Genomic DNA, 532218 nt, shown 5'->3' with positions numbered 1-532218 from the left:
GGTGGCGGTGTGGAATGAGCTCCCAGTGGAAGTGGTGGAGGCAGGTTCATTGGTATCATTTAAAAATAAAGTGGATAGGCATATGGATGGGAAGGGAATGGAGGGTTATGGTACGAGTGCAGGCAGGTGGGACTAAGGGGAAAAAAAAATTTGTTTTGGCATGGACTTGTAGGGCCGAGATGGCCTGTTTCCGTGCTGTAATTGTTATATGGTTATATGGTTATATGGAGTCAATAGACAATAGACAATAGGTGCAGGAGTAGGCCATTCTGCCCTTCGAGCCAGCACCGCCATTCAATGTGATCATGGCTGATCATCCCCAATCAGTACCCCGTTCCTGCCTTCTCCCCATATCCCCTGACTGCAATTTTTAAGAGCCTTATCTAGTTCTCTCTTGAAAGCATCTAGAGAACCTGCCTCCACTGCCCTTTGAGGCAGAGAATTCCACAGACTCGCCACTCTCTGTGAGAAAACGTGTTTCCTCGTCTCCGTTCTAAATGGCTTACTCCTTATTCTTAAACTGTTGCCCCTGGTTCTGGACTCCCCCAACATCGGGAACATGTTTCCTGCCTCTAGCGTGTCCAAGCCCTTAACAATCTTATATGTTTCAATGAGATGCCCTCTCATCCTTCTAAACTCCACAGTGTACAAGTCCAGGGGCTCCATTCTCTCAGCATATGACAGTCCCACCATCCCGGGAATTAACCTTGTAAACCTAGGCTGCACTCCCTCAATAGCAAGAATGTCCTTCCTCAAATTAGGGGACAAAAACTGTACACAATACCCCAGGTGTGGTCTCACTAGGGCTCTGTACAACTGCAGAAGGACCTCTTTGCTCCTATATTTATCAAACAGCTTAAGTCAGAAGAGAAATAAAGCCAGCATTTCACATCATGGTTCCCTTATCAGAACTGGCAAAGTGATATTTGATATTATTTCATGGAGGGGTAGGCTGGAGAAAGCAGAGGAAATTGTTGTGATAGGGATCGGATAGAAATTGTCATGGGAACAGTAATGATAAATAATACAGAGACACATTGAAACATAAGATTTAAGAAGGAACTGCAGATGCTGGAAAATCGAAGGTACACAAAAATGCTGGAGAAACTCAGCGGGTGCGGCAGTATCTATGGAGCGAAGGAGATAGGCGATGTTTCAGGCTGTTTGGAGTTTGCATGTTGTCCCTGTGTCTGAAGTACAGTACAGGAACAGAAACAATGCCCACAATGTGCTGAACAAGATGCCAAGTTAAATTGATTTAATCGGCCTGTGCATGATCCAGATCTCTATATTCACCGCAAACCCATGTGCCGATCCAAAACCTCCTAAACACCACTATCTTATCTCCCTCCAACACTGCTGGCAATGCATTCCAGGTCCCCGTCACTCTGCGTAAAAAATATCATGTCCCGTACATCACCATTAAAGTTTCTCCCCTTTCATGTTATAGCCAGGTCCGCTAGTCTTGGACATTTCCACATGGCTAAAAGGTTCTAACTGCTTCTCATAATTTTACTTCGGAGTCACGTGAGTGACTACGTGAAGAACTCGCTCAGTGCGCAGGCGCGGCATTACGCCAGCAGTGCAACAGCGGCGGCAGCTGGAGTTAGGCTCTCCCACTGTAGTTTAAAAAAGGGACCGTTAGGTAAGAGTACTGAGTAGTGGAAGAAATCTAACGGAGAAGGAGAGCCGTGTGTGTGTTCTATTACAGAAATGAGTACACTTAGGAAAAGACTCTTGAAGAGAACTGCCCCCGCTCAAACTCCACTAGAGGAGCGTTCAATCTCAGGGGGGTAGCAACAGGCAGCAGGACTGCTCATAGAGCGCTCTGCTATCCCCGACACCGAGCCAAGCCCAGTCCCGCTAATGCCTGAACAGCGGACGGGGGGAAAAAGAAGAAAAAAAAAATCCACAGGAAATCTAACCGGCCGGTAATTTCCGATTCGTCGGAGGGGGACATGTCTCCACCTAAACGGAGGAGAGACAGCCGCCTGAGCTGCATACAACAGCTCTTGGAGCAGGTGCTCCAGTGGGATACGCAGAAAGAGCGTTCTCGCGGAGGAAGGTCAGGCACCTCCTCCACAGTGTCTTGTGCACTGCCCTCTGGTCCCTCATCAATGGAGGCTGGCATTAGTGACCACGGCTGGGCTGGTGTGGAACAGGAGCTGGCGGACGAGTTCGGGAGTATGCAAGGGGTGCAGGAGCAGGAAGAGCTGCTGGGTGTGGTGGACCGCTATGTTGCAACCCCACATGCATGCTGGAAGACTGCTGGAACCGAAATTGGCGGCCAGCATCAATCATCTTTCAAATAAGCCCTTGCAGGAGAAGGTGCTTTCTGAGGTGCTAGAACTCTACACAGCACCAGAGAACTGTGAGGCCCTAAGAGTGAAGAGTGTGAACAGCCAAATCTGGGGGTACGTGGGGTCACACATCCGTAACCATGAACTAAAGCTACAGCGGATCCCAAGGCTCCTGACGTCGGCCATCACAGCCTTTGCTCGTTCTGTGGAAAGCACGGAGATGGATACCTGCCAGCAGGATGTGCTGGCATTGATGTGCAACACTCAGTTTGAGATCAATAATCTCCGGCGGGAAATCATAAGACCTGCCCTCAATCCCAAATTTGCTGAGTTGTGCAGTGCCCTAGCTGCAGAGACGGACGCCCTGTTATTTGGGAAGGACCTCAACAAGAAACTGAGGGACATGGAGGAAGCAGCGAAAAATTTTCGGCCTCATGAGGGCAGGCCCGGGACGAGCAAACCAAGACCTACACACTACCCAAGCGGCAGCACCCCACGGCATCCACCAGTCGACGTCCTCAATATGGGACTGGTGAAAGCTCGGGGACTGCATTTTATCCCCAAAGATCTTTTTTAGATCAGGGCCCAGAGCGGACCCCATGGAAAATGTACCACCCCCCCCCCCCAACATCGCCAGCACGTCAGACAAGCAAAGCCTTCAAGAACATGAGGAAACAGAAGAAATGCCAATAACCATGGAGGTAGGTGGGTCTGGTTCCTGCCAGCATATAGAGAACAAGGATGCTTTACTAACAGGGGGGAGATTACACTTGTTTAAAGAAGCATGGGGTACTGTCACGAGTGACAAATATATACTCAACAGCATTGGTGGATATAAAATACAGTTCATGTCAGAAAAATTGCCGCCAGTTCAACATTGGCCCCAAAGGGTATTTTCTCCCTCCGTCAAAGAGAAACGTGTGGGACAAGCTGAACTGGTGAGACTTATCACAAAGGGGGTCATCGAAAAGACCAAACATGAACCTTTGGAATTTGTATCAAATATATTCACTAAAACCAAAAAAGATGGTGGATGTCGCATCATCATTGACTTAACATCACTAAATAAGTTTGTTAAGTATATACATTTCAAAATGGAGACATTTGTTACTGCCAAACAACTGATTTCCAAAGGATACTTCATGACAAGCATTGATCTTAAAGATGCTTACTATCTAATACCCATACACAAGCATCGTTGGAGATACATAAAATGTATCTGGTTGGGGAATAATGGCAGTACAAAGCATTGCCCAATGGGCTAACTTCAGCCCCAAGATTATTCACCAAAATATTGAAACCAGCCATGGCAATACTAAGAAAACAAAAACATATTGTCATGGCATATCTGGATGATATTCTGATAGCAGGAAAAATTATGGAATTGGCTGTGGCAGCAGTATCAGCTACAAAACAGCTCCTCGAAACTCTGGGGTTCGTCCTACATCCAGATAAATCTAAGTTGAAGCCATCTACTATCATGGACTGCCTGGGCTTCACAATTAACTCAGTCCATATGACTGTTACCTTGCCAAAGGCAAAAATGGTTGCATTAGCACAATCATGCCACAATTTAATGGTCAACAAACGACCAACTATTCGGCAAGTAGCAAGAGTGATTGGGAAAATGGTAGCAGCATTTCCGGCTACACAATTCGGATCTTTGCACTATCAAAATTTACAAAGAGCAAAGGTACAGGCACTAAAACGCCATACAGGTCACTATGATTGTGTCATGGAATTACCCACTGAATTTGTATCAGAGCTACAGTGGTGGGCAAAAAATATTTGGCATAGTTTCAGCCCTATCATCATCACTAACCCTACTTTAGTTCTTCAAACAGATGCCAGTACTCAAGGCTGGGGAGCAACTAACTCCATATCCAGCACAGGTAGTAGATGGACTAACCTAGAGTCATCATTACTACTTACACTGGGCATTAACTATCTAGAGATGTTGGGCGCCTTTTATGGTTTAAAAGCATATGTATCTAATATGCAGCACTTGCATGTTCGGTTACAAATTGATAATACTACGGTGGTGGCTTATATTAACCATGTGGGCGGCATAAAATCATTATCATGCGACAAATTGGTCATCATGATTTGGCAATGGTGTGTCGAAAGACATATTTGGCTATCAGCTACTTATCTACCAGGTAAGCTAAACACAGTGGCAGACACCAGGTCACGCAAATTCAATGATAACATCAAATGGATGTTAAACCCTAAAGTATTTGCTAAAGTTATTAAGCAATATGGAACGCCAGATATCGATTTATTTGCATCAAAACTAAATCACCAGTTACCTATGTATGTCGCTTGGGAACCAGACCCAGAGGCAGCAGCGGTAGATGCCTTCACGCTGAATTGGGGAAATTTCTTCTTCTATGCTTTCCCTCCCTTCTGCCTCATCAGTCGGGTACTTCGCAAAATACAGATGGACTCTGCTTCTGGAATTTTGATGGTGCCCGACTGGCCTACACAACCATGGTTCCCAGTTCTACATGACATGGTGGTTGAGTCACCAATGGTCTTTCCCAGTGATCCAGGATTATTAACTCAACCAGTATCAGGCATAAGCCACCCATGCCATGAGAAAATTAAACTCCTGCGTTGCAGGTTTTGAACAGACCTTACCTGGAACTGGGATTGTCCGAACGAACCATCACCACCATGTCGGCATCCCTTCGAACATCCACCAAGAGGCAGTACTTAACCAGCATCAAAAAATGGGAAAAGTACTGCCAGGAAACAGGGACAACGTATGCAACAGCCACAGTCACCAACGTACTGGAGTTCCTGGCCTATCTACACCATGATGAAGGGATCAGCTACAGTGCCATCAACACAGCACGGAGTGCTCTTTCTGTTTATCTCAAACAAGCAGGATAACAGGCAATGGGATCCCATCCACTGGTGGTAAAACTGATGAAGGGCATTTATAATATCAAGCCCCCTAAGCCCAGGTATACCCATATTTGGGATATCAGTGTGGTCCTGACATACCTCAGGGAATGGCCACCAGCCAGATCCCTCGGCCTCGAGCAAGCTACACTAAAGACGTTCATGTTGATGGCACTCGTATCCGCTCAGAGGCTCCAGTCACTACACAAGTTGAGGCTGGACAACATGGTGACCACCCCAGATCAGATCACATTCATCCTACAGGGTCTGGTGAAACAAAGCAGGCCAGGAACAGCTAATCCACTAGTGGTATTCCGGGCCTACCCACCAGAGCCACGGTTGTGTGTCGTGACCCATCTACAACATTACATAGACACAACCCACAATATCAGAGCGAGTGAAAAAGCCTTATGGATCAGCCACAAGAAACCTCATGGCCGGATAACGAGCCAAACCATTTCAAGATGGCTCAAACAGGTACTGAAGGCTGCCGGAATAGATACTAATACATTTAAATCTCATTCCACTAGGGCAGCATCTACATCAACGGCCGAGAGAATGGACGTACCGGTTGACCATATTCTGAATACAGCAGGATGGTCAAGGGAAATGACATTCAGAACTTTTTATAATAAGCCGTTGATGAAACCAGATTTATTTGCAGAAAAAATAATACAAGCTGCAAATATTTAATTTAAGCCCGGGGGAGCAATTTATTTTGTTATTGTTGATAAATACCTTTTTTGTTTCTTGAAAAACAGATTCATTGGTTGATTACGATAACACTTCCTCCCTCAAGGACTTCGGCAGTGAGTGAAATAAAACTGTTACACGATTTGAAATCACAGAGCTTTGAAGTCTTCACGTAGTCACTCACGTGACTCCGAAGTAAAATAGTAAGATTAAACGAGAACTTACCAGTTTGAAGTTTGATCTGTATTTTATTAGGAGTTACGATGAGGGATTACGTGCCCTCCGCTCCCACCCTCATTATATGGATCAAACTAATAATTGATGTCTCCTTTTCTTTACTATGTTTACTTCAAATAACTGTGTCTATCTGTGAGTCCACACCGCTGCTTGGAAGTATGCCACGCCTGCGCACTGAGCGGGTTCTTCACGTAATCCCTCATCGTAACTCCTCATAAAATACAGATCAAACTTCAAACTGGCAAGTTCTCATTTAATCTTACTATTTTATATACTTCTAACAAATCTCCCCTCGACCTTTAACATTCCAGAGAAAACAATCGGTTGATCCAACCTCTCCCTGTAGCCAAAACGCTCTATTCCAAGCAGCATTGGCTAACTCCAGGCTTTTGAGCCCACCTTCAGTGTAAACCAGCATCTGCAGTTCCTTCCTACATATTATTCTAAACCTCCTCTGCACCCTCTCCAAAGCCCCATTCTGTAATTGGACGATCAGAACTGCACGATACTCCAAATGCGATCTAACCAACGTCCTATAGAGCAGCATGGTGACTTCCTGACTTATACTCAATGCCCCGTGGGGCATGAAGGCAAGGATACCACACACCTTCTTAACCACCTTGTGCTGCCACCTTCAGTGAGCTATGAACTTGGACTCCAAGATCCCTCTGCTCACCATTCAACCTCACAAAGTGCATCCCCTCGCACTTGCTCGGGTTAAACTTACTCTGCTATTTCTCCGCCCATTTCTGCAGCTGATATATATCCTGTTGTATCTACAGACAGCTTTCCTCACATCTGCAACTCCTTTCATTTTGGTATTGTCAGCAAACTTACCAACTTGTCTACATTTACGTCCAGGTCATTTATATACATCACAAACAACTGAGTTTCCAGCACAGATCCCTGCAGAAACTCCACTGGTCATAGACTTCTAGCCACAATTCTCTGTCTTCAATGAATAAGCCAGGTCTGAATCTATATAACCAAGTCATCCTGAATCTTGTACATCATAATCTTCTGTGTCAGCCTACCCAGAGCGATCTTGTCAGAAGCCTTACTGAAATCCATGTATACAACATCCATCTTCAATATACTTCATCGATCTCCTTCACCACATCCTCAGAAAAACTCAATCAAGTTAGTACAGGGCCTGTTCCACCAGCATGCGACTGCATGCGGTGAGCGCGACCAAACTGGAAGCGGGGACCGCGCGGTGTTCGAGTGATCCCGTACGAGTTGACGTGAATTTCAAGCGCAGTCCACGGGAAGTTTGCGTTAGGCGTACACCGTCAAGACACTGCGTACGGCGTCGAGACAGTGCGTACGGTGTCGAGACGGTGCGTACGTCCTCAATGTGGCTGCGGACCTGCAGGCCGTTGCCGCGTGGAATTTTTGGACTGTGTCAGTTTTTCGGAGCCCCACGCGATGTCGGGACCAGCTCTGCACAACTCCATACCGCTCCAGCGATCGAAGTGGGACCGGCCCCGCGAGGCCGTACAGCTCAAGCGACCACGTTAGGTCGCATGCCCGTGGGACAGGCCCTTAAGCCACAAGCTGTTGCTTACAAAGCCATGCTGGCTATCCTTAATTAGATCAGTCTCGTCTAAGACCTATCCCAAAGATTTCTCTCCAATAGTTTGCCTATTACCACCAAGTTCCCTTTTTCAACCAAGGAACAGCATTGGTCACCCTCCAGTCCTCTGTACCGAGCCTGTGGCTAGAGAAGAAACAAAAATCCTTGTCAAGGCCCCTGCAATCTCCTCTCTTGCCTCCCTCAATAACCTGGGATGGATCCCATCGGGGCCTGGGGCCTTATCCACCTGAATGCTCTTCATCAGCCTCTGCACCACCAAACACAATCCCAAACTGCCCCATCATATTTGTGTTCTTCTTATTGATCTCACTTTCCATAAAGTCATTCTCTTCAGTGAACACAGTCAACACCTCACCTACTTCTGCCAACTCCAAGAAAATATTATCTCCTTTATTCTTGAGTGGTCCTACCTTCTCACTGGTCACTCTCACGTTTTTAACGCACCTATAAAAATCCATGGGATTTTCCTTAATCTCCCTTGCCAGTGTAATTTCATGGCCCCCTTTGGCCCTTCTAATCACACACTCCAGCTATTTCCTACTCACTTTATATTCCCCCTGAGCCCCGTCCAATGCCACCTTCTTAACCATGACATATGCTTCCTTTTACTTCCTGACCAAGTTTACCATCTCCTTGGTCATCCATGGTTCTCTTACCTTGCCTTCCTTATCCCTCCTCCTTACTGGAACATTCAATCAGCCAGGACGGAGCTCTAAGAACAGACTGCAGAGTAGGGCAACTGAAATCAAATGAGAAATGAGACCAGACAAGAAATGGGGCCTTGCTCATCAGAACGTTGTGATCTTGCAAACATGTCTCTGGGAACTTTAATGCTTATTAAAAGTCAAATTTATCATAGTTTAAATTTTAACGAGCAGTAATTAAACATTATTTATACTATCATGCAACACAGATCAGAAAATTAGATATTGGAACAATTTTTTTTAAAGCATGAATACACAGAATATATAATACAGAGCATCAATCACACTTCATCCATGCAATTATGTTAAAATTAGATCGCACCTCAAAAAGATCCTATCGAATGTTAATCCATTTAATGTCATTTTTCACATCAAAGAAACAAGCGTTTGTTATGAATTTTACACAGAATACATCATGTTTAACATTAACCCACTTGCAGCCACACAGAGAATGCACGGGCTTGTGATCCCTCTGTCTGTTCAGCTATAATTATTTTATCTTTTGAACAAAAATACCAAGATGTTCCATTGCCACCCGATGCAGTTGTTCTGTTTCCCACTTCTAACCAGTGTATGAGATTCATCTCTCACCCCAATTCTTCCCCGATGTCAAAATTATTCATATAAGTCCATGAGTTCTAGGAGCAGAATTAGGCCATTTGGCCCATCAAGTCTACTCCGCCATTCTATCATGGCTGATCTATCTTTCACCCTCAACCCCATTCTCATGCCTTCTCCCCAGAATCCCTGACACTCCTACTAAACAAGATAGTCTGAAGAAGGGTCTCGACCAGTCACCCAGAGATTCTGCCTGTCCCGCTGAGTTACTCCAGCATTTTGTGACCATCTTCATTGTAAACCAGCATATGCAGTTCCTTCCTACATGTACTAATCAAGAATCTGTCAATAGAACATAGAACACCAAACATAGTACAGACCCTTTGGCCCACAATGTTTGTGTCGACCATAATGCCAAGACCAACTCTTCTGCCTGCTCGCAATCCCTATCCCTTCATTCCTTGTATATCCATGTGCCCATGCAGAAGTCACTTCAACTATCCTGTCTGTCTCCACCACCACTTTCAGCACTGTGTTCCGGGCACTCATCACTCTCTGTGTAAAACATCTTGCCCCTATATTTGTCCTTTGTCGCTCTCACCTTACACTTCCTGTACCCTTAGTATTAGATATTTCCATCCTGCCAAATGGGTTCTGACTGCCTACCCTATCGATGTCTCCCATCATTTTATACACTTCTGTCAGGTCTCCCCACAACCTCTGGCGTTAGTGAGAAAACAACCCACGTCTGTCCAACCTCTCCCTGTAGCTAATACCCAATCAAGGCACCATTCTGGTAAACATCCTCTGCACCCTATCTGAAGCCTCCACATCCTTCCTGTAATGGGGTGACCAGAACTGCGCTGCACACAGCATTTCAAAATGTATAATCCCTCACAATGATGGTTAGTTGCTGGATAAATGTCCCTATGGATGATTAAAAGATTATCACCTGAAATAGCACTGTTTCTCTCTCCACAGCTACTATCCGGTCTGTCATTGTAAGCGCTAACCAACCTGAACTTTTAAGTAAACTTAAAATGCTGGAGAAACTCAGCGGGTGAGGCAGCATCTATGGAATGTCCAGACCCTTTTTCAGACTGATGTGAAGGGGGGGGGGGGGGGGGGGGGGGGGGGGGGAGATGAAAGGAAGAAGAAGCGGGGACAGTGGGCCAGGGAAAGCTGGGAAGGGGAGGGGAAAGAAGGAGAAAGCCGGGACTACCTGAAATTGGAGAAGTCAATGTTCATACCGCTGGGGTGTAAACTGCCCAGGCAAAATATGAGATGCTGCTCCTCCAATTTACGGTGAGCCTCACTCTGGCCATGGAGGAGGCCCAGGACAGAAAGGTCAGATTCGGAATGGGAGGGGGAGTTGAAGTGCTGACCAACCGGGAGGTCAGGTTGGTTATTGCAAACCGAGCGGACGTGTTGGGCAAAGCGATCGTCAAGCCGACGCTTGGTCTCACCAATGTAGAGCATCTGACACCTAGAGCAGCGGATGCAATAGATGAGGTTGGAGGAGGTGCAGGTGAACTTCTGTCACACCTGGAAAGACGGCTTGGGTCCTTGAATGGAGTCAAGGAGGGAGGTAAAGCGACAAGTGTAGCATTTCCTGCGGGTTGCAAGGGAAAGTGCCAAGAGAGGGGGCGGTTTGGGTGGGAAGGGACAAATGGACCAGGGAGTTACGGAGGGAGCAGTCTCTGCGGGAAGCCAAAAGGGGAAAAGATGGGAAGATGTGGCCGGGGGTGGGATCCCGTTGGAGGTGGCTAAAATGTTGGAGGATTATTTGGTGTATGTGACGGCTGGTAGGGTAGAAGGTGAGGACGAGTGGGACTCTGCCCTTGTTACGAGTGGGGGGATGGGGAGTGAGAGCAGAGTTATGGGGTATAGAACAGAACCTGGCGAGAGCCTCATCTACAGTAGAAGAGGGGAACCCCCGTTCCCTGAAGAATGAGGACATCTGAACTTTGACCTCTGTTTCCCACCGTGTAGAGGCTGCCTGACCTGTTGCTGTTTCCTGCAAGTTCTGCTGTTGTCCCACCAAAGTATTCATTTAGCATTTCCGATACCCAAGCAGTGTTAAGAAAAGAAAAGGTGATGCATTTATAATACGCCTTTCAGGATATTCCTAGGTTAATGCAGAATTTTTTCTTGAAGTGGTGTTACTGTGATAATGCTGACCATACTTCAACATAAATTTGCTACATTAGAAAATGCGGCAGCCAATATTGTTCCATAATCACCCCAAAAACAATAGAGATAAGGGACCAAATAATTAACTTTTGACACTATTTAATCTAAAACATTGGCCCACAATATCTGCGCTGAACAAAATGCCAAGCCAAGTCTTATCTGCCTGCACATGCCCCATGTCCCTCCAATCATAGAAACATAGAAACATAGAAATTAGGTGCAGTAGTAGGCCATTCGGCCCTTCGAGCCTGCGCCGCCATTCAATATGATCATGGCTGATCATCCAACTCAGTATCCTGTACCTGCCTTTTCTCCCCTTAGCCACAAGGGCCACATCTAACTCCCTCTTAAATATAGCCAATGAACTGGCCTCAACTACCTTTTGTGCCAGAGAATTCACAGAGATTCTGTCGGCCTTGTTTGTGAGTGAAAAATGGGTATGGAGGAGACCCTGGTGCGAGCCTCATTTATGGGTGGAGGAGGGGAACCCCCGTTCCCCTGAATAGTGAGGACATTTTCTCATGGAGCGTGGTCCTGGAGATAGTGAAAAGACTTCCCCCTTATCCTTAAACTGTGACCCCTTGTTCTGGACTTCCCCAACATCGGGAACAATCTTCCTGCATCTAGCCTGTCCAACCCCTTAAGAATTTTGCAAGTTTCTATAAGATCCCCCCTCAATCTTCTAAATTCTTGCGAGTACATGCCGAGTTTATCCAGTCTTTCTTCATATGAAGTCCTGACGTCCCAGGAATCAGTTTGGTGAACCTTCTCTGTACTTCCTCTATGGCAAGAATGTCTTTCCTCAGATTAGGAGACCAAAACTGTACGCAATACTCCAGGTGTGGTCTCACCAAGACCCTGTACAACTGCAGTAGAACCTCCCTGCTCCTATACTCAAATCCTTTTGCTATGAATGCTGACATACCATTCGCTTTCTTCACTGCCTGCTGCACATGCATGCCTACTTTCAATGACTGGTGTACCATGACACCCAGGTCCCGTTGCATCTCCCCTTTTCCTAATCGGCCACCATTCAAATAATAGTCTACTTTCCTGTTTTTGCCACCAAAGTGGATAAGCTCACATTTATTCACATTTTACTGCATCTGCCATGCATTTGCCCACTCACCCAGTCTATCCAAGTCACCTTGCAGCCTCCTAGCATCCTCCTCACAGCTAACACTGCCTCCCAGCTTCGTGTCATCCACAAACTTGGAGATGTTGCATTCAATCCCTGCATATCCATGTGCCTATCATAAAGTTTCTTAAATGCCGCTATTGCATTGGCTTCCACCAACGCTGCCAGCAGTATGTTCCGGGCACTCACCACACTCTGTGTAAAAAACTTGCCCCGCACATCTCCTTTAAACATTGCCCCTCTCACCTTAATTTTATGTCCTCTGGTTTTTGATTAAGAAGTAATATTGCTCAAGGCTTTGGGGAGAACGTCCTTGCTTTCCTTTGACTAGAGCCATGGAACTTTTACTTCCAACTAAAGTTGGTCTTTGCTAAGCACTGCATCACCTTGTGATCTCTCCATTCCTTCCAACCCTGCCGGTATCTCTGCCTTGCATTCTCTTGTCAAACCAAAACATAAACAAAACATAACAAAACCAAAGCAGGAAGATTGTTCCCGATGTTAGGGAAGTCCAGGACAAGGGGTCACAGCTTAAGAATAAGGGGGAAATCCTTTAAAACCGAGATGAGAAGAACTTTTTTCACACAGAGAGTGGTGAATCTCTGGAACTCTCTGCCACAGAGGGTAGTTGAGGCCAGTTCATTGGCTCTATTTAGGAGGGAGTTAGATGTGGCCCTTGTGGCTAAGGGGATCAGGGGGTATGGAGAGAAGGCAGGTACGGGATACTGAGTTGGATGATCAGCCATGATCATATTGAATGGCGGTGCAGGCTCGAAGGGCCGAATGGCCTACTCCTGCACCTAATTTCTATGTTTCTATGTTTCTATAAAGCCCGCTTGATGAGGGAAAAGCCACACTAATAGAGGGCCTGGACCATGTTACCTTTGCTGTGCTGCTGGCAGCTGCTACTCTAAAATAAATGGGGATTAATTTATGTTGACACGATTCTTTGAACCAATTCTAGGGGATGGCACGGTGGTGCAGCGGTAGAGTTGCTGTTTCACAGCGGCAGAAACCCGGGTTCGATTCTGATTGCGGGCGCTATCTGTACGTAGTTTGAACGTTCTGTGACCGCATGGGTTTTCTCCGGGCGCTTCGGTTTCCTTCCACAGTCCAAAGACGTACAGGCTTGGAGGTTAATTGGCTTTCGTAAAATTATAAATTGTCCCTAGTGTGTAGCATAGTGTTGGTGTAGGAGGGAACTGTAGATGCTGAAGATAGACCAAAGATAGACACAAAATGCTGGAGTAATTCAGCAGGACAGGCAGCATCTGTGGAGAGAAGGAATGGGTGATGTTTTGGGTCTGAAGAAGGGTTTCGACCTGAAACATCACCCATTCCTTCTCTCCAGAGATGCTGCCTGGCCCGCTGTGTTACTCCAGCTTTTCGTGCCTATCTTCCATACGTAGATACAATCCGATCAAACTTGAGCACAATAGAGGAAAATATGCTGCAGATATAGTTCTTAGCATTGTAGTATATCAGTTCCATAGACAATGTCCAATGCCCGCACTGGGGTCAGACAGTACCCTAGCTTATGGAAGGACTGTTCAGAAACCAGACAACAGCGGGGGATAAAAAGGGTGGCATGGTGGCACAGCGATAGAGCTACTGCCTTACAGCGCCATGACCCGGGTTCAATCCTGACTATGGGTGCTTGTCTGCACACAGTTGGTACGTTCTCCCCGTGACCTGCGTGGGTTTTCTCAGAGATCTTTGTTCATGCCAAACTACAAAGCCATACAGGTTTGTAGGTTAAATGTCTTGGTATAAATATATAAATGTAAAAATTCTCCCTAGTGCGTGTGTATAGGGTAATGTTAGTGTGCTGGGATCACTGGTCGGTGCGGACTCAGTGGGCCGAAGGGCCTGCTTCCGCGCTGTACCTCTAAAGTTAACTAAACTAAAACGATAACAGGGGATACCACAGATTCCAGAGGCAGGAGGAACAAAAGTCATTTGTTTGATCCATAAGATAACAGGACTTTAGGACATGGCCTTCCCAGGAAGGTGGACACACAGAGCTACAAGTGGTGCCTCAGTAAACCCAGCCCACTCATCAGAACGTGCATCAGCCATCTGTACATTGATGTTCCAAAACAGAATAAATACCCAAAGATCCAGATATGCTGCACATATTTAACACATTCTCCAATTTTACTACGCCAAGGAATGTGTATTTATGCTATAATTTTCAGTTCCTTTGCACATCATAAAATGTTTCACAAGCATGCTGAGTCCTTTATGTGTTTGGGTTTAGAGATTGCAGATTGCAATTGCCCGCGTGGACAGGAGAAGTCAGCAGCTTGAAATGATGAGGTTCCATTAATGTTACGGTGCTTTGGGATTCATTAGCTATGTATAGTGTCTCGAACCGCTTGCAATATGTGCGAGCCAGATAGACCGTGCAAGATCCTCCCCTGCTTTTGTTCACATTCACTGTGATACTTAATAGCTGTGACTGCGTTACTGCCACTGATCACACGCTGGTTGCAAATCTGCTCTTATTCATGGAATTACTGGAGTCTATCCTTACAACGTCACTGAACGTGGGATGCAGAGTTAAATCTACAGATTGAGGTTCGGAAAGGTGTGGTTTGAGGCACAGGGAGTGTAGGTTAAGCGTAGAAAGGTAGGTTCCTCGTTCATAATGATAGACACAAAAAACTGGAGTAACCCAGCGGGACAGGAAGCATCACTGGAGAGAAGGAATGGATGACGTTTCGTGTTGAGACCCATCTTCAGATTTCTTCTTCTTTCATAAAGCTGCTTTAAACTGGGAGCACAGGGATAAATTATGAGCAGAGATCCTGAATATTAACAGCAACCTTTTTTATTTCTTTCCTTCTAATCTTCATCTCACCTCCTCTCTCTCAGAAGCCAGTACATCAACCAAGCATCTTTATTTGTGACACATTGGTATTTACTTGCCTGTGCAGCTCAGTCCTGGTTCTCAGTTAATGCTTCTATACAGCCAGGGCAGTGTGGATTAACCGGGCACAGGTAATCTGGTCAATGGGACCGCCATGCCAATGGGATTGACCCAACATGGTCCCCACAGATACTGTGAACAAGAGTTATGATTCTGATCATTTAGATTTTTGACTTTAGAGATACAGCGGAGAAATGGTTCTTCGGCCCACTGAGCCTGCGCCGACTAGCGATCCCCACACACTAGCCCTATCCTACACACTGGGAACCATTTACAATTTATAGAAGCCAATTAACCTACAAACCTGTACACCTTTGGAGTGAAAAAAACACGGTCGCAGGGAGTACATACAACCCACATACAGACAGCACCCGTAGTCAGGATGGGAGCCGGGTCTCTGGTGTTGTAAGGCAGCAACTCAAGCGCTGCCCCACTGTGTCGCCCTGATATCTCTAGACACATTGGTGTCACTGAACACATATTCTGGGCACATTGGTGTCACTGACAGGGCTGATATGTTCTGACATTTACAATGACCCTTCAGGAAGCTGGAGTCACTTTCAGGCGACACCAGTGTAGAGGGCAGTTACTCGCTCTGACGGACACAGGGGGCTGTGGAGGCCAAGTCAGTGGATATTCTTAAGGCAGATATAGACAATTTATTGGATTAGAATGGGTGTCAAGGGTTATGGGGAGAAGACTGGAAAATGGGATTAGGCGGCAAAGATCAGCCATGATTGAATGGCGGAGTAGACTCGATGGGCCGAATGGCCTAATTTTACTCCTATAACTTGTGAATTTGTGAGATCGCTGGAACAATGGGCCATTCTTACTGACACCAGATTTGGACCTCCAGATTATTTTAAATTCAGATGAAATTCTCATGCAGAGAATAGACCATCAGTGCAGATGTCAGTCACTACAGAAAGGCAACCACAGCATTGTAGACTTGGTCCCTTTGATGGCTGTGTGGCTTAGTAGCACGCCAGGTGTTGGAACTATTTACTGAGGAGTTTAACTTGTCCTTTTATGAAGCACTCATTAAAAGACCCTCCAGTTATAAGTGACATCTTCTCTACTTTCTTGCCCCCAGCTATGCCCACCTCCTCCTTCCTCAGACAATATGATGGCACCTACTTCAAAAGGATTCAGACGCGGTGTGGGATGTGGATGAATCATCCAAGCAGATTTGCAAGTATGATTTATGAATATATTACTTTGAAGTTAGCATCATCTGCACTGAAAATGTTGGGGAAAAAATTGAAGAGCACATTATTTTACCCACAAACTTTGTGGTCCAGATAGTAATGATAGCATGCTGCATGACACTACCATCTATGTGTTTCAATCCAAAAAAACAAGTGATACTCATATGTTTAAGAAGGATCCGCAGGAAAATCGAAGGTAGATAAAAATGCTGGAGAAATTCAGCGGGTGAGGCATCATCTATGGAGCGAAGGGAATAGGTACTGGAGAAACTCAGCGGGTGAGGCAGTACTTATTTCCTTCACTCCATAGATGCTTATATGTTTGCATTATTAAATAAACTAGGAATTGCACCCTTGGCACAGTGGCACAGTTGGTACAGCCGCTGCCTAACAGCACCAGAAGCCAGATACTAGCTAGCATGGATATCAGGTTGGCTGGATGGTAGAAGGCAAAGAATGGCAATAAATAGGGGGATTTTTCTGGTTGGCTGCCAGTGACTAGCAGAGTTCCGCAGGACTCGGTGCTGGAGCCGCAACTCTTCACATTGTATATCAATGATTTGGACGAGGGGATTGAAGGCTTTATGGCCAGGTTTGCAGGTGATACAAAAATAGGTGGAGGAGCAGGTAGTGTTGAGAAAGCAGCGACTCTGTAGAAGGACTTGAATAGGTTGGCAGAGATGGCAGAGAAGTGACAGATGGAATACAGTGTAGCAAAGTGTGGAGTCATGCATTTTGGTGGGGGGAAGCAAAGGCGTGGACTATTTTCTAAATGGGCAGAGAATCCAGAAATTGGAGGTGCCCAGGGACATGGGAGTGCTGGTGCAGGATTCCAAAAATGTTAATTTGTAAGCTAATCGGTAGTAAGGAAGGCAAATGCAATGGTAGCATTTATTTCAAGAGGGCTAGATTACAAAAACAGGGATGTCATTCTGAGGCTCTATAAGGCACTGGTCAGGCTGCATTTGGTGTATTGTGAGTAAGTTTGGGCCCAATATCTGAGGAAGGATGTTACAAGACTGATCCCAGGAATAAGTTGGTTAACATATGATGAGCATTTGATGGTACTTGCAGGAGTTTTGAAGATTGAGAAGGGACCTCATTGAAACTTACCAAATAGTGAAAGGCTTAGATAGAGTAGATGTGGAGAGGATGTTTCCAGTAGTGGGAGAGTCTAGGACCAGAGGCCATAGCCTCAGAATTAAAGGACTTTCCTTCAGAAAGGAGATGAGGATGAATTTCTTTAGTCAGAGGGTGGTGAATCTGTGGAATTCTTTGCCACAGATCAGCCATGATTGAGTGACGGAGTAGACTTGATGGGCCGAATGGCCTAATTCTATTCCTATTCTTTACGACCTTATGAGAAGGCTGTGGAGGCCAAGGCAATGGATATTTTTAAGGCAGAGGTAGATAGACACTATTGTACACATATTTTGCACCCCTCCCATCAAACTTAGGATATTGACATCCTGGCCTAGTAACACCTTGAACCAGTGACATCTTAGACCAGGCACACCTTGAACCAGTGACATGTGTGATCTGCCGTTCATGCTTTATGCCTTTGCAAATGTCTACTGCCACACGCTCGAGGAGATGCCCAGCATCCAGTAACCGAGATGTCACCAAGCTGTCATTCACATTGAAGAGTTCTTATGGACATCACAGAAGAAAGAAAAAAAACATAGAAAGAACTGCACAGCAGAGAAACAGGCCACAATGTCTCTGCAAAAAATGATGCTAAGTTCTAGTTTAGAGCTCTAGTTTAGTTTAAATAACTTTTTGATCTTTTCACAGAAAAAAGCATAAACATTGAAATATATTTTGTTAAAAATTATTATTTTAAGTTTTCTTATTTTATAAATTCGACAATGTTTAAAATACATCTGGATATTGATAAAATGCATAGGAAGGAACTGCAGATGCTGGTTTAACGCAAAGATAGACACAAAAAGTTTGAATAACTCAGCGGGTCAGACAGCATCTCTGGAGAAAAGGAAATGGTGACTTTTCGGGGCATGATCCTTCTAAAGGTGGTTTTCAGAATGGAGAAATTGTTATGCCGAGCAGGCCTTCAAAAACCTATTCCAAATGCACATGGAAAATGTCTCTTGATTTTTGCAGTGCTTTTTTACAGTGAGAATACTTAAGCCTTTGTCAGTTCATTGATTTCTGAAGCATCCCCCAGGAGGAGGCTATAAAGCAACCTTTGAAGGAGCAGAGAATCACTGAATGCAGCTTCTGGATTTCTGCAGCCAATACTCAAGTGCAGGGGAAGCCATAACTTCCATTGTTCCATTCCCTTTACTTTATGGGCATGCCGAGCACGGCACGGCCACTGAAGTCTCTACAAAGTGTAATCGCTGATATAGGTTAGAAAGCATTGTAGTCTTCCCGAATTCACCTGTTCCACTTTAGTGCATTACTTTTCATGCTCATGATGCAGTCTCCTCTACAATGGAGATACAGGACACTGATTGAGTAACTGCTCTGCAGAATTCCTCTGTTCAGTCTGCAAGACTCATTTAAAGTTTCCGGTCTGCCATTTTACTCCTTTGTCCCATTCCGACTATCATCTCCCCCTCTTTGGCCACTGCGTTTGCTCCAACGTACCCAGTAATTCTCCAGAAGCAACACCTCCAATCATGCAGCCCTTGACACTCGATGTTGAATTCATCCATTTGTTTTTTAAACTTGTTTTTTTGCGATATATTTCACTTTCCGTTTCTTCCTTTGTTAATTTGCTCTTCTAGCTCGAACCAGCTTTACCAACATTTAGAAGAATCAGAATCAGATTTTATTCGCCAAATATGTTTTGCAACATACACGGAATTTCACTGGCCAGGTCAGTCATACAATTAAAAGCAACAGAATCAAAAACACATTTTAACATGAACATCCACCACAGTGACTCCGAACATTCCTCACTATGATGGAAGGCGAAATAAAGTTCAAATCCTTCCTTTTGTTCTTACTCGGTCGTGGGCCTCGAGCCCCTGTTGACGGGATGACCTTAACTCCTGTAGCCGGCGGCGCTCTGGCCCTCCACGTCGAGGTGATCTGCCCCTGCATCGGGCTCCCCCGCGCTAGGTGATCAAACCTCGCGTCGGGACTTGCCGAACCTTCTGTGGCGTTGGAGCTCCCGACTAGTCTCTCCTGAGACTGCGAGCCCTTGGCGGTAAGTCCGCAGGCCGTGGTGGGAGTGATCCCAGTCAAGGGATCAGCTCCAATGTTAAGTCCGCGCCCCACGGTGAGGCTCACGACAGTCCAAGGAGGCCTCCAGCTCCATTGATGAAAGGCCGCAGTGCCCGGAGAATGAGATCCGAAAATTGACCACATCTCCGGGAGAGTAGGAACTTGAAAAAAAGTTTCCCCCGATCCCCTCCCCTCTCTCCCCACATAAAACAAACCGAAGAACATTAAAACAAACTTTTAACAAACGCTAAAAATCACAAAAAGATGAAAAAACGTACAGACTGCTGGCAGGGTTGCCATCTCCCCGGCGCCCCTGGTGGTCATTTCCAAGGTATTTCAACAGCCACATGGGAAGGAAAGGTTGCGAGGGATATGAGCCAAATGCGGGCGGATGGGGTGAGTGTAGATGGCGCAACTTGGTTGACAAGTGCAAGTTGGGCCGAAGGGCGTGTTTCTGTGTTGTAGTTACCTAGTCGGAGTGGATCTGCCGAATGGGATAAACTGAGAATATGGACACTGACCAACCTGTCATAGCTGAATCTCATTATAAGTAGGAAGGAACTGCAGATACAGGTTTAAACCAACTATAGACACGAGCAGCTTGAATAACTTAGCGGGACAGGCAGCACCTCTGGAGAGAAGGAATGGGCGACGTTTCATGTCGAGACCCTTCTTCAGACTGAGACTTCTAGTTTGATGGAGTCGACTGTCGTTTCCAATCACCAGGTCAAAGGGACAAAGTGATCTTGACTTGGAATCGGATCTGTCACATAGGCTGAGGGGTTTAGTAAAATCCATGATTCGGGTGGGGAAAATAATTGTTAAAAATGCCAATGAATCATCCTGCAAACAGCCAATCAAAGTGTCACTTCTCCCAGCCAGAGAGAAGGGAGAACATGGATAACAATCACAGCATTGCTCAGTGTTGGCAGCCCAGTCTCTGATGCCCCAGCAGACTGCCTGTACACAGCAGGTCATCACCACATTTGCTAATGGTGGGGAAGGTGGATAGTTTGAGGTTATAATCTAACCGAGCCCCTGAAGACCTTACGATATAAACCTACGTGGCTGCCTTCTGTTGCTCTAGCCTCTTGTCACAGATGAGCTACAATTAACAACCAACCCAAAACAAACCAGCTGTTGCCTGACGTATGCTGTTAGGCAGGTGCTTGTTAAAATATCTCGTTCTGGAACATAAAGCAGTACAGCACAGGAACAGGCACTTTGGCCCACAATGTCTGAGCCAAACACGATGCCAAGACCAACTCTTATCTGCCTGCACATAACCCATATCCTTCATTCCCTGCACACCCATGACTAATTCCACATGTCCCAAACAATGTACATTGGTATATGTTTCATATATTTTTACAGGTACAAAAGATGCATTTAATTTTACAAAAATATATAAGGGGGAGTTGTGTGAAACTGGAAACCTCTCGTAGCTGGGTTGTGTCAACTCTTACTCATTTCGCAGAATCTTACAGCTGACAGACGAAGCAACATATGCTGGATTAGAACCTGGATCGACGGCTTTTGGGAGAATAGTTTCATCTTTCTGGCACAACGTTGCTTTGCTTGTGATTTCAATCGTTCATACGTTCAGTCGATCATGTCTACTCCGCCATTCAATCATGGCTGACATATCTCTCCCTCCTAACCCCATTCTCTTGCCTTCTCGCCATAACCCCTGGCACTCTGTCTGACACTTGGTAAATGCATTGTTAAATGCATAGTGCAGTCTACAATAGTTACAATGGCACGTTATTGTCACGTATACCAAGGTACCGTGAAATTCATTTTTGTGTGCAATTCAGCACAAGTATCACCATACATAAGCACTTAGATACATCTTAGATAAGCATCCCAGATGCAGTACAAGTGTATAGCAGTAGAACAATAGACAATAGACAATAGGTGCAGGAGTAGGCCATTCGGCCCTTCGAGCCAGCACCGCCATTCAATGTGATCATGGCTGATCATCCCCAATCAGTACCCCGTTCCTGCCTTCCCCCCATATCCCCTGACTCCACTATTTTTAAGAGCCCTATCTAGCTCTCTCTTGAAAGCATCTGAGGCAGAGAACACTGAGACTGTATACAGAGTCACCAGTACAGGCGGCATGTACAGTATGTAGACCCCAACAGTGAACATGCAATGGCTAGCCTTCCTTGAGATATCAGTGGATGCCCAGACTGCCAACCCAGGGAAGGAGAGAATCGTCCTTGACTCTGATACTCACCGACACTCACCATACAACGAGGACATGGTGGATAGGCTAACTGTGAGGATGTCTTGTTTATTGAGAACTAAAACCAGGAGGTATGAAAACAGGGAGGAGGAGACCTGGACCAACCACACAGGCTTCTGATATCCATTCTTTTGATGTATTGGGATCAGGTCTGCGGGGCTCGGATGGTCTTGAAGTCCCCGTGCTGCCTGGTTTCACGGTGGGGCCAGGACATTGTGAACAATAATGGGCGTTGGAAGTTGTGTAGAGACACGGTGACTAATACTCAGGGAGACTGTGGCAACAGCATCAACGATACATGGCGAACCATCTCGCTTAGGGCAGCACGGTGGCGCAGCGGTAGAGCTACTGCCTCACAGCGCCAGAGGCCCCGGTTCAATCCTGGCTGCGGGCGCTGTCTGTACAGAGTCTGTACGTTCTCCCCATGAACTGTGTGGGTTTTCTCCAAGATCTCCAGTTTCCTCCCACACTCCAAAGACGGACAGGTTTGTAGGTATCAATGTAAATTGCCCCTAGCGTGGTGTGTAGGATAATGTTAATGTGTGGGGGGTTACTGATCGATGGGCTGAAGGGCCTGTTTCTGCGCTGGATCTCTAAACTAAACTAAACTAAATTAAATCCCATTATACTGCCGCCTGATCACCATGGGCCAGCACGATGCGGATAATATCATTCACCCGTTGCCGTGGAAACAGACTTTTTGACAGAAGCGTGGAGGCCTGTGTGTGTTTTGAGGAATACAGATATCTTCCCTCAGGCTGTGGAAGCAGTGTGGGGCCATGGATGTCCACAGTGTCAGTCCTCCAACAGCATCATTGGATGTTATTCAAGTGTACAGGGAAACAAAGCATGAATCTAAATCAACTGTGCAACTTCCAGCATCCACTCACTGAATTGTTTAATCCATTAAAAATACAGATAATTTAAAAATAATTCAGTCATACTATTGTTTTCATTGCTTCACCTCATTGGCTAAGTACAAAGCTATTTTGCACTGGTTTGTAGCATAACTCTAGCAGCAATATTTAGCTGCAACAGATTCCCGTTTAGTTTAGTTTAGAGAAACGGCGTGGAAACAGGCCCTTCGGCCCGCCTAGCCCGCACTGACCAACGAACACCGCACACTAACACTACCCTACACACACTAGGGACAATATACAACATTACCAATCCAATTATTCTACAAACCTGTACGTCTTTGGAGTGTGGGAGGAAACAGAAGCTCCTGGAGAAAACCCACGCAGGTCACGGGAAGAACATGCAAACTCCGTACAGACAGCACCTGTAGTCAGGATCGAACCCGGGTCTCTGGCGCTGTAAGGCAGCAACTCTACCGCTGCGACACTGAGCCTGCAATAAGAGTAACTGGTATTGTAAACATGCATTATGTGGAAGGAAGTACTATTTCAGAGATGGGGTCCTCTCGTTGGGAAGTGTTAATGGCATTGTAGGTACAGTAGGATGATGCATGGCTTAAGATTTGTCAGCTTGACTCAATATGTAGCGTTCACTCTTTACGTCTACGCCACACCGTAGCCTGATGCTGAGATCAATTGTTCAAATGAAGTCTCCCAACTACATCTCAAAACACTGAATGATGAGGACAAGACTATTGTGATGTTTTAGTGAACATTTTGTGAGCAACCATCATTCTTCAAATGCCCTCTGTGAAACCTGACCTACGTTCCATCCTGACTACGGGTGTCATCGGTACGGAGTTTGTACATTCACCTCGTGACCATGGTGGTTTTCTCCGGGTGCTCCAGTTTCCTCCCGCACTCCAAAGACGTACAGGTTTGCAGTTTAATTGGCTTCAGTAGAATTGTAAATTGTCCCAAAGGGCCTGTTTCCACACAGTATCTCGAAAGTCTAAAGCTGCCAGAGGAGGTAGTTGAGACAGAAACTATAGCAACATTTAAAAGACATTTGGACAGGTACACAGGGAATCCTTTTGGCAATGTTCACACTGTATGACCACTAACAAGCTATGAGAGAGAATTTTCTCTTCCTGCTTTTTAAGTGAAATGCATTGAATGAACCACAGCTATTGATTATTGGTCATCAGTAGGTCCTGGTGCAAGTTGATTTAAACTGCAGGTTGACTGGGCAAGGATGGTCTCAGCTCTGTTGAACACGTACAATATGCACTAGTCTAAATATCACAGAGGCGGATGGGCTTATGGAATGGGGCAGCGCAGTGGCGCAGTGGTAGAGTTGCTGCCTTACAACGCCAGAGACCCGGGTTCTATCCTGACTATGGGTGCTGTCTGTACGGAGTTTGTATGTTCTCCCTGTGACCTGCATGGGTTTTCTCCAGGTGCTCCGGTTTCCTCTCACGCTCCAAAGACGTACAGGTTTGTAGGTTAATTGGCTTCAGTAAAATTGTAAATTGTCTCTAGTGTGTAGGATAGAGTCAGTGTACGGGGTGATCGCTGGTCGGCACGGAATGTGGGCACAAGGGCTCGATTGGAATCATTTGTAGTCTTTCCACTGACTGGAACCTGATTATCAATACAGCAAAGCTGGAGAGTAACACGATTTATTACCAGAATTCATTCAGACAACAAAACCAACCCTAAGCACAGAAGGCCTCCGCAATGTAGAGATATTGTCACAGTTTAATGGTCACTTTAGTTGAGAGCTACGGCATTGATTCAGGCCCTTCAGCCCACCAAGCCCCTGCTGATACTAGCTATCCCTGCGTTCCCACTTTCTCTTCCACTCTTTACACACTAGAGGATGATTTACAGAGTAATTGTTTAGTTTCATGTCACGTGTACCAAGGTACAGTGAAAAGTTGATACTCCCCCACCCCCCCACCCCACCCCCCCCCCCCCCCCCCCCCCCCCACACACACACCTGGTCCCTTCACCGTTCTCTGTGGCTCCTGAGTGTGGCGGTGTGGGACCTCTGGATCTCCTGACCAACAGGAGCAGCAAGGAACAGCAGATGCTGATTTAAATCGACGATGGACACGAAATGCTGGAGAAACTCAGCGGGACTATGGTGAGTAATGGTGAGCAGGGATAGCTGTGCATGGCAATTAGCCCCAGGTCACTTAAGGACATGCAATAAATATCTGCCTAGCCCCAACTATTCGCTCGGCCTGCACAGGAACTAAAGAAAGAAGCTTTCAACATACCAGATTATTTCACAGGAGTGCAGGCACACAGAATTTGACACTGAGCTACAAAACGAGAGATTAGCCCTGTGTCCATCGTTCACAGATGAGACGTTTGCTAAAGGTGCAGGAGGAAACCTTTAGGGAGGGAATCGTAGGTCTTTGAACTCAATAAACTGGCACCACATGTGTCATTATGACATTATTAATAGATGCAAAATGAATTTCACTGTGGAATGTTTAATTGCATGTGTGGCAATTAATATCCATTGAACTTTTGTACCATTGAATTTTAAATAAGAGGCACTTTTTTTTCAAACAAAAATAATTTTTAAATTTAAAGACAAGGACCCAGCAGTCCCGGAAACCCCCCAGGGTGCCTGGACAACGCATAGTCCCTCTCTAAAACCACCCGAGCACGGACGTAACCCCGGAAAAGGGGCAGGAAGCCGGCTCGGGCAAAGCCCTCTTCCGCCTGGCTCCATGATTCGCGGATGGCCAGATTGGCTAGGCCCAGGAGCAACCCAACCAGGACATCTTCACGCTATATTTAAGAGGGAGTTAGATGTGGCCCTTGTGGCTAAGGGGATCAGGGGGTATGGAGAGAAGGCAGGTACGGGATACTGAGTTGGATGATCAGCCATGATCATATTGAATGGCGGTGCAGGCTCGAAGTACCGAATGGCCTACTCCTGCACCTAATTTCTATGTTTCTATGTTTCTATCTTCACCCCTACCCTCTCCCCTTCACACAGGGTGTCCAAAGATGAGGTTTGTGGGCGTGAAGTGCAGCCAGAAGGCAAGGAGCAGCGTCTTTAGATATTGCAACAGTGGCTGTGTGAAGAAGTATTTCCTCGTTTCCGTTCTAAATGGCTTACCCCTTATTCTTAAACTGTGGCCCCTGGTTCAGGACCCCCCCCCCCCCAACATCGGGAACATGTTTCCTGCCTCTAGCATGTCCAAACCCTTAATAATCTTGTATTTTCAATAAGATCCCCTCTCATTCTTCCAAACTCCAGAGAGTACAAGCCCAGCCGCTCTATTCTCTCAACAGATGATTGTCCCGCCATCCCGGGAATTAACCTTGTAAACCTATGCTGCACTCCCTCAATAGCAAGAATGTCCTTCCTCAAATTAGGGGACCAAAATTGCACATTTTGGTCCAGGTGTGGTCTCATTCGGGTCCTATACAACTGCAGAAGGACCTCTTTGCTCCTATACTTAACTGCTCTTGTTATGAAGACCAACATGCCATTCGCTTTCTTCACTGCCTGCTGTACCTGCATGCTTACTTTCATTGACTGATGAACAAGGACACCCAGATCCCGTTGTACTTACCCTTTTCCCAATTTGACACCATTTAGATAATAATCTGCCTTCCTGTTTTTGCTACCAAAGTGGATAACCTCACATTTATCCACATTAAACTGCATCTGCTCACTCACCCAACCTGTCCAAGTCACCCTGCATTCTCATAGCATCCTCCTCACAGTTCACACTGCCACCCAGCTTTGTGTCATCTGCAAAGACATGTGGGTTTGGTTAACTGGCCCCAAGTGTGTATGAGGGTATATGTATATGTATATGAGAGAGTGGGATAACATAGAACTAGTGTGAATGGATGACCAAGGGTCGGCATGGATTTGGGGTACTGAAGGGCCTGCTTACACACTGTATCTCTAAACTAAACTAAATTGGAGATTCTAGCCTTTGTTTCTTTAGTTCATTCAGTGAATGAGACCGAACTGAAGCTGGTGACTACCTGAAAATGACCTGCCCCTTATGATGCATTGACTGCACACGTCATTGTGTGGGACCACATTTCAACACTGAGAGAGAACACGGGTTTCTGGCACTGTGAGGCAGCAGCTCTACCTGCTGCACCACTGCGCTGTTCAAACTATCTCCAGCTGCATGTGAAAGAAATGCAGGCAAAGGCTGTTGGCCTCTCCGCAATTTTGAGAAGGAATTGTTTTTCCGATGGTTCAATGGTTTAATGGTGCATTAATTGTCACTGTACAGATAAATGATCTTTACAAATTTACACCGCCATGTTTTTATGCCATTTCCAAAGTCCAGTCCGCCCACATGCTCGATGTACCGGAGTGGATTCTGGTCCCAGGAAGCTCAGGCTCCAGCAGGACCTTCCTCTGTCCCCTTGACCAGATTGACCCGTGAACTGATGTCCCTCTCCTCGGCCGGCCATCTTTGTGTCCCGGGGGAAGCCTCCTGCAGCCGACCCTGAAGGTGCTGGGGACATTGGGCCGGTTCACACTCCCACCGGCCCTTGCTCCTCGCCTCCAGCATCTCTACCGCCTCCCACCTCGGTCCCACAGTTGGCTCTTCAGGAAGACCTCCGCCGCACTCTACCCCCTAGTGGCCACAGGTCACAAACCATGCTGGTCAATGCCCAGCTCCTCCATCCAGCCGTCATGCCTTCACTCCGTTACTTCACTGTGTTATTTGTGTGAGACCCACCAGGACCTAAATGTAAGGCTTTGCAGCTTAATTGGCCCCCATATGACTGCCCCTAATGTGAAGGGAGTGGATGAGAAATTGGGATAACATAGAACTAGTGTGGCTGGCATGAACCATGTTGACCTCCCAGCAGAGTGAGATGTCCGTCGGGGAATGTTGCCAACTGGCCCGCTGCAGACTGCAGGAGTACGTGCTGAGGAATGCACTGAAGCTTTGGTGCAGCCAACACCAAGGCTCTGTGGGGGAGGACCACAGTCTAGGGACTTTCTCCTGCTGCACATGGGGGGCAGGGTGTGGTGGAGCCACCCCTCAAACGAGAGAAGGGATATCACCCCAAGGGGCCACGTGGGTGTTGCGTATAACTATGATTTTTGGGAACACTACCAAATATAACGCTGATGATTGTATGTGTAGCCGCTGAGAATCTCAGAGGAATTTTGCACAGTTCTTGTTTTGTATATATTTTTTATCCCAAATAAAATGTATTTAAAATTTTTTTTAAATAACTTCCGTTAAGAGGTGAAGAACAGTTGTAGCTGAGGGTGGAGGTATTGGGATGGAACTAAGATATACATCATCTGGGCGGCACAGTGGTGCAGCAGGAGAGCCACTACCTCACGGCGCCAAAGACCCGGGTTCGATCCTGACTACCGGTGCTGTCTGCGTGGAGTTTGTACGTTCTCCTCATGACCTGCATGGGTTTTTTCCGAAATCTTTGTTGGTTAATTGGGTCGTTATAAATGTAAATTGTCCCTATTGTGTGTAAGGGTGGCGTTAATGTCCGGGGATGGCTGGTCCATGCGGACTCGATGGGCCGAAGGGCCTGTATCTCTAAACTAAACTAAAGTAAAAATCTGCAGCATCTAAACCCCGGGAGATTGTGGAAGGAATGAAATGTCGGAGAGGGAAAGAGGAATTAGTTGGAGGAACTGAGCATCTGCCACTGCTTCAAGCCTTTTACTTTTCTATGAGTCAGCCAAGACTTTTTTTTAAACGTACTTTAAAGGCATACAATATATTTTTGCCTTTGCTATTGCATTTCGCCCACCAGTTGTCTGCCCACCTACATAAATGATCAAATGTTGTCCAGATTTGATACAGAGTCTGTTTTACTATCATCCACCAATTTAGCAATCAAACGGATAGATTCTGAATCACAGTTATTTCCATTTAAAAAAAACACAGCTCTGAACTCTGAGCCTCCAAGATTATCTTGCAATGCCGCCTTCCATCACACTAACATTCTCAACCTTCATAGCAATCCCCATCTCTGTCACAGATCCTTAGCAGTTTAATTATTGTGGCTGAAGTCACAGGGCTGCCAACTCTCACACATTGAGCGTGAGACTCACGCATTTGACAAAATTCTCACGCTGATTTCAGAAGTTCTCATGCTAAAAAAAATATTTAGAACATATATATATATATATATATGTTTGACATATATCTTAATTTCATTGAACCATATATACGGTTGAATATGTGGCATTATTTTCATCTTGTTTCTATAGTCAAAGGGTAAGGTTGACTGATGTATTTGTGCAGAACAGTGATGGAGTGTCTGGCTCCTCTTGCCTTGTTTCTATGTTTTTGTTTCTCTATGTATATGCATGAATTATAATCTGATTTCCATACATGAATATACTAAGGTCATTCATGTGCTGCACCTGTTGATCAGAGCCTGGCTCTACTGTGGAATGTAATTAGGAATGTAATTTAACCTAACCTTATTCATACCTATTCCAATTTGAAGCATAAATGTTGCATTCAAGTGCAAGTTAAAAGACTCGCTACAGTATGCACCAGATTGCACAATTTCAAGCGAAAAATTGAAAAGCTTCCTACCGTGGGAGGGGGGCACCCTCCTTCCCACACCCTTCCCCCCTCGTCCTGTATGCTCCCTCGCAATTTCTCACTCTCAACTCTCACCCAAAGTCGGCAGCCCTGAAGTCAGGTTGAACGTCATCAATAGTTACAGGATTTAAAGGTCTAAAGAAAACAGATAATCGAGAATTATGTAGGAAGGAACTGGAGATGCTGGTTTAAACCGAAGATTAACACAAAAAGAAATACACATCAAAAATAACTTTGTCTGCGCTGTTTAATAGTGAGATTAAACGAGTACTTACCAGTACGAAGTTTGATCTGTATTTTATGAGGAGTTACGATGAGGGATTACGTGAAGAACCCACCCAGTGCGCAGGCGCGGCATACTTCCAAGCAGCGGTGTGGAATCACAGGTAGACACAATATTGAAGTAAAGATAGTAAAGATTAAAGAGACATCAGCTCGAGTTTGATCTATACAATGAGGGCGGGAGCGGAGGGCACGTAATCCCTCATCGTAACTCCTCATAAAATACAGATCAAACTTCGTACTGGTAAGTACTCGTTTAATCTCACTATTTTACTTCGGAGTCACGTGAGTGACTACGTGAAGACTTCAAAGGTCTGTGATTTCAAACCGTGTAACAGCTATATCACTCACTGCCGAAGTTTATCGAGGGAGGAAGTGGTATCTAAAGACCAACGAATTTGTTAGTTTTTTGAAAAACAAAAATGTTTACTTAAACAATAACAAAAAATAGCTCCCCTGGGCTTAAATTATAAATTTGCAGATTCTAAAATTTTGTCCGCAAACAAGTCCTTATCCATCAGCGGTTTGTGGTAGAATTTCCGGAACGTTGATTCCCTTGACCATCCCGCTGTACTTAGGATGTGGTCTATGGGAACCTCCATCCGTTCCGCCGCTGACGTGGATGCTGCCCTGATAGAATGGGATTTAAAGACATCCGTGTTAATCCCCGCGGCTTTTAAGACCTGTTTCAACCACCTAGATATAGTCTGGCTGGTAACCCGTCCAAAAGGCTTTTTGTGGCTGACCCATAAGGCTTTTTCACTCCCTCTAAGCGTATGGGTTGTGTCTACGTAGTTGTATAGATGGGTCACTACACACAGCCTAGGTTCTGGAGGATAGGCCCGGAAGATTAACGGCGAGTTGGGCATACCTGGCCTGCTTTGTTTTACTAACCCCGGCATGGTAAACATGATGCAGTCTGGGGTGGTTACCATGTTGTCCAGTCTTAGTTGATGCAGTGACTGAACCCTTTGTGCAGAGACGAGCGCCATGAGCATGAGGGTCTTGAGTGTGGATTGCTCTAGACTAAGGGATCCCACCTCTAAGGTGTGATAAAACTACACTTATGTCCCATACATGGGTGTATCTGGGTGTAGGGGGTTTTGTATTATAAATCCCTTTGAGGAGTTTTATAACCAGTGGGTGGGACCCAATGCTATGTTGTCCTGTGGGCATGAGGTAAGCGGACAGGGCACTCCGTGCTGCATTGACGGCACTGTAGCTGATCTTTTGGTCATGGTGTAAGTGGGCCAGGAATTCCAACACGTCCGTGATCGAGTCTGTCTTGTATGATGTCCCTGCATCCAAGCAGTACTGCTCCCATTTCTTGATGTAGGTCAAGTACTGCTTCTTGGTAGAGACTCGCAGGGACGCCGACATGGTGGTGATTGTTCGTTCTGATAACCCCAATCCCTGGTAAGGCCTGGTCAGAACCTACAAACCAGGAGTTTCAAATTTTGATGGCATGGATGGCTTATGCCGGATACCGGGTGAGTCAACAATTGTGGGTGGCTGTGAAAAACCATAGGTGACTCTACCACCATGTCGTGGAAAACTGGGAACCATGGTTGGGTAGGCCAGTCGGGTACGACCAGAATACCTGAAGCCGAGTCTGTTTGTATTTTCTGGAGTACCCGGCTGATGAGGCAGAAGGGAGGGAAAGCATAGAAGAAGAAATTTCCCCAATCCAGCGTGAAGGCATCTACCGCTGCTGCCTCTGGGTCTGGTTCCCAAGCCATATACATGGGTAACTGGTGATTTAATCTAGACGCAAACAAATCTATATCTGGCGTACCATATTGCTTAACAATTCTAGCAAATATTTTTGGGTCTAACATCCATTCGATGTTATCATTGAATTTTCGTGACCTGGTGTCCGCCACTGTGTTTAGCTTGCCTGGTAAATAGGCAGCTGATAGCCAAATATGTCTCTCGACACACCATTGCCAGATTATAGTAGTCAATTTGTCGCATGATACTGATTTTATGCCACCCATGTGCTGGATGTAAGTCACCACCGTCGTGTTGTCAATCATTAACCTGACATGCACGTGCCGCATATCGGATGCATATGCTTTTAGCCCATAAAAGGCGGCCAGCATCTCCAAATAATTTATGCCTAGTGATTGTAGTAGCGATGCCTCAGAATTAGTCCATCTGCCACCTGTGCTGGATATAGAGTTAGTAGCTCTCCAGCCTAAAGCACTGGCATCCGTCGTAATGACTATGTTAGGATTGGTGACGGCGATAGGACTGTAACTGTGCCAAATGTTGTCCACCCACCATTGAAGTTCTGATATGGCTTCAGCGGGTAAATCCATAGTTCGATCATAATGCCCCCTACTTTGACGTAGTGCATGTGTCCATGTACATAATGCAAGGGCCCATATTGTGCAGCTGGAAATGCTGCTACTATACTACCAATGACTCTGGCAACATGCCGGATCTTTGGTTGTGTTTTTGTGATTAAGTTGTTACATGCTTCTGCTAATGCAGCCTTTTTGTCCCTTGGCAGAGTGACAGTCATACGGATAGAGTCGATGGTGAAGCCTAGATAGTCCATGTTAGTTGTTGGCTTCAATACTGATTTATCTGGGTGTAGAACAAATCCCAATGTTTCAAGGAGTTGTTTAGTAGCTAAGACTCCTGCGACAGCTAGTTCCCTGGTTCTCCCCAATATGAGAACATCATCCAAATAAGCCATGACGAAGTGTTTTTGTTCTCTTAATTTTTTCATGGCCACTTTGAGAATTTTAGTAAATAATCTGGGAGCTGTCGTTAAACCATTGGGTAATGCTCTATACAGCCATAGTTGCCCCATCCAGATAAATTTCAGATATCTGAAATGATCCTTATGAATGGGTACTAAATAGTAAGCATCCTTAATGTCTATGCTTGCCATGAAGTATCCCTTGGAGATCAGTTGTCTGGCAGTAACAAACGTCTCCATTTTGAAATGTTGATACTCAACAGATTGATTTAGTGATGTCAAATCAATGATAATGCGACATCCACCATCTTTTTTGGTTCTGATAAATATATTCGATACAAATTCCAATGGCTCGTGTCTGGCCCTCTCAATGATGCCCTTGGACACGAGCCTATCTAATTCAGCTTGTCCTTCTACCTTCTCTAATTCTGTGGGAAGGAATACCCTTTGGGGTATGTGCTGAACCGGCGGTTCTATGCCTGGTTTAAATTCAATTTTGTATCCACTGATACTGTTGAGTATAAACTTGTTGTTAGTGATAGAGCACCAAAAATGTTTGAAGAACTTTAAACGCCCTCCTGTTAGTACAACACCCTTTGTCTGTGTATGTTGGCAGGAACCAGACCCACCTACCTCCATGTTCATTTCTGGGAGCATCTGCGATGATGGGTTTGGCCCGAGGGTGCTGTGGTGGGGCGGCGTATCTTCCCACGGCTCCGCTCTGGGCCCCGCTCTAAAAAAAAGAGCTCTGGGGGTAGTGGGAAACGGTCACCAGGCTTTCACCAGTTCGGTATCTGCTGGTGGATGCCGAGGCGTGCTGCCAACTGGGTGTCTTCACCCTGCTCGGTCCTGGTCCTGCCCTCATGAGGCCTACAGGTTTAGCAGCCTCTTCAAGCTCCTTGAGCCTTTTCCCCAAGTCGGCCCCAAATAGCAGCGCCTCCTTCTCTGGCGCCGGAGCTTTGCAAAGGCCCGCGTATTTGGGGTTGAGGGCAGGCCTGATGTTTTCACGCCTCAAGTTGTTTAATTCATACTGCGTGTTGCACATCAGGGCTAGCACGTCCTGCTGAGGTGTGGTGAGCTCCACGTTCTCCGTGGACCGAGCAAAGGCGGTGATGGCTGCGGTGTGGAGCTTCAGGATACGCTGCATCTTCAGCTCTTGTGTCCTGATATGCTGGCCCAGCTGGCTCCATATCTGGCCGTTTACAGTCTTTACTCGAAGCGCTTCGCAGTTTTCAGGCGCCGTGTATGTGTCGAGGGCCTCTTTTTTTTTTTTTTTTTTTTTTTTTTTTTGTTTATTTTATTAGAAGTTAATACATCACAAAACAGTACAGTGGCACCTAATTTTAGGTGCCAACTATGTAATACCGTAATCCATTCTATGTACAACCTCTAGTTTTATGTTATAAGAAAGAAGTAAGCAGAACAAGAAAATGAAAGCAATAGAAAGGGGAAAAAGTGGAAAAATAGATGATAGAGAGTAGAAAAACGTGAAGTGTGTATATAAAAAATAAAAAAAGGAAGAGAGAAAGAGGAAAGTAGAAATAGAAGAGAAGGCCCCTTAAAAGAGAATTTTTCAAATCTGTATTCGGAGATGTAGCTCTATCCGCGTCATGAACTGAAATCAGTCGAGGGCCTCTTGAAGGACTTTCTCCTGCAATGGTTTATTGGAGAGCCTGTTGATACTAGCCGCCATTCATGGCTCTAGCATCCTTCCGGTCCTCGGGGGCGCCGCATACCTGCTGACTACACCCAGCAGCTCTTCTTCCTCCAGCTCGCCTGGCATGCTTGCGCAGTCGTCCGCCTGCCCTTGTGATAGGCCAGCCCAGTCCTGGCCTCCCTTACTGACCTCAAACAAGGAGGGAACAGAAGGGTGTGGTGATGGTTTGGAGGAGGCCACAGCCCGTCCTCCTTGGAGATGCCTTGCCTGCATCTCCTCCTCAAGCATCTGCTCGAGCAGCTGCCTCATGCAGCTTAAGCGGCTGTCTCCCCGTTTCGCCGGTGGAGAGTGTTCCCGTTCCTCCGACGAGTCGGAGGCCACCGGCCGGTCCGTTTTCCGGGTAGATTTTCTCCCTGTGCGGGGCGTCGAGGTCGGCGGCCCAGGGAGCGGCTCGGCGTCGGGTGTGCGGGAGCGTTCAAACAACTCCTCCGCCGCTGGTGGCTGCCGCCCAGATGTTGACCCTTCCTCGGGTGGAGTTGGGCAGGCAGTTCTTTTCGTTGGTCGCTTGCGGGTAGCCATGCTAGCGACTCTCTGTAGTACAAAATACACACTTACCTGAGGTCTTGTCTTTATCCAGCCGCTGGAGAGCCTGGCTCCAGCTGCTGCCGCTGTTGCGCTGCTGACGTAATGCCGCGCCTGCGCACTGGGTGGGTTCTTCACGTAGTCACTCACGTGACTCCGAAGTAAAATGTACCACAGTGGACTGAGTGATCTCACTTTGGCTTGGACATTCTTCCACAGCCACTCAATGTAGACTCAAAGAGGAATGAGTTGGAGCAGGGATCTCGGTTGCTGGCGGTGAGAGGCCACACGTACGTACGTACGTACTGAACTTCTGTTTACAGTGAACTATGTTTACATATTCTGTTGTGCTGCTGCAAGTAAGAATTTCATTGAAGACCGACACAAAAAACTGGAGTAACGCAGCAGGTCAGGCAGCATCTCTGGAGAATAAGCATAGGTGATGCTTTGGGTCTAGACCCTTCTCCAGAGATGCTGCCTGACCCGCTGAGTTACTCCAGTTTTTTGGGTCTGTCTTCGGATTAAACCGGCATCTGCAGTTCCTTCGTAAACTGCTCTGTTTTCGGACATTTGACAATCGGACATCAGACTCTTGAATGTTACGTACATGAATCTGCTGTTGTAACAAAGTATTATGCACATAGCCCAAGGGTTTATGTTGAAAAAGCCTTTATGAGCAAAAACTCAAAGAACTTGGGTAGTTCCTTGGGTCAAAGGTGAGGGTGTAAGGGTCACTGAGCAGGGATGAGAAACAGGCTGGGGGTGAAATTGGTGTGGAGGGGGTTGCTTAGTGAAAGCAGCACTTCAGGAGGTATCTGGGACCTGGAGAGAGCCGTCCGTGGCAGGGTTATGGGCTGTCCCACTTTGGTGGCTCTTTAAGCGACTGCCAGGGACTAGTTTGAATGGAATTCACCTACAACACTTGGTGACAACCTACGACATGACCTATGAGAACCTATGACAGCAACAATTGTCGCCACTGTCGCCGAAAAATGTTCAACATGTTGAATATTTTGCGGCAGTCGCCTGTAGTCGCCCAATATATCGCCTATGTGGGACGTGCCCATTAGGCTCAGTGTCGGGGAGGAGAGGAGCGCTTATTAACAACAAGAACGGGACCAATGGCGAGTATTTAACACTATTGACTAATTGTTATTATCAGCGCTAGCCAGGAATCAAAGATGAGACCTTCTGGTCTGCACCTCTACGCAGAGTATCTGGGTCTTTCCCCTTGAGCAACTGAAGCGACTGGCACGGCAATAGCCAAAATAATCAGGTTAGATGTGAATGTGTCTAGTTCAATAATGTCTTGTACAACTAGGACCGTGTTTGGGCTGCAGGATGCAACTGCACAAGGACACAATGATGGACGGCCCAGGAGAAGAATGTCGGTTCGTGGGCCGATCGGTTTGAAGGCGACAGAGGAAGGCCCTGCAGGAGCATGGGGCTTGCCTGGATGGGAAACCGCTCCAGTAGACCGAGCGTGCAGGCCGACCGGACTCTGGGCTTGTGGAAAAGGCACCAAGACATGGCGGCATCTGCATGTGTAAATATGCAAAAAGAACTTCACTGGACAGTTGTAGATGTGACAATAAAGAGGCATTGAACATTGGGAGGATTACAGGATCTTGCTTGAATAGATCTGTAGATAGCCCAAGACTCCTCAGTCCCAGCCTAGTCAGAAGGGGTTTCCGTGTCTCAGAAGAAGGCCTCACTTTCATCTCTAGCCTCGTGGCTTCTTCAGAAGAGAAATGTGCAATGAAATTCCTGGGGGTATGTCCTGGGAATTAATGGTGATTTCACACAATGGAAAAATGTTTGCAGTGGCTGAATTGGTCAGGTAATAAAATCGTCAATTCTGACAATTAATCATTTGTGGAATTCCTGCATCATCGAGAGCATGGCTGTCACTGCATGCTAGGATTGCTCCCCATTCAAATGTAAGTACAGACATCAATCTGTGTATCCTCTTCAAAGGGATTTTCTTTACTAATGTAACATATGCTTCACACTGGCCTCCGCTTATAGACAGTGCAGAGTGTAGCATCAGTGTGGACTGAGACCGATTCTATACCAAGTGAACTGTTGAGCCAAGTGGCAGCTCAAGCTACAGTGAGCTGTCACTCCTGGACCAGCTCAATTTGTTCTACTCTCACTTCAATAGTGAGAACATTGAGTTCATGATCATAAGTGATAGGAGCAGAATTAGGCCATTCAGCCCGTCAAGTCTACTCCGCCATTAAATCATGGCTGATCTATCTTTCTCTCTTAACCCCATTTCCTGCCTTCTCCCCATAATCTCTGACATTCGTACTAATCAAGAATTTGTCAATCTCTGCCTTAAAAATATCTGTTGACGGCCTCCACAGCCTTCTGTAACAATGAATTTCACAGCTTCACCACCTTCTGACTAAGGAAATTCCTCTTCATCTCCTTTCTGAATGTATGTCCTTTTATTCTGAAGCGATGGCCTCTGGTCTTAGACTCTCCCACTAGTGGAAACATCCTCTCCACATCCACTCAATCCAAGCCTTCCACTATGCGATAAGTGTCAGTGTAGTCCGTGTAAACTTTACTTGTACCTCCTCTGTCCTCCACAGCCCTTGGTAACTGTCATCTCAGTCACTTCATGAGGGTGAACCCAGTGAAATTATCCAGCCCCGATGGTATACCTGGTCGTAAAACATGGTTTTGTGGACATTTTCAGCCTATCATTACTAAGGTCTGTGGTTCCCACCTGCTTTAAAAGAACATCAATAAAAGTAAGGTGACGTGCCTCAGTAACTACCGACCTGTGTCCGTGGTGGTGACGTGGCTAATCTGTGTATCACCTTCTACTTTAGCAACAACTTGGACTCACTACAATTTGCCGACTGTCACTGGCTCTCCACTCTGCACTGAACCACTTGGATTATGAGTACATACGTCAGGCTGTTCATCAGCTACACCTTGCCGTTCAGCACTATCATCCACTCTAAACCTATCATCTAACTTAGAGGGCTGGGTCTCTGCCTATCCCCATGTAACTGGATCTTTAACCTTTTCATCTTCTTCCTCATTAACCATCAGCACAGGAGTATTTCAGCACTGTGTGCTCAGCCCCCTGCTCTACTCACTCCATGTGTGCTCAGCCCCCTGCTCTACTCACTCCATGTGTGCTCAGCCCCCTGCTCTACTCACTCTATGTGTGCTCAGCCCCTGCTCTACTCACTCCATGTGTGCTCAGCCCCCTGCTCTACTCGCTCTATGTGTGCTCAGCCCCCTGCTCTACTCACTCTATGTGTGCTCAGTCCCCTGCTCTACTCACTCTATGTCCATGGCTACATAGCCAGACCCAGTTCCAAATCCATCTTTAAATCCGCCAATGACACCATCGTTGTTTAACGCGTGAAGGATAATGATGAACCAGAGTATTGGAGGCAGACTGGCAATCTGAATGATGCCGGAACAATATCTTACTTTCACTGTTAGCAAAACCAAGGAGCTGATCAATGACTTCAGGAGTGGACAGGCAAGAGGCTACAAACCTGTCTTCATTGATGGGCTGGTGATGGAGAGAGTCTAAAGCTCCTGGTCGTGCATAACTCTGAAGATCTGTCCTGAGTCCAGCAAGTTGATGCAATCACAAAGAAAGCCCAACAAACGCCTACATTTCCTTAGAAGATTGAAGAGATTTGTTTTGTCAACAGAGACACGAACTTCTACAGGTGTGCAGTAGGTAGCATAGTGACGGGTTGCATCACAGCCTTGGTTCGGCAACTCAAATGCCCACGGACAAGAAGATTTAAAGTGGTGGACACTGCCCGGTCCATCATAGGTACTGACCTCCCCACCATCGCAGAGATCTATAGGAGGCGCTGCCTCAAAGTGCCATGCTCTCATTTAAATACCACCATCAGGAAGAAGGTACAGGAGCATGAAAACCATGACCATCAATTTCAAGAATAGGTTCTTCCCATTAACCATCATGCTCTTAAACCCCACATAACACTAGCCTCAACAATTATGGACTTCTATGGACTGTCTTTGGTGGCACTGAGGATTTGGGGTATTTTTACACGTATTGTGGACACTTGCTATACGAACCCTCGGCAATCGGGGGTGGTCAGGTGACTGGGCAATGGCGGGAAGAAGTTGTCACGGAGTATAGGGGTGTGTCCTAGTAGATATAACGAACCCCGGGTCAACCTTCTCTACCTCTTCCTCTCCTTCTCTCTCCTGCCACCTCAGCAAGAGCTCAGCTTGAGCTCACGAAGCAGCAGCCTCACGGCAGCAACAATGACCTTTAGGTCCGAGGACTAAACGTGGATGTATATCTAACCTATAATGCCTGAATAAAGAAACAGTTCATACACAATGCTTGCTGCCTCTACAGTATTTTGGTTATTAATCTATTACTTTTTAAAAAGTTATCATATTATATCTATGAGTAAAGTATTACAGGCCACTGCAAGTAATAATGTCATTGTTCCGTGCCAGTATCCATGCCAATTAAACTCTCTCGGCTCTTGAGCCTAAGTCAGGTGTTGCTCCCAGCTCTGACACTGGAACCAAGGCGAGCTTTGCACAGGGGCAGGAGAGCCACCCTCTAATTTGTTCCCGGCCAGTGTGAGTCTTGGCAACCAATTTGCACTTCAAAAGTAGCATCAAAGTGAAGACGTTCTCAGTTCTCCCGACCAGTGTATAAAATCATGAGAGGAATAGATCGGGTAGTCTCTTGCCCAGGGTATGGGAATCGAGAAGCAAAAGACATAGGTTTAAGGTGACTTACTTACTTACTTACTTACTGCCTATTATGCCTCCTGGCATGTAGGGCAGCAACGGAGGTCCTCCACTCAGTAGTGTTGATTCTTTCAGTTGCTGTTTTCATAACATATTTGTTTTATGAGACAGGGTTGTTAGCCCTGTGCTCAACCTCCAACCTGGAGGACCAGTGGATCGCTCTTTATCTCGCCTCTACCCTTCGACCTGTCCAGCATGGGAGACCCTAACAGGAGACGAATCTCCTTCTGGCAGAGCTTTAGGCGGTCACTGAGACACACAAGCTCCCCGACCACAACAAAGTTGCAATCCAATGGGGGAGGGTTTAAGGTGAGGGGGGAAATAATTAATAGGAATCTGAGGGTTAACTTTTTCATGCTAAGGGGGGTAGCTATATGAAATGAGCTGCCAGAGGAGGTAGTAGGGGAAGGTACAATAGCAACATTTAAGAAACATTTAGACAGGTACATGGATAGGACAGGTTTAGAGGGATATGGGCCAAACAAAATAGGTGGGACTAGTGTGGATGGGACATGTTGGGTGGAGTGGGCGAGTTGGATCAAAGCGCCTGTTTCCATGCTGTATGACTCCATGACTCTCGGCAGAGCAGAGAGAATGTGATCCTATCATTTAGCTCATGTTGAGTCTGTACATTGCTTGTTCTAAACTTCCCCCCAGTCTTGTTTCAGTCAAAAACACTCAATCAAGCACTTGAACAACTAATCCATATTTTAACAAAGCGCAATTACAGTTCAACTACTGTACGTATCCCACCGCGGGTTCGATCCTCGTGTCTGCCTGATCAAGCCCTCTAGGCCTCACTCAGACAGAGACAGTCCAGATGTTCACGCAGTCCCAAGCGCTCTCCCAGAAGATCAACGCTGGACCTCGTGATCGCGGACTTTTATATGTCGCGGGACCTCGAGGGGCCGAACCACATGGGGGTGGTCTCTTAATCCAATTACAGATATCGATTAACCCCATACATAACTGGCATTTCCCTAACCCAATAATACAACAGCTCAATACATTGTATTCAAAGCGGAATTCTCAAGGAAACCAACTTAGAAACATTTACGCTGATCTGCAGGAAACCCAGACAAGGCTCAATACCTCATCCAATCAACACTCGGCAAAGCAGAACTCTGCAACATTATTTATAATTATTTACAAGGTGTATGTCTAGTTTGCAGCCATCCAATCCATTCTATGCATTTTGCACCTAATTGACAGTGTCTGCTGATGTTCTTATTTTTTTTTGCAACTTGTATCTAGACTCTAGACACACTGGCACTAACGCAGATTGTCCCAGTTCTGCAGAGGGCAATTCCAAATTGACCAAATCTTCCAGTAGCCCTGAAGCTTTTACCCATTTTAAAATCCTAGCCTCTCCAATTTGGCCACGATTTACAAAACCAGTAGAGTGCATCACTGCTAAATGACCAGTTCATGGTTGTGTTGGATGGGACTGGACCAGGTGGGATGTGTGGTGGGATCATTCAGAAGCAGTCCATGGATAATTATATCTGAGATAAGGAGAAAAGACAGGTGAATCTGTAGACATCTCAGTCAGAGAAGGAAGCTGAGGTCCAATCATAAAACATATTTAAATAGAGCTAGATATAATTCCACAGACTTCAAGGGACAGGGGGAGAAAGCAGAAACAGGGTGTTGAATTTTGATGACACAAGGAACTGCAGATGCTGGTTTACCGAAACATACACAAAGTGCTGCAGTAATTCAGGGGGTCAGGCAGCATCCCTGGAGAACATGGATAGGTGACATTTCGGCTTGGGACCCTTCTTCAGAATTGAGTGAATTAGGATGATCAGCCATGATAGTCTTGCATGATGGAACAGTTTTAACGGGCGGATGGCCTGCCCTACTAATTTCTATGTTTTATGACTAATACAGGAATTAACCTGTTATTAGTGATAATCACTCAGAGTTGGCACTCCCAGTCGAGTGATGCCTGTTGGAGGGTGCGGCATGGTGGCGCAGCGGTAGAGTTGCTGCCTCACAGCGCCAGACACCCGGGTTCGATCCTGACTATGGGTGCTGTCTGTACGGAGTTTATACGTTCTCCCCATGGCCTGTGTGGCTTTTCTCTGAGATCTTTGGTTTCCTCCCACACTCCAAAGATGTACAGGTTTATAGGTTGATTGGATTGGTATTAATGTAAATTGTCCCTAGTGTGTGCAGGATAGTGTTATGTGCACAGATCGCTGGTCGGCATGGACTCAGTGGGATAAAGGACCTGTTTCCACGCTGTATATCTAAAACTAAGCTGGTGAGAGTGACCAGTGCACCTCATCACCCACTGGTCTACTCATCTAATGCCCCGTGTGACCCAGGTAAGTTCATCCTCGTAAATATTCAGACCTTCTCCATGGATTGTCACCTTGTCGTGTGAAAGGCATCTTTAATACCAACCCCCCTAGACCAAGGTACACCCAGATCTGGGATGTCATTGTCGTCCTGTCATACCTAAGGGGATGGTCACCAGCCAGATCCCTCACTCTGGAACAGCTTACCCTGAAAACGGTAATGCTGATGGCTTTAGTCTCAGCCCAAAGGGCCGTCCCTACACCTTCTCAGACTGGACAACATGGTCATATCAGCTGACCAAGTCACATTTACTATCTGGAAGCTGGTAAAACAGAGCAGACCGGGAACTTCAGGACTAACTATGGAATTCCAGGCGTACCCACCTGACCCCCGTTTATGTGTCATGACACATTTGCTATAATGTCTCAAGACAACCAAAGAACCCCGAGGGAGAGAAAAGACACTATGGGTCAGCTACAAAAAGCTACATGGTCGGGTGTCGGTACAAACCATCTCTAGATGGCTCAGACGGGTATTGGGAGCTGCTGGGGTGGATACTGACAGTTACACATCTCACTCCACCAGGGCAGCATCTACATCAGCGGCTAAGAATATGGACGTGCCATTGGACCATATCCTGGCAACAGCGAGGTGGTCCACGGAAAGAACTTTCCAAAGTTCTATAATAAGCTGATTGTTAAACCTGTATTATTTGCAGAGAGGATTTTAAATTCTACAAATATATAATTTAAGACCAGGGGAGCGTTATTTTTTCTTTGTTTTTAAAATAAATACTGTTATTGTTTTTTAAAACACTGATTCATGTTTAATTACGATAACATACTTCCTCTCTTGGATGACTTTGGCAGTGAGTGAAGCATGGACTGTTACATGGTTTGAAATCACAGAGCTTTAAAATCTTCACGTAGTCACTCGCGTGACTCCAAAGTAAAATAGTAAGATTAAACGAGAACTTACCTGTTTGAAGTTTGATCTGCATTTTATGAGGAGTTACGATGAGGGATTACGTGCCCTCCGCTCCCACCCTCAATTATAAAGGTCAACTGGTATCTTAGGTCTCCTTATCTTTACTATGTTTATTTCAATTACTGTGTTTTCTGTGATTCCACACCGCTGCTTTGAAGAATGTCGTGCACGCGTGCTGGCGGGGTCTTCACGTAATCACTCATCATAACTCCTCATAAAATAAAGATCAAACTTCAAACTGGTAAGTTCTCGTTTAATCTTACTATTGTCCCTCGTGTGTGTGTAGGGTAGTGTTAATGTGTGGGGATCGCTGGTCGGAGCAGACCTGGTGGGCTGAAGGGCCAGTTTCCGTGCTGTCATCTCTAAGCTAAAACTAAAAATTGTTGCAAAGCGGCGTCATTTTTCCGTGGTTGCAGGATTCCTTTTTCCAGGGGGCACAGCAACGCTGTCAAGACTGCTTCCCATTAGTGCTCCGTGTAGTGGTGGGGGACTGGATCCATGTTACAATATGGCGTGCTTGCTGTGGAAACAGGATCCCCTTTGTGACAGGGCAGTGTTCCTATGGCGACGAGATCCTGTACCATGACTCATGGTTTACCTGACACCAGACCCGCTGTTGCAATGGGACGCAAGAGTGTACAATAGCACTTTATTTGTGACACGTACCAAGATACGGTGAAATCGGGGCGGTACACCTGTCACACCATAACGCAGGTGTCCTAAGGCAAGGACAGAAACCTCCCACGGAACAGATTGGCAAAAGCTCACTAGGCCCGGCCAAGCCAAGCTGGCCATCCAAGTCACGGGGCAGGAGGAAGAGGGCTCTGCCTGAGCCGGCCGCCTGCCCTTTTCCGGGGTTATGCCCGTGCCCAGGTGGTTTTAGAGAGGGACTACGCGTGGTCCACGGGCTCCACGGGGGATTTCCGGAACCGCTGGGCACTGGGGGGGATTTTGTACTATGGAGGTTTTGTAATTAAATACATTATTTTTGATTAACAAGAAAAGATTAGGTGCAATTCATTTTTGTATCCAGTTCAGTACAAGTAACATTAGGATGCAACTCACACACAGTACAAGTGTTACTGCTCTTACAATTCTGCTTTGAGGTAGCCTGGTGTGGATAAAGGTAGGCATTGAATGAGTACAATTGCTGGGTCTACTTGTAGTGGGTGGGCGTGTTGCTATGGAGACAATACCCCAGCACCAGGGTACAGTTTGCTCTGGAGACCTGGCCTCTGTGGCTACATAGGTGAGTGTGGGTCTCCAGGCAGGAGCCACACTGATTCAGGATGTACTTTTCCTGTTCAATGATTCAAGGATTCATTATTATCAAGTGTTCACCGCACGGTGAAACTATTTAGCATAGCTCGCACATGCTCCAATCACCACATCATGGCATCATTTACAAAAGTCCAAACTCTGGTCCAGGTGCTGGAGGAACTGGAGGGGCCCCCGATCCAGGTAAACCCCAAACTGCTGCAGGACCCCCTCCATCGCCCTTGACCGGCTCGGCCACCAACCCATGTCCCTCTCCTCGCCCGCCCAACCGCCCGCCCGCCCGCCCGCCTCTGTGTCCCGGAGCCGCCTCCTGCAGCCGACCTTGCAGACCATGGAGCCAGCAGCCCAGTCCCTCCTCTATTGGCCCACTCCTCACGTCCGTTTCAGCTGGCACCGAGCTCGGGGGCTTCCGAGCATCTCTCTGCATGCTGCAGTATACCGGGCCCTTCACCACGGTGGCAAACCAGGCCTTTGGGGAGCTCAGCGACCTCCCTGTGGAGACCACACTCCAGTTGTAAGCTCTCTCTGGAGCTGTGGAGGGATGAGGGCTCAGTGTTGCTCCAGAGATTAGGGCCATGGTAAAATTATGGAGGGAAACATGATATGGGATTAGTGCAGGAAAATGTCATGGAGAGAAAGGATCAGCCACCATCTTATTGAATGACAGATAGACACAAAGTGCTGGGGTAACTCAGTGTTTCAGGCAGCATCTCTGGAGAGAAGGAGAAGGCGAGGTTTTGGGTCTCGACTCTTCTTCAGGCTGAGAGTCAGAGGAAAGGGAAACGAGAGACATAGATGGTAATGTGGAGAGATATATAGAACAAATGAATGAAAGATATTCAAAAAAGTAACGATGATAAAGGAAACAGGCCTTAGTAAGTTGTGTGAGAATGAGTACAGACAATGAGCCAACAAGTCGACTTTGAAGCTGCTATGACTTGGGTGGGGTAGAGATGGAGGGTTACTTGCATGGCTTACTGAATGGCAGGAAAGGCAAGACGGGCTGAATGGCCTCCTCCAGCTTCTACGTCTTGTGTTCTTATATTATGTTCTCAATGTTGTTATGGAGACCAGGCCCCTGTTGGAACAGGACTCTGTTGCTAAGGACACTAGCAGTTCTAGCTGTGCTGGAATCAGTTTTCCCACAATGTTCTGCCAGTGTAAGTCAATGTAAATGACTCATCACTTAGACCAAATCAGTGAGAAAAATCTTAGAAATGGGCAGCTATTTACAGAATAGGATCATTATTATTCGCCAAGATTGTTTGACTATGTTTTAATTTTTTCTGCAGCAGGTTTCCAGTTTTGCTACGTGTGTGGTGCCTGATATAACCGGAGTCCTCTGTCACTCAACGCCACCCTGGAGAAAGCATCTCTCCAGCAATCGCTTGTACTGGCCAATGAATGATTTAAACCTCATTCAACACCACATTGAGCAAGTGGCCCTCCACTAACCCCACACGCTGACGGCGATATTATTTACACTTTACCCAATGGCGTTATAAAGAGGAGAAACAAAGTGAATCATGATGTTGTTTTTCAGTCGTTCCACACCACGATGACCTGATCGTGACCAGTTCATTTGGGTTCCGATGCGTTTAGAACGAAACTCAATCTGTGCCCCAACTTATCCTGTCCAAATTATTTTGAAACTTCTAAATCACTATAAAAGGAATGGTTGGACTAGTTCGAGAGCAGACCACAACCACAACCTTCTGTCATTTGTCGCCATTCTCGGTTGGATGTCAATTGGGTCCATGCAAAGTTAAGTTAAACAAGGCTTTAGTTGGAGAGGGTTTATTGACTGAGGTTTCATGAGCTGCCCACATCTGTTTAGATAGAGATGTACAGCACGGAAACAGGCCCTTCAGCCCAACACGTCCATGCCGACCAAGATGCCACATCTATGCTTGTCCCATTTTCCCGCATATGCATCTTAAACCTTTCCATGTATCTGTCCAAGGTAAGCAAAAATGCTGGAGAAACTCAGCGGGTGAGGCAACATCTATGAAGAGAAGGAATAGGCGACGTTTCGTGTCGAGACCCCTCTTCAGACTGATATCGGGGGGGGGGGGGGGAAAGGAAGAGATGGGGACAGTAGGGTTGTGGGTGAGCTGGGAAGTGGAGGGGAAGGAGGGAGAAAGCAAGGACAACTTGGAATTGGAGAAGTCAATGTTCATACCGCTGGGGCGCAGACTACGCAAGCGAAATATAAGGTGTTGTTCCTCCAATTTGCATTAGACCTCACTCTGGCCACGGATTCGGAATGGGAGGGGGAGTTGAAGTGCTGAGCCACTGGGATTTCAGGTTGGTTATTGCGAACTGAGCGGAGGTGTTGGGTGAAGCGATCGCCAATCCTGCTCTTGGTCTCACCGATGTAGAGAAGTTGACACCTGGAACAGCGGATATAGTAGATGAGGTTGGCGCTGTTGCAGGTGTCAACTTCTCTAAAGCGGTGAGACCAAGAGATCTGACCCCAGGTCGGGCCTGGTCAAAACCTTCTGCGTTGTTTAGAGCTTCCCGACATCGGTCTCTACCCGAGACTGCGAGCTCCTCGATGGTGAAATCCGCAGGCCGTGGTTGGAGCGTCGATCCCAGGCAAGGGATCAGCTTCAATGATAAGTCCACATCCCCACAGTGGCGCTGAAAGTCAGTCCGAGCAAGGCCGCCAGCTCCACGATGTTAGGCTGCAGAGCGACCGGAGATACGATCCGGAAAACAATTGTATCTCCGGCAAGATAAGAGATTGAAAATATGTTTCCCCCGACCTCTTCCCCACCCCCCCAACATAAAACAAACCAGAGAACATTAACACATACTTTAAAACAGACTAAAAATACCAAAAAAAAGACGAAAAGACAGACAGACTGTTGGCGAGGCTGCCATCGTGCGGTGCCCCCTATATATTTCTCCTCATCCCAATCCTAAATAGTTATCCCTTATACTCAGACTCACCTCTGGTTCTGTAACTTCCCACCTTCTCGAAAATCCTCCCTGCAGGGGTGGGACCATGGCAGCTAGTAGAGTTGCTGCCTCACGGCGCCAGATACCTGGGTTCCATCCTGACCTCAGGTGCTATCAGCAGGGCCAGCCTTAGGAGGTGCGGGGCCCAATTGGGATCAATTTTGGTGAGCCCCAGGTTCCAAGCCAAGGTCTGTAGAATCATGGAAATATAATTAAAGTCTATTATAGACTTTATATCTCTGTGGTAGAATGGAAAGTAAGCAAAATGTGCGCTTCAAAAGTGCCTGCGACTTAATGGACCAAATAGATCTAAGCTACATTTTAATATAAACTTGCATACATGTAAGCCTACAAGTAACAAACAAAATGTGTAGATCACCTCTGAAAAGTACATAGTTACAATATCACTTGTTTTAATGACTGTGGAATGAAAAAAAAAGTGTTTTAATTAAATAGATCCTGGAAAACCAATAACCATTGGTGAAAAACCAGTCCAGGCATTACATTTTGGGCTTCAGCCCCAACCTACCCTTTGGGCTTCTAACCCATCCTAACTTAGTTGTGTGTGGGAGGGAAGGAGAGAAGGGAGGGAGGGAGGGAGAGAAGGGAGGGAGAGAGGGAGAGAAGGGAGGAAGGACAGAAAGGAGGGAGGGAAGGAAGTAGAGAAAGGAGAGAGTGAGGGAAAGAGAGAAAGAAGGGATGGAGTGAATGTGAGAAGGGAAAAGAGAGAGGAAGGAGGGAGGGAAGGAGAGGAGGGAGGGAGGGAAGAAGGGAAGGAGAGAAGGGAGGGAGAAGGCCGGTGGCAGGAGCAGATGCCGGGGTCCGAGCGGACGAGTGTGAGCTGAGGCCGAGGTTTGTAAATGTTGCTCCAACCCCCGGCCCGGCCCTCCCTGTATTGTTCACTGCGTCTTCCCAGGAAGAGAGAGGGGTGGAGCCGGGGCTGTGTGTGTGTGAAGCACGGCGACTGGAGGGGCGGGAGCGCTGCCCCGGGACCGCGAGGGAAAGACCAACCTTCCCCTCTCCCCCTTCTCCATTCCCCCTCACACCCCCCTCCCCATCTACCCCTTTCTTCCCACTCCACCCCTCTACTCTCTCTCCGCCCCTCTCTCCCCCCTCCACCCGAGGTGTATCTACCCGAGCCGAGAGTAGATTACTCTGGCGCGGGGCCCAATTGGGAGCAATCGGTCCAATCGGCTTAAGGCCGGCCCTGGCTATCAGTGTGGAGTTTTTACACTTTGTCCCTGTGACCGCGTGGGTTTCCTTTGAGCGCTCCATTTTCCTCCCACATTCCCTAGATGTGCAGGATTTGTAGTTTAATTGGCCCCTAGAATGCATGAGAATAAAGGGGAGGACATTTAAGACTGTGAGAAAAAACCTTTTCACCCAGAGAGTTGTGAATTTGTGGAATTCTCTGCCGCAGAGGGCAATGGAGGTCAAGTCACTGGATGGATTTAAGAGAGTTAGATATATCTCTAGGGGCTAGTGGAATCAAGGGATATGGGGAGAAGGCAGGCACGGGTTATTGATTGGGGACGATCAGCCATGATCACAATGAATGGCGGTGCTGGCTCGAAGGGCCGAATGGCCTCCTCCTGCACCTATTTTCTATGTTTCTATGAAATTGGGATAACGCAGAACTAGTGTAAACAGGTGACTGATGGTGGGTGCGGACACGGTGAGCCGAAGGGCCTGTTTCCATGCTGTATCTCTTAATTGACATATCCGGTCTATCCAGTCTGGTCAGGATTTTGTACATTTCTATGAGTTTCACTCTCATTTTCCTAAACCGAGTGAACATTGGCTCAGTTGCTCCAACTCTTCTTTATATTTCAATCCTGCCATCCGGTGAAGTTTTGCTGCACTCCCTCTCCATCACAAACATCCTTCCTCAGATAAGGAGACCAAGACTGCACACAATACTCAAAGTGTGGCCACACTGTACAACTGCAAGAAGACATCGCTGCTCCTGTGCTCAAATCTTTACACTTTAGAGCAGGGTTTCCCAACCCTTTGTCGTCCCGTTTACCCCTGGCAACTTTAATCGCACATGACAATGTTATTCCACTTATTTTTGAACAACTAATGATGAACAGATATCGGTAAACCAGAACCAAACACAGTTGGTCAATGAGAACAAATATGTACAAATCCAGAATCAACATATTTGCTCCCTGGGTCAGCGAAATGTACTCCCTGGGGGTAAATTTTCCCCAGGTTGGAAAGCCTTGCTTTAGAGAAACAGCACAGAAACAGGCCCTTCGGCCCATCGAGTCCACGCCGGCCCTGTACACTAGCACTATCCTACACATTAGGGGCAATTTACAATTTTACCAAAGCCAATTAACCTATAGACCTGTATATCTGTGGAATGTGGGAGGAAACCGGAGCACCCGGAGAAAACCCACGCAGTCACAGGGAGAACGTTCAAACTCCATTCAGACAGCATCCCTAGTCAGGATCGAACCCGGGTCTCTGGCGCTGTGAGGCAGCAACTCTACCGCTGTGCCACACAATCTTCTCTCCATGAAGACCAACATACCCAACATGAAGCACATAGAACTACCGTGAACGGCTGACCGGTGGTGGGCTAGGACTCTAAACTATCGTTAGTATCGCTAAACTAAAAACTAAAAGTAAACACTCACTTTACAAGTTGAAACTAGGTGATAAAATCTCTGTCAAAATTCTCCTTGCACCATGCAGTGGTGGCCCATTCATCCTCAGTAAGACAGGCTGAGGAAACAAAACAGGACAAATCTGTTCAGAGCGGTTAGTATCAGACAAGTGTCAAATGATCCTTTGGATTACTGCAGTCTTAAACAGTCTCAGGTCCAACAGCGATGAATAGGATTAATAATTCAGAGCCAGTCTGCTGCCAGAGGCTGCTGGTGGAGCTGCATTCATCTTTTATTAGACCGCTTGCAATCAGAATAAGCAACGGTGTCAGGCGTGATAATCAGTTGATTTCTGTTTTCCAGCCACCGCTCTGATGCGAGGACTCCAGAAATCCACCACATTGCTGTGGAGTTTCACCACCTTTAACCTTTCTTTGCTAACAGAAACCCATTGGCACACCTGATGGACCAAGCTCACCTGGAGACATAGTGCAAGGAGGCCATTTGGTCTATTGGCCTTCTGCCAGCTCTTTGGAAAGCGCTAATTAACCTGTTCAGTGCCATCCCCATGCACACTCGGGTCCTGGCCAACAATGAGCAAGAAGTTGGCAGTGAACAGGTTAATCCCATTCCCCCAGTCCACAAATTATTTATTCTCAGCAAATATCAAACTCCTTTATCAAAGTTAATGTTGAATTTGTCAGCCCCCCCCCCCATTTTTCTTTACAACCAGTGGATGTCAAACAGTGGCGGACTGGGTCTAAAAATATTGGTTGCCAGGAAAAAAAGGGGGCCCACTTCATCAGGGGCCCACTTGCCATCGGGCAAGCTGACACCCTGGCCATTGATGTCAAAGCATAACACAGTGGGAGCAGACCTGTAATCACCAACTCTCAGTGTAAAGCTGTTTAAGGAAGAACTACAGATGCTGGAAAAATCAGTGTGAAGCTGATCAGCTACACATCAGTGTGAACATCATCACTATTCACCACCGTCAGTCTGAAGACGGGTCCCGACTCCTGACCCAAAACTTCACCCATCCCTCTTCTCCAGAGATGCTGCCTGAGCTGCTGAGTTACTCCAGCACCTTGTGTCTACCTTCCCACAATCAGTTCTGCCACACAACCTCATGGCAAGAGTTTCTGCATATAACTGTGATCGATTGTCAGCATGCACAGTGGGCCAAAGGGCCAATTTGAATGATGTATCTCTAAGTTAAAGGGGCAGACCCAGGTTCGATCCTGTCCTCGGGTCCATGTGTGGGGAATGTGCACGTTCTCCCAGTTATTGCATGGGTTTCCTCCGAGTGCTCCAGGTTCCTCCCACATTCTAAAGACGTGTGGGTTTGTAGTTTATTTGGCCTCTGTAAATCTCCCCGAACGTGTGGGGAGTGGATGAGAAAGTGGGATAACATAGAACTAGTGCGTACGGGTGATCGATGGCTGGTGTGGACTTGGTGGGGTGAAGTCTGTTTCCATGCTGTATCTCTAAAATGGAAACTAAACAAAATAAATGGTGCCTGACAATTGACAAATGTCTTTAGCTCCGGTGGCCAAAGATAACTAACATCACTCAAAAAATAGAAATGACTCTTCTGCCAGAGAACTCTGTCTGCTTGTACACAAACACAACAATGAAACAAAATCCATCTCGGCATGTGAGCGGATACAATGAAAGTCCATCACAATTCACTGCTCCACTGCACAAACTACTCTTGAACCAAGCAAATGCAGATGCAGACTGTCTGAAGAAGGATCCCGACCCAAAACATCACCCACCATTTTTCTCCAGAGATGCTGTCTGACTCGCTGAGCACTTTGTGGCCAAACTATTCTACCTTTGCAAAGGCTCATGGGCCTGAAACTTTAACTCAGTTTTCCTCTCCGCAGATGCTGCCTGCCCTGCTGAATGTTTCCAGCATTTTATTCTTTTATTTATTCCACATTCATGTTTAGCACCAACAGATGGTTTCTGGAGCATTGTTGCACGGGCTTTTTTCATACATTAATATTATTTGTAGATCAGAAATTATATTCTCTACTGGTACTCCAGTGCAGTGCGGAGTCAGTGGTGATATGTTAGACTGAGGTGTCTACTCCCTCAGGTAGCTGTTAACAGATCCCAGGACATTGAATCACTAGTTATTTCCAGGTTCCTTGTCAATATTTACAGGATGTTCCTTTAGGAAGGAGATAAGAGAAATGTCTTTAGTCAGAGAGTGATGAACCTGTGGAATTCTTTGCCACAGAAGGTTGTGGAGGCCAAGTCAATGGGTATTTTTACGGCAGAGATAGATAATTCTTGATTAGTACGGGTGTCAGGGGTTATGGGGAGAAGGCAGGAGAATGGGGTTAAGAGGGAAAGATAGATCAAGCATGATTGAATGGCGGAGTAGACTTGATGGGATAATTCTAATGGTCTAATTCTGCTCCAATCACTTATGAATTTATGCCAAGACTACACCATACAAAAAATATTCTCATGATCATCTCAGTGTTTGTTGGAGCTCCTCCTGAACACTAGCGCATTCACCGATACTTCATTGGTTGTAAGTGGTTTTGGGCGGCTCCAGGGCCATTAAATCTCAGTTAATTTCTGGCTTTTAATCAAAAATTAATCAAGATAAAAGCTTTCTTTGATGCTCATTTTCTTTTGTGTGAACCATCTGCTTAATATAAAAAAAACAAATTGTATAGGGTAGAGTCTCAATGGCAATGATCGTCTTAGCAATAATTGACCACCTCATATACTCCATCTGATCCTAGCAAGCCTGTATGACCAGTCAGATTTGGAGAAATTATAAAAGTGTGCTTCACCCGCTGTCAAAGTAATACAGATGTTTTGATATTTGTTTTAATGAAGATTAATTGCCACCAAAGGGGAAGCGTTCTTAAACAAGGCAGTGTACGTAGTTCATTTATCAAACTCAGTGCATGAAGGGAAAGCTAATGTAACATCTATTCTTGAGGGAGCCTTCGTAAGCCGAGAGATATTGCTCCGTGGAATTTACTTCACTGCTCCTGTAGTCAAATATGGAACATTTGTTCTCCAGGAGCAGCTGAGCGAAGGACAAACCCTTCGTGTTCTTCTCATTAGAAGAGATTTTCCTGGATGCGAGTCAACATTGTGGAGAATTGGACAGTAGGTGGTGGAAGCTACTTGTTTCTCTCTATTAACGGATATAATGTTGTTTCACAAAGCTGTGGTCTAGACTTCACGATGTCTTGAAGAAGCACCCAACGTGATCAAAGCCCTGTCCCACTCCCATCCTTCCTTCTTCTCCCTGCTCCTTTAGGTTAGTTTACAGATACAGCGCAGAAATAAGCACTTTGGCCCATTGAGTCCGCGCCGACCAGTGATCCCCGCACACTAACACAAGGAACAATTTACAATTATACCAAGTCAATTAACCTACAAACCTGTACACCTTTGGCGGGAGGAAACCGGAGCACCCAGAGAAAACTCACGCAAGTCACGGGGAGAATGTAGAAACTTTGTACAGACAGCACCCTTTGTCAGGATTGAACCCATATAACCATATAACAATTACAGCACGGAAAAAGGCCATCTCGACCCTTCTAGTCCGTGCCGAACACATAATCTCCCCTAGTCCCATATACCTGCGCTCAGACCATAACCCTCCATTCCCTTCCCATCCATATAACTATCCAATTTATTTTTAAATGATAAAAACAAACCTGCCTCCACCACCTTCACTGGAAGCTCATTCCACACCGCTACCACTCTCTGAGTAAAGAAGTTCCCCCTCATGTTACCCCTAAACTTCAGTCCCTTAATTCTCATGTCATGTCCCCTTGTTTGAATCTTCCCTACTCTCAGTGGAAAAAGCGTTTCCACGTCTACTCTGTCTATCCCTCTCATCATTTGAAAAACCTCTATCAAGTCCCCCCTTAACCTTCTGCGCTCCAAAGAATAAAGCCCTAACTTGTTCAACCTTTCTCTGTAACTTAGTTGCTGAAACCCAGGCAACATTCTAGTAAATCTCCTCTGTACTCTCTCTATTTTGTTGACATCCTTCCTATAATTAGGCGACCAAAATTGTACACCATACTCCAGAATTGGCCTCACCAATGCCTTGTACAATTTTAACATTACATCCCAACTTCTATACTCAATGCCCTGATTTATAAAGGCCAGCACACCAAAAGCTTTCTTTACCACCCCATCTACATGAGATTCCACCGGGTTCCTGGCGCTGTAAGGCAGCAACTCACTGTGCTCCTTTAAGGCAGAATTTACAGAACGCGTGCACCACCAGATTCAGGAACCGTTTTTTCCCCTCTGTTATTAGGCATCTGAATGGTCCTAACATAGACTACCCATTCACCTCCACCCTATTGCAAACTTTGGACATTATCCATGGAATTGAAGAGGATGTTGTCAGAACTTGAGGACCTGAGCTATAGGGAGACGTAGGGCAGGCTAGCACTTTATTCCTTGGACTGCAGGAGGCTGAGGGGTGATCTTATAGTGGTGTTTAACTTCATGAGGGGAATAGATAGGGTAGATGTACAGTGTCTTTTACCCAGAGTAGGGGAATTGAGAGGATGTAGGTTTAGGGTGAGAGGGGGGAGATGGAATAGGAATGTGAGGGGCAACTTTTACCCACAGAAGGTGGCGGGTATGTGGAACAAGCTGTCAGAGGGGGTAGTCAGGGCAGGTACCTTAACAACATTATAAAAACATTGGGGCAGGTACATGGATAGGAAATGTTTAGAGGGATATTGGCCAAATGTGGCCAGGTGGGATTTGTGTAGATGGGGCATCTTGGTTGGCATGGACAGGTTGGGCTGAAGGGCCTGGTTTCATGCTGCACGACTCTATAACTGTTAAGCCACAATGTTGAGAACTATATCCTGCACTCTGTATTTAAGTTTGACTTGATTCTATTTATGTGTTGTATTTTCTGATCTGATTAAATGCATGTAAAACCAAGTATTTCACTGTACCTCAGTACAGGTAACAAGGATAAAGGTGAACCCACAAACTGTGCAGTGAAGGTATAGTGCCCATTGTCCAAGGAATGCTTCCCTCCGGCACGGTCTAACCACAATATTTCTGCATATGTTTTGATAGACAAATATAGAGGTAGTTTTAACCTCTCCATTGCAATATCGTGCCCGCCATCAGAATCCCCTACTTAATGGATTTTTTGTTGTTTATGGGGTCTGGCCGTGTACAAATTGTCTGCTATATTTCTCAATGTAAAACAGTAGAGATGAAAAGAGGAACTTATAGTGTCCATTTGGCCTGTTTTGCATGTCATTGATGATGGCATGTGCCTTTAAATATGACGTGTTTTTGGGCGTGTTTGGAGCTTAGATGCTTGCGCAGAAGTTTAGTTTTTAGATTAGTTTGGAGAGACCATGGGGAGGTTAACCCTTCTACCATGTAAGAACATGTAAGATCATGCGGGCCATGCGAGGTCCACGGGAGATCTAAAGGAGATCATGTCAGATCTTGCCAGTGTTACGGAGACACAAGGAGTTTTCTAATGTCTAAAGTAATAAGCTGGAGTTCAAAGAAGATTGTAGTGACGAGTCGGAAGAAACTTGGATGGATCTTACTGTTTTCTATCATCAAAAGACTGTGTTTTGAAGCTTAATCGGAGAAGCTTATATGGTTATAAGCTCTGAAGGTCTCTGTGAGTGAGCTTGCATGCGTTTAGAAGACACTCCCTTCAACCATTCTCATCCAAATAGCGGCTAGGGTGCTAATTACCTGAAAGATACGAAAATCTGCCGCTACAGAACTCTTTCCATTATATCAAACGTTTCAGAATTGGATCAGGCAGCAGGGTGGTGCAGTTGGTGATGCTGCCATCTCACAGCCCATGACCCAGGCTTTGACTCTGACCTTGGGCACTGTCCATGTGGAGTTTGCACGTTTGTTCTGTAACTAGGTGGGTTACTCCCCAGGTGCTCCACTGTTGTGCAATACGGTGGGTTAACTGTGTACATGGAACATAGAATAGTACAGGCAGCATCTCTGGGGTGAAATAGGCTACGTTTAGAGTCAAAACCCTTCTTCAGATGGTGTGGCACGGTGGTACGGTACTGACTTGCAGGGCCCGGGGCCCGGGCTCGGTCCTGACTATGAGTGCTTGTCTGCACGGAGTTTGTAAGTTCTCCGCTTGTCCTGCAGGGATTTTCTCCGAGATGCTCAGTTTCTTCCCTCAGTACAAATATGTGAGGTTTGTACGTTAAATGGCTTGGTATGGTTTAAAAAATTGTCCCTAGTGTATGTGGGATGGTATGTACAGGGATAGCTGGTGGGTGCGGACTCGGTGGGTCGAAGAACCTGTTTCTGTGCGGTATCTCTAAACCTTCTCCCCAAAATCCATAAACAGAACTGCCCTGGAAGACCCATTGTTTCTGCTTGCTCCTGTCCCACTGAATTCATTTCCATACTTCAGCTCCATCCTATCCCCCTTGGTCCAATCCCCCCCGACCTATGTCCAAGACACTTAACGCACCCTTCAATTAATTCCGTTTTTCAGGCCCCCTCTCCTTCATCTTTACTAAAGAAAGAAAGGTCTCGGCCCGAAACATCATTTATTCCTTCTCCCCAGAAATGCTGCCTGTCTCGCTGAGTTACTCCAGCATTTTGTGTCTAACTCTGGAGTTTGTTATGGGCCGTGCAAGTTATGTTGCCTGACCTTTGAACAAACTGAATAGAATTAGTGAACAAAGGAACTTCAGGCGCTGCTTTACAAACAAGACTGAAGAAGGGTCTCGACCCGAAAACTCACCTATTTCTTCTCTCCATAGATGCTTCCTCACCCGCTGAGTTCCTTCAGCATTTTGTTCCACAAAAGTGCTGGAGTAACTCAGCTGGTCAGAACAGATAGGTGATGGAAGATAAGCACAAAATGCTGGAGTAACTCAAGACCTGAAACAGGCCGGGACCTGAAATGCCCATCGTCCATTTTCTCCAGAGATGCTGCATGACCCTGCTGAGTTACTCCAGCACTTTGTGTCTATCTTTAGTATAAACCAGCATCTACAGTTCCTTTTCATTGCATATAAGATAGGTGATGTTTTGGGTCGGAATCCTTCTTCAGAACAAAGTCAGAATTGGCGCTTCAGTGCGGGGGAGAGAACTGTTTAAAGAGGGTTGAGGAAAGTGTAAAAATATTATATTAAGATAAGAAAATAAATGAGAGAACAAATATTGACACAACAAGCCAAAGCCGGGCAGCATTTATTCTAGAATGATAAACTTCAATAATATAACATATGCAACAACAAAAACAGAAACTTGAATGGAATGCATAGTTCCCCTTAAATACAACAATGTTTTGGTTAACATTTAAGATTAAGATACTTTTAAGTAATATGGTGGCGTAGGTGAGTTGGCTCTTGGTCGCTGACTCAGGCTATTTATCTGATCATCATTGGCACATATCTGATCATCATTGGCACTTCTTCGTTACTTCACCTGTCCGCCTGGCTTTGGCTTGGAGGTACCTCTCCCTTCCTTCTTCAAACCTTTTCTTCTCATCTTCTGTTTCAATCTGTTAATTATAAAAAAAGAATTGTAATATTCATTGCTTATGCATTCTGGTCAGTTGTGGAGGGGGTTGGGGGAGTGGGTAGCTCAGGCCCATTGTTTGACCTGCGATACATGCTAAAAGCTGCTTTAATAAGATTGGGGAGATGGCATTAGTTGTTTTCAATTGACATTTTCCTCACAAGTAAAGAAGGTGAGCTGTGCATTGTTAGCATCCTCTAGCATTGACGATGAGCTTGATCGCACATTATCTTTCCTACAACTGCCCTGGGAAAGAAAACAATGTCAATTAACAACTCTGTATGGCATAGCTGACGGTTCCGATAAATCAACAAATCACTTGATTCACACGAGCAATGCCACAGGAGTTTGACACAAGAAATGTTGGCGCAACTCAGCGGGTCAGGCATCATCTCTGGGAAGAGAAATAGGCGATGTTTCGGGCCTGCCCTGGTTATGCCTTGCCTGAGAAGACACTTCAATTCAATTACACAGGAGCAGCGGGTAGAGCTGCTGCCTCACAGCATCAAAGACCAGGGTTCAATCCTGACCGGGTGCTGACTATATGGAGTTTGCACGTTCTCCCTGTGATCCGTGGGTTTCCACCGGGTGCTCTGGTTTCCTCCCACAAATATGTGCGAGTTTGTAGGTTTATCTGCCTCTGTAAATTGCCCCGAGTGTGTAGGTGTAGAAGAAAGTGGGATAACATCGAACTACCGTGGTTGATGGTGTGCATGGGCTTGTGCGCTGAAGGGCCGGCTTCCATGCTGTATCTCTAAGCTACATTTTATGAATGGTTTTGTGTGCAAGCCTGTTCTATTGCACACAGCTATTTAGCCTTGCACACAACAAAATCTACCTCCAGGTACCTTGAATAAAACAGGCCAGGATCTCAGGCCTCTAATGATACAAAACAATTTCTGTGAATGAGACCATGGGAGATCCATAGCTTGTTAAAAACTTTGATCCAACAGCAGCAATGAAGTTTCACTGCATGTGGGTGCCCCTGGCAACATGGAGATTTATAGCTATACAAAAGTGTTGTCAAATTAAATAATGCTGCATGAACCCTTATCTTTAAAATAGATTTAATTGTGATAATTAGTTTGTGGGCAAATAGAAAGACTTAAGTAAGTAAGTTATTAAATTGATTAAAATGGATCCTAATTCATTAAGTTTATTCAAGGATAAGATAGATAGGGAGTCTGATTGGGACTGGATAAGAAAATAGTTAAGTGAATGACTGAGCAGGTTCGAGAGGCATGTATCAGTCTGAAGAAGGGTCTCAACACGAAATGTTGCCCATCCAATCCTTCCACAGATGATGCCTGACCTGCTGAGTTACTCCAGCACTGTTTTGACTCAAGATTCCAGCATATTGTGTCTCCATATCCCAGCTCCCGTTTTTGCAGTCACTGAAAGTAGCAGTGCAGGTGAATAAATCCATAATGATAATGAAAGCAAACAAACCCTTTGTTTCTTAAGTGTTGTAATTGGAAAGCATAATATTTATATTAAATTTGACGAGACCACACTTAAAAACGTGTTCATTGGTCCAGTCGTCATAATCAAGGGCTGGTGCACCTTAGTTAGTCCTTCTCTCTGCTCCCATCCAGCAGTAGGTACAAAAGCTTGAATGCGCACACCACCAGAGTCAGCCACAGCTCCTCCCCCCCCCCCCCCCCCCCCCCCCCCCCCCCCCCCCCCCCCCCCCCCCCCCCCCCCCCCCTCTGTGATCTGGCATCTAAACAGACCTTCCACAAGCCAGGTCCCATTCACCTCTGCCCCATTGGACTGTGTGTGGAACTGGTGCGCTCCAATGATGAGAACGACATTTGCATCTGTATCTTCCCCTTCTTTGAACTAATGTACTTGAGTTTGACGGCTGTATCTATGTATAGTAGATATGACCTGTTTGGATGGCAGGCAAAACAAAGCTTTTCACTGTGTGTCGGAACAACATGACAGCAATAAACCTAAACCTTCAAGAAGAAGCTGTGGAGAAGATGTGTAAAAGATTCACAAGGGTGACACCAGAGCTGAGGGGTTAGGCTTGTCAGGAAGGACTAAACAGGCTGGAGTCTTATTCTCAGAGAAGGCTAAGACCTGACCTGTAAGAGGTCTTTGAAGGAGGTATATGAAAAGGTAAATGCACAATAGAGGACTTAATGTGCGGAGCAGATCAATATGCAGGGTCTGGGGAAGGAACGGGAAGGGGAATGTGGAGCGTTGTTGACCTTCGGAGTGGCAATAACTCCACAATTCTATAAGGGCACTTTGCCACCTTCTGCAAGCTCCCAACTAATTGGAAGAAGGCACTGTTTAATGACCACAATGACAAAAATCACTTAAAGCCTAAGTGATAACTGCAGCAATGGAAAGAAATAGCAAAGCATATCTCAACTATGCAATTGAATGTGTTGGTAAGCACTCCAATTTACCGATCTGAATCTCACTGGAAAATAGAGCAGGTCCCCCAGTGTGATTCTCTCAATGCCTGCTGAAGTGTACTACACGCGACACATTTTTGGCAGCATAATAGAATGGATTTCGAGTGTCATTTCACAAACATTATTCAACCATGTATTTGTCACTGAATATAATGCAGGTGTAGTTGGGGACAAGGTCAAGTGGCTCTTAGCCACACAATTACAGCAGCAATTGGGGCACGAAAAGCAAGCACCATTAAACATGATGAGTGATAACCACTGGGTCATGAGTTAAACTACCAAGCCCAGCACATATTTAGTACTTCAATGTCAAGCACAGCAAAGGATCTCCTCAGCAGTTTCGAGCTGGGAATTATAGAGGTGAAATCTCTGACATACACGCAGCCATTTTGTACCTCTCTCTGCACCCTACAACTATCCCGGCCCAACCATTGTAAAGCCACAGTCCCATTTCTTCCCCTTGGTCATTGTCCATCGAGGCTCCCATCATCTCTCCAATGGTTCCTGCCCTCTCTCTCCCAGCACATCTACTCGGCCTAATCACAGTACCCTTCCCAAAGCATCAGTGACTGACTGCTGCCCCTTTAACCTGCTTCCATGTTCTGTGCTTCACGACCAACACTCCTGGTTACCCCAATGTGCACTCAGCATGTATTGGTTGGTCATTAAATACATATAATTGCTTCTATTATTCCCACCCCTTCATCCAAACACCCAATTACTGCTGCACCCAGCTCGATGCTCTCCCTTGCCTAACTCTGAACACAATTTATTTCCTAATGTCTCATCGTCCCATCTGAGCAAATCAAGACCCACCTCCCTCTTCCTCCAGCCTCATATAGTAACAGCTCCCTTTCTTACTTTCAAATCTATTATTATCACTACCTTCAGTGTTTTGTTGAGGACAAAAAATGTCTCGGTACGCATATTATTTTGTTTAGTTTACTTTAGTTTAGAGATACAGTATGGAAACAGGCACTGGCCCACTAAGTCCATACCGACTATTGATCACAATACTTCTATGTTATCCCATTTTTAAATCCATTTCCTACACACTAGAGGCAATTTACAGAGGCCGATTAACTAACAAATCTGCACATCTTTGAGATGTGGGAGAAAACTGGAGCCCCCAGAAGAAACCCACTTGGTCACAGGGAGAACGTGCAAACTCCACACAGACAACACCTATGGTCAGGATTGAACCAAGGTCTCTAGCACTGTGCTGCAAGCTATGCCACTGTGCCGCTAATGTCTATGGCAGGTCATTGCCCTATAAGCTGTTTAATGGCATTTTCATGGTGCTCTCTGCTCTCATCATCTTCTGCAGCCTTTGACATGGTCAGTCCACACTGTCCTTTGCTCTCCCATTACAATAACACTCTCCCAATAACAATCTCCCATCTCGCTCCCTATTTAAAACCTTTCAAAGAACATCAAGCATCAAACGGTACAGCGCAGGAGCACAATGTGTGCCAAACATGAGGCCAAGATCAACTCGTATCCACCTGTAAGTAATCAATGTCCCTCCAATCCATGCATATCTATATGTGCCTATCCAAAAGTCTTCAATGCTATTATTTGTATTTGCCTCCACCACCAACCCTGGCAGCATGTTCTGGTAACTCACCACCCTTTGTGTAAAGAAGAAACTTGCTCTGCACATCTCCTTTAAACTTTGCCCCTCTCACCTTAAAGCTATGCCCTCTTGTATTTAATATTTCCATCCTGGGAAAAGGGTTCTGACGGACTCGTACTACTCAGAACTTCAATTCCATTAGCTTACAATCTATCTGATTACATTCCTGACAACTACCATGTGAGAGTGGTTTCTTGCTAATGGTGCTATCTTTTTCTCCATAGTTTCAATCTTGTGCTTCTCTTTGAGTTTTTTCTCCATCCTACACAAGTCAAGAAACAAAAGTGTTTTATTGTCATATGTCCCGAACCAGAAAAATTAAATTCTTAACTTGCAGCAGCACAGCAGATACGTAAACATAGTACTCTGTGAACACCATAACTAGAGGTTACAGTATTTAATAGCCTGATGGTTGCAGGGAAGAAGCTGCTCCTGAACCTGGATGTTAGAGTTTTCAATTCCTGTACCTTCTTCCCGATGGTAGGAATTAACTGAGAGTGCAACCATGCTGGTGTGGGTCTCTGATGATGCCGGCTACCTTGTTGAGGTAGAGACTCCTGTGTATCCCTTCGATGGTGGAGAGATCAGAGGTGCAATCTTCTTTGTTCCTGGGCATTTGAGTTGCTGAACCAGGCCATGATGCAACTAGTCAATATGCTCACTACGGTACACCTGTAGATGTTCAGGAGAGTATTTGTTGACATATCGAATCTCTTCAAACTTCTAAGGAATTAGAAGTGTTGATGGGCTTTCTTTATGACTGCATCAATGTGCTGGGTCCAGGACAGATCTTCAGAGATATAAACGCCCAGGAATTTGACGTTCTTGATTCTCTTCACCACCATACCATCGATGAAGGCAGGTTTGCGGATCCTCGACCTTCCTCTTCCAATGTCCACAATCAGTTCCTTACTGACGTTGAGAGGAAAGTTGTTGTTTTGGCACCATTTGATCAGTCAATAGACAATAGGTGCACGAGTAGGCCATTTGGCCCTTCAAGCCAGCACCGCAATTCAATGTGATCATGGCTGATCATCCCCAATCAGTACTCCGTTTCTGCCTTCTCCCCCTATCTCCTGACTCCGCTATTTATAAGAGCCCTATCGAGCTCTCTCTTGAAAGCATCCAGAGAACCTGCCTCCACCACCCTCTGAGGCAGAGAATTCCACAGACTCATCACTCTCTGTGAGAAAACGTGTTTCCTCGTCTCCGTTCTAAATGGCTTACTCCTTATTCTTAAACTGTGGCCCCTGGTTCAACATCGGGAACATGTTTCCTGCCTCTAGCGTGTCCAAGCCCTTAACAATCTTATATGTTTCAATGAGATGCCCTCTCATCCTAAACTCCAGAGTGCACAAGCCCAGCTGCTCCATTCTCTCAGCAAATGACAGTCCCGCCATCCCGGGAATTAACCTTGCTGCACTCCCTCAATTGCAAGAATGTCCTTCCTCAAATTAGGGGACCAAAACTGCACACAATACTCCAGGTGTGGTTTCACTAGGGCTCTGTCGATCAAATACCCTCCCTCCTATACTCTGACTCATCGTCATCTGTAATACGTCCAACAACAGTGGTGTTGTCGGTGAATTAGAAGATGTAGTTGGAACAGTGTTCAGAGACACAGTTGTGAGCATAGAGTGAATAGAGCAGGGGGCTGAGCCTTGAGGTGCTCCCGTACCAATGGATATCGAGGATCAAGTGTTGCTGCCAATTTGTACAGACTGCGGTCTGTTGATGAGGAAGTCAAGGATTCATTTCCAGAGTGTTGCACAGAGACTCAGTTCCATGAGCTTGGAACAAACTTTTTTTTTGTATCAAAAATAATTTATTTGATTGCGAACACGATACCAAAAACAAAAAAAAACCCAAACCGTGGTGACATTCCCACCACCATATTACAAAATCACCAAACTATCTATATTACTAAAACTCTGTTCTTGACCGGTTTTGGCTTTCTGTGCTGCGGTTTCCGAGAGTACGCCGCCACCTACGGCCGTCATTTTTGGCCACCTCGCTCAGAGCCCCCCTCCGCCGCATGTGTGCCGAGGATTTTTCCCGTCGATGAAAATTGACAGAGATATTAATGTTTTTACAACATTCCCCATTCTCTCTGCTGCCCCTGCTGGAGGGAGGGGGAGGGACTATAAAACCAGGAAGTGGTGTGCCTCAATCAGTCTCTGCAAGTGGTGTGCCTCAATCAGAGCTTTGAATGACACTGACAAATGTCTACAGCACTGTGAGTACCCTTAATTTGGTTTGAAAATGAAAATATGGTTAGAGGTAAAAAAGCACTGCAAATGGTTGTTTGGGTTGAAGTAAAAAGGCACTCTCTCCCCCCTCCCTCCCTCTCCTCTCTCCTCTCCCCCCCCTTCCCCCCTCCCTCTCCCTCTCCCCTTCTCCTCTCCCCCCTCCCTCTCCACCGCCCCCTCCCATCTCCCCCCCTCTCCTCTCCCCCCTCCTCTCGCCCCCTCTCCTCTCCCCCTCCTCTCCTCCCCTCCTCTCCCCCTCTCCTCCCTCACCCCCTCCTCCTCTCTCCCCTCTCCTCCTCCCCCCCTCTCCTCCTTCCCCCCTCTCCTCCAATCCCCCCCTCTCCTCCCCCCTGTCCTCCCCCTCCCCCACCATCCCTCCCCCTAAACCCCCCCTCCCCTCCACACACCCCTTCCCACTCCCTGCTCCCCACCTCTCCCCCGCCCCTCATCTCACCCCCTCTCAACACTCCCCCTCTCTCCCCTCTCTCCTCCCCCCCTCTCTCTCTCTCTCTCTCTCACCCCCATCCTCCCCTCCATTAGCGTGAGTGTGGGCGGGGGGGGGGGGTAGCTAGTGTGTGATGCTGCATGCCGTCTCCCCACCCCCCCCACAACCGCACGTTGGGGGAACAGACCTAACGGGTCTGCACTTGGTCTAGTTCAGTCATATAATTCCAAACAACTATGTTACAAATAACACCACCCTCTCTAGCACCACCCGGGCACGGACGTAACCTCGGTAAAGGGGCAAGCATCTGGCTCGGGCAAAGCCCTCTTCCGCCTGGCCCCCTGACTCGCGGATGGCCAGCTTAGCCAGGCCTAGGAGCAACCCAACCAGGACATCTTCAGCCCTGCCCACCCCCTAGATCCCGTCACCAGTTCTTCGGTCACTGACAGCAGAGCCACTGCTCCCCTTGCAGACCCTAGGTGGAGTGGCGGTGCTCCTTGCCCTCCGGACCCTGGCTACAAGGGACATTGTCCTGGTCACTCCACCCTCTACAGGAACAACGCTGCTCTGGGTCCTATCGTCCATTCTCCAGATCGTCCATGAAGAACCTGAGCTGACGCCGGTCGCTCCACTTCACCCCCTTCACCCCTTTGCCCCTCTCCCTCCTTCTGAGGATGAGCTTCAGGAGCTGGTGAGCCCGTATAGGTTTGGCCACTGGAGGGAGGCAAGTCGGGGATTTCCTCCACTGGAATGAGTGGAGTGGTGTCTGGGGGAGCGAGAACATCCATTGATTCATGTATGAGGAGTCTCCTTTCACCCGCTCACTGCAGATGGAGTCACCATCCCCATCACCGGACACACCCTTAGTGCACCTCACCCTGCGCGGCGGTTGCCGCTGCCCCACCCGCTGGTCTCTCGTCCACCTCATTCCCAACCCTGGGGCCAGTGGCAGAGGGGCCTTCCCCAGGTGTACCCGGTTGGGCCTAGAGTGAACTCTAGGAATGGGGGCCGTCAAGGAACCATTGACTTTCACGAGGCACTCTGCGGTGGCGTATAAAAGTCGGATCCGGGACACAAAGTGCAGTCCGAACCCAAACGCCCGCAGAGTCCTCAACAGATACTCGTGATCCACCCTGTCAAAAGCCTTCTCCTGGTCGAGGGAGAGAAAGGCAGTGGGTACACCGGTCTCCTGAGCCAGGTAGACCAGGTCCCGGACCAGATGGATATTGTCCTGGATGGACCGGCCTGGGACCGTGTAAGACTGGTCAGGGTGGATCACTTGAGCCAGCACTGGGCCCAGACTGTTTGCCATTGCCTTGGCAAAGACCTTGTAGTCGGTACAGAGGAGGGAAACTGGGCACCAGTTTTTTAGACGGCGGAGATCGCCCTTCTTGGGCAGAAGGACCACGACAGCCCTTCGCCAAGACAGGGGCATCTCTCCGGTCGTCAGGCTCTCCCTCAATACCATGGTGTAGTCCTCCCCGAGGATCCCCCAGAAAGTGCGGAGGAACTCTGCTGTCAGTCCGTCTAGGCCAGGGGATTTGCCCCTTCGGATCTGATGGAGGGCCGCGGTCAGTTCATCCAGTGTCAGGGGGGCATCCAGACGCTCGGCACCCTCCGGGTCGACCGTGGCTAGACCTTCCCACAGATCACTGCACTCGTCCCCGCCAGAGCTATCTGGTGAGAACAAGGTCCCATAAAAGGAATGAACTGCTGCGTTAATGTCCTCTGGTTCAGTGACGGAGGAGTCATCATCAGCGAGCAGCTCCACTAACTACTGACGGACTCCCCACCACTTCTCCAGCGAGTAGAAGAATGGTGAACCGCGGTCCAAATCGTGGAGCAATTGGATCCGCGACCTTACATACGCGCCTCGAGATTGCTCCAACTGTAGCTCCTTCAGCGCGTCCTTCTTCTCCTGGTATTCCCTCCAGAGGATCGTGTCCCCGACGGTCTGACTTAGACGCGAATCCAAATCGAGTAGCTCGCTCCTGAGCTGTCTGATCTTGGAATCGCGTCTCTTGGTCGACCCTCTAGTGTACTCCTGACAGAAACTCCGGATGTGGGCCTTGCCCACATCCCACCATAGCCGCAGGGAGTGAAATCCTCCCCGCTTCCTCTTCCAGGTATTCCAGAACCTCGCAAACGAGTCCCGGAAGTGGCGATCCTCCAGCAGCCGGTTGTTAAAATGCCAGTACGCGGACCCTCCCCTCGTGCGCAGCGGGTTAAACTCCGCCCACACCAGGTGGTGGTCCGAGCACGGCACCGGCAGCATGGAGGCCGCCGAGACGCGGGAGATGTACGCCCTAGAAATGTACAGGCGGTCGATGCGAGACCCACCCCCCTCTGACCTCCTGGAGAAGGCCCTAGAGTCGGGGTGGAGGTTCCTCCAGGTGTCTACCAAGTCAAAGGAGCCCACGAGCTCCTTCAACTTCTTCACCGACTCCTGACCTCGCTGGAGACCAGAACGGTCGCCTTCCTCAAGGGTACAGTTGAAATCCCCCCCGAGGATCACGCAGTCACCAGGGTCGATGGAGCTCAGCAGCGTAGACACCTCCCGGAACAGTCGCGTCTGCAACACGGCGGGCTTGGGGGCGTACACGTTGACAAAATGCAACGGCACGCCATCCAGGCGCACGGCCAAGTGAAGCAAGCGGCCTGGCACCAGTTCCTGGACCTTTAGGATCTCAGGCCGGAAATTCGGGGCCAACAAAATGGCCACCCCACTGGAAATGGAGCTGAGGTGGCTCATGAAGACCTCGCCACCCCACTCCAGGAGCCAAGTGAACTTGTCTCCTGGGGTGGTGTGGGTTTCCTGCAGGAAGCTCACCGCATATTTCCCATCCCTCAGGGTTGAGAGATGGTTAAACCTGCGGAGAGGCCTCCTGCTGCCATTTATGTTGTAACTGGCTATGGTGATCGCCATGTCAGGAGTACACTAGATCCCCTCACCAGTCCTCTGGGCGCTGACAGCAGAGCTGCTCCTCCCCCTCCGGACCCTAGGTGGATTGGCGGTAGGTTTTACCTTCCGGATCTTGGCTACAAGGGACACTCTACGGCTCCCTCTACCCTCAGCAGGAACGACACTGCTCTCGGCCTTGGCGTCCTTCTCCAGGTCGTCCAAAAAGGACCTGAGCTGACGCCGGTCGTTCCCCTTCACCCCCTTTGACCCCTTGCCCCTCACCCTCTTTTTGAGGATGAGTTTCAGCGAGCTAGTGAGCCCTTTCATGTTCGGCCACCGAAGGGAAGCCAGTCTGGGCCAATGTTGGGCTCCTTCGGTGGCCGTGATGAACTCGCGGATCTCCTCCACTGAAATGAGTGGAGTGGTGTCAGGGGGAGCGAGTACATCTATTGACTCATTGCCCGAGGAGTCCCCTTCCACCTGCTCACTGCAGATGGAGTCACCATCCCCAACTCCGGACACACCTGTGCTTAAACCACCCGCCTCACCCTGTGCAGCGGTTGCCCCTGCCCCACCCGCTGGTCTCTCCTCCACCTCAGCCCCAACCCTGGGATCAGTGATAGAGGGGCCTTCCCCAGATGTACCCGGGGATTCAAGACCATCGGCAGTGGGGGTGACTATCCTTCCCCCAGTTGGGCCCAGAGAGGACTCTGATGCATCAGACTCAGGGAGTCCCTCTGGAGCCAGGTCCTGAGGCAGAGAAGGGCTGGGTTCCCCAACCGCCTCTCCATCTACAGTCTCTAACTCCAGAGATGTGCTCTGCACCTCATCCTGGGTGGGTTGCTTCTGGGCTTCCTCAGGTGCCTGATGCGGGATTTCCTCCCCAACAGGAATCTCCCCCTGATCCATAGCACCGGAGTGGTCCCCATCACCACCCTCCCCAGAATCCCCTCCAGAACATGGGACCGGGGCCTGAACCAGAGGGTGGGAGTCTTCCTCCACCACAGTACTCCCCTCCACCCTGGAGGATTCCGCTCCTCCCTAGAGAGATTCCTCCTTCTCTTTATCGAGGGGGAGGAGTTCACAGACTCGGGTCACCTGAGCAACCTTCGTCTGTGGCACCCCCTCCTTCCGCCCGATCCCCACCGCCCCCGGCTGGATTATGGGGCTTGCAGACTCCCTAACGGAGGTGATGGGATGGGTGGAACGTTCTTGCCTCCGGGGGTTTTGTTCCCCATGTGTTTCATCTTCTTTGCCACCTTGTCCCCCTTCCTTTAAACCTCCCCACTCACGCTCTGCACAACCCCAGGGTTCCCTGACTCAACTGCAAAGGGGGGGGGGGGGGGGGGGAGGGTTAGTGACACCGGAGGCGAATATGCCCCACTTCCTTTACAGGCATGGGCTTTCCGGTGTCCAGTAGACGGTGAAGTCACGTCCCCTGCTGGACACATAAGCTCCCGTCAACTTCCTCCTCCCGGTCCAGCAACATCGACAGCTGGCGCCGGAGGGAAAGAACGTGCCGCAGCTCCTTCCTGCCGAACCCCAGGGATATCGGGGTGATGTCCGTGAGGATCTTCCCCAGGGTGTGAGGGTGGGGAAGGAGGGCCTCGTTTGTGATGCAGGGCGGGGCGTTGCTGTGCGGTGGTCGCCAAGGGCTCGACCTGCAGGAATGATCCACCCACTGAGATCCCTTTACTCACGGCAACAGTCACCCCCTCAACAGACTCGAGGAAGAACACGGCCTTCCCCAACATCCTGCCCACGTACAGGACCCCTGCGGGCTTGGTCACCACGGCCACGGCAGCCGCGCAGTCCTCCAGGTTCATATGAGGGGGGCAAGTAGCACCTTATCCCATGCTCGATAGGCAGGTTCTTCATGGAGAACCGGGCCCCAAGAGGAGCAGCTGAAGCAGCCACCTGTGCAGCTCCCGAAGGCCCCGATCCCCCAGAACACTGGCCCTGCATGGTATCAGGCGCCGTGATTTAAGCAAAGCACTTAAATAAAGTGCAGACATGCACGGAGAGTCCAAATGGCACGAGGCCAAGTCCACACACAAAAACAATATGCAACAGTTCGAGGGAGGGAGGCAAGTCGTGTTGCCTCGAACGTCGAGAATAGCGGCTCCCACAAAAAAACTGCTGCGTCACCACCTCTTCTCCTGGCTGTCTCGGTTCTCCTGCATTCCCTGGCGAGCTGCTGACCTTCACAGACAATCTCAGTCGGTCTTCACTGCTCCTGCAGCAACAAACAGGATTTGCCTGCAGTCATTGTTGGCGGAAGTCTCCTAATTCCACCAGTCTTGCCGAGGGAAAGGAGGCTCCGTCAGCTCCAGGTTCCAAAGCCACAGAAGGAGGGCGAGACGTTGCAGAAAACCTCCCACACCGCATGAAATCCAGACCGGCCCGATCAGTACCGATGAGGCAGTAAGGGGGGGTTGTTCTGGTCGCACGTGGAAAAGTCCAGAAAGATGTTCTCCCCTTTTTGTGCGCCACAGTTTCCTGGCAGGTTGCCAGCCACAGTCGTGGGAGCTACGCAGTTTGTTTGTAATACTGCTCGCATCCCCAAAACACACGGAAACTTTAAAACAAATCTCGCAGCGATACTCAAGGATGCTTAAATGTACCGCTGTGCCTCCTCCGATTTAAAAAAAGTTGTTTGAAACTGGTTTTTGTATTTGGACGGGAGCTCCGCAACACCACACCTCCTCACATAACCAGCTTGGAGAGGATGATGGTGTTGAACACTGAGCTGTAGTCTATGAACATATGTGTTTTTATTGTCCAAGTGCTCGAGTGCAGAGTGAAGAGTCAGTGAGATCGCACTCACCCTTGACCTGTTGTGACAGTAGGCAAATACGTTTTGCATCAATGTATTCCAGTCCACCCAAGTGTAAGCGTTCTGGATAATTGCAAGACTGTTTTGGATCATTTCTCGCAAGTTTCATTTGCATTTTCATTTTGTTGGCTCACATTGAGCCCTGGTGCGTTTACAGCATTGGAGAAGCTCGGAAACAAAAAGCTTATAATTCCAAGTGTGCCGTGGTATGGGAAAGACACACATACACGTGTGCGCATGCACAACATAAGCACGCAGACACACACCTTGAGGAAGAATACTGACACTGTACTGCAAAGGTATTGTGAATGAATGAAACTCAGTTTCAGTAAAAACATGATCAATAACAGATTCTATAATTGTAAAGGATGGAGCCTTCTACAGATTTATTTGACCTGAATTCTATGGGACAGAATTCTGATGGAAAACAAAGTGAAACATGTCCATATTGCATAACATTTTATGGAATCACAGCTCATGCACAGAGGAATCAGCATTATTTTTCCACTGGTGCATACTCACAAATCTTGTAATCTTGTTTCTGTTTATGGTCTTTTCAAATACATACCTAAATTAATTTTAAACTGTTATGGTACATTTCTTCAGAGCTGCCTGTTACAAAGCACTCTGTGTGCAGAGTAATGCTTCTAACTTCTACCGTTGTTGTTCAGGTAGTAAACTCCCACCACTACCTCCAGTTTAAATTCCATTTGGAATATTTTGGAGGACCAAGAAACCAAGAACCAAGAAACACATTTTCCTTTATCGTCAAACCTTTACTAAAAGCCTCCACATGATTCCCCCTCTCTCAACTCAAATAATCTTCTTTTCTTCTGCAAAATTATGTCTCAATAATGTCAATAATCAACAGTGCTTTTTATTGTCACATATGTTCATTGTTAACACAGTGAAATTATTTTCCTCACAAACCGTCCAGTAGATTATCACCATACCCCCCCATCCCCGTTTAGCCAGTGTACTGGAATAATGGACCTACCTGATCTCCCGTTGCTAAACACATTAACTTCCCCTCCCATTCCCACACTGACCGTTCTGTCCTGGGTTTCCTCCACTGTCAGAGGGAGGCCCAGCGTAAATTGGAGGAACAGCACCTCATATTACGCTTGGGCAGCTACGACCCCGGCGGTATGAACATTGACTTCAAGTAGCCCTTGTTTCCCCCTTCCCAGTTGTCTGACCAGTCTAACTGCCCCTGATTACATTTTATCTCAGTTTGCTTCGTTGTCACCTTCCCCTAGTTCACAATGATCTATTCCACATTTTCCTTCATCGCCACCCCCTTTGATGTCTCATTCTCACTCCTTATACATCCTTATCTCTGTATCTCCACCTCCCCTGACTCTCAGTCTGAAGACAGGTCTCGACTCGAAACGTCACCCATTCCTTCTCTCCAGAGATGCTGCCAATCCCACTGAGTTACCCCAGCATTTTGTGTCTATTTTACTGGAATAATCTACTGTGCCGCATGCAGGAGGAACCATGCTTTGGGGCCATGTTCGGAAGGTTTGCTTGATAAATGCTTGGTGTTATTTCTTTGAATCTTGCTCTCTGTTTAATAACTCCAGACATAAAAACAAGACTTGTAATGGTCACGATTCACATTAGATGAGCTGGGGAGCTGCCAACTTGTAATAAAGTCACAAGTGACTCTCGGGCTTTGCCAGGTAATGCATGACTTTTTGTCGAGTTTCCAGTTTCTGCAGACAGAGAAGTCATTCACTTATTAGTCCAGAACAAAGTATTTGGCAAAGTTTGGAAGGACAAACTCCGAATTGGCATTCGCTCCATGGTCAGGTCATGTTGAAGAATTGTAAAGGTGTGTGGTCTCATGGAGTGGAGGGATGGGAGTGATTAGTAGATGTAATGACCCTGCCTGTTGGTCAAATAACACATCTTCCAGAGATATATTTTTATTCCCACTGTGTGCAGTTTGATAACGGCACGGTGGCATAGTGGTAGAGCTACTGACTTGCACCGCTAGAGATCCGGGTTTGATCCCGACTACGTGTGCTTATCTGTGCGATGCTTGTTTGTTCATTCTGCATGTGACCTGCGTGGGTTTTCTCCGGGTGCTCCGATTATCTCCCACACTCCAAAGACGTCCAGGTTTAGAGGTTAATTGGCTTGGTATCGTTGTAAATTATCCCTAGTGTGTGTGGGATAGTGTTAGTGTTCACAGATCGCTGTTTGGTGCGGACTCACTGGGCTGACGGTTGTGCATGTTTCTGCTTATCTTCTCTGCATTGCCATTGAGGATAACTTGTGGCATAAACAACTCATCATCCATATTAATGCCACCTTGTTACACAAGTAGGAAAAGTCACTTGTTGCTTTTTTCTTTGATGTTAAACTCGATGCCAAGAGAAAAATAATCAAATGTTTCAGTTTTATTCCTCAGTGCAGCCGGTTCCTCTGAAGTGTCTGCCCCATCTGTTACACTTTTAGACTGTCCATTTCTCCTTTTCACTTGCTTTTGTAGTTGAAAATTGTAAATGAGAATTCAGTACAAAACAAGCACTTCTCATTTCCACCCAGTTCCTCCTAGTGAAGCTGACACCTTCCTGCCGGATCCATTTTGTTCTCTCACATAATCCCGGCCTCCATGGATTTCTCCTCGGGCTTCACCATCTTCCACCTGTTCTGGCACCACCTTGGAAATCTTTACCACTCCTTCATGCCCACTTCTTGTCAGAGCTGCTAATTTCCCATCCGTTACCGCTGCCCACCATCCAATCTTTCTTACATTCCCCGCACCACTTCCCTGCTGTATCAGCTCCCAACCACAAGGCTTTGGGGGTTCAGTATTGATGTGGATAGAGAACTGGCTGGCAAACAGGAAGCAAAGAGTAGGAGTACACGGGTCCTTTTCACAATGGCAGGCAGTGACTAGTGGGGTACCGCAAGGCTCGGTGCTGGGACCCCAGCTATTTACAAAATATATTATAATGATCTGGATGAGGGAATTGAAGGCAATATCTCCAAGTTTGCGGATGACACTAAGCTGGGGGGCAGTGTTAGCTGTGAGGAGGATGCTAGGAGACTGCAAGGTGACTTGGATAGGCTGGGTGAGTGGGCAAATGTTTGGCAGATGCAGTATAATGTGGATAAATGTGAGGTTATCCATTTTGGTGGCAAAAACGGGAAAGCAGACTATTATCTAAATGGTGGCCGATTGGGAAAGGGTGAGATGCAGCGAGACCTGGGTGTCATGGTACACCAGTCATTGAAGGTAGGCATGCAGGTGCAGCAGGCAGTAAAGAAAGCGAATGGTATGTTAGCTTTCATTGCAAAAGGATTTGAGTATAGGAGCAGGGAGGTTCTACTGCAGTTGTACAGGGTCTTGGTGAGACCACACCTGGAGTACTGCGTACAGTTTTGGTCTCCAAATCTGAGGAAGGACATTATTGCCAGAGGGAGTGCAGAGACGGTTCACCAGACTGATTCCTGGGATGTCAGGACTGTCTTATGAAGAAAGACGGGATAGACTTGGTTTATACTCTCTAGAATTTAGGAGATTGAGAGGGGACCTTATACAAAATTCTTAAGGGGTTGGACAGGCTAGATGCAGGAAGATTGTTCCCGATGTTAGGGAAGTCCAGGACAAGGGGTCACAGCTTAAGGATAAGGGGGAAATCCTTTAAAACCGAGATGAGAAGAACTTTTTTCACACAGAGTGGTGAATCTCTGGAACTCTGCCACAGAGGGTAGTTGAGGCCAGTTCATTGGCTATATTTAAGAGGGAGTTAGATGTGGCCCTTGTGGCTAAGGGGATCAGGGGGTATGGAGAGAAGACAGGTACGGGATACTGAGTTGGATGATCAGCCATGATCATATTGAATGGCGGTGCAGGCTCGAAGGGCCGAATGGCCTACTCCTGCACCTAATTTCTATGTTTCTATGTTTCTAACCCTGTAAAAACAGCAGTGTTTCATCTGCCATGTACTAATTCCAACCCTTCCTGCACAAGCTCACACTCAGTACTCCAAGACTGAATCCAGACTCCTCATCCTCAGTTACAGATCTTTCTCATCTTACCTCGTTTAAATCCTCACGCCCCCCCCCCATAATAACGCTATCCTACACTCACTAGGGACAATCTACAATTACACTAAGCCAATTAACCAACAAACCTGTACGTCTTTGGGAGGAAACTGGAGATCCCACAGAAAACCCACGCATGTCACTGGGAGAACGTACAAACTCTGTACAGATAGCACCCGTGGTCAGGATTGAACCCGGGTCTCTGGCGCTGTGAGGCAGGAACTCCACCGCTGCACCATCATGCTACACTTGAGGACTACGGTGAAGAATGAGACTGGTAGATGGAAAGTAAACCAGCCAGAGCCATCATTCACCTCAGGCCTGATGCAAGTGAGCTTGGGTGAGACATTGTTTCTTACATCCTGTTAATATGAAAAATACCTATTTCATATTGCTTTTTTTAGTCATTTCGTAAGATATTAAAAATAGACTGCTGCTAAAATGCAATTACTCTAACATACACGTTTCTCAGCAGATAAGTCTTGATATGTTTGCTCAAGGCTACAATTTATATTCATATACTCTGGTCTCATGCTCGCTCTTTGCCTCAATGAACATTCAGCCCACAAATCTTCTGTAATCATGTATTTTGAGCTTTGTTATTCAGCTGGCCCTGAAGTGAATGAAAGGTATGTTGAATTGAAATAGGTCATGAATGCCATAGTCTCGGTCTCCAGAGATTGCCTGTGGCTCTGTGGAATACTGAGTTGTTGAGCTCTTTCAAGATGTCGGTGTGCTCCCACACTGATTCTCCCACAACCTCCTCGCTTGTACCCCACAGCTGACTAGCGCAGGCTCATACAGACATGGGGCCATTGACACCGGGGCCAGCTACACATTCCTGGGCGTACATATCTCCGAAGATCTGCCCTGGGTCCAGAACATTGATGCAATTATTGATGCAATTGAGACTCGGTCATCTCAAAGATAGGAGATCAGTAGGTCCAGTGGCTTCAGTAATTTGCCCTTAGAGTGTGAGTGAGTGACATAACCTCAAGGAATTGATGGGAATATCGGGAGAAATTAATGTAGGCTTAGTGCAAATGGATCTTTGATGGCTCTTTAGTTTAGTTTAGAAATACAGGACGGAAACATCCCCTTTGGCCCACTGACTCTACGCCGACCATCGATCACCTGTTCACACTAGTTCCATGTTATCACAATCTCTCATACACTCCCTACACAATAGGAACTATTTACAGAAGCCAGCTAACCAACAAATCCATAAGCTTTTGGGATGCGGAAAACCAGAGCATGTAGAGGAATCCACGTGGTCACGGGGAGAACGTGTAAACTCTACGCTGAACCAGCATTGGAGGTCAGGGGCAGACAGTGTCTGTGAGGCAGAGGTCAAGTGTGGCAGCTGCACCAGCTGTACTAATGGCTCACCGTTGGTGTGCCTTGGTGTACTAGCAATGCCATGATGCCACCCTTGTGCTCAAAGGGTTTCTGTGTTGTTTGACTGTAAAAGAGGCTGAGACTAAAGGGCCTGTCCCACGAGCATGCGACTCCATACGGCAAGCGCGACCTAAAGGGCCAGTCCCACCAGCATGCGCCTGCATGCAGCAAGCGCAACCAAACCAGATGCGGGGGCCGCGCGGAGGTCGAGTGAGTGACATGAAGTTCGAGGCGGTGCGTACGACGTTGAGGCGGCTGCGGGCCGGCAGGCCGTTGTCGTGCAGAGTTTTTGAATACGGTCAGCTTTTCAGAACCTCGCGCGATGTCGGGACCTGCTCCGCACAACTCCATACGGCTCCGGTGATCGAAGTGGGACCGGCCCCGCGAGGCCGTACGGCTCAAGCGACCACGTTAGGTCGCGCTTGCCGCATGCAGGCACATGCTGGTGGGACAGGCCCTTTAGGTCACGCTTGCTGCATGAAGTTGCATGCTCGTGGGCCCTTTACGATAAGGGCCTTCAACCAGAAACTTTACCTGTCTTTTTTTTAGATATACAGCGCGGAAACTGGCTCTTCACCCCACCAACGATCCCCGCACATTAATACTATCCTACACACACTAGGGAAATGTTGCATTTATACCAAGCCAATTAACCTGCAAACATATGCATCTTTGGAGTGTGGGTGGAAACCAAAGATCTCGGAGATAACCAACGCAGGTCATGGGGAGAACGTACAAACTCTGTACAGACAGCACCCATAGTCAGGATCAAACCCGGGTCTCTGGCGCTGTAAAGCAGCAACTCTACCGCTGCGTCATCTTTCTTTCTTCCTTCCTTCCTTCCTTCCTTCCTTCCTTCCTTCCTTCCTTCCTTCCTTCCTTCCTTCCTTTCTTTCTTTCTTTCTTTCTTTCTTTCTTTCTTTCTTTCTTTCTTTCTTTCTTTCTTTCTTTCTTTCTTTCTTTCTTTCTTTCTTTCTTTCTTTCTTTCTTTCTTTCTTTCTTTCTTTCTTTCTTTCTTTCTTTCTTTCTTTCTTTCTTTCTTTCTTTTTCTTTCTTTCTTTCTTTCTTTCTTTCTTTCTTTCTTTCTTTCCTGCTTTCTTTCCTTCCTTCCTGACCTGCTGAGCTGAACCAGCTATTTCTGTCTTTATTTCCAATTTCCCGCAAGCTGATTAACCTCAAACTGCAGAGCTGAAATCTCCTCACATGCCGGCACTTCCTGACTTCATCTAGCAACATATGAACTGGAGCCTAGCAATGGCATTGATCAGTTGGGTTTCTGACAAGACTAGGCTTGTAACTACAGATGGTCCTTACACAACATGTCAATTAGCAATTCTGATGGGGCCCTTCAACAAGCTGGTGCTATTGCACTCATCATGCTGAACAGCTTGATTGAAAATCACACATATCTCTTTGTCATTAAAAGTGATTTAAGAGACACTACCACACACTGGGCCTCCCGATAGAGATGAGGAACAGCTACAAATAAACAGAAATAAGTTAGCACTGCTCAAAAATTCATTGACTCCAATTAATAGCATATGAACTATTTTCTAAATATAATATTTCTCACTTGTCATAATTTACATGGACACAATGTTGTAGTAATAGAGCTACTGCCTTACAGTGCTCAACCCGGGTTCAATCCTGACTATGGGTGCTTGTCTGTATGGAATTTGTGCGTTCTCCCTGTGACCTGCGTGGGATTTCTCCAAGATCTTCGGTTTCCTCCCACACTCCAAAGACATACAGGTTTGGTGGGTTAATTGGCTTGGTATAATTGTATGAATGTAAAATTGTCCCTTGTGTGTGTAGGGTAGTGTTAATGTGCGGGGACAATCGTTGGTCATTGCGGACTCGGTGAACCGTATGGCCTGTTTCTGAACTGTATCTCTAAACTAAACTAAATTAAATAATACGAACATTCAACTCCCTCTGGAACAAGGATCTGCAGATGCTGGGTTTTACCAAAGAAAGACACAAAGGCAGTGAGTAGCAGCATCCCTGGAGAACATGGATAGACAATGTTTTGAGTTGTGACTCTTCTTCAGAATGATCAGTCTGAAGAAGGATTTCAACCCGAACCATGTCTCCAGGGATGCTGCCTGACGTGCTGAGTTACTCCAGCATTTTGTGTCTTCTCAGGTACAGCTTCTTCCTCTGTTATCAGTTTTCTGAATGATCCTTCCAGAATCTAGGGGACTGTCCAATTCACATCTACCCAGTTGTGGACATTGCATCTTGTTTATTAAACTGATACGCTTCAATGTTGAGAACTGTACTCTGCACTCTGTCTCTGTTCTGGCCTACCTATTGTACTTGAGTTTGACGATTGTATTTAAGTATAATATTAGCTGATTTGTTTGGTTCGTATGCAAAACAAAGCTTTTCACTCGACCTCAGCACACATGACAATAATAAACCTAAACTTTATCGAAGTTCCCTTCATTTCTATCTCAGCTGCTCCCGTGGCAGTGAGCAGTTTTTCATCATAAGTATTCCACACCAAATCCAGCTGGAAGATCTTCTCTCTTCTCACTATCATATGTTCAGAGTCAGATGGGATATAGTCTGAGAGCAACATCAATGAAACGCAGGGCCGGTATTATTCATTTTCAGTGTATAAATTACAAAGAATTTAAGCATGCCACTGCAGAAATTTACCTTATGCTAAGCCACACAGGCAGCTCAGTGGTGCAGTTGATAGCGCTGCTGTCTCAGAGTGCCAGAGACCCGGTTCAATCCTGATCTCGGGTGCTTTCTGGGTGGGGTTTGCACGTTCTCCCTGTGACCATGTTTGTTTCCTCCAGGTGCCCTGGTTTCTTCCCACATCCCAAAGCTAAGTGGGTTTGTCAGATAATTAGTCTCTGTAAATTGCCCCGGATGTGTGTGGAGTGGATGGGAAAATGGAATAACATAGAACTAGTGTGAATGGGTGATCGATGGTCAGCATAGATTCAGTGGGCAGAAGGGCCAGTTTCCGTACTCTATCTTTCAATAAATCAATCATACAATGCAATAGGGGCCTGTAGGAGTCTATCTTGTCTTTTGGCCGAGGAGGCACGAATAAAGCTAATTACAGAGGTTTCCAAATATTTCAGAAGTTCAGCTGACTGTCCTGTGGGTAAGTATACTTGTTATGTTAGTAAGCTGTAGGAGAGGTTTCATGGAATCAGACATTCACAGCAATAAAGGTTTTGTCCATTACGACTGGAAAAAAACAATTGACTCTAATGCCTGAGAAGGATTCTGGTGGAAGCCTCTGATTGGTGGAAGAGGACCAGAGGAAGCAGCTGATTGGCTTGTATCCCGGGTAAGGCTTTATTGTGTTTGGATAAGGGGGAGAATGAGGGCCAGGGCAGTTTACTGTTCTGGATGTCAGATGTGGGAGGTCATGGAGTCTGTGCTCTCCAGACGTCCACATCTGCGCCAGGTACGTCGAGATGGGGCTCCTAAGGGACCGTGGTAGGAACCTGGAGCAGCAACTCGATGACCTCTGTCTGCTCAGGGAGAGCGAGGAGGTCATAGAAAGGAGTTACAGGGAGGTGGTCACTCCAAGACCACGGGAGACAGAAAACTGGGTCACAGTTAGGAAGGGCAACGGGCAGAGGCAGGGACTGGTCACCTTGAAAATAAGTACTCATGTTTGAGTAAGGGTGGGGGAGACAGCCTACCTGGGGGCAGCGACAGCGGCCGGGCCTCTGGCACAAAGACCGGTCCTGTTGCTCAGAAGGATAAGGAAAAGAAGAGGAGGGCAATTGTAATAGGGGACTCTATAGTCAGGGGGTTGGATAGGTGATTCTGTGGACGTAGACAGGAGACCCGGAAGGTAGTTTGCCTCCCTGGTGCCAGGGTCAGGGATGTGTCTGAACGTGTCCAAGAAATCCTGAAATGGGAGGGAGAGGAGCCTGAGGTTGTGGTACATATAGGTACCAATGACATAGGTAAAAATAGAGAAGAGGTCCTGAAAGAAGAATTAAGGGAGTTAGGTAGAGAGTTAAGGAGAAGGACTGCAAAGGTAACAATCTCAGGATTACTGCCTGTGCCACGCGACAGTGAGAGTAGGAATGGAGCGAGGTGGAGAATAAATGCGTGGATGAGGGACTGGTGCAGTGGGTATGGATTCAAGTTTCTGGATCATTGGGACCTCTTTTGGAAAAGGTGCGACCTGTACAGAAAGGACGGGTTGCACTTGAACTCGAGGGGGACCAATATCCTGGCGGGGAGATTTGCAAAGGCTACTGGGAAGACTTTAAACTAGTATGGTTGGGGGGAGGGAAACGAATTGGGAAAGTTAGCAGTCAGTGTGTAAGGCAGGAGGCAGAGAACGGTAGCACTCTGACCCAAAATGTAGGGGAGAGAGAAGAAAAAAAAAATAAACAGAGAATAAGAGATGGTGCGTTTCTTAAATGTGTATATTTTAATGCTAGGAGCATTGTAAGAAAGGTGGATGAACTTAGAGCCTGGATTGACACCTGGAAGTATGATGTGGCGATCAGTGAAACATGGTTGCAGGAGGGCTGTGATTGGAAACTAAATATTCCAGGATTTTGTTGCTTCAGGTGTGATAGAATTGGAGGGGCAAGAGGAGGAGGTGTTGCATTGCTTATCAGGGAAGATATTACAGCAGTGCTTTGGCCGGATAGATTAGAGGGCTCGTCTAGGGAGGCTATTTGGGTGGAACTGAGAAATGGGAAAGGGGTAGAAACACTTATAGGGGTGTATTATAGACCGCCAAATGGGGAGCGAGAATTGGAAGAGCAAATATGTAAGGAGATTGCAGATATTAGTAGTAAGCACAAGGTAGTGATTGTGGGAGATTTCAATTTTCCACACATAGACTGGGAAACACATTCTGTAAATGGGCTGGATGGGTTGGAGTTGGTAAAATGTGTGCAGGATAGTTTTTTGCAGCAATACATAGAAGTACCTACTAGAGAAGGGGCAGTGCTGGACCTCCTGTTAGAAAATGAGACGGGTCAGGTGGCCATGGTATGCGTTGAGGAACAGTTCGGGATCAGTGATCACAATACCATTAGTTTCAATATAATTATGGAGAGGGTCAGAACTGGACCTACGGTTGAGATTTTTGATTGGAGAAAGGCTAACTTTGATGAGATGCGAAAGGATTTAAAAGGAGTAAATTGAGAGTTTGTTTTATGGGAAAGATGTGGAAGAGAAATGGAGGACATTTAAAGGTGAAATTTTAAGAGTACAGAATCTTTATGTCCCTGTTCGGTTGAAAGGAAATAGTAAAAATTGGAAAGAGCCATGGTTTTCAAGGGAAATTGGACACTTGGTTCGGAAAAAGAGAGAGAGATCTGCAATAATTATAGGCAGCATGGAGTAATTGAGGTGCTTGAGGAGTATAAAGAATGTAAAATGAATCTCAAGAAAGAAATTAGAAAAGCTAAAAGAAGATATGAGGTTGCTTTGGCAAGTAAGGTGAAAGTAAATCCTAAGGGTTTCTACAGCTATATTAATAGCAAAAGGATAACAAGGGATAAAGTTGGTCCATTAGAGAGTCAGAGTGGACAGCTATCTGCAGAGCCAAAAGAGATGGGGGAGATATTGAACAATTTCTTTTCTTCGGTATTCACCAAGGAGAAGGATATTGAATTATGTTAGGTAAGGGAAACAAGTAGAGTAGCTATGGAAACTATGAGGATCAAAGAAGGGGAAGTACTGACACTTTTGAGAAATATAAAAGTGGATAAGTCTCCAGGTCCGGACAGGATATTCCCTAGGACATTGAGGGAAGTTAGTGTAGAAATAGCAGGGGCTATGACAGAAATATTTCAAATGTCATTAGAAACGGGAATAGTGCCGGAGGATTGGCGTACTGCGCATGTTGTTCCATTGTTTAAAAAGGGGTCTCAGAGTAAACCTAGCAACTATAGACCTGTTAGTTTGATGTCAGTGGTGGGCAAATTAATGGAAAGGATACTTAAAGATAATATATATTAGCATCTGGATAAACAGGGTCTGATTAGGAACAGTCAACATGGATTTGTGCCTGGAAGGTCATGTTTGACTAATCTTCTTGAATTTTTTGAAGAGGTTACTCGGGAAATTGATGAGGGTAAAGCAGTGGATGTTGTATACATGGACTTCAGTAAGGCCTTTGACAAGGTTCCTCATGGAAGGTTGGTTAAGAAGGTTCAATGGTTGGGTATTAATGGTGTAGTAGCAAGATGGATTCAACAGTGGCTGAATGGGAGATGCCAGAGAGTAATGGTGGATGGTTGTTTGTCAGGTTGGAGGCCAGTGACGAGTGGGGTGCCACAGGGATCTGTGTTGGGTCCACTGTTGTTTGTCATGTACATCAATGATCTGGATGATGGTGTGGTAAATTGGATTAGTAAGTATGCAGGTGATACTAAGATAGGTGGGGTTGTGGATAATGAAGTAGATTTTCAAAGTCTACAGAGAGATTTATGTCGGTTGGAAGAGTGGGCTGAAAGATGGCAGATGGAGTTTAATGCTGATAAGTGTGAGGTGCTACATCTTGGCAGGACAAATCAAAATAGGACGTTCATGGTAAATGGTAGGGAATTGAAGAATGCAGGTGAACAGAGGGATCAGGGAATAACTGTGCACAGTTCCCTGAAAGTGGAATCTCATGTAGATAGGGTGGTAAAGGAAGCTTTTGGTGTGCTGGCCTTTATAAATCAGAGCATTGAGTATAGAAATTGGGATGTAATGTTAAAATTGTACAAGGCATTGGTGAGGCCAATTTTGGAGTATGGTGTACAATTTTGGTCGCCTAATTATAGGAAGGATATAAACAAAATAGAGAGAGTACAGAGGAGATTTACTAGAATGCTGCCTGGGTTTCAGCAACTAAGTTAAAGAGAAAGGTTGAACAAGTTAGGGCTTTATTCTTTGGAGCGCAGAAGGTTAAGGGGGGACTTGATAGAGGTCTTTAAAATGATGAGAGGGATAGACAGAATTGACGTGGATAAGCTTTTCCCACTGAGAGTAGGGAAGATTCAAACAAGGGGACATGACTTGAGAATTAAGGGACAGTAGTTTAGGGGTAACATGAGGGGGAATTTCTTTACTCAGAGAGGGGTGGCTGTGTGGAATGAGCTTCCAGTGAAGGTGGTGGAGGCAGGTTCGTTTTTATCATTTAAAAATAAATTGGATAGCTATATGGACGGGAAAGGTATGGAGGGTTATGGTCTGAACACAGGTGTATGGGACTAGGGGAGAATACGTATTCGGCACAGACTAGAAGGGTCGAGATGGCCTGTTTCCGTGCTGTAATTGTTATATGGTTATATGGTAATGCCCTTTCCAGCGCCTAGTCTTAACGTGGTACAGTTTAAATTCCAGTTCAGGCAGAGAACTCCAAATCATCACCCACCATTCGTGGGGGGGGGGGGGGGGGGGGGGGGGGTCGAACGGTGGAGAGAAAATTATCAATTCCTCGCTAACTGATGCATCTAATTCCTTTAAACGTACGTCCCCTGGTTACTAACCCCACTCTGCCATTCCTATCCAGGATTCTTATAATTCCAGCCATTACAGTTAAGCATAACACAGTCCCTGAATTAATTATCAGATTCATAGTTTAGTTTTAGTTTAGAATAGATTAAAGATACAGGCAGGAAACATGCCCTTCAGCCCTTCGAGACTATGCTGACCATTGATCCCCATTCACGTTAGTTCTGTGTTATCTCACTTTCTCGTCCATTCCCTACACACTTCGGGCAATTTACTGAGGCCAGTTAACTTACAAACCCGCACGTCTTTGGGATGTGGCAGGAAACCGTGGGGCGATAGCGCAATCTCCACACAGACGGCACTCGAGGCCAGGATCGAACCCTGGTCTTTGGCGCTGTGAGGCAGCAGCACTACCAGCTCTGCCACCGTGCTGCCCATAATTTATTGCTTGTGGTGAGTGAAGAAACAATATTGGCTGGAAGGTCAGGAGACAACTCTGTTCATCGGCCAAGCTCAGGCAGATGGAGCATTGGTTTAATGTCTCGATTGAAAAATAGTCCTCATTAGACAGCACTCATGTGCCATCCTGGAGTATCTGTTAAAACCCTCCATGGGCTTTGAATTGCAACTGCCCTGATTAAGAAGTATAACGACTATTTATCTAGAAATTCCATCACATGACCGAGGATTATGAATGTTATCTTTATAACAATTATGTAGTACATTTTGAGTGCTTTCCAGAGTCGATGATTCTGTCTTTGAGGTGGGCAATGACACAGGACTGTGTGTACTGCTATGTGCAAATAGGCTTGGTGCCTTCTGCAACTTCCATGTCCATTACTATTTGTAAGGCCTTTGGATGGATCAGGCCATTCACATTGGAGATAACAGGGGGTTATCTTTAAAGGTTCTGGACAAGAGGGCACCAAACAGTGGAGCTTGCCAGTGGCAACTAGCCTTGGCTACCTATGTTAAAAAAATACTTCTTGCTGCAATCCATCAACGGGCAAGAGTCATGAGTCAAAAGTGTTTCATTGTCATATGTACTGAAAGTAGAACAATGGAATTCTTACACACAGCAGCATAACAGTAAACACAGGACTCAAAAATAACAATAAACAAAAAAAAATTCAATAAATTAAAATCCCCAATATTCATGCAAAAATCCCAAAGGCCTTAGTTCAACCAGACAGGTTGCAGTTCACAGTTTAGTTGATGTTTGTTACGTTCCAGAGCCTGATGGTTGTTGGGAAGAAGCTATTCTTGAAACCTGGAGGTCACGGTTTTCAAACTCCTGTGCTTCGTCCCAATGGAAGGTGTGAGATGAAAACGTGGCCAGGGTGGTGTGGGTCCTTGCTCATGTTGGCTGCCTGTTTGAGGCAGTGCCTTCCTTCGATGGTGGCGAGGTCAGTACCTGTGATGGACCGTGCAGTGTCCACCACTTTGCGTAATCTCTTTCTTTTCTGGACATTCTTTTTATCTAGAGCACCACACTTGATCACAACTCTGAGTACTAACCCTTCCATCTCTCACAAACTACATCTGATCATCAACTCATCCCCACTCATGGCGGCACAGTGGCGCAGCGGTAGAGCTGCTGCCTTACAGCGCCAGAGACCCGGGTTCGATCCTGACTGTGGGTGCTGTCTGTATGGAGTCTGCATGTTCTCCGTGCCCTGCGTAGGTTTCCCCCAAGATCTTCAGTTTCCTTCCACACTCTAAAGACGTGCAGGTTTGTCGGTTAATTGGTTTGGTAAATGTAAATTGTCCCTGGTGTGTTGATGTTGCTGGTCGCTGCTGACTCGGTGGGCCGAAGGGCCTGTTTCCTCACTGTATCTCTAAACGAAACTAAACTAAATGCATGGTTTCTGCAGTACCATTTTATTAATGTATTAGCGTGATAAACTAAAGTTGCGTAAAGCTGCGGGAGAACAGGGAATGGAACAATTCTCTGTGTGACAGTAATGCCCAGTCTGATTCAGGCTCTGAGCACTTTCAGCCGCAATAATTCATGTAAAGCCTCTGAAATTGTCCTTATTCTTTACGCATGACTGGTGCATCATGAATTTTTCATGAATAGGAGCGTTGAAGTGAAATTCCGCATGCCCCAAAATAGCAACAGAAATGTTATTTATATCGCTGTTATTATTGGCACAGGGGAAAAAATGCGCCCTGAGATCTCCACCAAGATATTTATATAGCTCAGCCAACACAAAATCAATAAAATGATTGCTCCTGGGTATGTGTGCATGGTAACATGCTTTCCTCCAGCCAGCTGGAGACTCCTTTCTGTTCTATATTTTTTTTCCTCCAGTTAACAGCCAACACTGCAAAGCTGCTCACATTCACCAAAATCAGCAGCTGCACTCGAGCCTTCAAGAGGACCTAACAAGGGACACATGTTGTACCTGGCCTTAATTAGGCAGCTGTTAACTGACGGGCTCAAAGGACCACTCTGCACAGCACACTCTCAAAACAGGGCCCACCTCATACCAAATGAGAACAGGCTTCATGCCAAAAACAAGGCACAACACTCAACGAAACAGGACATATCTCACACCAAAAACCTTTGTACCAACTCAAGGCACACCATGCATTATTGGTGGAGGAAGGAACTGCAGCTGCTGGTTTACACCGAAGTTAGACACAAAATGCTCGAATAACTCCGCGGATTAAACAGTATTTCTGGAGAAAAGGACTAGGTATGTTTCGGGTCTAGACCATTCTTCAGACTTGTCTGATGAACGGTCTCGACCTGAAACGTCACTCATTTCCTTTCTCCAGTGACGTTGCCTGACCTGTTGAGTTAGTCCAGGACTGTGTCTATCTTCCATGCATTAATAGGTCATTCTTCAGACACCAAACCAGGACATAAAACGGAATAAAACTGGACAGGTAATACCAAAACAGGCCCCGCCTTGCACCAACAAAGGGCACATCACACATCTCATAAGAGTCATAGAGCATGGAAATAGGCCATTCGGCCCACCATGTGCATGTTACACAGTGGGAACTTAATCATATTAATTATATCTTCCTATACTTGACCCGTAGGGCATTTAAGGCCACACATCTGGGTGGAGAAAATAGGGAGAATAAAAAAGTGATTATTATAAATGGGTGCATGAATCGTCGGGGCAGAATCAGGTCAAATAACATCAAAACTGGATTTACAGGTGCACAACCTTTTATCCGAAGATCCAAATAACGAAAAGCTCCGAATAGCGACATTTTTTCAGTCCTTGAAGAAAGGTCCTTGAAAACGTTCACCGAGGGCGGCCCGCAGAGATGACAGCGGAACCTCCGGTCAGTCCTCGAAGAAAGGGGAACTAAATCCCCATTCATAAAAGAGAAGGTGAGGGTATATTGCGCGGGAGGGTTAATAATTGACAATCTGCTGCTGCCTGCCCGCTGAGTTAAAAAGTTCCCACGGTAGACTCACGATACACAGTGTATCGTGAGTCTTGCGTGGGAACTTTTTAACTCAGCAGGCAGGCAGCAGCAAATTGTCGCTCCATTCAGTTTCACCCCACCTACACCCCTCTGCTTCCCGGCCATGTGTGTGACCCCTTCCCTCCCCTCTCCAGCTCCCAGCGCATTGCACCGGCGCGGGGGCTTTGCACTGTCTTCACGTTGGAGCCAGTGCCAGTCACCGGAGACATCAGGACCAACGGGACACCGACCCCCAGGCCCACTGCAAGCACGGAGAACCCAAAGACCCACAGCCAGCAGCAGCCCAGCCCCGTTCCAACTCCAGAAGAACACGCTCTCCGCTGTCCCCATAGGGACAGAAGCTGATGGCTCGGGCTGTGACGTCTCCGGCCACCCCCCTGTACAGGAGCTGAGACTGGGAACTGTGGGGTTGTTTGCAGTTGCAGAGGGAGGGGGCAAGGGCGGTACAGTTCCCAGTCTCAGCTCCATTCCAGGGGGGTGACCGGAGACGTCAGGACCAACGGGACACCGACTGTAAGCACGGAGATCCCATAGACTCACAGCCAGCAGCAACTCCAGCCCAGCCCCGCTCCAACTCCAGAGGAACACGGGTTGCGGATGAGGGGGCGCAGCTCGGGCTGTGGGCGAACTGCCACTTGTCGCTGTAGCGGCGCATCGGGGAGCGGGTTCCTGTTGGTCCTGACGTCTCCGGCCGTCCCCCTGGACAGGAGCTGAGAGACGTCAGGACCACCAGAAGCCGCTCCCCGATGCGCTGCTACAGCGACAAGTGGCAGTTCGCCCACAGCCCGAGCTGCGTCCCCTCATCGGGACACCGACCCCCAGGCCCACTGCAAGCACGGAGATCCCAGAGACTCACAGCCAGCAACAACTCTAGCCCAGCCCCGCTCCAACTCCAGAGGAACCCGGGTTGCGGATGAGGGGGCGCAGCTCGGGCTGTGGGCGAACTGCCACTTGTCGCCGTAGCGGCCCATCGGGGAGCGGATTCCTCTGGAGTTGGAGGGACAGGGAGACACAGCGGCTTTTGAGAATGGTGGGCAATCACTTCCAAAGTTCTGCCCACACAGTCAGTACACCTCTCCTACACTTGTCTCCCGCATTAAGATCATCTCGCAGAGAATGATCCCAGCCTAACCCTCCCTATTCTCTCCTATTCTGCAAGAAAAAACTACATTGAAGACTCAAACTCGCGATCGAGTAACTGCCGGGATCGAGGCGCAAACTCGCGACCTTGCGGATACGAGCCGAGCACTCTACTACTGAGCCAGCCGTTAAAATCTACGCTAAAAATCTTCCATTCCGAAAGCCGAAAAATTCTGAATTACGAAAAGTGTCCGGTCCCAAGGCTTTCGGATAAAAGGTTGTGCACCTGTACCATGAATCAATGCAGGGAACAGCATATACCAAATCTGGACACTTCCCAGGTCAAAACAGGACAGAACGCACACCAAAACAGGGTGCAATGCATGCTAAAACTGGATACAATGCACCATAGTAAGAAACACCACATACCACAATAAGACAAAGGGGCTCAGAAAGACAGGCAACATCATCAGAGACCCACATCACCATGACCACACACTCATTTCACTCCTACCATTGGGAAGAAGATATGAGAGGCTGAAAACTGTAAAGTCCACGTTCAGGAACAGCCACTCCCCTACAGCCAACAGGCTACTAAACTACAGTATATATTATATGTATATTATATATATAATATATATATATTATATATATAATATATATATATATTACTAAAAGTCGGATCTTGACCACTTCCTGTTGTTCTGTATATTGATTTTAGAAATAATGCTACCACTTACGGCTGTGTTTTTGGCCATCTTACTCAGAGTCCCCCTCCGCTGTGCAGGACAAGAGGATTTTTCCCATCGATGAAAAATAAAAGAGTTATTAGTGTTTTAAAAATGTTGAGATTCTCTCCTGAAGGTCACGCTCCTTCCGGAGGGACTATAAAACCCGGCAGTGTTGAGTGCCTCAGTCAGTGTCTGTAAGATGGGTGAGCGAGAGGGTCACGTCTATCAGTCTGAGCTGTGAATAACACTGAACACATGTCTACTGAACTGTGAGTGGTTTTACTGACCTGTCAGTGCTGTTAATGTGGTTTGAAAATATAGTTTGGAAATGCTAAAGCTGTGTTACCTTTGGTTTGGAAATGCTAAAGCTGTGTTGCCTTTGGTTTGGAAATGCTAAAGCTGTGTTGCCTTTGGTTTGGAAATGTTGTGTGCCTAATTAAAGTTGCCTTGCCTAATTAAAGTTGCTTTGCCTAATTAAAGTTACCTTGCCTTCAATATAATTAAACGTTTAACCTTGATCACTTCCGGTTTGCGCTTTATATTGATTTTTTTTAAAACGCTACCACGTACGGCTGTGATTTTTGGTCATCTTACTCAGAGCCCCCCTCTGCTCATCAGGTGCAGAGGATTTTACCCATCGATAAAAATAAAAGAGTTATTAGTGTTTAAAAAATGTTGAGATTCTCTCTCCTGTCAATCACGCCATGAAGGCCACGCCCCTTCTAGTGCGGGGGGGAGGGACTGTAAAACCCAGAAGTGTGGGTGCGGCTCAGTCTCTGCAAGATGGAGGAGGGAGAGGTCACGACTCGCTGTCTTTAGTGGCCTTGCGCCCTGCTTGAAATGGTAAGAAACTGCATTTGAATTTGGTGACCTTGCACCCCGCTTGAAATGGAATTTCAAGGAATAGCCGTGAGTCAACTGCCAGCCCACCAGCCGTGAGTGAGTGAGCTGCCAGCACAACAAGCTTGAGTGACTGAGCTGCCAGTCCAAGAATCCATTCGGACCACAATGTTCATACTGGCCCTCTGGAAACCAGTCCCTTCAGCCCACAACATCCATACTAGCGCTCCAGAAAGCCCCCCACCACTGGCCACCAATATTGGAATTGGTGGAGAGGTGGAAAATTGCGTTGGGGGACCAGTCCTCCTAACGGGCCCTACTTAATCTAGTATATGTATATATATATATATTTATTGTGTGTGTGCGCGCGCGCATGTTTGTGTGTGTGTATATATATATATATATATATATATATATGTATGTTGTGTAGATATTGAACATTTTTCATTTATTATTATATTATGTATTATGTTTATGTACACACACACACAGACACATATATATGATATATAATATATTAATAAATGAAAAAAGTTCAGTATACATATTCTGAACTTTTTGGCATTTATTATATTGTTTACAGAATACTATGTTTACAAATTCTGATGTGCTGCTACAAGTAAGAATTACATTGTTCTGTTTGAGACGTACGACAATAAAACACTCATGACTCTTGACTCCCTCTGAGTCTCTGCATTCTTATTCAGTACTGCTGTTTGATGGATGACTATTTGCAAACAGAACTCAGCTGTCTTCAAATGGTGTTCCGAGATATTTTATGTACAGTAAATCAGGTAGGAGAGACCTCAGCTTCACATCTCATCCAAAGTGCAGCTATCTGTGTAATGATATGCGGGGGAGCGCTCCCGACTCAATGTATTCATTTCAAGGACAAATCCCAACCCTTGTAATTTGCGTGAAAATCTGCTGTAAACCGTTTCCACCCACATCCATCAACATGATCGAATGGACATAAACATATATTGTTCGCAATATTTTATGAATAAATTGACAATTCAGCCCCTCAATTTCATTAAATGTGAAAATATGTACATATATGATGTGCATGGATGATTCATTTAGACAAGAGGAAAATTTGAACAAAAACCATTCTTTGTGTCAGAACCCAATGCATATCAGACTTCATAGTCTATGGTCCGAAATATACTCAAATGCAAGACACAACGTGCTGGAGTAACTCAGCGGGTCAGGCAGCATCTCTGGAGAAAAAAGGATGGGTGACGTTTCTAGTTGGGGTCCTTCTTCAGAATGAAAGTAGGGGTTGTGTGGGAGGGGAGGAAGTGAAGAGCTGGAGGCAGGAAACGACCAGGAGCATGGTCCCACCCCCTACTTTCAGTCTGAAGTGTCCCAACCCAAAACATCATCCATTCTTTTTCCCCAGGAGATGCTGCCTCACCATCTTAGTTACTCCAGCACTTTGTATCTATCTTTGGTATAAACCAGCATCTGCAGTTCTTTGTAAAATGCTGCTGTGTATAGCACTTCCGATGAACTCGCAGCTTCAATGACCACATCACTGACTCTGCTAACATAATTCCTTCACCCTAATCTGATCAACATAAACTTCCACTCTCTCATTTCTCACCCTCACCATTTGAATGGACGTTTTACTTGTTGACCACACTTCGACTGAAGATGTTTCTCCTGATTTCATTATTAGAGTGTAGTCACTTACTTATATTTACATTTTTTCCCTGCATTTTTGCACAAATGTCTAGTCTTATTCGCCCAGAAATCCTCTCATCTAACCTCAGCTAAATCATTATACTTCCATTACAGCCTCAGACGGTTAGTGTCCAAGACTGATTAAATACTGTTTCCTGAGTGATTGAATTGATTGATTGAAAGCTATAGCATGGAAACTTGTCCTTCGGCCCCACCAAGTTCACACCGATCATCGATCACCTGTTCACATTAATTCCATGTAATCTCACTTTTGCATCCACACCCTACACACTGGGGACAATGTACAGAGGCTAGTTACCCTACAAACCCGCACATCTTTGTGGGTGTGGGAGGAAACTGGAGCACCCGGAGGAAACTGATGTCTACATATCTGTACTGTCTGCAGGAAAGAATGGATAATGCATTGAGTTACAGAGAGATAGAGAAATTAAGCATGGAAACAGGCCCCGAGTCTGACTGGTCATCAATCATCCATTTATACGAATCATATAACCATATAACAATTACAGCACGGAAACAGGCCATCTCGACCCTTCTAGTCCGTGCCGAACACATAATCTCCCCTAGTCCCATATACCTGCGCTCAGACCATAACCCTCCATTCCCTTCCCATCCATATAACTATCCAAATTATTTTTAAATGATAAAAACGAACCTGCCTCCACCACCTTCACTGGAAGCTCATTCCACACAGCTACCACTCTCTGAGTAAAGAAGTTCCCCCTCATGTTACCCCTAAACTTCAGTCCCTTAATTCTCATGTCATGTCCCCTTGTTTGAATCTTCCCTACTCTCAGTGGGAAAAGCTTTTCCACGTCAACTCTGTCTATCCCTCTCATCATTTTAAAAACGTCTATCAAGTCCCCCCTTAACCTTCTGCGCTCCAAAGAATAAAGCCCTAACTTGTTCAACCTTTCTCTGTAACTTAGTTGCTGAAACCCAGGCAACATTCTAGTAAATCTCCTCTGCACTCTCTCTATTTTGTTGACATCCTTCCTATAATTAGGCGACCAAAATTGTGCACCATACTCCAGAATTGGCCTCACCAATGCCTTGTACAATTTTAACATTACATCCCAACTTCTATACTCAATGCTCTGATTTATAAAGGCCAGCACACCAAAAGCTTTCTTTACCACCCTATCTACATGAGATTCCACTTTCAGGGAACTGTGCACAGTTATTCCCAGATCCCTCTGTTCACCTACATTGTTCAATTCCCTACCATTTACCATGTACGTCCTATTTTGATTTGTCCTGCCAAGATGTAGCACCTCACACTTATCAGCATTAAACTCCATCTGCCATCTTTCAGCCCACTCTTCCAACTGGCATAAATCTCTCTGTAGACTTTGAAACTCTACTTCATTACCCGCAACCCCACCTATCTTAGTATCATCTGCATACTTACTAATCCAATTTACCACACCATCATCCAGATCATCGATGTACATGACAAACAACAGTGGACCCAACACAGATCCCTGTGGCACCCCACTCGTCAATGGCCTCCAATCTGACAAACAACCATCCACCATTACTTTGTTTAAGAGGGAACTGCAGCTGCTGGAGAATCGAAGGTTACACATCCACCATTACTCTCTGGCATCTCCCATTCAGCCACTGTTGAATCCATCTTGCTACTCCACCATTAATACCCAACCATTGAACCTTCTTAACCAACCTTCCATGAGGAACCTTGTCAAAGGCCTTACTGAAGTCCATATACACAACATCCACTGCTTTACCCTCATCAATTTCCCGAGTAACATCTTCAAAAAATTCAAGAAGATTAGTTAAACATGACCTTCCAGGCACAAATCCATGTTGACTGTTCCTAATCAGACCCTGTTTATCCAGATGCTTATATATATTATCTCTAAGTATTCTTTCCATTAATTTGCCCACCACTGACGTCAAACTAACAGGTCTATAATTGCTAGGTTTACTCTTAGACCCCTTTTAAAACAATGGAACAACATGCGCAGTACGCCAATCCTCCGGCACTATTCCCGTTTCTAATGACATTTGAAATATTTCTGCCATAGGCCCTGCTACTTCTACACTAACTTCCCTCAATGTCCTAGGGAATATCCTGTCCGGACCTGGAGACTTATCCACTTTTATATTTCTCAAAAGTGTCAGTACTTCCTCTTCTTTGATCCTCATAGTTTCCATAGCTACTCTACTTGATTCCCTTACCTCACATAATTCAATATCCTTCTCCTTGGTGAATACCGAAGAAAATAAACTGTTCAATGTCTCCCCCATCTCTTTTGGCTCTGCAGATAGTTGTCCACTCTGACTCTAATGGACCAATTTTATCCCTCGTTATCCTTTTGCTATTAATATAGCGGTAGAAACCCTTAGGATTTACTTTTACCTTGCTTGCCAAAGCAACCTCATATCTTCTTTTAGCTTTTCTAATCACTTTCTTAAGATTCTTTTTACATTCTTTATACTCCTCAAGCACCTCATTTACTCCTATGCTGCCTATAATTATTGTAGATCTCCCTCTTTTTCCGAACCAAGTGTCCAATTTCCCTTGAAAACCATGGCTCTTTACAATTTTTACGATTTCCTTTCAACCGAATCCAATGTTAATCCTATGTTAATCTATGTTAATAGATTTTGTCTACCTATGCTAATCCCCATTTCTTTTTCTCCCAACGTTCTCATCAACCTCCCCCAGTTTCAGCCTTTCGTACACACTGAAGACAATTAACCTACCAATCCCAGGGTGTCGCGGAAATCAGAGCACCTGGAGGAAAGCCACGTGGTCACAGGGAGAACATGCAAACTCCACACAGGCAGCTCCCATAGTCCAGGATTGAACCTGGGTCTCAGGTACAGCTCTGCTAGCTGTGCCATTTCACGGAGAGGATGTTGTGTGTATGGAACGAGCTGCCAGTTGAGGCAGGTGCTATCAGTATTTAAAAAAACATTTGGATAGGTACATGGATAGGAAAGGTTGAGAGGGATATGCGGGTAAAGGGGACTAGCTTAGATAGGGCATCTTGGTCGGCTTGGGTGAGTTTGGCTGAAGGGCCTGTTTCCGTGCTGTGTGACTCTATATTTGCCTATTTTACAATGTGATTTTATCAAATTACTGCCCCCCGGGCTAGTCATAGTAATAGAGAGAACAGCATGGGAATGGACCTCTTTGATACTAACACAATACAATACAATACAATACAATTTATTTGTGAAATGTTGTTTCTGCAGTCATACATACAAGAAAAAAAAGACCCAAGACACAACACAATTTACACAGACATCCATCACAGCGCATCTCCACCGCGCCGGGCGATGCAAGGCCGCGCTCCGGGTCTTGTTGTTGGAGCCCCGGGCGGGCGCTGGCAAAGTCCCGCAGCCGTTGAAGCCACGCCGGGCGATGATGTAAGGCCCCGCTCCAGGTCATCCTCGACCCCGCTACTCGGGCGGGTGAAGTCGCCGTTGCGGAAGCCCCGAAAAGCGGTCTCCCAGCAGGGACCCGCGGGCTCCCGGTGTCACTGTCCACCAGACCTGCGGTAAGCCTCGAATCTCCGAGGGTCGGGTCGCAGCAGCACGCCACCACCGCTCCTCCCGCTCCGGACTCGGCCAGCTCCACGATGGTGAGTAGGTCCGCAGCTCCGTGACTGGAGCCCCAGGACGTTCCTGCTAGAGGCCGCTCCACGGTGCAGCCCCAACGACAACGGAGACCCGACAGGGAAAGGTCGGGTTCTCCGTGCAGGGGAAAAATTTTAAAAGTCCCCCCCCCCCACACACACACACACACACATACCCCAAAAAAAATAAAAACTACATTAAAACGGGACAAAAAATAACAAAAAGACAGACAGACTGCAGAGGCTGCTGCGACGTGAGTCGCGCCGCCCACCGGATGCTCCATTGATCCTTTGGTTGAGGTCATCAGTGCACAAGTTGTTATGAAGATGTGCTTGAGGTGCGGCTGAATTGCTTAATTAACAGGGCACCAAACTACTACTGTGTAGGAAGGAACTGCAGATGCTGGTTTAAACTGAAGATAGACATAAAATGCTGGAGTCACTCAGCGGGACAGGCAGCATCTCTGGAGAGAAGGAATGGATGACGTTTTGGGTAGAGACTCTGTTTCAGACTTCACTGTTCTGTTAATAATTATCAGCAGCATAATTAGTCAGTGGAGTTAAATGATTGGTTGATTTATATATTTTCATTAGATATCATCCCATATATGCTGATCAAAGGTGCAAATGGACTGCTTTAAAACAAAATTTGAATACATTAAATGCCATGACAGCACCCGTAGTCAGGGTTGAACCTGTGTCACTGGTGCCGTGAGGCAGCAACTCTACTCATGTGCCATCATGCTGCTCCTAAGACATTTGCATTAAAAGCAGTATGGCCCAGCCATGGCAGTTGCTGGACAAAACAAGCTTGTGTAAAATTAACTTGGATTGGATGGATGGTTGGAATTTCTTGCAAGGCACAGGGCAAGAGAGGAATGGGTCCAATTGGAAAGTTTCATCAGGGGGACATGAGAAGATGTCATTCCAATATGTCTTCATGGCCTCGATAAATCATGGCAAATTACAATGGTGCTAGGATTAAAACAATGGGCAGTATGGCCTTCCACACGAATGGTAAAGCCTCAGAGGGTATCTTCGTCTTCATTAGTCAAGGCATAGCATATAAGAGTAGGAAGGTTGTGGATTATTAAACATTGATTGGGCCACAGCTGTAGCACTGTGTACAGTTCTGGGTGCAGGAAAGATGTGGTTCACTGGAGACAGCGTAGAGGAGATTAAGGGCGGCACAGTGGTGCAGCAGGTAGAACTGCTGCATCACAGTGACAGACCCGGGTTCAATAGATAAAACTTTATTTATCCCAGAAGAATTAATCTGCCAACAGTCATAAACACACAAAATGCATGAAATGTGAAATTAGAGTGATGTCCTGATCTTGGGTGGTGTCTGTGTGGAGATTGCACGTTCTACCTGTGACCATATGGATTGCCTCTTGGGACTCATTTCCTGTCACAGCCCAATGACATGTGAATTGTAGATTAAATGGCCACTATAAATTGCCTCCAGTACTTAGGTGAGTGGTAGGATTTGACAGGGTTGTGGGGAATACAGGGATTATTGCAAGGTGAATGTGGATGGGTGCTTGATATTTGGCACAGATGCAGTGGACCCAAGGGCCTGTGCCCGTGCTGTAGGACTCGATGCCTCCTGATCCTAATGACATCCAGCACATTCTGCAGGGAGGCGTAAGGCCTTGGAGCGGTGGCTCTTAAGACAGTTAGCATATTGATATCCAGCGCCAAATCCAAGGATTGTGTGTGTGACAGTGTGTCTGTGTATGTCTATATGTGTGTGAGTGTGTGTGGGAGCGTGTGTGTGTGTGTGTAGGTGAGCGTGTGTATGGCTATGTGTGTGTGTGGCTTGGTGAGAAAGTGTGTCTGTGTGTGTTTGCGTGTGTGTGAATGTGAATGTCTGTATGTGTGTGTGTGAATGTGAATGTCTGTATGTGTGTGTGTGTCTGTATGTGTCTGTAAGTGTGTGGGTATGTGTTTGTGTGGGTGTGTGTGTGAGCGTGTGTGTGTCAGTATGTATGCGTGTGTGTGTGCATGTGTGTGTGTGTATGTGTGTGTGAGCATGTGTGTGTGTGTGTGTGTGTATGTATGTGTGTGTGTGTGTCTGTAAGTGTGTGGGTATGTGTGTCTGTGTGGGTATGTGTGTGTGTGAGCATGTGTGTGTGTGATCGTGTGTGAAAGTGTGTGTGTGTGTGTCTGTATATATGTGCGTGTGTGAGTGTATGTATGTGCGTGTCTGTTTGTACACGCGTGTGTGCGTGTGCGCGTGTATTTGGGGCGGTCGGGTAGTTTGGAGACAGGAAGTGAAGAAATGGAAAGAAGAAATTCTTGCAAAACACTGTCATCTTAGCATAATATTTACACCATGATATGGAAATGCTGCTGTGCACCCATGTATTCTTGTCAAAAGCGCTTCTCAAGTTAATGAGTTATTAAGTGGCAGGAATTTGGTGTAAATAAATTCAGCAACACAGATGACAGGCTGTAATCTGCAGTGTTTTAGGCAGTGGACACCAGCTGACTGCTGCATCGTGTTTCCAAGCCGCCACTGCTTGCAGTCTCCGGGGTTGGAAGGTCAATCTTTAGGACGTTTCTGCAAGCAAAGAATAAACGTGACTTTGAAAACTTCCGTATATTTGCTACAATGCAGGAGACGGGGCCGTGTGAGTAAAATCAGGCTGTCTGATCCACAGAAAAGTTCATTGAACAGAGGAACAAAGGAACTAATCAGCTTACAAATGACCTGGAAATGTAGTGTGTCACGAGGCTGGGATGCTGCTAACATGGTGTGAGCATGGAGGCAGTATCATTGGAAGCAGAAGGTCATATGATGACGTCGCCAGGAGTAAATTAAACCAGAAGGCAGACACAAAAACCTGGAGTAGCCCAGCAGGTCAGGCAGCATCTCTAGAGAAAAGGAATAGGTGATGTTTCGGCTTGGCAACTCTCATAAAGGTTAAATCATAACCTTGAACTCAGTCTGCTATTTCTTTAACTTTGGAAGCCCTGAAAATACAGGCTTTGGCATCAATGCACAATAGTTGAGAAAATATAATGAACAGATTCTAAGGAGCTGATTCTAAGGATTCTAATGTCTGAAGAAGGGTCTCGACCAGAAACGTCACGCACTCCTTCTCTCCAGAGATGCTGCCTGTCGCACTGAGTTACTCCTGCATTTTGTGTCTACCTTCAATTTAAACCAGCATCTGCAGTTCTATCCTCCAGATTCTATGGAGCAGTGTGGACAGGGTTAGCACAGCTAGATTTTATTCCCTGGAGCACAGGAGACTGAGAGGTGATCGTATAGAGTTGTATAAGATCCTGAGGAAAGTAGAAAGAGTGAGTGCTCAGAGTCTTTTGCCTGGAATAGGGGAATCAAGACCCAGAGAACATGGTCTAAAAGAGAGAGAAAAGATTTAATAAGAACCTGAGGGCAACATTTTCACTCAGATGGTGGTGGGTATAAGGAATGAGTTGTCAGAGGTGGTATTTAAGGTAGATGCAATAACAACATTGAAAACACACTTGGACAGGCACATGGATTGGAAAGGTTTAAAGGGAAATGTGACAAATATGGGTAAATGGGATGAGCTTAGATGGGGCATCTTGGTTGGCATGGTTGAGTTGGGCTGATGGGCCTGTTGCCATGTTGTACAACTCTATGGCTGTATGAGATACACGTGATTGTTAACGTCAGTGAGATGTGACTGCACAATTTCTCAGCTGGTGATGAAGCCATAATAAACAGTTTAAGAAGAGGCCTGGGCTACATCATTGAAAGGCAAGGCCAGAAGCATGAAGCTAGTCAGTTGAGAGAAATGGAATCAGGCCATTCAGCCCAATTCAACCATGCCAACCAAGATGCCCCATCCAAGCTAGTACCATTTGCCCGGATTAGTCACATTTCCCCCTAAACATTTTCCATCATGTGTCTGGCCGAGTGTGTTTGAGGGAGGATTCACTTCCTACGATAAGATACGATAGAACTTTATTTAACCCAGGAGAATTGATCTGCCAACAGTCATAAAAACACAAAATGCATGAAATGTGAAATTTAAGTGATGTCCTAAGGATTGGGGATGTGCAAAGATTGGGGTGGGGGGAAGGGGTGTCAGAATAATAATAATTTATTCATTTATTGCAATTTCATTTTTTTTAATTTAATTGTTTTTATATAAATGTCTTAGCTTCTGTCTATGGGGGAGGAGTTGTACAGTTTGATAGCCACAGGGAAGAAGGATCGCCTGTGGCGTTCTGTACTGCATCTTGATGGAACCAGTCTGTTGCTGAAGGTACTTCTCAGGTTGACCAGTGTGTAATGGAGGGGGTGAGCTGTATTGTCCAAAATGTTCCGCAGGTTGAGGAGCATCGTCCCCTCCAAGAGCACCTCCCATGAATTCAACTCCACCCCCAGGACAGAGCCATCCTTCCTGATGATTTTAATCTGGCACTATCACTCCACCAGTATTGCCAGAAGATGTTTGTTCCAGTCATAAAGTAATACAGTGGAAACAGGCCCTTCGCCGGCCAACATGTCACAGCTACACTAGTCCCACTTGCCTGTGCTTGATCCATATCCCTCCAAACCTATCCCAACTATGTACCTGTCTAACTGTTTCATAAACGATGGGATAGTCCCAACCTCAACTACCTCCTCTGGCAGCTTGTTCCATACACCCACCATCCTCTGTGTGAAAAAGTTACCCCTCAGATTCCTATTAAATCTTTTCCCCTTCATCTTGAACCTATGTCCTGTGGTCCTCGATTTCCCTACTCTGGGCAAGAGACTCTGTGCATCTACCCGATTTATTCCTCTCATGATTTTGTACAACTCCATGGAATAGAGACCCAGCCTACTCAACCTCTCCCTATAGCTCACACCCCCTAGTCCTGGCAACATCCTCGTAAATATTTTCTGATCCCTTTCAAGCTTGACAATATCTTCCCTATGACATGGTGCCCAGAACTGAACACAATATTCTAAATGCAGTCTCACCAACGTCTTATACAACTGCAACATGACTTCCCAACTTCTATACTCAATACTCTGACTGTCAATGGCCAAAAGCCTTTTTGACCACCTTATCTACTTGCGACTCAACCTTCAAGGAACCATGTACCTGCACTCCTCGATCCCTCTGCTCTACAACACTACCCAGAAGCCTACCATTTACTGTGTAGGTCATGCCCTTGTTCGACGTCCCAAGATGCAACACCTCACACTTTTCTGTATTAAATTATATCAATCATTCTTCCTCCCACCTGGCTAATCGATCCAGATCCTGCTGCAATCTTTCACAACCATCTTCACTGTTTGCAAAACCCCTCACTTTTGTATCATTGGCAAACTTGCTAATCTTGCCCTGCATGTTCTCATCCAAATCATTGATGTAGATGACAAAGAATAACGGGCCCAGCACTGAAGCCTGAGGCACACCACTAGTCATGGCCATCTGTCCGGGAAGCAACCTTCCACCATCACTCTCTGCGTCCTTCCATGGAGCCAATTTGCTATCCATTCAGCTATCTCTCCTTGGATCTCATGCAATCTAACCTTCTAGAGCAGTTTACCAGCAGATCCTTGTCAATGCCTTACTAAAATCCATGTACACAACAACTACCACTCTGCTCTCATCGGCCTTTTTGGTCACATGTTCATAAAAATCAATCACTTTTGTGAGACACGACCTCCCACATATAAAATTATGCTGACCATCCTTAATTAGCCCTTTCCCATTCAAATGCCCGTATAACCTATCCCTTAGAATACTCTCTAGTAACTTTCCAACTACAAATGTTAAGCTCACCGGCCCATAGTTCCCAGCATTTTCCCTGCAGCACTTCTTGAATAGAGGCACAACATTTGCCACCCTCCAGTCTTCCTGCACCTCTCCTGTATTTAAGGATGACTCGTAAATTTCAACCAGGGCTCCCGCAATTTCCTCTCCAGTTTCCCACGATGTCCTCTGACAAGTCACAAACAAGTACAATCAATTAGGCCACGTGATTCTGCTGCTTTATGGATGGTTTTACCCCTAGGATCACTCTAATGAGTTTGTATGGGATCTAACAGGTAGTATTACCTCAGTGCACCAGTGCAGTGCTTGGCGTGTTCTGCCCATTTGTCTCCATTCTCCAATCTCAGCATTGACATATTTAGGGACATTCATTTAGGGACACTATTAGATTTCCAAATGTAGCTTCAGCTCATTTCCCAAAAAAGATTGTTAAATAAAACAGAAAATACCAGTGATGATGATTGCAATTTTTCACCTCAATAATATTCAATGCACAGGACTTTGGGGAATATACAGCAGCACAACAGTGTCCAAATGTTTCACATGTCTGCATAACTCTCCTTTGCTTTTCAGTGGAGGCATGTCTGGTTGTTTGAAATAAAATTAATCTCTCTAAAATGGCAAAGAACGTTCAATGGACACTAGCAACTCACAATATTCGCAGGTTAATAACTGCAAATTGCAATCTTTTACCGATCATGGAATACATGTAATTTTAGTTGTCCTCATTAATGTGAGGGCACCACTGATACTGAAAGGCAAATGTCAAGTTCAACTCATGGAAAACCTTCATGCAAAACTCCGTACAAACCGAGGTCAGGATCAAATCCAGGTCTCTGGCACTGCAAGGAGACAGCTCGACCACCGCACCCCCTCCTGAAGGTTTCTCAGTGATTCCAGCTGGAGAGAGCCCACGGTGTACGTGAGTGCAAGCTCTCTCATATCTCACAATCAGCTGGAACAAACTTTGCTGTGTTCAAGCCAACCACTTTGCAGTACTTTTGGAACATTTCTTTGGTTCCTTCTGTTGCTCGTTAAACTTGATTTGCAATAAATAATTCCGTTTCCTAAATTATTTAAAAATTGTCTCTCAGGCTTTCAAATGTGGCTGTTACTTCAAACTCCAGTTTTGACTCTGATCCTTCCAAGAAAATCAAGGGAGGAAATGAAATAAAGGTGTACATTTATATCCTGTCTCTTCATTTTGATGGAGAGCATGCTTGCATTATAACTTGTGGTTTAGAGATACTGAAAGGAAACAGGTCCTTATCTAGTCCACACCAACCACCAGTCCATTCACCTAGTCACACCAGTTCTATGTTATACCACATTCTCATCCACCTCCTACAGATGAGGGACAATTTTTTACAGAGGCCAATTACCCTACAAACCCGCACGTCTTTAGGATGTGTGAGGAAACCAGAGCACCAGGAGGAAACCCACACGATCACAGGAAGAACGTGCAAACTCCAGACAGAGGTTAGGATTAATCCCAGTTCTTTGGCTCTGTGAGACAGTCACTCTACCAGCTGAGCCACTATGCTGCCCTACTGCATTATGTAAGGGAAGTCTACCTTCTCTAATCTCATTCACATTGGATCAAGCAGACGGCCTGTTATTGAAACAAAAAATGTTGGCATCTTCAATCACATAGGTGAACTCTAACCTGAATGGGACCTCAGATAATCTTCAAGGCACCAATAATTTATTAAATGCAGCAAAAAATAAATAAATTAGGTAGCTGTTGAATAAATATAATTATATAACTCACTGTAATGATTTGATCGATAGAAATTGTGCATTAAATTGTGCCTACATTTTAAAAAATGCAATTAGTTGTCCATATCTGTATGGCTTAATTAAGGATTTTTGTGGCTGAATACGAAATCTTAAATTAAAATCCTGACCCAAATTTGAAAATAATCTGACATATCTATAGCGGAAGGGGGCGCTGTCCTGTGCACAGCTGCCCAGCCAGCAACTGTCTGTCTCTTCATCTTTTTATTTTTTAATTTAGTTAGTTAAGTGTTTTGTTTGGAGGTTTAGACTTTTTTTTATGTGGGGGGGGGTGACCCTACCTTTCAGGGTCCCTACGTGGTCGGAGAGGCAGCTTTTCTCTGGGCTGCAGCTTCGACCCGTCCTCACGGCCTACCAGCGGGCCTGGAGCGGCGTTCCCTGTCGGGGAGCGCCCAGAACCTCGGCTTCGGCGGCGGCACAGCGCTGGAGCACTTTCGTGGAACGGGTGATGCCTTGCCCGGGTTGCCGCGCTGGAGCTCCGGTGAGCTGAGACCGCCGGGTAAAACATCGCGGAGCTGCGGGACTGCGGAGCGGCCAGCGGCGGCGCTGAACTTAACATCGGGAGCCTGGGATCTCTAGATGAGATCGCCAGTTGTGGAGCTCCAACCGGCGCGGCCTTGTCAGCTTCGGAAGCCGCGGCCTCCAGTGCGGAAGCGGCCGTTCCAGGGAGCGAGAGAGAAAGAGAGAGAGAGATAGAGAGAGGGAGAGAGAGAGAGAGAGAGCAGATGGAGATGAGATGGAGATGAGATCTTCTAGATGACAAAATTAATGGAGAATTGTTCTGATGTTTGCAAAAGATCAGTAAGTGAAGTGTCAAGGAATTCTTCCAGGGCCTTTGTCAATACTTATCTCTCATCAAGCACCACCAGTTCAGATCAGCACGTCGTTTATCTTTGTTTTTTTTTGTAAAACCTTGCTGAATGAACAAATTACCTGTCTATCCTGCCAAAAGAACACTTCAGAGAGTAATTGATTGGCTGCGAAGCACTTGGAGACATCTTGGGGATCGGAAAGATACACCAGGAAACTTGTTTGCTTGATCCCGAGACATTGCTGAGGAAAGATCTTTAGACTTTAGAGATACAGTGTGGAAACAGGCCGTTTGGCCCACCCATCACACTGGCGCTAGCTCGCACACAAGGGAACAGTTACAAATTTACCAAAGGCAACTAACCTACAAACCTGTACTTTTTTGGATGTGGAGGAAGCCGGAGCACTCGGAGAAAACCCACGGGGTCACTGGGAGAACTTGCAAACTCCATACAGACAGCACCCATAGTCAGGATCGAACCGGGTCTCTGGTGCTGTAAGGCAGCAACTCTACTGCTGCGCCACCGTGCTGCCCCGTCTCGTCCCACGAAAGAAGAAACTCAGCAAGCACGAAATGTAAAAACATCTCAAGCGATTCGAGGAGTGCAACCATTTCTTGTCAGAGTGTTAGGGGCGTGGAACTGATAAAGGTGAAGAGGGATATCTTGTCAAAACAAGGATCTGCAGGTGCTGGTTTTCACAAACACGCATGAAGTGCTGGAGTCACTCAGAGCGCCAGGCAGCATCTCTGGGGAACATGGATAGGTGACGTTTTGGGTCGGGAGTCTTCTTCAGACTGAATTCTGAAGACCGGCCTCAAACCAAAACGTCACCTATCCGAGTTCTACGGAGATGCTGCCTGACCAGCTGAATAACCCAGCACTTTGTGTGCTTTTCCATGGGACATCTTCACTGTTAGAGCGCAGGGCAGATTTGATCCTTCTCTCAGCTCTTTCCAGGATACAGAAGTTGTGTGTTGTTCCATCTCTGCTGATTATGTCGTTCTGTAGATATGGGCTGCTGGCCTGTGTCAAGAAACTCACCCTGACTCTGAGTATTGTTCAGGAGACTGTACAGTGTACAGGCAGAGAGTGATGGATGTGAATGGAGGGCATTATTTGTGCTATTTCACCAAAATAATGCATTTATATTTGTTTATGCTGAGTTACAGCATGGAAAGAGGCCCTTTGGCCCACCGTGTTCATCGATCGCGTTAGGTCTATGTTATCCCACTTTCTCATCCTCCCTACACACTAGTGGGAATTACGGAGGCCAGTTTAGTTTAGTTTAGTTTAGAGATACAGAGGAGAAACAGGCCCTTCGGCCCTCCGGGTCAGCGCTGACCAGCGATCCCCGCACATTAACACTATTCTACACCCACTAGGGACAATTTTTTACATTTACCAAGCCAATTAACCTACAAAGGAAACCAAAGATCTCGGAGAAAACACACGCAGGTCACAGGGAGAACGTGCAAACTCCGTGCTGTGAGGCAGCAACTCTACCAGGCACGCCACCATGAATTATACTTTTTAGAATCTTAAAAGAGCATGGGTTACATCTCTAAAATAGAGTTTCCTTTGGTCCACCTTTGGCAAACATGGAGAAAGCGAGTTAATTATTGTTTTGCTTCAGATGCTGATGGTCTCCACGGACTTTCAGTACTATTTCAATAACTGGGCAGAGATTCCAGTTGTGGGAAAAGATAACATTTGCACAATTTCTAACATCTGTCAAATATATTTTTCAAATGGATGAAAGTTCAGCTCAGAAGTAGCAGAGGATGTTCAGGGTAATGTAAAAGAAAGATGCCCAATATCTAGACGTGTTCAACAATAAGTCGACATGTTCATAGATCCCAAGTTTTAGGAGCAGAATTAGGCCATTCGGCCCATCGTCTACTTCGCCATTCAATCACGGCTGATCTATCTTTCCTTCTCAACTCCATTTTCCTGCCCTCGCCCTATCACCCCTGATAATTTGTCAATTTTCTCCTTAAAACTATCCATTCATGATCTCCACACATGTCTGTTGCAATGACTTCCACAGATTCACCACCCGCTGACTAAAGAAATTCCTTCTCATCTGCTTTCTAAAGGTACGTCCTTTTATTCTGAGGCTATGGCCTCTGGCCCTAGACTCTCCCACGAGTGGAAACATCCTCTCCATATCCACTCTATTCAGGCCTTTCACTGTCCGGTAAGTTTCAATGAGGTCCCCGCCTCATACTTCTAAACTCCAACGAGTACAGGCCCAGTGCCGTCAAACGCTCATCATATGTTAACCCAATCAGTCCTGGATTCATTCTCCTAAACCTTCTCTGCTAACGGCAGCACATCTTTCCTCAGAAATGGGGCCCAAAACTGCTCACAATACTCCAAACGTGGTCTGACCAACGCATTAAAAAGCCTCAGCATTACATTCCTGTTTTTGTATTCTAGTTTGCTGGACATATCCTGGGGACTCTCCGCACTAGCACTGTCTGTGTTTAGTTTTTACTCTTCTCCAATTGCTCAGAGTAGAAATGTATTTAAAAATAGCCATAGAAATTTCCCAATGTCACCTGAAGGCAGCGCAAACAAACTGGTGATGGTGCTATTTATATAAGATGCAGAGGCAGAAGTGCTATTTATATACACAACAGAAAGGCCATGTTGCTATTTTTATTTATTGAACAAGGTTATCTTCTTATCTTGACACATCAATGCGAATGTGATTTTTATCCGTTCAGCTATCAATTATGACCATTTCGTTATTTTTATCCAAGCTACAAATACCACATAATTTATGAAGACCAAGGTGACTGCCTGGAGGACAGTGAGTTCAGCAGCCTAGATCTGGATCAAGGATGAAATAAAATAGACGTTTGGAATACAATCAGGCTGCACCAATTGTCCTCCTCTGTGGTGATTAATACTGGAGAGGCATCGGATTACAGGACAGAGGGAAGGCAGGGAGGACAAAGTGCGTGATGTGAAAGGCAGCGGGCAGCACATTCCATCCTACAGGCAGGCATGGTTGAGAAACTGAAGCAGAAAATGCTGAAAGTACTTCATGAAGAGGCAGCATCTCCATCTCTTAAGGGCCTGTCCCACTTTCCCGAGTTATTCACAAATTCTCCCGAGTTTTCAAACTCGCAGAATGTTCGTAACGAGTCCGTAGGAGACCGTGGATATATTGTAGCGGCTCGTTATGCCAGCCGTATGTACTCGGGGCTATTTTTTCACTCGTGGACCTTTTACTCCCGACTTACCTGATGCCCCGAGTACCTACGGGTGGCATAACGAGCTGCTACGATATATCCACGGACTCCTACGGCCTCGTTGTGAACATTCTGCGAGTTTGAAAACTCTGGAGAATTCGTGAATAACTCGGGAAAATGGGACAGGCCCTATAGAGTCACACAGCACGGAAACAGGCCCTTCGGCCCAACTCATCCATACTGACCAAGATGCCCCATTTAAGCGAGTCCCATTTGCCAGCATTTGGCCCATAATCCCTCTAAACCTTTCATTTCCATGCACCTGTCCAAGATTTCACATCTCAAAATACTCAAAACTGGGAAGGACAGAAATATATTTGTTTTCAGTAGGAAGGCAGGGGAGGGAAAGGAAATATCACAGTTAGGAGTAAACCAAATGGCTTAATGTGGGCAGTTCTTGAAGAGACCCAACCAGAAACGTTCCATCCATGTTCTAAAGAGATGATGCCTGACCTGCTGAGTTACTCCGTTGTTTTGTTTCTTTTCTTCGTAAACCAGCACCTGCACTTCCATGTTTGTGCAGCTATTCGTACATGAAGTTTCTTTGTCTGTCTTGTGTAGTAAGTGGTGAGGCTGTGGAACATGCCCAGCACTCCGCAATATTTGATATGAAACCGAGCCAATGTGATGACAGGTGGAGGTGAATGCTTTTTGTAACCTTTTTTCCGTCGTTTTGCTTCCCGTTAACAATCATTGTTGTTAGACACAAAATGCTGGAGTAACTCAGCGGGACAGGTAGCATCTCTGTAGAGAAGGAATGGGTGACGTTTCAGGTCGAGACCATTCTTCAGTCGATTTAAACCAGCATCTGCAGTTCCTTCCAAACCATTCCTGTTAAACTCACTGCATCTCCTTGTTTATGGCTGGTAGAGTTAAGCTGCCTAGTCTCACACCACCAGGCCTCAATGCCATCATCGTGCCAGCTACTCTGTTTTGAATGGCACTCAGGAGACCAGAGCTGTCACTGTACAGCCAGCACTCCTCTGACATGTCATCTGTGGAACTGCCAAGATGTAAAACAGTAATGATTTTAAATTGAGAATACCGTCTATCCAAGTAACAATATCTGGAAACAGCGCAGGGTGAATTTAAACATAACAAATTGCAGAGGCTGGAATTTTGTGCAAAAAACACAAAGTGCTGGAACAACTCAGCGGGTCAGTGACAGGATGAATTTAAACAGCTTTTGGATGAGGATATGATTGTAAAACATGTACAGTGTTTAAGGACGTTTTAGGCAAATGTATCAAATTCAGAGATTCAGAGAACATTTGGGGCTAAGCACATTCAGAAATAGATGAGTACAGCACAGGAACAAACCCCTTGGCACACAATGCCCATGCTGAACATGATGCCAAATTAAACCTATCTTCCAGTGTAAAATAAACATGATCAAGATGAAAATAATGTATTTTTAGTAATGTTGTCATTTTAGTTTCGTTCAGTTCAGTTTAGTTTAGAGATACAACGTGGAAATAGGCCCTTTGGCCCACTGAGGCTACACCGACCAATTATCACCCGTATACTATCCTACGCACTCGGGACAATTTAGAGAGGTCAATTAAACTCCAAACCTGCACGTCTCTGGAATGTGAGAGGAAACCGGTGCAACCGTTGACAAACTATCCGATCACAGGGAGAACATACTAAACAGGATAGAACCCGGGTCTCTGGCACTGTAAGGCAGCAACTCTACCGCTGCGCCACTGTGCTGCCTTGTGTAACTTTGAAATGGTATTATACATCAGGGATATGTATGAAATTTATTGAAAAAAGGAAAATGTGAAAATTGGGGTAAATGTATGCATAAAAATCCATCCATAAAGGAACAATTATGTTATAGTATGCTATCCAATCAGATCAGATAAAACTATATATAAATAAAATATAGCCTGATAACAGAGGGGAAGAAGCTGAGTCTGCTGGTGCGCACTTTCAAGACTCTGCATCTACTGCCCGATGGAATAACGGGGACGGGACAAACCTTCAAGTATGGTGTCTTCCATTTCTTTACAGTCACAACACACTATCTGTTAGTCAAGGTAATAGGCTGAATTTAAATGATAAAACGGTCCAATATCAGGCACTGAAAGTTTATCACTGGAAATGTTGTATTTGGTTTGCAGGCCCTTAAACTGACTAAACAATTTTTCAGACATAACCTTAGTCTTCCGTTATTAATGAAGAATACTCTCCACGAACTCCCCTGGTTCCAGAAAATGCAATGATCTAGCCCACTCCCCAACTTCAAATGAGAACTAAACATTGCTGAGTGGAGTGAAAACAGTTATGCTCCATTCAGTGGCACTAACAATACAGCATTTGCTCTTGGCTTAGTGCGGAGAAGCTAAATTCCAAAATTGTGCTTAAAAGTGACAATGCAAATGGATGCATGCTCTCACCTTCAGTGTGGGGATAGGAAGTGCCGTTCCATCCTTGCCCAGGGAGACATATGTGAAGAAAGCCGTGACAGAATGAGCTGATTCTTGCGGACTTTTCAAGACATGGTCAACATCCACAACAACTTCAATCTCCATGGATTTATTACTGGTAAATATCATTCGGCCAGACACGTTAATCACAGACCCTGCAGGTGAAAACATAGTCTCAGGTTAGATTAACTTCAGTAATCAAAGCGAGGACAGTGAAAGAAGATTGTGCGTTTCACGAACTCGTGGACTTTTGCTGAAGTGCCGCAACTATGAATAGTTTCTTGTCACACAGCACTGTCTAATGTTGGCCGCGCCGACAGTGGTCCCCGCACACTAACGCTATCCCACACGCACCCTGGACGATATAAGATTTTATTGAAGCCAATCAATCTACAAACCTGTACATCTCTGGAGCGTGGGAGGAAATCAGAGCACCTGGGTGAAAACCCACACAGTCATAGGAAGAATGCATAAACTCCATGCAGACAGTACCCATAGTCCGGATCGAACCCATGTCTCTGGCGCTATAAGGCAGCAACTCTACTGCTGCACCATCGTGCCGCCCAGATAAAGGAAGACAGTTTACAAGCTCAACCTACAGCTGACTGCTTCAGTTGACTTGTGCGGATCAGCGAAGAAGGTCTCGACCCGAAACGTCACCGATTCCTTCTCTCCAGAGATGCTACCTGTGTCACTGAGTTACTTCAGCTTTTTGTGTCTCTCTTCAGTGTACTTGGTCTTGGGTTTGACATTGATTTACTATTCTCACCTGTACCGAGAGGAAAAAGCTTTGTGTGCTATCCAGCCAATTATATCATGCTTGACTGTACAGTCAAACCAGATACAAGTAGTGCTGAACAAACAAAAGGAAACAGTGCAGGGTAGAGTGTGTAGGAAGGAACATTTTAGATGCTGGTTTATACTGAAGATAGACACACAATGCTGAAGTAACTCAACCTGTCAGGCAGCATCTCTGGAGAGAAGGAAAAGGTGATATTTTGAAATGTCATCTATTCCTTTTCTCCAGAGATGATGCCTGACCCGCTAAGTTACTCCTGCACTTTGTGTACATCTGCAGAGTATAGAGTTACAGTTACATTGAAAGTGCAGGTAATAAAAAACGTGCAGGGACTGCATGTGGTAGATTAGAAGAATGGGTTTATATCGTTACAGCATCAGGACCACCAGTTTGACCAGTTTGGTGGCACAATGTGATACCTTTATGTGTTTTATTCCACTTCAGGAATGCCGTTTTAATGGAATCAATGGGAAATACATTTTGGAAAGCAAGTGGAATATGCCACTTCTACCACTCTTATGGATTTTTATCCAATTTATTCTGTGCTGCCATTTTAGTTGGAATTTTCCAAGACAGCATGAGAGAACATCATCTACTATTGGACCTGACCCTGCACAGTTCTAACGTAATCAGTTTGTACTGGTCCCCATGGCTGAGGAATCTGACCTCCCCTTTACATGAACTCTCCGATTACGAGTTCAATAGACAATAGATAATAGGTGCAGGAGTAGGCCATTCGGCCCTTCGAGCCAGCACCGCCATTCAATGTGATCATGGTTGATCATCTCTAATGAGTACCCCGTTCCTGCCTTCTCCCCATATCCCCTGACTCTGCTATTTTTAAGAGCCCTATCTAGCTCTCTTTTGAAAGCATCCAGAGAACCTGCCTCCACCGCCCTCTGAGGCAGAGAATTCCACAGACTCACCACTCTCTGTGAGAAAAAGTGTTTCCTCGTCTCCGTTCTAAATGGCCTACTCCTTATTCTTAAACTGTGGCCCCTGGTTCTGGACTCCCCTAACATCGGGAACATGTTTACTGCATCTAGAGTTCATCTGAGATATCTTCCAATTGGGTTAAGGTTATTAGCCATTTATTATCTGCTTTGTGGGAAATAATGGGATGGAAATCTTGAATTACCACCCGTTCCTTTTGTGACGTATAGCAGTAGATCCGTCAGGAGGGATATTGAAATTAATATTAACACCAATAAAACAAATTCAAAAGGAAAATGCTTATTGATCTTCAGCGATAGATTTAACTCCTTTTCAGCTGCGATGAAGATGCTATGAGGCTGCGGGGTGACTTGGACAGGTTGGGTGAGTGGTTAGATGCATGGCAGATGCAGTATAATGTGGATAAATGTTAAGTTATCTACTTTGGTGGCAAGAACAGGAAGGCAGATTATTATCTGAATTGTGTCAGATTAGGAAAAGGGGCGGTGCAACAAGACCTGGGTGTCCTTGTACATCAGTCACTGAAAGTAAGCATGCAGGTACAGCGGGCAGTGAAGAAAGCTAATGGCATGTTGGCCTTCATTGCGAGAGGATTTGAGTTTAGGAGCAAGGAGGTCCTACTGCAGTTGTACAGGGCCCTGGTGATACCGCTCCTGGAGTATTACGTGCAGTTTGGGTCTCCTAATTTGAGGAAGGACATTCTTGCTATTGAGGGAGTGCAGCGTGTATTCACTGGAATGAGAGGGGATCTTATAGAAACATATACAATTCTTAAAGGATTGAACAGGCTGGATGCAGGAAAAATGTTCCCGATGTTGGGGGAGTCCAGAACCATGGTTCACAGTTTAAGAATAAAGGGTAGGCCATTTAGGACTGAGATGATGAAAAACTTCTTCACCCAGAGAGTTGTGAATCTGTGGAATTCTCTGCCACAGAAGGCTGTGGAGGCCAATTCACATGATGTTTTTAAGGGCTAAAGGAATCAAGGGATAAGGGGAAAAAGCAGGAACGGGGTACAAATTTTAGATGATCAGCCATGATCATATTGAATGTTGGTGCTGGCTTGAAGGCCTGAATGGCCTACTCCTGCACCTATTTTTCTATATTTCTAATTGGTATGGGTTTAGCAGGTCCCCAAATAATCTCTTGAACTTCTAAGTGTACCATGGAGAGCATATTGAGTGGTTGCTTCATGGCCTGGTTTGGAAATTTGAAGGCTCAAGAACGAAGATGGGTGCAGAAAGATTTGACATTGCCCCGTCCGTCACAGTGCTGGCTCCCCACCATAGAAGGCCATGAATAGGCCATCGGCCCTTCGAGCCTGCACCCATTTAATCTATATGGCTATCATCCAACTCAGTATCCCGTACCTGCCTTCTCTCCATACAGGTGATCCCCTTGACCACAAGGGCCACATCTAACTCCCTCTTAAATATAACCAATGAACTGGCCTCAACTACCCTCTGTGGCAGAGAGTTACAGAGATTCACCACTCTCTGTGTGAAAAAAAGTTCTCCTCATCTCGGTTTTAAAGGATTTCCCCCTTATCCTTAAGCTGTGACCCCTTGTCCTGGACTTCCCCAACATCGGGAACAATCTTCCTGCATCTAGCCTGTCCAACCCCTTAAGAATTTTGTAAGTTTCTATAAGATCCCCTCTCAATCTCCTAAACTCTAGAGAGTATAAACCAAGTTATCCAGTCTTTCTTCATAAGACAGTCCTGACATCCCAGGAATCAGTCTGGTGAACCTTCTCTGCACTCCCTCTATGGCAATAATGTCATAAGAAGGGGTCAACAGGAATCGCTGCCTCAGGAAGCAGCTCAGAGCTCCCCCCACCCCCCTCCTCCATTACTGTGCTGGAGTCCCAGTCTCATTCCCCAAGCTTAAAACTCAGACCTCCCACAATATTCTCAGGGGCAGGGGTGCCACTGGCTGTGTCCAGCAAAGGTTGCACATGGCAGGTCAGGAACCAGAGGGCAAGGATTTCAGGCAAATGTCTGAGCGGAAGTAAGAAAGCAATATTTTTTGCAAGTTTTTATGATCTGGACTGTATTCTCTGAAGGAGTTTTTCAAAGAAATGCAATACTCACTTTGTACTAACAAATTGAATACACAATTGTAAAGGGCTAGGGAGCAGGACTATTGAGAAACATTTAGACAGGTACATGGATAGGACAGGTTTAGAGGGATATAGGCCAAAAGCAGGCATTTGGAACGTGCAGATAGGGCATGTTGGTCGGCGTGGGCAAGTTGGGCTGAAGGGCCTATTTCCACACTGTATGACTCTCTGACTAACTGAACAACTCTTTCACCATACGAGGACGTGCAATAAAACAAAATAGCCCCATCCTTTGCTGTATGAAAAGAGGGAAAATACATTGATGAAGCTGGAGAAGATTTTTAACAGGTGGGGCAAGAGGAAAGACCACACACCAGATGAATGTAACATGTTGAGGTTTCACTCCACGGCAGCACACTTCACAAGGTTGGAATGCTCCCAATTTATTGTTAATTAAAATAAGCTGCTGGAAATTCCAGACATATTAACTGGCCATCCATCTGCCAAGCATCAGGCATGGTATTGCAGATGGTGCCCTCTGAGCTAATGGGGCTAAGTTGGCAGGGGAAGCTTTTGAAAACCACCAGTCATGACCCCCCCCCACCCCTCTTTCAGTGCATTGGGTCAGGTCTGGAACTACTCTGTAGGTCTTTTTAATTTTTCCCTGTAGTTTTGCTTTTGGAAGAAGTTGATTGCAATTGAAACTGGGGTAAACAATGGAGCTCGATTAAATTGTCATTAAGAGCGCAGTTATGTTACTTGTGGGAGTTTGACTGATGTGTAGCCAGAAGACTTATGCTGTACAGCCAGTTAAGTGGTTGAGGATCTAAGAAATGGAAATCTTGCATCGAGCAGGCTCCCGGACATTAAAGGACTTTTAAATTTAAATTTTAAGGTTGCTGAGCAGTGAACTACACTTGGGTGTCTGAAAACTTCAGTCCTCACCAGTTGCAGTTATGGTTTAGGTGATTTGAGCTTGTCTCCATAAGGTGGTCCCACACCACAGCTTCAATACAAACAGGCTCCTGATCTTGCCTGCATCACACACCGCAGTTATGCACCAGGCCAAACCTTTGAAGAGTACAACCCCCCCGATAAGTTTCCATGGACAATGAAGTTCTGTCGAAAGAGGACACACTTGAAGCAAGGGTTGAAACTGTTGAAAGAATGGCTGATATGATAAAGATAACTCGGTCTAAATATCTGAATGGAAACGTATGTGGATAGGAAAGGTTTAAAGGAATATGAACAGATATGGGCGTGGGATTGGTGTAGATGGGGCATCTTGGTCACATGGACAAGCTGAACTGTAGGGCCTGTTTCCACACTGTACCACTCTATGACTAAATCTTACTGTGGTTTCAGGATGCACTAAGTTGCATCAGAGTATTAGCTAATTTTGAAGTGCGAATGCTTGAATAACGTGGACAAATGGAGTTCAGTTTAGTTATACAGAGGTCCGGGGAGCCGTTGGTGAGAGGAGGACTTACCTGGAGCTGTGAGTATAAAAACAGCGCGGTGCTTGCTTCTACAGAGGCCCGGGGAGCCGTTGGTGAGAGGAGGAGTTACCTGGAGCTGTGAGTATAAAAACAGCGCGGGGCTTGCTTCTACGGAGGCCCGGGGAGCCGTTGGTGAGAGGAGGACTTACCTGGAGCTGTGAGTTACCCAAATCTGCAACGTTCCATCTCACTTCCAGAGAAGGATTCTGGTGGAAGCCTCTGATTGGTGGAAGAGGACCAGAGGAAGCAGCTGATTGGCTTGTATCCCGGGTAAGGCTTTATTGTATTTGGATAAGGGGGAGAATGAGGGCCAGGGCAGTTTACTGTTCTGGATGTCAGATGTGGGAGGTCATGGAGTCTGAGTGCTCTCCAGACGTCCACATCTGCGCCAGGTGCGTTGAGATGGGGCTCCTAAGGGACCGTGTTAGGAACCTGGAGCAGCAACTCGATGACCTCTGTCTGCTCAGGGAGAGCGAGGAGGTCATAGAAAGGAGTTACAGGGAGGTGGTCACTCCAAGACCACGGGAGACAGAAAACTGGGTCACAGTTAGGAAGGGCAATGGGCAGAGGCAGGGACTGGTGAGTACCCCGGTGGCTGTACACCTTGAAAATAAGTACTCATGTTTGAGTAAGGGTGGGGGAGACAGCCTACCTGGGGGCAGCGACAGCGGCCGGGCCTCTGGCACAAAGACCGGTCCTGTTGCTCAGAAGGGTAAGGAAAAGAAGAGGAGGGCAATTGTAATAGGGGACTCTATAGTCAGGGGGTCGGATAGGCGATTCTGTGGACGCAGACAGGAGACCCGGATGGTAGTTTGCCTCCCTGGTGCCAGGGTCAGGGATGTGTCTGAACGTGTCCAAGAAATCCTGAAATGGGAGGGAGAGGAGCCTGAGGTTGTGGTACATATAGGTACCAACGACATAGGTAAAAAAAGAGAAGAGGTCCTGAAAGAAGAATTTAGGGAGTTAGGTAGAGAGTTAAGGAGAAGGACTGCAAAGGTAACAATCTCAGGATTACTGCCTGTGCCACGCGATAGTGAGAGTAGGAATGGAGCGAGGTGGAGGATAAATGCGTGGATGAGGGACTGTTGCAGTGGGTATGGATTCAAGTTTCTGGATCATTGGGACCTCTTTTGGGGAAGGTGCGACCTGTACAGAAAGGACAGGTTGCACTTGAACTCGAGAGGGACCAATATCCTGGCGGGGAGATTTGCAAAGGCTACTGGGGAGACTTTAAACTAGTATGGTTGGGTGGAGGGATTCGAATTGGGAAAGCTAGCAGTCAGTGTGTAAGGCAGGAGGCAGAGAATGGTAGCACTCTGACCCAAAATGTAGGGGAGAGAGAAGAAAAAAAAAAATAAACAGAGAATAAGAGATGGTGCGTTTCTTAAATGTGTATATTTTAATGCTAGGAGCATTGTAAGAAAGGTGGATGAACTTAGAGCCTGGATTGACACCTGGAAGTATGATGTTGTGGCGATCAGTGAAACATGGTTGCAGGAGGGCTGTGATTGCAAACTAAATATTCCAGGATTTCGTTGCTTCAGGTGTGATAGAATTGGAGGGGCAAGAGGAGGAGGTGTTGCATTGCTTATCAGGGAAGATATTACAGCAGTGCTTTGGCAGGATAGATTAGAGGGCTCGTCTAGGGAGGCTATTTGGGTGGAACTGAGAAATGGGAAAGGGGTAGAAACACTTATAGGGGTGTATTATAGACCGCCAAATGGGAAGCGAGAATTGGAAGAGCAAATATGTAAGGAGATTGCAGATATTATTAGTAAGCACAAGGTAGTGATTGTGGGAGATTTCAATTTTCCACACATAGACTGGGAAACACATTCTGTAAATGGGCTGGATGGGTTGGAGTTTGTAAAATGTGTGCAGGATAGTTTTTTGCAGCAATACATAGAAGTACCTACTAGAGAAGGGGCAGTGCTGGACCTCCTGTTAGGAAATGAGATGGGTCAGGTGGCAGAGGTATGCGTTGGGGAACAGTTCGGGACCAGTGATCACAATACCATTAGTTTCAATATAATTATGGAGAGGGTCAGAACTGGACCTAGGGTTGAGATTTTTGATTGGAGAAAGGCTAACTTTGATGAGATGCGAAAGGATTTAAAAGGAGTAAATTGGGACAGTTTGTTTTATGGGAAAGATGTGGAAGAGAAATGGAGGACATTTAAAGGTGAAATTTTAAGAGTACAGAATCTTTATGTCCCTGATCGGTTGAAAGGAAATAGTAAAAATTGGAAAGAGCCATGGTTTTCAAGGGAAATTGGACACGGTTCGGAAAAAGAGAGAGATCTACAATAATTATAGGCAGCATGAAGTAAAGGAGGTGCTTGAGGAGTATAAAGAATGTAAAAAGAATCTCAAGAAAGAAATTAGAAAAGCTAAAAGAAGATATGAGGTTGCTTTGGCAAGTAAGGTGAAAGTAAATCCTAAGGGTTTCTACAGCTATATTAATAGCAAAAGGATAACGAGGGATAAAGTTGGTCCATTAGAGTCAGAGTGGACAGCTATCTGCAGAGCCAAAAGAGATGGGGGAGATATTGAACAATTTCTTTTCTTTGGTATTCACCAAGGAGAAGGATATTGAATTATGTGAGGCAAGGGAAGCAAGTAGAATAGCTATGGAAACTATGAGGATCAAAGAAGAGGAAGTACTGACACTTTTGAGAAATATAAAAGTGGATAAGTCTCCAGGTCCGGACAGGATATTCCCTAAGACATTGAGGGAAGTTAGTGTAGAAATAGCAGGGGCTATGACAGAAATAATTCAAATGTCATTAGAAAGGGGAATAGTGCCGGAGGATTGGCGTACTGCGCATGTTGTTCCATTGTTTAAAAAGGGGTCTAAGAGTAAACCTAGCAATTATAGGCCTGTTAGTTTGACGTCAGTGGTGGGCAAATTAATGGAAAAGATACTTAGAGATAATATATATAAGCATCTGGATAAATAGGGTCTGATTAGGAACAGTCAACATGGATTTGTGCCTGGAAGGTCATGTTTGACTAATCTTCTTGAATTTTTTGAAGAGGTTACTCGGGAAATTGATGAGGGTAAAGCAGTGGATGTTGTATACATGGACTTCAGTAAGGCCTTTGACAAGGTTCCTCACGGAAGGTTGGTTAAGAAGGTTCAATGGTTGGGGATTAATGGAGGAGTAGCAAGATGGATTCAACAGTGGCTGAATGGGAGATGCCAGAGAGTAATGGTGGATGGTTGTTTGTCAGGTTGGAGGCCAGTGACTAGTGGGGTGCCACATGGATCTGTGTTGGGTCCACAGTTGTTTGTCATGTACATCAATGATCTGGATGATGGTGTGGTAAATTGGATTAGTAAGTATGCAGATGATACTAAGATAGGTGGGGTTGTGGATAATGAAGTAGATTTTCAAAGTCTACAGAGAGCCAGTTGGAAGAGTGGGCTGAAAGATGGCAGATGGAGTTTAATGCTGATAAGTGTGAGGTGCTACATCTTGGCAGGACAAATCAAAATAGGACGTACATGGTAAATGGTATGGGAATTGAAGAATGCAGGTGAACAGAGGGATCTGGGAATAACTGTGCACAGTTCCCTGAAAGTGGAATCCCATGTAGATAGGGTGGTAAAGAAAGCTTTTGGTGTGCTGGCCTTTATAAATCAGAGAGCATTGAGAGTATAGAAGTCGGGATGTAATGTTAAAATTGCTTGTACAATCTTGGCATGGTGTACAAAATTGGACGTACCTAGTTATAGGAAGGATGTCAACAAAATAGAGAGAGTACAGAGGAGATTTGGGAATAACTGTGCCTGGTTTCCTGAAACTGGAATTGCAGAGAAAGGTTGAAAAGTTAGGGCTTTGGTCTTTGGGCGCAGAATAAATCAGGGCTTGATAGAGGTCTTTAAAATGATGAGAGGGAATAGACAAAGTTGACAAGGATAAGCTTTTCCCACTGAGAGTAGGGAAGATTCAAACAAGGCGACATGACTTGAGAATTAAGGGACAGATGTTTAGGGGTAACATGAGGGGGAACTTCTTTACTCAGAGAGTGGTAGAATGTGTGGAATGAGCTTCCAGTGAAGGTGGTGGAGGCAGGTTCGTTTTTATCATTTAAAAATAAATTGGATAGTTATATGGACGGGAAAGGTATGGAGGGTTATGGTCTGAACGCAGGTGCATGGGACTAGGGGAGAATACGTGTTCGTCACGGACTAGAAGGGTCGAGATGGCCTGTTTCCGTGCTGTAATTGTTATATGGTTGTATGGTTATATACAGTGCGGAAAAAGGCCGTTCGGTCCATCGAGTCCATGCTGACACTAATACTCTCCTCTACACACACTAGAGAAAATTTACAATTTTACCAAGCTAATTGGCCTACAAACCTGTACGTCTTGCTGACTGCAGAGTTTATACGTTCTCCCTGTGACCGCATGGGTTCTCTCCGGGTGCTCCGGTTTCCTCCCACATTCCAAAGACTTACAGGTTTGTATGTTAATTGGCTTCTGGAAATTAGGATAGTGCTAGTGTATGGGGTGATCGTGATCTGCGCAGGCTCGGTAGGCAGAAGGGCTTGTTTCCACTCTGTATCTCTAAAGTCTAAAGTCTTTGGAGTGTGGGTGGAAACCGGAGCTCCTGGAGAAAACCTACAAGGTGACAGGGAGAAAGTACAAACTCCACACAGACAGCACCCATAATCAGGATCGAACCCGGGTCTCTGGTGCTGTGAGGCAGCAACTCTTCTGCTGTGCCACCGTGTTATTTTCTTGGCACATTATACAAACTGCAGTCAATGGACACCAGCTTTCATTTGGTGCTGGTTCATCAGGCAGGAATATCGACAAAGGCATGAGGAGAACTTACTCCTTTTCTTCAAAACGAGTCAAATTGAGTATATTGTCATATGCAGGAGTACGGTGGGGTCCAGGTACAATGACAATCTTACTTGCAGTAGCATTGCAGGTACATAGACTCAGACAACATGTTAAAATATGAATTATACATAAATTATACAAGGCAGTGAAAAAAAAGACTGCAAAAAAAAGACATTTGTGCATATTGTCATGAGATTTTATGCACTCAAATAAGCTAAAAGGGGGAAATGTTTACGTCTGATCTGAAAGACAATGCAGCATGAAAGTATTCAGTTTTCTTGAAATAATAAACTTTGCTGGATCTGATTCAGAAACTAAAAAAATCAGAAGTTCTGTTCCATGTGAAAAATGTGTGGGTGGTACAGTAGTTACAGCCTTACAGTGCCAGAGACCAGGGTTCAATCCTGACCACAGGTGCTTTCTGTATAGAGTTTGTACGTTCTCCCTGTGACCGTGTGGATTTTCTCTGGGTGCTTCAGTTTTCTCCCAAATCCCAAAGATGTGCAGGTTGTTTGTAAGTTAATAGGTTTCTGTAAATTGTCCCTAACGTGTGGGATAGAACTCGTGCATGAGATGATTCATGGTGGGCGCAGACTTGGTGGGCCACAGAGCCTGTTTCCACACTGTATATCTATAAACTAAACTAAATTAAAGTAAACTAAACTAAACTAACCTATAAACTAAGCTAAATTAAAGTTCTGACCTAGTTAGTTTCACATTGGTAATAATGAGAACAAATTACTGAAACCTATTGTATAGGAAGCAATTTCAGGCAGACAACAAAGGATAAGACAATAGGTTCCACACCATTATATAGGAATGTTACACATCAACTCAGTTCAGTTTATTGTCACATATACCGAGGTACAGTGGAAAACCGTTGTTGCGTGATAACCAGTAGGCGGAAGGACAATACATGATTATTATCGAGCCATTCACAGTTCTTGGTTCTTGGTTCCTTGATCCTCCAAAATATTCCAAATGGAATTTAAACTGGAGGTGGATACATGATACATGATAAGGGAATAACGTTTAGTGCAAGGTAAATGTCAGTAAGGTCCGACCAAAGATAGTCCGAGGATCAGAAATGAGGTAGATAGCAGTTCAGGATAGCTCTCTAGTTGTGGTAGGATGGTTCAGTTGCCTGATCACAGCTGGGAAGAAACTGTCCCTGAATCTGGAGGTGTACGTTTTCACACTTCTATACTATTTGCCCAGAGAAGAAGGAGTGCTCAGGGCGCGATCCGTCCTTGATTATGCTGCTGACCTTGCCGAGGCAGCGTGTGGTGTAAATGGAGTAAATGGAAGGGAAGTTGGTTTGTGTGATGTTCTGGGCTGCGTCCACAATTCTCTGCAATTTCTTGCGGTCTTGGATGGAAGAAATTGCAGCGAATATGATGTATTGAATATTTTATATCTCGAAAATATAATTGAGGCTGACATTGTGGGCCAAAGGGCCTGTTCTTGCGCTGTACTGTTCTACAGTACATTCAGAAAGTATTCACACCCCTTCACTTTTTCCACATTTTGTTACGTTACAGCCTTATTCTAAAATGGATTAAATTCACTTTTTTTCTCATCAATCTACATACAATTCCCCCATAATAAAAAAGCAAAAACAGGTGGTTAGAAATTTTTGTAAAGTAATTAAAAAGAAATAACTGAAATATCACATTTACATAAGTATTCAGTCCCTATAACCATATAACCATATAACAATTACAGCACGGAAACAGGCCATCTCGGCCCTACAAGTCCACGCCGAACAAATTTTTTTCCCCTTAGTCCCACCTGCCTGCACTCATACCATAACCCTCCGTTCCCTTCTCATCCATATGCCTATCCAATTTATTTTTAAATGATACCAATGAACCTGCCTCCACCACTTCCACTGGGAGCTCATTCCACACCGCTACCACTCTCTGCGTAAAGAAGTCCCCCCTCATATTACCCCTAAACTTCTGTCCCTTAATTCTGAAGTCATGTCCTCTTGTTTGAATCTTCCCTATTCTCAAAGGGAAAAGCTTGTCCACATTAACTCTGTCTATCCCTCTCATCATTTTAAAGACCTCTATCAGGTCCCCCCTTAACCTTCCTCTGCGCTCCAGAGAATAAAGACCTAACTTATTCAACCTATCTCTGTAACTTAGTTGTTGAAACCCAGGCAACATTCTAGTAAATCTCCTCTGTACTCTCTCTATTTTGTTGACATCCTTCCTATAATTGGGCGACCAAAATTGTACACCATACTCCAGATTTGGTCTCACCAATGCCTTGTACAATTTTAACATTACATCCCAGCTTCTATACTCAATGCTCTGATTTATAAAGGCTAGCATACCAAAAGCTTTCTTTACCACCCTATCTATATGAGATTCCACCTTCAAGGAACTATGCACGGTTATACCCAGATCCCTCTGTTCAACTGTATTCTTCAATTCCCTACCATTTACCATGTACGTCCTATTTTGATTTGTCCTGCCAAGGTGTAGCACCTCACATTTATCAGCATTAAACTCCATCTGCCATCTTTCAGCCCATTTTTCCAAATGGCCTAAATCACTCTGTAGACTTTGGAAATCCTCTTCATTATCCACAACACCCCCTATCTTGGTATCATCTGCATACTTACTAATCCAATTTACCACACCTTCATCCAGATCATTGATGTACATGACAAACAACAAAGGACCCAACACAGATCCCTGAGGCACCCCACTAGTCACCTGCCTCCAACCCGACAAACAGCCATCCACCATTACCCTCTGGCATCTCCCATTCAGCCACTGTTGAATCCATCTTGCTATTCCTGCATTTATACCCAACAGTTGAACCTTCTTAACCAACCTTCCATGAGGAACCTTGTCAAAGGCCTTACTAAAGTCCATATAGACAACATCCACTGCTTTACCCTCGTCAATTTCCCTAGTAACCTCTTCAAAAAATTCAAGAAGATTAGTCAAACACGTGAGTGAGCGGCCTAGTGAGGGAAGTGCCCTGTGAGAAAAGTGTGAGTCTTTGGCTCGAGAGTCTTCGGAGAGGAGGCTGAGGAGAGGAGACCATGCAATACGCTTGAGAGGGAGACGAAAGAAGGCGATGTCAGGCAAGCTGATTCAGTGCGATGCTTGCAGTATGTGGGAGGTCAAGGACACCGCTAGTGCCTCTGGCTGCTACAAATGCGAAAAATGCATCCAGGTAGAGCTCCTGAAGGGCCGTGTTGGGGAACTGGAGAAGCAAGTGGATGACCTCCGGTTCGTACGAGAAACGGAGTCGTTCCTCGACAAGTCCTACAGTACGATTGTTACACCTAAGGTACTGGAAGAGAGAAGGTGGGAGACAGTGAGAAAGGGAGGGAAGCATGGAATGCCAACGTCCCCGGGTGATGTACCTCTTGTAAACAGGTTCATCCGCTTAGAAGCTGTTGGGACAGAAGACGTGAGCGGCGGACTGGCCTGTGATGCGAATAGGGCTGTTGAGCCAAAACCAAAAAGGCCTAAGGCAGGCAAGGCCATTGTAGTGGGAGACTCCATCGTGAGAGGTACGGACAGGGGTTTCTGCGGCAACAGACGGGATGCGAGGATGGTGTGCTGCCTTCCCGGTGCCAGGATCCAGGATGTCACGGACAGAGTGCAGAAAATCCTCAAGGGCGAAGGTGAACATCCGGAAGTGGTAGTGCATGTCGGCACAAACGATGTCGGAAAGAAGGGGATGAATATTCTGCAGCGTGACTTTAGAGAGCTCGGAAAAATGTTGAAAAGCAGGACCTCCAGGGTTGTTAGCATAGGTGCACAGAATATATGTTCAGAGAAACAATGGCATTTTAGAAAGTCACTTAAGGAGTGCCCTTGGTAGACAAAAAAGCTGGAGAGGTGAGGCAGCATCTATGGAGCGAAGGAATAGGCGACGTTTTGGGTCGTGACCCTTCTTCAGAAACTCACCCGCTGAGTTTCTCCAGCTTTTTTGTCTACCTTCGATTTTTCCAGCATCTGCAGTTCTTTCTTAAACATAAGGAGTGTCTTAAGTCACTTAAGAATACAAGGAAACAATGGATCAAAGCTAAACAGCAGCATCAAAGAAAGTATTGAGTCTTTTTAATGACCTTCTGATGGGAAGTTAAATGAGATAAATGTCACCTCAAATGGAAAGAAAAAGACGGGGAAAGAAAATATGATTTTTTTTTTAAAGGGAGTCTAGGTATCAAATGGTTGAAGGTCTTTGAATGTAGAGAACTAGATTGTTAGCAGATTGAAACTACAGAATAACTATAAACTGCAGAAGGAACTAGATAAAATGTTGGAAGAGCTCAGCAGGAATGGATAGCACCGTGATGTAATCGACAAGCAATGTTTCAGTTAATGTTGCTTCAACAATGGTCACAACAAAATGTGAAGCATTTTCTGTTACCACAATGCACTGAATAGTTCCAGCATTTTCAGTTCTTATTTTAGATTACGTTATTCCCTTATAATGTATCTATACACCGTAAATGGCTATTATAATCATGTATTGTTTTTCTGCTGACTGGTTAGCACGCAACAAAAGCTTTTCACTGTACCTCGGTACACGTGACAATAAACTAAATTGAACTGAACATCCTGGTAAATCTTCTCTGTACCCTTCCCAGCTTAACATCTTATTAATAACATGGTGCCCAGAACTGAACACAATATTCTAAATGCGGCCTCACCAACGTCTTATACGACTGCAACATGACCTCTCAACTTCTATACTCAATACTCTGACTGATGAAGCTCAATTGGCCAAAAGCTTTTATGATCTACCTGCGACACCACCCTCAAAGATCCCTGCACTCCTAGATTCCTCTGCTCTACAACACTCCCGAGAGCCTTACCATTCACTGCGTAGGTCTTGCCCATGTTTGGCTTACCAACATGCAACACCTCACATTTTTCTGTATTAAATTCCATCAACAATTCTTCAGCCCACTTTGCCAATTAATCCTGCTGCAACTTTTCACAACCATCTTCACTATCTGCAATACCACCCACTTTTGCATCATCTGCAAATTTGCTAATCTTGCCATGTACGTTCTCATCCAAATCATTGATATAGATAACAAACAGTAACTGGCCCAGCACCGAACCCTGAGGCACACCACTAGTTACAGACATTCAGGCCGAGATGCAACCTTCCTCCATCACCCTCTGCTTCCTTTCATGAAGCCAATTTTCTATCCATTCAGCTATCTCTCCTTGGATCCCATGTGATCTAACCTTCCAGAGCAGCCTACCATGTGGAGCCTTGTCGAGAGTTTTGCTTAAGTCCATACACACAACATCTGCAGATCTGCCCTCTTCAACCTTTTTGGTCACATCTTCAAAAAACGTAATCAGATTTGTGACACAACCTCCCATGTACAAAACCATGCTGACTCCCTAATCAGCCCTTATCCATCAAAATGCTTGTATATCCTATCCCTCAGATTACTCTCTAGTGACTTTCTAATGCAGGGCTGCCAACATTGGGTGAGAGTTGGGAGTGAAAAATTGCAAGAGACCAAGCCCGAGGGAGAATAGCGACGGGGGTGTGGGGGTGGGTGGTGGGAGGAGGGTGTCCCCCTCCCATTGGTTCGGAACATTTGCATTTTTCAGCTTGAAATTGTGCAATATGGTGCATACTATAGCGAGTCTTTTAACTTACACTTGACCCCAATCAATTCGCCTACAGAGCCAACAGAAGTGTAGATGATGCAGTGTCCCTCTGTGTGCACTCCATCCTCCAACACCTGGAATCCAGATCCACATATGCTCGCATTCGTTTTGTGGATTTTAGCTCTGCTTTCAATACCACCGTTCCTGTAAAGTTGATACACACTTTACAGGAGCTGGAGGTCAACTGATCTCTATGCAAATGGATCTATAGCTTTCTATGTGACAGAAAACAGGTGGTAAAAATTGGTAACCATGTCTCACTGGCTAGGTTCCTGAACATCGGCGCCCCCCAGGGTTGCGTTTTATCACCTTTTCTGTACTCTGTATACACACATTTTTGTTGTTCACACTCTGACTCTGTCTTGTTATTTAAGTTTGCAGATGACACATCTGTGGCAGGTCTTATTACTAATAATATCAAAACCGTTTACCGTAGTGAAGTAGAGGAGCTAGTAAGGTGGTGTGAGAACAACAACCTCATACTTAACATCTCAAAAACGAAGGAACTGGTTGTTGATTTCAGAAAGAGGGCCACCCTCCTCCTCCCTCTCTTCATCAATGGAGAGGTGGTTGAGAGGGTCACCTCTAAGTTCCTCGGGACCACCATACATCTATCCCTATCATGGGAGCTCAACACCAGTCTCATAATCAGTAAGTGCCACCAGCGACTCTACTTCCTGCGGCAGCTTAAAAAATTCAGGGTCGGTCGACCAGCCATGACCCACTTCTATAGGTCTACCATAGAAAGTATACTCACATTCTCTATGCTTGTCTGGTATGGTCACACAACCTCGCAGGATAAGATTCGGCTGGAGAGAATAGTGCGTCGAGCTTCTAAGATCATCGGTTGCAGCAGACTTCCCTCAGTGACATCACTTTACTCAACAAGGCTCACCAGAAAGGCCAAAAAAATCATAGCAGATCACTTTCACCTGGCACATTACTTCTTTAATCTCCTCCCATCAGGAAGGAGATATAGAAGCATTAAAAGTAAAACATCTCGCTTCAGAGACAGCACCTACCTCCAAGCCATCAGATATTTGAATTTGCACTAATCACTTTGCACTTTCTTTTGCACTTGCACTTACGCTTAATATGACGCTGCTGGGTACATAGAAACATAGAAACATAGAAATTAGGTGCAGGAGTAGGCCATTCGACCCTTCGAGCCTGCACCGCCATTCAATATGATCATGGCTGATCATCCAACTCAGTATCCCGTACCTGCCTTCTCTCCATACCCCCTGATCCCCTTAGCCACAAGGGCCACATCTAACTCCCTCTTAAATATAGCCAATGAACTGGCCTCAACTACCCTCTGTGGCAGAGAGTTCCAGAAATTCACCACTCTCTGTACTGTCCTTCCTGTATATATTGTCCTTCGTACGGTATTGTCTGTATTATTTATTGTGGTGTATGTGGTATATTGTACTGTAGTGTATCTGTCTGAGAGCGAACCAAGACACATTCCTATCAACTTGTTGACATGGCAATAAATTTCTTGAATTGAATTGAATGCAATATATATGCTTTAAATTTGATTAGAGCGTTTTTGAAAGGGGGGAGGCTGTGCGATCACTGATCACTGGCCTTGGGGGTACCCGGTGAGGGAGTGGAGCAACCGAGTGGGGAGAGGGTGTGGAAGAAGGGCGTCTCCCCTCCCAGGTAACGCACTGTAGAAGTATGATTTCAATTTTTTTGTATGAAGTATTTTTAAGAGGTAACTTTCTAAGGGGTAACTTTATCCACACAAAAGGTGATGGGTGCATGGAACAAGCTGCCAGAGGAGGTAGTTGAGGCAGGGACCATCGCAACATTTAAGAAAAAGTTAGACTGATACATGGATAGGACAGGTTTGGAGGTATGGACCAAAAGCAGGTAGCGTAGCTGGGACATGTTGGCGGGTGTGGTCAAGTTGTGCCGAAGGGCCTGTTTTCACACTGTATCACTCTATGACTACATTATACCTCCACCATGCATGAATGCTTCAAAATCAAGTGATCGAGTTTTATTGCCATATACTCAAGCATAGAAACAGAAAATAGGTGCAGGAATAGGCCATCAGCATTTCGAGCCTGCACTGACATTCAATATGATCATGGCTATTCATCTAAAATCAGTATCTCTTTCCTGTTTTTTCCCCATATCCCTTGATGTCGTTAGCCCCAAGAACTAAATGTAACTCTCTCTTGAAAACATCCAGTGAATTGGCCTGCACTGCCTTCTGTGGCAGAGAATTCCACAGATTCACAACTCTCTGCGTGAAGAAAGTTTGTCCTCATCTCAGTCCTAACTGGCCCCCACTTTATTCTTAAACTGTGACCCATGGTTCTGAACGCCCCCAACATTGGGAACATTTTTCCTGCAGTTATAGTAAGTGAAAATCTAGCAGGCAAGCAGGATGTTTTCTCCAACCACCCCCATTTGAAGTCCACTATCTTCCACCGTTTCTACCCAGTGCTTGGTACTTACTTCCAGCAGCCACTGGTGGTCCTCCAGGATGCACCGAGCCGCAGTCTGATCCATGCTGGTCACCTGGGCGAATTCGGCACAGAGACTCTCACGGCAGCGGCGCAACGCTTCGACGCCTCCGACGGCCCGGGACTCTTGCACTGAGGCTGCTCCATGGCCGGAGCTGCAGTGAGCGACTCGCCAGCCCGGAAAACACTCGCCAACCCTGCTCCCCGTCCGCATCTGTCCCCGCCGCTGCTTCTGCTTCAAACACCCGCGGCCCATGCAGTTGATATGAGTTTTGAAATTTTCGATGATCACAGAATTTCTCACAAGAGCGTAAGAAATTTGTGATCAGCGTGAGAATCACACATTTCACCAGATTCTCATGCTCAATGCATGGGAGTTGGCAGCCCTGCCTCTCTCTCCCCCTCTCTCCTCTCTCTGTCCCCCTCCCTTTCCTCTCTCTCCCACTCTCTCCCTCTCCCCTCTCTCTCTCCTTCCCACCTCACTCTCATCCCTATCTCTCTCCCCTCTCTCTCACTCCCCTCTTCCGCTCTCTCTCCTCTCAACCCCCCTGTATCTCTCCCCTCCCCTATCTTTCCCCTCTCTCCCTCTGTCTCTCCTCTCACCCCTCCCTCTCCCCCTCTCTCTCCTTCTCTCCCTCTCCCTCTCTCACTCTCTCCCTCTTCTATCTCTCCCTCTCTCTCTCTCCCCCCTCTCTCTCCTCCCCTCCCTCTCTCCCCCTCTCTCTCTCCCTCCCTCCTCTCTCTCTCCCCCTCTCTCTCTCCCTCTCTCCCCCCTCTCTCTCTCTCTATCTCCTCTCCCCCTCTCTCTCTCTCTCTCTCCCCCTCTCTCCTCTCTCTCAATCCCTCTCTCCCCGTCTCTCTCTCCTATTATCTCTCTCCGCCTCTCACTCCCTCTCTCTCTACACACTGTCTCCCCCGCACCTCTCTCTCCTCATCTATCTCCCCCTCTCTCTCCCTCTCCCCTCTCCCTCTCTCTCTCTCTCTCTCTCTCCTCTCTCTCTCCCACCTCTCTCTCTCTCATCTCTCTCTCTCTCTCATCTCTCTCTCCTCCTCCCTCTCCCTCTCACCTCACTCTCCCCCTTGCTGTCTCCCCTCTCTCTATTTCCTCTCTCTCTCTTTGCCCCGTTTATCTATTTCCCCCTCTCGCCCTCGCCCTCTTCCCCCTTTCTCTTTTACCACCCCTCTCTCCCATTCTCCCCTACGTTCTCCTCCCTCCCCCCCCCCCTCTCTCTCTCCGCTCTCTCCCTCCCCTCTCTCTCTCTCTCTCTCCCTCTCTCTCTCCCTCTCTCTCGCCCCCTCTCTCTCCTCTCTCCCCTCTCTCTCACCCCTCTCTCTCTCTCTCCCCCCTGTCTCACTGTCTCCTTCCCCTCTCTCTCTCTCCACTTCCTTTTGAGAGTCTGTCCCTTCAGCACAGAGACTCACGTGGCAGCAGCGCAACGCTTCAGACACCTACGATGGCCCAGGACTCTTGCACTGGGGCTGCTCCATGGCCGGAGCTGCAGCGAGCGACTCGTCAGCCCCACAAACACTCGCAGCCTGGCAAACACTCGCAGTTTGGCAAACACTCACCAGTCCCGGCTCCCTGAATCTGTTCCCGCCGCTGATTCTGCTCCCATCCCTCCCTCAGTCCCAGCTCTCCAACACCCGCGGACCATGCAGTTTATCCGAGTTTTGAAATTTTCTTGGTCACAGAATTTCTCACCACAGAGCGTGAGAAATTTCTGATCAGCGTGAGGGTGTGAGAGTTTGCTTGAGGGCGTGATTCTCACGCTCAAAGCGTGAGAGTTGGCAGCCCTGCATAATGTCCTCGGATATATCTGATCAGGCTCTGGAGATTTGGCTACCTTCACACACAATAGTACCTTCAGCATGTCTTCGACCGTACCACCGACTGCTCTCAAGACTTCCACTGACTGCCCCACGTTCCTCTGTTATATATATTAATGACTGAGAAGTGAATGTTGGAGGTATAATTAGTAAGTTTGCAGGTCATACAAAAGTTGGTAGTATTATGGATAGTGAAAAATGGTGTCTGAGGCTATAGCAGTGTCTAGATCAGATAGAAAGTATTGGCAGATGGAATTTAATCCCAACATGTGCAAGGTTATGTATTTTTGGGCACTCAGGTAAGGTTGGGCACAAAGTGTAAATGGAATGTAGGGAAACAGAACCTTCGGTTTCAAGTCCACTGTTCCCTGAAAATGGCAACACAAAGGTGGTGAAGAAGGTACATGGCATGTTTGCCTTCATAGGTCAGGGGTGAGGATATTACAATTAGGGTGTTCTGTTGCAACTTTACAAAACACTGGAGAATTGTGTGCATTTCTGGTTGCAACATTATAGGAGGATGTGGTTGTTATTTGGAGAATGCAGAGAGAATTCACCAGGATACTACCAGATTGGAGATAATAGACACAAAATGCCGGAGTAACTCAGCGGGACAGGCAACATCTCTGGAGAGAAGGAATGGGTGACATTTCAGGTCGAGACCCTTCTAGTTACAAAGGGATATTGCATATTGGTCTTGTTTTTCCTGGGTTAAAGAAGTTGCAGGTTGACTTGATAGATATATCTAAAAATATAAGAGATAGGGGAGATAGTCAGAATCATTAATACTTATTAAAACACGAGGGCATTAGTTTAAAGCAAAAGGAAGGAATTTTAAAAGAGATTTGAAAGGGTTTTTTTCTAAACAGAGAATGGTTGATATCTGGAACTCACTTCCAGAGATGGTAGTACAGGTGCACAACCTTTTATCCGAAGATCCAAATAACGAAAAGCTCCGAATAGCGGACATTTTTTCGGTCCTTGAAGACGTTCACCGAGGGCAGCCCGCAGAGGTGACAGCGGAACCTCCGGTCGGTCCTCGAAGAAAGGGAACTAAATCCCCATTCATAAACGAGGTGAGGGTATATTGCGCGGGAGGGTTAATAATTGACAATATGCTGCTGCCTGCCCGCCGAGTTAAAATGTTCCCACGGTACACAGTGTATCGTGAGTCTTGCGTGGGAACTTTTTAACTTAGCGAGCGGGCAGGCAGCAGCAGATTGTCGCTCCCTTCAGTTTCACCCCACCTACATCCCTTTGCTTCCCGGTCATGTGTGTGACCCCTTCCCTCCCCTCTCCAGTTCCCCGCCCATTGCACCGGCACGGGGGCTTTGCACTGTCTTCACGTCAGCGATGCCAGCAGGTCAGTGCCAGTCACCGGAGACGCCAGGACCAACGGGACACCGACCCCCAGGCCCACTGCAAGCACAGAGATCCCAGAGACCCACAGCCAGCAGCAGCCCAGCCCCGTTCCAACTCCAGAGGAACACGCTTCCCGTAGGGACAGAAGCTGATGGTGTGCAAGGTGTGTCTTGTTCTTGGGGTTGCAGATGAGGGGGCGCAGCTCGGGCTGTGACGTCTCCGGCCACCCCCCTGTACAGGAGCTGAGCCTGGGAACTGTACCGACCTTGCAGGTGAGCAGGAGAGTGGGGTTGTTTGCAGTTGCAGAGGGAGGGGGCAAGGGCGGTACAGTTCACAGTCTCAGCTCCTGTCCAGGGGGGTGGCCGGAGACGTCAGGACCAACGGGACACCGACTGCAAGCACGGAGATCCCGGAGACTCACAGCCAGCAGCAACTCTAGCTCAGCCCCGTTCCAACTCCAGAGGAACCTGGGTTGCGGATGAGGGGGCGCAGCTCGGGCTGTGGGCGAACTGCCACTTGTCGCTGTAGCGGCCCATCGGGGGGTGGGTTCCTGTTGGTCCTGACGTCTCCGGCCACCCCCCTGGACAGGAGCTGAGACTGGGAACTGTACCGCCCTTGCCCCCTCCCTCTGCAACTGCAAACAACCCCACTCTCCTGCTCACCTGCAAGGGCGGTACAGTTCCCAGTCTCAGCTCCTGTACAGGGGGGGTGGCCGAAGACGTCAGGACCACCAGAAGCCGCTCCCCGATGGGCCGCTACGGCGACAAGTGGCAGTTCGCCCACAGCCCGAGCTGCGCCCCCTCATCGGGACACCGACCCCCAGGCCCACTGCAAGCACGGAGATCCCAGATCAGCAACTCCAGCCCAGCCCCGTTCCAACTCCAGAGGAACAGGGGCAGAAGCTGATGGTGTGCAAGGTACGTCTTTGTTCTTGGGGTGGCGCAGCTCGGGTTGTGGGCGAACTGCCACTTGTCGCCGTAGAGGCCCATCGGGGAGCGGATTCCTCTGGAGTTGGAGGGACAGGGAGACACAGCGGCTTTTGAGAATGGTGGGCAATCACTTCCAAAGTTCTGCCCACACAGTCAGTACACCTCTCCTATACTTGTCTCCCGCACTAAGATTATCTCGCAGAGAATAATCCCAGCCTAACCCTCCCCATTCTCTCCTATTCTGCAAGAAAAAACTACATTGAAGACTCAAACTCGCGATCGAGTAACTGCCGGGATCAAGGCGCAAATTTGCGACCTTGTGGATATGAGCCGAGCACTGAGCCAGCCGTTAAAATCTACGCTAAAAATCTTCCAATCCGAAAGCCGAAAAATTCCGAATTACGAAAAGTGTCTGGTCCCAAGGCTTTCGGATAAAAGGTTGTGCACCTGTACAACATTGAACAGACCTTTGGACAGCCATTTAAACAGGGAAGACACAGGAAAGCATATGGACCTAATGCAGGCAAATGAAGTTAGTGCAGATGAGCAAAATGATTGGCATGGATGACTTGAGATGAAGGACCAATTCCTGTGCTGTACAACTCCATGACTCTATGTATCGATGAAAAATAAAATCATATGCACAAGTAAAAGTGGCAGTGTTTACCGCCTGAAATCGTACCTCATAGCCCTGGCAACATACATCGGATCGTATGCAGAATCTGTCAATACTGTTGTTGGTCTATTGACCGATGGGGTGTGAGGTTGGAGGAACCCTGTGTAAAGGATTAGTTGCTTTATACAGAGAACTATAAGCACTGTGCCTAGCTGAACCAGTAGCTAGGTTGAATCACCTGGATATGGCCCATATCCCTCTGAACCGTTTCTATCCATGTATCTGCATAAAAGGTCTTGAAAGAGTGTATTGTGGCCACCTCTATAATTTCCTCTGGCAGCATGTTCATTATATCCACATAAAAACATTGCCTCTCAGATCTCTTTCTATGTCCTCTAGATTTAGACGACCCTACCCGGTGAACAGCACTGTGGTCACCCACTTTATCTGTGCCCTCATGATTTTATGTAGCTCAGCCTCCTATGTTCCAGGGAAAAAGCCCCAGCCTATCCAGTCTCTCCCTACAGTTCAAGCCCTCCAATCTGGTAATATCCTTGTGAACTGCAGATGCTTATCAACTTAGCAACATCTTTCTTACAACTAGGTGACTAGACCTATGCACAAAATCCAAGTGTGGTCTCACCAACAACTATGCCACATACCATCTCCACTCCAATACTGAATGTGCTGACCAAAGCAAACAAGTGTGCCTCAAGCCTTCTTCACCACCCTATCTATCTTATTACCACCTGTGAACAATACCACCATACCTCAGTCTCTCTGTCCCATAACACGCTCCAGAGTCCCGCCCTTCACAGCACAAGGTGTAACTTACCAAAATCTCACACTTTACCAAGTAACTCACACTTTACCAAGTTAAATTCCATCTGCCATTCCTTCACCTACTTCCCCAGTTCATCTAGATAATGTTGTAATGTTAGATAACCCTCTTCGTTGTTTACTATACCACCAATGTTGGTGTCATCTGCAAAATACTAACCAGATTAACAACTGTGCCACCTTGTAAAAATAAATATATTTTTGCAATTCCCTTTACAAGCTTATAATGTGTTAAAATGACCTCTATGCATTGAAATGATGTTGGTGTTGTGATGTGGGGAAAGTGACCTGTGCAGTACATCTGCCACCAGCAAGCTCCCACAAACAGCAATGTGATAATAATCAGGCAACCGGATGGTCATGTTGGTTGTGGGCCAAACATTGGCCAGGTTACTGGGGAAACTCTTCCACTCTTCTTTGAATAGTACCTAGGATATTTCATGTCCAGAGACGGATGGCCGACACTTGGTTTAACGTCTCCTCTGAGCATTTCCGAAAGAGCATCCCTGCCTCCCTCACTGCACTGCAGCAGTCGCGGCTAAAGCCTGTGGTGGCACGGTGGCAGAGCGGTAGAGTTGCTGCCTTACAACGCCAGCGACCCGGGTTCGATCCTGACCACAGGTACTTGTCTGTGCAAAGATTGTACATTCTCCCCGGGTCGTGCGTGAGTTTTCTCCGAGTGCTCCGGATTCCTCCCACACTCCAAAGACGTACAGGTCTGTAGGTTAATTAGCTTGGTAAAATTGTAAATTGTCCCTATTATGTGTACGACGGTGTTAGTGTGCGGGGATCGCTGGTCGGCGCAGACTCAGTAGGCCGAAGGGCCTGGTACTTTAAACTAAACTAAAGCCTTTACTGAGATGAAGGTGATAACACTAGCCTTAGACTGACATCTTGTCCTTTTGAATTGTAGTCCAGAGTGACCTATATTATGTACTGATATTGATTGATTCATTGATATAGTATGGAAACAGGCCCTTCGGCCCACAGAGACCATGCCGACCATTGGTCACACTGGTTCTATGTTATTCCACTTTCTCATCCACTCCCAAAGCACTCAGGACAATTTACAGAGGCCAATTAACCTACAAACCCTTGTGTCTTTTGGGAGGTGGGAAGAAACCAAAACACCTGGACGAACCCCACTGTCACAGGGAGAACGTGCAAACTCCACATATAGCACCCAAGGTCAGGATCAAATCCAGGTCTCTGGCACTACGAGGCAGCAGCACTTTCTTACAGCTGCACCATCAAGTTTGGAAGTGACTTTTCTTAAATATTGTCAATGAAAAGGTTTTGTTTCCCTGACTGCTCAATGTTGTGAATTTGTAATGATTGGGTTAACATATAATGAGTGTTTGCCGGCACTTGCTGGAGTTTATAAGAATGAGGGGGGGGGGACATTGAAATAGTGAAGGGTCTGGATAGAGTGCATGTGGAGAGGATGTTTCCACTAGTGTGAGAGTTGAGGACCACAGGCCAATGCCTCAGAATAAAAGGACGTACCTTTACAAAGGAGATGAGGAGGAATTTATTTAGTCAGAGGGCAGTGAATCAGTGGAATTCATTGCCATAGAAGGATGTGGAGGCCAAGTCAATGGATATTTTTAAGGCAGAGATTGATAGATTTTGATGAATAAGGGTGCAAGGGGTTATGGGGAGAAGGCTAGAGAATGAGGTTGAGAGGAAAAGATAGATCACCATGATTGAATGGCAGAGTAGACTTGATGGGCCGAATGGCCTAATTCTGCTTTTACAACTTATTAACATCAATTTAATGTTGATGTAAGGCAGCAATTAGAGTGTGGAGGGCTGGAGGAACTCAGCGGATCAGGCAGCTTCTGTGGAGGATCGGGACCTTTCTTCAGAGTCTTCTAGATTGTGGAGGATTTGGTTAAACACAATGTTCAAGGCAGGTACACTCCCACAGACCCAATTTCATCACGCTAATTCTTCATACCACTTGCCAACATGCCAAAAATAAGTTTTACCTTTTCATTGCACTTCTAACAAAGCTTGCCCTTTCTCTGCTCAGACTGGAACAGTTCTATATTTGGCCCGTGAATATCATTAACCTGATAACACGTACAAATACTCTGATAAGGAGAAGCTATCATTTTTCTGTGGAGAAGTTAAAAATAAACAGCCTTCCTTCCGTTTCTCTGCTCTACACCTATATCCGTTCCATTACTTGATTGTAACATGGCACTCACTGTATTAATAGTATTAACTAAATGAAAATAAATCCTGTCATAGATGTGCTTTTCTGAAACTAAAAATCGGAAACAATGTCTCTCGAGCATTATCGGACTACTTTAACCTCCATTAACAACTAGTTTGTAACTGGCATCTTGAGCTTGCTTGTGGTCTTCCACGCAGGGTGCTTGGATACCAACCACCAGACAGCAAGCAAGTCAAACGCAGTTCCAATTTCCCACGAAAAATGAGCAGTCATGCACTGGACCACTTGTCTGCAAAGCCACAGGAGAAAATCTAGCTGCAGGTAATAAACAGACACTTGTACATCTTACTGGTCGTTCATGATATGTCGTGATATTCACATTATTTCCATCTGAGCACTAGACTATGAAGCACTGTCTGATTGTCCTGATGTGATTGCTAGCGTTCATCTACCATGACATTAATGTTACATCCAGCAAGTTTTCTAATGGCTGGTTTAACAAAGTCTTAAAAGATGTGAGTTACATGCAAGTTCAACACATTAATATTGCACTGGAGCGAACAGCGGCAGTTTTGAGTCCTGCGTGTGACAAATGTCTTCTAATTTGCAGATCTAGAATAGTTGAGGAGATTTAAGGCATTGTTCTGCAACTCCAGGGGCTGCAATGACAATTTTAAATAGCAGGTAGATCAAACGTTAAACTTGTTAAGTAAGTACTTATGGGAAACTCACAAGGGTGAATAGATAAGTGAATGCACCAGGGTAAGGGAATCAAGAACCAGAGGTCGTAGCGTTAGGTGAGAGGGCAAAGACTTGATAGAAACATGAGGGGCAACTTTTTCACACTGAGGGTGATGGGTATATGGAACTAGCTGGCAGAGGAGGTAGTTGAGGCAGGTACCATAATAACATTTAAAATATATTTGGGCAGGTAGACACATGGGTAGACACAAAATGCTGGAGTAACTCAGTGGGACAGGCAGTATCTCTGGAGAGAAGGAATGGGTGATGTTTTGGGCCGAGACTCTTCTTCAGTCTGGAGAGAAGGACTGTGTGACATTTCGGGTCGAGATCCTTCGAGACCAATCGTCGATAACTTCGGAAATATAGACGGGAAGATGTTTATCGCCACCACAGGAAAATGTGAGTAGGATGTGCGAAAATGGGAAGGTTGTGGCCTAGCGTTTGGAAGAAGATAGGAAAACCAGATTGACACGGAGACACATCGTGGGCACAAACAAGACGAAGAGTTTTAGTTATATAGAGATTTGTGTGTAGTCTACAGTTCTGACAATGTTCAAATTATTCAGGCCTATTCTGGAATATCTTCTTCTTATGTATGGTGTGCACAGCCTAAAGTTGTAGGCCAACTTGTTCTATTTGATCTTATTTGATTGTGCACGCCGGGTTGATTGCATTCGTGGAAACAGGGCGGAAAATGTGAAGGTTGCAATCTCCCACCAGTGGATAAAACATTTATCCACTATTTTGTACTCTTTATCAGGTTTGTCCAATTTCTCAATTACTTTTATCAAGAAAGTCACCAAGAGAATTGAGAAATATTTCCTGGATATGCAATATAATTTTATTATTCATGCCTCCTTTAAGTGTAATGTGAAAAATGACAATATTATGAATTTTATGGGGTTGCATCCAAGCTGCCATCCTGGGGAAATAGTTGTATTGGCTTGATGCAGTCAGGACCATTCCTGTTACTGGGTCAGGAGACTGTAAATCTGCTTTCTTTTCCAGAGACCTGGCACCTACACAGACCAAACCATTCAGTGCACAGTTGAAAGACCGTTGCTTGCCAGTTGTGGTACTGTTTTGATGTAGACCTAGACACTCTTCAGAGATAAGTAATGTTGTTTTTGGCAACATTGCGAGCAGTTTTAGTTTAGAGATACAGTACGGAAACAGGCCCTTCGGCCCACCAAGTACGCACCGACCGGTGATCCCGCACAATAACACTATCCTACACACACTAGGAACAATTTACATTTATACCAAGCCAATTAACCTACAAACCTGTACGTCTTTTGGATTGTGGGAGGAAACCAAAGATCTCTGAGAAAAGCTAGGCAGGTCATGGGGCGAATGTACAAACTTCGTAAGGACAGCACCCGTAGTCAGGATGGACCCCAGGTGTCTGGCACTGTAAAGCAGCAACTCTACCGCTGCACCACCATGCCACCCCTACTGACTAACTTATTTACCTCAAGTTCAACAACAAGTGCTATTCACCACTGTACTGAGTATAGGATTGTGCTGTGTGCACACCTACATTATATTGATCACTGCACAGTAAGCAATTTGCCGCAAACTTTGCAGCATATGTAAGAGATGTGGTGCGTGGTGTATTAATCAAAATCCTTTTACTCAAAGTCTGAATATAAAAAGCTGTCAATGTTGTTAAAAATAGACTTTGACAAAATGGAATGTCAGACACAGGCCATCTCGGCAGATAATTGAGAACCTCTACGCTGGAAACTCATCTATCCTGGATATGAATTCTGACACATTCTCCTGTCACTCATTTCAGATATATCGCTCGTCTCACCCACTATTCCCGTGAGAATACAGTCAGGCTGCAGCGCTGTTGCCTGTGCGCCACTCTGTATCAAGCTAATATCATGTCCCCTCAATCATGCTCATCATTGTACAGTCCACGACCGAGCCGATAATGAACATTTAACGGGTACTCAAAAAGGATACAGGCAATATAAAGGAAAGAGAATAATGTCAAAGGATTGGACATCTTGGACTGTCAGTCTGAAGAAGGCTCCCGACCCGAAACGTCACCTATTCCTGATAATGTCATGCTTGAAAAAATCTTCAGGAGACATTTTAGAATAAGATTCTTGAAAAATATTTAAATCCATGTGGGCTTATCTTGAAAAATGATCAAAAATATGTGCAAATGTCTTGGTGAATCCTTAAGCAAAAACCTTTAATTATGAGTTTGTGTCATTCTTGGCAGGAAGCAGGGCAATCCAGGTATACTGACTGAGAAACATTGCATCCCAACTCAAAAATGTAGCAGAAATATTTGCTTGTGGGATAGAAGCAACATTGTCAAAGCTCCATTTATCATCCACGGCAGGTACAGTGACACAATTAATGCTGTTGCCCCAAACTCCAGGGACATGAACTTGATGGCAGTACGGTGGCACAGGGGTAGAGTTGCTGCCTTACTGCGCCAAACTCAACAGTTCAATCCTGTCCACGGCTGCTGTCTGTATGGAGTTTGTACATTCTCCCTGTGACCGTGTACGTTTTATCTGGGTGCTCCAGTTTCCTCCCACACTCCAGACATTCAGGTTTGCAGTTTAATTGGCTTCTGTAAAATTGTAAATTGTCCCTAGTGTGTAGGATAATGTTGGTGTATGGGGTTATCGCTGGTCAGTGGGGACTCGGTGAGCCAAGGGCCTGTTTCCTCGCTGTATCTCTAAAGTCGTTCTCCTCGGGGACATGTGCCTGGAGTTTACATGATCTCCGCAGAGGGGCGTGAGTTTGGGCTGGGTACCAGGAGTCCCTCTCACATCCCAGAGATGTTCTGGGCGGTAGATTAACTAGCTGTGCAAATTACCCCTTGGGGTATGGGTATGGGGCAAACGGCAGCATCTGGGGAGAGAATGGACACAGTTTCAGGTCAGGCCCAGTCTTCAGACTGATGGAGATGGTACTGAAAATGATGGAAAACAGAGGTGGGTGTGTGGCAAAGTCTGACAAGTGATAGGTGGCTACAGGTGAGAGGGGTGGGGGTGATTTGCAGATGAATGGAAATAGTGACCGAGCCTAGAGGTGCAAAGGAGACAGAAGAGCGTCAGATAAGGAAAGAAGAGAAGTGAGGTGTAAAGACACAAATAGGGACATCGATGGAAATGGAATGCGGAAGGCAAAGAGGGGATAAGAGGAAATATGGGACTAGGTGATGGGAGAGGAGCATAGAAGATAGATAAAAGGTGCAGGGTAACGGGCGGTGGGGGAGATGGGTGTGCCCTGATGTGGGGGCAGGGGAAAGAGAGGTGGATGTTCCTTAAAATTGGAGAGTTCAATGTTCATACTGTTGGTTGTAAGCAAGTGGGATATGGCTGTCCTTCTGGTTTGCGTGCGGCTTCACTCTGGCAATGGAGGAGGCCCAGGACAGAAGGTCAGTGTGGGGTTGGGAAGAAGAATTAAAATGGTTAGCAACCGGGAGATCCAGCAGGCTTTGGTGGACAGAGCATAAGTGATTGGTGAAACGTCGCCCACTCTACACTTGGTCTCGCATTGGTAGCACCGCATGTAATGGACAAGTTGTTGGCGATGCAGATGAACCTCTGTCGCTCCTGGAAGTGCTGTTGCATCCGTGGACCAAAGCAAGACAGGACGCATAACTGATAAACGTTACACCTCCAGTGATTGCAGAGTGCATGGGAGGTGGCGGCTGGATGGGAAGGGATGAGTGAACCAAGGAATTGTGGAGGGACGATGTGACCAGTGGCGAGATCATGTTGAAGGTGGTGAAAATGTCAGTGAATGTTGTTTTGGATGCTGGTGGGTGAAAGGGATATCTATCCTCAGGGAGGGGGACTGAGAGCAGTACTGCAGGACACAAAGGAGACACAGGTGAGGGATCTATATATGAGAGTAGGGGTAAACCTTGTTTACTGAAGAGTGATGTACATTCATTTCTCTCATTTCAATTAACTCCTTTATTCTATCTCCCTCCCCCCTCTCCTTCACCCGAAAGGGCCTGTCCCACTTTCACGACCTAATTCACAACCTTTTTTACTCATGGACATTCTTCATCATGTTGAAAAATAGCCCCAAACTACTTGATGCCATGAGTACCTACGACTAGCATCACAACCTACCTACGACCTCGTGACAACCATGCTACGAGTATGAGTCGAGGACAAATTCGGCAGAGGTCGTGAAAGTGGGACAGGCCCTTAATCGTCCCACCAGTTCCACTGTCCACATCCTTGTATCCCTCTTATTAGCACATCTTTCCCAGCCAACTATGGGCCACAATGGACTCCACCCTTCCTGAAGTCATCTGTTGCCAGCCTTGATTTGTTCTGAGCTTTTCTCGCCAAGTCCCCCACTGCCTCCGACCCGATCCGACCCCCCCCACCCCCTATCTGAGTCTGAAGAAGGGTTCCGACCCGAAACGTCACCTATTCCTTTTCTCCAGAGATGCTGCCTGCCCTGCTAAGTTACTCCAGCATTTTGTGTCTATCTATGGTATAAACCGGTATCTGTAGTCTCTTCCTACCCACCTCCTCTCATCAGCTTTCTTCCCCCGCCCCCCCTCCCACCCACAATCAGACTGTGGAAGGGCCCTGACCTGAAACCTCATCTATCCATATTCTGCAGAGCTGCTGCCTGACCTGTTGAATTACTCCAACACTTTCTGCCCTTTTTTTGTAAACCAGCATCAGCAGTTCCTTGTTTCTATCTATGTGTGTGAATGTGTGTATGTATGTGTCTGCAGAAGGTCTTAACAAGGTCGTTTCCTAAAAATAATATTTTATTTTATGTTAAAATTGGAATGGTTTCAATGGGTCAAACTGGAAGGATCTAGTTCCCTCGGCATAGTGATCGATAAGTAAGTGTCATGGATTTTAAAGTCATTGCAGAAAGATCAGGGGAATTTTATTTCCACCCAGAGGATGTCCAGGGTCAGCACCTAAACATCAGGCGAGGACAGAATTTCCTTGCTGAATTTCCCTGTCACTTGCATGAGCATTGTCTGTGCTGCGACTGACAGGTGAAGAGTGTCATTACTGTGAATTCAATTATTATTCTACCACAATATTCACTCTTGTTCCAACAGCGATCCACTGTCCTTTAAAGAAATATCAAATAGAACATTCTTTTCTGTACATTCTGAAGAGTCTTGACACACAACGTCACCCATTCCTTCTCTCCGGAGATGCTGCCTGTCCTGCAGAGTTGCCCCAGCATGTTGTGCCTATCTTTGGTTTAAATCATCATCTGCAGTTCCTTCCTACATATAACATTCTTTAAGATCCTCTCAATACCTCCTTTATGTTGAATGTCAAACTAATGGCCTGAGTGGATTTATGAACATAGGACAGTACCGCACAGGAACAGGCATTACAGTCCACAATGTCTGTGCCGAACATGATGCCAAAACCAACTCTTATCTGCCTGCGTATAAACCATATCCCTCCATATCCATGTTCCTGTCCAAATGTTCCTTAAATGCCACGACTGCATCTGCCTTCACAATCAACGCCAGCGTTCCAGGCACTCACCACCCACGATGTAAAAAAACTTGCCCCCCACATCTCATTAGGTCATAAGTGATAGAAGTAGAATTTGGCCATTCGGCCCATCAAGTCTGACATTCAATCATGGCTGATCTATCTCTCGCTCATAACCCCATTCTCCTGCTTTCTCCCCACAACCTCTGACCCCTGTACTAATCAAGAATCTATCTAACTCTGCCTTAAGAATATCCACTGATATATAAATATCTTCTTTAAATGTTGCCCATCTCACCTTAAAGCTATGCTCTCTTGCATTTGAAAATTTCAGCCTGGGAAATAAAAGGTTCTGACTCACTACCCTATCTCTGTCTCCATAATGTTATGTACTTCCATTTGGTTTCCTCTCAACTTCCAGCGTACTAGAGATAACAATCCAAGGCTGTCCATCCTCTCCTTATGGTTAATAACCCCCCCCCCCCAACCCCAGCTATCTTTCTGACAAACCTCTTGTGCACCCTTTCCAAAGCCTCCACATCCTTCCTGTAACATGGCAACCAGAACTTCAAACAATACTCCAAATGTGGCCTAATCACAGTGCTGTAAAGCTGCATCACCTTTAGTTATCATATTTGATCGCATAATACTTTCTATTCTAAAGGAACTCTCTGTTGAGTCTCTGAAGATATGGGCACAGCTTTTGGAGCATCCACCCCAGCTCCACGGAGGGTCGCTGGAACCCGGGATCCTATCTATTTTTATATTTCCTGATCTCTCCAGGGTGACACTTCTATCTATTTCAATATTGATAGTTTCTTCTAATATAGCTAATATAGAGCTGGAACATAACCTGTAATGAAACATTAAATACAGTGAAATCTTGCAAGCCAAGTAATAATTAGAAAGATCAATTTAAAATATAAGGTCGTGGAACATGTATGAAAAGATCATCGGGTTCAGTGCCTGACAAAATTAGAGGATCATTCCAAGGATAGCTGTAAAACTCTCAAAAGATATTGGCATGTCATCTGCTGGTAACATAGACTTTAGAGTTTAGAGATACAGTGCGGAAACAGGCCCTGTGGCCAACTGATACCGCGCCGATCACTCCGTACACTAGCACACCCCACCCCAACACTAGGAACAATTTAGAATGTTTTACCAAAGCCAATTAACCTACAAACCTGTACACCTTGGGAGTGTGGTAGGAAACCGGAGCACCCGAACAAAACCCACCCAGTCACAGGAAGAATGTACAGACTCATTCTTACAGATCGTCAGGATCGAACCCATGTCTCTGGCACTGTAAAGCAGCAACTCTACCGCTGTGCCAGTGTGTGGCCCTTGAACCAGCATCTGCAGTTCCTTCTTAAACATGGATACATTGGAATATATTTTTACCATGATAATTGCCCCATGTCAGTCATCAATTGTCCACAGCAATGAAACTTTACAGGGTGAGTTACCATGTTTCCACCAGCAGTCTCATCTCAGCCTCACCAGTTACAAGTATTCCAGGGTACGGCAGGCGGTTAATGGGTAGCAGAGTCACTGAAGCAAAGTGTGAAGTAAACAAAAATATTCAATTTTATGTCAATTCTTTGTGCAGAGATGGGCCAAAAATATCGATATTATCCAAGTGTTTAATTATCAAGTTATTTGCCACCAAGCCCCTACTGTTAAATAGTACAAATCGGCAAGGCCCTTGATTTGATGCCTCGTTCACAATGAGTCAACGTTCAGTGAAGATGCTGCAATTCATCTCTTCACACCTGTGCTTGAGAGCAGAAAGAAAGCAGCCTGCTCTCCCACTGCCAACTGTGTTACGTGATTCTCTCAAAAGAGAAGTGTGCAAGAGGATAAAGTCCAGGTTATTCACTCATGGAGTCATGCAGCACGGAAACAGGCCCATTGGTCCAATGTACTTGATGACCGAGATGCCCTATCTAGGCTCGTCCCATTTTCCTGGTTTGGCCTATATCGTTCCCAACCATTGCACAACATTTAATATTAAAGTTAAAAAATAGTTATAAGTACATTCAAGTTTTTAATGTTGATTGTCTCTCTTAAAGTAAATCGCACCATTCCACATTCGGTAATTGTTCTAACGCTCCATGGTCAGACACATCACTTTAAAGATTATTGGAAACATTCTAATCAGCAGTAGGTTTTGTCAAAGGAAGACACAAAATGCTGTAGTAACTCAGCGGGACAAGCAGCATTACTGGAGAGAAGGAAAGGGTGGCGTTTCAGGTCGAGACCTTTCTTCAGACTGATGTCAAGGGAGTGGTGGGACAGAGATAGAATGTAGTCGGAGACAGTAAAACTGGTGGGAGAACTTGGAATGGGGTGGGAAAGGAGAGAGAGGGAACGCAAGGGCTACTTGAAGTTAGAGAAGTCAATATTAATATGTTGGTGTGTGAGCTACCCGAGCGAAATATGAGGTGCTGTTCCTCCAATTTGTGCTGGGCCTCACTCTGACAATGGAGGCCAGAAAGGTCAGATTGGGAATGGGGGGGGGGGGGGGGGGGGGGGGTTTAAAGTGCTGAGCAACCGGGACATCAGGTAGGTTAAGGCTGACTGAGTGGAGGTGTTCAGCGAAACGATCACCGAGCCTGCGATTGATCTTGCCGATATATAGGAGCCCACGCCTGGAACAGCGGATACAGTAGATGAGGTTGGAGAAGGTGTAAGTCAACCTCTGCCTAACCTGAAAGAACCGTGGTCCTTGGACGGAGAAGATGTATTCTACATTTTCCTTGATCTGCATCCCCTTTGATGATTCGCTTTCACACCTTACCCTTCCATACCTCTGTGACTCCCTCTCCTCTGACTCTCAGTCTGAAGAAGGGTCTCGACCCGAAATATTACCCATTCCCTCTATCCAGAGATGCTGCCTGTCCTCTGAGCTACTCCAGAAAGGTCAGATTGGGAATGGGAGGGGGGGGGGGGGGGGGGGGGTTAAAGTGCTGAGCAACCGGGAGATCAGGTAGGTTAAGGCAGACTGAGCGGAGGTGTTCAGCAAAATGATTGCCGAGCCTGTGCTTGGTCTCGCTGATATACAGGAGTTGACAACTGGAACAGCGAATACAGTAGATGAGGTTGGAGGAGGTGCAAGTGAACCTCTGCCTCACCTAAAAAGACTGTCGGGGTCCTTGCATGGAGTCGAGGGGGAAGGTAAAGGGACAGGTGTTGCATCTCCTGATCTCCCAGTTGCTGTCACACTGTCTCCCACTACATTCTATCTCTGTCCCTCTTTGTAAAACAGTGGAAGCAAGAGATCTGAACACGCCAAAGTTTATGTAAAATTTCAGCCCCAATCTTGTGAATGGCAGAACAGGTTTGATGAACCTCCCCCTGCTTGTATTTGCAATGTTTACACCTTCTTATGAATATAGATATGCTCACTAAGTGAAAATGCCACGAGGAAATCTAGAGCTGGAAACATTGGAGATGTCCCATTTACAACTTCCACACTATATCCTTCTGATTACATTGTCCAAAGATCAATGCACAACTACTCTTAACTAAACAATCAAGTTTCTGTCAAATCAACACCTTTTAAATTAGCATGCCAACAAACATCATGGGAATGTGTTAAGCATCACACTCCATATATTGTATGTTAAAGTGTGACAGTGTTTGTGTTGAAGAGGAAGCAGTACTCAGCTCTGGGAAAGGAAATCGTGATATCTCCTCACAGAATGTTGAACCCCTTCAAGAGTAAAATATTTATATGGGGCACTTTTCCTAAAAACAGTGACAAGTAAAATGTTATTAGTATTGTCCATCCGTTGGTTCCAGTATAGTAGCGTTACTGTTACGGTATTATTAGGTGTGCTTGATAGTTTCAATTTTGTGATAACTTTCAAAGGCAACGTCACCCCATTTAAATTATCTGTGTATAACATGATATGCAATGTACTGCACAAAATCATAACTGTTGTATGTGAATGCCAAGTAAGAGGACTCTTGTGACAAGCAGCATGAAAGTGGCAAGCGAGTACCTTTCTCAATCTTCTGATGGAAGTTAATGGCATCCACGGATGCAGTCACGATGTTGGTCTTGCAATGGCGAGCTGCAACAATGCCAGCCACTTCATCCATCAACTTCATCGTGACACCTGCAAGGCAAGAGTCGTTCATAGAATAGGCAATATTATAGAAAACAATGATAAAAACCATCTCTTCCAACCACAGGTTCAATATTTTAAGAAGGAACTGCAGATGCTGGAAAATCGAAGGTACACAAAAATGCTGGAGAAACTCAGCGGGTGCAGCAGCATCTATGGGGCGAAGGAGATAGGCAACAAAACCCAAAGGGTTTCGGCCCGAAACGTTGCCTATCTCCTTCGCTCCATAGATGCTGCTGCACCCGTTGAGTTTCTCCAGCATTTTTGTGTAGGTTCAATGTTTTAGTTTAGTTTAGAGATACAGTGCAGAAATAGGCACTTCGGCCCACCGAGTCCACACCGACCAATACACTAACACCATCCTACACATTAGGGACAATTTACAATGTTTTTTACCTAAGCCTACAAAATTACAAACTCGAACATACGTAAAAGGGTAGAATTGAAAATCATTGCACACTCATTGAGACTTGGTGCCAGGTTTGGAGTGCAGTTTATCTTCAGAACCAATAGGAAACTGTTCAATCTACATGATCACACAAGATCAGCATCAATGGTGCTGAAGTGGAAATGATTGAGAGCTCCAGGTTTTCTTGACGTAAACATCATCAAACATCTGTCATGGACCAACCACACTGAAAAAACTGCCAAGATGGCTCACAAACACCTCTATTTCCTCAGGAGACTGCGAAAATTCGGCATGTCTCCAATGACTCTTACAAACTTCTACAGCATCATCATAAAAAGCATACCGTTGAGTTACAGCACAACTTGATTCAGTACAGCTCTGCCCAATACTGCAGGAAATTGTAGAGTTATGGATATCACACACCAGACTCCCCATCATTCATTCCATCTACACTTCACGCTGTCTCCAAAAAGAAGCCAACGTAATCAAAGACATGTCATTCTACCCCATTCATTCCTTCTTCTCCTCGCTCATGTCTGACAGAAGGTACAGAAGCTTGAAAGTGCTTACCACCAGACTCAAGAACAACTTATTTGCCTCTTACTAGGGTTCTAAGCAGTCTTTCCGCAAGCAACAGTACTGCCCAATTCACCTCGTTGTGGCCATTGGACTTTGGAAAGGGAACTGTGGGCCACAGTACTGGGAACATACTTGAGTTGTAGTTTAGTTTGTCTTGATAAGAGGTGTACTACAGACCACCGAATAGTCAACGGGAATTTGAAGAACAAATATGCCAGGAGATTGCAGACAGCTGCAGGTCAAATAAGTTGTTGTAGGGGATTTTAACTTTCCCAATATTGACTGGGAAAATCATAGTGTGAAGGGTCTAAATGGGGTGTAATTCCTCAAAAGTGTTCAAGAGAGTTTTCCTAAACAGTATGAAGAGCCCCCACACACATGAGAAGGCACCATTGGATCTAGTATTAGGAAATTGGGAGGGCAAGTTAATGAAGTATTTGTGGAGGAGCCTTTTAGGAGCAGTGACCACAGTTCGATTAGGTTTAAGATAGTTATGGATCGGGACAGAGAGGGCCCACGTGTTAAAATGCTCAACTAGGGTAAGGCCAACTTTGAAGGTATGAGAGAAGGGCTCGCTCAAGTTGACTGGAGCAGGTTATTTGAGGGGAAAGGAACATCGGCCAAGTGGGATGTTTTTAACAATGTACTGAAGAAAGCTCAGGATATGTACGTCCCTGTTAAAGTGAATGGCAAAGCAGGCAAACGTAAGGAAGTTTGGTTGACAAGGGAAATTGAGGCATTGTTCAAAAACAAGAAGGATGCATGGGACAGTGCATCCCTGGAGGAGTTTCGGGAATTAAGGCGTAAACTGAAAAAGGAGATCAGAGAGGCAAAAAGGGGCCAGGAGACAGCTCTGGTGGGTAGCATTAAGTACAATCCCAAAATATTTTATAAATACATAAGGGAGAATGGGTAACTAAAGAGAGAGTGGTACCTCTCAGGAATCAAAGTGGTCACCTCTGTGTGGAGCCACAGGAGTTGGGCAAGGTTCTTAATGAGTATTACCAAGGAGAAAGACAGTCGGACGCAGGAACTTGGGGCAGTCAATGGAAGTGGCTTGAGAGCAGTCAGTGTTACCGTTGACGAAGTACTGAAGGTACTATCGTGTTTGAATGTAGACAAATCTCCAGGGACTGATCAGATATATCCAAGAACATTGTGGGAAACAAGAGAGGAAATTGCGGGAGCCCTGGTTGAAATTTACAAGTCGTCCTTAAATACTGGAGAGGTGCTGGAAGACTGGAGGGTGATAAATGTTGTGCCTCATTTCAAGAAGGGCTGCAGGGAAAATGCTGGGAACTATAGGCTGGTGAGCTTAACATCTGTATTTGGAAAGTTACTGGAGAGTATTCTGAGGGATAGGTTATACAGGCATTTGGATGGGCAATGGCGGATTAGGGATAGTCAGCATGGTTTTGTACGTGCGAGGTCGTGTCTCACAAATCTGATTGAGTTTTTTGATGACGTGACCAAAAAGGTCGATGAGGGCAGAATTGTAGATGTTGTGTACATGGATTTTAGTAAGGCATTTGACAAGGTTCCGCATGGTTGGCTGGTCTGGAAGGTTAGATTGAATGGGATCCAAGGAGAGATAGCTGAATGGATAGCAAATTGGCACCATGGCAGGAAGCAGAGGGTGATGGTGGAAGGTTGCTTCTCAGACTGGATGCCTGTGACTACTGGTGTGTCTCAGGGTTCGGTGCTGGGCCCATTACTGTTTGTCATCTACATCGATGATTTGGATGAGAACAAACAGGGCAAGATTAGGAAGTTTGCTGATGATACAAAAGTGGGCGATTTTGCAGATAGTGAAGATGGTTGTGAGTCATGTGACAGGTTGCAGTAGGATCTGGATCGATTGGCCAGGTGGGCGGAGGAATGGTTGATGGAATTTAGTGCAGAGAAGTGTGAGGTGTTGCATTTTGGGACGTCTAACAAGGGCAGGACCTACATAGCGAATGGTAGACCTCCAGAGAGTGTTGTAGAGCAGAGGGATCCAGGTACATGAAGGTCGAGTCGCAGGTAGATAAGGTGATCCAAAAGGCTTTTGGCATATTGGCCTTCATCAGTTAGAATATTGAGCATAGAAGTTGGGAGGTCATGTTGCAGTTGTATGTTGGTGAGACCGCATTTAGAATATCGTGTTCAGTTCTGGGCACCATGTTATAGGATAGATATTGTCAAGCTTGAAAGGGTTCAGAGAAGATTTACGAGGATGTTGCCAGGACTAGAGGGTGTGAGCTATAGGGAGAGGTTGAGTAGGCTGGGTCTCTATTCCTTAGAGCGCAGAGGGATGATGGGGTGATCTTATAGAGGTGTACAAAATCATGAGAGGAATAGATCGGGTAGATGCACAGAGTCTCTTGCCCAGAGTAGGGGAATCGAGGACCAGAGAACATAGGTTCAAGGTGAATGGGAAAAGATTTTAAAGGAATCTGAAGGGTAATTTTTTCACACGAAGGGCGGTGGGTGTATGGATCAAGCTGCCAGGTGAGGTAGTTGAGGTTGGGACTGAATGTTAAAGAAACAGTTAGACAGGTACATTGTATAGGACAGGTGTGGAGGGATATGGACTGAGCACAGGCAGCTGGGACATGTTGGCCGGTGTGGGCAAGTTGGGCCGAAGGGCCTGTTTCCACATTGTATCATTCTATGACTCTATGATTGTACTTATGCATAATATTATTCGATAGTAATTTGATAGTTATTTGATAGGGCAGAGGAGTGGCAGATGAAATTCAGTGTAGCAAATTGCTGAGTCATGCATTTTGGTAATAAGAATAAAGGCATAGATTATATTTTCTAAATAGCTTTTCACTATACCTCGGCACAGTTGACAATAATAAACCCAAACCTAGAATTTAAATCACCCAAAACTAAATGATGCAGACAATGCTTGTGTTTGTGCATACCCAGAAGTCAAACATAGACCTGTTCACTGAAGCATATGACAGCATGAGTCCCACTCTTATCAGCTGCAGGACCAAGATCCCCTGTTAACCTGCCCTGCTGCACCACCCTCCACTTTGAATATATAGGTTTACATTGAAATTCTCGGGTGCGATCCTGACCGTGGGTGCTGCCTATACAGAGTTTATACGTTCTCTCTGTTTCAACTATGTCGTTTTTATCCAGGTGCTCCAGTTCCCTCTCACATGTGGGTTTGTCGATTAATTGGCTTCTGTAAACTGCCCCTAGTGCAAAGGATGAGAAAATGGGATAACATAGAACTAGTGTGTGGGTGATCAATAGTTGATGTGGACTTGGTGGGCTGAAGGGCCTGTTTCCACTCTATATCTTTAAACTAAAGACTCACGGGAAGGATAAACAAATGAATGTCAGTGACCTCTTCCACAATATCACCCCCAACGTTAAGGTTGCAATTAATCTCAATCGGCACATAGAACTGGCCATTTTGCTCATATGCCTGACACCAGACACACAAGACGAGTACTACATCTGTGTGTTGTAGGAGCAGATTATAAGATAGACAGATTTAAAGATTTAAGGGTGTGCTTAAAACTCCCCTGAAGAAGTACAACATCCCCATTGACTTCTGTGAATCTCTAACCAATCAAAGTAGAACTTGAGCTTCAGAATGGTATTGAGAGGTTTGAGGCCATGTATTGGAAGCACACAGACTCTGTGTGTAAGGAGTGGGTGGAATGCACTGCTACACATAGTTGCGTTCTCCTCTGCTGTGACAACTTGCTCCCACCCCACCTGTAAGAGACTGCATTCCCACATTGCCCTCAATGGCTACCTTAAAACGGGAGCGGAATGAATTCATCCTCGATCCCAAGAATCTGCCAAAGAAGACAAAGACTGTTGCAGGCATAAGGACAATTGGCTTCCTTCACCATATCAATGCTAAGTTGTGCTGCTTTCTCATAATAGAGAAATTTGTTCAGCACGGACTTGTAGGGCCGAGATGGCCTGTTTCCGTGCTGTAATTGTTATATGGTTATATGGTTATAGCACCAACGTTGTCTTTTGCCAGTAAATTCAAAGTACAATCTATCATTGTTAGTAAATTTGCTCATAACAGCAAAGGGAAAATACTGTACAAATTCTCCCTCCACCTCATATCATGTGGAACCTCACTTGCTTTAAAAAAAAAAAAAATGTGTACTTTACATTTAGTGAGAGCTTTATAAATATGAAAAAATAAATAAAAGATGCTGGAAATGCTGAGCAGGACAGAAGGCACCTGTGGATTTTTTTTCTGTCAAGACCTTTCTGTCACTTTCCCTCACGATGAGATAGATATGATAGTGGCATTTAAGAGATTTTTTGTTAGGCACATGGATATGCAGGGAATGGAGGGATTGTATGCAGTCACAGCCATTGTGGTCTGAGGGGGCTGTTCCTGTTCTGCACCCTATACGTTTTCTATGTACTGTAGGGAGCATATCGACTGGTTGCATCACGGCTTGGTTCAGCAATTCGAATGCCCAGAAACAAAGAATATTGAAAAAAGTGGTGAATATCGCCTCGTCCATCACGGGGTTCTGACCTCCCCACCATCGAAGGGGTCTACAAGAGTCGCTGCCTGAAAAAAGCAGCCAGCATCATCTTAAATATTATGCAAATTTTTTCGATGACTTTACAGAATTATTGTCTAGCATCTCCACTGACTTTGACTGTCTAGTTATAACTGGTGATTTTAATTTTCATACTGATGATTTGAATGACAAGGGTGCAAAATAATGTTTTATTATTTTAGACACATTTAAACTGTCTCAACATGTGAAAGAGGCTACTCATTATAAGGAGCACACTCTGGACTTGATTATCACAAAGGGTCTCAATGTTTCTGATATTTTCGTGACTGATCCTTCATTGTCTGACCACTTCTGTGTTTTCTTTAATATATCTTTTATTCCCGACATACAGACAAAATCAAATACTGTCAAAAAACGGTATATAAATGAACATTCTAATGTACTCTTTAAAAATGCCATCTCCTTGTTACCACATCTAAACTCATGTTCTGCTGATGATCTTGTAGATAACTTTAACTCCAAAATTGTGAAAGTAAAAGATGTCATTGCACCTGTTACGGTTAAAACGATTTCTGGTAAGCAAAAGGCACCCTGGAGAAAAGCTGCTTTTGTAACAGCCCAGAAAAGAGAATTCCGGAAAGCTGAGCGCTTCTGGCAGAAAACAAAACTTCATATTCACCATGACCTATAAAGAGAGCCTCCGTGCCTACAATTTAGACTTAAAAAGTGCTAGAGAAACATTTTTCTCCAATATCATTAACAACAACACTAATAAGGCAAAAACCCTATTTGCAACTGTTGACAGACTGACTAACCCCCCAACACAAATACCACCTGAACTCCATTCCACGCAGAAATCCAATGAGTTTGCATTATTTTATACAGAAAAAATTGAAGGCATCAGACGTGCCATCAATATCACCGCTTCAAATAAAAATGTTGGATCACCACCCTATTTAGGCAAAGGTAATGTGGCAATGATGACATGCTTTAATGTCATAGACTCTAAACCTCTTGTGGAAACGGTGACACAACTAAGGCCATCCACCTGCTGCCTTGATGCTTTACCTACCAACTTCTTTAAGAATGTTTTTGACTGCCTAGCAATAGACATACTGCAAATAATTAACAGCTCTCTTCAATCAGGCAATTTCCCAAAAGCCTTAAAAACTGCAGTTATTAAACCTCTTTTAAAAAAGCGGAGCCTAGATTAACAACTATAGATCAATATCAAACCTATCTTTCATAAGTAAAATCATTGAGAAAGTTGTCCTCCTGCAACTTAATCACTTCCTGGCTTCAACTGGCTGCTACGACAACTTCCAGTCAGGATTTCGACCTCTTCATAGCACCGAGACCGCCCTTATTAAAGTTGTAAACGACATCCGTCTTAACACAGACTCTGGCAAAGTTTCAATATTAATGCTATTAGACCTCAGACATTCGACACTGTTGATCACTCAATACTTTTGGACAGGTTGGAAAAATGGGTGGGGCTCTCAGGCATAGTCTTAAGTTGGTTCAGGTCATATTTACAAGATAGGAACTATTTTGTTTCCATTGGTGACTTTGTATCAGAACCAACCAACCAACCAGAACCTGGAGTCCCGCAAGGTTCGATCTTAGGGCCCTCTTTATCTACTTGCTCCCACTAGGGCAAATCATGCGAAATAATAATATTGACCACCACTTCTATGCCGATGACACTCAAATCTATGTAGCGCTATCAACAAATGACTATCGCCCCATAGATCTGCTGTGCCAGTGCATTGAGCAAGTCAAAGACTGGATGTGCCAAAATTTTCTCCAACTAAATAAGGACAAAACGGAGATAATTGTTTTTGGTGCTAAAAAAGAAGGGCTTAAAGTAACCCAACACCTACACTCTCTGACCCTGAAAACGTCAAACAAAGCCAGAAATCTTGGGGTCATTATGGATTCAGATTTAAATTTTGACAGTCACATCAAATCAATAACAAAATCGGCCTACTATCACCTCAAAAACGTAGCAAGATTAAGAGGACTCATGTCAGCTCAAGACTTGTAGAAGAAAAACTTGTACATGCCTTTATTAATAGCAGGCTAGATTATTGTAACGGTCTCCTTGCAGATCTTCCTAAAAAAACTGTCAGGCAGCTACAGCTTGTTCAGAACGCTGTTGCTAGAGTTCTAACAAAGACCAAAAAATTTGAACACATTACACCAATTCTTAAATCCTTACATTGGCTCCCTGTATGTCAGAGAATTGATTTTAAAATCCTGCTGCTCACCTATAAATCACTACATGGTTTAGGACCAAAGTATATCACTGACATGCTTCCATTATATAAGCCTTCTAGACCGCTAAGATCTTCTGAAACCAATCTGTTAGTGATTCCCAGAGTAAATACAAAACATGGGAAAGCAGGATTTAGTTACTATGCAACAAATAGCTGGAATAAACTTCCTGAAGATTTAAGACTTGCCTCAACTTTGACCACTTTTAAAACAAGACTGAAAACTTTTATGTTTACTTTAGCTTTCAGCTAAATCTTAACTACATTGCACTTTTAACTTTTGCACTTTTTATAATGCATTTTTAATTTTGCTTTTCTTTTCATTTAGTTCTATTTTATTTCATTTTATTATTTCATTTTATTGTATGACATGTTTTTATGTGAAGCACTTTGAATCTGCCTCGTGTATGAAATGTGCTATATAATTAAAGTTGCCTTGCCTTGCCTTGCCTTGCCTTTACCTGCTGCAATGTTACCTGTTGCAGGTGAAGCCTCAACAGTATTGTGCGGGCTGGAAAATGATTATTCAAAAGATAAAGATTTATACAGAGGTCCTGTCAAAACAGTCAACCGATTATGGGTGCTGTATGTGCAGAGTTTTTACTTTCTTCCCGAGACCGCATTGGTTTTCTACGAGATCTTTGGTTTCTTCCCACATTCCAAAGACGTAGAGGTTTGTAGGTTAATTGGCTTGGTGTGTGTGTAAATTGTCCCTAGTGTGTGTAGGATACTGTTAATGTGCGGGGATCGCTGGTCGCTATGGACTTGGTGGGTCGAAGGGCCTGTTTCCGCACTGTATCTCGAAACCAAACTAAACCCACATCACCCTGGCCACACTCCACCCATTGGGAAGAAGGTATGGGTGAAAACTGTATCATTCAGGCTCAGGAAGCGCTTCTTCCCTACAACCATCACGCAATTAATCACTACAGCCTACAAATAGGCTCTGAACTATGCAGACTTGGGGACATTAGTTTTGACCTTGCACTACTCTTGTCTATTAAAACTTATTATGGGTTTTACAGAGTACTATATTGACATATCTGTTGTTCTGGTGCAAATACAAATTTCATTGTAGAAGTGCGACAATTTTTGCACAGTGTCAGTTTTTCGGAGCCTCCCGCGATGTCGGGACTAGCCCCGCACAACTCCATACGGCTCCGGCGATTGAAGTGGGACCGGCCCCGCGAGGCCGTACGGCTCAAGCGACCATTTTAGGTCGCGCTAGCCGCATGCAGTCGCATGCTGGTGGGACAGGCCCTTAATACTGATCAACGCTACCTTTACTACGTCCTCACAAATTAACAACTCACACAACCTTACAGCATCCCTGGCATTTGTCTTCCTAATCTAGCACCTTATCTTTGTTGAGTGAGAGGAATAATTTTGTGCCTTCGTAACGATTCGTAAGATGCTAGTTGTGAGTTCCTATCAGTGCCGGGTGGGCAGATTGTGAATGACTGAGCTGATTTCATGTGGGAACATGCAGCCTACCAGAGATTTAGCTTCACTCCGCTGTGCCCACTTCTTAGGCCTCAGGCAGTAGAAGCCATCTTAGCTGTTGGCCCGGTGGACTCAAGCTCAGACTGAGCTCCAACTGCTGGCGGAGGCAGAGACGTCAAGATACATAAAACTCACTGCCATCACAACTAGTCATCACCGCAGGGGCTGCAGTGTGTAGGGCATGCTGGTGACATTATTATTTTATATGGTAAAGCTTGTTGTTAAAGAGCCATTTCTATGAGGTCACTGTTTGTTTTAGAGATTGTGCTAGTCAGCTGCCACACTATTAAGTACGTAACATAGAGGATCACTTCATAACAGACTTTTACAACAATATATCACCATTAACAGATGTAGATGAGTTATGATGGTTAATTTCAAAAGGCATTATAAAAGGAGGAGACTGCTCATCCAGAGTTATCACAAATGTCACAGGTTCTCCGATCCTGCTCCCAATTACCCAGTCAGACAAAAATTCAAGACCAGTGAGATAATAAACTGCATGTTAGTGATATCATAAATTGGAGAAATTCCTCAATAACCTTTAATGGGAGGAGCTTCCTGACCATCATTCTGAATGATAACAGGTTCAGGCTGGTACGGTGGTAGAGTTGCTGCCATATAGCACCAGAGACCCGGGTTCGATCCTGACCACGGGTGCTGTCTGTACCGAGTTTGCATGTTCTTCCCGTGTCCTGCATGGCTTTTCTCCGGGTGCTCCGGTTTCTTCCAACAACTCAAAGACGTAGAGGTTTGAAGATTAATTAGCCTCTGTAAATTGCCCCCTAGGGTGCAGGGAGGGGATGTGGATATGAACGGGTGAATGATAGACGGGTGGTCGACATGGACTCAGTGGGCCGAAGGGCCTGTTCCCATGATGTATCTCTAAACTAAAACGAAACTAAAAGCAAAAATAAAAACAGTTGTGCCTTCTCCACTGTCACTCCCGGTTATTTTAGTTGAGAAACATCATGAAAATAGGCCCTTCGGCCCAACAAGACAATGCTTACCATCAACAACCCATTCACACGAGTTCTATGCTATCCCACTTTTGCATCCATTCGCTATATACTAGGGGCAATTCACAGAGGCCAATTCATCTATAAACCTGCACGTCTTTGGGATGCAGGAGGAATCCGACGGGTAACATTTTCACACAAAGGATGGTGGGTGTCTGGAACAAGCTGCCAGAGGAGGTAGTTAAGGCTGGGACTATCCCATTGTTTAAGAAACAGTTAGACAGATAGGATAGGACAGGTTTGGAGGGATAGGGACCAAAGTCAGGCAAGTGGGAACAGTGTAGCTGGGATATTGTTGGCTGTGTGGGCGAATTGGGCTGAAGGGTTTGTTTCCACACTCTAACACTCTCTGACACTTTGAAACTGGAGCATCAGGAGGAAACCCATGGGGTGATAGGAATAATGTGCAAACTCTACACAAACAGTATCCAAGGTGAGGATCAAACCCTAGTGTCTGGAGCTGTGAGGCAGCAGCTTTATCAGCTAGCCCAGTGTGCGACCCGTGCCAAGTTATTCCAGCACAAGGTTTGGATCACGCCTTTGATTTTTTTTTTTTTTTTTTTTGATGGGGTATGTGTGTGGTCCAGTCAATGAACAAGTAGAAAGCAGCAACTGGTCATTATGATTTTTACGTTTGTGGATCTTGCTTTGAGCAATTTGGCTGCCTAGTTTCTTGAGCTACAACAAACGTGGTTTTGGATGTTCTGAGTAGTTGTGTAAATGAAAATGTATTATTTCTTTGTTTTTCTTGACACACTTCCTTGCACAGATACAAACAACCTTACAAAAATCATAAGGCTATGATTCGTGCAAAGTTATGATATCGTGTGAAGCCAGAAATTTACAAAGAGCGCAAGGTGTTTCCCAACCAGCTCAGGGGCTTAAAAACAATTAATGATACTTGAAAACAGACACCAAATGCTGGAGTAACTCAGTGGGTCAGGCAGCATCTCTGGAGAAAAAGGATGGGTGAAGTTTCGGGTTGGGATCCTTCTTCATACTGATGCTTGAATTTAGATGGTTGTTCATAGCTTGAGCAATGGCCATAAATTCTAAATGTTGTCGACTACACTCTGCCACTCATCACAACCATGTTGTAGACTATCTCCGAGCAATATCACTGGACGCAAAAATCCCACCGCCATACACATTGGTCGAAATTGCTTTCCCTCCAGTTGGTTAGTCTCGAAATTCATCTCAATTAGTTGCAATAAAAAATAGCAACAGCTCATTACACTCTGCCTCGGATATTCAATTATTGACCTAAATGGAGTACCGAATGGCACTTATCCTACACAGCATGTTTAGTGCAATTGATTGTGGATCAATTTCTACACTACCTCGACAACAGATTCCTTTACATCTGACATCATGATGGGATATTCTCCACTTGCCTTGAGTTTCGCTCCAGTGACACTCAAAAATCTTGACTTCATCCTGGTGAGAGCTGGCTATCTAACTGGCCCAACATCCATCAACCAGTCATGTCCTTTACCACTGTCAGACTATAAGTGCAGCATGCACCATTTACACCATGCACTGCAATAATTTGCCTAGGCTACTTACTGCAACTACATGACTCAAACATGCATACGCTCACAGTCATAGGAGAAGAATTAGGCCATTTGGCCCATCAAGTCTACTCCGCCATTCAACCATGGCTGATCTATCTCAACCCCATTCTCCTGCCTTCTCCCCATAACCATTAATACCCTTACTAATCAAGTACCAGTCAATCTCCGCTTTAAAAATATCCAAAGACTTGGCCTCAGCAGCGGTCTGTGACAATGAATTCCACAGATTCACCACCCTCTGACTAAAAAAATTGCTCCTCATCTCCTTTATAAAGGTCCTTTTATTCTGAGGCTGTACCCTCTGGTCCTAGTCTCGTCCATTAATGGAAGCGTCCTCTCTGCATCCACTCTATCCAGGTCTTTCATTATATGGTAAGTATCTATGAGATCCTCTCATTCTTCTAAACTCCAGCAAGTACAGGCCCAGAGAGTTCCAACGCACATCATACATTAGACCAATCGTCCTCGGAATCATTCTCATAAGCCTCCACTGGACCCTCTCCAATGCCAACACATTCTCTCTCTGATATGGGGCCCAATACTGCTCACAGTGTGCATCGGTTCACTCCCGAGATGAACAACTAACTTGGAAATATATTGCCATTGCTTTGTCATTGTGAGGTCAAAATCTTGGAACCACTTCCGTGAGAAACATAGAAATTAGGTGCAGGAGTAGGCCATTCGGCCCTTTGAGCCTGCACCGCCATTCAATATGATCATGGCTGATCCTCCAACTCAGTATCCCGTACCTGCCTTCTCTCCATACCCCCTGATCCCCTTAGCCACAAGGGCCACATCTAACTCCCTCTTAAATATAGCCAATGAACTGGCCTCAACTACCCTCTGTGGCAGAGAGTTCCAGAGATTCACCACTCTCTGCGTGAAAAAAAGTTCTTCTCATCTCGGTTTTAAAGGATTTCCCCCTTATCCTTAAGCTGTGACCCCCTTGTCCTGAACTTCCCCAACGTCGGGAGCAATCTTCCTGCATCTAGCCTGTCCAACCCCTTAAGAATTTGTAAGTTTCTATAAGATCCCCTCTCAATCTTCTAAATTCTAGAGAGTATAAACCAAGTCTATCCAGTCTTTCTTCATAAGACAGTCCTGACATCCCAGGAATCAGTCTGGTGAACCGTCTCTGCACTCCCTCTATGGCAATAATGTCCTTCCTCAGATTTGGAGACCAAAACTGTACGCAATACTCCAGGTGTGGTCTCACCAAGACCCTGTACAAGGTCGAGAGCCGTGGGAGAGTGAGGAATGCCGTCAGAACATCCCGGAGAGTGCTGCGGCGCCGTCCAAGAGAGGACCGGCAGCGGGCAGCCGAAGAAGAGAACATAGAGGTTCCCGGCATGGGGTTGGAGGAGAGGAGGGGGAAGGGGGGAGCCCGGAACAAATAGGAACTATTGGGCCTACGTTGAACAATTTGTAACTTTGTCGGTGCCCTATATGTGGCGACTCTGCATACTTTGTGTTTGGTATGAAAACTAAGTCATTTCACTGTGACTTGTGATAATAAAGTATCATTCAATCATAAATCTTCATTGATTAGGTTATTGATAGCAGCTGTTAAATACTGCTAGAGTAAGTTAAGTAAAGCTACTTCAATTATTGGAATCACGCTGCTGTTTACTTTAGCTGCCATTCCATCAGTCTACTCTGGACTTGATGTTACATCTCCAAACTATCTACCAGTATAATTCTCAGAGTGGCAAGAGGATACAGCATGAGAAACAAAGTGGTTGCAATCTCAAAATGCCCTTTCTGAAAGGATGGTGGAAACACTTTCAATAAGGGTATTCAGGGGAGCATTTGTAAAATTCTTGAGGGCGGAAATTCTGCAGTTATGGAGAAAGATCAAGATCGTGAGCTCAATTGCCCAAGATAAGGATCTCTCTCAATGCCATGTCACTCCATCTTGTCAGGAACACTTAAATTATGAAAATAAAGGCCCTGTCCCACTTACGTGTCCTTGGCACGCAAATTACGCGACCTCGTTGTCGCATTGAAGCGCTCGGCATCATGTGGCCGCAAGAGGCTGGTCCTACTGAGAAGAGCAGTGGGGTATGTAGTTGTGCGCGGTATTGCGCACCGCTTCGAAAGTTTGTAGCGAACAAAATCTTTGCCCGCCACCGGCCTGTCGCTAAACTGCCAGCCAAAGTGGGACATGCCCAAGACTCAGGCACGACGTAATGTCTCACCTTCAACAGCAGCGGAAGCAAGCAAATGATCGTCAAACTCAGCCTGGGGCTCACGGCCGTTGCAGATCCGGTCCGCCCCCACCTACTCCCAGAGCGGGGCCAAGAAGATTGAAGTTAGACACAAAATGCAGGAGTAACTCAGCAGGACCAGCAGCATCTCTGGAGAGAAGGAATGGATGACGTTTCGGGTCAAGACCCTTCTTTCACACTTCAGGCAATTTATAGAGGCCAATCAACCTACACACCACATGTCTTTTGGATGCGGGAAGGAACCGGAGAACCCGGAGGAACCCACGTGGTCACAGGGAGAACAGGAAAATTCCACACGGACAACACCCGAGGTCAGGATTGAACCTGAGACTGGCGCTGTGAGGCAACAGCTCCACCAGCTGCCCCATAATGCTGAAATGTAGTGTGTGTACTGATTAGTTTAGTTTAGTTAGTTTAATTTAGAGATACAGCGTGGAAACAGGCTCTTCGGCCCACCGAGTCCGCACTGACCAGTGATCCCCATACACTAGCACAATCCTACACACTGGGGACAATTTACAATTTTTACCAAAACCAATTAACCTACAAACATGTACATTTTTGGGATGTAGGTGGAAACCAGAGCACCCAGCGAAAACCCACTTGTCACAGGGAGGACATACAAACTCTGTACAGACTGCACCTGTATTCAGGATCGAACCCGGATCCATGGCTCTGCAAGGTAGCAACTCTACTACTGTGCCACCGTGTCCCCTTATGAGGGTGTGGTTAGACAGAAAGTGCCTCTCCAAGGCAACTTAAAACCAGGACACCTCCAAGTCTAAAGTGGAGTGGCGGAGGAATGTGCTGGTGCCAATAAAAAGGAACATAATTGCAAACTGAAAGGTTCAAATTGAAAACAAGAAAGTGAGTCAATCAGTAATGAGGATGAGCAGACTCATCAGAATGGGACAAGCAAAATTTGATCAAGTACAGTAAATTAATATGGTTGAAAGGGAGCAGGTCAAATAGCAGAGGAGGAAATAACAGATACTCCAATCTTTAAATAGGGAGTTAATCAATTGTATGACCCACACAATAAAGGAAAAATATTAGATAATACAAAGTTGTCTCAGCGATTGAAAGATGGGAGAGCACATTAATAAGGAGATGAAAAGTGGTCCACACAAATAAAACCTGAGGAAATGGGGTGTGTAGGGCATCTCAAAGGACGGCAGAAATAACTGGGAAATTACAACAACAACGTTTATACTCGAGTGTTGATAATGCTGGAAATTACATTTGTCGGGTTTAATGGGGTTAAAGTGACATAGAGGGTCACCCCAATGCTATTTGTAAAAATTGCAAAAGAACTGACATCTTCAATATCAAGGTGCCCCGAACAGCAATCTGTTTCCCTGTGTTACTCTGCGCTAAAATTGATATTGCTAGTTTTGTGGTGCGTGCGTGGCAAGTTCCTGCAGCTATCCTAACGTAGGCCAGCAACGCTGATGAGAGTAACTTAAAATGTTGACTGTATGGTCGTGCCATTACTGTAGCATTGGTCATTTTCTTACTACTATACTAAACGCCCAAAACAGCTAACGTAACTTTATCGGAGTTGAAGAGATACTCCACAGTGCAAGTCTTTTGGCTACTAGGAAAAGTTGCCACTGAATGAATGGTTGTTATAACGATGGGCATATTCTCCATTCAAGGGAACCATAGAGAATCCCTGGGGCTGCATTCAAGAGTTTATCAGGGAGGCATCTATAAAGTGTGCAGTTCATAAATGCCTGCACACTGGGGACCCCCTGCAATGCAAGGAAAGGCCAGTGTCAAACGTGCCTACACAGATGTGGGGTGAAGAGAAAATAGATAAGGTTGCCTCTCCTTCAGAATGGCTTGTGTGTGCATTTGTGAACAATGCATTGAACCATTGACCATGAGATCTGTAGCAGCAGTCAGAATGACACTGGCGCCATGAAGAGGAGAGAGAACGTAAACTTCCAAGGGTTAAGCATTTTAGTTATGAGTTAGGCTTTGTTTGAAGTCACAGGATGTCGCAGATCTGTGTGAGAACAAGGAATGATATTTGACTGCAGGCCCTTTAAATAGCACTTTCACACGATATGCTGTTGGTAAAATCAGCTTGTTCTGCAAGTAAATGTTATTTTTCAGACTAAGTTGCACTGCTGATAATTGTGTCTATTGCATCAGAGTTTACGTCATTTGGGAGAGTTTTAGAGGGGGTACCGAGGAGAATGAAATCCTGCAAAGAGTTGATGTTTCTGGAGGGGGGCTGGGACACCCAACTCTAAGTTAAACCAATTTCTAAATGCAAGAATTTAATTCTTGATTGGTGCTGTAAAATTTAATTTCTGGCCCACTGATCCTGAAGCTATTTTTGAAGTTATCTGGAGTGATACAGTTGAACACAACCTCTTTGTACACAGAGTGAGAAACAGGTGGGATTCTCCCACCAAAGCAGAGGATGTTGATTCAACAGGCAAAAGCACTAAGTGACTTGGAGACAAAGCAGGTGGATGTTGTTAATGTAAAGATGATTGGATAGACTACTCCCATCCCCATAAGAATGAAACATGGAACAGTACAGCACAAGTATAGGCCTTCGGCCCACAATGTCTGTGTCCAATGTGATGCCAAGACAGTCTCTCAGACTTATGACAGAGGCTGTTCTGCAGGTTAGATCGCATGGGATCCAACGAGAGCTAGCCAACTGGATCGAAGATTAGCTTCATGGAAGGAAGCAGAGGGTGATGGTGGAAGATTGTTTTAAGGACTGGAGGCATGTGACTAGTGGTTTGCCTCAAGGTGTTGGGACTATTGTTGTTTGTCATGTATATCAAGGATTTGGATGAGAACTTACAAGGCATGATTAGTAAGTTTGCAGTTGACACTGAAGTGAATGGTATTGTACGTTGGGCATTGGAAGTTTATGTCACAGTTGTACAGGACATTGGTGAAGCCACATTTAGAGTATTGTGTCCAGCTTTGGGTAACTTGTTATGGGAAAGATAATGTTAAGCTGAAAAGGATGCATTGCAGATTTCCAAGGGTGTTGCCATGACTCATGGGGGGGGTGCTGAGCTAGAGGGAGGGAATGAGCAGGCTCGGACTCTTTTCCTCAGAGCGCAGGAGGATGAGGGGTGATCTTATGGAGGCGTATACGATCATAAGAGGAATAGATGCACAGTCTGTGTAGGAAGCAACTGCAGATGCTGGTTTAAACCGAAGATGGACACAAAATGCTGGAGTAACTCAGCAGGACAGGCAGCATCCCTGGGGAGAAGGAATGGGTGACATTTCCGGTCGAGACCCTTCTTCAGAATGTGGACAATTGTCCACATTAGGGTTAGGATTTATTTAAAAACCAAAGTCATGCATTTGCACACACCAGGTCCTCAACGTGGTGGTTCAACGTGGTTTGAGAAATATCCTGATTCACCTCAGCCCTTTAATTACGGGAAAGAATATATATATATAATGATATTAGTTTATTACAACAGGTTGACCAGGCTAGGACTTTATTCCTTGGAGCACAGGAGGATGAGTGGTGATCTTCTCGAGGTTTACAAGATCATGAGAGGATAGATTGGGTAAATGCACAGAGTCTTTTGCTCAGAGTAAGGGAATTGAGAACAAGAGGATAACAGTTTGAGGTGAGGAGAAAAAGATTTAATATGAACCTGAAGGGTAACATTTTTACACAAAGTCTGGTGGGTGTTTGGAATGAACTGCTAGAGGAGGTAGTTGAGGTAGGTACTATCATTATATTTAAGAGACATTCAGACAGGATTATGAATAGTACAGGGTTAGAGAGTTATGGGTCAAGTGCAGGCAGTTGGGGCATGTTGGCTGGCTTGGGCTAGTTAGGCCGAAGGGTCTGCTTCCTCGCTGTATGACTGTATGACTCCATTACTCTATTAGTAAAGATTATAAATAACCTCAGCAATCAGCCAACAGGGGGCCGGTCACATAATGGTCCTAAAGCTTGCAGTACTGTAGCTGTAGACACATGGAACTGCAGATGTTGGTTTACAAAAAAAAGGCACAAAGTACTGGAGTAGCTCAGCAGGCCACACAGGAGCCTGACCCTGCTGGGACTTTGCAGTATGTGTAGGAAGGAACTGCAAATGTTGGTCTACACCAAATATACACACAAAATGCTGGAATAACTCAGCAGGACAGGCAGCACATCTGGAGAAGGAATGGGTGACGTTTTGGGTCAAGACCCTTCTTCAGAGTCTGAAGAAGGGTCTCGACCCGAAACGTCACCCATTCCTTCTCCCCAGAGATGCTGCATGTCCTGCTGAGTTACCACAGCACTTTTTATCTATCTTGGGACTTTGCTGTGTTGGGCTGGGCATCTGCCAGTCATGAATAGTTTAAGATTGGAGATCCTATAGTTTACAACAATAGTTTTTAAATATCTTTTAAAAAGTTGCAAAATGTTGACAGCTTTGAGGTGATGTAAAGCTCTCTCCTCACCTCAGTGGCCTCCCAGGACTGCATCCTCAGTAAGTAGTATGTCCACTGGAGTCCAGCACATTGCTGAGAAGCTGCAGCTATACCTGGGTGCAGAGGGTGAGTGGGGTCGGAAGGTATATGCGGGCACTTGAGATGGCAGACTCCGTTCTGGATCCATCCCATTTGGTCCAGTACCTTTAGCCAATCTTTATCAATCCACCCTCATTTCAGGTGTGCCAGGAGTGTTTAGCTGTCATATGTACTGGCTACAGAAACATGGAATGCAACCAGCCGTTTCTGGTGAGACAGTGTCAGAATGCTATTACCAGGCACTGGTCGCAAGAACACCTGGACTTTGTTTGACCAAACCAGTGCCCCTTACCTGTTGACTAGATTACTGAGAACAAAAATTAATCACAAAATAAAGGAAAGGAATCACTTTACAATTTAAAAAAATCTGAAAACATGGCACAATAGTTTTGTTCTTTTACTGATCTGGAATAATTTAGATGAATTAAATGTAGTTTAGACACACAGCACTTCAACCTACTGAATCCACACTGACCACCAATCGCACTAGTTTTATGTTATCCCACTTTCTCATTAACTACACATTCGGGTTAATTGTACAGAGGCCCAAACATCCACAAACCCACACGTTGTTGGGATGTGGGAGGAAATCGAAGCACCTGGGGGAAACCTTTGCAGTCACAGGGAGAACGTACAAGCTCCACAGACAGCATCCGAGGTCGGGATCAAACCCGGGTCTCCGACTCTGTGAGGAGGCAGTTCTACCAACTGTGCCACTGTGCCACGTGGAGGAAGTTGTTCGAGTGGCTTTGTGTTGGGCCTGATATTGTGGAAAATGCTGGCTGAGCTGGTCCAATCTGTCTTTATGCTTCTGGAGCCTTTTGCATCCTCATCATGACTCACATCCAACTTAGCTTCAGGTCACCAGCACACAGAAATGCTATAATCAGGGTAAGTAATTGATTCACATATTTTTCCAGATGCAAGATAAAGTTATATAATTGAAGATTAACAATATGCAATAAAGAGAAATGCAAAAATAAATCATTTTCAATCCTATAATCAATCGTGGCTGATCTTTTCTTTTTCCATTTTCACTACGTTTCACCCTGCACACTTATAGCTATTGAAAGGAATAACATCCAATGGCCAGGCCCAAAGGAACAATCGATCAATCTATGTTTCTACGTCCCACGGAGTATTTTGTTTTCTCAGATTTATTGTTTGATTAATTTAATTGGTCCCAATAGAGATTTGTTTCCTGCATACCATGCAGGGAGGAATCAAAAGTTGTTTTTCAAGCTCTGAACCCATTGAAAGTGCCAAAGGATTTTGAGAATATAAAGCAGTATTGCCAGCATTGATACAGTAGGGCTGTCATTCTTCAACTAGTTCTTAAGGGATCAGAGGCCCTGTTCCAATTCTGTGTTTGATAGTTTCCTGCAGCACATGTCGCCTCAATTTAACCACAACTTCATGACTAGCCTTAATAACCTTTCCTTATTGGCGGCACAGTGGCGCAGCAGTAGAGATGCTGCCTTACAGCGCCAGGTTCAATCTTGAATACGGGTGCTGTCCATACGGAGTTTGTACTTTCTCCCCGTGACCTGCCTGGGTTTTCTCCGGGAGCTCCAGTTTCCCACCCACATCCAAATACATACAGGTTTAAAGGCTAACTGGCTTGGTAAAAAATTGTAAATTGTACCTAGTGTGTGTAAGATAGTGTTAGTGTGTGGGGATCACTGATCAATACGGACTCAGTAGGCCAAAGGACCTGGTTCCGCGCTGTATCTCTAAACTAATCTAAACTAAACTAAGTACACCCCAGAGTCAAAAATATAATATTGACTTGCAATGAAAATCACGAAATGAAATTAAAATGAATACAGAATATTTCTTGAATTGCAAGACACAAGAGAATGTAGATGCTGGAATCTGGTGTCTTGTTGCAGATTTTGTTTTCACACACAGATGTTGCTCGACCCGCTGAGTTCCTCCAGCAGATTGCTTGTTGATCATTTTCTCCACTTCATTGTGTTACACAGACTGAGTGGAGGTATGTTTCCTGTTTTCAGTTCGCTAGCATCCATCTTATCCTCAGTACAAGTGAATTATAGAATAGGTCACATTCTTGACTTCAATGAAAAGAGATCATATTACTCTCTGTTTTGGTTAGCTTAAACCTGAAGGTAACTAACAGGTATTTTGACTCCTAGTCATAGAGCTGTACAGTACAGAAATAGGCTCAATGGCCCACCAAGTCCTGCCTGTATTATGTCCATACCTTCTATGCCTTCCCTATTCAAGTGTTTGTCTAACTATCTCTTAAACATGGTGATTGTATCTGATTCTAGCATCTACTCTGGCAGAGTGATTAACGTTGTCTTTCACATGCTCGTCACTTCCTCCCATCCACTCCACCTTTATGGTGCATTGCATCCAGGAAAGCAGGAGCAAAGAGGAAGATACAGGGTGCAGAATATAGTTCTCAGCATTGTAATGCATCAGTTCCAGAGACAAAGTCCAATGTCCACATTGGGGTAGAGATGAATTGGACAATATGCAAACTTATGATAGGACCCTTCAGAAGCGTGATAACAGAAGGGAAGAAGCTGTTCCTGAGTCTCTCAAGCTTCTGTATCATCTGTCTGATGGGAGTGGGGAGAAGAAGAAATGTCCAGGGTGGGACAAGTCTTTGATTATGTACGCTGTTTTTCCAAGGCAGCATGAAATGTAGGTTGGGAGTCTAGACGGTGTGAAGGACTGGGCTACAGCTACAACTCTTCGCAATGTCTTGTGTTCATGGGCAGAGTTGTTCCAAAGGCAGCTGGGGAGACTTTAAACTAGAATGGTTGGGGCGAGGGACTCAAATAGCGAAAGGTAGTAGACAGAATGGGAGCCAGGAAGCAGAAATGGGAAGCACTCGGACACAAGAGGAGAAAGAAAAAAAAGGAAATAAACAGAGAATAAGAGACGGGGGTTTTCTTAAATGTGCATATTTTAATGCTAGGAGCATTGTAAGAAAGGTTGATGAGCTTAGAGTCTGGATAGACACCTGGAAGTATGATGTTGTGGCGATCAGTGAAACGTGGTTGCAGAAGGGCTGTGATTGGAAACTAAATATTCCAGGATTTCGCTGTTTCAGGTGTGATAGAATTGGAGGGGCAAGAGGTGGAGGTGTTGCATTGCTAGTCAGGGAAGATATTACAGCAGTGCTTTGGCAGGATAGATTGGAGGGCTCATCTAGGGAGGCTATTTGGGTGGAATTGAGAAGTGGGAAAGGTGTAGCAACTCTTATAGGGGTGTATTATAGACCGCCAAACGGGGAACGAGAATTGGAAGAGCAAATATGTAAGGAGATAGCAGATATTAGTAGTAAGCACAAGGTAGTGATTGTGGGAGATTTCAACTTTCCACACATAGACTGGGAAACACATTCTGTAAATGGACTGGATGGGTTGGAGTTTGTAAAATGTGTGCAGGATAGTTTTTTGCAGCAATACATAGAGGTACCTACTAGAGGAGGGGCAGTGCTGGACCTCCTGTTAGGAAATGAGATGGGACAGGTGGCGGAGGTATGCGTTGGGGAGCACTTCGGGTCCAGTGATCACAATACCATTAGTTTCAATATAATTATGGAAAGGGTCAGAACTGGACCTAGGGTTGAGATTTTTGATTGGAGAAAGGCTAACTTTGATGCGATGCGAGATGATTTAAAAGGAGTGAACTGGGACATTTTGTTTTATGGGAAAGATGTAGAAGAGAAATGGAGGACATTTAAAGGGGAAATTTTAAGAGTACAGAATCTTTATGTTCCTGTTCGGTTGAAAGGAAACAGTAAAAATTGGAAAGAGCCCTGGTTTTCAAGGGAAATTGGACATCTTGTTCGGAAAAAGAGGGAGATCTACAATAATTATAGGCAGCATGAAGTAAATGAGGTGCTTGAGGAGTATAAGGAATGTAAAAAGAATCTTAAGAAAGAAATTAGAAAAGCTAAAAGAAGATATGAGGTTGCTTTGGCAAGTAAGGTGAAAGTCAATCCAAAGGGTTTCTACAGCTATATTAATAGCAAAAGGATAACGAGGGATAAAATTGGTCCATTGGAGAGACAGAGTGGACAGCTATCTGCAGAGCCAAAAGAGATGGGGGAGATATTGAACAATTTTTTTTCTTTGGTATTCACCAAGGAGAAGGATATTGAATTATGTGAGGTAAGGGAAACTAGTAGAGTAGCTATGGATACTATGAGGTTCAAAGTAAAAGAAGTACTGACACTTTTGAAAAATATAAAAGTGGATAAGTCTCCAGGTCCTGACAGGATATTCCCTAGGACATTGAGGGAAGTTAGTGTAGAAATAGCCGGGGCTATGACAGAAATATTTCAAATGTCATTAGAAACGGGAATAGTCCCCGAGGATTGGCGTACTGCGCATGTTGTTCCATTGTTTAAAAAGGGTTCTAAGAGTAAACCTAGCAATTATAGACCTGTTAGTTTGACTTCAGTGGCGGGCAAATTAATGGAAAAGATACTTAGAGACAATATATATAAGCATCTAGATAAACAGGGTCTGATTAGGAACAGTCAACATGGATTTGTGCCTGGAAGGTCATGTTTGACTAATCTTCTTGAATTTTTTGAAGAGGTTACTAGGGAAATTGACGAGGGTAAAGCAGTGGATGTTGTCTATATGGACTTTAGTAAGGCCTTTGACAAGGTTCCTCATGGAAGGTTGGTTAAGAAGGTTCAACTGTTGGGTATAAATGCAGGAATAGCAAGATGGATTCAACAGTGGCTGAATGGGAGAAGCCAGAGGGTAATGGTGGATGGCTGTTTATCGGGTTGGAGGCAGGTGACTAGTGGGGTGACTCAGGGATCTGTGTTGGATCCTTTGTTGTTTGTCATGTACATCAATGATCTGGATGAAGGTGTGGTAAATTGGATTAGTAAGTATGCAGATGATACCAAGATAGGGGGTGTTGTGGATAATGAAGAGGATTTCCAAAGTCTACAGAGTGATTTAGGCCATTTGGAAAAATGGGCTGAAAGATGGCAGATGGAGATTAATGCTGATAAATGTGAGGTGCTACACCTTGGCAGGACAAATCAAAATAGGACGTACATGGTAAATGGTAGGGAATTGAAGAATACAGTTGAACAGAGGGATCTGGGTATAACCGTGCATAGTTCCTTGAAGGTGGAATCTCATATAGATAGGGTGGTAAAGAAAGCTTTTGGTATGCTAGCCTTTATAAATCAGAGCATTGAGTATAGAAGCTGGGATGTAATGTTAAAATTGTACAAGGCATTGGTGAGACCAAATCTGGAGTATGGGGTACAATTTTGGTCGCCAAATTATAGGAAGGATGTCAACAAAATAGAGAGAGTACAGAGGAGATTTTCTAGAATGTTGCCTGGGTTTCAACAACTAAGTTACAGAGATAGGTTGAATAAGTTAGGTCTTTATTCTCTGGAGTGCAGAAGGTTAAGGGGGGACCTGATAGAGGTCTTTAAAATGATGAGAGGGATAGACAGAGTTGATGTGGACAAGCTTTTCCCTTTGAGAATAGGGAAGATTCAAACAAGAGGACATGACTTCAGAATTAAGGGACAGAAGTTTAGGGGTAATATGAGGGGGATCTTCTTTACGCAGAGTGGTGGCGGTGTGGAATGAGCTCCCAGTGGAAGTGGTGGAGGCAGGTTCATTGGTATCATTTAAAAATAAATTGGATAGGCATATGGATGAGAAGGGAATGGAGGGTTATGGTACGAGTGCAGGCAGGTGGGACTAAGGGGAAAAAAATTTGTTCGGCATGGACTTGTAGGGCCGAGATGGCCTGTTTCCGTGCTGTAATTGTTATATGGTTATATGGTTATATGGTTTATATGGTCCCCAAACCAAGCTGTGATGCAATCTGACAGTCTGCTTCCAACGGTGCATCTGCAGAAGTTTGTACGTGTCTTTGGAGTCTCTTGAGGAATTAGAGGCAATGGTGTTGCGTCAATGTGGTTGGTCCATATGGTTGGTAATATTGTAGATACTGGAGACATGCCAAGTTTCTACTCGGGAAGTCAAGGAGTTGGTATGTCTTCATGGCTGTCGCTTCAATGTAGTTGATCCCTGGCAGCTCGTTAGAGATATTTACGCCAACGAACTTGATGCTCTCAACCATTTCCACTTCTGCATCATTGATGCGGATAGGAGCATGTACTTCACCACGCTTCCTGAAGTCGATAACTAGCTCCTTCATCTTGCTCACATTGAGAGAAAATTTGTTGTCCTGACACCATGTTACTAAGTTCTCTATCTCCTTCCAGCTGCTTAAATGTAGCAAATTACATCATTTATGCACACAAAGTGATGCTTGGGGAATGTAGATGGAAATTTTTGTCCTGGATAATCTTTTACACGTTTCCTGTACAATACTATTTGAGCACATTTAATAGTTAATTTCTACCTCAATAAATGTTAACAGACTCTTTGCTTGCAATCAGTATTGGTCAAATTCTGAGTTCTGAGTTCATTTCTCCACATGTTATGTTAACTAGTGCGACCATGGCTGGGTCCTCCCATCCCTTGCTCTGGGATGTTTCTGATTGTAATACATCAATTAAATTAACGACTGAGATCAAACAACTCATTAAAGGGCAGGATTTTAGCCTGACATCACTCTTTCTTCAGTGCGTGTATCGAGAAAGGTTTTGTACTGATGCCTATTAATGAAATACAACGTTTTTGGAATTGGACCTATTGTTAATTCACCAAACTTTGGAGTAATTTTAATAAAGACATCAATAGCAGCAATTCCACATTTACTTTCCCTCTAAAGTTTAATTAAGATATTTAGCTTTGATTCCATTAATCATAATGCCATCGATTTATAAAGTTGACAGAATTGATAATTTTTACAGTCTAATTCTGCATGCACAATCACCGTGGGCTATGAGAATCACGTCTGCCGATCTAAAATTAACCCATCATGCTTTTCACAACCAAACTCATATCGTTTTGATAATAATATTTAATATTACCAGGTTTTATGTTAACCAAGGATGAAGGAGGGAATTTATACATGGAGCCAGAGGAAGTGTTGTTACCAGTGGGTGAGTTCCAACAGAGTGACGCTCTGTTCTTTGCCATAGATAAATTGATAAGGCACTTCTGGCGCAGTTGATGGCACTATAACTGAGCCCCTCATCATAATGGAGGCCTGCCAGGTATTCCAGACGGGATGTTCATATCTCTGTAGGTGATGCTGTTTTTGTTACAATACATCTCCCACTTCCTGATATAGACCAGATACTGTTTTTTGATGGACTGTCTTTGGGCCGCCAAAATCATGATCACTGTTCGGTCCGTCAGTCCCAGCTGTAGTAGAGGTATTTTTAAACTCTACAAATTAATAAATTCAAATAGATATGGCATGGGTGGCTCTCCCTTGTTACGGGATGAACCAACAAGTCTGGTCTATTTGGGATGGTGATACATGGTTCTAATACCATGTTCAGTATCACTGGGAACCATGGTTGAGTAGGCCAATCAGGTATTACCAAAATACCAGACGCAGAGTCCTGCTGTATTTTCCTTAATACCCGACTGATGAGGCAGAAAGGAGGGAATGCATAAATAAACAATTTCCCCCAATGCAGCGAAAATGCATCTGTCGCCGCTGCCCCAGGGTCTGATTCCCATGAAACATAATTTGATAACTGGTGATTAAGCCTGGATGCGAATAGATCGATATCTGGTGTTCCATATCGTGCTGTAATATCAGCAAATACTTTTTTATTCAACATCAATTCGGTGTTTTCATTAAATTTGCGTGACCTGGTGTCTGCTACTAAATTTAGTTTACCTGGTAGGTAAGTAGCTGATATCCAAATATCTCTTTGGATACACCACTGCCAAATTGTATTAGCCAGATTGTCACATGATGTCGATTTGTTTCCACCCATGTGGTTGATATATGCTACCACGGTGGTATTGTCAATCTGTAGTCTAACATGCTGGTGATATGACTCAGTACAATATGACTTTAGGCCATAGAATTCGCCCAACATTTTCAGGTAGTTTATGCCCAGTGTGAGTAATAATGATGCCTCTTGAGCAGTCTATCTACCTCCACAGCTGGAGATGGAATTGGTAGCACCTCAACCAAGTGCACTGGCATTAGTTTGTAGCACCATTGAAGGGTTGCTGATAATGATTGGATTGAAACAAAGCGAAATGTTATCTATCCACCATTTTAGTTCCATTATAGCTTTGATTGGTAGCTTCATTGGTCTGTCAAAATGACCAGCATTGATTTTGAGTGCTTGTATTTTTGCTCTCTGTAAATGTTGGTAATGTAAAGGTCCAAATTGTGTGGCTGGAAAAGCAGCCACCATTTTGCCAATTACTTTTGCTACCAATCTGATGGATGGTTTACTGATGTCAATGAGGTTATTGCAAGCCTCTATTAAGTCTATAGCCTTTCCCTTTGGCAAAGTCACCGACATGTGAACTGAGTCAATGGTGAACCCCAAATAGTCCATTGCAGTGGAAGGCGTTAATTTAGATTTAACTGGATGGATAATAAACCCCAGTTTTTCAAATAACTGTTTTGTGGCTGTTACAGTTTGTTTGGCCAATTCCAAAGTTTTGCCCACAATAAGTATGTCATCTAGATGTGCCATGACCATGTGTTTTTGTTTCCGTAGAAACGCTAGGGCTGGTTTCAAAATTTTTGTGAACAGTCTGGGGGTTGATGTTAACTCATTTGGCAGCGCACTATACTGCCAGAGCTGTCCCATCCAGTTGAATTTTAAGAAACATCTGTGGTCACCTCGTATAGGTACTGAATAGTAAGCATCTTTTAAATCGATCCTAGCCATGAAGTAACCTTTGGAAATCAATTGTTTAGCAGTAACAAAGGTTTCCATTTTAAAATTAATATATTGTACAAATGTATTCAATTTGGTCAGATCTATGATGATGCGACAATCACCATCTTTTTTGTTTTTGGTAAATATATTGGACACGAATTCTAGTGGTTCGTGTTGGGATTTTTCAATTACACCTTTTGCGCAAAGCCTCTCCAGTTCAGCATGCGCTTCTGATTTCTCTTTACCAGAAAGTACGAACATTCGGTTCAATATATGTTGAACTGGAGGGCTGTACTTGTGTATAAATTCTATTGTATATCCCTGGATACTGCTTAAAATATAAGTATCGGTAGTTAACATGCTCCATGCATCCAGGAAGGAGTGTAATCTCCCCCCAACCTCCATGCTCCTTATATTTTGTAGGGAACCAGACCCACCTACCTCCATAGTTACCAGTGGCAGGTTTATTTCTTTTTGTAAATCCTTCGTTGATGTTGAGGTGGTGGTGTCTGGGTTTGTGGTTTGGTTGATGTTGGAGGTTCGCGTATCTTCCAAGAAGGCCGGCATGGGCCATGGCCTAAAAAAGACTCATGTTTGGTGTACCGGACCTTCGAGCTTTCACCAGTCGGTCTTGTTCTACTGGTGGGTGCGTAGGGATACTGTCTGTGGCTGTAGTGGGTTTTTGATGAAGTCCCTTTTATGAGTCCCAGGGTTTTTGCTTCCTCATCGAGCTCCTTGACTTGCTTCGATAGGTTACCTTCAAATAGTAGTATTGGTGGTTTTATGTTCCCAGGTTTGCACAGACCCGCGAATTTCGGATTTTAAGTGGGTCGGATGGCATTCTTCCTGATGCTATTTATCTCGTATTGAGTGTTGCAAAGCAATGCCAGCGCATCCTGTTGGTCCTGGGACATGTCCTTCTCATCCACTGTGCGGGCGAATGCTGTTATCCCTGCTGTTAGGAGTTTTAATACATTTTGGAGTTTGACATCCATGCCTCTAACTCCTATTCCAATATGTTTCCATATACAAGTATTGACTACTGGAACATTCAGGGATATACAGTTGCCCGGTGCCAGGTGTCTTGACGTGGTGTCCAATACAGCCTGTTCTTGTAGCTGGTTAAAAGACATATAGTCTATACTGGCAGCAAGCTTTTGCTCCAGGTTTTGGCCAGTCTGGTCTGACTGTATGAAGTTGGACACCATGTCCAGCAGATTTTCTCGTTCCTGCATCCCCTGCACACTTGATTTTTCTACTGAGAACCCCTCTTCAGAATCAGCCCAGTACTGACCCCCAGTGCTCCCTTCTGATCAGGGAGATGCACTGTGCAGCCCTACAAGAGGTGCTGCTGTGGGTTTTCCATAGAGCCCACAGTGACTCGACTCCATCTCCCGGAGCCTGTCACGTTGGAGCAAATGCTCCACACACCGCTCCATCCGGCTCCAGCGCTCACGGTCGCTGGCCGCCCGCGGCTGCTCAAAGTCAGACTCCTCTGAGTCCACGACTTTGTCAGTTTTTTGTCTTGCCTTACCGCCCGGCCGCGGAGTGGATCTGGCCGGTGCGGAGGCGACATCAGGCACAGCTGATCCCATTATCGGTGATTCAAGTGCCGCTGGCCGCTGCTGGCTGCCCGCTACTCCGCGGTCCTCCCCCACCAGCTTTGTCGCAGCCCTTGTTGCTTTCTTAGACTTGTCCATTGACTCCCCACCTGTAGGTTGGTATAGGAAACACACAAAAAGACCGCAGAGTAATTCTTACCTGCTGGTTCTGGCTTTTTAAAACTGCCGCTGCGGGGAACGTCGTTCCACCCCGCCTGACGTTTCGCAATGCGTGTAGCGATATGACATGCATGCGTCCTGGCGGGGTTCTTCACGTAGTCACTCACGTGACTCCAAAGTAAAATCTACAGCAGAGTGGAGGTCAAGGAGAACATGTTGGGTCTACTGAAGAACATTAATGTGGGTAAATGCCCAGGCCTGATGCCATCTCTCTGAGGTTATTGGGACAGCAAATACAGGAGATTGCTTGGAGGTCGAACTTTGTATCCTCTTGAACCATAGGTGAGGTCACAGAGGACTGGAGAGGAGCCAGTGCTATTCCTTTGTTTAGAAAGGGCAATGGGATAATGCAGCAGACTGGAGGCAGTGGTAGGGAAGCTGCTGGAGAGGGTGTTTAACCATATAACAATTACAGCACGGAAACAGGCCATCTCGACCCTTCTAGTCCGTGCCGAACACGTATTCTACCCTAGTCCCATACACCTGCGTTCAGACCATAACCCTCCATACCTTTCCCGTTCATATAACTATCCAATTTATTTTTAAATGATAAAAACGAACCTGCTTCCACCACCTTCACTGGAAGCTCATTCCACACAGCCACCACTCTCTGAGTAAAGAAGTTCCCCCTCATGTTACCCCTAAACTTCTGTCCCTTAATTCTCAAGTCATGTCCCCTTGTTTGAATCTTCCCTCCTCTCAGTGGGAAAAGCTTATCCACGTCAACTCTGTCTATCCCTCTCATTATTTTAAAGACCTCTATCAAGTCCCCCCTTAACCTTCTGCGCTCCAAAGAATAAAGCCCTAACTTGTTCAACCTTTCTCTGTAACTTAGTTGCTGAAACCCAGGCAACATTCTAGTAAATCTCCTCTGTACTCTCTCTATTTTGTTGACATCCTTCCTGTAATTAGGCGACCAAAATTGTACACCATACTCCAACATTTTAAGTTTAAGGATAGGATTGACTAGCATTTAGAAAAACATGGGCTTATTAGGGATAGTGAACATGCATTTGTCCAGGCCAGGTCGTGTCTTACAGATTTAGGACGTGACGAAGATGAGTGATGATGGTGGACCTTACTAGGGCATTGGACAAGGTCTCTCATGGCAGACTGATACAGAAGATTACGATGTTTGGGATCCACGGTGACCTGGTAGATTGGATTCAGAATTGGCTTGGCCATAGAGGCAGAGGATAGTGGTGGTGGGGTGTAACTCTGACTGGAGGGCAGTGACCTATATTGTTCTGCAGGTATCAATGCTGGGACCTCTGTTGTTTGTGATATATAAACATATACCAATATGTAGATGGCTGATTATTATACCTACAGGTGGCACAAAAATAAGAGGGGCTGCAGATAGTGAAGATGGTGGTCAGAAGATACAGCAGGATACAGATCAGTTGGCGATATGAACAGAGAAATGGCAGATGGAGTTTAACCCATTCAAGTGTGAGGTGTTACACTTTGGGCAGTCTATTGTAAAGGGAAAGTATACATTTTACTTCGGAGTCACGTGAGTGACTACGTGAAGAAGGCCGTCATCCCACTTGGCGCGTCATTACGTTGACTCGCTTTGCGCAAACGAGCCGACTGGCGGCAGCATTCGCGCTGTCCAGCGGTAAGTTTTAAACCAACAAGGTAAGTTTTTAAACTTACCTCTGGAATTGCTTTTTTTTGCAGGAAACTCATTTTCAGAGTTTGCCTGCTGGATTGGCAGCGAAGTCCGGACGGGCCGCGGGTAAACCTCTATGACCGCGGGAACCCCGTCACGGAACAGAGGGAATCCCGGTCATGACCTCAGGGATACCCGGAAATACCCGCCAGAGACCGCGGCAGCCGCTACAGAGACCGCGGGACTCGTTACAGAGACCGCGGCAGTGCAGCTGGCGGTCAAAATTCGCCTCACAAATCGCTGGCAACGGAGCCAGCAGCGTCGGACAGATGTCGACAGCACCTAGACAGCCTTTAAAGGTTAGTCAAGAAAATTGTATCCCCCTCTCTGCGGAGGGGAGTGCAGGGAAGAGGCCCAAACATTTAAACATATGGGCCAGAAGTCCCTAGGCAAATCCGTTTGGAGGGTTAGCCATTAAATTATATCTACTCTCTGTGGAGAGGAGTGTAGGGAAGAGGCCCATTCATTAAAACAAAACGGGCCAAGAGTACCTAGGCAAACCCAATTGGAGGGTTAGCCACTATTTGATTTCTCGCTCTGAGGAAGGGAGCGCAAGGAGAAAGCCCGCAAACAAGTCGGTCCAGGAGGATTCCGGATGGAGAGGATAACCTCCTTCATGGGTAACGTGTTTAAACATTCAAAACCCACATGGAGCACCTGATGGAGAGGTGCTCCACAATGATATACTCCAAAGGAGGGAGTTATCAGCCCGGGTATTATGGAGAACCCGCAGGCAGCGGCACCTGTTTCAGGGCTGCACAAAAGTCTCCTGCTCTGAGGAGAGGAGCATCCACGGTCAGTTTCAGTCTGACCCAAAGCAAGAACCTCATTTAGGTCCGCTGGAGGGGCCATGTCAGCGCAGATATCCTCAGGGGCCTGCGGCAGCACCTGTTTTCAGGGCTGCCTACAAATCTCACTCTCAGTGGAGGGGAGTGCGAGTGATCAGTAGGTAACGGATCTCGAATTTAAAGTATGAACATACTGAAGCACATGCATATGGGCTCAAGAGCCAGCAGTTGGCAAAATACCCGCACGCTACAAGTGCCGGCAAGGGAACAGCGCTATCAGGGTGACTTTGGAGAAACCAGCCGCCGAATCCTCTCTTCAGGTAAGACCAGAAGAAGGAACCAAAAGCTGTCGGGCCAATCAAGGTACCAAATGACAAGCAAAACTTCATCAGTAGGCGACAAGACACCCCACACCTCCATAGGGGGTAAGCGGTTCACTGAAGCCGGTGGTAACTTGAAAGCTGGGCACGGAAATATGATCAGAGTCGTCTTTCAAGGCAGACTCAGAATTATGGCCAGAATTGTCTTACAAGGCAGGCTCAGTATGATGAGGTTTTCAGACCAAGACCCAAGCAGAGGTCAGGAGAAACATGGAATTCAAACTCCCTATCAGTCCTACTCGCAATCAAGGAGAGAAAAGGAACCCGCATCAGGGGCCTTTGGGCTTACCACTAGACCACCGGTAGCCATGGAGGTAGGTGGGTCTGGGTTTACTGAAACAAAGGATTTTGGACCAGTTACATGTTGGTAATTTTTACTCTTGTGTTTTTGTTCAAAATGACAATAACATGAGTTTCAGATCTGGTTTAAAAAAAACAGATAATAACATGTGATTATTTTTACTGCACAACATACATAGGTTCCAAGCAGACTTGGAATTCGGACCGGAGTTGTCTTCGAGGCAGGCCCAGTATTATGGGCAGGATTTCCTTTCAGGACAGGTGACAGATGGAGGATGTCACTTCATCCAGGTTTAACTCATGTGCAGTACAGACTTTCAGAACAGTAAATTTTGTTAATCTAACAACTGTTTTATAGGAGCTATATGGCAAGCATCAATCTCAAAGATGCATACTATGCAGTTTCAAATTCACTGGAATCGCCAGAGATATTTGAAATTTACCTGGCTGGGGCTATAATAACAGTTAAAGCATTGCAAAATAGGCTAATTACAATTCCCAGGTTTATCCACCAAATTTCCAAACGGAGCTTGGGCTGCTCAGAGCTCAAGAACATTAGTTATCTTTTATCTGGAATATGTTAAACGCTGGGTTTTGCAAAAAATTAACTGTTATAGGCCCAAACTATATTTGAAGAATCAGGGTCCCACCCATCCAGCTAAATTTAAGTTGATACCAATCAGAAACACTGATTATTGGGACTAACATTTAACTATCAACTAACAAGGGATTCCACCTTGGAGCAAGAGATGCAATTAACAGAAGCCTGTAAAAACCTTGTTGGTTATAAAGCAGCTTCTATTCATCAAGATGTAGTTGACAATTTAGCAACTGTGTATCAGCGGTACAAATTGGGCTTTGCATTACCTGAAGTTAAAACATGCAAAGAATAAACCTCTTTAGTACACCTCTCACTGCACATCTCATATGTGTATGTGACAAATAAACTTGACTTGACTTGACTTGACTAGTACCATATAGGTCATTACAAATAAACCTATGCTATTCTCAGCTGAAGCTACCGAAATCACGATGGTGCCAGTATTCAGCATTGCTCCAGTATTTTTGATCGGGTATACTTAGTATTACAAATTAATACTAGTGCTCAAAGATGAGAAGTATGGTATGCCAACTCCAGTTACGGAGGTGGATGCGGGTTGCATAAATTACCAATTTTTTCAGTAATTGGTATCAACTACCTATAACTCAGTGCATTCTATACGTTAAAGGTTATTGTAAGAATGTGCACAATCTGCATGCTCAACTCCAAGTCGATACACTATGGGGGTGGCATATGTTAGTCACATGGGTACTATGAAGTTTATATACCCTGTGTTATTTACCTAATCTGATTTTTAAACTACTACCCCATGTGAAATCTATGAAACACGGGATGGATGTTGGACTACAAAGTGTTTAATGTCATTTTGGCTCGATGGAACATTGAATATCGATATATTTACATACAGGCTTATTTACCAGCTGCAAAACATGTGGCATACAGTGGCAAACGATACATTATCACCACTTGTTTGAGGAATTATTGCATGTGTGTTTCTCCATTCTGCCTCATCAGTGGGGTTTTGCAATTTATCCAGCAAGACACCGCTTCATATGCAGCCATGGTTCCCGCCAATATGAGGAATTATATAGAACCTATATGGGAATTCAAAGCATAAAACTTGCTGGTACAGCCTGTGACAGGAGACCAGCGTCTGCATGACACATCAAGTAATTGACTTGAAGACTCCGTGACGATTTCCTGCTTCGCGGATTGTCAGACAAATCCGTGGAGTGCTCACTGCAGAATGCAGGATAGCACCAAAAAGAGGCAGGACATCTCCACTTCAGCAGATGGGAAACGGTTCTAGCTGAATACACATGTTACATGCAATACAGCACGAATAACTGATGTCCTAGAGTTCATTTCTTATGAGTTTTTGACAATACTCAGTTTACAGTGCCATTAAACGGTGCAAACGTGCTTCTCATCATATTTGCTGCAGCAAGTGGAACCCACTCTGTCGGGCCTCACCCTCTGATGTCCAGAATTATATAGGATATCTTAACACAAGTTTTTCCAGGCCCAGTAACATGGGAGTATGGGACATGACGTAATGTTAACATTACTTCAGCTCAAGCTACATCCTTATCTCAAGCCAGCTCTCAATAGAGCTAACCAGGCGTGAGGTACAAACTGGTTCATGGCATACTTGATGGACCTTCGGGAATGTGTAGTCACACATTCACAACACATCCAAATCACTTAGAGCCTCAAAGACTCCAAACGAAACAATGTTTTGTGGAAGAAATATATATATATATTTCATAATAAGTAGTTCTACCATCTTCAGGTGGTAAAACAGGAGTTTGGCGAATGGAGGAGTGAATACTGATATTTTAACACTCACTCCACCGGGGCTGCTACCACATCAGCTCATAGGATTATGTACGTTACTTTGGACCACATTCTAGCAGCTGCAGGATGGTCAAACGAACATACTTTACCAATTTTTAATACAACCGTTGCCAAATAAGGGGTGTTTGCCAACTCCATTTTTTGACGTTAATAGTTTCCTCTGGATGAAAGGGCTCGCTATTATATTCATTGGATGATCAAGCATCAGCATAACAAACCAAGTCATGTCTGAATGCATGAATCTTTTTTCACTCATCCATGGTCACTTCAAGCAGTGCGTTACGCATGGATTCGGTTCCGGCGTGAAATCAGAGCTTTGAAATCTTCATGTAGTCACTCACATGACTCCGAAGTAAAATAGTAAGATTAAACGAGAACTTACCAGTTTGAAGTTTGATCTTGATTTTATGAGGAGTTACGATGAGCGATTACGTGCCCACCGCTCCCACCCTCACATAATCAAGGTCATATGGTAATTTCAGTTCTCAAAATTTTACTATGTTCATGGTCAACTACTTGTTTCTGTGATTCCACACCGCTGCTTATTTATTTATTTATTTATTTTTTATTTTATTAGAAGTAAGTACAATCATATGGCACCAAAGTGCCTAATATATATTTTCATAATACATTTTATGTCTAATTTAAAAAATATATATTTTGGTATATATACTGAAATAGGTATAGTAATTGTGGTAGGAAGATCATTTTTATTGCATTTATTCTACCTAATAATGATAAGGGAAGTGTTTTCCAAAATTTAATCAGCGTATAAAGTTTATTTAATAAAGGTATGAAATTAGCGTTGAATAATGCTTTATATTTTCTATTAATCTGAATACCCAAATATTTAAATTTTCTGTTGCGATTTTAAAGGGGAACTTCAATAAGTGTGTAGGTTCTTGAGGTTTTAATGTCATGATTTCACTTTTATTCTAGTTTATTTTATATCCAGAAAAAGACCCAAATTCCTCTATTAAGTTTAATAAATTTGGTATGCTCGTTTGTGACTTTGTAATGTATAAAGGTTTATCGTCTGCATATAATGAGATTTTATTTTTTGAGTCCCTGGTATTAAAGCCCTGAATATTCTGATGAATTCTTATACTTTCAGCCAGGGGTTCTATCATAAGGGCAAATAGCAGGGGTGATAATGCACATCCCTGCCTATTACTCCTTGATGGTTGAAATTTTTGAGATAACATGTTATTAGTTAAAATTCTTGCCATCGGTTTATCATATAATACTTTTATAAAATTCTCTCCCATATTAAATGTTTGTAGTACTTTATATAAGTATTGCCACTCTACCTGATCAAATGCTTTCTCTGCATCCAAAGAAATAATTGATATATCTTCTTCCTCTACTTTATGCGAGTACATTATATTAAACAGACGTCTCAGATTATTAAATGAGTATCTTTTAGGTATAAACCCCGTTTGATCAGGGTTTATCAATTTACTAATATATTTGCTTAATCTTCTTGCTAAAATCTTCGCTAAAATTTTCTGATCTGTATTTAAAAGTGATATAGCCCTGTATGAGCCCGGATCTTCTAAACCTTTATCTTTTTTTGGAATAAGCGTAATAGTTGATTCTGTTAGTGTTTCAGGTAGTTTGTTTTCTTTAAAAGCATGGGAGTATAAATTAAATAAATAAGGGGTCGTTATCTCATTATTAAAACGGTGTCTTACCATTTTTTCAGCGATTTTATTGTTTCACCTATTTCTTTGATTGTAATTTGAGCTCCTAGTTCCTCTTGTTCCAAAAGGTCCAGTATTGGAAGATTACAGTTATCTAGACATTTTTTTATTTTACTATCTTCTATTTTAATTTTAGATGTATATAAGTTTTGGTAAAATTGAGCAAATCTATTATTAATATCTTTAGGTAGTATTAGTAATTCACCTTTCTCTGATTTAATTTTGGTTATAGTATTTTCCTTTTCTTGTTTTTTCAATTCGTGAGCTAAAAGCTATGTGGTTTGTCACCAAACTCAAAATGTTCCTGTTTTGTAATTTGGAATAGTCTTATTACTCTTGCCGATAAAATTCGATTAAGTTTAAATTTCAGTAATATTATCTTAATGTGTTTATCTGTCGTGGAATCTTTAGCATTATCTAACTCTAACTCCCTGATTTCTTGTTCTAACAACATTTGTTCTGTCTTATTCTTTTTATTTTGAAAACTTTGACATGAAATTATAATTCCTCTCATAAATGCCTTAAAAGTTTTCCATAATAAAGGCAAAGTACCTGGTATATCATTTGTATCGAAAAAAAAAATCATTTGTTGTTTTAAATATCTATAGCCTTGCACGTCATTTAAAATATGTGTATTAAATCTCCAAAAAATTTTTTTACCCAGCATTCCGTCAAATTTTAATGAAAATGTCAACGGAGAGTGATCTGAGATACTACTAATGTGGTAAGTTGGGTTGTTTGTATATGGCATTAATTTCATATCCACTAAAAAATAATCAATTCTTGAATAAGTTTTATGTACCGAAGAGTAAAACGAGTATTCCCTTCCAACTGGATTAGCAGATCTCCATACATCTATTATATTAGTATTTTTTATATATGTATTTAGAAGTTTTGAAGTATGACGCGCCAAATGGGATGACGGCCTTCTTCACATAATCGCTCATCGTAAATCCTCATAAAATCAAGATCAAACTTGAAACTGGTAAGTTCTCATTTAATCTTACTATTAAATAGCAGACTCCTTAACAGCATCGACGCACAGTGATTTGAGCTGCAAGATCATTCCTTCCTGAAAATGGCAATACAAGTGGACAGGGTTGTGAAGAAAGTGTATTGTATATTTGCCTTCATTAGTCGGGCTATTGAGAATAAATGTCAGGAAATCATATTGCAGCTTTATAAAACCTTGGTTCGGCTGCATTTATAGTATTGTGTGCAATTATTGTCACCCCATTACAGGAAAGATGTGGAGGATTTGAAGAGGGTGAGAAGATTCACCAGGATGTTGCCTGAAATAGCTATAAGTAGTGGTTGGACAAACTTGGAATGTTGTTTTTGTCAGAGGAGAAATTCGATAGAAGTTTATAAAATTCTGTGAGGCATAGATAGGGTAGATAGTCAGCCTTTTTCACAGGACAGAAATATCAAACATAGCTTTAAGGTGTGAGGGGAAAAGTTTAACGGAGACGTTTGGGGCAAGTTTTTTTTACACAGAGAGTGATAGCGCCTGGAACGTGCTGTCATGGGGGGCGGAAACAAACAAGATAACAGCATAAAATAGGCGAGTGCACAGGCTCATGAACCTGCAGAGATTGGAGGAATAAGGGTCATGTTCATAAGGATAAGACAAATGGAGTGAGTTTCACATGGCATATTGGTTGGCAGAGCCATCATGGGCTAAAGGGTCTATTCTTGTGCTGTACTTTGTTCTATTAGCAGTACGAATGGTTGAGTGAACAGGGTAGCTTGACAAAGCCTATCCCAGCTTCCTTCAGCACAAACCACTCTCACCAGTGGATGAGTGCCTACTTTCATTTACGGTCTAATCATCCTGCCTGACACGGTCACATCCTTTCCATGGGTTCAACTGGATTGCATCAACTTCAACATAAACAACAATTATAAATTGTTCCCCCTTTTCCCCCACCATGGGAGGTGCCGCACCCATTGTTCATCTCTTCAAACACTACCAGCGTGGGCCACACATCTATTGTATATTGGACAACAGCGCACTTATGTCAGTGAACACAGCCCTTTTCTGCAAGGTGCTCAGTCTTTGCCTTCACAATATTCCAGTTGAGGACAATATTCCACTTGCAGTCCTTGACAAGTATTGAACCAGCTTATAGTCGTAATACACTTCAAATTGACTTTCTATAAGTTATAAAAGCATGGAGGTTTACTGAGAAATTCTGTGTGTGAGTGTGTGTGAGTGTGTCTGTCAAACTGGAAGATTGTTATTTTCCACATACATCTAATGTACATACTCTACCTGCTTATGCTTATTCCATAAGTTGGGGTACTGTATGATTTACATCAATCCCATTACGGACATTGGACTTTGCCAATGGAAGTGTTGCATTACAATGCTGAGAACTATATTTTGCACTTTGTCTCCTGTGCTCTACATATTGTACTTGAATTTGGCATGATTGTATTTATGCAAAATATTATTTGATTTGATTGGATAGCATGCAAAGCAAACATTTCTCACTGGACCTCGGTACAAGTGAAATAATAAAGCTAAACTTAAGTCTAAAACTGATCTATCTGTAAACAAAGACCTCCAGAAGGATCTGTAATCAGAGACCTCCTGAAAGGCCTCGACGCAAAACATCACCCATTCCTTGGCTCCATAGATGCTGCCTCACCCGCTGAGTTTCTCTAGCTTTATGTCTACCTTCAATCTTTAATCAAAGATACTTTAAAAATTGTCTGATTTGTTTGGTTTAGTTGAGTTTAGAGGTACAGCGCAGAAACAGATCCTTCGGCCCACCGTGTCCATACTAGCCAGTCCCCATACCCTAACACTATCCTATACACACTAGGGCCAATTTACAATTATACCAAGCCAATTAACCTACACGCCTGTACACCTATGGAGTGTGGGAGGAAACCAGAGCACCCAGAGAAAACTCACGCAGGTCATGGGGAGAACATGCAAGCTCCATACAGACAGCACCTGTAGTCAGGATCAAACCCAGATCTCTGGCATTGCAATCTTTTTATCCTTTTCAATATTGGCATGAAAAAATATCAGATCTGATCTTGCTCATGTCAGTAACATTATCCCATGGAAGATTTCTAAGTCGGGTAGGATAGACCATAATGCGTTTTACAAGAGTGACATTAATTGTCCTGTATCGACATCAATCGGAAGAGAGACACAGATCAGCCGCTACTTAAGTCGGACTCTGGATATCTCCAGAGGGCTGGTATTGGTTCATACACTTCCCAGGGCTGTTCAAGCAGCATGTTTAATTAGTGTCCCATCTACACCGTAAACATTCATTCCCTCCACTGATGTTGGACCTAGACTGCAGTATGTGTCCAAGGCATTGCTGTTACTGGTCTAAGCTACTCCAAGCGCAGCTCCTAAATCTACAAACTCTACTGCTTCAGAGAACATTGATTACAGATATGTGGGACCGCCACCACCTTTGGGTTCCACCCCGCACCTTTGGGTTCCACCCCTTTGGGATCACACATCATTACAACTCAATAGTGCCATAGAGGTATCTTCACCAGAGTAACTGAGGTGTACACTCTCATCTTCTCCAGATCTGTTAGGGGTGTGGCCTTGCCAAAAGATGCACCTCCTTGAAAAAGGAATGAAACATGAGATTTTGAACTATGTGTATTTGGCAGGGATCTGAGTATTACTCCTTCTCCTATCCAATGGCCTTTGATGAACATCCCCTTTGTTGGTCACTGTGATGTGGCACCTGGAGTTGAAATCATTTCTTACTCTCTTAATGCAAGACACCAGACAATCTGTTTAATCTTGACCTAACCTTTGTCCCAATGCTTCAAAGGCTCTGGGCTGCAGGGTAGACTCTATTAAAATACTTAGGGAAGAACTGCAGATGCTGGTTTGAATCGAAGATAGACACAAAATGTTGGAGTAACTCAGCGGGACAGCCAGCATCTCTGGAGAGAAGGAATGGGTGACATTTCGAGTCAAGACCTGAAGACCATATCGAGTCTGAAGAAGTGTCTCGACCCGAAACGTTACCCATTCCTTCTCTGTAGAGATTCTGCTTGTCTGCTGACTTACTCCAGCATTTTCTGTCTACCTTCTTTTAAAATATGTTGAACAATCCCTGTTCCAGGCGTACACTGGCCCTATCCCCGAACTCTACCTCCATTACATTGACAACTGCATCTTGCACCCATGCACAACTCATGGAATTCATCAACTTCGTCATCCTACACTCAAATTTACGGACCATCTCTTGATCCCAGTCTCCATCACAGGATATAGACTATCGACTGCCATCTATTACAAAGCAAACCCATTGACTCCCACAACTATTTCAACAACACTTCTTCCCACCCTGCTTCCTACAAAGACTCTATCCCTACTCTCAAGTCCTCAGTCTACACTGCATCTGCGACCAAGTTGAAGTGTTCCATACCAGGACATCCGAGACGTCCTCATTCTTTGGGGAACACGGGTTCCCCTCTCCCATCATTGATGAGGCCCTCACTCGTGTCTTCTCGGTACCCTGCAGCTCCACCCTTGCTCTCCCTCCCCTTAGTCGCAACAGAGACAGAGTCCCCCTAGTCCTTACCTTTCACCCCATCAGCTGTCGCATACAGAACATAAACCTCCAAAATTTCCGTCACCTACAACTGGATCCCACCGCTAGCCACATTTTACCATCCCCTTCCGCCTTCCCCAGAGTGTTCCCCCCGAAACTCCCTGGTTAACTCATCCCTTCCCACCAAACCACCCCCCCCCCCCCCCCCCCCATGAGCAAGTGCAGAAGATGCTACACCTGTCCCCATACCTCCTCCTTCAACTCTGTCCAGGGACCTCGACAGTCCTTTCAGGTTAGACAGAGGTTCACTTGCACCTCTTCCAAACTCTTCGGCTGTATCTGTTGCTCCAGATACAGTAGATGAGTTTGGAAGAGGTGCAAGTGAACCTCTTATACATCGGCAAGACCAAAGTCCCTCAGTCTAACTGAACCTACCTGATCTCCCGGTTGCTAAACACTTTAATTCTCCTTCCCATTTCCACACTGACATTTCTGTCCTCGGTCTCCTCCATTGTCAGAACGAGGCTAAACGCAAATTGCAGAAACAGCATCTCATAATTCGCTTGGGAAGCTTACAGCCCAGTGATATGAATATTGATTTCCCCCACTTCCGGTAGCCCCGGCATTCCCTCTCTCACCCAAGTTGCATTAGCTTCTCATTTTTACCTAACAAACAGCTAATGGCCTGTTTCCTTTATCATCGTCACTTTTTTTTTCTTTTTTTTCCCGTTACTTTTTTGCATATCATTCATTCATTGCTCTTTATCTCTCCACATATATGCCTATATTTCTCTTTGCCCTTATCCATAACCAGTCTGAAGAAGGGTTTCGACCAGAAATGTCATCCATTCCTTCTCTCCAGAGCTGCTGCCTGTCCCGCTAAGTTACTCCAGCTTTTTGTGTCTATCTTCAGTTTAACCAGAATCTGCAGTTCCTTCCTGCACTACTTTATTAAAATCAGTACTGTTAACTTTAAATATTTGGAATTCCCGAAATTCAGTTTCAGCTCCATCTTTAGAATATATTTGAAAATCAAGGAATTGTTTTATTTTTGTTTGGGGCTGCACGGTGGTGCAACGGTATAGTTGATCCCTTACAGCGCCAGAGACCCGGGTTCGATCCCGACTGCGGGTGCCACCTGTATGGTGTTTGTACCTTCTCCCCGTGACCTGCGTGGGTTTTTGTCCGGGTGCTCGGGTGTCCTCCCACACTCTGAAGACAGATAGGTCTGTAGGTTAACTGGCTTTGGTAAAAGTGTAAATTGTCCCTAGTTTGTGTAGGATAGTGTTAATGTGCTGGAATCGCTGGTCGGTGCAGACTCGGTGGGCCGAAGGGCCTGTTTCCACGCTGTATCTCTAAACTAAACTAAAATAAAATAAAAAGTCCTTCCATAAGCAAGAGTATTGTCCGATTCATCTCCACACCATTGTGGACTTTGTCTATGGAACTGATGGGCTACATTACTGAGAACATATTTGAGTTGTATTTTAGTTTGGCTTTATTGTATTTTATGTATATTACCTGAATTGATTGGAGCGCTAAACAAAGCTATTCACTATACATCGGTACAGTTGACAATAATAAACCTAAACCTCAAATTTAGATCACCCAAACTAAATTATGCAGACAATCCTTGCGTTTATACATACACAGAAGTCAATCCTAGACTTGTTCACCAAAGCATATGTTCACCGAAGGATGAGTCCTACTCTCATCAGCTGTAGGATCAAGCTCCTCTGCTGCACCACATTCCACTTTGATGTATATAGATTTACACTGGGACTCACACGATTCTCGAGGCCAGGCTTTGATCCTGAGCGGGGTTCGCTTGTCAGTACAGAATCGGTGGGCAGAAATTCCTGTTTCCACAATGTATCTCTGAAAATTAAAAACTAAAGCCCTCTTCCATTATAGATGGTCTCACCAGCGTGTCCTTGATATCCCGCAATCCCCCTTGTCCTCACCTTCCACCCCAACAGCCGTCGCATTCAGCCTCCAACATTTTCGCCACCTCCAACGGGATCCCACCACTGGCCACATCTTCCCATCTCCCGCCATTTCTGCTTTCCGCAGAGACCGTTCCCTTCGCAACTCCCTGGTCAACTCGTCCCTTCCCTCCCAAACCACCCACTCCCCAGATACTGTCCCCTGCAATCACAGGAGATGCAACAACTATCCCTTTACCCCCCCCCTTCGACTTCATCCAAGGACCCTGACAGTCTTATCAGGTGAGGCAGAGGTTAATTTGCACCTCCTCCAACCTCATCTACTGTATCCGCTGCTCCAGATGGCAACTTTTGTACATCGGCGAAACCAAGAGCAGGCTCGGCAATTGTTTCGCTGAACACCTCCGCTAAGTCCGCCTGAATCTACCTGATCTCCCGGTTGCTCAGCATTTATACGCCCCCTCCCATTCCCAATCTGACCTCCATTGTCAGAGTGAGCCCCAGTGCAAATTGGAGGAACAGTATCTCATATTTCGCTTGGGTAGCTTACAACCCAGCGGTATGAACATTGACTTCTCTAACTTCAAGTCCCCCTTTCTCCCTCACCATCCCCACCCCCTTCCCAGTTCTCCCACCAGTCTTACTGTCTCCGACTACATTTTATCTCTGTACCTCCCATTCCATCTGACATCAGTCTGAAGAAGGGTCTCGACCCGAAACGTCACCCATTCCTTCTCTCCAGAGATGCTGCCTGCCCCGCTGAGTTACTCCAGCATTTTGTGTCTACCTCAGATCGAGTTGTTCAGACATTTGCACTATTGCAACAGCTACACGATTCTAATCATTATTCAACAGGTCTCTCCAACTGCAAGCGTTCATCATTATGAAGTATTTTTGAAATATTAAATGCATTGTTTGATGAAGCGACACATACTCTTGCTGATTTATTTCTAGTTGTGTTATATCAGGGCTGTCAATGGCCGACACTATATGTAATCCAGTTTGACTCATAGCAGCCATTATAACTGGCATCACCATGATTTAAGAAAATAAATATAGATTGGTGCAAATCACAGTGATTTTATTCAGGCCAATGGAGCACCTATTGCAAACACTTCAGACTTTTTCCACCATAAATGTCAATTTATACTGGGGTGATGTTGCATGATAGATGTCTGCATGTGCGAACCTGTTCCACATTCTCACATCAATGATTGCAGATGAATCTCGTAGCAAGAAATGTCTAAATAGAATGGCCTGGTCACTTAGCTCAGAGCTAACAAGTGGCTGGAATGAACCAGTGGCACGGCTGGAACTTTAAACCATCTGTATACTCTTAAGGGCCTGTCCCACCAGCATGCGATTGCATGCGTCTAGCACGACCAAACGTGGTGGCTTGAGGCGTACGGCCTCGCCGGGCCGGTCCCACTTCCAACCGCGAAGCCGCCTGGAGTTGTGTGGGGCTGGTGCCGACATCATACTCACCAATCAGCTGGGCAGGAGGCGGGCCGACTGAATTTGGACGTCAACGGCACGTCGGGTGGTGACGTCATCACGCAACGCCACGCGCTAGGCATACACCGTCAAGACGCTGCGCACAAACTCAATGCGGCTGCGAGCCGACAGGCCGTTACCGTGCGGAATTTTTGGACAGTGTCAGTTTTTCGGAGCCCTCCGCGATGTCGGGACCAGCCCCGCACAACTCCATACGGCTCCGGCGATCGAAGTGGGACCGGCTCTGCAAGGCCGTACGGCTCAAGCGACCACGTTAGGTCATGCTCACCGCATGCAGTCGCATGCTGGTGGGACAGGCCCTTTACAGAGGTTAAATACTTCACGTCATGGACTGACCAGGAGTTGAAAGCTTCCATTGTATCTTGGTCCATATTCTTCCCTCAATGAATGGCAGCAAAAATACACTATTCATTCCATTGCTGACAAATCCAATGAGACTTAGTGAAATGTTTTGACAATGCCTTGGTCTATGCAATTTGTTGGGCTAAAGAGCTACTACTCAACAAATCTGGCAAAAGGATAATTTCAACTGAAACATCCTTCAGAACTATTATTCCTAATTTAATCAACACACAAAAGGGAAGGAAAATATCAATTCCCAAAGCACTTTTACTGAGATAATTAAGATGGATAGGTCTATAGGGTGTAGAAGATTTGTAATGGCTTAGGAAATATATAATGCTGACTTACATCGGATTAAAATAACTGCCAGCATCACATTCTGGCCTGTGCTAATAAAACAGTGCTGCTGAAATGCCCAGGAGGACAGGAAAGGGCAGGCTAATGCTTTATAATAAAAGCTGAAAATGCTGGAAATACCGAGCAGACAAATGTTTTCTTTATCAGATCACGAAGAGACATTAACTCTCCCCACAGTCGCTGCCTCAATTCCATAACATTTCCAACATTTTATGTTTCTATTTCAAATTTAAATTCTTATTTCAACAATTTGCTTTTATAAATAAATGTTCTGTGTGTGTTCTAATGAAGCAATGTAGTTTCGTTTAGTTTAGTTTATTTTAGAGATACAGCGGAAATGGTACCTTCGGCCAACCGAGGCCACGTCGAACAGCGATCCCACGCACATTAACACTATACTGCACACATTAGGGACAATTTACAATTTTACCAAGCCAATGAACCTACAAACTTGTACATCTTTGGAGTGTTGGAGGAAACCGGAGAACCCGGAGAAAACACACGCAGGTCACGGGGAGAACGTACAAACTCCGTACAGTCAGCACCCGTGGACAGGAATTAACCCAGGTCTCTGGCACTGTAGTGGGCCTGTCCCACTTACGAAACCTTTTAGGCGACTACAAGAGACTGTAAGGTCGCCACATGTTCGCCGAAGTTTGCAGGGGTGTCGCCTACATGGTGGTGAGTAGTTCCCGCATTCTCGTAACAGTCGCGGCTTCGCTCGGGTCGCCGCTAGTTGAAACATGTTGAAAAATTAGCGGCGACCAGAATTTTGATGCCATGGAGAGTAGCGAGAATTCTCGAGACGTAGGTGCAGTGGTAGTGGGTCGCCAGGATGTCGTAGGTTGTCGTAGGTTTTCCCCACCCCGTCTCCCCCATCTCCCCCCCCCTCTTTTAAAGGACTTAAGTGACCCTTCCCATACACTGTGCTTTCACCGTCTTAATTATAGCGCCAACCTTCCTGTTCATCTTCGTGTGTGTCTGGATCACATTGGCTTTGCACCGTGTGAATTTCACTCAGACAGCGCTCCCCCCACTTATCCTGAACCCGCCTGCATAACTGGCTGGTGAAGGAAGCGATGTGTGTGTGTGTGTTCCACTCTGACAGTCGCCATTCCAGTCGCCGGTTTTTCAGGGCCTGCTACAACTTGGCAGTCGCCTGAAAAATCACCTAAGCAGGACAGGCCCAAAATAGAGAGAGTACAGAGGAGATTTACTAGAATGTTGCCTGGGTTTCAGCAACTAAGTTACAGAGAAAGGTTGAACAAGTTAGGGCTTTATTCTTTGGAGCGCAGAAGGTTAAGGGGGGACTTGATAGAGGTTTTTAAAATGATGAGAGGGATAGACAGAGTTGACGTGGAAAAGCTTTTCCCACTGAGAGTAGGGAAGATTCAAACAAGGGGACATGACATGAGAATTAAGGGACTGAAGTTTAGGGGTAACATGAGGGGGAACTTCTTTACTCAGAGAGTGGTAGCTGTGTGGAATGAACTTCCAGTGAAGGTGGTGTGGGCAGGTTCGTTTTTATAATTTAAAAATAAATTGGATAGTTATATGGATGGGAAGGGAATGGAGGGTTATGGTCTGAGCGCAGGTATATGGGACTAGGGGAGATTATGTGTTCGGCACGGACTAGAAGGGTCGAGATGGCCTGTTTCCGTGCTGTAATTGTTATATGGTTATAAGGCAGGAACTCTACCGCCCTACCTAACATATAAGACAGCTTTTCTATACTGTATTTGTAGCATTTTCCGCAGTGAGACATTCAGATTCTTTCTTTTTTCCCTATCTTTAAATCTATTAACTTCTTTACTCAGAGAGTGGTAGCTGTGTGGAATGAGCTTCCAGTGGAAGTGGTGGAGGCAGGTTCGATTTTATCATTTAAAAATAAATTGGGATAGGTATATGGACAGGAAAGGAATAGAGTGTTATGGTCTGAGTGCAGGTAGATGGGACTAGGTGAGAGTAAATATGCATATCAGGAGAGAGAGGAAGAGGGAGAGGGAGAGAGCGAGAGAGAGAGAGAGTGTGTGTGTGTGTGTGTGTGTGATGAGGGTCACAGGAGTGTTCAGAAAGTGGGCCTGTACCATTAACTTTGCTCAATCTGAAGAAGGGTTCCAGATTATGTGTGATAAGTGGGACAGACAGATGGATTCATTCTCTGGTGGAATCAGAGGCAACTCAGCCACGTAGAAACCTTCAGTATCAACACAGTGTCTTGCCGAATTCGGCATAGCGTTTATGAAGAGCTTGCAATTTCAAAAGAATACAGACAATTAGGAAGCCAAATGCTAACCTTTATTGCAGGACGATTTGAGTACAATAATAAGGTTGACGTACTGAAATTATATCGAGCCCTGGTGAGTGCCTGGAACATTGTGTACAAGTTTGGTCTCCGTTCTCTAGGAGAGATATGCTTGCAGTAAAAGGAACAGAACAAAGATTGACTTCTGGGATGGGGTGATTATCCTAAAATATTCTTAGCTTAGAATGACAAATGAACCCATTAGAACAAAGAATATTCTTAAAAGCATGACTGTGAATACAAGAACAATAGTTCCCCTGACTGTGCCAAGAGATAGAGGTTCCAGTGTGAAATAAGGGGCTGGCTCTTCAGGACAGGGAAGAGAAGAAGGTTCCTCATCCAAGGATGGTGAATCTTTTGAATTCCCTACTTAGAAGGACAGTGGAAGCTCGATCACTGAGTATATTCAAGATTGAGATCGATAGACTTTTGGAAATAAATCAAATCATGGGTGACACAAGGAACTGCAGATGCTGGAATCTTACATAGGACACAAAGTGCTGGAGTAACTCAACTGGTCAGGCAGCATCTCTCACGGACATGGAGAGGTGACGTTTCAGATCAGGACCTTCAAAGTCTACCTAATTAGTTTTTCTAAAATGCAAGCCCCTCATAATCACTGTGCTGAATTCTGCAAGAGTCTTCTTCAGAGTCTGTCCAAAACATCGCCGATCCATTTTCTCCAGTGACATAAATCAAGGGATGTAGGTTAGTGCATAAACATAGTGCTGAGGGGAAAGATTTGTCATAATTTCACTGAATGTTGGAGTATGTGAGAGGATTGATTAAGCCTATAGTTTTATGAAGTGGTATAAATACTATGTAGGAATCTTTTTTACATTAAACAGATCAATTTAGCTATTAATAAGCTGGTTTTGCAAGTTTTATAAACGTATAAGATTAGGTCCTAAAAAAAGGTGCTACGTAATTGTTAGGTATAAATAACCAGCGGCGACTCTGCAGGTGATGGCCAACTCATTGTTGAGTGGTACCAACCTGGCAGCATCAAAGCAATTTAGTTCTAGAACAGAAAACTACAAAGAGGATGTTAAAGATATTATGTTTATACTAAATCTATAAGGCAATATTCCCAAATCATTCACATTGTTTAGAATATATCTTATTGACTCAATGTTAAAGATTGCCAATCATTTTGCTCTCCATTATCATGCAGTCCAGCAGTTGATGTCACACCAAGTGTCCCAGACATTGTACATGATAAATGTTAAGAATATTTATAAAGTGGAAGATCTCCATTATCAATTCAACTCGTCTAACAGCTCTGTTGCCAATTGGAAACAAGAACAGAAAATGGTGGAAACTCCCAGTGAGACAGGAAAAGTTTATAGTAACCATATATAACCATATAACAATTACAGCACGGAAACAGGCCATCTCGGCCCTACAAGTCCATGCCGAACAAATTTTTTTCCCCTTAGTCCCACCTGCCTGCACTCGTACCATAACCCTCCATTCCCTTCTCATCCATATGCCTATCCAATTTATTTTTAAATTATACCAATGAACCTGCCTCCACCACTTCCACTGGGAGCTCATTCCACACCGCCACCACTCTCTGCGTAAAGAAGTTCCCCCTCATATTACCCCTAAACTTCTGTCCCTTAATTCTGAAGTCATGTCCTCTTGTTTGAATCTTCCCTATTCTCAAAGGGAAAAGCTTGTCCACATCAACTCTGTCTATCCCTCTCATCATTTTAAAGACCTCTATCAGGTCCCCCCTTAACCTTCTGCGCTCCAGAGAATAAAGACCTAACTTATTCAACCTATCTCTATAACTTAGTTGTTGAAACCCAGGCAACATTCTAGTTTATGGAGAAAAAAATGGTTCAATGTTTCATGTCAATGACGATGAAGGCTATCTATCTAAAATATTAACTCTGCATCTAAATGTCTAAATACACTAAACATTTAAATAGCATTAATACCCTAAATTAACAATAATACTCTAAATAGCACTGCATAAAACCAAAGGCACAGAGGTGGCCTCCTAGCAGCAGCCATTCAGCAGGTCAGGAGGAACAAAGGCAACCTGACCGTCTCATTTTGCAGAGAACTTGGCTGCACTTTCCCAACCACTGCCCGTTGGAGGAGACACGCAAAATGAACACCATTATGGATAATACATTGTGAACATTCCTGACTGTACAGATCAAAGTGATTTATCCTGGGAAGCTAGGTGTTGCTGGCAAGACCAATGTTTATTACCCGATCCTGACCGTTTCTTGCGGACAACGACTTTCATGGAGCATTGAAGACCTTGACGTGAAATTTAAATGGGAGTTTCAGGATTTTGACCTACCATGAGTGTATTTATTGATCAAGAGATCAAGAGAATTAGCGATTTAGTTGACTTCTGCGTTTATGGATATCTTTTATGTGCAAATGAGAGTCGGATTAATACGCTTGCAGTACCACCATTATGTTCTTTGGGGAATTGGCAAGATGATGGAAAGCGGAAAGGAAATCCCAGCCAGAAACCGTCAGTTGGATCCAGTGAAATTTGATTCTGGGAAAAGTCACGGACTGTCAGAGAAAATATAGTGATCTTGGCACGACATTTGGAAACTATGTTTTAGACTGTTTATGAAACCATATTTTTCAAAACGATTGCTCACAGTGATAGAATCTACATGTGGCTGTACAACGTTATACTACTTGTATAGAATTCATATGAAGCCAGACACACTGCTTCCACACCAACCATCCAGCACCCATTTACACTAATCCTATCTTAATCCCCCTCACGTTCCTATCAGCTTTCTTCAGATTCTGCCACTGATCCTCACCCAAGGGGCAATTTATAGTGGCTCGTTAATCTTCCAACTCAGTCTTTAGGTTAGATTGATTGAACTGATTGCAAGGTACAGCCTGAAATCATGCCCTCCAGCCCAATGATTTCATGCCGACCCATTCACACTGGTTCTATCTTATCCACTCCCTACGCACAAGGAGCAATTTACGGGGATCAATTAACCTACAAACCCGCACGTCTTTGGGATGTGAGAGGAAAGCAGAGCACACAGAACTCAGCGGGATGCTGCCAGTCCAGCTGAGTTACTCCAGCACCTTGTGTCTACCTTTGATTTTAACCAGCAGCTGCAGTTCTTTCCTACACAATGAATGATACCTCATTGTCACATGTACCTAGGGTATCTTGGTACAGTGAAATGCTTTGCTTTGCAACCTAGACAGCACACATTGTGTCACCAGCTGTTGGTGCCGACAAAGTTACAAAAGTGATTGAATTGATTGAAAGATTCAACATGGAAACAGGCCCATCAACCCGACGATATAACGCCAACCATTTATCACCCATTCACACTAGTTCTATGCCACCCACTCCCTACGCACATGGAGCAATTTACAGAGGTCAATTAATCTACAAACCCGCACGTCTTTGGGATGTGGAAGGCAACTGGAGCACCCGGGGGAAATGCACGCAGACACACGAAGAACATGCAAACTCCACATATTAATTGCACCACTCTGCACTCTAAATACTGGAATTGCTGAAGCACAAGGACAATGTTCTCCCCATCGATTCTATTTTCACTTTTTGTATTTGGTCCCTTTCCCTGGTTCATTCCCATTAGCCCCAATAAATAAATATCCTCTGGTGCCTATCCAATTCCTCTTCAAAGAAAACCTTGACTTCCTCCATTTCTCAGCTCGATCTCGATGCCATTAGCAACGTCTGTGGGAAAAGTGTGAATCTCCCATGAGAATCTGGCGATCTCTAACATCAGCTTGGGAGAGGTCGAGTCCTTTAACTGATGCTGAAGCAGGTTTCGACTGTTCGGCTGAACACTTGCACTTGGTCCGCCAAGGCCTACTGGATCTCCCGGTTGCTAAGTATTTTAACTCCTCTTCCAAGTGTCACACTGACCTTTCTCGCTCGGGCCTCCTCCATTGCCAAAGTGAGGCCACACGCAAACAGGAGGAACAGCACCTCATATTCTGCTTGGGTAGCTTACAAATGCAGCGGTATGGACAATGAATGCTGCAATTTTAGCTAATGAACCTACCAACAACCCCAATTTGTTTTGTTCTTCATCCTCCTCTCCCCTTCCCCGTGTCCCACCTGAACTCACACCCATGATTCCCCTTCTCCTTCCACATATCTGCCGTCCACTGGATTCACAATTTACAACTTGACTATCCTTATCTCATACATTTTGTCCTTTCGCGTCTGACCTTTATCCAATCATCAGCCTATCAACACCTCACCTGCATCTACCTATTACTTGCCAGACTTTCTCCTACCCCTCCTCACTTCAAGTTTTCTCCAACTCTGCTTCACCCCCCACACCGCCTCCCAATCCCCCACCACAATCAGTCTAAAGGTTCCAATCTGAAACACCGCCTACCCATGTTTTCCCGAGATGCTGGCTGACGCTGATGTACTCCAATACTTTGTAATTTTTTCCCAGAACAGGTTCTTTTAGTTAAGATTTACTTGAGTTCTTATGAGCATCAGACCAGACAGAAATGGGTCATAAAAACCTTGTTCACATGATAGATAGTAGGCCCCCCTCGGTCATGACTGATCATGGGTGATGCATCCTGTCGGATGCAAGCCTGGGCGATGTCATATGGAGGACAGGCTGTTGCCCATGCAGCACGTCCCCCCTCTCTACATCGCTGATTGATCCAAAGGAACGGCAGGGCTGTTACATTTTTGCACCAGTGCCGTCGCAGGAGCTGCCAGAGCGAGGTTGTAGACAACGAAGAACTGCCTTAGGGGCTCCGACTCCGGATTTTCTTGAGGAGCCTTTTCCATGACTGGATATGGCCACAAGGCAGTGGAGGTTTTAAATCACAGTTTTTCCTCTCCTAGATGGACTGCCTTCCCAGGCTGACAAGCCCCATCTGCCCGAGACTCGTGGGGGCGGGAGCGTCTACCTTCCCGTGCAGGTCTATAGCACCTGCCCATTGTTCACATTCCTCAGCCTAAATTCATTTGGCGGCACAGCGGTAGAGTTGCTGCTTTACAGTGCCAGAGACCCGGGTTCAATCCTGAATACAGGTGCTGTCTGTACGGAGTTTGTATGTTCTTCCCATGATCTGCGTGGGTTTTCTCCAGGTGCTCCGGTTTCCTCCGACACTCCAAAGACATAGGGTGTCTGTAAGTTAATTGGCTTGGCAAATTGGCTTGGTAAAATTGTAAATTGTAAATTGTCCCTAGTTTGTATAGGATTGTGTTAATGTGCAGGGATCGGTGGTCAGCGGGGACTCGGTGGGCCGAAAGGCCTGGTTCCGCACAATATCTCTAAGGGACTCAAATAGAGAAAACTAGTAGACAGAATGGGAGGCAGGAAGCAGAAAAGGGAAGCACTCGGTCACAAGAGGAGAAAGAAAAAAAAGGAAATAAACAGAGAAGAAGAGATGGGGGGTTTCTTAAATGTGCATATTTTAATGCTAGGAGCATTGTAAGAAAGGTGGATGAGCTTAGAGTGGATAGACACCTGGAAGTATGATGTTGTGGCGATCAGTGAAACATGGTTGCAGGAGGGCTGTAATTGGAAACTAAATATTCCAGGATTTCGTTGCTTCAGGTGTGATAGAATTGGAGGGGCAAGAGGTGGAGGTGTTGCATTGCTAGTCAGGGAAGATATTACAGCAGTGCTTTGGCAGGATAGATTGGAGGGCTCGTCTAGGGAGGCTATTTGGGTGGAACTGAGAAGTGGGAAAGGTGTGGCAACACTTATGGGGGTGTATTATAGACCGCGAGTGGGGAACGAGAATTGGAAGAGCAAATATGTAAGGAGATAGCAGATATTAGTAGTAAGCACAAGGTAAGCACAGATTGTGGGAGATTTCAACTTTCCACACATAGACTGGGAAACACATTCTGTAAATGGGCTGGATGGTTTGGAGTTTGTAAAATGTGTGCAGGATAGTTTTTTGCAGCAATACATAGAGGTGCCTACTAGAGGAGGGGCAGTGCTGGACCTCCTGTTAGGAAATGAGACGGGACAGGTGGCGGAGGTATGCGTTGGGGAGCACTTCGGGTCCAGTGATCACAATACCATTAGTTTCAATATAATTATGGAGAAGGTCAGAACTGGACCTAGGGTTGAGATTTTTGATTGGAGAAAGGCTACGGTTCGGAAAAAGAGAGAGATCTACAATAATTATAGGCAGCATGAAGTAAATGAGGTGCTTGAGGAGTATAAGGAATGTAAAAAGAATCTTAAGAAAGAAATTAGAAAAGCTAAAAGAAGATATGAGGTTGCTTTGGCAAGTAAGGTGAAAGTAAATCCAAAGAGTTTCTACAGCTATATTAATAGCAAAAGGATAACGAGGGATAAAATTGGTCCATTGGAGAGACAGAGTGGGAAGCTATCTGCAGAGCCAAAAGAGATGGGGGAGATATTGAACAATTTCTTTTCTTCGGTATTCACCACGGAAAAGGATATTGAATTATGTGAGGTAAGGGAAACAAGTAGAGTAGCTATGGATACTATGAGTTTCAAAGTAAAAGAAGTACAGATTCAGATTCAGATTCAATTTAATTGTCATTGACAGTGTACAGTACAGAGACAACGAAATGCATTGATGAGATGAACAAAAAGTGCAAAAAGTACTGACACTTTTGAAAAATATAAAAGTGGATAAGTCTCCAGGTCCTGACAGGATATTCCCTAGGACATTGAGGGAAGTTAGTGTAGAAATAGCCGGGGCTATGACAGAAATATTTCAAATGTCATTAGAAACGGGAATAGTCCCCGAGGATTGGCGTACTGCGCATGTTGTTCCATTGTTTAAAAAGGGTTCTAAGAGTAAACCTAGCAATTATAGACCTGTTAGTTTGACTTCAGTGGTGGGCAAATTAATGGAAAAGATACTTAGAGATAATATATATAAGCATCTGGTTAAACAGGGTCTGATTAGGAACAGTCAACATGAATTTGTGCCTGGAAGGTCATGTTTGACTAATCTTCTTGAATTTTTTGAAGAGGTTACTAGGGAAATTGACGAGGGTAAAGCAGTGGATGTTGTCTATATGGACTTTAGTAAGGCCTTTGACAAGGTTCCTCATGGAAGGTTGGTTAAGAAGGTTAAACTGTTGGGTATAAATGCCGGAATAGCAAGATGGATTCAACAGTGGCTGAATGGGAGAAGCCAGAGGGTAATGGTGGATGGCTGTCGGGTTGGAGGTAGGTGACTAGTGGGGTGCCTCAGGGATCTGAGTTGGGTCCTTTGTTGTTTGTCATGTACATCAATGATCTAGATGAAGGGGTGGTAAATTGGATTAGTAGGTATGCAGATGATACCAAGATAGGGTGTTGTGGATAATGATGAGGATTTCCAAAGTCTACAGAGTGATTTAGGCCATTTGGAAAAACGGGCTGAAAGATGGCAGATGGAGTTTAATGCTGATAAATGTGAGGTGCTACACCTTGGCAGGACAAATCAAAATAGGACGTACATGGTAAATGGTAGGGATTGAAGAATACAGTTGAACAGAGGGATCTGGGAATAACCGTGCATAGTTCCTTGAAGGTGGAATCTCATACAGATAGGGTGGTAAAGAAAGCGTTTGGTATGCTAGCCTTTATAAATCAGAGCATTGAGTATAGAAGCTGGGATGTAATGTTAAAATTGTACAAGGCATTGGTGAGACCAAATCTGGAGTATGGTGTACAATTTTGGTCGCCCAATTATAGGAAGGATGTCAACAAAATAGAGAGAGTACAGAGGAGATTTACTAGAATGTTGCCTGGGTTTCAACAACTAAGTTACAGAGATAGGTTGAATAAGTTAGGTCTTTATTCTCTGGAGCGCAGAAGGTTAAGGGGGACTTGATAGAGGTCTTTAAAATGATGAGAGGGATAGACAGAGTTGATGTGGACAAGCTTTTCCCTTTGAGTATAGGGAAGATTCAAACAAGAGGACATGACTTCAGAATTAAGGGACAGAAGTTTAGGGGTAACATGAGGGGGAACTTCTTTACTCAGAGATTGGTAGCGGTGTGGAATGAGCTTCCAGTGGAAGTGGTGTCGGCAGGTTCATTGGTATCATTTAAAAATAAATTGGATAGGCATATGGATGAGAAGGGAATGGAAGGTTATGGTATGAGTGCAGGCAGGTGGGACTAAGGGAAAAAAGTTGTTCGGCACGGACTTGTAGCGCCGAGATGGCCTGTTTCCGTGCTGTAATTGTTATATGGTTAAACTAATCATTTCTGTTTTGCCTATTTGGTCAGCAACACTTTTAATCGATTTACCATTCAATATAAGACTGCAAGCTTTTTGTTAGATCTAAAAGTCGTAAAGGTGGAGGTTTGTGCCAGAAAAATGGATTAAGAAACAGACTGGTTTGTGAAAAAACAGGCTCAAGCTATAAGGATTTGATTACTAAATTCACCAGAGTCTGGGGCTCGATATGCCAGGATCATTGCTTGTGTGATTCTTATTAGACCAAGAGGTTCTAAATCCATTCTGATGTGAACCACATCAGCAACAATCATTTGTTCTTCTAAAGTATTATCAACAAAAAACACTCCAAGGCAATTCACAGGCAGATTATAACACAACGTCCGACACTGCCACCAAAGGAGATGTTAGGAGAGGAATCAATTACATTGAGCAATGGAGTAGGTTTGCTCTTACAGCAGAAAACTTATAAAAGTGTAGAGGCTCAGAGAGGCAATTCTACAGCCAAACCACCAAACCTGAACAAAACTATGGTTAATCCTCTGATCATAAAGACAGTATCTGATGAACTAGGAGAGGCATCTGAATCCCTGTGTGTACTTAGATCAGAAAGTGTTGATAAGCTTTTCATACTGTGGAGAAGGATGAACTCATCCAAGCATCCATATACGGAGGTCAAAATCTTGCCTTCTTCACTCGTTAATATTTCATGAGTTGCAGTGTTTTGGAGACCTCACTGCACTCAACCTCGATAGCTTTTTAGGTAATCGGTGAGCAAAGGCTGGTGAAGCCTAACAGCATTATTTAACCAGGTACAGCACCGTGTCTCTGAGCCAGGTATAGTTCTTTTTTAGAGATACAGCGTGGAAACGGGCCCTTCGGCCCACCGAGTCCGCACCGACCAGTAATGCCCGCACATGAACACTCTCCTACACACATTAGAGTCTAAAACTTTTTATACCAAGCCAATTATCCTACAAACCTGGATGTCTTTGGAGTGGACTTGGTTTATACTCTCTAGAATTTAGGAGATTGAGAGGGGATCTTATAGAAACTTACAAAATTCTTAAGGGGTTGGACAGGCTAGATGCAGGAAGATTGTTCCCGATGTTAGGGAAGTCCAGGACAAGGGGTCACAGCTTAAGGATAAGGGGGAAATCTTTTAAAACCGAGATGAGAAGAACTTTTTTCACACAGAGAGTGGTGAATCTCTGGAACTCTCTGCCACAGAGGGTAGTTGAGGCCAGTTCATTGGCTATATTTAAGAGGGAGTTAGATGTGGCCCTTGTGGCTAAGGGGCTCAGGGGGTATGGAGAGAAGGCAGGTACGGGATACTGAGTTGGATGATCAGCCATGATCATATTGAATGGCGGTGCAGGCTCGAAGGGCCGAACGGCCTACTCCTGCACCTAATTTCTATGTTTCTATGTTTCTATGAGTGTGGGAGGAAACCAAAGATCTCAGAGAAAACCCACGCAGGTCACATTTTGGCCAAAATGAAAATCTGGGATGCTGGTGGCAAAGTAGGACTGCCCTTCCAATGTGAGTCCTCACATGACCAATTATCATGGGTAATTTAGAAACCTTTGCTGTGATTTAAACTCAGTCTTGAATCCAATTAATTGTTCTGATAATCTGAAATGATATCATCTCTGATCATTCTGATGGAGGAGTTAAGTGTGCCACTGAACTTGGCTATTGCTGGCGAATTACTGCTACTGACCAAAGCGGAGAAAACGAACCTGAAAATGTAATTACCCTGAGGTCACGCTGCACAAAGGCAACTATTCCTGTGGCGTGAAACTGAGCTCCTCTATCAGAAGAGAAGTGTGGGTTCTTAGTATCTAGTGTAGTGTTGTTTATTCAACAGCAAAGCAAATGCAATTCCAGCTGTTTTAATTAAATAATAAATTATCCCTGAAATAAGAAGCCATATTGATTACATTTGAAGGCGGCACCAGGAAATGAACCATAGACTGCATCAAGAAAGAAATTGCATTTATAAAACACAGCCAGGTTTTGAATGGGTTGTCAGGCACTTTGCATTCCATGAGTTACTTTCCATGAGTTGTTTGTTATATGTTGGTAATGAAGCTGACAGTTTCTCCGTACTGGCATTAGTAAGATTGAGGTAGCATTAATGAAGGGAATAATGTTGTCCAGGAACACTTGTGTTTTTTCAAGGATGAGTGATCATTACCCTTCACCATAACCAATCTTCACTCTGGGCAGTGGAATGAAGCCAGAGATTATTTCACTATAATAAATGATGCAATAAATTCTCAGAATATAACATTGGAATGGATAGATATCCTTCTGACATCAGTTATTGGAAACAGGCCTTCTATTCTTGTTTCTTCCACAGTAATTTTATAATCAAACAATGCTGCAGGTTTAATTACTATTCACAATAAGATGGAACAGCACATAAACACCTGAAAGTCACAATTTCTTTGCTAATAACCAGGCCCTTGACTAGATTGAGAAATGTTAGATTAGTATGTCTACCAAGCCACAGGGGACTGGGCACTTTCTTCTGTGATCTTCCACCATTGTGGGAGCACCTAAAATCACCTCGGATAGAGAGGTCACTTTGGGTATACCTGCCTTATAGTGCGAATACTAAGGGGAGAGGAGCACCACTTGCCTCCAACAGAGTTCCTGATAGCAGTCCGGTTGTGGACTGGCCTTGTAACTAGAGGTGAAGTTGACTTTCATCCTCCAGTTCCATTCTCCTACACCATTCAGCTGCCTTGTGCACCCACGTTATAATATTGCACCACCCGCCAGTCCTACATTTCATGCCTATTGCAGTTAGTGTTGTGTACATTGATGCCTCTTTGCATAAATGTCATATGCATGGAATACAGCATGATAATTTCCTGAAGGGTGCATGCAGAGTTGCAAACACAGTCAGTGATCATTTCTTAGTTTCATAAGCTGTTGCACAGTGCAGATAAATGTCACACTATCCATCAAATGTCTTACTTTTTCATCACTGTCCTGTCTCCAGTCAGTGAATGAATTGCTGGACAAAACCAAAGAACGACGATTAAGCTGCTTTAATTCACACCGGGCATGTTGAAATCATTTTCTGCTACTTTGACATTGAACGAGACACCTAGAGATCATGACTGGGTTCATCCCTTTGACTCTCAATGTCGCAGTTTAAAGTTATACACAAGGAAGGAAATAGCCTGGCTAGTCATAGCATTCAATCCCGTCCTGTAATCACAATCCACAGCCATTCCTGTCCCCAGTGTAGTCATCCGAGGGATAGACTTAACTAACAGTGCCAGCATCCTTCCATCTTTAGAAAACTCAAATCATTGTAGGATGGATCTGGCAATCCGTCCATTATAGCAAAATGTTCAGTGTCACAGAGTGGACCACTCAACTCACACAAAAAGAAGTTTAAAATAAGACGGATTAAGATAAGAGATAAAGAAAAAGCAATTGAAGAAAACTTCTTCCATCTGTGTTCCATCACCTCAAGATAAAAATTTAGGATTACCAGAAACAAAACAAAGGGTGAGGTCAGAAGTGTATTGCTAGACATAAAATGCTGTGATAGAAACAGCATATAGGTTTAGTTAATGGCTGTTAGTTAACGATGTGATTCCAGACTCAATAATGATTCATCACTAACCTGTGAGTGACTGAACTCAGAAAAAAATAAATAGTGGCTTTTCCCAGCAATGTCAACATCCCATGACAAAGCCAGAAGAATTTTGGAAAGAGAAATTAATTCTCCGCCTGATTGATCAAATCATATCTTTTAATAAGAGGAAATGGATTGCAGGGATATGGGCAGGTGGGACTAGCGTAGATGGGACATCTTGGTGGTTATGGGAAAGTTGAGCCTAAGGACTGTATGCCTCCATGACTATGAAATGCAATGCTTCCAGATAGTGACCAATCAAGTGCCAGTATTGGTTTGTATCAGTTGAAACAAGGAACTCCAAGTCACGCAAGGTGAAAAATAATATTCAGGATGTATTGTTACATAGAAAAATAGAAAATAGGTACAGGAGTAGGTTATTTGGTCTTTCATTCAATGTGATCATGGATGATCTAATCTAATCTATCAACCTGTATAATTGCCCCTGCAGAGTGGAGAATGCAGCAGGTAAAGTTCACTGGCGGCCTCAGTGTGCATTCTTGTAAGGGAGATGGCAGCTCAGTCAATGTCTGACAGAACTGAAACACAAAATCGCCACAGGAGATTCTGGTGCTTTCATGAAACTGGAGGCCCAGACATCCAAGGCAGCAATTACTGGCAACAAACCTGATCTAATTTTAGAACTGTACATCAATTCACTTCTTCAGAGAATATTTTCTAATCGCTGCTTAAAGCTGTACAATTTAAAAAAAAAAGAAACTGCCCAATATGAACGGTTGCCTTGGTAACCGGCTACAAGGATCACAAAACCTGCACTTCCCATCTTCAATAGTCAAGACTTTCTACTGATTGCAATAACATTAACGGGAGTAACCTCCTACACGTTTATGGTTCGCACAATGCCTAACAGTTTAAAAATGCTGCTTTCCAACATTTGGAAAACTAAAGCTATTTTTACCTTCCGATATTTTTACCGATAAACAAAATGCCCATTAATAACAGGAAAGACGATACAGAAAGTCATCATCATTGCTCCTTTACTGTGACTTTCCCACAGTATGCTGCTTGAAACTACTAAGTAGTTGCCTTGAAATATATTGCTGCTTATTGGTTAGATACAGTGTGTACACAGGCCCTTCGGCCCACCGAGTCTTCACCAACTAGCGATCACCGCCCACACTAGCACCACATACACACTTGGGACAATTTACAATTTACAGAAGCTAATTAACCTTCTTCTTCTTCCGTATGGCGTGCACAGCCTAAAGTTGTAGGACAACTTGGTCTATTTGATCTTGTTTGATTGTGCATGCCGGGTTGCTTGCATTCGTGGAAACAGGGCGGACCACGTGAAGGTTGCAATCTCCCACCCCCCAATTAACCTACAAACCTGCACATCTTTGGAGTGTGGGAGGAAACCGGAGCACCCGGAGAAAACCCACGCAGGTCACAGGGAGAACGTACAAACTCCGTACAGACAGTGCCCATTGTCAGGGTTGAACCTGGGTCTTTGGCGCTGTAAGGCAGCAACTCAACCGTTGCACTACAATGCTGCCCCTAGGCCACTGCGTTGTCCGAACATCTTGCCATTTCAGGCGACTGGTATCAACTTCAACCACTGAAGTCAAGTCAGGATCAACGGTTATAGGAATAAGCCTCTCATCTCTCCCCATGTCTACATATAAGCGTCTGTAATTCCTAATGTAGGAATGCATCGTGACCACCTAATTAGGTCCACCAAGAACACCAACATCTTGAAATATTTCCCTTTGTCTAGATTGTTTTTGAGGAGAGCTCGAGGAGATAAAATATCAATATCCTGCAGATTCCCATGCTGTGTTAGTTATAATGTTCAACTAGGCTCTGTGCAGTATCACTGATCATGTCACGATATATTTACAGAAGCCTCCTTGAATCATAATCCACCAGGATATCCAAATTGGAAAAGAGATATCATGGGGGCAAAGTCCTTTTGTAAAGTTTGTAAAGCCTGCTTTAGAGTGCTACTGCCTTCTTCTCAACATCATCTCAACTGCTCAATACATTTCTGACATAACAAATGTAAACCAAATGTGACAAAAAACAAAAGTTTAGTAAAGAATTGACCTGCTGTGCAACGTCCTCCGAAGTTGAAATCGGCAGGTGAACATGTTGGATAAGCGGTTTCATCATAACCTCTCGTGCAATCTTGACATTTTCAAATTTTATGTCAGAGTCCAGCATTTGTTTTTGCAGTTTCACTTTTCTAGGTTTAGGTTTAGGTCAATTATTGTCCCGTGTACTGATGTATATTGAAAAACTTTGTTTTGCCTGCTATCCAAGCAGATTGGATAATACTATACACTCAAGTCAAACTCAAGTACAATAGGTTGAGCAAAGGGGAAGATACAGAGTGCAGATTACAATTCTCAGCATTGTAGCACACCAGTTCTATAAACACAGTCCAATGATCGCAATGGGGTAGAGGTGAATTGGACAGTATCAGAAGCCTGATAACAGAGGGCAAGAAGCTATTCCTGGTGGTGTGTGCTTTTAAGCTTCTGCACCTTCTGCCCAACAGAGGGGGAGAAGAAAGAATGACAGTTGTGGCAGCTTTTCTGAGGCAACGTGACGAGTAGATGGAGTCAATGGTGGGGAGTCAGGTCTGTGTGATGGACTGGGCTACATCTACAACTCTTTACAATTTCTTACAGTCTTGGGCAGAGTTGTTTCCAAAACAAGCTGTGATGCAACTCGTCAGTATGCTTTCTATGGTGCATCTGTTGAAATTTGTAAGTCACTGGAAACTCAAGTTTCTTCAATCTCCTAAGGAAATAGGGATGTCACTGTCGCTTCAGTATGGTTGGTCCATAACACATCATTGGTAAGACTAACATCAAGGAAGCTATCCATTTTCTTTCCAGCACCATTGATGCTGAATGGGCCAGGTACTCCACCACAATTCCTGAAGCCAAGAGGTTGTTGTCCTGACACCATGTTACTAAGTTCTCCATTTCCTTCCTGTACTCACAACCTGTACACACTTTGTATACTTTCTAATGATATATTGCCATCTTCTAATGTAGCCTTTTATTTTTAATTTATATCTCCAGCTGTGACAACAAATGCTTAGAAATAGGTCATGAGAGCACCTGAAGCAATTCAGGCCAGCACTGGACACAAATCAAAAGACATACATTAGTATCAGTGGACAGGCTTTCCAGTATTCACAAGGCAATTAAAAGTCTTTTTTTTCCTTTAGCTTTTCACTCATAGGTATGTATTTCCTGAACTCTAAAAATGTCCTTAACACTACAGCTGAATTATACCAGAAATTATTTATCAGTTAAGTACAGATGCACTAGAGTGAAAATGAGCTCAACTGTACTGCTTTTTACAAGGACACTGCCAACACTGGAGTTGTTTTTGAATCAGCGGAGGCTGAGAGAAGATTTAATTAAGGTTTATAAAATTACAACTGGCCTCGATGTAATAGGAGGTGTCTATCTCTCGTGGGAGAAAGGTCACTAATGAGGAAGAATTTTATTTCTAAGCAATTGGTAGATTTAAAGGAGAGTTGAAGGAAAATATTTTCATCAGGAGTTAGGCGGATCCAGAACTGATCAGCTGAATAGACAATTCAATAATAGCTTACAGCCAACAGCATGAACATTGAATTCTCCCGTTTTATGTAACTAACCCACAACTACCCCCTTCCCCCCCCCCCCCCCTCCACCTCCCTCCCCTGGCCCCTGACTGACCTTGCAATGGCTTCTCCCCTCCCCGTTCCCCTGTACGGTTCCCAATGGCTGCACAATTTGCAGCATTCTATCCCTGAGCTTAACAATCAACAACTCTTTATCTTTCTGGCCTTACACCTGTCTCATCATCCCTGTCTCAGCATTCTTGGTGTATTGCAGCTGATTCATATCCTCCTCAAGAAAAGGTAGACTGTCCAATAATTGTTTTTTTCTTGATGCTCCTAAACCAAAAGAGCAGATTGTCCAATTATTGGCATCTACTTGGTGCTCCCAAAGCTTGCCAAAAATTAACCCTGTTTAATTTATAAGATACAGTACTCATGTACCAGCATCCGCAGTTGCTTCCTACGCAGGACACGTATCAACCTCCACAAAACTGCCTGAACTGGGTAAACAATTAATGCTGGAGCCAATGGCCGACATCAAATTATATAAGTAAATCGCCGGCAATTATATGCCTGTTTCCAAAACAAATCACCCTTGGCAGGAATTAATCTTCCATTTAAAAAAAGTTCAGTTCCAAATAAGGCTGCATTATAAAATAACTATGTGATTTTCAAAACAACAAACTTTAAATATTGTATGTGTGCAATTGAAACTGAAAATTCTACAAATAGGCAATCATAGAGTCATGGTCATGAAGAAGAGAAACAGGCCCTTCTGTCCAAATCATCGGTGCCGAACAAGGTGCCCCATTTAAGCTGGGACCAATTCCCCCATGTTGGGCCGATGTTCCTCTAACTTTCCCTACCCATGTACCTGTCCAAGTGGCTTTTAAATACTTGTTTTACAGTACCTGCCTCTACTATCTCCTCTGCCAGCTCGTTCCATGTATCCACAACCTTCTGAGTGAAAAAGTTGCCTCTCAGGTTCATGTTAAAGTTTGGCCCCCTAACCTTAAACATGCATCCACTTGTTTTTGATTCCCCTACTCTGCATACCATCAATTGATCACTATATACCATCATACAAAAGCTGTTAAGATGTGTTTCATTACAGCCTTAAATGGGTAAATGGATGGTACAGTTGATTAGCCAATGATCTATCGACTCTAGGACTTGGGTTCAAGCCAGGCCAAAAGAAGTCTCTTCTGTCCGTTGGCAGGAAAGGTCTGATGTGATATTTATTAGTTCCAAACTGCTCCAAATTGTGCGTCACTCATCGTGAGTACTAATATTATCCTCGACGGTGAGTTGTTTTACGGTGTCTGGGGTATTTTGATCATTAATTTTCTTCTGCGTTGCCATGGCACAAGGATACAACAGAGAAGGCCATTCTGTCTCCTCATTCAGCCATATGGAGTCAAACTGAAAGCTGCTGGGAGAAAGGTAAGCCCTTTGTAGGAGGAGCAAGTAAATCTAAAAATAAAAATAAAAACATAAAATGTTGGAAATACAGGAAAGGTCAGCCTACATCGGGGGAGAGAAAAATAGAATTAACTATGCAGGTGGATTTATTAAAGTTATGAATCGAAAGCCTCAAGCCTTTTCTCTTTCTGATTAAGCATTTCCAGCATTTTCTGTTATTTCAGATTTCCAGAGCACAAAGGTAGATACAATTAAGATCGAGGGATGGGCTATTCCAGTGTCTCTGAATAGCTTGTAAATTAAATCACTGTATAAAATAAATAACGCAGGATACTGAACTGGAGTGAAATAGGAAGGTTCGTGCACAGCTCCAGGGTAATCTCAGTTGATGCAGCACTTCAGTTTGTACTTCGAATACCAGCCCAAGACCACCCCCTAATGCAACCATAAGCCATTTCTGACTCCTCCAGCAATTATCCTTATGGCCCTTCTGAACAAGGCAGTATAAATTTAGTACCTGCTTGTGAATAGTTCTGTGTTGCAATGGCTACAGGATAGCACATTTAAACGACTCGAATGAATGGCTCCGAAAATAAAACAACCAGAAATTTAAAATGAATTTGTTAAGTCACTGAAGAGTCACAACTACATTTAATTTAGTTTAGAGATACAGCATGGAAACAGGCTCTTCTTCCCACCAAGTCGATGCAGACCATCGATCACCTGTTCACACAAGCTCTATGTTATCCCACTTTTTCATCCACTCCTCATACACGAGAGGTAGTTTACAAAGCCAATTAACCTACACAAACGCACGTTTTTGAGATGCGAGAGGAAACCAAAGAAGCCAGAGGAAATCCCATGGTTACAGAGGCTTGGTGCAAACTCCACAAAGACAGCACTGGAGATCTGGCGGTGAGAGGCAGCAGCTTTACCAACTGCGAAAATCAAGAAAATATTAAAGGGTTTATTTTGATATTTAATAGGAAATTATCTGTGGATTTTACCCCATGAATTATCAGATAATTATACTGTTGAATATTGAACTGAAAAATAAATAAGAATATGAGCAGGCATTAACTGAACATCTCCTTCAAGAATACTCTGCCTTTCAATAAGATGATTATTGATACCATCAGGGGCACCGCACAATTGGCAGCCCCGCCAACTGTCTGTTTTTTTGTCTTTTGTTTATTTTTTAGTGGGGGAGGGGAGGAGGGTCGGGGGGAACTTTTTTTTCAGTTTCTTACATTGCCGGAGTTGCTATTAATTTTCCGATTGCATCTCCGGTCGTTCTGCGGCCTACCATCGATGAAGTTGACGCACTCCTCAGAATGACTTTTGGCCTTACCACGGGGAGTGAACTTAACATCGCAGCCGATCCGTTGCCTGGGATCACTCCAATCGCAGCCAGTGGATTTACCATCTAGAGCTTGCATTCTCGGGAGAGGCTAGACGGGAAGCTCCAACGTCGCAGAGGCTCGACCGGCCCCGATCCGGGGTTCGATCGGCCAGCGCGGGACAGCTGACATCCCCCCGATGCAGGAGCTGATTGCCCCGATGTGGAGGGCCAAAACGCTGCTGGCTACAGTTGCCAAGATAGTCCCGTCAACGGTGCATTCGAGATTTGAACTTTTTTCACCTTCCATCACAGTGAGGAATGTGGAGGAGTCACTCTGGTGGATGTTTATGTTAAAATTTAATTCATGTTTTCCGTTGCTTTTTATTTGTATGACAGATTTGGCAAAACACACTTGGGTAATAAAGTATTATTGTGATTGTGATTGAGATGTGCCGCCTATTTTCCTTAAAACCTTTGATTCCTTTAACATTCTATTTTGGCCTTAAATGACCACATCCACTGCAGCTTGAGTGAAATGTTTAAAGCGGATAACCTGAGTAAAGAAAGATACTATGTGTCTCTTTACTAAAATGGCCACTCGTTTATCCTGAGGCATGTCTGAGACTGAGGTACTTCATCTTGACCAAAACAGCTTCTCAGCACCAATCCCTCTCAAAATCCTGTGTCTCAATGTAATCACCTCCCGTTCCTCCAAGCTCCAGTGAATATAGGCCAATCTTCTTCAATCTCTCCTCTCAAGATGAAGTCCACAAGCAGGAATCAATAGAATACATTTAGCCTTCACAATCTGGAGGAAGAATGTCTTTCCTTAGACCAAAACTGAACTCATTACGTCAAGTGTAGTTGCACCAAAGTTGTGAACTCAGAGCAGATGGCCCCAGACTTATCCCTTGCTCCGACTTGAGATGTGGCAACAGGCTGCACACTATAATTGGCCTGAGTTTATTCCAATCAGCAGAACTCCTCCTAAATGAAAAACACTACGTATTTAGTCAGCACAGAATAAGGCCCTTTGGTCCAAGCTGCTTAACCAAGCAAGTCCCATTTGCTTGCATCAGGCACTTATCCCTCCAAATGTGTCCTATCCATGTACCTGTTTGATCATAATTGTACCCATGTCTATCACTTCCTTTGGCAGCTTGTTCCATATAAGCACTGTGTAAAAAAAGGTACCCCTCGGGTTCATTTTAAATCTTTCCCCTCTCACTTTAAACCTATGCCCTCGAGAACATAGAACAAAGAATAGTACAGCAGAGGAACAGGCCTTTCAGCCCACAGTATCTGTGTCAAACATGACGCCAACAAATCTCCTATGCTTACACATGATCCATATCCTTGTATTTCCTGCATGTGTGCCTATCTAAAAGTCTCTTATATTTGCCTCCCACCACCCCTGGCAGCAAGTTCCAGGCACCCACTATCCTCTGGGTAATAAACATGCTCTTCACATTTCCTTTAAACCTTGCCCCTCTCACCTAAATATTTGCTTTCTTGTCTTTGACCTTTCCACACCGGGAAAAAGGTTATTACTGTCTACCTATCAATCTCTCTCCTATTGTTACATGCTTCCATCAGGTCTCCACCCAAATATGGCCTCTGTAAGTAGCCCCTAGTGTGTAGGAAGTGGATGCAAAAGTAGGATAACTAAAGTCTGAAGAAGGGTCCCGACCCAAAACACCACCTATCCATTTTCTCCAGAGATGCTGTCTGATCCACTGAGTTACTAAAACATTTTATGTCTATCTTTGGTATATTACAGCAATTGCATATCCTTTTTCTTAAATTGACATCCATATTATTTATATGTGTCATCAACAACACTGGTCCCAGCACAGATCCCTGCAGAGCTTCTTCTTTAAGCAACACAGTCCTGAATCCAAACTACTAAGTCACCGTGGATCCCACGCATCTTCTGAATCAGCCTTCTATGCAGGACTTTATCAAATGTAGTACCAATATCCATGTAGACAACATTCACTACCATGACCTCATCAATCACCTTTGTAACTTCTTCAAAAAAGTCAACCAGGTTCAGACATAATTCCCCACGGACAAAAGCATGCGGACTGTCCTTAATTAGCTCATTCTCTTCTAAAAGTGAATAAATCCATGCTGAACAATCCCTTCCAACAGCTTCCCCATCACCAGTGAGGCTCATTGTCCTATATATTCCTGGATTATCTCTATTTCCCTCCTTAAAAAAAGGTACAACATTGGCTATTTCCCAGTCCTCCAGAATCTCACCTGTGGCTCGATAGAAAGATCTTCTTTAAGGTCCCTGCCTGCTGTCTCCTCTCTTGCCTCTCTCAATAGCCTGGGATAGATCCCATCAGGCAAAGAGGATTTATCCACCTTGATGCCATGTTGGCGTTGCACAGCCAGAGAGGGCAGAGAGGCTGTGACAGTTGGCAAATGGCCCACCCATAGTATCTGTTTGGGCTACTCTCACCTGTGGAAGGTGAGTATTTGGAAGGTGACCGCGACCCACTAATGGATGCAACCCTTCAGCAGCAGCAGGAGGAGGAGAGTGGAAAACTGGAGCGAGAGGAGAGGAAAGAGTGAAAGATGATAAAATAGAGCATCTCAAACCTCCTCCTACATGTACATGGTGGCACAGTGGCGCAGCGGTAGAGTTGCTGCCTTACAGCTCCAGAGACCCGGGTTCGATTCTGACTACTGTGCTGTCCGTACAAGTTTGCACGTTCTCCCTTTGACTGCGTGGGTTTTCTCTGGGAGTTTCCCTCGACACTCCAAAGATGTAGAGGTTTGTAGGTTAATTGTCTGGGTAAAATTGTAAATTATCCCTAGTGTGTGTGTAGGATAGCTTTAGTGTGCAGGAATCGCTGGTTGGTGCGGACTCGGTGGGCCGAAGTGCCTGATTCCACGCTGTATCTCTAAACTAAACTAAACTATATCTAGCACTGCTAGGAATCACAATGGCCTCCTCTTCACTTCTGTCTGTAGGGGTAGGGACCTGGAAATGAAATCGCTAAGGCATGAATGTGACGTTGTGGCCCATTGCTTCACAGAACCATGGGTTAAAGCTTTAATACCCAAAGGAACAATGCTAATTGCAATGTAGGATCCAAACAGATTGGAAAATCCCATTTGCACAAGGTGCTCAGTCAATCCAAAGAGAGAGATGCATTTGCTGATTGCATCCACCATGTCCAGCCTCATGGGACCCAGTGGCCCGATGCGCCACGCATAAAGAGCAAGTAACGACGGCCATTGTAGACGGAGCCGCTGAAGCCAAATTACTTCAAACATTGGACAAAAGCAACAGCAAATAAATTATTTTATCAGGAAGAACCCAGAGCAGCAGGGAAAAACTGTTCAGCCGACCTAGTGTGGGATGAGAGGATGAGAAAAGATAATTCATTTTTTGAAAATAACTGAAAAGGCAAATAGTTGATTATTCATGAAACATATTCCATGTGGCACATGGGGACACATTGGTTTGCTTGTTGCATTTCCTGGTCTGAAGAGTAAATGCTGTATTCTCTTCAGTGCCACTGTCCACTAAAGGAAAACAGAGCTGTTCCAGATTGTGGCATGGCCTTCCTGCCCTTCAGCTCCAAAGGCAAACAGTGAGAAATAAATATATTCTATATTGTGGATCAGTGATGCACAACAGAATTGGAAATTGCCCTCCGTCTTTTGAACCTTGTTGGATTAACACTCCATTCATTCACGTACATTCATGTACGTACAACAGAATTGCACTGTTCATACCGAAGATAGAAATAGAGTGCTGGAGTAACTCAGCGGGTCAGGCAGCATCTCTGGAGAAAAAGAATGGGTGACGTTTCGGGTCGAGACCCCTCTTCGGGTCTGTACGGGTCTGTTTTCAGGTTTCTCATGAATATATTCCACTCTTCCCTTCTAAATTAGTATCTCAATCTTCCGGTGTTAAATTCTGGAATTTCCCCAATCTTCAGGCACCATTATGTACCTTTATCTTCGAACTAACACAGTTGGATCACTTTTTCTGTTGGATGTATTTTGCCTTAACTCCTTATAAAGTGGGCAGATGCATGGCAGATGCAATTTAATGTGGATAAATGTGAGGTTATCCACTTTGGTAACAAAAACATGAAGGCAGATTATTATCTACGTAAATGGTGTCAAGTTGGGAAAAGGGGAAGTGCAATGGGATCTGGGGGTCCTTGTTGCTCAGTCAAGCAGTAAAGCAAGCGAATGGTATGTTGTCCTTCATAACAAGATGAGTTGAGTATAGGAGCAAAGAGGTCCTTCTGCAGTTGTATAGGGCCCTAGTGAGACCACACCTGGAGTAATGTGTGCAGTTTTGGTCCCCTAATATGAGGTAGGCCATTCTTGCTATTGAGGGAGTGCAGCATAGGTTTACAAGGTTAATTCCCGGGATGGCGGGACTGTCATATGCTGAGAAAATGGAGCAGCTGGGCTTGTATACTCTGGAATTTATGATGAGAGTGGATCTTATTGAAACATTTAAGATTATAAAGGGTTTGGCCACGCTAGAGGCAGGAAACATGTTCCTGATGTTGGGGGAGTCCTGAACCAGGGGCCACAGTTTAAGAATAAGAGTTAAGCCAATTAGAATGGAGATGAAGAAACACTTTTTCACACAGAGAGTTGTGAGTGTGGAATTCTCTGCCTCGGTGGAGGCTGGTTCACTGGATACTTTCAAAAGAGAGCTAGATAGGGCTCTTAAAGATAGCGGAGTCAGGGGATAGGGGGAAAAGGCAGGAATGGGGTACTGATTGGGGATGATCAGCCATGATCACATTGAATGGCTCGAAGGGCCATATGGCCTACTCCTACACCTATTGTCTATTGTAAACCTTGTTGTAAACATTAGCCATTGATGGTTCACTGTCAGTCCTTGTCATGTAGTTTATTAATCTACCACCACCCAATTCATGTATTGTGCCTTCTCAGTTTACCTCATTCAGGTTTAAGACCTGGTTTCAGTTTGTACTAAATCAGATTCCAACAATTAAAATTCTGTCATGTTATGATCCCTGTTCCCTAAAGACCTCAGAGCGACTATATCATTTAATTAACTTTTCCTCGCTTGCAGGTTCAATATTTTGATCTAGAAAACCACACTACCGTGATACTAGAGCAGTCCTGAATGGAGACCCTCAGGCTACCTTTAATTGGGCTTACTGGACTTTATCTTGCATTAAACGTTATCTCCATCTGTACCCATGGACGACTCGATTGTAGGCGCGTATAGTCTTTCCACTGACTGGATAGAATGCAACAAAGAGCTTTTCACTGTACCTCGGTACACGTGACAATAAAGTAAACTAAACTAAAGTCTGACAATTCGCAATTCAGATATCCCAATGGTTCAAAAACTGGCTCAGGAATGACATTTGTCCTGCTCCCTTACAACTTACAGACGTCTCGGTTCTCACTTGCTTTTTAAAATGGACTCAGACTCCACTCCCATACTCTCTTGAAACAAATGGGAACATTTATTATACCATGTAACATCCAAAAGAAAACAAAGAACTCCTACTAATATTAACAACTCCCACCATTGTTTTGTGCCCCTTGCTATTTCTTAGCTCCACCCAGACAGATTCTACTTCTTGATTTTCTGAGCAACGATCTTTTCTCTCAACCACCTTCACCCCAATACTTATTATTAGGACTACCCTTTTGTCTCATTGGGAAGAATCCTAGAATATTTAATTCCCAATCCTGGTCACTTTACGTCCCTAATACCTATTGGATTGCAACAATATTACTATTTTTGGTATTAATTCATCTGTCTTGCTAGCACACATTCTGATGCAGAATGCTACGTTTTGCCTTTTTATCATTGTTCACTTTCTTGACTATAACTGGAGGTAAAGCCTTTGTTTGTACTATCCCTTCCTACCAAACTCAGGTTATCATTACCTTTTGCGATTGCATAGTCTTTTCTATTTTGCTTTCTAAATTCCTCCTCACCAGGGCAATCTACTCCAAGTCCCAACTATTAAGTTTAAAGACACAAAGTGCTGGATGAGTGACGTTTCGGTTTCGGACCCTTCTTCAGACTGGTGTTGATTGAAGGCACGGATCCAGCGGAGGATGAAGTGGAGCTGAGGACCACACAGGTCTGGGTGTGTGAGTCCCAGAGCTGCAGGAGTGACTGAGGCTGAGCGAGAGCCAGCTAGTGCATGTGCATGGTGGAGAGTGTAGAAAGCAGGCACGGGGGAAAGACTGGGCAGGAAGGAACTGCATGTCCAAGGCCACCATGAATGTGTAAGAGTGTATGTTATGCAATACTAACAAACCCATTACAGTGGAATGTCTTTTAAAATGCAGAGGATTATTTCAATATTGCTTTAATGGTCCCTTTCAAATGTAAATCAGGTGCTGTTGACATTTCTTTCTTTCCAAAGTCTAATTCAGTGTAAACCTCAATCAAACAGAATAAAATCCATTCAGTTCTCACTGCCATCTAACCCACACACAAATAAATCTGACCTAAAATTCCAATCATCAGGTTATGATAGCAATTTAACAGAATTAAAAAGTCAGATAGACTATCTTTTGTTCTACTTCAGAGATGCACAGAATATCTAATTTTTATCAAACATTAGTTGCTTTATACACAATGTAGAAACAAGGAACTGCAGATGCTGGTTTTAAAAAAAAAACAAAGACAGGGTAGATGGCCAAAAAATTGCCCTCTGTACATATTAACTGTAATATAATACGGTATGTATGTTGGTATGTGCAATCAAAACAAATATATTTTTTTATCATTGTTCTGTTATGAATACCACAGAAAATATTATGTACTCTCAAGACCACATTAAATAGAATATTATTGCTTAAATATATATTGTTATTGGACTCCGCATTTCGGGAGTCCCAGCTGAGAGGAAGACAGCAAAATACTGAAAATATTTAGGGTGAAAATAACTTCAGGACAGTTTGTAAGGAAAATGAAGGAAATGGCAACACAATACATATAGCTGAGTGAGTATAATTTCATGGATGAGAAATTGTGTTCAACCAATTGATGACTTATTTGACAAAGTAACTAGCATGTCAGATAACAAGGAAGCCAATGGATAGAGCAAATCTTGTCATACTAAATTTGGTGGTGAAGTGCCCCATAAAAGATTATCGCATTAGATAAGCACACGTGGACTTGAACGTAATAGGTTAAGTCCAGGAGGTCAGATATGGGGCTTTATGTGTGGGCCAGATATATTGTCAGTGCAGAGGGGCAATGAGCAAGGCCAAGTGCACATCCAGAGTCAAGGTCTGGAATATTACTAGGTGTGCAGTCATAGCTGGGACAATGGGAGTGTTCAGCACTGGGAACCTAAGCAGGTAAGCAGCAATGATCAGGGTAGAATAGGGGGGCAGGTGTAAGGCTGGACTCAGGGTCAGGAATGAGAGAAGGTATGCAACTGGAGTCAGGGTCAGGAGTAGTACCAGGTGTGCAGTGAGACCCAGGTTGGTCAACAAGGATCAAGTGATTGATTATAATCTGATTTCCATACATGAATACACTAAGATCATTCATGTGCTGCGCCTGTTGATCAGAGCCTGGCTCTACTGTGGAATGTAATTAGGAATGTAATTTAGCCTAACCTAATTCATAGCTAATCCAATTTAAAGCATAAATATTGCATTCAAGTGTAAGTTAAAAGACTCGCTACAGTATGCACAATTTCAAGAAAAGTGCAAAAGCTTTGTACCGTTGGAGTGGACACCCCCCCACCAGACCCCAACATGCCCCCCCCCCCTCCCACCCCTCAGTCGCTACGCTCCCTGGTGAAACGAAGATTAAATTATATCAGGGTGATGGCAAGAGCAAAGTATGGAGGAGACAAGATCCAAAGCATACCACCTCATCTGTGAAACACGGTGGTGGGGGTGTTATGGCCTGGGCATGTATGGATGCTGAAGGTACTGGCTCGCTTATCTTCATTAATGATACAACTGCTGATGGTAGTAGCATAATGAATTCTGAAGTGTATAGACACATCCTAGCTGTTCATGTTCAAATAAATGCCTCAAAACTCATTGTCCGGCGGTTCATTCTACAATGATCCCATACATACTGCTAAAGCAACAAAGGAGTTTTTCAAAACAAAAAAATGGTAAATTCTTGAACGGTCCAGTCAATCACCTGATCTGAACCCAATTGAGCATTCCTTTTATATGCTGAAGAGAAAATTGAAGGGGACTAGCCCCCAAAACAAGCATAAGCTAAAGATGGCTGCAATACAGACCTGGCAGAGCATCACCAGAGAAGACACCCCGCAACTGGTGATGTCCATGAATTGCAGACTTCAAGCAGTCATTGCATGCAAAGAATATGCAACAAAATACTAAACATGACTACTTTCATTTATATGACATTGCTGTGTTCCAAACATTATGGTGCCCTGAAATGGCAACTATGTATAAGCTCTCCTGTAATTTCTAAAATGTATAAAAATGGCCATTTATTAAAATCTGACAATATACATTTTAACCACGTGATTTTTTTTCTATCACAAATCTCAAATTGTGGAGCACAGAGGCAAATAAATAAATGATGGAAGGTACAGAAAAAAGCTGGAGAAACTCAGCGGGTGCAGCAGCATCTATGGAGCGAAGGAAATAGGCAACGTTTCGGCCCGAAACATTGCCTATTTCCTTCGCTCCATAGATGCTGCTGCACCCACTGAGTTTCTCCAGTTTTTTTCTGTACCTTTGATTTTCCAGCATCTGCAGTTCCTTCTTAAATAAATGATGGATCTTTGTCCCAAACATTATGGAGGGCACTGTATCTCTCCCTTCTAACCCCAGTCTCCTGCCTTCTCCCCATAACCCCTGACACCCGTACTAATCATCTGCAGAACCGTCTCGATCCAAAATATTGTCTGTCCATTTTCTTATTCACTTGCTGCCTGACCTGCCGAGTTTCTCCAGCATTATTTTTTTTCCTCCTCATTATTTCACCTATTTTATAGTCATCTCCATCTTGTATCTAAACTAGGAATGTTTAGCCTCCATTCCTGCTATTTCTTTAAACCAGCTTTCATTAATAACTTTGACATCATATTTCCACAAAGCTGCTGGAGGAACTCAGTGGGTCAGGCAGCATCTGTGGAGGGAGATGGACAATCAACATTTCAGGTCTGGATTCTTCTTCAGAATGATCCATACTTCATAGTTCCAACTGTTTATCGGTACCTCAACTCATTCACTTTATTCACAGGACTCCTTGAATCAAATACATCAACTGGCACTGCCACAGTCTGGTGTTTATTTTCTACCTTCGGTTTCCACCATCGATAGGGTTAGGTTTATTGTTGTTACGTGTGTGAAGCTAAAGTGAAAATCTTTGTTTTGCAATCATATTGGATGTACCGTACTTAAATACAATCAGCTCAAACTCAAGGACATTAGGTAGAAGGGAAAGATACAGAGTGCAGCATATAATTCTCAGCATTGTAGCACATCAGTTCCATAGACCTCCGCACTCACTTTAACCTTCCATTCCAACCCTGCATCTCTATCTGTATCCAGGCTACACCTCTGTCAAGATGCCCCATCAATTACGAAAGCAAAAACACAACGAAAGCTGCAACATTGAAATAAAACCAGGAAGTGCTGAAAATAATCAGCAGATTAGGCAGCATCTATAGAGAAGGACGCAAAGTTGACAGTTAAAGTCAATTAATGGTCATCAACTGAAAACATTAGCTTATTTCCCTCACCTGAGAGGCTGCCAAACCTGCTGAGTATTCCCAGGATTTTGTGAAGTTACTTTAAAACATGGCATAGCTTTCAAATGTCCTGGAGGCTTCAAATAAGTTTAATTAAATCCTGCAAGGCACTTCATAGATATCAGAATTTAGTTGAAAAGATGTTCCCTCAGGCCGCCTTAATCCTCTTCAGCAGTCAACCGGTTTCCATGGTAACAGGCAAAATTCTCCTTAGTAACAAGATAAAGATACACTGGGGAGTCCAAATAAACTGCAACAAAATGTAAATCTTCACTGCAAAAAATTGCTTACATGATGGGGAAAATTTAACAACTAAAATGGAAGTCAAAACCAGGTGACTTGAATTAGCAAATTATATCAGAATTTACCAACAGGAGGTACACAAAAATGCTGGAGAAACTCAGCGGGTGCAGCAGCATCTATGGAGCGAAGGAAATAGGCGACGTTTCGGGCCGAAACCCTTCTGCAGACTGACTCAACAGGAGTACAGGTGATCCGATGATACAGCCATCCCGGTTATGGAAATGAGTCCTTACAGAACTCGCAAATCACCACTCAAAAATCTGTACAGATTGAAATTCTCTTTCTGAATTTAAGTGAAATGAAGGTAAATAAATCAATGCAAAATTCATTTTATTCAACGTGCATTCGCCTGTGCCAAGTTTGATATTGCACAAGCTTCTTCCTCAGTCTACCAATATCCTTTTCCTTTAGAATCATAAACATACAGCTCGGAAACAGGCCCTTTGGCCCAACTTGCCTCTGCCCCAAGATGCCCCATCTGCACATCACCCACATTTGACCCATAGCCCTCCTATCCACGTACCCTGTCCAAATGTTGGTATAATGCCTTCCAAAACTACATCCTCTGGCAGTTTGTTCCATATACCCACAGAATTGCCCCTCAGTTTCCTATCAAATCTTTCCCCCCGTCACCTTAAACCTATATCCTCTGGCACTGTAAGGCACCAACTCTATCACTGCGTCACCATGCCGCCCATTTGAAAACATCATTGAATCTTTTCCTCTGCCCAGGACTGAACGTGGAATAAAGTGTATGTTTCAGGAATGTAGCTACAGGCAGGCTAAAAACATGGCCTGCCCCAACTATTTTGTGAGTGGTGAGATTCATATTTTACCGACTCCACGGATAAAGAATTTGGATTTATTCATGACTACCTTATGACCCTAATTTTGGCATCAGGAATACATAAACAATTAGATTCTACAGATAGACTTGAGGTCCAATAGTTTCTGAAAGTAGAACAGACATGTCAAGGTTTCCTAGATAAAGGGTCTCCACACACACAGCAGGAGTCTGTCACAGGCTGTCTCATCAACTGCACTTGAACAAGAAATCAAATATTACGCTGAAGCTCTGTTGTTGTCAGACCTCCACAGTGTTCACTCTCCAGCGATTACTAACATGCTTGAGCAGCTCAGTTTGTGCCCTGTGTGGATGGAGAATAGTCAGGCAAAATGTGTAGGAAGGGACTGCAGATATTGTTCTAAACCGAATATAAACATAAAAAGCTGGAGTAACTCAGCGGGTCAGACAGCATCTCTGGAGAAAAGGAATAGGTGACGTAGTCTGAAGAAGGGTCTTGACCCGATAGGTCACTTGTTCCGTTTCTCCAGAGATGCTGTCTGACCGGCTGAGTTACTCCAGATTTTTGTGCTTATCTTGAGAATAGTCATGCTGAGCGTCCAGCGACTAACAATCTGTGCTGGACAGCCGTACTACTGTAAAAGAACCCAGAGTAAACACAACCATTCACCTCGGCAGAGGATTGCCGCCAGGAATGAACATTAAACATTACTGAGCTGATTGAGGAGCGGCACAGTGGCTGCCTTACACCGCCAGAGTCCCAGGTTCGACTACGGGTGCTGTCTGAACGGAATTTATATGTTCTCCCTGTGACTGGGTGGGTTTTCTCGGGAGCTGCGTTTCCTCCCACACTCCAAAGATGTAAAGGTTTGTAGGGTAATTGGTTTTGGTAGAAATTGTAAATTGTCCCTAATGTGTAGGATAGTGCTAGCGTACGAGGTCGGCATGGACTCGACGCACCGAAGGGCCTGTTTCCGTGCTGTATCTCTAAAGTAAAGAGACATCAAGTGCATTCCACGCTGCTCTGTATTATTATCGAATCATCAATATTCTAGGGTGGCACAGTGGCATAATGGGTAGAGTTACAGCCTCACAGCAACAGGGACCCGGGCACCTCAGGTGCTGTCTGTGTGGAGTTTGCACCTGCTCCCTGTGACGGCGTGCGTTTCTTCCGGGTGCTCCAGTTTCCACCCACATCCAAAGACCTGTGGGTTCATAGGTTAATTGGGCTTTATAAAAAATGCCCCTCATGTGCAGGGAGTGGATGATAACAGAACCAGTATCAAAGGGTGATTGATGGTTGACATGGGCTCGGTGGGCCGAAGGACCTGTATCCATGGTGTATCTCTAAACTAGACTAAATTAAAATATTATTTGTTATTAAGACAATGAGTAATTGCCAAAAAAATTCTTATTAAAGGTTCCATATTAATTCCCCATGATATCTTTCCTTGTTAATATTATTTTCCATGTCCAAGGTCAATTGGCATTGTCATTGACTGGGTAATCACATTGCAATTTGTATCTTCAAACCTTTGTGTGAGACAAAACAAAACATTTTTCTTTCAAATTCTACTTGATCATTTTTGTTATAATTTTTTAAAAAGGGCACAATACTGGCAATGCGCAGTGGGTCGGGAACTGTCTGTAGACACAGAAACGTTTCAGGTCAATGACCTTTTCTCAAAACATTTCTGCTTCTGAGTTAAACATTCAATCAAAATATATATTTTACTTCGGAGTCACGTGAGTGACTATGTGAAGAACCCCGCCAGGACGCATGCGTGTCATATCGCCACACGCATTGCGAAACAGTCAGGCGGGGTGGAACGACGTTCCCCTGCAGCGGCAGTTTTAAAAGCCGGAACCTGCGGGTAAGAGATACTCTGCGGTCTTTTGTGTTGTTCCCATACTGATTTACAGGTGGGGAGTCAATGGACAAGTCCAAGAAAACAACCAGGGCTGCGACAAAGCTGGCGGGGGAGGACCGCGGAGTTGCGGGCAGCCAGCAGCAGCCAGCGGCACATGAATCACCTGTAATGGGAACAGCTGTGCCCGACTTTGCCTACGCACCGGCCAGATCCACTCCACGGCCGGGTGGTAAGGCAAAACAAAAAACCATCAAAGTCGTTGACTGAGATGAGTCCGACTTAGAGCAGCCGCGAGCGGCCAGCGACCGTGGGTGCTGGAGCCGGATGGAGCGGTGTGTGGAGCAGTTGCCCCAACGTAACAGGCTCCGGGAGATGGAGTCTAGTCACTGTGGGCACTATGTTAAACCCACAGCAGCACCTCTTGTAGGGCTGCACAGTGCATCTCCCTCGTCAGAGGAGGTACTGAGGATCAGTTCTGGGCTGATCCTGAAGAGGGGTTTGTAGAAGAGAAATCAAGCGTGCAAGGGGTGCAGGAGCATGAAAATCTACTAGACATGGTGTCCAACTTCATACAGCCAGACCAGACTGGCCAAAACCTGGAACAAAAACTAGCTGCCAGTATAGATTAAATGTCCTTTAACCAGCTACAGGAACAGGCTGTATTGGACACCACGGCAAGACACTTGGCACCGGGTAACTGTATATCCCTGAATGTTCCTGTTGTAAATAATTGCATATGGAAGCATATCGGAGCAGGAGTTAGAGGCATGGATGTCAAACTCCAAAAAGTACTAAAGCTCCTAACAGCGGGAATAACAGCTTTCGCCCGCACAGTAGATGAGAAGGATATGTCGCAGGACCAACAGGATGCACTGGCACTGCTTTGCAACACACAATATGAAATAAACAGCATCAGGAAGAGTGCCATCCGACCTGCTCTAAACCCAAAATTTGCATATCTGTGCAAACCTGGAAATGTAAAACCACCAATTTTACTATTTGGAGGTAACCTATCGAAGCAAGTCAAGGAGCTCGATGAGGAGGCAAAAACCCTGGGGCTAATAAAAGCGACTTCATCAAAAACCTACTACGGCCATAAACAGCACCCTTACGCACCCACCAGTAGAACAAGACAAACTGGTGAAAGCTCAAAGGTCCGGTACACCGAACATGAGTCTTTTTTAGGCCATGGCCCAGGCCGGCCTTTTTGGAAGATACGCAAATCTCCAACACCAGCCCAACCACAAACCCAGACACCGGCGCCTCAACATCAACGAAGGATTTACAAAAATAAGTAAACCTGCCACTGGTAACTATGGAGGTAGGTGGGTCTGGTTCCCTACAAATTGCAGGGAGCATGGAGGTTGGGGGGAGATTACACTTCTTTCTGGATGCATGGAGTATGTTAACTACCGACACTTATATTTTAAGCAGTATCCAGGGATATACCATAGAATTTATACACAAATACAGCCCTCCAGTTCAGCATGTACCGAACCGAATGTTCGTACTTTCAGGTAAAGAAAAATCAGAAGCGCATGCTGAACTGGAGCGGCTTTACGCAAAAGGGGTAATTGAAAAATCCCAACACGAATCGCTAGAATTCGTGTCCAATATCTTTACCAAAAACAAAAAAGATGGTGGTTGTCGCATCATCATAGATTTGACCAAATTGAATACATTTGTACAATATATTTATTTTAAAATGGAAACCTTTGTTACTGCAAAACAATTGATTTCCAAAGGTTACTTCATGGCTAGCATCGATTTAAAAGATGCTTACTATTCAGTGCCTATACGAGGTGACCACAGATGTTACTTAAAATTTAACTGGATGGGACAGCGCTGGCAGTATAGAGCGCTGCCAAATGGGTTAACATCAGCCCCCAAGCTGTTCACAAACATTTTGAAACCAGCCCTAGCGTTTTTACGGAAACGAAAACACATGGTCATGGCATATCTAATTGACATACGTATTGTGGGCAAAACTTTGGAATTGGCCAAACAAACCGTAACAGCCACAAAACAGTTATTTGAAAATCTGGGGTTTATTATCCATACAGTTAAATCTAAATTAACGCCTTCCACTATTATGGACTATTTGGGGTTCACCATTGACTCAGTTCACATGTCGGTGACTTTGTCAAAGGGAATGGCTGTAGACTTAATAGACGCTTGCAATAACCTCATTGACATTAGTAAACCGTAAACTGTCCATCAGATTGGTAGCAAAAGTAATTGGCAAAATGGTGGCTGCTTTTCCAGCCACACAATTCGGACCTTTACATTACCAAAATTTACAGAGAGCAAAAAGATGAGCACTCAAAATTAATGCTGGTCATTTTGACAGACCAATGAAGCTACCAATCAAAGCTTTAATGGAACTAAAATGGTGGATAGATAACATTTGGCTTTGTTTCAATCCAATCATTATCAGCAACCCTTCTATGGTGCTACAAACTGATGCCAGTGCACTTGGTTGGGGTGCCCGCTGTGGAGGTAGATGGACTGCACAGGAGGCATCATTATTACAAACACTGGGCATAAACTACCTGGAAATGTTAAGTGCATTCCATGGTTTAAAGTCATATTGTTCTGGGTTATATCACCAGCATGTTAGACTACAGATTGACAATACCACCGTGGTAGCATATATCAACCACATGGGTGGAAACAAATCGACATCATGTGATAATCTGGCTAATACAATTTGGCAATGGTGTATCCAGAGGCATATTTGGATATCAGCTACTTACCTACCAGGTAAACTAAATTTAGTGGCAGACACCAGGTCACGCAAATTTAATGAAAACATCGAATGGATGTTGAATAAAAAAGTATTTGCTGATATTACAACACGGTATGGAACACCACCACGGTATGGAACACCAGATCCAAATCTGAGGAAGGACATTCTTCACCAGACTGATCCCTGGGATGTCTTATGAAGAAAGACTGGATAGACTTGGTTTATACTCTCTAGAATTTAGGAGACTGAGAGGAGATTTTATAGAAACTTATAACATTCTTAAGGGGTTGGACAGGCTAGATGCAGGAAGATTGCTCCCGATGTTGGGGAAGTCCAGGACAAGGGGTCACAGCTTAAGGATAAGGGGGAAATCCTTTAAAATTGAGATGAGAAGAACTTTTTTCACACAGAGAGTGGTGAATCTCTGGAACTCTCTGCCACAGAGGGTAGTCGAGGCCAGTTCATTGGCTATATTTAAGAGGGAGTTAGATGTGTCCCTTGTGGCTAAGGGGATCAGAGGGTATGGAGAGAAGGCAGGTACGGGATACTGAGTTGGATGATCAGCCATGATCATATTGAATGGCGGTGCAGGCTCGAAGGGCCGAATGGCCTACTCCTGCACCTAGTTTCTATGTTTCTATATCAATCTATTCGCATCCAGACTTAATCAGCAGTTATCAAACTATGTTTTGTGGGAACCAGACCCTGGGGCAGCGGCGACAGATGCATTTTCGCTGCATTGGGGGAAATTGTTTATTCATGCATTCCCTCCTTTCTGCCTCATCAGTCGGGTATTAAGGAAAATACAGCAAGACTCTGCGCCTGGTATTTTGGTAGTACCCGATTGGCCTACTCAACCATGGTTCCCTGTGATACTCAACATGGTATTAGAACCATGTATCACCATCCCGAGTGGACCAGATTTATTGGTTCATCTCGTAACAAGGGATAGCCACCCATGTCATAACTATATGAATTTATTAATTTGTAGAGTCTAAAAATACCTCTACTACAGCTGGGACTGAACATAATTTCGGCGGCCCACAGACAGTCCACCAAAAAACAGTATCTGGTCTATATCAGGAAATGGGAGATGTATTGTCACAGAAACAGCATCACCTACAGATCAATGAACATCCCGTCTGTTCTGGAATTCCTGGCAGGCCTCCATTATGATGAGGGGCTCAGTTATAGTGCCATCAACTGCGCCAGAAGTGCCCTATCAACTTATCTATGGCAAGGAACAGAGCGTCATTCTGTGGGGACTCACCCCCTGGTAACAAAACTTATGAGGGGAACTTTTAATACCAATCCCCCAAGAACCAGGTACTCTCAAATATGGGATGTGAGTATTGTCCTGATGATGCTAAGGAATTGGTCTCCAGCAACAGCTCTGTCCCTCCATAGACTGACTCTGAAAACAGTCATGCTAATGGCATTGGTCAAGGCACAAAGGGTACAGTCGTTACATAAATTAAGACTGGACAACATGACTTCTTCATCTGGAAATATTACGTTTCATATTTATGAATTAGTTAAGCAGAACAGACAGGGATCAGCAGGCCTCAATATAGAATTTAGGTCTTACCCAATAGATGATCGTCTCTGTATAGTAAGACATTTGTTGTTATACATGGAGAACACGAAAATCATCAGAGGCAATGAGAAGGCACTTTTAATCAGCCACAAGAAACCACACAAAAAAGTGACGGTCCAGACCATCTCAAGATGGCTGAAACAGGTTCTAACACAGGCTGGGGTGGATACTAATATTTTTAAATCTCATTCCACCAGGGCTGCAGCTACATCAGCAGCTATGCAGTTGGATGTACCAATGGACCAAATCCTCAAGACAGCAGGAGGATCAGGGGGAAAAACATTCCAACTATTTTATCATAAACCAGTCATTAAACCTGGAACGTTTGCAGAACCAAGTTTAAGTTCTGTATTTTAATTTACCCCATAAATAGGGGCTATAATTTGGTGTTAATAAATTTTTCATCGATTTCAATGTCGGATTCATGTCTAAATTATGTTGACACAATTCCTCCCACAGTCATTAAGGCAGATGTGATGCATGGACTCATTTCCACGGCATGAAATCACAGAGCTTTGAAATCTTCACATAGTCACTCACGTGACTCCGAAGTAAAGTAGTAAGATTAAACGAGAACTTACCAGTTCGAAGTTTGATCGTTATTTTATGAGGAGTACGTTGAGGGAATACATGCCCTCCGCTCCCTCCCATGATCATATACTCAACTGGTATTTCTTCTCTAATCTTACTATGTTCAGTCATTACAGTTATCTGTGGGTTCACACCGCTGCTTTGAAGAATGACACGCATGCGTCCTGGCGGGGTTATAACCATATAACCATATAACAATTACAGCACGGAAACAGGCCATCTCGGCCCTACAAGTCCATGCCGAACAAATTTTTTTCCCCTTAGTCCCACCTGCCTGCACTCGTACCATAACCCTCCATTCCCTTCCCATCCATATGCCTATCCAATTTATTTTTAAATGATACCAATGAACCTGCCTCCACCACTTCCACTGGGAGCTCATTCCACACCGCCACCACTATCTGCGTAAAGAAGTTCCCCCTCATATTACCCCTAAACTTCTGTCCCTTAATTCTGAAGTCATGTCCTCTTGTTTGAATCTTCCCTATTCTCAAAGGGAAAAGCTTGTCCACATCAACTCTGTCTATCCCTCTCATCATTTTAAAGACCTCTATCAGGTCCCCCCTTAACCTTCTGCGCCCCAGAGAATAAAGACCTAACTTATTCAACCTATCTCTGTAACTTAGTTGTTGAAACCCAGGCAACATTCTAGTAAATCTCCTCTGTACTCTCTCTATTTTGTTGACATCCTTCCTATAATTTGGTGACCAAAATTGTACCCCATACTCCAGATTTGGTCTCACCAATGCCTTGTACAATTTTAACATTACATCCCAGCTTCTATACTCCATGCTCTGATTTATAAAGGCTAGCATACCAAAAGCTTTCTTTACCACCCTATCTATATGAGATTCCACCTTCAAGGAACTATGCACGGTTATACCCAGATCCCTCTGTTCAACTGTATTCTTCAATTCCCTACCATTTACCATGTACGTCCTATTTTGATTTGTCCTGCCAAGGTGTAGCACCTCACATTTATCAGCATTAAACTCCATCTGCCATCTTTCAGCCCATTTTTCCAAATGGCCTAAATCACTCTGTAGACTTTGGAAATCCACTTCATTATCCACAACACCCCCTATCTTGGTATCATCTGCATACTTACTAATCCAATTTACCACACCTTCATCCAGATCATTGATGTACATGACAAACAACAAAGGACCCAACACAGATCCCTGAGGCACCCCACTAGTCACCTGCCTCCAACCCGATAAACAGCCATCCACCATTACCCTCTGGCTTCTCCCATTCAGCCACTGTTGAATCCATCTTGCTATTCCTGCATTTATACCCAACAGTTGAACCTTCTTAACCAACCTTCACGTATTCCCTCAACGTACTCCTCATGAAATAACGATCAAACTTTGAACTGATAAGTTCTCGTTTAATCTTACTATTCCATCACTCACTCAATCTTTCTCCGGCAAAGACCAATAATAGCCATGGTTTCAGGGTGATCAATACCATTAATGCACTCAATGGAAAGAAAAAAAAATCCAAAAACGATGTCTATTCAAAAGGAATAGTTAGATTCTAAATATACAGTAATAGACAACCTGGACTGCTGACAGCATCTTAAAGCTTATTTCCCACCCGATTCCCATATCCCCTGATCCATTTACTGAGCAGTAATCTATTGCTGTCATTTAGTTTAGTTTAGTTTAGTTTAGTTTAGTTTAGTTTAGTTTAGTGATACAGCATGGAAACAGGTCCAGGCCGTCCATCGATCAACCCATTCACACTAGTTTTATATAGTTTATGAAGGAACTGCAGATGCTGGAAAATCGAAGGTAGACAAAAGTGCTGTAGAAACTCAGCGGGTGCAGCAGCATCTATGGAGAGAAGGAAATAGGCAACGTTCAATTAGCCTGACATCAGTTGTCAAGAATGTGCTGGGATCTGTTTTTAAGGAAGTGACTGGACTGAGTGGGACCCATTGGGTCCCAGTCACATGGGAGGCCTGTGGGGGCGGGGTGTGGGGGCGGGGTGTGGGGGGGAGGAGGGAGGTGGGGGAGGGGAGAGGGAGTGGGTGTGGGGGAGGAGGGGTATGGGGAGAGGGAGGTGGGGGAGGCAGTGTGTGGGGAGGGGAGGGCATTTGGGGGGAGGGGACGGCGTGTGGGGGAGGGGTTTGTGGGGAAGGGAGGGTCGTGTGGGGGACGAGGCGTGGGAGAGGGGGGGTGTGGGGGTGGGCAGGTTGGGAGAGGGGGGTGTGGGGAAAGGGGGTGTGTGGGGAAGGCGGGGGTGTGTGGGGAGAAGTGGGGGGGGGGGGGAAGTGGTGGTCACAGCAGACGCAGCTCACACTCTGCTCACCCCGCACTCTGCTCACCCTGCTTTCGGCCTCATGCGGGAGCTCCCGGTGCCACTCCGGCTTCACTCAGAGGCTTAGGATTCAACTCATCATCTTCCGGCTCGTTGGGCTGTTCGCCGCAGAAGTAGCCCGCATGCTGCTCTCTGCCTGCACGCTGCTCAACACACTCCGCTCCTTCAGTTTTTTAGTCTCCTCGCTGCCGTGATTGACAGCGGGTGCCAGAAGGGGCAGTGGGGGGGGGAGGATTACGATTTTTAAACCTTCATAACTTTTGTACTATTTCACTGATTGGAACAAAACTTATTTGACTTGCAGCAGACGAGAATGGCGAATAAGGTGGCAAAAATCATAACGCTAAGGGGGATCGTTTTAGCGCAAATTAAAAAACAAATCAAACCGGATGAGGACAAGTTGAGAGTTTTAGTAATAGATAGAAGTATAGATAAAAGATAGAAAATAGAATACTTAAAAAAAATCTTTTAGTTTTTATTTAGAACAAATTATATTTTGTAAACCACCATCCGCAGTTCTTTGTTTCTACATAATAGAACACTTACATATACAAGCAACTGGTGAAAGAAATATGAAAATAAACTTACAAAGGAAGTCAAGATCGATACAAAAATGTTTGTAATTATTTTAAACTGGTTGGCAGCAATGTGGTTCAGTGAAAACAAGTAATATATTATAAGTAAACAGGTAATATAATACATTATATTGTAAATGGAAATAAAGAAATGACAGAAATAATGAATAGTGCGTCATCTTTACACGAGAGGATGATTTTATTTTTAAACTAGTCAGCCACCATTTATTTGACCTGAAACGTCACCCATTCCTTCTCTCCAGAGATGCTGCCTGTCCCGCTGTTACTCCAGCTTTTTGTGGCATCTTCCATTTATTTTAAATGGGTTGAAGCCAGCGTTGAAACAAAAGAACAGGAAAAACTAGGTTGTATTATCTGTCAAACAGATAATATCTTTGTTACTGGGGCAATCCTGCAATAGCCATGATAGATTTATCAGAATGACATACTCGCAACAGTAAAGAAATATTTATGAAGCAAACAAGAAAGGTTTGCTAAACACTTCAGCCCATTTCAGCTGGATGACATTTACAGGAGCTTCTTGGCAGCAACAGCAGGAGAAGGATCAGGGCTGGTTATCTTTGCTGCTCCTCACCGCTCTCACCCATCGGCCACCTGCGGTGCTGGCTGTGATCAGCAACCTCGCGACAGGCCACACACCTAACCCCGGGCTTGATTGCTCTGCAAAGGTTGGTTAAGCATTAGGCACTAAGCCGTTGTACTATGTAAACACAGTGGGATAAGGCAGTCTCCCAACCATAATCTTGGCATCCATACGCCTACCCTTATCTTTAATTTAATTTAGTTTAGAGACACAGCACGGAAACAGGCCCTTCAGCCCACCAAGTACGCACCGACCAGTGATCCCTGCACACTAACATTGCCCTACACACACTAGGGACAATTTTACATTTGTACCAAGCCAACTAACCTACAAACCAGTACGTCTTTTGAATGTGGAAGGAAACTGAAGATCTCAGAGAAAAGCCACATGGTCACGGGAAGAACGTACAAACTCCATACAGACAGCACCCGTAGTCGGGATCCAACCCGGGTCTCTGGCACTGTAAGGCAGTAACTTTACCACTGTGCCACCCTATTTTCTGCCCTCATTTCAGTTCATTCTTGATTCGTGACTTTGGTGGGAACGTCACTTGGAAATGGGAAGAAGGATGCAAGCAGACAATAGAAAGATTGCAGTCTCCATGTTGCCTTCCATCACAGTGAGGATTGTGGGGGAGTCGCTGTGGTGGGTGTTCATGTTAAAAATTTATTTGAGTGTCTTGTTCCTCTTTATTGGTATGACTGTATGGCAAATCAAATTAAATTGCAAAACATACTTGGCTAATAAATTACCATTATGATTATGAAAGATGAAGAGTGATATTATAAAGATGTATAAGATCATGAGAGGAATACATCGGGTGGACGCACAGAGTCCCTTGCCCAGACAGAGGATATAGATTTATGGTGAAGTGGGAAATATTTTATAGGAATCTGAGGGGTAACTTTTACACGGAAAGGGTGTATGGGAGGAGCTTACCAGAGGAGGTAATTGACGCAGGGACTATCGCAACGTTTAAGAAGTAATCAGACAAGTATGTGGATAGGACCTTCTTCATATAACCATATAACAATTACAGCACGGAAACAGGCCATCTCGGCCCTACAAGTCCGTGCCGAACAATTATTTTCCTTTAGGCCTACCTGCCTGCACTCATACCATAACCCTCCATTCCCTTCTCATCCATATGCCTATCCAATTTATTTTTATTATATGGTTATTATATGGTTATAGAAGATACATCCAAAATATTTTGGCCATTTACTCAGCATTTTGTAATTGGCCAGATTTAGACAAACATGTTGTACATTCCGAGTACAATCCAATCTTCTTTCCATTCTCATTCCATTCAATTCTCAGATCAGTATTCTTCTCGGGACCAGATCCCAGACATTCAAGCCCGGCGGAGAAGTCCAGATATGACCTTGACAGGGCCATCAAAAAGGCCAAAAGGGACTCGCTCTAAGCTGGAAGATGACGCGGATGTTCAGCAACGGTGGCAGGGCTTGAATGCCATCACTTCCACTAAGGTAAAATCAGGGGGCGGCTCAAGCGACAGCAACGCATCACTCCCTGACGAGCTCAATTCGCTCCACTTACACTTTGATAGGGAGAACAATGATGTGCCTTCCTGAGCCTCCATATCCCTTGATTTTAGTATTGTAGTCACAGAAGCCAATGTCAGACAATCCTTCAGGGGGGTTGAAAACTCGGAAAGCGACTGAACCTGATGGTATATCCGGTTGTGTTCTCAAAACCTGTGCAGACCAACTGACTGGAGTTTTTGAGGATATCTTCAACCTCTCATTACTGTGGTCTGAGGTTCCCATCTACTTTAAGAGAGCATCAATAACAGTAAGGTGACGTGCCTCAATGGCTAACGTCCGTGGTGATGAAGCGCTTGAGTGCTTTGGTTATGGCGCATATCAACTGCAACCTCAACGAGAACCTCCACCCAATGCAATCCGCCACAACAGGTCAACGGAGGGTGCGATCTCACTACCTCTTCACTGCACTGGACTACTTGGACAATAAAAACACATACGTCAGGCTTGTGTTAAAAGACCACAGCTCGGCGTTCAATACCATCATCCCCTCCAAGCTGGTTACGCAAGGTGTGGTGTTGCGGAGCTCCCGTCCACACACAAGAACTAGTGTATTTTGTCATCTTTATGGAATTTGGAGGATATACAGCGGTATATCTTTGTGTATCGCTGTGACCATGCAGAGATTTGTTTTAAAAGTTTGTGTTTTGGGACTGAGAGCAGTTTTATCAGCAGACTGCTCAGCTCCCACAACTGTGGCTGGCAACCTCCCAGGAAACTGTTTGCGAACCAAAAAAAGGAGAGAAACATTTTCCTGGACTTTTACAACTGCCTCGATGGTGCTGACCAACCCGGTCTGGTTTTCCTGTGGTGTGGGAGGTTTTATGCACCTGCGCCGTCTCAAACTTCTTCTGCGGCCTTCAAACCTGGAGCTGACGACTAAGTCTCCTTTCTCTCGGTAAGGCCGAGGAAGATAAGAGGCTTCCAACAACAAGACTGCAGGCAAGTCCCTTTCGTTGCTGTAGGAGTGGCGAGGAACAACTGGCATTGCCTGCGAAGGTCAGCAGCTCACCATGGAACGCAGGAGAGCCGAGATAGTCTGGTGAAGAGTTGGTGATGCAGCAGTTTTTCCGGAGAGTCACCATTATTGACGTTCGAGGCGACACCCCATTGTCTCCCTCCCTCGAACTGTTCCATTTGTTTTTATCTTTGGACTTGGCCTCGTGCCATTTGGACTGTCTGTGTCAGCGTGTTGAAGTGCTGTTTTAAATTGTAGCTCTGAATACCATGCCGGGTCAGTGTTCTGGAGGAGCGGGGCCATCCAGCAGCTATGTAAAGGTGGCTGCTTCAGCTGCTTCGGCTGCTCCTCTTGGGGCCCGGTTCTCCATGAGGAACCTGCCTTTCGAGCATGGAATAAGGTGCTACTTGCCCCCCCAGATGAACCTGGAGGACTACGTGGCTTGCGTGGCCATGGCGACCAAGCCCGCAGGGGTCCTGTACATGGGCAGGATGTTTGAGAAGGCCGTGTTCTTCCTCGAGTCTGTTGAGGGGGTCACTGCTGCCGCGAGTAAAGGGATCTCAGTGGGTGGTCCCTTGGCGCAACGGGTGGTCCTGTCCAGCATGGGGTGTGACTTCTGTGTCCAGCAGGGTGCGTGACTTCACCGTCAACTGGACCGGAGCACCCATGCCTGTAAGGAAGTGGGGCATATTCGCCTCCGGTGCCACTAACCCTCCCCCTCCCGCTCCCACCCCCCTTGTAGTTGAGTCAGGGAACCCTGGGGTTGCGCAGAGCGTGAGTGCGGGTGGGAAGAGTCAAAGGAAGGGGGACAAGGTGGCAAAGAAGATGAAACACATGGGGAACAAAACACCCGGAGACGTTCCACCCATCCCGTCACCTCCGTTAGGGAGTCTGCAAGCCCCATAATTGAGCCGGGGCGGTGGGTATCGGGCGGGAGGAGGGGGTGCCACAGACGAAGGTTGCTCAGGTGACCCGAGTCTGTCAGCTCCTCCCCCTCGATAAAGAAAAAGAGGAATCTCTCTAGGGAGGAGCGGAAGGGGGAGGAACGGGAATCCTCCAGGGGGGAGGGGAGTACTGTGGTGGAGGAAGACTCCCGCCCTGTAGTTCGTGCCCCGGTCCCATGTTCTGGAGGGGATTCTGGCGAGGCTGGCGATGGGGACCACTCGGGTGATATGGAGCAGGGGGAGATTCCTGTAGGGGAGGGAGTTCTGCATCAGGCACCCGAGGAAGCCCAGGAGCAACCCACCCTGGATGAGGTGCAGAGCAAGCCTCTGCATGTAGAGACTATAGGTGGGGAGGGGGTTAGGGAAACCAACCCTTCTCTCCCTCAGGACCTGTCTCCAGAGGGACTCCGTGAGTCTGGTGCACCAGAGTCCACTCTGGGCCCAACTGGGGGAGGGATAGTCGATGGTCTTGACTCCCCGGGTACGTCTGGGGAAGGCCCCTCTGCCACTGGCCCCAGGGTTGGGAATAAGGTGGAGAAGAGACCAGCGGGTGGGGCAGCGGCAACCTCCGCATAGGGTGAGGTGGGAGTATCAGGGACTAAGGGTGTGTCCGGGGATTGGGATGGTGACTCCATCTGCAGTGAGCAGGTGCAAGGGGACTCCTCGGGCAATGAGTCAATGGATGTACTCGCTCCCCCTGACACCACTCCACTCATTTCAGTGGAGGAGATCCGCGAGTTCATCACGGCCACCGAAGGAGCCCAACATCGGCCCAGACTGGCCTCCCTTCGGTGGCCGAACATGAAAGGGCTCACTAGCTCGCTAAAACTCATCCTCAAAAAGAGGGTGAGGGGCAAGGGGTCAAAGGGGGTGAAGGGGAACGACCGGCGTCAGCTCAGGTCCTTTTTGGACGACCTGGAGAAGGATGCCAAGGCCGAGAGCAGTGTCGTTCCTGCTGAGGGTAGAGGGAGCCGTAGAGCGTCCCTTGTAGCCAAGATCCGGAAGGTAAAACCTACCGCCAATCCACCTAGGGTCCGGAGGGGGAGGAGCAGCTCTGCTGTCAGCGCCCAGAGGACTGGTGAGGGGATCTAGTGTACTCCTGACATGGCGATCACCATAGCCAGTTACAACATAAATGGCAGCAGGAGGCCTCTCCGCAGGTTTAACCATCTCTCAACCCTGAGGGATGGGAAATATGCGGTGAGCTTCCTGCAGGAAACCCACACCACCCCAGGAGACAAGTTCACTTGGCTCCTGGAGTGGGGTGGCGAGGTCTTCATGAGCCACCTCAGCTCCATTTCCAGTGGGGTGGCCATTTTGTTGGCCCCGAATTTCCGGCCTGAGATCCTAAAGGTCCAGGAACTGGTGCCAGGCCGCTTGCTTCACTTGGCCGTGCGCCTGGATGGCGTGCCGTTGCATTTTGTCAACGTGTACGCCCCCAAGCCCGCCGTGTTGCAGATGCGACTGTTCCGGGAGGTGTCTACGCTGCTGAGCTCCATCGACCCTGGTGACTGCGTGATCCTCGGGGGGGATTTCAACTGTACCCTTGAGGAAGGCGACCGTTCTGGTCTCCAGCGAGGTCAGGAGTCGGTGAAGAAGTTGAAGGAGCTCGTGGGCTCCTTTGACTTGGTAGACACCTGGAGGAACCTCCACCCCGACTCTAGGGCCTTCTCCAGGAGGTCAGAGGGGGGTGGGTCTCGCATCGACCGCCTGTACATTTCTAGGGCGTACATCTCCCGCGTCTCGGCGGCCTCCATGCTGCCGGTGCCGTGCTCGGACCACCACCTGGTGTGGGCGGAGTTTAACCCGCTGCGCACGAGGGGAGGGTCCGCGTACTGGCATTTTAACAACCGGCTGCTGGAGGATCGCCACTTCCGGGACTCGTTTGCGAGGTTCTGGAATACCTGGAAGAGGAAGCGGGGAGGATTTCACTCCCTGCGGCTATGGTGGGATGTGGGCAAGGCCCACATCCGGAGTTTCTGTCAGGAGTACACTAGAGGGTCGACCAAGAGACGCGATTCCAAGATCAGACAGCTCGGGAGCGAGCTACTCGATTTGGATTCGCGTCTAAGTCAGACCGTCGGGGACACGATCCTCTGGAGGGAATACCAGGAGAAGAAGGACGCGCTGAAGGAGCTACAGTTGGAGCAATCTCGAGGCGCGTACGTGAGGTCGCGGATCCAATTGCTCCACGATTTGGACCGCGGTTCACCATTCTTCTACTCGCTGGAGAAGTGGTGGGGAGTCCGTCAGCAGTTAGTGGAGCTGCTCGCTGATGATGACTTCTCCGTCACTGAACCAGAGGACATTAACGCAGCAGTTCGTTCCTTTTATGGTACCTTGTTCTCACCAGATAGCTCTGGCGGGGACGAGTGCAGTGATCTGTGGGAAGGTTTAGCCACGGTCGACCCGGAGGGTGCCGAGCGTCTGGATGCCCCCCTGACACTGGATGAACTGACCGCAGCCCTCCATCAGATCCGAAGGGGCAAATCCCCTGGCCTAGACGGACTGACAGCAGAGTTCCTCCGCACTTTCTGGGGGATCCTCGGGGAGGACTACACCATGGTACTGAAGGAGAGCCTGGCGACCGGAGAGATGCCCCTGTCTTGGCGAAGGGCTGTCGTGGTCCTTCTGCCCAAGAAGGGCGATCTCCGCTGTCTAAAAAACTGGCGCCCAGTCTCCCTCCTCTGTACCGACTACAAGGTCTTTGCCAAGGCAATGGCAAACCGTCTGGGCCCAGTGCTGGCTCAAGTGATCCACCCTGACCAGTCTTACACGGTCCCAGGCCGGTCCATCCAGGACAATATCCATCTGGTCCGGGACCTGGTCTACCTGGCTCAGGAGACCGGTGTACCCACTGCCTTTCTCTCCCTCGACCAGGAGAAGGCTTTTGACAGGGTGGATCACGAGTATCTGTTGAGGACTCTGCGGGCGTTTGGGTTCGGACTGCACTTTGTGTCCCGGATCCGACTTTTATACGCCACCGCAGAGTGCCTCGTGAAAGTCAATGGATCCTTGACGGCCCCCATTCCCTTCCACAGAGGAGTACGTCAGGGATGCCCCATGTCTGGCCAACTGTACGCCATCTGCGTGGAGCCATTCCTTAGTCTGCTTCGGAGGAGGTTGACGGGCATGGTTCTATGCGAGCCGGACATGGAGGTGGTCCTCTCGGTCTACGCCGATGACGTGCTCCTCATGGTCACCGACCCCGTCGACCTGCAGAGGATGCATGAGTGCCAACGAGTCTTCTCGGCTGCCTCCTCTGCCAGGATCAACTGGGGGAAATGTTCTGGACTCTTGGTGGGTCCCTGGCAGGAGGACCCCCTCCCAGAAGAGATGAGGTATTTCACGTGGAGTACCACACACCTCCTCTCCCTGGGAGTCTACCTGAGTCCCGGTGCGGAAACCTGGCTGGCGAACTGGCAGGAGCTGGAGGTGAAAGTCGTCACCCGGCTGGGACGCTGGGCGGGTCTCCTCAGAGTGCTTTCCTACCGGGGCAGGGTGTTGGTCATTAACCAACTCGTGGCCTCCATGCTCTGGTACAGATTGACCACATTGGTCCCATCAGCCACCTTTGCTGGGATCATCCAGAAGAAGTTGGTGGACTTCTTCTGGGGCAACGGAAAGCACTGGGTCTCAGCAGCGGTCCTGAGTCTCCCGATCGAGGAGGGCGGTCAGTCGCTGGTGTGCATTCGCACCAAGTTGGCGGCTCTCCGCCTCAGGACCTTGCAGAGATACCTGTACTCAGGGCATCCTCCCAGGTGGCACGTGCTGGCAACGCACTTTTTCCAACGGAGCCGCTGCCTTCAACGAGGTACGCGGATCCCGATGGTGGGGGTCAGCCGTGCGGTCCTGATGGGGATGCCTGGCTTCTACAGGGACTTGTTGAGAGTCTGGAACCTGGTTGCCATTGACCCGGGCCCCACCTCCGCCGGCGGAGGGTGACGGCCCGGGCGTGAGAGCAGCCGGTCCTTGTCCCACCCCACCGGGTGTCGGGGGGGCTCAAATGTGTGGAGTACTTGTGGTTGAGCAAGCCCCCGCTCAGCCGGAAGTACTAATCGGACCCAGGCGCCGTAATCCATCCCGGGAGCCGGTCCCACACAATTTGAGCCGCCTTTCCTCGACACCCTTCGTCTCCCTCCGAGACGCAGGGAGGCGTGTCCTGTACAGGCTCCTCCTCCACACCCTGCACTTCCTCGCCCTGGTCCACCGTCCGGACACCAAGTGGCGGTCAGTGTTGCCTTCCGGTCGCGAGGGGGGCCCCCGGTGGGGGTCCCTCTACGCAGGGATTCTCCCCCTCTACATTGGGGACCTGGGGTGGAGGGTATTGCACCGAGGTGTTCCCTGCAACCTGTTTCTCTCGCGGTTCACAGACTCGCCAGCCGCCTGCCACTTTTGCGGGCTGGAAGAGTCTGTGTACCACGTGTACATGGAGTGCGTGAGGCTGCAGCCACTGTTTGAATATCTAAAGGGGCTGCTCCTTGCCTTCTGGCTGCATTTTTCACCCACCATCCTCATCTTTGGACACCCTGTGCGTAGGGGAGAGGGTAGGGCTGAAGATGTCCTGGTTGGGTTGCTCCTGGGCCTGGCCAAGCTGGCCATCCGCGAGTCACGGCGCCAGACGGTGGAGGGCTCTACCCGGGCCAGCTGCCTGCCCCTTTTCCGGGGTTACGTCCGTGCCCGGGTGGGATTAGAAAGGGAATACGCCCTGTCCGTGGGCACCCTGAGGGAGTTCCGGGACCGCTGGGCTCCGCAGGGTGTTGAATGTATCCTCAATAAGGATTGTATCATAATTGTATAATAGTTTAGTATGGATATATGTTTGTATTGTATTTATGGTGGTGGGTTCTGGCTTGTTTTATTGTAGTGTAAATATTATTTTTTAATAATTGAATACATTTTTTGATTAAAAAAATAAAAAAAATAAAAAAAAGGGAGTTCTGGGACCGCTGGGCTCCGCAGGGTGTTGAATGTATCCTCAATAAGGATTGTATCATAATTGTATAATAGTTTATTATGGATATATGTTTGTATTGTATTTATGGTGGTGGGTTCTGGCTTGTTTTTATTGTAGTGTAAATATTATTTTTAATAATTGAATAAATTTTTTGATAAAAAAAAAAAAAAGTCATAGCGCCAGGCGGAAGAGGGCTTTGCCCGAGCCAGAAGCTTGCCCCTTTACTGGGGTTACATCCGTGCCCGGGTGGTGTTAGAGAGGGACATCGTTGTATAGTAGTTATTTTGTATATTTGTAACATAGTTGTTTGGAAATTTAGTGTCTGAATATGTTGGTGATTTTGTAAAATGGTGGTGGATGTGTCACCACGGTTTTGTTTTGTATCATGACAGTAATTAAATAAATTATTTAATGAAAAGTGCACCTTTATATCGGCACTCTTTACATTAAATTAAAATGTATTTACTTGTCATTCCTTTCAGTTTATATTTTAAGAGATGGCAACTGTCTCAGAAATAAAATTGCCTCATCACCTCAACACTAGAGATCACTTTCAAAGGCAGTTCAGATTTTTTTGCAAAATGAATACATTTTTCTCTGTGCTGAAACTGCAAATAATGGATGCATTACATAGAAACACAAAGCGGAAGCTTCTTGTTGGTAATCCTATTTTGTTTGTCTATTAATTAGAGATTAAACAAAAAAAAGGCTGAGACCATTGAAAGACATCTTGTCACCTGCGAGGTATTAATGAATTGGCATCTACCACAGTGCGAGCTGGAATCAATTCAAAAAGGTCTCCAACAATTCAGAGAAAAGTGTGTTACCTCAGTTGTTACCTCCCAAAGTAGGAATTAGAGGGAACCACGAAATGCTTCCTGTCAATCCACTCTGCAGACAATGCACTTTATTAAGGTACAGCTACAATGTGCTCTTCGTTATATTCATTTTGGAGCCTGGTCAAGACAATATAATCGTACTTGTAATCAGCTTCTCCTGAAATGCTGACGTGCCTGTAGAGTGAAATTTCCCACCGTGTCCTTATGATCATTTGCAACTTAATTCTAAATCAATGATATTGAAACTGCAGTGAAGGTGGGAGTATTAGAGGATTATGATTTACGTTCTTAATACGCTTATTATTTCTGCTGCATGAGGAGTTGAGGAAATGTCAAACTCTAGGCATGAACGGTTGAACAAATCACCAGACTACTGAAACAGGGATTTCTATATATTAATTGTCTATATTCTGCACTTTTTATCATCCCTTTTGTTCTATCTATTGCACTTGAGTTTGAACTGATTATATCTATGTATGGTATATCTGATCTTATTAGATAGCGTACAAAACAAAGCCTTTCACTGTCCACAGTACATGTGACAATAAACCTAAGCATTTTTTTTAACTGTGATTTTGCTTGATTGCAAGTCCATATTCATAAGTTCATAAGTTATAGGTGCAGAATTAGGCTGTTCAAGTCTACTCCGCCATTCCATCATGGTTGATCTATCTTTCCCTCTCAACCCCATTCTCCTGCCTTCTCCCCAAAACCACTAACACCCATACTACTCAAATATTGCCGGTCGGAGAATGGATAAAATGGATCAAGTCATGGCTAAGTTAAAAGTCCGATGGTCATGTGTACAAGGACAACTTATTGAGGTTAATGAGTTCCTCTTCCAGCATAAGGAGGGGTTAGTGTAGGAAATAATGCATTGGTTCTTCTTTCCAGCACAATAAGGATGAAGGGGTTCATTTAGGATAACAGCCTTGAGAGGAACGTTTACAGAAGCACTGACAATTGCAGCATCAATAAAATATCGAAAGTAATGCTTCGAATTTAAAGGAAAAATCTGGGGATGTACTTTACACATCATAGAATATGTCACGCTTGCCAATTTTGATTTATTTTTAATAGCCAGTCTTGTTCCTGACATGAAATCCCTCATGTCAAGCCTCTCTCACTATGTTCGACCGCAGCAGTGAAATTAATGCCTTGAAGCATTGCCTTGTGTTCCAGAGCTGTTCTATTGGAAGAAAATAATGTCAGACCTGCCTGAGAGCCTTTGGGACCTCATTAACCCTTTGTTAATAGACGGCAAAGCAACGTTCCCAGTCAATATCTCTTTAGGGGTATTGAAGCTCTGAATTAAGGGTCTCTTTTTTAATAATCAAATTGATAGCAGTTTTATGTTGGGCAGAATTCTCCTGAAGCTCATATCTTCCCGTAGAAAATTGGAGGTTTATTTTAACAAAAGGTTCTTACCATTTTAATTATTTTTTTTCCCTGTTAAGTCTTTACCGTGTGGATGTTTTTCAGCCATGCAATAAAATCGCAAGTTCCAGCATCACATAATGTTTGTGAAAGAAGTGTTATCCATATAATATTGCGTTATTCCAAATTATGTGTTGGTTATTATCCTCCTATTGATTTAATCAACAACGTCAGCAACACAATTCTGTCAATAGTGATGACAAGTACCCAGAGCAGCAATCTAATGGTCACATCAGAAGTACACGATGCTATCCAACAGTGCTTTGATAATTAACAATCATATCTTTCTATTCTTCTTCAAAGGGGAAGATATAAGACTCCATATAGCGGTGGGAATTAAAAGGACACAAATATGTCATAGCGGGCCATACAGCATGGAAACAGGCCATTCGGCCCAACTTGCCCATGCCCCATGACCACCTGCTTGCATTTGGCCCATACACCTCTAAACATTTCCTATCCATGTGCCTGTCCAAATGTATTTTAAACGTTATTATAGTACGTGGCTCAACTAGCTTCTCTGGCAGTTCGTTCCATATACCCACCACCGTCTTTGTGAAAAAGTTGCCCCTCAGGTTCCTATTAAACCTTTCCCTTCTTACCTTAAAGCTATGTATTTTTATTCCGTTACTCTGGGTAAAAGACTGTGCATCTGCCCAATATGTCCCCTCTAAATGTAGAAATTGCAATAGGTCGTCTGTCTTCATAAATCTATTCCTGGTAATTTCAGTGAAGCATCTCGTCACCTTTCACACAAACAATGTGCAGAACCTCTCACAAACGTTTAGTTATTTCAGCATAACAACCATAACCTTACCTACAGATCCTGATAAACAGTTCACAAAACATCAGCTAGCTGTCAGAAAGTTTAAGTCTTACATCCTAATAAAGCATTTCATTGAATCCAACTGCCAATAAACACAATTGAGATTGACTTGAGCTTATAGCATCCTGTGTGTTTATGCATGCACCTTAATCATCTTGGTTTAGTTGTCTTCAGCAGTTTATTGCAAGGGGGGAAACTGCTCTGATCTTTGGTCACTACAAGGTAAATGTTCCAAGATTCTGTTCTCTGAATCTGTGAGGATGGGCTTGCCATCTCCATGTTAATTCCCCAACATGCTGCACCACATTGCCTAATGCTGCAGCCTGCAGTCCCAGAAGGTACGGCCCCTTACCATAACATACAATTAAAAATTACCCTCATATATTGGGAGCATGTTATTTTAAAAACTGTAACATTACCTCAAAATTGAAGGCTTTAAACTGGTTGTTCTGCGAGACAAAGTCCTATTGAATTTGAAATTTAACAAGCTGAGGACATACCCCAACAAGAAGATGTTGTAAGATCTTTGGTTGAATCATTTCGTTGTCTGCACATATACAACAGAAACATCTACTGTATCTCCTACATTCCCCCCACAATGTGCAACACTCTATGGCTATTTGTCAACAATAACAGATGGAGCAGTACAATACCTCCTTGAAGAAAATTGTGCAGCGTGCAGTCAGATGGGCCCACAAGGTGAATTAGACTAGATTGACTGTATCCCACTGTACATGGCTCTGCAAATCAAGAAAGTAAGAGAAGATTATTAAGTCAGAGTTACTGGAACAGAAACATACACGCCAATCAGTACAGTCATAGTTGGGCCAACTTATCAATTAAGATGACTTCCAAATATCTCCACACCAATTAGTCTTTTCACAATATCAGCCTTCTAGTTTGTCAATCAAATGCAATCTATGAAAAACAATATAAAATGTATTTGATTTGATAAAGGTAATTCCTTGATTTTATTAATCATTTCCTTGAGCAGAATGCATTCTGAAATTTTTGAATGAATTTTTCTCATGACATGGTGTCAATTATAATCAAAAGTAGCTGAAGATATTGATAAATAAATTGAAGAGGTACCATCAAAAAATCAATGCATTGAACAAAAATTAATAGTAAATCAGAAAAAATCAAAGGCAGTTACTTATTTTAATCATACAATTCTGCATCATTACTCCTAAATGTATTTTCTGTTCATTTATTCGCAAAACAGTAGACATAACTTTCTATATTTATCTTTCTTACTCTTACACGTGTTTCCCTAACATTTTCCTTCAATCTCATAGCCGGCTTTGCAGAGCGAGCCAGCATTTAATTGTCCTTCTAGCTGCCCTTCAAAGGTAATGGTGAGCTCCCCTCTTGAACCATAGCTCCTTGAGGTATGGGCGTACCCGCAATGCTGTTAACCATATAACATATAACCATATAACAATTACAGCACTGAAACAGGCCATCTCGACCCTTCTAGTCCATGCCGAACACATAATCTCCCCTAGTCCCATATACCTGCGCTCAGACCATAACCCTTCATTCCCTTCCCATCCATATAACTATCCAATTTAGGGAGAGAGTTCCTGGATTCTGACTCAGTCACATGTAGGAATAATGATATATTTCCAAGTCAGGATGATGTGTGGCTTGGAGGACGACTTCAAGGAGGAGCTGTTCCCAGGCTTTTGCTGTCCTTGCTCTTATAGCTGGTATAAAGGTTATGGGTTTTGAAGGTACTGTCTCAGGGGTTTTGGGCGAGTTGCTGCAGTGATTCAATTATACTTCATTGTCACGTGTACTTAGGTACAGTGAAATGTTTTGTTTTGCATACAACCCGGTAAAATCATAAAACAGACGTCACCCAGGCGGTACACAAGTGTCGCCACGTTTTGGTGCCGACAAAGTTGGAAAAATTCACTGAGGAGACGCACCCCCCAGGGTTCCCCTTCGATCTCGCAGCCTCTCCCGCCGGGTCCACCACCATTCAAGCTCCCCCCACGCCGCCAGTTGGGCCCCCCATCGTTTTCGGCAATCACCCCCCTCCCCCCCGGTCAGATTGCTCTATACAAACTATCTGGGTTGACTCTTGTTGGATATCGGCATCACCTGGCACTTGCGGCGTGAATGTTACCTGCCATCTATCAAGCCCAGGTCTGGATATAGTCCAGGTCTTGCTACACGTGGATGTGGGATGCTTCCTTCTCTGAAGAGTCGCTGAATAGTGCTGAACATTAGACAATCACCTAAGAACATCCTTAATCTGACTTAATCTTACGATTAACAGAAGGTTAATGAGGAAGCACCCGGAGATGGTCGGGTCGGGGACACCACCCTGAGGAACTACTGCAGAGATGTTCTTTAGCTGAGATGACTGACCTCCAAGCACCACAACCATCCCCCTTTGTGCCACATATGATTCTAACAAGCGTAGTAGGAGTTTCCCCCTGATTTCACCCGACTCCTGTTCAGTCGAGACCCTTGATACTCAATCAAATGCTGCTATGATGTCAAGGGCTGTTACTCTCAATTCACAGAGATGGAATGCTGTGAAAAGCTGTGCTATACAGGCCTCAAAGATGCCATGTGCAATGCCCCGGCTGAGCTGGAATTACTGATGTTGGAGGGCAATACTATGAAAAATATGTCGCCTGTATGTATGTATAACCTTCGGGCAGAAAACTGTCGCAGGCCCGAGATATTCCTGGTAGTTGGTCCTATAACTTCCGCTGGCCAATTTAATGAAACAACCCCAACCTGAAATCCGAATCTCAACCACAGCAGTCTGCCCGTTCTATTTCACCATCTCGATCGGTCCTAATGGTCTAGCAAATGGAATTGAAAATTTGTGTACTGTAAGCTGGCTTGTTCTGATAACTATATGATCATTGGCCAATACATAGCATTATGAAGATACTGCACATTAAATTAATAATGAAAGAATAAGGAAATCTCATAAAGACATACAGCTCTCTCCAATCCCTGACATTGTGAACTTGATCCATTTAACTTCTCAGAGAAGGTCTGCATAAATTCACAAGTTCTGCTCCAATGTTCACAACTTCACTATTCAATACAAGCTAATTATCCACAACTGATCTAATCTAATCGGAGAAGGACATTAGGCAGGCACTATCACAACGTTTAAGAATCAGACAGATACATGGAGAGGATAGGATTAGAGGATATGGGTCAAACGCAGGCAGGTGGGACTAGTGTAGATGGGACATGTTGGTTGGTGTGGGCATGTTGGGCTCAAGAACCTGTTTCCACGCTGTTTGACTCTATGAATATCTTCATGTAGAAAAAATCTCAAACTACGTCACAGGAGCAGAGGTTGCAAATGAACGGCCAGCTCAAGAAGATGTTGGCAAAAGATGCCAAAAACATGGGAAAATTGTATGAACTAAGCAAAGGCATTCTCAGTGAGGTAGACAACGATAGAAGAGCATTGGAGGAGAGTAGTCGTCGACTGGATCAATTGTGACAGATCGTGAAAGCCATGGTTAAGGATCAAGTCAACACCACAATGAAAAGGTTAAATGCTTTTAAATATATAAAAGATACATAGTGGAATGCTTGACTAGGTTGAAGCTTATATTTTGTCTCAAGCTGGCCTTCTCCAGTGGATTGATAAGAGAGAGAGACAAGCCCGGGCTTGGCTCAGGTTGATGTATATTGAGACGATGACCGGTGCCGAAGAGAGACAAGGTCAGATTCGTCGTGTAGTGGTACGTATTGGCTGAATCTTGTGACCATGACTAATATCTTTGGAATGTGATTAAGTGATGTGACCATGGCTAACATCTTTGGAATGTGATTAAGTATAAAACAATATATAAATACCATGGAAATCTTTGTTAATTGAAGTGGTAGCGTGGGGAAGTCAAGTGTCTGTTGCATACTTGACTGGTGTATCCCCTTCACTTCCACCGGCTGATGATCAGTAAAGCTTGAGTTGATTTACCTAGCGTTATTGTGAGTTGTCTGTTTTTTAAGTAGTGAACCGTATCAACAAAAGGTCACAGTAGTGACTTTAGTTAAAGCTATTTTGTTCTTCACTCACTTTTCCACCCAGTCTGTGACCGCTCATCTGTAACTTAAGCCATTCTAAATAAAGATTGTTGAATACTTTTGAGTAAAAATTAAAAGCAACTCACATGCAGAGTTGAAGGAAAATTGAGCTATAGATAAAAACACATTCCTCCAATCTTGTTTCAATTCATTTTCTTTGCCTTTCCTTTTCGCTTGCTGTCAATCAACACTTGCTATGGCACAGGTTGAAAACATGTTGAGGTTTAAATGACTAACTCTGTTAACTATGAATCTCCTCCAGGAGAAAATCAAATTTGAATTCATGTCTAAACTTGAGAGATTTGAAGTGACATTAAATGTTCTCTCAAATTACCTGCAGCAGCTCTAAATTCCTCGGCCAAATTCAATTACAATCCAGATGGTTAAAAGCCAAGACTGAAAGAGATAAATTGATCCTGAGCATCCCAAAAAAGTATAGTGTGTTTCTTGTAGCTGAGAGCACCCAGAATGAAGTCACCTACAACCAAGATCACGATAGCTGCAATGTCAACTCAAAGAATGGTCACAAGAGCAGCCAATAGCACATTGTAATTAATATTTATATGTTTGCAGTGACCTTCAAACTTCTCCCAGAGCCAGAATCTAAGTCTAGCGATAGGGGCAGCATAATGGAGCAGCAGTAGAGTTGCTGCCTTCCAAAGCTAGAGACCCAGGTTCGATCCAGACTACGGGTGCTTGTCTCAACGGAATTTGTACATTCTCTCTGTAACCTGCATGGGTTCTCTCCAAGACCACCAGTTTCCCTGCACACTCCAAACACATACAGGTTTGTCGGTTAATTGGCTTGGTATAATTGTAAATTGTCCCTATTGTGTGTAGGATAATGTTAATGTGCGGGGATGGCTGGTTGAGCCGAAGGGCCTGTTTCCGCGTTGAATCTCCAAATTAAACTAAAAGATAACCTTTGCAGGATGTAATGGCTTTAATGGTCACTCATATGCAGTCACAAAGTTCTGCAGGCCAATTAATTGAGCAAATGTACATGTGGGGGCCTGGCAAATTGCAAATGTCACCCCTCTTAGTAGGTTTAGATACTCAGAACCAAAGGCATTTCAGCCAGTAGTCCTATAAATAAGCAAGAAGAAGAGTCCTCACTCAAAACATCACCTATCCATGTTCTCCAGGGATGCTGCCTAACCCACTGAGCTAATCCAGCACTTTGTGTCTTCTTCTGTTGAAAGTAAACTACTGAAGTTGTGCAGAGAAATTAATTGGATATTAAAATGCACTTTGGTTACTCACCTATGATATTCTGACATTGCTCCCAAACATCTGAACTTTACCACCAACAAAGAGCAATAGGCATTTTGAAACAAGCCCTCAGGTCTTCGTATCACCCTGCCTTGGAAATATATCACCATTTCTTCATCTGGGTCTAGCTTCTGGATCTTTGGCCCATCAGCATAATTGAAGCACTTTTATCAGAAGAACCGCAGTGATTCAATGAGACGGCCTGCCATCAATTCTCAATTGGTTATGAACTGTAAAGTTCATAAAGGAGAGCTTTGCCCTCCTAAAGATAAATTAAATGTATATAATTTAGAATGCATTGTAGTGTATATGCACTGGGACAAACAGCAGAACCCTTTTGCCCAGAACGCAGTGGCCTGGCCAGGTTCTGTCAAGACTAAACTGTAATCTGTGGAGAAATCCATCAGTGTCCCACACCATTACTTTGCCCCAGGAAACCTTTTTTTTACTGCCACTTAAACTATAAAGTGCAGTATTCCACAGCATTTTCTTTCCTTATTAATTCTCGATACTCTGCACTTCTTTTGATCTTAGAGGCCTACGTGATCACCAGTGGCAACAGACAGATTGGGTGAGCCCGCAATAGGTCTGCTAGTTGCTGCTACTTGGGAAAAGAAAAGAGCCAAGCAAGAAAGACTCTCTGAAGCTTAGCTTTTTCAGTCATATTTATGCGGTTTTGGCCCTTCACTAGGTTTTGCAATGAGAATTCTCTCCATCTGCGTGGGAAACCATTTAATCACAATCAGATGGGGAAGCAGAAAGCTATATTACACCATTCTGCAAAGTCCATCATTACCGCAGTAACATGCGGGCAAAATAATACCAGAATCATTTCTCCTTCATTGCCAAATTCTGCACAACATTCATGACAAGTTCTTATGTTGTTCCCTGAATTCATCCCTTTACTTTTTTAACGATGTTTCAAACACAGCGTGTAGCAGTATTCAGCTAGACCTATAGAAACATAGAAAATAGGTGCAAGAGTAGGCCATTCGGCCCTTCGAGCCTGCACCGCCATCCAATATGATCATGGCTGATCATCCAACTCATTATCCTGTACCTGCCTTCTCTCCATACCCCCTGATCCCTTTAGACACAAGGGCCACATCTAACTCCCTCTTAAATATTGCCAATGAACTGGCCCCAACTACCTTCTGCGGCAGAGAATTCCAGAGATTCACCACTCTGTGTGTGAATAAAGTTTTCCTCATCTCGGTCCTAAAAGATATCCTTAAACTGTGACCCCTTGTTCTGGACTTCCCCAACATCAGGAACAATCTTCCTGCATCTAGCCTGTCCAACCACTTAAGAATTTTGTAAGTTTCTATAAGATCCCCCCTCAATCTTCTAAATTCTAGCGAGTACAAACCGAGTCTATCCAGTCTTTCTTCATATGAAAGTCCTGACATCCCAGGAATCAGTCTGGTGAACCTTCTCTGTACTCCCTCTATGGCAAGAATGTCTTTCCTCAGATTAGGAGACCAAAACTGCACGCAATACTCCAGGTGTGGTCTCACCAAGACCCTGTACAACTGCAGTAGAACCTCCCTGCTCCTATACTCAAATCCTTTTGCTATGAATGCTAACATACCATTCGCCTTCTTCACTGCCTGCTGCACCTGCATACCTACTTTTAATGACTGGTGTACCATGACACCCAGGTCTCGTTGAATCTCCCCCTTTCCTAATCGGCCACCATTCAGATAATAATCTACTTTCCTGTTTTTGCCACCAAAGTGGATAACCTCACATTTATCCACATTGTACTGCATCTGCCATGCATTTGCCCACTCACCCAGCCTATCCAAGTCACCTTGCAGCCTCCTAGCATCCTCCTCACAGCTAACACTGCACCCCAGCTTCGTGTCATCCGCAAACTTGGAGATGTTGCATTCAATTCCCTCGTCCAAATCATTAATATATATCGTAAATAGCTGGGGTCCCAGAAGTGAGCCTTGCGGTACCCCACTAATCACTGCCTGCCATTGTGAAAAGGACCCGTTTACTCCTACCCTTTGCTTCCTGTCTGCCAGCCAGTTCTCTATCCACATCAATACTGAACCCCCAATACCGTGTGCTTTAAGTTTATATACTAATCTCTTATGTGGGACCTTGTCGAAAGCCTTCTGAAAGTCCAGATATAACACATCCACTGGTTCTCCCTTATCCACTCTACTAGTTACATCCTCGAAAAATTCTATAAGATTCGTCAGACATGATTTACCCTTCATAAATCCATGCTGACTTTGTCCAATGATTTCACCACTTTCCAAATGTGCTGCTATCCCATCTTTAATAACTGATTCTAGCAGTTTCCCCACTACCGACATTAGACTAACTGGTCTGTAATTCCCCGTTTTCTCTCTCCCTTCCTTTTCAAAAAGTGGTGTTACATTAGCTACCCTCCAATCCTCAGGAACTACTCCAGAATCTAAAGAGTTTTGAAAAATTATCACTAATGCATCCACTATTTCTGGGGCTACTTCCTTAAGTACTCTGGGGTGCAGCCTATCTGGCCCTGGGGATTTATCGGCCTTTAATCCATTCAATTTACCTCACACCACTTCCCGGCTAACCTGGATTTCACTCAGTTCCTCCATCTCATTTGACCCCTGGTCCCATGCTATTTCCGGCAGATTTTTTATGTCTTCCTTAGTGAAGACAGAACCAAAGTAGTTATTCAATTGGTCTGCCATGTCCTTGTTCCCCATGATCAATTCACCCGTTTCTGACTGCAAGGGACCTACATTTGTTTTAACTAATCTTTTTCTCTTCACATATCTATAAAAGCTTTTGCAGTCAGTTTTTATGTTCCCTGCCAGTTTTCTTTCATAATCTATTTTCCCTTTCCTAATTAAGCCCTTTGTCCTCCTCTGCTGGTCTCTGAATTTCTCCCAGTCCTCTGGTAGGCTGCTTCTTCTGGTTAATTTGTACACTTCATCTTTTGTTTTGATACTATCTCTGATTTCCCTTGTTATCCACGGATGCACTACCTTCCCTGATTTATTTTTTTGCCAAACTGGGATGAAGAATTGTTGTAGTTCATCCATGCAGTCTTTAAATGCCTTCCATTGCATATCCACCGTCAACCCATTAAGAATTAATCGCCAGTCTATCTTGGCCAATTCACGTCTCATACCCTCAAAGTTACCTTTCTTTAAGTTCAGGACACTTGTTTCTGAATTAACGATGTCACTCTCCATCCTAATGAAGAACTCAACTATATTATGGTCACTCTTGCCCAAGGGACCACGCACAACAAGACTGCTAACTAACCCTTCCTCATTACTCAATACCCAGTCTAGAATAGCCTGCTCTCTCGTTGGTTCCTCTACATGTTGGTTTAGAAAACTATCCCGCATACATTCCAAGAAATCCTCTTCCTCAGCAACCTTGCCAATTTGATTCACCCAATCTATATATAGATTGAAGTCACCCATTATATGTCTAGGAGAGGGTTGCATACGCTGGTTTACACTGAAGATGGACCCAAAATGCTGCAGTAACTGAGCGAGACAGCCAGCATCTCGGGATAGAAGAAATGGGTGATGGTTTGGATCAAGACCCTTCTTCATAGCCTGGATAGAAGGAATGGGTGAGGAAGGGTCTTGACCCGAAGCGTCACCCATTCCTTCTATCCAGTGACGCTGCTTGGCCCGCTGAGTTACTCCAGCATTTTGTGTCATCTGCAGCTACACCTATGTTGCAGGGCCTTGAATCTTATGAGCTAATCTGTACTTAAATAAGGGAGTTTCAGATAAGCTTACCTTTGGATTTTCGGTCTGGCAGGAAAGTCATAATGAACAGGGGAAAAAAAACTAGAGTTAATACAATTCAAGGAAATTGAATCTATTCTGACTCTAACTAGATAGAAATTAAACATACTTCAATTCATGAATTCATTCCAATTTAATCAAATTTAAATTAGCTGTAAACTGTAGCTTTACGTTCTATTGCATGTTAGTCCAGTTGACTACACCTTGGGAAAGGACAAAGTAAAATGAGGCTAGAGAACACCTGTAATAATGAACATTTAATGTGTTCATATGACATACCCCTGCAAATTTAACCAGTGTTAATGCTTATGCCAAAATAGCAGACAGGAAATACAGTAGAGTTGCAATGTGGAAAAGGGGCATTCAGATCAGCAACAGCAGTCTATTGTCTTCAGTTTTGGTCCCCCTGCTATAGGGAGGGTGGTGTTAAGCTGCAAACATTGCAGATAAGATTAACGAGGATGTTGCCAAGTCTTGACAGCCTGAGTTAGAGGGAGGAGAGGACTTTATTCCATGGAGTGCAGGAGGATGAAGGGTCATCTTCTAGAGGTGTAAAAGATCATGAGGGGAATAAATACAGTAAATTCACAGAGCCTTTAGGTAGAGTGGGGCAATCAAGATCCAGGGGACATTGTTTGGTATTTAATTTCATTCTTCACATGTTTAAATTATAATGTTTTATTTTTAATTGTCTACTGTATATCGTGTTGTTGCGAGCAAAGCACCAATGCAAATTCCTTGTATGTATACATACTTGGCTAATAAAATGTATTCTGTTCAATTCAAGATGATTTTCAAGTTGTACAGTTTGATAGCCACAGGGAAAATCTTCAGTGTGTCACGGAGAAGGCGACCTGTGTTGTCCAGGATGCTCCGCAGTTTGGGGAGCATCCTCCCCTCCAAGCCCACCTCCCATAAATCCAACTCCGCCCCCAGGACAGAGCCAGCCTTCCTGATGAGTTTGTTAATCCTACTGGCGTCCACGGCCTTCGCCCTACTGCCCCAGCACACAACAGTGAGGAAGATGGCACTGGTTATCACCGATGGTAGCACATCTGCAGCATCTTGTTGAAGACGTTGAAGGAGAGGAGACTTCTCAAAGTACAGCCGGCTTTATCCCTTCTTGTATAAGGCCTTAGCACTGGTAAACTACACATCCACGCCATTGATGGACACTGGGGACAGGGGTGTTCCTCTCCTCCTAGGGTCCACTATTAACTCCATAAGTTTATAGTTCCCCTCATATTTATCCACACTAAAGTAGATAACCTGTGATCCTGTGTCCTTTCTTGGCAGCATTACTGTGTCTTGATATTTTGAAGATTCATTATTCCATGACTGGATGCAAATGCATTTCTTGGTCTGTTTTGGATCCCATCCTAGAATCAATCTCCTTGGATGTTTCATGTCACTGGACATAGAATTATCTGCATTAAATTTCATCCCCTATTGTTACCTTCCATCACTCTGCAATGCTTGTGTCAATCACACACATAAATTGTGTAGAAAGCAACTGCAGATGCTGGTTTGTACCGAAGATAGTCACAAAGTGCTGGAGTATCACAGCAGGTCAAAGGATGAGTTAAAAGGATGGGTGATGTTTCGGGTCGGGACACAGTCTGAAGAGGGTCCTGACCCGAAACGTCACTCATCCTTTTTCTCCAGAAATGCTGCCTGATCCGCTGGGTTACTCCAGCACTTTGTGTCGACCCACATAAATTGTCTTGGCTTTCACATTAATATGCTGCTTTGAGCCTCAAAATATTATTGAGCCATGCAAGATGGTGGAATATAATTCCCGTCTTTTTTTCATTCTTTAGCTAGCAATGAGGAGAATATCATGTTCTTGCTTCTGTTCACCAAGGCCAATTTTCTGAGTGCTTGATGCTGCCAGAATGTTTAGCCAGACAGCTAGGCCTGAAGGGGAATCATGGACTCCAGATACTGGCTCCCCAAGGGCAAAGCTCTCACGGGTAGCGCTGATGCAGAAAATGGGTTCTCTAATCTTAATCAGCTCACTCCTATCCTTGCTTCTCTTTTAAAAGATCAAAGAGCAGAGGCCGCTTTAAAATGGAACATTTTAAATTTTAACAATTTTTCAGTTATTAATAGGTGCTACTGGATTACTGTGAGAACGAAACATTACAAATACTATTCACATATTCAAACATTTTCAACTGTTGTTGTCTTAATAATTATGATGCTTGCCAGTCAAAAGTAACCTTAACGAAATGCCACAGACAACTAACTGGAAATGTAAGTTGTGAGAAGTACCAGCATGTTTGTGGCTATAAATCCAAGGAAAGGGTTAGTGGCATTTTATGTCCCGTTAAAGAGACTGTGTGTTCAGAATGATGTTCTTGTGGGGTCAACATTCTTGTGGTGTTCCATTACTACTGGGATCCTGGGAGAGCAGTGACTAAGTAAAACCTTGTGACATGTGAGAATGTACTCTTCTTTCTCACATTCATCTGTATGTTTCTGTTGAACATGCGCCATATTTTGTGTTCGCATTGTGTTATCAAAGGGCGGCACAGTGAGGCAGCTGTAGAGTTGCTGTCTGATAGCGCCAGAGATCCGGCTTCCATCCTGACAATGAGTGCTGTCTGTACAGAGTTTGTACGTTCTCCCTATAACCGCGTAGGTTTCCTCCCACTTCAAAGATGTACAGATTTGTAGGATAATTGGCTTCGGTAAAAATTGTAAATTGTCCCTATTGTGTAGGATAGAAAGTTATCGGGGGGATCACGGGTCACTGCAGACTCTAAAGTCCAAACAAGATCTTCTCCAGGACAAGGCTGACTCTGTCAATGGGTCTTTCATCAGTAGATGCAAATGCCATGCCTTTGAATGCAGGAAGTATAGTTTTGTGGTGCTGGAGCAAGCAATTTATTATTGTCGTCATGGACAATGGGAATGCATTAAAGCACCTTTCAACAGCAGGACAACTGTCACGGGTGCTGCAGACAAAGCAGAAACAGCAAAGAATCAAAAACATTCAACGAGTATTGTTGATATTGGGGACTGCCCACAACATGTTAATGTACAACGCCGGGTTCCATTGAAGTGGACAGGTTGTGTGTTAATGACAGGAATAATGACTCTCACAACTGTCTCACTGTATAAGTGGAAACGCTTAATAGTGCACTTACCCACATTAATGGTGGGGAAAATTATTGTGGCATTCCTTTGCTTGGATTCACTTCGGTTCAATTTCTGAGCTTCATATCTTTTACGACCTTCCTCTTCCTGTTCTGGACTTGAATACTTTTGGATGGGGGTTGGGATTGGGGAGGAACAGAAGATTCAACGTTTATATTGTAAACTTTATTTTACAGAGCAGCAATTTTATCATCCATCATCATCAGCCCATTGCTAATCAGAGATCCCCTTTGAAAGTGGACAGCAACCATGACCTGTATTTAAAGAGCACCTTTGCCTTGCAGGTTCACCCACAAGGATTCACATCAGCGTGAGGAGCCAAGTCTATGTTAAAAAGTCAGGTCTTAAGATGACTCTTAAGGTTGCAGAGAGAAATCGCTGGGTGAAGGTTTGAGGGAAGGAGATCCAAACTGTAGGACTTGGGGCTATTTACAAAGCTGCTACGCTAGTAGCAGGAATAAGCCAACTGGCCCTTTTGTCTGCTCTGCTGTTCAATAAGATCACAGCTATTAACGGTAACCTCAACTACACGTTCCAGTCTGCCCATGGTAACCTATAACTCCTTGCTAAAGAAAAATACATCTCTGCCTCATAAAATATTCAAGGAATCTGCTTCTACGACCCTTTGAAGAAGTGTTCAAAGCCAAATAATGTTTTGAGAAATGCACCTTCCGTCACCTCATCACTGATTCCTAGATGATAGCTCTACTCGACACCCACTTTGCCAGCACCACTCAGGAACTTACAGACTACTACAACCAACACTGAGAAGCCAGAAAAGATGGAGTGAGGAATATGAGCTGGGACAGAGGAGGCTGAAGAAGCATTCCAGGATAGTGCCATGGAGGGGGAAACAAACCTACTTTGGCCTCAACTCCACAGCATAAGTTTAATGGGTTGGTTGCTCCCAATCTGAAATAATGGAGGTCATTGGGAGGATATATTGGGTGATATGTACCTAGATAAAAGTGGACTGTGGAGTTGAGGTTACTGTTAACAGTTGTGATCTTATTGAGCAGCAGGGCAGACCTTGTGCGTACTCCTGCTACTAACGTAACTGTTTTGTAAATAGCCCAGAGGCAGTTTGGAAGGGGTGGCTGTTGGAGGTGACGGAAGGTGCATTTGCGGTGGTTGTGGGTCGTGGTATTGGCGGAGTCTATTCCAAGTGAGCGAGCTGATCAAGTGCAGTCTACGACAGCTGATGGAGCTACGGTAGAAGCAGCCAACAGGATTGCACTGGTCCAGGCTGACCCTTACTACATCAATCCAGTGCCAACAGATCGGACTTTCCAGAGACTTGGAAGTTCCAAGATGACGCTGGAATATGGCTATTCTCGGCGTCTTGTTCCAGAAAAGGATCTATTGTACTCATGTGCAGGATTATCTGACTGGATAGCAGGCAGAGCAAGTACTCAACTCTACCCCTGTATATGTGACAATAAATAAAGCATTGAACCACTGGGATCATGGTCTGTGTACACATCCCTTAGTTTGACAAGAAAATTCCTAAAGTACAAACAAGACTTCTCTTGACACAAGGTCGTGGGAACTGATCTGGGTGTGAGATGTAATGGAAATATAGAGCAATAATGAGAGAATTGAACCAAAATCTAAAGTTCAATGTGGGGTCATGCAGTCTGGTGCTGATATAAAACCACACATTTTTAGAAATTGAAATACCTTGTTTTTTTTAAAGTGTTATTCTAGGGAAGAAATAGTTACATTGGTATTTCCTGGATATTTTGCAAATCTCTTCAGCAATGCATTTGCACAGCATTTTGTCATATTCTTTAATCTTTAAATTCTACATGAAAGCAGGTGATGATTGTGAACAAAGTTTTATCCAGATAGGTTAATTAAACTCAGAACACCAAATTTATTTTTGAAATCATGCAAAAAATCTAAATGAAAATTCTTCCATTTATTGAAAGATAAAAATGTACTTCTGGTCAACAGAATAATGGTCAATCATTTTAAAAATATGCCAATTCACACGTCTTAATACTAAAACATTGATAGCCATCATGCACGATTTTTGCCGCCTGTTGCCTACATCAGCGTAACAGAATATGCTCCTTATCCCCATCTTATCTTCCCCACCCCAACCAAAAATCTTTTCGTCCAAAGGGTATTAGATTGATTCATGAAACAATCTAAACTCCTAGATAATGGATCGATGATATGGCCAACAATTACAAAGCTTTTCTAAAAGAACCAAGTACCAAAAAAGAATCACAAGTCCAGAAATGAGCGTGCTAGGGTTGCATTCAGCAGGGCACTAGTGACCATTTTAGTCTTTGGACTTTAGAGAAAAGGCCTTTCAACCCACCGAGTCTGTGCCGACCAGTGACCACCCCATACACTGGCACTATTCTACACACTAGGGACAATTTACAAAAGCCAATTAACCTACAAACCTTTGGCATGTGTGAGGAAACCAGACCACCCGGAGAAAACCCATGCGGTCACAGTGAGAATGTGCAGACTGCACCCATAAGTCAGGATCAAACCTGGGTGTCTGGTGCTGTAAGGCAGTAATTCTACTGCTGCGCCACAGTGCCACCCAATTGTCTGCGGGTTTGGGGCGCGCATGGTATCTGGAACAAGAGGGTTAGGACATGGGGACAGGGATCTTAGGAGAACATCAGACGAGACTGGGTATGGAATGGTCAAGACAATTAAAGCTGAAGAGGATCACAGGGATTTTAATGAGAATCAGGTTCCGAGTTTGGGATCATTTGGGAGGATTGGCCCTGAGGTCAAGTGTAATCCACAAACTTCAGGGTACAAGTTTAGGGCTTTAACAAAGATCAGATTAGAGTCAGAGGTCATGACTTCAGAATTAAGGGACAGAAGTTTAGGGGTAATATGAGGGGGAACTTCTTTACGCAGAGAGTGGTGGCAGTGTGGAATGAGCTCCCAGTGGAAGTGGTGGAGGCAGGTTTATTGGTATCATTTAAAAATAAATTGGATAGGCATATGGATGGGAAGGGAATGGAGGGTTATGGTACGAGTGCAGGCAGGTGGGACTAAGGGGAAAAAAATTTGTTCGGCATGGACTTGTAGGGCCGAGATGGCCTGTTTCCGTGCTGTAATTGTTATATGGTTATATGGTTATAGGTCTTTATCAAGGACCAGAGCCTGGGGTCAGTGATCCTTCACGAAGAACAATACGTAAGGTCAGGGAGCTTTGACAAGCACGGGACCTGGGATCAGGGGTCTTTTAACAAAAATTGGGATTGAGTATTCCCAATCCAATATAATGCTGTTGGCTGTCGACTTTCTGCAGCGATGTGAACTGCCAAACTCTCCTTGTGAAAAATACAAATCTACATTGATTTCCCCAGTCTAATCTATATTGTTTTTGAATATATAGTAGCAATGTTGCTCCCTGTGATCCTTCAAGGGTAATGTACGCAATGGACATTACAGTGCATCCTTGAATTTACAGATGAAGGTCAATGTTTAATCTCCTAACTTCTGTTCCATTTGGTAGATCTATCAGTCAATATATGACTGTACCTAATTACTAGACAAACATTTTGCATCAGGTTGTGTCTGTTTATCGTATAATTATATCTCCCCACTAAGGCCATTATGTAAGGATGGTTCTGGGACAAGAGTCATTATCTTCCTCTGCACCATCACCCCATCCTACAGTGAGATCAGGGAGCAGCACAAGGGCAATTGTGGCATAAAATGAATGTAATAGTTGCTTCATTTACAATGAGCCTCAGATCCAACCAGTAAACCAAACTTGTCAACCCACTCACTCTCATTTCTCACACAGATTCAAATGAAAATTTTCACCAGTACAGTAAGATAGTTCTTCTACAGTTGGCATTCTATCATATGACAGGTGCAGTTAGGAGGGAGCTTTCCTTCAACAAAATACTATTGTGGACATCTACTGTAAAGATATATGACTTGACTGACTCATTATTTTTGTGCATCTATTTTGTTTATGTTTATTCTAGATTTGTTGCGACCAACTTTATAAATAAATACCACATTCATTGGCAATTTTAATATTTCTGTCAACATCATTCTGTATCAAAAACCTTACAAACTCATCTCCATCATAACCTGTTTGGAAATGCCAGAATGACACAGCAACTGTTTCTATTAGTGGAGTCAAGGGATATGGGGAGAAGGCAGGCACGGGTTGATGGGGGACGATCAGCCATGATCACAATGAATGGCGGTGCTGGCTCGAAGGGCCGAATGGCCTCCTCCTGCACCTATTTTCTATGTTTCTAACTACAGTAGCCTCTTAGCTGTAAAGTCTGTAAAAACATTACTTGACAAGGATAGACAAGGGTTACATTTTTAATGCCAAGCACCATTTTCTGAGACAACTGTTCCAACACGATAATCATCCAGCAGGAATGGTTGGAAATAATAATCGACTGGTAAAGAGTCACAACTGAAATGATACCCTGACAGATTGTTTTAAAGGAGAATAGTGCAGATAACCCAAGTAGCCAGACAAGCAGCCAATGTCCTGGATCAATGGTCTGAATCCACTGTAACAGCGGGGAACATTAAATGTTTGAGTAACTCAGCGGGTCAGGCAGCATCTCTGGAGAAAAGGAATATGTGACGTTTTGGGTCGAGACTCCTCTTCCTCAGAACCTCCATCAGAGAGGGAGGAGAACATCTTCAAAGCAGGCATACCTTGAGGAGATCTCGCAGTGGAGCAGACCAAATGTGTAGGAAGGAATTGAAGATGCTGATTTGCACCAAAGATAAAACATAAAACGCTGGAATAATCAGTGGGTCAGGTAACATCTCTGGAGAAAAGGAATAGGTGATGTTTCAGGTCGAAGGGTCTCGATACGAAAAGGAGATCTCTTCCTTTTCTCCAGAGATGCTGCCTGACCCGCTGAGTTACTCCAACATTTTGTATCTATTGAAAGAACCTAACAACCTGATCTGTTCTGGCTTATACGTGAATCCAAAACACCCATGGGCTAACTTCTAACTGCCTTCAGCTTGATGGACAATGGCTCCTGGCATTGCCAGTGGCAACAATGGGAACTGATAATTTAACAAAGCTGACTGATTTCAAAACTGTATTGATCTTCCATGAATTCTTCTTTTTAATTTAGGTTTCCAACAAGAGCGTTTATTTTTCTAATGAAATCTCGCTTTAAAAATGGAAGAAATAAAACATTGAGCGTTGTAAATGAGTTACCTGCAGTGGAGGAACCTTGACCACGCTGTGTACATTATCCGCAGACAATGGCACATACCACAGCGTTGCTCGATTGGTCACTCGTTTGACACCTAGACATCACAAAAAGAGAAGTCATTTCTTAATTTAGATCACTTGTATTTATATTGTACATTTATTATATTATAGTTACATTTATACTGTGCCTTTGAAGCAATCAAAGATTTCAAGGTGCTTCACGGGAGCATAATCAGACAGAGTTTGGGATTGAGCCACAGGAGGAATCATTTCATTATGATGCCCCAGGAGGCTATTCATCTTGCTCCTGACATGGTAATCACTTGAGACCTGTTCCCTTGTTCATTCACCAATGTTTTACACATTCTAGGCAATGCTTTAACCATATAACCATATAACAATTACAGCACGGAAACAGGCCATCTCGACCCTTCTAGTCCGTGCCGAACATGTATTCTCCCCTAGTCCCATACACCTGCGTTCAGACCATAACCCTCCATTCCTTTCCCGTCCATATAACTACCCAATTTATTTTTAAATTATAAAAATGTACCTGCCTCCACCACCTTCACTGGAAGCTCATTCCACACAGCCACCACTCTTTGAGTAAAAAAATTCCCCCTCATGTTACCCCTAGACTTCTGTCCCTTAATTCTCAAGGCATGTCCCCTTGTTTGAATCTTCCCTACTCTCAGTGGGAAAAGCTTATCTACGTCAACTCTGTCTATCCCTCTCATCATTTTAAAGACCTCTATCAAGTCCCCCTTAACTTTCTGCGCTCCAAAGAATAAAGCCCTAACTTGTTCAACCTTTCTCTGTAACTTAGTTGCTGAAACCCAGGCAACATTCTAGTAAATCTCCTCTGTACTCTCTCTATTTTGTTGACATCCTTCCTATAATTAGGCGACCAAAATTGTACACCGTACTCCAAAATTGGCCTCACCAATGCCTTGTACAATTTTAACATTACATCCCAACTTCTATACTCAATGCTCTTATTTATAAAGGCCAATACACCAAAAGCTTTCTTTATCACCCTATCTACATGAGATTCCACTTTCAGGGAACCCCACATATCTTAGCATCATCTGCAACCCCACCTATCTTAGTATCATCTGCATACTTACTAATCCAATTTACCACACCATCATCCAGATCATTGATGTACATGACAAACAACAGTGGACCCAACACAGATCCCTGTGGCACCCCACTAGTCACTGGCCTCCAACCTGACAAACAACCATTCACCATTACTCTCTGGCATCTCCCATTCAGCCACTGTTGAATCCATCTTGCTATTCCACCATTAATACCCAACCATTGAACCTTCTTAACCAACCTTCCATGAGGAACCTTGTCAAAGGCCTTACTGAAGTCCATATTGAAGAGCAAATATGTAAGGAGATAGCAGATATTAGTAGTAAGCACAAGGTAGTGATTGTGGGAGATTTCAACTTTCCACACATAGACTGGGAGACACATTCTGTAAATGGGCTGGATGGGTTGGAGTTTATAAAATGTGCGCAGGATAGTTTTTTGCAGCAATACATAGAGGCACCTACTAGAGGAGGGGCAGTGCTGGACCTCCTGTTAGGAAATGAGATGGGACAGATGGCAGAGGTATGCGTTGGGGAACAGTTCGGGACCAGTGATCCCAATACCATTAGTTTCAATATAATTATGGAGAGGGTCAGAACTGGACCTAGGGTTGAGATTTTTGATTGGACAAAAGGCTAACTTTGAGGAGATGCGAAAGGATTTAAAAGGAGTAAATTGGGACAGTTTGTTTTATGGGAAAGATGTGGAAGAGAAATGGAGGACATTTAAAGGTGAAATTTCAAGAGTACAGAATCTTTATGTCCCTGTTCGGTTGAAAGGAAATAGTAAAAATTGGAAAGAGCCATGGTTTTCAAGGGAAATTGGACACTTGGTTCGGAAAAAGAGAGAGATCTACAATAATTATAGGCAGCATGGAGTAAATGAGGTACGTGAGGAATATAAAGAATGTAAAAAAGAATCTTAAGAAATAAATTAGAAAAGCTAAAAGAAGATATGAGGTTGCTTTGGCAAGTAAGGTGAAAGTAAATCCAAAGGGTTTCTACAGCTATATTAATAGCAAAAGGATAACGAGGGATAAAGTTGGTCCATTAGAAAGTCAGAGTGAACAGCTATCTGCAGAGCCAAAAGAGATGGGGGAGATATTGAACAATTTCTTTTCATCGGTATTCACCAAGGAGAAGGATATTGAATTATGTGAGGTAAGGGAAACAAGTAGAGTAGCTATGGAAACTATGAGGATCAAAGAAGAGGAAGTACTGACACTTTTGAGAAATATAAAAGTGGATAAGTCTCCAGGTCCGGACATGATATTCCCTAGGAGATTGAGGGAAGTTAGTGTAGAAATAGCAGGGGCTATGACAGAAATATTTCAAATGTCATTAGAAACGGCAATAGTGCCGGAGGATTGGCGTACTGCGCATGTTGTTCCATTGTTTAAAAAGGGGTCTAAGAGTAAACCTAGCAATTATAGACCTGTTAGTTTGACGTCAGTGGTGGGCAAATTAATGGAAAGGATTCTTAGAGATAATATATATAAGCATCTGGATAAACAGAGTCTGATTAGGAACAGTCAACATGGATTTGTGCCTGGAAGGTCATGTTTGACTAATCTTCTTGAATTTTTTGAAGAGGTTACTAGGGAAATTGATGAGGGTAAAGCAGTGGATGTTGTCTATATGGACGTTAGTAAGGCCTTTGACAAGGTTCCTCATGGAAGGTTGGTTAAAAAGGTTCAACTGTTGGGTATAAATGCAGGAATAGCAAGATGGATTCAACAGTGGTTGAATGGGAGAAGCCAGAGGGTAATGGTGGATGGCTGTTTATCGGGTTGGAGGCAGGTGACTAGTGGGGTGCCTCAGGGATCTGTGTTGGGTCCTTTGTTGTTTGTCATGTACATCAATGATCTGGATGAAGGTGTGGTAAATTGGATTAGTAAGTATGCAGATGATACCAAGATAGGGGGTGTTGTGGATAACCATATAACCATATAACAATTACAGCACGGAAACAGGCCATCTCGGCCCTACAAGTCCATGCCGAACAAATTTGTTTCCCCTTAGTCCCAACTGCCTGCACTCATATAACCATATATGATAATGAAGAGGATTTCCAAAGTCTACAGAGTGATTTAGGCCATTTGGAAAAATGGGATGAAAGATGGCAGATGGAGTTTAATGCTGATAAATGTGAGGTGCTACACCTTGGCAGAACAAATCAAAATAGGACGTACATGGTAAATGGTAGGGAATTGAAGAATACAGTTGAACAGAGGGATCTGGGTATAACCGTGCATAGTTCCTTGAAGGTGGAATCTCATATAGATAGGGTGGTAAAGAAAGCTTTTGGTATGCTAGCCTTTATAAATCAGAGCATTGAGTATAGAAGCTGGGATGTAATGTTAAAATTGTACAAGGCATTGGTGAGACCAAATCGGGAGTATGGTGTACAATTTTGGTCGCCCAATTATAGGAAGGATGTCAACAAAATAGAGAGAGTACAGAGGAGATTTACTAGAATGTTGCCTGGGTTTCAACAACTAAGTTACAGAGATAGGTTGAATAAGTTAGGTCTTTATTCTCTGGAGCGCAGAAGGTTAAGGGGGGACCTGATAGAGGTCTTTAAAATGATGAGAGGGATAGACAGAGTTGATGTGGACAAGCTTTTCCCTTTGAGAATAGGGAAGATTCAAACAAGAGGACATGACTTCAGAATTAAGGGACAGAAGTTTAGGGGTAATATGAGGGGGGACTTCTTTACTCAGAGAGTGGTAGCAGTGTGGAATGAGCTTCCAGTGGAAGTGGTGGAGGCAGGTTCATTGGTATCATTTAAAAATAAATTGGATAGGCATATGGATGAGAAGGGAATGGAGGGTTATGGTATGAGTGCAGGCAGGTGGGACTAAGGGGAAAAAAACATTTGTTCGGCACGGACTTGTAGGGCCGAGATGGCCTGTTTCCGTGCTGTAATTGTTATATGGTTATATGGTTATATACAACATCCACTGCTTTACCCTCATCAATTTCCTGAGTAACCTCTTCAAAAAATAGTTAATGGCAAGACCCATAACAGCATTAATGTTCAGGGGAATCCTGAGATCCAAGTCTATAACTCCCTCAAAGTGCAACACATGTTGATGGAGTGCTGAAGGAAGCGGACGGTATGTTTGCCTTCATTGTTCGGAGCATTGATGTAGCTCCAGCCGCATTTGGAATATTGCGTGCAGTTCTGGTCACCCATTACAGGAAGGAGAAGTAGAGGAGGTTTACCAGAATGGTGCCTGCATTAGAGAGTATTAGAAACATAGAAAAATAGGGGAATAAGTAGGCCATTTGATCCTTCTAGCCATGGCTGATCATCTAAAATCAATACCCCGTCCCTGCTTTTTCTCCATAACTCAATTCTCCATACTTTAGCTAAAGAGCTAAATCTAACTAGCCATAAGGAGACATTGGAAAACTTACTCTGGAACATTGAAGATTGTGGGGAGACCTGAATAAAACTATACAGAATTATGGGAGGCAGAGATAGAGAATACCAGAACCTTTTTCCAGGGAGGGAAATAGCAAAGACTAGAGCTCAATAGCTTTAAGGTCCGAGGGGCAAAGTTGAAAGAAGATATGTAGAGGACGTTTTTTTTTTAATAAAGAGGGTGGCAAGTGCCTGGATCGCAGGGTGGTGGTGGGGGCAGATGTGATCGGGCATTTTAGACAATGGATATGCATGGAATAGAAGAATGTGGATCAGCTTCCTGCACTCCACAGAAAATGGCCCTTGCTTACCCAGTGTAACATTACTGAAGCACACTTTCAGTCGCAGTAACATCCTTGTGAATCTTTTCTGCACCCTTCCCATCTTAATGATATCCTTCCTATTATATTCTTGTATAATGCCCTGACTGATGAAGGCAATCATGTCGAACGTCTTCTTCACCACCCTGTCTACCTGTATTGCTACTTTCTGGGTGTTATATACATGTACTATCTCTCTGTTCTACAACACTCTCCAAGGCCCTGCCTCATCACTGTGTAAGTCCTATCCATATTTAACTTACCAAAATGCAACACTTCACACTTGTCTGATTTAAATTCCATCTGCCAGTCCTTGGCCCATCTTGCTCGTTGATCTAGATCCTGTCATAAGCTAGATAACCTTCTTCACTGTGTTGTAATATTGTAACACCCATTTTACAATATTCGGACTCCATAGTATGTGTGATTCCACGCAAGGAAAGAGCTGATTGTCCAAATATTGCAAACTACCGTCAGGTACTTTCACAACTCAACTCGACATGTAGGAGGTTAGCTAAACCTGCAGAGCATTTTCTTGGGTGTTAGGTTTCAAGTCAGATTCTGCAAGAGATCAGCTCTCACGCATTACAGAAGAAAGAGAGATCAAGATGCTCTGACCGATGAAGCCAAGTGTGCCCAACATCCTCTTTACCGCCCTGTCTACCTGGGTTGCCACTTTCAGGGTTCTACCTACATGTACTATCCAATTAATTTTAAATCAAAGCTACTTGAATCTACAAAAGCACACCGTTGGGTTTCTCAGACATGACACAAAGCACGCAGCGCAGAAACATAAGAATGCACATCAGACAGTTAGAATTACTTTGAAGTGAAGTGACAAGAATTATACATGGTTCACAAAAATGCTGGAGAAACTCAGCGGGTGCAGCAGCATCTATGGAGTGAAGGAAATAGGCAACGTTTCGGGCCGAAACCAAGGGAGTTTCTCCAGCATTTTTGTGTACCGTCGATGTTCCAGCATCTGCAGTTCGTTCTTAAACAAAGAATTATACAAGCACCGGTTAGTACCATCTAGATGCATTATGTTTGTATGGATTTTGGTGGAAGCCTAAAAAACAATTTAAAGCAGTCCGGTTAATCACAAATAATGGGGTCCATCACATTAACTGGCTGCATGGCAACATTTTAAAGCCTTGTTATTGAATCCAATTTTCTGAGCTGTGTCAGGGGACCACTAATTGACAGAAGTGCCTCATTGTTCTGGCATGGCAATAGTAATTGATTGTTGTATGTTTCAAACAGGTTTTTAGGACTGTCAGCACACCAGGATTGTGGTGGAATCTCCAGGGATGACAGATTCGCCTTCGAAACTCTGCTGGAAGCAGTCCAAGGGGAAAATCATAGAGTTATTTAGAAATAAACTATTTTTTTATTTTGAAGATAGACACAAAGGGGCAAATTTAAAGATGTGCAGGGCAAGTTTCTTTTTCACAGAGGGTGTTAAGTGCCTGGAACACGCTGCTGAGGTGGTTGTTATGGCAGTTAAGAGACTTTTGGAGAGGCACATGGATATGCAAAGAATTGAGGGATATGGATTAGGTACAGACAGATAAGAATTGGTCTTGGCACCATGTCCAGTATGGACATTGTGGGCTGAAGGGCCTGGTCCTGTACTGTACTGTTCTATGTTCTATGAGTTGATGGGCATTTGAGAGAAAATTGGTTAGAGGGAATGGGATTAATGGGAATACCCGAAGAAATAGCATAGACTTGAAGGGACAAATTGCCCCCTTCTACGTTATGTGGTGCAATCTTGTTTGATTTACTTCATAAAATCAAAACTGTAAGAAAAGGACCTACCAATGTGGCAAATGTGACCCCTAACAGCTGCTGTAACTGGAATGGCATGTTATATGACAGAACCTGTTAGCGTGGTAACAGGTTCTTTGGGAATATTTTCTTCGAGCTCTGAAAAAAAAAGGATTTTGCTAGCTCTGTTTCAACTGTAAAAACAGTCCAGACAAATTTCTAAGCCAAATTGTCTGTTATCTTTCTACTTAGCATGGGAAGGCAAGCCACTGTGAGGATGGACATGAATGATGAGCAATGATAAAAGAAAGGCAATGCTAAACGGGCAGTTGTGCTGAATCCCCAGAAGTTATGCTTGACCAGAGTTGGTAGTCTGTACATTTGGATAACTAAATTTAGCAACAGTCTGCAATTTTAGTTTATTTAAAAATTATATTCCAAGTCTCTTTTTAACTTAGTTTGGAATTATAGCGCAGAAACAATCCCTTCAGCCGACCAAGTCCATGCCGACCAGCAATCCCTGCACATTAACACTACCCTATACACACACTAGGGTGAAATTTTAAAGTTTATACCAAGCCAATTAACCTAGAAAACGGTACGTCTTTAGAGTGTGGGAGGAAACCAAAGATCTTGGAGAAAACCCATGGGTAGAAACATACAAGCGTCGTACAGACAAGCACCCGTAGTCAGGATCGAACCCGGGTCTCTAGCACTGTAGCTCTACCACTGTGCCACCATGCAGTCTCTTTTGCTAACACATATTGTACGTATATTATACCACTGTATTAAACAGTAAATGCTGGAACCACTCAGCAGGTCAGAGAGCTTCTGTGGAAAAGAAGCAGTTTTCCGCACCTATCATCAGAACATTGTTCTGGTATTCTTCATTTTACTTCGGAGTCACGTGAGTCCTTGCATTGCAACAAGTCACAGCAGGGGGAAGGACGTTCCCCTTAAGCGGCAGATTTAAAAAGCCAACAGCAAGTAAGAAGACTCGGCGTTTTTCCAACTTAACTTGCAGGTGGAAAGATGGACAGAGCGACCAGAAGGAAGGCTGCAAAAAAGCTGGAGGGGGAGAACCGCGGTGTTGCGGGCAGCCAGCAGCAACGGCAGCAGCCGACAGCACGCCAATCTCCCGAAATGGGAACAGCTGTGCTCCCGCACCGGCCAAATCCACTCCTCGGCCGGGCGGGAAAGCGAAGCAGAAAACGGACTGAATGCCAGACTCCGATGGAGAGTCTGACTTTGAGCAGCCGCGAGCGGCCAGTGCCCGTGAGCACCGGGGCTGGATGGAGCGGTTGCAGGATGACGAGCAGCCGCGAGCGGCCAGTGCCCGTGAGCATTGGAGTCGGTTGGAGCGGCTGCAGGAATTGGAGCAGCCGCAAGTGGCCTATGCCCGAGAGCATAAGAGCCAGTTGGAGCGGTTGCTGGAGGAAATACTCCAAAGTGGCAGACTCCGGGAGATGGAGGCTAGCCACAGTGTGCAATCAATAAGCCCCACAGCCGTACCCCTTGTGGGGCTGCACAGTGTCTCTCCCTCATCAGAGGAGAGCACGGAGGATCAATTCTGGGCTGACCCTGAACAGGGCAGGGAACAACATACCCCCAGTATACCTGGGGTGAAAGAAGACATGCTGGACATGGTGTCCCAGTTTTTCCAACCAGACCAAACTGTCCAAGACCTGGAGCCGAAAATAGCGGCTAGCATTGACTATATTTCATTTAATCAATTACAGGCACTGGCTCTATCAGACACCATGGCACGACATTTACCTCCAGGGAACTGCAAGTCATTAAATGTTCCCAAAGTAAACCAGTGCATCTGGAAACATGTGGGGTCATCAATTAGAACCAGTGATTTAAAAATTCAAAAAGTCCTAAAAGTGTTAACGGCAGGAATAACAGCTTTTGCCCGCACTTTGAAGGAGCAAAATATGACCCATATCTCTGAGGATATGACATGGTCATCACACGCCTCAGCACTGGTGAGTAAGGCAAGGCAGCGCCTTTACCACCTCAGGCAATTGCGGAAATTCAGAGTGTCTCTGAGGATCCTCCAGTGCTTCTACGCAGCAGCGGTGGAAAGCATCTTGTCCGGGAACATTACCATCTGGTTCGGGAATTGCTCTGCCAAGGACAAGAAGGCTCTGCAGAGAGTAGTGCGTTCGGCCGAACAAACGCACTATGGGAACTTCACTCACCCCCCTGCAGGAACTATACAACAAGAGGTGCAACTCCAGAGCAAACAAAATTATGAGAGACCTCTTCCACCCCTGCAACAGACTGTTCCAGCCGCTGCGGTCAGGCAAACGCCTCCGTTGCCATGCAGTGAGAACGGAGAGGCTGAGAAGGAGTTTCTTCCCAGAGGCAATTCGGACTGTAAACGCCTTTCTCACCAGGGACTAACTGTACAGAACGTTTTTCCTTCTATTATTTATTACGTAAAATAATATGTGTGTTATGATTGTGTTTATAATTTGTTTGGTTGTTTTGTTGTTCCGCGAGAATTGCCACTTTCATTTCACTGCACATCTCGTATGTGTATGTGACAAATAAACTTGACTTGACTTGACTTGACTTGACTTGACTTGAAGACCACCAGGATGCACTGGCTTTACTATGCAACTCACAGTATGAGTTGAACAACATTAAGAAAAGTGCAATCCAACCAGCATTAGACCCCAAATTTGCCGGCCTCCGTAAACCAGGAACCTCCAAACCGCCAATTCTCTTATTTGGAGGGGATTTACCTAAACAAGTCAAGGAACTCGATGAAGAGGCGAAAATACTGGGGCTCATAAAAGCGGCAACCAAAACCTACTACAGCCAAAAATATCAACCTTACGGACCCCTCAGACGGTCAACACAAATCGGAGCAAGCGCAAAAACCAGGAGCACCCAACAGCGGTCTTTTTTAGGCCATGGCCCAGACCGACCGCCCTGGAAAATGCGCAAGCCTTCAACCCAACAACAGACCCAGACAACGACGCCTCAACGTCCACGGAGGATGCCGAAGAAATAACACACCTACCACTGGTAACCATGGAGGTAGGTGGGTCTGGTTCCTTAAGAATTGAAGGGAGCATGAAAGTTGGTGGGAGGTTACGTTATTATTTGGATGCATGGAATAAGATAACTACTGACACTTACATTCTAAGCAGTATCCAGAGTTATACCATAGAATTTATATTAAAACATAACCCTCCAGTACAGCATGTACCGAACCGAATGTTCATGCTCACAGGCATAGAAAAATCTAAAGCACATGCTGAACTACAACGACTATATAAAAAAGGATTAATTGAACACACCCAACACGAATCACAGGAATTCGTGTCCAATATCTTTATAAAAAACAAGAAAGATGGTGGTTGCCGCATCACCATCGATTTGACAAATCTAAATACCTGTGTACAATATATTCATTTCAAAATGGAAACCTTTGTTACTGCTAAGCAATTAGTTTCCGAAGGCCACTATATGGCACGCATCGATTTAAAAGATGCTTACTATACAGTACCTATAAGAGGTGACCACAGATGTTATTTAAAATTCAACTGGATGGGACAGGCTGTCAATACAGGGCACTACCAAATGGGCTAACATCAGCCCCCAGGTTATTCACAAAAATTTTGAAACCAACCCTGGCGTTACTGCGAAAACAAAAAACACATGGTAATGGCATATCTAGATGACATATTTATTGTTGGCAAAACTCTGGAATTGGCTAAACAAGCAGTAACAGCCACACAACAATTGTTTGAAGAACTGGGATTTATCATCCATCCAGTTAAGCCTAAATTAACGCCTTCAACAAAAATGGATTACCTGGGGTTCACCATTAACTCAATTCTCATGCCAGTGACTTTGCCGAAAGAAAAGGTTACAGCCTTAAAAGAGGCTTGCAGCGAAATCATTGACATCACCAAACCATCCATTAGACTGGTAGCCAGAATAATTGGGAAAATAGTGGCCGCATTTCCAGCCACACAATTCGGACCTTTACACTATCGAAATTTACAGAGAGCAAAAATAAGAGCACTCAAAATTAATGGTGGCCATTTTGACAGACCAATGAAGCTGCCTACAGAGGCCATGATAGAACTAAAATGGTGGGAACACAACATCAAGTATTGTTCCAACCCAATAATTATCAGCAACCCGTCTATGGTACTACAAACTGATGGCAGTACACTTGGTTGGGGAGCCACCAATTCCATCTCCAGCTGTGGAGGGAGATGGAATGCACAGGAGGCATCATTATTAAAAGCACGGGGCATAAACTACCTGGAAATGTTAAGTACATTCCATGGCCTTAAGTCATATTGTTCTGGGTTAAATCACCAGCATGTTAGACTACAAATTGACAACACCGCCGTGGTAGCATATATCAACCATATGGGTGGAAACAAATCGACATCAAGTTACAATCTGGCCAACACAATTTGAGAATGGTGTATCCAGATAAATATTTGGATATCAGCTACCTACTTACCAGGTAAGCTAAATTTAGTGGCAGACACCAGGTCACGCAAATTCAATGAAAACACTGAATGGATGTTGGATAAAAATTTATTTGCTGAAATCACAGCACGGTATGGAACACCAGATATCGATCTTTTCGCATCCAGGCTCAATCACCAGTTACGAAGTTATGTTTCATGGGAACCAGACCCTGGGGCAGCAGCCACAGATGCATTTTCGCTGCATTGGGGGAAATTGTTTATTTATGCATTCCCTCCTTTCTGCCTCATCAGTCGGGTATTAAGGAAAATACAACAAGACTCTGCGTCTGGTATTTTGATAGTACCCGATTGGCCTACTCAACCATGGTTCCCGGTGATACTAGACATGGTATTAGAACCGTGCATCACCATCCAACATAGACCAAATTTACTGGTCCATCCAGTAACACAGGAAAGTCACCCGTCATAATCATACAAACCTATTGATTTGTAGAGTTTGAAAGCGCCTCTACAACACCTGGGACTGATGGACAGAACAATGGACATGATTGCATCGGCCCACAGACAGTTCACCAAAAAACAGTACTTGGTGCACATCAAGAAATGGGGGAAGTAGTGTCACAACAATAACCTGAACCACAGATCGAGCAACATTCCGTCTGTTCTGGAATTTCTGGCCAGCCTACACTACGATGAGGGGCTCAGCTATAGTGCCATCTGCGCCAGAAGTGCTCTGTCTAACTACCTGTGGCAAGGAACAGAGCGGCATTCTGTAGGGACACACCCCCTGGTAACCAAACTCATGAGGGGCATCTTCAATACGAATCCCCCAAGAACCAGGTACACCCAAATTTAGGATGTGAGCATTGTATTGACCATGTTGAGAAACTGGTCTCCACCTACAGCTCTGTCCCTACAGAAACTAACCATGAAAATGGTCATGCTGATGGCTTTGGTCACGGCACAAAGGGTCCAGTCACTACAAAAACTAAGGCAGGACAACTTGACTATTTCATCTGGGAATTTGACTTTTTATATCCATGAATTAATTAAACAGAACAGACAGGGAACAGCAGGGCAAAAAATAGAGTTCAGGGCCTACCGGACGGATGATCGCCTCTGTATAGTAACTCACTTACTATTATACATGGAACAGAGGGAGGGAAAGAGGGAAAGAAATGGTACTGTTAATCAGCCACAAACAGCCACACAAAAACGTGACAGTCCAGACAATCTTACGATGGCTGAAACAGGTCCTAATAAAGGCAGGAGTAGATACTAACATTTTAAAATCTCACTCCACCAAGGCTGCAGCTACATCAGCAGCAATACAGTTGGATGTTGCTATGGACCAAATCCTCAAGACCGCAGGATGGTCAACAGAAAGAATGTTCCAACGATTTTATAATAAACCGGTCATAGAACCTGGAACATTTGCAGAAACACTTTTAAGTTCTGTAATATGATTTTACCCCATAAATAGGGACTATGATTTGGAGTTAATAAAATGTTTTCGTTGTTTCAATATCGTATTGATATCTAATGATGTTAAAACTATTCTCCCCACAATGAAGGCAGATGTGAGGCATGGACTCGTTCCACGGCATGAAATCACAGAGCTTTAAAATCTTCACGTAGTCACTCACGTGACTCGGAAGTAAAATAGTAAGATTAAACGAGAACTTACCAGTTTGAAGTTTGATCTTTATTTTATGAGGAGTAACGTTGAGGGAATACGTGCCCTCCACTCCCACCCTTGATCATATACTCAACTGGTGTCTCTTCTCTAATCTTACTATGTTTAGTCATTACAGTTATCTGTGATTCCACACCGCTGCTTTGAAGAATGACACGCATGCGTCCTAGCGGGGTTCTTCACGTATTCCCTCAACATTACTCCTCATAAAATAAAGATCAAACTTCAAAATGGTAAGCTCGTTTAATCTTACTATTTTGATTGTTTTATTCCCCATTAATTGGCTGCACAGTTGAACCTGATTCGATCAAAACAAACTGGGATGAGGAAGATTTAAGCAGTAAGTAACACAGATGGTCTGAACCCATGTAAATCTGCTCATAATAAACTCAACCTGACAGAATACCAGCTTAGTGTTTTAGTATGACTACATTGTCAATGATGCATTGCCATCAGCACCAGCTCTCTCTTACAATATCTGTCAACAAACAAAGGGAATAAATATAAACTGTTAACTTTAGACTAAATTTATCATTGCCTTATTAGAAATTAAGTCAAAGACAAATTTAAAACAAAACCGAATTTGGTCTTTTAATCGACTCTTGCTTTCTAAGAAATAAATGACCTCCTTTTTGTTGGCCTTGCCAATGTTGTCTAGATCCAGTAAGTAAATAAATAATAAGAAAAACATTCTACTTGAAAGATGTTCCTATCACAATGAATTTGAAAACTATTCAGCCATGTACTTTTCAAATGTCCTTACATAAATAATACAACAATCATTGCAAAGGTTTTGAAATTAAACTCATTTCTAATAACTCCAATGAAGTTGCAACTCTATAACTTCCCTGCTCTCTCAGAAATAACAATAGTCACCAACCTCCCTTCTATTGACTCCATCAATACCTCGGCACGGTCAGCAGCAAAATCAAGGAAGAGTCACACTTTGGCCACTCCCTCTTCTCTCCTCTCCCATCAGGCAAGAGATATAAAAGTACAAAAACACACACCACCAGATTCAGGGACAGTTTCGTCCGAGCTGTTATCAGGCAATTGTCTCAGGCAACGGAATCATGCCACCACAATCAGAGAGCAGTGCTGAACTACATTCTACCTCATTGGTGACCCTCGGACTATCCTTGATCGGACTTTGCTGGCTTTACCTTGCACTAAACGTTATTCCCTTATCATGTATCTAAATGCTCTAATGGCTCGATTGTAATCATGTATTGTCTTTCTGCTGACCGGATAGCATTCAAAAAAGCTTTTCACTGTACCTCGGTACACGTGACAATGAACTAAACTGAACTGAAAAGCTGATTAGGCCTGAAGCAGGCAGAGAACTGGATGGATAGATGAAGATGAGTGGATTACGGATTTTCTTGATTAGTTGGATAGGGTGACGTTTATGAACCAAGCCTTTCTTCCTTTCTTTCAATTCCTTTGAAGCACGCTTGGCCAAGCCACAGAGGTTATGGATTGAGTTTTGTGCCACCAATATCTAGCAAACTTACTTGGTTTTGGAAAAACTACAACTTAAGTTCACCCTAAAAGATACAGTAAGTATACAACTTTAGACACAAGGAACTGCGTTGGATTGTTGCAATCTTGCATAGATCAAAAAGTGCTGGAGTAACTCAGGGGGATCAGGACCCTTCTTTGTTCTCAACGTATAGAAAATAATACTATAGAGCTTTCCTGAGTGAACCAATCCAGTCCTGCATTGTGCTACATAACAGCAACAACAGAATGGAACTAACCAAAAATGCAAAACTAATTTCCCAACAAAGATCCAAAAGGAGTTTTGTGCAGAGAAAGATGTCACTTGATGCATGTATGCTGCTGAAATCACATCAGATGCACAGGCTTGACTCATATCAAGAAATGCCTGGCCAAATTCTCAGAGTATACAAGACAAGATTATGAACGGCACAATGGCGCGGTAGAGTTGCTGCCTTACAGCGCCAGAGATCCGTGTTTGATTCTGACTAGGGGTGTTGTATTTATGGAGTCAGTACATTCTCCCCATGACCTGCGTAGGTTTTCTCCGGCTGCTCCGGTTTCCTCCCACATTCGAAAGACGTACAGGTTTGCATGCAAATTGACTTGGTATAATTGCAAATTGTCCCTAGTGTTTGTAAAGATAGTGTTAGAGTACGGGATCAATTGTCAGCGTGGACTCAGTGGGCCGAAGGACCTGTTTCCGCTCTATATCTCTAAACTATCATCTCATTCTCATCTTTCACTCCATGGTAAATACTACTGTGTGGCCAAACTCTGCTCTAACTCCATCTTCAAGTTTGTAGATGATACCACAGCCATCCGTCAGATGAGACGGAGTATAGAAAGCAGATAGAGAGATTAGTAACATGGTATCAAGACAACAACATCCCCTGAATGTCAGCAGGATGAAGAAGCTATTTATTGACTTCAGGAAGCATGGTGGAGTACATGCTCCAATCAGAATCAATGGTGCCGAAGTGGAAATGGTCCAGAGCTTCAGGTTGCGAGGCATAAATATCACCAATGATTTGTCCTAGTCCAACCATATTGAAGCTACGGACAGAAAAGCACAGTGACGCCTCGAATTCCTCAGGAGACCAAAGACATTGGTAAGATTTGTTGGAGTCATGCCAATGTCTACAGATCCATAGTAGAAAGCATGGATTTGGGAACACGTCTGCCCAAGACTGCAAAAAAATGAGAGAGTTGTAGATGTAGCCCAGTCCATCGCACAAACTGTCCTCCCCCACTGACTCCATCTACACCTTGCACTGCCTCAGGAAAGCAGCCAACATAATAATTCCCTCTTCTCCTCTCTCCCGTTAAGCAGAAGATACAAAAGCTTGAAGGCACATACCATCCGACTCAGGAACAGTTTCTTCCCCCGCTATAATCAGACTACCGAATGGTCGTCCCACACATTAGGGAGTAGCCCCAAACTTCCAACCAAGCTCAGACTTCAAATTACTCTTTGTAACTACAACGCCACCATGGTGCAAAACTATATTCTGCAGATAGACAGAAAGCGCTGGAGGAACTTAGCAGTTCAGGCAGCATCTCTGGAGGAGAAGCATGGGTGACGTTTCGGGTCGGTACCCTTCTTCAAACTGAAAGTAGGGGGTTGGAAACTGGAGGTAAGAAATGGCCAGAACAAAGCAGGGCTGGGATACAAGGATGTGAACACTGGAACTAGTAGGCAGGGATTACTTAAAATGAGAGAAATCAACGAAGCTGCTGTTCCTGCAATTTGCACGTGGCCCCACCCTGTGGAGTGGCGCAGGACTGAAAGGTCAGTATGGAAACGGGAAGGGGAGTTAACATTTTGGAAACTGGGAGATGGCGTAGGCCAAACTATATTCTGCACTCTGGCATTTTTGGCTTTGCACTGCCTGCTGTACTTGTGTATGGCTTGATTATACTCGTGTATAGTGTGATCTGATTTAATAGTAAGATTAAACGAGAACTTACCAGTTTGAAGTTTGATCAGTATTTTATGAGGAGTTACGATGAGGGATTACGTGAAGAACCCGTTCATCACGCTTGCGCGGCATACTTCAAAGCAGCGGTGTGGAATCACAGATAGACACGTTATTGAAGTAAACATAGTGAAGATAAGGAGACATCAGTTTATGAATTTGACCCATATTATTGAGGGTGGGAGCGGAGGGCACGATATCCTTTATCGTAACTCCTCATTAAATACAGATCAAACTTCAAACTGGTAAGTTCTCGTTTAGCCTTACTATTTTACTTCGGAGTCACGTGAGTGCTTCTGTGAAGATTTCAAAGTTCTGTGATTTCAAACCGTGTAACAGTTATTACTACACCACTGTCAAAGTCTTTGAGGGACGAAGTGTGTTATCGTAAACAGCCAATGAATCTGTTTGTAGAAAAACACAATGGTGTTTTTTAACAATAACAACAAAGAAATTAAATTGTTCCCCTGGGCTTTAATTAAATATTTGCAGTTTGTAAAATCTTTCCTGCAAATAAAACAGGTTTTGCCAACGGCTTATTATAAAATTTCTGAACGGTCTTACCCCCCACCATCGTGCTGTAGCCAGGATGTGGTTTATAGGCACGTCCATTCTTTTAGCCGTCGACGTGGTTGCTGCCCCGGTGGAATGAACTTTGTACATATTAGTTTTTACCCCAGCAGCTTTTAGCACCTGCTTGAGCCATCTCGAAATGGCTCGTCACCCGACCATAAGGTTTTTTATGACTGACCCACAAGGCTTTTCATCTCCCTCAAATATTTTGGTTGTGTCTATGTAGGTTAATAGGGTCATGGCACATAACCGTGTTTCTGGCGGGTAAGCCCGGAATTTCACGACTGGATTAGGTGTTCCTGGTCTGCTCTGTTTGATCATTGCCTGGATAACGACAGAGATCTGGTCTGGAGCTGTGAGCATGGTGTCCAGTCGCAATAGGTGTAGTGACTGGACCCTCTGTGCAGCTACAAGTGCATCCACATGAGTGTTTTGAGCATAGATGGTTCCAGGTTGAGGGATCTGGCTGGTGGGTATCCCCTGAGGTATGTCAGGACCACACTGACATCCCATATATGGGTGTACCTTGGTCTAGGGGTTAGAGTTGTAAATACCCTTCATTGGTTTGACCACCAGCTGGTGGGACCCCATGGCCTGTTGTCCTGGAGCTGGTTTTAAATAGACACGCAGGGCAATTCTAGCTGTGTTGATGGATCTGTAGCTGAAGTTCTTCATCGTGGTGAAGGTTCGCCAGGAATTCCAGTACGTTGGTAACTGTAGCGGTTGAGTAGGTGGTCCCTGTATCCAAGCAGTACTTCTCCCATTTTTTGATGCTGGACAAGTGCTGTTTTTTAGTGGATGTTCGGAGGGATGCTGACATGGTGTCGACGGTTTGTTATGATAATCCCAGTCCCAGAAGTGGTTTGTGCAGCATCTACAACCCAGCAGTTTGATTTTCTCATGGCATGGGTGGCTTGTGCCCAACACTGGGTGTTAATAACTCTGGGTCACTGGGGAATACCATCGGAGTTCCAACAACCATGTCATGGAGTATTGGGAACCATGGCTGTGTAGGCCAGTCGGGTACTATCAAAATACCTGAAGCAGAGTCCATTTGTACTGTGTGTAGACTGATGAGGTAGAAGGGAGGAAATGAATAGAAGAAAAATGTCCCCAATCCAGCGCGAACGCATCTACCGCTGCTGCCTCAGGGTCTGGTTCCCAAGCGACATACATAGGTACCTGGTGATTTAGTCTAGATGCAAATAAATCGATATCTAGCGTGCCATATTGCTTGAACTTTTGTGAAAAATGTATATATTTTTGGGGTTTTAACATCCATTCGATGTTGTCATTAAATTTACGTGATCTGGTGCCTGCCACTGTATTTACCTTACCTGGTAGGTAAGTTACTGATAGCCAAATATGTGTTTGGACACACCATTGCCAAATTGTATTGACCAACTTGTCGCATGATACCGATTTTATGCCGCCCATGGTTAATGTAGGCCACCACCGTAGTATTATCTATTTATAACCGTACATGCAAGTGATGCATATTTATGCATATGCTTTTAAACCATAAAAAGTCACCCAAACATCTCTAGATAATGAATGTCCAGTGTAAGTGGTAAAGATGATTCTGGGTTAGTCCATCTATAACTTGTGCTGGATATAGAGTTAGTTGCTCCCCAGTCTTGAGCACTGGCATCTGTTTGGATAACTGACGTAGGGTTAGTGATGATAATAGGCTGAACCCATGTCAAACGTTTTTTGCCCACCACTGTAGTTCTGATATTACTTCTGTGGGTAACTTCATGAAACGACCATTATGACCTGTATGTCGTTTATGGTACAAAGGTCCGAATTATGTAGCTGGAAATGCTGCCACCATTATCCCAATTACTCTGTTACTTGTCGAGTAGTTGGTAGTTTGTTGACCATTAAATTGTTGTACGATTGTACCAATTCAACTATGTGTCTCTTGGCAATATTACAGTCACGTAGACTGAATTAATTGTGAATCCCAAGTAGTCCATGATAGAGGACGGCTTCAACTTAGATTTATCTGGATGTAAGACTACCCCAGGATTTTGAATAACTGTTTGATAGCTGAACAGCTAACATAGTCAAATTCATGGTCCTGCCTACCATTTAGGATATCAACGTTTAAACTGCTATAGCTGCCCCATCCAGTTAAATTTCAGGTATCTGCGATGATCCTTGTGAATGGTACTAAATGATAACCCCTTCTGGCTAAGGGGATCAGAGGGTATGGAGAGAAGGCAGGTACGGGATACTGAGTTGGATGATCAGCCATGATCATATTGAATGGCGGTGCAGGCTCGAAGGGCCGAATGGCCTACTCCTGCACCTAATTTCTATGTTTCTATTAAACATCTTTAAGATGAATGCTTGCCATGAAGTATCCTTTGGAATTTAGTTGTTTGGCAGTAACAACCGGTTCCATTTTGAAATGTATATACTTAACATATTTAGTGAAGTTAAGCCAAAGATGATGGGACATCCGCCATCTTTTTAGGGTTTAGTGGATATATTTGATACGAATTGCAAGGGTTCAGGTTTCCCCATGACACCCTTTGTAATTAATCTCACCAGTTCAGCTTGTCCCTCTTGTTTCTTTAACGGAGAGAGGAAAAATACCCTCTGGGGTGAATGTTGACCTGGTGGCAATTTTTCTAGTATGAATTGTATTCACTAATGCCATTGAGTATATACTGATCACTGAGACTCCCATGTGTTGGTATGCTCTATATACTGGTAGGAACCAGACCCACCTACCTCCATGGTTATGGGTATTCTTCTGTTTCCTGCCGGTCCAACGAGTGTTGCACGTCGTCTGACGTGGCAGTGACGTTGGGGGGTGGTACATTTTCCATGGGGTCCGCTCTGGGCCCTGGTCTAAATAAGACTTTTGGTGATAAGATGCGGACCCCGAGCTTTCATCAGTCCGATATGATAGACGTTGACTGATGGATGCGATGGGGTGCTGCTGCGTAGGAATTACTGTTTTCGGTTACTCGTCCCGGCCCGCCCTCATGAGCCGAAAGTTTTGTAAAACTTCTTGCATGTCCTTCATGCTTTGTGAGGTTTTTGCCACAGAGCAGTGGGTGTGGCTCAGTAGCTGGGGTCTTATGACTTGCTTACGAAGGTTGTGGTCTCTCTGTATTTGTCCATGGAACGAGGAAACAACGATGTGATGGCTGTCGTCAGGCTTTTAACGCCTCCTGCACATGGGGTTTCCACGTAGCTGTCCACCACACACGACACCTAGCAGCTCTTCCTGTTCCTGCACCCCTTGCATACTCCCGAGATCTTCAGCCATTGCCCCTGTTCTTTGACCAGCCCAGTCCTGGTCACTAAAGCTATCCTCTGGAAAGGAGGAAGCAATGGACAGTGCACAAGGCACTGTGGAGGGAGAGCCTGACCCCCTCTGCGAGAGCGCCCCTCCTGGGGTGCACCTCGCTGGAACTCCTGCTCCAAGAGCCGCTCCATGTGGCTCAGGCGGCTGTCTCTCCCCCTCCTGGGTGGAGGGACGTCCCCGTCCGATAAGTCGGAGCCACCGGCCAGATGCCTCCTCCTTGGCTTTTACATCCAGCCCGCTGCTCAGGCGCTAGCGGGGCTGGGCTCGGTCGCGGTGTCGGGGTAGCGGACTGCCCGGTAAGCGGTCTTACTGCCTTGTTGCTGCCCCCGCGAGATGAAACGCTCCTCCGTTGAGTCGAGCGGGGGCAGGTCTGTGCAGGCGGCTGTCTTTCCTCCCAGGCAGGTGGAAAGACGTCCCGTCCGATAAGTCGGAGCCACCGGCCGGACGCCTCCGTGGCGTCACTTCCAGCCCGCTGCTTAGGCGCTAGCGGGGCTGGGCTCAGCATGGTGTCGGGATAGCGGAGCGCCGGGTAAGCGTTCCTACCGCCTTGTTGCTGCCCCCCTCCAGATGGAACGCTCCTCGGTTGAGTCGAGCGGGGGACAGGTCTGTTCCGTTGCTGCCCCCCCAGATGGACGCTCCTCCGTTGAGTCGAGCGGGGGACAGGTTTGTTGCAGAGCCTTTCTTCTCTGCCGGACAGCAGAAGGCTCCCTGTGAAGGAAACCAACATCAGCTTACCTGACGGTCCGTTCTTTCACCTCCATAGCGGGAGAGCCCGACTCCCACTGCCGCTGTTGCTCTGCTGGACGTAATGCCGCGCATGCGTGCTGAACGGGTTTTTCACGGAATCACTCATGTGACTCCGAAGTAAAATTGGATAGCAAGCACGCAAAGCTGTCTCAGTATGCGTGACAATAATATACCAATACCAGTACAAATGCAATCATGCGTTGCTGAAACATGGAGTATCAGCTTATCTAATTTCTAGGTCAGCACACATAATCTCAACAAGACAATGCTATTATATTCAGTGAAGCAAACCATTTTTGTTTCTCTGTCTTCACAATGAAGCCAAACCTAGGACGGTTTCTTATAGTTAGCAATTTAGTCATTTCTAATAATCTTTTAACATCAATTTTATTTAATCATGTCTTTCTTTCAATTTATTTACTCAAAATTTGGCTGGGCCACAGGGGTTGTGGATTGTGTTTTGTGCCCCTGATGTTCAACAGTTTACTCGGCTTTGGTAGAACTACAACATTAAATTCACCAAAATATTAGTGGTTACTGAGAATAGACTGTGTAAAGTTAGTTTAGATTCATTCAACCTATTTAGGAGTTTTATAATTACAAAAATGATCCAATGGGAAATTATTACCTTTTGTGTAGTTTAGTTTAGAGATACAGCATGGAAACAGGCCCTTCGGGGTACAGAGTCCATGCCGACCATTGATCACCCGTTCACACTAATTATGCCACTACACATTTGGGGTAATTTACAAAGGCCAATTAAGCCAAAAACACGAACGTCTTAGGGATGTGGGAGGGAACCACAGCACCCGGTGGAAAAAGCGGTCACAGGGAGAACGTGCAAACTCCACACAGACAGCACCTGAGCTCAGGATCGAACCTAAGTCTCTGACGCTATGAGGCAGCAACTCTACTGCTTTGCCACTGTGATGCCTTGTGTTGAGAAAGCAAAGAACAAAATCTTAAAAATAGCATCAATTCGATCTAGAGTGTAGTAAGGAAGCTGTCCATCTGCTAATCCGTGGCACTGTCCCCAAAAGCTAAGAATGCTATTCAAATTATATTTTATTATTAATGTTTAATGTTTTATGTGTCATTCCTAACTGTCACTGTACGTCATGTTGTCACTTGCGGGCGGAGCACCAAGGCAAATTCCTTGTATGTGACTACTTGGCCAATAAACTTATTCATTCATTTTCAAAGATGACAAATCGTTGATAGAAATATCAGCAGAAATGGATCCAACATTTAAAAAATGTGATACTGAAATGGAGATTGAATCAGAATCAGCCACCAGGTGAAGGATCTAGCACATTGCAAGCACTGGGACATGAGGCACCAATCACTCACTCACACAAAGGATGTGTGATTACACATTCACCCTTATCCAACAAGAGCAGTTGCTCTCTGCCTCACTCCACCCTCCCTGCCTTTGTTCTCCGCAGTGCGAATCAAGTTCAATGCAAGCCCACTGCCTCTGTTGCGTTTATACTCTGCAGAGATCTTTTGTTTCTTTGTCTGTCCTCATTATGCTTCTCTTTATCTTGACACATCACCACCGCCATCTGACCATCTGCCTGCCACCTATGCGCTTCACAGACAATGTCACTCTGTACACAGTCTGGTTCAATGTCTTTTCCCTCTGCTCCTCTTTTAAAAGGTTGTCCGTCCAGCCCGTCTTCAGGCTCGAAGAAAGGCTCTACAGTTGAAACATCTTTCTGGCAGATGGTGACAGTTACTCCAGTATTTTGTTTTCATTTCAGATTTGCAATGTCTTGCATTTTAGTCAATTAGAGACTGGATGCCAGAAAAACTAATTAAATTGGTCTTAAAATAAAGGTGCTATTTCCTTTCCGAATGCTTCTTCCAGATATTCATGATCCTGTTTATGTCTGTTGCCTCGGGTCGAGGCTATATTACTGCAATCATAGGTGGTTTAATAGTCACTTTGATATCTTATGACCGCTGACTCTTCTTTTGACCTTATTGGCCACATGTATGTAGTCTGTATTATACAGCATCTGATGGTTAAAAACAACGCAATATATTGAGGTGCAGCTATAAAAACAGTTGCCTGGCACATTAACACACTCAGTTTCTATTATCTGATCCAACAATAATCTTACAGCCATAAAAATATTTCCAATTTCTCATATTTTATATTCAATTGCCTTTGTACTACAGAAGGCACAAGAATAGATGTGGAATCTATGGCAAATAATGGAGAGTAGCTGGAGAAACATGGTGGGTCAGGAGGGAAATGAATAGGTGATGTTTCGGGTCAAAACCCTTTGTCTAGAATGAAAGATTTGAGAGGAAGTAGCCAGCATAAAGAGGTGAGGGAGAGGTGGAGCATGAGCTAGCAAGCAGTAGATGGATACAGGTGAGCAGGGTTGATGTGGCAGATAACAGCCAGATGGAGGAGGGAACAGTGGATAACGCAACAGAGGAAAGGTGATGAGAAGAGCAAATAAAAAGCCAGCAGGTAGTGTGATCTGACACAAAATGGACAGAGCGGTTGCGAGTTACCTGAAATTGGAGAATTCAATGTTGATGCCGTTGGGTTGTAGACTACTCTGGGTGCACGGTGCTGTTCCTCTAGTTTAGGGTCACCCTCGCAGCGGAGGAGGTTGAGGTTGGTGTTGGTGTGGGAATGGGAAGGGCAATTAAAATGGCTGGGAATGGGCAGATCCAGATGGCCGAAGCCGATGGAGCACAGTTGCTCAGCAGAGCGGTTACCTAGTCTGTGTTTGGGCTCACCAATGTAGAGGGGGCCACATCAAGAACACCAAATACAATAGGTGAGGTTGCTGGAGGTGCTGGTGAATTTGTCTCACCTGAAAGGGCTGTTTAAGTGCTTGACTGGAGGGGGAGGAAGACATGTAGGAATCTTTCAGTCTAGATATAGGGTCTCAACTTGTAACCTTGACTATGGACGAGATATACCAGGTGGTCGGCACAGTAGAGGTGCAGCTGGTAGAGGTGCTGCCTCACAGCTCCGAAGACCTGGGTTCAATTCTGACCTCAGATGATGTCCGTGTGGAGTTTGCACATTGCCCTTGTGACCACATGGGTTTTCTTCTGGGTGCCCCGGTTACCTTCCACATCCCAAAGACGTGCATGTTTGTAGTTAATCGTTCCTCTGTAAATTGCCCCTAGTGTGTAGCGAGTGGATAGAAAACATAGAACTAGTGTGAATGGGTGATTGATGGTCAGCGTGGACTCGCTAGGTCGAAGGACCCGTTTCCATTCTGTATCTCTAAACTAAACTAAACTAAATGATCCATTTCCCTCTACAGATTTGTCTAACCGGCTGAGTTCTGCCAGTTGCTCTCTTTGTTTTGGTCTGTGGGGCCACAGTGGACTTCAGGTGGCCCAGTATTAAGATGCAGCCGTGTGGCTAGAGTGCTTGGCTATGCGAGAATGGCATGAGGATATCAACCATGGTTGCTGTTTCTAACCACGATTCATTAACTGTGCAGGGAAATGCAGGCATACAGCTTTTCAATGATATCAGAATCAGCCAAAGCTGCTTGGGCTCACATAACTGATTGTAGCTTCTGCAAGATCAGGAGCTCGTTTCCTCTAATAATGCAATGCACATCCAAGCAGGGCAGAACTGGGTTCTGAAGACCCCCATCTCCTGGAAAGGAAGCAATGGTAAGATACATGGATGCCTAACAGTCTCTTGCAGGCACCCATTACCAATGATGGAACTTTTGCGCATGTTAACAAAAAGTTTAATGCTTGTTGCACAACCACCGATCCTGTTATGCCCTGTATTCTGTGCCCTTTATTCTGTATCTATACACTGTGGACGGCTTGATTATAGTCACCTGTAGTCTTTTTGCTGACTGGATAGCACGCAACAAAAAGCTTTGCACTGTACCTCGGTGCAGGTGACTAAAATAAATCAAATTAAACTAAGAGTATGAGATGGAGCCTGAGAAGGGTCTCGACCCAAAACATCACCCATTCCTTCTCTCCAGAGATGCTGCCTGTCCCACTGAGTTACTCCAGCTTTTTGTGTCTATCTTTGGTTTAAACCAGTATCTGCAGTTCCTTCCTACACATGAGTATGAGATTTATGGACCCAAAACCATGGCCTCTGATATTTCCTCGCTAGTTCGTCAAGCAGAGCAACCAATTTGCATCAGCACTTGCTGATTTAAACAAATGTAATCGTCAAAGATTTTGTTTATAACAAAGTAACAAGGGAGTTTATTTTCCTACACAAATCAATACACTAATTCGGTGCAAAACAGGAATACACTGAATAAGTCTCATGAGAATCTCCTGCCTACATTCAAGGGCAGATAAAGCAGCAATCAATCATTTGATTTAGATGTATCAACCATTGTCAGTCAATTACCACTTCTTTATGACTGACAAGTTTAATTCTTGTAGAAAGGTCAAGTTGAACATCCCTGAAATGATGAATATTTAATGTCAGACATACTTCTGCAGCAGCTCATTATCATACAGTCTACAACGATAAACACCAGCCGCCGACAATTTATTTCCTTAATTTTGTGCCACTGTGTAAACTCAGTGTGTTATCATGTTGCGGTATGCAATTAATACTGAATGATAATTATGAAATTCCTAAATGCTCTCATGGCTAATTTCCCGAGCAATACTTTGCTTGGGAAATGTGTTTCACTCAGCCACAGATGGCAACTGAGAAATGAGAAGAGAGCACGTACGCTTGCCTTTCGTGTCCAATTTTATTTTTTTTGTCAAAACTCTCAGGTCACAGATGTTCTTCACAGGTGAAAATACATGATAGGTTTCAGGCAAGCATGCCAATACTCTCAACTGTAATGGCTTGCCTCTTTTAAGACGTTGTCTTGTGGGATACTTCTTGGTTTCTTCATCACCATATTCCTTCTTTCTAATATTTCATTGCAGAAGTATGTGGTTCAGTTGGATCATATCCGTTAAATGGTTCAATGGCTATTTATTGTCATGTATGCGCTATACAATGAAATTCTTGCACCCATCGCCATATTTTGGCAACATTTTGGCGCCATTTACCATGTGCTGGATGTACTAGAGCCTACCCGATCCAGGTAAGCCCCAGGCCGTTTCTCCATCACCTTCGACCTGCTCAGCCCGTAGCCCGCGCTCCCTCTCCTCGCCCGACCACCTCTGTGTTCCGTGGAGTGCCTCCTGCAGCCGACCTTGCAGGCGCTGGATGCAATACCCCGGTCCCTCTCCTACCGGCCCACTCCTTGCATTGTCGTCACCAGTGGCTCCCATCTTGCCAGGCCTGCCTCATTAAATGGCTGTGGGTTCGACTTTTTTTGCGGCAACCGCCAGATCCCTCTTTCTTCTCGGCGGCCTGCCTGGTCTTTATTCACACCAGCTGCCAGGTACATTCTTGCTCGGCTCTGTGGCACACCCCGGGAGCTCTCTGTCATCGCCTAACCGCATCCCGGGAACTTTCCAGATAGGCACCTACTGGTTTAAACCCCCTTTGATAACCAACCACATTTTTTGGCAACTTTACCTCATCTTTCCTGAAAGCACAGTGGTCAAAATGTGGCAAAGCACCAGCAACCTGCTCACAGCAAGAGGTACAAGAATCAACTTCTCAACTGGCAACTGCCAATAGTCATTGAGTCATACAGCAATACTGCACAGAAACAGGCCCTTCAGCCCAATTCAGCCATGCCGACCAAGATACCCATCTAAGCTAGTCTCATTTGCCCAGGTTTAGCCCATATACATCCAAACCTTTCCTATCCGTGAACCTGTCTAAACCTTAATATTGAATGTATTAATATATCTACCTCAAACAGCTTGTTCCATATAAGAAGAAGTTGTGAAGAAGTTGCTGCTCAGATCCCTTTTAAATCTTTCCTTTCTCACCTTAAATTTATGTCCTTTGGTTTCTTATTCCTCTTCTCTGGGAAAAAGCCCCTGTGCATTCACTTTGTCTGCCCCCTCTATAAAGTCGCCCAGTTCCCCCTCTACATTGGGGACCTGGGGTGGAGGGTATTGCACCGAGGTGTTCCCTGCAACCTGTTTCTCTCGCGGTTCACAGACTCGCCAGCCGCCTGCCACTTTTGCGGGCTGGAAGAGTCTGTGTACCACGTGTACATGGAGTGAGTGAGGCTGCAGCCACTGTTTGAATATCTAAAGGGGCTGCTCCTTGCCTTCTGGCTGCATTTTTCACCCACCATCCTCATCTTTGGACACCCTGTGCGTAGGGGAGAGGGTAGGGCTGAAGATGTCCTGGTTGGGTTGCTCCTGGGCCTGGCCAAACTGGCCATCCGCGAGTCACGGCGCCAGACAGTGGAGGGCTCTACCCGAGCCAGCTGCCTGCCCCTTTTCCGGGGTTACGTCCGTGCCCGGGTGGGATTAGAAAGGGAATACGCCCTGTCTGTGGGCACCCTGAGGGACCGCTGGGCTCCGCAGGGTGTTTAATGTATCCTCAATAAGGATTGTATCATAGTTGTATAGTAGTTTATTATGGATACATGTTTGTATTGTATTATGGTGGTGGGTTCTGGTTTGTTTTATTGTAGTGTAAATATTATTTTTAATAATTGAAAATTAAAAATAAATAAATAAATAAATAAAGATAAAAAAATAAAAATAAAGTCGCCCAGTTTCAACCACTCCCTTAACTCTGGCCCTCAAGTCCTGGCAGCATTCTTGTAAATCTTCCTTGCACTCTTTCCCAATTAAGGACAGTAAGAATTATTTTTCCCAGGATGGGAATGTCGAATACTCGAGAGTGTAGCTATAAGACGAGAGGGGGAAAGTTGAATGAAGATGTATGGGGCAAGAATTATTTTTATAGAGGCCAGTAGGTGCCAGGAACTTGCTGCCGGGAATGATGATGATTGCAGTATGGCAGTGGTGTTTAAGAGGCTTTTGGATGGCACATAAGCATGCATGGGTTGGTGGGATATGGATCATGTGCAGGCAGTGGGATGAGTGTAAATTAGCATTATGTTTGGCACTGACCAAAGGGCCTGTTCCTGTGCTGGACGCTATGCCCTTACACTTCTTATAGTCATCGAGGGATCCACTTGATCCCAAATGCTTCCTTCCTTTTTCTGACCTCAGCCTCAATCACTCTCACCGATTAGAGTCTCTAAAGTTGAGGGGGATAAAATTGCTGGGAGAGTTGTGTGAATCAGGTAGTATTCATGGAGGGAAATGGACAGACAATGCTTCTGATCGGCATCCATATTTAGACCTTTCCATCAGTGTGAGGAAAGGTCCTGCCCGAAACATCGCCTGGCCATTTCCCTTCACAGATGCTGCCTTACCCACTGAATGTCTCCGGCAGTTTGTTTTTTTGCTCAAGATTTCAGCATCTGTTGTCTCTTATGTCTTTCCTAAGCTTGCCTGCCTCACCCTTCAGCCTGACAGAAGCATGCTCTCCCTGAACTCTAGCTATTACACCTCTAAAAGCATTCCACCTTGAAAAGCATTCCCTTTACCTGCAAATAATTGGTCATCCAATCAACTTCTGCAAGTTCCTGCCAAATGCTTCCAAAATAAGCCTTATCCCAATTTAGCACAATTTACAATGTGATTTTTTTTTCTATTAAAAATCTCAAATTGTAGTGTAGAGGCAAATAAATAAATGATGGGTCTTTGTCCCAAACATTATGGAGGACACTGTATGCCATTCCCCTCAGGAAAGCCACACCATGTCCGTCTGCCTTTCCTCGTCTGCTCTCTTGTATTGCAATAAATGCATTTTAAACAATGATCTTATCTCTCTTTTTACTAAACTGTCTACTATACTTGCTCTCTTTGACTACAGTATTTGACCCCAATTTCTCATCTGCCATAGTTTTGCCTTGGGATCCAACTGATTCCAATTTAGTGTAAACACGTCGACTAACAGCAACAGATTTCCTTGTCAGGATATTGGTGCCCCTTCCAAATAAGGTGCAAACCCTCTCTTCACAGATCACCTTTTCCCCCAGAAGAGATGTCAATGAATGTAGAATCTGAAACCCTAACCCCTGCAGCAGCTCCTGAGCCACGCATTCATCTGGCCAATGCCTCTACTCCAGCCCTCACTAGCACGTGTTACAGAAAGTAACCCAGGGAATATTGAGGTTCTGGTTTTTAACCTCTTTTCTAACTCCCTTTGTTCACTCCATAGGACCTCGTCCCTTTTAGCCTTTACACTTCCGACTTTAGAGATACAGTGCAGAAACAAACAATTCATCCCACCAAGTATGCGCCGACCAGCGATCACTCCGTACACTAGCACTATCCTACACACTAGGGACAATTTACAATTTTTACCAAACCCAATTAACCTACAAACTTGTACATCTTTGGAATGTGGGAGGAAAGCGGAGCACCTGGAGAAAACCCACAGTCACAGGGAGAATGTACAAACTCGTACAGACAGCATCCGTAGTCGGGTTCGAACTTGGGTCTCTGGTGCTGTAAAGCAGTAGCTCTACAGCTGCGCCACTGTGCCCCGTCCCTAATGAGTCCACGATGACCATCGATCACCCATACACTAGTACACTAATGCTATGTTATCCCACTTTCACATCCTACACACAAGGGGTGATTTACAAGTGCTAATTAACCTACAAACCTGTACATCTTTGAAATGTAGGAGGAAACTGGAGCACCCAGAGAAAACCCACACGATCACAGGGAGATTGTACAAACTCTGCATAGACAACACCCATAGTTAGGATTGAACCCAGAAACCTCTGGCACTGTGAGGCAGCAACTCTACCGCTGTGCCACCTTAATTTCTACCTGTCATTAGTACCAACATGCCCGACGACCTGTGGTTGCTCACCCTTCCCTTAGAGAATGATCGGCAACCACTCAGAGACATCCTTGACCCTAGCACCTGGGGGGCCAACACCCCATCCTGGCATCTTATTCTCAGTCAGTCACCTGTCTATCTCCTTTGTGGGAAGCTGGCACTCTTGGGCTTGTCTCAGCGGCTCAGTCTTGCCTCGAGAGGAAGTGCTGGCAGTCTCAGGGCTGACTTGATGGCTCAGTATTTGCACTGTGTAGGAGCACAGTCCCTCATCACCTGTGGGCAGGTGAGGAAGTGATAAGGCTGAATGCTGTTAGAATATAAAAAATATAAACTATGGTTTCTTGGGCTAGGTTACAATTTATATTTTGTCTCAAAGCAGGCTTTTCTCCAGTAGATTGATACAGAAAGACAAGCCCAGACTTGCCCCCAGATTGCTGTATATTAAGACAATGACATGTACTCAAATGACTCTGTATTGAACTAGCCAGGCTTGCCTCCGGATAACATATATTGAGATAATGACCGATGACTTTGAAATGTGTCTACCAATAGATGAGAGAGGAAGCCCAGATTAATCCCAGTGAGGGGTAATGAGACAATGTCCGATGCCTTTGATATGTAACTGCCTTGCACATGACAAGATGCCTTTGATGCGACTGATGATTGACAAGAGAAACTCAGACACATCCTGTAGTAATGTGTATTTACTGTACCTCTGACCATGACTAAAGTCTTTGGAATGTGCTTAGGTGGCAAAAGAACAGTATAAAATACCATGTAGTTCTGTGTTCAGGGAAGTGGAGTAAGGAGAGCTAAGTTTATAGAATATAATTATACAATTACACAATTATTTATTGTCATTTGATCCTCAAGTGCAGTTCAAACGAAATTTGGTTTCTGCAATCATATAACAAGAAAAGAACCAAGATACACAACCAACACAGTTCACACAAACATCCATCACAGTGAATCTCCTTCTCACTGTGATGGAAGGCAAAATCTTGTCTTTCCCCTGTGTTCCATTTTTCTCCCGATGTTAAAGCCTCTGGCGGGCGATGGCAAGTCCCGCGGCCGTTAAGGCCGCGCCGGGCGAGGTCAGGTCCCGCTCCGGGTCTTAATGTTGGAGCCCCGGCGGGCGAAGGCAAGTCCCGCGCCGAGCGATGTAAGGCCCCGCTCTGGGTCTTAATGTTGGAGCCCCGATGCCCTGCTCCAGGTCGATGTTGGAGCCCCCGGCGGGCGATGGCAAGTCCCGCGGCCGTTAAAGCCCACCGGGCGATGTAAGGCCCCGCTCCGGGTAATTTTCAACCCTGCAACTTGGGCAGGAGAAGTTGCCGTTGCGGGAGCTCCGAAAAGCGGTCTCCCACCAGGGACCCGCGAGCTCCTGATGTCATGGTCCACCGGACCTGCGACTGAAGCCTCCGAGCTCTGGAGTCGGGTCCCAGCCGCACGCCACCACAGCTCTTCATGCTCCGTAGCCGGCCAGCCCCACGATGGTAAGTACGCAGGCTCCGCGTCTGGAGCCCCCAGGTCGTTCCGATTGGAGGCCGCTCCACGGTGCTAGGCCCCAACGACAACGGAGACCTGACAGGGAAAAGGTTGGGTCACCCGTACAGGGAAGAAATCAATAGTCCCCCCCCCGCACCCCACATATACACAGCCAAAAACAATATAAAAAACACACCAAACTATATATTCAACGGGACAAAAATTAAAAAAAGACAGACGGGCTGCAGAGGCTGCTGCAAACGTCAGTCGCGCCGCCCAAAACAGTGTCCATGTTGCTCACTTGGCTGGGGTTTTCCTTGCCACTTCCATCGGCCGATAATTAGTAACATTTTTAATTAGTCTACCAAACCGCATTGTGCATTGCTGTTTATTAAGAAGTGAGCCTGTTTGTTTAATTATAAGTTAGCCTTTTTCAGAATGCTGGCAGTCTCAGACTTATCCAGGGAGCTCGGTCTTGACCTTGAAGAGGCGCTGCTGTTCCCAGGCTTGTCCTGGCAGCTTAATCTTATGTGAAGCCTGGAAATGGGAAACACAGGTAGTAGGGAGGAACCCCACATTCCCCTTCCTTTTCTCACTCTTCTTTCTTTCCTCCTCCTGACTGGACCTGCCTTGATGTGAAGGTTGATGAGCTGTGGGCGGGCCAATGCTATAACAGCTAATTGGACATGTTGCTCCTCTGGGTGTGACCTCAGCTGGGTCCAGAGCGCTGCCCTGGGTACCAGTGTTTTCATGCAGGCAGGAGCTGTCCATGGTGCTAGTCTCCTCTTTGTGCATCTGCCGTTAACGGGGATCAGAGCTGCAATTATGGAGAAGGCCTCACCCCTTATTGAATCTCTTCTCATTACCACTTTATCTGAGTCCACGTTTTCCCGTTGAGCCCCAGAGCCGGTCACAGTACTGCTGGCCATACTCCTGCTGCTCCCTCAGGTATACATGGTACCTGTCAACTGGACATGTGACAAGGAAAGTCTAATTACTGCTCTTTTGAAGTCCTTGGAATTTTTCAGTCCCACAAGAAAACGTTTCGCCCCCTCAAAATAAAACCACTAAATTTATGTTAGACAGTGATGGGACTCAAATATCATGAAGTTGTGAAAGGTGTTCTCGACATACATTACTTTTGTTTCTTTTGATCCAGTACATGAGAGATACAGCGTGGAAACCCGCTCTTTGGCCCACCAAGTCTCCTCTGACCAGCAATCACCCCGCACACTAACACTATCCTACACTATCTACCTTTGATAGAATATAAAATGACAGTTGAAAAAAAATCAAAATCACTTGCAGCTATTTACTGTCTGAGCCTTTTGAAATGGACAGCAGTTATTCCAGGATGGATTGATGTTAACAAACTGATTTAAAAAATGCATGACACAATCTTAGTTTGAAGAAAACAGAAAAATCTGGAACTACTCGGTTTTAGTGAAAGGTCATTGACCTGACATGATAGCTTGTGTAAGAAGGAACTGCAGATGCTGGTTTAAACCAAAGGTAGACACAAAATGCTGGAGTAACTCAGCGGGACAGGCAGCATCTATGGATAGATGGAATGGATAACGTTTCGGATCGAGACCCATCTTCAGACAGCTTGCTTCTCTCCAAACAGTTGCTGTCTGACCAGCTGACTACTTCCCACATTTTTATTTATTTCACACTTCCAGCAGCTGCAGGATTTTATTTTTAGACAATGGTCAGTGGTGCTTTATTGTCACGTGTGACAATACAGTTCAATAAAGTATTGTTCTATCTAAGCACAATCCCCAGTTAGCAAAGTTTTTACAGTCTTTTTTACAGTGGGTGTATGGAATGAGGTGTATGGAATGAGTTTCTGGGGGAGTTAGCTGAGGTACGTAGTTTTGCGACGTTTAGGAAACAAGTACATGGAATGATATGGGCCAGATGCAGGCAGGTGGGATAAGTGTAGGTGGGGCATGTCGGTTGACCTAGGCAAGTTGGGCTGAAGTGCCTGTTTCCACACTGTATGACTCTATGACGAGCAAAGTGTACAGAAATAATCCACATGCATGAGGTGTTAAATTTTGACACCATTTTCTAAGTCCAGTTCATACTCTAGGTACAATATCAATCATTTTAGGGTTGTGGGTAGACAAAAATGCTGGAGAAACTCAGCGGATGCAGCAGCATCTATGGAGTGAAGGAAATAGGCAACATTTCGTCCCGAAACGTTGCCTGTTTCCGTCGCTCCATAGATGCTGCTGCACCCGCTAAGTTTCTCCAGCACTTTTGTCTACCTTCGATTTTCCAGCATCTGCAGTTCCTTCTTAAACATTTTAGGGTTTTGAAATGAACTACAAAATTAATTTTGAAAGGATATGAGTGTATACAGGAGCAACAATGCCCACAGAACCAGTTGAATTAGGAATCTGCAATCAGGTTCACAATCTCGCTGTATCCCCCCTGCAGGGAAGAAATTCTCCACAACAATATACAGTCTTATGTTTCCACACAAAAAATTTCTCAGTTCTTGCCGGCACTTCGGTGTGCATGAAAATACTGCCAGAATAATATCTAAATGAGAGAATTATTTAGATGAATCTATGTCATTGTTCCTCCAAATTAATGCAGCCTCCCAGAAGTATGGAAAGATTAATGATTTCAAAACAATTGCTTGCAATTTTATACAAATGTATTTTCGTAACATTTTAATGGGTTTGTATATCTCAATGCGACAGAGGGAACAGATGATTAAGAAAAACACAAATAAGGTATCCTTCAATCCCAAACTCTCCCTTACATTTCATAATTATTTATTCAAATTTCATCTTCTGTCTGATCCATGGCAACCTTCTCTAATAATTCACTAAACTTGGCCGGAATACAACTATTTCTCCATCCAAAAGCAAATTTTTAATCATTTCAAGAAAAACAGAATGCGCTGCGGTTTGGTAAACCACTTCTTTTCAGACCACCGCAAAATAATAATTACTTGCAGCTAAAAATGTAAACGGGTCTTGACTCAAACTGAATATGACAGTATGCTTTTGGGAACAAGATTTGCATCACACACAACCAAAACAATCCTGACAGGATGGTCTCTATAGCAACGCTATGGAAATGCTGCATGTCTCTCTCCTAGACCTACATGCAGCTCACCACAAGCACTCCTCACTCTTAACCTTCTTTTGATTAAACACAATTTTAAGTACAGCCACTGTCCACCCGAATCACGAGTTCTTTCTGACATAAAAGAGAATTCACTCAGTAACTCAGAATAGAAAATGCAAAGCGAGAGGGGAGGGGGCATTCACTGAAACATGCAATGTGTCACTCAAAATATTTCTGCCTCTTCCACTGTGTACAACAAACTCTGCAAAAAAAGAGGCTAATTGGAAATGACAGACAGCTAATAAATTCTGGTCCAGCTAATATTTTCTGTTGTCGGATACTGTAACATACTGCTTTAAGGAAAGTGCTCAGGAAAACATGCCTTTGTTTTAGAATACAGCAACTTTTTCTAATGATCGCACTACGTCCATCTACCATCCACCCCCATTGCAACCATGTATAAAGACAGACTTCCCAACAGCTCTGCATTAAAGGCGTATTGGCACAGTTTGCTGCACCTTTGTGTTGGGGGGGGCATGAGTTGTGGTATCACTATGTTATCTATGTACTACTACCTTGCAAGGAATAGAAACTAATACTTGCAATGGAGGAATTAGTAAAAGATAAGGCACATTCACAGAATAATAGGACGAAAGGAATAGTTGACGTTTCGGGTTGAGACCCTTCTTCAGACTGAAAGATACCCGGCTAGCATCTAGCCAGTTCAGCCCTTGAATATTTCAGTGATACCATCTCTCTTACATCTAAACACTAGGGAGCATAGTCCATCTTGCTCAATCACGCTCCATCCCAGAACTGTCATCTTGTGACAGACATGTTAAGAAAGACAAAGATTTCTGATCCTATTCAAAGAACAAGGCATTCCCCTGTGGTCTTTGCGCATAATCCTATCAACCAAAACTGCAAAAGTAGATGGAAAAGTCCTCATCAGAGTGCTACAAGGAACTTGCATGCAGATAATACTGATTTCTTTACCAAAATAAGATGATTAATATTTTTGAACATCTGAAAATGTGTCATATATGCAGATTATCTATCTAACATAACTAAAGCTCTGATCTTGTGCTCTTCCGGTTTGTGCGTTTTTTGTATTTGCGCAAAAACTGTTCGCGATGGCGCTATGATTCTTTGCCAGCTCACTCACCGTTCCCCTGTGCTGCAAGTGCAACAAGTTTTGTTCCGATCGGTGGTATATTGTAAAAGTCAGCGAGGTTTAAAAATCTTAAAAACCTCAAGATCTGGGGAGGGAGAGTGGGGGAGGAGAAGGGATAGAGGGAGAGGAGGGGGGAGTAGAGGAGGGGGAGGTACGGAGTGGGGAATAGAAGGAGGGGAGGGCAGTGAGGGAGGTGAGGAGGGATAGTGGGGGATAGGGGGAGGTGTGGTTACGGGCTATGTGTGAGTGCGTTGGGGGACCAATCCTCCGGTGTGACAAGGACCCGTTGGGTCCCACTTCATGTAGTTTCTCCTTAACTCTCCTATCACCATTTGGTCTGTTGTCTAAGATGTGGAGTGCCTTCTATTGAGTATGTTTAACAGTATAGGCGAGGGCCTGGAAATCTTATTTCATGACTGAAACTATCTTTATTTCAGCGCTAGAGAAGAAGTGTGAAAAGATTCACAAGGTTTGCCGGGACTGGTGGGCTTGAGTTATAAGGTAAAACTGGACAGGCTGGAATCGTTTGCTCTGAAACGAAGGAGGCTGAGAGATTTCCTGATAGAGGTTTGTAAAATCACAAGGGGCACAGGTAAGGTGGACGGCCTCAGTCTTTTTCCCCAAGAATAGGGGAGTCTATTAGTAGAGGGCATAGGTTTAAGGTGAGTGGGGAAAGATTTAAGAGGGACCTGAGGAATGCTTTTCACACAGAGGGTATAAGGAACAAGCTGCCAAAGGAAGTGATCGAATTGGAGACAATTGCAACATTCAAAAGACATCTGGACAGGTATGTGGTAAGGAAAGGTTTGGAGGGATACGGAAATGCAGAAAAATGACACTAGCGTGAGCAGGCACCTTGGTGGGCAGCAACAAGTTGGATTGAAGGCCCTATTTCCATACTCTATTATAACTCTGTAACTTTATTTCCAGAAGGGATTGTAAGTGTAACAATTTCAACACAACTCCAAAAAATCTACTTAATAATTATGATTATGACTGTAATTAATTCATGTAAATAGTGTGTACAGAAATCTCCACATAGAAACATAGAAAATAGGTGCAGGAGGCGGCCGTTCGGCCCTTCGAGCCAGCACCGCCATTCATTGTGATCATGGCTGATCGTCCCCTATGAATAACTCGTGCCTGCCTTCTCCCCATATCCCTTGACTCCACTAGCCCCTAGAGCTCTATCTAACTCTCAAATCTATTCAGTGATGGCCTCCATTGCCCTCTGTGGCAGGGAATTCCATAAATTCACAACTCTCTGGGTGTTTTTCTCACCTCAGTCTTAAATGACCTCCCCTTTATTCTAAGACACCAAGTGTGCACAAAAAGTAAAATAGTAAGATTAAACGAGAACTTACCAGTTTTAAGTGTGATCTTTATTTTATGAGGAGTTACGATGAGGGATTACGTGAAGACCCCGCTAGCACGCGTGCGCGGCATTCTTCAAAGCAGCGGTGTGGAATCACAGTAATAGTATTTGAAATAAACATAGTAAGATAAGAAGAACTAATATACCTGTTGACCTTTATAATAGAGGGTGGGAGCGTAGGGCACGTAATCCCTCATCGTAACTCCTCATAATATAGAGAGCAAACTTCAAACTGGTAAGTTCTCGTTTAATCTTACTACTTTACTTTGGAGTCACGTGAGTGACTATGTGAAGATTTTAAGGATCTGTGATTTCAAGACATGGAACAGTTCATGCTTCACTCACTGCCAAAGTCATTCAAGGGAGGAAGTATGTTATCGTATTCAGACATGTATCCAATTCAAACAATAACAATTTATTTTAACAAAATAATGCTCCATTAGGGCTAAATATATTACAGAATTCAAACTTGATTCTGCAACACCGCAGGTTTGGTTATTGGCTTATTATAAAGAATTGGAAGGTCTTTCTCTAGATCATCCTGCTATTGCCAGGATATGGTCCACAGGCACTTCCATGTCTCTTGCTGCCCCCAGCAATGTTAGTACAACACTGACGTCCCAGATCTGGGAGTACCTCGCTGTAGGAGGGTTAGTGTTGTAAATAATCCTCATATGTTTGTCAACTAGAGGGTGAGATCCCATGGAGAGTTGTCATGGCGCCTGCCACCAGCAAGCTGACAGGGCACTCCTGCACAATTATAGTGCTGCCGCACAGTCCTTCATCTATATGAAGGCTGGACAGGAATTCCCAGGACGTTGGTGATTGTAGCAGTATTACACGCTACACCAGTCCTTGTTGATTCTTGATAGGCCGCCGTGATCATGTTCATGGTCCTGTCCGCCAGCCCGGATCTTAGCATGGTGGACTATGGTTTAGAGACTATGTCAAGGACCACATGGACCCATGGCTGTGTAGGCCAATCAGGTACTTCCAAGACACCTGATGCTGAGACCATATGTATTTTGTATAGGATCCGACTGATGAGGCAGGAGGGGAAAAACATTGTAAACAATTTTCCCCAATTCAGTGAGAAACGTCCATTGCTGCTGCCCCAAGTGTGGTTCCCAAGCGACATATGTTGGTAACTGGTGATTGGGTCTAGATGCAAATAGATTGATATCTGGTGTCCCTATCTTTTAGTAATATCAGCAAACTTTTGTGGTCCAACAGCCATTCGGTGCTGTCATTGAATTTTCATGACCTGGTGTGTGCCACTGTATTGAGCTTACCTGGTAGGTAAGTTTGCTGATAGCCAAATATGAATGTTAAATGATGAGAGGGATAGACAGAGTTGATGTGGACAAGCTTTTCCCTTTGAGAATAGGGAAGATTCAAACAAGAGGACATGATTTCAGAATTAAGGGACAGAAGTTTAGGGGTAACATGAGGGGGAACTTCTTTACTCAGAGAGTGGTAGCAGTGTGGAATGAGCTTCCAGTGGAAGTGGTGGCGGCAGGTTCGTTGGTATCATTTAAAAATAAATTTGATAGGCATATGGATGAGAAGAGAATGGAGGGTTATGGTATGAGTGCAGGTAGGTGGGACTAAGGGAAAAAAGTTGTTTGGCACGGACTTGTAGGGCCGAGATGGCCTGTTTCCGTGCTGTAATTGTTATATGGTTATATGGTTATTGCCAGATTGTATTGGCCAGATTGACACATGATATTGATTTTATTCCACCCATATGATTAATATATGCCACCATTGTGGTGTTATCAATTTGTAGGCAGACATGCAGATGGTGCATTGTGAGCAGTAGTCTTTTAGCCCATGAAACGCACCCAACATCTCTAAATAATATATACCCAGTGTTTTTAGTAATGATGATTCCTAATGTTCCATCTACCACCAGTACTGGATATAGTGTTAGTAGCTCCCCAGCCATGAGCGCTGACCTCCATTTGTAATGTGAATGATGATTACTAATAATGATGGACTGGAACCATGTCAAGTATTCCCTTTCATCATTATAACTCCGAATTGCTTTGGCTGGTAACTGCATAGGTCGATCAAAGTGACCTGCAAGGTGTTTTTGCTCTTGCACTTTTGCCCTTTTTGAGCTTTAATGATGCAAGGCTCAAACTGAGTAGCTGGAAATGCTGCTACTAGTTTCCCAATTACTCTTGTCTCCTGTCGAATAGATAGTTTATTTTGTAATAATTAATTTTGTTGTAGGCTTCCACCAAGAATGCTGCTTTACTCTTTGGCAATGTTACAGACATATGGATAATGTTAATTGTAAATCCCAGAAAGTCCATAGTTCTGGATGCAGTCAACTTAGATTTATCTGGATGGAGATGACCCCAGAGTTTCAACCCAATGTTTGGTAGCTAAAACTACTGATTTAGCTAGTTCCAGGGTTTTCCCCACAATTGATCTATCATCAAGATATGCCATGACAATATGCTTTTGTTTCCTAAGTATTGCCAAGGCCAGTTTTAATATGTTGGTCAACAGTCTTGGGGCTGAAATTTAGCCCATTAGGCAACGCTATACTCTGCCATAGTTGCCCCATCCAGTTAAATTTTAGGTATCGACAATGATCCCTCCATGTCTCCCAAAACAAGTGTAACATTCCCCCTGTTAGTACAGGTCATACACCTTTGTGTTCTGGAAAGAACCAGATCCACCTACCTCCCTGGTTGCCGGTGGTACGTCCCTTTTTTCAACTTCTGCCTCTTCTGCGGAAGAGGCGCTGCAGTGTGGGGTTGGCACGTTTTCCATGAGGGTCGCTCTGGGCCTTGGCCTAAAAAGGACCTTTGTGGTTGCTGCGCGGCCATCATGCTTTCACCAGCGTCCTGGTGTTGATGCCTGCTGGTGGATGCATAGGGGTGCTGCCGTCTGAGGTGTGTGGTCTGCCCGTTGCTGATGACGCTATCATGAGCTCGACGGCTTTAAACTTCGTCGAGCTTTTTTACTTGTTTAGACAAGTTCCCCCCCCCCCGGTTGTGTTGCAGCTGTTTCGCACAACCCTGCAAATTTGGGGTTTAGTGCAGGTTTACTGTGCTCTCGCAAGCAATTGATTTCATAGTGGGTATTGCGGAGCAATGTCAGTCCTGCTGAGTGCCGTCATCTCTGTACCATCGTCTGAGCGAGCAACCAATGATATGCCCACTGTCAGAAGTTTTAGAATCTTCTGTAGTTTGACATCCTGGGTTTTTGTGCCAGTCCCACTGTCCCCCAGATCGCATTGTTTGCTGCAGGCACTTTTAACGAAGTAAAGTTCACAGGAGGCATATACTTCTCCGTAATTCCATTACCTGTTCCTGCAGAGGATGGAAGTACAGGTAGTCGATGCTGGCTGCCAACTTGGTCTGCAATGGTACTCCTGCTTTCGTTGATCCGCAAATTTGGTGATCACTCCCAGTAGCTCCTTAGGATTCTGCACCCCCAGCACACTGCCGTTTTCTTCAGCCATGTCTCCTTCTTCAGGACAAGCCCAGCCCTGGTCCACAATGCTCTCCTCTGTCGAGGGAGATGCATTGTTTTACAGCCCCCGATAAGGTGCTGTTATGGGAGTGCGAAGACTCCCATAGTGAGTTTGCTCCATCTCCTGCACTTGGGCAGCGTGTCCTCTCAGCCGGACTCAGATGAGTATGATCGGCCGGGCTGAATCCTGCTGGGCTTTGTCTCCAGCCTGCTGCGCTGATTTGAGCTGTACGGCTCATGGCGCTGGATTCAGCTTAGCAGAATCGGAGTTGGTAAGTGGACCTTAGAGCAACCACTCCAAACGGTCACATCCACTGCCCTTGGGCAGCGCGTCCTCCTGGCCGGACTCCCCGAGTCTATCGGCCGGACCGACTCCTGTTCTGCTTGCCTCCAGCCCGCTGCGCTTGTGGTGCTGGGCTCAGCCTGCGCCAGTCGTCCCCGGCTGTCGGCTGTCGGAACCTTCCCAGTTCCCCGCAGCCTGCGGTCCTGGAGCCGCTGGTCGCCCATGGCTGTCGGCTGCAGGAACTTCCCCAGTTCCTCACAGCCTGCGGTCCAGGTGTCCGTTTAGTCCTCCCCTTGTCCAACGTGCTGCAACATACACAATTTGAGCCGCCTTTCCTCGACACCCTTCGTCTCCCTCCAAGACGCAGGGAGGCGTGTCCTGTACAGGCTCATCCTCCACACCCTGCACTTCCTCGCCCTGGTCCACCGTCCGGACACCAAGTGGCGGTCAGTGTTGCCTTCTGGTCACGAGGGGGGCCCCCGGTGGGGGTCCCTCTACGCATGGATTCTCCCCCTCTACATTGGGGACCTGGGGTGGAGGGTATTGCACCGAGGTGTTCCCTGCAACCTGTTTCTCTCGCGGTTCACAGACTCGCCAGCCGCCTGCCACTTTTGCGGGCTGGAAGAGTCTGTGTACCACGTGTACATGGAGTGAGTGAGGCTGCAGCCACTGTTTGAATATCTAAAGGGGCTGCTCCTTGCCTTCTGGCTGCATTTTTCACCCACCATCCTCATCTTTGGACACCCTGTGCGTAGGGGAGAGGGTAGGGCTGAAGATGTCCTGGTTGGGTTGCTCCTGGGCCTGGCCAAGCTGGCCATCCGCGAGTCACGGCGCCAGACAGTGGAGGGTTCTACCCGAGCCAGCTGCCTGCCCCTTTTCCGGGGTTACGTCCGTGCCCGGGTGGGATTAGAAAGGGAATACTGAGAGAGTTCCGGGACCGCTGGGCTCCACAGGGTGTTGAATGTATCCTCAATAAGGATTGTATCATAATTGTATAATAGTTTATTATGGATATATGTTTGTATTGTATTTATGGTGGTGGGTTCTGGCTTGTTTTATTGTAGTGTAAATATTATTTTTTAATAATTGAATACATTTTTTGATTAAAAAAAAACAAAAAAAACAAAAAAAAAACGTGCTGCAACATGGAGCACAGCAAGGGGAAGAAATACAACTTTAGAATAAATTTCTTCATACCTTCTAGGTCCGTCTTTCAATTTTGCCGCGGGAGCACTCCACCCCTGCCCGTCGTTGTTGCACTGCGTGAGACGCTATGTCGCGCACGCGTGCTGGCGGGGTCTTTACGTAGTCACTCACGTGACTCCGAAGTAAAATCTCCCGATTTTTTGCTTTGGCTGCTGAAATTCCCTTATATCCTTGATTGTGAGTTAACATTAACTGACATTCATTGTTGGCATTGAAATTTCCAACACTTAATTTTGACCCCTTAACAATCTATATTACGAAAACTCTGTTCTTGACCGGTTTCAGGTTTCTGTGCTGCGGTTTCCGAGAGTACGCCGCCACCTACGGTCGTCATTTTTGGCCACCTCGCTCAGAGCCGCCCTCCGCCGCGTATGTGCCGAGGATTTGTCCCGTCGATGAAAATTGATTAAATATTAATGTTTTTACAACATTCCCCATTCTCTCTACTGCCTCTGCTGGAGGGAGAGCGACTATAAAACCAGGAATGTGGTTAGAAGTAAAAAAGCACTGCCTGCAAATTGTTTGGGTTTGGGTTGAAGTAAAATTGCACTCTCTCTCTCCCCCCCCCCCCCTCTCTCTTTCTCTCCCTCTCTCTCTCCCCCTCCTCTCCCCTCCCCCCCATCTCTCAACCCCCTCCCCCCCTCCCTCTCCCCCCCTCCTCCTCCCCCCTCTCCCCCTCCCTCTCCCCCTTCCCCCTCTTCCCCCTCCCTCCCCCCCCCCCTCCTCTCCCCCCTCTCCTCTCCCCCCTCTCCTCTCCCCTCCTCTCCCCCCTCTCCTATCCTCCCCTCTCCTCTCCCCCTCCACTCCATCTCCACTCCCCCCTCTCTCTCCGCTCTTTTTCTCCCCTCCCCCACCGTCCCTCCCCAAACCCCCCTCCCCTCCAAACACCACTACCTCCTTCCCTCCACCCTCCTCCCCCTCCCTGCTCCCCACCTCTCCCCCTCACCTCTCCCCCCCACCTCACCCCCTCTCAGCACACCCTCTCACTCCCCCCCCCTCTCCTCTCCCCCCTCTCCTCTCTCCCCCCTCCTCTCCCCCTTATCCTCTCCCCCCCCTCTACTCTCCTCCACTCCCCCCCCTCTTTCTCCGCTCTTTTTTTCTCCCCCTCCCTCCCCCTCCCCCACCGTCCCTCCCCAAACCCCCTCCCCTCCACACACCCCTACCCCATTCCCTCCACTCCCCTCCCCCTCCCCCTCCCCTCACCCCATACTTTTCCCCCTCTCCTTCCCCCCTCTCCTCTCTCCCCCCTCCCCCCCTCCCCCTCCTCTCCCCCTCTCCTCTTCTCCCCCTCTCTCCCCCCCCTGTCCTCAACCCCCTCTCCTCTCCCCCATTCTCTCCTCTCTCCCCCCCTCTATTTTTCTCCCCTCTTTTTCTTCCCTCCATCCCCTCCCCCACCATCCCTCCCCCCTAAACCCCCTCCCCTCCACACACTCCTACCCCCTTCCCTCCACCCTCCCTGCTCCCCACCTCTCCCCCCTCCCTCACCCCTCCCCCCCCTCCCTCCCCTCTCCCCCTCCCCTCACCTCCCCCCCCTCTCTCTCCCCTCACTCTCACCCTCTCTCTCTCCTCCCCTCCACCCCCCACCTTTTCCCTCTCACCCACCCTCTCTTCTCCTCCTCGCCATCCCCTCTCCCTCTTGCCCCTCTCTCTCTGTCTCTGTCTCTCTCTGTGTCTCTGCCCCTTCTCTCTCTGCCCTCACTCTCTACCCCTGCCCCCCCCCTCTCTAGATGTGACTGCAAGTTGGGGGCTATGCGTCAGTAGATAGGGTGATGGGGTAAAAGGAGCAAATTAATAATATTAATATAATATCAAGGGGGGTAATTAGCGTGAATGTGGGGAGGGGGGGGGGTAGTTAGTGTGTGTGATGCTGCATGCCGCCTCCCCCCCCACCACAACCGGACGTTGAGGGAACAGACCCAACGGGTCTGCACTTGGTCTAGTATTCATATATAAATTAAAACAATATTTGACTGCACTAATACCCGCAATTCTGATTCTCCATAGCTTCACAAAATCGACTGGTTACTTTGGCCCATATTTTTTTATTCTTTCATCACTCTTATTTTCTGCTCCAATGTTTCAAGAGGTCGCCCACCATTGATATCCTCAGTATTCATAATTGTTTGATCAGTGCAACATCAAAATCTCTTTTTAACTTCCAGTTCATATGAAGATGCCTACCTAACTTTGCAGAGAACATTGTGATTTATTATAATATCATCTGTACAACATGACTTGGTGCAGCAGTAGAGCTGCTGTCTTACAGCGCCAGGGGCCTGGGTTCGATCCTGACTGCGGGTGCTGTCTGTATGGAGTTTGTACATTCTCCCCGTGCCCTGCATGGGTTTTCCCCTGGGTGCTCCGATTTCCTCCCACATTCCAAAGACGTACAGGTTTATAGGTTAATTGGCTTCGGTAAAATTGAAAATTGTGCCTAGTGTGTAGGATAGTGCTAGTGTATGAGGATCGCTGGTCGGCGCAGACTTGGTGGGCCAAAGGACCTGTTTCCACACTGTATCTCTAAACTACACTAAACTAAACTATCTCTACACTAAACTACATTCATACTTCTGAAGAAGGATCTCGACCTGAAATGTCACCCATTTCTTCTCTCCAGAGATGCTGCCTGTCCTGCTGAGTTACTCCAGCATTTTGTGTCTACCCTACACAATGCCTGAAGATGTCTGACTCACTGTATATTCTAGGCATTTTTAAATTGTTTCAAGTTTTCAGGTTTTCCTGTCAAGGTTTGGATAAGAGGTAGATGCTGCCTGACCCGCTAAGTTACTCTAGCACTTTGTGTCTATTTGTGATATAAACCATAATCTAGTTCTTTGTAAAACGGCAACTCTATCACTGTGCCACTGTGCCAGCTGATATTCTACCTCATTTTCCTTATTCAACACTCCCATTTTCCTTGATCCTTGATCCTTTAATATCCAGAAAACTGCTGATCTTTGTTTTGAACACACCAGCTCTGCTCACTCAGGTTTCGTGAGAAGGCTGAACATCAGAACCTTGCCTAAGCGGGTGAAATTCATGAAATGTTATATTGGACAATATCTGCACTTCCTCTGCCCATTCTTTGTTGAAAGTGACTCTTTCCTTATGCTCACTTCTTCTCCCCCATCATACCAATTACAGATTCATTAGCCTAATTTCTTTGTTCAAGTCATTTATTTCACATATTTGGTCTCCCTTATGAGCAAGCTAGAAAATAATTAAAATAGAGCTAGCCAGAATTTAATTTCATGGAATTAACTAGTTTTCCAAAAATAGTACAGAATAATGTCACCCTAATCTTTGATTAAGTCCTTAAATATTCACTCTGCTCAACGGTTCAGTCTTTTGGCAACTTTTCTCCCCGCAGGTTTCACCTCAAGATAGTGCAGCCGTTGCAACCCTTTGCATTGTGCAGTTTACAACTCAGAGCCACCTGTCTTACCATCTGCTTCCAGTGCCACGGCCAATAAAACTCCCTCTCTTGACCTCTTGCCAACATATCATTTTTAATCAATGTAATATACAGCATCTCGGGCAATTTGTCCAAAAGAACATGTGATATAACGTATGGACTTTGTAGCTTGGATTACTCGTGTCATTGAAACAAGGTCAGTTCTTTCATGCTTTTTCAGGGCATGAACTGCCTAGTAAAACAAACAGTTCAGGCAGCAAAGATGCTCGATTTACACCACTCACCAATTTATTACAACAAAAAATGGATTCAGTTTAAGCCCTGCTGGAAAATAATTTTCAGTGGATTCAGAATGAACACATTTTTGTTCAAGGAAATTTTTTTAAAATCATATATGTATATACAAAAATATATTTAATGTACATGATGTAGTTCATGTTTTACAAATAGGGCAAAGAAACATAAAGAAAAAACAGTTAGTTCCAACAGATTATTATTCAAACAATTAATAACCAAAGCAAAGCAACTGATCAGATAGTGATCAATAAAGACAGAAACTACTGAAAATGCTCAGCAGGTCTGTGGAAATGTGTAGAAAGGGACTGCAGATGCTGGTTTATACCAAAGATAGACACAAAGTGCTGGAGTAATTCAGCGGGTCAGGCAGCATCTCTGGAGAAAAAGATATTTTGTGTTGGAAACCTTCTACAGACAGTCTGTGAAAATGTTCTTTCTATTTTTTTCCATTAAATCGGATTTCGATATTTTTCTTCTCATTAATTGATACTTGATGCCCAATAGCCGGTCACGTAAGGAAGCAGATATGTGACAATTCGCAGGTCACAGTGCAATAGTTGTAGGAATGCTCTTCCAAATAAAGAACAATGAATTCCCACCTCTCTTCCAGCTTTCTTTCCCCCCTACTATCAGTCTGAAGAAGGAACCCAATGCGAAGTGTCACCTATCCATGTTCTGCCTAGATGCTGCCTGACCCACTGAGTTACTGCAGCACTTTCTGTTTTGCTCAAGATTCCAACATCGGCAGTTCCTTGTATCCAAATGAATTTCCTGGCATGATTTTAAAATAGCCATATCACAGATGATGATTTAGATGGCATGCAAATCTGTATGCACAACACTCAACACTTCACAACCATTTTCAGATCCATAAGATTACGATCATTTTAGTCATTGTTTGCAAGACAAAATTGGCCACTGTGAGCATTGATTAAACTTCTACAGATGGGACACTCCAGGAATGAGAAAGAATATTTTCTTTGAAAATGCTGCAGTAATTACATTGCCTACACGCGCATGGAACACTCAGAAGCTAGCAGAAATTCAGTATTCCACAGACACAAATATATTGAAATCTATCAATACATCAAATACTACCTTTACAAGTGGAAATTTACTCTGCTCATGTAAATAGGGAATTTATCTATTTTACTTAAGAGGGTAGTAATTGCCCAGAACAACAATGGAACCAATGAATGAGGATTCAAGGCTGGTCCATGTCAGATGGTGTGGGTGATAAGCGTGAGAGATAACAGTAACAGATGAAATTTAATCAACCTTTGACATCAGACAGCTGGATTCCAATGGACACAAAAATGCTGGAGAAACTCAGTTCAAATATAGCCACAAAGTGCCGGAGAATCTCAGCATATTTAAGAAGGAACTGCAGGTGCTGGACAATCGAAGGTAGACAAAAATGCTGGAGAAACTCAACGGGTAATGCAGCATCTATGGAGCGAAGGAAATAGGCAACGTTTCGGGTCGAGACCCTTCTTCCTCAGAATCTCAGCAGGTCAGGCAGCCTCTTTGGAAAAAAAGGATGGGTGACGTTTTGGATCGGAACTGAAGGCTAAAGAAGGGTCCCAACCCAAAATGTCACCCGTCCTTTTTCTCCAGAGCTGTTGCCTGACCCACTGAATTACCCCAGCACTTGTGTCTATTTTTTATATAAACCAGCATCTAGTTCTTTGTTTCTACAATTTGGTTGCTTTAGATCATATGTATTTCTCTATTCCTAATCATAAGGTATTATCCACTAGGGGCATTGCAGCTCCGCCAACAGTCGGGCTGTTTTTTCGTCTTTTTTTGTTATTTTTAGTGCGTTTAAAAAGTTTGTATAAATGTTTTCCGGTTTGCTTTATGTTCGGGGGAGGGGGTCGGGGAAAACTTTTTTTTCCGTCTCTAACCTTGCCGGGAGATGCGATTGTTTTCCGGATCGTATCTCCGGTCGCTCTGCGGCCGTACATCATGAAGCTGGAGGCCTACTCGGACTGACTTGTTCCCCACCACGAATCGTGGACTTAACAACGGAGCCGATCCCTTGCCTGCGGACGTTACATCGAGATCTCGCAATCTCGGATACGCTGAGTCAGGAGCACCAACGACGCAAAGGTTGGACAAACCCCATCCCGGGGTCCGATCACCGGCACGGGGGAGCTGACAACCCCCCCCCCCCCGATGCGGGAGCTGATCGCCCCGACGCGGGCCCAAACACTGTCGGCTACGGAAGTCAAGATCATCCTGTCAACGGAAGGCTCGAGACCCCCGATCGCAGGAGACAAAAGAAGGGAAGAGATTGAACTTTTTTTTGCATTCCATCACAATGAGGAATGTGGAGGAGTCACTGTGGTGGATGTTTATGTTAAAATGTATTTTGTCTGTTTCATTGCTTTTTATTTGTTTGACTGATTTGGCAAATTAAATTCCTCGTATGTTTCAAAACATACTTGACGAATAAAGTATTATTGTATTGTATTGTAAACAGCTGCGTAATGAGCATTGAGATACAAGATACACATGCACACACTAACACATATTCCCTACCATTAAGAATATTTTCACCCATCACAGTTACTTGGACCTCAACAGAGTGCTTTGACGTGTAGGTTATCTCAGCACTGACATGAGCCACTTCACCGATCAACATTGGAGTGAGGAAGTCTGTTCGCTCCACACGAGCCAGCACAGCCACACTGCGTTCCTGAAAGATAGTGGAAAAGGGGATACTCGTTAATCACTAATGACGATTTCAGGAATAATGCATTTTACAAAACCATATTTGTTTTTCCCTTTCACTTTAAATCAATCTTTATTCTGAAATTTGTAATTTACAGGTTCCCTGGTCTTGAACTAATCCGGCATTAATTTATGGTAAACCAATCTCTTCATTGAGCTCCAATACTTGCGAACACCATGCTATCAGGAAGGAGATCGACTGTTGCAACTTCAATACCAAAATCAGATCCTCATTTAGTGCAAACGTCAGAGAGATAAGATAAAATGTGTGTGTGTACAACAACCGTACCCTAGAACACTAGGATGTAATTCAGGCTGAGATTTGTGTCAGCAGAAGGACCGTCTTCCAGATCAGAAATTAGATCAAAGGCTCTATTTATTGTTGATTTGAACAGAAGAAATCCCATGCCACCCCTTGAGGAGTTTCTGCCAACATTCCTTGTCTCTGACCATTGTTCTTTTATTTAATGCATTGTCTGTAGGAACTCACAATATGAATTGGTCATTGTTTTATTTTACTTCGGAGTCACGTGAGTGACTACGTGAAGACCCCGCCAGCACGCATGCGCGACATAGCGTCTCACGCAGGGCAACAGCGACGGGCAGGTGAAGAGCTCTCTCGTGGCAAACTTTAAAACGGGACCTGCAGGTAAGTTAATCTTATTCTGAGGTCGTTTATTTTGAACCCCTGCTGTGTTCTGTATCCCAGCAAACATGGACAAGGGCAGTAAAATTAAGAAGGTCGCGTCCCGTACGACTGTGGTGGACCAGGAAGGTTCCGGCAGTGGGGGGCGACCGACGGCACCGGGACCGCATTCCCTGCGGTCCACAGTTACCGACTCAAACACTGCACAGCCGAGCCCAATGCCACAAGCTGCTTAACTCGAACCAACGCAGCAAGTTGGAGGCAAGGCGAAGCCGAAGTCGGTCCGGCCGATAGACTCGGACAAGTTCGGTCAGGAGGACGCGCTGCCTGAGAGCAGCAACATTGACCGTCTATCCCGCATAGTGCGGTTGATGGAGCAGATGCTCCAGCGAGACTTGCACCGGGAGATGGAGCAAGCTTGCCATGGGAGTGCTCGCACACCCACAACAGCACCGTATTCGGCGTTGTCCATCGCATCTCCCTCGACGGAGGAGAGCGTTGGGGGCCAGGGCTGGGCTGGCCTGGAAGAGGGGCTCGTGGCTGAAGATACCAGCAGTGTGCTGGGGGTGCAGGACCAGGAAGAGCTGCTGGGAGTGGTCAACAAGTTTGCGGTACCACTGCAAGCGGGACAACCATTGCAGGCCAAACTGGCGGCCAGTATAGACTACCTGTCCTTCCACCCTCTCCAGGAACAGGTAGTCAATGAAACAATGGACAAATATATACCTCCGGAGAACTGTATCTTGCTAAATGTACCAGCCGTCAACAGCCAAATCTGGGGGTACATTGGGCTGGGCATAAGGGCCCAGGAGGTGAAGCTTCAGAAAGTATTAAAACTTCTGACTTCAGCCATAACGTCCTACGCTCGTTCCGTTGATGGGGTCGAAATGACGGATAACCAGCAGGACACACTGGCCCTACTGTGTAATACACAGTATGAAATAAACTGCCTGCGGAAGAACGCCATCAAACCTGCCCTCAACCCCAAATTCGTAGGGTTGTGCAAAACTGCAACTGCACAGCCACAGATACTGCTGTTTGGAAAAGACCTGTCCAAACAAGCAAAAGAACTGGACGAAGAGTATAAAGCCATTGGGCTTATGAGGGCAACTGCAGGAACGAGCATAACCACACACCCCAGTCGGTAGCACCCCAATGCATCCACCAGCAGGCATCAACACCGCATGAGGGCCGCACTTCAACCACAAAGGTCTTTTTTAGGCCACGGCCCAGAGCGGCCCTCATGGAAGATGCGCCAACCCCACACTCCGGCGTCTCGACCAGCGAAGAAACAGAGGCTGAAGAAATGAACATACCACCGGTAACCATGGAGGTAGATGGGTCTGATTCCTTCCAGAACATGCAAGGTGTAGGTCCTGTACTAACAGGGGGAAGGTTACACTTGTTTTGGGAAGCATGGAGGACTATTACATTTGATAAATATATACTACAAAGTATTCAGGGATACAAAATTGATTTCATCCAAAAAAGTATGCCGCCAGTTCAACATGTACCTGACAGGGAGTTTGTACTCTCACAATGGTAAAAATTTGAAGGACATGCAGAGCTGGTGAGGTTACATGCTTAAGGAGTTATAGAGAGAACGGAGCATGACTCTCTGGAATTTGTATCGAACAGTTTTACAAAAACCAAGAAAGATGGTGGATGTCGCATCATCATTGACTTAACTAGACTGAATACTTTTGTTAAGTATATACATTTCATAGAAACACAGAAACATAGAAATTAGGTGCAGGAGTAGGCCATTCGGCCCTTCGAGCCTGCACCGCCATTCAATATGATCATGGCTGATCATCCAACTCAGTATCCCGTACCTGCCTTCTCTCCATACCCCCTGATCCCCTTAGCCACAAGGGCCACATTTAACTCCCTCTTATTTCAAAATGGAAACATTTGTTAATGCCAAACAATTAGTTTCCGAAGGATACTTCATGGCATGCATCGATTAAAAAGATGCATACTATTCAGTACCCATTCATAAGGATCATCGTAGATACCTAAAATTTAACTGGATGGGGCAACCATGGCAGTATAAAGCGTTGCCTAATGGGTTAACATCAGCCCCAAGGCTATTTACCAAGATATTGAAACCAGCCTTGGCAATACTAAGGAAACAAAAACATATTGTTATGGCATATCTTGATGATATTTTGATTGTGGGGAAAACCCTGGAATTAGCTAAATCGGCGTAGCTACCAAACATCTGTTTTGAAACACTGGGGTTTATCATACATCCAGATAAATCTAAGTTGACACCATCCACAACTATGGACTATTTGGGATTCACAATTAACTCTGTCCACATGTCTGTAACATTACCAAAGGACAAAGCAACAGATTTGGTGGAAGCCTGCAACAAATTGATTGTTATTAATCAACCATCTATTCGACAGGTGGCAAAAGTGATTGGGAAATTAGTAGCAGCATTTCCAGGTACTCAATTTGGACCGTTGCATTACCAAAATTTACAAAGGGCAAAGGGGCAAGCTCTAAAACAACATGCAAGTCGTTTTGATCGACCTATGCAATTACCAGCCAAAGCAATTTTGGAGTTACAATGGTGGAAAGTAAACATTTGGCATAGTTCCAGCCCCATCGTTATCAGTAACCCATCATTCACATTACAAATGGATGCCCGTGCTCAGGGCTGGGGAGCAACTAACACTGTATCTAGTACTGGTGGTAGATGGAATATTCAAGAATCATCACTGCTACAGACACTGGGTATAAATTACTTAGAAATGTTGGGTGCATTTTATAGGCTAAAAGCTTACTGTTCAGCTATGCACCATTTGCATGTCCGCCTACAAATTGACAATACCACGGTGGTGGCTTATATTAATCATATGGGTGGAATAAAATCGATATTGTGTGACAATCTTGTCAACGCAATCTGGCAATGGTGTGTCGACAGACATATTTGGCTAACAACAACTTACCTACCAGGTAAGCTCAATACAGTGGCAGACCATATAACAATTACAGACACCAGGTAACGAAAATTTAATGACAACACCGAATGGATGTTGAACCACAAAGTATTTGCTGATATTACAATGCGGTATGGTACACCTGATATCGATCTCTTTGCATCCAGACTGAATCACCAGTTACCAACATATGTCGCTTGGGAACCAGAGCCTGAGGCAGCAGCGATGGACGCTTTTTCGCTGAATTGGGGAAAATTGTTTTTCTATGCCTTTCTTCCCTTCTGCCTCATCAGTCAGGTCCTACGCAAAATACAAATGGACTCAGCTTCAGGTATTTTGGTAGTACCCGATTGGCCTACATGGTTCCCTGTGGTCCTCGACATGGTCTCTGAACCACTCATGACCATTTCCAAAAGATCAGATCTTTTGGTCCATCCTGTTACGTGCGAATGTCATCTGTGCCATGACAGGATAAATCTGTTGGCTTGCAGAATTTGAAAAGACCTTTGTCGGATCTGGGATTATCGGACAGGACCATGAACATGATCACGGCGGCCTACCGAGAATCGACTAAGAATCAGTACCTCTCCAGCATTCGGAAGTGGGAAGCGTACTGCTCAAGGACTGGGGTAGCATACAAATCAGCTCCAATTACCAACATTCTGGAGTTCTTATCCAGCCTTCACTTTGATGAAGGACTGAGTTACAGCACTATTAACAGTGCTAGGAGTGCTCTGTCAGCATATTTATGGCAGGCACCGGGACAGCAGTCCATGGGATCTCACCCTCTAGTTACCAAACTAATGAGGGGTATCTACAACACCAATCCCCCCAGACCAAGGTACACCCAGATCTGGGACGTCAGTGTTGTACTGACATTGCTAAGGGGTTGGTCACCAGCAATGTCCCTGTCCCTGGAACAGCTCACACCAAAAACAGTCATGCTGATGGCTTTGGTCTCAGCGCAAAGGGTCCAGTCCCTATACAAATTAAGATTGGACAATATGAAAACTTCAACACAAGATAACCTTCGAGATCTTGGAGTTGGACAAACAGAGTAGACCGGGAACTTCGGGACTGAGTTTGGAATTCCGGGCATAACCACCTGACACACCTACTGCTTTATCTTAGGACAACAAAAGCCTTAATAGGAAGCGAAATGGCATTATGGGTTAGCTTCAAACAGCCTCACGGTCGGGTGTCAGTACAGACCATCTCAAGATGGCTCAGACAGGTTCTGTGGGCTGCTGGGGTGGGTACTGACATTTTTAAATCTCACTCCACCAGGGCAGCAGCAACATTGGCGGCCAGAAACATGGATGTACCAATGGACCATATCCTGGCGACAGCAGGATGGTCTACGGAAAAGACTTTCCAAATATTTTATAATAAGCCGATCGCCAAACCTGCAGTGTTTGCAGAAAGAATTTTAAGTTCTGCAATATAATAGTAAGATTAAACGAGAACTTACCAGTTTGAAGTTTGATCTTGATTTTATGAGGAGTTACGATGAGCGATTACGTGAAGAAGGGCCGTCCGTCTGCATGCGCGTCAATCTTCAAAGCAGCGGTGTTAAATCACAGATAAAAAGAAGACCTGAGAATAGTAAGATTGTGAAGAAACTAGAACTTCCATATGACCTTGATAGTATGAGGGTGGGAGCGGTGGGCACGTAATCGCTCATCGTAACTCCTCATAAAATCAAGATCAAACTTCAAACTGGTAAGTTCTCGTTTAATCTTACTATTTTACTTCGGAGTCACGTGAGTGACTACGTGAAGATTTTAAAGCTCTGTGATTTTACGCCGGTTACGAATCCAGGCGTCACACACTGAATGGATCGACCATGGATGCGTGTAATCATTAAAGCATTCAGACATTACGTAGTTAAGTAAACACACTGCTGCTTTAAATGAAAGAAAAGTTTAAAAAACTAGTTACCCCTCCCAACCTTGGGGGGAAACTAAGGGACAGAACTTAAAATGGTACGTGCAAACACCCCCAGTCTGGTTATGGGTTTGTTATAAAACCGGTGGACCATTATTTCATACGTCCATCCTGCAGCCACTAGATTGTCGTCAAAGGGCACTTCCATAGCTCTTGCTACCGACGTAGATGCAGCCCTGCTGGAATGAGATTTAACCATATAAATGTTTACTCCTGCTACCACCATTACCTCTTTTGACCATCTGGAGCTGATTTGAGTTGACACCTTTTGGTGTGTTTTTATTTATTTAGTTATTTTTTTATGGCTCTTGAGGACCGATTGTTCTGAGCCTCTGAGGTTCTCCGTAACTCTCAGATAGTGGTGTTAGTATGTTACCACACACACAACCGTTGGTCCTCTGGATATGCCAAGAACTGGGTCTCCATCCCTGGCATTCCTGGCCTGTTCTGTTTTATCAGGTTCCTGATTAGGAATGTTCATATTCAAGTCAAGTCAAGTCAAGTCAAGTTTATTCGTCACATACACATACGAGATGTGCAGTGAAATGAAAGTGGCAATGCTCGCGGACTTTGTGCAAAAAGACAAACAAACAACCAAACAAACTATAAACACAATCATAAACACACACTTTCACATATTAAATATTGGAAGGAAAAACGTTCAGTAGAGTTAGTCCCTGGTGAGATGGGAGTTTACAGTCCGAATGGCCTCTGGGAAGAAACTCCTTCTCAACCTCTCCGTTCTCACTGCATGGCAATGGAGGTGTTTGCCTGACCGTAGCAGCTGGAACAGTCCTTTGCATGGGTGGAAGGGGTCTCCCACGATTTTATTTGCTCTGAAGTTGCACCTCCTGTTGTATAGTTTCTGCAGGGGGACGAGTGAAGTTCCCATGGTGCGTTCAGCCGAACGCACTACTCTCTGCAGAGCCTTCTTGTCTTGGGCAAGATGGTAATATTCCCAAACCAGATGGTAATATTTCCGGACAAGATGCTTTCCACAGCCGCTGAGTAGAAGCACTCGAGGATCCTCGGAGACACTCTGAAGTTCCTCAATTGCCTGAGGTGGTAAAGGCGCTGCCTTGCCTTACTCACGAGTGCTGCGGCGTGTCCATGTCATATCCTCAGAGATGTGGACTCCCATATATTTAAAACAGCTCACCCTATCCACAGTATCCCCATTTATCCTCAATGGAGTGTACGTCCTCGGATGATAATAATAATAATAATACATTTTATTTATGGGCGCCTTTCAAGAGTCTCAAGGAATCTTACAAAAATTTAGCAAGTAGAGGAAAAACAGGTAAGGGGAACGAACTAAATAGTAGAGACATTACTAGTACACAAATTAAAGACAGCATTCAATTCAAAACACAATATGAGGCAATTCAAGCACAGATGAAAAGGGAGGGGGACGTGGGGCAAACGATAGGCAGAGGTGAAGAGATGGGTCTTGAGGCGGGACTGGAAGATGGTGAGGGACACGGAATTGCGGATCAGTTGGGGGAGGGAGTTCCAGAGCCTGGGAGCTGCCCTGGAGAAGGCTCTGTCCCCAAAACTGCGGAGGTTGGACGTGGACGGAGAGGCGACCGGCTGATGTGGATCTGAGGGACCGTGAGGGTTGGTAGGGGGAGAGGAGGTCAGTGAGATATGGGGGGGCCAGATGGTGGAGGACTTTGTAGGAGAGGATCAGGATTTTGTAGTTGATCCGGTGGGAGATGGGAAGCCAGTGAAGTTGTTTAAGGACTGGAGTGATGTGATGCCAGGATTTGGTGTGGGTGATGAGTCGGGCGGCTGCGTTCTGGACCAGTTGGAGTCGGTTGATGTAGGTGGAGCTGATGCCAAGTGAGTTGCAGTAGTCCAGTCGAGAGGAGATGAAGGCATGGATGAGTCTTTCAGCAGTGGGGGGTGTGAGAGAGGTGTGAGAGAGATGATGTGCCCTCCTAAAGTCCACGATCAGCTCCTTCATTTTTTTGATGTTCAAGAGGAGGCTGTTGTCCTGGCACCAGAGTGCTAGATCAGCCACCTCCTCCCGGTAGGCCTTCTCATCGTTGTCTGAGATCAGGCCCACCACCACAGTGTCATCAGCAAACTTAATTATTGAGTTGGAGCTGAACCTAGCCACACAGTCATGTGTGTACAGGGAGTACAATAGGGGGCTGAGGACGCAACCCTGGGGCAATCCTGTGCTCAGGGTGAGGGACTTTGATGTATTCCCTCCCATCTTGACTACCTGAAGCCTGGCAGTGAGAAAGTCCAGGGCCCAGGCACACAGGGTGGTGTTGAGCCCTAATTCCAGTAGCTTCCCTGCCAGTCTGGTGGGGACTATCGTGTTGAAGGCTGAACTGAAGTCTAAGAACAGCATCCTCACGTAGCCCCCCTTCTGGCTGTCAAGTTGAGAGAGAGCGATGTGCAAAACCTGGGAGACCGCATCGTCCGTGGATCTGTTCGGACGGTATGCAAACTGCAACGGGTCCATGTTGCGAGGGAGGAAAGCGCAGATGTGTTTCTTCACCAGCCACTCAAAGCATTCCATGACTACCGAGATAAGGGCCACTGGTCCTTGGTGTTCACGTAGTCCAACCGTAGCTTTTGCAGTGTCTGGACTCTTTGTCAGCATACCACCTTCAGGATTAGTTATAGACGGTCCCCACTGTCAAAGTAGGGTTAGTACCATGCTCACATCCCATGTGTCCGTGTACCTTGGCCTTGGTCTTAAATTGTAAATTCCCTTCATGAATTTTGTTGTAAAGGGGTGCGTTCCTATCGAACTGTGCCCTGCTTCCAGCATCAGATAGGAGGAGAGTGCGCCTCTGGCACTATAGATTGCACTATAACTTTGTTTATAGTTATAGTACAGTTGATAGGAACTCCAAGACATCCGTTATCCGAACTGTGTTGCATTTGTTCGGACAGTCCTATGCCTTGAAATGGCCTCCTCAGAATCTGCAAACCAACAAGTTAATGCGTTCATGTAGTGGATGATTGCTCCCTGTAACTGGGTTCACTAGGAGGTCCCTGCTCTTTGGTACGGCCATAACTGGTTGGACTATAACTCCCAAAATATTTGGGGACCAGGCTTGTGTAGGCCAATCTGGCACTACCAATATGCCTGTGGCTTAGTCTTGCTTGATTTTTGGCAAGCATCGGTTTGCGAAACAAATTGGCGGAAAGCATACATAAACATTCCTCCCCAATTGAGGGAGAAAGCATCCACTGCCTTGCTCCTGGATCCAGCTCGCAGGACACATATCTGGGTAACTAATGGTTTAGTCTAGATGCAAAACGGATCAACATCTGGTATGCAAAATCGTGTAGTTATTTTGTTAAATACTGTCTGATTCAACATCCATTCTGTGTTGTTATTAAACATTCGTGATCCAGCATCTGTCACCGTGTTATATCTACCTCGTAGATTTCCCAAATATTCCTCTCAATACACCAGTGCCAAATGAGGTTCGACAATCTGTCGTAAGATACAGATTTTACACCACCCTTGTTAATGGATATATGCCACCGCAGCGGTGTTATCAATCTGAATTTGAACAAGCACCGGTTGCATATCGCTACAAAGAACCTTGAGTCCATATTGTGCCCCCAACAATTCTGGGTAATTGATTCCATGTTTTGGGGAATTACAGACTCCTGCTCATTCCATCTGCCCCCACAGCTCTAGACTGTGTTGGTGGCTCCCCATCCTTAGCCGCTTGCATAGGTCTGAAGAACCCCCGATGGCTTTCGAGCAAAATTTCCCTTGAGCTGTCTCCCATTCGTTATCCACCATAGTTATTCAACAATGGCCTCTGCTGGCAATCCATAGTTTGCCAATTCGGCCTGCATGTAATCTGAGTGTTCGTTCCTTTGCTTGCTGTAAATTCTGGTAATGCAAAGGCCCGTGACATACTGCTGGGAATGCAGCTACTATTTGCCAATTACACTGATAGATGGCTAGTATTTGACTATCAGGTCATAGCAGGCTTAATTAATATTGTCGTTTGCCCCTAGGCAAAGTCACCGACATATTTACTGTTTTTGATAGTAAATTCTAGGTAATCAATTACCCTTGTAGGTGTCAATTTTGATTTAACTGGATGGATGAGGTAACCAATTCTTTCAAACAGGGTTTTGGTTTGCTTTGACTGATGCTTCTGCCAATTCTTGGTGACTCCAAAAATGAAAATGTCCTCCAAATATGCCATTACTATGTGGTTTTGAGACCTTTGTAGTCCCAGAATTGGTTTCCGTTATTTAGTCAATAGTCTAGGAGCTGATGTCAACCCATTTGGCAGAGCCATGCCATTCAGATAAACTTCAAATATCTCCTGTTCTTAGTGAATAGACATCGAACAGTATGCATCTTTGAGGTCGATGCATGCCATGTGACCATTTTATAGGAAGATCCTATAAAACTGTAGTTAGACCGTAACAAAAAATTGCTGTTTCTGAAAGTCTGTACTGCGCAAATGAGTTAAACCTGGATGAAGTGACATCCTCCATCTGTCACCTGTCCTGGAAGGCAATCCTGCCCAAAATACTGGGCCTGCCTTGAAGACAATTCCAGTCCGAGTTCCAAGTCTGCTTGGAACCTATGTATGTTGTGCAGTAAAAATAATCACATGTTGTTATCTGTTTTTTTAAAAACCAGATCTGAAATTCATGTTGTCATTTTGAACAAAACCACAAGAGTAAAATTACCGACATGTAACTGGTCCACAATCCCTTGTTTCAGTAAACCCAGACCCACCTACCTCCATGGCTACCGGTGGTCTTGTGGTAAGCCCAAAGGCTTCTGATGCGGGTTCCTTTTCTCTCCTTCATTGGGAGTAGGATTCGTAGGGAGTGTGGATTCCATGTTTCTCCTGACCTCTGCTTGGGTCTTGGTCTGAAAACCTTATCATACTGAGCATGCCTTGTCGGACAATTCTGGCCATAATTCTGAGTCTGCCTTGAAAGACGACTCTGATCATATTTCCGTGCTCAGCTTTCCGGAAGTGGCGGCGCTGTGAAACGGCTGCGGCTCGCCTGCAGTCTGTCTGTTTTTACTTTTTTTGTGTTTTTTTTGTCTAGTTCAGTTAAACGTTTGGCTATTAGGTTGTGTTATTTGTGTGGGGGTGAAACAGGGCTTTCTGTCTCTCCCTTCGGGGGAATGCAACTTTATTGACGTATCCCCCTTCTCTTCCCCCGCCTGAGCCGAAGCCAAATGGCAGAGCTGGCGGCCTCCAACCTGCGACCGACCTCGAGGCTCCGGAGGTAGAGCCAACCATAGCTCACCAACGCGAGGCTGGCCGTCTTTGAGCTGCGGTGACGTTCGGGCAGCGGCACAACTCGGCTCTCCGGTGTGGGCGGACGGCGCGGGGCTGAGATACTCCTGTGTGGGTGGCCCGGCTACCGGCTGGAAGGTGTTCCCGTGTGGGAGGACCGGCTCCCGGCCGGAATGCGCTCTCGTGTGGGCGGCCGGGTGCGGGGCTGAGACGCTCTCGTGTGGACGGCCTGGGTCCTGGCTGGAATGCGCTCCCGTGTGGGCGGCCCGGTGCGGGGCGGAGTTCTGGCGGCGGCGGCCTGAATCCGGGACCGGCCGCGGGCCAGTGGACGACATCGTCGGGGGCTCGCAGGTCACAGGCTGGTGCCTGTTTTCCGGAGCTCCCGTGGCAACAGCTGCGTCCGCTGGACTGCAGGGCGGCAGCTTCGACCACCCCCGGGCCGCGGGCTTGAACCGCGGGACTGACTTACCATCGCCCGGTGGGGTATCGCCTCAGCGCAGAGGGAGAAGAGGAGAGAAGAGACAGTAACTCTAAGACTTTTTACTCCATCACAGTGAGGAGGTGCTTGGCGAACTCACTGTGGTGGATGTTAATTTGTGTTTATTGTGTGTTCTTATTATTACATGCATGGCTGCAGGCAACAACATTTCGTTCAGACCTAAAGGTCTGAATGACAAATAAAGGATTCACTTCAATCAATTCAATCAATTCAATTCAAGCTACCACCGGCTTCAGTGAACTGCTTACCCCCTATGGAGGTGTGGGGTGTGTTGTCGCCTACTGATGAAGTTTTGCTTGTCGTTGGTACCTTGATTGGTCCGACAGCTTTTGCTTCCTTCTTCTGGTCTTACCTGAAGAGAGGATTCGGCAGCTGGTTTCTCCAGTCACCCTGATAGCGCTGTTCAGATATTCTGTGCGGATATTCTATTTTGTGCGGATATTCTGCCAACTGCTGTCTCTTGAGGCCATATGCACGTGTTTCATTATGTTCATACTTTAATTTGAGATCAGTTACCTACTGATCACTCACACTCCCCTCCACTGAGAGTGAGATTTGTAGGCAGCCCTGAGAATGCCTGCGCTGACATGGCCCCTCCAGTGGGCCTAAATTAGATTCTTGCTTTGGGTCAGACTGAAACTGACCGTGAATGCTCCTCTCAGAGCAGGAGACATATCCAGGGAAGCACCCAGTGGAACCTGGATGATTGCAGAAGTATTTCTTTTCCTTTGTGCTTATTATATATTTTATGTAAAGCACTTTGGTGTCAATGCAAGTTAACTTAAACAGTGCTATATAAGTAAAAGTTACTTACTTACTTTCTATCTTCTGCTTGTCCCTGGGAAGGTTTCCCCCCTCCTGCTTTTGTACTCTGATTCAGAGTGGTTTCTTCCATATGTACTTCCCCCTCCAATGGGGAAGACATTGGGCTGCCCCATTGTGTGAGGCTCCCGGTACTGCCTGCAGTAGGCCCGGGCTGACACAGCTCTCTATTTTAGTGCATGTCATTGTTGGAGCAACTTCTCCATAAGTTGAGGGAGGGTATCCATTTTCCCCCCCGGATCATCTGAGTCAACGGGTTCGTTTGACTTGCGGGTGGTTTTTCCCATAATGCAGGACCACCAACGGAGCTCCTGCTCCTGCAACAAGACTCCTGCCGGATCTGCCGGCGCTAAATGCGGGGTTGTGCATACCCCAGCCACTCAGCCAGACCCACTGCTCTTTGGGGAAAAAAACTCACAAAGCATATGAAGGCATGCAAGAGGTTTTACAAAACTTTCGGCTCATGAGGGCAGGGCCGGGACGAGTAACCAAAAACAGTAATTCCTACGCAGCAGCACCCTATCGCATCCATCAGTCAACGTCTACCATATTGGACTGATGAAAGCTCGGGGTCCGAATCTATCACCGAAAGTCTTCTTTAGACCAGGGCCCAGAGCGGACCCCATGGAAAATGTGCCACCCCCCAACGTCACCGCCATGTCAGACGGCGTGCAACACTAGTTGGACCAGCAGGAAACAGAAGAATACCCATAACCATGGAGGTAGGTGGGTCTGGTTCCTACCAGTATATACTATACTGACGACACAGATAGCACAATGGGCTAAGAGTTTGGCTGGCAACCGGAAGGTAGCCGGTTCAAATCCCGCTTGGAGTGCATACTGTCGTTGTGTCCTTGGGCAAGACACTTCACCCACCTTTGCCTGTAATGGAATGTTACGGCGGCAGGCGCGGGCACACCGCGACGCCCTGTGTCTCCCTTTCAAGGGAGATGCTAAAAATGTATTTCGTTGTCTCTGTACTGTACACTGACAATGACAATAAATTGAATCATTTCATTTTTTTTTTTACCACATGGTAGTCTATCACGAGTGATCAGTATATACTCAATGGCATTAGTGAATATAATTCATACTAGAAAAATTGCCACCAGGTCAACGTTCACACCAGAGGGTATTTTTCCCCTCTCCGTTAAAGAAACAAGAGGGACAAGCTGAACTGGTGAGAATAATTACAAAGGGTATCATGAGAAAACCTGAACCCTTGCAATTCGTATCAAATATATTCACTAAACCCAAAAAAGATGGTGGGTGTCGCATCATCATTGACTTAACTTCACTAAATATGTTTGTTAAGTATATACATTTCAAAATGGAACCGGTTGTTACTGCCAAACAACTAAATTCCAAAGGATACTTCATGGGATATCCTAAATGGTAGGCAAGACCATGAATTTGACTTTGTTAGCTGTTTAGCTACCAAACAGTTATTCCAAACCCTGGGGTTGTCTTACATCCAGATAAATCTAAGTTGAAGCCATCCTCTATCATGGACTACTTGGGCTTCTTAATTAATTCAGTCTACGTGACTGTAACATTGCCAAGAGACAACATAGTTGAATTGGCACAATCATGCAACAATTTAATGGTCAACAAACCACCAACTACTCGACAAGTAACAGAGTAATTGGGAAAATGGTAGCAGCATTTCCGGCTACATAATTCGGACCTTTGTACCAAAAACGACATACAGGTCATTATGATCGTTTCATGAAGTTACCCACTGAAGTAATATCAGAACTACAGTGGTGGGCAAAAAACGTTTGACATAGTTTCAGCCTATTATCATCACTAATCCTACGTCAGTTATCCAAACAGATGCCAGTGCTCAAGACTGGGGAGCAACTAACTCTATATCCAGCACAAGTTATAGATGGACTAACCCAGAATCATCGTTACCACTTACACTGGGCATTAATTATCTAGAGATGTTTGGGTGACTTTTATGGTTTAAAAGCATATGCATAAATATGCATCACTTGCATGTACGGTTATAAATAGATAATACTACGGTGGTGGGCTACATTAACCATATAGGCGGCATAAAATCGGTATCATGCGACAAGTTGGTCAACACAATTTGGCAATGGTGTGTCCAAACACATATCAGTCACTTACCTCCTCTCCTCTCCTCTCCTCCCCTTCCTCAGCTCCCCTGCTGTCTCCTCCCACCCTCCAGCCTTCCGGCTACATCCTCCTTTTCCCTTTCTTGTCCCCACCTACCCCCACCCCCGATCAGTCTGAAGAAGGGTTTCGGCCCGAAACGTTGCCTATTTCCTTCGCTCCATAGATGCTGCTGCACCCGCTGAGTTTCTCCAGCTTTTCTGTGTAACCTTCAGTCACTTACCTGCCAGGTAAGCTAAATACAGTGGCAGACACCAGGTCATGTAAATTTAATGACAACATCGAATGGATGTTGAACCCCCAAAAATTTTCACAAAAGTTATCAAGCAAAATGGCACGCCAGATATCGATTTATTTGCATCGAGGCTAAATCACCAAGTACCTATGTAAGTCGCTTGGGAACCAGACCCTGAGGCAGCAGCAGTAGCGGTAGATCCGTTCGCGCTGAATTGGGGAAATTCGTCTTCTATGCATTTCCTCCCATCTGCCTCATCAGTCGGGGACTACGCACAGTACAAATGGACTCTGCTTCAGGTAGTTTGATAGTACCCGACTGGCCTACACAGCCATGGTTCCCAATATTCCATGACATGGTTGTTGAAACTCTGATGGTATTCCCCAGTGACCCAGAGTTGTTAACACCCAGTGTAGGGCACAAGCCACCCGTGTCAAGAAAAAATCAAACTCCTGGGTTGCAAATTCTGCACAAACCACTTCTGGGACAGGGATTATAATAACAAACCGTCGACACCATGTCAGCATCCCTCCGAACATCCAATGAAAAACAGCACTTGTCCAGCATCAAAAAATGGGAGAAGTACTGCTTGGATACAGGGACCACCTACTCAACCGCTACAGTTACCAACGTACTGGAATTCCTGGTGAACCTTCACCACGATGAAGGACTTCAGCTACAGAGCCATCAACACAGCTAGAATTGCCCTGCCTGTCTATTTCAAAACCAGCTCCAGGACAACAGGCCATGGGGTCCCACCAGCTGGTGGTCAAACTAATGAAGGGTATTTACAACTCTAAACCCCTAGACCAAGGTACACCCATATATAGGGATATCAGTGTAGTCCTGACATACCTCAGGGGACGACCACCAGCCAGATTCCTCAAACTGGAACCATCTATGCTCAAAACACTCATGTTGATGGCACTTGTAGCTGCCAGAGGGTCCAGTCACTACACCTATTGCGACTGGACACCATGCTCACAGCTCCAGACCAGATCTCTGTCGTTATCCAGGGAATGATCAAACAGAGCAGACCAGGAACACCTAATCCAGTCGTGGAATTCCGGGCTTACCCGCCAGAAACACGGTTATGTGCCATGACCCTACATAGACACAACCAAAATATTTGAGGGAGATGAAAAGCCTTGTGGATCAGTCATAAAAAACCTTAGCTGGGGGGCAGTGTTAGCTGTGAGGAGGATGCTAGGAGACTGCAGGGTGACTTGGATAGGCTGGGTGAGTGGGCAAATGTTTGGCAGATGCAGTATAATGTGGATAAATGTGAGGTTATCCATTTTGGTGGCAAAAACAGGAAAGCAGACTATTATCTAAATGGTGGCCGACTGGGAAAGGGGGAGATGCAGCGAGACCTGGGTGTCATGGTACACCAGTCATTGAAGGTAGGCATGCAGGTGCAGCAGGCAGTAAAGAAAGCGAATGGTATGTTAGCTTTCATTGCAAAAGGATTTGAGTATAGGAGCAGAGAGGTTCTACTGCAGTTGTACAGGGTCTTGGTGAGACCACACCTGGAGTATTGCGTACAGTTTTGGTCTCCAAATCTGAGGAAGGACATTATTGCCATAGAGGGAGTTTTAGAGACGGTTCACCAGACTGATTCCTGGGATGTCAGGACTGTCTTATGAAGAAAGACTGGATAGACTTGGTTTATACTCTCTAGAATTTAGAAGATTGAGAGGGGATCTTATAGAAACTTACAAAATTCTTAAGGGGTTGGACAGGCTAGATGCAGGAAGATTGTTCCCGATGTTAGGGAAGTCCAGGACAAGGGGTCACAGCTTAAGGATAAAGGGGAAATCCTTTAAAACCGAGATGAGAAGAACTTTTTTTCACGCAGAGAGTGGTGAATCTCTGGAACTCTCTGCCACAGAGGGTAGTTGAGGCCAGTTCATTGGCTATATTTAAGAGGGAGTTAGATGTGGCCCTTGTGGCTAAGGGGATCAGGGGGTATGGAGAGAAGGCAGGTACGGGATACTGAGTTGGATGATCAGCCATGATCATATTGAATGGCGGTGCAGGCTCGAAGGGCCGAATGGCCTACTCCTGCACCTAATTTCTATGTTTCTATGTTTATGGTCGGGTGACGAGCCATTTCGGGATGGCTCAAGCAGGTGCTAAAAGCTGCTGGGATAAAAACTAACATGTACAAAGCTCATTCCACCAGGGCAGCATCCACGTCGACGGCTAAAAAAATGGACGTGCCTATAAACCACATCCTGGCTACAGCAGGATGGTGGGGGGTAAGACCGTTCAGAAATTTTATAATAAGCCGTTGGCAAAACCTGTTTTATTTGCAGGAAAGATTTCCAGACTGCAAATATTTAATTTAAGCCCAGGGGAGCAATTTTAATTTATTTGTTGTTATTGTTAAAAAATACCAATGTGTTTTTCTACAAACAGATGCATTGGTTGATTACGATAACACACTTCCTCCCTCAAAGACTTCGGCAGTGATGTAGTAATAACTGTTACACGGTTTGAAATCACAGAGCTTTGAAATCTTCACGGAATCACTCACGTGACTCCGAAGTAAAATAGTAAGACTAAACGAGAACTTACCAGTTTGAAGTTTGATGTGTATTTCATGAGGAGTTACGATGAGGGATTACGTGCCTTCCGCTCCCACCCTCAATAATATGGGTCAAATTCATAAACTGATGTCTCCTTGTCTTTACTATGTTTACTTCAATAACTGTGTCTATCTGTGATTCCACACCGCTGCTTTGATGTATGCCGCGCATGCGTGCTGAGCGGGTTCTTCACGTAATCCCTCATCGTAACTCCTCATAAAATACAGGTCAAACTTCAAACTGGTAAGTTCTTGTTTAATCTTACTATTGTATTTACTGCTTCGGTCAGAACTACTGAAGATGAAAAAGAGGAGGCCTCTTCTCTTCAACATAATTCCACCTGAGTGCTCTGCCTGAAGTTAAATTGATGAGGTTACTGGTGAATCATCTACATTTCAGTCTGGGGCTTTTCTCTGGCTCAGTGGCAACCATCTGCCCCTAGACCTGTGCTGGTTACACAGGCAGCCACGCATCTGCCCCTACACATCTGTCCCTACACATCTGTCTACACATCTGGCTCTACACATCTGCCCCTACACATCTGCCCCTACACATCTGCCCCTGCACATCTGCCCCAACACAACTGCCCCTGCACATCTGCCCCAACACAACTGCCCCAACACATCTGCCCCTACACATCTGCCTCGACATCTGTGCTGGTTACAACACACAGCTACACATCTGCCCCTCCACCTATGCTGATTGCAACAGGCAGACACACATCTGTTCTACAGACAGCTGTAAGCAATGTGTTTTGTTGACGTGGCGAGACTACAATCACATACTGAAGGGCAAATCCATCCGTGGGCTAACATGAGAAATAGGAGCAGGAGAAGACAACTCATTCCTTCCTGATGCTTCAATATTCATCGAGATCCTGGCTAATCTTTCATCTCACCGTCACCTACCTGGACTAAACTCGTTTCCCTCAATATCTAAACACCCATTGATCTTGGTCTTGAATTTATTCAGTAACTGTGCCTCTTTGGCTCTCTTGGGTAGCGAATTCCAAAGATTTACCACCCCATGCATGAAGAACTCTCATTTATTTTCCGGCCTGAATGGCCAATCCCTTATTACATGACTATGTATCGGCACAACCTTGTACTGGGAGACTGAGAACATTATCTTCGATTGCTGGTACCTAACAAGAACGATTGTATTGACCAGCTACTGTACTCCCCTTCCCAGCTGCCTATTGCACTTCATGCCTGCTATTTAATTCCATCAGAGAGTTGTAGTTAGGCAAGTTCATTGGCATTATATCGATTACTCATTGTCCCAAAGCAGCACTAAACCACAATCTAAATTAATACATTTTGTTTATACACATCAAAGCAGCATACGATCAATAGAAATCTTCTTACCATGGATCTTAGGGTCAAGTCAATAAATCAATGAAAGTGGCAACACATGGATAGAGTGGTAAAGAATGCATATGGTATGTTTACTTTGATAGGAAGAGACATTGTGTATAAGAGTCGGGAGGTCATGATAGAAACCTAGAAACATAGAAAAATAGGTGCTGGAGGAGGCCATTTGGCCCTTTGAGCCAGCATCGCCATTCAATATGATCATGGCTGATCATCTAAAATCAGTGCCCCGTTCCTCCTTTTTCCCCATATCCCTTGATTCCTTTAGCCTTACGAGTTAAATCTAACTCTCTCTTGAAAACATCCAGTGAATTGGCCTCCACTGCCTTCTGTGGCAGAGAATTCCAGATTCACAACTCTCTGGGTGAAGACGTTTTTCCTCATCTCAGTCCTAAATGGCCTACCCCTTATGCAACTTTTTAGGACTTTGGTTCAGCTGCATTTGGCGAGTTTTGGTCGCCCCAATACAGGAAGGATATGGAGGCTATGGAAACGATGCCAGGGTGGTTTACCAGAACGATCCCTGGATTAGGGGTATTAGCTACAGGAAGAAGTTGGATAGACTTGGATTATTTTCTCTGAAACACCAGAGGTTGCAGGGAGGGCCTGGGGAGGTAGAAAGTAAATTAAAGTTTTTAAAGAAAATTACTTTGTCAAATCGAACAAAACTTGCTACTGCACAGGCCAGGCGAATGGCGAGTAAGGTGGGTCTGAAATTGTTGCGCTATCGTGTACAGTTTTGGCTGTATTTCGGGCATATACATACACATACATATATATATATATGTACATACATATAAGTTGAGAGTTTTTAGTAATATACTAGACCAGGTGCGGACCCTTTGGGCCTGTCCCCAAGGCAATATTCCACCGCTGACCCATAGCCCCCAACTGCGTAGGCGCGGCTGATGGGTTCCCGTTGTGACTCCAGAGATCCCTTTGTGATGCGTCACCGCGGCCCTCCTACAACTGCGCATGCGCGGCTGGCAAGTGGGAGCGCGACTGCGACAGTTTTAAAGTTCAAAATGGTAATACATGTAAAAAATAAGATCAATCTGAATGCATCTCACTCTCCCTCTTCAGTCCCCTATTCCTCCATTATCCACCCTCTCCCCACCCTCCACTGCTTCCTCCCCTGACCACCTCCCTCCCCTCCTCCGTCTTCCCCCTCCGCTCCTCCATTACCTCTATCCTCCTCCACTCCCACTCATCCCCAGCACTCCCCTCCTCCTCTTCACCCAGGAGAAATGGTGGAGAGCCGGGGGAGGGGAGGGAGTGAGAGGGGGGTGGGGTGAGACGGGGGAGGGGCGAGAGGGGAGTATGGATGGGAAGAGCGAAGGGGTGTTGGGGCGAGGAGATGGGGGAGGAGAGGGGTACGGCCGCCCAGCAGCCGTCAGCTTCAGAGTGAGCGTCAGCCATTTCCAATTCCACGTATGTTTTGGGGGGGGGGGGGGGGGGGGGGGGGTAGTGTGAGGGCAGAGAGAGAGAGAGAGAGATAGATAGATTTCCACCAATCTCTCCGTCCACATTGTTTGCTTATTCTGTATTTTTATTTCTATATTGCACTATTACTTCAAACAGACGTTAAACTGCATTTCGTTGTACCCATACTTGTATCTGTGAAATGACAATAAAGTTGAATTGAATTGAGTTGAATTGAGAGACAGACAGAGAGAAGAGAGAGAGAGAGAGATAGAGAGATAGAGAGAGAGAGAGAGAGAGAGAGAGAGAGAGAGAGATAGAGAGAGAGAGAGAGAGAGAGAGAGAGAGAGAGAGAGAGAGAGAGAGAGAGAGAGAGAGAGAGAGAGAGAGAGAGAGAGAGAGAGAGAGAGAGAGAGAGAGAGAGAGAGAGAGAGAGAGAGAGAGAGAGAGAGAGAGAGAGAGAGAGAGAGAGAGAGGGAGAGAGAGAGAGAGAGAGAGAGGGAGAGACAGAGAGAGAGGGGGGGAGAGACAGAGAGAGGGGGGAGACAACTGGCGGTCGTGGGGCAGCTTCTTTCGGCTGTTTTTAAATGGCGTCTTTGAGACGAGAGTCGTTATGGTCGCTGGCCAGCAGGAGGCGACAAAATTAGTGAGTGGGGGGGGGGGTATGATTTTATTTTTAAAAGGGTATATAAAAAGAAAAAATGTTTTGAGGAGTGCAAAATCGGATGTAAAATGAATGAGCATGCGACATGGAAAAAATGAAGGAGTTTAATGACGGAGTGCTGGCGTAGCATGGAATCAACGGCCGAATGTGGCACCCACAAGACAGCCAGGCAGAAACACACACAGCCACACACACACACACCCAGCCACAGAGTTTTAAATATAGATAGATAGATAGATGTGCAGGGTAGGATTGTTTACACAGAGGGTGGTGAGTGCCTGGAACGTACTGCCGGGGATGGTGGCTGAAGCAGATATGTTAGTGGCACTAAAATACTTTTGGATAGGCAAATGGAGATGCAGGACATGGAGGAATGTGGCTTATGTGCAAGTAGATAAGTGATGGTCTTGGCTTCACGTTCAGCACAGACAATGTGGGCTGAAGGGCCTGTTTGTTTGCTGTATTGTTCTATGTTCTAAGAAATAAGTCCTGATAGACCAGAGGGAAAAATCGAACTCAAAAACTTTAAATACCTGTTACATTTCGAAGCTTCTGGTGTTTTGATTTAGAATTTATACACATGTGGCGGCACCGGCAACCCTAGGGCACAACAAACCATCGGCTCTAGAGGGTGGTGTCTTGGTGGGGGAGGCGTGAGTCACGGGGTCGGCACCTGAGTTGGTATTTAAGACCCGGCAACGCCCATGTCAGGTGGAGTAGGGAGCAGTATTGGAGAAGAATAAACAAGTCTAGTGCATACAACTCGTATCCGACTAGTTTTTGGCTGGACTCCTGTGAGTCCCCGCCACATTTGGTGACCCCAGATGACCAGGAGTGTAATCCTGGAAGGGAAATTAAAAAAAATGCATTCTGTCATTGCCGTCTGTGAGGCCGACGAGGCCAAACTCAACGCGGTCTCCCTGAAGCTACCGACAGGCCGAGTCCCAATTTTACATCCACGGCGTTACAGCTGACGAAACTCGCTATCACTATGTGGTAAGCGCCCTTGACCAGCAGACGGCCAGTCGGGTCATTCCTAACCTGGATAAACTGCCGGTCGTGGGTAGGTACGTAGGCCTCAAGGAGCTGCTGCTCCGGGTCCATGGGCCGAGCCGAATGCAGCGCGCCTGTCAGGTCCTTAACATGGGCGGGCTCGGCGACCGGATGCCCTCGGTCCTCATGAGCGAGATGCTCATGCTCATGGGTGATCACTTGCCCTGTCCGCTCTTTGAATTTACCTACCTGCAGCAGTTGCGGCAGCAGCTCGTGGGGGAAAGCTTTGAAGATCCCATCCGGCTGGCGGCCCGCGCTGATGAGCTGTGGATCTCTGACTAGCAGCAGGTGGGCGCGCTGGAATACCTGGAGCCGCAGGAATCCCCGGAAAAGCGGGACCGGATTGATCCATGGTCTGGCCACGGTCGTTATGGTGGCCGCAAAGTTTATGTGGCACGGACTTCGGAAGCAGGTCGCTCGCTGAGCCCAGGCGTGCATCCCGTGCCAGACATCAAAGGTGCATACACGTCCGGGCGCCCGTTCAAGAATTCGCAGTACCACACAGGCGGTTCGATCACATACACGTGGACATCGTGGGGCCGCAGCCTCCGTCCCAGAGTGTTTCGCACCTGCTTACGGTGGTTGACTGTTCTACGCTGTGGCCGGAAGCCATCCCGCTCACGGACACTTCAACGCAGTAGTGTGCTCGTGCCCTCATAGCAGCCTGATTGCCCGCTTTGGGGTTCCACTTCACATCACATCCGACCGGGGCGCCCAAGTTACATCTGAACTGTGGTCCGCCATGGCCCACCTGTTAGGGACACAGCTCTACCACGTGACAGCGTACCATCCCCAATCAAATGGGTTGGTGGAGCAGTTCCACCGCTGTCTGAAGGCCGCCCTGAAGGCTCGTCTCACAGGACCTGGGTGGATGGACGAGTTGCCATGGGTCATGTTGGGGATTCGGACGGCCTCCAAGGAGGATCTGTCAACGTCCTCCGCGGAGTTGGTATATGGTGCTCCGCTCACCGTCCCCGGGGAGTTTGTCCCTGCTGCTGATGGGTCCCAGGAACCTCCGTCATCGGTTTGGATCCATTTGCGGGAGAGAGTCGGAGCCCTATCTCCCATCCCAACGTCACGTCATGGAGTGGCCCCTTCCCATGTGCCACTGCCGCTGATGGGCTACCCGTACGTTTTTCTTCGCCGTGGCTTCCACAGGTTGCCCTTGCAGCGCCCGTGTGAAGGTCCCTTTCGCCTGCTGACCTACTACATTTGAATTGGGCATGGGCCCCCGGAGATTCTTCCGAACCGAGCAAGCCCCCGGGGCGTGGGATTGTATCTACACGTTCGGGACGCCTCGTGCGACGTCCTGTCCAGTTCGGTGCCTCTGGTTCTGGGGGGGAGGGGGGGTCATGAGGTGGCACCTGGTAGCAACCCAAGGGCATAACGAACCATCGGCTCTAGAGGGTGGCGTCTTGGCGGGGGAGGCGCGAGTCACAGGGTCAGTACCCGAGTTGGTATTTAAGGCCGGGCAACGCCCGTGTCAGGTGAGGAGTAGGGAGCTGTACTGGAGAAGAATAAACACATCTCGTGTCCGACTAGTTTTTGGCTGGACTCCTGCGAGCCTCCGCCACACACGAATGGATAGCAACTTCATGAACAGCCCCAGTTTAAATTACAATCTCAAGAACAAAAAGACACAAAACCTAAGAACAGATCAAAACTGTACAATCAGGGCTTGGATGCTGTGTGTGATTTCTGACATGAGAGACTCAAAACCGCCAACAGACAAACAGCATTCTTAACGAGTCCTACCTTCTATAACTATCAAAAGCACACCTGAGAAAGATATTTAATGATCCAGATTTTCCGAACTGTGGCAAAGCAAGGGCTTTCAGCCTTGACCTCAAAGAAAGCTGCCCATGAAGATCAAGCGATCTGTGAGGCAGGCTCATTTTATCTGACAGTGGTTGCTGCTGGGCATGAGATCCGAGCATCCAACAGCCACACTGTCATCCAGCAAGCCCAGGAACCCAATTACACTAAGGTATTCTAACAGACAGCAAGGAGCAAAGAGAAAGCACAACGTTTCTAAATGGGCCTCAGTGTGTTGAGTTTTGTTGGCAGTTATCCAGACAACATTCAGGTCTGGGATGATAATTGACAAGTGACAATCCCAGCGGATTACCACTTGTGCTGGAAGTCCCAGCGGCACACCGGGTAGATCTGCTACCTCACCTCACCAGAAACTTAGCTTCCATCCTGACCTTGGGTGCTGTCAGTGTGGAGTTTGCACGTTCTCCCACTAACCATTTGGGCTTTCTCCTGTTTCACCCAGATCCAAGAGATGTGCGGGTTTGTAAGTAAATTGGCCTGTGTAAAGTGCCCATAATAAGTAGGGACTAGATGACAAAGTGTGATGAAGTAGAATTAGTGTGAACAGATTATTGATAGTCAGCGTGGACTCAGTGGGCCGAAGGGCCTGTTTCTATGCTGTATCTCTAAACTAAACTAAACCAAACTGTATGGGCGTCCTCTGGGTGCTCATTTTCCTCACACATCCCTTAGAAACGCACATAGCTGTTAATTGTAAATTTTACATTTGAGAGACCGTACATGCTCTTCATCTCTTCAATAACTTTCAATTCTAAGACCCCCGTTGCCTCATCTTCACCATGGCCGCCCAGTCCCTTTACACCTCCATCTCACAATGCCCTCCAGATCTTCCTTGAACAGGGACCTAATCAATTCCCCTCTACCAACACTCCCCCACTTGGTGGAACCCTCAACAGACTCCTCTCCCTTTCTTTAAGTTAAAGGTGTAGCCATGGGCATTAGCATAGGCCTCAGCTATGCTTGCCTTTTTGTTGGTTACATCAAGTGGTCTTTGATCCAAAACATACATCAGGCCTTTCCCCCAACTCTTTCTCCACTACATCAACGATTGCATTGGGGCTGCCTCCTGCACCCGTGCAGAAGTCGTTGACATCATTAACTTTATCACTAACTTCCACCCTGCCCTCAAATTCACTTGGACTATCTCTGACATCTCTCTCCACTTTCTTGATCTCCCTGTCTCCACACAGGGGACAGACAATCGACAAACATCAACCATAAACCCACCGACTCCCACAGTTAGTAAACACACCTCCTCCCACCTTGCTTTCAATTTCTCAGTCTCCGCATTATCTGCGCCCAAGATGAGGCTTTCCATTCTGGGACATCAAAGTTGTCCTCTTCTTTCCCTAAATGTGGTTTCCTCCCTGATGATGAACCTTTATTTATTGTCATCTTGCAAGCAACAGTTGTAAAGTGCAAAATGAAAAGACGTTTCCCAGGGAATAGCGGAGCATCGCACATGAATGTAGATGGATCCTTTACCTGTGTCTCTTCTCTGTCCATTAGTTTAATTTGGCTCCATGTTCAGCAAAGACATTGTGGGCCGAAGGGCCTGTTGCTGTGCTATACCTGTCTACATTCTATGTTCTATGACTTATTTTTTCCATGATAGGGCGCCGCCTACCGGAGGTGTGTGTGTGTGTACCTCCGGTAGGCGGCGCGACTCTCGTCAGCAGCGGCCTCTGCGGCCCGTCTGCGTTTTTATTATTTTTTGTCTATGTTTCCATGTAGTTTTTGTTATTTTTTGTTGGGGTGTGTGTGTGGGGGGTGGGAGGGAGGGGGTAACTTTTAAATCTCTCCCTGCACGGGAGACCCGACCTTTTCTTTGTCGGGTCTCCGTTGTCGTTGGGGCTGCAACGAGGAGCGGCCTCCAACAGGAGAAGATCGGGGACTCTGGTGCCGACGACTCGCCTCACCGTCGCGGAGCTGGCCGAGTCCAGAGCGGGTGGAGCGGTGATGGAGCGCTGCTGCTGCTGCGGCCCGACCTCCGGAGATTCGGAGGCTGCAACTGCGGGTCTGGCGGACGGCGGCACCGGGAGCCCGCGGATCCCTGGAGGGAGACCGCTTTTCAGGGCTCTCGCAACGGCAACTTCACCCGCCCGAGTTGCGGGGTCGAAGAGCTCCTGGAGCGGGGCCTGACATCACCGCCCCGCGCGGCTTGGAATGGCCGCGGGACTCTGCTAGCGCACGCCGGGGGCTCTAACACCAAGACCCGGTGTGCGACCTCGCACCACCCGGCATGGCTTTAATGGCCGTGGGACAATCGCCATCGCCAGCCGGGGGCTTTGACTTTGACTCTGACATCGGGGGGGGAGGGGGGGGAAGAGTGCAGTGGAGAGATAAGTTTTTTTTGGCCTTCCATCACAGCGATGTGATGGATGTTTATGTAAATTATGTTGTGTCTTGGGTCCATTTGTTTGTAATGTATGGCTGCAGAAACGGCATTTTGTTTGGACCTCAAGGGGTCCAAATGACAATTAAATTGAATCTTGAATCTTGTTTCAAAGACAAAGGTTTAAGATGAGAAGAAGTCTGAAGAGGATTTGAGTGGAAACATATAACACAAACAACACAGACCCACAATGTCCATGCTGAACATGATGCCGAGATAAACTAATCTCATTTGCCTGCACAAGATTTATAACCCTCATTCAAACGTACAAAGCATGATTATTACATTTGCAGATGACACTAAAATGGATGGTATCGCAGATAGCAAAGGTGGTTATCAAAAATTACCGCAGAATCTTGATCAGCTAGGCCAGTGTGCTGAGGAACGGGTTCATGGAGTTTAATCTGAAATGTGTCACATTTTAACACATTCAGAGAAAATAGCCAGACTTTGGGGAATGTGCAGAGCAGAGAGGATCTAGGAGTGCGGGTATATAATTCCCGCGTCACATGTGGATAGGAATTTTGGAATATTGTGTTCAGTTTTAGTCACCCTCCTGGAAGAAAGATGTCATTAATCTGGAGAGCATGCAGAGAAGATTCACAAGGGTTTTACCAGGATGTGACGACCTGATCTGCAGGGAGTGGTTGGGAGGCGAGGACTTTATTCTTTGGAGCGCAGGAGGCTGATGGCCGATTTATTAGAGGTGTATAAAATCATGAGAGGGATAGATAGATGAATGCAGTCATTTACCCAGAGTAGGAGAATCATGAACCAGAGGACATGTTTTAGAGGTGAAAGATTTAACAAGAACCCGAGTAGCAACGTTTTCACAAAGTGGGTGGTGGGTATATGGAACGAGTCGCCAGAGGAGGTAGTTGAGGCAATCAGAAACATAGAAACATAAAAAAATAGGTGCAGGAGTAGGCCATTCGGCCCTCCGAGCCAGCACCACCATTCAATATGATCATGGCAGATCATCTAAAATCAGTACCCCGTACCTGCATTTTCCCCATATCCCTTAATTCCTTTAGCCCTAAGCGTATATCTAGCTCTCTCTTGAAAACATCTAGTCAATTGGCCTCCTCTGCCATCCGTGGCAATGAATTCTACAGATTCACAACTCTCCGGGTGAAGTTTCCTCATCCCAGTCCTAAATGGCCTACCCCTTATTCTTAAACTGTGACACCTGGTTCTGGACTCCCCCAACTTTGGGAACATTTTTCCTGTATTTAGCCTGTCCAATCTTTTAGGAATGTTAAAGTGTTTAAGAATGAACTGCAGATGCTGGAAAATCGAAGGTACACAAAAATGCTGGAGAAACTCAGCGGGTGCAGCAGCATCTATGGAGCGAAGGAAATGGGTAAAGTTTCGGGCCAAAACCCCTCTTCAGACTGATGAGGGGTGGGGGGGGCGGGGAGAAAAAAGGAAAAAGGAGGAGGAGGAGCCCGAGGGCTGAGGGAGAGATAGGAAGGGGAGAAGACAGCAACGGCTAACAAAATTGGGAGAATTCAATGCTCATGCCCCCAGCATGCAGAGTCCCTGAGCAGAATATGAGGTGCTGTTCCTCCAATTTCCGTTGGTGCTCATTCTGGCCATGGAGGAGACCCAGGACAGAGAGGTCGGATATGGACTGGGAGGGGGAGTTGAAGTGCTGAGCGACCGGGAAGTCAGGTTGGTTAATGCGGACCGAGCGGAAGTGTTCGCCGAAACGATCGCCAAGCCTCCGCTTGGTCTCACCGATGTAGATCAGCTGTCATCTAGAGCAGCGGATGCAAAAAGGATTTGAGTATAGGAGCAGGGAGGTTCTACAGGATCTTGGTGAGACCACACCTGGAGTATTGCGTACAGTTTTGGTCTCCGAATCTGAGGAAGGACATTATTGCCATAGAGGGAGTGCAGAGAAGGTTCACCAGACTGATTCCTGGGATGTCAGCACTTTCATATGAAGAAAGACTGGATAGACTCGGTTTGTACTCGCTAGAATTTAGAGATTGAGGAGGGATCTTATAGAAACTTACAAAATTCTTAAGTGGTTGGACAGGCTAGATGCAGGAAGATTGTTCCCGATGTTGGGGAAGTCCAGGACAAGGGTTCACAGCTTAAGGATAGAGGGGAAATCCTTTAGGACCGAGATGAGAAAAACTTTTTTCTCACAGTGAGTGGTGAATCTCTGGAACTCTCTGCTACAGAAGGTAGTTGAGGCCAGTTCATTGGCTATATTTAAGAGGGAGTTAGATGCGCCCCTTGTGGCTAAAGGGATCTTGGGGTATGGAGAGAAGGCAGGTACGGGATACTGAGTTGGATGATCAGCCATGATCATATTGAATGACGGTGCAGGCTCGAAGGGCCGAATGGCCTACTCCTGCACCTATTTTCTATGTTTCTATGAGGTTGGAGGAGATGCAGGTGAATCTCTGTCGCACCTGGAACGACTGCTTGGGTCCTTGGATGGAGTCGAGGGGAGAGGTAAAGCGACAAGTGTAGCATCTCTCGCGGTTGCAAGGGAAAGTCCCCGGGGAGGATGTAGTACGGGAGGGAAGGGAAGAATTGACAAGGAGTTACGGAGGGAGCGGTCTTTGCGGAAGGCAGACATGGGGGGAGATGGAAAAATGTGGCAAGTGGTGGGGTCACGTTGGAGGTGGCGAAACTGACGGAAGATTACTTGTTGTATGTGACAGCTGGTGGGGTGAAAGGTCACGACTCAGGGGACTCTGCCATTGTGGCGAGTGTGGGGATGGGGAGAGAGAGCAGTGTTACGGGGTATGGAAGAGACCCTGGTGCGAGCCTCATCTATGGTGGGGAGGGGAACCCCCGTTCCCTGAAGAATGAGGACATTTCAGATGCCCTGGTGTGGAACGCCTCATCCTGGGAGCAGATGCGGCGTAGACGGAGGAATTGGGAGTAGGGGATGGAGTCCTTACAGGAAGCAGGGTGGAAAGAAGTGTAGTCCAGATAGCCATGGGAGTCAGTAGGTTTATAGTGGATGTCGGTCAGAAGTCTATCACCTACGATGGAGATAGTGAGGTCAAGGAATGGTAGGGAAGTGTCAGAAATGGTCCAGGTGTATTTGAGTGCCGGATGGAAGTTAGTGGTGTAGCGGATGAAGTCAGTCAGTTGTGTATGGGTGCAGAAGGTGGCACCAAAGCAGTCGTCGATATAGCGAAGGTAGAGGTCGGGGATGGGGCCCTGGTACGTATATCAAACAAGGATTGTTCGACGTGCCCGACAAAGAGGCAGGCGTAGCTGGGGCCCATGTGTGTGCCCATAGCTACGCCTTGTATTTGGAGGAAATGGTAGGAGTCAAACGAGAAGTTATTGAGGGTAAGGACCAACTCCGCTAGGCGGAGTAGAGTATCAGTGGCCGGGTATAGGTTGCTTCTCTGATCGAGGAAGAACTGGCAGGCTTTGAGACCATCGTGGTGGGGATGGAGGTGTCGAGTGCCTGGACGTCCATGGTGAAGATGAGGGGATGAGGGCCTAGAGAATGGAATGCGCGGAGACGACGGAGAGTGGCTGAGGTGTCTTGAGGTGTAGGGATGGATTTAACCAAGGGGGATAGGATGGAGTCAAGGTATGTGGAAATGAGTTCGGTAGGGCACAAACAGGCAGAGACAATGGGTCTACCGGGACAGTCAGGTTTGTGGATTTTGGTGAGAAGGTAAATTCGGACCTTGCGTGGCTGGGGAACGATGAGGTTGGAGGCTCGGTCTTGCAGGGCGTGGGAGTTGATGAAGTCAGTGATGGTGCTAGAGATAGTGGCCTGGTGCTCGTCAGTGGGGTCATGGTCCAGGGGTAAGTAGGCGGAGGTGTCCAAGAGTTGGCGCGTGGCCTCAGCTTTGTAGAGATGTTATATGTTTCTATATGATCCCCCTCATCCTTCTAAATTCCAGTGAATACAAGCCCAGACAACCCATTCTTTCATCATATGTCAGTCCCGACATTCCGGGCATTAGCCTGGTGAACAAACGCTGCACTCCCTCAATTGCAATAAAGTCCTTCCTAAAATTAGGAAACCAAAATTGCACACAATACTTCAGGTGCGGTCTCACCAGGGCCCTGCACAACTGCAGTTGGACCACCTTGTTCCTAAACTCAAATCCTCTCTCAATGAAGGCCAACGTGCCATTAACTTTCTTCACTGCCTGCTGTACCTGCATGCTTACTTTCAGTGACTGATGTACAAGCACATCCAAGGTCCCATTGCACTTCCCCTTTTCCTAATCTGACAACATTCAGATAATAATCTGTCTTTCTGTTCTTGCTACCAAAGTGGATAACCTTACATTTATCCACATCATACTGCATCTGCCAAGCATCTGCCCACTCACCCAACCTATCCAAGCCACCCAGCTTTGTGTCATCCGCAAGCTTGGAGATGTCATATTTAATTCACTTGTCTAAATCGTTAATCTATATTACTAAAACTCTGTTCTTGACCGGTTTCGGCTTTCTGTGCTGCGGTTTCCGAGAGTACGCCGTCACTTACGGCCGTCATTTTTGGCCACCTCGCTCAGAGCCCCCCTCCGCCACGTGTGTGCCGAGGATTTTTCCCGTCGATGAAAATTGACAGAGATATTAATGTTTTTACAACATTCCCCATTCTCTCTGCTGCCCCTGCTGGAGGGAGGGGGGAGCGACTATAAAACCAGGAAGTGGTGTGCCTCAATCAGTCTCTGCAAGTGGTGTGCCTCAATCAGTCTCTGCAAGTGATGTGCCTCAATCAGAGCTTTGAATGACACTGACAAATGTCTACAGCACTGTGAGTACCCTTAAGTTGGTTTGAAAATGAAAATATGGTTAGAGGTAAAAAAGCACTGCCTGCAAATAGTTGTTTGGGTTTGGGCTGAAGTAAAAAGGCATTCTCTCTCCCCCCCCCCCCCCCCCCCCCTCCCCCTCCCCCCCTCCTCCCCCCCCCCCCCCCCTCCCCCCCCCCCCCCCCCTCCCCCCCCCCTCCCCCCCGCTCCCCCCCTCTCCTCCCCCCCCTTCTACTCTGCCCCCCCCTCTCTCCTTTCCCCCCCCTCTCCCCCCCCCCCCCTCCTCCCCCCCCCCTCTCCTCCCCCCCCCCCCCCCCCTCCCCTCCCCCCCTCTCCTCCCCCCTCTCCCCCCCTCTCTCCCTCCTCCCACTCTCTCTCTCTCTCCCTCGCTCTCTCTCTCCCCCTCCGCCTTTTCGTTCTCCTCTCTTCTCCCCTCTCCCCCTCTCTCCCCCCCCCCCCTCTCTCTCCCCCTCTCCTCTCCCCCCTCCTCCTCCCCTCCTCCCCTCCTCCCCCCCCCCCCCCCCCCCCCTCCCCCCTCTCCCCCCCCCTGCCTCCTCTCTCTCTCCCTCTTTCACCCCCCCCTCCCTCCCCTCCCCCCCCTTTCTCCCCTCTCCTCTCTCCCCCTCTCCTCTCTCTTTTCTCTCGCTCCCTCCTCCTCTCCCCCTCCCTCCTCCTCTCCTCCTCCTCCCCCTCTCCTCCTCCCCCTCTCCTCCTCCTCCCTCTCCCCGCCCCCCCCATCCTCGCCCCCCCCTCTCCCCCTCTCCTCCTCTCCCCCCCTCTCGCCACCCCCCCTCCTCCCCCCCCCTCCTCTCCCCCTCGACGCTGCATGCTGCCTCCCCCCCCACAACCACACGTTGGGGGACAGACCCAACGGGTCTGCACTTGGTCTAGTATGTATTGTAAATAACTGGGGTCCCAGCATCGAGCCTTGCGGCACCCCACTAGTCACTGCCTGCCATTCCGAAAAGGACCCATTAATTCCTACTCTTTGCTTCCTGTCTGCCAACCAGTTCTCTATCCATGTCAATACCCTACCCGCAATACCATGTGCTCTAATTTTGCATGCTTATCTCTTGTGTGGGACCTTGTCAAAGACCTTTTGAAAGTCCAGATACACCACATCCACTGGCAAAAAATTCCAGAAGATTAGTCAAGCATGATATTCTCTTCATAAATCCATGCTGACTTGGATCCTGTCACTGCTTTCCAAATGCGCTGCTATAACATCTTTAACAATCGACTCAAGCATCTTCCCCACTACTATTGTAAGGCTAACTGGTCTATAATTCCCCGTTTTCACTCTCCCTCCAGTCCACAGGAACTGACCCAGAATCAAGAGAACATTGGAAAATGATCACCAATGCATCCACGATTTCTAGGAACACCTCATTGAGTACTCTGGGATGCAGACCATCAGGCCCTGGGGATTTATCTGCCTTCAGTCCCAACAGTTCCTGACTAATGTGGATTCCCTTCAGATCTTCCCTCCCACTAGATGCTCAAGGAACATTGCACAACAAGATAGCTTACGGGCCTGTCCCACTTTCACGGCCTAACTCACGACCTTTTTTATTCGTCGACATTTTTCATTAGGCTAGAAAAAACGCCCCGACCTACTTGATGCCACGAGTACCTACGACTAGCATCACGGCCTGCTACGAACTACCTACGACCATGCTGCGAGTATGAGCTCGGCCGAGTTTGCCCTTGACTCATACTCGCAGCATGGTCATCACGAGGTCATAGGAGGTCGTAGCAGGCCATGATGCTAGTCGTAGGTACTAGTGGCATCAGGTAGGTCGGGGCGTTTTTTCTAGCTTAATGAAAAATGTCCACGATTAAAAAAGGTCGTGAATTAGGTCGTGGAAATGGGACAGGCCCTTAACTAATCCTTCCTCATTACACAATATCCAGTCTAGGATGGCCTGTTCTCTAGTCGTTTCTTCTACATATTGGTTTAAAAAACCATCCCGTATACATGCCAGGAAATCCTTCTCCTCAGCGCTGCTACCAATTTGGTTGGCCCAATCTATATGTAGATTAAAGTCACTCATGATAAAGCTGTACCTTTGCTACACTAATTTCCTGCTTGATGCTATCCCCAACCTCCCTACTGCTGCTTAGTGATCTGGATACAACAACAACTGTTTTCTGCCCTTGGTTATTTCACAGTTCTACCCATACCGATTCTACAGCATTCAAGTTAACAAGCTAAGTACTATAACAACTTATAAAATAAATTTGGATATGGACAGGAAAGAAGGATATGGGCCAAACACAGGTAGGTGGGACTAGCATAGATGGGCATCTTGGTTGATGAAATTGGGCCGCATGGCCTGTTTCCATGCTGTTTGATTCTATGACTCCATAAAAGGAATGGCGGTGTGGATCAAGAAAGCAGCTCAACACTACATTTTCCAGAGCAATTAGGGATGAACAACAAACGCTAACTTTGCCAGCTAAGCCTTAATTCACAAATTGAATTATAATACAGTTCCTGTTGATTTTCGACCACTTAATTGGACGAGAATCCCAGATGCCTTTCATGCGGACCAACAGACACTGACAGCGGTTCAATCACGGAGGATGTGCTGGGGAAACCATCAGAACAGCATGAATTTCACTGGAGACTGCTTGCAGATTCAGAGGCAAAGGGGATGCTAAGTTATCTTTTCTACAATTATACCATACCTTTAGACGCATTTTATTTTGTTAGTTTAGTTTAGAGATACAGCGTGGAAACAGGTCCTTTGACCCACCGAGTTTGCACCAACCAGTGATCTCCGCACACTAACAGTATCCTACACACACTTGGGACAATTTACATTTATGCCAAGCCAATTAACCTACAAACCTGTACATCTTTGGTGTGGGAGGAAACCAAAGATCTCGGAGAAAACCCACACAGGTCACAGGGAGAACGTACAAACTCTGTACAGACAGCATGCAAAGTCAGGATCGAACCCGGGTCTCTGGCGCTGTAAGGCAGCAATTCTATCTCTGAGTCACGGTAATCTTATTTAAACAGTTTAGTTTAGTTTAGAGATATAGCGTTGAAACAGGCCCGTCGGCCACTGATTCCACGTTGACCATTGATCCCTGTCCATTACCACTATCTTACACACTTGGCACAAATTACATTTTATACCAAAGCCAAATTAATTTACAAACCTGTACGTCTTTGGAGTGTGGGAGGAAATCGAAGCACCCGGAGAAAACCCACGCAGGTCACGGGGAGAACGTACTAACTCCATACAGCCAGCATCCGTATTCAGGATTGAACACGGGTTTCTACCGATGCGCCACCGTGGCCGAATCTTTTCTAAAAATTAATTCTAATTATTCTTAATTATGTACTTCAATTTAAACACGTTTTACATGTCCCTGAATATTAGGTAGTGTTGAAGTGACCCAACGGTTTCACCGCTGGCACAGTGTTGCTCCCAGTTTGCCATCTGCCACAGATGGTCAGTAACCAACGGGCTAAATATGGCAGCCACATCCAGGCCAAGTGTGTGTGGATGTGGGGACGGTGAGCAGCATTTCCGGGTGGTGGATCTCGTCCGGCAAGATCCAACATATCCTCTGAACCAGAGGACATAGGTTTAAGGAAGGGGAAAAGATTTTATAGGAGCCAGAGGGGTAACATTTTCACACAAGGGGTAGTGGGTGTATGGAACGAGTTGCCGGAGGAGGTAGTTGATGCAGGGACTATCGCAACATTTAAGAAACATTTAGACAGGTATAGGGATAGGGCAGGTTTAGAGGAATATGGCCAAACGCGGGCAGATGGGATTAGTGTAGATGGGACATGTTGGTTGGTGTGGGCAAGTTGGGCTGAAGGGCCTGATTCACCACTGTAAGACTCTATGACTTTTAATCGTCTCACACTGTGCTGAGAAATAATAGAACCATACAGAAATATTCCAAGTGTATTATTTTTATGAAGTATCGTATTCCATTATATTTTCAAACATTCGTGCAATGGAATTACCACCAGAAACACAAAATTAGATTTTGGGGAGGCGAAGAGTTTGCCAAGCAGTAACGCTGAGTTTGACATGAAAACTCATTTGCAGCTCGCATAACAAAACGTTTTAAAAAATCACAATATTCAATAGCAAGAATACTTCATAACTAGTTCAAATGTTCACCACATCTGCAGATTTGGATAAGACTGCAAAGTGCAGAGCCTGTGGAGAAAGGGTGAAGCCCTGTCACCAACTTGGGGACATCAATATTAAACCACTCATGCAGAATTTCCAACATTATTTAGCAGTCTGAAGAAGGGTCTCGACCCGAAACGTCACCCATTCCTTCTCTCCAGAGATGATGCCTGTCCCGCTGAGTTACTCCAGCTTTTTGTGAATATCTTCTATCATTTAGGTTGAGGTGTATTACAGTCATGTGTACTGAGCTGCACTCAGAAAAGCTTTGTTTTGCATGCTATCTAACCAAATCAGATAATACTATACATAAATACACTCAAGTCAAACTCAAGTACAATAGATAGAGCAAAGAGAAGGATACAGGGGGATACAGGAACATAGTTCTCAGCAGCACAGTACACCAGTTCCATGGCCGTCCAAAGGGAGGTTACGTTGGGTGCGACTGCACCCCCCTTTTTTTCCCCTAAGAAAAAAGTCACCAAAAAAAAAAAATCGGGAAAAAAAACATCGGAAAAAAAAATCAACGTTTCCACTTTGGAAACGGCCAGTTCTCTGTTCTCCCGTCCCCGGGCGGGAGTGGCTGAATCTGAACCCAACAGCTGTAACCCCAACATCAGACGCCATTGCGGCCGAGCCCACTCCCCTCGCCTCCCCAGCCGCCGGGGCCCAAACCATCTTCCCCCCACACCACCCACGCCACCCTCGCTGACCCGTTGGGTCCACGCCACCGTCGCTGACCCCTGCTGGGTCCACGACAGCCCCGCTGGGTCCACGCCACCCCGCTGGGTCTGCGCCACCCCTGCTGGGCCCACGCCACTCGCGCTAACCTCCGCTAGGTCCATGCCACCCTCGCTGACCCCCGCTGGGCACACGGCACCCCCGCTAGGCCCCCGCCACCTCCGCTGGGTCCCCACCACCTTCATCCCGCCCGCTGGGCTCGCGCCACCTTCATCTTCGCCCCCCCCGCAAGAAAGAGGGAGGGATGTGAGAGGGGGGAGGGGGAGAGAGAGAGAGGATGGGAGAGGTGAGAGAGATGGGGGAGGGGAGAGGGAAAGGGGGATTATCTTATAACCATATAACCATATAACAATTACAGCACGGAAACAGGCCATCTCGGCCCTACAAGTCCATGCCGAACAAATTTTTTTTTCCCCTTAGTCCCACCTGCCTGCACTTGTACCATAACCCTCCATTCCCTTCTCATCCATATGCCTATCCAATTTATTTTTAAATGATACTAATGAACCTGCCTCCACCACTTCCACTGGGAGCTCATTCCACACCGCCACCACTCTCTGCGTAAAGAAGCTCCCCCTCATATTACCCCTAAACTTCTGTCCCTTAATTCTGAAGTCATGTCCTCTTGTTTGAATCTTCCCTATTCTCAAAGGGAAAAGCTTGTCCACATCAACTCTGTCTATCCCTCTCATCATTTTAAAGACCTCTATCAGGTCCCCCCTTAACCTTCTGCGCTCCAGAGAATAAAGACCCAACTTATTCAACCTATCTCTGTAACTTAGTTGTTGAAACCCAGGCAACAATCTTGAGTGAGATTGCAAAATTAAGGTAGGTTTTAGAGCTATTATATAAATATGCGTCAAGCCGATAGCCTGATTGTTACAGAGTTAAAAGATAGCCTAATCGATAAAGAGCTGAGAAGAGGAATCCGAGCTGCCAAGGAAAGGTACTCTGAGAATTTGAGGAGCAAATTCTCAGCTAATGACTATTCTTCAGTTTGGAAAGGCATGCAAGAAATCACCAGCTATAAGAGGAAAGCCACCCGCTCTTTGGACAATCGTCAGCTGACGAACGACCTGAATGAGTTTTACTGCAGGCTTGAAAATCAGAAACGTAACCCTGGTACCCCTTCCCCAACAAACACAGCCAGACCCCAGTCTGCCAAGAATGGACCCTGCACCCTCTCCTTCACATTCACCACCTCACACCTACTTAAGGCAAGACTCCAGTATGAAAAGAGTGGACCCTTTCCCACCACAACACTTCACACCCACTCACAGCCTGACCTCAGTCTGCAAAGACTGGGCCCTTCTACACTCACCCCACTCCAATCACCACTTCACACCCAATGACTGCACCTCCACAGACACCTCTGTCAAGCTTCTCAAGTTTGTGGATGACAAAACCCTGATTGGACTGATCCAGGATGGGGATCTCTGTACTCTTTTAAGTTTGACATCTTTCCTATAACATGGTGCACAGAACTGAACACAATATTCTAAATGCGGTCTCACCAACGTCTTATACAATTGCAACATGACCTCCCAACTTCTATACTCCATACTCTGACTGATGAAGGCCAAAGTGCCAAAATACTTTTTGACCACCTGATATACCTGCGACACGACCTTCAAGGAACCATGCAACCATCAACCATTCCTCTGCCCACCTGGCTAAATGATCCAGATCTTGCTGCAATCTTTCACAACCATCTTCACTATCTGCAAAACCACTCACTTCTGTATCATCAGCAAACTTGCTAATCTTGCCCTGTTCTGTGACGTTTCACAGAGTGCTGAAGTAACTCAGCGTGTCAGGCTGAGTATAAAAGTTGGGAGGTCATGTTGCAGTTGCATAAGAAGTTGGTGAGGCTGCATTCAGAGTATTGTGTTCACTGTACCCTTTCAAGTTTGATGACATCTTTCCTATAACATGGAAAGATGTCATCAAACTGGAAAGGGTACATTGAAGATTTATGAGGATGTTGCCAGGACTACAGGGCCAGAGCTATAGGGGGAGGTTGAGTAGGCTGGGACTCTATTTCATGGAGCACAGGAGGATGAGGGATGATCTAACAGAGGTGTATAAAATCATGATTTGAATAGATATTGTTGAGTCTTTTGCTCAGAGTAAGTTAATCGAGGAGCGGAGGACATAAGTTTAAGGTGAAGGCCAAGAGATTTAATAGGAATCTGTGGGGTATGTTTTTCACACAAAGGGTGGTAGGTGTATGGAACAAGCTGCCAGAGGAGGTAGTTGAGGCAGGGACTATCGCAACATTTAAGAAACAATTAGACAGGTACATGGATAGGACAGGTTCGGAGGGATATGGATCAAACGTGGGCAGGTGGGACTAGTGCAGATGGGACATGCTGGGCCGAAGGGCCTGTTTCCACACTGTATCACTCTATGACTCTATCTTTCCCTCTCAAACCCATTCTCCTGACCTCCCCATTACCTCTGACACCCGTATCAATCAAGAATCTATCAATCTCCTCCTGAAAAATGTCCATTGACTTGACCTCCACAGTTGTCTGTGGCAATGAATTCCACAGTTCACCACCCTCTGACTTAAGAAATTCCTGCACATCTCCTTCCTAAAGGAATGTCTTTTAATTCTGAGGCTGTGGCCACTGGTCCTAGACTCTCCCACTAATGGAAACGTCCTCTCCAAATCCACTCCATCCAGGTTTTTACCAGGCTGGGACAGACGGCAATCAGCTTTACACCGTGTCCCAAAGCTTGTGCCCTGTCCTGCATCACCCAAGGCAGCAGAGATGTTATAGGAGAGGGCAAGCACCGTAACAAAGTAGCTCACAATGGTTTGGGTAACATTCAGGAATGTCTATGCATGGCACATCATGAATATTACTGAAGAACGGTCTTGACCCGAACTATAATCTATACCTTTTCTCCAGAGATGCTGCCTGACCCACTGAGTTACTCCAGCACTCTGTGATATGTCACATATCCATGTTCTCCACAGATGCTGCCTGACTCGCTGAGTTACTCCAGCATTCTGTGAAACGTCGCCTATTCATATTCTCCGCAGATGCTGCCTGACCCGCTGAGTTACTCCAGCACTTTGTGACTATTTTCCCTTCACCCATCTGCCCAAGCCCACTCCTTTCCTATGTTCCTTTCTACCCATAAACCTCTCTCTGCCTTTACATTTCACTCCTCTTCCAAATCTGCTCTACTTATCTACATGCATTTTTCTTCTTCACTTTTTAGTCATTGAATAATGCAGCGTGGAAACAGGCCCTTCAGCCCAACTTGCCCACACCGACCGACATGTCCCATCTAAACTAGTCCCACTCACACGCGTTTGGACCAAATCTGTCCTATCCATGTACGTCCAAATGTCTCTTAAACATTAGGATAGTCCCAGTCTTAATTGCCTCCTCTGGCAGCTCGTTACATACACCCTTTGTGTGAAAAAGCTACCTCGGATTCCTGTTAATTTCTGAAATATTGGTCATGAATTTGGTGCAAAAATGCTCCAAAACAAGGCTCAGAATGATCAGAGAGCATCTAAAACCCCTGAGCTTCCAGGGCCCTTAAGCAGGCCCTGGACCCTGGCATCGAGGGACTTCACGCTTTGCGCTCATGATGTGCGCAGCGTGCACATTATTTCACATTAAGTTTTTTGTAATCCTGTCATGCCACCCCCCTTTTTGAAAAGCTTCGTACGGGCCTGAGTTCCACAGACAAAGTCCACAATGGGGTAGAGATGAATCGGACAGTTTCCTAGCTTATGGGGTGAATCAGACAGTACCCTAGCTTAGAAACAAGGATCTACAGGTAATGGTTCACAAAAAAGGACACAAACTCGGAGTAACTCGGAGTAACTCGGCAGTCAGGCGGCATGTCTGGATAACATAGATAGGTGACGTTTCAGGTCGGGACCCTTCTTTAGACCCAAGCCTATCTAGTCTGGTATAACGGAATAAACATTATAGTTTGACCATCATAAGAACAATGGCAACAGAAGGAACTGCAGAAGCTAGACTGTGGAGCAAACAAAATGCTGGAGTAGTCAGCAGGCCAGGCAGCAGCTGTGGAGGGATTGGCTAGGCAAAGCTTCAGGTCGGGACCCTTCTTCAGATTATTCTGAAGAAGGGTCCCAACCCGACATGTTAACTGCCAAAAAGAATAATGACAATTGGTATATCTATCATATTGAAACAACTGTGGGCGGAAGGCATGCCCAATACAATATACTTCTACCAATATGCCATTGCCTTATTTCATATTCCTGAGAGTAATAGTGGAAAACCTCTTGCGGCACAGTATCGCAGCGGTAGAGTTGTTGCCTTACAGTGCTGGAGACCCGGGTTCAATAGACAATAGGCAATAGACAAGAGACAATAGGTGCAGGAGTAGGCCACCATTCAATGTGACCATGGCTGATCATCCCCAATCAGAACCAGGTGAGTTGATCATGGGGAACAAGGATATGGCGGACCAATTGAATAACTACTTTGGTTCCGTCTTCACTAAGGAAGACATAAATGATCTGCCGGAAATAGAGCCCGCGGGTCAAAGGAGGTGGAGGAATCTCCAGGTTAGTCGGAAGTGGTGTTGGGGGTAAATTGAATGGATTAATATTAAGGAAGTAGCCAAAAACGGACTCCAACCAGTTAGCCTAACATCGGTAGTGGGGAAACTGCTAGAGTCAGTTTTTTAAGCATTTTTTTCGACAGAGCCCTATCTATAACGTCAGTGGCTCAGGTGGACCCCAGCTATTTACAAAATTAATGGAGGAGACTGGAAGGTGAAAGAGGCTGCGGATGACCCTAGCTGGGTGGCAAAAGGTGTTGAGGAAGATGCAGTTTAATGTGGATAAAAGCCATTTTTGGTGGCAAAAAAAACGGGAAAGCAGATTATATCTAAACGGTGGCCTATTGGGAAAGGGGGAGAGAAGCAGGCAGCCTCCACCGCCCTCTGAGGCAGAGAATTCCACAAACACAACTCTCTGTGTGAAAAAGTATTTCCTTGTCTCCGTTCTAAATGGCTTACCCCTTATTCTTAAACTGTGACCCCTGGTTCTGGACTCCCCCAACATCGGGAACATGTTTCCTGGCTTTAGCGTGTCCAAACCCTTAACAATCTTATGTGTTTCAATAAGATGCGCAGCCGCTCCATTCTCTCAACATATGACAGTCCCGCCATCCCGGGAATTAACATTGTAAACCTACGTTGCACTCCCTCAATAGCAAGAATGTGCTTCCTCAAATTAGGGGACCAAAACTGCACACAATACTCCAGGTATGGTCTCACTAGGGCCCTGTACAACAGCAGAAGGACCTATTTGCTCCAAATGACTCCTCTTGTTATAAAGGCCAACATGCCATTAACTTTCTTCACTGCCTGCTGTACCTGCATGCTTACTTTCATAGACTGATGAACAAGGAACCCCAGGTCCCGTTGTACTTCCCCTTTTCCCAACTTGACGCCATTTAGATATTAATCTTCCTTCCTGTGTTTGATACCAAAGTGGATAACCTCACATTTATCCGTATTAAACTTTGTTTGCACTTCTGTATGTTCGCCCTGTGACCCCGTGGGGTTTCTCTGGGTGCTCCAGTTTCCTCCCACACTCCAAAGACGTACAGGCTTGTAGGATAATTGGCTTTGGTATAAATTGTAAATTATCCCTAGTGTGTAGGATAGTGCTAGTGTATGAGGATAGCTGGGCACCGGACTCAGTGGGCCGAAGTGACTGTTTCCACGCTGTATCTCTAAACTAAACCTTGCACAATAAAGCAAGAGCAGCTTAAGCTTAGTTTGCAGAAAAAGGCACTTCATACCAAGTAGACTGATGATATTAAGCTTGTTGGCAAGTGTGAGTTGCAGTGTGGTCAATGTAAAGAGACTTCAGGAGATTATTAACAGGCAAGGTGAATGGGTGAGGAACAGGGATAGATGGAAGATAATGTGCAAGATTATGAAGTCCGACTTTGATTGAAAAAAACTGAAATGTGCAGTACTGTTGCACTCAATGGCAAACAGTGTTAGTGTTGAACATGCATCACAAAATATTAGTACATATGTACAAAGCAATTAGGAAGACGAATGGAGACATCAGCAATTCCAGATAGAACATAGAAAGGTGCAAAACAGGAACAGGCCCTTCAGCCCACTATGTCTGTGCCGAATATGATGCCACACTTAACTAATCTCATCTGCCTGCAAATGATCCATATCCCTCCAATCCATTTGTCCAATCTTGTAGCTAATACTCTCTAATCCAGGCATCAGACGCAGAGGTGGGTTAAAGGCCAGGTTAGAGCTAGCCCCACACAGGGCAGCGATTCCTAGCCTTTTCCTCGCCAACGTGCGCTCACTGGCAAACAAAATGGATGAACTCCGGCTAAGGATCACCTCCCACAACCGGATCAAGGACTGCAACATCTTGATCTTCACTGAAACTTGGCTCAACACTGACGTTCCTGACAGCGCCATCCAGCAATCGGGGCGTCATTTACTCCGAGCGGACAGGACATCAGACTCTGGTAAGACCAGAGGGGGGGGGGTCTGTGCATTTATGTAAACAAAGCATGGTGCACGGACTCCACCATCATCGAGAGTCACTGCTCAGCTAACCTTGAGTTCCTCTTGGTTAGATGCAGACCGTTCTATCTGCCCAGAGAGTTCACCTCCACTGTTGTGACTGCAGCCTATATCCCTCCTGATGCTAATGCCAAGCTTGCAATGAAAGAGCTGCATACTGCCATTAGCAAACAACAGACGCACAACCCCGAGGCAGCCTTCATTGTTGCGGGTGACTTCAATCACTCCAACCTGAAGACTGTACTCCCCAAATTCCACCAACATGTATCCTTCCCCACTAGAGTAGACAAGACACTGGACAAAGTCTACACCAACATGGCTGAAGCTTACAAAGCCATCCCCCTCCCCCACCTTGGTCAGTCTGATCACGTCTCATTGTTCCTGCTCCCTAAGTACTCCCCACTCATCAGACGGGTTAAACCAACTGTAAGGACAGTTAAAGTCTGGTCAGAGGAAGCGGACTTCACACTTCAGCAGTGTTTTGGAAACACTGACTGGAAGGCGTTTGCAGCCCAGGCCACTCTTGACTCTCACACGGACACTGATTCCTACACATCCTCTGTTCTGGACTTTATAAACTCCACCATCAATAGTGTCACCTCCCTCAAACAGGTGACCATATACCCGAATCAGAAGCCATGGATGAACAGCGAGGTCAGGCTACTGCTGAAAGCACGGGACACCGCTTTCAGGTCAGGCGATGCTCGAGCCTACAGTTCATCCAGGGCTAACCTGAAGAGGGGCATCAGGAAGGCCAAGCACTGCCATAAGCTCAGGATTGAGGAGCACTTCAACAACAACTCCGACCCCCGACGCATGTGGCAAGGCATCCAGGCCATCACGGACTACAGACCCTCCAACATCACCCCCACATCCAGCGACGCCTCCTTCCTTGAGGAGCTTAATCATTTCTATGGCCGCTTCGACAGGGACAATCTAGAGACAGCCATCAAGGCTGTGCTACCTGCCGATCACCAACCCCTCACACTCACCCCCTACGACGTGTACGTGGCACTGAGTAGGACTAATGCACGTAAGGCTGCTGGCCCCAACGGCATCCCCGGGCGCGTGCTCAGAGCCTGTGCTGCGCAGCTCACAGACGTCTGGACCGACATCTTCAACCTGTCACTTGCCCAAGCAGTTGTCCCCACTTGCCTTAAAGCCACCTCCATCGTGCCAGTGCCAAAACACTCAACTGCGGCAAGCCTCAACGACTTCCGCCCAGTTGCACTTACCCCCATCATCACCAAGTGCTTCGAGAGGCTGGTCCTGGCACACCTCAAAAGCTGCCTACCCCCCACACTGGATCCCTATCAGTTTGCCTACCGCAAGAACAGGAGTACGGAGGATGCCATCTCAACGGCACTTCACTCCGCCCTCTCCCACCTCGACAACAGAGACACTTATGTAAGAATGCTGTTCATCGATTACAGCTCAGCATTCAACACCATTATTCCATCAAAACTGATCACCAAACTCGGTAACCTGGGCATCGACCCCTCCCTCTGCAACTGGATACTGGACTTTCTAACCAACAGACCCCAGTCTGTGAGGTTAGACAAGCACACCTCTTCAACCCTCACCCTGAACACCGGCGTTCCTCAGGGCTGTGTGCTGAGCCCCCTCCTCTACTCCCTCTTCACCTATGACTGCACACCTGTACATGGTACTAACACCATCATCAAGTATGCAGATGATACAACGGTGATTGGCCTCATCAGCAACAACGATGAGCTGGCCTACAGGGAGGAGGTCCAGCACTTAGCAGCATGGTGCGCTGCCAACAACCTGCCCCTTAACTCCAAGAAGACCAAGGAGCTCATTGTAGACTTCAGGAAGTCCATAGGCGGCACGCACACCCCCATCCACATTAACGGGACGGAGGTGGAACGTGTTTCTAGCTTCAGGTTCCTGGGAGTCAACATCTCCGATGACCTCTCTTGGACCCACAATACATCTACTCTGATCAAGAAGGCTCATCAGTGTCTCTTCTTCCTGAGGAGACTGAAGAAGGTCCATCTGTCTCCTCAGATCCTGGTGAACTTCTACCGCTGCACCATCGAGAGCATCCTTACCAACTGCATCACAGTATGGTATGGCAACTGCTCTGTCTCCGACCAGAAGGCATTGCAGAGGGTGGTGAAAATTGCCCAACGCATCACCGGTTCCACGCTCCCCTCCATTGAGTCTGTCCAAAGCAAGCGCTGTCTGCGGAGGGCGCTCAGCATCGCCAAGGACTGCTCTCACCCCAACCATGGACTGTTTACCCTCCTACCATCCGGGAGGCGCTACAGGTCTCTCCGTTGCCGAACCAGCAGGTCGAGGAACAGCTTCTTTCCGGCGGCTGTCACTCTACTCAACAGCGTACCTCGGTGACTGCCAATCACCACCCCCCCCCCCCGGACACTTATTATTTTTTATTCAAATCGTTTGCTATGTCGCTCTTCAAGGGAGATGCTAAATACATTTCGTTGTCTCTGTACTGTACACTGACAATGACAATTAAAATTGAATCTGAATCTGAATCTGAATCTGAATCATTTGGCTAAACCTCTTCTGCACCCTCGCCAAAGCCTCAACATCCTTCCTGTAAAGGGGTGACCAGAATTATTCACAATAATCTGTAGAAGGAACCCAACCGAAATGTCATCTGTTCATTCCCTCCACACATGCGGCCTGACCCGCCGAGTTCCTCCAGCATTATTTTCTTCACTTCGGTAGGCAAATGGTTTGTTGGCCTTTGTTGCAAACGGAATTGAGTACAAGATTTGGGTTGGTCCTTCTTCAGTTATGTACGGTTCCAATTAAACTAAATCTGGGTTATTGGCTGGTCTCCCTAGTGAAGGAAGAATACACTTGTGTTATAAGAAGTACAGTGATGGTGTCCCAGATGAAATCCTAGAATGACAGAATTGATTTACCAGGATAATTGATGCACACTGGGTGTGTACACCCTCGAGGTTAGAATGAGAGGTAATCACAATGAAATATGGTTTGACATGGCAAATGTAGAATTGAAGCTTCCACTAACCTAGATATCTGGAATCATGAATCTCAGTCTTAAGATAGACACAAAATGCTGGAGTAACTCAGTGGGTCAGGCAGCATCTCTGGAGAGAAGGAATCGGGGAGGTTTCGGGTCAGAACCTGGCTTAAAGTAGGTTTTCAGTGATCAGCAAATGAGAAGAAATGTAATTGGTCAAACGACAGCAAATCTGCGAAATACTCTACCCTAGAGATGTGGAAATTCATAAGAGATCCTTATGCAGTAAAGGATGTGGGACAAGTGCAGGAAACTAGCAATAGGTCAAAAGATCTAAGTCAAAGACCGGCCATGATTTCATTGAATGGTGTATGGGCATCAGGGCCTGGACGACTTATTCCTGTATCTATGTCTTACATGATGTTGGCTTGTTCTCTTTACCCTTGCAGGGGAAATAGACATGAGCGTTTAAATCCCAGAGTGCAGTTTACAGATTGCCCATCACAAATCTGCAATTCTGTTTTTAATTATACTTCAGGTTGTAATTTATTAGCGCCAAAGTGGTTCAGGGCATCTTGACTGTGAAAGGTGCCATAAAAATGGAAATTCCTTCCATTACAATTACAATTACAATTCCTTCCATTACAATTACAATTACAATTACAATTACAATTACAATTTCCTTCCTGTACTCTTGTAATTCGCAATGTAAAAACACAGCTGAATTGGCATTAGAACTGAAGCATCTGGATTACAATTCATTTCCCTGAGAAGAAACAAGTCATCGTCAAGGAACTTGAGGCTTCAAGGTGTTAAATGTCTGCTTTTATTTATCATTGCACAATGGATGGTATGGTAGCACACCGTTAACAGTTAATCCCTTATGGGTCTGTCACACTTTTGCGTAATTTGCGCGTTATGCAGATGGCACCTAAAGATTTTGTATATCCCAAAATCCTGGGCGCCGTGCGCAACCGCGCGTCACTGCCTACGTCACCATGCACTATGCTCGCATCACGTGTGCGGCAAGACGCTCGTGTCGTGCATTGTGATGGGTAAATTATGTCAAGGAAAATACACGCAAATGACGCCCAAGTAGGACAGGCCCTTTACAGCGCCAGAGACCCGGGTTCCATCCTGACTTCAGGTGCTTTCTCTACAGAGTTTGTACTTTCGCCCCGTGACCCGTGTGGGTTTTCTCTGATAACTTCAGTTTCCTCCCACACTGCAAAGATGTACAGGTTTGTGGGTTAATTAGTTTGGTGTAAATGTAAAAATTATCCCTAGTGTAGGATAGTTTTAAGGGCTGTCCCACTGCGGCGACCTAATCTGTGAGTTTAGAAGATTTTGCCCTCGACTCAAACTCGCAGCATGGTCGACACGTGGTCCTAAGAGGTCCTATGAGGTCACTGGAACTCTCCTTCATGCTCAAGGGAGGGTTCCCGCGTACTCGTGGCCTAAGTTAGGATACAGAACATTTTTCAGCATGTTGAAAGATTTTCCGCGAGTAAAATTTGGTCGGTATGGTTCTTTTGAACTCGTAGTACAGTGGAGTGGGGTCGCTATGTAGTTACAGGCCGTCGAGGGCAGCCGTAGGCAATCTCCTTCACTGACTGGGTATTTTAAGAACCAAGGAAAACCGACCAGTAATGTTAAATGCCAGCTAAACTTTATTATACGTTGTCTGGCTTCTTAAAAGTGTCTCCACTCCTCCCCTCTCCCCCCCCCCCCCCCCCCTCCTTCTCCCCCCCTTCTCTCCCCCACCCCCCTCTCTCTAAAGGATTTACCGTTCACTGTGCCTGCCGTCTTTTACCTTCCTGTTCATCGCGGGTGTGAATTTCAAACAGCGCCCCCCCACATTCCCTGGACTACCTTTAGTGTGTGTGTGTGTGTGTGTGTGTGTGTGTGTGTGTGTGTGTGTGTGTGTGTGTGTGTGTGTGTGTGTGTGTGTGTGTGTGTGTGTGTGTGTGTGTGTGTGTGTGTGTGGATTACTGATCGGTGTGGACTCGGTGGGCCGACGGGCGTGTTTCCGTATGGTATCTCTAAACCAAACTCAAATAATTTTTTTTAAATGTTCCCCCGCCTTGAGTGAATATTCAGGGCCTCTAATCTCTGCCTCTTCTTGGAGAATCCATGTGGGATTTCTCCGGGTTCTCTGGTTTCCTCCCACGCTCCAAAAACGTACAGGTTTGTAGGTTATTTGGTATCAGTAAACTGTAAATTGTCCCAAATGTGATGGGGTGATCGTGGTCGGCGCGAAGACGATGGGCCGAAGTGCCTGTTTCCACGCTATATCTATAAAGAGTACAGTCTAATATGTAAAAACAGAACACATAGAATTCAGCAGGGAGATCAGCGCCTGTGGAGGCAAAGTTTTGGGGAGAGACCGTGCATTAGAACGGAGAAGGAACAGGAGAGGATGCCAGAACATTGCAATGATAGATGGAAGCAGATAGAGAGGCCATGCTGGACAAATACAACCAGGTGAGGGAGATGGAGGTGGTGACAGAGGATAGTAGGTGACAGGTGGAAGCAGATGAAGAGAAGATGAACAGAGGAAAGGGACATCAAAGGACCTGAAAACGAGGATGAGAATCTTTAATTCATTCCTTGTTCTAGGATGAGCTGAAAATTAAAACAAATAGGAGTACAAATAGATGGAAAATAGCAGGTCAAGTTAAATTGGTTGCATTTAGGACAAATCTAATCAAAGGGTTTTATTTTAGTGTATCAGAAATGTGCTTGTTTTCACAAATTTTGAAATTGCATCTTTAACTGTGAAAATAATTTTCGCACTAACCAATGCCACAATGATAATATAATGCATTAGAGATAAAATAAATGTGTGAAAGTAATCAAAAACTGTCGGTCACAGTAAAGATTTTCCACCCTGACAGTAGCCATTATAGAATTAACCCACGATGAATTACAGGCATAACCTGATATATTCCATGGCAGGGTCAGAATGAAATGCCCCTCTTTACAGGAGCAGTTGGTTGTTCCCCCTTCCATGGACAGCAATGCCTTGAAAATGAATGCTTCATTTTTGGGAGGCATTGTATTGATCAAAAATTACATCTTTACTTTAGAATTTAGAGGTACAGTGCGGAGACAGACTCTTCGGCCCACAGATTCCACGCTGACCAGCGATCAGTTAACACGTTAACACTATCCTACACACTAGTGATAATGTTTTTACAACTTACTGAAGACGATTAACCAACAAACCTTTGGCATGTGGGAGGAAACCATGCAGCATTTCCATGCAGTACAGTAGTACAGGTGCACAACCTTTTATCCGAAAGCCTTGGGACCAGACACTTGTCGGATTTCGGACATTTTCGTATTTCGGAATGGAAGATTTTTAGCGTAGATTAGGTAGGTAGCGCGGGCGGCTTGAAAAGTCTGGAGCAGCTGCCTCCTCCCCGGAGACCGGGAGAATCATTGCATAAATGTTAGTCAGTTAGTTTGGAGGGATTTTATGTGGTGGTGGTGGTGGAGTAGGGGTGAAGGGGGAAACTTTAATTCTTAGTCCCCTACCTGGTCGGCGACTCCCAACCTCGCGGAGCTGGGGGCTCCGTCCGGCCGCGGGCGGCGCCGGATGGAGCTCCGACCCCGGCAACTCTACCCCTGGCTGCGCGGCTCCAAATCCAGCGACGCTCCGCGAATGTTGGAAGAAGGCGGTCACAGCGCTCCGGAGCTTGCCGCACGGCGACCCGGTAAGGCATTGCCCGCTTCCCGCTGATATCCCAGCGCTGCGACGCCGCCAACTACCAACATTGGGCGGGCGTCCGGTCGCGGGCGGCGCTGGATTTGGAGCGCCTCGCAGCCAGGGGTAGAGTTGCCGGGGTCGGAGCTACAACCGGCGCCGCCCGCAACCCCACCGGCCACAGTGCTGCGGAGCTTACTGCACGGCGACCCGGTAAGGCATTGACCGCTCCCCGCCTCTCCGACCAGGTAGGGGACTAAGAATTAAAGTTTACCCCTTCACCCCCCCCCCCCCCCACTTCACATAAAAGCCCTCCAAACTAACTGACTAACATTTAAGCAATGATTTACAGATGTTTAAGTGTCTCCCCGGTCTCCGGGGAGGAGGCAGCCGCTACAGTAGTACAGACCTGGGTTGACCGTGGGTCGTTTCGGGTCAAGTTTGGCGCCAAACGCGAGCTTTGGTGCGCAGACGACATCTGGAAAAAATGGCCGGTTTTCGGAGTTTTTCGGTTTCCGGAACACCGGATAAAAGGTTGTGCACCTGTACAATTACTCTAGTTTAAAGATTCCTCGCAGCCAGTATACCGGCACTAAAACAGGGCCGGCCGTTCCACCCAACCCACACCTATTAAAGGCTCTAAGATTGATGATTGGTACTCCCTTTTTAACAGAGCAATGGGTCCCGCAGTCCCTTAGGCACGGTGCTAGTACTTTAGTGTACATTCAGACTATAAATTGAGTTGTTAGCAGATCAACACTCGCCAAGAGAGGTGAAGCTATTCATGCTGCAGAGGCCTGTATGTACCTGCGTATCGAATGTACAGTTTGTGACATGAAACCTGTGTATACGTTGCCGGCTGCATTTTTAAGCAGAAAAAACAAAGTTGTTTAGAAAGTAATAAATATTTATTTTTAGTGTGGGCAGCACAGTGGCGCAGCTGGTAGAGCAGCTGCCTCTCAACTCCAGAGACACAGGTTCCATCTTGACCTCGGCTGCTGTCTGTACAGAGTTTGCACATTCTGTGACCATGTGGGTTTCCTCCTGGTGCTCCAGATTCCTTCCACATCCCAAGACATGGGGGTTTGTAGGGTGTAATAAGGAAATGCAGATGTTAGTTTGGTAAAGAAAGTCACAAAGTGCTGGAATAACTCAGTGGGTCAGGCAGCATCTGGAGAACATGAATAGGTGATGTTTCAGGTCGGGACGCTTCTTCAGATTGATTACAGAGCTGGACGAGAGGAGGGGCAGAGCAGAGCACGGCTGGTCATAGACGGATACAGACGAGGGGGTTATTTGATGGGCAGATTGTTGGATAAAGGCCAGAGATGATAAAACAGCTGTTAGCCCAAATGGATAAAGAATTGTGAATTGTGAAGCTCGAGGATAGAAATGGTGCTAATTGTGAAGGAATGCAGGTGGATGAGGAAGGGGTGGGCAGCAACCGGTGCAAGGTCAGCTAGAGTTCAGGGGAGGGGAATGGAGGGGGAATCGAAAGGTGGTGGTGTCCTGAAGGAGAAAGGGGAGGGGAAGCAGTTTATAGTGGTGGTGCCATCGAGTGTGGCAACCTTTCCAGCAACTGTCTGCCCTTTCATTCTTTTTGTTATTTCTAGTCTGTCTAAAAGCTTGTTTTTGGAGGTCTTTTAGTCTTTTTTATGTGGGGGATGGGGATGGGGGGGTAAGGTGAAAACTGGCTTCTCAGTCACCACCTGGTCGAGGATGCGTCTTTTCTCCAAGCTGCATCTTCCCCCCCCCCCCCCCCCCCCCCCCCCCCCCACCCCCCCGCGACTGCCCATCTGGATTGGTGCGGCTATTCCTTCCGGAGACCGGCCAGAGCTTCAGCAGAGGCGCAGCATTGAAGTAACATCGCAGAGTGGGCAATGCCTTACTGGGATCGCCATGTTGGAGCTCCGGAGTGTTGGACCTGCCGACTTTAACACCCTGGAGCTGTGGTCTGCGAAGCTTCCAGCTGCGGGCGGCGCTGACTTTAACATCGCGGAGGCCTGGGATCTTTTGCCGAGAATCGCCAGTGTTGGCGCTCTGCCCAGCTCGGCCTGTGGACTTCAAAAGCCGCAGTCTCCGATAGGAAGCGGCCGATTTGGAATTCCAAGCTGCTGATAGTGTTTTTCTGTTCCGACGCCGGTGCTCTGATCATCCGCTCATCCCGGAGAGAGGGCCTGAAACATCGGGCCGCCGTTCCAGTGGCTGCAGAGACCTCAATAGGCCCCGACCAGGGGTGAACAAGAGCAAGATGACTGAACTTTGTTGCCTTCCCTCAGAGAGGCTGCCACACTCGATGGCACCACCACTTGATTCCTCTTTGGGGGGATGTTTTGTGTTAAATTCTAGAGTGTTGTGTTTATCTTATTTGTGTGCTGCATGGCAACTCAAATTTCACTGCACCAATTGGTGTATGTGATAATAAATGTCCTTTGTTTGTTGGTTAGTTACCTAAAATTGGAGAATTTAACGTACATACCATTAAGTTGGTAGCTGCCCAAGCGGATTATGAGGTGCTGTTCCTCCATTTTCAATGTGGCCTCACTCTGGCAATGGAGGAGGATGTAATAGTCAGTATGGGAATGGGATGAAGAGTGAAAATGGTTAGCAACTGGGAGAGCTAGAAGGCCTTGGCGGGAACACCAGATACAGTAGATGAGGTTAGAGGAGGTACACGTGAACCTCTGTCTCACCTGGAAGAACTGCTGGGGTCCCTGATGAAGGCAATGGAGGAGGTATAAGAACAGGTGTTCCTATAGTCCCCAGGTACTTCCTGCAATTGCTGAGGAAGTACCTGGGGAGGGGAAAGGAATGAGTGAACCAAGAAGATGGAGAGGAAGTGGTCTCCAAGGAAAGGATAATGAGGTGGGAATGGGTGGTTGTGACTGGTGGTGAGATCACGTTGGAGGTGGAAAAAATGTCGGAGAATAATGAGTTGGATGCAGAGGCTGGTGGGGTGAAAGCTGAGAACCATGGCAACTCTATCCTTAGTGTGTCGGGACGGAGAGGGAATGAGAGTTAAACCACGGGACACAGAGGAGATATAGGTGAGGGATGCATATACAACAGCAGACAAGGAAATCATGTTTATTAAGGAAAGAGAACATCTCAGATGTCCTAGGATAGAAAATGGCAGAGATGGAGAAATTGAGAATAGTAGAGGTGGGGTTGGGAGGATGTGACTGGTGGTGGGATCATGTTGGAGATGATAGGTGTCGGAGAATGATGTGCTGTATGCGGAGGCTGGTGGGGTGAAAGGTGTGTATGGGACTGCCTGGAATGAATTAACGAACAAAAAAAGGATAGAAACAAGGATAGAGACAAGCAGAAATGCTTGCAGGTTGCTTGTTTAACAAGATTCTTTACCGTTCTAAGAATTGAGATTATTTGTTAACAAAAAAGACAAATGTTATATGAAGAATCTGTAAAACATTCAGAGATTGGAACACTGAGAACTCTGCTACTTGTACATAAACGACTGACAACTCAGAATAATCTGCAGAGAGGAAGGTGCAAATTATACTTGCATCGCACTTATTATAATTGATTGGGATTGGTGACTTGAAATTCCTAGGCATAATATCTGTGTGCAGGGACCTTGCATGTTTATAAGAAATTTCACGTGTCCAATATTTTAATGCAGGCAAAAATCAGGTTAAAGGAGTTTTATACAAACACATCAAGTGCTCATTCATCAATTTAAAGCTTGCAACCCCATGGTATGAACATTGATTTCTCTCATTTCAAGTAAACCTTGCATCCCCTCTCTCTCTGTCGCTCCCCCAACCTAGTTGTCTCCTACTGGTTTCAGTGTCGTCTTGTTTAATTTCACTCTATCATCTGTCCACAGCCAACAATGGACCACTGTGGGCTCTGCCTTTCCTTGATCATCGTTGCTGGCTTTGATTTGTATTTTTCATACACTTCCTTCATTTGTTCTTTGTAGTGTTTCTTACCTCTAGTTTCCCTGACACCCAGTCTGAAGGGTCTTGACCCTAAACATCGCCTATTCCTTTTCTCCAGAGATGCTGCCTGATCCGCTGAGTTACTCCAGCATTTTGTGATTATCTTCAGTGAAAACCAGCATCTGCAGTTCCTTAGCAGGTCAGACAGCATCTTTGGAGAAAAGGAATGGGTGCCATTTCGGATCAAGGCCCTTCTTCACACATGCTATGTTGGACATAGTGCAATAAAATAATGAAGTTGCCATTTAATGGGCAGTGCTTTCCACACACTGAACATTTACTGGAATAGCAATAGACAAGTGGAGGTCACAAGAACATGAAGCTTGTGAATTCAGACTGCAGACGGCTTAGGATGTACTTCAGGGCTGCCAACTCTCACGCTTTGAGTGTGAGAATCACGCCCTCAAGCAAACTCTCACGCCCTCATGCTGATCAGAAATTTCTCACGCTCTGTGGTGAAAAATTCTGTGATCAACGAAAATTTCTAAACTCGGATAAACTGCATGGTCCGTGGGTGTTGGAAAGCCCGGGCTGAGGGTGGGATGGGAGCAGAATCAGAGGCGGGAACAGATGCGGGGAGCCGGGACTGGTGAGTGTTTGCCAGGCTGCGAGTGCTTGCGGGGCTGTCGAGTGTTTTGCGGGGCTAGCGAGTCGCTAGCTGCATCTCGGGCCATGGAGCAGCCCCAGTGCCGTCGGGGGCGTCGGTAGCGTTGCGCTGCTGCCGCGAGAGTCACTGTGCCGAAGGGACAGACTCTCAAAGGGAGGTGGTGAGAGGAGAGAGAGGGGAGAGACAGACGAGGAGTTAATGGAGAGAGAGAGAAGAGGGAGAGAGGGGAGAGAGAGAGAGGTAGCAGAGAGAGAGGGGGGGAGAGTGAGGTGGGAGGAGGGGGGGGAGAAAGAGAGAGTGGGGTGAGAGGGAAGAGAGAGAGGGAGGAGAGGGTAGGAGAGAATGGGAGAGAGAGGGGGGAAAGAAGAGAGAGGGTGGTAAAAGAGAGAGGGGGAAGAGGGGGAGGGGGGGGAAGAGAGAGAAACAGGGAAAGAGAGAAAATATGGGGGGGGCAAAGAGAAAGAGGAGATAGAGACGGAGGAGAGAGAGTGGAGAGAGAGGGGGGGGAGAGAGGTGGGAGGGACAAATGGGAAGAGAGAGGAGAGAGAGACGGGGGGGGAGAGAGAGGTGAGAGGAGAGCCAGAGAGAGAGGAGAGTGTGTGGGAGAGGGAGAGGGAGGGGGAGAGAAAGAGAGAGGGAAGGAGAGGGAGGGGGGATAGAGGAGGGGAGAAAGAGAGGGGAGAGAGAGAGGGGGGGGGGAGAGAGAGAGAGAGAGAGAAGGGGAGAGAGAGAGAGGGGGGGGAAAGTGAAGTGGGAGAGGGGGGGAAGAGAGAGTGGGCTGAGAGGGAAGAGAGAGAGGGGGTGGAGAGGGAGGAGAGGGTAGGAGTGAATGGGAGAGAGAGGGGGTAAAAGAGAGGGGGGAAGAGGGAAACAGGGGGGAAAGAGAGAAATATGGGGGGGGCAAAGAGAAAGAGGAGATAGAGACGGAGGAGAGAGTGGAGAGAGCCACGAGGAGAGAGAGAGGTGGGAGGGACAAATGGGAAGAGAGAGGAGAGGGATGAGAGAGAGGGGGGGGGGGAGAGAGAGGGAGAAAGGGAGAGGGGGAGAGAGGGTGAGGGGTTGAGAGGAAGATAGAGGGGAGGGAGAAAAAGAAAGAGGGAGAGAGAGAGGAGATAGGGAGAGAGAGGGGGAGAGAGGGAGGAGGAGAGAGAGAGAGAGAGAGAGGGAGAGAGAGGGGGAGGAGAGAGGAGAGAGAGAGGGGAGAGAGAGAGAGAGAGAGGGAGAGAGAGAGAGAGAGAGGGGGAGAGAGAGAGGGAGGGAGAGAGAGAGAGAGAGAGAGAGAGAGAGAGAGAGAGAGGGGGGGAGAGAGAGAGGGGGAGAGAGAGAGAGAGGGGGGGAGAGAGAGAGAGAGAGAGAGAGAGAGAGAGAGAGGGGGAGAGAGAGAGAGAGGGGGAGAGAGAGAGAGGGGGGAGAGAGAGAGAGAGAGAGAGAGAGGGGGGAGAGACTGAGGCGTGAATGAGGGGGAGAGAGATGGAGAGAGAGAGGGGAGAATGAGAGAGGGAGAGAGAGAAGGCGGGGGAGAGAGAGGAGGGAGAGAGAGAGAAGGGGGGAGAGAGAGAGGGGGGGAGAAGAAAAGACAGGGTGGAGAGAGTTAAGGGAAAGAGAGGGGACAAGAGGGTGGGAGAGTGAGGTGGGAGGGAAAGAGGGGGGAGAGAGGGAAGGGGAGAGAGTGAGGGGGGAAACAGGGGAGGCGAGAGAGTGAGGGGGAGACAGGGGAGAGAGAGGGGTGAGAGGAGCAACAGAAGGAGAGAGGAGAGAGAGAGGTGAAAGAGTGGGGGAGGGGAGAGATAGAGGGGGAGAGGGGGGTTGATAGGAGAGAGAGCGCAGAAGGGAGGGGGAGAGAGAGAGAGGGGGAGGGAGAAAGGGATGAGAGTGAGGTGGGAGAGAGAGAGGGGAGAGAAAGAGAGAGGGGAGAGAAAGAGAGGAGAGAGAGCATGGGCCGCGGGTTTTGGAAGCAGAAGCAGCGGCAGGGGCAGATGTGGACGAGAGTGGGGCTGGCGAGTGTTTGCCGGGCTGGCGAGTCGCTCACTGCAGCTCCGGCCATGGAGCAGCCTCAGTGCAAGAGTCCCGGGCCGTAAGAGGCGTCGAAGCGTTATGCCGCTGCCGTGAGAGTCTCTGTGCCGAATTCACCCAGATGACCGGCATGGATCAGGCTGCAGCTCGGTGCATCCTGGAGGACAACCAGTGGCTGCTGGAAGTAAGTACCAAGCACTGGGTAGAAACGGTGGAAGATAGTGGACTTCAAATTGAGGTGGTTGGAGAAAGCATCCTGCTTGCCTGCTAGATTTTCACTCACTGTAACTGCAGGAAAAAAAATTCCGATGTTCAGAACCATGGGTCACAGTTTATGAATAAAGGGGGGGCCAGTTAGGACTGAGATGAGAACAAACTTTCTTCACGCAGAGAAACATAGAAATTAGGTGCAGGAGTAGGCCATTCGGCCCTTCGAGCCTGCGCCGCCATTCAATACGATCATGGCTGGTATGACACTGAGTTCAGTATCCCGTACCTGCCTTCTCTCCACAAGGGCCACATCTAACTCCCTCTTAAATATAGCCAATGAACTGGCCTCAACTATCCTCTGTGGCAGAGAGTTCCAGAGATTCACCACTCTCTGTGTGAAAAAAGTTCTCCTCATCTCGGTAAAAAGTTCTCCTCATCTCGGTGAGTTGTGAATCTGTGGAATTCTCTGCCACAGAAGGCAGTGCAGGTCAATTCACTGGATGTTTTCAAGAGAGAGTTACATTTAGTTCTTGAGGCTATCGACATCAAGGGATATGGGGAAAAAACAAGAAAGAGGTACTGATTTTAGATGAATAGCCATGATCATATTGAATGGTAGTGCTGGCTCGAAGGGCCGATGGCGTATTCCTGCACCTATATTCTATATTTCTATGCTTGAGTATATGGCAATAAAACTCGATCACTTGATTTTGAAGCATTCATGCATGGTGGAGGTATAATGTAGTCATAGAGAGATAGTGTGAAAACTGGCCCTTCGACGCAACTTGCCCATACCCGCCAACATGTCACAGCTACGCTACCTGCTTTTGGTCCATACCTCCAAACCTGTCCTATCCATGTATCAGTCTAACTTTTTCTTAAATATTGGGATGGTCCCTGCCTCAACTACCTCCTCTGGCAGCTTGTTCCATACACCCATCACCCTTTGTGTGGATAAAGTTACCCCTTAAAATGTTACCTCTTAAAAACACAAAAAACATAGAAATCATACTTCAAAAAGTTCCTACCCTGGGAGGGGGGGGGATACCCTTCTTCCACACCTTCCCCCCCACTCGGTTGCTCCACTCCCTCAACGGGTAACCCAGAGGCCAGTGATATGTGATCGTACAGCCTCCCCCCTTTCAAAAATGCTCCAATCCAATTTAAAGCATATATATTGTATTCAAGTGTAAGTTAAAAGACTTGCTACAGTATGCACCATATTGCTCAATTTCAAGCTGAAAAATGCAAATGTTCCGTACTAATGATCGGACACCCACCTCCCCCACCCAGTCGTCATGCTCCCTCAGGCTTGGTCTCTCGCAATTTCTCACTCCCAACTCTCACCCAATGTTGGCAGCCCTGATGTACTTCCCCACCTAGTGGAATATTTTAGTAACTGGTACACATTCTCCAAGTACATGGGAAAATGTAGTGTAAAACCAAATTGTCTGCGCAATTTCAAATGCATCTTCCGTGGGGTCTGTAACACTTACTAAAAAAAGAACAAGGCACCTTGGCCTAAGACCCAAGGACTGATGAGAAGGTAAAAATAAATATATTGGAGTGCCAGTAGCAGGTTTATTTTAGTTTAGTTTAAAGAAACAGTGCGGAAACCACGCCGACCAGTGATCCCTGCGCACTAACACCATCCTACACACACTACGGCAATTTACAATTTTAGCGAAGCCAATTAAACTACAAACCTGTACTTCTTTGGATGACATTTTACTGGAATGTTTTTCTGCATGGAGATTTATCTTAATTTTTTTGTCCTCTCTCTGTACACACTTCGCAATTCACCATTTCCTTATGCCAGTCATCAAACACAATCAGTGCAAGCCTGTCAACGGCATTCAACCACACGGCCCACAGCATTACAATTGTTAACCGCTTTGAAAAATTCAATCAAACAGGAGCTTCCCCCAGAAAGAAATTCTGATCATCTTAGAATACTCCCTGCCCTTCCATTACAGATATCCATGTCTCTTAGATGTGTTCCCAATAACCCACAGGCCTGTAATCACTTTCCCCTCCTACTATTTTATAATTTACTATTTTATTCTTGAATAAAAGTACCACTTTGACTATCTTCCAATCATGCCAAGTTTTAGTGAAAAAAAGGTTCCTGTCATTTCCAACATCTATCTATATATCTATCTACATATCTTCTATCTATCTATATATATATATATATATAAAACTCAAATCCGTCCGTCCGCCTGCAGTATGGATCCCTTCCTGCCTTTCGATTCGTACCCGATACTCGCAGATGTCCAATCGGAATGGCCGATGCTCGCAGATGTCCAATCGGAATGGATTCATTTGCATGTACGGCTGCCGGCTGCATTTCTTCCTTTGATTCATTGCCACGCCCAATCCAGACGCTCAATCTCCGAGATATTTTCCATTTCAGTAGAGATTTCGCTTTTCTTTCTAAGTATCCGCTCCTCATTTCATTTAGTCGTGTTGAAGTACACGTTTTTAATCAAATCCTTCTCCCCCCCCCACCCACCCCCAAGTATTTCAAAAATAAACAGGCTTCTCCATTTACATGTTAGCTTCCAACACACTTCAAAACAAAGTTGCAAGAGAGGAACACTGAACTTTTCACTGCTGCAGCAGGCAGGGGAGGGCTGCAATCTTACATTTGGGAACGGGCTCAGTTCCAATGGAGGAGACGGGTGCATGGTGGAATATTGGGTTGGGGGATCACACCATTGGGGGAGCAGACCCAACGGGTCTGCACTTGGTCTAGTATATATATAAAACTCAAATCCGTCCGCCTGCAGTACGGCTGCATTTCTTCCTTTGATTCATTGCCACGCCCAATCCAGACGCTCAATCTCCGAGATATTTTCCATTTCGGTAGAGATTTCGCTTTTCTTTCTAAGTATCCGCTCCTCATTTCATTTCGTCGTGTTGAAGTACATGTTTTTAATCAAATCCTTCTCCCCCCCACCCCCCACCCACCCCCAAGTATTTCAAAAATAAACAGGCTTCTCCATTTACATGTCAGCTTCCAGCACACTTTGAAACAAAGTTGCAAGAGAGGAACACTGAACTTTTCACTGCTGCAGCAGGCAGGGGAGGGCTGCAATCTTACATTTGCGAACGGGCTCAGTTCCAATGGAGGAGACGGGTGCATGGCGGAATATTGGGTTGGGGGATCACACCATTGGGGGAGCAGAATCTGCACTTGGTCTAGTATATTACTAAAACTCTCATCTTGTTTGGTTGTGAGTCTGTCTGCGTGTGTGGCTGTCTGGGGGTCATGCCTGAATTATGTCAAAACGGTACACGATAACGCGACAATTCTTGGACCACATTACTCACCATTGTCCTGTGGTGTGTTGTATCAAGTTTCATTCAAATTGATGGTATGTTTTACAAGTTATTCACATTTTAAAATTTACAAATTAACTTTTCAATTAACTTCTCACTGTAAAGAATCCAAATCCAATTGCTGGCCCAGCCCGTTACAATGTAGTAAATCCCAGGACACCGAGTCCTGCCAGCAAGTGCAATTGTGTTTTTTTTTTCCCTGCCAGCACGTGCAATTGGATTTTTTTTTTTAAGTTTAAAATGAGGGAAGGTAAATAAGGTGAAATGAGCCACCCCAGCGCAGTTGGGGGCTATGGGCGAGTGGTGGAATATTGCGTAGGGGGAACAGGTTGCGTTGGGGGAATGGGTGAGTGGTGGAGTTGGGGAATGGGTTGCGTTGGGGGACCAGGTCTCCCGCGTGACAGGGACCCAACGGGTCCCACTTGGTCTAGTAAGATATAGATTGCTCATTTTAAACATCATAAGCATCTAGAAACAATAGGTTAATTGAATAAGTAACGATGCCAGTTCTGGACTCTTTCTATCTATACCCAATGAGTTATAAATTTGTCCACATTAACCATTAATCCGCGCTGCTGAGAGCATAGGAGGACCTGCGTCGCCAAACGCGAGGATGGCCACCGAGAATGAATGGGCCGCCAAGATCGATGGGGTGACCCGATGTGGAGCTGCCGAGATTGGAGGAGGGAACCAGCAGAGGTTCACCGAGAACAAAGGGAGAGCCAGCGGGAGGCCGATGAGATTGAAGGGGGGAGTTCCGGCATGAGGTGGCAGGCCTGGTTCCCTGCTGCAAGCGTTCAATTAACATTTTGCGACTTCGTCAGCATCAGAAACATGACGACTCTGAGATTTGCCGAAGTGAGGTCTGCTGTATGATTTTACAGGGTTGTATGCAAAACAAAGAATTTCACTGCACCTTAGTACATGTGACAATAACATATCATGAAATCATTGAGAACTGGTCATCTCTCGCAGAATTGTTCAGTATGCCTGCCATTGTACAGCAGCTGGTACTTGTGGGGTTGAGCCTAATTACACTAAATGAGCCTAATTTACAAAAGAGGGAAGAATGATCTACACGGAATCAGGCTATAACTGATCTTGAAGTAATTACATTTCAAATATAGTAACTCACAGTTGTTAGATAGAGAAATATATCCAAATGATTATCATTGGGTGTGCTAAAGGGTTCAGCAGCATTGACTCATTCCTGGAGGAGTATGAAATTATAAAAAATAGTAGAATTTATTTTCCTGCATGCTGGCACATAAACTAAAAAGTGGCCCTGTTATTATTATATAAATGTAACCTGCCGTAAATCAATATTTCATTCAATCCTGTACCACATGGAGATTTATGTTAGCATTCCACATTATTATTTCTCACACGTATTTGCAAGAATCAGCTACACAGTGAGAGCAGTGCAAGACTGCTTTCGCAATGGAATAAACAAGGATAAATGCGTAGGAAGGAACTGCAGATGCTGGCATACACTGAAGGTAGTCACAAAATGCTGGGGTAACTCAATAGGACAGGCAGTATCTCTGGAGAGAAGGAATGGATGACGATTCGAATCGAGATTCTTCTTCAGAATTAACCTGGCATTCAAGGATTGACAGACTCTTGACTGGTACCGTGGAGGGGGGAATGGAGGGAGAGGGGGAGGGAGGAGGGGGAGTGGGGTAGAGAGAGGGGGGGGGAGAGTGGTCAGGAGTTATGAGGAGAAGGCAGGAGAATGGGGATGTGAGGGATAGATCAGCCATGATTGAATAGTGGAACAGACGATGGGCCGAATTACCTAATTCTGCTGCTAGAACCTATGAACTGGCTGCCAACGACAAATGCAAAATCTAAATAAAACTGACTCCTTGGCTTATCAGCATTATTTTGTCTGAAATTAAACATCCACAATTAATACACAAACTGCTGGAGTATCTTGTACTCCCCCTCCCATTCCGAATCCGATCTCTCAGTCCTGGGTCTCCTCCATGGCCAGAGCGAGCAACACCGGAAATTGGAGGAACAGCACCTCATATTCCGCTTGGGGAGTTTGCATCCTGGGGACCTGAATATTGAATTCTCCCAATTTTGTTAGCCCTTGCTGTCTCCTCCCCTTCCTCAACCTTCGGGTTCCTCCTCCTCCTTTTCCTTTTTCCTTTCTCCTCCCTGCCCCCCCCCCCACCCTCCATCAGTCTGAAGAAGGGTTTCGGCCCGAAATGTTGCCTATTTCCTTCGCTCCATAGAAGCTGCTGCACCCGCTGAGTTTCTCCAGCATTTTTGTTTACCTTTGATTTTACAGCATCTGCAGTTCTTTCTAAACACTGCTGGAGTATCATAGCAGGTCAGGCAACATCTCTGGAGAAAATGGATCAACGATGTTTTTGTATCAGGACCCTTCTACAGACTATAGTAAGGGGAGAAAGCTGGAAGAGAGGTCGGGATAAAGCTGGCAGGTGATGCAGATACAGGTGAGGAGGGGTTTGGATTAGGAAATGGTTAGACAAAGGCCAAAGACAAAAGGCTGCAAGATAAGGAAAGAAGCGGCATGAAATGTGAAGCCAGAAAAATCTGCTGGGGATTAGTGATAGGCTATCATTTTGTGAGGAGTGGGATAATCATCCCTCTAGTGCTCAATGTTCTCACAGCTGGAGATTCATTCTCACTATGCACTTCCCCTTTGATCTGGTCCATGGCATCATTACTTTTGTACAAATCCACGGCCTTCCGTTCTGTAATTTTTTTGAATCAGGATGAATCTATACTTGATTTAAATCTGTACTTGTGTTAGATCATTGGGCTACTGAATCTGTAATGCCTCAAACCATTTAGTTTCCAGGCCTATGATCTCCAGAGACTGAATCCCGTGCTGCTGGAAGTATCTGCTAACAGATCTAAATTGATATCCCCTTATAATATACTGACGTGTCCTGTCACTACAGTTCTCAGGCCTCTGCCCGTTTCCCTGATGTAAAGGTTGTGGGAGTCTTTTATTAACTGCAAAGACAACATTTACTTGTTCACAAGTTATCCTTTGTTCTGTCTGAGCTCTCTGTGCCTTCACCCTGCCCTTAATGTTTTTCTGCTATTTTTGAGGATAATCCCCACATTGCTTTTCCAGACAATTAACAGTTCTTTGCATCCATATCCACGTTTAATAAGTAGGTACAAGGAACTGCAGATGCTGGTTTGCCTAAAGTGCTGGAGTAACCCAGCAGGTCAGGCAGCAATGCTTCTATGTACCAATGTGGTAGTGAATTAGGATAAGTAAGATTTGTTCCATTGTTGGTACATATGACAATCAAACATTCTTATCTTTTAATATCTACTGGACCGAGGGAGACCTGTTGGGTCCCGTCCCCTCAACGCAGGGGGGATGAGTCCGGCGGCCTGCGGTGTCACACACATGTTAACCACCTCCCCCCCCCCCCCCCCCACACACACACACTAACCACCCCACACACACACTAACCATCCCCCTTGATATATATTAATATTCATTGGCTCCTTTTACCCCCATCCCCGCCCTATCCACTGACACATACCCCCCACCTCGCAGGTGAGTCTAGGGAGGGGGGGGGAGTGTAGACAGAGACGGCAGAGAGGGGGGGCAGAGACAGAGGGGCAGACAGAGAGGCAGAGAGAGTGGGGCAGAGAAAGCGAAAGATGGAGAGTGGGGGAGAGAGAGAGGGGGTGGAGAGAGGGGGAGACGGGGTGGAGAGGGGGTTGGGGGAATGGAGAGGGGGTAGGCGAGAGGGGGAGGAGAGGGAGGAGAAGGGAGAGAGAGAGGGGGAGGAGAGGAGGTGGATGGGGAGGGATGTGGAGAGGAGGGAAAGGGGGGGAGGGGGGGGAATGGAGGGGGGAATGGAGGGAGAGGGGGAGGGAGGAGGGGGAGTGGGGTAGAGAGAGTGGGGGAAAGTGGGGGAGAGAAGGGGGAGAGGAGTGGGGAGGAGCGGGGAGAGGAGGGACTGGGGCGGGGGGAGGAGGGGGGGGAGGGGAGAGAGAGAGAGAGGGCAGATTTAGGTGTCCTTGAGACTCTTGAAAGGCGCCCATAAATAACATTTATTATTGTACGGGCGGGGGCCAACTGCGAGCGGGCGGTGAGACTCGGGACCTCACGGGACCTCAGAAGCTCAACCACATTACTGCATGTTCAGCGGCCTCAATCCAGAGTCCGGGGGTGGGGGGGGGGGGGGGGGGGGGGGGCTGTGCTGCAGGGCGAGGCAATGCGGACGGGCGGCCAAGTGCGAGTCGACTGCGAGCGGGAGGTGAACAAATGACTGCAAGTCCGGGGGGTTTAAACAAACTCAGTGAATCTTGCAGCATCTGTGGATCAAAAGGAATGGTTGACATTCTGGGTCGAAGCTCAGCATCAAGACTGAGAGTGGAGAGAGGAGAATTGAGGGAATGAAATGAAAACACAAGGAACTGCAGACACAGGTCTACAAAAAAAAAAAACAAAGTGCTGGAGCAACTCAGCAGGTCAGGTAGCATCTATGATAAAAATGGATGGGTGATAGAAACATAGAAAATAGGTGCAGGAGTAAACCATTCGGCCCTTCGAGCCTGCACCGCCATTCAATATGATCATGGCTGATCATCCAACTCAGTATCCTGTACCTGTCTTCTCTCCATACCCCCTGATCCCTTTAGCCACAAGGGCCACATCTAACTCCCTCTTAAATGTAGCCAATGAACTGGCCTCAACTATCTTCTGCGGCAGAGAATTCCAGAGAATCACCACGCTGTGTGAAAAAAGCTTTCCTCATCTCGGTCCTAAAAGATTTCCCCCGATCCTTAAACTGTGACCCCTTGTTCTGGACTTCCCCAACATCGGGAAAAATCTTCCTGCATCTAGCCTGTCCAACCCGTTAAGAATTTTGTAAGTTTCTATTAAATCCCCCCTCAATCTTCTAAATTCTAGCGAGTACAAACCGAGTCTATCCAGTCTTTCTTCATATGAAAGTCCTGACATCCCAGGAATCAGACTGGTGAACCTACTCTGTACTCCCTCTATGGCAAGAATGTCTTTCCTCAGATTACGGGGCCCAAAACTGTACGTAATACTCCAGGTGTGGTCTCACCAAAGACCCTGTACAACTGAAGTAGAACCTCCCTATCCTATACTCAAATCCTTTTGCTATGAATGCTAACATACCATTCACCTTCTTCATTGCCTGCTGCACCTGCATGCCTACTTTTAATGACTGGTGTACCATGACGCCCAGGTCTCGTTGCATCTCCCCCTTTCCTAATCGGCCACCATTCAGATAATAATCTACTTTCCTGCTTTTGCAACCAAAGTGGATAACTTCACATTTATCCACATTATACTGCATCCGCCATGCATTTGACCACTCACCCAGCCTATCCAAGTCACCTTGCAGCATCCTAGCATCCTCCTCACAGCTAAAACTGCCCCCCAGTTTTGTGTCATCCGCAAACTTGGAGATGTTGCATTCAATTCCCTCGTCCAAATCATTAATATATATCTTAAATAGCTGGGGTCCCAGAACTGAGCCTTGCGGTACCCCCCTAGTCACTGCCTGCCATTGTGAAAAGGACCCGTTTACTCCTACTCTTTGCTTCCTGTCTGCCAGCCAGTTCTCTATCCACATCAATACTGAACCCCCAATACCGTGTGCTTTAAGTTTGTATACTAATCTCTTATGTGGGACCTTGTCGAAAGCCTTCTGAAAGTCCAGATATAACACATCCACTGGTTCTCCCTTATCCACTCCACTAGTTACATCCTCGAAAAATTCTATAAGATTCGTCAGATATGACTTACCCTTCATAAATCCATGCTGACTTTGTCCAATGATTTCACCACTTTCCAAATGTGCTGCTATCCCATCTTTAATAACTGATTCTAGCACTACCGACATTAGACTAACTACCCACTACCGACGTTAGACTAACTGGTCTGTAATTCCCTGTTTTCTCTCTCCCTCCCTTTTTAAAAAGTGGTGTTACATTAGCTACCCTCCAATCCTCAGGAACTACTCCAGAATCTAAAGAGTTTTGAAAAATTATCACTAATGCATCCACTATTTCTGGGGCTACTTCCTTAAGTACTCTGGGATGCAGCCTATCTGGCCTTGGGGATTTATCGGCCTTTAATCCATTCAATTTACCTAACACCACTTCCCAGCTAACCTGGATTTCACTCAGTTCCTCCATCTCATTTGACCCCCGGTCCCCTGCTATTTCCAGCAGATTATTTATGTCTTCCTTAAGGAAGACAGAACCAAAGTAGTTATTCAATTGGTCTGCCATGTCCTTGTTCCCCATGATCAATTCACCCATTTTTGACTGCAAGGGACCTATGTTTGTTTTAACAAATATTTTTCTCTTCACATATCTATAAAAGCTTTTGCAGTCAGTTTTTATGTTCCCTGCCAGCTTTCTTTCATAATCTATTTTCCCTTTCCTAATTAAGCTCTTTGTCCCCCTCTGCTAGTCTCTGAATTTCCCCCAGTCCTCTGGTAGGCTGCTTTTTCTGGCTAATTTGTATGCTTCATCTTTTGTTTTGATACTATCCCTGATTTCCATTGTTATCCACGGATGCACTACCTTACCTGATTTATTTTTTTGCCAAACTGGGATGAACAATTGTTGTAGTTCATCCATGCAGTCTTTAAATGCCTTCCATTGCATATCCACCGTCAACCCATTAAGAATCAATTGCCAGTCCATCTTGGCCAATTCACGTCTCATACCCTCAAAGTTACCTTTCTTTAAGTTCAGGACCCTTGTTTCTGAATTAACTATGTCACTCTCCATCCTAATGAAGAACTCAACCATATTATGGTCACTCTTGCCCAAGGGGCCACGCACAAGACTGCTAACTAACCCTTCCTCATTACCCAGTCTAGAATAGCCTGCTCTCTCGTTGGTTCCTCTACATGTTGGTTTAGAAAACTATCCCGCATACATTCCAAGAAATCCTCTTCCTCAGCACCCTTGCCAATTTGATTCACCCAATCTATATGTAGATTGAAGTCACCCATTATAACTGTTTTACCTTTGTTGCCCTCATTTCTAATTTCCTGTTTGATGCCATCCCCAATTCCACTACTACTGTTAGGTGGCCTGTACACAACTCCCACTAGCGTTTTCTGCCCCTTAGTGTTTCGCAGCTCTACCCATATCGATTCCGCATCCTCAAAGCTAATGTCCTTCCTTTCTATTGCGTTCATCTGCTCTCTAACCAGCAACGCTACCCCACCTCCTTTCCCTTTCTGTCTATCCCTCCTGAATATTGAAAGCTGGATGTTCAGCTCCCAGCCTTGGTCACCCTGGAACCATGTCTCCGTGATCCCAATTATATCATAGTCATTAATAGCTATCTGCACATTCAACTTATCCACCTTATTACGAATGTTCCTTGCATTGAGACACAAAGCCTTCAGGCTTGTTTTTACAACACTCTTACCCCTTATACTATTATGCTGAAAAGTGGCCCTTTTTGATTTTTGCCCTGGATTTGCCAGACTGCCACTTTTACTTTTCACCTTGCTACCTATTGCTTCTACCCTCATTTTACACCCCTGTCTCTACGCTCACACATTTAAGAAACCCTTTCTCTTTAACTCCATCCTCCACTATCCCATTCCACACCCCACACCCCTTATTCAGTTTAAAACCACCCGTGTAGCAGTGGCAAACGTGCCTGCCAGAATGCTGGTCCCACACCTGTTAAGATGCATTCCGTCCCTTTTGTATAGTTCCCCCTTACCCCAAAACAGATCCCAGTGATCTAAGAATCTAAATCCCTGCCCCGTGCACCAGTTCCTCAGCCACACGTTCAGGTCCCGTATCTCCCTATTCCTGATCTTGCCAGCACGAGGAACTGGAAGCAAACCGGAGATAACAACTCTGGAGGTCCTGCTTTTCAGCATTTTTCCGAGCTCTCTAAAGTCACGCTGCAGAATATTCATCCCCTACATTCAGACATCGTTTGTGCCGACATGCACTACCACTTCCGGATGTTCACCTTCGCCCTTGAGGATTTTCTGCACTCTGTCCGTGACATCCTGGATCCTGGCACCAGGAAGGCAGCACAACATCCTCGCATCCCGTTTGTTGCCGCAGAAACCCCTGTCCATACCTCTCACAATGGAGTCTCCCACTACAATGGCGTTGCCTGCCTTAGGCCTTTTTGGTTTTGGCTCAACAGCCCTATTCGCATCGCAAGCAAGTCCGCCGCTCAGTGTAAACACGTCTTCTGTCCCGACAGCTTCTAAGTGGGTGAACCTGTTCACAAGAGGTACAACACCCGGGGACATTGGCATTCCATGCTTCCCTCCCTTTCTCACTGTCTCCCACCTTCTCTTTTCCAGTACCTTAGGTGTAACAATCTTACTGTAGGACTTGTTGAGGAACGACTCCGTTTCTCGGACGAACCGGAGGTCATCCACTTGCTTCTCCAGTTCCCCAACACGGTCCTTCAGTTGCTCTACCTGGATGCACTTCTCGCATTTGTAGCAGCCAGAGGCACCAGCAGACCTCCCACATACTGCAAGCATCGCACTGAATCAGCTTGCCTGACATCTCCTTCTTTCATCTCTACCTCTCAAGCGTATTGCCTGGTCTCCTCTCCTCAGCCTCCTCGCCAAAGACTCGCACTTCCCTCACAAGGCCGCTCACTCACTGCTGCTCCCTAAGAGCAGTATTGTTTAAATTGACTGATAAATTGCCTGATTTACCAATTTACAAACCAAATTCCTCAGTTTTCAACTGTTTTCCCGGCACTGACTCACTTCTCTCCTCCCACTCGGGCTAGAGCCAATCAGTCTTATCTCTTGCTAATCTCCACCTGCTGTTGCTCCCAAATCTACAGCAGTTCTAAGACTGTGATCTGCTATAGAGTTGTCCTGCTAGTTCCACTGTTAACATCCACATATCCCTTCGTTATCATCTCTTCCACAGCCAATAGAGAACCATTGTGGGTTCCACCTTTTCTTGGTCTTCGGTGCTGGCTCTGATTTGTTCTGCACTTTTTCATACCTCTAATATGAAGAAGGGTCTCAACCCAAAACATCACCTATTATTTTTCCCCAGAGCTATTGCCTGACCCGCTGAGTTACTCCAGCATTTTGTGTGTAACCCAGCATCTGCAGTTCTTTCCTACATATGGATTGATGAAGTTACGGGTCGGGACCCTTCTTTAGATTGAAGTCTCATCATATATCAAAGTGGACAATGAGCTTCACATTCAAACAAAGATTGCCTGCTATGAAATCCACTCATAAGGAGGGAACATGGTTGAGATCTTCCCCCCTCCCCACCGCCCCTCAAATACTGCCTACACAACAGCGGTAATGTTACACTGGTGCTCTGGTAATATCAACTGGTTTTGACACGCAGGTCTTGTTCAGCCAAGTCCAGCAGCCAGGGGCAGTTGAACTCAGAGTAGTTAGGATGGGACCACAGAACATCCCGCTTTTCTCTCATTTTTGAGAAAACTCATGGCCCATAGAATTCATCCATTAAATATTATAAAGAGCGTCCAGATGAAGCTGGTTGATATTTTGATATATTTCCCAGAATTGTCCACCCTTGGAGATGTCATACATGTCAGTCATCCTCCCCTCCCCTAACTCTCCCCCAGTTCTGGTTGAATCTACACATTTTGTTCTGTAACACAGTAACAATTCTATAAACAGAAACAACACTTAATCTGATTATTAATACCCCAAACTCATGACTCAACATTTATATTTTATCAATAACTTTAAAGGTTAACTGTGCAAAACCATAACTCAAAGGTTTCTCCAGCTTTTGTGTCTATCTTCGGATTAAACCAGCATCTGCAGTTCCTTCCTGGTCATCTTGGTCGTAAGATGGCACGGTGGAACAGCAGTAGAGTTGCTGCCTTACAGCGCCAGAGACCCCAGTTCGATCCTGACAAAGGTCGCTGTCTGTATGGAGTTTGTACGTTCTTCCCGTGACCGTGTGGGTTTTTTCCGGATGCTCCGGTTTACTCCTACATTCCAAAGATGTACAGGTTTTTTGGTTAATTGGCATTGGTTGTAAATTGTCCCAAGTGTGTAGAATAGTGTTAGCTAGAACAACAAATATGTACAAAACAAGAACTGTGCAAAATTCCTTGACATTCTTAGTGGCTATACATACATTCATTGATGTTATGTTTGGTAGTGTTCACAAAAACCTTCATTAAACCCGGCACCTTTGCTACTCATGTGGACCCCTGGATGATATCCCCTCCCTCATTTGAGGGGCATCTCTGCCATACCTGCCCCCCAATGTGCAGCAGCAGAAGTACCCTTGACTGTGGTCCACTCCCGCAGAGCCTTGGTATGGTGGGTGGTATGTAACAACATCCCATTTTGAAATAATTCATGCACAAGCATCTCCCCCTACGAAGATCTTAATCTAAGTAGGAGAGCTTTGGTATGTTGACTGCTTGTTTCTATATCTAAACGTTAGCCAAATGGCAACTAATAATGTGTCTGAAGTTTTACGAAGCAATGATAAAATCTTCCAGAAATATGCAGAATTAATTTGCAGAATTAAGAACGCAGGATAATTCAACCTTTTTCCCCGCAATTTATCAACCCGGCACTCGCATTGAGAATATCCTAGTTATATAATATAAATTATAATGTAAGGATTGTGGGTTTTGAGTAAACTGAAGCTTTGTAATTCTGTGCTGTAGAAGAGCTAGGTGATTAGGAAATTGGAGGCCAAAATTCAAACTGCATCCAAGCTGCTTCCTGTCTTGCCCAATGGTGGGAGAGGATGTGTTTCCTGAGAAGTTGGTAGTCTCTGTAAATAGGAACTTCTGTGGGTAGCTGACTGAAGATTACATTGTTAAGACAGAAATGTAAATGTTGATCAACAGTTTGTGATTGATCGAACCACAGGATGACAAGAGTATTGTGTCAGTGATAAGCATACTTTGAATGGGTATACTCTGTGATTGATGTGTTAGATGTCATTGCTATATAAACATGTGACTACGTTTCCAAAATACTATAAAAAGATGCTGTATGTCTTTGTTCATTAGAGTGGTGGCCCAGGAGGGTTAAGTATCTGTTGCATACTTGACTTTGTATCCCCTGGCACTCTCGCCGGCTAATAATCAGTAAAGCTTGCATTGGTTTACCTAACTTATTGTGTTGTCTGTTTTAAGAAATGAACCTTAGCAGCATCAAGCATTGTTCAGTCAATTTGAATGCCCAAGGTAATGTCCAGCCTGTGCCGGCCAAAGAGCAGTCATTTAATCCTAATCCCATCTAATCTTGTGCCTTTGATCTTTATGTTTAGTCACTCCAGCCATTCCTATAACTCCTGAATGGGATAGACCATTTAAAAGCCAATTAGCAAACAATTACATACAGTTTTGTGCTACAGGCTCGTGTAGACTGGGAATATGGTCAAAACTGTCTAAACCTCCCTCACATGACACCATTGTAGCTGTTATATAGAGAAGACATGCAGTGTTCAATCTGGATGAGATCCAGACCCACAGGTAATCGTCCCAATGCATCATTCAAATTCACTTCATTTTTCTTCTTCCATTCACTGTACTCTTTAACCTTGATAAAATAAAAACAGTCTCTTGGCCAGAGTTGAGGAATCGAGAACCAGAGGACTAGGTTTAAGATGAGGGAGGTAAGACATAATAGGAACCTGAGGAGTAACTTTTCATACAAAGGGGTGGTGGGTGTATGGATCGAGCTGATGGAGGTGGTCGTTGAGGCAAGTAGTGTCGCAACATTTAAGAAACATTTAGACAGGTATATGGATAGGATAGGTTTAGTGGGATATGGGCCAACAGCAGATAGGTGAGTCTAGTGCAGATGGGACATGTTGGCCTGTGTGTGCAGGTTGATCCAAAGGGCCTGTTTTCACGCTGTAATACTCTATGGCTGTTAACTTCCGATACCTCTTCCAATTTCCTTTTATAAGCAGTTCTTATACCAAAGGAAATCCTAATCCATATTATTTTTCTATTTTCAAGATGATAATTTCACCATTTAGAACTGCTTTAATGATTGTCCAAAACATTTATGCGTTATGTAAACACGCAATATGCTGCAATAGGCAAAAATCATCGACCCAAGACGCCAGCCATCCCCCAAAACTCCTGTGCTCATTGAAGGTGAATCCATCTCGATCACTGACACATTCAAACTCCTTGGAACCCACATCAGCAACAACCTCAAATGGAGGATAAACGCAGACCACATCTATGAAAAAGCCCAGCAAATACTTTTCCATCTCCGACAGCTCAGGAAGTTCAGAGTAAGGTCTCATCTCATGCTCCGCTTCTATACAGCCATCATTGAAAGCATCCTCACTTCATCCATCACAGTCTGGTTCGGCAGTCTCGACTCACTCTCCCGGAAGAAATTACAGCGCATCATCAACAGAGCATCAAAAATTATTGGCTTACCCCTACCATCCCTTGAATCACTTTATCACAAACGGACACTACACAGAGCCCGCAAGATCATCTCTGATCCTACTAAAGGCACACTATGCCTTTCAGCTACTGCCCTCTGGGAGGCTTTACAGGACAATTGCCTCCAAAACAAACCGCTTCAAAAACAGTTTCATTCCCACTGCAATTAACATTTTAAACTCTGTACGGTGAGGAATAAGAATAAGCATGGCCCTTATGTATTATGGAATGTGTCTGTCTGTATGTATATCTATGTTATATGTTTAATGTTGATGAAATGTTGGAACCTGTACCGAGCTGTACTGATAACAAATTCCACCAGCCTGGCTGTGTGGTCATTAAAATACAATATAATACAATACAATACAATACAATACAATAAACTAAGTGCTGGAAGAACTCAGCAGGTCAAGCAGCATCTGTCGAGGGAATGGAAGACAACATTTCGGGTCGGGACCCTTTTCAAATTAGGGATTAATATGCTACATTACGTGACATGCGATTTTAGCTAATGGCAGATACAAACAAGGATTATTTTATTGCATCTTTAAACTAAGACAAAATATACATTCTACATTGAAAATAAATTGTAGGATGTATTTAACATGTCAATCTCAGATGCCATATTAAGTCACAAGGAACTGAAGGAAATAAATATTATTCAATAATATTGCCTAAGAAAAGCCAGAAAGCTTAAAGGCCAACAGGTTCCAAAGATCTGATAGTCTACATTCCAGGGTTGTGAATGAAATGGTAAAGGAATATTGGATGCTTTGGCGTTCATCTTCCAAAATTTCAGATTCCGTGGATTGGGCAGGACATCAAATGTGACCCTAATATTTAGGGACCAAGGGAGAGAGAAAACAGGAGCCACCAACAGGTTAGTGTAATATCAGTACAGGTGCACAACCTTTTATACGAAAGCCTTGGGACCAGACACTTGTCGGATTTCGGACATTTTCGGATGTCCGAATGGAAGATTTTTAGCGTAGATTAGGTAGGTAGCGCGGGCGGCTTGAAAAGTCTGGAGCATTGTAAATCAGATTGTAAATCATTGCATAAATGTTAGTCAGTTAGTTTGGAGGGATTTTATGTGGTGGTGGTTGGGTGGGTGGGTGAAGGGGGAAACTTTAATTCTTAGTCCACTACCTGGTCGGCGACTCCCAACATCGCGGAGCTGGGGGCTCCGTCCGGCCGCGGGTGTTGTAGCTCCGACCCCGGCAACTCGACCCCTGGCTGCGAGGCGCTCCAAATCCAGCGCCGCCCGCGGTCGGACGCCCGCAGCCCCAGCTCCGCGAATGTTGGGAGAAGGCGGCCTCAGCGCCCTGGAGCTTACCGCACAGCGACCCGGTAAGGCATTGCCCGCTTCCCGCTGGTATCCCAGCGCTGCGACGCCGCCGACTCCCAACATTTGCGGAGCTGGGGCTGCGGGCTTCCGGCCGCGGGCGGCGCTGGATTTGGAGCGCCTCGCAGCCAGGGGTAGAGTTGCCGGGGTCGGAGCTACAACCGGCGCCGCCCGCAGCCCCAAATCCAGCTGGGAGTTGGCGGCCACAGCGCTGCGGAGCTTACTGCACGGCGACCCGGTAAGGCATTGACCGCTCCCCGCCTCTCCGACCAGGTAGGGGAATAAGAATTAAAGTTTACCCCTTCAACCCCCCCTTCACATAAAAGCCCTCCAAACTAACTGACTAACATTTAAGCAATGGTTTACAGATGTTTAAGTGTCTCCCCGGACTCCGGGGATGAGGCAGCCGCTACAGTAGTACAGACCTGGGTTGACCGTGGGTCGTTTCGGGTCAAGTTTGGCGCCAAACGCGAGCTTTGGTGTGCAGACGACATCCTGGAAAAAATGGCCGGTTTTCGGAGTTTTCCGGTTTCCGGAACACCGGATAAAAGGTTGTGCACCTGTAGCAGGAAAAATGTTAGTATCTATGGCGAGGGATGTTGTAAAGGAACATCTTACAGAACGTAGAAGCATGGAACTGCACAAATACTGGATTGTTGTTGGTTTTTGGTGTTGTTGGTGGTGGTTGGTTTGAAATAAAGCACTGCCAATGGTTGCTGGTGGTGGTTGGTTTGAAATAAAAGCACTGCAAGTGGTTGTTGGTTTGAAATAAAGCATTTGAATGTGGTGGCCTTGCGCCCTGCATGAAATGGTATGAAACTGCATTTGAATTTGGTGGCCTTGCACCTTGCTTGAAATGGTATGAAACTGCACTATCATTTGGTGGCCTTGCACCCTGCTTGAAGTGGCATGAAACTGCACGTGAATTTGGTGGCCTTGCACCCTGCTTGAAGTGGCATGAAAACTACACTTGAATTGGGTAGCCTTGTACCCTGCTTGAAGTGCCATCAAACTGCACTTGAATTTGGTTGGCTTGCACCCTGCTTGAAATGCTATGAAACTGCACTTGAGTTTGGTTGACTTGCACCCTGCTTGCAATGGCATGAAACTGCACGTGCACCCTGCTTGAGATGGAATTTCAAGGAATAGCCGTGAGTCAACATATTGGAATTGGCGGAGAGGTGGAATATTGCGTTGGGGGACCAGCCCTCCCGTGTGAACATGGGACCCAACGGGTCCCACTTAGTCTAGTCGGAGTCATAAAACTATACAGCTCAAAACAGGCCCTTCAGCCCAACTCATCCATGCCGACCAAGTTGACTGTGCCTGGGCCATACCCCTCCAAACCTTTACTATACATTGTCTTTTAATTGTACCAACCTATCCAGCCTCTCCTTATCACTCAGACCTTCCTGACCCAATAATATCTTTATGTTTTTTCGCACTCTTTCCAATTTAATGACATTCTTCTAATAGCAAGGAAGCCAGAACTCTACATAGTAATTCATTTGGGACCTGACCAGCATCTTGTACAGCTGTAACATAGTCATAGTCATAAGAGTGTGAAAACAGTCCATCCGACCCAACTTTCCCACATCGACCAACAAGTTCCATCTACATTAGTCCCACTTGCACAATGTCCCAATTAATGAAGGTAAGTATGCCACACACCTTCCTCACCACTCTGTGTACCTGGATCATCACCCTCATAGAAGTACATATCTGGGATTGTACTAAAGCCGTCAAAATAGTCAAAGGGAACTGGAGGAATAAACATGCAGGGAGATTGCAGACAGTTGCAAAACTAATAGGGTTGTCATAGTAACATTCCCAACATAGATAGGGACTGCCAAAGTGCCAAGGGATTAGATTGTGTTAAATTTGTCAAATGCGTTCAAGAAATGTTCAGCAAATGTTTCCTCAGGCAATAGCACAAAACAAAAAAGTTTTCACTGCACCTTGGTACACATGACAATAATAATCTAAACTAACGTTGTCACTACAATGGAGAGGGCAAAGCTTGACTGAGGGAATTTGCCTGAGCAGGTGACTGAAGTGTCAATAAGCAAGCCTTTTGGAACCAGCACCAGTTACTTCTATTAGCTTTGGCAAGGGTTAGTCCATAACTTGGAGTATGGTCAACATTATGTATTAAACACAAACCTGTACAAGTTAATTGGAGTTGGTTGTTTGGGTGCATACATGGGGAAGTGGGATGCTTTAAAAGTGTGATCATGAGAGTTCAAGGCATGCATGTTACCGTTAGTGTGAAGGGCAAGGCAGGAGGGTGTAAGGAACCCTGGATGATGAGAGAAATTAAGCCTGTGCAGACCCGTACGAAGCTTTTCAAAAAGGGGGGTGGCATGACAGGATTACAGAAAACCTAATGTGAAATAATGTGAAATAACGAGCGCGAAGCGTGAAGTCCCTCGATGCCGGGGTTTTTGATGCTCTCTGATCCATTCTGAGCCTTGTTTTGGAGCATTTTTGCATAAAATTTATGACCAACATTTCAGAAATTAACAAGAATCTGAGGTAGCTTTTTCACACAAAGGGTGCTGGGTGTATGTAACTAGCGGCCAGAGGAGGTAGTTAAGACTGGGACTATCCTAATGTTTAAGATACATTTGCACACGTACACAGATAGGACAGATTTAGATGGATACTAGACCAAGTGCAGACCCGTTGGGGGTCTGCTCCCCCAATGGTGTGATCCCCCAAACCAATATTCCACCATGCACCCGTCTCCTCCAATGGAACTGAAGCCGTTCCCAAAAGTAAGATTCCAGCATTGCCCTGCCTCCCTCAGCAGTGGATTAAAAAAAAATCCAATGGCACCTCCCCTGCCTGCTGCAGCAGTGAAAAGTTCAGAATGTTCCTGTCTTGCAACTTTGTTTCGAAGTGTGTTGGAAGCTGGCATGTAAATGGAGAAGCCAGTTTCTTTTTGAAATACTTGGGGGTGGGGGGGTGGGGGAGAAGGATTTGATTAAAAACGTGTACTTCAACACGACGAAATGAAATGAGGACCGGATACTTAGAAAGAAAAGCGAAATCTCTACCGAAATGGAAAATATCTCGGAGATTGAGCGTCTGGATTGGGCGTGGCAATGAATCAAAGGAAGAAATGCAGCCGGCAGCCGTACATGCAAATTAATCCATTCCGATTGGACATCTGCGAGCATCGGCACCATTCCGATTAGACATCTGCGAGTATCGGGCACGAATCGAAAGGCAGGAAGGGCGCCGGTCGGCATTCGGTCGGATGGCCCCAGAGTTTTATAGATATACTAGACCAAGTGCAGACCCGTTGGGTCTGCTCCCCCAATGGTGTGATCCCCCAACCCAATATTCCACCATGCACCCGTCTCCTCCATTGGAACTGAGCCCGTTGCCAAATGTAAGTTTCCAGCACTCCCCTGCCTCCCTCAATTGCAGCCCTCCCCTGCCTGCTGCAGCAGTGAAAAGTTCAGTGTTCCTCTCTTGCAACTTTGTTTGGAAGTGTGTTGGAAGCTGATGTAAATGGAGAAGCCTGTTTATTTTTGAAATACTTGGGGGGGGGGGGAGAAGGATTTGATTAAAAACATGTACTTCAACACGACGAAATGAAATGAGGAGCGGATACTTAGAAAGAAAAGCGAAATCTCTACCGAAATGGAAAATATCTCGGAGATTCTGCGTCCGGTTTCGGAGTTGCGGAGCGTCAAAGGAAGAAACGCGCGGCGGACGTGATCCCCCAACCGTATATTGCACCATGCACCCGTCTCCTCCATTGGAACTGAGCCCGTTCCCAAATGTAAGATTGCAGCCCTCCCCTGCCTGATGCAGCAGTCAAAAGTTCAGTGTTCCTCTCTTGCAACTTTGTTTCAAAGTGTGTTGGAAGCTGACATGGAGAAGCCTGTTTATTTTTGAAATACTTGGGGGTGGGTGGGGGGGGGGGGGTGGTGTAGGATTTGATTAAAAAAGCGTACTTAAACACGACGAAATGTAACGAGGAGCGGATACTTAGAAAGAAAAGCGAAATCTCTACCGAAATGGAAAAGACGTCGGCGATCCCGCGTCCGGTTTCGGAATTGCGGAGCGTCAAAGGAAGAAACGCGGCGGACGCCGTACGGCGGCAGGCGGACTGATTTGAGTTTTATATATATATAGATAGAAGATAGATAGATAGATAGATTTATATATATAAGAAGATAAAGAAGAAGATAAGATAAGATATAAGATAGATAGATAGATAGATATAGATAGATGGGCCAAACGCGTGTGAGTGGGACTAGTGTAGATGGGACATGTCGGTCGGTGTGGGAAAGTTGGGCTGAAGGGCCTGTTTCCACACTGCATCATTCTATGACTAAAAAGTGAAGAAGAAAAATGCATGTAGATAAGCAGAGCAGATTTGAAAGAGGAGTGAAATGTAAAGGCAGAGAGAGGTTTATGGGTGGAAGAACATAGGAAAGGAGGGGGGAGAGTGGGCTTGGGAAGGAGGGGGGAGAGTGGGCTTGGGCAGATGGGTGAAGGGAAAATAGTCACAAAGTGCTGGAGTAACTCAGCGGGTCAGGCAGCATCTGCGGAGAATAGGAATAGGCGACATTTCACAGAATGCTCGAGTAACTCAGCGAGTCAGGCAGCATCTGTGGAGAACATGGATAGGTGACATATCACAGAATGCTGGAGTAACTCAGTGAGTCAGCTAGCATCTGTGGAGAACATGGATATGTGACATTTCACAGAGTGCTGGAGTAACTCAGTGGGTCAGGCAGCATCTCTGGAGAAAAGGTATAGATTATAGTTCAGGTCAAGACCGTTCTTCAGTAATATTCATGATGTGCCATGCATAGACATTCCTGAATGTTACCCAAACCATCGTGAGCTTCTTTGTTACGGTGCTTGCCCTCTCCTATAACGTCTCTGCTACCTTGGGTGATGCAGGACAGGACAGGACACACGCTTTGGGACATGTTGTGAAGCTGTTGCGGTCTGTCCCAGCCTGGTAAAAACCTGGATGGAGTGGATTTGGAGAGGATGGTTCCACTAATGGGAGAGTCTAGGACCAGTGGCCACAGCCTCAGAATTAAAAGACATTCCTTTAGGAAGGAGTTGAACAGGAATTTCTTAAGTCAGAGGGTGGTGAACTGTGGAATTCATTGCCACAGACAACTGTGGAGGTCAAGTCAATGGACATTTTTCAGGAGGAGATTGATAGATTCTTGATTGATACGGGTGTCAGAGGTAATGGGGAGAAGGCAGGAGAATGGGTTTGAGAGGGAAAGATAGAGTCATAGGGTGATACAGTGTGGAAACAGGCCCTTCGGCCCAGCATGTCCCATCTGCACTAGTCCCACCTGCCCATGTTTGATCCATATCCCTCCGAACCTGTCCTATCCATGTACCTGTCTAACTGTTTCTTAAATGTTGCGATAGTCCCTGCCACAACTACCTCCTCTGGCAGCTTGTTCCATACACCTACCACCCTTTGTGTGAAAAACATACCCCTCAGATTCCTATTAAATCTTTTGCCCTTCACCTTAAACTTATGTCCTCTGCTCCTCGATTCACTTACTCTGAGCAAAAGACTCAACCATATCTATTCAAATCATGATTTTATACACCTCTATTAAATCATCCCTCAGCCTCCTGTGCTCCATGAAATAGAGTCCCAGCCTACTCAACCTCCACCTATAGCTCTGGCCCTCTAGTCCTGGCAACATCCTCATAAATCTTCACTGTCCCCTTTCCAGTTTGATGACATCTTTCCTATAACATGGTGCGCAGAACTGAACACAATACTCTGAATGCGGCCTCACCAACTTCTTATGCAACTGCAACATGACCTCCCAACTTCTATACTCACCCTACACGCTGTTACTCCAGCACTATGAAACGTCACAGAACAGGGCAAGATTAGCAAATTTGCTGATGATACAGAAGTGAGTGGTTTTGCAGATAGTGAAGATGGTTGTGAAAGATTGCAGCATGATCTGGATCAATTAGCCAGGTGGGCAGAGGAATGGTTGCTGGTTGCATGGTTCCTTGAAGGTCGTGTCGCAGGTATGTCAGGTGGTCAAAAAGTATTTTGGCACTTTGGCCCTCATCAATCAGAGTATTGAATATAGAAGTTGGGAGGTCATGTTGCAGTTGTATAAGACGTTGGTGAGACCGCATTTAGAATATTGTGTTCAGTTCTGGGCACCATGTTATGGGAAAGATGTCAAACTGAAAAGAGTACAGAGATCCCCATCCTGGATCAGTCCAATCAGGGTTTTGTCATCCACAAACTTAAGAAGCTTGACAGAGGTGTCTGTGGAGGTGCCGTCATTGGGTGTGAAGTGGTGATTGGAGTGGAGTGGAGTGGTGATTGGACTAGGGTGGGTGTAGAAGGGGTGTGGGTGGTTGGGTCGGGTGGGAAAGGTTCCACTCTTTTCATACTGGGGTCTTGCCTTAAGTAGGTGTGAAGTGGTGAATGAGAAGGAGAGGGTGCAGGGTCCATTCTTTGCAGACTGGGGTCTGGCTGTGTTTGTTGGGGAGGGGGTACCAGGGTTATGTTTCTGATTTTCAAACCTGCAGTAAAACTCATTCGGGTTGTTCGTCAGCTGACGATTGTCTAAAGAGCGGGGGGCTTTCCTCTTATAGCTGGTGATTTTTTGCATGCCCTTCCAAACTGAAGAAGAATCACTAGCTGAGAACTTGCTCCTCAACTTCTCAGAGTATCTTTCCTTGGCTGCTCTGGTGCCTCTTCTCAGCTCTTTATCGATTAGGCTATCTTTTAACTCTTTAACGATTAGGCTATCGGCTTGACGCATATTTGCCCCCATATTTGCCCCTACCCCCCTCCCCCCGATCTCAAAATGGAAATGTTACATCTGTATATAATTATCCCATTAAAACGTGTATTTATGTCACAAACTATGGAACTCATATTTTTCAGTATTGTTATCAAGGAAAAGAAAGCAGTTCCAATTGTTTGATATTATTTCATATTGTTTAATATTATTGGGGAAGAGCCGATCCTGGACTTACCTTGCCTTTGACCTTGTCCTTTACCATCTGGACGCCCGCAGCAACGGCTGCGGAGGGTGGGGGTCCCGACCACGGGGGAAAATGAAGGAGGTCTGGCCAAGTTATGTGCCTTTCACCAGTGTTGAATGCTGTGGTGGATGTTTGTGGTATATTTTTATTGTAGTTGTGTGTTCTTTATTATTGTACCGCTGCTGACAACCCAAAATTCCACCGACCCTGGTTGTGTGGCAATAAATTCTATCAATCAATCAATCAATCAATTCATATGGACGAGAAAATATAATAGCTCTAAAACCTATCTTAATTTTGCAATCTCACTCAAGATAATCCCCCTTTCCCTCGCCACTCCCCATCACTCTCCTCTCCCTTCCCCTCTCTCTCTCTCCCCCTCCCCCCTCTCCCCCTCCCCCCTCTCTTTCTTGCGGGGGGGGGGCGAAGATGAAGGTGGCGCGGGCCCAGCACGGGCCCAGTGGGCGGGGGTGATGAAGGTGGCGTGGGCCCCGTGGGGATGGCGGGGACCCAGCGGATGTCAGTGGGGGTGGCGTGAGCCCAGCGGGGATGGTGTAGATCCAGCGGGGGTCAGCAGGGGTGGCGTGGACCCAGCAGGGGTCAGCAGGGGTGGCGTGGACCCAGCAGGAGTCAGCGGGGATGGCGTAGACCCAGCAGGGGTCAGCAGGGGTGGCGTGGGCGCAGCGGGGGTGGCGTGGGCCCAGCGGGGGTGGCGTGGGCTCAGCGGGAGTGGGGTGGGCTCAGCGGGGGTGGCGTGGGCTCAGCGGGGGTAGCATGAACCCAGCGGGGGTGGCGTGGGCCCAGCGGGGGGCAGTGGGGGCGGTGTGGGGGGAAGATGGCTTGAGCCCCGGCGGCAGGGGGAGGAGAGGAGAGCGGGCTACGCCGCAGCGGCGACTGGTGTTGGGGTTACAGCCGCTGCGTTCAGAGGACGAGAGAACAGAGAACTGGCCGTTTCCAAAGTGGAAACATCGATTTTTCTTTTTCTTCCAATTTTTTTTGGGGTGACTTTTTTCTTAAGGCACCTCCCCTTCGGATGGCCATGCTGTGGTCGTGAAAAAGATGGAATGGGTCAGGTATCAGCAGCTATGATCGTGTATTCCTGAAAGAGTATAGGGGATTGAGGAGCGTACTTAATTAAGTCCGGTGGGCAAAAGGGAACATGAGAGAGCTCTGGCAGGTAAGATTAAGGAGAATCCAAAGAGATTTTATGTACATTAGGGGGAAAGGGGTAACTAGAGAGAGAATAGAGCCCTTCAGAAACCAAAGTGGTCATTAATGAATGGAGCCACAGGAGATGGGCAAGGTCCTCAATTAGTATTTCTACTCTATTTTTTACTGTGGAGAAAGATATGAAAACTTGGGAGTTAATGGAGAAGTCTTGAGGATCGTCCCCATTACAGTTGAGGGGTGCCAGACTTCCTAAAACATACATCGAAGTTAGATAAATCTCTCAGGCAAGATGAACTATATACATGGACACTGTGGAAACCTGGAGAAGAAATTGCAGGAGCCCTGGCTGAGATATATGAAATATCATTATTGATGGGTGAGGTGCCAGAAGACTGAAGAGTGGCAAATTATGTGCCCCTATTTAAGAATGGCTGCCAAGAAAAACCTGGGAACTATGAACCAGTGAGCCTAAAATTGTGGTTGGAAAGTTACCGAAGGATTCTAAGGGATAAGATATATATACATCTAGATAGGCAGGGTTGATTAGGGATCAACATGGTTTTGTATGTGAGAGATCTTGTCTCACGAATTTGATGGAGTTTTTTGAAGAAGTAACCAAGAAGGTTTACAAGGCCAAGACCGTATTCTATTTTCAAGGCCTTTGATACGGTTCCACATAGAAGTCAAAGTAATAGAATCATAAAGCACGGAAACAGGCCATTCGGGCGAACCTGTCCATGCCAAGCGGGTAAGATCATCGCTGACCCCTCTCACCCTGGCCACAAACTCTTTGAATCACTTCCCTCTGGAAGGCGACTCCGGACTGTCAAAGCTGCCACAGCCAGACATAAAAACAGTTTTTTTCCACGAGTAGTAGCTCTACTCAATAACCAAAAATTTGTAGCCTCCTTTTGCTCTGGTATTTTATTTAATTCACATGTTTAATCGATAATGTTTTATTATTAATGTTTAATGTTTTATGTATATTTCCTAACTGTCACTGTATGTCATGTTGTCACTTGCGGGCAGAGCACCCAGGCAAATTCCTTGTATGTGAATACTTGGCCAATAAACTTATTAATTCATTCATTCATTCAACCAAGTTGCCCCCATCTACGCACATTTGGCCCATGTTCCTCTAAACCTTTCCTATGCATGTACTTTTCCAAGTGTCTTTTAAATCATGTTCCAGAGGGTGGCGTTGGAAGGTTGTTTCTTGGACTGGAGGACTGTGACTAGTGGTGTGACTCAGGGATTGATGCTGGACCCATTGCTGTTTTTATCAACAATTTGGATGAGAATGTACAATACATGATTAATAGATTTGCAGGTCACACTAACATAGGTGGTATCTCAGACATTGAAGATGGTTATCAAGAAATACAGCAGGATCTTGAGCAAGTAGGCCGAGGAATGGCTAATGGAGTTTTCTTCAGATAGGTGTGAGGTGCTGCATTTTGGAAAGTCAAACTAGGGCAGGACATACACAATCATAGGGACCTCAGGAGTGATGTAGAGCAAAGGAATCTAAAAGTACAAGTACATAGTTCCCTGAAAATGGTGTCACAGTTAGATAGAGCGATGATGGTGCATTTTGGCACATTGGCCATCATCAGTCAGGGACATGGGTATGGTAATTGGGACGTTATAGTTGAACAGAGACATTGGTGAAGTCCTACTTACAGCATTGTGTTCAGTTATTGTCGCGCTGACATAGGAAAGATGCCACTAGGGTGGAAAATGTGCAGAGAAGATTTACAAGGATGTTTCCAGGACCTAAGCTACAAGGAAGAATTAGCAGGCTAGGACTTTATTTCATGAAGCACGGGACGCTGAGGGGGGATTTTAAAGACGTGTATTGAATTATGTGATTAATAGATGGGGTGAACGCAGTCTTTTTCCCCAGGAAAGTGGAATTAAGAATGAGAGAGCATACGTTTATGATAAGAAGGTAAAGGTTTAATGGGAACCCGAATGGCAAATACCTCGATACAGAGGGTGGTAGGAACAAGCTGCCAGAGGAAGTAGTTGCGGCAGATACAATAACAACATTTAAAAGACATTTGAACACTACATGGATCAGAAAGGTGGAGAGGATATGACTGCTACAATCAACATTACACTGAAGATGCAAAGTATGGAGTCTCATATGGAGAGTAACAAGCAGAGTATGGAGACTAGCATGGAGAGAATTTCTCAAAAAATTGATAATACTTGCAGTGAGTTAAAAGAACTGAAAAGCAGTATAAGGAATTTGATAAGAGATTAAAATCAGAGTGTATTAGAATTGAAAACGATTACAACAAGAAATTTAAAGGTGTAAAGGATGATATCGGAAAGCTGGATGAGATAATGGAAGAGATGGAGAATGAGATAAAAGAGATTGTCTCGGAAATAAAGAGTTTGAAACAATCACAGAAAACTGAAGAGGTAAAAACTTGGAAGAATAACTGATAAATGTCTGGACCTAGAAGCAAGAACTCGGAGATATGACCTGAGGATTCTCGGAGTAAAGGAAGGACGAGAGGGACATGAATCTCAAGCATGTACTTTCGGTACTGATTTACTCAAAGATGTCTTTGAACTGTCGGAAGAACCAAGTATAGACGTTGCTCACCGAGTTGGGTGTGTTGCAAGAGGAACAAACTATTCAAGACAGGTAATTGTGAAATTCTGTGACATCTCTTCAGTGGAATTTATATTGAAAAAGATCACTCATGGGAAGAAGCTGACATACCGTGGAGATAATGTGTGAATATTTCGCGATTACTCTCCCGAGGTAGTCCAGAAAATGAGATTGTTTACACCGGCAAGACACACTTTGAGGGATGTCCCGGGAGTAAGATATGGAATTTACTTTCCCGGAAAAATGAAGGTATCTTATAACGGCGTTGAACGCTCATTTGCAGATCCCGGAAAAGCTTTAAAGTATGGAGAGGATATCGTTAAGAAAACATCGGGGCAAGCTGCCGACAAGGAAGAAGATTGAACTTTTTACAGAGTTTTGAACTGATTAAAATGGCCGAGCTACCCAGACAATTATAAAGCTTATCTCGTTGGAATGTGTTATTCAGAGAGCTTGGTTATATTCAACCTTGGATGAAAAGCTCAAAGTTTAACCCCTTGGCACCTGCTTGTACAGTAGTTAACCCTTTGGTACCGGCTTGTATGATGTATGGTAGTTATAGAATGGGATATTATGTAAGAATCCTGGGTGGATATATATATGGGAAAGTTTAGATTAGATTAAGATTGGATAAATTGGAAGGACATATATACTTATTTAATCGTGTATATGTTGTGTTCTATATTTGTTTTGGTTTTTTTACTCCTTATGTCTCTTCCTGATAATTTTTTTTTTCTCTCGGCTGTCACTGGCGCTGGTTTGATAAACTCATATAAGAAAAGACAAAATATGAAACGGTATGTAACTTTTTATGAGGATTCACCAAGGGGGAGGAGCTCAATGTAGAACAACATCACGGAGGTCTATACATTTTTTGCCATCATTGGCTATTCGTCCTTAAGGTATCTTCCCTTAGATACCTTAATAGCACCTTTTTTTTAAAGCACAATCAAGATTTCTATCTGTTTAATTTTTTGAAAGTAATTGTATATCACATTCTTTCTTTCTTTTTCTAAGGCACTTTACAAGAAGGAGATGCAATATAAATCTAATAAACCGGGATGACCACCCAACTCCTAAAATTCTGAGGTATTTGGTTGCACCATATGATTCAGGAATATTACCTTGATTTACAATGCAAGACGATAGACAAATAAAGAATGGAGGAATTACATTTTGTAGTTGGAATATAAGGGGTGCCAACGAACCAATTAAGAGGGGTAACATTTTTGCCCAACTAAAATCGTTGAAAAGCGACATAATGGTTTTGCAGGAGACACACATGAAACAACAAACACAAATGAGATTAAAGGCGAATTGGATAGGCCAAACATACTACTCCTCATTTACTTCTAAATCTAGGGGTACAGCTATTCTTATTAGGAAAGGTATTCCTTTTAAATTAAAGAATACTATATCAGATAAAGAGGGAAGGTATATTATAGTTTCGGGAGAAATTTATGCAACCCCACTAACTTTGATAAATATTTATGCTCCGAATTTTGATAACCCCCAATTTTTTGATAAAAGTATTGACATAATATCAGAGTTTAATTACCAAAATGTGATAAACACTTTAACTGTGTTTTAGATTCATATCTAGATAAATCAGCAAAACAAAAGAAGAGTAATTTAAAATCTAAGACTAGCGAACTTCTAAATACATATATAAAAAATACTAATATAATAGATGTATAGAGATCTGCTAATCCAGTTGGAAGGGAATACTCGTTTTACTCTTCGGTACATAAAACTTATTCAAGAATTGATTATTTTTTAGTGGATATGAAATTAATGCCATATACAAACAACCCAACATACCACATTAGTAGTATCTCAGATCACTCTCCGTTGACATTTTCTGTAAAATTTGACCGAATGCCGGGTAAAAAAAAATTTTGGAGGTTTAATACACATATTTTAAATGATGTGCAAGGCTATCAATATTTAAAACAACAAATTAATCTTTTTATCGATACAAATGATATACCAGGTACTTTGCCTTCTTTATTATGGGAAACCTTTAAGGCATTTATGAGAGGAATTATAATTTCATATCAAAGTTTTCAAAATAAAAAGAATAAGACAGAACAATTGTTGTTAGAACAAGAAATCAGACAGTTAGAGTTGGATAATGCCAAAGATTCCACGACAGATAAACACAATATTACTGAAATTTAAACTTAATCGAACTTTATCGGCAAGAGTATTAAGACTATTCTAAATTACAAAACAGGAACATTTTGAGTTTGGTGACAAACCACATAAGCTTTTAGCTCGCCAATTGAAAAAACAAGAAAAGGAAAATACTATAACCAAAATTAAATCTGAGAAAGATGAATTACTAATACTACCTAAAGATATTAATAACAGATTTGCCCAATTTTACCAAAACTTATATACATCTAAAATTAAAATAGAAGATAGTAAAATAAAAAAAATTCTAGATAACTGTAATCTTCCAATGCTGGACCTTTTGGAACAAGAGGAACTAGGAGCTCAAATTACAATCAAAGAAATAGGTGAAACAATAAAATCGCTGAAAAATGGTAAGACACTGGGACCAGATGGTTTTAATAATGAATTTTATAAAAAATTTCATGAGATAACGACCCCTTATTTATTTAATTTATACTCCCATGCTTTTAAAGAAAACAAACTACCTGAAACACTAACAGAATCAACTATTACGCTTATTCCAAAAAAAGATAAAGATTTAGAAGATCCGGGCTAGTACAGAGCTATATCACTTTTAAATACAGATCAGAAAATTTTAGCAAAGATTTTAGCAAGAAGATTAAGCAAATATATTAGTAAATTGATAAACCCTGATCAAACGGGGTTTATACCCAAAAGATACTCATTTAATAATCTGAGACGCCTGTTTAATATAATGTACTCGCATAAAGTAGAGGAAGATGATATATCAATTACTATACCTATTTCAGTCTATACCGGTATATATACCAAAATATATATTTTTTAAATTAGACTCTAATATTAGTAATTATATTTGGGACTATAGATCACATAGAATCACAAAAAAATACTTATGTAAACCAAAAGAGGTCGGGGGACTTTCACTTCCGAATTTTATGTATTATTACTGGGCAGTGCATATTAAGAATATGATTTATTGGTTGGATAGTTCTACCCAACAGACAGAATGGATAAAAATGGAGGAGGATTGCCATCCTTGTAATATAGGAACAATCCTCTTCTCCCCAAAAAAACTGAATAACACAATATATAAGAAGAACCCAATTATATATGGTACAATAAGAATTTGGAAACAAATAAAATTATCTTTAAAATTAAGAAATCTATCACTGTTAATGCCAATTGCGAATAACCCTTTATTTAAACCATATCTTATTGATAAGACATATAACCAATGGGAAAGTCTCGGAATTAGAAGGATCGGGGGTATGTACGAAATGGGAAACCTACTATCATTCCAACAATTACAATTAAAATTTAAATTGAAAAACAACCAATATTTTAAATATGTTCAGATTTGCGATTTCATGAAAACATATATATACAAGGATATCAAAAAGTAACTCCTGACATTGGAAGAAGCAATGAATATTGAAGCTGTCTCACAAAAATTAATATCATATTATATAATAGTATTCTAAATATAGACCTACCATCGACAGAGGTACTTAGAGAAGAGTGGGAACGGGAACTAATGATAAAAATTACGAAGGTTAAATGGGAAAAATACTTGATATATATTCACAAATGTTCAATTAATGTAAGACATAATCTAATTCAATTTAAAATTGTACATAGATTATATTATTCAAAAACAAGATTGAACAAATTTTATCCAAATATATCCGCCACTTGTGATAAATGTCTAGCCCAAAAGGCAACTATAACACACTCCTTAGTTTCCTGCATAAAACTTTATAGATTTTGGAATGATATTTTTGAAATATTTACAAAATTATTCAAGACAAGAATGGAACCTAATACTGAAATGATTATATTTGGCGTAATGGAAGATGGGAATAAATTGAACACATCTCAAAATCTATTCCTTAACTATGGTTTAATAATAGCAAAAAAATTAATACTTAAATTTTGGAAGGGTACATCAATACCAACGCTTAAAATGTGGATTGCAAGTATGTTGGACACCGCTCATCTTGAGGAAATGCGATTCCTCCTAATGGATAAATCAGACCAATTCATAACGAGTTGGTCTCCATTCGTCGTTTTTTTGGAATCATATGGTGTAACACAATTGTAAAAAATAACTGTTTCAGGACTGGACGAGGGTTGGTCAAGATTATAAATAATGATCTACTTTTCTTTTTTATTTTATTTTCTTTTCTCTAATTTCTCTCTCAACTTTGTTCATTTACTCGTTCTCTTTCTTCACACACTATATATTTCACATCTTTCTATCCTTTACTATCTAACTTCTTTTTCTTATTCTAATCTTTTTTCAATGTAACAAAAAAAGAAAGTTGTACATAAAATGTATTATGAAAATATATATTAGGCACTTTGGTGCCATAAGACTGTACTTACTTCTAATAAAATAAAAATAAATTTAAAAAAAGAAAGGTGGAGAGGGATATGGGCCAAAAGTGTGTAAATGAGATAAGCTTAGTTAGAGCATCTTGGTCGGTATGGGCGAGATGGGCCGAAGGGCCTGCTTCCTTGCTTTAGGACTCTATGACCTGCACACTGAGCTCTCTCTGTTGTACAACACTCCCCAAGTTTTTACCCTTTACTGTGCAAGTCCTGGCCTGGTTTATCCAACCAAAATACAATATCTCACATTTATCTGAATTAAACATCATCTGATATTCCTCAGCACATTGGTTCAATCAATCAACATCCTATTTTAATAATAGATAACCTTCATCACTGTCACCATACCACCAATTTTAGTGTCATCCATAAACTTACTAACCATGCCATGTACATCCACATACAAATCAATAATGTGACCAATGACCGGCTCTGGACTGAGCACTGACCTGTGGTACACACTTGTTCCAGGCCTCCAGTCTGGAAAACAACTCTCTACCACTGCCCTACCTTTTTCTACCGTCATCGACCTTCAACTCTGGTTCCCATGTGATCTAAACTTCCTGACCAGCCTCCCATGTGGTATCTTGTCAAAGGCCTTGCCATGTAAACAACATCTACCACACTGCTATCATCAATCATTTCGATCACCTCTTCAACAAACGCGAGCAGATTTGTGAGACATGATTTCCTAACACAAAACCATGCTGACTATCCCTAATCAGTCCTTGCGTTTCCACATGTCTGTGGATGCAATCTTTCAGAATCCCCTCCATAACATACCCGCCATTATTGTATTGGATACACAGATGATGGAAAGCAAAGATTAGCGATGTTACAATACTTACCTTTAGCGGTGCTGCAGTTCTGCCACTGGCCGTGTGCGCGACTTTGGCGCCTTTGAGGGGGGTGGGGGGCGGGATAAAAAATGCCATTTTGTACTGCCTATCAGAGGCGGACTTCCTCGGGCTGCTAGCTGCTGAAGAATAATCGATCCGACTCCTGTTCGCGCTATATATTTTTTTTTAATCGGTGAACAATTTAATATTTGGATTAAAATAAAAAGCGACTTCTAACGCCCTCCACGCCTATAACGTGACGGATCGCAAGAACGGGAAGAAACAAAGTGTAAGTCGTTTATTTTGCATGTAATCTTCCTTCTTGGGATGGCTTTAACCTAATTTTACATTGTGAAAATGTTATTTGGGCCCCATACGAACCGGCAGTGTTTTTCCTGCCGATATGGAGTTCAAATTCACCGCAACCGCAACGTTCCAATCGATCGCGTTCCAGAAGCAAGATGATTAAAATGCCCATTTTTTTGGACAACATGCCATAAGCCGTCTAAATTGTCTATATTTGGGTTATTCTCTCTCCTTGATCATTATTTTTAAACTAAATACTAGACCAAGTGCAGACCCGTTGGGTCTGTTTCCCCAACTGTGTTTGCGGGGGGCGGGGGGGGGGGGGGCTGCAGCATCACACTCACATTAACCACCCCCCAAACACACATGTGGGGGGGAGGGGGCGGTGAGAAGAGAGGGGAGGAGGGGAGAGGAGAGGAGGAGGAGGAAACGGGACAGATTTGGGAGGGAAAGGAGAGTGGGGTAGGGGGTGAGAGAGGGGGATGGGGAGAGAGATGTGGGGGATGGGGGGATGGGGAGGGAGGGAGGGGGAGGGGGGGGAGGGGTGGGGGGGAGAGAGGGGAAAGAGTGGGGAGGGAGAGTGAGGTGAATGTTAAAGACTGTATTATTTAACTGTCCACAGGTGACAGAGGTGGCACGTTTGTGAGCCTTGCCAGGTAATTGCAGTAGGATTTGGAGATGGTATTCTGTACACTATGGTAAAGGGATGCATGTTTCTGATGGTGGGTAGTGCACCAATCAAGCAGATTGTTTGGTACTGAGCTTCTTCACTGTTAATGCCGCTACAGTGTTACATATTGTGTATGTGATGAAGAAAATGGGAGGCAGGTTATTCAGTCATCGCAGAATACCCAAGCCTAGACGTACACGGACACCACCAGTATGTATCTCTGCAATCTGGCTACATTTCTGTGCGTAGGCAACATCAGTGTGATTGATGATAGTCCTGTAACACAGCACGGATAGCAAAGAAACTGATTGGAAATTAATCTATGGAAAGTCATAAAAGTGATGTTAACAGAAATGGTACATATGTTCAAGTCAGTTAACACCAGTTGCTTGTTGCAAGAATTTCATGTACATCGCGGGCCAAATGGCTTAGATGGCGTATCTAGGTTGGTAAGGACGAGTTGGGGCTGAAGAGGGTTGCACAGATCTCATTAGGTGAATTGGAAGACATTAACATGGTGCCTGTTCAGGGATTGAGGTGAATGTTAAAGACTGTATTATTTAACTGTCCACAGTGTTCTTGAAGTATTGTGAAGCAGCCACTTAAAGAATAACTTGCCATTCATCTGACAACTGCTTTTCACAGGTTTCTGCCTTGAAATCAATATTTCCTGTTAATTAATGCCCCTGGTATTTTTCTGACAAGTACAATAAAGGTTCCGCTAGCTTCTCACAATACTCTTAATTACTTAGTTCTTCTCGTTATTAGAAACATGAATAATGGGAGGTGATCAAACAACTTTAACATTCAGCAGTTACTACTCATAACAAAGAAGTTCAATTTTGCCCCTACCTCATGGTGTATGATTGAGCACAAGATAGGGATAATGGGCAATTACACTACAATATCCTTATCACTGAAATGTATAATACTCTTCTAATACTCTTCTATAAAACTAACTTGTTCTACCTGCCAGGGATGGATATCACGGTGTAACACATTCAAGATCACATGAAAAATTGATCATTTCTAAAGCATCTTAACCAAGTTGTGCCATCTCTTGTCATTCATTTTCCTGCATGTAAATGCCAACATAAAGTAAAACTGAATGATAAACGCTCAAGGGATAGAACATCACTGCGCAGGAACCGGCCCTTCCTTCGCTCCTTGATGTCTGTGCCATGCATGATGACAAATTCAACTTGTCCTTTCTGCCTACACTTGACATATGTCTCTATTCCCTGCATATTTGTTCTCCTATCTAAAAGCCTCTTAAATGTGCTACTGTAGTATCTGCTCCCACCATTCCTGGGAGCACGATCCAGGCACCTACTACTTTCCATGTAATAAAACTTGCCCAGCACATCTCCTATAAACCTTTCCACTCTCAGGATAAAGCTATGCCCTCTAGTGGTGCAGATGGTACAGCTGCTGCCTCACAGTGCCAGAGACCTGGGTTTGACCCTGACCTCGGGTGATGTCTGTGTGGAGCTTGCATGTTCTCCTTGTGACTTTGTGGGTTTCCTCCGGGTGCTCCAGTTTCCTCCCATATCCCAAAGACGAGCAAATGAGTAGTATAATTGGCCTTTATAAATTGCCCCTAGTGTGTAGGGAGTGGATGTAAAAGTGGGAACACGGTTGAATTAGTGTGAACTGATGATCAATCAACACCATAGACTTGGTGGGCCGAAGAGCCTGTTCTATACTGCATCTCTAAACTAAACAAATGTTTTGTTTTGAGAAACAGTATGGAAACAGACTCTTCGGACCACCTAGTCCGCAGAGACCAGCGATCCCCCCCGCATTAACACTACCCAACACACAATAGGGACAATTTTTTACATTGATACCAAGCCAATTAACCTACAAACCTGTACGTTTTTGGAGTGTAGGAGGAAACCGAAGATGTCGGCAAAACCCACGCAGGTTACAGGGAAAACATACAAACTCTGTACCGACAGCACCCGTAGTCAGGATCGAACCCAGATCTCTGGCACTGTAAGGCAGCAACTCTACTGTTGTTTGAGGTGAGGTGGGGGTGTGACAAAACTGGGCGGGAGATAGGTAGATACATACATACTAACCATGATTTTTCGGCATGAAAAATTTGATGGAAAATGTCTTCCCATTGAAATGTTAAATTGAGACTGTTGAGTAGACACAGAGAAAACTACACAGCACTTGTATTTGTCCCATTTTCTTGGTCAATACTTAGCCCTCAGATAAGCAGTTTACCCGTTTTTTTAATATTGTTATTTTTTGCTACAAATTTTCTCCCTACCCCATTTTCCATATTACACGTGAGAAGCAATTAAACGCCAGTAAGTTCACTTGTAAAGTTATATATTCATTCAGATTCAGATTCAATTTTAATTGTCATTGTCAGTGTACAGTACAGAGACAACGAAATGCATTTAGCATCTCCCTTGAAGAGCGACATAGCGAACGATTTGAATAAAAAAAAAAAAAAGTGTCCGGGGGGGGGGGGGGGGGGGGGGGGGGGGGGGTGGGGGGGGGGTGGCAGTCAACGAGGTACGTTGTTGAGTAGAGTGACAGCCGCCGGAAAGAAGCTGTTCCTCGACCTGCTGGTTCGGCAACGGAGAGACCTGTAGCGCCTCCCTGATGGTAGGAGGGTAAACAGTCCATGGTTGGAGTGAGAGCAGTCCTTGGCGATGCTGAGCGCCCTCCGCAGACAGCGCTTGCTTTGGACAGACTCAATGGAGGGGAGCGTGGAGTCAATTCAAAAGTCTAAACTCTAAAATATTTATGAAATATCTGCTTTTCCTTCAAGTAATTTTCCTTTAAGCAGCTCTACCGCTGTAGCATCATGCTGTCCCAACTTACTAAAATAATTTCCATCCTGGGAAAATATTCTGACTGTGTACCCTGTCAATGTCTCTCATCATTTTATGAACGTCTATCAGGTCTCCCGTCAGCCTCCAATGCTCCAGAGAAGGGTTGTCATTGGAATGTTCACATTTGGCATAATAAGACAGTGTGCAGACAGATTTGTTATGCTTTGCGACTCACCCCATTCTGGCTGTTGCAGTGCCTGGTACTGATGATGGCTCCGGCCTCCTCTATCATTTTCAGTATTGTGCCACCGTGGACATTGCCCGCGATGTTGGCATCATCCGGACGCATGATCCTGCAAGAGTTCACAATTGTCACATCTCCTGAGCTAAAGATTAATAAAAGTGAAATATTACATCAGAAACATTTTAAGTATAGCATAATCTAGAGGCCTATTCTCCTACAATGTGAGATCAATTAACGTTGACTTCTGAAGGAGAGTCCCAACTCAACTCGTCACCTGTTCCTTTTCTCCAGAGATGCTGCCTGACCAGCTAAGTTATTCCAGCGTTTTGTGCATCTTCGCTATAAACCAGCATCTGCAGTTCCTTCCTACACAATGTAATGGCCAAGAAAGCACACCAAAGCTTCTACTTCCTTGAAAGGCTTAGGATTTTCGGCATGTCCACAACAACTATCACCAACTTCGACAGATGCACCACAGAAAGCATTTTATCGGGTAGGATGCATTACAGCACGGTTTGGGAACAGCTCCATCCAAAGCAGCAAGAAATTGCAGAGAATTGTAGGCACAGCCCAGACCATCACACAAACCAACCCCCATTGACTCCATTTACACTTCACGCTGCCGCAGCAAGGCCACCAGCATAATCACCCCGGCCATTCCCTCTTCTCCCCTGCACACCTCCAGATTCAGGAACAGTTTCTTCCCAGCTGTTAACAGGCAACTGAACCATCCTACCAACATATAGAGAGCAGTCCTGAGCTACTATCTACCTCATTGGACATCCTTGAACTATCTTAAACAGATTTTACTGGACTTTATCTTGCACTAAACGTTATTCATGTTTTTCCCTTTATCATGTATTTGTACACTGTGGATGGCTTGACTGTAATCAAGTATTGTCTTTCCATGTAAACACAAAATGCTGGAGAAACTCAGCGGGTGAGGCAGCATCTATGGAGAGAAGGAATTGGCGACGTTTCGGGTCTTTTTCCTCTGACTGGTTAGCATGCAACAAAAGCTTTCATCTGTACCTCGGTATATGTGATAATAAACAAAACTCAAATTCAAATAACGTAATATGTTGCATTTATGGGTCAATTGAGGTGAAGAGGAAATGATTCAATAGGAATCTAAGGGGAACATTTTCAAACAAGGGGTGGTGAGTGTATGGAGCGAGTTGTCAGAGGAGATGGATGAGGCACTTAGACAAGTTGAGAGATAAGGGTCAAACGTAGGCAACAGACTTTATACTCAATGGTGACACTCAAGGGTTTTGCAGCTTTCCATGCTCCTCAGTGACAAGATGCACCTGTAATTCCTCACACAGTAATAATGCACTCGCTAATTTTAATTTTAATAATGCCCATGAGCAGTTTCTATAGGTTTCAGGCAATGATAGAGCAGAGAATGGGGACATCAGCAGCCTCTCTGAAATAACCACATCATTAGCCCCATTCCACAGCTACTTTCCCTGCAGCCCTGTCATTCCTTCCTTCATTAAAAGCAGCAGCAATGACTCCATCACAGTCACGTTTTAATAATGCTCTTTCACTGGTTGTACTGGCTGCAAAAGTAGAACAAGCAGAAGAAATCAGATTACACTCTGGTTTAGACAACATCCCACAGATGCACAGCCTGTGGAATGAGAATGAGAAACAGCACGACAGGCATGCGTTGAGTGAAGGGAAGGATGAGTGCTGTGATTCACTAACTCGGCAGCAGTGAAGCACAGATTTGCAAAACAGCTCTAAAACTTTCATTTTACCTGCATTTCTACTTTCTGATACTTCTTGTTTAGTTTGTTTAGTTTAGTTTGGTTGACTTTAGAGATACATGAAAACAGGCCCTTGAGCCCACTGTGTCCGCGCGAACCATCAACAATTTACAGAAGCCAATTAACCTACAAACCTGCAGGTCTTTGGAATTGTTGTGTCTGTGACACAAGTCTCCACAAAATCATTGTGTGGAGTTATTCAGAAGACTCGTTATTCTTCAGACCATTTAAAAATTAATTCAGCAGAGATTGAAATGGCCATTGAAATCCCATTTTCACCTAAAAACATTAATGGTCAGACTCCAATCCAGAAATTTAAACTCCAATGTGATCATGTATGCGGGAAACAGAAAAGGGATTGAACAAAACAAAGTCCATGAAATTATAGTCACTGCATCAATAAAGAAACTATGCTTTTGAACAGAGGAGGTAAACATGCAAAGAGGAGTCATTTTCCCCAAAGAACTTAGGTAAAAAATGGAATAGAGACAAAAAAAAATGAGGGTACAAGGAACTGCAGATGTTGGTTGACAAAAAAAGATAGTACACAAAGTTCTGGAGTCACTGATCGGGTCAGGCAGCATCTCCGTAGAACATGGATAAATGACATTTTGCGTCAGGACCCTTCTTCAGACTGATTGTAGGGTGTGAAAGAGAAGTGGGGGGGAGGGTGGCAGGCCAAGAGACAATAGGTGCAGGAGTAGGCCATTCGGCCCTTTGAGCCAGCAGCGCCATTGAATGTGATCATGGCTGATCATCCTCAATCAGTACCCCGTTCCTGCCTTCTCCCCATATCCTTTGACTCCGCTATCTTTACGAGCTTTATCTAACTCTCTCTTGAAAGCATCCAGAGAACTGGACTCCACTGCCCTCTGAGGCAGAGAATTCCATAGACTCACAACTCTCTGTGTGAAAAAGTATGTCCTCATCTCCGTGCTCAATAGCTTACCCCTTATTCTTAAACTGTGGCCCCTGGTTCTGGACTCCCCCAACATCGGGAACATGTTTCCTGCCTCTAGCGTGTCCAAACCCTTAATAATCTTATATATTTCAATAAGATCCCCCTCATCCTTCTAAATTCGAGAGTATACAAGCCCAGGTGCTCCATACTATCAACATATGACAGTTCCGCCATCCCGGGAATTAACCTTGTGAACCTACGCTGCACTCCCTCAATAGCAAGATTGTCCTTCCTCAAATTTGGAGACCAAAAGTGCACATAATACTCCAGGTGCGGTCTCACTAGGGCCCTGTACAACCGTGGTAGGACCTCTTTGCTCCTACACTCAACTCCTCTTGTTATGAAGGCCAACATGCCATTCGCATTCTTCACTGCCTGCTGTACCTGTCAGATATTACATTGATACAGGTGGGGGGGGTTGGGGTGTGGGGGGGGGGGGTTGATAGGAGATGATGGACAAAGGCCAGAGATGAAAAGGTAGAAGGCAAAAGGATGGGAGATGGTGTGAAACTGACCAATTGTAAGGAAATTTATACACATGTATTAATATGGGCAAACAGACCAAACTTACAGTTTTAAATGTGAACAAGTAAGTCATGTTCGTAAATACTAAAATCTTTTCAGCATAGATTAAAGTGGAGCCATTTTCATCGCCAGGAAAACACACATTTTGAAAACATGAAGAGAAAAATGTCTGAAAACCAGCAGGACTTACAAATAAATATACCTTTCGTGAAGGGACAACAGAATAGAATAGAATAGAATAGAATAGAATAGAATAGAATAGAATAGAATAGAATGCCTTTTATTGTCATCCAAACAGACAAGGTTTGAACAAAATTTCATTCCTACGGTCATGACATCACCAAAAAAACCAAGACACACACTAAACACAATTTACACAAACATCCATCACAGTGAATCTCCAAAACCTCCTCACTGTGATGGAAGGCAAAAGTCTTATCTCTTCCCTTTGTTCTTCTCCCGCGGTCAAGCAGTCCAACTGCAGCGTCGAGCCGACTGGGGCTCACGATGTTAAAGCCCCCGGCGGCCGATGGTAAGTCCCGCGGCTGTTTAAGCTGCGCCAGGCGATGTTAGGCCCCGCTCCGAGTAATTTAAACCCCGTGATTCCGGCAGGAGAAGTTGCCATTGCGGGAGCTCCGAAAAGCGGTCTCCCACCAGGGGCCTGCGAGCTCCCGATGTTCCTGTCCACCGGGCCTGCGACCGGAGCCTCCGAAGCTCCGGTCGGGTTGCAGCCACACGCCACCACAGCTCTCCACGCTCTGAAGTCGGCCAGCTCCGCGATGGCGAGTCCGCAGGCTCCGCAACTGGAGCCCTCAGGTTGGTTCCGGTTGGAGACCTCCGCCGGCTCCACGATATTAGGCCCAACAACAGCGGAGACCCGACAGGGAAAAAGTCGGGTCTCTGTACAGGGAAGAGATTAAACGGTCCCCCCCCCCCACATATATACAGCTGAAAAATAATAAAAATTAGAACCAAAAACATACATCTAACAGGACAAAAATTTAAAAAAAGACAGACGGACTGCAGTCGAGCCGCTGCCGTTAGGCGCCGCCATTTCGCAAAAGAGGTGAGAAAGAAGTGCAATTTTGGTGATAAAATAAATGACTTGTCATAGTAAGGAACTGGTAACACGGGGAGCACAGACAGACAACATTTTGAGAATATTAATATTTGAAAAAGGGATTGTCACTTTTTCTTTGGGTTCTACAGATTTTCTGATCGGCGAAGAAAAATGGAAATTGTAATCATAAGTTTTGATTACACCAGAAAGCAAAATCGTCTCTTAACAAATTACTTAAAGGAAAATGTTGCATTAAATTGTCACTTTACACGGTTTCAGTGCATTCCAGTGAATTCACATCTGCAGTGCCATAATGTTTAGGACAAAGTATCATTTATTAATTTGCCTCTGTATTCCACAATTTGAGATTTGTATTAGAAAAAAATCACATGTGGTTAAAGTGCACATTGTCAGATTCTCATAAATTTGGTTTCACCATGTAGAAATTACAGCTGTGTTTATACATAGTTCCCCATTTCAGGGCACGTTAATGTTTGGAACAGATGGCTTCACAGGTGTTTGTAATTGCTCAGGTGTGTTTAATTTCCTCCTTAATGCAGGTATAAGAAAGCTCTTATCACCTAGTCTTTCCTCCAGTCTTTCCATCACCTTTGGAAACTTTTATTGCTGTTTATCAACATGAGGACCAAAGGTGTGCCAATGAAAGTCAAAGAAGCCATAATGAGACTTAGAAACAAGAATAAAATTGTAAGAGCATCAGCCAAACCTTAGGCTTACCAAAATCAACTGTTTGGAACATCATTAAGAAGAAAGAGAGCACTGGTGAGCTTACTAATCGCAAAGGGACTGGCAGGCCAACGAAGACCTCCACAGCTGATGACCGAAGAATTCTCTCTATAATAAAGAAAAATCCCCAACACCTGTCCGACAGGTCAGAAACACTCTTCAGGAATCAGTTGTGGATTTGTCAATGACCACTGTCTGCAGAAGACTTCATGAACAGAAATACAGAGGCTACACTGCAAGATGGAAACCACTGGTTAGCCGCAAAAAAAATAGGATGGCAGGTTACAGTTTGTCAAGAAGTTCTGGAAAAAGGTCTTGTGGACAGATGAGACAAAGATTAACATATCAGAGTGATGGCAAGTGCAAAGTATAGAGGAGAGCAGGAACTGCCCAAGATGCAAAGCATACCACCTCATCTGTGAAACACGGTGGTGGGGGTGTTATGGCCAGGACATGTATGACTGCTGAAGGTACTGGCTCACTTATCTTCATTGATGATATAACTGCTGATAGTAGTTGCATAATGAATAATGAAGGGTATAGACACATCTTATTTGTTCAAGTTCAAACAAATACCTCAAAAGTCAAATACCTAAATGGAAGGGTTTCGGCCCGAAACGTCACCTATTTCCTTCACTCCATAGATGCTGCTGCACCCGCTGAGTTTCTCCAGCATTTTTGTGTGCCCTCAAAAGTCATTGGCTGGCAGTTCATTCTATGGCAAGACAATGATCCCAAACATACTGCTAAAGCAACAAAGACGTTTTTCAAAGCTAAAAAATGGTAAATTCTTGAGTGGTCAATTCAATCACCAGATCTGAACCCAATTGAGCATGCCTTTTATGCTGAATAGAATACTGAAGGCGACTAGCCCCCAAAACAAGCATAAGCTCCGCAGGTTTGGGGACAGAGCCTTCTCCAGGGCAGCTCCCAAGCTCTGGAACTCCCTCCCCCAATTGATCCGCAATTCCGTGTCACTCACCATTTTCCAGTCCCGCCTCAAGACCCATCTCTTCACCTCTGCCTATCCTTAGCCCCATGTGCCGTCCCTTTTCATCTGTGCATTAATTGCCTCATACTGTGTTTTGTATTAAATTCTGTATTTACTTTGTGTACTAGTCATGTCTCTACTATTTATTTCATTCCCCTTACATGTTTTTCCTCTACCTGCTAAATTTTTGTACGGTGTCCTTGAGACTCTTGAAAGGCGCCCATAAATAAAATTTATTATTATTATTATTATTATTAAGCTAAAAATGGCTGCAATACAGGCCTGGCAGAGCATCACCAGAGAAGACACCCAGCAACTGGTGATGTCCATGAATCGCACACTTCATTGCATGCAAAGAATATGCAACAAAATACTAAAAATGACTAGTTTCATTCACATGACATTGCTGTGTCCCAAACATTATGCTGCTCTAAAATGGGGAGACTCTGTATAAACACTGTTGTGAAACCAAAATGTATAAAAATAGCTTTTACAAAAATCTGACAATGTGCACCTTGACCACATGTGATTTTTTTTTCTATTACAAATCTCAAATTGCGGAGCACAGAGGTAAATAAATAAATGATGGGTCTTTGTCCCAAACATTATGGAGGGCACTGTAATTAAATGTTTCTGACATTTGGTCACATGTAATATGGAAAGTGGGGTAGGGTGACACATTGTTACAAAAAGGAATGGTATAAAAGACGAGGTAAACTGCTTATTTGAGGGATAAGTATTGGTCAGGAAATTGGGATCAATACAAGTGCTGCAGTATTCTCTGCGGCTTCCCAAGAGTCTCGTTAACATTTCATTAGGAAGACACTTTCCATCGACTCCCTCACGACTGCTGAAGCCAATTATTCAAAGATTCGTAGGGGGCGCCGTTGAGTATGGCGGCCTTGCCAGCAGCTGTTAGTCTTTTCACCCTTTTTTTATTTTTAGTGAGTTAGAAGTGTTTGTTTTGGAGGCCTTTTTATGTGGGGGGCGGGGGGGAGGAAAGGGGGAAACTATTTTTCGCAGTCCCTACCTGGTCGGAGATGTGGCTTTTCTCTGAGCTGTGTTTTCGCCCCTTACTCACGGCCAACAATCTGGAGCGGCGTTTCCTGCCGGGACCAGCCAGGACTTCAGCTTTGGCGGTGAGGCACCTTCATGGCTTACCCGGGTCGCCGTGCGGTAAGCTCCGGAGTGCTGTGACCGCCGACTCCAACATTGCAGAGCTGCGGTCTGCGCAGCTTCCAGCCGCAGGAGGCGCTGAGCTTTAAAACACCGCGGAGCCTGGGATCTCACGATGAGGTCTCTAGGGAAGTGGCCGCTCCAGACACTCCAAGGTGCTGAGAGTGTTCACCCGACGCCAGAACTCCATCATCCGGCGAGAGGGCCTGAAGCATCGGGCTGACCTAGCGGCGACTGCGGAGGCCTCAATAGGCCCGACTATGGGTGAACAGGGGACGGGACTGGACTTTTGATGCCTTCCCCCACAGTGGGAACCATTGTGGGGGGGATGTTTTTATGTTTACTGTTAAATTCTTTGATGTTGTGTCTTATCTTTATTTGTGCGCTGCAATGGCAAGTCAAATTTCACTACACCATTTGGTGTATGTAATAATGAATGTCCTTTGTATTGTATTGTATTAAATGTCCTTTGTATGATACCCACAAAATGCTGGAATAACTCAGTGGGACGGGTAGCATCTCTGGTTAGAAGGAATGGGTAACGTTTCATGTGGAGACCTTTCTTCAGAATGAGAGTCAGAGGAGAGGAAGACAATGAGAGAAGGAAGTGGTGTCGACAAATTATGCTTAACTTGCATCTACCTATCATTTCCCTAGCTTTGCCCCACCCACACCTCTCTTTCAGCTTTCACCCCCGCCCTCTCCACTACAATCCGTCTGAAAATCCCAAAATGAACATCGCCTGCTCATGTTTTCCAGAAATGCTGCCTGACCTTCTGAGTTACTCCAGCACTGTGTGCCTCTTTTGTAAATCAGCATCTGCAGTTCCTTGTATCTAAACTTAACATTACATGACCCTGAATAGATAGGGTGGCTGCAGAAAGGCTTTTACTCAGAGTAGGGAAATCAACAAACAGAAGCCATAGATTTAAAATGACAGGGGAACGATTTAATAAGAATCTGAGGGGCAAATTTTTCACACAGAGGGTGATGAGTATATGTAATGAGCTTAGGGAGGAGATAATTGAAGTGGAAACAATATTTAAAATACATTTGGATAGGCACATGGATAGGAAAGGCTTAGCGGGATGTGGGCCAAAGACAGGACTGTGTAGATGGGGAACTTTGGTCGGCATAGGCAAGCTGGGCCGAAGGGCCTGTTTCCGTGCTGTATGACTATGATTAATTGTGAGTTTCAGTGCTCTCTGTGTACTCCGTGTACTCTGTGTTTAAAAATTAGTCCATTCATTGTAAAAAAAAAATGGAATTCAGTCAATACCAGGGCCTTAAACCAACATCTGTAGTTCCTTACTACATACTAGCAACTAGTGATGGATTCCATTGTATATTTTTTCAAACTCAGATGGCATTGGTGGGGAGAGTATTGGAATATGGTTGGGAACAAAATACATTTAAAGCCCTTGCAATTTTAATATTTGTTGTTCAATGTTTCTAATGAGAAGTGGTAATGAAGATGTTAGGAGATGCAGGAGGATGAGGAGTGATCTTATAAAAGTGTATAAAATCATGAGAGGAATAGATCGGGTAGATGCACAAAGAGTAGGTGAATTGAGGACCAAAGTTTAAGGTGAAGGGGAAAAGATTTAATAGGAATCTTGAGGGGTAACTTTTTCACACAAAGGATGGTGGGTGTATGGAATAAGCTGCCAGAGGAAGTAGTTGAGGCAGGGACTATCGCAACGTTTAAGAAGCAGTTAGACAGGCACATGGATAGGACGGGTTTGAACCAAACGCGGGCAGGTGGGACCAAAGATTATAGAGCAGAGCAAGATGCGCCACTCTGCGAAAAAAGCGTAGTAAGACATGGGTATGGCATGACGCCATTTTATTGAGCTGCAATTTACAATAATATTAATAAAATTTACAATAATAATAACTAAATATGTGAAGTGATCGATGCTATATAAAACACTGTTCCCTACAACACTGATTACACCAAAGATGATAGAATCAGTCCTGGATCAACTCAGGAGTGGAGGAAACGTCCTCTTCCCCCAAAGATACTAGAGGAGCCTCTAGTATCTTTGCTTTTCCCTACGACCTGATGTAAGAGCAGGTTATATAACGGTAGAGTCCGTCCCCACTACCAAAGATGTCGCGTTTAGCATAAACAAATGGCGTCCTTGACGTTCCGTTACGTACTACACGTCAGTCCATTGGATTTCGGAGGAGTGGTCTATCTTGCTCTGCTCTATAATCATTGGGCGGGACTAGTGTAGCTGGGACATGTTGGCTTGTGTGGGCAAGTTAGGCTGAAGGGTCTGTTTCCACACTGTATCGCTCTATGACTCTATGTTGCATAAAAAAGCTCTCTGAAGTTTGAGATGACAAAAAAATATTGTTCTTGAGCTTCTGTAGCAGAGGTCAAGTTGAATCCTGTTATTGTGCTTAAAAAAAAAGCAATACATCACTGCTTAGAAACCTTAGACTTAATACTATCTGGCACGGTGGCGCAGCACTGGCGACCTGGGTTCAATCCTGACTATGGCTGCTTCTGTATGGAGTTTGTATGTTCTCCCCGTGACCTGCATAGGTTTTCTCCGGGTGCTCGTTTCCTCCCACACTCCAAAAATGTACAGGTTTGTAGATTAATTGGCTTGGATCAAATTGTAAATTGTCCCATGTGTGTAGGATAGTGTTGGTGTGCGGGGATCACTGGTGGGTGTGGACTCGGTGGGCCGAAGGGCCTGCTTCCGTGCTGTATCTCTAAACTAAACTGCTATCCCAAATTCAGTTTTATCCTATTTTTAAAAATAAACTGGAATCACAAACAGGCTTGCAAGGAAGGAACTGCAGATGCTGGTTTACACCGACGAAAGACACAAAATGCTGGTGTAATTCAGCGGGACAGGCAGCACCTCTGGAGAGAAGGAATGGGCGATGTTTTGGGTTGAGACCCTTCTCCTTCACAATATGAGAATGGGAGGTATTGACCGTGTCAATAGTGGAACTATGGAGGTGATGAGTGAAGCATTGAAGAACAGAGAGCAAATCATAATCGGCTGGTCAACAGCACCATCTAGTGAGCAACCGCACATAGCAGTAAAGACAACTCTGCCACATTGTTCAAAGATTAATATTGCACCGGTTGTCCCGGAAGCTTCGAGGTCTTTCTTTCTTCACAGCCTGTACTGCTTCAATTTTCGGTTCTAAAGTTGCTCCTTCACACAACTACTACTAATTCAAATAGCATTGAGTAACTTAGGAAAAGTTTGCATCAGATCTGAAGTGATATAGCAACTGATGCTATAAGTCTGAAAAAGGGTCTCAACCCAAAACGTCACCCGTTCCTTCTCTCCAGAGATGTTGAGTTACTCCAGCTTTCCGTGTCAATCTTTAGCAACGGAAGCTTAAGGTTTTCCTCAAACTAATTTCAGTTGAGTCTTGTGTTTAATCTCCCCATTTCCTAATTTAAGTGCAAGTGAACCAACTCACTCGCTGATGGATCGCTTGCGTCTATATTCGGTGTAAACCAGCAGCTGCAGTTCTTTTCTACCCAACACACTCACTTATTGTTTTTTAAGTATAATCATTTAAGTTTACAAGATGCTTTAATACAGGCTTTCAATTCAGCTGTTTTAGAATAACTGGTAGCATAGAAACATAGAAAATAGGTGCAGAAGGAGGCCATTCGGCCCTTCGAGCCAGTACCGTCATTGATTGTGATCATGGCTGATCGTCCCCTATCTATAACCCGTGCCTGCCTTCCCCCTATATCCCTTGACTCCACTAGCCCCTAGAGCTCTATCTAACTCTCTTAAATCCTTCCAGTAATTTGGCCTCCACTGCCCTCTGTGGCAGGGAATTCCATAAATTCACAACTCTCTGGGAGAAAAAGTTTTTGCTCACCTCAGTCTTAAATGACCTCCCCTGTATTCTAAGACTGTGGCCCCTGGTTCTGGACTCGCCCAACATTGGGAACATTTTTCCTGCATCTAGTTTGTTCAGTCCTTTTATAATTTTATGTTTCTATAAGATCCCCCTCATCCTTCTAAACTCCAGTGAATACAAGCCTAGTCGTTTCAATCTTTCCTCATATGACAGTCCCGCCATCCCAGGGATCAATCTCGTAGCGTTTGACCAATATCTCCTGCTGGCACTAAAGGAATACATCCCTTTAATTGATTATGTGTTTACGATTTGGGCGGTCAAGGTGCGCAGCGGTAAAGTTGCTGCCTTACAGTGAATGCAGCGTCGGAGACCCGGGTTCGATCCTGACTACGGGTGCTGTCTGTCTGTACAGTTTGTACGTACTCGCCGTGACCTGCATGGGTTTTCTCAGAGATCTTTGTTTTCCTCCCACACTCCAAATACATACAAGTTTATAGGTTAATTGGCTTGGTAATTGTAAAAATTGTCCCTAGTGGGTGTAGGAATGTGTTAATGTGCTGGGATCGCTGGTGGGCCGAAGGGCCTGTTTCCATGCTGTATCTCTAAACTAAACAGGTCTTGCAGTGTTAGGTATAGTGCTTCAACGACTACCTATGTGGGCTATTGGACGTTCACCTCAATCAATGAGTTTCCAACCTATTAGAATTTTTTCCTTTGAATTTTCATAACGAATGTTAGACATTGGAGTCTCCATATTTGTCACTTTTACATGGAGTTTAAAGGACAAAAGTACAGTCTTCACCCCTGTGAAAAGTGTGGAATCATTGAAACCACAACCCGGGTAATCAGGCTTTTCAGTTTTAGTTTAGTTTCAGTTTACTTTATTGCCACGTGTACCAAGGTACAGTGAAAAGCTTTTGTTGCGTGCTATCCAGTCAGCGGAAAGACAATACACAATTGTCCCGCTGAGTTTCTTCAGCAATTTGTGTCGTTTTTTTTAAATACCATCTGCAGTTTCTTGCTTCTAGATTTTAAAAAGAATTAGCCACCCAGGAAAAGCACTGCGTGACCTTGACTGAGACAGCAAAGCTGGCACAGGAGCAACAGAAGGTAGAACTGAAACAAATCAATATCGCCTGTGGATTAGCTACTGTTCAGCAGCGGATTAAATTAAATCAGGAGTAGTGGGTGGACCTGGCAAAAGCACTTGCTATGTTATCACAGAATTACTGGGAAAGTGATGATTGCCACAGATGAGTCAGATAGAGAATGGACAGAGGGAAGAGGATAATAAAACCGGTTGTTGAAGCTAAACACCTGGTCCAAATCAAAGGTAACATTGAACGGACAGATACTTGCCGTTTAGTTCTAGCTAAAAACACAGAGACCATTGTCAGGGATTAAAGAGCTACACAGTTACTAACGTTGTAGGCGGCACAGTGATCGCGGCAGTAGAGCTGCTGCCTTACAGTACCAGAAACCCGGGTTCGATCCTGACTACGGGTGCTGTCTGTACGGAGTTTGTACATTCACCCTGGTTTCCTCCCACACTCCAAAGATGTACAGCATTGTAGGTTAATTGGCTTTGGTATGTTGTAAAATTGTTCCTAGTGTGTGGAGGTTAGTACAAGGGTTGGTCGGCGCGGACTCGGGCCGAAAGACCTGTTCCCGTGCTGCAACTCGAAATTCTGAAGTCCAAAGTCAAAAGCTAATCTGGTTATTGAATACAAAAGCAAGTTGTACAGCAGCTTCATAAAGCATTCTTATCAGCTGGATTACTACATGTAGTTCCAGTCACGACAGGCTATAAGGAAGGGTGTGACTGTGCTGTCGGGTGCGGAGGAGATTTACAAGATATTGACCGGGATAAAATGACACTGGAGAGGTTGGGTCTAATTTCCATGGAGCATAGGATATTACTCAGGTATATAAATTTATGATGTATTTAGGTAGGGGAGAATGCAGGATTTTTTTCACCATAGCAGAGGCAAATAAAACTAGATGGCACAGATTTCGAGTGAGCCTAAAAAGAGTTGGAGGGGATCGAAGGAGGAACCAGAAGATGGTGAGTAGCTGGAACAGACGCGGAAGCAGAGTTGCATTTGAATTGCCAGGGCCGAATGCTGGAAGATAAGTTCATAAGTTTATAGGAGCAGTATTAGGCTATTCAGCCCATCAAGATGGAATAAATATGGATATCTACCCACTCATTGGCATAGATGTGACAGGAGAAAGGCCTATTTCCATGCTGCATAATCACATAGAACAGTTTAGGTAGACACAAAATGCTGGAGTAACTCAGCGGGACAGGCAGCATCACTGGAGAGCAGGAATGGGTGAAGTTTGGGTCGAGACCCTTCTTCAGACTGATGTCAGGGGAGTGGGCAGGACAGAGAGAGAATGTACTCGGAGACACTAAGACTGGTGGGAGAACTGGGAAGGGGGAAGAGCATGGAGAGAGAGGGAAAGCAAGGGCTACTTGAAGTTAAGAGAAGTCAATGTTCAAACGCTGGGGTGTAAGCTACTCGAGCAAAATATGAGGCGCTGTCCGTCCAATTTGCGATGGGCCTTACTCTAACAATGGAGGAGGCCCAGGACAGAAAGGTCAGACTGGGTGTGGGAGGGGGAGTTGAAGTGCTGAGCAACCGGGAGATCAGGTAGGTTAAGGCGGATTGAGCAGAGGTGTTCAGCGAAACAATTGCCGAGCCTGCGCCTGGTCTCGCCGATATACAGGAGTTGACACCTGGAACAGCGGATACAGTAAATGAGGTTGGAGGAGGTGCAACTGCACCTCTGCCTCACCTGAAAAAACTGTTGGAGTCCTTGGATGGAATCGAGGGAGGAGGTAAAGGGACAGGTGTTGCATGTCCTGCGATTGCAGAAGAAAATACCTGGGGAGGGGGTGGTTTGGGTGGGAAGGGACGAGTTGACCAGGGAGTTGCGGAGGGAACGGTCTCTGTGGAAAGCAGAAAGGGGTGGAGATAGGAAGATGTGGCCAGTAGTAGGATCCCTGGTAATAAACCGTTCCCTCCACAACTACCTGGAGAAAAAAATAGTTCCCACCGCAATTCCCTGGAAATAAATCCAACGGGATCCCACTACTGGCCACATCTTCCAATCGCCACCCCTTTCTGATCTCCACAGAGAGCATTCCCTGCACAACTCCCTGGTCAACTTGTCCCTTCCCACCCAAACAACCCCCTTCCCAGGTATTTACTTCTGCAACTGCAGGAGATGCAACACCTGTCACTTTACCTCCCCCTTCGACCATCTAAGGACTCCAACAGTTTTTTTCAGGTGAGGCAGAGGTTCACTTGCACCTCCTCCAACCTCATCTACTGTTTCCACTGTTCCAGGTGTCAACTCCTGTACATCAGCGAGACCAATCGCAGGCTCGGCGATCGTTTCGCTGAACACCTCCGCTCAGTCCGCCTTAACCTGCCCGATCTCCCGGTTGCTCAGCACTTTAATTCCCCCTCCCATTCCCAATCTGAACTTTCCGTCCCAGGCCTCCTCCATTGTCAGAGTGAGGACAAGCGCAAATTGGAGGAAAAGCACCTCATATTTTTCTTGGGTAGCTTACACATGAACATTGACTTTTCTAACTTCCAATAGCCCTTGCTTTCCCTCTCTCTCTATCCCCTCCCCCTTCCCAGTTCTCCCACCAGTCTTTCTGTCGACGACTACATTCTATCTCTGTCCCGCCCACTCCCCTGACATCGGCTGAAGAAGGATCTCGACCCAAAACGTCACCCATTCCTTCTCTCCAGAGATGCTGCCTGTCCCGCTGAGTTACTCCAGCATTTTGTGTCTACCTTCGATTTAAACTAGCATCTGCAGTTCTTTCCTACTCACAGAATAGTACAGCACAGAAACAGGTTTCATTGCCGACACTGTCTACGACCCAATGATTAGCAAGTCAAAGTAGGCATCAGTCAGTTGATAAAAATTGAGAACTATTAAATATCCAGAATTTGGAGCCTTCAATGGTCGGGGAGCGATTCAGTGAATATGGGGATGACGCACAGTTTGGAGGAGATTACAGGGGTAAATGTACAGCATAGATCAGTACAGCACAGGAACAAACCCTTTAGCCCACGATGTCCATGCTGAATGTGATGCCAAGTTAAACTAATCTCCCGCCTGCACGTGCTCCACATCCCTCCGTACCCAGGTGCTCAGCTAAAAGCCTCTTAAATGGTACTATTGTATCTACATTCATCACCACACCTGGTGAAATGTTCCAGACACCCTCCATTCTCTGTGTAAAACAAATTATCCTCTGACCTTATAGGTGTGCCCTCTAGTATTTGATATTCCATCCTGGAGAAAAGGTAATGACTGTCTACCCTGTCTGTGACTCTCATTTTACACATTTATTTCAGGTTAGAAAAAAATTAAATCCTTAACAAGGCACTGATAGACCTTGTTTCACAAGAGGTTTAGTTTAGTTGTGTTTAATTTAGAAATACAGCTCGGAAACGGGCCCTTTGGCCCTGCAATCCCTATACACTAGGACCATTCTACACAATACGAACAATTTACAATTTACAATAGCCAAATAAACCTACAAACCTGTACGTCTTTGGAGTGTGAGAGAAAACCGGAGCACCCTGGAAAAACGTACCAACCCAATACAGACAGCACCCGTAATCAGCATCGAATCCGGATCTCTGGCGCTGTAAGGCAGCAACTCCACCGATGCAGCACCATGAGAAAGCACAAGAGAGATGGAGGGTAGTATTATCAGTAGGGGATTGGGTCCAAGTTTTGGCAGAAGTGTTGGATGGTAGGAGGCAGGTTGCAATATGTAACGTCTTAGTGGTGGGAATATCAACAGCAATAGTAACGTCTTTGTGGTGGGTTTTCCGTTGATTGTCACCTTGTCGTGGTGGAGAAGCTTGTGTGGTGCTGAAATCCTGAGAATGATGCCGTCTGGAGCTATGCTCCTGGTAAGGTCACCCATGGCAGTAAAGTCGAGGGGAGGTCTCTGACAAAGAGCAATCCAACCAAGACCTCAAAGATGGTACTAACAGAGGAAAATGGCTGACCTTTGTGGAGCATCACAACAGCTGGGATGGCGAATGAAGGTTGCAGCAGAAAAGGGTCTCCGGTCGTCTTGGACTCTATGCCACTGGATTCTGACCCAGATCTGTCAAAGTGGCTGTCTATGCACCAGTCTCCCCACGTTAAACAAAATCACGCACAGGCGTCCTCTATGAGAGGGAAGTCATACTCGTTTTGAGTGACTGCCGATGATGATGATGAGTGGTGGGAATATCAGATTGAATCACAGAAATGATACAGACACTTAAATAAGGCCATTGGGCCCATTGTAGCTGCATCAGTTCCCTGCATGAACAATCTGGTCAGACTCAGACCCACAACTTTGCATTTTGTCTCCCTCTATCCAAATCTCTTTTGAATGTGATAACTGCTTACATTGTCCTCTCAGGCAGTAATTCAAGTGCTAACGACCCTCTGTATCAAACTGGATATGTTTTTACCCATTTTGTCCAGACAGATATATATCAGATGATACAGCTTTCAAACCACCTGGAATTATATATATCACCAGCTTGGCGAAAAATCCAATTGCAAATATAACAGACATGGGACCACTAACTTTGAACAGAGAGACACCATAAATTAAATGAAAAAAAATCACACTCAGCGAGGAATGACTCAATCTGACAACAGCAGAGGAGAAATAGCATAAGTTATGTTTCATTTTAAATACACAACAGTAAATTTTAAACCCGATGATACTAATGTCCGCAAGAATTATCCCATCATTAAAATTCTACTATTAATAAATATTAGTCAGACTAGGAGTATTTACTCTACCTGATTAGCATCATTATCGGAAGGCTAAGGTGTCCCACTTGAGAGCACTACAGAAAGCGCTTGTCACACTAATGTACGTGAATCCACTATCAAACGCTTCATGAAGCAAGCTGCTGAACACAGGAAACGTCAGATTGACATCACATATTCCACAGACACCAACCGCACATTACAGTGGGTGGATTGTGGTTCTTCCCCACGTCACACACTAGACGATGACAAGGGTTTGTGGCAATTGACACAGGCTTCTGGAATCTCATTATAAATGCAACTAACCAGCAGGAAATGTAATAAACAGGAAAGACAATGTTAAGCATTCCCTTGCTTCAAGTCAGTAAAAAGGACTGCTTTCTCTCGGAAAGTCAAGGCACTCCCACCTTTCTTGAAAGGAAGATTGCACAGATCTTACGGTGTCCACAACTTCCTGCTGCCAGCCTTCCTCTACTCTAATGCTTGTTGGTCCTTTTTCCTGTTCTGTCTCTCTGTCAGAACATTGCAACTGAAACATTTATCTGTAGTCATGGTTTACACGTTTACAATTCTTAAAATTATTATTTACATTTAATTACACTCAATCCACACGACTATAGGTTGCCTTCACACCCAGGATACAAATATGAAGACGAGGGGTGAATGTATCTGCTTCTTTGCTGGAGTAACTCAGTGGGTCAGGCAGGCTGTGTTCAGAACAAGGGAGACACAAAATGCAAGAGTAACAGGCAGCATTTTTTGGAGAAAAGGAACAGGTGGCGTTCGGGTCGAGACCCTTCAGCAGACTCTGCAGAACTCCCGTCAGAGAGGAGGAGAATTTCTTCAAAGTCAGCATACCTTGAGGAGATTTTGCAAAACCTGGGCACCTTGATTCTCTTAATATTGAACAATATATCAATCTAACAAGTTATTCAGTAGATACACATAAAAAGCTGAGTAACTTAGCGGGTCAGACAGCATCCCTGGAGAACAGAAATAGGTGACATTTTGGGTCGAGACCCTTCAAACTTCAGTCTCGACCTGAAGTCACCTGGAAGTATGATGTTGTGGCAATCAGTGAAACATGGTTGCAGGAGAGCTGTGATTGGAAACTAATTATTCCAGGATTTCGTTGCTTCAGGTGTGATAGAATTGGAGTGGCAAGAGGTGGAGGTGTTGCATTGCTAGTCAGGGAAGATATTACAGCAGTGCTTTGGCAGGATAGATTGGAAGGTTCATCTAGGGAGGCTATTTGGGTGGAACTGAGAAGTGGGAAAGGTGTAGCAACACTTATAGCGGTGTATTATAGACCGCCAAATGGGGATCGAGAATGGGAAGAGCAAATATGTAAGGAGATAGCAGATATTAGTAGTAAGCACTAGGTAGTGATTGTGGGAGATTTCAACTTTCCACACATAGACTGGGAAACACATTCTGTAAATGGGCTGGATGGTTTGGAGTTTGTAAAATGTGTGCAGGATAGTTTTTTGCAGCAATACATAGAGGTACGTACTAGAGGAGGGGCAGTGCTATACCTCCTGTTAGGAAATGAGACGGGACAGGTGGCGGAGGTATGCGTTGGGGAGCACTTCGGGTCCAGTGATCACAATACCATTAGTTTCAATATAATTATGCAGAGGGTCAGAACTGGACCTAGGGTTGAGATTTTTGATTGGAGAAAGGCTAACTTTGATGTGATGCGAAATGATTTAAAAGGAGTGAACTGGGACATTTTGTTTTATGGGAAGGATGTAGAAGAGAAATGGAGGGCATTTAAAGGGGAAATTTTAAGAGTACAGAATCTTTATGTTCCTGTTCGGTTGAAAGGAAACAATAAAAATTGGAAAGAGCCCAGGTTTTCACAGGAAATTGGACATCTTGTTCGGAAAAAGAGGGAGATCTACAATAATTATAGGCAGCATGAAGTAAATGAGGTGCTTGACGAGTATAAGGAATGTAAAAAGAATCTTAAGAAAGAAATTAGAAAAGCTAAAAGAAGATATGAGGTTGCTTTGGCAAGTAAGGTGAAAGTAAATCCAAAGGGTTTCTACAGCTTTATTAATAGCAAAAGGATAACGAGGGATAAAATTGGTCCATTGGAGAGACAGAGTGGACAGCTATCTGCAGAGCCAAAAGAGATGGGGGAGATATCGAACAATTTCATTTCTTCGGTATTCACCAAGGAGAAGGATATTGAATTATGTGAGGTAAGGGAAACTAGTAGAGTAGCTATGGATACTATGAGTTTCAAAGTAAAAGAAGTACTGACACTTTTGAAAAATATAAAAGTGGGTAAGTCTCCAGGTCCTGACAGGATATTCCCTAGGACATTGAGGGAAATTAGTGTAGAAATAGCCGGGGCTATGACAGAAATATTTCAAATGTCATTAGAAACGGGAATAGTCCCCGAGGATTGGCGTACAGCGCATGTTGTTCCATTGTTTAAAAAGGGTTCTAAGAGTAAACCTAGCAATTATAGACCTGTTAGTTTGACTTCAGTGGTGGGCAAATTAATGGAAAAGATACTTAGAGATAATATATATAAGCATCTGGATAAACAGGGTCTGATTAGGAACAGTCAGCATGGATTTGTGCCAGGAAGGTCATGTTTGTCTAATCTTCTTGAATTTTTTGAAGAGGTTAAGAGGGAAATTGACGAGGGTAAAGCAGTGGATGTTGTCTATATGGACTTTAGTAAGGCCTTTGACAAGGTTCCTCATGGAAGGTTGGTTAAGAAGGTTCAACTGTTGGGTATAAATGCAGGAGTAGCAAGATGGATTCAACAGTGGCTGAATGGGAGAAGCCAGAGGGTAATGGTGGATGGTTGTTTATCGGGTTGGAGGCAGGTGACTAGTGGGGTGCCTCAGGGATCTGTGTGGGGTCCTTTGTTGTTTGTCATGTACATTAATGATCTGGATGAAGGTGTGGTAAATTGGATTAGTAAGTATGCAGATGATACGAAGATAGGTGGTGTTGTGGATAATGAAGAGGATTTCCAAAGTCTACAGAGTGATTTAGGCCAATTGGAAAAATGGGCTGAAAGATGGCAGATGGAGTTTAATGCTGATAAATGTGAGGTGCTCCACCTTGGCAGGACAAATCAAAATAGGACGTACATGGTAAATGGTAAGGAATTGAAGAATACAGTTGAACAGAGGGATCTGGGTATAACCGTGCATAGTTCCTTGAAGGTGGAATCTCATATAGATAGGGTGGTAAAGAAAGCTTTTGGTATGCTAGCCTTTATAAATCAGAGCATTGAATATAGAAGCTGGGATGTAATGTTAAAATTGTACAAGGCATTGGTGAGACCAAATCTGGAGTATGGTGTACAATTTTGGTCACCCAATTATAGGAAGGATGTCAACAAAATAGAGAGAGTACAGAGGAGATTTACTAGAATGTTGCCTGGGTTTCAACAACTAAGTTACAGAGAAAGGTTGAATAAGTTAGGTCTTTATTCACTGGAGCGCAGAAGGTTAAGGGGGGACTTGATAGAGGTCTTTAAAATGATGAGAGGGATAGACAGAGTTAATGTGGACCAGCTTTTCCCTTTGAGAATAGGCAAGATTCAAACAAGAGGACATGACTTCAGAATGAAGGGACAGAAGTTTAGGGGTAACATGAGGGGGAACTTCTTTACTCAGAGTGGTAGCGGTGTGGAATGAGCTTCCAGTGGAAGTGGTGGAGGCAGGTTCGTTGGTATCATTTAAAAATAAATTGGACAGACATATGGATGAGAAGGGAATGGAGGGTTATGGTATGAGTGCAGGCAGGTGGGACTAAGGGAAAAAAAGTTGTTCGGCACGGACTTGTAGGGCCGAGATGGCCTGTTTCCGTGCTGTAATTGTTATATGGTTAATTTGCACATTCTAAATGATAATACATGGGTTTCCTCTGGGTGCACAGGTTTCCCCGACATCCCAAAGACTGCGGGTTTGTAGGTTAACTGACCCTCTGTAAATTGTCCTGAGTGCGCAGGGAGAGGCCGAGAACATGGGATAGCATAGAACTAGAGTGAATGGGTGATCGATGGTCAGCATTGACTCGGTGGGCTGAAGGGCCTGTTTCCATGCTGTATCTCTAACCTCAACTGAATCCTGCCCCTACCCAACATCACAATAAGAGAACATTCACCAGGCTGGCCACAGTTAAAGAAAGCTGCTCACTGCCACCATCTTAAAGTAAATTAGGGATAAGAAATAAATGATGTATTTGACAACGATGCTTAGATCCAAAAAAATGAATAAACTGGAAAAAGAGAAGTATCAAGATTATAACACAAAAGCCTATTGTTCTTTCCTGTCAGGAGGACTAGGAAAAGTAGAATTGTTTTTAGGGTTAAACACTGTCCCAATTATAAGCAGTTCTATTTAGATGCCATTATGTGTAAACATGAACATGAAACATAAACACAAACAAACATGAACCTTGACGTCCTGTGTCTGTACACTGTGGACAGCTTGATAGTAATCATGTAGAATCTTTCCACTGGTTGGATAGCATGCAACAAATAAAGATTTTCACTGTACCTCGGTACATGCGACAATGAACTAAGCTAAATTAAGATCTTTGGCATAGATAGGGTGGACAATTCAAATCTTTATCCCAGGATGGAAAAATCAAATAATAAATGGCATAGCTTTAAGGTTGAGGGACAACATTTACAGGAGATGTGCAGGCCAGTTTTCTGTTTACTCAGAGTGTGAAGAGTGCCTGGAATGTGCATCCCGGTGGTTGAATCAGATACATTAGTTGCATTTAAAAGACTTTTGGATAGACATGTGGATATGCAGGGAATGGAGGAATATGGGTTATGTGCAGGTCTTAGCGTCGTGTTCGGCACAGACATTGCAGACCAAATAGTTTATTCTTGTGCAGTACTGTTCTATGTTCTATCAGAGGTCTTCAGCCCACATGAACAGCCCACAGGTTACATCAGCTTCCTGTCAATTGTGTATCAGAGTCTTAAGACGAATGTGAGCTGGCTTTCTAAATGCCTCAGGCATCTACCTTGTGTCATATGCTTTAATGCAATCCGACATTCCTACTAGAATGAGCTTGCACCTTCCACATCTCTTCAGATACACGCAATGTGGTTCATCTTCTCTAACCACTGCCTCCTTCAGGCTTCCTGTCACCTGCAGGAGGACCGGAAGGCAGGCAGAGGGACATGGAAGTTAAATGTAAATGTTGACCCCAGAGACATTGAGGAGCTAAAGAAGAACTACGCATGTTGGAGAACTGTGAAGCCCCTCTGACTTCCGACACAATGGTGGGAAGCAACCAAGGAGAACATCAAGAGGTTCTTCATCTTCAAAGGGGATCAGAGAGCAAGACAGAGTCAGAGGGAATTGTGTCAACTAGACAGATTTGCAGCAACTGCTCCTTCTGCAGTCGAGAGGGGTGGATGTGAGGGAGGAACTTAGAGAGTTGAAGGACATAGAAACATAGAAATTAGGTGCAGGAGTAGAGGCCATTCGGCCCTTCGAGCCTGCACCTTAGCCATTCAATATGATCATGGCTGATCATCCAACTCAGTATTCACCGTACCTGCCTTCTCTCCATACCCCCTGATCCCCTTAGCCACAAGGGCCACATCTAACTCCCTCTTAAATTCTAGAGAGCCAATGAACTGGTGCCTCAACTACCCTCTGTGGCAGAGAGTTCCAGAGATTCACCCACTCTCTGCGTGAAATATAAAAGTTCTTCTCCCTCTCGGTTTTAAAGGATTTGAAAAAAGTTCCCCGGTTTATCCTTAAGCTGTGACCCCTTGTCCTGGACTTCCCCAACATCGGGAACAATCTTCCTGCATCTAGCCTGTCCAACCCCTTAAGAATTTTGTAAGTTTCTATAAGATCCCCTCTCAATCTTCTAAATTCTAGAGAGTATAAACCAAGTCTATCCAGTCTTTCTTCATAAGACAGTCCTGACATCCCAGGAATCAGTCTGGTGAACCGTCTCTGCACTCCCTCTATGGCAATAATGTCCTTCCTCAGATTTGGAGACCAAAACTGTACGCAATACTCCAGGTGTGGTCTCACCAAGACCCTGTACAACTGCAGTAGAACCTCTCTGCTCCTATACTCAAATCCTTTTGCAATGAAAGCTAACATACCATTCGCTTTCTTTACTGCCTGCTGCACCTGCATGCCTACCTTCAATGACTGGTGTACCATGACACCCGGGTCTCGCTGCATCTCCCCCTTTCCCAATCGGCCACCATTTAGATAATAGTCTGCTTTCCTGTTTTTGCCACCAAAATGGATAACCTCACATTTATCCACATTATACTGCATCTGCCAAACATTTGCCCACTCACCCAGCCTATCCAAGTCACCCTGCAGTCTCCTAGCATCCTCCTCACAGCTAACACTGCCCCCCAGCTTAGTGTCATCCGCAAACTTGGAGATATTGCCTTCAATTCCCTCATCCAGATCATTAATATATATTGTAAATAGCTGGGGTCCCAGTACTGAGCCTTGGGGTACCCCACTAGTCACTGCCTGCCATTGTGAAAAGGACCCGTTTACTCCTATTCTTTGCTTCCTGTTTGCCAGCCAGTTCTCTATCCACATCAATACTGAACCCCCAATGCCTTGTGCTTTAAGTTTGTATACTAATCTCTTATGTGGGACCTTGTCGAAAGCCTTCTGGAAGTCCAGATACACCACATCCACTGGTTCTCCCCTATCCACGCTACTAGTTACATCCTCGAAAAATTCTATAAGATTCGTCAGACATGGTTTACCTTTCGTAAATCCATGCTGACTTTGGCCAATGATTTCACCACTTTCCAAATGTGCTGCTATCCCATCTTTAATAACTGACTCTAGCAGTTTCCCCACTACCGATGTTAGACTAACTGGTCTGTAATTCCCCATTTTCTCTCTCCCTCCCTTCTTAAAAAGTGGGGTTACGTTTGCTACCCGCCAATCTTCAGGAACTACTCCAGAATCTAAAGAGTTTTGAAAGATTGTTACTAATGCATCCACTATTTCTGGAGCTACTTCCTTAAGTACTCTGGGATGCAGCCTATCTGGCCCTGGGGATTTATCGGCCTTTAATCCATTCAATTTACCCAACACCACTTCCCGGCTAACCTGGATTTCACTCAATTCCTCCAACTCCTTTGACCCGCGGTCCCCTGCTATTTCCGGCAAATTATTTATGTCTTCCTTAGTGAAGACGGAACCAAAGTAGTGATTCAATTGGTCCGCCATATCCTTGTTCCCCATGATCAACTCACCTGTTTCTGACTGCAAGGGACCTACATTTGTTTTAACTAATCTCTTTCTTTTCACATATCTATAAAAACTTTTGCTGTCAGTTTTTATGTTCCCTGCCAGTTTTCTTTCATAATCTATTTTTCCTTTCCTAATTAAGCCCTTTGTCCTCCTCTGCTGGCCTTTGAATTCCTCCCAGTCCTCCGGTATGCTGCTTTTTCTGGCTAATTTGTACGCATCATCCTTCGCTTTGATACTATCCCTAATTTCCCTTGTTATCCATGGATGTACTACCTTCCCTGATTTATTCTTTTGCCAAACTGGGATGAACAATTTTTGTAGTTCATCCATGCAGTCTTTAAATGTCTTCCATTGCATATCCACCGTCAACCCTTTTAGAATTAATTGCCAGTCAATCTTGTCCAATTCACGTCTCATACCCTCAAAGTTACCTTTCTTTAAGTTCAGAACCATTGTTTCTGAATTAACAATGTCACTCTCCATTCTAATGAAGAACTCAACCATATTATGGTCACTCTTGCCCAAGGGGGCACATACAACAAGGACCGGCAAGCTCGACTCTTTACTTCCGAATCCTCCAAGATAATCTTCCGATCCAGGGTCCACCATGTGGAGCAGGATGAGACATGCTCACGCTTCTTCTTCCATAAGGTTCACAGGGGGAGCTCTGCGATCAACAGCCTTAGGGAGGAGCACGGCTCGGTAACACCCTTGCAGACAGACATGCTGAGGCTCTACAGATCCTTTAATACGGGTTTGTATGACAGAAAGGCTACATACAGCACCGCCATCCTGAACTTCCTGTCCTCTATCACAGAGGTCTTGGAGGACAGCAAGCGGGAGAGTCAGGACCAACCACAGACCCTAGAGGAGCTGACTGGCTCCATCCATTCCTTTGACTAGAGTAAAACTCCCGGAAGCGATGGCTTAACTGCCGAGTTGTATTCGGCTCTGTGGGACTGTGTGGGCACGGACCTGCTGGAAGTGTACAACGACATGCGTCTAGCCGGCAGCATGTCAGACTCTATGAGGAAGGGCAGCATCACCCTAATCTACAAGCAGAACGGGGAGATGAATGATATAAGGAATTGGAGCCATCGCCAACTGGATCAAGTATGCTCTAGGACAGGTGATCCATCCGGACCAAACCTGTGCTGTACCTGGCAGGAAAATCTCAGACAGCCTGGTGCTGCTGAGAGATACCATTGCCTACATACAGGATAAACGGGTAGGTGCCTGCCTACTCAGCTTGGACCAGGAGAAGGCCTTCGACAGGATATCACCCACGTACATGATGGATGTGTAGGTATGTTACAAAACTTACCTTCAGCGGCGCTGCAGTTTTGCCACTGGCCGTGTGCGCGACTTTGGCGCCTTTGAGAGGGGGGCGGGTATAAAATGCCGTTTTCTGCAGCAAGTCGATCTTTGTCAGGCTGTTTAGCTGCTGAAGAAAATTCGATCAGACTTGCGTTCTCGGAAGTTTTTGAAAAACAGCGCTAATAGCAGGAGTAAAATAAAAATCGTCTTCTAAAGCCGTCAACGGCGACAACGGGATGGATCTCACGTACGGGACAAAGCAAGGTAAGCCGTTTATTTTTACATATAAACGTGCTTCTTAGGATACCTTTAATCAAAATTTCACGTCGCGAAAAGGTGACTTAGGCCCATACGAACCGGCAGTATTTTTCCTGCCGATATGGGGTTTAAATTCACAGCAAATGCAACGTTCCAATCGATCGCGTTCTTAAAATCCCACTCGCAAGATGCTTTAAATGGCCATTAATTTACGGGAATTAAACACTAAATTCCTTCCATTTGGCCTAAAATTTCATGACAATGAGATTTAAAAATCATGTTATATTATGAATTCATCTGTGAATGTTATTTGGACACAGGCTGTTTAAAAATGTTAACCTTTTCTTAAGAAATGGATAGATGTTTTGATCTATAATTGAGTTTTGTAATTAGCTACAATTAGGTAACTAACTAATTATATGCTTTAATTTCAGGTCATGCTTTAATTTTCAGGTCAGAAACTTTAAATTAGAATGGTTGGGGCGAGGGACTCAAATAGCGAAAGCTTAGTAGACAGAATGGGCGGCAGGAAGCAGAAAAGGGAAGCACTCGGACACAAGAGGAGAAAGAAAAAAAAGGAAATAAACAGAAAATAAGAGACGGGGGGTTTCTTAAATGTGCATATTTCAATGCTAGGAGCATTGTAAGAAAAGTGGATGAGCTTAGAGTCTGGATAAACACCTGGAAGTATGATGTTGTGGCGATCAGTGAAACGTGGTTGAAGGAGGGCTGTGATTGGAAACTAAATATTCCAGGATTTCGTTGCTTCAGGTGTGATAGAATTGGAGGGACAAGAGGTGGAGGTGTTGCATTGCTAGTCAGGGAAGATATTACAGCAGTGCTTTGGCAGGATAGATTGGAGGGCTCATCTAGGGAGGCTATTTGGGTGGAATTGAGAAGTGGGAAAGGTGTAGCAACACTTATAGGGGTGTATTATAGACCGCCAAACGGGGAACGAGAATTGGAAGAGCAAATATGTAAGGAGATAGCAGATATTAGTAGTAAGCACAAGGTAGTGATTGTGGGAGATTTCAACTTTCCACACATAGACTGGGAAACACATTCTGTAAATGGGCTGGATGGGTTGGAGTTTGTAAAATGTGTGCAGGATAGTTTTTTTGCAGCAATGCATAGAGGTACCTACCAGTGGAGGGGCAGTGCTGGACCTCTTGTTAGGAAATGAGATGGGACAGGTGGCGGAGGTATGCGTTGGGGAGCACTTCGGGTCCAGTGATCACAATACCATTAGTTTCAATATAATTATGGAGAGGGTCAGAACTGGACCTAGGGTTGAGATTTTTGATTGGAGAAAGGCTAACTTTGATGAGATGCGAGATGATTCAAAAGGAGTGAACTGGGACTTTTTGTTTTATGGGAAAGATGTAGAAGAGAAATGGAGGACATTTAAAGGGGAAATTTTAAGAGTACAGAATCTTTATGTTCCTGTTCGGTTGAAAGGAAACAGTAAAAATTGGAAAGAGCCCTGGTTTTCAAGGGAAATTGGACATCTTGTTCGGAAAAAGAGGGAGATCTACAATAATTATAGGCAGCATGAAGTAAATGAGGTGCTTCAGGAGTATAAGGAATGTAAAAAGAATCTTAAGAAAGCAATTAGAAAAGCTAAAAGAAGATATGAGGTTGCTTTGGCAAGTAAGGTGAAAGTAAATTCAAAGGGTTTCTACAGCTATATTAATAGCAAAAGGATAACGAGGGATAAAATTGGTCCATTGGAGAGACAGAGTGGACAGTTATCTGCAGAGCCAAAAGAGATGGGGGAGATATTGAACAATATTTTTCTTCGGTATTCACCAAGGGGAAGGATATTGAATTATGTGAGGTAAGGGAAACTAGTAGAGTAGCAATGGATACTATGAGGTTAAAAGTAAAAGAAGTACTGACACTTTTGAAAAATATAAAAGTTAATAAGTCTCCAGGTTCTGACAGGATATTCCCTAGGACATTGAGGGAAGTTAGTGTAGAAATAGCCGGGGCTATGACAGAAATATTTCAAATGTCATTAGAAACGGGAATAGTCCCCGAGGATTGGCGTACTGCGCATGTTGTTCCATTGTTTAAAAAGAGTTCTAAGAGTAAACCTAGCAATTATAGACCTGTTAGTTTGACTTCAGTGGTGGGCAAATTAATGGAAAAGATACTTAGAGATAATATATATAAGCATCTAGATAAACAGTGTCTGATTAGGAACAGTCAACATGGATTTGTGCCTGGAAGGTCATGTTTGACTAATCTTCTTGAATTTTTTGAAGAGGTTACTAGGGAGATTGACGAGGGTAAAGCAGTGGATGTTGTCTATATGGACTTTAGTAAGGCCTTTGACAAGGTTCCTCATGGAAGGTTGGTTAAGAAGGTTCAACTGTTGGGTATAAATGCAGGAATAGCAAGATGGATTCAACAGTGGCTGAATGGGAGAAGCCAGAGGGTAATTGTGGATGGCTGTTTATCGGGTTGGAGGCAGGTGACTAGTGGGGTGCGTCAGGGATCTGTGTTGGGTCCTTTGTTGTTTGTCATGTACATCAATGATCTGGATGAAGGTGTGGTAAATTGGATTAGTAAGTATGCAGATGATACCAAGATAGGGGGTGTTGTGGATAATGAAGAGGATTTCCAAAGTCTACAGAGTGATTTAGGCCATTTGGAAAAATGGGCTGAAAGATGGCAGATGGAGTTTAATGCTGATAAATGTGAGGTGCTCCACCTTGGCAGGACAAATCAAAATAGGACGTACATGGTAAATGGTAGGGAATTGAAGAATACAGTTGAACAGAGGGATCTGGGTATAACCGTGCATAGTTCCTTGAAGGTGGAATCTCATATAGATAGGGTGGTAAAGAAAGCTTTTGGTATGCTAGCCTTTATAAATCAGAGCATTGAGTATATAAGCTGGGATGTAATGTTAAAATTGAACAAGGCATTGGTGAGACCAAATCTGGAGTATTGTGTACAATTTTGGTCGCCCAATTATAGGAAGGATGTCAACAAAATAGAGAGAGTACAGAGGAGATTTACTAAAATGTTGCCTGGGTTTCAACAACTAAGTTACAGAGATAGGTTGAATAAGAATCTTTATTCTCTGGAGTGCAGCAAGTTAAGGGGGGACTTGATAGAGGTCTTTAAAATGATGAGAGGGATAGACAGAGTTGATGTGGACAAGCTTTTCCCTTTGAGAATAGGGAAGATTCAAACAAGAGGACATGACTTCAGAATTAAGGGACAGTAGTTTAGGGGTAATATGAGGGGGAACTTCTTTACTCACAGATTGGTAGCGGTGTGGAATGAGCTTCCAGTGGAAGTGGTGGAGGCAGGTTCATTGGTATCATTTAAAAATAAATTGGATAGGCATATGGATGAGAAGGGAATGGAGGGTCATGGTATGAGTGCAGGCAGGTGGGACAAAGGGGAAAAAAATTTGTTCGGCACGTACTTGTAGGGCCGAGATGGCCTGTTTCCGTGCTGTAATTGTTATATGGTTATATGGTTATATGGTCATCCAAGTAAGATTGTTTCATATTTGTTTCAAAATGCTTCAATCTACAATAACTGAAAATTTTATTCAGTTCTCTTAATTTCTAAGAAAGCTATGGGGAACAAGAAAGCAATAGGGAACAAGATGCTAATTTCAGTATGAAAATGGCCATAACTTTTTTAATACTGAAGATATGAAAGTGAATTAGGTGTCAAATTAAACTTCTTTTTATGCTTTATCTGGTGGGATAAATTACAGACTTGATTTTTAAAACCTCAAATTGTGTAACATTGCTAGAATGTGCTCTCCAAAATGGGCTTTGGGGAGGGAATCAGAAATTGGATCCAACTGCTCTACACTGATATCTATAGTGCAGTCAAATCAATGGGTGGGAATCAGACAGCTTCTCCGTCAGGTCTGGAGTCAGGTAGGGTTGCCCTCTCTCTCAAGTCTTGTTCGTCTTTTGTATTGAACCTTTTGCCGAGTCCATCAGGAAGGACGCGAGCGTAAGAGGAGTGACATTTCCAGGCAGTGGGGGCACTCAGGTCAAAACCTCCCTGTACATGGACGATGTCGCCGTCTTCTGCTTGGATCCGGGGTCGGTCTGCAGATTGATCAGCATCTGCGACCAGTTTCAGTCGGCCACGGGAGCTAGGGCGAAACGCAAGAAGAGCGAGGCCACGCTCTTTGGCAACTGGCCCGATTGATCTTCGACCCCCTTCACCCTCAAGCCTGACTTCTTGAAGGTGCTGCCGATCTTTGTCGGGGGGGGGCTGAGGTGTGTGACAAGAATTGGCTGGAGCGGATAGCCAAGCTGCAGAAGAAACTGGAGCTGTGGCAGCAACGCTCCCTCTCCATAACGGGGCAAAATTTAGTCATCAGGTATGAGGTGCTCTCGGGGCTGGTATACTTGGCGCAAATGTGGCCAGTCCCTCCCTCCTACGGGCCGTCTTCCAGTTCATCTGTGGGTTGAGGATGGGCCGGGTGCGACGGGCCACAATGCACAAGTCGGCAGCCGAGCGTGCCCAACGTCGCCCTCACCCTGATGACCACCTTCATGTGTGGCTGCATCAGGCGGAGTGTAGAGCCAAGGCACGTGGGCACCAAGTGTCACTATATGCTGAGGTTTACCTGTCTCCGGTGTTGTGAAGGATGGGCCTGGCACAGATGCCACGCAATGTGCCAGTCAGCTGGACATTGCCGCACCATTTGTCGTTCGTGGAAAGGTTCTACCGGGCCAACACCATTGACCGCAAGTCCATCAGACAGTGATCAGCACGGAACATCCTGCAGGTACTGCAGGGTAATAACTCCATGGATCTTGTGGCGTGATTCCCAGAGCAGACTCCCCAGCTTGTCTGGTGAAATGCCTCATCGTCAGAACCCACCAACAAGCACCAAGAGCTGGCTTGGATGGCAGTGAGGGGAGCCCTCCCAGTCAGATCCCTCCTGCACCTCGGGAGAGCTGCTACGGAGATGTGACTGTTGCCCGCCTCTTTGCAGAGTGCGGATTTGCAAAGAGTCTGGAGAGGTCTGCAAGCGTCCCTGTCACGATTTATTCCGAACAATTCCGTCACAGAGGACTCTGTGATTTGCGGAACTTTCCCAGGGATCCGTTCAGAGACTGACATCGAGTGCTGCTGGAAGGTCATCAACTCGGTGAAAGACGCTCTTTGGTCCGAGCTTTGTTGACCACCCAGCGGAGCGAGATGCCCATCGGGGAATGTTGCTGACTGGCCCGCTGCAGACTGCAGGAACACGTGCTGAGGGACGCACTGAAGCTCGGTGCAGCCAGCGCCAAGGCTCGATGGGGGAAGGACCACAGTCTAGGGACCTTCCGCTGCTGAACATGCGGGGGGCAGGGTGTGGTGGAGACGCCCCTCAAAATAAGGGAAGGGATTCCACGCAGGTGGGCCACATGAGTGGCAAGGGTGGGGGATAAATTTGTGATTTGGGGAAACTGGATTGTATGTATGTATAGCCTCCGTGAATGTCGGATGGAGTTTTGTAAGGATTATGTATTGTATATATTTATTTCTTGAGGTCTATTTGGAAATTTTAAAACATTTTAAACATTTAACTTGGAATCTTCCACTGGAGTCAAGACTTAAACATAGAAACATAGAAAATAGGTGCAGGAGTAGGCCATTCGGCCCTTCGAGCCTGCACCGCCATTCAATATGATCATGGCAGATCATCCAACTCAGTATCCTGTACCTGCCTTCTCTCCATACCCCCTGATCCATTTAGCCACAAGGGCCACGCCTAACTCCCTCTTAAATATAGCCAATGGCCTCAACTACCTTCTGTGGCAGAGAATTCCAGAGATTCACCACTCTCTGTGTGAAAAATGTTTTTCTCAATTTTACCCACTATAGGGACACCCGTCTCTTCCAACCTCTCATTCTAATTTTACTTCGGAGTCACGTGAGTGACTTCGTGAAGAAGCCCGCTCAGGGCGCAGGCGCGGCATTACGCCCAGCAGTGCAACAGCGGCGGCAGCTGGAGTCAGGCTCTCCAGCTGCACTTTAAAACGGACCGTCAGGTAAGTGGACGGTGCGTTGGGAAACCGGAGAGAGTTGGCGTTAGTATTTTTGCACAGCAAAATGTCCCAACGCAGAAAACTTTCTCAGAAAACTGCCCGTGCTCTAACTCTACTGGAGGAGCCTATTCCAACGGGGCAGCAACCGGCGGTAGTACCGCTCGAGGAGCGGTTTGCAATTCCCGAGACCGAGCCGGTCCCAGTCACGCCAGAGCCTACACGGCGGGCTGGGAAAGCCACCCGGAAAACCAATCGGCCGGTCGACTCCGACTCGTCGGAGGGGGAAATGTCCTCCCCAAAACGGAGGAGAGACAACCGCCTGAGTTGCATACAGCAGCTCTTGGAGGGGATGGTCTACCGAGAACAGCAGCGCTCTCGGGCAGACAGGACAGGCGCCTCCTCCATAGTGTCGAGTCCGGCACTTCCCTTTGCAACCTCAGACCTAGAACTGGAGGTTAGCATTGGTGACCAGGGCAGGGCTGGTCTGGAAAAGGGGCAGGCGGAAGGAGTCGAGAGTGTGCAGGGTGTGCAGGAAGAACAGCTGCTGGGTGTTGTGGATCGTTTTGTCGCTACCCCACGGGTTGGAGCACCTTTGGAGCCGAGGATGGCGGCCAGTATAAATCACCTGTCGAACAAACCTCTTCAGGAGAAGGTGCTCGCCCAAGTGCTGGAGGAGCACACAGCACCAGACAACTGCGAGGCTCTTAAGGTTAAGAGTCTCAACAGTCAAATCTGGGGAAATGTGGGGGGACCAATGCGGGCACAAGAAGTAAAACTCCAGCGGATACTTCACCTCCTCACGTCGGCCATCACAGCTTATGCTCGTTGCGTACAGACGGAGGAGATGACTACACACCAGCAGGATGTGCTCGCATTAATGTGCACAACTCAGTTTGAGTTGAATAACCTTCGGAGAGAAAACATCAGACCTGCCCTCAACCCAAAGTTTGCTGGCTTGTGTAAAACTCCATCTATGGAATCCGACTCATTATTATTTGGGAATGACCTCAATAAACAACTCAAGGATATGGAGGAGGCATCCAAAACCTTTAGCCTCACGAGGGCAGGCCCAGCGACAAACAAGCCGAGAACATTTCTCACACCCAGGCGGCAGCACACCACTGCATCCACCAGTCGGCGTCCGGAACATGGGACTGGTGAAAGCTTGGGGCCGCACTATCCCCAAAGACCTTTTTTAGGTCGGGGCCCGCCGCGGACCCCCTGGAAAATGCGCCTCCCCCCAACATCGCCAGCACGTCGACAAGGCAAAGCACAACGGAAGAAAAAATCACAATGCCGTCAATAACCATGGAGGTAGGTGGATCTGGTTCCTACCCGCATACAGAGAATAAGGGTGCCTTACTAACAGGGGGAAGGTTACACTTGTTTAAAGAAGCATGGGGAATGATCACTGATGATAAATATATACTCAATAGCATTGGAGGGTATAAAATTGAATTTATTTCAAAAATACCGCCAGTTCAACACCGGCCCGAAAGGGTATTTTTTCTCTCCAAAAAAGAACAACAGGAGGGACAAGCTGAACTGGTGAGACTTATAAACAAAGGGGTCATAGAAAAAACTAAACATGAGCCCTTGGAATTTGTTTCCAACATATTTACAAAAACTAAAAAGGATGGTGGATGTCGCATCATCATTGACTTAACATCCCTGACTGATTTTGTTAAGTATATACATTTCAAAATGGAAACATTTGTGACTGCTAGACAACTGATTTCCAAAGGATACTATATGGCAAGCATTGATCTCAAAGATGCTTACTATCTGGTACCTATACATAAGGATTATAGCAGATACCTTAAATTTATCTGGATGGGGGAGATGTGGCAGTATAAAGCACTGCCTAATGGGCTTACTTCGAGCCTGCACGGCCATTCAATATGATCATGGCAGATCATCCAACTCAGTATCCTGTACCTGCCTTCTCTCCATACCCCCTGATCCATTTAGCCACAAGGGCCACACCTAACTCCCTCTTAAATATAGCCAATGAACTGGCCTCAACTACCTTCTGTGGCAGAGAATTCCAGAGATTCACCACTCTCTGTGTGAAAAATGTTTTTCTCAATTTTAGCCACTATAGGGACACCCGTCTCTTCCAACCTCTCATTCTAATTTTCAACAATCCCTGTTGTAACCAAGAACTAATGAGCTGCACAGTGGCACAACTGCTAGAGCTGTTGCCTCACAGCACCAAAGCTCCAGATTGGATCCTGAACTCGAGTGCTGTCTATGTGGAGTTGCACATTCTCCCTGTGACCACATGGGTTTGCTCTGGGTGCTCCAGTTTTCTCCCACATCCTGAAGACGTTAATTGGCTTATGTAAAATTGCCCCCTAGTGTGTAAGGAGATGATAAACTGGGATAACATAGAACTAGTGTGAATGGGTGATTGATGGTTGTCGTAGACTCGTGGGCCAAGGGGACTGTTCGCATACTGTATCTCTAAACTTGAGTTACTCAAACTCAATGCAAATTTTGGGGGCACAAGAAGATCATATTGGGCATTTTAAGTGCCTGACAAAATGGAGGATTTCTGCCTTTGCAAAACCTGCTTGACATCTTTTTGCAAAGGCTGCAAAGACCATGAGGATCATGGCTCCAGAATGTCTGTGGCCTGGGAGGAAGTTGACTACAGGGTGATGTCCAGATGTCCTTTAATTGATAAAACGTATGAGGGTTTTGCAGAAGGAGCTGGGTCCTGCTGCAAATGCACGATCAGGATTGGTTGGGGAATGATGGGTTATAATACTATTGTCAACTATGTTGCATGGTCTTTGCATCGCTATTTGTGATTGGTCAAGGAGAGGGGCCTTGATACAAGATACATTTATTTGTCACATGTACCAGTTGGTACAGTGAAATATGTGGTCACCATACAACCATATAAATAAAAAAATAACACAACACACGATAGACTCCAAAATAAAACATCCCCACAGTGAAATATGTGGTCTCCATACAACCATACAAATAAAAAAATAACACAACACACGATAGACTCCAAAATAAAACATCCCCACACAGCAGAATCAAAGTTTCCCACTGTGAGGGAAGGCACCAAAATTCAGTCTTCTTCCTCTGATGTTCCTCAAATTGTTTACATTACCTGGTAAAATGTTTCTTTACTGAAGGAAACTGTTTCCATCAAAGATTATAGAGGAGCAAGATAAACCACTCGACGAAAAAGCTGTAGTACGGTCATGGGCTCATGGGTAATTTGTGGCGCGCCATTTTGGGAATCATAGATATTAGGGTTTTTTTTTTTTAATGGGCTTCTGTCATGGCGCCCACATCTACATGCGTAGCGGCTATAGTGCTCGAATCGCCAATGTAAGCGATTCAAGCACTTTATAGCAGTGTTTCTTCAGGTTCCCCACTAAAGACGAAAGGTTAGAAAAAAATTATAACTTTCTGTCTTGAGGCTGATCTCTTCCCATAGCTCAGATCGTGGAGCGGTTGCCAGAAGAATTGCTCTGAGCGGACTATAACACTCTGAGCCGCGGTGTGTGGAGCTTCTAGTCGCGGGGGCAGCATGCATTTTCCCATGCATGCTCCAACTCCATAAGAATTTCTCCAGCATGTCTACCTTCGATTTTCCAGCATCTGCAGTTCCTTCTTAAACAATGATAGGGGTATCAATCTTTACACTGCTGTACATTTTTGGTTTTGTTCTTGTCGTAAGGCAGGCATGGTACTGTAAGCTTTTCTACATTTAAGTTAAATCAAGTCAAGTCAAGTCAAGAGAGTTTATTGTCATGTATCCCAGATAGGACAATGAAATTCTTGCTTTGCTTCAGCACAACATAACATAGTAGGCATGAATACAGAATTTATTCAGTTGGCATAAATTGATCTACTAGAGGAAAAAATGCATCTTCAATATACATGTCTCCCCCCACCCCTGAAAACAATTGCATTTAAGTGACATATCATCCATTCTGCCGTTATGTAGTTATAATCAGATTTGTTCTTATGTTAATTCTATATGATATTTTACTGTAATTTCAGATGTTGACAGTGGGTCCAGAATACTCGTTGATAAGATCTCCTACAGCGAACTACGGAGTACTTGTCAAAGAACTGCCATCTTTGTTCTGAACACCCTGTATATCTCACACATAAAACAATAAATTACGTAAATCGTATCATAAATGACAGAAATAAAAAGTGTTATCCTTGTTTATGAATTTTGTTGTAGAATGATTTAAAATTGAGTGGATTGATGCAATATACTGCTAACCCACAAATGTTTAGTTATGAGATATTCACATTTAAAAACTAACTCAGAGCTTGGGTGGCTGCAAGCGGCTGCCGGGCCCGGACAGCGGAACCGCAGCTAGACCCGGGGCTCGCAGGTGACCTGGGAACTGCAGCTAGTCCTGGAGGGTCCTGGCCCCTATGCAAAAAAAGCTGCGGACCCCCGGACTAAACCAAACCCTCGATCCTGTCCCGCCATCCTTTTTTCAAAATTTAGCAACTCAAATGGTGGTGCGTCTTCATTGCCGGGAAATAGGTTAACTAATTTCCCTCAAATATATGTTAAATTAAAAATTAAACTTTGGTAGCAATGCACAGTTTTTATGTATAATGCTTGCACTTCTGCATCAATGTAAGTATGTATACACTATATTTCTTTACACTAATATACAATTAAAAAATATCTTGGCATGTGTTCATTTATATTTTATTCACAATACCTGTATTAGGATTTCAGAGAGAGGTTGAATGAAAGAAAAAAAAAGTTATAATATATATATATATATATATATATGTTATTTATGTGTATATATATATATATGTGTGTATATATATATATGTGTGTGTATATATACGTGTGTATATATATATGTATATATATATAATATAATATATATATATAAATATATGTGTTTATATATATATATATATATATAGAAACTAGAGAATTATGTATGTGTTATATAATTATATACATAAATATCACATTTATATATCTATCACATATGTTCCTTATATCTTATAGCAAAATATAAAGGCGAATATAATTGTCTTTATGGCTTATGTACATCATGAGAATGGCTCATGTACATCTTTAGTTGCTTTAAATCACAGTTGCTTCTGATCTATGAGGAACTTTGAAATATTATCTCTATCTTGCCACTCACACACCAAAACACACACATACCGTTCCCCCACAACACTGATTAAACAAAAGATCATAGAATGAATATGGTCCAGAAACCTTTCATTGAGCATTGTTGCTCATTTTATATGCAGTTTCCCTTTTAATTCTTTTTTTAAAGGAGCTCCTTATTTATTATAAACAAAGATAATAATAGTCTAACATGGAAGGCTAAGAGAACAAGATAAGCTGCAAAATTCAATGGACTGACGTGGATTAAACCGTGAGAGGCATAACGGAGATGGGGGTCTTATTCCTAAAATGGCGGAAGTGACGTTCCGTGACGTTCCGATCCGTACTACACGTCAACCCATTGGATTTTGAAGGAGTGGTCTATCTTGCTCCTCTATAATCTTTGGTTTCCATTAAGAACTTTCTGTAGAAAGAATGTAATGGTATATTCTGTGATTGGTTTAGGGAACTGTCAATTAATGGATTGTATGAAATTTATTTATGATTGGTTTGTAGGGGTTGCCCCCCCCCCCCCCCCCCCCCATGTATTTCGCGCCAAGGGCCCGTGAAGGTATAAATGAGGGGAGACTACACGAGAGTGTGTCGATCTTCTGTGGTCGCACTTGGGATCGTGCTGACCATATGGAGGTGTTTTATTCGCACAAGACTGAAGGGCTTGGACGAGTAGAGACAAGGATCGGACCCGCAGTGCAAGTTAGGTATCGTATAGGAAGTGTGTTTGTGTTCGGAAAATAAAGTTAAATGATCCAGTGCTTGACTCAGTGAAACAGACTAACGGGGTGAGATTGGGACCGGAATTACAAAGGGACTACAAATGCTGGAATCATGAGCAGCAAAATGAACCACTGTCTCGGGCTCCTCCTCCTCCTCCTCCCTTTCCCCGCCACCCCCTATCAGTCTGAAGAAGGGTTTCGGCCCGAAACATTACTTATCTCCTTCGCTCCATAGATGCTGCTGCACCCGCTGAGTTTCTCCAGCATTTTTGTTTACCTGCTGGAGGAACTCAGCGGGTCAGGCAGCATTTGTGGATGGCAATGGATAGATGATGTTGTGGGCCAGGACCCTTCTGTTCTGCCCACATGTGAAGACTTGGACAGTAAGTGAGAGCATGTAACATTTCTATCAATTGCGCACAGGAAAAAAGCACAATGGGACAAGGTACGACACAAAAAGCTATAGTATAGTAACTCAGCGGGTCAGGCAGCATCTCTGCATCCCCTCTAGTACTAGTCGTCGTACTAGTTTCACTGTGGTCCTGCAGAATTCCACTGTTTTTAATCACTCGTTATCACCTTCTCCACAGGCTGTATGGTCAGACAGGCCCTTTAGAATGTACTTCCCCACCTAGTGGAATCTTTTAGTAACTGGTACACATTCTCCAAGTACATGGGAAAATGTAGTGTAAAACCAAATTGTCTGCGCAATTTCAAATGCATCTTCTGTGGGGTCTGTAACACTTACTAAAAAAAGAACAAGGTGCCTTGGCCTAGGACCCAAGGTCTGATGAGAAGGTAAACATAAATATATTGGAGTGACAGTAGCAGGTTTATTTTACTTCGGAGTCACTTGAGTGACAACGTGAAGAACCCGTCCAGCACGCATTCACGCAGTGCAACAGCGACGAACGGGAGTACGGGCGCGCCCGCTACAAGCTTGAAGGAATGGACTGTTAGGTTCAAACTCACAACTTTGCTCCTCTTTGTGCACCAGGGGAAACTGGAGCAAAGCAGCACAGAGGGAAACCGCCCCCGTTCGACTCCAGGGAAGGAGCGTTCCATCAGTGGAGGGGGCGAGAGGCGGCACCTGGACCGAACACGCTGCGGTCCACAATCAGGGTACTGATCCGATGCCCAGTTCGCTAAGAGCTGTCTGACCAACAGCAGCGAACTGGAGGGAAATTCAAAAACCGGCCGGTAATCCATGCATACTCCGACAAGGAGACTCGCCACCCGAGAACGGCAGAAATGCCGCCCGAGAACGGCAGGCAGCCTCTTTAGCAAAGTTGGCAATCAAACCTCGGGCTGGAGACAGACACGGAAGATGGAACCGGCACTTCGAACTACCGCCCAAGAGCAAGTAAGTGTCTGTTTTCCAAGCCTAGAGAAAGGTCATGGAGTAAAAAACTCCAGCGAGACTTACCTCGGGAGCTGGGGCAAACTCGCCAAGGGAGCATAACACTCCCGCTCCAGTGCACTACCAGCACTGGCCATCGTATCTCCCTCATCAGAGGGGATCGTTGACGACCAAGGCTGGGCTGGTCAAGAAGAGCGGTCATTGGCTGAAGAACATCGGGAGTATGCTTGAGGTACAGGATCAGGAAGAGCTGCTGGGTGTGAGATACCGCTACGTGGCTACACAACGAGCGAGATGGCCGTTTCAGTCTAAACTGTCGGCCAGCTTACTACCTGTCTTTCCAAAAATCCTCTCCAAGACAGGTAGTCATGAGGCGTTGGATTTTATCACGCCTCCCCAAAATTGCATTTACTCAAAGTGCCTACCATTATTGGGGGTACATTCAGCAGGGCATTTAAAAACCCAAATATCTTAAATTGCATTTGATACCCCTGACGTCGGCTATCATTTTCGCATGCTCATTCCAGAGAGGCAGGGTAGTATGGCAAAACACCTGACCCTACTGTTCAACACAGTATGCAATCGCAACCTCTGGAAGGAAGTCATAAAACCTGCCCTCAACCTAAAAAATTCACAGGACTGTGAGAACGCCGACCTCACAACCACAGATCGTGCTATCTGGTAAAGTTACCAAATCAAGTCTAAAAATTGGACGAAGTATCCAAGATATTCGGCATCATGAAGGCAGGGCCTGGAATGAGCAAACCACACAAAACCAGACATCAGTACCTCCACGCATCCACCAGTAGGTGTCTACTTAATGGTACTGGTGAAAGCTCGGGGCCCGCATGCCAGTCCCCGTAAGCCTTTTCAGGCCAGGGCCCAGTGCGGGCCCCATGGAAAATGCGCCACCCCCCAACAACACCATCCCTACAGACAAGGAACCAGAAACCGAAGAATAGAACACACCACTAAACAACAGTGGAGGCAGGTGAGTATGGTTCCTACCATCACATAAAAGGTGAAGGGTTTGTACTAACAGGGGGGGGGGGGAAATCACACCTGGGTTTGGAAGCATGAAGAACTATCACACTTGGTAGTTATATACCAAAAGTAATCAAGGATAAAAATTGAATTAAGAAACTTGTCACCAGTTCAGCATGCACCCCAAAGGGGTTTACCCTCCCACCAAAAAAGAGCACGAGGGACTAGCTGAACTGGAGAAGATGTACAAAGGGGTCATAAAGAAGTCTAATATGAACCTTTCGTACCAAAAGACCCAAAGGTGGTGAATGTCGCACCATCATTGACTTAACCACTTGAATATTTTCACCAGGTATACACACTTTAATGGAAAACTTGTAACTGCTAACCGTGGATTTCCTAGGATACTTTATGGTAGGCATTGACTTAAAAGATGCATACTATTCAGTACCCATTCATAAAAGATCTTCGGAGATACCATAATTTACCCGGATGGGGTAACTATGGCAGTATAAATTATTGACAATGGCTAAATATGAGCCAAAACTGTTTTCCAAGATATTCAAACCAGCCCTGACACTATTAAGGAACATATTGTCATGGCATGTCTCAATGATATTAACGACAGACAAAACCATGGAAATAGCTAAATCAGCAGCATTAGCTACTAAAACTTATTTAGCCTGGGCTCTGTCATACAATCCAGATAAATCTACGTTGACACCATCCACAACTATGGACTATCTGGTATTCAATTAACTCTATCCACTTGTCTATAACATTGCCAAAAGGAGAGTCAGCGTACTGGCACAACCTGTAACAAATGAATGGTTTACAATCAACCAAAAATTCAACAAAGTGGCAAGAGTAATTGGGAATTAATAGCAACATTATCAGCTACTTAACTTGAACCTTTGCATTAGAGCTAAGGTGCTAGTGTTTAAACAAAAGAACCCATATCCAGAACAGGTGGTAAATGGACTAATCTGGAGTCGTCATCACTACAGACACCAGGCATTAAACCTAGTTGGAAATATTGAGTGCGTTCTATGGGTAAAAGCATATTGTTCAATAGTGCACCATTCTGCATGTTAGTTTATAAATTGACATCGCAGTGGTGGCATATACCAAACCACTTGGGCGGAATAAAATCGATATCATATGACAATTTATTTAACAATTGGTAATGGTATGTCGTCAAACATATTTGACCATCAGCAACTTATCTACCAGGTGAGCTAAATACTGTAACAGACATATTAAACCAAAGTATTTGCTGAAATTACAAAGCAATATGGAACACCAGATATTGATTTCCTTGGTGGTGGGCAAATTAATGGAAAAGATACTTAGAGATAATATATATAAGCATCTGGATAAACAGGGTCTGATTAGGAACAGTCAACATGGATTTGTGCCTGGAAGGTCATGTTTGACTAATCTTGAATTTTTTGAAGAGGTTACTAGGGAAATTGACGAGGGTAAAGCAGTGGATGTTGTCTATATGGACTTTAGTAAGGCCTTTGACAAGGTTCCTCATGGAAGGTTGGTTAAGAAGGTTAAATTGTTGGGTATAAATGCAGGAATAGCAAGATGGATTCAACAGTGGCTGAATGGGAGAAGCCAGAGGGTAATGGTGGATGGCTGTTTGTCGGGTTGGAGGCAGGTGACTAGTGGGGTGCCTCAGGGATCTGTGTTGGGTCCTTTGTTGTTTGTCATGTACATCAATGATCTGGATGAAGGTGTGGTAAATTGGATTAGTAAGTATGCAGATGATACCAAGATAGGGGGTGTTGTGGATAATGAAGAGGATTTCCAAAGTCTACAGAGTGATTAAGGCCATTTGGAAAAATGGGCTGAAAGATGGCAGATGGAGTTTAATGCTGATAAATGTGAGGTGCTACACCTTGGCAGAACAAATCAAAATAGGACGTACATGGTAAATGGTAGGGAATTGAAGAATACAGTTGAACAGAGGGATCTGGGAATAACCGTGCATAGTTCCTTGAAGGTGGAATCTCATATAGATAGGGTGGTAAAGAAAGCTTTTGAAACATAGAAACATAGAAATTAGGTGCAGGAGTAGGCCCTTCGAGCCTGCACCGCCATTCAATATGATCATGGCTGATCATCCAACTCAGTATCCCGTACCTGCCTTCTCTCCATACCCCCGATCCCCTTAGCCACAAGGGCCACATCTAACTCCCTCTTAAATATAGCCAATGAACTGGCCTCAACTACCCTCTGTGGCAGAGAGTTCCAGAGATTCACCACTCTCTGTGTGAAAAAAAGTTCTCCTCATCTCGGTTTTAAAGGATTTCCCCTTTATCCTTAAGCTGTGACCCCTTGTCCTGGACTTCCCTAACATCGGGAACAATCTTCCTGCATCTAGCCTGTCCAACCCCTTAAGAATTTTGTAAGTTTCTATAAGATCCCCTCTCAATCTTCTAAATTCTAGAGAGTATAAAACAAGTCTATCCAGTCTTTCTTCATAAGACAGTCCTGACATCCCAGGAATCAGTCTGGTGAACCGTCTCTGCACTCCCTCTATGGCAATAATGTCCTTCCTCAGATCTGGAGACCAAAACGGTACGCAATACTCCAGGTGTGGTCTCACCAAGACCCTGTACAACTGCAATAGAACCTCTCTGCTCCTATACTCAAATCCTTTTGCAATGAAAGCTAACATACCATTCGGTTTCTTTACTGCATTACTTTGGTAGGGCAATAGTAATTGGGGACTCTATTGTTAGGGGGTCGGGTAGGCGATTCTGTGGACGCAGTCGGGAGACCAGGATGGTGGTCTGCCTCCCTGGTGCCAAGGTCTCGGACGGGTCTCAACGCATCCAAGATATCCTTAAATCAGAGGGAGAGGAGCCTGAGGTCGTGGTACATATAGGTACCAATGACATAGGAAAAAAAAGGGAAGAGGTCCTGAAGGGAGGATTTAGGGAGTTGGGAGGAGAGTTAAGAAAAAGGACCAAAAAGGTAACAATCTCAGGATTATTGCCTGTGCCACGCGACAGTGAGAGTAGGAATGGAGCGAGGTGGAGGATAAATGCGTGGCTGAAAGACTGGTGCAGAGGGCAGGGATTCAAGTTCCTGGATCATTGGGACTTCTTTTGGGGAAGGTGGGACCTGTACAGAAAGGATGGGTTGCACTTGAACCCGAGGGGGACCAATATCCTAGCGGGGAAATTTGCAAAGGCAGCTGGGGAGACTTTAAACTAGAATGGTTGGGGCGAGGGACTCAAATAGCGAAAGGTAGTAGACAGAATGGGAGGCAGGAAGCAGAAATGGGAAGCACTCGGACGCAAGAGGAGAAAGGAAAAAAAGGAAATAAACAGAGAATAAGGGACGGGGGTTTTCTTAAATGTGCATATTTTAATGCTAGGAGCATTGTAAGAAAGGTGGATGAGCTTAGAGTCTGGATAGACACCTGGAAGTATGATGTTGTGGCGATCAGTGAAACGTGGTTGCAGGAGGGCTGTGATTGGAAACTAAATATTCCAGGATTTCGTTGCTTCAGGTGTGATAGAATTGGAGGGGCAAGAGGTGGAGGTGTTGCATTGCTAGTCAGGGAAGATATTACAGCAGTGCTTTGGCAGGATAGATTGGAGGGCTCATCTAGGGAGGCTATTTGGGTGGAATTGAGAAGTGGGAAAGGTGTAGCAACACTTATAGGGGTGTATTATAGACCGCCAAACGGGGAACGAGAACTGGAAGAGCAAATATGTAAGGAGATAGCAGAGATTAGTAGTAAGCACAAGGTAGTGATTGTGGGAGATTTCAACTTTCCACACATAGACTGGGAAACACATTCTGTAAATGGGCTGGATGGGTTGGAGTTTGTAAAATGTGTGCAGGATAGTTTTTTGCAGCAATACATAGAGGTACCTACTAGAGGAGGAGCAGTGCTGGACCTCCTGTTAGGAAATGAGACTGGACAGGTGGCGGAGGTATGCGTTGGGGAGCACTTCGGGTCCAGTGATCACAATACCATTAGTTTCAATATAACTATGGAGAGGGTCAGAACTGGACCTAGGGTTGAGATTTTTGATTGGAGAAAGGCTAACTTTGATGCGATGCGAGATGATTTAAAAGGAGTGAACTGGGACATTTTGTTTTATGGGAAAGATGTAGAAGAGAAATGGAGGACATTTAAAGGGGAAATTTTAAGAGTACAGAATCTTTATGTTCCTGTTCGGTTGAAAGGAAACAGTAAAAATTGGAAAGAGCCCTGGTTTTCAAAGGGAAATTGGACATCTTGTTCGGAAAAAGAGGGAGATCTACAATAATTATAGGCAGCATGAAGTAAATGAGGTGCTTGAGGAGTATAAGGAATGTAAAAAGAATCTTAAGAAAGAAATTAGAAAAGCTAAAAGAAGATATGAGGTTGCTTTGGCAAGTAAGGTGAAAGTCAATCCAAAGGGTTTCTACAGCTATATTAATAGCAAAAGGATAAGGAGGGATAAAATTGGTCCATTGGAGAGACAGAGTGGACAGCTATCTGCAGAGCCAAAAGTGATGGGGGAGATATTGAACAATTTTTTTTCTTCGTTATTCACCAAGGAGAAGGATATTGAATTATGTGAGGTAAGGGAAACTAGTAGAGTAGCTATGGATACTATGAGGTTCAAAGTAAAAGAAGTACTGACACTTTTGAAAAATATAAAAGTGCATAAGTCTCCAGGTCCTGACAGGATATTCCCTAGGACATTGAGGGAAGTTAGTGTAGAAATAGCCGGGGCTATGACAGAAATATTTCAAATGTCATTAGAAACGGGAATAGTCCCCGAGGATTGGCGTACTGCGCATGTTGTTCCATTGTTTAAAAAGGGTTCTAAGAGTAAACCTAGCAATTATAGACCTGTTAGTTTGACTTCAGTGGTGGGCAAATTAATGGAAAAGATAATTAGAGACAATATATATAAGCATCTAGATAAACAGGGTCTGATTAGGAACAGTCAACATGGATTTGTGCCTGGAAGGTCATGTTTGACTAATCTTCTTGAATTTTTTGAAGAGGTTACTAGGGAAATTGACGAGGGTAAAGCAGTGGATGTTGTCTATATGGACTTTAGTAAGGCCTTTGACAAGGTTCCTCATGGAAGGTTGGTTAAGAAGGTTCAACTGTTGGGTATAAATGCAGGAATAGCAAGATGGATTCAACAGTGGCTGAATGGGAGAAGCCAGAGGGTAATGGTGGATGGCTGTTTATCGGGTTGCAGGCAGGTGACTAGTGGGGTGCCTCAGGGATCTGTGTTGGGTCCTTTGTTGTTTGTCAGGTACATCAATGATCTGGATGAAGGTGTGGTAAATTGGATTAGTAAGTATGCAGATGATACCAAGATAGGGGGTGTTGTGGATAATGAAGAGGATTTCCAAAGTCTACAGAGTGATTTAGGCCATTTGGAAAAATGGGCTGAAAGATGGCAGATGGAGTTTAATGCTGATAAATGTGAGGTGCTACACCTTGGCAGGACAAATCAAAATAGGACGTACATGGTAAATGGTAGGGAATTGAAGAATACAGTTGAACAGAGGGATCTGGGTATAACCGTGCATAGTTCCATGAAGGTGGAATCTCATATAGATAGGGTGGTAAAGAAAGCTTTTGGTATGCTAGCCTTTATAAATCAGAGCATTGAGTATAGAAGCTGGGATGTAATGTTAAAATTGTACAAGGCATTGGTGAGGCCAAATCTGGAGTATGGTGTACAATTTTGGTCGCCAAATTATAGGAAGGATGTCAACAAAATAGAGAGAGTACAGAGGAGGTTTACTAGAATGTTGCCTGGGTTTCAACAACTAAGTTACAGAGATAGGTTGAATAAGTTAGGTCTTTATTCTCTGGAGCGCAGAAGGTTAAGGGGGGACCTGATAGAGGTCTTTAAAATGATGAGAGGGATAGACAGAGTTGATGTGGACAAGCTTTTCCCTTTGAGAATAGGGAGGATTCAAACAAGAGGACATGACCAGAATTAAGGGACAGAAGTTTAGGGGTAATATGAGGGGGAACATCTTTACGCAGAGAGTGGTGGTGGTGTGGAATGAGCTCCCAGTGGAAGTGGTGGAGGCAGGTTCATTGGTATCATTTAAACATAAATTGGATAGGCATATGGATGAGAAGGGAATGGAGGGTTATGGTATGAGTGCAGGCAGGTGGGACTAAGGGGAAAAAAATGTTCGGCATGGACTTGTAGGGCCGAGATGGCCTGTTTCCGTGCTGTGATTGTTATATGGTTATATGGTATGCTAGCCTTTAAAAATCAGAGCATTGAGTATAGAAGCTGAGATGTAATGTTAAAATTGTACAAGGCATTGGTGAGACCAAATCTGGAGTATGGTGTACAATTTTGGTCGCCCAATTATAGGAAGGATGTCAACAAAATAGAGAGTACAGAGGAGATTTACTAGAATGTTGCCTGGGTTTCAACAACTAAGTTACAGAGATAGGTTGAATAAGTTAGGGCTTTATTCTCTGGAGCGCAGAAGGTTAAGGAGGGACTTGATAGAGGTCTTTAAAATGATGAGAGGGATAGACAGAGTTGATGTGGACAAGCTTTTCCCTTAGAGAATAGGGAAGATTCAACCAAGAGGACATGACTTCAGAATTAAGGGACAGAAGTTTAGGGGTAATATGAGGGGGAACTTCTTTACTCAGAGAGTGGTAGCGGTGTGGAATGAGCTTCCAGTGGAAGTGGTGGAGGCAGGTTCATTGGTATAATTTAAAAATAAATTGGATAGGCATATGGATGAGAAGGGAATGGAGGGTTATGGTATGAGTGCAGGCAGGTGGGATTAATTGAATCACCAATTGAATCACCACGTACCGATGTATGTCGCATGGAACCAGACCTTGAGGCAGTGGCAATGGATACATTCCCGTTGAACTGGGGGGGGGGGGGGGATCTAATCCAAGTGTTCTCCCCTTTTCTACCTCATCAGTCAGGTACTACGGCCTCATCAGTCGGGTACTACGCAAAATACAGATGGGCTCTGCTTCAGGTATTTTGATATTACCCAACTAACCTACACAGCCATGGTTCCCAGTGGTCCTCGGTCATTAAAACCCCAATGATTTTTCCCAGTAGCCCAGACTTATTAACTCACCCAGTATCAGGCATAAGCCACCCATGCCACGATAAATTAAACTACTGGGTTGCAGATTTTGAAAAGACCACTGCTGTGCCTGGGTTTCAGAATTGGAAAGACCACTGCTGGGCCTGGGTTGCAGAATTGGAAAGACCACTGCTGGGCCTGGATTTGTCAGTGAGCACTATTGACACGATGACAGCATCCCATTGCATATCCACAAGGGGACTATACTTGGCGAACATCAAGAAGTGGGAAGATACTGTTCAAATACAGGAACTACATATTCAACTACAACAAAACCTGTGCTGGAGTACCTGGCAGGTCTTCACCACAGTGAAGGACTCAGCTACAGCGCCATTAATACAGCCAGAAATGCTCTGTCAGCCTACTTAACTCAGGCACCAGGACAACAGGCCATAGGGTACCACCCACTGGTGATCAAACTCAGGAGAGGCATATTCAACTCTAATCCCCCAGACCCAGGTACACCAAAATCTGGGATGTCAGTGTGGTCCTGACGTACCTTAGGGGATGGTCACCAGCCAGGTCCCTCACCCTGGAACAGCCTACCCTGAAGATGATCATGCTGATGGCACTTGTCTCAGCACAAAGAGTCCAGTTCCTCCATCTACTACGATTGGACAATATGGTTATAACACCAGACCGTGTCACATTTACCATTCAAGGGCTGGTCAAACAGAGCAGACCAGGAACATCAGTTCCAGTCTTGGAATTCCGGGCATACCCACCTGAACCACGGTTATGTGGCATGACCCACTTATTGAATTACATCGACACAATAAGAAATCCCCGAGGGAGAGAAAAAGCCATATGGGTCAGCCACAAGAAACCTCATGGTCGGGTGACGAGCCAAACTATCTCAAGTGGCTCAAGCAGATACTGGGAGCTGCGGGAGTAAATACTAGCGTGTATAAATCTCACTCCACCAGGGCAGCATCCACATCGGTGGCTAAGAGGATGAACGTGCCTATGGACCACATCCTGGCTACAGCGGGGTGGTCCAGGGAGTATACGTTACAAACTTTTTATAACAAGCCACTGCCAGAACCTGTATCGTTTGCAGAAAAAGTATTAGAATCTGCAAATATATAATTTAAGCCCGGGGGAGCATTTTGGTCTTGTTATTGTTAATAACACCATTATTGTTTTACAAACGGATTCATGGTTGATTACGATAACATACTTCCTCCCTCGAATAACTTCGGCAGCGAGTGAAGTACAGGTGCACAACCTTTTATCCGAAGTTCCAAATAACGAAAAGCTCCGAATAGCGGACATTTTTTCAGTCCTTGAAGAAAGGTCCTTGAAGACGTTCACCGAGGGCGGCCCGCAGAGGTGACAGCGGAACCTCCGGTCGGTCCTGGAAGAAAGGGGAACTAAATCCCCATTCATAAAAGAGAAGGTGAGAGTATTTTGCGCGGGAGGGTTAATAATTGACAATCTGCTGCTGCCTGCCCACTGAGTTAAAAAGTTCCCACGGTAGACTCACGTTACACAGTGTATCGTGAGTCTTGCGTGGGAACTTTTTAACTCAGATGGCAGGCAGCAGCAAATTGTCGCTCCCTTCAGTTTCACCCCACCTACATCCCTCTGCTTCCCGGCCATGTGTGTGATCCCTTCCCTCCCCTCTCCAGCTCCCCGCCCATTGCACCGGCGCGGGGGTTTTGCACTGTCTTCACGTCGGAGCCAGTGCCAGTCACCGGATACGTCAGGACCAACGGGACTCCGGCCCCCAGGTCCACTGCAAGCACGGAGATCCCAGAGACCCACAGCCAGCAGCAGCCCAGTCCCGTTCCAATTCCAGAGGAACACGCTCGGGACCGAAGCTGATGGTGTGTAAGGTACGTCTTGGTCTTGGGGTTGCGGATGAGGGGGCGCAGCTCGGGCTGTGACGTCTCCGGCCACCCCCCTGTACAGGAGCTGAGACTGGGAACTGTGGGGTTGTTTGCAGTTGCAGAGGGAGGGGGCAAGGGCGGTACAGTTCCCAGTCTCAGCTCCATTCCAGGGGGGTGACCGGAGACGTCAGGACCAACGGGACACCGACTGCAAGCACGGAGATCCCAGAGACTCACAGCCAGCAGCAACTCTAGCCCAGCCCCACTCCAACTCCAGAGGAACCCGGGTTGCAGATGAGGGGGCGTAGCTCGGGCTGTGGGCAAACTGCCACTTGTCGCTGTAGCGGCGCATCGGGGAGCGGGTTCTTGTTGGTCCTGACGTCTCCGGCCACCCGCTTGGACAGGAGCTGAGAGACGTCAGGACCACCAGAAGCCGTTCCCCAATGCGCCGCTACAGCGACGTGGCAGTTCGCCCACAGCCCGAGCTGCGCCCCCTCATCGGGACACCGACCCCCAGGCCCACTGCAAGCACGGAGATCCCAGAGACTCACAGCCAGCAGCAACTCTAGCCCAGGCCCGCTCCAACTCCAGAGGAACCCGGGTTGCGGATGAGGGGGCGCAGCTCGGGCTGTGGGCGAACTGCCACTTGTCGCCGTAGCAGCCCATCGGGGAGCGGATTCCTTTGGAGTTGGAGGGACAGGGAGATACAGTGGCTTTTGAGAATGGTGGGCGATCACTTCCAAAGTTCTGCCCACACAGTCAGTGCACCTCTCCTACACTTGTCTCCCGCACTAAGATCATCTCGCAGAGAATGATCCCAGCCTAATCCTCCCTATTCTCTCCTATTCTGCAAGAAAAAACTACATTGAAGACTCAAACTCGCGATCGAGTAACTGCTGGGATCGAGGCGCAAACTCGCGACCTTGCGGATATGAGCCGAGCACTCTACCACTGAGCCAGCCGTTAAAATCTACGCTAAAAATCTTCCATTCCGAAAGCCGAAAAATTCTGAATTACGAAAAGTGTCTGGTCCCAAGGCTTTCGGATAAAAGGTTGTGCACCTGTATGAACTGTTATACAGTTTGAAATCACAGAGCTTTAAAATGTTTGCGTAGTGACACGTGACTCCGAAATAAAATAGTAAGATTAAACGAGAACTTACCAGTTCGAAGTTTGATCTGTATTTTATGAGGAGTTACGATGAAGGATTACGTGCCCTCGAACTGGTAAATTTTCGTTTAATCTTACTATTTTAGTTTAGTTTAGAGATACAGTGCGGAAACAGAGTCCACGCCGACCAGGGATCCCTGCGCACTAACACTATCCTACGCAAACTACGGTAATTTACAATTTTACCAATGCCAATTAACCTACAAACCTATAAGTCTTTGGATGACCGGGGCCGAGAAAGAAGCCACAGCTGGAACCAAGGTCGAGCCTGGGTCCAGGGTCAGAGACAAGCCCGGGGATGAAGTCAGGGCCTGCACTGGAGTCCAGGCAGCGGCCTAGCTAACGGCTGGAGTCTACAGCCAGGGCCGAGCCGAGTACGAGAACCAGGCCCTGGTGCTGCTCTACGACCTGGGTAGGTCCTGGGGCAGGGAATGGGAGGAGGATGAAGGAAATGATGCGGAAGAGGAGGGAAATGATGAGAAGGGAGATGGGGTGGGGAGGGGGATGGTAGTGGGAGATGGAGGGGGGTGGAGGAGGGAGATGAGGGGCGGAGGTGGGAGATGCCCCATCCCTATCTACCCTCACTCCCACCCTCTCTACCCCTTCTCCCTCTCTACCCTCACTCCCTCTCTACCCTCACTTCCTCTCTACCCTCACTTCCTCTCTACCACCCCGCCACCTCTATGGATTGAAGAGAGAGGGTGAAGAGGAGGGAGTGGTGGCGGATGAGGAGAAATGAGCCGCTCCTACGCAGTTGGGGGCTATGCGTGAGTTTTGCAATATTGCGTTGGGGGAACTGCACTTGGTCTAGTAACATTTAAAGCAGATGTGCAGGGCAGGTTTTTTCTACATAAAGGGTAGTGAGAGCCTGAAACACACTGCCGGGGGTGGCGCCAGATATGATAGTGTCATTTAAGAGGCTTTCAGATCAGGGCATGGATATGCAACAAATGACAGAATATGCATCATGTGCTTGCAGATGAGATTAGTTTATGTTGGAATCATGTTCGACACAGACATTGTGGGCCGATGGGTCTGTTGTTGTGCTATACTTTGCTACATTCTATGTTCTGTGATTTCTTTTTTCCATGGTGGGGATTTCAAAAACAATAAGGCATATGTTCAATGTAAGAGGAAGAAGTACAGTGCCCCCCCATAATGTTTGGGACAAAGATCCATTATTTATTTATCTGCCTCTGTGCTCCACAACTTGAGATTTGTATTAGAAATAAATCACATATCGTTAAAGTGCACATTGTCAGATTTTATTAAAAGCCATTTTTATACATTTTAAACAATGTGGTTTCACCACGTAGAAATTACAGCAGTGTTTATATATAGCCCCCCCCCATTTCAGGGTGCCATAATGTTTGGGACACAGCAATGTCATCAGTCATGTTTAGTATTTTGTTGCATATCCTTTGCATGCAATGACTGCTTGAAGTCTGCGATTCATGGACATCACCAGTTGCTGGGTGTCTTCTCTGGTGATGCTCTGCCAGGCCTGTATTGCAGCCATCTTTAGCTTATGCTTGTTTTGGGGGCTAGTCCCTTTCAGTTTTCTCTTCAGCATATAAAAGGCATGCTCAAGTGGGTTCAGATCAGGTGATTGACTTGGCCACTCAAGAATTGACCATTTTTAGCTTTGAAAAACTCCTTTGTTGCTTTAGCAGTGTGTTTGGGATCATTGTTTTGCTGTAGAATGAACTGTCAGCCAATGAGCTTTGAGGTATTTGTTTGACCTTGAGCAGATAGGATGTGTCTATACACTTCAGAATTCATTATGCTACTACCATCAGCAATGGTATCATCAATGAAGATAAGTGACCCTGTACCTTCAGCAGCCATACAAGCCCAGGCCATAAAACCCCCACCACCATGTTTCACAGATGAGGTGATATGCTTTGGATCTTGGGCAGTTCCTTCTTTCCTCTATACTTTGCACTTGCCATCACTCTGAAACAAGTTAATCTTCATCTCATCTGTCCACAAGATCTTTATCCAGAACTGTGGTTGTTCTTTTCTTGGTAAACTGTAACCTGGCCATCCTATTTTTGCGGCTAACCAGTGGTTGGCATCTTGCAGTGTAGCCTCTTTATTTCTGTTCATCAAGTCTTCTGTGGACAGTAGTCATTGACAAATCCACACCTGACTCCTGAAGAGTGTTTCTGACATGTCGGACAGGTGTTTGGGGATTTTTCTTTGTTATAGGGAGAATTCTTCTGTCATCAGCTGTGGAGGTCTTCTTTGACCTGCCAGTCCCTTTGCGATTAGTAAGCTCTCCTTCTTCTTAATGATGTTCGAAACAGTTGATTTTGTTAAGCCTAAGGTTTTGGCTGATGTCTCTAACACTTTTTTCTTGTTTTTCAGTCTCATAATGACTTATTTGACTTTCATTTGCACAACTTTGGTCCTCATGTTGATAAACAGCAATAAAAGTTTACAAAAGTGATGGAAAGACTGGAGGACAGACTAGGTGCTGAGAGCTCTCTTATACCTGCATTAAGGAGACAATTAAACACACCAGAGACATTACAAATGCCTGTGAAGCCATGTGTCCCAAACATTATGGTGCCCTGAAATGGGGGGACAAAAACACCGCTGTAATTTTTACATGGTGAAACCAAAATGTTACCCTTTCATAAAATCTGACAATGTGCATTTTAACCACATGTGATGTTTGCTATTACAAATTTCAAATTGTGGAGTAGTGGCAAATAAATAAATGATGGGTCTTTGTCCCAAACATTACGTTGGGCACTGTATTAGGAGGATTTGGGTGGAAACATAATAGAACAGTATAACACAAGCCCACAATGTCCATGCTGAACCTGATGCCAAGATAAACTCATTTGCCTGCACAAAGTAAGCACACTTAGTCCTGCCAGGCTGCCAGCACCAAAGATTGTAGAGGAACTCCTCTAGTATCTTTGGCCAGCACTAGGAAATGCAATTGCAAGCTACAATGTTGCTATCCCTTTTTTTTAATATTCCTTACAGCAAGTATATTCCTGGCAGCATGGAGGGAGGATGCATTTTTTAAATATTTTAAAGTCACAGTACATTGAATTTTGAATAAGGCCAAAGGAGCAGCCCCTGTGCAGTTGGGGCGATAGGTGATTGGTGAAATATTGCATTGGTGGACCAGGCCTCCCGTGTCCCAGTTGGTCTAGTGATAATTAAATTTGTAGATAATAATAATAATAATAATATTTTATTTATGGGCGCCTTTCAAGAGTTTCAAGGACACCTTACAAAAATTTAGCAGGTAGAGGAAAAACATGCAAGGGGAATGAAACAAATAGTAGAGACATGACTAGTACACAAAGTAAAGACAGAATTCAATACAAAACACAATACGAGGCAATTAATGCACATATAAAAAGGGAGGGGGACGTGGGGCTAAGGATAGGCAGAGGTGAAGAGATGGGTCTTGAGGCGGGACTCGAAGATGGTGAGGGACACGGAATTGCGGATCTGTTGGGGGAGGGAGTTCCATAGCCTGGGAGCTGCCCTGGAGAAGGATCTGTCCCCAAAACTGTGGAGGTTGGACTTGTGGTTGGCGAGGAGACCGGCTGATGTGGATCTGAGGGACCGTGAGGGTTGGTAGGGGGAGAGGAGGTCAGTGAGATATGGGGGGGCCAGATGGTGGAGGGCTTTGTAGGTGAGGATCAGGATTTTGTAGTTGATCCGGTGGGAGATGGGAAGCCAGTGAAGTTGTTTGAGGACTGGAGTGATGTGATGCCAGGATTTGGTGTGGGTGATGAGTCGGGCGGTTGCGTACTGGACCAGTTGGAGTCGGTTGATGTAGGTGGAGCTGATGCCAAGGAGAAGTGAGTTGCAGTAGTCCAGTCGGGAGGAGATGAAGGCATGGATGAGTCTTTCAGCAGCGGGAGGTGTGAGAGAGGGTCTGAGTTTGGCGATGTTGCGGAGATGGAAGAAGGAGGTTTTAATGACATGGCGGATGTGAGGCTCAAGGGAGTGGGTGGAATCAAAGATCACGCCAATGTTGCGGGCCTGGGGAGATGGGGAGACAGTGGTGCCGTCGATGGTGAGAGTGGGGTTATTGATTTTGCTGAGTGTGGCTTTGGAGCCTATGAGGAGGAATTTTGTCTTATCGCTGTTGAGTTTGAGGAAATTATGTTGCATCCAGATTTTTATAGCTGACAAACAGGAGTTGATATGGGAGAGGGAGGGGGGGTGTGGGGGGATTTGGTGCCGAGGTAGATCGGGGTGTCGTCAGCGTAACAGTGGAAGTCCAGGTTGAAGTGGCGGAGTATCTGCCAGTAGATGACACTAAAGTGAGTGGTATTGTAGATTGCGAAAATGATTGTCAAAAATTACAGCAGGATCGTGATTGGTTGGGCATGTGGGCTGAGAAATGGTTAATGGAGTTGAACACAGAGAAGTGCAAGGTGTTGCAATTTGGGAAGACAAACCAGGGCAGGACCTACATAGTGAATGACAGAGCTCTGGGGAGGGGGGGGGGGGGGGGGGTGTAGAGTAGAAGGAGCTAGGAGTGCATGTACATAGTTCCTTGAAAGTGGTATCACATATAGATAAGTTGGTCAAGAAGGCCATCAGTCATGGTAGTGAATATAGTAATTGGGAGGTCATGCTACAGTTATACGTGACATTGGTGAGGCCACATTTAGAGTACGGTGCTCAATTTTGTTCACCCTGTTATAGAAAAGATGTTGTTAAGCTGGAAAGGGTGCAGAATCATTTTACCGGGATGTTGGCAGGAATCGAGGGCTTCAGCTATATGGAGCAGGATAGCACTATTCCTTTGATCGCAGGATGATGAGGGTAATTTTATGGAGGTGTACACATTCATTAAAGGAATAGATACCAGAGTAGAGGAATAAAGAACCAGAGGATATAGGTTTATGGTGAGGGGAAAAAGATTTAATAGGAACCTGAAGGGTAATTTTTTTTACACAAATGTTAGTAGGTGTATGGGACAAGCTGCCATGAGATAGTTGAGGCAGGTACTATCACAACATTTAGGAAACATTTAGACATGGATACATGGATTGGATAGGATTGATTTAGAGGAATATGGGCCAAACGCAGTTAGGTGTAGATGGGGCATGTTGGTCAACCCAAATGACCCCTAAATGCCACTACGTATCTGCCTCCACCACTACCCCCGATAAACATTCTATGTAAAAAACTTGCCCCACACATCTCATTTAAAACGTTCCACCTCTCACATTACAGCTAGGCCCTCCAGTCTTTGACATTTTTACTGAAGAAAAATAATCTGGCTGCCTACCCTATCTATGCCTCTCATAATTTTATATATTTCTTTCAGGTCTCTCTTCACCTTCTGGTGTTCCGGAGAAAATAATCCAAGTTTGTCCAACCTCTCCCCTGTAGCTAATTCCCCTAACCCAGGCAGCATTCTGGTAACCAAAGATCCTATAGCAGAGCAAGATGGGTTACTGTCACGCAAACGTGAGGTCCGCTCATGGGCGGATTCATGGGTGATTATAGGACACATTTTAGCGACCTGACTCCGCCATCTTGCTCCGCATTCTTGCTCCCGGCCAAAGATTGGATCCGCAGCGGGGAGAGAGAGTGCGGGGCCCGGGGCAGCGGGGAGAGAGAGTGCGGGGCCCGGGGCAGCGGGGAGAGAGAGTGCGGGGCCCGGGGCAGCGGGGAGAGAGAGTGCGGGGCCCGTGGCAGCGGGGAGAGAGAGTGCGGGGCCCGGGGCAGCGGGGAGAGAGAGTGCGGGGCAGCGGGGAGAGAGAGTGCGGGGCCCGGGGCAGCGGGGAGAGAGAGTGTGGGGGCAGCGGGGGGAGAGAGAGTGCGGGGGCAGCGGGGAGAGAGAGAGGCGGGCAGCGGGGAGAGAGGAGTGCGGGGCAGCGGGGCAGCGGGGAGAAGGAGTGCGGGGCCCGGGGCAGCGGGGAGAAGGAGTGCGGGGCCCGGGGCAGCGGGGAGAAGGAGTGCGGGGCCCGGGGCAGCGAGGAGAGAGAGTGCGGGGTCCGGGGCAGTGAGGAGAGAGAGTGCGGGGCCCGGGGCAGCAGGGAGAGAGAGTGCGGGGCCAGGGGCAGCGGGGAGAGAGAGTGCGGGGCCCGGGGCAGTGGGGAGAGAGAGTGCGGGGAGTGGGGGAGGGGGGCCCGGGGCAGCGGGGAGAGAGAGGGCGGGGCCCGGGGGACCGGGGAGAAGGAGAGTGCGGGGCAGCGGGGAGAGAAGGAGTGCGGGGCCCGGGGCAGCGGGGAGAAGGAGTGCGGGGTCTGGGGCAGCGGGGAGAAGGAGTGCGGGGCCCGGGGCAGCGGGGAGAGAGAGTGCGGGGAGAAGGAGTGCGGGGTCCGGGGCAGCGAGGAGAGAGAGTGCGGGGCCCGGGGCAGCGGGGAGAGAGAGTGCGGGGCCCGGGGCAGCGGGGAGAGAGAGTGCGGGGCCCGGGGCAGCGGGGAGAGAGAGTGCGGGGCCCGGGGCAGCGGCGAGAGAGAGTGGGGGCCCGGGGCACATAAGAGGGGGGACATTGTAGTAAGGGGGCAGGCGAGAGAGTGCCGGGGGGATAAGGCCTAGTGTGTGTGAAGTTGCAGGGAGGTTTACAATGTTTCTTATTTACAATGTTTCTTATTTAATGTCCCTTGTCTAGTCTGAAATAAAGTTCATTATTGGATTAGAAGAAATATAATTGTGTGTGTTATATACATTTATATAATTTTCATGTATGTGTGTTTATAAACATTTTATTCTTTAACAAGAATCAACAGAATTATGAACTAACAGAATTATGAATCTAACCCTATAATCACGCACAAAAAGTCCCCCCCTGTCAATCACCCTGCGAGTCGGGTCAGTTCCGGTTACTACAAAATCAACTCAAACACTGCTTGTGAGCCATTTAAAAAGAAATGATTTAAAAAACATTAAAAAAGACAATTACCAGAATCAAATTTTATTCTTGACAAGAAGTTTGAACTGACAGATTTATGAATGTGACCCACACAAACTGTTGCCTCGCAACATTGATTACAGTGCGAGTCGGGTCGGGTTAGGTAGGCTAAGTTTGCTAAAATGGGCATGGAAAAATGCCCATGATCCCCTCCATAGCTACTACACGTCAGTCCATTGCATTTAGCAGGAGTAGCCTATCTTGCTCTGCTATAGGATCTTTGCTGGTAACCCTCTCCAAACCAGAGATAGGTTGAATAAGTTGAATAAGAGGTCTTTATTCTCTGGAGCGCAGAAGGTTAAGGGGGGACCTGATAGAGGTCTTTAAAATGATGAGAGGGATAGACAGAGTTGATGTGGACAAGCTTTTCCCTTTGAGAATAGGGAAGATTCAAACAAGAGGACATGACTTCAGAATTAAGGGACAGAAGTTTAGGAGTAATATGAGGGGGAACTTCTTTACGCAGAGAGTGGTGGCGGTGTGGAATGAGCTCCCAGTGGAAGTGGTGGAGGCATTTTCATTGGTATCATTTAAAAATAAATTGGATAGGCATATGGATGAGAAGGGAATGGAGGGTTATGGTACGAGTGCAGGCAGGTGGGACTAAGGGGAACAAAATTTGTTCGGCATGGACTTGTAGGGCCGAGATGGCCTGTTTCCGTGCTGTAATTGTTATATGGTTAAAGCCTCCACATCCTTCCTGATTGGGATGACCAAAATTGCACTCAATACTCCTTTTGCAGCATAACCAAAGCCTTATAGAGCTGCATCATAATTTCCTGACTCATGCACTCAATGCCCCGACCACTGAACGCAGCAGACCATGTACCTTCTTTATCATTCGTGTTATCAATTTCAGAAAGTTGTTTTTGCAGAGTGGTTGCTGTTGGAACCTGCTACCAGAGGAGGTGGTGGACTGAGATACAATCACTATATTTGGTACATTCAGTCTGACATTTAAATGGGCATCCATATCTATATCTCTCATCTATCTATATCTATGTCTATATCTCTCGTTTCCCTTTCCCAATTCTCAGTCTGCAGAAGGTTCTCGACCCAAAAAGTCACCTATTCCTTTACTCCAGAGATGCTGCCTGACCCGCTGAGTTACTCCAGTTTTTTGTGTCCATCTGAGGCATAGAAGGCTACAGACATGGTGCAGATAAATGGGGATAAACAAATGTTTAGTCGTGTGCTGAGGAGCAAATACCTGGGTTGTACAACTCCATGAAACTCAAAAATCTCAAAATGATATATTTTGGTGCCTTCTCCACAGATACCACCTGACCTGCCAAATATTTCCATCATTTTCTGTCTTTATTCCATATTCTTATATACGATGTACTAAAGGCAATGTTTTTCCTCATACAGTCACTCGGAGTGTAGCATCCTGCTCCAGATAACATGCCTCCTGTCAATGCTCATTGGCAATCACTTCTCTCATCCATGCTGATGGGAACAATCAGTCTCTTTATTCACCACAACCTACTTATTCGAAGCTTCCTTTTTCTCCGAGACATTGGCTGCATGAACCGTGGATAGCATTTAAGACTGTTGAGTTTGTTTTGAGTTCAGTTTATTGTCACGTGCACCAATAATGCTTTTGATGCAAGCTATCCAGTCAGCGGAAAGACAATACATGATTGTAATCGAGCCGCCCACAGTGTACAGGAGAAATGTTGCTGTCGGAGTAGAGATTTAAAAGAGTGGATCGATTGTATTGCATGATTGCAGATTCACATTGGTGACTACCACACAAAGAGCCACCAGGCTTGGGTACCATCACTGATTTCAGGGTGCAGTGGGTTAATTTGGGATTTGTGCACCAACAGGACAGAAATAAGCCTCTACAAAATTCAAACAGGACAAACTGACAAGAAGATTAAAGATCACTGTGGTACGTTCAAGCTCCATTCATACCCGCCATCATTTGATGAACCAGCTACAACCAACAGATATTAATGCAAATATTAAAACAAGAACATTTATTGATAGTTCCAGATGGTCATAGAGACAACATCACGGAATCATGCTCTTGGGCCCAACTTTCCCATGCCAACCGAGATGCCCCATCTACGCTGATCCCACCTGTCCATGTTTTGCGCATATCCCTCAACATCTTTCCTATCCATGTACTTGTCCAAGTGTCTTTTAAATGTTGTGATACTGCCTGCCTCTGGCAGCTCACAAAATGCCTTTGCGAAAAAATTGACCTCCGGTTTCTATTCATTCTTTCCCCTCTCACTTCAAACCTATATCCTCGGGGTCTTGATTCCCTGGGTAAAACACTATCTGATAGGCGGCACTGTGGCTTTGCGTAGAACCTAACTACAGGTACTTGTCTGTATGACCTGTGATCTCCCCGTGATCTGCTCGAGTTTTGGTTTCCATCCACACTCCAAAGACGTACAGGTTTGTAGGTTAATTGGTTTCATATATATGTAAAAAATTGTCCCCTATGTGTGTAGGATAGTGTTACGATACAGCGATCGCTGGTCGGTGTAGACTCAGTGGGCTGAAAGGCCTGTTTCTACGCTGTATATAAAACATGATCTTATAAAACTTAGATCACCTGCCCTCCAAAGAATGAAGTCCAAGCCTGTCCAACCTCTGTTTAGCTCAGGCCCTCCAGTCCACGTAAATCTTTGTAACCCTCTTTCCAGCTTCCTATAGCAGGGTGACCAAAACCGAACACAATACCCTAAGTGTGGCCTCACCAATATACAACTATAACATAACATCCCAATTTCTATACTCAATACCCCAACTGATATGTACTGAAAGGCTTCTTGACCACCCTTTCCAACCTGCGACACCTATATGTACCTGCACTCCTAAACCCCTCTGCAGAACAACACTCTCCGGGCCCTGACGTTTACTGTGAAGAACCTGCCCTGGTTTGACATCCCAAAATGCAACATCTCACACTTATCTGCATTAAACATCATTAACCATTCCTCAGCCCACCTGTCCAGCTGATCAAAATCTTGCTGCAATTTTTGATAACTATCTTTGCTATCTACAATGCCACCTACTTTAGTGTCATCTGCAAACAACTAATCATGCCTTGTACGTGGCTTAATACTGGCTTTGATACTTTCTATATCTGTCGACAGAACAAAGTGCAGATGCTTGAAACTTGCGTAGACAACCGCAGACTGCAGTTGAGGGACGCACCGAAGCTTGGTGCAGTGGGGGAGGATCACAGTCTAGTGTCCTTCTGCTGCTGGACATTGGGGGGGGGGCAGGATGCGCTCGAGACCCTCAAATGAGGGAGCTGATATCATCCCAGGGAGCCACGAGTGGCAAAGGTTAGGATATTTCTGTGAACACCACAAAATAAGGCACTAATAAATGTAGGTATAGCATCTGAAAACATTTTTGCACAGTTCATGTTTTGTATGTGTTTTATTCTGAATAAAGTTTATTTTGATTTTAAAGAAACAAAGTGCTGGAGTAACTCGGCAGGTTTCTGTATCCTGAAGGTTTGCAAGTCTAATTTAACAAGCCAACGTGCACTACTTTCCCTACGTGTTGTTTCTATTTCCCAGATCAAACTCTGCACCATTCATAATCTTACACAAAATACTATCCTTAATGTCTTCGCATTATTATTTATGAAATGTGTCATTAGTCACGATCTGTGCATTTTTTCTGGTAAAAAAAATTAAATTGTTACCAATTCTGCTGCAGATGGGAGGGGGAGGGGGAGGGAAGGGGGGAGGGGAGAGGGAGGAAGGGGGGAGGGAAAGGGGAGGAGGTGAGGGAGGGGGTCAGGGAAGGAGGAGGGGGAGGGGGAAGGTAGGGGGGAGAGGGGGGGGGAGGGAGGGAGAGGGGGAGGGGGAGGGGGGGGAAGAGGGAGGGGGGGGAGGGGAGGGGAAAGGGGAGGGGGAAGAGGGAGGGGGAAGAGGGAGGGGAAGAGGGAGGGGGAAGAGGGAGGGGGGAAGAGGGAGGGGGAAGAGGGAGGGGGAGGGGGGGGGGAGGGGGGGGGGGAAGAGGGAGGGGGAGGGGAGGGGAAGAGGGAGGGGGGGGAGGGAGGGGGAGAGGGAGGGGGAGGGGAAGCGGAAGGGGGAGGACAGCGATTGACGAGGGTGGAGCTGAGGGCGTACACACCCACACACACGTTGATTAGAGCCAATCGGCCCCTCTCCCCTGGCCGCCCGCTCGCCGAGCTGCTCTATTTCGCTGAGGCCGTGGATGGAGACGGACCGGGACCGGGGCCGCGGCGTCCCAGATTGTCCCCGGGGCCGGCACCAAGAGCTGCCGCCTCTCTTCCCCCAGGTGCTCGGTGCCCACCCGCTTCTCCCCCTCACTCCCCCGGCCGCCATCTCTCACCTGCTGACCGCCACCGGGCAGTTGACGGTCGGGTGCCGCGACCTCACCGCGCACTCCATCCCGTCTGGTCCTGTCCCGTCCGCGCCAGATATCACAGAGCGGAGCTCGGTCCGTACGCAGCGCGTGGCTGTTGGGGGCGGGGCTGGGGATGGGGGCGGGGTGAAGGGTGGGGGGGGGTGGGGTCGAGAGGTCGAAGGAAGAGCTGGGGTGGGAGGAAGGGCTGGAGAGGGGGTGCACCAGGGGGGTGGGGCTCGGAGTGAGGGGGGAGGGGCGGGGGTGGGGGAGGGGCTGCGGAAGAGGCTGGGGGAGGGATCGGAAGGGGCTCGAGGGGGGGAGGGGCTGGATGGGGGGGGGGGGGGGGTTAGGGAGGGGGGGGTGTGGGTTGGTGGTGGGAAGGGGGGAGGATGGGGAGATGAGATGGGGTGGATATGGACAGGGAGTGGAGAGGAGAAGTTCCAGGACGAGGGCTGAGGGAATGGAATAGACAGGAGGGTGAGGGAATGGATGGGGATGGAAGGCGGGGAGGGAAGCTAGGAAGTAAAGAGTGTGGGAAGAGTGAGAGGAGGAGGGTTGAGGGAGGATGAGAGGTGAATGAGGAGGGAGCGGAGGGCAGAGAGGAGGCAATGAAAGGGAGCAGCGATGGAATAAATGAGGCAATAGTGGTAAGGGATGAGGGAGGGGTGGAGTGAGATAATTGAGAGTAGTGGAGGAATGGAGTGGGTTAGGATAGGATGTGAAAATGGTCAGAGGGGTGAGGAATAGATTGGGGGGGGGATGGATGTGAGGCTTGCGCACAGGAGCAGTGGGTGGTTGAGGGAGAGAGTTTGGGGTTTGAGTAAGGAGGGTTGGGTCCATGGTCAGGAGGGGTGCAGGTGCAGAGGAGGGAGGTTTGGGTGCAAGGTGTGGGGTGTGGGGTAAAAAGGGAAGAGAAGTGGGATGCAGGGGTGAGGGAGAGTGGTGGGAGAGGGAAGCATGAGGAGTGGACTGTCGGAAAGAACGGATTAAGTAATAAAGAGGGAGAGTAGGTCGAGTACTGGAGAAAGTGAGTAGGGAGTTGATTGAGGGGGGAAGAGTAGGGTGAAGTAAGAATTATAAAGCTTAGATTTGGCAGAGGCATAGAGGAGAAAACAATTGTTGGTGGAAGTGGTGGAGTATAGGTTGGGGAGAGTATTGGAGGGTGGTGTTTACATGGAGTGGGGAGGAGGGATGGGATTAGTGACAGAGGTCTGATGTGGGTAGGTGAGTGGATGGGGGATTTAGTTGAGAGGGACAGGCTGCGGAAGCAGGGGTGAGGTTATGTGGCAAGGAGTGTATGAGGATGAGGGGCAAGAAGGTTTGTAACTTGGGAACGATGTAGAGATAGTGTCTTCTCCGTGGATTATCACCTTGTCTTGGTGGAAAAGCTTGTGTGGACCTGAGATCCTGAGAGCGATGCCGTCTGGAGCTTTGCTCCTGACAGGGCCACACATGGCGGTACGGTCGAGGGGGAGGTCCACAAAGAGCAGTCCAACCAAGACCTCAACGCTGGAACAGGTGGAGGATGATGGCTGACTTTAGTGGAGCTTCACAACGGTTGGGAAGGCGGATGAAGGCTGCAGCAGAAAAGGGTCCCCGGTCGTCTTGGACTCCATGCCACTGGATCCTGACCCAGATCTGTCAATGACCGTGTGGTGGCTGTCTGCGCACCAGTCTCCCCACAAAGTCACGCACAGGCGTCCTCCCAATAGAGGCCAGTCATACTCGTTTTGAGTGACCACCAATGAGAGGTAGTGGGAAAAAAGGGGGCAGGTACGATTGGAGATAAGAATGGGGTGAAGACAGAGGTGCATGGAAGATGGGTAAAGAAGAGATGGAGACATTTGGGGTGGGTGACTTGGTGAACAGAGAGGGGAGGGGAGGGGAGGTGTAAGAGGAGGCAAGATGACTGAAGAGGAAATAAATCAGAAATGTATCAGAAATGTTTGTGGGTAGATGAGCATCAGGGATGGGAGAGGTGAATGGGATGGGTTGGAGTAAGCAAGTGCCAGACCCCCTGCTGGAGGAGGGATGGGTGAGATCGAGGAGGGAGATGGTAGAGCTGTAGGAAAGGGGTGGGAGCTTTCAGGGGAAGGGGAAGGAGACAGGTGGTCAAAGATGAGAAGTTCGGGTTAGTGGGGAAGTGATGAGTTAGTGTGAGAGTTCGGAGAGGAGAGAAATGAAGGGAGTAGCTAGGGAAGGGTATGAAGAACAGAAAATGGTAGGAAGGAAGAGAGTGATATAGAAAATGTAATGTGGGGACATCGGATGGGATGTAAAGGAAAGGAAGCAGGGCTGGCCAGATTTAGGAATGGGGGGGGTAACAACAGCTCTCACTGATTCAATTCAATTATATTTTACTGTTGCATGTACTGAGGTGCAATGAAATGCTTTCTTTTTGCATATAACCAGGTAAAATCATACAGCAGACCTCTGCACAAAGCAGCACATTGAAACATAGAAAATAGGTGCAGGAGTACGCCATTCGGCCCTTCGAGCCTGCACCGCCATTCAATATGATCATGGCTGATCATCCAACTCGGTATCCTGTACCTGCCTTCTCTCCATACCCCCTGATCCCTTTAGCCACAAGGGCCACATCTAACTCCCTCTTAAATATAGCCAATGAACTGGCCTCAACTACCTTCTGTGGCAGAGAATTCCAGAGATTCACCACTCTCTGTGTAATATTTTTTTTTCCTCATCTCGATCCTAAAAGATTTCCTCCTTATCCTTAAACTGTTCTGGACTTCCCCAACAATGGGAACAATCTTCCTGCATCTAGCCTGTCCAACCCCTTAAGAATTTTGTAAGTTTCTATAAGATCCCCCCTCAATCTTCTAAATTCTAGCAAATACAAGCCGAGTCTATCCAATCGTTCTTCATATGAAAGTCCTACACAAAGAGTCGCCGCGCTTCTGAGGCCAACAAAGTTACATAAGTTCACCAAACATTCCTATCTTCCGCCTGTCCCCCGCCAGGACCCCGTTTCGTACTTGGTGCTTCCCACCAGGTCCCCCGGGTATACCAGCTGCACCACTGTGTCACTCCTAATGTTAGACTGTCCTTGTTATAAAGATATATTTTTTAACATATATAATGGCATAAGGACAGGAAATCTCCCAATACACTGCCTCATCAAAGCAAAGCTCCTTGTAACATTGGCATCTGCAACTCTACCTGCTATGTGTAGGAATGTTACAAAATTTTGCCAATCAAGCCTGTAATTTATCCCATCAGATAAAGCTAGATGCAGGAAACATGCTCCCAATGTTGGGCGAGTCCAGAACCAGGGGCCACAGTCTTAGAATAAAGGGGAGGCCATTTAAGACTGAGGTGAGAAAAAACGTTTTTACCCAGAGAGTTGTGAATTTGTGGAATTACCTGCCACAGAGGGCAGTGGAGACTAAATCACTGGGTGGATTTAAGAGAGAGTTAGTTAGAGCTCTAGGGGCTAGTGGAATCAAGCGATATGGGGATGATACATCTTACTTGGATGACCTGAAATTAAAGCATATAATTAGTTAGTTACCTAATTGTAGATAATTACAAAATTGACCATTGTGACGGAAATAGAAATAAACATCCAGACTGCCTTGAGAATTCAAAAATGTGATATTCTCAAGATCAGAACTTTAATATTATTGTAACGTTAAAACAAACAGTAAATACCCCCCAAAAAAATCATATTCATCAGTGTCATCAAATCAATTAAATTAATCTAAATTCAATCACTAGGTCTAACCATCTATCCCATTCTTAAGAAAAGGCTAAACATAATTGTTTTAAATAGCCAAAGTATCCAAATAACAAACTGATCCCATTCACACAAAAATTCACAATATATCATGATTTTTAAATCTCACTTTGTCATTAATTTATATGCCAATGGAAGGAATTGAATGTTTAATTCCCATAAATTTTACTCTGTTGGTTTATAACACCACTGCAGGCAAGGGCCGGTTTCCACAGACATTTATTCAAAATCCACAAACATCCACTCTCAAGATAATCAAATTCATTATTTTCTGCACAATCATGTCATCAGAACATCTAAATTATCTATATTTTGTGTTATTATCTATCCATTATCAATATTTTCATACTAAATCTGACTAAAAATGAAAAACTATGTACTGTGGAAGTTTTCAATCAGATATTTAGTATGAAAATATTGATCATGGATAGACAATAACACAAAATATAGATGAGTTAGACGTTCTTATGACATAATTGTGCAAATAAATTATGAATTTGATTATCTTGAGAGTGGATTGTGATAGATCGGAATGTGGCCGCTGCCATGATTTAAGCCCCGTGATATCGGCAGCAAGACATGGCCGATATTGGGGTTTAATTAATATATTTTGCATCAGATTAAAATGAAACCACACCAAAAAGCAAGGTAAGATGTTAAATAAATGACATAACTTTTGTTTTGTCCTGATGTGGAAGTCCTTGATGTTGATTTTGATCTGTGATGTTGAAGGCGTTATTTAACTTCAATCCAGCGATGCAATTGACCAGCAACTAAAAAAAAACAGAAACGGAAGCGCAGAACAAATTTTTTTCATCAACTTGTATTCTGAGCAAATACCTCTCCGACAACCAATACAAACCTGCATTTTAATGTTGTTTTGGGGGAATGGGTGAGTGGTGGAATATTGCGTTGGGGAATGGATGAGTGGTGGAATATTGCGTTGGGTAACGGGTTGTGTTGAAGGACCAGGCCTCCCGTGTGACAGGGAACCAACAGGTCCCACTTAGTCTGGTATCTCTTAAATGCTACAATCGTATCTGTCTCCACTACTACCCCCAGCAGTGGTTCAATGGTTTCCTTATCCTTAGGTTACACAACCCAAAAATTGGACAAGAACATGAATTAGAGTCAAATTAAACAAATTAAGCAGAACACAAATAGGTATCAGTATAGAGAAAAACAAGTCAGAAAAAAAGAGAACAATTGGTGTATTCAAGATAAGATTTTTAGAGGCGGACGGACTTCTTCCAGGACTTTTAAAAACATTCTTATTAATGGTTTTGTTAGTTTCCTGCAAAGTCTGAACCATTCAACTATTCTATTGTCTCAGATCAAAGATTTACTTATCTGGCCCATTTTACCTGGACCATTTCCGATATTTCCCTACCATTTCTAGATCTCACTATCTCCATCGCAGGTGATAGACTACTGACCGACATCCACTAAAAACCCACTGACTCCCATGGCTATCTGGACTACACTTCTTCCCACCCTGCTTCCTGTAAGGACTCTATCCTCTACTCCCAATTCCTCCGTCTACGCCGCATCTGAACCCAGGATGAGGTGTTCCACACCAGGGCATCGAAGATATCCTCATTCTTCAGGGAACGGGGTTCCCCTTTTCTATAGATGAGGCTCTCACCAGGGTATCTTCTATACCATATAACTCTACTCTAACTCCCCATCCCCCACTCATAACAAGGGCATCGTCCCCCTTGTCCTCACCAGCCGTTCCACCCTACCAGCCATCACATACGACAAATAATCCTCCGACATTTTCGCCACCTCCAACATGATCCCACCACTTGCCACGTCTTCCCATCTCCTCCCCTGTCTGCTTTTCGCCGAAATTGCTCCCTCTGTAACTCCCTGGTCAATTCGTCCCTTCCCACCCAAACCACCCCCTCCCCTGGTACTTTCCCTTGCAACCGCAGGAAATGCTACATTTGTCGCTTTACCTCCCCCCTTGACCCCATTCAAGGACCCAAGCAGTCTTTCCAGGTGCGGCAGAGGTTCACCTGCACCTCCTCCAACCTCATCTATTGCATCCGCTGCTCTAGGTGTCAGCTGCTCTATATCGGTGAGACTAAGCGTAGGCTTGGCGATCGCTTCGCCGAACACCTCAGCTAGACTGACTCCCCCTCCACCCTCCCCTCCCCCCAATGTTTGCACATCCCCAATCCTTTCCACTTGTCACTTTAATTGCATGTGTCTTGTGTTTTGTGATTGTTTGGCAGATCAATTTCTCTCTTAGGATAAATATTGCATCTTATCGTAGCGTTTGGGAGAACGGTGGGATAATGGAGATGGATTATCTAGTTGTAGTGGGACTGCAGGCATCTTTAGCTGGGTGGGAACATGGCACTTCAACGTGCCTGGAGCCGAGCAGTACTGGAATAGACTCATTCGCTCACCCAAAGAGTCAGGGAAAGCTGACTGTCATCCTCAACCACACTCTGTTTTTGATCATTTACAACTTACAAACAGTTCAAGTTCGGAAGTTCTCACGAATGGAAGGAACCCTGTCACAACCTGGGCATTCAAGGTACTGTAGATGCTGGTTCATAAAAACAGACACAAAGTGCTGGAGTAACTCAGCGAGTCAGGCAGCATCTCTGGTGAGCAGAGGAGGGTGACAATTGGGGACAGCACCCTTCTTCAGAACAGGGACTGCCTGTGTCCAATGAACTCTATGCTGCAGTTTATGTTTGGACCACAAGATGTCAGTCTTCATTTCATGTCTGGGAATTCACACTTGCGTTTAGGTTTACTATTGTCACCTGTGTCGAGGTATGGTGTAAAGCTTTATTTTGCTTGTAATCTTAGCAGATCAGATAATACTACACATAAATGCAATCAAGTCAAACTCAAGTACGATAGGTAGAGCAAGGGGGAAGATACAGAGCGTAGAATATAGTTTTCAGCATTGTAGCACACCACTATCACAGACAAAGTCCAATGTCCGCAATAAGGTGGAGGTGGATCGGACAATATCATAGTTTATTGAAGGACCATTCAGAATCCTGACAACTGAGGGGAAGAACCTACAGACATCTAAATGTCCACATAATCAAATAAAATGTAGTCTTGTTTGTAGGTGTTTATGCCCTCTAGACTACAGCACTGCGCTAATAATGAGACAGGTCTGAAGAAGGGTCCTGACCTAAAACATTGCCTGTTCACTCACTCCACAAACTCTACCTGACCCGCTGAGTTCCTCTAGCACTTTGCATTTTCCTCAAGATTCCAGCATCTGCAGCTTCTTGTGCCTCAACTGGCAAATCTGGTTTGGAGATGATTGCAGGATGTAAGGCCTGAACATTGGGTAGATTTACTTTGCTCTTTGTGGTAGATTTACTCTTGCTCTGCATCCATCTCAGTGAACACAGGCAGCACTGTATTAACATCTCAACTCCAGATAAACAACATTGCTTCATTGTGTCATTAGGACATGAGTCTTCATTTTGTACTTTTTAAAAATAAGATTGAGCACTTTCTTACATGGGCAGAAAATTAATTTCTCATGAAAAAGGTGAAACGCCTATTATGAAAAATACAATGTAAATGAAAGTCTTCCTTTCTGTTTCTTCGCCACAGTGAGGATTAAAGTGCTCTTTTGATTTGTTTTGACAGTACAACATCTGAAGATAGGTCATTACCCTCATGCCAGAGAGGTGGACTTCAACACAGTTAGAGCTGCTGCCTCACAGCTCCAGAGACCTGGTTCAATCCTTACCTTGGGTGCTGTCTTTGTGGAGTTTGCACATTCTCCCTGTGACTGCGAGAGTTTTCTTCGGGTGCTTCGGTTTCTTCCCATATCCCAAAGACATGCGGGTTTGTAGATTAATTGGTAGGGAGTGGTTGAGAAAATGAGAAAACATAGTACTAATGTGAAGGGCTTGTTTCCATGTTGAATAACAATTGATAATTCTATTTGAACTTGGACAATAACAATGGATGTAGAAACTAAGAACTGTAGATGCTGGTTAATACACCAAAGGACACAGAATGCTGGATGTAACTCTACGGATCAGGCAGCATATCTGGAGAACATGAATAGGTGACATTTAGGGTTGCGATTATTCAGACTGAAGGGCCATATTTAGTCTGAAGACCCAAAACACTACCTATCCATGTTCTCCAGAGATGCTGCTTGACCTGCTGAGTTACTGCAGCAATTTGTGCCCTACAATGATGCACACAGTGGAACTGGTTGTCAGCAGTAGAACCCCAAGTACTGGAAAAGCAAAAGAGTATACACACTGGAACTCTGAAATAATAACCGGATCTTGGAAATACTCAGGAGGCCTGGAACCATTTGCAGAGAGTGAAATAGAATTTAAAATTTTGGTGTAAGAAAGATGCTGGTAAAATTGAAGGTTGACACAAAATGCTGGAGTAACTCAGTGGGTGAGGCAGCATTTATGGAGAGAAGGAATGGGCAACGTTTCGGGTCGAAACCCTTCTTCAGACTGATGTCGGGAGGGGGTGGGACAAAGATAGAATGTAGGTGAAGACAGTAAGACTAGTGGAAAAACTGGGAAGGGGAAAGAGAGAGAAAGCAAGGGCTATCTGAAGTTATTTTTCTCATGAAAAAGGGGAAACACCTGTTATGAAAAATACAATGTAAATGTAAATCTTCCTTACTGTCTACGTCACAGTGAGGATTAAAGTGCTGTTTTGATTTGGATATGTTATTAGGAGAAACATTTTAGGTCACAAATCTTCCATCATGGAAAATCTTAACAAACAAATTAATAATTTGAAGTGGTGCTTAGCTAGTTCAACACAGAGGGTAATTGGTCTGTTCAATGTCAACAAGGGAAATGTTTAATTTGTATCTATAGGGAGAGAATGTCCTTATCAGTAATGCTTTGTTCTAATTTGGTACAAAGATAAAATGCGTTAAACACAGAAAAAAGGCCAAGGAGTCTTTGTTTATATTTTTATTTTAATCCCAAATCTGCCATTTATCATCAAATTCCCAAATACCCACTCCTTCAAACTCCTTCCTCTGAGAGAATTCCCAGAATTTCTGCTTCAGCAATTAGCCAGCAACTGTTCAATTTAACCAGCAATTATTGATCAACTGTAAATACATTAACACGGAAGATAACTGGAACGCACAAGATAATTGCGTAAAGCCAACATACTCTGATCGTAAGAGTGGTCAAATTTATCATTAGAGATTTATATTTGTTCAATAAAATGATAGAATTGAGGATGTAAGGATTAATTTTACTTCGGAGTCATGTGAGTGACTACGTGAAGAAGGGCCGTCCGTCTGCGTGCGCGTCATTACGTCTGAACGCAACGCGCACGACGGACTGGCAGAGGCACTGCGTCCTCCCAGCCGTCGGGATGGGCAGGTAAGGAAAGTTGAACTACTTATCTGCGTTCTTTCGGGCTTGAAGCTTTTTGTAGTTTCAGAGCCCAGATGTCGAGGAGACAGTCCGCAGGGAAGTCGGCTGCCGAAGACCGCAGCATTCCCAGTAGTGGGCAACAGTCTTGTTCCCGACATTAGCGCCGGCAGCAGAACCGGCAGGAGACTTGGTGCAGGAGGAGGAGCTCCGTGGTGGTCCTGCGAGACGTAAAAACCACCCGCAAGTCTGACAAACCCGTTGACTAGGATGAGTCCGGGGAAGAGGGATACCCTCCCTCAACTGAGAGCGTCTGAGGACGACTCTCCCACATGGAGCAACTTATGGAGCAGTTGCTCCAACAATGATCTGCTCCGAAGGAGGGAGCAGTATCAGCACGGGTATCTACAGCAGGCCGTGCCAGCAGCTCGCATATGGGGCAGCCCAATGTCTTCCCCATTGGAGGGGGAAGTACATATGGACGAAACCACTCTGAATCAGAGTACAAAAGCACAGGGGGGGAAACCTTCCCAGGAACAAGCAGAAAAAAGTAAGTATGTAAGTTTTACTTATATAGCACTGTTTAAGTCAACTCGCATTGACACCAAAGTGCTTTACATAAAATGAAAAAGAAGCTTCCATACAAACAAAAGAAAATAAGTACTGCAATCATCCAGGTTCCACTGGGTGCTTCCCTGGATGGAGATCTAGCTAATAATATCAATTAGCATCCCATCAACTTTAAGACCTGGCCATGAAAGGAACCATGAGCAGGTACTCCCCCACCAGCTACTGTGCTTCCCTAAAGTAAAAATCCAGAAGGTATTAAACCTACTGGGGTCTGGGATCACACATTAGCAGGAGGAGTGGAAGATGGACTCCTCACTGACAGAGAACAGGACACAATGGCACTATTGTATTATGCTCACTTTGAGAGAAATTGTATTCGGAAGAATGCAAACAAACCATCAATTAACTCGGTTCGCTGTCCTGTGTAAAGCCAGCAATGTCCAGCCCGCAAACTACCTGTTCGGGGAAGACCTGCCGAGACAGTTACGGGATCTGGACGATGAGGCAAAAACAATCCGCCTCAATAACCAGAGGTCAGGTAACCCAAAAGGGTCCATCACAAGGATGCATCCTTACAGCTCTCGCTGTTTTACGCCTAGAGGGCCAGGCATGGGAGGAAGACCCACACCGGAGTCAAGGTCTTTTAGGGACAGGGCCCAGCGAGGATAAGGAGCGAACAACCACCAGTTCAACCTCCAAAATCTCGCGAATGAAAACCAGCGCCATACCGCCAGTAACGTCAGAGGTAAGCCAAACCAGTTCCTTAGGGAACACCCCAGACAAGCCTCACATACTGGTGGGAAGAAGGTTAAAATATATTTTGAAGGAATGGTGTGGGGTCACAATGGATCCGTTTGTACTGCACAGTATAGAAGGGTTCAAAATTGAGTTCATTTTGAATTCATCACCACCCACAAAATTTCGCACATAGGCGTTCTCTCAACAAGAAACTATGGATACAGGAGGAAATTGGAACTTTATCTGACAAAAATGTAATTGAGAGGTCACATACAGAACCTCACCAATTCATATCCAATATATTTCTCAAAGAGAGAAAAGATGGATGGTCCGCATCATTCTGGACCTTACGGAACTCAAAAAACATATGTGCAATATAAACATTTCAAAATGGACAATATTGGAACAGTAACTCAGTTGGTTTCCAAAAATGGTCACATGGCATGCATCAACCTCAAAGATGCATACTATTCGGTGTCTATTCACTAAGAGCAGGAGATATTTGAAGTTTAACTGGATGGCATGGCTCTGCCAAATGGGTTGACATCAGCTCCTAGATTATTGGCTAAACTACTGAAACCAATTCTGGGTCTACAAAGGTCTCAGAACCACATAGTAATGGCATATTTGGAGGACATTTTCATTTTGGAGAGCAAACCAAAACCCTGTTTGAAAGACTTGGTTACCTCATCCATCCAGTTAAATCAAAATTGACACCTACAAGGGTAATAGATTACCTAGGATTTACTATCAAACACAGTAAATATGTTGGTGACTTTGCCTAGGGGCAAACAACAAGATTTAAGTAAACCTGCTATGACCTGATAGTCAAATACTAGCCATCTATCAGGCAAACAGCGAGTGTAATTGGCAAATAGTAGCTGCATTTCCAGCAGTACGTCACGAGCATTTGCATTACCAGAATTTACAGCGAGCAAAGGAACACTCAGATTCCATGCAGGCCAAATTGGCAAAACTATGGATTGCCATCGGAGGCCATTGTTGAATAACTATGGTGGATAACAAACGTGAGGCAGCTCAAGGGAAATCTTGCTCGAAAGCCATTGGTGGTTCTTCAGACCAATGCAAGCAGCTAAGGATGGGGAGCCACAAACACAGTCTAGAGCTGTGGGGGCAGATGGAATGAGTAGGAGTCTGTAATTCCCCAACACATGGAATCAATTACCTGGAATTGTTGGGGGCACAACATGGACTCAAGGTTTTCTGTAGCAACATGCAACCTGTGCTTGTGCAAATTCAGATTGATAACACTACAGCGGTGGCATATATCAATAACCATATAACCATATAACAATTACAGCACGGAAACAGGCCATCTCGGCCCTACAAGTCCGTGCCGAACAAATTTTTTTCCCCCTTAGTCCCACCTGCCTGCACTCATACCATAACCCTCCATTCTCTTCTCATCCATATGCCTATCCAATTTATTTTTAAATGATACCAATGAACCTGCCTCCACCACTTCCACTGGAAGCTCATTCCACACCACTACCACTCTCTGAGTAAAGAAGTTCCCCCTCATATTACCCCTAAACTTCTGTCCTTTAATTCTGAAGTCATGTCCTCTTGTTTGAATCTTCCCTATTCTCAAAGGGAAAAGCTTGTCCACATCAACTCTGTCTATCCCTCTCATCATTTTAAAGACCTCTATCAGGTCCCCCCTTAACCTTCTGTGCTCCAGAGAATAAAGACCTAACTTATTCAACCTATCTCTGTAACTTAGTTGTTGAAACCCAGGCAACATTCTAGTAAATCTCCTCTGTACTCTCTCTATTTTGTTGACATCCTTCCTATAATTGGGCGACCAAAATTGTACAACATACTCCAGATTTGGTCTCACCAATGCCTTGTACAATTTTAACATTACATCCCAGCTTCTATACTCAATGCTCTGATTTATAAAGGCTAGCATACCAAAAGCTTTCTTTACCACCCTATCTATATGAGATTCCACCTTCATGGAACTATGCACGGTTATACCCAGATCCCTCTGTTCAACTGTATTCTTCAATTCCCTACCATTTACCATGTACGTCCCACATGTACAATCACAAGGGTGGTGTAAAATCTGTATCTTGCGACAGATTGTTGAACGTCATTTGGCACTGGTGTTTCGAGGGGAATATTTGCGTTACAGCGGTTTATCTACCAGGTAGATATAACACGATGACAGATGCCGGATCACGAATGTTTAATAACAACACAGAATGGATGTTGAATCAGGCAGTATTTAACAAAATAACTGCACGATTTGGCATACCAGATATTGATCTGTTTGCATCTAGATTAAACCATCAGTTACCCAGATATGAGTCCTGCGAGCTGGATCCAGGAGCAAAGGCAGTGGATGCTTTTTCCCTCAATTGGGGAGGAATGTTTATGTATGTTCCCAGTTACAGGGAGCAATCATCCACTACATTAACGTTTTAACTTGTTGGTCTGCAGATTCTGAGGAGGCCATTTCAAGGCATAAGACTGTACAACACAGTTCGGATAACGGATGTCTTGGAGTTCCTATCAACTCTGTACTATAACTATAAATAAAGTTATAGTGCAATCTATAGTGCCAGAGGTGCACTCTCCTCCTATCTGATGCTGGAAGCAGGGCACGGGTCGATAGGAATGCACACCTTCACAACAAATTTTCATGAAGGGAATTTACAATTTAATACCTCCAAGGACACATGGAATGTGAGCGTGGTACTAACCCTACTTTGACAGTGGGCACCGCCTATAACTAACCCTGAAGGTGGTATGCTGATGGCACTACTAACAGCACAAAGAGTCCAGACACTGCAAAAGCTACGGTTGGACTACATGACCACCAATATGAACAACATAACATTCATAATCAGGAACCTGATAAAACAGAGCAGGCCAGGAATGCCAGGGATGAAGATCGAGTTCTTGGCATATCCAGAGGACCAACGGTTGTGTGTGCGGTAACATACTAACACCACTATCTGAGAGTTACGGAGAACCTCAGAGGCTCAGAACAATCGGTCCTCATCAGCCATAAAAAACCACACCAGAAGGTGTCAACTCAAACCATCTCCAGATGGTCAAAGGAGGTAATGGCGGTAGCAGGAGTGAACATTTATATCGTTAAATCTCACTCTACCAGGGCTGCATTTACGTCGGCAGCAAGAGCTATGGACGTTCCCCTTGACGACATCCTAGTGGGTGCAGGATGGATGAATGAACGAATGGTCCACCGGTTTTATAACAAACCCATAACCGGACTGGGGGTGTTTGCACGTACCATTTTAAGTCCTGTTCCCTAGTTTCCCTCCAAGGTTGGGAGGGGTAACTATTTAAAAAAAAATGTTTTCTTTCATTTAAAGCATCAGTATCTTTACTTAACTACGTAATGTCTGAATGCTTTAATGATTACACTCATCCATGGTCAATCCATTCAGTGTGTGACGCCTGGATTCGTAACTGGCGTAAAATCACAGAGCTTTGAAATCTTCACGTAGTCACTCACATGACTCCGAAGTAAAATAGTAAGATTAAACGAGAAGTTACCAGTTTGAAGTTTGATCTTGATTTTATGAGGAGTTACGATGAGCGATTACGTGCCCACCGCTCCCACCCTCATACTATCAAGGTCATATGGAAGTTCTAGTTTCTTCGCAATCTTACTATTCTCAGGTCTTCTTTTTATCTGTGATTTAACACTGCTGCTTTGAAGATTGACGAGCACGCTGATGGACGGCCCTTCTTCACGTAATCGCTCATCGTAACTCCTCATAAAATCAAGATCAAACTTCAAACTGGTAAGTTCTCGTTTAATCTTACTATTTTACTATGAGCCGGAGTCCATTTCCTGATGTGCTGGTGGAAATACAAACAATCCATGGCTTCAAAATGGAATTCCATAGGCACTTGAGAAAGAATGACTTGCAGGGCAAGGGAAAGCAGCTGAGGACCTGCTCTACTCTGGGCTGCCATAGACACGAGGAGCAAGCCGACTTCCTTCGACGCCACAACAATTCTGTGATTCAGTATCTAATGGCAGGATCTTGAAAGAAGCCATATGGGTAACGACAAACAATTAAAATCATTTAGCAGTGGACTTCAATGTAGGCATACCTTGAGGAGATTTCACAGCTACGCCTGCCTCTTTGTCGGGTATGTCGAACAATCCTTGTTCAATACGTACCAAGGCCCCATCCCCGACCTCTACCTCCGTTACATTGACGACTGCTTTGGTGCCACCTCCTGCACCCACACACAACTGACTGACTTCATCCACTTCACCACTAACTTCCATCCAGCACTAAAATACACTTGGACCATTTCCGACATTCCCTACCATTCGTTGACCTCACTATCTCCATTGCAAGTGATAGACTTCTGACCGACATCCACTATAAACCCACTGACTCCCATGGCTATCTGGACTACACTTCTTCCCACCATGCTTCCTGTAAGGACTCCATCCCCTACCCCCAATTCCTCCGCCTATGCCGCATCTGCTCAGAGGATGAGGCATTCCACACCAGGGCATCTGAAATGTCCTCATTCTTCATGGAACGGGGGTTCCCCTCCCCCACCATAGATGAGGCTCGCACCAGGGTCTCTTCCATACCCTGCAACACTGCTCTCTCTCCCCATCCCCGCACTCGCCACAAGGGCAGAGTCCCACTAGTCCTCACCTTTCAGATTCAGATTCAATTTTAATTGTCATTGTCAGTGTACAGTACAGAGACAACGAAATGCATTACCCACCAGCCGTCACATACAACAAGTAATCCTCCGTCAGTTTCGCCACCTCCAACGTGACCCCACCACTTGTCACATCCTCCCATCTCCCCCCATGTCTGCCTTCCGCAAAGACCGCTCCCTCCGTAACTCCCTTGTCAATTCTTCCCTTCCCTCCCGTACCACCCCCTCCCCAGGCACTTTCCGTTGCAAACGCAAGAGATGCAACACTTGTCCCTTTACCTCCCCCCTCGACTCCATTCAAGGAACCAAGCAGTCATTCCAGGTGCGACAGAGGTTCACCTGCATCTCCTCCAACCTCATCTATTGCATCCGCTGCTCTAGATGTCAGCTGATCTACATCGGTGAGACCAAGCGGAGGCTGGGCGATCGTTTCGCCGGCCACCTCCGCTCGGTCCGCAATAACCAACCTGGCCTCCCGATTGCTCAGCACTTCAACTCCCCCTCCCATTCCCCATCCGACCTCTCTGTCCTGGGTCTCCTCCATGGCCAGAGTGAGCAACACCGGGAATTGGAGGAACAGCACCTCATATTCAGACTCACCTTGGGGAGTCTGCATCCTGTGGGCATGAACACTGAATTCTCCCAATTTTGTTAGCCCTTGCTGTCTCTTTCCCTTCCTCAGCCCTCGGGCTGTCTCCTCCCATCTCTCAGCCCTCGGGCTCCTCCTCCTCCTTTTTCCTTTCTTCTCGCCGCCCCCCCACATCAGTCTGAAGAAGGGTTTCGGCACGAAACGTTGCCTATTTCCTTTGCTCCATAGATGCTGCTGCACCCGCTGAGTTTCTTCAGCATTTTTGTGTACCAGCAATTAAAATCAGTTCATTTCAGATTAGTTTATTGCCATATGTTCCGAGGTACAATGAAAAGCTTCTGTTCTGTGCTAATCAGTCAGCAGAAAGACAAAACATGATCACAATCGATCCATTTACAGTGTATACTGTAGATACATGATAACGGAATAACGTTTCGTGCAAGGTAAACCCAGCAAAGTCCGGTCAAGGATAGTCCGAGGGACACCAAAGAAGTAAATAGTAGTTCAGCACTGCTCTCTGGTTGTGGTCGGGTAATTCAGTTGCCTGATAACAGCTGGTAAGAAACTATCCCTGAATCCGGAGGTGTGCGTTTTCACACTTCTATACCTTTTGCCCAGTGGAGAGAAGAGGGAGTTTCCAAGGTGCGACTTGTCCTTGATTATGTTGCTGACCCTGCCGAGGCAGCGTGAGGTATAAATGGAGTAAATAGAAGGGAGGTTTGTTTGTGTGATGGTCTGGGCCGTGTCTGCATTTTGCTGCTGTTTCTGTAATACATCCATCTTGCCTTCTCCTCTCCTCTTACCCACTCAGGTTTGTAGGTTAATTGGCCTCAGTAAAAATTATCGAGAGTGTGCAAGGAGTCGATGTAAAGTGAGATAACGTAGAACTAGTGTGAACAGGTGATCGATGGTCGCCATGAACACGATGGGCCAAAGGGCCTGTTTGCATGTTCTATCCCTAAACTCTAAATTTCTAAATACTAAAGATACACTATCTGTGTAACTGTGGCACTCTCACCCTGAATGGGAATGTTGTGTGTATTCATCAACACAAAAGTCATCACATTTTAGTGAAGTACCATGGGAGTACCACAATGTCTGTCAGTGGTGTTGCATCTCTGCTAAACATTAAACCAAGGTCCCGTCCACACTTGGTTTATTTGTAGCACATTCCCTTTGTGGCAAGGTTATCCCCAAACCAACATCGCTGGTGACATCTCCGCCAGCAGTCCACCAATGGAGGAGTCAGTAAGGGTGAAGCTGGGTCCTCAACCTGATTCAGACCCTTGGGGTAGAAGGCAAAGACAGGCCCTGCCGCAACGAAACTACTCCCAGCTGGCTTTCAGAAACATCTAAGGCTCCCACAACCTCTGTGGTGAACATGGTTTTGATTGTTTAAAGATACAGTACAAAAACAGGCCTTTCAGCCCACTGATAACATTCTTATTTTGTTATCCTCCTCTCTCATCCATTCCTTACACACTCGGGATAATTTTACACAGGCCAATTAATCTACAGATCCTTCAGTCTGAATGGTTTAGCCCCAAAATGTCACTTATTCATGTTCTCCAGAGATGCTGCCTGACCCACTAAACGACTTCAGCACTTTGTATCCATTTATGTATTAACCAACATCCACAGTTCTTTTTTCTACATCTGCACCAAATTTACAGAGGCGATCGATCTGCAAACCTGCAGAGATAGACACAAAAGGCTGGTGTAACTCAGCACGACAGGCAGCATCTCTGGAGGACAGCATCTCTGCACGCCTTTCAATGGGGGAGGAAACCGGAGCATCCGGAAAAAACCCGCGTTGTCACAGGGAGAACGTGCAAACTCCCCAAGATAGCACTCGAGATCAGGATCAAACCGGGGGTGTCGGGTGCTGTGGGACAACAGTTCTACCAGCTGTGCCAATAGCTGCCCTGAATCTCCACGTCAGTCATCAAAGAGATCTGTTACCGCAAAAGACTTCAAACCTGTTGCCATGTTTAGACTACTCCCTCCATGAGGGGCATGCTTGGTAACTTTGAACTCCCTCACCACTAGACTATTCCACATGAGCAAATCTCTGCCAGTTTTCACCATTTGGTGATCACCATAGAAACCGTGAGTTTTCCAAGCATTGCACTGCCAGGAATTATCTCATGTGCTTTGATTGCAGGCACCCAACCACTATGTGGCATCATAGCTGGAATCCTACCAATGAAGGCAGCCGTACACCACACTCACCTGTAAAAGAGGACTCCAATTAATATCCCGGACCTTCTCTTGAACAGGAATGGTTCCCACTCCCTCAATGCATGTTCATAGTTCACAGCATAGAAACAGGCCCCTCGGCCATGCATCCACATTAGCATCAAACACACACCCACACTAATCCCATTGTTCCCTCTCACATCCCCATTAACGTCCCTGCACCACTCCATCACTTATTCACCTGCCACCTACCCCACACAAGGTAATATTTACTGCAGACATCTAATCGAGCAGCCAACACGCACGTGAAAGGAAAGTCAATCACCCAAACAGTTTTCTATGGGTACGCCAGTTTCCTCCCGCATCCCAAAAGATATCATGTGTAGGAAGGAACTCCAGATACCGGTTTACATCGAAGATAGACACAAAATGCTGGAGAAACTCAACAGGACAGGCAGCATCTCTGGAGGGTCAGTCTCAAGAAGGGTCTTGACCTGAAGCGTCACCCATTCCTTCTCTCCAGAGATGCTGCTTGTCCGGCTGAGTTATTCCAGCTTTTTGTGACTATCTCCCAAAAGACATACAGGTTTGTAGATTAAATGGCTTCTGTGTGTATTTCCTCGTGTGTAGGGGGTGATCACAAGGGGAGCTTACAAACTCATACAAACAGCAGCCAAGGACAAGAACAACGTTGAGTCTCGGAGGCTATGATGCAGCATCACAAACAGCTGTACATTCTGTGCGGTCATTGTGACTTCCCTGTGGTGAATGAGATGTTTCTGACATCTGACATTCTGACATGAGATGCAGGAAGATTGTTCCCGATGTTGGGGAAGTCCAGGACAAGGGGGTCACAGCTTAAGGATAAGGGGGAAATCCTTTAAAACCGAGATGAGGAGAACTTTTTTCACACAGAGAGTGGTGAATCTCTGGAACTCTCTGCCACAGAGGGTAGTTGAGGCCAGTTCATTGGCTATATTTAAGAGGGAGTTAGATGTGGCCCTTGTGGCCAAGGGGATCAGAGGGTATGGAGAGAAGGCAGGTATGGGATACTGAGTTGGATGATCAGCCATGATCATATTAAATGGCTCGAAGGGCCGAATGGCCTACTCCTGCGCCTAATTTCTATGTTTCTATGTTTCTATGTTTCCAGGTAGCAGACGTGACCCATCTGAGGAAGACTACACTGCTGGACATTACCATGGCCAGCACTCTGGGTCATCAGGGCATCTCTGTGGTGCAGCAGTAGGGCAGCTTACTTACAGTGCCAGAGATTCGTGTTCAATTCTGACTACGGGTGTTATCTGTGTGAAGTTTGCACGTTCTCACTCACTGTGACCGCACGGGTTTTCTCCAGGTGTTCCGGTTTTCTCCCACATTTCAAAGACATATAGGTTTGTAGGTTAATTGGCCTCTGTCAATGGACATGGTGGGCATAAGGGCCAGTTTCCATCTCAACATCTCATCAACCAGGGTTTCCTAAACTTGCCCATAAGAGTAAAAGGCAGTCCTATTTTGAAACCTTCCCACTTGCCAGCCATCTCCTTAACACTTGGGTATTCATCACTGGCAGTAGTCAGCATACTTTGATGGGAATTTCTGCCTATCAACTACAACCTAATGAGAACAGAAAACATGGCAGCTGGAGTAGAACATTTGACCCTCGTGCCTGCTCAACCCTTCAATAAGATGATGGCTAATCTATTACCTCTAAACCGTTTAACTCTACCAACCCCACACCCCTTGTTGGTATCTGTCTTGAATATAATCTCCAGAGAAGGAAATAAAATAATGCAAGAGTAGGTTTTGCGCATGTCAGTCAGAATTGTAGCCCGGATATAGGGACTGCTCTGCTGGGAGATAGTGAGGGTATAATGGGCTGAATTGCCGTGCTGTAATGAGGAAGTAATCCATTCAGAGAATTGGGATGGAGTTGTAGAAATGTACATAGTTAATCAGTGACCATGCAGTGGCCTTGTTGAGCAGATGGGCAGCACGGTGGCACAGTGGTCGAGTTGCTGCCTTACAGCGCCAGAGACCCTGACTTCGCATGCTGTCTGTGTGGAGTTTGTACGTTCTCCCTGTGACTGTGTAGGTTTCCTCTAGGTGCTCCGGTTTCCTCTGACATCCCAAAAACGTTGTCTGGTTAATTGGCTTCTGTAAATTGCCTAATATGAACGGGTGATCTGTGGGCCGAAGGGCCTGTTTCTACATTGTATCTCTAAACTAAACATTAAAATTGTGAACAGACTTGTTATAGTGATAAAAGTGAGATTATATTTCTGACTAGGCTGCCTAACTACAGCCAGTTTGGTTTCAAAGTCTTATTGCATGCAGCTTTTAATGTGTGCATTGGGCAGGAGGAACAGAAATAAATCATTCTTAGATATACTGTAGCAAGTGCTTGCAATTCGCCAAATCAGTTTCCAAAGAAGTGAGATGAGTGTCAATTCCTTTCAAATACTTGGCTACAGTTCCCTTAAAATGGGTTCACAGGGCTGATATTTATCACAATTTCATTTCCTTAAGCAATTTGAAACGCGGTTGCATTTGTGAAACTGTTGGTAGCCTTTCATGTAGCTACTGTGAGCGACTCAATGAATCTTTGTCCATCCGTGGGAACGATGGTGTAAGGAGGTGGTGGATATGTTGTAACACGCCAGGGATCCTGAACCCAGCCTTTCTCCAGGACAGATCCGCCTGCATGCAGGCTTTAAATCAAACTCTTTGACATCTATTAAGAAACCTTTAAATTAGAGGCATGTCCAGGTTGGCTGAAACACCTTAAATGGCACGGGTGGATTTCCCTGACAGCAGTTTGCATAGCTTCAACCCATGTATACAATGGAGTTTGGTTTCGATAACACGCCCTTTTGCTCTAAACAATTCAAATTTGCTAATCCCTAAAGATCTGAAGTAACATTTCACTTTTCACTTCTAATGAATTTCTCAATTGAAATGGCATTGAGCAATGACAAACACACATGGACACACGCATGCACGCGCACTTCTTCACAGACACACTCTCCCCTCTCTCTTGTACATTGACACCCACACACACACTAACATACACAGATACACACACACACTAACATACACAGATACACACACACAAACAATACTTGCACACAACATACATAAACACACGCAAACACATACATTTACTCACACATACTCACACACATACACACTTACACACACACTTATTCACACACACCCTCACACATACATACACGAACACTCACTCACAAACATGCGCACACACCTTTGCTCACACACTCACTCACACATTCACAACCACACTCTTTCACATACACACACACTTACTCACACTCACACAATCATACACGCAGACACACACACACACACTCACTTACACTCACACAATCATACATGCAGACACACACATACACACTCACCCACTCACTCACACACACAGGCTCTGACACCTGCCATATGTCAGATTCTGCTCCCGGTATTTCCTCTATAAACGCCTCCACCTCTTTCCTTGCTCTACAGGTTTCTGAGCAATTCTGGACAAATTGTTTTTGACCTGAAACATTAACTCTGTTTTTCTCTCTCCGTAGATGCAAAGACTTGCCGAATATTTCCAATACCTGTTTTAAACGCCTCCACCTCTTTCCTGCATTTACATTTTTTTTTGTTTTAATCACTTCCCTTCCTTTAACTGTGGGAGATTTCTTAAATCCCACTCTTCCTCCTTCATTCAATCCCCTTGCATGTTCTTGTTCCCCTTCCCTTACTCAGCTTGAAGTCTTGTGCCTCTCCGAGGTTTCTTTGTGATCTCATTCTATTATAAAGTCAATGTGCACTGTTTTATTTTAAAGGATGAGAGGATTCATACGATCTTTTCACAGAACGTTATCAGTATCCGTTCTCCATGATTTATCACGATTTTTCAATCTTCATGAAACCACTTTTGCTTCCACGTTGCATTTGTTCCATTCCCGCTGAGCAATGGATCATCTTCTATAATGTTTGCTGCCTTCAATATGAAGCCAGACCAGCCTCGTCTCCCCCCCCCCCCCTCTCCTTTCAGTATTCCAAAGAATCTGTTCCCTCTGTGACCACCCAATTCAATCTTGCGCCTCCACCAATATTTACTCCCATTCTCCATGCAATGCCAGGATTTGCATCACCTGGATAATCCATATGAGAATGTTATCCCATCTGATCCTAATTCTGAACCAGGAAACAAGATAAAAGTGGAAGCCTCCCAAGAAGGTGGCTCAATGATTACAAGAGAGACCAGGACACCGGGAGAATTCCACTGTTCTTCTTTTGAAATAGAACCATGAGAGTATGTATGTGCACTGCAGAGAACATTGACACTAACACTGACCTTTCTGTCTAGGGCCTCCTCCATTGTCAGAGTGAGGCCCAGCACAAATGGGAGAAACAGTATATTTCACTTGGGCAGCTTACACCCCAGCGGTAATAATATTTTACTTCTCTAACTTCAAGTAACCCTTGCTTTTCCTCTCTCTCCATCCCTCCCCTTTCCTAGTTCTCCAACCAGTCTGACTGTCCCCTGATTACATTTTATCTGTTTGCTTTGTTGTCACCTTCTCCAAGCTAACAATGATCTATTCCTCATTTTCCTTGAACTGCATCTCTTTTGATGTCTCATTTTCACACCTAACCATTCCTTATCTTTGTGTCTCCCTCTCCCCGACTCTCAGTATGAAGTAGGGTCTCGACCCGAAACGTCTACCATTCCTATCCAGAGATGCTGCCTGTCCCGCTGAGTTACTCCAGCATTTTGTGTCTATCTTCAAGAAATGCTGGTAGGCTGTTGACAGAAAAATAGAACTAAGATATTTCACTGTACCAATTGTCACATGTAACAATAAACTAAACTGAAACTGAAATAAACTAAACTCAACTAAGACAAGAGCGCAAACAAACATATTAAATTGCGGAGAATCGAGATAGGAAACCAAGAAAGCAAAGGGAATGTCTGTGACAGGGAGACAAGCTACAGGTTACAGTCTTGGGATGAGGTGGGGGTGCAGACCGAGAAAGAGTGAAGGGGCTGCCCCACTTGGGCGACCTAATCTGCGAGTTCCAATGAGTTTGCCCTTGACATACTCACAGCATGGTCGACACAAGGTTGTAGGAGGTCTTTGTAACTCTCCTTCATGCTCGAGAGTAATCCTCGTGTACTCGAGGCCTCAGCTATTTTTCAACGTTGAAAAATGCCCGCAAGTAAAAAAAGATCGCCATGGAAAAAATCGATACTTTTTTTACCCGTAGGTTTAGTCATAGTAGGTCGGCATGTTAGTCGTAGGTAATCGAGGGTAGTCGAAGGTAGTCGGTAGTTGTAGATGATCGTCTACATAGTCGAAGGAGGTCTTCAACATGTCATATTTTCAAACTCTCCTAAACTCTTCTAAACTCGCCAATTAAGTTGCTCAAGTGGGACAGCCCCTTGAAGCTTGTTAATCACAGCTGACGTTTGAAGTGCTGGAAGAGGGAGGAGAACAAAAATACTGGAGCTAAAAAATGTGCTAATAGACAAAACACTATTGTTGCTGGGAATCTGCGGGGTAAACAGAATGCTGGGATTACTCACAATTCCGGGTGGCATTTGTGGAGAGGGAAATATGGAGCTCACTGTAAAGGCTGGTTATCTGACATTGCATTGTGCTGACAGGCTGCGACATGCTCATGCTGTTGCACCAGTTGTCACTGCATTTCCTTCCACTCACACCTTCTTCAGACAGGTCAGATGAGATTGTGAAGACGATGAGATCACCTCTCTGCAGGTGCCCTCACCTGTGTCACCATCGGCTTCCGCCAGGTTTCCATCCCATTACATGCATTCCCCATTCTCCGTAACTTGGAACAGGTCGATTTCCAACTCTTCCTATTTGGTAAAAGATCATGGTAAAATTCCTCTCTCTCTCTCCTCTCTCTCCTCTCATCTCCTGACTTGAATTTTATTATTCTCTCTCTCTCGCTCCTCTCTCTCTCTCTCTCTCTCTCTCTCTCCTGCTCTTCTCTTTCCTCTCTCTCCTGCTCCTGCCCTCTCTTTTGCTCCTCTCTCTCCTCCTTCTCTCTATCCTGCTCCTCTCCTCTCTCCTTCGCCTCTCTCTCCTCTCTCCCTCTCCTCTCCCTCTCCCTCTCCCTCTCTCCCTCTCTCGCTCTCCCTCTCCCTCTCCTCCTCTCTCTCCCTCTCTCTCTCCCTCTCCCTCTCCCTCTCTCTGCCCCTCCCTCTCCCTCTCTCTCCCTGCCCTATCTCTCTCTCTTATCTTTGTATAATGTTAAAAGCTGCCCCTTAAGCTGTCCTGTTCCACCAGAAATCCCCACCCCCGTCCTCATTTAGTTGCTAATTCCGTGAACCGCTGAAAGTCACAGTTCAGCTGCCAGCCTTACACTTGAACCTGCGCTGTGGGAGATTAATTAAAATGTTGTTCTGTTGATTGGCCCGAGCAATGTGCCACAGACACACCAGCAGATAAAAAATGGCAGTGAAGTTCACTGGGGGCATTTCATTAATTGTGACCACTGCAATTCCTAATGACCACAGAAGATGGACAGTTTTCCAGAATCAATCCTCTATACCCACTCACCCACTCAGCCCACCCTACACAGTACCTGCAAGATTTGTTTTTACAATCTGGTGACTGTAATTATAAAATAGCACAGCACTGATGGAGGTCATTCGGCCCATTGTACCCTTGCCAGCCAACAGCAGAGCTGTAGAATTCTTCTGATGTCCCTGTTCTTTTCCCATAAATACTCATTCATGTTTTTCCCCTATTTCTCCTCAGAAAGTTTGTGCTGTTTGTTCTTTGTACATGGATAGGACTTGGTTTAATAATTTATCAAAAAATAGGATTGGATAAAGGGATATTAGCAGCACCTCATATTTTGGTTGGGCAGTTTACAACAAACATCAAGTAACCTTTGCATTCCCTCTCTCACCGCCCCTCCCCCATCATGGCCGCCATGCTAGTTCCACTGTTCATATGTGTATCCATATATCTCTTTGTTATCACCTCTTCCACAGCTGGCAATGGACCATTGTGGGCTCCACCTTTCCTTGGCCATCGGTGCCATCTCTGATTTGTGCTGAATCTTTTCATATCTCAAGTTTCCCTCTCGCCTGATTCCCAGTCTGAAGAAGGGTTTTGACTCAAAGCGTCACCTATTCCTTTTCTCCGGAGATACTGCCTGACCCACTGAGTTACATCAGTATTTTGTGTCTATAATCAAATAATGGAGCCAAGAAACTTCCCCAGTCTACACAATGAAATAACAATCAGAGGAAAATAAGTAAGAAATGTATAGGAAGGTACTGCAGCTGCGGGTTTAAACCGACCGAAGATAGACACAAAAAGCTGGAAGAAGGGTCTCAACTCGAAACGTCACTATTCCTTCTCTCCAGAGATGCTGCTTGTCCCACTGAGTTACTCCAGTTTTCAATGTCTATCTAAAGGAGCAAGAAAGTCAGATCCCGGTCATACGACTTGAAACGTTGCCTATATCCTTCGCTCCATTGATGCTGCCTCACCTGCTGAGTTTCTCCAGCATTTTTGCCTACTTCAGATCCAGGTCACGGTGGGTATTAGGGACCTTGGCTTGAACTCTGTGATAAACTGCAAGACTGATTTGTGAGAAAAGGAACCTAATAAAAATTAAACCAGATCAACAGTCTGAAGGCGACAGGAGGTACACAATCAAACTGTGGGTGGAGGTGGGTGTCCCCAGGGCATTTTGGTGAGGTTTGGTTCACTAACGTGTGGAGCCATGATCTTGGCTGCCTAGGCGTGTGTTTGTCATGCAGGTGCTGTGACATCTGGCAGCTCCTGCAGCTCTGGCGCGTGGGAATCTGCACCGAAACTGCTGACTCAGCCCGCTGTCTGTGGGCGGTGAGGCAGGCGGGCGGGTGGCAGGCCCAGGCTCGCTCGCTCCAGCCACACTGCACAGGCTCCGTGCACAGCCCCGGCTGCTCCTTGTTCTTTGTGTAAGCCCCACCTCGTCACTGTCCTCCCTGGCACCTCGTCCACATCTCCACACTCATGCTGCTCCCCTCCCACAGAGCTCACTAAGGGAAAGGATTTCTGCTTCCCTGCACAGATAGTGGGTGCATACCTGCCCACCCCTTCCTCGCCCCCTTCACCCTGCCCCCTTCACCCTGCCCCCTTCACCCTGCCCCCTTCACCCTGCCCCCTTCACCTTGCCCCCTTCACCCCCTGCCCACCCCCTTCCCCTGCCCCCCTTCACCCTGCCCCTTCACCCTGCCCCCTTCACCCTGGCCCCCTTCACCCTGCCCCCTTCACCCTGCCCCCTTCACCTTGCCCCCTTCACCCTGCCCCCTTCACCCTGCCCCCTTCACCCTGCCCCCTTCCCCCTTCACCTTGCCCCCCTTCACCCTGCCCCCTTCACCCCTTGCCCCCCTTCACCCTGCCCCCTTCACCTTGCCCCTCCGCCCCCTCCGAGAGACGGAGAGAAGTGACAGGGAAAATGCATGATAGAATTAGGGGAGATTAAATAAAAAAATGAATGATAGAGCAGTCACAGTCATACAGCACAAAAACAGGCCCTTCGGCCCAACTTACTCATGCTGACCGATGCCCCATCTAAGCTGGTCCCATTTGCCTGCTTGCCCATATTCCTCCTCCTTTCCAAGTGCCTGTCCAAGTGTACCTGTCTAAGTGTACCTGTCCCAGTGTTCCTGTCCAAGTGTACCTGTCCAAGTTTAGAACGGAAGTGTGGAAATATTTTTTCACACAGAGTTGTGAGTGTGGAATTCTCTGGGTGGAGGCCGGTTCTCTGGATGCTTTCAAGAGAGAGTTAGATACTCTTAAAGATAGCGGAGTCAGGGGATATGGGGAGAATGGAGGAACATGGTACTGATTGTGGATGATCAGCCATGATCACATTGAATGGCGGTGCTGGCTCGAAGGGCCGAATGGCCTACTCCTGCACCTTTTGTTTATTGTCCCTGTCCAAGTGTACATGTCCCAGTGTACCTATCCCAGTGTACCAATCCCAGTGTACCTGTCCAAGTGTACCTGTTCAACATCAACTTCAACATCAGGAGCCTGGGAGCTCCAACCCGGCGTGCCCTTGTCAGCTTCAGAAGTTGCGGTCTCCAGCTAGGAAGCAGCCGTTTCAGGTGGCCCAGCCGCTGAGAGGACTCTCCCGACGCCGGGGCAACACCACCCGGTGAGAACGGCCAGGAACATCGGCCCTCCGTAGAAGCAATTGCGGTGGCTTCAATAGGCCTGACTTTGGGTGAACTTGGGGTTGGGGACTGGACATTGTGCCTTCCCCCACAGTGGTATCCATTGTGGGTGGATGATTTTGTTTGTCTGTAAGTAATCCTGTTAGTCTTTGTCCAAGATGGCTGTTGGAAGGGAGAGTGGACGTTGGCGCGTTTTAGCTGCCGCTGCTCTCTCTTCACATTGTGTTTTTTATTTTTTGTTTTTGGACTGAATTCTGTTTTTTATTTGTGTTTCTGTGATGTCTTTATTATTTATTTTATTCTGATTATATGTTTTCTATTCCTGTTAATCTCTGAGGTGTCCTTGAGATTTCTGAAAGGCGCCCAAAAATAAAATGTATTATTATTTATTATTAAGTGTACCTGTTCAAGTGTACCTGTCCAAGTGTACCAGTCCAAGTGTACCTGTCCTAAATGCTGTTATATTACTTTCCTCAAGGACAACAGGCCAAATTAGGTGGTAAATAGACAAATAAAGAGACAAATGCTTACTTACATGGATAGAACAGGTTTGGAGGGATATTGCCCAAACCAGGGCAGGTGGGACTAGTGTAGCTGGGACATGTTGGCCAAGTTGGGCTGAGGGCCTGTTTCCATGCTGTATCGCTCTATGACTCTCTGACTCTAAATGCTGGATCAAGAAAATGACAGGTGAATCATAAATTGCTGCAGTAACTCTGCGATTGAGGCAGCATCTCTGGAGTAAAGGAATGGGTGACGTTTCGGGTCGAGACACTTCTTCAGGTTCAGTTCCAGTTCCGGTTACAGACATCCTAGTTCGGATCCAACCCGGCCTATAGGTTCCGTCAATCAATCTGCCAATTTTCACAACAGTTCTCATTCCGAGCGCTGCGTTCTACATTGGCAGAGTTGCGCCAGCACCAACAGGCCCTGGCTTTGACTCTCCCACGGCTCCGGGCCTCACTCACCCACACCTGCAACGGACCACAATTGCACTTTATCCAACGCCAGATCCACGCATTCAACAAACGCCTCCTTTCCTACCTGGACTCCACAAAGGATCGCAAACTTGCCTGCCTCCAGACTGCTCCTCCCACCGACACTCCTCGACTCGACCGCCCGCAGGCCCATGCAGCCTGCCCGAACACCACGAGGCACAGTGTCGCGACACCATTGCGAACCTGAAGAAGGTTCTTGACCCGAAACGTCGCCCATTCCTTTTCTCCAGAGATGTTGCCTCACCTGCTGAGTTACTCCAGCATTTTGTGGCTTACCTTCAATTTGAACCAGCATCTGCAGTTCTTTCTTATAAAGAAAACCAGACTAAGTGGGACCCAACAGTTTCCCCGGCTCCACTCTTGCAGGCTCACTCAGCACGGCTTGTGGACTCAGCCCCACCTCCGGGACTTTATTCTCCTCGCCCCGGTGATTGACAACGGGTGCTGGAAGGGGCATTACCTTCATGGTGATTGACAGGTGAGAAGACCAATCTGCTGATCTCATGCTTTTTTAAACCTTCATAACTTTTGTAATATTCCACGGATTGGAACAAAACTTAGTGCACTTGGAGTACGAAATACGAGATACTGTTCCTCCAATTTGCATTTAGCCTCACTCTGACAATGGAGGAGAAAGGGCGGAACGGTCAGTGTGGGAATGAGAAGGAGAATTAAAGTGCCCAGCAACCGGGAGATCAGGTTGGTCAAGATGTGGACTATTATACATCGGCAAGACCAAATGCAGACTGGGCGATCGTTTCGCGGAACACCTTCGCTCAGCCTGCATGAACCAACCTGACCTCCCAGTTGCTGGACACTTTCATTCTCCTTCCCATTCCCACACTGACCTTTCTGTCCTCGGTCTCCTCCATTGTCAGAGTGAGGCTAAACACAAATTGGAGGAACAGCATCTCATATTTCGCTTGGGCAGCTGACAGCCCAGTGGTATGAATATTGATTTCTCTCACTTCAGGTAGCCCCGGCATTCCCTCTCTCTCTATCCCTCCCCCACCCAAGTCGCACTAGCTTCTCATTTTCACCCTAGAAGCATCTTACAACGACATGTTTCCTTTATCATCGTTACCGTTTTGCATTTCTTTCATCATTGTTCTTTATCTCTACACATCACCATCTATATCTCTCGTTTCCCATTATCCCTAACCAATTTGAAGAAGGGTCTCGACCCGAAATGTCACCCATTCCTTCTCTGCAGAGATTCTGCCTGGTCCACTGAGTGACTCCTGCTTTTTGTGTCTAACATCCCTTTGTTTGTTTCTTTGTTTCTCCAGATTATTGCTGGTTCCACAACCTCAGGCAGTAATTTCCATATCAAAACCCATCTCTGCTCAGCCTCACTTCAATTCTCTATTCCTCCCATTTCACTTCTTTGCCCTTGATCCCTGTCAGAGGCCACAGATAGTGAGATCAGCGTGGGATTATGACAGATTAATAAAGTGACAGGCAACTGGGAACTTGAATTCTACCTTTGAAGTTAATTCAAGCCCTCTTTCCTCCCTGTCTGGAGATCATCCAGTAAATCAGTGATAATCCAGGAAATTATAGGCCAGTGAGCCTCAATCAGTGGTAGGGAAGTAATTGGAGAGGATTTTCCAGAAAAGGATTAACTCTCATTTGGAAGAGAATGGATTAATTAGGGAGAGTCAGCATGGCTTTGACTGCAGCAGGTCATGTCTTGCGGACTCGATTGTGTCTTTTGAGGAGGTGATGAAAGTGATCAACAAGGGAAGGGTGATGGATATTGTCTGCATGGATTTTTGGGAGCATTTGATAAAGTTCTTCATTGTTGGCTGATCCAAGAGATTAAAGTGGAGGGATCCACACTGACTTGGTCATTTGCATTTAGAATTGGTTTACTCATGGAAGACAGTGTTAAGCCTCCACTAAGCCTCCACGAGGTTGGGTAATTAGGGTGCCAAGGACACGTAAGTGGGACAGAGGCTTTATGGTGGAAAGGTGGCTGCAGGTCTGTGATCAGTGGAGTCCGCAGGGATCTGTGCTGGGACCTCTGCTGCTTGTGATTATATATAAATTATCTGGATGTAAATGAAGGTGGGTTGGTGAGTAGGTTTGTAGATGTCACCAAAATCGATGGAATTGCGAACTGTCAGCCAAAGTGTACAGTGGGGAAATGGATCAGCTACAGAAATGGGCAGAGAAATAGCAGATGAGGTTTAATCTGAGCAAGTGTGAGGTTGTGCATTTTGGAAGGTCAAATAGAAGGTAAAAGTGCAGTTAATGGCAAGACCATTGATGTACAAAATAGATCTTGGGGTCCAAGTCCACAGCTGCCTGAAAGGAGCAATAAACATCGAAGAAACGTGGTGAAGAATGCTTGCCAGAAGTATGTCAGGAAGTCAGGATGCAGCTTTATTTAACATTGGTTAAGCTGCATTATCCTTGCCCTAAATGGTGATTAACGTTGCGGATCTCGAGGTAAATGCTAACAATGTTGTCTCGATACCTAGTGTTTAAGAGGGAACTGCAGATGCTGGAGAATCGAAGGTTACACAAAAAAGCTGGAGAAACTCAGCGGGTGCAGCAGCATCTATGGAGCGAAGGAAATAGGCAACGTTTCGGGCCGAAACCCTTCTTCAGACTGATCGGGGGCGGGGGTGGGTGGGGACAAGAAAGGGAAAAGGAGGAGTAGCCAGAAGGCTGGGGGATGGGGGGAGGAGACAGCAGGGGGGCTGAGGAAGGGGAGGAGACAGCAAGGACTAACAAAATTGGGAGAATTCGATGTTCATGCCCCCGGGGTGCAGACTCCCCAAACGGAATATGAGGTGCTGTTCCTCCAATTTCAGGGCTGCTCGCTGTGGCCATGGAGGAGACCCAGGACAGAGAGGTCGGAGATGGAGTGGGAGGGGGAGTTGAAGTGCTGAACCACCGGGAGGTCAGCTTGGTTATTGCGGACCGAGCGGAGGTGTTCGGCGAAACGATCGCCCAACCTCCGCTTGGTCTCACCGATATAGATCTGCTGACATCTAGAGCAGCGGACGCAATAGATGAGGTTGGAAGAGATGCAGGTAAACCTCTGTCGCACCTGGAACGATTGCTTGGGTGTTGGAAGAGATGCAGGTAAACCTCTGTCGCACCTGGAACTTTCCCTTGCAACCGCAAGAGATGCAACACTTGTCCCTTTACCTCCCCCCTCGACTCCGTTCAAGGACCCAAGCAATCGTTCCAGGTGCGACAGAGGTTTACCTGCATCTCTTCCAACCTCATCTATTGCGTCCGCTGCTCTAGATGTCAGCAGATCTATATCGGTGAGACCAAGCGGAGGTTGGGCGATCGTTTCGCCGAACACCTCCGCTCGGTCCGCAATAACCAAGCTGACCTCCCGGTGGCTCAGCACTTCAACTCCCCCTCCCACTCCGTCTCCGACCTCTCTGTCCTGGGTCTCCTCCATGGCCACAGCGAGCAGCACCGGAAATTGGAGGAACAGCACCTCATATTCCGTTTGGGGAGTCTGCACCCCGGGGGCATGAACATCGAATTCTCCCAATTTTGTTAGTCCTTGCTGTCTCCTCCCCTTCCTCAGCCCCCCTGCTGTCTCCTCCCATCCCCCAGCCTTCTGGCTATTCCTCCTTTTCCCTTTCTTGTCCCCACCCACCCCCGCCCCCGATCAGTCTGAAGAAGGGTTTCGGCCCGAAACGTTGCCTATTTCCTTCGCTCCATAGATGCTGCTGCACCCGCTGAGTTTCTCCAGCTTTTTTGTGTAACCTTGTCTCGATACCTAACTTGGTTTACTTATCGAGACTTAGTTTAGCGATACAGCACATTTTCAACCCCTTTGGCCCAACGAGTCCATACTGACCGTTGATCACCCGTTCACATTAGTTCTTATCTTATCCCACTTTCTCATCCACTCCCTACACACTAGTGGCAATTTACATGGGCCAATTAATCCACATATCCTCGTGTCTCTGGGATGTGGGAGGAAACCCGGGAACCTGGAGGATACCCACATGGTCACAGGAGAAAAATCTGACCTTCAAATCTTCTTTGAATTTCTCCCGTCTCCTACGGCCTCTGCTTTTTTATTTCTCCACTCCAAGATAAAAACTCTATTTATCCTATCTCTGCTCCGCATTATTTTATAAATGTCTGTAAGGACCCACGTCAGCCTCCTACCTTCCAATGGGAATGAACCCAGCCTATCGAAACTCTCCGCGAATCTCTCCAGGACTCTTGCTAATTGTATGAAATCTATTCAGTAATGTAGTGACCAGAAGTGGAAGCAATATTTCAAGTGCAGTTTTACCATTGTTTTTATACAGCTGCAGACTGACGTTCCAATTCCTCACAATACCTCAGCCCATGAGGCAAACATGTTGAATGCCTTCCTCCTTATCAACTTGCACCCCACGGCTCCTCTGTACATTATTACTCCTGAGGTCCCTGCCATTTATTACATTTGTCATGTTATGAGCGGCACAGTGGCACAGCGGTAGAGTTGTTGTCTTACAATGCCAAGACCCGGGTTCGATTCTGACTAGAGGAGTTGTATTTATGGAGTTAGCACGTCCTGCCCATGACCTGCGTGGGTTTTCTCCTGGTACTCCGGTTTCCTCTCACACTCGAAAGACGTACAGGTTTGCACGTAAATTGACTTGGTATAGTTGTAAATTGTCCCTAATGTTTGTAAGATGGTGTTAGAGTACAGGGATCGCTTGTCAGCCGGTGGAACTTGGTGGGCCTAAGGGCCTGTTTCCGCTCTATATCTCAAACCTATCATCTCATTATCATCTTTCACTCCATGGTAAATACTATTGTGCAGCCATATTCTGCTCCATCTACACGTTTGAGGATATTACAGCTGTACAGAATTTGTATGTTCTCCCTGTGACCGCGTAGGTTTTCTCCGGGTGCTCTGGTTTTGTTTAGTTTAGTTTAGTTTAGTTTATTGTCACATGTACCGAGGTACAGTGAAAAGCTTTTGTTGCGTGCTATCCAGTCAGCAGAAAAACAATACATGATTTCAATCGAGTCATTACCGTGTAGAGTTACATGATAAGGGAATAATGTTTCCTGCAAGGTAAAGCCATTGAAGTCCAATCAAGGATAGTCCAAGGGTCTCCAAAGTGGCAGATAGTAGTTCAGCACTGCTCTCTGGTTGTAGTAGGATGATTCAGTTGCCTGATAGCAGCTGGGAAGAAGCTGTCCCTGAATCTGGAGGGGTGCGTCTATACCTTTTCCCTGATGGGAGAGGAGAGAAGAGGGAATGACAAGGGTGCGACTCATCCTTGACCCATAGAGGTTTGTATGTTAATTGGCTTCTGTAAATTGAAAAATTGTCCTTAGTGGGTAGGATAGTGCTAGTGTACGGGGTGATAGTCCTGTGCATGGCTGCCCAGCCAGCAGCTGTCTGTCACTTCATCCTATTTTATTTTTTATTTTAGTTAGTTAAGTGTTTTGTTTGGAGGTCTAGACATTTTTATGTGGGGGTGGGGGGGGGGGGAGGAAGAGCTTTGCCTATTTCCTTTGCTCCATAGTTGCCGCTGCACCCACTGAGTTTCTCCAGCATTTTTGTCTACCCTCATACTCTCAAAGTTGGCCTTACCCCAGTTGAGCATTTTAACACATGGACCCTCTCACACCATTGTCTTGATCACAGCCATCTTCTGGAGCAGTGTTTTCACTCAAGAGTGGTGAAGCCGCGGCCTCCAGTGCGGAAGCGGCCGTTCCAGGGTTCCCAGGCCGCTGGGAGGACTCTCAAGACGCCGGAGCAACATCACCCGGCGAGAACGGCCTGGAACATCGGGCCTCCGTGGAGGCAACTGTGGAGGCCTCAATGGGCCCGACTATGGGTGAACTGGGGTTGGGGACTGGACTTTGTGCCTTCCCTCATGGTGGGAGCCATTGTGGGGGGATGTTCTTTGTGTTTAAGACTCTTATTGGTGTTATGTCTGTATTCTTTTTTTGTGTGCTGCAAAATGGCAAGAAGCATTTCACTTCACTACACCTGGGTGTATGTGAATGTGACTAATAAAATACCTTTGATACCTTTGATAGGTGGTCCGCGTGGACTTGGTGGGCCAAAAGGCCTGTTTACACAATGTATAACTAAAGTGTAAAGTAAAGTCAAGTATTTGACATCGCAAATTGCATTATCTCATACAAGTCAAGTCAAGTCAAGTCAAGTTTATTTGTCACATACACATACGAGATGTGCAGTGAAATGAAAGTGGCAATGCTCGTGGACTTTTGTGCAAAAGACAAACAACCAAACAACCAAACAAACTATAAACACAATCATAACAAACGTATTCTTTTACATAATAAATAATGGAAGGAAAAACGTTCAGTAGAGTTAGTCCCTGGTGAGATAGGCATTTACAGTCCGAATGGCCTCTGGGAAGAAACTCCTTCTCAACCTCTCTGTTCTCACCGCATGGCAACGGAGGCGTTTGCCTGACCGTAGCAGCTGGAACAGTCCGTTGCAGGGGTGGAAGGGATCTCTCATGATATTGTTGGCTCTGGAGTTGCACCTCCTGATGTATAGTTCCTGCAGGGGGGCAAGTGAAGTTCCCATTGTGCGTTCGGCTGAACGCACTACTCTCTGCAGAGCCTTCTTGTCCTTGGCAGAGCAATTCCCAAACCAGATGGTAATGTTCCCGGACAAGATGCTTTCCACCGCCGCTGCGTAGAAGCACTGGAGGATCCTCGGAGACACTCTGAATTTCCTCAATTGCCTGAGGTGGTAAAGGCACTGCCTTGCCTTACTCACGAGTGCTGAGGCGTGTGATGCCCATGTCATATCCTTGGAGATGTGGACTCCCAGATATTTAAAACAGTTCACCCTATCCACAAGATCCCCATTTATCCTCAATGCAGTGTACGTCCTCGGATGATGTGCCCTCCTAAAGTCCATGATCAGCTCCTTCGTTTTTTTGATGTTCAAGAGGAGGCTGTTATCCTGGCACCAGAGTGCTAGACCAGCCACCTCCCCCGATAGGCCTTCTCATCGTTGTCTGAGATCAGGCCCACCACCATGGTGTCATCAGCAAACTTAATTATTGAGTTGGAGCTGAACCTAGCCACATAGTTATGTGTGTACAGGGAGTACAATATGGGGCTGAGGACACGACCCTGGGGCGATCCTGTGCTCAGGGTGAGGGACTTTGATGTATTCCCTCCCATCTTGACTACCTGGGGCCTGGCGGTGAGAAAGTCCAGGACCCAGGCACACAGGGAGGTGTTGAGCCCCAATTCCATTAGCTTCCCGGCCAGTCTGGTGGGGACTATCGTGTTGAAGGCTGAACTGTAGTCTATGAACAGCATCCTCACGTAGCCCCTCTTCTCGCTGTCCAGATGGGAGAGAGCGGTGTGCAAGACCTGGGAGACCCCATCGTCCGTGGATCTGTTCGGACGGTATGCGAACTGCAACGGGTCCATGTTCCGAGGGAGGAAGGCACAAATCTGTTTCTTCACCAGCCTCTCAAAGCATTTCATGACTACCGAGGTAAGGGCCACCGGACGGTAGTCATTCAGACAGGCTGGGGAGGCATTTTTTGGTACCGGTACAATGATGGATTTTTTGAAGCAGGCAGGGACCACGGACTTGTCCAGGGAGAGGTTGAATAATGTAGTGAGCACTGGAGCTAGCTGCGTAGCACAGGACTTGAGTACTCGCCCCGAGATGCCATTGGGGCCTGCAGCTTTTCTCGTGTTCACCCGTGTCAGAGCCCGCCTCACGTCGTGCTCGGACAGCGAGAATGTGTGCACATTCCTCCCTTCAGCTTCGGTAGCCAGCCAATTGGCGGTATTGTCAATAGTTGGCAGACATGGAGTGGTGTTCTTCCTCTCGAAACAAGCGTAAAAGGAGTTCCGGTCATCAGCTACGGAGGTGCCGGCACTTGCGGATGAGGGAGGGGTGCTCCGGTAGTTGGTTACAATCCGTAGCCCCTGCCACAGGCTTCTGGTGTCCTGCTGCTCCATCTGTAACTCCATCTTGTCTCTGTACCTTCTCTCTGCGTCCTTCACTGCCCTTTGCAGTCGGTAGGACTCTGCCTTGTAGACGTCCATGTTTCCTGATGCCAGGCCCGAGTTGTAGGCAGCGGTGCGAGCATTCAGGGCCACACGAACAGACCTCTCTACCCAGGGTTTTTGGTTCGGAAAGGTGCGTACCCTAAACGTGAGGACGATGTTGTCGGTTACTGTTGCGATGAAGTCCGTGACTGCTTCCGCGAACTCACTGACGTCACTGGAACTTGTTTCGAACATATTCCAGTCGACATCACTCAGTGCATCTTGCAGCATGGCCTCTGACTGGTTGGACCACCGCTTTACGTCCCTCGTCTCTACCGCTTCCCAAACTATCCTCTGTTTATACTCCGGCAACAGGAAAATGGCAGCGTGGTCAGATGTTCCTAGGGGAGGGAGTGAAACGGCCTTGTAGCCTTTCCTGAACGGTGTGTAGCAGTGGTCCGAAGTTCTCTCCCCCCTGGTGGCACACGTGATGTGTTGGTAGAAGTTCGGCATGACCTTCTTGAGATTTGATTTATTAAAATCTCCAGCCACCACCATAGCCGCATCCGGGTACTTGTTTTGATATCGACAATCGAACAGCACCTCATATTTTGCTTGGGCAGCTTACACCCCAGCACTATGAATATTGACTTCTCTAACTTCAAGTAACCCTTGCTTTCCTTCTCTCTCCATCCCTCCCACTTCCCAGTTCTCTGACCAGTCTGACTGTCCCCTGATTACATTTTATCGCTGTACGCTTCGTTGTCACCTTCTCCTAGCTGTCAACGATCTATTTTATATTTTCCTTGGGCTACATCCCCTTTGATGTCTTGTTTTCACACCTTACACTTCCTTATCTCTGTGTCTCCCTCCCCTCTGACTCTCAGTCTGAAGAAGGGTCACAACCAAAAACCTCACCCATTCCTTCTCTCCAGAGATGCTGCCTGGTCCGCTGTGTTACTTCAGCATTTTGTGTCTGTCTTTGTGCTGAAGATGTGTTTGGGGTGTGGACTACACAGGTAACTTCAGCTAATCTAATCGCACCTTGGGTCGCCATAGAGGCCGGATCAAGTCCCAGAACTTCCTTTCTTACACCAGCTTGTAGCACCGTGAACTGCCCTAAAGATGAAGAGCCATCACCAACATCTGAACGTGACCAATATTGTAATGGGCATGAGTTTGTAATTGGAAAGGCCAGATCAGGTGGAAGTGATGTCTCACTGCATGGAGCAGCCATTATTAAACTTGTGGTGCGTCTACACAAGGAACTGCAAATGCCCGATTCAATCATTTTCATGTGTAGGAAGGAACTGCAGATGCTGGTTTACACTGAAGATAAACACAAAGTGCTGGAGTAACTCCGCTGATCAGGGAGCATCTCTGGAGAAAAAGGATGGGTGACATTTCGGGACAGGACCCTTCTTCAGACTGAAAGTAGAGGGGAGGGAGCTCACACTGTCTTTCCTGGCCTCCTCTGCTGTCAGAGTGAGGTCGCAAGCAAATTGGAAGAATTGCATCTCATATTTCGCTTGGGAGTTTATAATCCAGTGCTATGAAGGTTGATTTATCTCATTTCAAAATCCCCTGCATTCCACCTCCCCCTCCCCAACCCTCCACCCTAGTCGTCCTACTCGTTCCACTGTTCGCATGCTTTTATCCTTTTGCTATCACCTCTTCCCCCAGGCTACAATGGGTCATTATGGGCTCCACCCTTCCTTGGTCATCTGTTGCCGGCCTTGCTTTGTTCTGGCCTTTTCTTACCTCCACTTCCCTCCCCTGCACTTTCTGGCTGCAGAAGGGTCCCGTCCTGAAACGTCACCCATCCTTTTTCTCCAGAGATGATGCCTGACCCATTGAGTTACTCTGTGTCCACCTGGAGTAATTTTCTTTTCAGCTGCTCAAAACCAGGTTTACCATACGCACAATTAGATAGCTTGCTGGCCCTGTGCCAAACAGCAAGGTTGCCCTTCTGAACTCAACTACCCTTGCTTTCCCTCTCTCTCCATCCCTCCCCCACCCTAGTTCTCCAATTAGTTTCACTGTCCTCCAGATTAATTTTACTATTTGTATGCCTCCTTGTCACATTCCCCTCAGCCAACAATGACCCATTCTACATTTCCTTGAACACCGTCTGCTTTGATCTGTCTTTTTCACACCTTGCATGATCTTTGTACACTTCCATATCTCTAGTCTCCCTCTCCCCTGACTCAGTCTGAAGAAGGGTCTAGAACCAATATGTCACCCATTCTAAAGTCTAGGACTAGAGGTCATAGCCTCAGAATTAAAGGATGTTCTTTTAGGAACGATTTACCTGTCGCTTTACCTCCCCCCTTGATTCCATCCAAGGACCCAAGCAGTCTTTCCACCTGCACCTCCTCCAACCTCACCTATTGCATCCGCTGCTATAGGCATCAGCTGCTCTACATCGGTGAGACCAAGCGTAGGCTTGGTGATCGCTTTGCCCAACACCTTCGCTTGGTTCGCATTAACCAACCTGATCTCCCGGTGGCTCAGCGCTTCAACTCCCCCTCCCATTCCAAATCCAACTTTTCTGTCCTGGGCCTCCTCCATGGCCAGAGTGAGTCCCACCATAAACTGTAGGAGCAGCACCTCATATTTCGCTTGGGTAGTTTACACCCCAGCGGTATGAACATTGACTTCTCTAATTTCAGGTAGTCCTTGCTTTCTCCCCCTTTCCCCTCCCTTTCCCAGCTCTCCCAGAGCCCACTGTCTCTGCCTCTTCCTTTCTTCTTTCCTCATCCCACCCCCACATCAGTCTGAAGAAGGGTCTTGATTCTTCGCTCCATAGATGCTGCCTCACCCGCTGAGTTTCTCCAGCATTTTTATCTACCTTCTTTCAGGAAGGAGATGAGGAGAAATATATTTAGTCAGAGAGTGTTGAATGTGTGGAATTCTTTGCCACACAAAGCAATAGAGGCCGAGTCAGTAGATATTTTTAAGGCAGAGATAGATGTATTTTTGATTAGTACAGTTGTCAGGGGTTATGGGAAGAAAGCAGGAGAATGAGGTTAGGAGGGAGAGGTGGATCAGCCATGATTGAGTATCGGAGTAGATTTGAGGGGCCAAATGGCCTAATTCTACTCCTATCACTTATGATCTTATGACCATTCCTTCCCTCCAGAGATGCTGCCTGTCCCACTGAGTTACTCCAGCATTTAGTGTCTATCTTCTGCCTTAATACTCTAGTATGGGTGACCTTATTCTTATTTCCTCACCTTCTCATGTGTGTGGTCACTGCCTTTCTCCAGGACTATTCGTTATTCAGGAAGAGTTTGTGCAGAAGACGGGCCCATGATTTAATGAAGTGTCTGTGGTCGTAGTTCTATGGAGATGAGTTCTGATCCAGTTGCTTCATGTTAGCATTGAGCAATGCTTTGGCTGCCCTGGTGACGTGCACAGGTGTGCTGTGTTGCGCGGACACCTGCAGGGCTGGGTGCAAGCGACACACCTCGCTGCACCAGACATGGATGCAAAATACATTGTATCCTCAACTCCTACTTACGTCGCCAATATGCGGGCACGCACCGATCACCCTGAGGTGCACAGACTCGCCAGCCGACATACAACACTAAATCTGTATTACAGACTATATTTACAAGCAGAGACAAGAAACTGCAGTTGCTGGTTTACAAAAGAAAACACACAGTGCTGAAATAGCTCAACTGGTCACGCAGCATCTCTGGAGAACATGGATAGGCAACATTTTGGGTTGGGTTAAGGGTGAAGGCAGGAGTATGGTGTTGATAAGGGGACACAGATCAGACATGATTCAAGGGCAGAGTAATCTTGAGGGGCCAAAGGGCATGATTCTGCTCCTTATGAACTTATGACTCTTCTTCAGAAATGTCGCCCATCCATGTTGACCATGGTGCTGCTTGAGCAGCTCAGCTACTCCAACAATCTGTGCCTTCTTCTATATTTGCAAGCATCTGCCAGACTTGAAATCTCTATTCCAAACCAACCATCATAATATTATGATTATCAAATAATTAAGTATTAGTCGATAACTTAGACCTTATTGTTACGCGTTCTTCAGACATTGCTCCCCAGATAACCCACATTTCATCACTAGAACAAAAAATTATTTCACAGTACCTCGGAACACGTGACGAGTTTAATATTGGAAGTTAATTCTTTGGAAACTAGATTTTCAGAGTACAAGGGTCAGACTATCATTCATAACCTATATTCAATGGGTCATTTACCCGTTCATTGAGATTAATTACAAAGCATTGGAGTCATAGAGGAATACAATGTGAAAACAGGCCCTTCGGCCCAAATTACCCACACTGGCCAACATGTCCCAGCTACGCCTGTCCGTGTTCGACCCACATCCTATCCCTGTCATCCTAAACCTGTCCTATCCATGTACCTGTCGAACGATTTCTTAAACTTTGGCATTTTCCCTACCTCAACTACTTCACCTGTCAGCTGTTCCATAACCCCACCACCCTTTGAGTGACAAGGTTACCTCAGATTCCTATTAAATATTTCCCCTTCACCTTAAACTGATGTCCTCTGGTACTCGATTCACCTATTCTGGGCAAGAGACTCACCTACCCAATCTATTCCTCTCGTGATTTTAAACACCTCTATTTGATCACCCCCTCATCCTCCTGCGCTCCATGGAATAGAGTCCCAGCCCACTCATCCTTTCCCTGTGGCTCAGACCCTCTAGTCCTGGCAACATCCTCATAAATCTTCTCAGTATCCTTTCCAGCTTGACAACATCTTTCCTACAACATGGTACCCAGAACAGGTGCCAGTGGTTATGTGGAGAAGGGAGGAGAATGGGGTTAAGAGGGAGAGATAGATCAGCCATGATTGAATGGTGGAGTAGGCATGATGGCCCGAATGGCCTAATTCTACTCCTAACCTTATGATCTTCTGACCTTATGAACACAATATTCTAAAAGAGGTCTCACCAACCTCGTACACAACTGCAACATGACCTCCTAAGTTCCATACTGAATTATGCGCGTTCTCTTGTGTAATCTGCACCACCGAATTACTCGACATTTACAGTTACACGACAGGGTGGATGAATGGGAAAAGGGCAGGAAACCGCTCTGTCCAAAGGCAAAATACTGACATTAAAACAGAAAGTGTTGGAAAGAGCACGCAAGTTGTTTTCTTTTTGATTTGAAACACATGTTGTATTGGGCGTGTAACGCGGTGGATGTTGGAGTGAGTATTTGCAATAAATTTGTGCTGAGAGATTTGGCCACAATGACAATTCTGAATCTAATTTCAATATTTTAATTATTCAGACTGTCACATACATTGAAACGTTTGAAGTATTGAACTGAAGAAATGGTCTCGACCCATTCCTTCTCTCCAGAGATGCTGCCTGTCCTACTGAGTTACTTCATTTTGAACTTATTTTCCGTTTAAACCCGCATCTGCAGTTCTTTCCTACACATTGAAGCGTTTGTATTATTTTAACTATATGGATATTGAGACCATACCCCCAAAGATACATTTATACAGTCCTTTAATTTTCAAGCAGAGGAAACAAACCAACGTGGCTGGTTTTACAGAAACTCTCGCAGTCAGTTGCATAATTTGGAGTCGATGTGGTAACAATGCCCGCCGCAGTTTACACAGCTATTATCGCAAGCAAATATTCTGCCTCGTTGCACTGACGGCAAACACCCGAGCAAATCACACAGCGACGTCTAATGCGGATAAAATGTGATCACTTCCATTATGTAGAGAGTCTCAAAACGTTGATAGAGATTCCATTCAGTTTACACTGCGCTTTGTGCAGGGATCAAATCTGAGCCCAAAGTGTACATTAGACGGTGAGGATTAATTTCACAACTTCAAATAATTTCAAAGCGTTTTATCCGAACAACAGCCCGGATCAGGGCAGATGCCCCCAACATCACGGACAGCTCAGTGTGAAGTGATGTTGGAATTGTCTTGGGAATGTTATTATCGATCTTAAATGCTCTATTTAAATAATAGGTCGTTTAGTTTGTTGTGAAGTGGCGCCGGATTTAACACCTCAATCTATTAAAATTGAATTATCTCACTGACCGAAAACATGCAATATGTTTCCAGGCAAATATCCAGTGGAAGAGAATTAAAGAGCAGTAATTAGTGCTTTTAAGTTCAAGTTTAAGTTCAAGTGAGTTTATTGTCATGTGTCCCTGTATAGGACAATGAAATTCTTGCTTTGCTTAAGCACACAGAAAATAGTAGGCATTTACTACAAAACAGATAAATGTGTCCATATACCATGATATAAATATATACACACATGAATAAATAAACTGATAAAGTGCAAATTGCAGAAAATGGTTATTAATAATCAGAGTTTTGTCCGAGCCAGGTTTAATACCCTGATGGCTGTGGGGAAGTAGCTATTCCTGAACCTGGTTGTTGCTGTCTTCAGGCTCCTGTACCTTCTACCTGAAGGTAGCAGGGAAATGAGTGTGTGGCCAGGATGGTGTGGGTCTTTGATGATACTGCCAGCCTTTTTGAGGCAACGACTGCGATAAATCCCCTCGATGGAAGGAAGGTCAGAGCCGATGATGGACTGGGCAGTGTTTATTACTTTTTGTAGTCTTTTCCTCTCCAGGGCGCTCAAGTTGCCGAACCAAGCCATGATGCAACTGGTCAGCATGCTCTCTACTGTGCACCTGTAGAAGTTAGAGAGAGTCTTCCTTGACAAACCGACTCTCCGTAATCTTCTCAGGAAGTAGAGGCGCTGATGACCTTTTTTGATAATTGTGTTAGTGTTCTCGGACCAGGAAAGATCTTCAGAGATGTGCACGCCCAGGAATTTGAAGTTCTTGACCCTTTCAACCATCGACCCGTTGATATAAATGGGGTTGTGGGTCCCCCTCCTACTTCTTCCAAAGTCCACAATCAGTTCCTTGGTTTTGCTGGTGTTGAGGGACAGGTTATTGCACTGGCACCATATGGACAGTTGCTCGATCTCTCTTCTGTACGCTGACTCATCCCCATCAGTGATACGTCCCACAACAGTGGTGTTGTCAGTGAACTTGATGATGGAGTTGGCACTGTGGTTGGCTACGCAATCATGGGTATAGAGTGAGTACAGCAGGGGGCTGAGCACGCAGCCTGCCTGCTGATTGGTATCGAGGCTGACACATTTCCACCAATACGAACAGACTGTGGTCTGTGGATGAGGAAGTCCAGGATCCAGTTGCAGAGGGATGCGCAGAGACCCAGTTCTGTGAGTTTGATAACCAGTTTGGAGGGGATGATTGTGTTGAATGCTGAACTGTAATCGATGAATAACAGCCTGACATGTGAGTTTTTGTTGTCCAAGTCGTCCAGTGCGGAGTGGAGGGCCAGCATGATCGTATCCACCGTTGATCTGTTGTGACGGTAAGCGAACTGCAGTGGGTCCAGGTTTTTGTCGAGGTAGGAGTTGATTTGCTCCATGATCAGCCTCTCAAAGCACTTCATCACCACCAGCGTTAGTGCCACTGGTCGATAGTCATTGAGGCACGTCACCTTACTCTTCTTCGGCACCGGTATAATTGATGCTCTTTTAACACTAAGGGGCAGAAAACACTAGTGGGAGTTGTGTACAGGCCACCTAACAGTAGTAGTGGAGTTGGGGATGGCATCAAACAGGAAATTAGAAATGTGTGCAACAAAGGTAAAACAGTTATAATGGGTGACTTCAATGTACATATAGATTGGGTGGATCAAATTGGCAAAGGTGCTGAGGAAGAAGATTTCTTGGAATGTATGCGGTATAGTTTTCTAAACCAACATGTAGAGGAACCAACGAGAGAGCAGGCTATTCTAGACTGGGTATTGAGTAATGAGGAAGGGTTAGTTAGCAGTCTTGTTGTGCATTGCCCCTTGGGCAAGAGTGACCATAATATGGTTGAGTTCTTCATTAGGATGGAGAGTGACATTGTTAATTCAGAAACAAGGGTCCTGAACTTGAAAGGTAACTTTGAGGGTATGAGACGTGAATTGGCCAAGATAGACTGGCGATTGATTCTTAATGGGTTGACAGTGGATATGCAATGGAAGGCATTTAAAGACTGCATGGATGAACTACAACAATTGTTCATACCAGTTTGGCAAAAAAAAAAATCAGTGAAGGTAGTGCATCCGTGGATAACAAGGGAAATCAGGGATAGTATCAAAACAAAAGATGAAGCATACAAATTAGCCAGAAAAAGCAGCCTACCAGAGGACTGGGAGAAATTCAGAGACCAGCAGAGGAGGACAAAGGGCTTAATTAGGAAAAGGAAAATAGATTATGAAAGAAAACTGGCAGGGAACATAAAAACTGACTGCAAAAGCTTTTATAGATATGTGAAGAGAAAAAGATTAGTTAAAACAAATGTAGGTCCCTTGCAGTCAGAAACAGGTGAATTGATCATGGGGAACAAGGACATGGCAGACCAATTGAATAACTACTTTGATTCTGTCTTCACTAAGGAAGACATAAATAATCTGCTGGAAATAGCAGGGGACCGTGGTTCAAATGAGATGGAGGAACTGAGTGAAATCCAGGTTAGCCGGGAAGTGGTGTTAGGTAAATTGAATGGATTAAAGGCCGATAAATCCCCAGGGCCAGATAAGCTGCATCCTAGAGTACTTAAGGAAGTAGCTCCAGAAATAATGGATGCATTAGTGATAATTTTTCAAAACTCTTTAGATTCGGGAGTGGTTCCTGAGGATTCGAGGGTAGCTAATGTTACACCACTTTTTAAAAAGGGAGGGAGAGAGAAAACGAGAAATGACAGACCAGTTAGTCTAACGTCGGTAGTGGGGAAACTGCTAGAATCAGTTATTAAAGATGGGATAGAAGCACATTTGGAAAGTGGTGAAATCATTTGGACAAAGTCAGCATTGATTTATGAAGGGTAAATCATGTCTGACGAATCTTATAGAATTTTTCGAGGATGTAACTACTAGAGTGGATAAGGGAGAATCAGTGGATGTGTTATATCTGGACTTTCAGAAGGCTTTCGACAAGGTCCCACATAAGAGATTAGTATACAAATTTAAAGCACACGGTATTGGGGGTTCAATATTGATGTGGATAGAGAACTGGCTGGCAGACAGGAAGAAAATAGTAGGAGTAAACGTGTCCTTTTCAGAATGGCAGGCAGTGACTAGTGGGGTACCGCAAAGCTCAGTTCTGGGACCCCAGTTACTTACGATATATATTAATGATTTGGAAGAAGGAATTGAATGCAACATATCCAAGTTTGCGGATGACACGAAGCTGGGGGGAGTGTTAGCTGTGAGGAGGATGCTAGGAGGCTGCAAGGTGACTTGGATAGGCTGGGTGAGTGGGCAAATGCATGGCAGATGCAGTATAATGTGGATAAATGTGAGGTTATCCACTTTGGTGGCAAAAACAGGAAAGTAGACTATTATCTGAATGGTGGCCGATTAGGAAAGGGGGAGATGCAACGAGACCTGGGTGTCATGGTACACCAGTCATTAAAAGTAGGCATGCAGGTGTAGCAGGCAGTGAAGAAGGCGATTGGTATGTTAGCATTCATAGCAAAAGGATTTGAGTATAGGAGCAGGGAGGTTCTACTGCAGTTGTACAGGGTCTTGGTGAGACCACACCTGGAGTATTGCGTACAGTTTTGGTCTCCTAATCTGAGGAAAGACATTCTTGCCATAGAGGGAGTACAGAGAAGGTTCACCAGACTGATTTCTGGGATGTCAGGACTTTCATATGAAGAAAGACTGGATAGACTCGGTTTGTTCTCGCTAGAATTTAGAAGATTGAGGGGGGATCTTATAGAAACTTGCAAAATTCTTAAGGGGTTGGACAGGCTAGATGCAGGAAAATTGTTCCTGATGTTGGGGAAGTCCAGAAGAAGGGGTCACAGTTTAAGGATAAGGGAGAAATCTTTTAGGACCGAGATGAGGAAAACTTTTTTCACACAGAGAGTGGTGAATCTCTGGAATTCTCTGCCACAGAAGGTAGTTGAGGCCAGTTAATTGGCTATATTTAAGAGGGAGTTAGATGTGGCCCTTGTGGCTAAAGGGGGTATGGAGAGAAGGCAGGTACAGGATACTGAGTTGGATGATCAGCCATGATCATATCGAATGGTGGTGCAGGCTCGAAGGGCCGAATGGCCTACTCCTGCACCTATTTACTATGTTTCTATGTTTCTAAAGCAGGTGGGGACCTCAGACCTCAGAAGTGAGAGTTTGAAAATATCCGTAAAAACTCCCGTCAGTTGGTCCGCACAGGTTTTTAGAACACGACTGGGTATACCATCAGGTCCAGGTGCTTTTCGGGGGTTCATCCCTCTAAGGATTTCCTGACGTCGGCCTCTGTGACTGAGAATTAAATGCCATCACAGCGAATGGGGGATCGGGAAGGTACATCAGTATTCTCCCTGTCAAAGCGTGCGTAAAACGCATTGAGCTCATCAGGGAGTGATGTTTCACCGACATTCGAGCTGCCTCCTGGTTTCGCCTTGTAGGAGATGATTGCATTCAGGCCCTGCCACAACTGCCGAACATCTGTCTCATCCTCCAGTTTGGAGCAGATGACCCTTTTGGCCTTTTTGATGGCCTTACCAAGGTCGTATCTGGACTTCATGTAGGCCACTGTATCATCGGACATGAATGCCCTGTGTCTGGACTTTAGAAGAGTGTGGATCTCAAAGTTCATCCAAGGTTTCTGATTGGGAAACACTCGGAAGTAAATGGGCGGTTGTAGTCAATACGAAGAATACGGTAACCGAATGATATTTATTCATTGCTAGACAGGACGGTATAAACATAGTGAGGTTAGTGAGCAGCCTCTAACATAAACCATAAACCGCTTCTCGTACTGTTCTGTTGTGTAGGACGGAACTGCAGATGCTGGTTTACCCCGATGATAGACACCAAAATCTGGAGTAACTCTGAGGGTCAGACAGCATGTCTGGAGAGAAGGAATAGGTGACGTTTCGGATCGCGACTCTCCCGGTTGCCAAACGCTTCCCATTCCCACCCTGACCTTTCTGTCCGAGGTCTCCTCCAGTCAGAGTGAGGCTAAATGCAAATTGGAGGAACAGCATCTCATATTTCGCTTGGGTTGCTTACAGCCCAGTGGTATGAACATTGATTTCTCTCACTTCAAGTAACCCCGGCATTCCCTTTCTCTCCATCCCTCCCCACCAAAGTCGCACCAACTTCTAGTTTTCACCGTTACTTTTTTGCATATATTTCATTCATTGTTCTCTACAATACATCATCATCTATATCTCTCGTTTCCCTAACCAGACTGTCGAAGAGTCTCGACCTGAAACATCACCCATTCCATCTCTCCAGAGATGCTACCTGTCCCGCTGAGTTACTCCAGCTTTATGTGTCTGTCGTCGCCCTTCTTCAAACGGTTCCGTTGTATTGACCAAAAACGAACCATGTGACAGTACCGGCGACTTAATGCATGAAATGGAGACACGCGAAATTATATGGACTTGGAATAACTGGGGCGGTGGGGTTTTATCGAAAAGTGACTACATGAAGTCGGTGGAAGGAAACGGACAGGCGAGGTTTCGGGTCAGGGTCCTTCTTCAGACTCCATGACCCGCTGAGTTCTTCCAGTTTCAGCTGTCACATGGAGACATGGGGGACCACGGATGCTGACATGTTGAGCGAAACACAAAGTGTTGGAGCAACTAGATGGGCCGAATGGCCTGATTCTACTCCTAAGACTTATGAACTCACGAAGTGTCGAAGTAAGCCAGTGGGTCAGGCAGCATCTGTGGAGGGAATGGATAGGCAATGTTTCGGATCAGGTCCCTTCTATTCGAGTCCATTCCCTCCGCTGATGCTGCCTGTCCCGTTGAGTTACTCCAGCGCTGTGTGAGTTCCTCCAACACTACGTGTGTGTTTTATGATCATGATTCCAGCATCTGGACTTTCTTGTCTCTACATAAACTAGGCCTCAGCAACACTGAGTGTACTAACCGGGAGATTGTGTTGCTGCTGCCAAAACAGCAGTTGGCAATGTATGCACGGTAGATGTCACATTGCGTGGGAAACCAGGGACACAGACGCAAAGTGCTGGAGTAACTCCGCGGGACAGACAGCACCTCTGGACATTTATAAAGCATTACATTTTGGAACACAAGGAACTACAGAAGCTGATTTACGAAAAAATCCTCCAAAGTGCTGGAGTAACTCAACGTGCCAGGCAGCATCTGTGGAGAACATTGACCGGTGATGTTTCGGGTGAAAGAAGGGTCTAAAGTTTGAAGAAGGGTCCCGACCCGAAACGTCACCTATCCAAGTTCTCCGGAGATGCTGCCTGACGCGCTGAGTTACTCCAACATGTGGTGTACAGTCATAGATCTGGTTCAGTTGTCAGGAGACGATTTTGGAAAGAACATCCATTTGAATAAAAAGGGAAATTGGTCGAGCTGGAACTGAGGGGGGGGGGGGGGGGGGGGGGGGGGGGGGGGGAATCAGGCGGCCCGATTGATTGATTGATGAGCGATACAGCATGGAAACAGGCCCTTCGGCCCATCGAGTCCACGCCGGCCATCTATCACCCATGATTCTATGTTATACAACTTTTGCATCCATTCCCGACACGCTAAGGGCAAATTACAGTCCAATTAACCAACAAACCTGCACATCTTTGGAACTTGGGAGGAAACTGGGGCACCCGGAGGAAACCTACGAGGTCACAGAGAGAACGTGCAAACTCCACACGGACAGCACCCGAGGTCAGGATCGAACCCAGATACCTGGCGCTGTGAGGCAGCATCTTTACCAGCTGCACCACTGTGTCGGCCCCTTACACAGTTGACTTTCTGTAGACTGTATAATGATGCTGATGTTCATAATGAGGGTTTTCATTCGGTTTGACGTGTTTCATACATTTTATTAGGAATGGTAACAATGTGCATTGAACATCTCATTGGCCCGGGAACACAGATAATGTACGTGTAGGAAGGAACTGCAGATGCTGGTTTACACCGAAGATAGACACAAAATGCTGGAATAACTCAGCGGGGCAGGCAGCATCTCCGGAGAGATGAAATGGATGATGTTTCTAGTCGAGACCCTTCTTCAGACTGAGAGCCAGGGAAAGGGACACTTGAGATATGGAAGGGTACACCTTACCTGTCCCGCGGAGTTACTCCAGCATTTTTGTGTCTATCTGAGGAAGGACATTATTGTCATAGAGGGAGTACAGAGAAGGTTCACCAGACTGATTCCTGGGATGTCAGGACTTTCATATGACGAAAGATTGGATAGACTTGGATTGTACTCGCTAGAATTTAGAAGATTGAGGGGGGGTGTGTCTTATAGAAACTTACAAAATTCTTAAGGGGTTGGACAGGCTAGATGCAGGAAGATTGTTCCCGATGTTGGGGAAGTCCAGAACAAGGGGTCACAGTTTAAGGATAAAGGGGAAATATTTTAGGACCGAGATGCGAAAAACATTTTTCAAACACAAATCTCTGGAATTCTCTGCCACAGAATATAGTTGAGGCCAGTTCATTGGCTATATTTAAGAGTGAGTTAGATGTGGCCCTTGTGGCTAAAGGGATCAGGGGGTATGGAGAGAAGGCAGGTACAGGATACTGTGTTGGATGATCAGCCATGATCATATTGAATGGCGGTGCAGGCTCGAAGGACCGAATGGCCTCTACTCCTGCACCTATTTCTATGTATCTATTATAGATAATGACGGCCGGGGAGGTGAGGCTCTGGCCAGGAGCGCTGGAGCCACTGTTTCCCAGTGGCCTGTTCCCCCAGCTCCCTGAGACCCTGTCCGTGATCTACCAAGGATCTGTGGATCACAGATAGTGCGTGAGAACTGGAAGCTCGCAAATATCATAAAGACTTAGTCCACAGATCAATCAACAATGTCTATCAAGACACATCGCTAAATAATTCAGCTTTTACAGCGACTTGCGTTTCCAACTTCAATGGTGGCGTTCGAGAAATTCCTCCTATTAATAACCTGGGGGCAAAAACTGTTGTTTGGTAAAGTCAGCATAGGCTCGTCGATAGTTTTTATATGGTGAACTACTGTGGCGCAGCGGTAGAGTTGCTGCCTGCTGGCCTTGCCGTGGCAGCGTGAGGTGTAGATGGAGTCACCGAGTCAGAGTCCTACAGAATAACCTTGGTGATTTCTTCAAACGCAACCTTAAACGTTGAAGACAAAATTGCTGGAGAAACTCAGCGGGTGCGGCAGCATCTATGGAGCGAAGGAAATAGGCAACGTTTCCTGCCGCACCCGCTGAGTTTCTCCAGCAATTTTGTCTACCTTCGATTTTCCAGCATCTGCAGTTCCTTCTAGAACACCTTAAACGTAGTTGTTGCAGAAGACAGGGAAGGTGTGTAAAACTTCCATAAGATGCTCTTCTTTTAACTAGATTCCCTGCCAGAGTTTAAAAATATGCATCGTAAATTCTTGGAGCGATTCTCACTCATGCTGCCAGGCCCAGATACCGACTGTAACCACCTCTGGATCCTGCACTGGCGATTTTAAATCTGTGTCATCTTTGAAACTTACTTTCTAGTGGACTAGTAAAGGTGATATCGGGTTGATCCCGGGTCTCAATAGTGAGACTTCCGCACCAGCGTCCCACCCCAACACGTCCAACCCCATTATAACCCCGGGCCACTGTTGGCGGGAGTCAGTGGCTCACTCAGACAGCATATTTGACGCAGAAACAGGCCCTTCGGCCCATTGAGTCCAGGCAGACCAGCGATCACCCATTATCCTACACACTAGGGATAATTTCCAATTATCCTACAAACCTGCACGTCTTTGGAGTGTGGGCGGTAACCGGAGCACCCGTAGAAAACCCATGTAGGTCACAGGGAGAACGCAAACTCCATACCGGCATCACTCGGAGTCAGGATCGAGGTCTCTGGCTCTGCAAGGCAGCAACTCTACCTCTGCGCCACCGTGCCGCCCTCAGTGGAGAGAATTGGATAGAGTCCTCCCACCCGTTCCCCCATACATTCCCCATCCACAGATGCTGCCTGACCCGCTGAGTTCCTGAGGCAACATGGTTATTGCTCATCGACCCACACCCAGAGCCACGTCCAGCCCTGCACAATCATTCCCTTCTTCACACAAACACCTACAGCCCACTCTCAGCACTTCCCTGCACTCCCACCCCCAAGCACATATCAGGCCGACATCTTTAACCCACCGCCCCACCATCCCTCGTTCCCAACAACCCCCCCCCCCCCCTCACATCTCCCCCCCCCCCCCCCCCCCCCCCCCACCACCACCCGTTCCCTGTCCCCACAAGCCCACGGTGGGCGACAGAGGTCAGTCCAGGACTTGCCGCTGAGAACATAAAAGGACCCACGGTGAGGGGGAGGATGGACTAAGAACTAAGATGGACTATTGGGGCCAACTTAGTAACTTTGCTGGCACCCTCTATGTGGTGACTCTTTGCATACTTTGAAGGTAAACACAAATATGTATTGTCTTTCTGCTGACTGGTTAGAACGCAACAAAAGCTTTTCACTGTACCTCGGTACACGTGGCAATAAACTAGACTGAACTGAAATACTGGAGTAATTCAGTGGGTCAGACAACATTTCTGGAGGTATATCTCTTGCTTCCCTTTCCCCTGACTCCCAGTCTGAAGAAGGGTCTCGACCGCCATCGCCCGCCTGGGGCTTCGACATCGGGAGAGAAATGGTGCAGGGGAGAGAAATGGTGAGGAGGAGATTCACTGTGATGGATGTTTGTGTAAATTGAATTGTTTGTATGTCTTGTAGGAATTGTCTTTGTTTGTATGGCTGTGGAAACGGAGTTTCGTTTGAGCCTCACTGAGGTTCAAATGACATGGAATAAAATATTATATTAAAAAGAAACGTCACCTACTCCGTTTCTCCACAGATGCCGCTGAGTTACTCCAGCATTTTGTGTTCTATCTGCGTTGTAAACCAGCATCTGCAGTTCCTTCCAACACACTCTGCACGAGAATTTCACCGTGACGTGTCACATGGGATAAATAATAAAGGATCAACCCCACAACCCCACCTCATCCCGAGCCTCTACCGTCACTATTAGAGTGTTAAAATAGGAACTGTAGATGCTGGAAAATCGAAGGTAGACAAAAATGCTGGAGAAACTCAGCGGGTGCAGCTGCATCTATGGAGCGAAGGAAACAGGCATATAGATCCATAGATGCTGCTGCACCCGCTGAGTTTCTCTAGCATTTTTTTGTCTTCCGTCACTATTAGATACTGCCGCGCTTATCGCCGTGGATCTATTTTGACTGCGGACCCACTCTCACCCGTACGCCTGGTGAGTAAAATTGCAACTTCTTGAAAATAAGAAAACTCTGACATATGCCGCTGATTTTCAAGTTCGATTTATTTACAGAAACCCCTTGCATCCACCCCTTCAGCTCAATTATATTACCTCCGAGTCCAAATTTACAATATACTCCCTTATCCCACACGTATAGATGGCATGTTAGATTTACAAAGTGCCCCATATAATTCGACATTCATTGAGATCTATGTAAACGAAAGTTTCTGTTTCGTGTAGAAACTGTGCAATTCACAGCAAAAACGAAATGTAACGCAAAATTACAAATGTACATTTTTTTTACAGTTGATTCTGTACAGTGTTTTATACACATGAATAGTCCTTCTAGTTCATGGCTTCATGCCGGTAACCAGGGTCTCCAGGGAGATAGGTCGCGGGAGATCGCGTTGGGCCGCTGGCGAGCGCTGGCGCCGGGCGAGGAAGGTGTTCGCGCTGCTCGCCCGTTGGGCTGTGATGGGGCTGGATGAGGCGCTCCCTCGGGGCATGCCGGCACCCTGGCTTGTGAGATGGGATGGTGGTAGAGCTGGGGCGGGTCCATGCATCGCTCCAGGAAGTCCATCAAGCAACCGCACTCCTCCCTTCCCACCAGCTCGGAGGAGGGAAGCAGGTTGGTCAGTTGTACGAGGCAAGCCCGGTATCCTTCTCTGTAGCTGTCCAGGCGATCTGAGGGGGAGCAGAGGTGACAATGGTTCATTCCCACCATTCCCTTTATCCAGTTGAAAAATCACAATACATCCATTCACAAATTCGTACTAAGTCAGTAAGTGTGGGTCATTTGCATTTGAATGGCCGAACCAGGCCGAAAACAAACCACTTTGGTAACACCGGCAATCGGATTAAAGTCCCATTCACCCACTGTATGATATTCCTGCACGGGAATCGCACCATTTACAAGTCAAAGACACACAATTGTTTGTAAAGCGCCGTGTGATGTACCGTGAAGCGGACGGCGCAGCGTGCATTCAGAATATTAGCCCGATTCAGCACCAATCTTCCCGCTTAGTCTCATGTGACAAATTAAATAAGTGTTTTGAAGTGGTGCTGAGAATAGCAACCACTCATCAGGTAGAATGCTGAAACAAAGAACTGCAGACGCTGGTTTAGTCCAAAGATAGACAAAAAACGCTGGAGTAACTAACGGCTCAGACTGAAGGGGGGGGGGGACTCGACCCGAAACGGCACCTATTCCGTTTAGTTTAGTTTAGAGATACAGCGCGGAAACAGGCCCTTCGGCCCGCCGAGTCCGCACCGACCAGCGATCCCCGCACAGTAACACTACCCCCCCCCCCCCCCCCCCCCCCCCCACACACACTAGTCAATTAACCTACAAACCTGTACGTCTTTGGATGGAAATTGAATTTTCTTCAGAGATACTGTCTGACCGTACTGTCTGATTTACTCCAGCACCATGTGTCTTTTTTTGTAAACCAAAGATGCTTAGGGCGGCGCAATAGTAGAGTTGCCGCCTCACGTCGCCAGAGACCCGGTTTGATCCTGACTACGGAGTTTGTACATTCTCCCCGTGACCGCATGGGATTTCTCCCACACTAAAAAAATGTACAGGTTTATAGGCTAATTGGCTTGGCATCGTTGTAAATCGTCACTAGTGTGTACAATAGTGCTGGCGTATGGGGGCAGTTGGTCGGCGCGGATATGGTGGGCCGAAGGGCCTGTTTCTGCGCTGCATCTCTAAACTCAACTAAAATAAACTCACAAAGATTTAATGGAGTGGATTGCAGATGCTGGTTTAAACCGTGAATAGACACAAAAGGCTGGAGTAACTCAGCGGGTCAGGCAGCATCTCTGGAGCGAAGGAACAGGTGATGTTTGGGTCGAGATCCTCCATCAGATTTATATCACAATTTTGGGCGATTTCAAAGGGAGGGTTTCAGCTGAGCTGTAAGGCGACTCAGCAAATCCACATCGAAATGAGTAACTTGTTGGGAGAATGGGAAGCATTGGAGACCAAACCCCCCCCCCCCCCCCCTCTCCCTCCCACGGAACCCGCGTCCCTCTGTGAACTCACCGTGCAGGGGTGACTTGGGCAAATTGTGCAGGAATTGCACTGTCATTTCCAGAATATCCGCCTTTTCCAATTTGGAGTATCTTGGACTCTGGCAAGAGAAAAGCAAGTATGATCGAGCTGAAACGTTCATTCTGCTCCGCTCCCCACAGATGCTACCAGCATGTCTCCAGCGTTTTATTTCACGTTATAAACGTCAGCTTTTAAAACTTATTTGCTTGATTGCTCCACCATCTACCCACCCACCCCCGCTCAATAAATAAATAAATCGGCTGTTCACCAACATCACTATGTGTGAAGCACAATGCAGCCATTCGGCCCGTTGTTCATGTCCCGGTCGGTAAAGAGCTCCCTGACTTAACCCACGTTGCAACACCAGGTCTGTGCTCCTGCAAGCCCAGACACGCTCCAAGGTCAAGGCTAACCAAAGTTGGGTTTAAACGCGGGGAGAGTTTCTGCCGAAACTATGTTTTAATCAGTGAGTCCCGGCCAAACACCTAATATTTTCGGGATGAAAATAAAGAATCGCTAGCCATCTTTAATCCATCTTCGCCAGTAACTTTAACTCAATTTCACTGTAGTTTCTACTCCCTACTCAGGAAAAAACATATTTAAGAAAGAACTGCAGATACTGGAAAATCGAAGGTAGACAAAAATGCTGGAGAAACTCAGCTGGTGCAGCAGCATCTATGGAGCGAAGGAAATAGGCAACGTTTCGGGCCGAAACCCTTGGGACATCTATGGAGCGAATGATATAGGCAACGTTTCGGGCAGAATCCTAAGGGGTTCGGCCTGAAACTTTGCCTATTTCCTTCGCTCCATAGATGCTGCTGCACCCGCTGAGTTTCTCCAGCATTTTTGTGTACCGAGGGAAAAAATAGCCCCTTCCTCTTTATTCTAACTAACCTCTTATAATCTGATATATTGGTATTCTACCGTTTATAATTTGAAATATTAATATTCTGCAGTTTATAACTAGTCAGCAAAAAACACACACGTACATCTTTGCCAATGAGGGGCAGGATTAGAGTCTTTAACTTGTTCAGGCTGTCGTTGATTCGCGCCCGTCTTCGTTTCTCCATCAGAGGCTTGAGAGTCTGTAAGGAAGCAACAGTTTGTCAGAGTTCCGATACAGCGGATGGCGAGAGAGAGAGAGATCGGCCGGGCCGGGCCGGGCCACGCTGCCCTGAGCTGAATTATACATTACCTTTCTCAACTCGCTGGCTTCTCTTTTTCTGCGTCTGCTCAGCTGTGTGGCGAGCTGGCCGTGCGCGGAGTTGCTCGACTGGAGATGAGGAGGCATTCTCTGTGTGCGTGTGTTTGTGTGTGTGGGTGGGTGTGTGAGAGAAAATCTGCTTCCCCTCCAAAGATGCTGGGCGAGAGCGATCGAGTCGGTTGAGCCCAGTGTTACAGAGTGAGTGAGTGTCGGTGGAGCGGGGCGTGGGTGTGGGTGGACTTATATAGAGAGTAGGAGGGACTGCAACCTGCCCACTCGCATTTGTGCTGTGCCAAGGGACGCGGCCTCGCTCCTGTGCTGTGAGCCCACCTTGTTACAATGAAGCCACCATATGTCCTACACTAATGCCACTAACTACCACTATGCCAATACAACTTTAGATAGCAAAACTACAGCAATAATTAAAAATGGGGATGATAAATCATATAACATTTTTGTGTTGGAAATGCTTTATTTAGTGTCGATTTAAACTGAAATGTGGCGCTGGAATTAACCGACGCCGTTTCTGATGAAGCGAATGCAGAGTGTTTAAATAATTCAGTATAACTTCTCGTGACTTGTTTACGGCGCTTTGGAAATGTTACTTTGTATAAGCGAACTCCGAAAGCGGGACCACGAGACACTAAAGGGAAGTTTTAAAACTTTTCGCAAAGTCTGTTTTTGTTTGAAAAAAAAGTAGTCGTAACTCCTGAGTGGCGTTTTTTCAATGACCGATGCGCGAGATTCGTGCTGCTTTCTTTTTGAAATGCAAATCCGTGTCTGCTTTGTAACGCGGGCCCGATGCACCTCCCGCGCCATCTCCAAGGTGTCAGGTTGGAAACAAACTTGTTCTGACGTGGGAAATAGAAAGAGCTTCCCAAGCCGAAAACAAGCGTCCCACTGAAAACAAAACAACGCCAATCTCGTCATTTTGCGGACAATGACCTGGCCATTAACATCGGTTCAAACCAGCATCTACAGTTTCTTCCTAAACATTAAATATATGATGATCACAACTCGGAAGTGAGGGACTGCTAAACAAAACACGTCCAAGTGACCGCGCAAAGTTGCTGATGTTTAGGATGCATCTGTTTTGTACTTCATCCTTTTATACATTCTTTTCAAGTTGTGATTCTTCCTTAACGATTTTCCCTCGAAAAAACAATGAAATTGATGAATTGTAATCAGGATTCTGGGACGGGTGTAGTTCAACAACGTGAAACGATTCTGCTTTAATTTAGCAAAGACGCGCAGAGTTATTCCGTTTGTGTAAAGGGAGCATAAATTATAGAACATTTTATCTTAGGATAAATACAATTTAACGAAACAAATTATTCTCCGTCGCTTCCTGGGGGGTTGATGGAGTTGGATTCAAGGCACGCGTCACACGCCAACAACAACTCGTCCGCTAATACCCCGGCCACGGCCACTACAGGAATATAGACACTTCCAACAGCTACAAACCTAAAGCCCGCTTCATTACAACTCCAAGCAAAAATCCATCATTTATGCCGCTTAAAAAATAAGCAATACACAACACTTTGTTCGATAATGTATTAAACCGCCTTAGGAGATTCCGACTCTAAAGTCTGAAGTAAAGTCTAAAGACACGAATATAATTCAGGATCGTGGACGTTGGGGGTAAATAAGGAGATAATTGACTTTGTCCTGATTTGAAATATAATATAAAAGATAGACACGAAATGCTGGAGTAACTAACTTGGGTGTATACCATCATCTGCAGTTCCTTCCTGCACCCTTGAAATACAATATAATGATATATAATATAATATAATTTCAATAAAATATTATTATTTCAGCTCCATTCGAGATGTTTAATTTGAATTCAATTTAACGAGGAGGCTGCATTTTTTCTATTGTATATTTCCAATAGAAATATTTGCTGCGAGGCTTAATTTTTTAAGGTGACTTTTAACGGCTGTGTGTAACCATCTCCTCCCGGCCCCGATTGCGGACCAGACGTACGTTATATTTTTGAAAGGGTAGCGTGTTGTGCGATTATTAAAACAACTTCCAATCTGTCCCAGAATTGGGGGGGGGGGCGCGTTTGTTTTGGCTTGGGATGCTGTTTAAAATTAAACATCTGTCTTTGAAAACACCATGAAATAACAGTTAAAACTCTTCATCTATTCGCTACGCAAAGCTGTATTGATATCCCAGTCAAAAGGCAAATTGACACGGTGTATATTCGATGACCAGTGGTGAAAATCAAATCAAAGAACACATCAAATCATGGACTTGCATGGAATTTACACATCAGAGTCAGACTATTCTGCTCCATAAATGTTTCTTCCACAACCAGGCTCCATTCAACGCAACTTTCTACTTTCTAACTCAAGAGTGTTTTTCCCAGTTCAACCTCCCAAGGAGAGGCAGATTCTCTAAATCCACCTCAACGGTTTATTTTAGCCTTCCTGTGTGAAAGAGGCACGGTTTACAAAGAACATGATCGCCGCACTTTACCGTGTCATTATTTAAAGAGTGGAGAATCGCGCTGTTTTCTCGCTAAACTCTTTCCATTTTCATTCAAACTATCTTCAGCGGTTCTTGTTGGAGAAAAGCAGCGTCTCAAAGCTGAAATAAACGCTGCCCCCAATCTGCCCCGAAACATCTGTCCCGAACCCACACACGTACACGAGGGGTTCTTCCAATTAGTTATATTGCATCAGGCCACACTGAAGTCTAATGCAATCTTTCATTATCAAGTTAGTGTGTATCGTTATCCTTCAAAGCAGTGCAACTACTTGGGATAGTTAAAATCTACAGTGATCAACTAATATTCACAACACGTTCCTTTTTAAACAAAGTGCAGGAGCAAGAAACACGTTAATAGTATTATCGTGTTCAATTTAAATAATTTAAAATCCTTAAGTAGGACCTATCGCCCAAGTATTGAGATTGTGCCCCTTGGCTTATTTCTGAGGAGCCTTTTCTGTTTTCGTGATACTAAAGTATATTTCTGTTTTGCTAGCTTGTGTTGGCAGTTAAATGCATCCTCTTATACAGCGTATATTCTTATTCTTCTAATGGCCCCAGTTTGGAGCCACTGTGGGATTAGATGAGATGAATTAACGCCACGCGTGTGACACGGGCCAGCCAACAGACTGATAGTCTGTGGGCAAAGCGCGGCCAGTTAGTGTCGAACGTGACCCTTTCTGCAAGTTATTGCTCTCTCGTTTTCTCTCTGTTAGTTTTTTTTTATTCCTGAAGGTGCGTGGTGGGGGGGGGGGGGGGGGGGGGGGGGGGGGGAAGGGGGGTAGGGATTGTTGTGTTTCAAACAAGTTTGGCGTCAGGGTCCCATATGCTCTCTCTGGGTGCCTCGGGTGGACAATCAAACAGCCCCTTCATACTGAACGACTTGTGTCTCATAACACCACAGCCCACTTACTCGGTCAGTAAGGGCAGCGGTAAGACCTCTTCCAAATAAGCAGCCACATTTTCCTTTTAAATTCTATTTCTAATTTCAAAACGTATTTTACAGCTGTTTGCATATCAGTGACTGAAATATAATAAAAAATCACATTTCCACTGAAGCAACTTTATCCATGAAGGTAAGAATGCAGGTGAACGACTATATTTAAAACTGTGTTTTACAACCGTGTCTCTATGCAATAACATGTGTCAGATCCTTCAATATAATTAGGTATTAGACATTGTGTTTACATTTTACAGTTTAAGTCTCGTATATTAGACATAACGTTATAGTCTATACTAATGTTAAACAATAAAGTAACAGAGAATGACATGGTAATGTTTAAGAAAGAACTGCAGATGCCGGAAAAATCGAAGGTAGACAAAAACACTGGAAAAATTCAGCGGGTCAGGCAGCATCTATGGAGTGAAGGAAATAGATGACGTTTCGGGTCGAGACCCTTCTTCAGACTGGTATTTATATGGTATTGATTCGTTTTAATTTTTTTGCAATATAAATAGATATCGTACAGGATACTGAGTTGGATGCTCAGCCATGGTCATATTGAATGGCGGTGCAGGCTCGAAGGGCCGAATGGCCTACTCCTGCACCTATTTTCTATGTTTCTATGTTTTTATGTAAGATGGCGCACTGTATCTGATGTAAAACAGGATGGATTGTGTATTCTTTGCACTATTGTGTATAGCTGTCACACAGTGTGTAACAATGATCACAGACTTTGCCAATGTAAACGACAATGTTTATATTGGCATAGATAGACACACATAGGCTCTCAACCCGAAACGCCACATATTCCTTCTCTTCATAGATGCTGCCTAACCCGCCGAGTTACTCCAGCTTTTTGTGTCTATATTCAGTTTAAACCAGCGCCTGAAGTTTCTTCCTACATAGAACATTATTTAAGACCCCCTCGATACATTGGCATATTTATACATGACCCCTGTATTAGTGATTAAACCCAATACTGTATTTAATGTTTACTTAGATTCCCTGATGTCTTTAAGAACTACGAAGCAGTCATTGGATTTTAAGATGAGTTTTGATAAATATGTGTGTATTTAGTATGGCCAGACATATACATTTCATGTTCTAACGCTATTTCAGTGTATTCACGTTGGCCAGGTTTGACATCAGGCGTGTGGCTTCGGTTCAATGCTGGTACTCGGCAGCTTGAAGGGAAACCTCGGACTGACTTAAATGCCGCGTCGGGGTCTCTCCAGGTAAGGTAACGCGGGGCCACACACAGCGAAAACCTCTGCCCAACCACACGGGCGGAAGCCTCTCCCAGCGCCCCAGGAGAGAGATTGCCGCCGAATTAAGGCAGCTTTTTAGGCTCATGTACCTTGATAATAAAACGTAGTTAGCATCAATTATTGCATCTGAAATCCCACTCGCCCTGTTCACCAGCCATAAGCTGTCCTCAGGGTTGGTTCATTCTTTCATTCACTGGTGCCCTCTATTCAGAGCAGCCGGTGGGAAGTTAATTCCAGCTCGCTGTCGCGTGCCGTTTTTTTTTTTCCCCAACAATTTGCCGGGCAGCTGCGGTACAAAGGGAAGCTGTCAGTGAGTACATGATCTGCTCCCGCCCGCCTCTCCCCATCACTCACTCTCATTCATTCCTGTCGGCAGTTGAAAGGCACTAGGTCGCAAGCGGAGCGGGCAGTGCTGGGTTTGCAAGGCGTATGGACACAAGGAACTGCAGGTGCTAGTTTGCAGAAAAAGATACAAAGTGCTGGAGTAACTCCGCGGGCCAGGCAGCATCTCTAGAGAACACGGAGAGGTGATGTTTCGTGTCTGAAGAAGGTCACTGAGCCGTAATGTCGTCTATCCGCGTTCTCCAGTAACGCTACCCGGCCCGCTGAGTTACTCCAGTACTTTGTGTCTTTCTTTTCGCAGGGATGGGTTTTATTAGGAGGGGGTGAAAGGGGGGGGGGGGAGATTCTATGTTCTATGTCATAGAACATAGACGCGGGTGACAAAATCCCACTGATTTCCACTAAGCAGCCGGTGGCGACCCACCTTGTTGTACAACTCCAGTGTTGGAGTCACACAGCTTGGAAACAGGCCCTTCGGCCCAACATGCGCACGCCAAACAGCATGTCCCCTTTACACTAGTCCCACCTGCTCGCGTTTGTTCCATATCCGACTAAATGTATCCCACCCACCTGTCCCAGTGTGTCTTAAACGTTGCGATAGTACCTGCCTCAATTACCTCCTCCGGCAGCTTGTTCCATGCATCTACCACCCTTTGTGTAAACAAGTTGCCGCTCAGGTTCCTGTTAAATCTTTCCCCTCTCGCCTTGAACCAATGTACACTAGTTCATGATTCCCCTATTCTGGGCAAAAGACTGTGGATGTTTCCGATGTAATCATCTCATGATCTCATACACCTCTCTGTAAGATCACACTGCGCTCCAATCAATAAAGCTTTGTTTACTGATCGGTGCAAAGTTGGCGGATTCAAGGCCAGCAGTGATGAAGGAAAGATAATGACACATTTCCAAGTCAGCAATGCGCCGTTTGAGCGGAACCACTGAGCGACGGCATTCTGGGCACTGCTGCCCTCTCTCTCCTTGGTGTCGAGGGTTTGGGAGTCGCTGTTGGAATAGCCCAGGTGAGTAACTCAAGTCAAGTCAAGTCACTTTTATTTCTATAGCACATTTAAAAAAACAACTCTCGTTGGCCAAAGTGCTTTACATTGGTGGAGGCAATAACGTTATACAACAGTGGTTCATGGATTAATACAAACATCACGACATACATATAGTCCTCGCTCAGAGGACGTCAAGAAAGGCTTGGGAGTAGAGATGAGTTTTAAGTCTCGACTTAAAGGAGTCGATGGAGGGGGCAATTCTGATGGGAAGAGGGATGCTGTACCACAGTCTAAGAGCTGCAACCGCAAAGGCGCGGTCGCCTCTGAGCTTATGCCTCGACCGCGGGATGTTCAGTAACCCCAATTCGGCCGATCTGAGGGACCTGGAGGTGGTGTGGTGGGTAAGCAGACGTTTGATGTAGGTGGGGGCAAGCCCATTGAGGGCTTTGTAGACATAAAGGAGGATCTTGAAATTTATTCGGAACCGCACAGAGAGCCAGTGGAGAGAGGCCAGGATCGTATGTGGAGAATAACTTCTGTGGACGGCTCCTTCCTCTGTGCGCGGGCAACGGAGGGAGTGAATGTTTAGGATGGTTTTACTTTGGATGATGCCGGCCCTTGACCATTGGTGGACTCAGTGGACTGTCTCTACTCATCCCACTGATTTGTGCCCGGTAAATGGTGAAGAACATTGGTGTTAGGAGGTGAAACACTTCGTGTAAGATCAGCTCCCGTCCTGGCGGTTTGCGGCTGGTTTAAACTTTTGTGGCTAAACTTTTAGTTTAATTTAGATATACAGCGCGGAAACAGGCACTTCGGTCCATCCCCGCGCACTAACACTATTCTACACACACGCTGGGGACAATTTACAATTATACCAAGCCAATTAACCTACAAACCTGTACGTCTTTGGTGTGTGGGAGGCAAACGAAGATCTCAGAGAAAACCCACGCTGCTCAGGGGGAGAATGTACAAACTCCGTACAGACAGCACCCGTAGTCAGGATCGAACCCGGGTCTCTAGCGGTGTTAGGCGGCAACTTTGCCGCTGCCCCACCGTTAACGCCCAAAGTTAACTCCCGTACTGATCAATGTTGATAACTGGGGGCTATGTGGGGGTAAAACCAAGGTGGACGAAGCTCTCTCTTGGTGGAGACAGTCATTGTTCAGCACATGTGCGGCACATATTACCCTTGCTATTCATCAGCCATGCATGGATGTGGTGCGATGTCACATGCACCGAGGTACAATTATATAGTGTATACGGTTCAGTAGCAGTATGGCAGGCATCGCTGGTTGCAGTCAGCGACTCCAGGTTTACCCGAGGAGTGGTGAATGGAATTAAATGTTGTGTTTTGCTCAGGCGGCAGGTGCTAGATACAGCCCGTGAGGTAGCTTCAGCGGAACAAGTCAGACAACATTTCAGTTCACTGTTCCTCGCTGTAACTGTGTAGATGACAATAAACTCGACTTGACATGACTTGACTTGACTTGACTTGACATCTGGTCACATAGATCGGGCTGTATCTACTTGTCCCAGCAATTGCTCGCTGTCGATTGAGTGGATATAATGCTGACGAATGCGGTTTCTGCCACTGAGGAGACAGACACCAAGACATTGAGACGAAGAGGGAACCAACCATTCCGTCACTTTGAAGACGGCCACAGACCTTTTGGTCTCATGAATGAATGCCCGTTCCGTTCAGCGGCTCATTCTCTGCCACCCCCTCCTCCCCGAAACTGCCCCCATCTTTACCCAATTCTTGGTAAAATAGTAAAATATTCATACTGTGTAGGATAGTGTTAGCGTGCGGGCGGCGCGGACACGATGGGCCGAAGGACCTGTTTCCGCGGGGTTTCTCTGAACTAAAATAAACCAAACTAAACCAAATTAAACTGGCTCTTGGCAATTAACTCTGATTAATGCTAGTCTACACGCTATTGTCCTTGGCTATCATAGAGTCGTGAATGGACGATACTTCATTGTCACATGTGTCTAGTGACATGATTTGTTTTACATACAATACACAGATATGCAAAGAGTCGCCACGTATAGGTCGCCGACAGTTACAAAAGTATTCAGAATAGTCCCTCTTTGTTGTCGCCCCCACCCCCTCTTTGTTCTCTCGGCGGCCCCCATAGAGCCGTCCGGGTGTACAGCACGGCGACAGGCCCTTCGGCCCAACTCGTTCCTGCTGGCCAAGGTGCCTACCTGAGCTAGTCCGAGTTGCCTGAATTTGGGCCACCTCATATTTCGCTTGGGCAGCTTACAACCCAATGATATGAATATTGAATTCCCTAACTTCAAGTAACCTCGACATTCATAGAAACATAGGCAATAGGTGCAGGAGGATGCCATTCGGCCCTTCGAGCTAGCATCGCCATTCACTGTGATCATGGTTGATCATCCACAATCAGTACCCCGTTCCTGCCTTCTCCCCATATCCCTTGACTCTGCTATCTTTAAGAGCCCTATCTTGAAACCATCCAGAGAATTGGCCCCCATTGCCTTCTGAGGAAGAGAATTCCACAGATTCACAACTCCCTGCGTGAAAAGTGTTTCCTCTCTCTCTCCATCCCTCCCTCACCCAAGTTGCACCAGCTTCTCGTTTTCACCCAACAAAGCTAACAATGGCCAGATTATTTTATCATCCTTACTATTTTGCACATCTTTCATTCATTGTTCTTTATCTCACCGCCTATATCTCTCGTTTCCCTTTCCCTTGATCAGTCTGAAGAAGGGTCTCGACCCGAACGTCACCCATTCCTTCTCTCCAGCGATGCTGCCTGTCCCGGCGAGTTACTCCAGCATTTTGTATCTATCTGTGGGCCACATCCATCTAAACCGGTAAGCACGGCACAGGCGGCGCAGATAGTCAAGTCACACAGACCAGCACCAGGGCGGGTAAAACCCATCCCAACATGATGGGGTGTAGTGGACGTTGTATGTTGCCGTGATCTAACTTCTACATTGTCCTTCTCAAAACACACCATTCACAAAACCTGGAGTGAAAGGAATAAAAACCGACGTGGGTGGTTCACCTGTCGCCAAATCTATTCTGAAACGAAGGTACACAAAAATACTGGAGAAACTCAGCGGGTGCAGCAGCATCTATGGAGCTAGGCAACGTTTCGGCACGAAACGTTGCCCATTTCCTTCGGACCATAGATGCTGCTGCACCCGCTGAGTTTCTCCAGCATTTTTGTGTACCATCGATTTTCCAGCATCTGCAGTTCCTTCTTAAACACTGTTCTGAAACGAAGTCGCTTGGTTCAGGATCCGACCCACGAACCTCTCACTGGTACTGTATAAGGACCGAACACTGGGTGGCAAATGCAATCAGATAAGAGTTGGACTTGGCATCATGTTCAGCACAGACATTGTGGGCCGAAGGGCCTTGTCTGTACTGTACTATTCTACGTTCTGTGACGGTTTCTATGACTTCAGACATGTTCGGCTCAGCAATAACCCGCACAAAGGGGGAAGGAACGATCTGTTACATCAGCGTAAAGCAGCGAAAACCAAGCCCGGGACCAGTAGAATTAATTGACTGGTTTAAAACCTGATTGATTTCTAACGCGTGCCTTTTAATAAATAGACAATAGGACTGGTTTATTCCCGCTCGTGTGGGCTTCCATCAACACAATAGAACCCACGCGGCGGGGAAAAGCCGCATCTCAAATTCAAATCCGCAAACGCAAAGTCTGTACTGGGAGCTCTGGGGAACTGGCTCCGTTTATCGTTTGTGGAGGAAGGAGGTGCAGACGCTGGTCTAAACCGAGGATAGACTTGTTTCGATTCAAAAAACAATAGTGTTACTTGTCGGCTTTAAAACGGGTTTGCTTCCGCCTGCACCGACTTCAACGCGAGTTTCATCACAGGCAGAAACGTTTGTGAAGTTATGATATAAACTTTTTGGGCGAATTTTCGTTTAGTCTAACTGACTTCAGATCTGTCCTGGAATAAAACAGACATCTGGCCAAGCTCAAATCCACGCTGCCGGAGATAAACATCTGTCCCCGCATCCTGGACTCAACCGGTTTCCGATTTTACATATTGCCTGGGATGTCAAAACACACCCACATGATGCCTGTCTAAAATCTATCCCCCACTGTGGACGGCTCAGAATATAATAAATACGAGATTTCCCAATAATTAAAATCAAATACTTTAAAATGCCAAACCGGAATTTTAAGGCACTCTATTCTTTATTATAGGATGGTTTAATAGATACAGTATTTGGAATAATTAAGAATGTTTCGCCGGATACACATTACAAAACACTTTCGATAAGCAAACATTACATTTGAAACATGATTACTGAATGGCCCTACTTCGCAGTTTAACATAAACTGGAATTGGTCTTTCAAGGGCACGTGGGTGCATTCTTGTACATTCTTGTCCTTTTCCACGGACCGTCCCTCTGGGACTAATTGATGGAATACAAGGCACGCGTGTGTGACACGAGCCATCCTCGCGTCCCGCACCGCCACCCCGCCAGTCCCGCACCGGATGGAAAAGGGCTGAGCCCCTCAGACTGGCGGGTGATGGTACCGAGGTGTATAAAACCCCGAGCGGGATTGATAGTCTGGGAATCGAGAATCGGAGTTTAAAGCGAGACGGGAAAGGTTTAATGAGAACCTGAGAGGCAACATTTTCACCGAGAGGCTGGTGAATATATAGAATGAGCTGCCATTGAGGAAGTTGAGCCAGGTACTACAACAATAGCACATTTAAGAAACATTTAGACAGGTACACTCGACAGGACAGGTTTAGAGGGATATGGGCCATACGCGGACAGGTGTGACTAGATGGGACATGGTGGTTAGTGTGGGCATGTTGGGCCGAAGCCCCAATTAACATGTTATTTCTATTAACGTTTTCCCCCCAGAATATTTACCGTATTTTCTGGATGTGATCACTGATGCTAAAAACCACCAGTTACAACATAAACAACATAAGAAAGAGAAGCGCGAGGTGATCTTTGCTCCTCTCCACCAGTTGTAAGAACATGGCTGTAAGAACACCTCAGCAGTATTCCCCCTTCACCATCCCATACTATGTGATTCAATTTGTCTCCCCCTCACTCTTCTGAAATAACGGAGCTTCCCGGGGAATAAAGACAGAATATTCCAAAGATTCCCCATTCCTCGCGTGCAGAATATTCTCCTCGACGCCCCACACCTTATCCCGGGACCGTAATCCTGGGAGCTTGACACTTTGTGTAGGAGAAGCAGCCACCCTGCATCCAAAATGTCCAACCAGAGAGCATTGTAAGCCTCAAGGAGAGCTTTCACCTCAGTCTACTCATGTATCCACGATCTCATGACCCCCCCCCCCCCCCCCCCTCCCCCGTGAATCTTTTTCACTACACACTTTTCAGGTAAGGAGATCAAACCTGTGGCACAATACTCCAGGAATGGTTCCACATGCAATTATAATATTGGCCACGCTTTTGATCTTATAGGTGTACAAAATCGTGACAGGATTAGATCGGGTAGATCTATTTAGGGAGTCTCTTGCCCAGAGTATGGGAATCAAGATGACTTAGGTTTAAGGTGAGGCGGGAATGATTTCATAGGAATCTGAGGGGGTACCTTTTTCAAGCAGAGGGTGGTGGGTGTATAGAATGAGATGCTAAAGGAGGTAGATGAGGCAAGTACCATTGCAACATTTAAGAAACATTTAGGCAGGTACATGGATAGGACAGGTTTAGAGGGATATAGGCCAAACGCGGGCAGGTGGGACTAGTGTAGGTGGGACGTGATGGCTGATGTTAGAGCTTGTTTCTATTTCTACTTCTATATTTACATTTCTATGTCAGTATAACATGATACTTGGAGGGGTGTATGGAGTTGGCGATGTTCCCAGCTACCTGCTCTGGTTTCTCTACCTAGTGTCCACCTCCTCTGGTGTTATCACGGTTCATCATCCTTTCCCCAAACATTGGCCCTTCCCTAATAATTTGTCTAACCACATCTGCAGCTCCCACCGCATAGAACTATTTGGGCCAGCAGCTGGTTTGAGGGGAGCAGGAGATCATATGTTAGTGGACAGTTGATGCCAGTATTGGGAGTGTGCAGCTGATGGTCCTGAATACATCGGATACAGGGGAAGGTCAAGCAGTAGGTGAGATACATCTCAGATGGAGAATGAACCTGATTCAAGATGCTGTGTTCGATGTGTTATAATTATCAATAATGTTTAACCTTTCATTTGAAACATGAATGTTATAACGATTGCAAGTTTAATCATTTTAAAGTTCAAAGCATAGTAAGCAAAGCAAACCCAGGTAACAGTTAAGATGTGAATGATGATTATTTTTAATTTAAATGAAATGTTCCCTTGTGAGCGACAAGGTTATTTGCTCTCTCTCTCTCTTTCTCTCTCTCTCCCTATCTCCCCCACTCTCACACTTGCACTCTCTCTCGCTCTCTCTTCAAAATGTGCAAATTTAATTTCCACACTTGCCGGCTTGCTCTGCTTGGACTCTCTCTTGCTCTCTCTCTCTCTCTCTCTCTCTCTCTCTCTCTCTCTCTCTCTCTCTCTCTCTCTCTCTCTCTCTCTCTCTCTCTCTCTCTCTCTCTCTCCTCTCTCTCTCTCTCTCTCTCTCTCTCTGTCTCTCTTTCTCACTCCCTCTCCCTCACTCTCCCACTGTCTCACACAAATTCTCGTTCTGCCCCCCCTCTCCTCCTCAGGCCTCTCTTTCCCCAAATCTCTCTCCAACTCTCTCACTTTTTTCACATTCCCTCTCTCTCTTTCATGCTCTCACTTTCTCTCTCTGCCCTATTTCTCTCACTTGTTCTGGCTGACACTCTCTCTCGCTCTCTTCCACTCTTTCCCTGCCCCACGCACTCTCCCCCCCCCCTCTCTGTCCCCCTCACGCTCTGCTTCCTCCTTCTCTCCCCTCCCTTCTCTCTCTCTCTCTCTCTCTCTCTCTCTCTCTCTCTCTCTCTCTCTCTCTCCACCCTCTCTCTTCATCCCCTTCTTGCTCGCTCCGTCTCTCTCCCTCTCTCCATCTCTCCCTCACTTCCGCTTTCTTTCTCCCTCTCTCTCTCCAGCTCGTGATCTTATAATTAAATTAATTGAATCCACTGGTATCCACGTGCTGGGCACGTGTGAGACGGAGGTTGACCAGCTGTGGCCCCAGTGAGCCAGCCTGCCAGCTGCGAGTTGTCACTGGCCATTACTGTTGTGAACTGGAGCTAATTTCTTCCTCCAGCACGTGCCGTTTTGTTCCAATTGCCTGACGACAGATGGCTCAACCATGGGCCTGTTTAATTCAACGTGGAGACATGGACACAGCACACTGCATGTTGACACTCCTCACCTCCTTTTATTTCTGTGTTGTAACATCAACTTATTTATACTCTTTGTGCCACGTACTCTTATACTGCCACGACCTCCGTCCATTCACCATTTTCTAACAATATTTCTCCTATTAACAATCCTTTTAATATTTGGAGAAATAATGTCACAATTCCACCATCTCAACCCCCAGTGAGGGAGAATTGAGTGTTGTTTTAGCTGCAATATATCGGACATGTCGCGTGGTGATGCCTGTATGGTCGTGAGTAGTCGCCCAAAGAGTCAACCTTTTTCTGGCCGCCGCTGGATTTTAAGCGTTGAACATTTTCGGCGACCTGCTGCGACTATGACGGGTGCCGGCAGTCACCGAAAAAACTGCGTAAGTGGGACAGGCCTTTAGTGGCATTCAGTTGGGAAACAGGCCCTGTGGCCCATGGAGTCCAGGCTGACAATCCATTTACATGAAATGAACA

The 532218-nt window shown here is 45.4% G+C and overlaps 2 protein-coding genes across 3 annotated transcripts; both read right to left on the bottom strand.

The window, feature by feature from the left end:
• Positions 1–56721: 56721 nt before the first annotated feature.
• acot7 (acyl-CoA thioesterase 7) lies at positions 56722–462889 on the bottom strand. 2 transcript variants are annotated; one of them, XM_055659683.1, is made up of 10 exons: positions 462719–462889; positions 401371–401488; positions 308280–308436; positions 260246–260337; positions 255039–255153; positions 251878–251892; positions 243418–243504; positions 144284–144400; positions 107949–108133; positions 56722–57064 (listed from the first exon to the last, which is right to left on the bottom strand). In XM_055659683.1, exons 1-10 carry the CDS (start codon positions 462775–462777, stop codon positions 56963–56965), a joined length of 1047 nt encoding a protein of 348 aa, XP_055515658.1. In that variant the 5' UTR covers positions 462778–462889; the 3' UTR covers positions 56722–56962. The 2 variants fall into 2 exon arrangements, with proteins under 2 accessions (XP_055515658.1, XP_055515659.1); XM_055659684.1 differs by lacking the exon at positions 251878–251892.
• A 52286-nt stretch (positions 462890–515175) lies between these two features.
• Positions 515176–518726, bottom strand: LOC129711428 (transcription factor HES-2-like). The gene is made up of 4 exons (XM_055659037.1): positions 518382–518726; positions 518176–518271; positions 517178–517265; positions 515176–515814 (listed from the first exon to the last, which is right to left on the bottom strand). The coding sequence occupies exons 1-4, from the start codon at positions 518475–518477 to the stop codon at positions 515489–515491; spliced, it is 606 nt and encodes a 201-aa protein (XP_055515012.1). The 5' UTR covers positions 518478–518726; the 3' UTR covers positions 515176–515488.
• Between the last annotated feature and the right edge of the window lie 13492 nt (positions 518727–532218).

The sequence above is a fragment of the Leucoraja erinacea genome, chromosome 30 (assembly GCF_028641065.1).
Source record: "Leucoraja erinacea ecotype New England chromosome 30, Leri_hhj_1, whole genome shotgun sequence".
NCBI lineage: Eukaryota > Metazoa > Chordata > Chondrichthyes > Rajiformes > Rajidae > Leucoraja > Leucoraja erinaceus.
The sequence above is the reverse complement of the archived record's forward strand: the minus strand, read 5'-3'. Positions and strand labels throughout refer to the sequence as shown.

Excerpts from the sequence above, each read along its gene's own strand:
- acot7 (XM_055659683.1), bottom strand. The coding sequence starts at position 462,777 with ATGGAGTGCGCGGTGAGGTCGCGGCACCCGACCGTCAACTGCCCGGTG. Across the intron at positions 144,401-243,417 it reads GCACAATTTTCTTCAAGGAG|GTGTCACGATGAAGTTGATG; the intron begins GTATTGTACTGC and ends CTTGCCTTGCAG. Across the intron at positions 108,134-144,283 it reads CCATCAGAAGATTGAGAAAG|GGTCTGTGATTAACGTGTCT; the intron begins GTACTCGCTTGC and ends TTTCACCTGCAG.
- LOC129711428 (XM_055659037.1), bottom strand. The coding sequence starts at position 518,477 with ATGCCTCCTCATCTCCAGTCGAGCAACTCCGCGCACGGCCAGCTCGCC. Across the intron at positions 517,266-518,175 it reads TGCCCCTCATTGGCAAAGAT|AGTCCAAGATACTCCAAATT; the intron begins GTACGTGTGTGT and ends TTCTCTTGCCAG. Across the intron at positions 515,815-517,177 it reads GCCCAAGTCACCCCTGCACG|ATCGCCTGGACAGCTACAGA; the intron begins GTGAGTTCACAG and ends GCTCCCCCTCAG.